At 39.9% G+C, this 494,696-nt stretch overlaps 1 protein-coding gene and 2 long non-coding RNA genes across 7 annotated transcripts; 2 read left to right on the top strand and 1 right to left on the bottom strand.

Annotated features, from left to right (window-relative positions):
- Nucleotides 1-42,454: 42,454 nt before the first annotated feature.
- On the top strand, nt 42,455-49,579 carry LOC147584843 (uncharacterized). Its single transcript, XR_015253819.1, has 3 exons — nt 42,455-42,545; nt 43,813-43,843; nt 49,178-49,579. It is a non-coding gene; the product is annotated as an uncharacterized LOC147584843 (long non-coding RNA).
- A 61,900-nt stretch (nt 49,580-111,479) lies between these two features.
- Nucleotides 111,480-383,529, bottom strand: LOC147584842 (uncharacterized). Its single transcript, XR_015253815.1, has 3 exons — nt 383,433-383,529; nt 172,546-172,653; nt 111,480-111,559 (listed from the first exon to the last, which is right to left on the bottom strand). It is a non-coding gene; the product is annotated as an uncharacterized LOC147584842 (long non-coding RNA).
- Nucleotides 383,530-434,775: 51,246 nt separating this feature from the next.
- RXFP2 (relaxin family peptide receptor 2) lies at nt 434,776-494,478 on the top strand. Of its 5 annotated transcripts, XM_025924061.2 has the most exons (18): nt 434,794-434,948; nt 453,295-453,441; nt 455,911-455,988; nt 458,818-458,923; nt 459,759-459,830; nt 467,395-467,466; nt 468,047-468,118; nt 469,686-469,757; nt 470,799-470,870; nt 474,509-474,580; nt 476,032-476,103; nt 479,431-479,502; nt 479,614-479,685; nt 481,595-481,666; nt 484,273-484,502; nt 485,135-485,545; nt 488,531-488,749; nt 493,219-494,478. In XM_025924061.2, the coding sequence occupies exons 1-18, from the start codon at nt 434,906-434,908 to the stop codon at nt 493,476-493,478; spliced, it is 2,214 nt and encodes a 737-aa protein (XP_025779846.2). In that variant the 5' UTR covers nt 434,794-434,905; the 3' UTR covers nt 493,479-494,478. The 5 variants fall into 5 exon arrangements, 4 of the variants coding, with proteins under 4 accessions (XP_086570242.1, XP_025779846.2, XP_086570233.1 ...); XM_086714116.1 differs by lacking the exons at nt 474,509-474,580; nt 476,032-476,103 and having other exon boundaries at nt 434,776-434,948; XR_015253813.1 differs by lacking the exons at nt 474,509-474,580; nt 476,032-476,103 and having other exon boundaries at nt 434,802-434,948; nt 488,611-488,749; nt 493,219-493,312.
- Nucleotides 494,479-494,696: the final 218 nt, after the last annotated feature.

The following is a 494,696-nucleotide window of genomic DNA, read 5'->3' as shown; positions in this document are numbered from 1 at the left end:
TTTATAAGAATGGCCTTTTTGGTCTCCCCTCCAAATTTGTCAGGGCAAGGAAAGGTAGGTACATGGTTTTGAATCTAAAAATTATTAACAGTCACTACATTGAGAATCAAATCCACAGGAAGTGTAGATTGAGGGAAGCTTATAAAATTCACGTTAAGGGAGAGAGGCAAATTAAAAACATCCTCCTGACTGCATCACCATCATAAAGCTGATACCCAGGCCTTTTTCTTGTACTTCCAGTGTTGGCTTTGCAGTGGAAGTTGAGGGGCTCCAACATTCCTACTACTCAGGGCTAGCCACGATCTATACTCATACCTGTTCATTCAAGGGAGAAACTTTTAGCTCCATTCAGGGATACAGATTGGCATGGAAATAGGTCCCGTATTCTTGTTCTGATGGAAAAAGGTCTCTAAATCTGAACTTACTCCCACTGGCTAACCTTTCCTGAAGGCTTAGCTGTCTCTTTGGCTCACCTTGCTGAATACATTTCAACTCTGGAGCTGGAGAGGAATACTCAGACCTGTTGTGAATTGGGGGCACTCACACGAATTTTATTCCTCTATTCTATCCTCTCTTCCTTCAATATAGCTGTTCTGAGTCTCCAATATATGCCAGACCACTGTTCTTGGCACTGAAGATGGTGTTGTCAACTTTTAAAGAGTATACATCTAAGAGAAGGGAAAAAGAAAATGAAGACAAAATTTATGTTTCAGATATTTATATTACCTATGAAGGAAATAAGATGATGTGGTAGAGAATAACTTATAGGGAAGTTCAGGAAAGACCTTTATGTTGAAGTGACAAGAATAAAAGTGGCCCCACTCTTCCCGTGAGAATGGGAAACTTCTTTGTATTCTTGACTTAGCCTGCTATGGTTTCATGGGTACTGACAGAAGACACAAGATGCCGGGTCAGGGACAAAGCACTTTATTTTTCATGACACAGAAAGCCACAGGAATGTTCACTCAGTTCCTCCTGCCCCCAAATCCAATGGGGATGATATACAGATATTGCAGATGAAGGACTCAGAGCTTTGGGAACCTCCATCTTTTTAATAGGTTCCAAGCAAACGTGCTTATCTATAGCCTCAGAAACACATTATCATATAGAACAGTAAACAAAACATGATTCACAATGAGGCACAACTTTTATCCCTTATGGCTTTTTGCTATACAGACACCCTTGTAAAGGTTGTCTGGAACAAAAGCTTTCAATACCTCTACTTGTAGGATAAGCAAAAACAGGAGAGACCTGTGGAGCAATGCCTTCTAAAAATGGGATTCTGATTAGTGATGTTCATCAGTGGGGCTAAATTTCAGAGCTCTCTTACGGTTGGGTGGGCCATGTGACTACTTCCAGCCAATGAGTTGTGAGCCACCACTGCTGATGTAGAACATTCCAGAACCCTTGTTTCACTCACTCTGGCATAGTGGCTGTCTTGTTTGAGATAGATGTTGGTTGTTCAACCAGACCGAGTCTGGAGTCACTATTGGCGAACTATAGCCCATAGGCCAAACCTTGCCTATTGTCTTTGTGTTACCCATGAACTAAGAATGATTTTTAACATTCTTAAGTGTTGTTTAAAAAAAAGTCCCAAATAAGCAGAAAAGAACATGGGGCAGAATCCTATGTGGCCTTCAAAGCCTAAAATTTTTACTATTTGGAAACTAGAAAATATTTCCCAATCCATGGTGTATGTAGCCAGTTTGGCTGATATGAAGGAAAACCAAGAAAATATACTATAAGGGAAACTAAGATAGGAAAAGTGTTTGAAAAAGTAGCCAAATTAAAGCTACCAAATTAAGTGAACAAGGTAAGTTTCTGATAATAAGCCACTGGATTTGAAAATGTAGAAGTTACTGGGGACTTGACTAGTTCAGTTTCATTTGGAGAGTCGGGGACAAAAGCGAACCAGTGTGGGTGAGCAAGTCAAGTGACAAAATGAACACAACCTGTTCCAGAAGGTTTGCTGTGGATGAGAACAGAGCAATGAGGGGACGCCTGAGTTGCTCAGTGGGTGAAGTGTCTGACTCTTGATTTTGGCTCTGGTTGTGATCTCACGGTTCGTGAGTTCGAGCCCTGTGTTGGGCTCTGAGCTGACAGTGTGGAGCCTGCTTAGGATTCTCTCTCTGCCCCTCCCTGCCTTGTGCACTCTCTCTCAAAATAAATAAATAAACTTAAAAAAAAAAAAAGGAACAGAGCAATGAGAGGACAGAGGGAATGGGCTGTCAAAAAATAGTCTCCTTATGAAGACAGGAAATGCGAGAGCACATGAATATACTATGGGACCAACTAAGTAGAAAGGGAGCATTGTAACAGGAGCACAGGAAAAGAGAAGGAAGGTAGAAGGAATGAACTGGCATAGCAGAGAGAGAAAACGACCTGAGTACAGTGAAAGTATCTGCCATTGTTAGAAGGCCTTTCTCCCCCTGCAATAGGAAGAAAAGATGTCTGCAAATGCAGGAGGGCTTGTGGATTCCATTGTGGGAAGATGAGGCTTTTATCTGATGACTTCTACTTTCCAGTTAAATATGAGGCAAAGTAGGGAGGAAGAGGCCTGTTGAGAAGAATGTGGGAGATTTTCAGGGATAAAGTTGGAGTGCCTCAGAATGTTGGGAACATGAGGTTATGATGAGGGAAACAGAATCAGCAGATGGTTCAGTGTCCCTTTGAGACTAATGATCATGAGTTTAAATTCTGTAAGACAGTCTGGCTTTGTGACCTCTCTAGCAACCTCTACTGTTTGGATGGCAAGTGAAGAAAGTGGGTTCAAACAGGTTTGGGGGATAGTGTAATGAAAAACAGAGTAGTTATGCTCTTATGTTTTTTTTATATATTTTTTAAGGGCTGTCTTGAGGGATTCCCTCCAAAGACACTCTAAGCTTCACCACCAAGTACGTTACTTTAGTTAGCAGAGTGGTTAAGAGTTAAGAGTTCTGGAGACAGAATGTCCTGGTTGAAATCTAAGCTCTGCCTCTTCTAGACCCCAAGCAAGTTTTTTAACCTCATTTAGAACAAAGCTAATAGTTGGGACTTTTCTCACCTGGTTGTGGTGAGAATTGAATGGCTACTCTAGCCATCTTTAAAACAGTGTCTTGTACACAGAAAGTGTCCCTAACTGACCTTGGCATCTAGATATAGGCCCGAATCTTCAGGTATCTGACGAGCCAGATTCATATCCCATTTGCCAAGCTCTGCCTTGGCAACATGTGCCACCCTACCTTCATTTCTCCCAGTCTTTCTTCCTCTGGGGAATAAAAATATTTAGAAACATGTTTAGAAACATAAGCCCTATGAGCCCTAAGGCTCATTTCTGATGTTCACTTCTTAAACTGTTTGCAGAATGAAAATGTTCACAATGGGTGCGGTTAAGATTGGCATTAGAAAATGAGCATTTCCTGGCATTTTTTTGGGAAAGTGAACTCTGACAAAGGAGAATGAGCTAGGGGAAGCCTGTAGTAGGAAGGTGTCCCACCAGAGGCATTCTGATGCATAGCTTTCTGAGGTAGGTCGGGGGCGGGGGAGATGCCCACTGAAAGGTGCCACATGTTGCTGGCCCATTGAGTACAGCAGAAAAGATCCTAAGCATGCAATTGTCTAATGAGATGAACACACTGGCACCGGGAAGAGAAGCCCCTTCCTTCTGCAATGTCCCTCCACAGTAATTGACTGACAAAGCTTAACATCATGCTTGCTACAAAGGAGAAATATTCCGATGGTTCCACTCCAATATGGCAGAGCAGGTAACAGAGGATAGACAGGAGCTTAAAGGTAATCAACGGATTAACTGGCACTGTAGCCAAAGACTTTTGGGCACCAGAAACACTGATTGCACCAGTCCAGTTAAGGCCTACAAATGACTCACTAAGAACTGTCTGGCTGCTTTTTCAGTTGCATCTGTCTTACAAGATGAGAAACAGAAAAGCAGGCCTTAGCAGCCTACTCTACAGTTGAACCATCCAGATCAAGGTTAGGGGGCTATTTATAGAGCAATGAATGAGTAAGTAACAAAACACCTGACAGGTGATCAGTGCTGAAGGTTAATTAACTTTAAGGCTTCAGATTCAATTTCACGTACTGCCCTTAGTGTTACCTACAAGAAACAAAGATATGGGAAGGTTCTGAATTGCTCTTCCCTTTTCCTAAGATTAATATTTTAGCTGCCAGGATTCCCCCTTCTGGAGACCCCCTCACTATGAATTCTTATCTACTTTGACTCCTCCAACTATATCTTAGCCAGATATAGTTTCAGACAAAATGTAAACTAGATATGCCTCTTTCTAGGGTTACCCCAGGGTGCATGAGGTATGGAAAAATTTTTCATAAGTTGCCTGTCGATATAAGCAGTTTAATTCAAATTAGAAATTACAACATTCATGGACGCATGTGAGTTATATTTATTGACGGAGACTTAAAATTATAGGTAGAGAAGAGGTACTCGTTTATCTTCCAATCAGTGCATGCAAAGAGTCTTCGTCTTTTGTCCTATGTGAAGGAGAGTCACCACAAATTCAGTGTCTCAGCACTATTCTGGTGGCCCAATCCCAGGTGATCCTGTAAAAGAATCACTTGGTGGCCAGTGGTAGTAACCTGTTGCTCTTCAAACTGCCCTTCTGGGACTTGGTGCCTCTATGAGGCCCCAGGCTGGCTCTAAGCAGGAGTTCCAGAGCTCCATAGGGCTTTTGGTTTACCCAACATGTGAGGTAGAGGGCCGGGAAGTGCTCCTGGGAAAAGAAAATGAGGGCTGGGACCAATATAAAGTCATAATCTGCGCACCAAGTGCAGATGGCATGGCTAGCCCCAAGCGTCAGGCTTCAGAGGGGGGATTTTCTTCAAGGAAGTCACTCCAGAGCACTGTGTCCTGAGGCATGGGACCAGTGGTATGGCTCTGCTTCCCTAATCTAAGAGCCATACTGCCTCTTTCCACGTTTACCTCATTATATGTTTGACTGTAGAGATCTCTCATTTGCTCTTTTCATTTTAACTGAAGATACGCAAAATGGTTGAACCACAGCTTGTGGCAAGCAAGTTGGTGGTGAGGCCTGGACCAGAACCCTTGGCCCCAAGCCACTGACCATGCCTTCATGCCACGTGGCTTCTGTATGTTTTTTTCTTGCTCCTTCCCTTCAACATTCGATATTTCATTCTGCTCCTTGGTATCATGGACTGAATGTTTGTGCCCGCCCCAATATTCATACGTTGAAGCTCTAACACCCAGCATGGCTGTTTTTGGAGATGGGGCCTCTAATGAAGCAGTTAAGGTTAAATGAGGTCATAAAGGTGGGGCCCTGATCCAAGAGGATTAGTGCCCTTATAAGAAGAGACACCAGAGAGCCTGCTCTCTGTCTCCCCCAAAGCACAGACACCAAGGAAAGACCATGTGAGGACACAGTGACAGGGTGGCCATCTACAAGCCAGGAAGAGAGGTCTCACTAGAAACTGAATTTGCTGGTACCTTGATCATGGACTTCCAACCTCCGCAACTGGAAGCAAATAAATCTCTGTCATTTAAGCCACCCAGTCTGTGGTATTTTGTTATGGCAGCCAGTGTAGGCCAGTACACTTGGCTCCCCAGGGAAGCCCTTACCAAACTACCTTCCACACTTCTCTTCGCAAACCTCTTTCAAATGCTACCTCTTTTGTCACCTCAATCCTTCAGAGGCTTACTTTCAGCTAGCAGCACCCTGGCACACAAACCTACAATGACGATTATTAATGTTACACCTTCTGGCTAACGTGTATCCCAGGACCACTCTGGGATAATTCTCTAACTCCAAAGAATAATTTTAACAACGGGCTTTTTTTTAAAACATGCAGGCTAAGGAATCGACCTTTGCTTACGCAGGTGTTTAGGAACCCTTAAATCTCTCCATGAGAGCGGCTGCCTTTCACTTGTGAATGCTATCAACTTCAAACCTTAGACTGAAGCAGTCCTCTACCTTTCAATGTCCAGGCAAGGAATATTTATTTTCCCACTGGAATAGAGAAAATCATTATATTTACAAATATCAGTTGGTCATCATCATCTCATTTATTTGAAATGGGATGGTTATGTATCATGTGTTCATTTTTAAATATTTACTGATCTAGTTCTGTATTTACTTTGGAAGACAGTATAATTCTTCAAGTCGGAGTCATGTTGTGAACTCCTTGTAATACTTTATGAAACAAAAGCGTAACAGAACCATAGCATATACAACAAGTATTCAACAAATCTATGTTAGTTTATTGAATAACTGAAGTGGAATGAAAATATCTGTCAGCCATGCATCGAGTTACAAGTAACAACAACAACAAAAAACCTCGCAGAATCTTAATAGGGGTTTGTTTTTCTCACATATAAGTCACTTTTGAAGTAGGTAGTTTCTGGCTTTGGTTTAGCTGCTCAAAAATGCCATCAGGGACTTATTTTCTTTACGTATATTTTTGGCCTCTCATCCGTAGTATGTTGCCTTTGTTCTCATGCCTGTGTCCCATGATCAAGACGGACTGCCACACACAGAGAATCAGAACTGTGTCCAGGGGCAACTATGAGTTTCTGAGAAGGCTTGGAAGATGGGTATTGTCTATGGCAGGGTTGACTAGCTATGACGGAATGTTTGGCTTGCAAAACCTAAAATATTTATTAGCTGGTTCTTTACAGAAAAAGTTTGCTGACAACTGGTCTGCACTATATCTAAGCAATTGCTTTCCTAAGTTCCACAGAATGAAATGTTTGAGAGAGTTCATATATGTTTTATTATAGTAGCTCCAAACTGTTAAAAACAATTCTCACCAAGAAGAGAATGGAGACATTGTAATATATGCATACAGTGGAATACTTCACAGCACTTCAAAGGAGTAAATTATTGGTAGATATAACATGAATGATTCTCACAGGTATCTTGAGCAAAAGACACCAGACACAAAAGAGAACATAACTGTGTGGTTCCATTTATGTGAAATTCAAGAACCGGTAAAAATCGCTGAAAGAAGTTGGAATAGTGGAAACTTTCAGTGGTGGCGTAGAAACTGGGAAGTCACCTAGGGACAACTTCGATGGTGCTAGAAATGTTCACTGTGCTGTCCAGTGTATACACACAAGTAAGAAACCAAGTGGTAGACTTTACGTACCTTATTACGATGTCCCTCAACTAAAATATTCACGTTTATTATAGAATACCTGGACAGTATAGCAAAAATTTGACAAAACCTTAAAAAAAACCAGGAATAATCTTGGTATTCAGAGGGCAACTACTCTTACCATTTTGCTTTTCTTCCAGCCTTTTGTTTTTAATAAGGTTTCACATGTACCAAAAACTTGCAAGAACAAAACAAAGAACTTCCTCCTCCCTTAAGCCCAGATTTCCCCTTACCACTAAATATTCTGGGATACACTTCTCCCAAACAAGAATATTCCCCTACGTTGCCACTCTGCAAACCTCTGAAAATCAGGAAATCAACACTGGCACATTACCATCTCATCCATAAACCCCATCCAAATTTTAGCAACTGTCCCACCAAATGTCTTATTTCCTAGTATCCTACCTAGGAGCGTGTGTTGTATTTAGTCACATTAATTCCCTTCAGTCTGGAACGGTTCCTCAGTCTCTTCTTGCCCTCAAGTCTTCGCAAAGCATCAAGAATACAGGTGGCCTGTAGAATGGCCACCACTTGGGAGTTGGTCTTATGTTTCCTACTGACCAGATGTGAGCCACATATTCTTGGCAGAAATAGCACAGAAATCATGCTCGACTCCTCACAGTGTATCGTGTCAGTGGCCACACGGTATCTTCTGGTGCCACTAAGATGTTGGTAGCCATCACCCGAGCAAGCTGGTGTCTGCCAGGCTTCCTCAGGTTAAGCTGCCATCTCCTCCTTTGTATTTGACCCCCAATCTTTTGTGAAGAGATGTTCTGAAATCACCCTATTCCTCAAACCTCCATCCACCAACCCTCCCATCCATTGACAACTCCTGGTGACATCGGTTGCTGCTGTGATGATTTGAATGTCAAGTAGGGATTCTTTCATTTTCGCCATTCCTTCTGCGCATGTCGGGTGGCATTCTGTTTCAAGGAAGAGCTTTCTCTTCTCCCCTTTGCATTTGTTAACTTGTTGAGATTAACATGGACTCCCCGGTTATGAAATCCATTTGAATTACTTCAACTGGCACCATCCTTTTCTCCATTTATCAGTGAAAGAGGCCAGAAAACAACTTCAAGAACCGCACAGGGCAGACAAAGTTCCTTGACAGCCACAGTCCCATCTATGGTGCCTCGAAGTTCCATCCGTTTTCCTACGTCACAGTAAGTTTCGTAAAATACTGGGCCCCCTCACGGAGAGAAAAGGCAATTTTCCAAAAAAGGAATAGGTGTTATTAAGTGACACATTTACTCCATTATTTCCTAATGGCACCACATGGGGATCATGTTTTCCAAATGAGGTCTGGGAAGTGGAATAAGCAATGCATCCATACTCCTCTGCTCAAAGGCTGTCTGCCGGTTAATGAAAAACGAGACCAAAGAACACCTGCTCCATACATCCCCTCAAAGGAAAAATAAAAAAACGAAAAACAAAAGAGTTCACTAAGATGTACCAAATTCCTCTCCGGAATGTAACCAGGAAGCCGTTTCAACAGTCTGAGCCAAGAATTTATCACAGAGTTATTACAAGCATGCCTTCCTTTTCAACGGACACAATTGTTTGAAATAAACAAAGGCCAAAAAATGGTACTGGTCAGTCTTCTTACAACGCATAGCATTTTACGTTACCTAGTATTTAAATTGACTCAGACCATACCTACGGGCCTTGTCTCGCAAGAGTACGTATGGGCGGATGCAGGATATTTCTCATTGTTGCAAAAGCATATTTTAATTTTTAATCTTTAGTGCAATTTACACATTGCTTTTGGTAGCATGTGGATGCCACTGGTGCAGAAAGGGCTCTAGAGGGAGGCTTGCTGCAGCTCACACCTACAGTTTTTCTCTCCCGGAAGCTGTAGGGCAACTAATAAATAGCGTTTTGTCAAATGCACTCTTTTGGGCTTTCCATCTGAGGGCAAAACGCTCCACACACTTGGAGCCTTCAGGCCTTCGGCCTGCTTTTCAGCAGCCTCCAGGGTCATCGGCTTTTGTTTGTTCCTGGCAAGTGTCTCAGTAGACGGATCATTTGAAGTTAATGCCGGTCCCGACGACGAGAAAGAAAGGAGACATTGGACAGTGGTGTCTCAAGTACCCACTTTTCTTTCATATTTTCTTCTGTTTTAAAGAATGTTTTAAATGTTTATTTATTTTGGAGAGAGAGGGAGAGACAGAGTGCCAGCAGGGGAGGGACCGAGAGAGAGGGAGACGCAGAATCGGAAGCAGGCTCCAGGCTCTGAGCCTGATGCGGGGCTCTAACTCCCAAAGCGGGAGATCACGCCCTGAGCCAAAGTCAGACACTTAACTGACTGAGCCACCCGGGTGCCCCTCTTCCATAGTTTCAAATGAGGACAGAGAGAGCACTGAACAACAGGTTAGGGATGCATCTGTTGTGGACTGGTGACAGATCATACTTTGTCATCATCGTCTTGCACCATAGTATCAAAAAGGTCGAGAGCGTATGGCTCTCTCTCTACACCCTAACTGCCTGCACAACTGTCAGCCATGGCTGCTATATATTCAGCTGGGAATCTGCTTGTTGGATAGGCTGTCAGGTGACCTGTACTTACCAAAACCTCTTTCACTGACACTACAACTATTTATGTTGCCAAAGTGTTTGGGCACCTACGTCACATATTTCAAATTGAATGTTGGCCTCAAATTCTCTATCAGGCACTGGCAGAACTATGCGGGGCCTCCACAGTTGCTATGGACAGTCCATCACGTATATAAACGCTAAAATTTTTCTGGATTCGGTCCGTGGGGGCCCCTTCAAGCTGGCTCTTCCTCTTGTTCTGGAAGATCTTTTGAATAGGTTTGTATATTCTGGAAAGAAATAACAAAGGGGGTGCGTTCTTTCTAAACCAGATAGGGAATCAGCTGTTTCACTGAGGAGCTCTGGTTCCTTGTAGTGAAAAGTGACATTTAGCAACTAAGTTTGATTTGAGCACTCAATTTGCTCATTTCTACTGGGCTGGCATTGCCCCCGGCCACTTCAGCACACGAAGCTGAACCTGTATGTATGTATACACGTATACGTACATATATATTAATATACACACATATACAACCTCTATAGTTATTCCCATGTCTGTGTGTGTATGTATTAAAAATTCCCACATTAGTACCAATGCATCTAATTCTTTTTTTTTCTTTCTTTTTTTTTTTTTTAACATTTATTTATTTTTGAGACAGAGAGAGACAGAGCATGAATGGGGGAGGGTCAGAGAAAGAGGGAGACACAGAATCTGAAACAGGCTCCAGGCTCTGAGCTGTCAGCACAGAGCCTGACGCGGGGCTCGAACCCATGGGCCGTGAGATCATGACCTGAGCCGAAGGCGGACGCTTAACCGACTGAGCCACCCAGGCGCCCCCAATGCATCTAATCCTAATTCAGTACTAGAATTATTTCGAGCCTTTCCCTTTGCCATGCTGGCGAATTCCTCCTCAGACCTAATCAGAAGGTTTTTCTCAACTGGGATTTAAGCTGGAGGAAGAAAAGTCAAGATTGCAAACCTGGATATCATAGCTGCAGTAAATACCACATGGCAATAAATCGTTATTGGCTTTCTGTAACTTATTTATGTCTGGATCACCGTCTCTTAGTACTTGGGTGAGATCATAGTGACTCAAGAGTCGCACTGTTGTGCAGAATAAAGCGGGGTATGCTAGAATGTTGACATAAGACAGAGATTGGCAACAGCATGCCAGGATCCAAAGTATAATGAGAGGCAGAGGTACCCCCGAGGAAGAGATTCTTTATGCCCAATCTTTCGCTTAACCTTGGAATGTTCTAGACTGCATGCACCTAGAAGGGGCATCCTCTTTCTGGCATTTTGGACATCGTCAGCGTACCAGCACCTGCCTTTGTTTCAAAGGCAGGTTTGTCAAAACTGCTTCTTCTGAATGCATTTCCCCCCTGCCCCCATTCCCTTCTTCCTTAGAATGCTGGTGATTCAAGAGTGCCAGAGACTGAGCTCCTCAGATCTCGATGAGCGGTATAAGGGTAAGGAGGTTATGAGTCCCTAGAGTTGCCCTGCGGAATCCCGAGACAGAAAATGGTTAGCTTGTTGGCTGAATCTGGCCCACAGATATTTTGTTTGACCATTTTATTTTCAATTCTGAGTTTTCAAGTAAAAATCCAGATTTCTGACTTTTCTTGAAAAATATGAAGATCAGGCAACAAGGGGTCCCTATTCCTAAGCACTGACACTCAGCTAGGAGTTTAGGAGGGGCAAGTATTCTCCAGGGGACCCACCGTTCCCTGCCTGCCCTACTCATTGACATTTACTATGTGACAGCCTTCCCCGGAACTGTCAGCATAGTGCAAGGGATTTTCTGTTGCTCTGTATTTGCTTTGATCCTATAATCATTTCTCTTATTTCAGGGACAGCTTAGGGCCACCAGTCTCCTTGGAAGTAGGCAGTCCAGCACTGTAGGTAGAGGCCAACTCTGGGCCAGTCAGGCGACATGAGGCAGGAGAGGATGGCAACCTATACCAGGATTGGACGTCAAGGTCATTTTTTAAGTAAAAGTGGAAAAGAAACAAGGGTCTCTAAGCATCCAAACCTCTTCATTCTACCATGTAGCTAGTAAGCAGAGGAAGAACAGAATGGTAGCAGAGGAGCTCAGAGAGAGAGGCTAAAGGTGTGCTCTTGCTTTTCTTGCTGGGACCACATCTCTACCCCATTTCCCATAATGCCCCTCTCGTCAGAACGGGGTCGTGTGAACATGTGATGGCTGAACACACGTGGCTGTATGTGATGTATATCACTCCTAGCCTATTCATTACTTATGTCTTCCTCCCCCATCTTTCACTCAGAAGCCCTTTCCTGGTCTAAAGAGTCATGGATTGGGTAGAGGACTCTGAGGTCTTAAAAGATGGACCGCCCACATGCTAGGAGCCTAGGTCCCTGAATGACTACCTAGAGCACGGTGCTCTTCCCGCGCAAACTTCACTGGACCATGACGACAGCAAGAAATAACTTCGTCCTGTTAACCATACTCTTCTTCCTAAAACTCTTTCTTCCTCCACCTTGCGGGCAGGGGTGGGGGGGGGTAACTTCCCCATCTCTACATATGGGCTCTAGGGATAAACTGTTTCTTATTCTACTCTACCACCACTTACTAGCTGTGTGACTTTGGACAATTTCTTAACTTCGGTGAGCTCACTCAGGGGCTCTTGTGAGGAGTTGGTTACATTATGTCAAGGTCACTGAATGATTGCCGTGCATACATACAGAGGCTCACTGAATGTTAGCCACTGTTACTGCTATTGCTAATTCAGTGTCTTGATTTTCTTCTTTCTCCTCTGGCTTCTCTATAGTATATTTTTGGCTCTTCTTTCTCTGCCTGCTCATTGTTGGTTTTTCCAAAGGTTATTGTCTGGGGACTTTTCACATCTCATTCTTCCTCCGTGACTTGACAAACCTGTCAAGTTCTGAACATTCTATCAGGCTTTGCATCCTCTATACCTCTTCCCTCCCATATCATCAAAGCAATCATATATATGTAAGACTAGACCAACTGAGCTCTTTCCTGTGGGGTTTTGTGGTAGACCCAGTCACACAGCATCAAAAAGGAAGAATTCCTCAAGGACGTGAATTACGTCAGATGTTGTGCTTACTAGAACCGAGTGACTAAGCCACAGCACATCTCAGTGACTCAGAGATTTCTTGAAGGGATCACACTCCCTTCTGAGGTCTTATAAAGGCCTTTAAAGTTCAAGAAGTAAGATCCTTCACTCATGGTCCTTCTAGTGTTTTAAAGTTTTTTACTGTTAGAGAGAGAGCAAGAGAGAGAGAGTGTGCGTGTGGATGGGGGGAGGGGCAGAGAGAGAGGGAGAGAGAGAGAGAATCCCAAGCAGGCTTCATGTTCAGCATGGAGCCCGACACAGGGCTCGATCCCATGAACCATGAGATCGTGACCGGAGCTGAAATCAAGAGTCAGATGCTCAACCAACTAAACTACCCAGGCGTCCCTTAGTCTTCTGTCCTAAATACAGCCCAATCTAGGATTATTCAGTTGGTTTATTTTTCTTTAAAGTGGGCTTCCAGGATGTGATCCACAGAAAATTTGACCTTTAACATATTCAGAAGGAGACTTTCAGAGTTAAGTAATTTTTAAAAACCCTGTTAGAAATTCTCAGAGCATGTTAGTATATTAAAAATCATAGGAAGCCCTGCTCTAAAGAAAGACGAAACTTAAGTCAGGCTAGCATCTTGGAAGTTTATTTACCCAGAGCCCTACTGACATTGCTCTTTGGGTTCAGTCTAGTTTGTGGAGGTCCTTCAGCTGTGCAAGTGGGCTCAGCAGGGACACAGAAAGTTCTAAGAGCCCCAATTGCCTAATGGCTACTTTCTAAAGGGTAACTGAGAGCAAATAGGCCAGAGAGGGAGGAGCCAGCACTGTGAGAAGCAAGGAGATATGCACTGTGTTCCAGAAGTCAAGGCGTCAGAGAGATTAAAAAAAAGATGGTGTGGTCAACTACATAAAATAACAAAATGTCAAAGAATTTGTTCACTCCTACATTGAGTCATTCTAAAATAAATTTTTGGATCACTAGCGCCTACCTAGGGGTTTGTGTTGGATGCCTGACCAAGGTTAGGTTAGTAGCAGTGAACAAGACAGACGTGTTCCAGCTCTTGTGATGATGACGACTGGTGCGGCAGCTAAGATTGAGGTGAGCCACTGAACTGAGTTGAGTAGTCCTCAGAGCTCCAGAAATGCAGCATCATGGAACAGAAGCTAGCATGAAATTAGGTTGTTCTGGGCCTTTAATGATAGTTTCCAAAGCAGAAAAAGGATGTCAGAGAAATAGGTGACGACCAAAGAACCAGGCACATTGGGTAGACTTCAGAGCAATCTTGCCTTTTGATTCAGTTGGCTCAAGGGAGTGACTGGGAAACAGTTATGCAATGTACTGTTTATTTCCTCTCACTCAGACTCCACAGGAAAAAATAAGGCTGGCACTTCTAAAGAAGTCCTTTCAAAATGTTTTGAAAGAAATTCCAGAGAGGAAAAAAGAGATCTCTGTGCCCACTGCAGCTCAGCAGAGGGAGCAGGACTTGTACATCGGAGCCCATGAGAGGAATCTCCGTTTCTTAAAAGGGCACTCCCTCTGTGGCTGTGGACGCCCAAGATGTGGGAGAGACCAGCAGACGTGCTTTGTTAAACTACACAATGTTATGAAAAAATGAATTAGTTGCAAGCATTTCAACATGCGGAGACTGAGCATAAAATATGGATTTCTAGCGTCTCTTGAAAAAAGTGAAAATTTGAGTAAACTGGTTGTATCTGAGAAGCCGATTCCTCACTTCTATGGAGCAGACGCTGCATTTCTACACCACAGTAGACTCATTCACCTACGTCACCTGTCTGGTCCTTGAAGAGATCTGACTTGGTGACCTTTGCTCTAAAGCATTGTTGGAATTGACGGTAAGATATTAAGTTTAATCGTGTTTTTGGGCAACATGATGAAATCTGGGTTTCTTAAATCCCAAGGACCCATAACACAAATGAATAGGCTAATCTCACTCCTTCCAGTTCTCCCCAGATATATTTGGGATACCGTTGGGGCTGTGTCTCACGTTTGTATGACTTACTGCATTCACTGTTCCCCTCATTTTTGTTCTGACTGATAGGGCCCAGTGCTATAGCGGCTACTAATACGCAATGAAATGAGCATTATGAGTATTATGAAATGGCCGAAAAGCCCCATTTGAAGAGGAGATTAATATGTACTTCACAGAGTCATTAGAATAGTTAAAGGAATATTTGTAAAGGGTTTCTAACAGGACCCAGTAAAATGGTAAGTATTGCAGCTGTACTTCCTACATTAAAAAAAAAAAAAATTGAATGCGCTCAAGATTTAGCTGGGTTGCCAATTCATATATGCTTTTTCCTACTGTTCTCTCTGAAGCCTGGGTTCATGCAGAAAAAATGACATTCCTCGGGTTACTATGTCTTTCTTGGTCCGAATGAGAAAAGGAAGGGGTCTTCCACCCTTGTCTATTTCATTCTCTCTGTTCATAAGCTGCATAAGAGACACCCCTGAGTCCTCAAAGCCTGTAAGGTTTTTAGCGAAAGCGATCTTTTAGTCTTACCCTCTCCTTCTGCCCTACCTACCCCACATGTGAGGACATGGTGCTTGGACAGAAATAAACTCAATCACAGAAGTTGGGTAACATTCAAATTTATCTCTCTCCTCCCAATGTAGAAGCTTCATGCCCCACCTTTCTCTTCCTGCAGGAAGGGTTTTACGGCTTTGCTACTAGGACCTGAAGCTAGCCCAGGGTGCTTCCAAAAGCCTGGCTCTGCAGAATCCAGTGATGAGCACAATTTAGGGCCCTACGATAGCTTTGGCCACCGCACTTGGGGTTCAAATGAGGAGTCATCTTCCAGCGGTTTCTGGGTCCCAGTCATCCGTACAGCCAAAGCTTCACCCATTTCTGACTGTCAGGGCAGTAATTCTTTTCGGGGGGTAGTGGCCATTTCTACATTTGAGTGCCAGTTACTAAAGTGGGAAGAATCTTTAAGCAAGGAAATTTAGTATAATCTCTATTTTCTGTCAGCCCCCTCCTTGCCATCCCTACCCCCAAAATCGCAATCAACGATGACCAAATACAAAAATAAAATTTCATCAGTACTCATCAAATACTGAAGAAGTGAAGAGGCTACTGAATAGCTATATAAAATATTAACCACTCACATGGTATCTCTACTTTCAGGCACTAAAAAGTTTCATAGTTTTTCTTTTTGTTTTCTTTTTCTTTCTTTTTCTTTTTCTTTCTTTTTCTTTCTCTTTCTTTCTTTCTTTCTTTCTTTCTTTCTTTCTTTCTTTCTTTCTTTCTTTCTTTCTTTCCTTTCTTTCTTTCCTGAGAAAATAGGTTCTGTTTCTCTTTTTTACATTCTTGGGTAGAATTTCTTGGGAGATTATTTATTCATTGCTTTCCTTAAAGTATCATATTCGATGACTACTTTAGACATCACTGCAATGAAAGGATATATATGTACTATGTAATAAACATTATTTATGTATAACTGATTTCATATAACACAGTGTGTCTACATAATGCTCTTAAAGATATCTACCTGTCACCTTGTGCACATACACAGGTGGTCCTGGGTCAAATCCAGTCATCATCAACACAGCTGTGATGAAATGAGTGCCCACGAGGTAGGTAGGTATTTTATGTAATTGGGATACTCTCCCTATGAAACAGATAACAAAATTTCCCTTTTACAGGTGAAGAAGCTTCTTCGGCAAACTTAGTGACTTGCTCAAGGTCACACTATCGTATTAGTTAAGGACAGAGTGCAAATCCAGCCTCTGGTCTGTCAGGTCCCAAGTTCTTACACTTCCAACTCTTTTGTTCTCAACCCCGAAGAGATCAAAAGCTCTGAGACAGAAGATGGTCTTTACCAAGCACAATTTAGGCTGAGTCTTTACAAAACCCAGAGGTTTTATGGGCTGAGCCTCTGCTTTATCCCCGGACAATTACGGGGGAAACTACATTGTCAGATGATAGGAAGGATCAGTTGACAGTGATGCGATAAAGCAGTTGATATCAGAGGCAGAAAATATATACTTGCTAGTTCTTTTGGGATTAGAGACAGGGATTTTTATAGAATTTGACAAAATGAAAGCATTTTCAAGAGAACCTGGGCCCATGATATTCTTTAAAAAAGTCAGTTGACTTTCAACGTTTTGAGTGGTTTATGCGGAAGCTCTCTGGGTGAGGTCAAGAACACAGTTACAGACTCTGGGGCAGGATGGGCCAAGGGTCCCAGCCATTGATAAGACAATTATGCAGGTCTTGGCTAGGGAAGAAACTTTGCCACATTTAAGGCATTACAAAGATTGTTATGAGTAGCTATTATTGTGGGAAAGGAAATCAGGGTCTCCAAGATGTCCTAATGATGTTAGAACACCACACTGTTTCAACTTAAATATCAGGAGACAGCTCAGAAATCCTCTGGAATAGGTTTCTGAACAAAAATGGCCCACGCACTGCTTGCCTATGTCAGTTTATGGCAACTTTGGGACACTGCAATTTTGATTTTCTACATACATCTTATATAGGAGACAGCAAACTAAATAATGCCCTTGATATTAGTGATGTAGACATTCAATAACAAATATAGCAGTGGTATTCATACTGTGTTTCTTCTAATGACTGATAATAAAATGTTATATTAAATGAATTCATAATGAAGACAGTTTCGGGAGGGAGCTAATCTAAGATGGTCCAAACACATAAATTTCTGAAGGCCTCACTGGATTACATTTCATCACTTTCATCACATTACTTTATCTCCTTTAAACCAAAATAATTCTAACTTAGCCCTCTCCTATAAGGCAGAAAACTTAATGCTCATAATTATTGGGGTTCCCTGCAGGATCGTGCAAGGGTTCTCTTACCCCCTTACACAAAACAGAATGTTCAGGGTAGCCATTGTGTCTTTTTATCCACACTGATCCCTTTCCATAGCCAGAGCCTCTGTTGCTTTCTGTGATGGTTTTGCCATGTGCCCACTTGGCTAAGCTGAACTGCATTTCCCAGAATTCCCTTTCCTCTGTGTTTCCTGTTAGCACGGGCTACCGGAGAGATTCTCTTGACAGTTGGAGGATGTAAGGAAGCAGCGGCCATTTTGCGGTACACGCCATTGTTGATCTTTTGATTCATTTTACTGGCATGAAGCAGCAACTTGGCCAGCCATTGTTGTCTCTTCCCCGACTGGATCTTCTTTCAGTTTTTCTGACTCCTACTCAGGTGTATGTGTGGCTAGGCTCTCAACAAAGATCCTGGCCTCTACAAGATACTCTTGTTACCAAGGTCAGAGGCAACAAGAACTGATGAGCATTAGCCTAGCCTTTTGGCATTCCAGCTCATGTTTCTGGGGTTCCGGCCTGTTCGTGACCTTTCTTCCTAATTGCCAGCCTGTGGGTTCTGGGTTCCAGCATTAGATGTGGAGACAACTTTGCCGGGACTGCTTAGTAAACTCCCATGAGTGCTTAAGCCAATTCCCTTTAATAAGTCCATATATTTTAATCTCCTACTGTTTCTGCTTCTCTGTGTGAACACTGACTAGTACACTTCCACGCTGCTCACTGAGGATGCAAACCTTTGTCAATGCTGGAATCCCACGGTCTAGGTTAGGTGCTGCCTACATATATGCCTACAGCCTCTCCTTACTGAGACCCTGTCACTCTCCCTCCCAGAGATGTCCTGTGCGGTTCAGCATAGTTCTCTACCACGGTAGGATCATTTTTAGTCTCTATGACTTTGCTTCATCATCTTCCTCTGGAGTAGCTAATGACATTTCTTCAGTGGATTTAGGCTTTCACAAAAGATAGGGTTTGACTTCAGGCCATTTCTGCTTTCAACCCCAGTAAAAACTTAGCGGGGTAAACCAGTACAACACTTTACCCTTTTGGAGTTGGAGAGCTTAGCATGGGAGAAAAACAAACGGAAAACAAACATAACACTTTAATAATGATCCCACCATAGGGGGGCATAGCTAAAGATGTAGATAGAGATATACTTCTGGTTCTAAAAGCCAGCTGTTCCCAAACTCTCTGCCTACCAAATCAGAAACTTGTAGGGTGGGGTACAGGGAATTTGTATTTTTAATTAAAATTCTCTCAAGTGGTTCTTATGTATAGCCAAATTAAGAGTTGTTGTCTTATGCTAGCTTCTTTACATTGAATGTCAGTTTTCTGAGTGGAGCATTTGATGGTGGTGGATAGCAAATAGTAATAATCCTCCTATATAAGGATCTGGTGTGTAGGCTACTCCATATGGCTAAAGATGCATTTGTGTTTTAAGCTAGAAGAGGCAGAGATAGGGTTGACATTCTATTATAAAAGTTAAGAAATTTTCTTATTTACCATTCTTATGCAACTGGTAGAAACCCCACCTGCGAGAGAACACAAACAGGGTGATTATAGTCAAATAAAAACACATGTTTTGGGATCGGGACTGGACAGTCAGTGTGGCTGCAGCTCACGGACTGGAGGATGAGCAGGTCTGAGATGGGTGCACTCCACATTTGTCTGAGCGCCCCCTGAGGCACATGGGTTGAGGTGTCCTTCCAGCTGTGGGTCAGGCTGCCCTGAGCTTCCCTGGCTAGATTCTAGAGGCTTGAGGAGTTTCAGTTCACTGAGGAAAGAAACACAGGCAAAAGCGTAATGATGATGGAGATTGTCCAGTAAGAAAGCAAAGCCTGACTGGGGCAATACTCTTTGCTGGCTCCCAGTGACAGTGATCTTGATGGTCAGGAGAATGTGAGGGCTCTGTGCTCTGGTGGCCTTTCTCGTCTGGCATGAGAGAACTTTGTGAAGCAATGGGTCAGGCAACTGGAGAGTTGCCATGGGAGGTTGCTGGATACTGAAGACACAGTAACTGATGAAGATGAAAAAGTTGAAGCCGGCAGAAATACCGGCTTATCCTAATACCCCCAGTCTTATCCTAAAACAGATTTGAAGAGGGAATATGACCAAGTCTCTACAAAGAAAGTAATTGAGTCTGTGAGCTGTTCTTCCAAGGTCGCTTGTATTCTGGCAACTTTTCCCCAAACTTCTGGTAAGCCAAAGCCATCACCTAGTGATAAGAAAAAATTCCACAGGAGAGACTACAGCAAACCCACGGCTGCTGGAACCTCAGCAAGGAAGGATGCCTTCACAGTGGTTTGGAGAGAACTGCTTGCACAGAAGAGATGGAACTCAAGAAACTAGTTTCCAAAGTAATGGTGTCAGATTTTAGAAGGTTTCTGTGGCCATGAACCTACTAGCTCGATAGAGGAACTCGTTTATTAAATGGGGATAATACTACCTTTGCCTGTGATTTGGGTGGGAATCTCATTTTGGGTAGCCAATTTACTGAATTCAATTTCTTGCCAAGAAAGTTTGTCTCAGAAGCAAATCCATTTTTTAGGGGCCTTACTAAAAGATTATTGCAAATATAATTTGCAGTAGCAACTGTAGAAGCTGTATGTAAGGACAACTTCAATTACTTGTCAACTACTTGTCACACTGTCTAAGCCACTACGATTCATTCAGAATGTTCTCTTTGTGATGAAAGAGACGCCTTGAGAAAGAAGGCTTGTCCTAAGGGTCTCCTGGTGGCTGAATCACAGCTTAGTTCATAGTCAGGGGCTCTGTTTACAGCCGTACCTATCAATACAGTTGGTGAGGAGGTGAGAAGAAATCAAGAGCTTAATTCTACTGATAACAAATACAATGGAGGCCCCGGAGATTTTATATTAATTGTCAATTAATACAGTTCTGTTGATTAAATAGCCGGTAGAATCATGGCTCACCTCTCTGCCTCTGAAAATGTGGTACAAAGACAAAGTCTCCCCTCCTTCCACCGCAATGTTTACTGTATGTTGGTGTCGTCCCTTGGTTTTCCTTGACTAATTGACAAGCCCAGCTATTCAAGTTAATGTTGAGTGATCAGTACCAAGACTGGGAGGTACATCAGGTACAGATTAACTATGGGAGAGCAGCCCAGTTAATTCTCGAGGAAGCGCCGACTCAGCCAAATGCAGCATTAACAACTTACAGAGTTAACAAGTTACACCTCTGTTAGCAAGTTGACTTTTTATTGAGGGTTCATTTAAAAAATGATGAATGATTCTTAACTGGGAATGCATTGGCAAGTGGCACGGAGACCAAGATTGAGACCGACAGTCAATTTGCCTGGTGCTTAAAATATTGTGCAGTAATTCTAAACATTAGTGGAGAGTAGTTTCCTGCGAGCAGGGACTCATCACAGACTTCTACACCAGACTCTAAGGTGTCTTTTGGGGATACACAGGGGTGAAGTTTTTCATTTCTCAGGAAGAACTCTTCCGTGTGGAAAGAACTGTAGCCGAAGTGAAATGACAATTCCTTTGCTGTTACAGGATCCCATTACAACTCTGAGAGTGCACACAACAGAAGACCATCCCCATTTTTTAGGTTCTATGTTTTCCCCTTCATGAGAGTCGAATATTTGTGCAGAAAAAAAAAGGTTTATGCCAAGTAGAGATGAATTTTTAGAAAGCATCTCCTAGGTCTTTTTGAAACCCAAGCTGAAATCACTTTCCCTGTGGCAGATGATGTAGGTGAGGTAAAAGCCTGTTTGGCTGGTTTTGTGGCTTGCCCAATGCCCCTGCTCTCTGTTTCTATCCGCAGCCAGGAAAACTTCTAGTGCTTAATATTTGAATATAATACTTGATGTCTGCACAGTAAAACTATTCTAACTTTAAGCCAATGCTGAAATGAGGTATACGCCAGCGAATGGTTTCTTAATCTCAGCCCTGGAGATGAATACAAACTGTGCTTTTCTGAAGTGTGTTTGGAAAAACCCCTGCCTCAACATCATGGCTAATGGGATCAACCTTAAAAATTGTTTCCCAGCTAAAAATCTATTCTAGTATAAGACAAAGAGAGAGAGAGAAAGAGAGAGAGCGAGCACAAGAGTTAGGGGAGAAGGTATGAGGGTGGCTTTCTAAAACATGACTAAAATTGTGTTTTAGAATATGATGTAAGATACCATTCCTATAGAATCTACAGGAATGACTGGGCAAGCCTTTGAACAAATGTCTGTACGATGAAAAGGAGGCAAGAAGGGCCCAAAATAAGGCCTTCCAATTGTTGGTAAACAGAGGGGAGAATTAAGATTCTATTAAGATCCAAACAGAACTTGTTGGAGAAGTCCTTATCTGACATATTTTCTGCATTAAAAACAAAAAAGATATTGAATGTTCCTTTTTGAACTCTATCTTCTTGCGTATATTTTTACAAAGATTCTTTCCTTCATCCTTGTGATGTTTTACTATTTCTGTTTCATTTGGTACCACAGATTAGATGTTAGTTTACTATGTTAATGTGTAAAAAGAAAAAATTTGTCTGAAGTAGGTGACCTTTAATGGACAAATGTATACTTTATTAAGTTCTGAAGTAGAATTTTGTTTGGTGTTTTTGGCGGCTGTTCACATGAAGGAAATTAATCCAGTTCTCATAAATATTAAAGAAAAACTCCTACTTATTGTTATTGTACAGAAGTCAACTTTAGAAAAATACCTAGGGTGGGGACAGAGCCAGAAGAAGAATATTTACTAGTAAGGCACATTTATTAATTCTTTGTTGTTGTTTGGTTTTTAATAGTGACAAGAATTGTGCAGCACTAGGTGAGTTTGGGGATACGATGTCAATTTTACTTTAAAATAGAATGTGATGCTTGGTAGGTTATCTTTTTTGATGAGACTTAAGTAATTCCTGGGGTCGGGGGGGGGGGGAATCTAGTTTCAGTGCCCATGACCTTTACCAATTGTTCCAGGCACACGTAAGGGACAGGTGAGGTCACAGTCCAAATTTAGGTGAAGGCTGGCATACTGTAGACTCAAGACACACAGACGTGTGGATCCAATTGTGATACCAGCCAGAGAAACTGTCTCAGCAGTGTCTGAACCACTCCTGAATCTTTAAGTGACCCAGGATTTGTTATTTTTTAGAGTATTATCATTGATTATTGAGTACTATACAGATTTATACATTCAATGTATTTTAATCAATCCCAGTCATTCTTTCTGATGCTCAAAGTATCAAATAAGGCCCCTCTGACAAGTGGGACCCATTAGATTGGTTATTTATTTATTTTTTCGGACATGACCCATTAGTATCTGGGTGCTTCTGTGCCTTCCAGAACAAGGCTCACCTTCTTTGTTCCCCATCCCAGACTTGGAATCAGTCAAGTTTTGTTTAGTAGCATGTTAAGGATGGTATTTTGAAACCAAATCTTGGCACTGATGGGATGTGAAATGGCATGTGAAGGGATATGGCATCAGCAATGGCATGCTCATCAAAATGTTAAACTCGGTTCACTGGAAATGTAGGGAGTAGAGGAACAAATTAAAAAGACAGAGTGATGAAACCAGCAGACAAGTCCGGAGTATGAGGCATCCTATCAGACACCTGGCTTTTGTCTTATTAACAAGTCAATGTCATGAAAAATGTGAGGAGGATGGTTACAGATTTGAAGAGACTTAAAAGACATAGCAAAAGCCATATGGGGTCATTACTTTAATCCTGTTTTGAAAAAATAATCTATAATTCCAGAAATTATTAAGGAAATTTTCATGTAGATTCATTATGAGATGATGATATTAGGTAATTAATTTTTTGAGGTGTGACAATGGTACTGTCATCATTCAGCTAAATATTTTTTGGTGATATAGGCAAAAGTGTTTAAGAGTAAATGTAATGTCGTCTGTAGTTTATTTAAGATGATTTGGCAGTAATAAAATTCAAAATAGATTGGTGTAGAACTATACAAATATATATAACGTGCATATGAAGCAGATGTGGCAAACTCAATTTGTGAAGAATTATTGTATCTAGGTGATGGGTCCTTATTGTACTTATTTCCCATATATTTTAAGTTTATTATTATTATAAAAGGAAGTTTTATAAAAGGGGAAGGGGAACTCCCTGACTTTGGGACACAGGAAACTTCGTGCTCCTGAGATCTTTACGCTGATGTTCCTCTCTACATTTCCTGCCCAACAGATGATACACCGTCCGTCCAGCTCCCAAGTCAAAAGTCTTAAAGCCCTCCTCGTCCCCTCTTCCTCCTTCAGCCTTTTCATTCAACAAGCATGTTTTTCCAATGGTATCTTCTAAATAGGTCATGAATCTGCCCCTACCTTTGTCCACTATCTCAGAGACCCCAGCAGCAGCCTCTCACTGACCTCCCTCCTCCACAGTCATATATTCCTTGCATCCGTTCAGCCTCCAGAGCCATCTTTCTGCAGCGCGAGTCCCATCGCCCTTCTTCTCTGTGACTCCCCATTGCTTAGAGGATAAAGTCCAAGCCCCTAGCATGGTGTGCAATGTGGCACCACCTGCACTGCCATTCTTGCCCCAGCGACACAGAACCCTACTCATGTTGTCTTCTATGTAGTGCTCTCTGCCTCCTCTTCCCGGGGCTGACTCCTCACGGGCATCCTGGAATCCCCAAATGCAGGAGTCCTTCTGCCCCAGACCAGCTCCTCAGCCACACTGCCCCGTTACTGCGCTGCAAGTCCCCCATAAATAGCATGTGCACATCACGGTTACTGCATTAGCTCATACTCGTGTGAGGCAACAGATTGTAGCGATTGGAGCCAAAGTGCCTGAGTTTGAATACCAGCTCTGCTCCCCACTCACTCCTTGTGCAACGTTGGGCCAGTTGCTTAATCGTTTCACGCTTGTGGTTCTCAAATATGGAGTCAGGATACTAAGTACTACTAACAGGACCCCCAACTCACAGTGCTGAGGATGCAGCAAGTGTTTAGAACAGTGCCAGGCACATTATAAGCACTCAATAAGTGTTAACTATTAATACTGTCTGAACTGTGTTCCTATTTTCTCCCTAGATGGTGAGATCCTTGAAATGAGGGCTGGTATTTATAGATATTGCCACGTGTCAGACACTGTGTGAAATGCTTGTGTTCCATTTAATCCTCACAAATGAGGTAAGTGCCAATTCTTCCTCCCTCCCTCCCTCCCTCCCTCCGTCTTCCCACTCTCCCCTCTCCCCCACCTCCCTTCTTCCTTTCCTCCCTTTGCCCTTCCCTCCTTCCACACGTGTTCTACTGCCAAGCCTATGCCATCACCCCTATTTTTACAGATGAGGAAATAGAGGTACAGCACAGGTAAGCAGTTTGTCCACATGCACGTGGTCAGTTCACTGGAAGTCCCTAGGTTGGCTGGTGTTCCCACTGCCTGACTCTGAAGTTGGTGGGGGCCACACCGTACTGTGCATTCTTCTTTGCATCAAGAGCATGTAGCAACTTGACTGCCATTTTAGTGCTCACTAAGTGTTTGTGAAATGAATGGGTCAATGAATGAATGTGAGTAAATTAAGTTAAAAGGAGAGAAAGAGGGACATATGGGTGTGGGTATGATGAACTCAGGTTTCGATGCGGGCATAACATGCTCCCGAACATCCAGGCGAATAGCATCCAGCAGGGTCTATTTGGGAAATGCAGCGCGATGTCAAGCCATGGGCATGCTGAGTGAACAGAGGGAGCCCTTGAGGATGTAGGCACCAGTTTTTTCAAAGCCAGTCTTGCATTTTGCTGAGAATTCACATTAAGCTGAACGATCTGGGCCCAAATCCTCATTTTCTTTCCTTCCGTGAATAATCAGCACTTTTTTGGCTCCCTCTTACTCTCCATAATTCCTCAAAGATTACTCAGTTTCCAGGATTATGTGTACAATTTTCCTCATGTTTTTAGCCCTTCTGAGCAGGGATTTAAAATAATTATCTGCTAGGAGTTGTCTTACTACTTCTATAGTGAGATGTCTTTTTTCTGCTTTCTTGGGGATATTTTCAGTTTGAAAGTCACTCTCTGTGATAGTACTGCCTGGGGAAAGGCCAATTTCCATTCTGGTAGTGGGCAGAAGGCCAGTGTCACTTCCTCAGAGACGCTTTCCTTGACCATCCTGTATGAATTGGTCCTCCAATTCCCATCACTGCCATGTTATCTTAGGTTATGGCCTTAATAGCATTTATTATCTTTGACAGCCATGTATTTCCAGTCTCTCTACTGGAATGTAAGCTCTCTGAGGGTAGAACCTGGCATATGTCATTCACTACTGGTGTGTGTGTTACAGGTGTCCAAAGAATTCTTGTTGAATGAGTGAAATACAGATACAGGTAGGATGGGAAAAAAAGGAAAACACAGAAAAGGGGAAATGTGGGCAAGAGCCCTGAGGTGCCTCCAGCATGCTGTCCTTCTTGCCAAACACTTTCCTTTGGTGTTTTATTTTCTATTTTAATTTTCTGTTCTATTATCCATTGTTTTCTGTGCTATTCTGTCTCCGCTGCTGGCCCATGGGCTCTGGGAGCTTGGTAATGCTCACCAACTTCGCCATTCACTTCATTCCTTCCTTCCTTGCACGCACTCGTATCAGATTTGAGTAAGGCTACAGTCTAGGCAGTGTTCTGGGGGCTGGAGGTCCCTACGTGGTGGAAAACAGGGAGAGAGACCAGCTGTTGCCTCTTTTGACATCCTAATTTTGCCCGTGGCTAAGCCAGCAGCATCTAAGAAATATTTCCTTTTTCTTGCTGCCCAGGGAGGCTTTATTTAGAAGCTGTTAGCTACAGGGGAACATCTGCCCCCTGTAACCTGACCTCAGTTCCCGAGGAAACCTTAATTAACCTGCGTACAGGTTGAGAGGATTAAGAATTTTTAATTTACTTAACCACTTTCAAAAAATATTGCACTGATCAGGCTACCGATTTTGAATGAGGCTACTAGTTGATATTTCTTTGCATTGTAAGTGGAGTAATTGATTCAGAGTTACGTATTCAAACTGAATATAGATTATAGTCTACATTCAATTGTGACACCATACTTTCCATTTCTTATGTTTGCTGGTGATATATGTTTTATTTAAAAGTTGTTTTTGTTTAAAATATTAGTGGGTTTTTTTTGTTTGGTTTTGTTTTTTGTTTTTTTTTTTTGTTTTTTTTTTTGGGTTAAAAAGACCTGTCATGCTCAGGATACATGAAGTAGGAGGGAAAAAAATCGCTTCTCCTAAAAGAACAATTTTTAGTACAAAACAGCACTCTCACCTATTAATCAGACTCAAGAATAAGAAGTGGTTACTTCAAAGATGACATTCATGCCTGTTATTTAGGATATTATGCCTGAAGTGTCTCTCAAGAATAAGCATCTAATTTGTGAAGTTCTTTTTCAAACAATTATATATTCACCATCACCTCCACCTTCTCCCTATGCACCTCAATAGTCCTCACTTCCACCATGGCCTCCACTCTGCTACCCTCAGAAGCTCTCCTTCTGCCACACCCTTCCCTCGTCTTTGCAAATCCCATCCTTTCCCATCACTCTCCTCCACCTCTCTCCCGCTCCTGAACCACCTCCTTTCCTTCTCACCATGTCCCCCAGCTGTACCACCACTATCCAGCATGCGGGCATTTCCTCAGGTGGCGAGTCAGTGCCACTCAGCCTTCCTCCCCTGTCAGGCGTGCTTCTTAACTCTTTGTTAATGGCATGTGAAATCTTCTGGCTAGTGCCATCACAGGTTCTAGTGATCGTCCCCAGGAGCACACAAGTGGAATTGTTGTCCTAGTTGGCTAACCTCAGGCTGCTAAAGTCTTTCCACGCCTTCGCTGTAGTCCAAAGGACCGTACTGTCACATCTAATAGTTTCATTAATATCCGTAAAGGGTGTTCATTTTCATCAAACAAAAGAGAATCATTGGTTTCTTCCATTTGTTTCACCTCTTTCAGATTTAGATAAAAACTTCTTTTGCAATTGGTTTGCCCAATGGCATTCCTGGACTTTTGCGAGAGAACTCTTTACTGTTGATTCCACATGGTTTAGCGGGAGAGGAATGTCAGAACTGAGTGGTCTGGATTTGCCCAAGGTTATCACTGAAGGCTGAAATGCTTTGTTGTCCTTCATTTATTTTCATCTTATTGAATACTTTCTTGTTCCACACCACCTTCAAGGGTTAAGGCTTCAGTTCTTAAAAACGATAGACGTTTGAAATATCACTTTTAAAGAAACGGTCTTTAACATCTTCTGCCAGGAGGTGGGAATATGGACGTATTTCTTTTTCACAAACCACTTGAGCTTGAGCTTGGGGCTTTCTGTAGCATCTCCTCCAGTTGAAGTGGTTCTTCAACCTCACAGAACAGGTTTATTTGGGAGACCAACCAAATGTGTGTTTTAACATTCAGGGACATCCCCCCTCTGATGCTCTGACAAGGGCTGCTTCTTTGACAGTAGCTCCTTACATGCTGGTACCTGTACCTAGCATGTCCTACAAGACCCTGTGCATCATAGGTTCAGCACTGATCTCTACCATGTTGTGGGGAGAAGTGTTTCCTGGTGAAGGATATGACATGGGCAGCTGAGGAAAGCAGTCCCATTACTAAATAAGGGTTCGCTCAAGCCACTGTAAACATCCTCACAACCCTCTACCAAATGCACAAAGCTGGGGTTCAAGGTGGATTGAGATTTCTGGTATTCTTTTCCTGGGTACTGCCCCTATGGCAGTGTAAGATGGATTTGTTCCAATCCATCCGAGGCCCGAGTCAGCGTCAAAAACTGGAAAATTTCAAAGTAAGAAATTAATGACCATTAGATTTCCATAATGAGGATTTGCAGAAGGCTTATCAAGGGATGCATATAAATGTTTCGAGATGAAGGACAGTGAGCACCAGTGACTAGCAAAAATAAATCAGAACACACGCCATTTCCAACTAGGAGAATGAAAACTAGCTACTTCATTTTCAAGTCTAAGCATCCAAAATCTAATCTCTTCCACATGTGCAGGTACATTTCTTTTTTGAAAAAAATGATGTCCATGTCATGACATTCCAGAGAGATGATTTGACAGTCCTCTCCACAGCATGCTCTTGCCTGCCCACGCCCATTGATTAAAGTAAGTCAGGGCCTTCCAAAGATCTTCTAGAAGATAGCCTCATCCTGTTATTCCACTGATAAATCTTTTTCACCGTTCCTCATTGCCTACTGGATAAAGTCCAAGATTCTTCTGACAGGCCCAGGCTTTCACCATGTGCCCCTGATCTCTGCTCTAACCCCGGGTTATCACACAGCCTAAAACCTGGGTTCTTCTGATGGATCATGCGGACTTCCTCAACCTGGTGTCTATTCCTTTTGGAATGCCATTCCCTGCTTTCTCTTCCCCTTTGACCTTACAATTCTTCACTATTCAACATAGATATCCTTCAAGAGAAAACTTCTTGACTTTGACTGCCAGGTTATGCACCTTTTCCACCACAACCTAGCATTTATCATGGCATTGTCAAATCAATTCTCTTGTCTGTATACCTGGGGAGGCTGCAAGTCCCATGAGGGCGAAGACTGAGTTTTAATTCATTATAGTCCAGTATCTCGCACAAAAATGTTTGTTGAATGGATAAACCATTAGATGATATATAGGAGAGGCGTGCTGGGCTCAATACCTCTTGAGAGTCCCTTGAGAATAAAAAGGAGGTGGCTATGAATAGGTGAGGCTATGGGACAACGGGAGTACAAATTTGGTTGGCACAAATTCCCATCCTAGTGTATAGCTAATTATAGCACAGCAGGAAAATAAGATGTAGACAGGTCACCGTGCTGGGATTAAAGTAAGACTTAGTGGACCAATTGGGTATCCCAGAATGCACTGGACACACATCAAATATCATGTTTAGGGAGCTGAAGTGATCAGGAATGGTATGGAGCTGAACTCACAGCTTGGGGGTCTCCTGTCTACATCTGAGTAGGACTGGAGGAGACCAGCAGGGAGGATGGAAACCTTGGAGACCTTTCCAAATACCTATCTCAGAGGAGAAATGCATGGGGGGGGGGGGGGAGTTTCATTAATCCATTTTATTTCCATTTGTGAGCAAAAAAAACCAAAGTGATTGGGCATACTTCAAGTGACCCATGCAGTAGGATAAAAAGGGGACAGAGATTTATACAAGTCTAGAAACCAGAGTAAGATTATCACTGAGTGCTATCCAACTCCTATGGAGAGGAATGGCCACAGAGAAGGTTTGGAAACAATCCAAAGTGTGGATCTATCCTGTCTGGGGTCCACTATAAGAAAAGGGTACACTGTAGCCCTGGAATAATTCTCAGGCTACTTAGACAATTTTGTATGTTGGCCATAGTCCTGTAAAATGTTTAAGTGACTCTTGGGAGATTACAGCACCTAGAGTTCAAAGGAGATGCTGAAAAAGTGAAAGTCTCACAGGAACAGCAGGGCTGGGATCTGCCCAGAAGGCTGGAGTTGCCCCCCACATAGTTCTTGCCATTCTACAGTCACTGTCGGGTTTATTTATCTGTTCTTATCAAAATCAGGGAAACAGTAGGAGAAAAACAAAAACAAAATCCCATCTTGCCTGGCGGTTCAGTAAGGCAGTCTACAACAACCCTGAGCTCATCTAGAATCATGCAACCATAGAAGAGAGAGGAAATGCAGAAACGCTGGAACTCAGAGACTTTTGACTCTAAAGCTGCCAGCTTACCAGACTCCTCTGGGAATCTGACCCAACTGGCCACTCCTCCGTTCATTTCCCTGAACCTATTCTCTCTCGGCTCACTTCCCAGCCCTCTGGCTGCTCATGGCCAGAGCTCACCAGGGGCTCCTCTTACTCTGACCAACACCCATCCTCCCTATCCTCTGCCTCTGGGCCCTTTTTCTCTTTTCACCCTATGCCTGGCCTCTGGGCAATCTCACACATAGCATGACTTCAGCTACCATCTGTATGTTGGAGACTCCCAAATACTTATTCCTTTCTAGATCTCTGTGGACACTTCCCGACTAGCAGACCTAGCCCAGTGAATGTTTCACAGGTGCTTCAAGTTCAATACCTTCCTTATTTCTCCTCACCACCAAAACTGCTATCCTCTCAGCCCCTGCCTTCCCTCGTAAAACTAGCAAATGCTACTCTCGGGCACATTAATTGTCCAAAGGAGCTGGCTACAAGCGACCCTGGATCCTGCACCCTCCTTCACCCTCTCCTCAGCCAAACATCGAACACCAAGTTCTCTTACTTTTTACCTCCAAAATCTCCTTGAAATCCATCCCTTCTTCTCAACTTTGCCCTTCTATCTCCTGGACTGGTAAACGTCAAGCTACCCTTCTGGCTTCCTACCCCTAACGTCACACTTTTGCTCTTCCTGCATTGCTACCTTTGTGAATTTTCTAAAGTCAAATGAATCTCAATGGGTGGCTTTCTGGCTTAAGAGCAATGTTTCTCTGCTATAACCCCTCTTGCAGTACATGGCGGGCCATGCCGGGCCATGACTAGAATTTCTTGCTGCTTTCCCACTTTGTTCTTCTAGGATACTCTTGTAATACTACTTTTCTTGTACTCTCCTGGGACACATAATGCAAGTCTACACCGGGCCACTGTGAACTTGAATGCGAGCAAATGTGACAATTCTCTCAAAAGCGGAATTCAACTTTGGTCTTGAGAACAGCTAACTCATTCTTTCCCATTTTGGCATTCGGTCAAATCCAGGCATTTTTTTTTTCATATATACTCAAATGCTGCTTTCTCAACCACTGTCAAGTTCAGAGCTTTCCATGGTGAGGTAAATATTCTGTTTCCCAGGGTTTCTTTTCTCTCCACTTTCCCCTGCCTTTCTTTTTGGAGGTGACATTAAGTGACTGAGGGGAAGGGGAATAATGTACTCTCTGGCATTAGGAAAGGGGTATCTTATCCCCAGCGAGCATGGCTGGCTGCCCCTGCAGTTTCTGTTGGACATGCCAGTGGCCTGGGTGTCAGACGTCCGATCCTGGGATCCGTCAGGTTATGGCTCTCTTGACACCTGCTGACAACCTTACCATTGTCCTCTGTAACTTCCTCTCTAGACCCAGGCCCCTTTTGGTCACTCTCCTCTCTCAGAATTTCAACATCTCCTTGAAAATCTGGGAACGTTAGTTGACTTTCTCCTCACCTCACGGGGAAGCAGAGGGCCTAAGAGGTTCCTCAGCTTGGCGGTGGTTGTGTCTACTCACTGTCTCACCACTGTATGGGCAGTGCCACCCCGAACGTGGGATAAGCCCTCAGGATAATCAACCCTCAACCGATTGTACTTATAGTCTATAGGTTTACAGATACTTCATCTGAAGAGACGCCATCAGCGGTGATAACACAGACTCAATGATGTACACACGATTTTGTATTCTTTTAGGATGCATCACTATCTAAATGTCCTCAGAAACATATCTCTGAAGCTGTCAAACCGGTGGGGAAGTGGGAAAAATAATCGTGGCCCAATTAGGGGTCCTCACACTTTGGGCTCAGGGTCCTAATTCCAGGGCTTTACAAAAGGGTCACTTGTCTACATATTGCCCACTGTGATGTCCATTGTTGCACTAGGACCACAGTTGTTGGACCACACAGGACGCTGCAGGAATGTTCCCATCTTCTGAGTGATATACCATGTCTCCAACACAAAGGGACCAGCTTCAGGTTTTCAGCTAGGCTAACTGCACTGAAGTTTCTAGAGGCCATCTAAGGCCTCATCGTCCTAGATACCCCTCCCTTATTCATCTATTTTTAGGAGTCTGGCCATTTTTTCTAGGGATTTTCCTGGAAACTATGGCACAGACCTCCCAGGACTCCACCTGGAGAGCAGGATCTCTTCCAGAGACCTGCAAATATCAGCCTTTGCATTGTCCCTCTCTCTTCCACCCCAGTGGGAGGAGTCTTCCATCAATGGGCTGTGGAGGAGAAGGAGGAGTCTTGCTGTCACCCACCCAACGGTCTCCCAAATCTTTTAAAGCCAAAGGCCTTTTTATTCCCATAAAGGTCTAGGCTTTTGAAACTCAAAAGGCAGGAAGACAATCTTTTCCCCTCAGCTCTCTGAGGTCACTTGTCTTTGTGAAGTGCTTTGGGTCACACCCAGTCTCACTGCTGAGGCAATGGCCTGACTCCTGAGGTGAGGGAGGGTCCCAGCGCTGAAAACCAGAAGCCTGAGGGGGTCAGTGTTGTCCTGCACCCCAGTCCTTTCCTGCTGCTGATGGTTTACACTAACATCTTGAATGAGGAGTGTGCTTGAAAAGCATATGTGAAATCACATCTGGGGAGGAATGTATTTTCCTTTACCCATCACTGCTTAGTTACACTGTTGAACCAGAACAAGGTATCCTCTGTCCAGCATCTAAGGAAAACAGTTCAGGAGCCAATCAAAAAGCTGAGTTTCTTCTCTCTCCCCCTCCTTCCCCCTCTCTCTCTCTCTGGGTTAGCACTGAAAAAGCCTGCGAGGTATGGATCTGGATGAAAGGGGACATAATGGAAAATGAGATCACGTGGCATCCAGAGGCCAGGTTTTTCCCCTTGTGGTGTGATCTTTGCTCTCTGTCCCCCTGGAAATCTTGAGTATGGAAATCACGTGCTTCCACGAAGAGGAGAAAGGAGAGGTAGGAAGAGAATATCATGTGGCCCACGGGAGCCGATGGGGGTTCTTCTCAACAAGTGCCTGCAACTATTCAAGGATTTAAGAGCGTGGACGATAAGGCTACAAACCACCGATGGGCAAATGGAGGATCGACGTCAGAGGGGAACCTCTCGCCAAAGTAGCTGGCTTCCTTGAGCACCAGGCTGAGATCTCTGGAAAGGATGGCTGCTTTTCCCCGACAGTCCTCCTCCTCCTCCTGCTGCTCCTGGGCCTCCTGCCATTGCTGCCAGCTTACATTTACTGAGTGCTTGCTTCCTGCCACTTCCTAAGAGCCTCGCGCGAGTTAACCCGTTTAATCTTCACAGCAACTCTGAGAGGTAGGTCCTCTCCTTGCCGTCGTCGTTTCCTCCGAGGAGGAAAAGGAGGCGCTGAGATGTGATTTGCCAGAGAGGGCATGGGAGGTGGCGGAGGCCGCAGTTCCTAGCCTGAGCTCCGTGACAACACTATACCCACAATTCTCAGTCGTGTGCCGCCCTGTAGCCCACAGAGAGCTTGTCCCGATCATTCACTCCTGGGAGCCAGCCTCTGGGAATCTGCTCTGCAAGCCAACAAATGTTGCTAAGGGCAGAGGAGAATGAATTTATATTATCCCACCTCCCCTGGTAGCGATCACACCTGCTCAGATCTTACGCTAGGCCAGCCCAAAGCCGCCCCAAGACATTGATTCCCTCGGTTTCTGAAATGTTGCAGTTTCGTCGGAAAGTTCAGGCAATTTTGTCCTTGCTACTCACTATACTCATGTTTATATTTGTATTCCCCGCCCCCACCCCCCGCCATATTGACAAATGGCAATAATAGGTCCAGGTTGATAGACCGGGCGTAGGCCTACCAAACAAGATCTGCTTCTCTAAAGGAAAAATAAGTCTGGGTGAACAGGGTAGACAGCAGAGAGAAGAGCGACACCCCCCAGTGACAGATGGGAGGTCTGAGCGTCCAGGTCCCAGGTTGGCTCGCGGAAGCAGATACACAGCCCTTGAACACTGTTCCCCTCAGGCCGGGCCTTGTAGACTGGGAGCCTGTCCTTCTGCAAGGTGCACATCACTGCTCTCCTGCCACACCAGGGACAATATGAGGGGCCAGCGCAGCACATTTGGGCATGAACACTCTCCTGACATATCACCCTCAGCCTCTTCAGGCCAACACAGCCTGAACCTTTCCTGATCTTAGAGCTGTGAACTTGAACAAGGCTCAGATACACAGAGGTCTCTTAGAATCAGGCTATGGGGACGATCCTGCAACTTTAATCATATTTAATTGAATACTTCAGGCACGTAACACGCATTTTATTGAGCGGCTTGTGTATCCCTCAACTTTCTGCCATTTATACCCAGACCTACGCACCCCTCTTTTTTTGGGAAGCGTGGTGATGGCATTATAGTACCAGGGTTATGAGCATAGGCGTTTGGGGGAACCAGATGGGACACTGTGGAGTAACAATTTCCAGGACCCACAGAGACCAGGACCCATGGCCTTGGCTCAAACACAGAGTCAGTGACAGTCACCCATGTCCTCAAAGTCCTGGACCTCAACCCCACGCCCAGGTATACTGCCCCGGTCTGTGGAGTGGGAGCCAGCAGTTGAAGAAATGGTTCAACACTCCTTGGTCCCCGTGTGCTCAGTCATTTTTCCAGGGAGCCTGGGTCTGTGTTCCACCAGCTGTGTGGCTCTCCAGCGTCACCAGAACCCAGTGACTGTCCAAATTACTGCTCCTTAGGGGCAGAAGGACTACTGTACAGGGTGGGTCCTGAGGGGTTGACTGGTCTATCACGCACAGCCAGAGATCAAACCAGGAGCTACAGAGAAAGTCAAACATGTACTCGTATTGTGATATGCCATTTAACAAAAGTAAAACTCCTTGGAAGTATTTAAGCCCTTCCAGCCATTTTCCGTGTACACCCCAGCAGAAACATGTTGAATCGAAACACACTCTTAAAAGCAATGAAAATAATCACGTTACGCGTATCTCACCAGCACATTCTTTAAAGTAGGCTGTCAAATACCGCATCTTCAAATTACAATCTCATAAAATAACCTGACTCTACATTTATCTCCAGGAATAGCATGACCGCACGGTGTCGTTCGAGTAGCTGTGCCAGCACCAAGCTGGATATAGTTCTGTGACCCGGCAGGACAGTGAGCTCTAGGTAGACCGGTAAGAGGACCTTGTGTCTAAACCCGGCCCTGCCTCTCAAGGTGGGTATAATTTTGGGCAGACTGCTTCCTTGCTAAGGTAGCTTCATCTGTAGAATGGGCACAATAGTATCTAACCTATGGGACTGCTGCATAATGCAGGTTTAGTACAAGGATACAACAAGCATTCAATAGTTTTTATTCTTATTTTTACTGCCCAAAGTCCTACAGTTACTAAGATGCCAGGAAGAGGCTTGCTTTTGTGTCCTTGTACCCTGTTCTTTAACATTTTTAATGTTGTAAAATAAAACATGCAGAAAAGTGCCTAAATAACATGCAGTTTAACGAGTATTTATAAAACCGATACTCGTAGAAGCACTGCTGAGGTCGAGGGAAGGCTGTTAAGGATGCCCCAGTATCCCGTAGGGTACATCCTTCATCCTTCCTTCCCGGCCCTCCCCTTCCTCGCAGAGGTCAGCCTCTCTGTCACATGGCTCCCATGTAGTGCTGGTGTGGCTCGATGAGCCGGATACCCCTCCGGTAGCTCACAGCTCTCCCTGCACCACAGCATACCGGGCTTGGGCATGGAGGGGTCTGAGGGATCCAACACACAGCCTCTCCACTCCCATCCCCACCCCCCATATGGAAGACAGGTGAGTTACAAGCAACTTCTCCTTTCTAGTACAGAGGGACGGCTGGCCTCACTGATGGTAATGAGCACACCTAAGAAGTCACGCTCCAACTGTTTTTTATTTTCGCGTCTTCCACCCATCTTTCCTCATCAGAAGCCAAGTGCTGCCCATTCTTTTTCTCCCAATGTCCCCAGACTCTTTTTGCAGGGCCCCAGCACCATACCTGTGCTGCTGACTTGTTTTGGGGCAGATTGCCCACGTTTTTGATACTATGTCTGGAAGGGATCTTATTTTCTACCAAATCTTCGCGCTCTCATTTGCTCTGGTCCCTTAAATGTATAAATTGTTGAGTTTGGTCTCATCTCATTTCCGACTTTGCTCTCAAGCAATAAAAAGGACCAGTTTGGTGAGGATAAACTCATCCGTTTTGAAAAACTTCCTGCTTCATTCTCAGATTCAGTGTCGAGTGCTGCTACAAAGGCAGGGTAGGAGGCACAGGCCCAGTCCCTGCCCTTTGGATGTAAGATTTTCCAGGGTACAGGGCCATGGGTGACCTCTCAAGACCACCCCACCCCAACCTCAGCCCTGATCCCGTGCACAGCTCCAGCAACAACTCCTAAGAAGTCTTGTAGAACTCACCACAGGAACACTTGGGTTGCTGGAAATGGGAATCATGGGTAAACCATGACTGGAGAGATGAACCTTGGCTATAAAAACCTTGATTTAGGGAACTCTTTAAGAACTTACTATCACAAGTCCCTCATTTTCCAGACCTATCCTAGTGGTATTCTATAACACCACTGTATGACATAGGACCCCACCTATCTGGGCACAACCATGCAGCTTCTGAGGGGCAAGCAGCAGGAAAGGGTGCCAGCATCATACAAAGCATCAGGAGGTTTCATTTGGGAAAGCCCATCCCTGAGAAAGCCTCATCACTCAGAGTCCTAGAGTCAATGTCAGTGTTTAGACATTTACTCCTTCACATCCTGGACACAATCACTCATGCAGGTCGATTTAAATAAGGGCTCTTTCAAGAAGGAAAGCCTTGAAATGTAGTAAATGCTTAGTAAAAGCTTCCTGGATTAAAGTTATAGAAAGTTTAGGGTTTCTTGGCATTAAATCAATTGAGGACTTCAGACCATTAGCCAGATATTTGGGCAGTAACCAACAACCAGCAAAAATTGTGAATTCTTACCATGTATGATCCTGAATTTCAATAGTCAAAAGTAAAAGTTTAGAGGTAGAGAGAGAGAATGTTTCCAAATGCATTATTTTCCTATGGAACTACAGAAAGTACTATGATACTTTTTCTAAGGCTCTCTAGGAACTGTAAAATTTAGTAAAAAATGGGCAGGTAAACTGTATTTCATCATTCTCCTAGATTATCTATTGTACTGTTAATTTAGCAAATGGGAAAATTAAATACCTCTTATGTGAATTAAATGTCTTATTAATGTTACTGTATACTCCTTTACAAAGTCAAGACCAGGCCAAATCAAACACAGACAGCCAGAGTGATTACATCTAATCTCATCAGGGCACAATTGCAGACCTCAAGAGAGATGGCCAGAGCACTCTACATATTGGAGTTGCTTTTAATTTGAAACAGAACTTACTTCATAATATGTCAAACATTGAAACCGACTTGGTGGTGGGGGGGTAATCAAGACAAAAATATGACAGCATTGAAAATTGTAAGTTACATGTTAATCTGTAGAGTTACATGTTAATTCTGTAAAATCACTACAGAATTTGTAGTGTGGAACAGTTAACAATTAAATCTTACTCTTCACAATACCATTGCGTTCATTCTTACATGTATTTGTGCAAATGTGTGCGTTGAGGAGTCAAGTCTAAAGTAAAGAAGTATGGAGGGCAGGAGCAGACGTAAGCGGGAAAAAATGCAGAATTCATGGAGATCAAAAGACCACACAGAATTAGGGGCTTTTCAGTATCGCTGGGAAGCAGAGATGTGTGCTGATGGTGGGGGGTATGGATGGAAAGAGAGGGAGTTGGGATAAACCAGGTCCGACTCAACAGGGTCTTGTAAGCCAAGATAAGGAATTTGGACTTCATCCTAAGAGCAATGGAGGACCTTTGAGGGATTTAACATAGGAAAGTGACATGATCATGTTTGCATTTTAGAGATACTTTGGCTTGTGCGTGGAAAACAGGTTAGAAGTCTAAAGGCATGGAGTTATTTGAGAGGGCTGTGAGTCCAGTTTTACAGGTCAACATACAATGCACGCTATCCCCTTCAATGTCCACATTTTTAGAAATCAGATGCTCAGAAGATGAAAAATCAGATAGAAATAATAGATTTGGAAGTCCTTTTGATGATCTAAATTTCACCCAGTGGAACTTGACCGCACGATTAAAAACCCTCTATCAGGGACTATATCTGCAATGCTGTCCAGTGTCTGCCCAGAACATAGGAGATTTAGGACTTGAGTATCATGTGCGTGACTACCTCTCAAAGTGTTTTTGAATCAGAATGGTTTTAATCGTGCTAAGGATAATGAAAACTGATGTCTTTTGGTTTTTTTTTTCTGGGAAATAATAGCCCAAGAGCCAAGAATCTTCACAATCTCCCAATATTGATGGTTGAATCCATGTCTTATTTTTGGTTTGGAAAAATTTGCATTTCTCAGCAGGATGAACTTAGCGTATCTAGGACAGTTTTTTTTCTTTTTGTCCTATCTTGAAAGATTGAAGAATGCCAAGAGAGAATAGGAGCAAAGGTCATCCCAGTGTTAAGGATTTTGCAGAATTTTGTAGTTTGGGATTAAAGGTTTTCTTCAGTCAAGAAAGTGCAGCATTCATTTCAAGTCTATTTTTTTCCAATTTAAGGGAATACACTGTGTGTTTATGTTCTGGTGTACACTACTACCCATATTATGTAAATATCTAGAATATTCTGGAAATAGTTGGTAGGAAGATCTAAAATGCTATGAATAGCCTCCTTAATACTTTAAAAGTCATTCTGCTTTCAGTTCTTCAATTACCGTAATAAATCTTTCTCAACTCCTTTTCCTGAGGGAAATTACTGGAGAGTAAACTCAGTTGGATTTCTTTTGAGGAGGTAGATAAACCAAGACTCCTAAGACATAATTTGTAGCTTAAAAGACATCCGGGGGCGGGGGGGGGGGGGAACTTTATTGAAATAGTTCTATACTTTTGTCAATTTTCTCAAAAACTCCATTTTAAGCTCTACCTATTTAAAATACAAGTTAAGTAGATAGACTCTAACTCTTGACCTCATCCTCTGTAGGCATAGCCTCCGGGCACTCATTGTTTTTTTCCTTTCCTGACATTTTAGTCTAACCTCAACGTGACAGGTTCAGGCATCCTGAGAGCAATGGTGGGAAGATTTCTGCTCTCCTTGGCTTATGCCTGGAAACCTGGCTTCCGCCTATGAGCTGGACACACAACAGTATTATCAATGTCGATCAACTGGCTTGAACACGAAAGGCAGTAAGGACACGCAAGAATAGAAAATTGCTCGACCGAGAGACAGAAGTGGCAGGTTTAGAAAGAAAACTTAAGGTTGGCACGTCTTCAAAGGGGGTGGTTGGTATGCTTTCTTTTCCTGTATTTTAGTTCAACATTGAACAGCTACATGTGTGTTCTAGGTCAGGCAACATCAGGAGTCTAAAAGAAAGGCAGGAACCATCTCTGTTGCCCTAAAACTTCTAACAGTGGGGAAGATGGCATGCATATACGAGTTAAATAATTTAAGACTGTAGGCACACATGAGAATAAATTAAGTAGACTCTGGGGGTGTGGTGCAGGGAAGACAGGGGGCTTTCAAGGAGGAAAGAAGTGGGGGGTAACAAGATAATGTTGAAGAGAATATGGTAGAGGCATGCTTTAGAGGCAGGGGAGAGAGAGAAGGAACGGCAACATGAGGGAAAATGCGGAGGCCTGGCACTGTTTAGCATCGTCTAGGCTTTCTGAAGGAACCAGAGCAATTAGGGTGGGAGAAAGTGACAGGAGATTACATTGGAAAGGAAAGGTTGGGCAAGACTGTAGAGAATTGTGGATTTCATTCCAAGGAGTTTGACTGGACTTGTTGACAATGAGGCATCATGTAAGGTTTTAAGCAGGACAGTGCCATTCGCCTCACAAAAGGTACATTTGTAAATTTAAAATCAATTTTTAAACTGAACATAAAAATGTTCAAAAGGGAGAGAAAGAGAACAAAATGAGGCTGCTGTCATGTCAGACCTTACTGCCTTTTTGACAGCTGGGGAGTTCTCTACTTGAGGCTGTTCAACAAGCTAGGAGATATAAAGGGTATAGAAGAAACATATGGGTATAGTAGGTATCTCAGGATTGTTTTAGGGGTCCTGAGAGTCTTAGAAGCAAGCTGTTTAATGAGCTACAGAAGTCAGGAGACACAGGAAAACACGTGCATCAAGAGGGTTCCCAGGCCACATAGCTGGGGCAGGTCTTACAGAACAACACAGAGCTAATGCCCTCGGCCTGATCTCAGCACCTCCTGCTGGTCTCAGTCTGGATCTCCAGATTCAAAATGTTCCCGGTTAACTACCCTCCCCAGCTTTTCCCCATCCTCCCTGAAGTCTGGATAAAGATTTCAGTAACTTGCCCTAATTCACCCAACCAACCTGGCAGAATAAGAACCCGAAGCTATGTGCTTCTCTTAACATCACGGGACCTTTTGCCAAAGGTGTCAACTTCCACCCCAGGGGGCTTAGTGCTTCAGAAACCTCGATTTCCAAACTCTGGACATGTCAATATGGATGTAGGGCATCTAATTTTCCCTTAAATTCAACTGACTTCTGGAGTTCAACATCTTGACTGTACCTTCCAGACCCTTCTTCCTGTGAAGGCAGCCAGACCCCTGCTACCTGGATCCTACTGGCCCCCTGAAGGAGATAACAGGAGGGGCAGAAAGAGTCTACACCAGCTAGGTAACCTGGTTACCTAGAGATTAGGTATCAGGGTACCGGGCGGCAAGTTAAGAAACAAAGAAGCAAAATGACCAGAGGTGGGCAGCAAAGTCTGAGGACCTGCTCAATGGAGGCTTACATTACAGGCACAAAATTAGCAAAATAGACTTTGCCATCAGCTACTATGGCAAGAGGATGGGGGTGGGAGGCTAGAGAAAGAAGTTTATTGCCTCCTGCGTAAGCAATGGATCGGTGTCATGGTTTAGACTAGTGGGGAATACTTTTCACCTCTAATTTCAAGCAGGAACGGGCCTTTTATGTTAAAATTATAGCCCATCCCAATTCTTTTTTTTTCTAACAGGGTCCTTTTGAGGTACTATTCAGCTGTGGAGCTGGGTTTAAAACACCTCTCTGATTACCATAGCATGTAAAAAGAAGTTGGGTCCCAAAGAGAGAAGAATGCAGTTGCCAAAGAGAACACAGAAACAGGCACAGCAGGCTTGCGCTAGGGAGGGCAGCCCCTGTGGCCACAGCAAGTCTTACAGAGCATAGTGTGGGGCAGTGGAGCCTGCTATGAAATAAATGGGAAGGACCATGTAACTGGAGGCTGTTCTAGGAGCAACTTCCGAAGCAAAAAGTCCAGGTCTCAGAAATAAGGGCACCAAACCAAGAAGGGGATACCCAGTGAAGATATGTTCTATGAGCATGGATGGGGACATGAGGAAGAGGACCCAGACTGGACCAGAATGGTTCCCTAATCCACTCTGGTTGAAGGGTTATCATTGATCCCTTGAGTGCGGAAGAATTCCAGATCCATATCATCGGCCCCACCCCCCCACCCCGCATATGCCTTGAGTTTGCAGCCAGTTTTATCTGCCCCCGAGGACATTAACATTCCCCATTTGTGGTTCCCCTGCCACTCTCCCTGCTCTGGACTCCCACTTCTCTTCTCAGAAAAATTCCGATTTTCCCCCCTTCACGATCCCTCTTCAAAACATTCCTCAGGATTTCTAAGTGTGTCTTCATTGGTTATCTGAATGGCCCTCCTTCTAGGAAGGTAAGTTCACTTTCTTTCCTGAAGCATCTAGGAGGCATGATGACTGATATTCCTAAAAGCAAAGCACACATGGCTTTGCAATCTCTCCGGCCTCCTCTCCATACTCTGGTCTCCTCCCACATAGGCTGCTTCCTCAACAGCTGCCCCTCTCCTCTGGATCACCACTCCAATGGTATTAGAGCACAGGTGACATGGTTTGTTCCTTTGGACCAGAGGGCGCCTCCCCACTCCCCCATTTCTGGAGCACACTTCTCCCCTGGGGAAGGGGAGGAGGCTGTGGGTAGCTGGGCAGAAAAGCTGGCTCAGGGATACACAGGACGTCCCTGGTGTCTGGGTGATATGCTTCACCCTGCCCTGTCAGAGCCAATTGGCTAAACTTCTTTATTCACAGGTATCTTCTCCCAGGACCCTACTTCTTCCTTTCTGTCTGCTTTCCTTTGGGGACACTCGGTCCAGCAGAAGTGTCTAAATATCCGTTGGTTTCAAAGGTCCCTACAGGGTTCCTGCTCCGTCAGGTGCAACAAGAGATATGTCTTGATATTGCCGTCAGCGACAGTTAAGAACTTTCCCAATGTTCTATGACAGTTAAGAAGCAGTCTGCCTGGAGCATCAACAGCTGGCTTCTGGGTCAGAGGTCATGAGCTCTGAGGTTCCTCAGGTGTTGCCTGGATAAAAATGCCCTTTTACCTGCCTATAAAAAACTGTACGGTTTTCATTTTGAAATATGTGTTCAGTCATATTCAGTACACTGTTCTGCTCTTTTCACAAAAAATCCTGACTTAAAGAATTCTAGGTATTTCTCTATGTCCATACATTGATTGGATAGACCTGAAGACGAGGTTCCCGGAGTTTAGGAGCCCATTGGGCAGCACTCTTGCCCTAAGGAGGCTGAATTCTGCAGGGGTAGAGTATTGACATTGGGCTGGATGGGAACAGATAGGGAAGCTGACTCAACCTAGGCAAAAACTGGGGTCATGAAAGGGTCAAAGTTCTGTCCTGACCTGCTAACAGATATGGGGAAGAAAAGGACATAATTTTTTTAACCTTATTTATTTTGAGAGAGAGAGAGAGAGAGAGAGAGGAGAGAGAGAGAGAGAGAGAGAGAGAGAGAGAGAATGCACAAGCAGGGGAGGGGCACAGAAAGAGGGAGAGAGAGGATCCTAAGCAGGCTCTGTGCTGTCAATGAGGAGCCCGATGCAGGACTCAATCCCACCAATTGTGAGATCATGACCTGAGCTGAAATCAATAGTCAGGCACTTAACCAGTTGAGCCACTCAGGTACCCTGAAAAGGACGTAATTTTTAAAACCCCTAAAAGTGAACCATTTTCTTCATCGTAGACCTATTTATTTTTACTTTGTTTGAGATATAAAGCAGAAGGATACATAAAACTATCATTTAAATAATAATCATCAAGCAAACACCTCTTGATATATGTCTTCTATAAAGGCAGAGTCTAGTGGTTGAAGTTGACTGATGGGGGAGGGTACGGGGCAAACAGGGGAAAAGGACAGGTAACAGCATAGTGGTGAGAGTTTGAGGTGAGTACTTAAGTCCTTTGACAACTAAGATAGTATTCGATTGAAATTCTGCTGATTCTTATCTTTTCCTTACGTAATGCACTGTTGTTTAATAGTGTATGAGGTGAGTTTTAGAATCTGATGATAGGTCTTACCTGTTTCGGGGAATTGGGTTGGGTTTTGGGAAATACTCTTGATCTCTCAAAATATCTGATGAGGATTCGTGGAGGAGTAACTGGGGTGATAATTTGCGAGAATCAGAACAGCTGGCAAGAGAGGAGTCTGGCTTTGAACTAGTCAACCCACTACAAACACACCTCCCACCTGCCCTAGAAAATGCTCTGCTTACTCTTTGGCATTGCAGTTTTTGTTTGTTTGTTTTTTAAACACAGTCTCGAGATAGTTGTTCATTGGTTTTGCTACTGAAGAGCTGTTTGTTCTTATTCCACAGGGGTATTGGATTTCATGGTCTCTGCCTTCAAGTAAGGAAGGATGATGCCCGCTCACCACTTTGGCAGCCATTTTGTCCAAGTTAAGAGGCCCCTTAGTTATAGTCCCAGGATTACAATCAAATACAGTGTATCTATATAAGAAAAAGAAGACACTGCAACCCCAGTTTTTTGTTTTGACATTCTAGGAATAAGCTAGCAACGCATCTACAGTTTTAGTGTGGCTTTCTGGGCCACGATTTAGTTGGGAATAGGCACACCTGAGATTTGAGTGCAGTGCCTAAGACCCCGGGCTTGGGCGTCAGGGAAACCAGGAGTAAAATGTTGGCAAATATCCTTCCAATTATTTTTCAGGGTGCAAACCCACAGAGGCAAAATGAATTTATTTTTTCTTTTTATAAAAGTAGGACAATATAATTTGTGTAGTAATTTATGTTTTTAACTTAATTAATAGAAATGAATATATCACTTAATAGCAATCTGTAGCTTATAATGTCTACATCGTATTTTACTGTGTATATTTAACCAGCCTCCTACTGTTTATTTAGGTTGCTTTAAATTCTTTTTTTTTCTTTAATTGGAGTATAGTTGACACACAATGTCATATTTCAGGTGTACAACATAGTGATTCCACAAGTTTATATTATGCTACGCTCACCACAAGTGTAACTACCATCTGTGACCATACAACACTGTTATAATACCACCGACTATCATCCTTACATTGTACCTTTCATTTCTGTGAGTTATTCATTCCACAACTGCAAGCTCGTATCTCCCTGTCCCCTTCATTCATTTTTCCCATCTCCCCACCCCCCCAGCCTCCCTTCAGGAAACCACCAGTTTGTTCTCTGTATGTATGGGTCTGTCTGCTTTTTTGGTTTGTTTGTTTATTTTGTTTTCTAAATTCTACATATAAGTGAAATCATATGGTATTTGTTTTTATCTGTGTGACTTATTTCGGTTAGCATAATACCTCCCAGATCCACCCATTCTGTCCCATAGTTAATTGTTTGCTTTTATGAATACTGCTGCAATTACTAATCTCACTTCTGATTATTTCATTAGTATTAAAGACAGGAATCTGGAACTTTCCAAACTGTTTGCGTATTTTAAAATGTTTTTCACAATAACTTCCAGAAGTTATCAACAAGGAAGAGAGAGCAATATTTTTGCACTGATGGTAATGACTTAGGAGAAAGAAAAACTGATACTTGGCAGAGAGGGCAGAATAGCGAGAGTAGTGTCATTAAGGAGGTGAGAGCGTATGGGATCTTAGTGCCCAGATGGGTGTTGGGGGGGAGGCGATTTTAAATAGAAGCAAGAACTCATGTCTGGTAGAGAGCAGGAAGATAGAATATGTGGGAGAAGATGCTGGAAGGTTGACAGTGGGGGTAGGAAAGAGAAGTTCCGATTGCTTCGAGAAGTGAAAAACAAGGTCATGAGTTAGAGTGAGGGGAGAGGAGATGATGAAGGTTTGAGAGAAGAAGATGGTAAAATAGAGTTGATTCTCATTATTTGTGGATTTAACATTTACAAATTCACCCATTTGTTAAAATTAACTTGTCACCCTCAAACATGCAGTCTTAGTGTTTTCATTTGCAGATATGTGCACACTCAGAGCTATGAAAAATTGTGGTCACCCAACATGTATGCTCCTAGCTGAGACTGACCAAGTTACACTGTGCTTTATTGTTTTAGCCCTCGTGCTATAAGAAAGTGACCTTTTCGTTGCCTATGTAGAGCCATACTTTTAGCACAAAATGATGCTTTTGCTGTCTAAAATGCCCACCTCCAAGCATAGTGCTGAAATGCTGTCTAGTGTTCCTAAGAGCAAGGAGGCTGTGGTGTGCCTTATGGAGAAAATATGACTATTGGACAATTCAGGCATGAGTTATAATGCTATTGTCTCTGAGTTAAATGTTAATGAATCAATAATATAGATTCAGTAAGATGTCTTTAAATGAAAACACACAAAGAACAAGATTATATGTGATCAGTTGATGAAAATGTGGCCAGAAGCTCGTAGCAACCTAACTCTGTATTTTTCCTAGGAGCACTGGTTCAGTATGCATTAGTTCACTGTTGCTGGTGACATCAAAGAACGTCACTGTAGCAAATAACAAGAATTGACTGTATTGGAGCACCTGGGTGGCTCAGTTGGTTAAGCGTCCAACTTCGGTTCAGGTCACGATCTCACAGTCTGTGTGCTCGAGCCCCATGTCGGGCTCTGTGCTGACAGCTCAGAGCCTGGAGCCCGCTTCGGATTCTGTGTCTCCCTCTCTCTCTGCCCCTCCCCTACTCATGCTCTGTCTCTCTCTCTCTCTCTCTCAAAAATAAATACACTTTAAAAAAATTAAAAAAAAGAATTGACTGCATTTGTCTCAAAGAATAGGAGAGTGAATGAAATAGGGAAGTTGGGCATCATAAAACAAGAGTTCATTTGACTTAAAATTAGAAATTTGAAGTAGGATCAATCAGCGTGATTGTGTGTTTTCTTCCAGCCATATTAGCTGTACAAAGACAGGTATGAAATAGGCAAACAGCTGGTATTAACTAGGGTTGTGATTCTGCCAAATGAATATGGTGAGTCCAGGCAGTAGTTGAGGGGTTGAGAATATATGCAAGAGAGTAGTTATGATAGTGCTCTTTGTGGCTTAACCTGTGTGTGTGTGTGTGTGTGTGTGTGTGTGTGTGTGTGTGTATTTTATTTATTTATTTTTCAGTATAGAGGGAGTCAGGCATTGTGTAGATTTATGTCTTTTTCAGTGTGGAATTCAGGATTTTAAGTTTTCTGAGGGCAGTTTGTCAGGATTCAGATCCATGTTCCACCAAGTACTAGCAAGATAAGCTTGTAAATCTGGTGACTGTGTTGTGATTTGTTCAACCTCAGTGAAACAACTACTGGTAGAGTCGTATGGTATTTGCCACACTCAACAAAACTTTCTCCAGTAGATCGCACCACTATATTCGCCTATTGGAGCTCTGAAAAACAAAACCTTCCCCAGTCAAGAATTAGTAAATGGGAAGACTGGAACAATTTATGTTATCTAAAACCACCACGTTTTAAAGACTTGACCATGATATTTAATATGCCCGTATAAAAAAACTATTAGTGGTAATGGTACACGCGTGTTGATTAAAACTTACTTTCCTCCAAACTCCAGAATTCCATGATCTGTAAGAACAGAAATTTCACATAGCACAAACTTTTCTAGAGAATAGAGAAGTGCGTATTTCCCAACCCATCTTTGAGGCCAGCACAACGGTGACACCGAAATCAGACAAGGACTGTATAACAAAAAAAAAATTATAAGACAACATCACTCATTTATCTGCATAAAAATGCCAGGTATGATAAAAAGCATACTAAATTCAGCAATATAAAGAACAGAAACTACATTCTGACCAAGTTGGGCTTATCCTAGAGATGGAAAAGTGGTTACCATCAGAGAATCTCTAAATGTAGTTGATCATATAAATATAGAAGAAAAAGCTACAAATACTTCAATAGGGGCACAGAGAGAATTCGGTAAAATTCTATACTCTTTCATGATTTAAAAAAAAAAAAAACTCTTGGTAAAGACATGGTAAGAAACAGAAGAGAACTTCCTTAATATGACTACAGTTAACTACCCAAAACCTACAACAGACATTAGAATCATCTCATTAGAAACTCAAGAACTCACTACTACCATGCCCTTTCTACATTATTCTGGTGGTCCTCGATAGAGTCATAAATCAAGAAAAAGAAATAAAGAATGCAAGGATTAGGAAGGAAATAAAATTGTCATTATTCACATCAGATTGTCTACATAGAAAACCCAAAACAATCTTTGCCTCAGCTATAAAATGTTTGTTTAAATGGATAGAAAAAACTACTTACATTTCTTGAAAAAAAATTTTTTTCAAGGTTTATTTATTTTTGAGAGAAAGAGAGACAGACTGTGAGCAGGGGAGTGGCAGAGAGAGAGGGAGACACAGAATCTGAAGCAGGCTCCGGGCTCTGAGCTGTCAGCACAGAGCCCGATGCGGGGCTCGAACTCATGAGGTGTGAGATCATGACCTGAGGTGAAGTCGATGCTTAGGGAAAAAACCAAAACAATAAAAATAAACTCAGTAAGAAAACACAATTGAAGAGCATAGTATTGTTGCAAACTTTCAATAGCACAAATGGAATCATATTTATGTATCAAATTTACAACTCAGAGTTGATTTTCAACTGACCGAATGTTGACATTTCATGGGGTACTCCTCTAATATACATTGGGAATAATCTGTTTCTTGAAAGTTTGGCAGAACTTGCCCATAAAACCATGTAAGTTACACACACACACATACACACAATGAGTTTGTGTAAAAACTGATGAAATTGAATAATGTCCGTAATCTAGTTGATAGTAATCTGTCAATGTCAATTTACCGATTTTGATATTGACCTACAGCTATAAAAGGTGCCACCCTTGGAGAAAGATGGGTAAATGAGCATGGGATTCTATTCCATTCTCTTTTGCAACTTTTTGTAAATCTAAAATTATTTTAAAATAGAAAGTTAAAAAGAAAATACATGGGCCTCTTATGAATGACATTTATTTTTTTTTATTTACTCATTTATGTCAAACAGATAGAAATCATGTAGCACTCATTTCTTAATCCAGCTCATTGTTGCTCACGTTAACTAGAAATGGAGTCCCTTAAAAAAACCTGTGTCAAAAAAGCAAAGCGTTCCACATTGTGTTTCTCAAAGCTGGTGCTATGGAATTTGATCTCTGCAGTAGTAAGCTCATGAGTATTAATGGTTGTTGGCTAAAAATAACCCCCAGGGAGGTTACCTGGAGTTCTCTGTCATCCACGGGTATAGAGGCATTTCTGCAACTAACTAGAAGAAACCTTTTTGTCATCTCTCTGGTCACAGTTGCACTAAGTGCACTCAGCCCACCATGTGGCCCTTCGCTTGTCATTTCAATGGATCATTGGGCAGCTGTTATAAAGGGAGTCTATCCAAAAACACCAGGATCAGAGACCACATTCAAGAGAAGCTCAAAGAGGAACGAATAATGTGAGGCTTTTAGTTATCATTGAATGTTATCCTTTATAAAGTTGAGAGTCAAAAAGGCTTTGAAAAAAGTCACCTTGTGAAATGACACAGTTCTATCCACTCTTTTTTTTTTTTTTTTTTTTTTTGAGGAATAAAGGGCTCAGTTTCATTAGGCAGTTTATTAAAAAAAAAAAAAAAAAACAACCTAATAGCTAGATATTTAAAGCCCCTGGGTTACTTTCAATTTTAAAAGTCTATTTCTAATGTTCTAAAGTTAAAAATGGCAGAAATATTTTTACACAGCTTTGTAATTTCTTTTTCTGCCATAGGTGTTCATGGGTGTCTCAGGCTGGTCCACCAGATAGATGTGCCTGAAATCCTTGCTCTGAAGAGATGTGCCATGGTGGTGGGAAAAGAAATCCAAGCAAGCACCAGTGGAGTATTCCAGGCTGTCAGAGGTCACTGAGGTAGAAAGAATGAACATGATGCCCTGTGCCTCTCTACAGTAGGAAACTAATAGGACCAAGAGTTAACATGCTCTGAGGACAGTGCTGTATTCTGAGGCAATCACCGACCTTCTGGTCGAGAGGCTCTTCTGTATATGGCCGGGGCTGGCCCAATCTTTCTTTCTTCAGTCTTCCACTGAGCTATCTTCTATTTTTTCTTCTCTTCATACAGAGACCTTCTCCTTAGATTCCTAGGAAGCGGGCCACTTGATGGAAGAAAATTGAGTAACTTCCTCCTTCATAGAGCATTTCAAATAATAATAATAATAATAATAATAGTAATTATTATTATTATTTTTAGTGCTGTCATGTACTTCATTAATATTAGGAAATGAATTCTAATGATTTTCAGATATTCCCTATCTTTATCCTGTAAATATATTATCTTATTTCCAATGATTCATCCTAGAGAAACAGGTGACATTTCATAGATAGATAAAGCAATGCTCACAGAAGACCAGGATCCTTATGTTCCATTGCCAAAGCACTAGGTTCTCAGGTTCCGTTTCCACCCTTGATTTGACTTGCATCATCTCCTAGTTTCCACTTTGAGGTTAAAGGGATCTCTAATGATCCTGGATTCTTGCATCACTTATTTGAGAGGCCAGCCACTTGAAGCTGAGGAAATAGAAGGAGTAGAATCCCAGCAGACTCTGAAGAGTGACCAGCAGAAATCAACGCTGCTGGCTCTATCTTTACTGGACTTCAATTTAATAAAGTGAAGATGTCTTTCTTACCATTTGAGGATCCTCTAACAGTGGTGTTTGAGTCCCTCACCATTATTGTACTCTGATGGCTGGACACGTAGTACTGAGCAAGGAGGTGGGACACAGGGTTGGGAATAAGTGTGGCCCTATGTCCATGGCTCCCTTAGTCCCCTGTGAATGTGGCTACATATGATTATGCCAGGAGACAGCCTTAGCACGGCCCCAGACATTGTTCCAAGGGAGACACAACTGCCCAGAGTTGACCCTCCCGATGAAACCCACTGGCCATCCCTGAGCTAACAAAGGGATGAGTTACAGACTCACAGTGGCTGAGGGAGTAAAAGGACTTCAGAAATAATAGAAAATGATATTTTTAATGAGATAAAGTTAGAGAAAATCTACTGACAGCTTGCAGAATGTCTGAGAGACAAGTTAGTAAATGCGCCAGGGAAGTACACTTAGGAAGGGGAATTGTAGACAAAAACCCTCTCTGTCTTGCCCTAGCATATTAGATATTCACAGACCAAATAGAAACGATTTGCTAGTACTTGTTTGATCTCTGTTTTGTCAGTTTGGCTAACTGAGAACTGACTATGTGACAAGTCAGCTAATCGATATTTCTGTGTGCCTACTGTGTGTTAGAAACTTTCGTAGATAGTAACAGTAACTAAGAAGACATATTATGTAATGCTGGATAATGAAAACCGTCGCTTCAACACAACGGCTATCATTTTTAGTGAGCGACATGGATTTTTTTTCCTGTCAAAAGTGTACATTTAACCCCAAATATAAGGCAGTAATGCACAGTGGTTAAGAACACAGACTGTAGCCAGACTGCTCTCTGGTTCCAGTCCCGACCCTGCCACGTTATGGCTTTGTCAACGTTTTTTTTTTTTGTTTGTTTGTTTTTTTTAATTTTTGGGACAGAGAGAGACAGAGCATGAACGGGGGAGGGGCAGAGAGAGAGGGAGACACAGAATCGGAAACAGGCTCCAGGCTCTGAGCCATCAGCCCAGAGCCCGACGCGGGGCTCGAACTCACGGACCGCGAGATCGTGACCTGGCTGAAGTCGGGCGCTTAACCGACTGCGCCACCCAGGCGCCCCTGCCACGTTATGGCTTTGTAACATTGGGTAGGTTTTTCAAACTTTAAAGATGAGGAGAATAATACCTACATTATACGATTAGTATTAAAATTAAATGAATTCGTATTTGAATACTGCTTAGAACAATGGCTGACAAAGAGTACTATGCCAGTTTATTAAATAAATTAAAAAAAAAAAATCTCTTCTTTGTGTTAACAGGGAACAACTGTATATATTATCAAATCTAGCTGAATTGCAACAGACATGATTATCTGTCTTTCAGTCAAAGAAACTAAGACCCAGAGAAAGAAAACATCTTGGCCAAGGATCCAGTCATTGGCGAAACTGATACTCATATCCATTTACATAGAATACTGCCCCAGAGAAACAGGCAGCAGCCATCAGCACTGAGACAAAGCCGTCCATAAGCAAAAAGATTACAACTTGTTGGAAGCTCAGATGATTAGTATTTTTTTTTTTTAATTTTTTTTTTTTTTTAACGTTTATTTTATTTTTGGGACAGAGAGAGACAGAGCATGAACGGGGGAGGGGCAGAGAGAGAGGGAGACACAGAATCAGAAACAGGCTCCAGGCTCTGAGCCATCAGCCCAGAGCCCGACGCGGGGCTCGAACTCACGGACCGCGAGATCGTGACCTGGCTGAAGTCGGACGCTCAACCGACTGCGCCACCCAGGCGCCCCAGATGATTAGTATTTTTTAGCAGTATTTTAAAATTAAGGTAAGTACATTTTTTAGACACAATGCTACTGTATACTTAATAGACTATAGCAGTGTAAACGTCATTTTTACACGCACTAGGAAGACAGAAAGATCTTTGGACTTGTCATGGTCACTTTATTGCGGTGGTCTGGAACCAAACTCACAATATCTCTGAGGTATGATGTACAAAGAGCATAAGTGACACGATGGTGAAGCTAGAGGGGAGAACCACTAGATAATGGTTCAACCACTGGATAATGACACCCAACAGTGCCGATCTTTGGAGTATTTTCCCTGTTGTTTCATTCCACTGACGGAACTTGATTGTTTTGCCTCTAAGTCATTTTGTCTGCATGACCACAATTATCACAATAAAAATAGCAAACGTTCACCACCGATAAAAGTTTCTACATATCCCTTGCTTCAGGTAATCACCGATCTGCCTTCTTTAACAAAAGTAAATAGTTTATGGCTTGTTTACATTTTGTAGAATTTTACATAAATGGAATCATATAGTATGCACTATTTTTTAAAATCTGGCTTCTTTCATTCATAAATGTTTTCAGAATCATGTTCTTCCTTTTAATTGCAGAATAGTAACCCATTGCATAGTGTTATGGGTAGAATGTGTCTCCCCCCACCCCTCCCCATGAAAGATATGTTGAAGTCCTGACCTCTAGTATTTTAGAAAGTGGCTTTCTTTGGAAATAGGATCAGCACAGAGACAATCAAGTTAAAATGAGGTTATTAGGGTGGTCCCTCATCCGATGTGACTGGTTTCCTTATAAAATAAGAAACTTTGGACACAGAGAAATGCACAGAGGAAAAATGATGTAAACACACAGGGAGAACATCAACTACAAGTCGAGAAATTCCTGAGGCTGCCAGAGGCTAGGAGAGAGGGCTGGAACTGATCTCTTTCAGAGCACGTAGAAGGACACCTTGGTTTTGGATTTCTAGCCTCTAAATACCCGTTGTTCAGGACACTTGTTATGGCAGCCCTAAGAAACTAATACATCTGGATATACACTAATACATGTGGATCTAGACTAACACATACAGATATACAAAATGTGTCTGTTTGTCTCTACTAATAGACATTTGGGGTTGTTTCCAGTTTGGGGCTATTAACAAAAGCCCAAATGGCAGCTTTGTGTGGACATGTGTTTTCGTTTCTCTTGGGTAAGTATCTGAGAGAGGAAGGATGGATCCCACAGTAATTACGTGCTTAACTTTTCCAAGTAACTACCAAACTCATTTCCAAAGTGACTGTACCATTTAAAAATCTGACCTATGAAAGGCAGCTCATGAGAGTTCTATTTCCTCCACATCCTTGCCAATATTTGGTTTGACCGGTCTGTTCAATTTTAGCCATGCTATTAGGTGACTAGTGGTATTTCACTGTGCTTTTAGTTTGCATTTTCCTAATAACTGATAATATTGAGCATCTTGTCATATGCTCATTTACTATCTGTATATCTTCTTTGGTGGAGCATCTATTCGTTTTTGCTTATTTCGCTGGGTTGTACATTTTCTTATTGCTGAGTTTTGAGTATTTTTATACGTTCTGGATATAAATTCTTTATTAATTTATAAATATTTTCAAACTTAAAAAAATTTTGACTTTATGTTTTGCACAATGTAATAAAGTATATTATAGTTCTGATGTAAAACCTACAGTTATAAAACTTCTAGAGGAAACCAAGGAGTGGACATTTGTGACCTTGGGTTAGGCAAGATTTCTTCATTATGACACCAAAAGCATGAACCATGAATGAACAAATTGATAAAATAGACCTTATCAAATTTAAAGATGTCTGCTCTTTAAAAGACTCTGTTTAAACTGATGGTTACTGAAGGAGAGATGGATGGGGAGATGGGTTAAATAGGTGACAGAGATTAAGGAGGGCACTTGTGATAAGCACTGGGTATTGTATGTAAGTGATGAATCATGAAATTCTACAAATCATGAAATTCTATGAATTGTGAAATTCTACACCTTTAACTAATATTAAACTGTATGTTAACCAAATGGAAATTATTTCATTTTTAAAAAATGTTTATTTATTTATTTTGAGAGAGAGAGAGAGAGAGAGAGAGAGAGAGGTAGAGAGCAAGCAGGGGAGGGACAGAGAGAGAGGGAGAGAGAGAATCCCAAGCAGGTCCTACATTGTCGATGCGGGGCTCAAACCCACAAACCATGAGATCATGACCTGAGCCGAAACCAAGAGTCAGATGCTTAACCAACACAGATGCCCCAGCTAAACAGAATTTAAATAAAAATTCAGAGACAAAAAAAGAGACTGTTTAAGGAATAAGAAGACAAACAACAAAATGAAAGAAAATATTTCCAAAATGTACATCTTGTACAAGACTTTTATCTATAATATTCTTGAAATTCAATAAGGAAATAGTGAATTCAATATTAAAAATGGACAAAGTATTTTTTCTTAGTCTGTAGCTTTTTCATTTTCTTGTTTTCTTCCAGAAGTTTAATAGTTTTAGATTTTATACTTAAATCTATGATTTATTTTGAGTTGATTTTTATAAATGGTATGATGTATAGATTGAAGTTCTCTCTCTCTCTCTCTCTCTCTCTCTCGCATAGGACATCCAATTTACCACTCACCTGCCTTTGTACCTTGGTCAAAAAATAGTTGTCTATACTTGTTGATATGCTCATATATATTTAGAATCTTCTTTTCTATTGATTTATCTTCATGCCAATTTCACACTGTCTTGATTACTTCTGTTTTATAATATCCTCGAAATAAGGAAGAGTTTGGGGCACCTAGGTGGCTCAGTCAATTAAGTGGTTAGGTGTCTGACTCTTGATTTTGGTTTGGATAGTTACTATTACTGTCTTCAAGTTCATTAATCTTTATTTCTAATAATATCTAATCTGCTGTTAATACCATCCAATGTAGTTTTCATCTTAGACATTGTAGTTTTCATCTCTAGAAATTTGATTTGGATTTAAGAAATATCTTATGTCTCTACTTAAATTTCTGAACATGTATGATATGGTTATGATAACTTTTAACGTCTCTGCTAACTCTAACATCTGTATCAATTCTGGATTGATTTTTACTCTCATTATTGGTTATATTTTTCTGCTTCTTTGCATGGCTGGTGACTTTTAAACTGGATTCCAGGTATTGTGAATTTTACCTTGTTAGGTGCCGGACATTTTTGTTTTCCTATAAATATTCTTAATCGTTTTTCCTGGGATGCAATTAAGAAACAGGTTGGCCTTTTTGTGTCTTGCTTTTAAGATTTGTTTAGGTAGAATAAGAGCGGCATTTAACCTAAGGCTAATTATTGCTCACTACTGAAATAAGATACTTCTGAGTATTTTACTAGATGTTTCATGGGATATGAGGTTTCCCATTCTGGCTGGTGAAAAGAGGTCATATTTCTGGTCCTGTGTGAACTCCAAAGACTGTTTCCTCTGATCCTTCTGGGGCGGTTATTTGCTAACATCAAGTATTTTCGTCACACATATGCACTGAACAGTACTCTTGAAAATACTCAAAGGGGGTCCCCTGCAGATCTCTCCCATCTCTGTTATTTGTACTGCAAATGCTAGCCAATTTGGTGGCAATCCAGCCAAGCTGGATGCTCAGCTTAATCTACTTAACTCAGGGAAACCACTGCAATCTGCTTTGGTTTCCACCCCCTGCATCATGGTCTAAGAACTCTCTTACAGAATTAAAAGGGGCAATTTTAGAGCTCCCCTCATGTGTTTCCTGTCCCTTACAGATTGCTGTCCTCAATGGCCTGATATCCAGTGTCTTGAAAACCCCTGTTGCTTATATTTTGCCCTTTTAGTGGTGGGTTTGTTTCCAAGAGATGGTGAAACTAGTTTCTTACTTCAACTTGGCTAGAACTGGAAGTCTTACATCCCAGATGTAAAAGGACTTCAAAAGGACTCAGAATTTTATAAGATTATATTCAAAATGTCTAGGATACAATTTAAACACATTTGATATGCAAAAAAGAGAAAATCTCAATAACTCATAAGGAAAAAACACTCAACAGCTGCCCACCCTGTAGTGATGTGAATCCTGGTGATCTGAATCCTCTAACAAACTTTAAAGCAACTATAATAACTATGTTTCATGAAATAGGGTTGAACAATCTTGAAACAAATGGAAAGATAATAGTTCTCAGCAGGGAAAGAGAAGCTGTAAAAAATAAAATGGACATTTTAGAACTAAAAAAAGTAAAGTAATGATGACACAGAAAAGAATCTATAAACTTGAATAGAGCAATAGAAAACATCCAATTTGAATACCAGAGAAAAATTTATTGGAAAAAAAGCTAACAGAGTCTCAGGGACCTGTGGAATAGTATAAAAAGATACCAAATTCATGCCAGTTGAAACCTATGAAAGGAGAAGATGATGCAGAATAAATATTTGAAGAAATAATGGCTGAAAACTTCCAAAATTTGGTAAAAGAGATAAGTTTACAGTTTCAAGAAACTTAATGAACGCTTAACTGGATAAACTCAAAGAAAACCATGCCCAGATACATCTTAATCAAATTGCTGAAAACCAACATTAAAAAAAAATCTTGAAAGCTTCCAGAGAAAAAAATTACACACTACATTTGAATGACTGTGGATTTTTCATGAGAAACAATAAAGGACAGAATAAAGGGACACAACACTTTAAAAGTAGAAGAAATGAACTGTCAACCCAGGATTCTCTATCCAATAAGAATACCTTTGAAGAATGAAGGAATAATAACAACAGTCTGAGTTGAAAGAAAACGAAGAGAATTTTAGTCAAAAGCATTTCTTCTCTAAAACAAATGTTAAAGGAAGAACTTCAGGAAAAAAGGAAATTGTACCATAGGGAAACTTGGAACTTTAGGCATGAAGGAAGAGCAACATAAGTGGTAAACGACTAGGTACATATGACAGATTATTTTCTCCTCTACATATGGAATACGTATGTACATGTGTTCTCTGGAATACATATGATGATACAAAGCCAAAATTATACTATTGCCTGGGTAGGTTTTACTGTATGTAGATGTAATACATATGACAACTACAAATACAACATAAAAGGGGGAGGATACATTTTCTACATTTAACCCAAAGAGGTAAAATATTAATTTTAATCGACTATAAAAAGGGACATATGTATGTAGCAATGACTAGACCAACCACACAAAGGGATAAAGACAAAAAGAGAGTAGATAAATTAAGATGGAATATAAAGTTAAATATTTCAAACATTTTCACAAAAGGGGAGAAGAGGAATACAAAATAGAGGGGGAAAAAACAAAATAACGGCAGACTAAAACACCAACTTATCAATAATTACATTAAATATAAATGGTCTAAGCACACAAAATAAAAGACAGCAATCATTAAGTTGGACAAAAAACTAAGACTCAAATATGTGTTGTTGAGAAACCAACCCACTGAAAACATCTTGATATAGACAGGTTAAAAGTGAAAAGAAAAATGTGTAATGTGCAAACACTTAATGAAAGAAAGCTGGATTGTCTCTATTAATGTTAAACAAAGTAGACTTTAGAACAAGGAAAATTACCAAGAGGCATCGTTACGTAATAAGAGGGTCAATTCACTAAGAAGACATACAATCTTTTATATGTATGCACACACAGAAAACCAAAACAAAACCCAAAAAATGGTATTAAAATACAATTGGAAGAACTGCAAGGAGAAATAAACCTACAATTATAGTTGGAGGCTTTCAGTTTTGTCTTTCAGTAACAAAACAAGTAGACAAAAACATTACCAAGACCATAGAAGACCTGAACAACACCATCCCACCAAAGAATAGCAGAATACACATTTTTTTCAAGTGCACAGGAAATACTTATCAAGACAGAACATATACTGGGTCATAAAAACAACCTTAACATATTTAAAAGTATTAAAATCTTTCAAAATATATCCTCTAATCAAAATGCAATTAATCTAGAAGTCAATAACAAAAATATCTGGAAATCTCCCAATTCTTAGAAATTAGATAATAATCTAGATAAGAAATTAGATAATAAACAATCCATGGGCTGGAGACCAAGTATCAGAGTGAAAATGAAAATACAACATATCAAAATTGGTGAGGTTAAAAACTACAGTAGTGTTTAGGGGAAAATATGTTATTAAATGTATATATGAGAAAAGACAAGAGGCCCCAAGTTAATGATATAATTCTTCTTTAGGGAACTAGACAAAGAACAAACTAAACCAAAGTTACCAGAAAAAAGTAAATAATAAAAGCATAAATCCATAAAATTGAAAACAGAAAAGAAATAAATACCAGAAATTGACTTTTTCAAAAGTTCAATAAGAATGGTAAAACTTTGTACAGATTAACCAGAGAAGGAGAGAGAGAGAGAGGGGGAGAGAGAGAGGGAGAGAGAGGGAGAGAGAAAAAATTATAAATATCAGGAGGGGAAAAGATGGTATCATTACAGACCCAACATATGTTAAAAGTGTACTAAGGGAATATTATAAAGAACTCTACCATAACAGACTCTTAAATATAGAGAAAAAACTGAGGGTTTGATGGGGGGGGGGGTGGGAGAGAGGGGAAAGTAAGTGATGGGCATTGAGGAGGGCACTTGCTGGGATGAGCACTGGGTATTGTATGGAAACCTATTTGACAATAATATTAAAAAAAAAAAAAGAACTCTATGCACATACATTTAACAACTTCAATGAAATAGAAATTCCTCTGAATACACAAACTACCAAAACTCACCGAAGAAGAAATAATTTGAATAGTTCTATGTTTTTTTTTTTAATTTTTTAATAGTTATTTATTTTTGAGACAGAGAGAGACAGAGCATGAACGGGGGAGTGCCAGAGAGAGAGGGAGACACAGAATCCAAAGCAGGCTCCAGCCCCTGAGCTGCCAGCACAGAGCCCGACGCGGGGCTCGAACTCACGGACCATGAGACCATGACCTGAGCCGAAGTTGGACGCTTAACCGACTGAGCCACCCAGGCACCCCAGTTCTATGTTTTTTAAGGAAACTGAATTCATAGTTAGGTAGCACAGATCAGTATGGACAAGAGAAAAATAATCAAGACTAACTGATGTAGGCTCCTTAACTTCCCTCTGCTGAGGAATGAATATACCGGTCTCTCAAATCTAAGATTTTGGTTGTTAACTTATTTGATGAAGGGTGTTGAGTAGTGGGTTGAGAACGACAGGTTTTAAGCAAATGTCTTGAAATAGGAGAGTGATATGATAAACGGTTCCTAAGGTCTTAATCTCCTTAAATTAAGGAGTTTTTGGCAAATTGTTTTTGAATTGGTATCTCCTTAGAATAGTTAGCCTCTGAAAACAGGGATAATGACCAAGGGGACGTGACAGAAATGTGGTGGTAAAGATTTGATCTAGGCAGGCAGTTTTCAACAATGAATGTAAGGGATAAATCTAAGAACTGGTACAGTTTATATACAACCACGTTTGTTTTAATTTTTCTCTAAGTAAGGTATTTTTCTATATAAGATAACACATAGCTATGCTTTTTGGGTAAAAGGCAATACCTATTAACTAAGCACTTCTAAAGCATCTGGAAAAAGCTGCCTAATTCAATACCCTTTCCCTCATCTGTTCTAGACAGTTAAACATGTTTTGGACTAGCCGAATTTCCACAATACTTTTTTTTTTGACACTAAAATGGCTGAATTCTCCAGGCAGAAAATGAAAACCCTAAAATAGAGACAGAATAACAAGTATTACTTCTGTTAAAACAAATACAGAATTTAAATACACAATTGAGCTACTTCCGTTTATGTGTTTCAACATTTCAATCTTCTTATCCTATACAATAATTGAAACTGCCCAAAGAAAAATAACCAATTTGAGACTGAATAAAACGAGGCTGGTGGTCTCAGGAACAAGCATATTAGTCAAGTAGCGTTGGCAAAATCCACTTTTGTGTGTAATTTTGAGAATAAGCCTTTAGGTCAGCATTGAGTTTGTGCGTGTGCCGAGAGCTAAAACAATGTGGCCAATGAGAACAGCTCTTGTGTGATGTTCTCAGTTTCTAACTTTATCCCCATCTGTTTGAACATTCCTGCAGTGGTGCCCAGAACAGCTTGTTGGTAACAATGAGGCAGTTTCAAGGGGCACATTTTTCTAGAGACCAAATGATCTTCAAAACACTCAAGAGAAAATCGAGGTGGTCTTCTAAGCTCTTGGTATTCTAAGTTTTGTTTGTGGATCGGAAGTACGGACATATCCAGAAGCTATGCTGGAAATACAGTATCTCAGCCCCAACACCCCGCGCCCCCCCCACCACTATGATCTATTGAATCAGAATGTCCTGTCATTTCATCAAGACTCCCAGGTGATATTACAACTCGAGACAATGTGTTTTAAGCTCTTGGAACAGGTTTTGTTGGGAGATGAAAGGTTTCCATATTTTAAGAGACAAGTGCTGATTCTTTAGGTGAGGGTTTTGGCACTGCAGCTATGTGACTGAACAGCATGCAGGGACAATACAGAAAAGGAAAAGGCCTCTCCTGGCAATGACGCTCAGAAAACTAACCTCCTATGGCACAGCAGAGTTCCTGGAGGTCCTCAGAACGCTTATCAAGTTCTAAGGCAAGAGTTTCGGTATCAGGCAAGTGGTATTAATGCTTTCCTCATGTTTAGACAAATCCACCTGTTTTTATAAGTATGCATTTATGAATTAATAAGCATGTACAAGAGGTCAATCTTCCAGCACTTTCTCAGACCAAGAGAAAATAATTATCTGTAAACAGTCTGATTTTGTAATCACACAAAAAACATCTCCTTCCTGCAGCAGGGACACAGGGTGGGAAGGTCCAGTTTGTAATTCACAACCTGGAGAGGGGCTGAGTGCTATACTAGGGTCCAAATTCGGTCTTTCTCCAATTTCCAAAGCACAATCCTGGCCCGAACCTCTGGACACACAGAGAACTCTGCCAGTAACAGTCTGTGCAGGATGAGGAAATCCTTCCTTTGTCAGTCTCTGGCAGTCAGGACCCCCCTGCTTCATTTCAAGATTAATTTTCTAGCTAAATCTTTGTACTCTTCGTTCTCAAAGATCTTTATGAGGAGAACAGACAGATCTGGAAGGTCTAGATGAGCTTGACCAAGTGATTTCACACATGGATGGAGCACAGAGCTAGGCTTGGGTGGGGTGGAACTCTCTTCCTTTGTTTCTCCCTTTGGATGTCTGTGTCCCCTCCTGCAACAGCTACTTTCACGACCTTTCGTTGGCTCATTAATGGGTTTCCATTTAGAAATGAGAATATAAGCGATATCTAAATGTCCAATAATAAGGGTGTTTTAACCATCTGCTTTTATTGATTTGATCGTTCACCCTGTCATTTTGGGACTCTCTTATGGTGCTGTGCTTGGATATTTAACATGTTCTTCACTGAATCATTCTCAAAGCTTCTGGAAAGTCCAACAATGAGTTACCACATGGAACCTTCACAGAATCCCCAGAATGCAATGTCCTGATACTAGGAACAGTAAAGAACAGGGAGAGGGATACTGTCTCGGAAGCCAGACACGTGGGTGTTGGCACCTTAGCTCTGTCACACCTAGCTGTGCCACCTTGGGTAAGTTTCTTAAGCCTCAGTGAGCCTCCGTTCCTCACTGTAATAGGGGAAAAATAGTACCTACTGCGGAGATTCTGTGAGGATTCAGAGAGAGAAGTGTAGATCACTTAGCGAGAAACACAGGCACTTAGTAAAGAATCAAGAGGATTATGCTCCCTTTTCCTTTGTATTGTGAATATTTTAGTGTGGTTTCCCTAGAGTATGGAGCCTGAGTCAAAACTTAAGTGCCAAAGTTTTGCTGAGGGGGTGCGATACAGGGAAGCAAGAGTGAAGGAACCAGGTAAGTGAGGTAGGGGATGAGAGAAAGCAAGGGCAAAGGAGTGCATTCCAAGCTGTCCAGATTACCTGGAAACTTAACTGGTTGCTCAGACAACTCCAGAGAGGGGAAAATGGAACCACTAGATCCTGGAACAGTCTCTTAGGGAGGAGAGAGGAAGAAGAATCTGTTGGCTGCTTCCTATCTCCTCTTGCTCACTGAACAAAGTCTCCCCCTCTCTCTACCACTGGGGTGTAACTCTCTAACATGTCTGGGTTATTTTTTCCACAAGAGCAGTGGCATTTAGCTAGCGAAAGGGCACGAGCCAGCAACATTTTATGCCTGCCTTTCTGCACACTGCCTTCTGAAAGGCCCATCCTGGAAAGCCGGTGGGAAGGGGGGCGGGGAGCTTAGGAGCTTCTGGCATCTGTACTTCAGCAGTGACGGCAAAGCACAAGGGCAGGAAAAGAGAGCCCCGTAGTGTGAGGTCAGAGGTATGAGATGAGGCGGGTTTAGTCCTGTTTCTAGCAACATGGGAAACCCAAAGCAGCTGCTTGCTGAGGCAGGGCCAAGTGCTGGGGAGCCTGGTGCAATGAGAAGTCAGCCTCCATCAGGAGGGCAAGGACAGAGGCCGGGCAGCTTCTCTTCAGTAGATTCACATCACCTCTCCACCCTGACAAGTGTGCCATTGGCGCCAAGCGATCTTCCTGGAGGGTCATCTGTTTCCCCAAGCAGGCGACATAGCCAAGCAAATCTGAGAAGTGCATAAATCGGGTCTGGTATTACGAGAACAGGATACGGCCTTTCAACAGCGTATGAACGCAAAGGGAATGCAACAGTGGCTCACTGCACAGATCTGACCCGGCTTAAGTTTATTTTTAGGGCCCCTCTGGTTAAAGCTCAGGAGAAGGGTTGGGTTTAGAGGCCTTGATTTGCAGAGTTAGCTTGTCACCTGACTTCAGAGTCCACGCTCAATCACGTGACTGTGCCTACTGCCCCGGCACAGCTGTGCACCAAAACTGGGGCACTATCATCGGCCAGCACATGCAGAGATGAGGCCTCATGTCTCAGTGCACCTGCAGTGACAGAACCAGAGGCCGCAGAAGGCACTGAAAACCCAATAAAAAAGAAAAGGCTTTAGCAACAGAGAACCAAGAGAGAAATCAAGAAATTGAGGAACGTACTTGTGATGAGCCGTGGGTGATGTATAGAATTGTCGAGTCACTGTATGGTTCACCTGCGGCTAATGTAACACTGTATGTTAACTATACTGGAAATAAAATAAAATTAAAAATTAAATACATTAAAAAAAATTGTTACATAAAAAAATGAAGGAAAACGAAAGTTGCAGGTTGAAGGGAGTGACCATCAGTTTCAGGGGATGCCAGGAAACCAGCCCAGTAGAACAGGAATAAGAAACAACATAATGGAGACCAGAGCAATTTCTGTGGCATGATGGGGGCTGGGAATATTGCTAAGGACTGAACACCGTGCAACGGAAGTGAGGAAACAGCTGGTATTTTTTTTTTTCCGAAAGTATTTTCTACTTAACGAGTGTCAGAGAAGCAAACGAAGGAAAGTTATGGTAGCTCGAGGAGAAGCAGGGTTGACGCGAGGTATGTATATATTTTAAATACCATTTATTTATTCATTTATTTCATCCATCCTGATATCATTGGGTTGTTCCCAGTTGTTGACAATTAGGAATAGTGCTGCTACAAATATTCTTGTAAATGTCTTTGGGAACATGCGTGTGCCTGTTTCGGCTGAACGTATCTGTAGGCATAGTGATAGTGCATTTCTACATTCATTGGTAGCACAGTTTATCGATATTTCAGTCAGATCATGTTAATCAAACCATCTGAAATCTCACTGTGTATGTGTGTCTGCTTGCTCTAAAAATTACTGGTAGTGGTATGCCGAAACCCACAGTACATTATTGATACGTGTTTCCTCTTTTGCTAATTTTTGTTGTCTATATTTAGAAGAATACGCAAATTTAGAATAGTCTCTTTAAGCATATACAGATTTAGACTACTTTATATCTTCTTGGTAAATTGAACTTTTTCTCTCTATAAAACGTCCTTTTCTTATTTCTCATAATATTTCTCATCTCAAAGTTTTCTTTGTCTGATATATTTTGCTTAGGGTTTGGAAGGAATCTATTTTTTCTATCTTTTTATTAACAATATCTTATAAGATTTTTTTTAATGTTTATTTATTTTTGAAAGAGAGAGCCATAGAGTGACAGAGTGTAAGTGGGGGAGAGGGTCAGAGAGAGAGGGAGACACAGAATCTGAAGCAGGCTCCGAGCTGTCAACACAAAGCCTGATGCAGGACTTGAACTCACAAACCGTGAGATCATCACCTGAGCTGAAGTCAGACGCTTAACCAACTGAGCCACCCAGGCGCCCCTATGTTACAGTATCTTTATATTCTTATATGTAAGATGTGTTTATTATAATCAGAATATAGTTTTTTTTTTTTGATCCCAACTCCTTGGATCAAATTTTCCCATTTGTAAAGTATTTGCATCTGTTTATGCTTATTACAATGATCTAGATGCAAGGTATTTTTTAAGGTGGTGTCAGCATTTGTTCTACTTGCAGGCAGAGGGGAAAGAAAAAACTAAAAAGGTTGAAAATATAAGAGAGGGAGAAGAAAATGGTGACTGATGGGTTGTGTTCTAGAGTGGATGGATGGCAATGATATTTGGAGTCGAGAACATAAGACAAGGGGTGGTCTTATAGAGGAAGCTGGGGAGGATTGGTACAGATCTATGTTTGGGGGTGGTATAAAAAGATGTTTAGGAAGATTGTCTTTGTTGGCCTCTATTTTTCTCCCAAGGTAGGAACAAGGTCTGCTAAAATATCTGCAAGCAGAACTGAGAGGTTTGGGAACATGGAAAGGTTCTGCCAGTGCCACTATGGTCTATGGGAAAGGGAGGGTGACAGTGAGAGAGAGAGGTGTTTGGGAAGTGAGGAACAGTCCTCTGGGCAACCATAAAATCCCGCCCCAACTAGCTGTCTACTTGATTTTCCAGGGAGTCCCCAAGTCCTATGTCCTTCTAGGTCCACATTGTCGCAGCTCTGAGGGATCGCTTTCCCAGATAGTGCTAATGCTGTCGTTCCAGTTGGAATAAAACCCTGGAAGGAGTTTATGTGGAATGGCAGAAAGAAGGACTTTTTCATTCATCTCCCTGATTTCTGTCTTATGTGTAATTCGATTTGATCTGCCTTTTTTTTTTTCACACAAGCTGGTACCCCTGTATGCCCTATAGTATAATCTTCCTTCTATGTAGACTGTGGCTCACTTAATAGGTCACATGCATGTGTACACAGCGTGGTGAGATGGCCAGGGAGCCAATGATGCTGGAAAGCTTGTGATTCACTCATACTGACCTCTTCTTGGCTTTACGTTTTGCTGGCTTTTGCTTTCTCAACTCCTGAATCCTTAGCATAAAATCCTCGCTGCTTGGTGAGACAGCAGGACCCGGTGGTTAAGTCCAGAGGCTCTGAAATTACATTCCCTAGTTTCAAAACATGACTCCATCCTTTACAAACTGTGTTATCCTGAGCAAGTTCTTGACCATCTTGAACTTGTTTCTTTATCTGTAAAATGAGGATAAAAGGGTATCATCCTCACAGATTTTTCATGAGGACAAAAATGGCATACGTGTTGTGATGATAGGTTTAAGCTGTCACCTTGGTTACGCCATAATTGAATACACAGCTATTCAATTAAATACTACATCTAAGGGTTGCTGTGAAGGTATTTCATAGATGTGGTCAACATCTGCAATCCAATGACATCAAGTAAAGGAGATTATCCTCTACAACCTGAATTGGTGGCATCCAATCGGTTGAAAAGCCTTAAGAGAAACACTGAGATTTCCTGAGAAGAAAGAAATTCTGCTTCAAGATGGCTGCATCAGCTCCCGCCCGAGAGTCTCTGGCCTGCTGGCCTGCCACAGAGACTTTGAATTTGCCAGCCTCACCACTGTGTAAGGCAATTCCTTAAAGTAGATCTCAATTGTACACATATCCCACTGGTTCCGTCGCTCTGGACAACCCTAATGCATTCGTGCAAAGCAGTTAGCACGGTGCCTTTTCATCACAGTCCCCACAAAGCATAGACCTATCATTATGATTTTCTGCATATATGTTTAATATAGGGAATGCTTTCTAGAAACATGGGCTGCTGGGGGTCATCCCTATGAAAAGGCGATCCTGACAGTTATTCATTCTTGTCATACTTCCTGAAGTTGAGACATGTCTCTGTTCCATTTTTCCAGCGGAACGACGTGATGAGCTCCATAATGTCTTAGGTCTTGCATGGCCCTCTACGTGGCAGCTGATTTTCACTTTCACTCTGACATTCTCCTGGGAAGGCCACTAGCCACTCAGCCTGCACTTCACATCACCCTGAAGCTGTTCCATGAGGCTCTGCAGCAGCCGAGGCACTGTCACCTGCGTACCCTGTTTAGTTTTGTCAGAGTTGAACCACAAGAATATACAATAATGGGAGAGAGACCAAAGAGTTAAACCTTATTCAGACTGAGCAAAGTGCCTTCTGGGAAGCTGGTTCACTGGCTAAGAATACTCTATGTCCGGGGCGCCTGGGTGGCGCAGTCGGTTAAGCGTCCGACTTCAGCCAGGTCACGATCTCGCGGTCCGTGGGTTCGAGCCCCGCGTCGGGCTCTGGGCTGATGGCTCGGAGCCTGGAGCCTGTTTCTGATTCTGTGTCTCCCTCTCTCTCTCTGCCCCTCTCCCGTTCATGCTCTGTCTCTCTCTGTCCCAAAAATAAATAAACGTTAAAAAAAAAAAAAAAAAGAATACTCTATGTCCTATACATGATACTGTATGTACTGTACTCATTGTACATAAGGAAACAGGTTTTTTGTTGGTCAAAAAGGTTGAATGTTGGTAATTTCATATGCTTCACCGTATAATTATACTCTGACTTGCTATAATGGATTTATAGAGTCTCTATTTTTAATAAAAATATTTCTGTGCTATATAGGGCAGTGCTCAACAACATATGTGTATAATTCATGTTGCTATTCTTAGACTTTTAGTTGTAGCAAAAGATCCAGATCTTGGCCTTAATACTTTCCTGGGGTTGGTGTCGGTTTCTTGGAGAAATGGGGAGGTGGGCTAAGCATGGAGGCTGGGTGTGCTCTCTCATTATTGACATCACAACAGGCAGTTTGCAGCATAAGTCTCCAGCCCAGAGTGTCCTCACTGAGCCATTTGTTTGCTCTAGCTGACCCAGATATTACAGTGGGGATAGATGAGTATTAGGTGTCATATTATGAGCTCTTCTCTGCCAGTAAGCTATTTTCACTATATTGGGGGTTTTCAGTACAGACAGCACCAAAGATGGGGCAAAATGCTAAGTAATGCTATGTATACACACACGGGGTTTTGGAAAGGAGAAAGATGCCGAATGTTACTTAATTAAAAGATGAAAAAAATCCCGTCTCATACTTCACATCATCTACATAAATAAGCAAAGCGCCATGTACTTAATGAATGATCAATAAAAATATGAACTGAAGTGTGTCATAGAGTAGTATGAAGGCCTTGACTTTAGAGCTGGGTTAACTGGGTTTGAATCCTAGGTCTGCCACTAAATAGTTGTATAGCCGTGGGCAAGTTAACCTCCCTGTGATTCAGTTTTTTCTTCTGAAAAATGGTGATGGAAACAATCCTCTATCTTAAAAGGTTGTGGCAGGGTATTTGTAAGCTATAATGTCTATTCTATAAAAAGCATGGTATATGCTGACTATTATTATTATTAAGTGAATGACTTTTAGTACATAGGAGAAGTTTAAAGTTCAAATTGTGAAAAAAGGTCCAGAGTGGGGTGCCTGGCTGGCTCAGTCAGTGGAACATGTAACCCTTGATCTCAGAGTCATGAGTCTGAGGCCCATGTTGGGTACAGAGATTACTTAAATATTTTTTAAAAAATTAAAATTCAAACTGTGTTACAAAGCAGCATTAAAATCCTAAAAACCCAACAATTCACAAACTGCCCAAACTCCAGAAACTCCGGTTTTTTCTTCCTGTATTAGAATGGTATGCTATTAATTACTGTGTGCTATTATGTAGGTCATAGGCCAGACTGGATCTCTTGTCTCTTGATTTAGGAAGACTTTTGTTGTATTTATTTCTTCTCTATCCCATTTCTTCCTCCTGGTATTTGATACACCCTTGCCAAACGTCTGAAATGGCTTATGCAATCATTTCTCTCCCTAATAACCGATGACCATGGCATTGGTATTGATCACTAAGAACAGCCAATAAGATAACCTGACCGATACATCCACATCTACTTCCTGAGTTTCAAATTGAAGACTGGGTGTATTTTGTCCACTATGAGTTAAAAACGAATGTATTTTGCTCTCCTATTGCTATGTGGCATTTTAGAATTCAACTGTTTGTAATCAAAGGAAAGCACTGTTCCAAACTACCAGCTTCTCTGAATGCTATACCTCATGGGAATTCAGAGAAACCCTAAGCATCTTTATCAGTTATTTTCAAAAGATTTATCGGAGGAAGCTTGGCATCTTAACACTGCATGATTTTTCTCGCTGCTCTGAAAACTTCATTCAGATTCACCCCAAAGCCACTGAACTTGCATCAAAAAATTCAGCCTTAGAGCAGAGAAGTGGCCTTTTCAATAAAAGTGATAAAAATAACCTAAAATTTCCAGGGTGCCTTTCTTCTCAAAAACTCATAAAGCCTTTACACAATTCAGTAGAAGGATTTTTATCCCAGAAGGGTTTCTTTCCTTGGGTGGCATTTGATTGGAAAAGTTTCTCAAAGTTTACATATATTTCTGAATCTCCTTCTCATCTTCTGTGGTGGCGTTGTCAGATTCAACACATTTCAATATTCAACACATTTCAATTTAACTTATTATGGATGCCTATTCCTTTTTTTAAAGAAAAAAAGCAGCGTGAAGAGCAGTCATTTTTCTCAGTCCCTTTATCGTTCAGTGTCTCTGGATAGCATTTTGTTCCTAAATCTTTCCTTCTTGTGCAGCCATTCCTACCTTCATCCTTCCATTTCATTTGGGGTATTCCCACTAGGGCTTATGAGCTGACATAGTGCTAATACTCCAGGACCTTGGGCACCAATTAACAGCCTGACTTTTTAATAAGAGTCTCATATTCTATTAACTGCTGTTCAGATCTTTGAGGCTTGGCTCTCCCAGAAAGTTAATCTGTTTCCTTCCATTGTGTGACGGTTAATCCGATTATCTGTACTTCTGTCCCTCCGTCCACCCTGCGAGTACATTTGTTGTTGGTGTTAAAGAAATCAGCTTATATTCCTACGCCCTTCCGTTCTTAATTTCTTAATTTTCTTTTCAGTATTTCTTCAATCTCATCCGCAGTATTCAAATTTTCCAACTTTGCTTTAGTCGTATGCTATAAAAGCAAGTATTTCTGTATTTCAGAATCTTTTTTTCTATTATAAGGGCAACATACGTTCATTACAAAAAGAGTCAAACATTCCATATATATTTTCACCTCAATGAGATTAACAGTGCCCATATTTCCCCCCAGTTTTGTTTATAACTTAAAAAAATCCAAATTGAGATCATACCTAATTGGAATGAAGTTTAAGAAAAATCAGAACCAAAAAGGAACTAGGGCACTAAGCATAATGCACCAAGTATTTATAGATTTTCTACATTATAGATTTATAATAGATACATTTCTATAGATTTAAAACCTTTTATAAGATTTTTTGAGCCCTTTCCCAAGTCTTACTACTTTTTAAAAAAAGATCCCCCCCCCCCCCCCCACAAACTGCATGAGCTTATTGTCTGAAAGCACCTGAGGGTTTAGGTACTTGTACTCCTAAGTGTGTGTGTGTGTGTGTGTGTGTGTGTGTGTGTGTGTGTGTGTGATATGCATGATTTATTTCAAGAAATTGGCTCATGTGATTGGGGGTAAGGCTGGCAAGTCTGAAATCTGTAGGGCAGGCCACCGGCAGGCTGAAAACTCAGGCAGGGTTTGTAAGTTACAAGACTATCTTGAGATGGTCTTGAGGTAAGAGGAATGGAATTTTGTGCCCAAGTAAGCCACTTAGCCATCTCTTAAATAATTGTCTCCATTTATGGTCAGGAACCAGGCAATCCCATAACAAAGGCCCAGAAGATGCTCTCGATGAGCAGTAAGTAGTTGAAGAACAATCTAGAACTCAAAGAAGTGCTTAGAGTCACTTATTCCTTCCTGGTTCTATTACTGAATCTGTGTCCATTTAAATAACTTCCATTTCTTAATGATTCTTAATGATTCTTCTTTCAAAGGTGAAAACTCCACATGACAATCAATCAACAACATCATTATCAAACTTTTAAGGGGCAGGTGAATTCCTGTCCTGTTAAAACTCTTTAACAGAACAAAAAAGATAAAACTCATCCCAATTTAATACTGTGCGGCCACGTTATCAGGCATTAAGAAGGCTGTGGCCAGGTCCCTGTCTTCACTGGTGTCAGGGTCTCTGGAATTAACTGTTGCTTTAAACGATATATTGTAGAAAGAAAACTACAAAATACTCTATCCTATAAAATACATGAAAAAACCTCCTATGTGAACATTAATAAGTTGAGTCCAGGGCTTACTTGCCCAGGTGCTGGCACAGAGAAAGCAGATCTGATACCATCCAGGGATGAGATTTGTTTGGGAAGGTCCGAAAAAAAGGAAGATGGAGAAGAGAGTTTAGAGTTAGAGTTTAGAGTGGGATGGAGACGCTATACCATCAAATTTACAATGCGGAGGGAGGGAAGTGAAAAGAGGTGGGGCTCCTGGAGGCAGCGGGGAAGACCACATTTATGAGCCAGAGGCCGCACTGAGAGTTCCAAGAGTGGGTCAAGGGTGATACGCCCAGGTAGCATGCACTTCACAGGGCAGGGTCTTTACTGGAAGGTGGAGGAGTAGGGAGTAGGGAGAAGCATGACCTCATTTCTTGATCTGAGGAATAACAACACGATAATTGTAATGACGGAATACTAAGAACTACCATTTCTGGAGCCCTTACGCGGTACCAAGCTGTGATCTATCCTATCTCACTGAACAAGGGTGTGAGAAAATGAGCAGCTTCCTGGCACTGCAGGAGAATTGGTGCCACCAGGAGAGAGCTTGTCACAGTTAAGGTGTGGAAAGGAGGAGGAGGTTCCCAGAGCTGTCTGAGGACACAGGGGAATTTGTAGGTAAAGGGGAGTGCAAGAGGGCAGAATACAAGGACTTCAGAGGAAGGGGGCTGAGTGGGAGTGGGGAAAGGATGAATAACCAGTGGGACGTGTCCCATGCCTTATGTAATAACGGGGGAGGGAAGCAGACTTGGGGTACAGGGCATTTAGACTTGATCATTGCTAGGGGTTGATGGGCTCTCTCTAGAGGAAAAACAAAGGACAGTGAAAGATGAATCCCGGCCCAGAGAAGAAGTCCAGGTGTGGGGAGTGGAAAGAGGGCAGAGGGCAGAGCAGGGGCAGCTTAGAGAGTCTCTACCTGGTCCTCTTTCAGGGGTGGTTGGAGGCAGAATGGAGAGGAAGGGCTGGAGCCTGCCAACGACACTCAGGCCATGAGTAGAGGCATTTTTTTCCCCCTATTTCTTCAGAGAGTTGGCATCACTGAATATATATATTTATTTTCAGGTTTTCATGAGGAATAAGGCTTCTGGAGGTTCTTGAGCTACTTGGTATCTACAAATATGTCTCGAGTTCTTACTCGTGCTGTTAGTTGCCCCTGGGAGACAAAGACGTGAACAACAGGGCCCATGTGCTCTAGAGACTGAGAGTCTAGTTGAGAAGAAAGGTCATGACAAATCAAATAATGTGAAACGTCGATAAGACAAAACGAAGTCATAATTAAGTATATGACATTTGGGAAATAAAATCTGTGGATACATAGGTATCTGAATTCAGAGAAAGGAAGTAGAGCCAAGTGGTATTGGAAGGTTTGAGAGGGGACGAGAACAGTTGGCACAGGAAGTGAAACAGCATTTGGGCACGTCGAGGAAAACTGCACTTCAAGCACTGAGCGAGTTATCAGCAAAATTAAGAGAGCAGGTAGCAGAAGGCTCGTGTTGGAGCAGTTGTGGAAAGGGACTAGAGAGGCAGCGAGGCCTGAGTGAGGACGGCCTTGAATGCCGGGATGAAGAGCTAAAGAGGCAGGATATATCCTGTGGGCAGCGAGAAGCCAGGAGGGTATGAGTCTTCACTCTGCTCTCTGTAAGCTTTCTCCTTAGAATATTGTTTTGTAAAACAATTCCATGTGATTAGCTCCAGGATGCCAACCAACAACCAAAAAAAAAAAAAAAAAATCTTTGATTTGGGACCAGGCACTATGCTTTTCAAGGCCAGAGTGTGGTAGTTCTTGGCAACTGCTGTCTTTCGTGGGTGGGGATACAGGAAGAAAAAAAGCACATTCAGAGGCATGCCTAACCTAGATGTGTTTGTTTTCAAATGTTAACCAACTGGTTTCGGAATAGACTGAGAAGGAAAAAAATGCAGTGTGCAAAGCGTGGAGTTTAGGGATCCACAAGAAGAAACAGAACAGGGAATGTGCCGACGGCCGAATGATTTCAACACGCGTGGGTGGACTGGGTATGTTTCAACAGATCTGGTCTTTGTGAGTCCGTGTGGCTTGAGGACAGGCAAGCCTACTGTGTCTGGCCTCAAGCTCATCATGAGACCACACCAATATGTTAACCCAAACTGAGAATGATGAACTCCTTCCCTCTTGTGTGTCCGGGTGCATTTATGAGCACGTGGCCGTAGAGATAAGGAACTGTCGCGCGCATTTGTGTGTTGAAACACACACTCGATAACCGGCTAATGCTTGGCCTTACGTTGGACCACATGAATAAAGTTAAACCATTCAAGGAGCAAAGGAATGTTTGGTGAAAATAAAATAAAATTCCCATTTGAGGTGTGGACAGTTTAATCCGTAAAGTTAATTATAGGAAAAAAGAATAAACAGAGACTTCTTATATATGCTTCTTAAATTCCATACAGTTATTATGTTGTCACCATCTCTCCATATTCCTGTTGTGGTCATGTCCTTCCTGGTATTCTGACTTCTAAACAACAGTGACAATTATGCATCTGGAACAAAAGTCTTAGAATCCCACCCCACTTCTACATACTATCAGAATGTTTGCAATCTCTCTTTGTTTTTCTATTACTTGAAGCACTAAAGTCAGCATATCTTTTAATTAATCCTGAAGTCTTCAGCTAATAATCAGATCAATTAAATGAGAGAACAAAATACATGTAAAATTGGAAAAAGATAGTTCATTGAGATGGGAAAGCTGAGGTGGGGGGGGAGGACACTGACTGAAGTTGTTTATTTAGTAAAGCCTTTTCTCCACCACACATGACATAAAAGTACATGTCAGTTCTGTGGCTGTCCAAAAATTTCTGATTGTTAAGCCAATGAAGATTTTTTGAAAATTATTTGAACTTTAAACATTAAGATTTCCTGGCTATTATGGACAAGACATTCTATGGAAATGAACACACAATTAGAAGGGCCACGTCTCATCTTTGCTCTGGGGACACTGGATATATTCCCAACATGGGAAAAGCCATTTCTAAATGTCTCACTGAAAGAAGTAGCAATTTCTTATAGTACCCAAAATATTGTCACTTGAAAACGGCCAGGGAATTAACAGCAAATGACCAATGAATGAATACATCTCTGGGCACCGCATCTCAGATCACTCCTGAGCTACTTCTCAAAAGAGTTCATGAACTGAGGTTTAGATTTCTATCAGTATGTTAGATTTGAACCATAAAAAGCATCTCTCAGAGCTCCTGGGTGGCTCAGTCAGTGAAGTGTCCGGCTCTTGATTTCGGCTCAGGTCATGATCTCATGGTTGTGAGATCGAGCCCTGCATTAGGCTCTGTGCTGAGTGTGGAACCTGCTTAAGATTCTCTCTCTCCCTCTGCCCCTCCTCCGCTCACACTCATGCTTTCCCTCAAAAATAAAAGCATATCTCATGCACTTAATAGAGTACCGGGCTGGGCCTTGGAGATGTTTCTGAGCTCTGTTTCCAGCCACACAATGACAGTGATCCCTGCTATGTGGAAAACCACAGTATACAGACCACACCACCTGAGACAGGCAGCACCATGGGCATGGAAATGGGCATAAGCTACCTTTAACGATCAGAGTTTAATGTAAGTAATGAACAAAATGCCTGATGGGGTGGAGGATGGGAGGCCTGGAGGCTTTGGGGAGAGTAGGAGGTGAGCTCTGAGACACAGCCTTGGATGATATATTTAGTTAAAAGGTGAAATTATTACTCCTCTTCTAGGAAATGAGTCAAGGTCTGGAAGAAGAGGTGGAAGTTGTATAACTTGTTGGAGCGACGGGAAAAAGTTTAATAACTGTGGCGGGAGGCATGAAGACATTTTCCAGGCAAACATAATGAAGTGAATCTCTCAGGACTAAGGAGCTCCATCCAGCACAAGCTCACCCAGTAGAAATATTATCTTTAAATATTGCTCAATACTAGATGTGTTAGAACATATTGTACCCTTTGTTTGAGAAGGCCAGTTCATGTGTGTCCCCTTTCCTGAATTTCAGGAAGCCTCATGGTTGACACTTCCCTCTTTGCAGGACCCTAGTTTTCCATTCCTCAGCTACACTGGGCCAGTCCATAAATCTAGATGTACTTCCAGTGTTTTCTCTGCCCATGCTCTAGAGGGTGCCATTTTACCTCTTGAAACAAAACACCTTTCTCTTTGATCCTTTTGAATGCTCATTAAATGCCAACTACTTTAAAAATATCCTCTGATCATTCCACTTTGATTTGAATCGCTTCCTGCTCTGGACAGGACACCTATGCAGATACCTATAGCATTTTCTACCTGTGATGAATTCAACCCATTTCATCCTATATTAGGGTTATCTTCCCTAAACAATCCTCAGTTGCAATATATTATCAAAATTAATGAGTATATAGATTTTTGTTTTTTCTTTGGACCCTTGCCTATACCTACCTAGCACAACTCTTACACACAGAATGTGTTTACCAAATATTTGTTGAATGAAACGAAAGCAATACTTTCTGAATGACATTGAGTTGATGCTATAAAAAATGGTTCCTTTTCTGGGGAACTCCTGTACTGAGAAGTAGGACCAGAGTTTCATACAGCCTGGGATTCTTGGGGCTGGATTTGAAGTGGGGTTAGTATGGACTTGGTTCTCGGATTGCAGAATATGGTGCTAAGGGGGTTCACAAGATAGTGTCGTAGGGAGAAGCCAGATTTGAGAATGAAATGGTTCAAAAGGAGTATCAACCAAAGACGCAGCGACCAAGAGTCCACCAGCATGACTACACCGGTTGGGCAGAGAAATGACTAGCAAGTAGAATTAAAAGAATCTTCTCGAGGCCACTGGAGTAAGAATATTGGAATCTGGTTAAAGAATCAAGTGGAATAAACTCTTTGTGACACTTTACCCCTTTACTGTTTCATCCAGTGAGATTTCAAATGTATTTCTTAAGTAATTTATTTATTTTAATAGAGAGAATATGAACATGAGTGGGGGAGAGGCAGAGAGAGAGAGGGAGACAGAATCCTAGGCAGGCTCTGCATTGTCAGTGCAGAGCCTGACAGAGGGATCCATGTCATGAACCATGAGATCATGATCTGATCCGAAATCACGAGTCAGACTGAGCCGCTCAACTGAGTGAGCCCCACCAACTGAGCCACTCAAACACCACCATCCAGTGAGATTTCAAACCGGTGTTTGCCCTTGTCTTAGTTCAGATGTCATCAATGTGGCTTGATACAAGTTGTCACCAGCTATTCCGTGGTGGGTCATCTTAATCATCTAGTTAGAATCTGTTTTTCTTAAAGTTTCCTGTAATTTCCTTCCTTTAACATAAGCCTTCAAAAGTGTTCTCCCAATGTGCTATTATTATCTAGAACATTTGAAAACCCTGAAAACAGGGGGAGGTTAGCAGCTTTCTCTAACTAGGGTCAGACTGAGTAAGGTGAACATAACATAGATGACTTTTCCTGTCAGTGACAGTCTGAACTTACCCCACCTCCTAGAATCTGATTATCAGGTTATGTCTCTTGTGATCTTGATTTTTCTGGGGCCTCTGGTTCTAGTGATTATCATGAGGTGTGGCAAAAAGAGTTTTGAAAATAAACATTCAGGCCAAGTCATACCTTTTTTTCACTGAAAAACTTTATGGTAGAATGTGAGTCTCTCTGAATTTCAGACACCTTGCTTATACAATGGGATAATAATGTCAATGAGCCCAATTTGCAAAATCTTGAAGGTAGTGAATGCTACACAATAAGTTTTTCAGTTTTTTTCCCCTTCAATTAGTTAACATTTCTTGTTTGTGAGAAACCTAGGACTGAAGAAGATAGGGGTAATTTCCTCTAAGTGCCTACACTCTCTGCTTCGGGCTGCTTCTCCCATCAGACAAATTTGTCTTGAGAGATAAGTGTTTTTCACAGTTCTAGCAACACTTTAGAATCTAGAAAAATGTTATAGTGAAATCATAGGTGTCTGTGTCATTCCTTTTTAAGTGTTTCTGTAAAATGAAAATGATGAAAAGCACTAGTTGATGAGGCTGTGCCAAGGATGAAATGGAATACTCTCTGGAAGGGATTCGTACACTGGAAATGGAAATGGTAATTCTAATCCAGACCCAGGAGTGCCTCTTCTGGTTCTGGTCCCAATGAGACCAAGAGAGAAACGGATGGGATAATGTTCCTTGTAGCTCTGATTAACTTTTCAGGCATGTCTGCCCTCTAGTGGCCATGATCCACAGTCGTTTTTATGGAAGGTGTGACCAGAGAGAAACAAGGAGGCTGGTCAGGGTGGATAAAGAACTGTTCAACAGGGAAATCAGCCTTGCCCTCAACCTCCTCCTCCGTAGGAAATATTGTTCCCATCCCTTTTACCTGTCTTCAGTACTGGTACAGTGGAAGGCGCAGGGCTTTGGGAGTGAAGAGACCTGATCCTATCATTTATCACCGACCTGGGCCAGTATATACCTGAACTCCCTGGGTGTCAGTCTCCCCATTTACATGATAGGGAGAATATACCTAACTTGAGAGTTTATGCGGAGGTTAAGTGAACTAATTTATGTAAAACAGCGTGCACCATATCTAGCACAATTTAAGCACTTTAAAAAAGTGCCTTCAAACTTTATTCCTATTTCTGGGTTCATATTGGCAGGTTACTTGGGTCTGGGGATATATATTTAATCCCTACTCAAATCATCTTAGAGCCTTCTCCAAGAAGCAAGTGCTCTCTTTCTAACCCTTAATAAGGGAAAAGAGTTGCCCTAGAATTTTAAGTTTTATAGAGGGTTAGGTAAATCTGCCCATCTAAACTTGTTCTCATTTTTGGTTTCAGCTTTGTGGGTCTATTTGCTGCTTTGACTGGGGACTGATTCTTGCCCACCAGGGCTTTTGAATGAAACACTTTATGAGGCTCTGGCATAAAGGACTGTCTTGTTATCTAGGTATGTACCCAGAATGAGCAGATCCTCAAAAGCAGAGCACGGGTGAAGTTCACTGGGTAACCATTCTCTCCCCTTTCCCTCTGGTCCAACTTTCACATCCTAAACCAAAGGCCAATCAAGCCACCTTCTCTGTGCTTTGTTGAGAAGAGGTCTATATGAGCAACGAGACATAATTTGGTATTCTCAAGGTGGATTTTTTAGTGCTATCACAATCTTTCAAGCGTTTGAAGGGATAGATCCCTAAGTCTCACAAAGGTAACAAACTGAACGACCAAACGCAAGTTAGATTTCCAGTGGTGCACTGTAGTCTGCCAATACCAGTTCACAAGAGCCAATTGTGCCTCTTTTGCCAGCTTTGAATTTGGGCGAAGATCTGAAAGGAGGTAAAGGGATGAGCCATTCATAGTATCCAAAATCTATAAAGAGCTCACAAACTCCACACCCAAAAAACAAATAACCCAGTGAAGAAATGGGCAGAAAACCTGAATAGACACTTCTCTAAAGAAGACATCCGGATGGCCAACAGGCACATGAAAAGATGTTCAGCGTCGCTTCTTATCAGGGAAATACAAATCAAAACCACACTCAGGTATCACCTCACGCCAGTCAGAGTGGCCAAAATGAACAAATCAGGAGACTATAGATGCTGGAGAGGATGTGGAGAAACGGGAACCCTCTTGCACTGTTGGTGGGAATGCAAATTGGTGCAGCCGCTCTGAAAAGCAGTGTGGAGGTTCCTCAGAAAATTAAAAATAGACCTACCCTATGACCCAGCAATAGCACTGCTAGGAATTTACCCAAGGGATACAGGAGTACTGATGCATAGGGGCACTTGTACCCCAATGTTTATAGCAGCACTCTCAACAATAGCCAAATTATGGAAAGAGCCTAAATGTCCATCAACTGATGAATGGATAAAGAAATTGTGGTTTCGGGGTGCCTGGGTGGCGCAGTCGGTTAAGCGTCCAACTTCAGCCAGGTCACGATCTCGCGGTCCATGAGTTCGAGCCCCGCGTCAGGCTCTGGGCTGATGGCTCGGAGCCTGAAGCCTGTTTCCGATTCTGTGTCTCCCTCTCTCTCTGCCCCTCCCCTGTTCATGCTCTGTCTCTCTCTGTCCCAAAAATAAATAAACGTTGAAAAAAAAAAAAAAGAAAAATTGTGGTTTATATACACAATGGAATACTACGTGGCAATGAGAAAAAATGAAATATGGCCTTTTGTAGCAACGTGGATGGAACTGGAGAGTGTGATGCTAAGTGAAATAAGCCATACAGAGAAAGACAGATACCATATGGTTTCACGCTTATGTGGATCCTGAGAAACTTAACAGGAACCCATGGGGGAGGGGAAGGAAAAAAAAAAAAAAGAGGTTAGAGTGGGAGAGAGCCAAAGCATAAGAGACTGTTAAAAACTGAGAACAAACTGAGGGTTGATGGGGGGTGGGAGGGAGGAGAGGGTGGGTGATGGTTATTGAGGAGGGCACCTTTTGGGATGAGCACTGGGTGTTGTATGGAAACCAATTTGACAATAAATTTCATATATTAAAAAATAAATAAATAAATAAATAAGTAAATAAAAAAAAAAAAAGGGATGAGCCATTCAGCTATCTGAGAAGAAACTGTTCCACGCAGAAAAACAAATATCTGGCATGTCTAAGAAATATCAAGGAAGCTGGTAGGACTCAAGAATAGTGAGCAAGGGGACGATCTGAGGTCTGAGAGGTAATCATGATTCTGGCTTTTTCTTTGAGATGAAAAGCAGGGTTTGAGTGGAGGATAATCCAACATGGACTCACTCACTCATAGATGAGTCTACGCATTTTGGCCCGAACAACTAGAAGGATCAAGTTTCCATGACTAACGGGGAAGACTATGTGAAGAGCGGGTTTTGAAAGGACAGTTAGGAAGTGGATTTTGGACACTGTAAGTCTGAGATGCCAACTAGATATCCAAGAGGAGACGTCAGTTTGATATTTGATAACGTGACCTAGAAATTAAGGAAAAAATTCAGGCTTGAAGTAAACATATAAAATTCTTCAGCATATTTAAAGCCAAGACATTAGATGAGATCACCAAGGAGATGAGTATAGATAGTGAAGAGATCCAAATACTAAGCTCTGAGGCACTCCAGTGCTTAGAGATCATGGAAGAGAGGAAGAATCATCAAAGGAGATTAAAGAGGACTAGGACTAGGCAGTAAAATCAAACGAGGGAGTCAAGGGAATAAAGTGAATAGGGAGTGATCAACTGTCTCAGATGTTATTGACAGGTCAAATAATATGAGGACATAGAATTGACTGTTTAGCTTGGCAACATGGAGGTCATTATTGACGTTGACAAAGCAATTTTGGTAGAATGTCCTATATCTAGATTATAAAATCAATATTATAGCAGCTTATTAATTTACTTATATCTCCTTCTATACCAGTGACATAGCAAGCATATCACTCCTTCTTAGGTGGTCTCACTTATTTTTGTGTCCTGATATACAGTAGGTACTCAATGAATGTTTGTGGAATATGTAAATATATGAAAAGGAATATTTCAGGCTTTGACCTAGGATATCACCCCAGAACTTCTGGACCAGAAAAAGATCTGTCACTAGGCAAGATTATACTTGAATCACCCAGGGACATAAATGGCCACTTATCTCATTTTTAATAGCATTCTCATTCCATAAGGCTCACTTTTGCATATCACCATCACCATCATCATCACCATCATCATCCAATAACCATTCTGTCAATTCTTCCTTCACAGTTCATTTTAGAGTGAGTGTTCTACCTTTACTTACCAACTTCTCATATACCTCATTATTAAAACTAACATATGCTAATTGCTGCAATATTAACTGTCTTCATGCTGAGACTTCCAAAGATCTTTTGTGGCCTCTTCCTGCTCTATATTACACTTATACTTTTTTGAAGTACCCTACAATTTAATCATTCAACTGGAGATATTATTGAGTATGGTTGCATGCCAGCCAGCGATTACCCTTTGGAGATACAATGGTGAGCAAGTTAGACGTGACCAGGGTCCTCAGGGAGTTGACAGTCTAAAGGGGTTATGTGGCAGAGACGTTATACACAAGCAATTACAACACAGAGTTACAAATGCCATGAGAAGGAAGGTACAGAGGCCTCTTCATAAACACGTCTTCTATCCTAGGTCTTCCTTTCTTTATATGTGCTCCCAGGTGATCTCACTTACGCTCTTGGATTCAATTAATGACTCACGAATATAGATGTCCAGCTCAAATCTTTCTAAACATATCCAACAAATGTCTATTGGATCTCTCCTCTTAAGACTCTCACAATCATCTTCAAACTCCACATGTCTAAAACTGAACTAATCACCTCTCTCATCCCCTACATGCATATATACCCACAACTCATTTCTTTCCCTGTGTCCTGGAGCACAGGACATCCGCAGGACCATTGAATCAACTGTCCACCTAGACACCAGAGCATTAGCCTTGGCTTCCTGGTCTACCTCACCCACTTTAGCAACCTACCATTAGTTCTATGCATTATTTCTTTTAAATATCTCTTGATTCTGCTCAGTTGTCCCCATTGCTACTGAAATCGTCATTAAATAACAACTGTTAATGTTTATTGGGCCTTTGTTAGGTACCAGGTTCCGCAGTAAGTACTTTAACTATATTACTGCATTTATTCCTCAGAATGATACAACTGGGTTAGCTCCAGGGAGCTCTAGTGTTATTCTCATTTCTAGAGATAAGGAAAATGAGGAATAAAGAGGTTAAGCATTTCACGGAAGGTCACATAGATGGTAGGTGAAGGAGCCTTGTAGCATGAACCATGTCATTAACCACTGAACCCTAAATTGAGGCAGCTATATCATCTCTCCTCTGGATTTCTATGTATGTCAGCCTCCAACCATACCCTTTTCCAAGCTTCACTTTGCACCAGAGTGAAATATTTCCACTTAAAATTCTTTAGTTTAGCTCTGTCTTACCCATAGGATAAATTCTGAAAAGTCCAGCTTTCCAGTCAAACCACTATTCTCCATACTCTGGCCTCTGGTTATTTTTAGGGCCTTCTAATCCCCTCTGTCTCCACCCACCACACAGCCCTAAAGCACCATCTTTAGTTTCACAGGGTACTTCTTTTCACCTCTGGATCTTCTCACATGTCTCCTGTTTGTGAAATCTCATTCTCTCTATGAATGATCCCCTTCTTCACACATCTCACCATTTTTTTTTCTTCCTAGAAATACAGTATTTTGTAATTTAAGTTTTAGTTCAGATATCAACTCTTCTAGGAAGGCCCCCTCACCCTAATTCCCCAAGTCTGGGTGAAATGATATGGTAGGCAGGATAATGACTCCCCGAAGATGCCCATGTCTTAATGCCGAAACCTGTGACTATGTTACCTTGCATAGCAAAAGGGACTTTGCAAGATATGATTAACTTAAGGACGCTGGGGTGAGGAGATGATCTTGGATTACTCAGATGAGCCCAATGTAATCATAAGGGTCTTTGTAAGAGAGAACCAGGAGAGTGAGAATCAGAAAAGAAGATGTGACAATGGAAGCCAAAGTCAGAGTGACGTAGCCATGAGCCAGGAAACACAGGGAGCTCCTAGAAACTGGAAAAGGCAAGGAGGCAGGTTCTTTGCCAAGGAGCACAGCTCTGTAGACACCATGGTTTAGCCCCATAAGACTCATTTTGAATGTCTGAACTCCAGAATGTAAGGTAATAAATTTGTGTTGTTTTCAACCACTAAGGTCGTGGTAATTTGTTACAGCAGCAACAGAAAACTAATACAGATGGCTCTTTATGTACTTCCATACCTTTCTTTCCTTTCTATGTCTTAACACTCTTAAGACGCCATTTTAATAGCCTGATTACTTGTTCATCTCCCCAGTAGCCCATGAGATCTCTAGGAAAATATACTGGATCACTATTATTCAACTTATATCCTTAAGGGCCAACATGGTTCTTGGAACATAGCTGATGGTAAATTACTATTTGTTGGATAAATGCTTGTCAAATGTGTAGAAGTTCCACAATTAATTTTCTGTGTTTCTCAATAAATTGTAACAAGATGTTAAGAGTAATGCTTTTTGGTAGGTTTGCCTCAATCGTGTGTGTGTGTGTGTGTGTGTGTAAATTATATATTATATGTATATATAAGTTATATATTATATATAAATTATATGTGTATAATGTATAATATATGTATAACATATAATATGTATATTATATCATATATAATATACAATTGTATATGTGTAATATATAATTATATGTGTAATATATAATTTAAATACATAATTTAAATGTATGTATGTATATGGAAGGAGCGATGGTTAGTGCTCTTTCTCTACGAGATCATTCTCAGTTTGATTTAGGTTTGCTTGACTTTGCACACCTGGAAATCCACTCTTTAGTAAAGTACTTTGCACCCCTGCAGGCATAAGATCTCTTTTTATGAAAAGCTTAAAATAAAGACCGTTCTCACCTACCAGCCTCTCTTCTCTGAACCTTCAGGTTAGTGACCTCAAACTAATGGCTAGCAGGTGGTATGAGAATCATTTTGGGGAGCTCTTAAAAATAGATCTTTCCTGATCTTGGCTTCGACCTGCAGTGTCAGGATCTTCGCGAGGAGGGTCTGGTTCTCCAGGCGATTCTGATGGCAGGTCCCAGTTGGGAACTTCGGAGACTCAATCTTAAAAGATGAGGTGCGACTATCACTCTCACCACTAGATGTCAGGCTTTTACCCTGCACTCTATGGTTAAGCCACAGAAAATTTATTAGCCACACCCCTCCCCCCTCTACTTCCCACTTCAAGGTGTCTGGGGCCAAGGGCTAGAATAGACATTTTCATATCAGTCATCCCATTGAGCCTCACACTGCACAACCACACTGCAAGTTAGGCATTATCCCCAACTGACAGATGAAGGAACTGAGGCACAGTGGGCTAACACAATAATTGGTTGAATTGGAAGAACCCCAAAGCCCATGTCCTTTTCATTTACCCATGCTGTCTTAATCTGGTTGGTTTAGACAATTAACTGCCTCGAATGTAGAAGGAGTAAATGTTTAACACATTAGGAGACAAAGAAAAAAAACAACTGAAGTCTAAGAGCAGATCCAGGTAAAATTTCTAGGGTCTTTTCAAAACAACTTTATTACAGTAATTTGTTTCTATTTTCATAAAAGGGCATAAAAAGAGAAATGGAAAATGAGTTGAATATGGTGCCTTTTAAATTTTCTGGGTAGTGTTTGGAGATGAACAAGCAAAAATCAAATGCTGGACACACCAAAAAGATAATCATATTCAGGGTAACCAATATGGCCACCTATAAAGTGTGGTACTGTGAGGCTAGAAGGAGTGAGGCCCACCAAAAACTGTGGTTTTCACTCTGGGGACACACATCAGGAACTTCCTCAGTGTGTGGTATGTGTGTGTGTCTTGTTTGTGCGATGTGCATGTGTGAAAGAAGAGAGCATTTAGGTCTTTCCACCCCCATTTTAATGAGAACAATCAAGTTTTATTGACTTTATATGTTGGTACTCCAATCGCTTCTTGGCCTTTTGGCTAAGATCAAGTGTATATGTTGGTAGTTCATGTAAGATTCAGTGTTAAAAATGGTTTCCACCACCATTAAAAAGTGAAAACTGGTGATGTAGGGTCATCCTGCAAACTGATAAACAATTATAATATTTTATGTACACTTTCCCTCTGCAACATGTTAAATAAAGTACTTTGCATTTATTTTAAGATTTTCCAGTTAAGGAAAAAAATGTTTAAGGTTCTCAAGGAAAAAAAAAAATGAAAATTAGGCATCAAAACAGTTACCTTGAAAATCCAAAAGCTATTTAAGAATAAAGGTCCAGATAGAAGTTTAATCTTGCCTGTTCTTTTTTTTTTTTTCTGTTAAAAGCCAAAAGGATGTATCAACATAAATGATGAAATGAAAACAGAAACCCTTTCTTTTTAGCAACTCTGTCCTAAATCAGGGTCGTGATGTGTGACAAGGTCTGGGAGGGTCTGTGAAATGCACTGTACTGAGGGAAAGGGCATGGTGGGCTTGTAATGCTGCTCACTAAATACCCCGTATACTGCCCTTCCCCCACTCTGCCCAGATTTTAGACTTTTAGAAAGGAGATGCCATAGAGAGTGGGATCAGCACATTCAGCTTGTATGATTGCAGCCATGTTTCACTTTCTGAGCTGCTCAGGATCAAAAAGAAGAAAAAAAGGTTAGAAAAAATTAATGTCAAGTATAATATAAGACTGGAAACACAGCATAGTTGAAACAAATTGGAACCACATTTCCATCATCAGAGTTCAATAACCGAAGGAAGCAACCTTTCTCCTCTTGGGGAATGATATTACTCTCAAGTAAGGGGAACACTCAGGCCATTTGGTCTCCATGCAAGGTTATGACTAGATCTCACCAAGTCTCTGACAGCCTTTCTGTCACTCATCGCCCTTGGACTACAGCCCATCTCATCCCTTCATAGGGCACCATGTCTCTTAGGGGCAGAAGTTGGTGTGGCAGCATTTCCTGGGGATTCTGCAAAGACACCACGTCTCCCCTGGTAAGTTTGCAGCAAACTTCTCAGTCCATGGGGCAAAAGGGGGCAGGGTCAAGGATGTTATATTTTTAGAATGGAGGCCATTTACAAATCTTCACCAAATAGTTCTGTCTAGAATATTCTTATTTCTCAGCTTCCTTATGTTCTCTTAGTGTTTATATTCCAAGTGCAAATACTTGCATATTATTGCATATTTGACTCTTCTTTTAAAAAGTTTTTCACCTCTTCAGACAGAAATGAAGACACAGCTTCTGAGCTGTAGCACCTCAGAGGGAAGGTAGCTGACATGTAATATTAAATGGCTTTCCGGGCCTTCTCTGAGTGCCCTTCTGATACTTGAAGTCACTCAGTCTTTCATAACATCTTTTTTTTTTTTTTTTTATCACTTAACTGTTGGGATAATAAGATGCTATTCTCTCCCTCTTTCTCTCCCTATTAGAATATACATTCCATGAAGGCAGGGACCTAGAACACCACCCGGCATATAACAGTTGCTCAATAAATATTTGTGAAAAAGTGGGGAAGGGCTTGCTCAGAGTGAGGAGCTTAGAGAGGGCTGATGGGAAGGTCAGAGGCAGGACAAGTGCAGGAGTCCCAACACCAGAACCTTAACATCAGAATGCTTCTGGAACATTTGATAACTGGGTCACCTCTTCCTCTAGTTCCCATTAAATGCGCAATCCAGGTCAATGAGTGGTAGATAAGTCAGCACTCCTCTTTCTCAGATGCTGTTTAGAGTATCTGAAAACCCTCAATTTGTTGTCATTTCTGGTTGCAGAAGCTTGATGAAACCGTTATCAAAATTTTACTTACGGCTCTAAATCCTTTTTCTTCTTCTTCCCTTTCCTAAGGCTGTTGTGAAAGGGGGAAGAATTAAGTGCAGGTAGATGGGATGAAGAGGAGAGGCAAAGATTTGGAAAATGAGGTGGATTTTTTAAGTGTGAAAAAAATGAAGGACAGATTTCCAGTTTAAAAGCACTAAAATGTAAGGAAAACTAAGCAAATAAAAGTGTCATTTTTGGAACTCAGAAAGTGATAGTTCATTGACTTGATGGGTTTTTAACTCAACCACATGGCCTTTTGAAAAACAACTGAAGCTAGCTTTCTCATGACAAGTGTTGTTTTCCCCCACCTCAGTTTTTTCGTAAGCCCTAAAGTTTCTCTACATTTAGGCAGAGGTCTGTATATGGATTTTGGCTTGGATGTAAATCGTTCTTTAATTTATTTCTACATCCAAACTGCTCTTTAGCACTTCTCCATAAGCATGCTTTGAGCTGGACCACTGATTTTTTTATTTGTAATAAATAAATCAACTTCACTGACTCTTCGAAACTTCCTTTGTAATAATGGGAGTACTGAAGGTCACCAAAGGGCAAAGCGTACAGAATGTTTTAGAAGCAACTTGTGCCTGGTCACAATTTTGGCTACAGCTGGCTCTGACTGGAATTACATGTCAATTACAGGGAGGTTGCTACCCAAGTAGGTGTGTTTCAGTGAGGGTGCTCTGTGCAAAGTTCAGAAGGTCTTTGGTACAAAGTTTTGCACAGACTGCCAGTGTATTCTTCCCAGGAGGTGACCAGCTCCCAGGGGCCCTCAGGGAACACAGAAGGAAATTTCGGAAAGGTGAGGTGGAGTCCTTGAGTTCTGGTTGACCAGGTCAGCATGCTGGCGTCACGGCTCCTAAAATAGGAAAAAGAATAGCCGGGGCACCGCTTTGCATTGTTTTGGGTTTGAAGAAAATTCTATGGTAGACATCTTGAATGCACTCGTATGCAAAAGAAGTCATTTTTTCACAGCATTCTGTTTACATATTTATAGCACTGTTGGAAATTTCATAATCATAGCCACGGGGAGACTGAAGAAGGTGTTTAAATTCTGTAGCTTGCCAATCTTAATGTTCAGGAAGGAAAAGAGATTAGTTCTGAATACATGTGTTTCTAAATTCCATATTTCACATCTGGATTGTTAACCATATTGTGGTTAAGCAAACGGGATCTGATTCTTATTAATGCTTTATGTTTATTTTAGGGGCTTTCCCCTTGAGGAAGTACAATTATTGTATTTGAAATATTCATGCATCCTCATTATGTTGTGAACAAGCAAGATCCATCCAGCTCCCCTCCTAGCACCCACTTCACTTCCCTGTCCCCAAAGGAGGAAGCAGAACTTTCTGGACACATTATGATCAATAAGAAAAGGAAGTTGGGGCAGGGTGGGGAATTTCTTTTTGTAGTGGGACAAGCCCTGGGCTGGAACTAGGAGAAAATAACACACACCGTTATTGCCTCCAGCCAGCAAAGAAGAGAAGGCCAGAAGGCCAGAGAAGGCCACCTCATCTGGTGTAGGGTGTCTTCAAGCTCAAATCTGAGGATTAGTGTTGAGAGGGCAGCAGAGAGCCGGAGTGTAGGAATCTCTTCTTTTCCTTCTCAGAGAGACAATGTGTCCCGCACATACTTTGTAATTTGTAATAAAGAACGTTCAATAGGCAGACATTTTGTCTGCACTGTGAATATGGCTTCCCAAAGGAAAGAGAGAGAGAAAGACAGAAGGGAGACTGAAACAAAAGAGTTTGTGATTAAAAAAAAAAAAAAAAAAGGGAAATTTATGCTAAGTTGGAAAAACTATGTTTGTCAAACAACTGCTCACGGTGTATAGATAGGAGGTGAGGAGGTGAAAAAGGAGAAGTGACTTTTAAAAAGGAGACATTATTGACATATAATCCAACTCAATCTACACAGTATTTTATTTAAAGTGTTCCACAATCCAGAGTGCTTAGGGAATTAAGAATTTCTTGATGGCTGAGTGTGTTCAGATACCTTTAAACCTTTTAAGCCTTATAATTCATTTTTAATGGAAAATTTTCTAAAATGTGCAATTCCTTGTTTTATGAGACAGAGATTAAGTGGATCTACAATTTCAATATAATTAATCCTCGGGCATATATGTAGCCTTCATTACTCAATTTGTTTCAATTTGTTCCCTGCCACCGTTATGTCCTGGACCACAGGCGCCTCGTCAGCACGGGCCTCCCCTTCTGTCTTAAGGTTACTTATCTTGCCTCTTTATTGTTAGTTCTGCCGGGGTGTTTTGCTTTGGGGCGCAAAACAGCATTAACAGTCACGCCCCCTAGTCCTCTGGCCAAGTCAATCAACTGATGGTCCTGGATTAGTAACACTTACAGGTATTTCACCCCAAACCGGAAAACGTTGACAGCTGTTGCCTTTTTGCCCAAGAGAAAATTAAAATAAAAACATGGCAATCTATCAGCCATTACTACAGTTATCCAAATATATTGGATTTTTTGCGGTCACACATCCCTCAACCTCCCCCCAACACAGCAAGGTTTTCCTATATCCAATGAGCTCCTGGCCAACTGTCGGGCCAGACGCCCGAGATTCGCGGGTGGACATCAGGACAGTAGTGACGTACTACTCCTCAGGGTGGGACCTGGCATGCAGGGGAGGTGTTTGTTAAACAAAAAATAGCAAACCTGAAGCCACATAACTGATAAGAAGTAGATTTGGTGTTATTTTGCTAACATTCGAGACATCTATTTGCCTCAAAATAAACTAGATCTTAAAGCCAATCGAATCATTATAATAAAAAGTTCAAGGTAATCTCTAGTAGGATTCATGTTTTCCCTTGTTTCCTATTATTTACTCAGAGTCAGGGAACTATTCGGTTTTGTTGCGTGCATATATGTGACATTGGGAATTCATTCAAATTCATTATGGAATTTAAAGCTTTCAATCAGTTATTATTATTATTTATGTGTACTTTGGCTCTGTGTCTATGAATTATTTTCGATTAATTTATTGTGTCTTGCCACCTTTTTGAATTCTGTGTGATGTATTCACTTTGTCCAGAGTCCTATATGAAAATTCATTCACATATATTTTACATTATGGCTGGCTTTTCAGGCGCCAGCCTTCTTTGGAAGGCAAAATTGCTATTTGCACTTACAGTATGACAGGAAAGGTGTAGAACTTTATTCATCAGCAAATTTATTGCATTTTATATTTAGTGATGTCAATATACTTATTTTTAGTCATATGGTTGTATACCTTTTGCCCAGAATTGTTGGAATATTGCTGCATGCACAGCTTATGATTTGGGGGTTGGCTCTAATAAGTGATGTATGATATCTTTTTAAAAGTTTTTTAATGTTTATTTATTTTTAAGAGCCAGAGAGACAGAGTGCGAGCGGGGATGGGGCAGAGAGAGAGAGGGAGGCACAGAATCCGAAGCAGGATCCAGGCTCCGAGCTGTCAGCACAGAGCCCGACGCAGGGCTCGAACTCACAGGCTGTGAGATCATGACCTGAGCCGAAGTCGGACGCTTAACCGACTGAGCCACCCAGGTGCCCCGAAATGATGCGTGATATTTTTATGAATAAAATCACGTTTCTCCTACAAAACCAAAATAAAATCACTTTCAATACCTAAGTAAGGCACGCTAAGTAGTACTTAATTTCCACTGAAAGTTTCCATAAAATCCAGAGGTATCTAGTCATTAGCCATGTCTCCTAAGTGTCTGCTCAGTTTGTACAGAGATGAATGCTTCTTCCTTTACCATCATCTGTTGAACATTCACTTAGTATCTGGTGGGGATCACCCAGGAGAGACACCTCCCTTTCAAAAGCAGTGAAGTCCAGATCTCATCTGGCACATGTTGAGAACTGACACTTGTAATACACATACATGTGGGGTTTTCCAAACCCACGCAGGGCCACTCTTCGTATTTTATCATTAGAGCTCCCACCACTGTTTTCTCGTAGCCAGATATCTCATTACAGGAATGATCACCACTGTAACTGTAACATGTTAAGTAAACCCACATGTGGAACATTATCCAACACAGTGGAGACGATCATTTACCCAGGAATTTTTGTCACAGTGCGACTGGAACTCTCAAGCAGCTGCAATGTATGATGATGGCTTTCCTTTAGCGATTAAAAAAAAAAAAAAAATCCTGGCTTAAATGTGCTTTTATTTTGCACATTTCTGTGTTTCTCCAAAACCATTTTGACTTCTGGTTCAAATTCAGGCACATTCCAAAGGGGGGAAAAGGTGGTTTGTTTTTATGATGTTAGTATAACATGAGTGCAGAAATGTCTTTTATTTATAGCTTCAAATTTATACCACCGTCTAATGCCAGAAGAGATTTGAGGTGGTACATGGAGATGTTGACTTTGCTCTTATCTGGGCACCTTAAAATGTAATTTATGCTGCCTGTTTTGGCCCGTATATTTGCCGCTTCTTGGCATTTGGTGATTAATGTGTATGCGTGGAACAAAACTGATACTGAAGGTATAAAACATCCTCTCATCTGTGAGGTCTTGGCAAGCACTGGGAAAGCTGCAAGAGGGTGTAATTTGAAATTGCACACTAGGTGCAAACGAGCTGAATGGCTGTTTTAATTTTAAAGAGGAACTCAGATTGAAAGACGAAATCGTTTTCACAAAAGCATTTCTGCCAGAAAACCGTTACCGCCTCCTCCTCGACACTCTCTGAGGTGCAACAACCCACCCCTGGCATCACTTTGAGAAAAGGAAGTGTGAGGCATGTCCAGAAGGCAGGACTGTGCTGCTGGATCACTCCTGGTGGCCTCTGGGGACTAGAGGACACCCTGACATATTTGCATTTGCATGATGTCACCTTTTAAAACTCTTGGGGAAAAACAGTCAGATAAGGTGGACATCGTGTACACAATGCAACTTTTGTATTAATTTCTCTCTCCAACGTCGTATTTCACGCTACACTTAGGGAAGTGAAATAAGAAGAGTGGGAGCAGGGCGATGGAGAAGGAGGAAGGTGAGGCTGGGAGGCAGAAAGGCTTCAGTAGACACTTGTGTTGTGTTTCATTGGGCGAGTGACTGACCATACATTTAATGGGTTGGCAGGTGGCTGATGGCTGCTTCCCCAGAGTTGACTGGGTGCTTTGGCTTGGCAATTTCTTTGGGTGAAAGGGCGAAGCCCTTGTAGCCGTCCCCACTGCTTTTCCAATTCTTTTCCTGTGCCACTCTCCTTCACGCCCTTAGGTTTCCTCCTTCCTCCGGGTACTTTTTCTGGGAGAACAGCCCACCGGGGGAAGAGTCTTGGCCATGTAGAGGCATGAGATCAAAGATTGAGAGCTCCTCTCTGCACGGCTGGGGAGCCTCAGCCTGCTGCACCTGGGTAGGAGACCAACAGGTCCTGGCCCTCAGTTTCTTATTTGCAACATCAGGAGGTGTGCATATTGAGGGGCTCCAAATTAAAATCATTTGCGTTTATTAAAAAGCCACTTTTCTGGGCTCTACTGTGGATCAAGTAAATATTCTCTGTGGGTAGGGCCCCCAAGTCTGAGTTTTTAATCATCTCCTAAAATGATGTGAATCCTTCTTAAATCTGATACCCACTGGGCTCTCGTCCAGATTGACTCGTTAAAAATGTTAATGTTTGTTTTTGAGGGAGACAGAGCATGAGTGGGGGAGGGGCAGAGAGAGGGAGACGCTGAATCCAAAGCAGGATCCAGGCTCTGAGCTGTCAGCACAGAGCCCGACGCGGGGCTCGAACTCACAGACCGCGAGATCATGACCTGAGCCAGATTCGGATACTTAACCAGCTGAGCCACCCAGGTGCCCCACCGTCTCGATTAACTCTTACTTACAAGTTCAGAACTAACATTCTATGGTTCTAAGGCCATTTGAGTTTGTCTCACTTTATTCCCCCTAAGGAGAAGCCTTGGGTCACAGATGTCCAGCAAGAACTCTCTGAGAGTCTCATCCTCATCAGCCCTAAAATCTGCAAACATCTTCCTCAGCATATTATGTCTTGGCAGGCAAGGGACGCAGGTGCAATGGATGTGTCAACCACTGTGGAGCTGGGGGCTGGGTTGATCCCAGTGTAACCTAGCCCCTGCTCCCTGCTCATGGTCACGAGGGGGCATCAAAAGACACTCATGAGGAGCAGAATGATGCAATCAGCTGTTGCATCAGTAGGCAAATTCCATGGCAAAGAGATCGATATTTGACAGAAGCAATGAGATGAAGAACCGGGTCAGGCTGGAGGCAGAACATTCTGGATGACGTTAGGATTATCAGGAAGCTGAGGAAGAAGCACACGGGGTCAGACGATGCAAAGAGTCCAAAAAGATCAGAGACAGACTCAGCCTATTCCTGAGAGAGAGCAGATACTTTCAGAATGACCTGTAGTGCTGGGCTTCTGGGGCGTTCTCAAGGGCTGCAGGAAGAGTCTGCCACTCTGAGAAACCCTATTGACGTAAAGTCCTAGAAATATTGCCAGCTGTCTGAGAAGAGCCAGACTCCTCTTCAAGGATCTTTTTTTCCTAGGGCTCACTAAAACAAAATAATAACTCGTTCTCTCTGGGCCTCAGTTTTCTCATCTGTAAGATGTGGATGTTGAACTGGATGATCCCTACAGTGTCTTCCGGTTCTGTGTTTCTAGGGAAACAAAAGAAAATGAATGAGGGAGACGGGAAAAAATGAAAAGGGATTGTTACACCAGATTGGAAGGCGGGACGGCACAGTTTTCTGGAGGTGAGAATTGCTGAAGGGCAGAAGGAAAGCTTGACCAGAGGAGATGATTGGGCAGACCAGATGTGGGCGGGGACAGGAGACATGCCTCCAGAGACCAGCATGCACACCTTGGATCTATCGTGGCCTTGTAGGGGAGCCAGAAAGAGGTGATGCTCAGTCTGAGACTCTACAAAGTCAAGGAGCAGGCAACACTCCTCGATGTAACCACCACTAAGAGTACGCTCCAACCTTTCATCTGCTTTCAAGGTGCCACCGCTACTTTTGTAGCATTGTGTAAAATACGTCCACGCATTAAGGGCCCCAGGGAATATTAGTTCTACTCAAATCCTCAATAATGGCGACCATCAACCTTCCAGACGGCAAGTAGACCGTCCACGGTATTTTTAAAAGCCTGAATAAACCGAAAGAAAACTCAACACGCATGTTGTGTTCTGTGGCCTCAGGTCCCCAGTGTACTTCTAGTTTCCATCCTTCCAGCAGAAGGCTCCTTTTGAGGGTAGTCACTGTCCCAGGTGAGGCGTGCCACCCTCAGCTGCAAGCCTTCCCAGTCAGAAAGTAGTAGCTTCTCGAGCAGGGACTACAGCTCTAGAATACAGTGCCTGGTGAGGTACCTTTTCGGGGGGTGCATCTTATCCCCCCCACGCACCTAGAAACTCAACCAGGGATGGGACTTCCTCAGAGTCACATATACAACCCTTCTTGTGGCGCTTACGTTTGCCCTGGACTGCACAGAACATATCAGCCCCAGTTCTCTCTTCAGACAAGGTAACCGACACCTCCTTGAATCCCCAGACTCTTTCCTCTGCAACTCCCGGCAACAGAGATAGACGTTCTTTCACTGAAGAATGTGTCCCTTTGCATGTTGGGCTGATGGGGCTTCCAGGCTGGGTCCCTCACACTCTGGGATCTGTTAGAACAAGGAGGTGTGGTCACTGAATCATTCAGGGATCTTCTACTCCTATCTTTGGTCACCAAAATGTACTTGAGAAGAGTGAAAGGGGCAAGTCACTTCTCATTGCTTTAGGATTGCAGCAAAGGGGGCTACATACACTCACAGTGACTGAATATCCTTAATATACAAAAATGGGATGCATTTACTCTTGGAAAGGTCTCATCAGGGATGGTTGCTAAACTAAGACTGGAAGGGCTGAAGTAGACTAAAAGCCATGTATCATAGATGTTAGGCTGCCTCTAGAAAGTAAAGGTCAAGACCTAATAGGTATTTTCTTTGTGATGTGAACTGAAAAACGGATTGTGTTCTATCGACTGTTGTCCAAATAAACTAGTCTTTCTTCAACTCTGTCCTTTCTGGCATTTACCCTATTTAATTTTCATTTTGATATTACATTTTTCATGTCCGAGTTGGTTGTTTTTCTTTACTATTGTACCTGTTTCATTTTTCCTTGTTTTTGTTTTATGGAGTTTATTTCTTTTTCTTGTTAAAAGAAGGAATGCCTCAATTTCTTCCTGAACACATTTAGCATACTTATTTAAACGTTTTGCCAAAAATAGTCTATAAAATTGGGGCACCTGGGTGGCTCCGTCGGTTGGGCGTCCGACTTCAGCTCAGGTCATGATCTCGTGGTTCGTGACTTCGAGCCCCGCATTGGGCTCTGTGCTGACAGCTCGGAGCCTGGAGCGTGCTTCAGATCCTGTGCCTCCCTCTCTCTCTGGCCCTCCCCCGCTCACACTCTGTCTCTGTCTCTCTCAAAAATAAATAAATGTTAAAAAAAATTTTTTTTAAATAGTCTATAAAATTGAGTCCATAAAATATTCTATAAGAATGTGCACATGGTCGATTTTGTCGGCTTTTTAAATATTAGATTCCAGAGTATTTTGGTCTCTCTCTCTCAGGCTAACGGATTTTCAAGTTCCTTATCCTGGCCCTCTGAGGCTCTAAATTAAGAAGAGTAAGAGTAGTTTGGATGCCTGTTCTGCTGTGATATTGGGGATAGGAGATCCCCTTGCACAGCCAGCAGGCAACTTGGCTTGCTGTCTCAAATTTCCATGAACCAACATGCTGCTTTCTCAGATCCTCAGCTCTCTGAAGACCAGAGCTCCAGGAGGAAGGACATTTGCCACATTAGCTTGCTTTTGTTGTTTAGTCTCTTTTTTCTGATTAAGGAGAGCCCCACCTCAGGCCCTGCCTTCATGCTGCGAGCCTGGCCCCTGCCCTGTATGTGATGGAGAACTTCCAGTTCCCTTTACCCCGTAGATCTTTGCCTCCTGGTAGCCACTGCCCGTGTCTAGACCCAGAGCCTGGTGGGCTTCTGGGTTCAGCCAGCTCACAATTTTGCATTTCTATTCCACTTCTGGTCCAGGGTGATATTTATCTTGTTTTTATTTCTGGCTAAGGTCTTTCATGTCTCTTTTTTTTTTTTTTTAATTTTTTTTTTCAACATTTATTTATCTTTGGGACAGAGAGAGACAGAGCATGAACGGGGGAGGGGCAGAGAGAGAGGGAGACACAGAATCAGAAACAGGCTCCAGGCTCTGAGCCATCAGCCCAGAGCCTGACGCGGGGCTCAAACTCACGGACCGTGAGATCGTGACCTGGCTGAAGTCGTACGCTTAACCGACTGCGCCACCCAGGCGCCCCTTTCATGTCTTTTTTTAAATATGTTCCCCGTCATTGCTATACTTCACTTATTTCTATATGTGTAACCTTACAGAGTGAACACTTGGCTATCGCTCTAAAATTGTGGTTACATGCCTTCACTCACCTAGGCAAGTCCTGCTATGCCTTTACACACTTCACAAACATTTGTTAGTACTTAATGTGTGCGGATCACTCTTCTAATCTCTATGCGAGTGTGTGTAGACAAGTGGTGGGTGGTTATAAAACTCTTTAACTTCCAGGTCCTTTTAATTCAGTCTAGGGTTAACTCTTACACTCAAGTAACTATCATGTGGACAGTGCACAGCATCTTCTGAACCAAAAGTCAGGGCTGTCTAATTCTAAGGAAGCAATTTAATCTTCCTAATCTGTTTCCCCATCAACAAAATTGTAACAAAAACAGCACCTACTACTTAGAGTCATTTTGGGGATTAAATAATATAACCCAAGTAAAGCACTTGGCTCAGTGTCTATCTTAAGGAAAGCACTCAGTGATATTAGCTACCATTATCTTGATAGGCAATGTGCCACCTTCAATCACCATGATTTAAAAATATATATTAGTGGGGTCTCCTAGGCAAAATGTTTTCTCCTCCCTAAATTCTCGTTATTCCTCTGTGGTAAAAGGAACTTTTCACCACCTCTGTTCCTGCGCATCCGCACCTCTGCCAAGGAGGGATTTTTCTAGCAGAATAATACATCTGTGTTATGCATGAGATAGGTTGGTTTTGAAAGGGCTCTGCTAGGAAGATAGTGAGAATGCGCCATTCCACCTTTGAAAGTAGGGATGGATTTCCCAGAGCTCATACACAGGGTCAGTGACAAAGGAGGTATTGAGGGTGGACAGATGGTAGGAAGGGAAGGAAGAAAGGATATCAAGAAAGAAGGGACTTCTGGAGGCCCATATGAGAAAGCTTCTGCTTCATCTGGGAACAGTGAAGAGATATTTTAAACCATTCTATCCACTCCAAGAATATTTGTGATTGGCTGTGAGTACAATGGGGTTCTTTCTTTCTTTTTTTTTTAAATTTTTAATGCTTATGTATTTTTGAGAGAGAGAGAGAGAGAGAGACAGAGCATGAGCAGGGGAGAAGGCAGAGAGAGGGAGACACAGAATCGGAAGCAGGCTCTAGGCTCTGAGCTGTCAGCACAGAGTCTGACGCAGGGCTCAAACTCAAGAATGGTGAGATCATGACCTGAGCCGAAGTCGGATGCTCAACTGACTAAGCCACCCAGGCACCCCTCTATAGGATTCTATCTGCTAACAGACAATCCTTTGACCCACTGCAAAAGTGGCTGGGCTAATTCAGCTTTTACCAAGATAAAAGCTTGGTTCCCTGGGATACCAAACCTAGACCACCATGGGAAAAGATCATCGTGAAGACTGCTGTTAAGTAGTGCCTGACCGCACACTGCCGTAACTCCTGTGCAGATATTTGGGTCCAGGAAGAGTTCTGGGGTGGCCCTTCACATTCAGCGTCTTAAAACAACAGAAGAACACAACATTTAAAACTGAGACTCTTCTGGAAAATCTATGATGAGTGGACACCAGAGCAGGGTAGATGCCAAACAAATCATTGGGCAGGAGAAAGGCTTGAGGGCTATTCCTTCCTAATAAAGGGCCAACAGGTGCCATGCTCAGAAAGCCCATCTGAGTGAACTCAGCAATATAAAATTGGAATCACGATGAGAGGTATGTTTTATTTATTTTTCCCTGTTTTACAGCCACAAAGACAGCTGAAAAAGGAAACTGAACGTTGGCCTGTTTGGGTGATTAAAATGAGAAGGCCATAGGGGAGGTAAAACAAGAAAAAAACTCCACACATGGCTCAGTGCCCCCTGGTCAAGTTCAACTGGGTGAACCCAGAAAAAAAAGTAAGCCTTTGAACATAGTCCAAAACTTAGGATGGATTTAAAGAAAAACAGTCAACTAGCCACTCTAATTTTTCATAACCTCGCTATCATAGCAATAATATTTTTGACAACTGAAACTTCTGTAAGTTAAAATAACTTGAATAGCCACCTTATTTCAGCAGCATCAGGCAGTGTTGAGATCCGTTTTTAAATGTTCTCTTAGATCTGGTGGAGGGTAGAGGAAAGGTAATAAGCTTCGAGTTTTGCTGAATCTCATTCTGAGAGTGTTTACTGAGCCTGCTCAACCCCCCCAGGTACTGGGCTATGTACCAGGACTTCCCAGATGTGGAGTAATTTCCTTGGCCTCCAAATACCAGATGCTGAAGTTGGGATTTCATTAATATATTCACGTCAGGAGCTGGAAAACATTTTTATTTCCTCCAAAATTCATCTTCTCCACACTGAAAATTAGAAAGTCTAGAGGGAGTTTACTGCTTTCTGGGGCTTTGAAGGAGAAACGCCTGGAACATGTATCAGTTGCCAAGCTGGGCACGGGCCTATAAGACCCATCAGGGGTCTGGGTGGCCCTGTACATATGACTTTGATGTTTGGGTTCAGTTTTACGTCTCTCTCCAGGACATTTAAAAACGAGTTAAGACCTACTCAAAATAAAAGAGGGCCATTTCAGTCAGTCTAAAATGAAGAGGGAAATTGGAACGGCATGAACATTAGGGTTCAGAGAGGCAGATCTGAGGTCACAAAATACCTAGCTCTGCCAAATCCAAACCCCAAAGCACAGCAACGTCAAGGTGCTTTTGGCTAAACCCAGCCGAGAACACCCACCTGGGATGGCTCAGAATTTATCTCAAATTTGACCGTTTTTTTCTACATTACCTCAAATACTGATACAATGCCAAAATAGAACCAAGTTCCTAAGTTGGATGACCAAGGCTTCCTGTTGGAAAGCAGGTAATTTTCCACTTGATCATTTGAGCTGAATAGTTTTACGGAGCATCTGGTTCAAGTCACAAAGTTAACAGAATCAGAATTTAAAAACAGCTTTCTTTCTTTTTGAAACGACTGTTCCTTATCTAAGTGCTACAATCTACTAAAAACTGCAATTTGTTAATTGTCTTAATTTCTTCAATTTTCCTTTTCACAGCTCCAATTTACATCTACTGTTGTCACTCCTGTTTTTTTCCCCCCAATAATGCTTACTTTCTTACTGCTTAATTTCTTACTGCTTGCCACTTTTTGAATATTCCTACATTTTGATGATCTTGTTCTCACTGATTTATGTATTTCTTTGTTCTCGTATCTTATCCTTACAATAAATGCTCCACGTTCTTCTTTCATAATATGTCTGCTTGGAAAATTAGGCTTTAATATTTTCCAACATTTTTTTTTCTTTAACATTGTTTGCTACCTCCATGTTTTTAGGATGATACTTTTACCAGTTCTCAAATATTGCCAGAAGGAATCAATTAACATTTTCTCTAGACTTTTCCTTGGAAATAAAAGGATAATAAATAATTTTCCTCACACTAAAAAATGGAACACAAAATTGTCCTCATGTTCATCATGGTCAGTTCAGATTTTAGATTTGAAAATAATGTCCAAGCGCAAAGGAAATTTGAGGACCAAAGAAGGCTATTAAGAGAAAAAAAAAAACCTCAAAAAAAATTTTAATTAGTTAACTAATGAAGGAAAACCATCACGTGGTTGCCAGATTATTAGAAAAATATTTTTTACTGGGTTAGACTATATAAAAACTATGACATTTAAAATAATACTATCTTGTCTGAATGGGTGAAACAGAATGTTCTTGGATGCATTAAAACACGCACTTTTTAGCAGAAAAAGAAATTAAGGAAACAATCCCATTTACAATCACATCAAAAAGAATAAAATACCCTGAAATAAATTTAACCAAGAAGGTGAAAGACGCAAACTCTGCAAAGTATAAAGACACTGATGAAAGAAACGGAAGACAACACACATAAATCGAAAGATACGCTATTCTCATGAATTGGAAGAATTAAAATTGTCAAAATGTCTACACTGCCCAAAGCAACCGACAGATTCAATGCAATCCCTGTCAAAATGCCAAAAGCATTTTTCACAGAAACAGAACAAATAATCCTAAAATCTGTATGGAACCACAAAAGACCCCACCCAAATAGTCAAGGCAATCTTGAGAAAGAACACAGCTGGAGGTATTACAATCCCAGATTTCAAGATATTCTGTAAAGCTATAGTAAACAAAACAGCATGGAATTGGCAGTTAAAAAGACACATAGAACAACAGAACAGAATAGTCAGCGTAGAAGTAAACCCATGTGTATACGGTCCATTAATGTACAATAAAAGAGGAAAGAATATACAATGGAAAAAGGACAGTCTTTTCAATAAAAAAGTGTTAGGAAAACTGGACAGCTACATGCAAAAGAATGAAACTGGACCACTTATACATACACAAAAGTAAATTAAAAATGGATTAAATACATAAAGGTAAGACTTGTAACAAAAAAACTCTTAAAAAAACATAGGTAGTAATCTCTTAGACATTGGCCTTAGTGACATATTTCTGAATATGTTTCCTCAGGCAAGAAAAACAAAAGCAAAATTAACTATTGGGATTATATCAAACTAAAGGCTTTTCCACAGTGAAGGAAACCATTAACAAAACAAAAAGGCAACCTCCTGAATGAGAGAAGATATTTGCAAATAATACATCTGAGAAGGGATTCATATCCAAGATATATAAAAAACTCATACAGCTCAACACCATAAAAGCCAAATAATCCAATTAAAATGGGCAGAGGACCTGAACAGACATTTTCACAAAGAAGACATCCAAATGGCCAACAGACATGAAAAGATGCTCAACATCACTAATCATCAGGGAAATGCAAATCAAAACAACAATGAGATATCTCCTCATACGAAACAGAATGGCTAGAATCAAACAGACAAGAAATAACCAGTCTTGGTGAGGATTTACAGAAAAGGGAACTACTGTGTGCTGTTGGTGGGAACGTATATTTTATACAGCCACTGTGGAAAACAGTACGGAGGTTCCTCAAAAAAATAAAAGCAAAACTACCATACAATCCAGTAATTCCATGGCTAAGTATTTCCCCAAAGAAAATGAAAACACTAATGAACCCCTATATTTACTGCAGCATTACTTACAATAGCCAAGATATGGAAGCAACCTAAAGTGTTCATCGAGAAATGAATGGGTAAAGAAGATGCGGTATATATGTATAATGGAATACTACTCGGCCACAACAAAGAATGAAATCTTGCTATTTGCAGCAGCATGGATGGCCCCAGAAAATATCATGCTGAGTGAAGGAGGCCTCAGTGGAAAATGACAAATACCACATGATTTCACTTACACATGGAATCGAAACAACAGAGTAAACAAAAACCAACAGATTCATAAACACAGAGAATCGATGGCTGCCAGAGGGTAGGGGCAAAATACGTGAAGGGAATTAAGAAGTACAAAATCCCAGTTACGAAATAAATGAGTCACAAGGATGAAAAACACAGCACAGGGAACTTAATAATATTGTAATAACATTGTCTGATAACAGAGGGTAACCACGCTTATCATGGTGAGCACTAGAAATGTATAGAGTTGTCAAACATTGCACACCTGAAACTAATATGACATATGTCAACTTAATTTTAATTACAAAAATTAAAAAATGAAAGAAAAAAACACACAATGCACTTTTTCTGCTGATATTTAAATGCCCCATGTTTGCTTGCAAATGTCAGCGAAAGTAATCATTAAAATAAATGTTGAGAGGGGCACCTGGGTGGCTCTGTCAGTTAAGTGTCTGACTCTTGATTTCAGCTCAGGTCATGATCCCCGGGTCATGGGATGGAGCCCCCTATCCCCATGGTGGGCTCCGCACTGGCAGTGGAGTCTGCTTAAGATTCTCTCTGTCTCTCCCTCTGCCCCTCTCCCCAGCTCATGCTCTCTCTCTCTCTCTCTCTCAAACATAATAAATTAAAAAAAATAAAATATATGTTGAGAGAATGAGATCGTGTTACATAAAATTTCCACACCTTCCTCTGTGGTAACATATGCTTGGTTTAGTATCCTTAGGAAACGCTTTGCAACTAACTCCAGTCTTAGAATAAATGCTAAATAACAAACTACTGCTCAGTAACAACATTCATGAAACATGGTCCATTTATTTTTACCACTGAAGTATCATCATTTTAATACTAGAAGTTTCAAATCAATTTCTTTTTCCAATATGCATGTCTAGAAGCTATAAAATCAGGTACGAGCCATGTGAAGATTTACTTTAAAAGTTATATGTCGAATTATCCATTCCAAGAATACCTGATATGGTCAGATACTATATTGAAGTTCTTGGACAGTTATCTTGAGGCTTTTTACTGGTTTTGTATAAAATCAACACTATTTCATCTACCTAAATATGTTACAGCCCGGTAAAAACAGCTTAAAAAGATTTCCATCATTAGGGGCACTTGGGTGGCTCCATTGGTTAAGCATCCAGCTCTCGGTTTCAGCTCAGGTCATGATCTTGCAGTTTTGTGGGTTCGAGTCCCGCATCGGTCTCTCTACTGACAGTGTGGAGCCTGCTTGCGATTCTCTCTCTCTCTCTCTCTCTCTCTCTGCCCCTCCCCTACTCACACTGTCTCTGTCTCTCTCAGAATAAATAAATAAACTCAAAAAATTTAAAAAAATATTTCTATCATTAAAAAATACCCATACCTACTTAAAAATCTTTCATGCCTATGACATCTCTTACTCCAGCCTTCTCTTTATAATTAATTTAAAAAATATGAAGTCTTCTTTTGAAACGTATTTTAAACAAATATAGGAATATATTCTCTGTGAAATATGCAGACATTATGAATTAAGCTAGTGTTCCTCAACCCTCCACTTCCAATCCCGATTCCCTTCCTAGAATTGACTGTTGCCAGTTCATTGTATATAATCCCAGACTTTTTATTTCCTCTGTGTACTTTCATCTATATTTATATCTATAACCATATGGTCATTTGATCCATTGGGCACTATAAGCATAATAACTAATGCCTACCCACTTTTCAGGGGCCTTTAAAATATTTAAGTCCTACAATTTTTTACTGCCTCTGAAATATGAAAACTACACATTGGAAAAATAATGAAAACTCTACCAAATTTAATATTGCCAAGTTTAGGATTCATTAACAAGTCCTTGCATTTGAAAACAACAGGGAGATTCGGTTTTTGTCATTTCACAAATATTCCCAAGTATGAAAGATCACTAGCTGAAAATCATAGCTAATTGCGAATTAAATAAATCACTTGTTAGAAAATCTTTCCAAAAGCAAAATTAGAAAAATCCTTGCTAACTTTTGCAACAAAGTTTTGTATTTAATTTGAGAAGTCTGTCCCAAATTAGGTGGAGCAGTGCATTCAAGATTTAAGACTGTTTGGGGCCTATAAATTTCTTAATATAGCCCTGTGGAAGTGCACTGTATTACTTAGTGAAGTATGCTTTAAAACATGCCTCATTCACCAAAATGGCTTACAGGTTTTGAACAAGAGTAGATATATACCCCCCCCCCCCGCCTTCTCGTTTTAGAAGTGAGGACTAATATTTCACAGCACTCCTCGAGAAGTGGAGGGTCTGGTGAAGTATAGTTATGAAGGGAAATCAGCGAACAAAATCAGTACTTACAGACTATCCATCAAACATCAGCAAAATTAAAAACTATACGCGATTATAAATAAAAGCCCCGGAAAAGGAGCAAATACTAAAGCATGCAAGAGGTAGACTAAGGGAGGGAAGGGGCGGGGGTAGATAACGGCAACAGATATTAACTCACTCCGTCATTTACTTCTCTGTCAGTAGATGTTGAGACCCTGGCATGTGTTCCCCACCGTGCTGGGCAGGGTGGATACAGTGCTACAATGAAGTAGATCCCACCCATCTGATGGTTCTCAGAGTCTAGCAGGGAGGACAGACATGCCACCGTAATGTATAAAGCACTGCTACTAGAGGGAAAGTGAAGGGTGCTCTAACCCACTCTGGGGGTTCAGCAGGGTCCTGTGAGGAAGTGAAATTTAAACTGGATGAAATTTAAAATGCCGGGGGTGGGGTGGGGCGCCTGGTTGGTGAAGCGTCCGACTTCGGCTCAGGTCATTATCTCACAGTTCGTGGGTTCGAGCCCCACGTTGGGCTCTGTGCTGACAGCTCAGAGCCTGGAGCCTGCTTTGGATTCTGTGTCTCCCTCTCTCCCTGACCCTCCTCTGCTTGTGCTAGGTCTCTCTCTGTCTCTCAGAAATGAATAAATGGTAAAAAATAAAATAAAGTAAAATAAAAAATAAAATAAAATAAAGTGGATGAATCAGATTTTGCTCAGTTACATGTTGTTGTCACCAGGATTGGGGAAAAAAATAGCATCACAGGCTGAGAGAAAAATAGCACATGGGAAGGCCTAAAAGCAAAAGGGGATATGGTAGCATGTTTAAGATGATAAACAGGAAAGGAGGCAGGGGAGCTAGAGGGGTTTGAAAGCCAGGTAGGGAGCTTAGTCTTAACATCTAAAGGCAATGGAAGGTCCCTGAAGGGTTTTGAGCAGGGCTATGGCCTGGTCAAATGCATGCGTTAGGAGGAAAGCTAGAAGAGTTGTGTGATAGAAAGATTGGAGAAGAAGCAGCCTAGAGCAGGGAGACCAGTGTGGAGGTCAGGGAAATAATCCAGATAAGGAAAGGCTATTCAGACTGGGTTGAGGCAGAGTCTACTGATTGAAGAGAAAGGAGAGGCAGAATTGACGGCACTGGGTTATGGGAGTAAGCGATGATGTCTAGGTTTGTAACTTCAGAGACGAAGACTAGAGCAGACTAGAATGATCTTTTAGCCCTACTAGGTAAGGTTACTACCCATTCGTCAGTGGGAGTAAACTAGAGAATGATACCAGAATCCAGTTCTTCGTATATAAATATGGAAAGTGAATGGTATACTCTAATTCCGGAGCAAAGTTGATCATCTTCAATGACAGGAGTTTTTTTTTTGTTGTTGTTGTTATTTCTATCATCTTAAAGAATGCCCTGTTCTATATAGCTAGACTTGAGTCTTCCAACTTACAATTAATCATTAAGATCTTGGAGTGAGCAAAACCAAGTAAATACTGATAGGGAATTCTGACTTAAGAAGGTCTGTTTCTACGTGGATAAATTCTACATTCTGATTTTGTGTGTGTAAATTGCTGTGATTCTCATTACAGTCCTCTGCACTTAGAAGGGCAGATATCACCTAATTGTTTTACAGAAGGGAAACCAAGTCCAGGAAAGGTGAAGTGAGTTGCATAAGGTAATGTCAAACTAGGATATTTGACTCAAGTTTTGAGAATTGTTTTTAGTGTAACGCTCTTGTATCTCCAGCCAACCCCAAAACTGGAAACGGGCCAGCTGGGAAACAAATGACTGCTGTCGGTGGCTAGGGAAGAGACGCTTGGTAGAATAGCAGAAAGCACATGGTCAGCAGAAACTCAGTCACTGAGACTCGAGTCCCAGCTCGGCTGTTTCATGAAAAGAATCTGTTCTCTGGGCTTGGGCTGAGACCCTCTGTTTTGTTTGTCAAATAACGCCCAGGGGGCTCAGAGAAAACATCAACATTTTCGAAATGATTATATTTTGCACTTTGAGGAGACGTGTACCTGGAGTACCTAATCTTGAAAATGGATGTCTCTGGAGCAACATGGAAGCAGGACAGGGTGAGAGATGAGCGTTGGCGTCCACGCAGTGCCTTGGCACACCACAGGAGCTCAAAAAGGCTGTTGAGCGAGGGATGGCAGCACGCGGTGCTAACCGGCCGAACATGACCACGGTTGGTAGATTCTCTCCAAGTTCCCTTTAATGGGATGCTATTTCTGACAGCCAGCGTTCTCCATTTCACGCTGGGGTGATCAACAAACTTGGAGTTGACTGAATGCCCTTTTAGGCCCATCCACACACAAGGCAGTTGGGTGCAGTTCTGTTTTTAACAAAACAATGCTATTCACCTAGCTCAGGATGTCGTGTGTGCATGTGTGCGTGTGTGCGTTAGCTGCCTGAGTGGTTTTGTTTGTTTGTCTTTATCTAAAAAAATATATGCGTTCCCATACAAGTAGGAGATTTGACTTTCTGTAGTTGAAAACCGTTTGGGCTTATGAAGGCACGGCCTGCTGTGTAATCTGTATAACAGGTAGTGTACCGTATGTTCGAAACTATACCATGCTTCTGAAAAAGCCCCTCCTTGCACACGTGCTCCTCTGTATGATATACAAAAGATCTCAATCAAATTACACACCACTCTTGGAAGAATTTGCGTAAACACGTAGCCAAAGCAGCATCTGTAAGCTTAAGAAAGTGGCTTCCCCCAGGCTAGTCCTCCCCGTTCCTACTTTTCTGGGAAGATGTTTCAGACAGGCTTGGTGGTAATTTTGCTTCGAGAGCATTTCATGGTCAATTTAGAGTGCGTAAGTCTCCTTGCTTTCCTATTTTAAAAATGTCAAGCCAATTACTGGCTTGTCAAGGTGCAGAGCCTGCCAGCAGTTTATATCTGCGCTATCTTTTCTTTGCCGTTGTAGGTCCTGGATTGGGGTAAAGGGCTCTCTGTTCCTCTGATTCTCACGGTGGCACATTTGGAGCACGATGCTGTCCACATACCACAGGCGTTCCCAACAAGGAAGATGGGGAGTACTGGGTTCCATGACCCCTACAGAGCTTCTAGATGCATTTCTTTGATTCTAGACCGCAAGTCTAAGGACTGATGGCTAATGGGCTGCTCGTAGAAAGATCTGTTTTGTCCACACAGTGTTTTTTTTTTTGAAAAATGAATGGATTGGCAATATTTTAACCTGGAGATATTTTACATTCAAATCTCAACCTTAGTCTCTCTGTAAAAATCATTGGGTTTCCATTATGACATGGTAAGAATCAGCCAGGTTAGTTGAGGCTTAGGTTCTTTGCCACATTTTTAATCATTATTAATATCATTTTCTAATCATTGTGCTCATACCGTAGTATTGTATTTCTCACACCCAGCCTGGCTTTGTTCATTTGTGTTCCCTGTTTGCATCGATAGGCATTTAAATGTGTGACTCATGTTCTAGTAGATTTTTAATGTTTTTACATATTTATTTATTTTTGAGAGAGAGAGAGAGACAGAGACAGAGCATGAGCAGGGGAAGGACAAAGAGAGAGAGGGAGACACAGAATCCGAAGCAGGCTCCAGGCTCTGAGCTGTCAGCACAGAGCCCAACACAGGGCCTGAACCCATGAACTGTGAGATCATGACCTGAGCCAAAGTTGGACGCTTAACTGACTGAGCCACCTAGGTGCTCCTCTAGTAGATTTTTATTTAAAAGCCTTGATTAAGCTTTAAATGACTGCTTTAAGCTAACAAGAACTAAAACTTGTCTTGTAGACTATGCATTTAAGTTTGGAAAAAAAGGCATAAACGTTCATTCATTCATTCAACATATTTTACCGTCCTTTCTGCGTTCAAGACATTGTTCTAAACATTGCGATACAATGATACAAAACAATCCCCATCCTTGCCCTCAAGATTTTATAATCCAATTATAATATCATTATTATAATAATTGGTAACTACAGTTCAATTCAATGATAAAAATGGTGGATATACGCTCTGAGAAAGGAAATGGTTGCTATGGGAAAGTGGAAGAGGAACCTTAATCCACACAAAACAACTGTGGAAACTTTCCAAAACACAACAGATTCTGTTTGCTCGTGGAGTGAGAACATAATATGATGCTCTGAAGAATACCTATTCTGAAGGACTGGGAGATGACACACAGAATTACCTGGAATGCTTGTTTTCTGAGACTCAGATTTAACGGTGAGGCTGTAATGAACACAAGTCAACCATCTTTTGATGACTATGAGTTAATTTCATGATATCACTGAGTCTCCAGACTCTCTTCAGAAGCATCAGTCATCGCTGTACCATTTTATGTAACTGAAGAAATCCTTCAATCTTTCTGGTTCTCACCATCCCCTTCTGTAAACAACCTCTAGAGTCCTTTACAGCAATAAAGTCCTATGATGTATGAATGAAAGGGCTAAAAATACATGACAAAGGATTTAGGGTATTATATTTTCTGCGTTTGTGGGTACCAAAGTATCTTTGAAGTATGGTGTAAGTTTGCTAAGGTGAACTTTTAAACTCCAGATCTTGAATAAATTTGAGGACTTAGTTTATTTAAATTTTTTTTAATGTTTATTTATTTTTGAAAGAGTGGGAGATAGAACATAAGTGGGAGAGAGGTACAGAGAGAGGGAGATACAGAATCTGAAGCAGGCTCCAGACTCTGAGCTGTCAGCACTGATGTGGGGCTTGAACTCATGAACCGCGAGATCGTGACCTGAGCCGAAGTCGGACATGTAACCGACTGAGCCACCCAGGAGCCTCAAGGATTTAATTTAATGGAGAGAACATAAGAGACTATTCTAGGGTGGATATGAACCACAAAGACAAAGGTATGAAATAATATTGGAATAGGCAAACCACAGGGTACAAGCTAGTGAGAGAGTTGACACCAGGAAAGAGCAGGAGAGGAGCTCAGAGAGATCTAGTGAGGTCTGTAAGTTGAATGGATTGGATCCTAGGGTATGGAATCTAGTCTTGATCCAATAAGAAGCATTGAAATAGTGTTTTTAGATGATTCTTTGAACAATTATGCAGACCAGGCTACTTTCCCATCGCCCTCAACACCACTGATTGACAATTTGCAAATTACCCGCCTAGCGTCTGGACAGTCTCCTGAATTCTTGTGCAATAAAAGCTCAGTAGCTTTAAGGTCTTGAAGGAATTAGTCATGGTCTAACATCAATTGAGCTGTGATAAATCAAACTGTGACTGAAATGAACTCACAAATGCAAGCGGCCTTACAAATAGATCTATTTTTCTAAAAGCCAATGGCTGAAAAATTTTCAGCAGTCTACAGTCCGAGTCAGTACTAGATAAATTGCCATAGCCAGACATTCTTCCTCCCATCCTTGGCTAAGAAAGTACAAAAGATCTGTTAACAACAGATAAAAATATGAAAGGAATAGAGTTAATTGATTTTCAGGCTCTCTGACTTACAATACGATCTACGTGGTTATTTATAAATGGCAGGTAGGGCATCATTTTCCTGGATTCTTTGGTTGAAGAAGTTTGAGACTGAGTTTTAAGAAGTCTTTCACCTTTTTTTTAAAGTAAAAAATGAAAAAGAGGATAGTAATGTGCTATACTGATACAGGAGAACTGGTCATAAATGCCAAAAGATGATTTCTAAATTAAGATGATGTAAAACACAAGGATAAAACAACCGCCTGGCCACAATCTCTGGCTATACCAGAACATTAAGTTGAACAATCGCGGCTTCCTTCAGTCCTTTACAGTACCCTCAGAAGCAGTTTTCTTTAATTATTTTATTTTTTTCTAGATTTGAAAATCATTCATTCAGCAGGACGCTAGCCAACAGAGGCAGACTCTAAGCTCAACTTTGAAATTCCTAGGAAAAATACGTAGAGCCTACCCCTATGTGTTGCCGTCCTCATTTTGAGAAATCTCCTTGTAAGTTTTCTTTTGTTTATCTCCAAGGAGGAACTGAATTCTACACCAGCTTTGCCGATAGTTCAAGGGCCATATCTCAAAGCAAAGGAAAAGACAAGTTACCTTAAGGTTTCAAAAACCTTAATATTTTTGGTCGGGAAATGGAAGATAAATAAGTGGGAAGTTATACGTCTGAACGATTCGGAGTCAGTGTGTTGATCCTTTGAAAATATTTATGGTGTGGATGGCACAAGATTAATCACAGTTTACCAGGCTTAAAGTTGGGACCCTTGCTCTAAGCAGAACTGCTCTGTGCCACCGAAAAATAGAAGCTCGTGGCACTAAAACTTTTGTGCTTTATTGGATGTCACCTGACATACCTGAGGTGTGGCCCACTTGCTACAGGGGCTGGGTTGGGCATTTGCTCTATGCGCACAGGACTCTTGTAAATAAAATTACATTTTAAACGTGATTAAGGAAGCTTTGATTTGAAGCATGCTATCTTTCAATGCACCCTCTTTATCATCTCTAAAATGATCTTTTTAAAACATTTGAAAAGGGGTGCCTGGGTGGCTCAGTCGGTTGAGCGTCCGACTTCAGTTCAGGTCACGATCTCGCGGTCCGTGAGTTCGAGCCCCGCGTCGGGCTCTGGGCTGATGGCTCAGAGCCTGGAGCCTGCTTCCATTCTGTGTCTCCCCCTCTCTCTGCCCCTCCCCCGTTCATGCTCTGTCTCTGTCTCAAAAATAAATAAAACGTTAAAAAAAAAAATCTAAAACATTTGAAAGCAGAACACACCATTCTTGTTGTTAAAAATGCTCAGTGATTTCCTGTCGCTTCTACCTAAGCTATCTGTCTCCAGAAACTTCAGTTTCTCCACTCCGATTATAACCACAACAACCACCTTTTCCTCCTGTGACACAAAGTGAGGATTATTCCTAATATCCCGTGAGCCCGTTGGTTATTATCTCGAAGTGGTCTTCTTGATTGGAACACCATGAACACAGCGGAAACCATGGCGACACATGGATTTTTTTTTTTTTTTTAAATACTTGCTTACTTTTCTATTGTGTCATCCTTTAGGAGAGCTATCCTTTTGTGGTCTGGTGAACCCATTCATTTCCACTTGAATCAACACTTTCTGTTTATAAACGTGCCCAACATCTGTAACAGTTAACTGTCCTGATCACTGTATTCCTATGGTATTTGAACTTCTATTATAACAGTTGAATGTGACTATCATTATGTCAGAACACGCTGGTCTCCTCTCGTACACTCTGAGATCCGGGAGGCGGTGGATCCTGTGTTACACCACCATGTGTCTACAGTGCCTGAAATATAGACTGCTCTTAAATAAATTAATAAAACAATGGTGAATCTTTTTATAAAACAAAAGGCTCTTTTTGTAATGCAAATCACCATCCCCTAATCCATTTGGTTTATGAGTTTAGATGTTTGTCTGCTAGGTTTTCTTTTTTTTAAATTTTTTTTGTTTTATTTATTTTTGAGAGAGAGAGAGACAGAGAGAGAGAGAGAGAGAGGGAGTGAGCAAGCATGGGAGGGACAGAGAGAGGGAGACACAGAATCTGAAGACAGGCTCCAGACACTGAGCTAGCTGTCAGCACAGAGCCCGACGTGGGGCTCGAACCCACGAATCACGAGATCATGACCTGAGCCGAAGTCAGATGCTTAACCGACTGAGCCACCCAGGCGCCCCTGCTAGGTTTTTGTTAATTTTGTTAACACAAGATGGTCATGTAGCTTCAGAGAGAATAATAGGAAATTTTTCTCAGATATTTTTATACCTGATACAGTGATTTATCTACTGGAATGTCAAAAGGAAGTGACTAAGGAATGACTGGAATGACTTAGGAAAGTGGTGGAAAGGAAAATGAAAATCCTAGGCTTTAATCAATTTTGTTATTAATTTTTCAACCTCTGTTGTCTTAACAGACTGGAAAAGGTGTAATAAAATTGTCTGGTTTGAGCTTCCTTTCTTCATTCCTAGAAGAGGTATCATTATCTAGGGCAATGTCCAGAAGGCTGGAAATACTTTGGGGAAGGAAGTCCTTGCTTAGCTATTCTAGCAACCAGTTGCCAATATCTTTTCCTGTCCCCTTCATCAATTCGGCTTTAGCTGACATTTCCTGAAAAACACACCTCAAAATTCCTTCCCTCCAGGAGGCCTCCCTTGATCAACCCCTCAGTGCATAGGTTTCCAGTTTGAACAAAATGCGTTTCCTTTGTTGTTATTTTGCTTTGTAAACATTCTTTTTTTTTTATTTTTTTTTTTTTAAATTTTTTTTTTTTCAACGTTTATTTATTTTTGGGACAGAGAGAGACAGAGCATGAATGGGGGAGGGGCAGAGAGAGAGGGAGACACAGAATCGGAAACAGGCTCCAGGCTCTGAGCCATCAGCCCAGAGCCTGACGCGGGGCTCGAACTCATGGACCCCGAGATCGTGACCTGGCTGAAGTCGGACGCTTAACCGACTGCGCCACCCAGGCGCCCCACTTTGTAAACATTCTTAAGCAATTCATGTCTGTTCAGGATTCCTAATTATAATGAAATAATCTTTCTGAGGGAAACATGTACGTGTTCCATTTCTTTGATATTTTTTTTCTATACCCAAAAGCAACCAGCAGAAGATTCACCTAATGTTGACAAATAAATATATCTGTAGGAAATATTTACCATATCTTCAAACTTTCTCATTTCCAACCATCCCTCATTAAGTGATATATGGCATATTTAATTCTGATTTCTTTCCTTTATTAATTTTGAAAATATAGCATCTCTTAATATTAATTGGAAGTCCTAAATTGCAAAAAATACAGTCCTGTGATGCTGTATCTCAAAACCAGAATAGCACAAATATTGTGGCAAATCCAAAAGCCTGGGCTTCAGGCCTGGTTTTATCCTGATAGGGATTACTTTGCATTATTAATTACTATGCATCATTATTTCAGTTTCCAAATATGTAAAACAAAAATGATAATAATAATAATAACACTCTGCCACTGTCATACAATAGGTGGATAGATTATTTAGATAGAGTGGAAACGCTTCAAGAAGAATAAGCCACTACCTTTGAAGCATCCTCATTTCCTTCCAGATGTTGTACATGACTTTGGCGCTCAGTCGTGTGCTGATACATTGGCTCTCTGGGAAGTAAAAAAAAAAAAGGACCCACTTTATAGCATTTACTGTTTGTTCTCTGTGGTGTAAATAGCACCCCTATGGTTGCTTTCAAGTTATCGACAGTTTAACAGCCAGCTTGCGAAATTCTTGACTATTTGACAGTTGGTTCTTGATTTAGGCTGACTTTAACCCTCTACTTTGACATAGTAAATTAGATGATTATAATCTAACACAATACCCAATCCCCCAAATCAGTCCTTTTCAGTATGAGAAAGTGAAGATTACTCCTAACTCTCACATAAGTCCTTCTATTGTTATAGCTATGTGGTATTCTAGGGTTGGACCACCATGAATGCAGGGGATACACAGTGAGAAAAAAAAATCAGCCCATTGGAGAGGTTCCAAGATGGCCAAGATGTCAGTGTAAGAAGACTCTGAATGCAAGTTCTCCTCTGGACACTCTGTATCGATGAATCTACATCTATATAGAGAGTAATTCCTCCTGAAGAGCTGAGGACTGGTGGAACAGCTTCTGCACAACAAACAATAAACATCAGTACACATACAGAAGAGCAGGAGAGAAGGAGTCACCCCAACACGGTAACCTGTGCATAGACTTGCCCGCCCTGGAGCACGGCAAAAAAAGAACAGTTTAAAGAGCAATTAGACTATAAGTGAAAGAAATCCATTTACAAATCCTAGAGTGTTCACCAAAAGGTCAGGGAATTATGGGAACTTGTTCTGGGGTCAAAGACACTAGTGGTGGCCGTTTTTTAGTTCCTTTCTAACTTGATAGTGGGATAGGAGCAGAGTCCCTCTAGCCAGTCTACTAGAACTACCTCAGCACACCCTGGGTTCCTGGTCCATACCAGCTCCAGCTGACCACCCCCTCCCCCTGCCATTGTAGCCCGGGTGCAGTGTGCCCTGGGCCCCCCTGTCCATACCACGCCCAAGCTCCAGGTGTCCTGTCAAGATGGCCCCGGTGCAGCATGCCCTCTCTCTCTCAAAAGAAAAAAAGAATTCTGTAATTATACTAAAAACTACTGAACTGTATAATTTAAACACATAAATGTTATAGTATGTAAACTGTAAAAAACAAAAGCCTTAAAAGGCAGCAAGAGAAAAATAAAGAGTCACATGCAAAGAAAACCCCAGAAAGCTATCAGCTTATTTTTCAAAAAAAAAATTCACAGGCCAGAAAAGAGTGGCAGGATACATTTGAAGAGATGAAAGGAAAAAAAAAAAATTAAAACTAAGAATACTCTAATCAGCAAGATTATCATTCAGAGTTAAAGGAGAGGTAAAGATTTTCCTACACAAATAAAATGAAAAGAGTACATTAGTACCAAATCAGACTTACAAGAGATGTTAAAGGTCTTCTTTAAGTGGAAAAAAGGTCATAACTAAGAATAAAATATATGAAAAAAATCTTACCGGTAAAAGCATTTACATAGTAAAGGCAGTGGATGGCCATTTAAAAAGCTGGTATAAAGATTAAAAAGCAAAAGTAATCAAATCAGCTGTAAACACAATAAGTACGTAAGGGATACACAAAATAAAAAGATGCAAAATATCATGTCAAAAATATAAAATTGGAGGGGAGGTAAAAATGTGCTGCTTTTGGAATGCATATAAAACATAAGTGATTATCAAGTCAAATAGACCACTATCTATCTACATATATATATCTATATATCTATACATATACATGTATCTACACACATATACATGTAAATATACAAGCATATATTAAAAATATATTATATATTAATTTATATATACAAGTATATAAATATGTAAATACATATAAGTATATAAATATATAACAAGACTCATCTCTATGCTGCCTACAGGAGACTCACTTCAGATTTAAGACAGACATACTGAAAGAGAAGAGATGGAAAAAGATATTCCAGGCAAATGGAAATGAAAAGAAACCTGAGATAGCTATACTTATATCAGACATTTCAAAACAAAGACTGTAACAAAGACAAAAAAAGGGCACTACAAAATGACAGATTAAGCCAAGAAGAAGACATAACATTTGTAAATATTTATTTACCCAACATAGAAGTACCTAAATATATAAAACAAATATTAACAGACCTAAAGGGAGGAATTAACAATGATACAATAATAGTAAATGACTTAACACCTTAACACATAACATCAATGGATACATCATCCAGAAAGAAAATCAATATGGAAACATTGGCCTTAAATGACACTTAGACCAGAAGGACTTAATAGTTATATATAGAACATTTCATTTCCAAACTACAGAATATATATTCTTTTTAAGTGCAAATGGAACATTCTCCAGAACAGATTGTCTTAATAAATTCAAGAAGACTGAAGTTATATCAAACATCTTCTCTGACAATACTATGAAACTAGAAATCAAGAGAAGAAAACTGAAAAAACACAAACATGTGGATACTAAACATACCAATAAACAGCCAATGTGTCAATGAAGAAATCAAAGAGGAAATCAAAAAATACCTTGAGACAAGTAAAAATGAAAACACAATTTTCCAAAATCTATGGGACACTGCAAAAGCAGTTCTAAGAGGAAAGATGATAGCAATACAGACCTACCTCAAGAAACAAAAAAAAAATCTCAAATAAACAATATAATTGTATACCTAAATGAGCTAGCAAAAGAAGAACAAAGCCCAAAATCAGTAGAAGAAAGGAGGGGCGCCTGGGTGGCTGAGTCAGTTAAGTGTCCAACTCTGACTCTTGATTTCAGCTCAGGTCATGATCTCACGGTTCATGAGATTGAGCCCTGTGTTGGGCTCTGCACTGACAGTGCAGAGTCTGCTTGGGATTCTCTCTCTTCCTCTCTCTCTGCCCCTCCCCTGCTCTCTCTCTCTCTAAATAAATAAATAAACACTACAAAAACCCAAGTGAGTAGAATAAAGGAAATAATAAAGACCAAAGTGAAAATCACTGAAATACTCAAAAACAATAGAAAAGATCAATAAAACTAAAAGCTGGTTCATTGAAAAGATAAACAAAATCATTGAACCTCTAGTTAGACTCATCAAGAGAGAGAGACCAATAAATAAAATCAGAAATGAAAGAGAAGTTACAACTAACACCAGACAAACACAAAGGATCATAAAAAAACTATCATGAACAATTACATGCAAACAAATTGGACAACCTGGAAGAAATGATTAAATTCCTACAAACACACAACCTTTGAAGACTGAATCATGAAGAAATAGAAAATCTAAACAGACCAGCTACAAGTAATGAAATGGAATTACTAATTAAAAAAAAATTCTCCAGAACAAAAACCTAGGACTAAAACTCTCCAAACAAAAATCTAGGATGAGCCAGCTTCATAGGTGAATTCTACCAAATAATCAAATATTTAAAGAAGAGTTAGGTCCTATTTTTCTCACATTATTCCAAAAAAATTGAAGAGGATGGAATACTTTCAAATGCATTTTTTGAGTTTTATATCAAAACTGGACAAAGACACCACACACACACACACACACACACACACACACACACACACACACACTACAGACCAAGACCCCTCATGAATATAGATGCAAATACCCTCAACAAAATATTAGAAAACTGATCTCAAAAATACTTCAATAGGATCACACACTATGATCCAATGGGGTTTATTCCAGGGATGCAAGGATGCTTCATCATTCACAAATCAATCAGTGTGATATACCACATTAATAAATCAAAGGATGAAATAATATTATCTCAATAGATGCAGAAAAATTATTTGAAAAAATTCAACATCCATATACGATAAACACTCTCAGAAAGTGGGTATGGATACAAGGGACCTCAACATAATAAAGGCCATACATGACAAGTCCACAGCTAACATCATACCCAATGTTGAAAAGCTAAACGCTTTCTCTCTAATATCAGGAACAAAACAAGGATATTCACTCTCACCACTTTTATTCTATATAGTACTGGAAGTCCTAGCCACAGCAATCAGACAACAAAAAGAAAAAAAAAGAGGCAATCAAATTGGAAAAGAAAAAATAAAATCATTATTTGCAAATGACATGGTACTATATCCATAAACCCTTTAAGACTCCACCCAAAACTATCAAAAGTAATAAATGAATTCAGTAAAGTTGTAGGATACAAAATTAACATCTTGAAATCAGTTGCATTTCTGTACATTACTAATGATTTATCAGAAACAAGAACTAAGAAAATCATTCCATTTACAATTGCACCAAAGAGACTAAAATACTCAGGAATGAAACGTAACCAAGGTGAAAGACTCATACTCTGAAAACTGTAAGACACTGATAAAAGAAACAAGATAACACAAATAAATCGAAAGATATGTTATCTTCATGGATTGAAAAGACTAATGTTAAACTTTCCATACTAGCCAAAGCCATCTATAGATTTAATGCAATCCCTAGCAAAATATCAAAGGCATTTCTTTTTTCACAGAACTAGGACAAAGAATCCTAAATTTTTTATGGAACTGCAAAAGGCCCCAAGTAGTCAAAGCAATCTTGATAAAGAACAAAGCTGGAATTCTCACACTCCCTGATTCAAACTATGCCATAAAGCTACAGTAATCAAAACAGTGTGGTACTGACATGAAAACAGACACATATACCAATGCATAAGAATAGAGAGCCCCCAAATAAGCCCACACATATATGACTAGTGAATCTATGATAAGAAAGGTAAGACTATACAATGGGGAAAAGACAGTCTCTTCAATAAATGGTTTTGGGAAAACTGGACATGTAAAAGAATGAAACTGGGCTACTATCTTACATCATATACAAAAACAAATTCAAAATGGATTAAAGACTTGAATGTAAGACCTGAAACCATAAAACTCCTGAAAGAAAACAGAGACAGTAAGCTCTCTGACATCAGTCTCAGCAATATTTTTTTGAACCAATCTCTTTGGGCAAGGATAAGAAAAGCTAAAATAAATAAATGGGATTATATCCACCCCCAAAACTTCTGCACAGCAGAGAAAAACATTAACAAAATGAAAAAGCCACCTACTGAATGAAGGAAAATATTTATCAATTATACATCTGATAAGGGGTCAATATCTAAATATATAAACAGCTTCCATCCCTTAATGTCAAAAAAAAAAAAGAAAAAAAAAAGAAACAACCTGTTTAAAAAGAAATGGACAGAAGATTCAATAGACATTTTTTCCCCCAAAGAAGACACACAGATTGCCAACACACACATGAAAAGATGCTCAACATCAATAATCATCAGAGAACTACAAATCAAAACCACAATGAGATTTCACCTCACAGCTGTCATAGTGGCTATATGTGTAAAACAGATAGGAAATAACGTGTTGGTGAGGATATGAAGAAAAGGGAACCTTCATATATTCTGATAGGGAATGTGAACTGGTGCAGCATCTGTGGAAAACGGGACGGAGGTTCTTCAAAAAATTAAAAATAGAACTACCATATGATCCAGCATGTGGGTGGGAATATCCACTTTTGGGAATGTCTCCAGTGAAAATGAAAATACCAGTTTGAAGAAATAGATGCACCCCTGCATTCACTGCAGAATGATTTACAATAGCTAAGATATGGAAACAGCCTAGGCATCCGAAGAGGGATGAATGGATGAATAAAGAAGTTGTGGTATATGTGTACCCCCCACACCCCCCCCCCCCACACACATGCTGGAATATTACTCAGCCATTTGTGAAATACAGGTGGACCTCAAGGGCATTATGCTAAGTGAAACAGGTCAGACAAAGAAAGAAAAATACCATATGTTTTTACTTATATGTGGAAAGTAAAACAAAACAAACAAAACAGAAACAAACTCATGGTTACAGGAAACAAAATGTTGATTACTAGACAACAGCAGATAAAATAGGTGACAAGGATTAAGAGATACAAACTTCCAGTTATAAAACAAAGAAGCCATGGGGATGTAACATACAGCGTAAGAAATATAGATGAATAATATCATAATAGGTTTGTACGGTGACAGATGGCAACCAGACTTACGAGGGTCATATCATAATGTATCTAAGTATTGCATCACTAGGATATACACCTGAAAGTAATAGGATATTGTGTGTCAATTACACATAAGAAAATCAACCCATTGATTTAAAAAAAATACTTGCTTCTCTTTCTATTTCTACTCTATCTCTTTCTACTACAGTTAGTAACTGTATCTATTCGCTTAATGGCTCAAATATTCATTTCGTCATCTAATCTTAATTTAGACTTTTGTTTCCATAAGATAATTGCAGATTCCCCTGCACCTGATATGGAGCAGCGTATTTTCTCTAAAACCATTGAAATAAACGGTATAATACAACTCTATTGCATAAAGTGAGCTCCTCCTGCTTTATTACTATCTATGCAATGCATCGATCTCCGGCCCTAGACGAAGTTTTCTTACTTGGACTTTGATGTTTTACATCATTTTGAACTTCCTACAAATAGAACTTCCTATTTTTTTTCTTCAGCTACAAGACAAAGAGAAGAATAAAGTGAACATGAAGTGCTCAGGTGACTGGGGAGGAGAGTCCATGGTGGGGATTTGGGGGAGAGGTTTGGTTTTTTAGTGAATCATGGTTTACAGATACAAAGGAGGATGTATCGCATACATACATACAAAGGAGTAGAGATACAAAGGAGAGTGTATTGAAGATAATTTTTACAGGAGAGCCTAAGTCATGAAAAGGCAAGCTACACTTCAGTTCTGCCAACGAAACGTCTGAGGAAAACTGCATAAACAGACCTCATAGAGATACATTTCATTTTATTCACTGCTACGGGGGAGGGATTCTGCTGTGCAGACTGTTTATTGTCATGGTATCTCATGCCCTTCTTGGAACTTCGCGATACAAACACGGAAGAAATTGGGAAAGGTGGGACACGAGGAAGCCCGAGGTAAGAGCCAATCCATCTTGTTCCTCGTGGAAGAATTCCCCAGATGTCTTTCTTAATGCATACCACCGAAAACGTCTTCCTGGCTGTGCATTTCCTGGATGTATACGGAGAGTACGTTGCATCGATCCTTTCTTCAAGTAGCCATCGTTCAAAAAGCTGGATTTGCCCTGTGACCTATCAGAACCTGCACTGCAGCAAGCCAAACACGGCAGGGGGCTGTTCTGTGGGTATTTTTTTTTTTTTCAACATTTATTTATTTTTGGGACAGAGAGAGACAGAGCATGAATGGGGGAGGGGCAGAGAGAGAGGGAGACACAGAATCGGAAACAGGCTCCAGGCTCTGAGCCATCAGCCCAGAGCCTGACGCGGGGCTCGAACTCACGGACCGCGAGATCGTGACCTGGCTGAAGTCGGACGCTTAACCGACTGCGCCACCCAGGCACCCCTGTGGGTATTTTAAAAACTGCCTCTTCTAGATAATTTCTACTTCCTCTTTCCTCTCTGTCAACAATCTCATTCTATAGTTATAAAATTCCTTCACTTATTTTTAGAAGTAAATGATTGTGTAAATAATCCACAAATACCCCATCCAAATCTTAGACCGTAAGACTTCCCGCTCTTGATCTAGGCTCTGGGTTTCGGAAACACTTGATTAGGTGTAAGTGTTAAGTGAACAAAGAAAGTGACAAAGAGTGCAAAGTATGGTGAAACATGAATGCTCTAGTTTGCATCTTTCCGGTCAGAGACAAAGCAATTTAAGTAGTAATTTAGCTAGAATCAAAGTTATACGTTATGAAACTACATAAAGGTGGATCTTCAAAACATTTCCAGTTATAGAAGAGGTTTTCATACTATGAATGCTAAATTACATTGGCCACTTGTTTTCATTTTTTATTTTATTTAACTTTTCCAATTTTTAATGTTTCTTAAGGTAATATATTCACAATGTTAAACTAAAATAATAAATGAGGCTTAGCACATAGTTGGTACTCAATAAGGTTCTGTTGAATGAATCCATGTATTAAAGAATTAGAAGCCCGTCCTTAGCCCTAGTCCTAATTTTAGTTGTCAAAGACATGCACTTTTTAAAAAAAAAAATCTATTTTTTATGACTTAATTTCAGTGGAGAAGTTTTAGGTTCACAGCAAAATTGAGAAGGCACCGAGATTTCCCACAATATCCCCATGCATAGCCTTACCACCAGAATGATACATTTATTACAATTAATGAAAATACACTGACATACCATAAACACCCAAAGCTCATAAGTTATATTACAGTTCACTTTCTGTGTTGCACATTCTATGGGTTTGGATAAAGTAGAATGACATATGTCCATCGTTATGATATTATATAGTATATTTTCACTGCCTTAAAAATCCTCTGTGCACCACTATTTTCTCCTTCCCCTTTCCACTCCTCACTCCACATCCCTAGTGGCCACTGATTTTTATTTTATTTTATTTTATTTTATTTTATTTTATTTTATTTTATTTTATTTCAATTTTATTTATTTATTTTTACTGTCTTGACTCATGTAGTTGGAATCAGAAAGTACGTGACCTCTTCAGATTGGTTTCTTTCACTTAGTAACATACATTTCAGATTCCTTCATGTCTTTTCATGGCTTGCGATCTCATTTCCTTTTCGCGCTAATATTTCATCGTCTGGATGTACCACAGTTTATCTGTTCACTTACTGAAGAATATGATGGTTGCTTCCAAGTTTTCACAATAATTAGTAAAGTTGCTATAAACATCAATGTGCAGATTTTTATGTGGATATGTTTTCAACTCCTTTAGGTAATTTCAAGGACTGCAATTGGTGGATTTTATGGCAAGAGCATGAGTTCTGTGAGAAACCACCAACCGTCTTCCAAAGTGGCTGTCGCATTTTGTATTCCCACTGGCAACTGGTGAGAGTTCCTGTTGTTCCACATCCTCACCAAGATCTGGCATTGTCAGTCTTCCGGATTTGGCCATTTAAGAGGTGTGTATTTGTATCTCTTTGTTGCTTTAATTTGCATTTCTCTGATGACATATGATGTGAAGCCTTTTTCCTATGCTGACTGGCCACCTGTATGTCTACTTTGGTGAGGTCTCTGTTAAGGTCTTTGGCTGATTTTAAAATGGGGTTGTTTATTTTGTTACTGTCGAGTTTTAAGAGTATATTTTGTATATTTTGGAAAACAGTGCTCTAGTCGATGTGTCTTTTGCAATATTTTCTGCCAGGTTGTGGCTTATATTCTTGTTCTCTTGACATTGTCTTTCACAGAACAGAGGTTTTAAATTTTAATGGGACCCAGCTCATCAGTTATTACTTTCATGGATTATACCTTTGGGGTTGTGTCAAAAACATCACTGCTGTACTCAAAATCGTCTAGGTTTTCTCCTATGTTATTTTCTACGAGTCTAATACTTTTGTGTTTTGCATTTAGATTTATGATCCAGTTTGAGCTAATTTTTGTGAAGGATGTAAGGTATGTGTCTAGATTTATTTTTTATTGCAAATGGATGGTCAGTTGGTCCAGCCATTTGTTTAAAAGATGTTTGCTTCATTGTATTGTCTTTGCTCCTTTTGTCAAAGATCAATTGAATATATTAATGTGGGTTTATTTCTGGGCTCTTTATTGTGTTTCATTGATCTGTTTGTCTCTTTCGCAAATACCATACTGTCTTGATTATTGTCACTTTATATTAAATCTTGATGTTGTTTAGGGTCAGTCCTGCAACTTTGTTCTGCTTCAATATTGTGTTGCCTATCCTGAGTCTCTTGCCTCTCCATATAAACCTTAGACAAAGTTTTTCAATATCCCCTAAATAACTTTCGGGGATTTTAATTGGGATTGCATAATCAAGAGAAACACTTTTAACATTTTAAGGGGGTTATCTTCCTATATTCCAAATAATAAATCACTATTGCGTGATTTTACATTCAACACATAACTCCTCATTGTGAAAGATGAGGATCTGCCTCCGTTACTCATCCAAGTTTCTATCTCCTTGTTGCAATGTTTGATACTTAGTGTTTCAGTCCTGTTGCTTTTCTCTGTAACTTTACAGGTCATGTTTAAACTTACATTTCTTGTTCCACCAACTTTTTTTTTTTTTCAAACGTTTATTTATTTTTGGGACAGAGAGAGACAGAGCATGAACGGGGGAGGGGCAGAGAGAGAGGGAGACACAGAATTGGAAACAGGCTCCAGGCTCTGAGCCATCAGCCCAGAGCCCGACGCGGGGCTCGAACTCACAGACCGCGAGATCGTGACCTGGCTGAAGTCGGACGCTTAACCGACTGCGCCACCCAGGTGCCCCCCACCAACTTTAAATATAGTATCTCAGCTTCCCACAATGTTAGATGAGGATAGTAGTATCTACTTCCTTTCTCCTTTCCTCTTTTCTTTTTGTATAGTCAAGGTTAATGAAGTTTATACTGTTTCATAACTACGTCAAACACTTGCAGTTTTTTCAATGAATTCTCTCTTAAGGTTGAAAAAATAATACTATTTGCAAAATTATAACTACATGCAAAATAGAGGGCTAGCATTATATATTATATATATCGGTGGGTACAATGTCCTGACTGCGATGTCACTTGAAGGAAACAATTCAAAGCAGCCAAGCTAAGTGGAATTTCTTTCCTTCACTTCTGTTGTTCAAAATCATGCCATAGCTTACTTTGAAATGTATTTTGACACGTCTTCCTTACATATTTAAAAAAAAAAAATTTTTTTTAACATTTATTTATTTTTGAGACAGAGAGAGAGAGAGAGCATGAACAGGGGAGGGTCAGAGAAAGAGGGAGACACAGAATCCGAAACAGGCTCCAGGCTCCGAGCTGTCGGCCCAGAGCCCGACGCGGGGCTCGAACCCACGGACAGTGAGATCATGACCTGAGCGAAGTCGGATGCTTAACCGACTGAGCCACCCAGGCGCCCCTTCCTTACATATTTTATAGCTTTCTTAGCTGTTTTAATTATTTTACTCACCTCTTGAGAGTAGAAACATTTCCGTGTTTATTTTCATCATTTCTTAATAATATAAGAATTATTTTCTTCTTTCAGTCCAGTGGCTTCCCTCTTTACTTTGAATCCTTTGCTTATTAGACATTCTGTATAACTGTCATGCTGGGGAACATGTTCATTGAGCTCCTCAGTCATGTTGATGATTTCTCGTATCCCATGACTTTCTCACTCTTTACCTTCCTTCCTTTCAGAAAGGTTGTATGGGAGATAATGTCCTGAGCCGCTTGATAGCTAAAAAGGCTTTTGTTTGTCCTCTCGTTGGAAACTTGGGGAGATCTAGTAGTCCAGGTTTCAAATAATTTTCTCCCAGAACTTATATGCCATTATTTCATTGATGGCAGTTAGCGTTGATGAGACAACCAATGCCCATCTGTTTCTCATTTTCTGTGTTTCGCACTGTGGCAGTTTTAATACCCTTTCCTTAATGTTTTGAAATGTCATGGTAATTTGTCTAGGGAGAGTGGTTTGTTTTTTCATTCCTTCTTCTTGGGTCTCCGTAGACTCTTAAAATGTGAAGGACTCATGCCTCTTTTCAGCCCTGGAAAAACTCTCACGCTTCTTTATTTTACAATTTTCCCTATGTTTTTCGTTCTGTATCCAGAACACCTGTTGGTCAGAAGTTGTAATTCCTAGATTAGGTTCTTCACCTTCCATATCTCAGGCTTTCAGTTCCGTATTCTAGGAGATTACCTGGACTTCAATTTCAAACATCTATTACATTAAAAAAGTTATTTTCAAAATCATGTTTACTTTCTGAGAGTTCTTTTTTATTGTTTCTACCTCATAGTGCCCTGTTCTTATTTAATGAATGGCATATGTTCTTTCTCTAAACATCTTTATCAAGGCAAAATGTGCATACTGTAAAATCTGTACAATTTAAGTGTACAACTCAATGATTTTTAGCAAATTTATCGGGTTGTATAATCACCGCAATCCAGTTTTAGAACATTACCATCACCTCAGAAAGATCTCTTGTGCCCATTTTTAGTCAACCTCTGCTCTCATCCTCATTCCCGATTAATCTACTTTCTGTCCTTAAAGATTTGCATTTTCTAGGCATTTCACATAACGGAACCATCTAACATGTAGTCTTTTGCATTAAGTTTCTTTTCACCAGCATGTTTTTGAAGTTAATTCATGTTTTAGCTAGTAGTTGATTCCTTTTTATTCCTTAATGGTATTCCATTGAATGGATATACACTGCATTTTGTTTTTTCATTCATCAGTTGATAGACATTTGGATCGTCTTCAGTTCATGGCTCTTATGAATACTAATGCCGTATGAACACTTGCATTTGAGTCTTTGACACAGGTTTTCTTTTGTCTTAGGTAGGTATTTAGGAGTGAAATTCCTGGATCATATGAAAAGTTTATGTTTAACATTTTAAGTTACTGTTAAACTGCTTACCAAGTGGCTTCCTGTTTCTTGTTTATGGGCAGGGACGTTGAGAGTGGTGAACTAAAGGTTTTCCTTAGGGGACCATTGGGTCAAGTATCTGAAGTATCAGTTATTGGTAGGTCTATTTTCTTGGTCAATTTGCCCTGAAAGTAGATCTTGAATTTCTTGCCCGAGAGTGGGCTTGAGGTGAGGGAACTGAGGGCTTTCCTGGTTAGTATGTAAACTTTGCTTTTCTTCTTACTGCCACATAGTACTTCTGCACTTAATGGGTCTAATGTCCCCAAGGTTAGTGTACCTCTGGTTCAGTCTCTTCAGAGAGTACTCTCCAGTCTTCTGTCAGACTAGAAAAGGGTAGTTACCTAGCTGTGGGAGAGAAAGAAGGAAATATGAGGAGTTAACTGCTCCTGATACAGATTTATCATCATCTCCACTCTTAGCTCCCTCTGGACGCCCATTCTCAGAGATGATTGGTGTTTCTATTTCCTCTGCATCTGGGATTCTATGAAATGCTCAACACCTCTGCCCTTCCCCTAAACAATGCAAGACTCTTGACTGTTTTAGCTTAGGTATTTTCTCACATTACTGATGCTCTGATTTAATTCCATCTTGTTTGTAATGCCTGTTCGTCAATATTATGATTATTTTTAGAATATTTATTTAAAATTACCCATAAGTCGGCCATGTTTACCATCATTCTGTTTTCATTTCTTTCTTCTCATATTTCCTTCTTTTTAGTTTCCTATTTCTGTTTAAAATTTCCCTTTTTTAAAAAAAGTCCTTAAACTGATGGCATACTTGAACTTACATTGCAACTATTTTTAAAATCACCTTTGGAAACTTTTTTCTACTTCAGGAACATTTCAGATACAATAAAACAATAAATTTCACATTTTATTTCCATATTGTATTACTGTGTTGGATTTTCTCCTCCATCACCAGAGATGAATGCACAACTCTCATACTTTATTTGGTAGTTGCTAAAAGAAAAAAAAAAAAGTAAAATAAAAAAATAAGTGTAGAGCATCCTGGTGGCTCAGTTGGCTGAGCATCCAACTCTTGATTTCAGCTCACACCATGATCCCAGGGTCATGGGATCGAGCCCTGCATCAAGCTCCATGCTGTGCGTATAGTCTGCTTAAGACTCTGTCTCTCTCCCTCTGCCCCTCTCCCCACCTCATGCTCTCTCTTTAAAATAAAAAAAAATTTAATTGAAAAACATAAGTGTCAATTTTAGAAAGGTGAAAATGGGGAGAGAGGAGAAGGAGAAAAGGAAAGACGGGAGGGAGGAAGAAAGGGAAGGATGGAAGGAAGAAGGAAGGGGAAAATAGCTTTAGTGTTTTAGGCTGTAATTACATTTCTTTATAAATCTTATTCTGGTACTGTTTTGAAGATATCCAAGGAAAATTTTCATAAGGTGAAGAGAGGGAAACAGGAGATGTTCTTCTGAAGGACAGAAAGCAAAGGGATATATCTAGAGCCCCACTCCTCTAGTAATTTCATAAATTTCATAAATTTCATAAATAGCAATTTAAGTCTCTTGTCCTCTCTTTTGTTTCACTCCAGTTGTTCTTGAATAATGGAAAAATAGGTACATAGAATAACTTTTTTTTAAAAATTTTGTTTTCAACGTTTATTTATTTTTGGGACAGAGAGAGACAGAGCATAAACGGGGGAGGGGCAGAGAGAGAGACACAGAATCGGAAACAGGCTCCAGGCTCCGAGCCATCAGCCCAGAGCCTGACGCGGGGCTCGAACTCACAGACCGCGAGATTGTGACCTGAGCTGAAGTCGGACAGTTAACCGACTGCACCACCCAGGTGCCCCTAGAATAACTTTTTAACATCTTCTCAGATCTAACACAAAAGAAGTTTTTATTAATGCATTCAACTGAATTCTAACTGAATAATTCAAACTCCATTTATCTCAGCAAACATTTACTAACTGGTGATATGGTTGCCTCGCAGGGAGAAACACCTAGACCAAAAAATTAGGTTCTGCAGTTTTTAAAAATAGGAGATTTGTACTCTAAGAATTGTGTGTCTGTGTGTGTTATAGTCAAAAGAGATGTGCCCTTGAATGGACTGTATGTGTGCTTCAATACAGTAGGCATAAAGAAAAAAAAAAAACTCACAAAACCCCCCAAATTTGGGGAAGACTGTAGATCCAAGAGTCATGGCCAAGCTGCTGGCAGCCAAAAGTGAATTAAGTAAATATAACAGATGAACTTCTTCTTTAGAGGCTATTTTCAGCAGCACCCTGTTTTATCTTAAATGAATCAGGCATGGAAAAAATGTAGAATAAATACTTCAACCCCAGAGGGTGAAGGTGTTCTAGCTTCACAGCTTTTAGGGTGAGCAACACTGGACAGGATACATGCATTTCTGAGCCCGTTTCTGTGTTTGTTTAAAAAACAAAGCATGACTTCTTTATGAACATGAGCTTTGAAGTCAGACATAGTCAGTCTGGTTCTGCCATACACTAATGCTTTAAATATGGATACGTTACTTAACCTAAGCATTTTTATTTTTTAAATATTTATTTATTTATTTATTAATAATTTATTGTCAAATTAGCTAGCATACAGTCTATGTACAATGTGCTCTTGGCTTCGGGAGTAGATTTCCATGATTCATCACTTACATACAACACCCAGTGTTCATCCCAACAAGTGCCCTTCTCAATGCCCATCACCCATCTTCCCTGCCGCCCAATGCCCCACCCCCATCAACCCTCAGTTTGTTCTCTGTATTTAAGAGTCTCTTATGATTTGCCTTCCTCTCTGTTTGTAACTTCTTTTTCCTTCCCTTCCCCCATGGTCTTCTGTTAAGTTTCTCAAATTCCACATATGAGTGAAAACATACGACATCTGTCTTTCTGTGACTGACTTATTTCACTTCGCATAATACTCTCCAGTTCCATCCATGTTGTTGCAAATGGCAGGGTTTCATTCTTTTTCATCAACAAGTAGTATTCTATTGTATGTATTGTCTTGTATATATACATACACCACCTCTTTATCCATTCATCAGTTGATGGACATTTGGGCTCTTCCCGTAATTTGGCTATTGTTGATAGTTCTCCTATAAACATCGGGGTACATGTGCCCCTGTGAATCAGCACTCCTGTATCCTTTGGGTAAATTCCTAGTAGTGCTACTGCTGGGTTGTAGAGGAAACAACAGATGTTGGTGAGGATGTGGAGAAACGGGAACCCTCTTGCACTGGTGGTGGGAATGCAAACTGGTGCAGCCACTCTGGAAAACGGTGTGGAGGTTCCTCAGAGAATTAAAAATACTTGTGCATTCTTTAACCCAAGCATTTGTAAATGTTTGGTTACGTTTTTGTTCCCAGCTGTGAAAAGAGAATTCCAAAAACACATACCTCATAGAGTTGTGAGACTGGAATACTTTAGTCCATTTAAAGCACTTAGCTCTAATGCCTGGACAAAGTGCCCCTAAGTGTTACTGTTATTATTACTTCAATTAAGCTTTTAGTGTATTGTCATAATGTCTAAAGATTGACTGTTGTTGTTGATGATGATGATGGTAACCACTCGTCAAAGGTAACTGATGAAAAGAACCTGGGTAATTATTATCGAGGCTGTTTTCCCCTACTCATTTATAAACTGTTGAAATCAAAGTGTCTGAACCAAGTACTCTCAAGGCTGTATATGCTGATGCATTTAAAGAAAAGAGGCAATTTATAGCGGGCCTCACTAGTGCTAGTTCCAGAAAACCTTATTTTTATTTCTTTTCTTTTCTTTTTAAATTTTTTTAATGTTTATTTATTTTTGAGACAGGGAGAGACAGAGCATGAACGGGAGAGGGGCAAAGAGAGAGAGAGAGACACAGAATCTGAAACAGGATCCAGGCTCTGAGCAGTCAGCACAGAGCCCGACGCGGGGCTCAAACTCACGGACCGCGAGATCGTGACCTGAGCTGAAGTCGGATGCTTAACTGACTGAGCCACCTGGGTGCCCCTTGTTTTTATTTCTTGAACACACAGAAGACTTAATCTCTAGCTACCTTGCGGTCGGGGGGTGGGGGGGGTCCATGTGACTTGTTCTATCCAATGACAAGTAAGTAGAAATGGGAAGTCACTACGGTTAGAGGTAGTGAAAAGCTCCTAGAGGTTTTCTGAGTCTCTCTTCCTCACGTTGAAAGGGTAGAACCAGAGGGTTGCATGACTGAATCACTAGAGGTACAACAGCGGATCCAGGGAGTCAGCCAAATCCACGGTGGATTTTGTAGGAGAGAAAAATGTGTTTTGTGAAAGGCACTGAGATAATGGGATTGTTTGTTACAACTGCACAGCCTAAGTGATCCTCCTTATACACTGTTATAAAGCCTGAAGTTCCTCTTCATGCTGCAGACCTTAAATTCAGAATTAAGTAGTTATATAAGAGGGAGATCACTCGATTAGTGGCACAGCTTGGACTAAAATCCTGTTTCCAGATTTCCTCCTAGGATATTGTTCTACTGATATTCTAAACTCTACACCTAATTTGCAGGACTACTGTAAAGAATAGATACAAGGTAAGGAAACTGCCTAGCACATGCCCTATCCCATATTGGGTAATTAAAACAATAACTAATGTTTAGATTCTCTATTTTTTTGAAACCAATTACTGTTGCTGTATACATCTGCTTGTGCCAAACTTGCTGATTAATGGCCTTTAATTCCGAATCGCTATTAAACTAGGAATTGATAATGTATCTCAATTTGGGCGCAATTACATTTTTACAGCTTAAACTGCTGGCACAGAATCTACACTTCACTCTATTTTCATCCATTTAATAAAAATGCCTATCCATTTTTCAAACAACGACAGGAAAGTCATTCACATTTTCTGCATCTGGAAACTTTGAGAATTTATAAAAGCTGAAGCCAAACTCCTGGGAATTATTTTGTCATCATCCTTTCTTGGTCCCAATTCCTCTATCCCGGCATCATCTCTAATCTTCCTTATCCTTACCTGTGTCCTCTATGTTTTTCCTCTTGTCTTTTGAAAGAAATATTATCACAACATTGCAAAATTCTTTTCGGCATACCTAAGATAACATTTTGCTCTGGTATAATTCAAGGACACCAGGAGGCATTTAAACTAGTAATACAAATACAGTGCCTTCAGTTTTCAGGGCCTTAGAACTCATCCAATTCAGAGAGTACTAGATTATCATCCAAACAAATGCCTTAAAATTGCCTGAGGTGCTTCTTGGGGCACCAGGGTGGCTCAGTTGGTTAAGTGTCCGACTTCAGCTCAGTTCATGATCTCACAGTTCATGAGTCTGAGCCCCATGTCGGGCTCTGTGCTGACAGCATGGAGCCTGGAGCCTGCTTCAAGTTCTGTGCCTCCCTCTCTCTGCGCGCCCCCCCCCCTTCTCTCTCTCTCTCTTAAAAATAAACAAATGTTGGGGCGCCTGGGTGGCGCAGTCGGTTAAGCGTCCGACTTCAGCCAGGTTACGATCTCGCGGTCCGTGAGTTCGAGCCCCGCGTCGGGCTCTGGGCTGATGGCTCAGAGCCTGGAGCCTGTTTCCGATTCTGTGTCTCCCTCTCTCTCTGCCCCTCCCCCGTTCATGCTCTGTCTCTCTCTGTCCCCAAAATAAATAAAACGTTGAAAAAAAAAATTAAAAAAAAAAAAAAACAAAAAAACAAATGTTACAAAAATTTAAAAAATGGCCTGAGGTGCTTCTTAAACATGTTGAATCTTAACTGCGTCCTTAACCTACTGAATTGTAATTTCCAGTGGGGAAATTACAGGGGGTATAGTAAATTGTAATTTTTTTAAAGCATTATTTTCCTTACATCCTTCTATCTCTCCCACGTTATTTATCCAACCAGGTTATTCCAGCCCCTGCAGTCCAATTGGGGAACTACTGAAAAAGTTTCAGTTCCTATATGGCTCTGCAATCAACTTTACAAACCCCTCTGGCAGAATTTGCCCCTACTATTATACATATTGTCCCCAATTTGATACTATTACCCACTATATTAGCTATCTGCTTCTCTAGCCACAGCTTCATATTATCTCTAGAGATAATAAATGAGTGCTTTGTTTTTTGTTCCTAAAATGTTGAACTGGGAAGGGACACAATCTCTGACAGGATTGAGAATGAATGAATGAAAACACACGCGTGCACACACACACACACACACACACACCATAGAGATCTCTTCAGGTTGTCATTATTAATGCTTACTGAGTAAATAATACTTTTTCTATAAACATATTTTTCATTTTTAATGGGCACTAAGTACTATTTTTGAAATTAACAGTAGTAGTGTTTTAAAATCAATGGTCAATGCTAAGGCATTTTGAATATTTTTATTCCATTTTTAAGACTGGAAGATCCCCCCAGAGCTGAATTATAGGCAGTTATTCCTTAGAAATTCAACAGAAGCAAGGAGGCTAATGTGAAAATATGTCTTGGAGCCTTATTCATGCCTGCCCCAAACTGGAAACACACCAAATGTCATCAACAGAAGAATGAATACATAAATCGTGGTATATTCAAATACTGGAATATTACTAAGCCACGAAAAGGAACAAACTAATGATACGTGCAATGACATGAATGATTCTCAAATGAATTATGTTGAGGGACAGAGCCTGATTCCATTTTTATAACTTTAAGAAGAAGCAGAATAATTTCTGCTGATAGAAGTCAATGGTTTTTTAGCAGGAGAAAAGACTGATTACGTGGAAGGATGGAAAAGTTCTGTGTATTGATTGTGGGTGATACTTCCATGAGTATAAATATTTCTTAACACTCACTGAAATGAACATGAAAGATCTATGCACTGCATGCAAACTATACTTCAACAACAGCAACAACTACCGTGGAACATGCAAATTTGGAAAAACGTGCCTCAGAGATAGAAATGAAAAATAACATCATGGACATATGGAACTTTTGTCCCAATATACACTTTGAATGAGACAATATATAGGTTATAAAGACCTCACATACCATCCTCTTGTCCTAGAAAGAAAGTGCAGAGTGGAGTGGAGGTACTAGTAGGCCTCCACTGATATTTGGCTACCACTAGAAATATTGGTAAGAACAGACTATGGAGCCTTCATAAATTTAACATTTACTTTGCTAAGTTAAGCAGCCCTAAGTGTACCAGAGTTCAATTCATGTATGGATACCATACTGAGAAGGCATTCAGGAAACTGAGTCATGGGGAGGCAAGGTAGATGGAAGACAAAATATCTCAACTATAGCTATCTATACCTCCTTACCCACAGAAACTGGTTAGGCCTCAAGTCTCTTCTTGAGACTTGCATGGGTCTCAATTAATCCCTTACTGACTTTAGCTCAACATCTACATAAATATGAGGCAATATTTAGTATACTGATTATGCTGATAGTCTCAAATAATAATCTTCCTATATGTATACTCTTGTCCTGTAACTCTGTAGTCCTTTTCCACTCTGATATTGAGTTTAGCCATCTGATTCGCTTTCATTAACGAGTAGAAAACTTGATGCAAGCTGAGATTTGATAAGGTGTTTTCTTATTTCTTCTTCCCTCTTGGACCCCTTATACTGCCATGAGACAAACTCAGGTGAAATTGTTGGAAAATGAGAGGTCATTTGAGGATAGCTGAGGTATCCTAGATAATAGTCAGTCAACTTCCAGGATCAGAGCCACCAAGCTGACCTGAAGTTGCCTGTAGATGCATAAGGGAGATGAATACAAACCAGAGGAAAGAAAGAAGAAAGAAAGAAAGAAAGAAAGAAAGAAAGAAAGAAAGAAAGAAAGAAAGAAAGAAAGAAAAGAAAAGAAAGAAAAAGAAAGAAAGGAAGAAAGGAAGAAAGGAAGAAAGGAAGAAAGAAAGAAAGAAAGAAAGAAAGAAAGAAAGGAAAAAAGGAAGAAAGAAAGAAATAAAACCATCCAGTAGGGTCCAACCTAAATTGTTGTTCCATAGAATGATAAACTAAATATGATTACTGTTTTAATTCAATATGTTTGAAGTCGCTTGTTATACAGTAATCACTAGCTGATACACAGTAACAAAAAAAGCATTCACCTCTCTAAGGAAAAGAAGAGAAAAATCATGGTGTCACTAAAGAGATGCTGTGGTTCAAAGGAATTGCAAGGTATACCTCATTTTGAGATATAGTTAACAAAAGGAAGGCAAAAATCTTAGAAAACATTTGAGTTATGTTTTTCAACATGATTTGAGAGAATTTTTCATCAATGAAGTTGAAACAATCATCCATAATTAAAGGATAATCCACAATTTAATAGGATATGGGAAATACAATTAACAAATGGAAAACTGATTTAGAACATGAATAATAGATTTGATACTGAAATGATTAAGCTTTTGAAAGAGAAATATCCTCCCAGAAACAAAATAAAGAAATATAAAAAAAGGCTTATTTTAAGATATCCAAACTACAGGATATAAGCATTCTAGAAAATGAAATGCAAGACAGAAATAATCATCAAATAAATAGAGGCAAGCTTTACAGATCTAAATAAATAAAATCTTCATCTAAAAATTGAGATTATACTTCCTGTTATGAGAAAAGCAATGATAAAAAGACATTTTGGTGGAATTTTCAAGGATTAAAGATCCTAAAAGCAATTAGGAAAACACGTTATGATTGCTTACAAAAAAAAGCAAGTCAAGTTGGCCTCAGAGTGCTCCTCAAAAACAATAAATTCTGGAAACAACAGGGCAACACCCAGTTTCCAACAGAAGAAGATTGTATCCAGAGCCTACCAGTGAGGACCACAGAACACTGTCCTTGAATGTTCTATGGCAGAAATTACACGTTTAAAGAACCATTTAAAGAGCATGAAAATGAAAAACAAAAGTGGCTGGTAAAGGATTAGCGGGAAAATTTGAACTCGGTTGAAGATGTATAAGTAGGTGTAGCACTGGTTTTATTTTTTGTATGCCCTTCCAGTTTTGTTTAGATAGAATTGACAGATATCATTTTGTAAGTTTCTGACATACAAAGTAATAATTCAATATACACATACATCACAAAATGATGACCACAATAGGTTAGTGGAAACATCTGTCACCTCATACAGTTACCTTTTCTTTTTGTGCATGGTGAGAACTTTTAAGACTTATTCTCAGCAACTTCCAAGTAGGTAATACTGTACAGTTAACTTTGTTTACCACGCTGTACATTACATCCCCAGAACTCATTCATCTTACAACTGGACATTTATCACCCTTGACTACTTTTGCCCATTTCTCCTGTCTCTACCCACCTCCCCACCAATTTACTATTTCTATGAATTCAGTCTCTTTAGGACCACATTGAAGCGAAATCGTGAAGTATTTGTCTCTCCCTGTCTGGCTTATTTCACTTAGCATAGTGCTCTCAAAGTTCATTCGTGTTGTAGTAAATGGCAGGATTTTCTTGTTCTTCATGACTGGATGTTCAGTCATGAACGTTATGCAGTATATAATATATATTTCACATTGTCTTCATCCATTCAAGTGTCAGTCTTAGGTGTTTTTCACATCTTGGTTAATATAAATATGCTGTCATAAACATAGGGGTGAAGGTAAATATCTAGAAGTGGAACTGCTGGATCATACAGTAGTTCGATTTTTAATTTATTGAGGAAACTCCGTATCATTTTCCAGAGCAGCTGCACCAATTTACATTTCTACTGACAGTGATTAAGGGTTCCCTTTTCTCCACGTTGTCACCAACGTTTGCTATTTGATAATAGCCATTCTAACAGGTGTGAAGGGATATTTCACTGTGATTTTGATTTGCATTTATCTGATGATTAGTCGTGTTGAACACCTTTTCATGTACCTGTTGGCCATCTGTATGAAAATGTCTATTCAGTTCCTCTTCCCATTTTTAACTGGATTATTTGCCTTTTTTTTTTTTTGGCTATTGAGTTATAGGTGTTATTTGTATATTTCGGGTATTTATCAGATATGTGGTTTGTGAATATTTTCTCCCATTGTATAGGCTGCTCTTTCAGCTTATTGTTTCCTTTTCTGTGAAAAAGCTCTTTAGCTTGACATAGAACCACTTGTTTATTTTACGTTTTGTTAACTGAGCTTTTGGTGTTTTATCCAGGAAATCATTGTCGAGACTAACGTGAAGGATCTTCTTATTTTTTCTGTTTTCTTCTAGTTTTATAGCGTCAGGTCTGCATTTAAGTCTTTAAACCATTTTGAGTTAATTTTTGTGAGTGGTGTAAGATAGGGGTCCAGTTTCATTCTTTTACATACGGATATCCAGGTTACCAACACCATTTACTGAAAAGCCTATCCTTTCTTGATTCTGTAGCACATTTGTCAAAAATGAGTTGACTCTATATGTTGGGGTTTATGTGTGGGCTTTCTATTCTGTTCCATTGGTCTATGTGCCTGTTTTGTGTCAGTATTATACTGTTTTATTACCATAGCTTTATGATATAGTTTGAATAAGGAGTGTGATACCTTCAGCTTTGTTTCTCTTTCTCAAGACTGCTTTGGCTATTCAGGGTCTTTTGCAGTTCTATACAGATTTTAGGATACTTTTTTTTCTATTTATGTGAGAAATGTCATTGGAACTTTGATAGTGATTGCACTGAATCTGTAGGTCCCTTTGGGTAGCATAAACATTTTTACAATATTAATTCTTCCAATCCGAGACCACAAGATATCTTTCTATTTACTTGTGTCTTTCATGAAGGTCTCAGTTTTCAGTATATAAGTCTTTCACTACCTTGTTTCAATCTATTTCTAAATATTTTATTGTTTGGAAACAACCATAAATGGGATTACTTTCCTAATTTCTCTTTCAAATAGTTCATTGTTAGTGTATAGAAAGACATTAGCAATTGATTCACATGATTATGGAAGCTGAGCAGTGTCAAGACCTCCAATTAGCAAACTAGAGACTCAGGACAGTTGATGATATAATTCCAGCCCATGCCTGAGAACCAAGAGAGCCAACAGGGTAAGTTCCAGCCAGAGTCTAAAGGCAAGGGGACCTGTGTGCCAGTATGAAGACAGTAAGGCAGAATGAACAACTTCTCTCTTACTCAGCCTGTTAGTTCTTTTTTTTTTTTTTTTTTTTTTTTTTTTTTAGTTTATTTATTTATTTTGAGAGGCGGGGGGAGGGAGGGAGGGAGAGAGAGACAGAGAAAGAATCCCAAGCAGGCTCCATGCTGTGAGTGCAGAGCCTGACCTGGAGCTCGATCACACAAACCATGAGATTATGACCTGAGCTGAGACCAAGAGCCAGATGCTTAACCAACTGAGCCATCCAGGTGCCCCGTTGGTCTGTTGGTTCTATCCAACTCTTTAAGAGATTGGATGAGGCCCACTTACACTGGGTAAAGCAATCTGCTTTACTCTATCAATTCAGTGTTAATCTCATCCAGAAACACCCATACAGATACATCCAGAGTAACAGTAAACCAAAAACTGGGTGCCTCTTAGCCCAATAAAATTGACATGAAAAATGAACCATCACATGATTCTTCTCTTTAAGCTTGAGATCTAGTTCAGTATATGAATAACTGTCTTGATAACATTTATGCTTAATGATAAGAAACTTAAAAGCAAGATGCCCATGTTCCAAATGCATGCCAAAAGTAATCTTAAGCAAAACATTCTACATAGCAAATCTGGAAAAGAAAAGAAGTATCAAATCAAGGAAAAAGAATCATAGCTAATAAGGGTATAGTTGTATATCTACATATAACATAAGTAACCTCAAATCAATAGCTATTCAACTAGCAACTAATTAAGAGCTACATTGAAAAAGAGGTCATTTTCAGCCGTAGCAATCTCTTACTCGACACATCCCCAAAGGCAAGGGAATTAAAAGCAAAAATGAATTACTGGGACCTTATGAAGACAAAAAGCTTCTGCACAGCAAAGGAAACAACCAACAAAACTAAAAGGCAACCAATGGAATGGGAAAAGACATTTGCAAATGACATATCGGACAAAGGGCTAGTATCCAAAATCTATAAAGAGCTCACCAAACTCCACACCCGAAAAACAAATAACCCAGTGAAGAAATGGGCAGAAAACATAATAGACACTTCTCTAAAGAAGACATCCGGATGGCCAACAGGCACATGAAAAGATGCTCAACGTCGCTCCTTATCAGGGAAATACAAATCAAAACCACACTCAGATATCACCTCACGCCAGTCAGAGTGGCCAAAATGAACAAATCAGGAGACTATAGATGCTGGAGAGGATGTGGAGAAACGGGAACCCTCTTGCACTGTTGGTGGGAATGCAAACTGGTGCAGCCGCTCTGAAAAGCAGTGTGGAGGTTCCTCAGAAAATTAAAAATAGACCTACCCTATGACCCAGCAATAGCACTGCTAGGAATTTACCCAAGGGATACAGGAGTACTGATGCATAGGGGCACTTGTACCCCAATGTTTATAGTGGCACTCTCAACAATAGCCAAATTATGGAAAGAGCCTAAATGTCCATCAACTGATGAATGGATAAAGAAATTGTGGTTTATATACACAATGGAGTACTACATGGCAATGAGAAAGAACGAAATATGGCCCTTTGTAGCAACGTGGATGGAACTGGAGAGTGTGATGCTAAGTGAAATAAGCCATACAGAGAAAGACAGATACCATGTTTTCACTCTTATGTGGATCCTGAGAAACTTAAGAGAAACCCATGGAGGAGGGGAAGGAAAAAAAAAAAGAGGTTAGAGTGGGAGAGAGCCAAAGCATAAGAGACTCTTAAAAACTGAGAACAAACTGAGGGTTGATGGGGGGTGGGAGGGAGGGGAGGGTGGGTGATGGGTATTGAGGAGGGCACCTTTTGAGATGAGCACTGGGTGTTGTATGGAAACCAATTTGACAATAAATTTCATATATTGATAAAAAAAAAAAAAAGAAAAAGAAAAAGAGGTCATTTTCACAAAACAACCCCGAACACTAAATTTCTAATACTAACTTAACAAGAACTCAGTGGGCCTTAACGTTACTGAAAGATACTTAAGAAGACATACCATATTCTTGAGTGAGAAATTCTAATCACAAACCTAATAAAATCTGACATCTTAATTCCACAGTCCAAGAGGAAGGATAAACAAAGAAAAGTTATGAAATTTTGAAAGAGTAAAAGGACATTTATCCTAAAAGATATCAAACATAGTATAAAGCTACATGCAACATATGCTATATGTTGGCTTACTCATTGCTAATTCAATTGTTTTTGTCATGTCTACTTTTACTTATAGAGGCTATAAAAGCAAACCAAGTGAACAAAAACTAAAACAAATCATAAAACTTTCTAGACTTTCTTGCAGCTAAAGATGACCCCAAAGCATAATCATTTCCTCATTCTTTTTTTTCCTTCTTCATGCAACTGAGTAGGGGCTAGAGTTGTAGTAGGTAGCCATTGTTAAGCTTGTTGAAACAAGAAGAGAGAATAATTCAGAGTTCCTAATGGCATCGTAAGCAGCCAAATCATTCATGGGCTACCAATCCTTTGAGTTCTTACTGAATGAGAAAAAGAATTCTTAAGCAGTGATTTTCATTACTGTTGAATACTGTCAAAACTGATATGCTACAATAATTAAAATCATCTACTATTGACATAAAAGACAGAGATCTGTTGGGCAGAATTAAAATCTAGAAACATACCTTTTTATATATAATTAGGTTTTATAACCTAATATAATAATAAGTGAAATATCAAATCGCTCAGAGGGGGATGAATTACAAGAATAATTTCCTTTCAGTAAAAATAAATCTTTGTATAATATACATCATGTTACAGCTAGATCAAAGAAATCCACATAAACTATAAAACTATTACAAAAATACATTTTTAAAACAAATACATTTTAAAAACAAAATATATTAAATTTTTTTATCTGATCTTAGAGAAAGAACTTCCCAAATATAAAATTGGTGAAAGAATCCTAGCAAAAAAATGGATTCATTGTACATTTTGTATGCACACACATATGTAAGTTTAAAAGTCAAACAAGATATTAAGAAAACATATGCCTTGAATGTGATAAGCAAATGCTACTTTCCTTAACATATAAGGTTTACACATATAAAAAATACAAAATGTTTACACAGTAAGAAAAAATGAACAGAGGGCATTCCAGGACAATTCACAGAAGTAGAAATGCAAATGACCAATAAGCCTAAAGCTTGTTCAGTTTCACTAATCATCGAAGACATTCGAGATAAAACAAAATAATAAAGTACTCTGGGTTTAGATGATCAAAAAAATGCACCTAAAATAATAAGAAATCAGAATAAAAAATTACGAACAGATATGTTCATCTGATTGCCACCTCAGTTGGGTGATCTTTATTGGAGTAGTAGAAGTGGTATCTTGAACATAAATTTGAATTGCAAATTACTGCTTTTAATGCCTTAAAATTATTCTAGGTACATACTTCAAAACCAAAAGTTTTTTTGTATGCAGAAGATTGCCTGTCATGCGCTTGGCTGGTCACACACCAGGCAGTGGCATTAAAGACTACAGACATTGATCTTGGTCTTAAAATTTTCTAAAAAAAATTTTTTTTTTTCAACGTTTATTTATTTTGGGGACAGAGAGAGACAGAGCATGAACGGGGGAGGGGCAGAGAGAGAGGGAGACACAGAATCGGAAACAGGCTCCAGGCTCTGAGCCATCAGCCCAGAGCCCGACGCGGGGCTCGAACTCACGGAGCACGAGATCGTGACCTGGCTGAAGTCGGACGCTTAACCGACTGCGCCACCCAGGCGCCCCTATCTTGGTCTTAAAATTTTCAAAGCTAAGAGTGGTGGCATCACTAATTCAAGCGTGGTGAAGAGCTTTTACTCAGGCCTGAATATCTGCATGTCAAAAGCTCTGGCTTTTGAACATTATTGTTCTCCCAGGAAAAATCTTATTAAACCAGTAACTTGTCTTAAAGGTGTCCAAGACCAAGGAGATAGGATACACGCATTCAGAGATGGGTTCTTAGGAGGACATACAATAACATGTTAAATACAATTCTCTGAATTATGGAATAATGTCTACCTTATGCTTCCTTTTTTCCACTTTCTTCTCCTTCCCAATGTTTCATAATGTAAATTTTTCTTCTTATAAAACCAGGGTAAAGAAAAATATTTTTAAAGTAATTCAAGTCATCCTCAGACCATTTAACTTAGTCTAAGTACAGGAAAACTCCCAACTGACCTTTAATGCAGTTAGTACTTTGCTTTTATTTATTTTTCAACAATGAGTCTTTATCTCTGGTTTCTATTTGTTGCTTTATAAACAGTAACTTCCCAACTCAAATCAATTGCTTTACCTCTTTGCCATTTCTATAAATATTCCTTCACTGTAATCTCTTTATGTTGCCATTGATCATTTCTACTTTAGTCAATCTACCTTTTATCTTCTTTAAATCATAACCCCAAGCTACCAGTTTTTTTCATCAGCGTTTCCCTCGTTAGTAACATCCCTTCTTTAATTTACTTCTCCCTTCTTCATTTACACCAATGGGGATGATAGAGATAGAGATAGTGATAGATACATGATAAGTTATGTATATGCATACAATGTCACCATGTATCACAATGTGGGGACTCAATTCTCATTACCTAACTTGGTGGGTCTGAGTTTAATTTAATAGGTATGGAATGGAACCTGGGCATCAGTGAAGGATTTTAGGTGATTCTGTTGTATCTAGAGATGAGAACCACTGAACTGATTAATCTCTATAAGAGTAACCTCCCTATCTTATAGCTATTCTCATCACCTTTCAGTCTATGTAGAAATCACTGGAGATGTCAAAATGCAGATTCTGACTCAGTCAAGCTGGGGTCAGGCCTGAGATTCTGCATGTCTAACAATATTCCCAGTGATGCTGATGATGCTGGTACACAGACGTTTTGCAAGGATATAGAACATTCTATGGAAATGTAAAAAAAATGATATGAGAACAAGTGTGAACGGCCTGTAAAAGTTTTGGACAATGTAGAAATTATTCTACAACATGGAACTATTATTTACTCGTGGCAAATATTGTTGGATAATAGCTTATTTAGTCATTGGTTGGGTCAATCAAAAATATTGATTGAGAATCTACCTTGTGGTAGACATTGCCATCTCACATCTAATGTAATTATTTGGAAGATCTAAGCATTTAAAGTTTAAAGCATATTGATAATGCGCTCTAAAATTCAATTATGAATTATGACATGCATTGATTTGCCTATTTTCTGTCGTTACTTATGTTTACCAAAGGCTTCTCTCATTGGCTCTTAATGGAGTTTAACGTAAGAGTGATTAGGAGTATTTCATGTTAATCCATTATCAGAAGTTAGTAGGCTTATCCATCCCAGAGTTGTCATCAATGTGCCTCAGCTCAATGCTTAAGCTTTCTAATTAGAAATTTACCTCTTTGGGGTGCCTGGGTGGCTCAGTCGGTTAAGTGTTGGACTTCAGCTCCGGTCATGATCTCATGGTTCGTGGGGTAGAGCCGTGTGTCAGGCTCTGTGCTGGCAGCTTAGAGCCTGGAGCCTGCTTAGGATTCTGTGTCTCCCCCTCTCTCTCTCTCTGCCACTCCCTGGCTCACACTCTGTCTCTCTCTGTCTTTCAAAAATAAATAAAAATGTTAACAAAAAAAATTTTTTTTACAGAAATTTACCTCCTTGTGTCTTAGTTCAGTTCTCTCAGAGGAGAATATGGCTGATCCCACTATTTTTATTTTTTTTTTTTCTTTGTGCCAGGCTGCACCTGTTGTAGATGCTGGCCAGCCCATGGACATACCCTTGGGTCAGATTTCTAGCTCTTCCAATAGTCAATCAGCTACGGTCATGGAGAGTGGGTCCAACCTGCTTACTCAGTGGGCCCATGGGTGGAGTACAAAAGGGTGGTAAGATTGCCAAAATAGTTATAAAATTTAAAAATTGTGTAGTTTCACAAAGATGTGCTGCTTCAACTTCTTTCAGCTAGATACAAAGGGGAAAAACCAGAATCACCAAGGTTTTATTTATAAAACCTTGCACCAAAAAGTTTTATATTAAAAAAGTGGTGATTCAAAAGCATTCCTTTTCTTTCTTTCTTAAGAGATTTTTCAAAAACTTTAGAAGTAAGTAAGCGATTGCCCAAAGCCTTCAGGAATTCCAAAGTTTCTACTATTAGTCACATTTTATTTAATTATTTTAATTGATTCCAAAGTTTGGAGTAAAAATTAAATATAATAGTATAAATATACCCAATCAGAAAGTCTCCAACATATGAACCTGCTTAAATATAAACAAGACTAAGAGAAGGCATATTCTTAATTGAGAAATGCTCCTGAACTCAGTTTTATGACACAATTGAGAAAAGACTAACTTAAATATTTTCTTCTTAATAAGAAGATTTTATAAAGACTCATGCTGTAAACATTTGGAAAAGGAATTAAAGCAATTTTAAATTCAGTTTGGAAGTCCTTCTAACTCGGGAAGATCTACTTCTTAGACCAAAGTACCGAGCAACAGATCTTAAGGAACTTGGAAAAAGTCAGGAACAAGGAAATTAAAGGGAGATATATGGAAATGTAAAAAGATGTATCCTTAGAATCATGGGATAATAGAATCTCAGTTTTGGGGAGAGATCTACTGTCTGTTTTTCCTTTACAACATCTTAGCTCAATGGTCACATGGCTCGCTCCTTCCTTCCTTCCTCCCCCCCCTTCTTTGCCTGCCTCTCTCCCTCCCTTCCTATATTTCTTTTTCTTTTCTTCTTTCCTTCCTTCTCTTCTTCTTTCTTTTTAAAACTATTGAGGATCACTTATTGTACTCTATAGAATCATAAAGTTGTATTGTACATGTATAACAAGCATAAGATTCTGGGTTTTCCTCCCAAAATGGTTCTAAGAAATCAAAACTCAAACATGAAATAGGTTTTCACCTTGGCCACATATTTATCCATTGTGCCCTTTGTTTTGATTATTTAAAAAAAAATTTTTTTTTAACGTTTATTTATTTTTGAGACAGAGCATGAATGGGGGAGGGTCAGAGAGAGAGGGAGACACAGAATCTGAAACAGGCTCCAGGCTCTGAGCAGTCAGCACAGAGCCTGACGCGGGGGTGGGGCTCAAACTCACGGACCGCGAGATCATGACCTGAGCCGAACTCGGACGCTTAACAGACTGAGCCACCCAGGCGCCCCTTGATTGTTTTCTTTAAAATGCAGTATGTGGGGCGCCTGGGTGGCGCAGTCGGTTAAGCGTCCGACTTCAGCCAGGTCATGATCTCGCGGTCTGTGAGTTCGAGCCCCGCGTCAGGCTCTGGGCTGATGGCTCAGAGCCTGGAGCCTGTTTCCGATTCTGTGTCTCCCTCTCTCTCTGCCCCTCCCCCGTTCATGCTCTGTCTCTCTCAGTCCCAAAAATAAATAAACGTTGGAAAAAAAAAAATTAAAAAAATAAATAAATAAAATGCAGTATGTAGGGGTGCCAGGGTGGTTCAGTCAGGTAAGCGTCCACTTCGGCTCAGGTCATGATCTTGCGGTTTTTGAGTTTGAGCCCCGCATTGGAGTCAGTGCTGACAGCTCAGAGCCTGGAACCTAGTTCAGATTCTGGGTTTCCCTCTCTCTGCCCCTTCCCTGATCACACACTGTTTCTCTTTCTCAAAAATAAATGGACATTAAAGAAATTTAAAATAAAATTATAAAATAAAATGCAGAAAGAGTTGAATCACTAAATTCTACACCTGAAACTAATATTATTCTGTGTAACAAACTAGAATTTAAATAAAAACTTGAAAAAAATGCAGTATGATTAGATATGAACAAGCTATATTTTGATAAATATTTGGAATGAGCATTTCCTTCCCTTTCAAAGTAGAAAGTACAATTGCAATGACTAAAAATAAACATGCTTGTGTGGATTATTTATTGTTTGATTATCAATATGTGAGATCCACAGATTAGGTAGTGATTGCCATTCATGCCCTCCAAACTGCATATAGCTATTTTATTTGGCTTCTGAAGAAAATGAGGGTTTTTTTTTTTTTTTTGTATAAATTATAGTCACAAAGTTAATAACAAAGTTATCTTCTAGAACTTCCTCAGATAGTGATCTTTACAAAACCCACTCCCACAGTATGCGAAACCTGTAAACTAAGAATCAGAACTCACGGGTTGGAACACATTTATCTTAACTCCAGATCTTTGGAGTCTACCCTAATCTAACTCTCAACCCCAAAGTCTCAGGTACAAAGGACGGATTTCTTAGAAATGGTAACTCTTCCAGTTGTTGGAACTGTGAAGCTCCCACCCATGTAAGTTTCTGTTTACTCTGCCTGATAATTGGTGGGCACAGCGAGGTGGTATATTTCATACAGTCTTTGGTTTCCACATTGTATTGGAAAGATACAGGAGAGATGATGGTATACCCGATATGAGGCCACCCTAACTGTGTTGAATCTAAAGGCAGTGCTTTCTCTCCCCTCTCTCTCTGAAGAGAACTACTTAGGATGGAAATTATTAAAGAAAATTCGACAGAGCTTTTTCTTTTTTTTTTTTTTTAATTTTTTTTTTTTCAACGTTTATTTATTTTTGGGACAGAGAGAGACAGAGCATGAATGGGGGAGGGGCAGAGAGAGAGGGAGACACAGAATCGGAAACAGGCTCCAGGCTCCGAGCCATCAGCCCAGAGCCCGACGCCGGGCTCGAACTCACGGACCGCGAGATCGTGACCTGGCTGAAGTCGGACGCTTAGCCGACTGCGCCACCCAGGCGCCCCCGACAGAGCTTTTTCTTAAGGACCTCAGGAATACAGGAAAACCACTTTGGCAGTAGAGGATGGATTGCGTTGGAATGTGGAAAGGACAGAGGTGGTTAGGAGTTGAAGGAATTCACTGTAGCAGGCAGGCATCAAGCTAGGGTGGGAGCTGGGCAATGAGATGGAAGAAAGGAAAGAGAAGTACATATGGCAGACAAGAAAAAGTGAAAAATAACTGAGTTTGGCAACTGCCTGCAGCTAGAGTTTCCAGAGAAGGGCTGATTCTGAATTTACCACGTGAATGATTGGGAGACAAAAATAGCTTTATCTTGGCTGTTTCTGGTTGGAGGAATAACAGGTTATTTTCACAATATGCTGGGTCTGAGCTGGTGAGACATCCAAGTGATAATGCCTACTGGTTGTTTTTCTATTTTCAATTCCAAGACCATTGGTTTTCTTCTGCACTCATAAGTATGACTCACGAAGTCCTTATTTTTAGAAAGGGAGAAAGTTTAAGCGGTCATTTATAGGATTTAACAATCTAACATTATATGCTCAGAAATGACAGAAAAATAACCAAAAATATCATTGAAAGGAAGAAAAATAAATCAGAGTCAATAACTTCACTTAAACATCCTTTATTTCTCGAGTCAAGGGTTTAATCAGAATTGATTTGATATGCTTCAGTGGCTCAAAGCAACTATCTACCTAGTATTAGCAAATACACAGAGGCACAGATTTTATTGATGGTGAGTTAACAGGTGTCATCTCCACAGGTAAAGAAGCAAATACGAATATAGGTAAATATGGTTTTGTTGTGGCTAAAGAGGCTGCAAAAATAAATTATTTACATAAAATTAAGTTAAAGCTTTAAAAAAATAACCTTTAAAATTTAAGCTGAGAATTCTTAATTCTTAGAGGTATAACTGAATAACATTTATTTCAAAATGAATTGCAGTTTACAAGGCAAATTTAGTATCTATTTTCTGATGCAAACTGCATCTCAAGTCTGTGGAGGATTATCATATCCTCATGAGGGTTTCAGAACTAGTTGATATGTCTAAAGTTTACCAAAAAATGGGATCTTCTATTTAGAGTTTCTGATTTCTAAATTCAATGTTCTTTTCATTAAAACTTACTGCATGGCAATTTTTTTAAATATATATTTGTGGGAGATGATATATCTTTCCTAACTTCTTAAATTTTTTTTTTAATGTTTGTTTATTGTTGAGAGAGAGAGACAGACAGACAGACCGAGACAGAGTGTGAGAGGGGCAGGGGCAGGGAGAGAGGGAGACGCAAAATCCAAAGCAGGCTCCAGGCTCTGAGCTGTCAGCACAGAGAGGGACGCTGGCCTCACAAACTGTGAAATCATGACCTGAGCCAAAGTTGGACACTTAACTGTCTGAGTCACCCAAACGCCTTTCCTAACTTCTTTTAAACATTAAGAAAAAGTCTGTCGAATGACTTAAACTTTTTGATTCACAATTTTAATGCTTTACCTATTAAAGTCCGCTGAGGAAAACAGAAACTGTATATGTTATTTTAACAAAGATAATTTAATATAGGGGAGTTGAGAGCAAAAAGTAATATAGAAATAACTGTGGGAAGCAACTACTATCCTGGGGCTAGGGGAATAAAGGGAAGTTGGAAGTTGGGGGGAGGCATGCATGGAAATGGTAAATGGCTAATGAAGACTGAATTGTGTCGCCCCTCCCAACCCCTCCTAATTCATATGTTGAAGGCCTAATCCCCAATGCGATGGTTTGGAGGCCTTTGGAAATAATTAGAGTTGGATGGTTATGAGGGTGGAGTCCTTATGATGAGATTAGCATCCTTATAATAAAGGCACCAGATAGCTCTCTCTCTTTTTTTCTTGAAGTATAACTGACGTACAGTGTCCTGTTAGTTTCAGATGTACAATAGTTTCAACGATTCTATACATTACTCAGTGCTCATTATAGTAAGTGTACTCCTAATTCCTTTTATATATTTCATTCATCCCACCACCCACAGAAAACTCTCTTTTTCTCTGCCTTGTGGGGATATGGCAAGAAGGTGGCTGTCTGCAAGCCAGGAAGAGAGCTCTGTCCAGAACCAGGAATGCTGGCACCCTGATCGTGGGCTTCCAGCCTCCGGAGCTGTGAGAATAAATTTCTGTTTTTTAAGCAACCCAATCTATGCTACTCTGGTATGGCAATCGGAATTCTAAGACAATGAGTAAGGGGACATTGACATGATATTGGCAATGTCGACTGAAGGTATTTGCAGAGAATAATTTTTTAGTTTAGATTAGTTTGTTTTATCCGATGCCACAAAAAGTCAACTTCATCTTTTGAGGGGTTTGAGATATTCTGAAAAACTGTTGTGCAGACTCCAGTGATATTAAGATAAGTCAGTGGTATACAAAGGGTGGGCTACTGGGATAGTAGCTCCCTGGCATAGGCAGTAAAGAGATAATTGATCCTAGATAACTAAAAACCAACAATAAAACTGATTAAAAGTCTGTCTGCTTTTATTATCACAACGCACTGGCAATTCTAAACAATGTCGTGGTAAAATATTCTTCCTTCATGAGCCAGCCACTTTCTCTCCCCCACCCCATTCCCTGTTTGTGCTGCTGGTATAAACTGTTATACGTTCTAGGAAAATATATTTAGAGGACAAATTGTTTTAAAAGTCACTTTTCCCCACTGCTTTGGATTCTGCAAATGAATGAATGAATGGCTGCACCTAAATATATTAAATCACTTACCCAGGTAGCCCCGGTATCAAATGTAGCCATACTGAAGAAAACTACTATGGTTACATGCCCGTGATCTTTCAGCATGAGCAGAGAGTCAGAGCTGAACGAACAAGAGAACAGTTTCTACACCTTCTGAGATAATAACCAGCTCTTGTGCCGGGTGAAGCCCCTACCTACTCTATTGTCGGAGAGAAATGGATACGCAAACGCCAGTTAATTATAATTAATCAGTTGTAATTATCCACTAATGCCCTTCAAAATCCTTGTTATTGGGGTGACTGTACCACACGGTCATTCAGAGACCCAGGTTATTATTCAGGGCTTCCATTTTATTGCTTCACAACCTCCAAGGATATTGAATTTATCAGTCTGGGAGAATTAGGGCACCGCCTTGTTTCTGTCTTAGCCCCTGGGATGTGGAGGGCAAGTGATGTGTGTTTTGAAAGCAAGTAACATGGATGAAGCATATACCACGTTCCTTCATATTCCACAACTTAAAACGTTCTCTAGGGGAACTGACCATAGTATAGTATCACAACACTAGTTTAAAAGAGCTTACACACCTATTCTGGGATCTAGCAAGTAAAAGACACAAATGTCATTTCCATTAAGCCCTGTCTACTCTTTATATACTAATTGCCAAGGTTGAAAAAACTACCTGATTAAACAATTTATCACTGAGAAACCAGCCCTACAGAACTTATTCACTTGCTACATCTAGCAGCAAGGGAAGCTGGGAAATGGAGTCGATACACAGATGATCACAGGCCCAGTTTAAATTAATTGAATTGCTATGGGAAAAAATTCTGGGGAACCGTTAGCAGCGTGCCATAAACAATATGCATTATCTCTCAGCTAAAAAGTTAAAAACAACTCAGTTCATAGTCCAGATAGCAGGTTTTAGTCCCAGCTTCCAGAGATGAAATTGACAGATTAGTAAACATGCATTCTCGCAGACATAATGATGTCAAAATGTTCTGATGCAATCAGTATCTATAGTTGCATTTTATTTCAGAACAACCTTTTTCTTGCTAGATAGGGAAAAGCTTATTTATGCTTCTCAGTGTAAGAACAAGGCCAACAATTAAAATATAGCAACTTGGGGCGCCTGGGTGGCGCAGTCAGTTGGGCGTCCGACTTCAGCCAGGTCACGATCTCACGGTCCGTGAGTTCGAGCCCCGCGTCAGGCTCTGGGCTGATGGCTCAGAGCCTGGAGCCTGTTTCCGATTCTGTGTCTCCCTCTCTCTCTGCCCCTCCCCCGTTCATGCTCTGTCTCTCTCTGTCCCCAAAATAAATAAACGTTGAAAAAATAAATAAATAAAATAAAATATAGCAACTTGCTTAACACTTAGAAAACCTTTATCTAAACAATATAAACTTAATTCATTTCAACGCTTACATTTTTTTGGAGGCTTTTAACCCAAGGTCTACACAGATTAAAAAAAATTTTTTTTTTTTAGATGGAACAACACTATAAAAAACCAGGGACAAATGTTACTTAGTCAAATGTACAATGATCCACAGAATTACTGGGAAGCCACCATCTATCGTGATAGCCAGTATTTCCTTCATTAAGGTCAAATCAGTAATCAGTAACTCAACCTCAGCTTGCCTACTTTATCTTATAACTAGGAGCACAGTAGTTCACTACTAGCCATGATACTGACTATATTGTAAGATTCAAGTTGTCAAAATTTTCTGTGGGGTAATTCCTATTATGTTGGCATCACTCTGTTTTTCACTGTATTACTGCCCAGAAGTGAAGCTGGTATTACAATTGTTGGCATAGGCTAGTTCATGGAAGAATAAAGAACTTATTTTTTCTTGGTAAGAGATGATTTAAACAACAGGATTACAACATTTACTTCTCCTTGAAAATGTTGATACAATATTTGCATACAATGTAACAAAAACACACACTTTGAGTCTTATTACAAGATCTCTTACTACTATGCAGGGGTCCAGTTGACTGCTGTATAAAGAGTGATCAGTATGTTAAAGCATGGGTAGAAGAAATGCAGTCTGTGTACTATGTAACATTTGGAAGTAAAATAATTTATTTTGCATAAATGTCAAAACCTGATTTTTCTCATTAAAATACAGCTGCTTCCAGGATAAAAATTCATGTGTACATCTTGGACTTACAGAATCACAACGGTCAGAGGAAATCTTAGAGGGCATCCAGTTAAACATTTCCCTAAGGCATATGGTACTTCTTTATCATTCCTGACTAATTATCCTTCATTTATTTCTATTTGAATGCTTCTGGTGAGGCATATCCAGTTCCATCTCATCATTCCATTGATGGGCCGCTCTAAACTGTCTTTTAAAATATCTTTCTTATTCTCAACGGCCTTCTCTGAAACAGCAGAGCATAAATCTCTTCCCACTTCTATGTGATTATATGTTAAATATTTAGGTGTTATTATGCTTGTACTGAGGCTTTTCTAGGCTAAATATTATCAAATGTTTCAGTAATCCTTGACTGAAATGGTTTCCTGTCCCATTACTATGCTGATGAACTTCCTCTGGACACACTTCTGCTTTTCAATGTCCTTCAGAAAATGGATACAAATGTGTTATGACTATTCCAGAGAACATAGTCCAGTAAATAACCTTGAATGAACTGGATATTATGCATTTTCTGATGAAAGGAATAGGACATTAGCTGTGTCACATGAAATTATCTTGTTTAATGGCCTAGGGAAGGCTTCTCAAACCCAAACATGGCTTTTCAAAGGGTCTATATTTCAATCACTAAAGACTTTATTTATTCTTTTGACCAAGAAAGATTTTTATTTATGTTAAAATGTTTAATCTTTTTCCTTCAAGACATTTATAGAGTCCTCTAGTAAAATATAAGTCAATTGGTATGGGTAATATCTTAAAATTTTTCAGCTGACACTTATTCAGAATTAATTTACAACTGGATTGAGACAAAGAGAGAAGATAGCTCATAAAAATAAGAGATATCAATAATACCATTCCCATGAAGACACTAATAAGGAACTGGGAAGATACCAAAGAATAAATTTGCCCACCACACAACGTTCATGGCTTTTAATGCATTGTTTTGTATTTTCTGACCCTTAGGTAATGTATGCACTTCTAAGTTACTTTATATCTCAAACTCAGAAGAAAACTACAAAGGGTCTAAAAAAGACAGCTGGAAAGAGCAAGATATAGTGAAAGCTACATAATCTGTGGCATCACATCTGAAATATAGACCTGCCTCCGCAACCATACATTTCCCCCTTTTTATTTTTTAAAGTGCCACACTTAGAGACGAGATGGCAGCCCAAGATAGTGGCATGGAAAGATCCTGAACTCATCTACTTCCACAGAAAAACTGAATCTACAGCTACATATGGAACCATTCCCTCTAGAGCAGACCTGAAAACTAGCTTAAACGCTAATGCTAACAGGGCCAGATCAAGATGGATAGGAGAGGCAAAGACAAGTTCCTGCCCAAAAACCGCTGGCACGACAACTACAATTGGGAGAGCTGACACAAATCTGGAACTCCTCCATAAACAGCAAGGGGTTTGTGCTTCACATCAGGCACCATAACCCTGTGACCTACACTGGAGAGATACACTGAAATGTCTGGCTTTAAAAACCAATGGGACTTATGTCCAAGAGATACACGAGGCTGTGGGGAACACAGATACTGCTCTTAAATGGCTCATGTACAGATTCGCTCACCCTGGGGGCCAGCACAAAAGCATCAGTGACAAATGCCTAGACTCTACGTGACGTGGATTCATGTTTTACTCTGAAAGCATCTGCTGGAGAGATAGGGGACTGTTGGGACGCTCTTTGGGGATGAAGGTACGGGTGGGTGTCACTTTTGTGTCACTGCTGATACTGAGAGGTCTGTACAGTCTGCTCTCCTACCACCTCACGAGAGCCAGTGGGTATGCCCTGGCCCAGTGCTCTTTCTCTCTCCCTTGCTAACACTGGCAGGTACACCCCGGTCCGACACTCCCCCACTGCTCCACTAAACCCAGGAGGCATGTCTTGGCCCTGTTCTCTCTCTCTGCCCTACTAAAGCTGGCAGGTATGTCTTAGCCCTGCACTCTCTCGTGTCTTGCTGAAGCCAGGGGGTGTGCCCTAGCACTGTGATCTCTGGGTGTCTTGCTAAAGCCAGCAGGTACATGAAGTCGACACAGGGATGCTCCTTGATTGTTTGGCTCTGGTGGTCAAGGGGCATGCATTCCTGGGTCTCCTGGGACTGTAAGAACCAGAGAGAAAGCTCTCGCCAGGCTACCATCCCTGGGGCACTGCACAGACAGCAGACTCCCAGTCTTTCCACAAAAAAAGGCCTATTTACCTGTCCTGAAGCTTCAACAGGCTTTAGGGGTACCACAAATCTAGAGGCTATGGAGGTATCCTCAAAAAACACAGGCCAGGGGGTGACATGTTTGTGCTCAACCTCAGACTTACTACAGCGCAGCAGTACCTCCCAGAAAGGAGCTTATAAACTTGACTGAAGTCCCAGTTTTTACAAGTGTTGCCCAAGGTACATCTCCAGACCACCTATTTGGAGATGTGCAGCATTTACAATTATAGTCCCATACAAATATAATTATTTGCAAACTTTAAGGCCTGCTGCCTGAGGGACTGGCTTCCAATAAATGTGAAACAAGGGGCTGAATAAGATGCCTCCATTTGGAACACTGGCAGGTCTCGGCACACCCTCAACAACTAGAATCTATAAAGAAGAAATCAGGCTTCATAGACAATTACAAAGATTTTGGAGACAACAAGGAATAAGGACAAGTTTAAATGATAAATTTTATCTCCTGTACATGGCTATTCCTTCAAGAACAGGAGGGGTAACTATTTTACCTACTACATAGAAGAAAACACAGAGAGTCAAGAAAAATAAGGAAACAGAGGAATATGTTTCAAAAATATGAAGATAAAACATCAGAAAAAAAATCTTAATGAAATAGAGTAAATAATTTACCTGACAGAGATAAAATTAATGGTCATAAAGATGCTCCCTGAACTTTGGAGAAGAATGGATGAACACAGTGAGAATTCAACAAAGAAAATATTAGAAAGTACCAAACAGAAATCACAGAGATGAAGAATATAATAACTTAACTAAAAAATATACTAGAAGGGTTCATCAGCAGACTAGATGAAGCAAAAGAAATGATCACCAAGCTAGACACAGGGCAATAGAACTTACTCGAGTGGAGCAGCAAAAAGAAAAAAGAATTTTTAAAAAATGAAGATAGCTTAAAGCACCTATGGGAAAACATCAATGAATTAACATTTGCAAGATCTGTCATTAGGGTCCCAGAAAGAGAATAGAGAAAAAACGGGACAGAAAACTTATTTAAAGAAATAATAGCTAAAATATTCCCTAAGTTGGGGAAGGAAACAGACATCCAGATCCAAGAAGCCCAGAGAATTCAAAGTAAGATAAACTCCAAGTGATCTACACAAAGAGACATAATTAAAAAGTTATGGGGTGCCTGGGTAGCTCAGTCGGTTGAGTGTCTGACTTTGGCTCAGGTCATGATCTCATGGTTCGTGGGTTCAAGCCCCACATCAGTCTCTGTGCTGACAGCTCAGAGCCTGGTGCCTGCTTTGGATTCTGTCTCTCTCTCTCTGCCCCTCCCCTGCTCATGCTCTGTCTCTCAAAAATAAATAAACGTTAAAATGTTTTTTCAAAAGTTAAGGGGTACCTGGGTGGTACAGTTGGTTAAGTGTCCAACTCTTGATCTCAGCTCAGGTCATGACATCACAGTTCATGAGTTTGACCCCTCATTGGGTTCTGCACTGATGGAGTGGAGTCAGCTTGGGATTTTCTCTCTCCCTCTTTCTCTGCCTCTCCCCTGCTTGTGGTCTCTCTCTCTCTGTCTCTCTGTGTCTCTCTCAAAATAAATAAGTAAACTTAAAGAAATTTAAGTTAAAAGTTAAATATGAAAAGCTTAAAAGCAGTAAGAGAAAAACAACTTGTTACATACAAGGAAACCTCCATAAGACTATCAGGTGATTTTTCAGTAGAAACTTATCAGGCCATATGGGAGTGGCATGATACACAGTGTTTAAAGGAAAAGCTCCCAACCAAGAATAGTCTACTCAGCAAGGTTATCATTCATAATTAAAGGAGAGTTAAAGAGTTTTCTGAAGAAGCAAAAGCTAAAGGAATTTATCATCACTAAACCCAGCCTTATAGGAAATGTTAAAGAGACTTCTTTATGCTCTAAAAAATGGGCACTAATTAGTAATAAGAAAACATATGAAAGTATAATTCTCACTGGTAAAGGCAAATATGTAGTAAAGGCAGTGGACTAACCATTTATAAAACTAGGATGACAGTTAAAAGACAAAAGTATTAAAATAACTCTACAATAATTAGTTAAGGGACATATAAAATAAAAAGATGTAAAATAGGACACAAAATATAAAACATGGTGGGAAGAGTAAAAATGTAGTATTTTAGATTGTGCTCAAATTAAGTTGCTATCAACTTAAAATACACTATTATATATATATACAGGTTCTTATATGTGACCCTCATAGTAACTACAGTGTAACAACCAATAGTAGACAAAGAAAAGATAATGAGAAAGAAATCTAAGCATAATATGAACGAGTGTCATCAAACCACAAGAGAAGAGAGCAAGAGAAGAAGGAACAGAAAGGAACTACAAAACAGCCAGAACACAATAGACAAAATAGCAGAAGTACTAACCTATGTAGAATTACTTTAAATGTAAGTGAAATAATTCTTTAATCAAAAGACATAAAGCGGCTGAATGGATTTTAACAAGACCTATCAATATGCTGCCTACAAGAGACTCACTTCAGATGTAAAGATACATATGAACTGAAGACGAAGGGATGGAAAAAGCTGTTTCGTGCAAATGGAAACCAAAAGAAAGCTGGGACAGCTCTACTTACGTCAGAGGAAATAGACTTTAAAACAAAGACTATAGTAAGAGACAAATATGGGTGTTACATACTGATAAAAGGGTCAATCCAACAAGAGGATAAAACATTTGTAAATATGCACCCAACATAGAAGCACCTAACTATAGAAAGCAAATATTAATAGAACTAAAAGAAGAAATTTATAGTAATACAATAACAGTAGGGGACTCTAATGACACACTTACATCAATAGATAATCTAGTCAGAAAATCAATAAGGAAACATTGGCCTTAAAGGGCACATTAGACCAGACAGACTTAGGATAGATCATGTTAGGTCAAAAACAAGTCACAATAAACTCAACTAGAATGAAATTGTATCAAGCATCTTTTGTGACCACAATGATATGAAACTGGAAATTAATTATAAGAAGAATATTGGGAAAAAACACAAACATACAGAGACTAAACAATATGCCACTAAATAATCAATAGGTCAACAAAGAAAAAGGGAAATAAAAATAATATTTTGAGACAAATGAAAATAGAAACACAGCTTTCCAAAATCTATAAGATGTAGCAAGAGCAGTTATAAGATGTAAATTCATAGTGATACAGGCCTACCATAAGAAATAAGAAAAATCTCAAATAAACAATCTAATGTCACATCTGTAGGAACTAGGAAAAGAAGAACAAACTAAGTCAAGTCAGTAGAAGAGAGAAAATAGTAAAGATCAAGCAGAAATAAATGAAAATGATTAATAAAACAACAGAAAAGATCAATAAAACCAGGAGCTGGTTTTTTGAAAAGATAAACAAAATTGGTAAACTTTTAGCCACACTTTCATGGAAAAAAGAGAGGAGTCAAATAAATAACATCAGAAATGAAAGAGGAGTAGTAGCAATCAACACCACAGAAATACAAAGAATTATGATACTGCAAAAAACTATATGCCAACAAACTGGACAACCTAGGAGAAATAAATTCTTAGAAACATAAAATCTTCTGAAATTGAGTCAAGAAGAAGTAGACAATCTGAACAAGTCAATTACTAGTAATGAAATTGAATCAAAGACTTAATATCTATTCTTCTCAAACTCTTCCAAAAAATATAAGAGAAATGAAAACTTGCAAATCAATTCTATGTGTGCAGTATTATTCTGATACAAAACCAGGCAAAGACACTACAGAAAAAAAAATTTTTAAAGGAAAAGAAAAAAAAAATAAAACTATAGGCCAACATTCCTGATGAACATAAATGTAAAAATCCTCAACAAAATATTAGCAAACTGAATTCAACAATAAAAATAAAAAGATGATTCACTATAATCAAATGGGTTTTATCCCAGGGATGCAAGGGTGGTCCAATATCCATAAATCAATGAATGCCATACATCACATTGACAAAATGAAGGTTAAAAACCATATGATCATCTCAATAAATGCAGAGAAAACACTTGACAAGTTCATCTGTTGATGATTAAAACTCTCAACAAAGAGGGTTTAAAGGAAGAAAAGCTCAACATAATAAAGGTCATATATGGCAAAACCCACAACTAATATCATGCTCCATAGTGAAAAACTGAAAACTTTTTTCTAATATCAAGAATAAGACAAGAAACATAATAGTAGAAGTCTAGCTGTATCAATCAGACAAGAAAAAGAAGTAGTAGTCATCCAAATCAAAAGAAAAAATAAAAATGTCACTATTAGCAGATGACATAATATATATAGAAAACCTTGAAGACTCCACCAAAAAACTAATAGAACTAATAAATGATTTCAGTCAATATAGTAGAGTAATACATAGAAATGTGTTATATTTCTATATAGTAATAATGAAGTAGCAGAAACATTAGGAAAACAATACCATTTACTATTAGATCAAAAAGAATAAAATACCTAGGAATATATTTAATCTAGGAGATGAGAGACCTATACTCTGAAAACTATAAGACATTGATGAAAGAAACTGGAGATGACACAAACAAATGGAAATATCTATCATGCTTTTGGACTAATATTGTTACAATGTCAATACAACTCAAAGCAATCTACAGATTCAATGCAATGCCTATAAAAATCAACAATAGTATCTTTAACACAATTGAAACAAATAATCCTATAATTGGTATAGAACCACAAAAGACGCCAAATAGCCCAAGTGGCCTTAAGAAAGTAGAAAAAAGCTGGAAGTATCACAATCCCACATTTCAGATATACTACGAAGCCATAGTAATAAAAAGTGTATGGTACAAGCACAACCGTGGACATATAGATCAACAGAACAGAGACCCCAGTCGTAAATCCATATGCATATGGTCGACTAATCTACAACAAAAGAGGCAAGATTATACAATGGGGAAAAGACAGTGTCTTTAATTTTCTTGGAAATACTGGGCAGCTACAATCAAAATAATGAAACTGGACTACTATCTTATACCATATACAAAAATAAATTTCAAATGAATTAAAGACTTCAGTGTAAAACTTAAAACTACAAAATCTAGAAGAAAACACAGGTAGGTAGGTTCTCTGAATTGATATTAGCATTATTTAAGGTGAACAGTCTCTTCAGGCAATGACAACAAAAGCTAAAATAAACAAATGGGATTACATTAAAGTGAAAAACTTTGTCATAGTGAAAGAAACAATCAACAAAACCAAAAGGCAACCTACGCAATGGAAGAAAATACCTGCAAATTACATATCCAATAGTGGATTAATATAAAAAATATATGAAGAATAAATACAACTCAAAAGAAGAAAAACAAACAATCTGATTTAAAAATGGGTAGGATATCTGAATAGACATTTTTCCAACAAAGACACACAAGATGGTCAATAAGTACATGAAAAGGTGCTCATAATCACTAATCATCAGGGAAATAAAAACCAAGATTAAAGTGAGATAATACCTCACACCTGTTAGAATGGCTATTATCAGAAAGACAAAAAAAGAAATAACGAGTCTTGTGGAGTATAGGGAATGCTTGTGCACGGTAGGTGGGATGTAAATTCAGGCAGCCACTATGGAAAGGAGGGTCCTCAAAAAATTAAAAATAGAAATACCATATAATATAGTAATTCCACTTCTGGGTATTTATCTGAAAAAAAGCAAAAACACTAACTGGACAAAATAGATGCATTTCTATATTCACTGCAGGATTATTTACAATATCCAAGATATGGGAGCTGGAAACAAGTGTCCATTGATGGACAAATGATTAAAGAAGGTGTGGGATGTACACACACACACACAAAATGGAATAGTACTCAGTTTTTAAAAAAACCAAAATGCTGCCATTTTTTATAACATGGATTTTGAAAGTATGCTAAGTTAAATAAGTCGAAGACAAATGTCATATGATTACACTTATATGTGAAATCTAAAAAACAAAACAAAGAACAAACAAAATGAAAAAAAGCAATACTCAGATATATTGTACAGAATAGTATTTTCCAGAGAGGGGAAGGGTTGGGAAGGTGGGTAAAATGGGTGGAGTCAAGAGGTATAAACTTTCCATTATAAAATAATAATTCATGAGGAGAGGAGATGCCAGCAGTGGAGTAGGCTTACCTTGTCCCACAAATACAAATAGATAATTATCATATCATCCTAAAACCCCCAGAAATCGACCTGAAGACTGGCAACACAAACTCTACAACTAAAGGTTGAGAAGAGGCCACATTGAAGAAGGTAGGAAATGTGGAGGCAAGGTTTGGGAGAGAAACAGATTGTGGCCATTGAGGTGGGGAGGTAACCATGGGTGAGGAAAAGGGCAAGAAACGGACTACCATATAGGGGAGCACACAGGGAAGAGGAATCCCCAGAGAAACTGGCTTGGAAAGCAAGAGGGCCCATATTTCATTAGTTCTTGCAACCGGTGGGACTAAAAGCCTGGCGTTTTAAAGGTCAGCATGCTTAGCTCTAAGACAGCTCGGAGGACATTGGGACTGCTCTTGGAGAAAAGGGAGGGCAAACAGCCTACAGACATACAGCATAGAAACAGCAATCTGAAGAGTACCTGGGGCACAGAGTGGGGAGGTTAGTTGCTCATTTCAGAGTACACCCCAGAGAGGCAGTGTTCACAGAGAGACCTCTCCAGGAATAAAGAACTGGCAGATGTCATTTCCCTCCCCTGCCCCTCAGCATAAGCACAGGGCCTCCTGCAAGAAGTTGCACAGTGCCAACACTCACTACTTAACTTTCTTACATCAAGCCCCAACCTTGCACACTGGAAGCACCACCTTCCCAGTCATGCTTGCCTCAGTTCCAGGGAGTCAGGCTTTCTCTCCCAGAAAATCAGCCTCAAACCCTGCCAATACTGAATCTCTTGACCAGGGAGTTTTGAGAAGCCTTGGTTCTGGGGGCAGCAGTGACAGGTCTCATTTCATAAGCAGACCATAGCACAACTAGTTAAAACTTGCCACATTCAAGACAGGGGCCCCACAATTCCCACAACTGGCAAAGAGAGCCTCTTCAGATGGCTGGCCTGAAGGATAAAATGGCCAGGACACAATAACAGAGTACAAGCAGCACACACTGGACACTCCTGGAAGCGCCAGGCCCTGGGGAGAGGGGGACACTACACCGAGGGCACTACAGGACATCTTCTTCATAAAGTCATAGCCATCAAGAACAGAAGCTGTAGCTGGCTTTCCTAGCATACAGGAACATGCACAGAGACTTAGACAAAATGAGAAGACAGAGGAATTTGTCCAAATGACAGAACAGGACAAGGCCATGGCCAGTAGTCTAAGAAAAACAGGTATAAGTAACATACCTGAAGGAGAATTTAAAGTGATCATAAGGATACTCATTGGACTTGAGAAAAGAATAGGGGGCATCAGTAAGATCATTAACACAGAGATAAGGAATAACATAGCAGAGATAAAGGGCTCAAGAAACAAAATGAGAAACGCCTTTGATGGAATGAACAGTAGGCTAGAAGAAGCAGAGGAATGAATTAATGACCTAGAAGACAGAGCAATGGAAAGTAGTCAGGGTGAACAAAAGATGGAAAAAATAATTATGCAAAACAAGAATAGACTTAGGAAACTCAGTGGCTCCAAATGTAATAACATTCATATTATAGCAGTCCCAGAAGAAAAAGAAGAGAGAAAAGGGGGCAGAGAATTGATTTGAAGAAATAATAGCTGAAAATTTCCTTAATATGTGATAGGAAACATATCCAGATCCAGGAGTCACAGAGAATCCCCAAGAAAATTAACAGAAGCAGTTCTACACCAAGACATATTGTAACTAAAATGGCAAGATATAGTGGCAGAGAAAAAATATTAAAAGCAGCAAGAGAAAAAGAAGACAGTTATATACAAAAGAAATTCCGTAAAGCTATCAGTGAATTTTCAGCAGAAACTTTCCAAGCAGCGGCAGGATATATTCAAAGTGCTAAATGGGAAAAATCTGCAGCCAAAAATAGTCTATCCAGTGAGGTTATCCTTCAGAATAGAAGATAAGAGTTTCCCAGACAAACAAAAACTAAAGCACTTCATGACCACTAAACAAGTCCTGCAAGAAATATTATAGGGGAATTTGAATACCAAGAAAAGACCAAAAATGACAGTATGAAGGTAGGAAACATAAAAGCAGTAAAAATTAATATTTCAGTAAAAAAATAGGTCAAGGAACTCCCAACATACAAGGCTGTAAAATATGACATCATATACCTAAAATGTGGGGAGGAGAAAGGTAAGAATGGGTTGCAATTTAAGTGAACATCAACTTAATAGAGACTGCTATATGCAGAAGATGTTCTATACAAACCTAATGTTAACCACAAATCAAAAAACACTAATATATATGCAAAGAATGAAGAGAAAGAAATCCAACTATATCACTAAGTAAGCCAGGAAACCATGAAAGAGAGCAAAACAAGAGAGGATCAGAGCCAATCTTTAGAAACAATCACAAAACTAATAATAAAATGTGAATAAATGCATGCCTGTCAATAATTACTTTCATTGTAAATGGACTGAAACACCAACCAAAAGACATAGGGTGACAGAATGGATCAAAAACAAGACTCATCTATTTGATGCTTACAAGAGACAATTTTTAGACCTAGACAACCTGCAGATTGAAAGTGAGGGTACAGAGAAACATTTATCACGCAAATGGATGTCAAAGGAAAATCAAAGTAGCAATACTTATATCAGACAAAACAGACTTTAAGACAAAGACTGTAACAAGAGACAAAGAAGGACATTAAATAATAATAAAGGGGACAATCCAAAAAGAACATAAAACAATTATAAGTATTTATGCACCCAACATGAAAGCACCAAGATACATAAAACAGTTAATAACAAACATAAGGGAACCAACTGATAACAATACAATAAAATTAGGGGATTTTAACACCCCACTTATATCAAAAGTCAGATCATCTAAGCAGAATATCAATAAGGAAACAGTGGCTTTGAATGACACACTTGACTAGGTGGGTTTAACAGATATATTCAGAACATTCCATCCTAAAACAGCAGAGTACACATTCTTTTCAAGTATACATGGAACATTCTACAGAAGAGATCACGTGTTATCCCTCAAAACAATCCTTAACAAATTAGAAGACTGAAATATTACACACCTTTTCTGACCACGGTGCAGTGAAACTAGAAGTCATACACAAGAAAAAATCTGGAAAGACTACAAATAAAGGGGAGTTAAATGCCATGCTACTAAACAATGAATGGGTCAAAAGAATAAATAAAAAACTACATGGAGTCAAATGAAAATGAAATCACAACAATCCAAAACATTTGGGATGAAGCAAAAGTGGTTCTAAGAGGGAAGTTCATAGCAATACAGGTCTACTTCAAGAAGCAAGAAAAATCTCTAACAACCTAACTTATGCCTAAAGAAGCTAGAAAAAGAACAACAAACAAAACTTAAAACCAACAGAAGGAAGGAAATAATAAAGTTTAGAGAGGTAAATGATACAGAAACTAAAAAAAATAATAGATCAATGAAACCAGGAACTGCTTCTTCGAAAAAAATCAATAAAATTGACAGCATCTAGCCAGACTTCTCAAGAAAAAAGGAAAATGGACCCAAATAAATAAAATCACAAATGAGGATGGAGATATAACAACAAATACCATATGAATACAAACAATTATAAAAGAATATTATGAAAAACTGCATGCCAACAAATTGGGCAGTTTGGAAGAAATGGATAAATTCCTGTAAACATACAACATACAACCTACCAAAACTGAAACAGGAAGAAATAGAAAGTTTGAACAGAAAAATTACCAGCAAAGAAACAGAATCAGTAATCAAAAAACTCCTAACAAACACAAGTTTAGGAACAGATGACCGCATAGATGAATTATACCAAACATTTAAAGAAGAGTTAAAACCTCTTCTTCTCAAACTATCCAAAAAAATAGAAAAGGAAGGAAAACTTATAATTCATTCTATGAGGTCAGCACTACCCTGATACCAAAACCAGATAAAGATACCAGACCAAAAAAAAGAGAACTACAGACCAATATCTCTGATGAACTCAGATGCAAAAATCCTTAACAAAATACTAGCAAAACGAAGCTAACAATATATTTAAAAAATCATTCACCATGACCAAGTGGGATTTATTCCTGAGCTGGAAGTATGGCTGTGGCTCAATATCCACAAATCAATCAACATGATACATCACATAAATAAGAGAAAGGAGAAGAACCATATGATCATTTCAAGAGACACAGAAAAGCATTTGACAAGTTAAAACATCCATTCATGACAAAAGCCTTCAAAAAGTAGATTTACAGGGGATATGCCTCAATACAATAAAGACCATATATGAAAAACCCACAGCTACCATCATCGTTAATAAGGAAAAACTGAGAGCCTTTCCCCTAAGGGCAGGAACAATACAAAGATACCCACTCTCACCACTTTTATTCAACATAATACTGGAAGCCCTAACCATGACACTCAAATAAAAAGAAATAAAAGACATCCAAATCAGTAAGGAAGAGGTAAAAGTTTTGCTACTTGCAGATGACATGATAATATATATAGAAAATCTGAAAGATTCCACCCAAAAAACTGTTAGATCTGTTAGATGAATTCAGTAAAGTTGCAAGATACAAAGTCAATCTACAAAAATATGTTACATTTCTATGCATCAATAATGAAACAGCAGAAAGAGAAATGGAGAAAACCCCAATACAATTGTAAATAATAAGATACCTGGAAATAAACCTAACCAAAGAGGTTAATGACCTGTACTCTGGAAACTATAAAATACTGATGAAAGAAATTGAAGATGACACAAATAGAAAGATTCCATTGTCATGGATTGGAAGAACAAATATTATTAAAATTTCTATACTACCCAAAGAAATCTACATATTTAATGCAATCCTTATCAAAATACCAATAGCATTTTTCACAGAACTAGAGCAAACAATCCTAAAATTTGTTTGGAAACACAAAAGACTCTGAATAGCCAAAGCAATCTTGAAAAAGCAAAGCTGAAAACATCACCATCCTAGACTTCAAGTTATATTACAAAGCTGTAGTAATCAAAACAGTATGGTATGGCAAAAAAAAGAGACACATAAACCAATGGAACAGAATAGAAAACTCAGAAATAAACCCACAATTAAATGGTTAATTAATCTTCAACAAAGCAGGAAAGAAGATCCAATGGCAAAAGACAGTCTCTTCAAAAAGGGTGCTGGGAAAGTCCTAGCCTCAGCAATCAGACAACGAAAAGAAATCCAAATCAGCAAGGAGGAAGTCAAACTTTTATTCTTTGCAGATGACACGTACTCTATGTGAAAAACCTGAAAGACTCCATCAAAAAACTGTTAGAACTGATACATGAATTCAGCAAAGTCACAGGATATAAAATCAATTTACAGTGACATTTCTATACACAAATAATAAAGCAACAGAAAGAGAAATCAAGGAATTGATCCCATTTATCCTTGCACCAAAAACCATAAAATACCTAAGAATAAACCTTACCAAAGATGTAAAAGATCCGTGTGCTGAAAACAATAGAAAGCTTATAAAGAAACTGAAGAAGACAGAAAGAAATGGAAAAACATTCCATGCTCATGGATTGGAAGAATATTGTTAAAATTTCCATACTACTCAAAGCAATCTACCCATCCAATGCAATCCCCTTCAAAATAATACCAGCATTCTTCACAGAACGAGAACAAACAATTCTAAAATTTGTATGGAAAGACCCCCAATAGCCAAAGCAATCCTGAAAAAGAATACCAAAACTGGAGGCATCATAATTCCAGATTTAAGCTGGATTACAAAGCTGTAATCATCAAGACAGTATAGTACGGGCACAAAAACAGACACATAGATCAATGAAACAGAATAGAGAACCCAGAAATGGTCCCACAAATGTATGGCCAACTAATCCTTGACAAATCAGAGAAGATTATCCAATGGAGAAAAAGACAGTCTGTTCAGCAAATGGTGTTACAAAAACTGGACAGAGATATGCAGAAGAAAGAAGCTGGACCATTCTCTTACACCATACACAAAAATACACTCAAGATGGATGAAAGACTTAAATGTAAGACAGGAAACCATCAAAATCCTAGAGGAGAAAACAAGCAGCAACCTCTTTGACCTCAGCTGCAGGAACTTCTTACCAGACATGTCTCTGGAGGCAAGGGAAACAAAAGCAAAAATGAACTATTGGGACCTCATCAAGATAAAAAGCTTCTGGGGCACCTGGGTGGCTCAGTTGGTTAAGCATCCGACTTCAGCTCAGGTCATGATCTCACAGCTTATGAGTTTCAGCACTGCGTCAGGCTCTGTGCCGATAGCTCAGAGCCTGGAGCCTGGTTTGGATCTGTGTTTCCCTCTCTCTCTGCCCCTCCCCTGCTCACACTCTGCCTCTCTCCCTCAAAAATAAACATTTTTTAAAATTAAGAAAAAAAGATAAAAAGCACAGTGAAGGAAACAATAATCAAAGCTAAAAGGCAGCCTACCAAATGGAAGAAGATATTTGCAAATGACATGTCAGATAAAAGGTTAGTATCCAAAATCTGTAAAGAAATCATCAAACTCAACACCCAAAAAACAAATTATCCAGTAAATAAATGGGCAGAGGACATGAACAGACAGTTTTCCAAAGGCATCCAGATGGCCAATCAGAGAAAGTCAGATGATTTCACTCATATGTGGAATTTAGGAAACAAAACAGATGGGGGTGCTGGGTGGCTCAGTCGATCAAGCATCCCACTTCAGCTCAGGTCATGATCTCAAAGCTCCTGGGTTTGAAACCTATGTTTGGCTCTGCCGACAGCTCAGAGTTCAGAGCCTGGAGCCTGCTTCTGATTCTGTGTCTGCCTCTCTCTCTGCCCCTCCCCTGCTCACACTCTTTCTCTCTCGAAAATGAATAAGCTTAAAAAAATAAAAGAAGAAACAAAACAGATGAACATAGGGGAAGGGAAGGAAAAATAAAATAAAAACAGCGAAGCAGGCAAACCATAAGAAACTCTTAGATACAGATAACAGACTAAGGTGGGTAGGGGGATGGGCTAAATGAGTGATGGGTACTAAGGAGGTCACTTGTTTGGATGAGCACTGGGTGTTCTGTGTAAGTGATGGATCACTAAATTCTACTCCCAAAACTATTATTATATTATATGTTAACTAACTTTGATTTAAATAAAATTAAAAAAAAAGAACTGATCCAACTCAACAGCCAAAAATCAAATAATCCAGTTAAAAAATGGGCAGAAGACATGAACAGACATGTCTCCAAAGAGGACACACAGATGACCAGCAGATACATGAAAAGATGCTCATTATCACTTATCATTAGGGAAATGCAAATTAAATTACAATGAGATATCACCTCACACCTGTCAGAATGGCTAAAATCAACAACACAAGAAACAACGGGTGTTGGTGAGGCTGTGGAGAAAAAGGAACCCTCTTGCACTATTGGTGGGAAGGCAAACTACTGCGGCCACTCTTGAAAACATTATGGAGATTCCTCAAAAAGTTTAAAATAGAACCACCTTGGGGTGCCTGGGTGGCCCAGTCAGTTGAGCAACCAACTCTTGATTTCAACTCAGGTCATGAGCCCAGGGTTATGGCATGAAGCCCCACATCAGACTCTGTGCTGAGTGTGGAGCCTGCTTCGAATTCTCCCTCTCCCTCTGCCCTGCTTGTGTGCATGTGCTCATCGGCATGCTGTCTCTCTCTCATTTAAATAAAAAAAATCTGAAAACAAAAACAGAACTACCTTATGATTCAGCAATTGCACTACTGGGTATTTACCCAAAAAGTACAGAAACACTAATTCAAAGGGATGTGTGTGCTCCTAAATTTACAGCAGCTATTTATAATAGCCAAGATAAGGAAGCACCCCAAGTGTCCACTGACTGATGAATGGATAAAGAAGATACAGTGTGTATACACAATGGAGTTTTATTTAGCCATAAAAATAATGGAATCTTGCCATTTACAATGACATGGATGGTGTCAGAGAGTATAATGCTAAGTGAGATAAGTCAGAGAAAGACAAATACCATATGATTTCACTCGTATATGTAATTTAAGAAACAAAACAAATGAGTAAAGGAAAAGAAAGAGACACACTAAGAAACAGATTCTTAATACAGAGAACAAACTGATGGTTACCAGAAGGGAAGTAGGTGGGGGGATTGGTGAAATAGGTGATGAGGGTTAAGGAGTACCCTGTTTGTGGGGAACACTGGCTGATTAAAATAAAAACTTAAAAAAAATTCCTGGGATGCAATGTATTGACTACAGTCAATAATACTATAGTGCATATTTGAAAGTTGCCAAGAGATTAAATCTTAAATAGTCTTCTGATCAGAAAAAAATTTATAACTTTGCAAGGTGACGGATGGTAATAGACTTACTGTGATCATTTCACAGTGTATACTAATACCAAATCATTATGCCATACACCCTAGCCTAATACTATATGCCAATTATACCTCAATAAAAATTGTAAATAAGTAAAACAAGAAATAAACCAATTAGATAAGTTAAAATGAAAACATACATACCAAAACTTAAGGGACAAGTGAAAGTGGGACTAGTGGGAAAACGTATTTATAAACACCTACATTAAAAAACAAGAACGTTTCAAATAACCTAATTTTACAACTTAAGGAACTAGGGGGGAAAAACAACCCAAAGCTAGCAGAAGGAAGGAAATAATAAAGATCAGAACAGATGGAAATAAATAATAAATAAAAAGAGTAGAAAAAAAAATTAAAATTGGTTTAAGTACATCAACAAAATTGAATAGCCTTTACTTAGACTAATAAAAATGGACAAAAATTTCAAGTTACTAAAATTAGAAATGAAAGTTTAGACATTACTATCGATTCTGTAGAAATAAATTGGATTATAAAAGATCACTGGGAATAATTACATGCCAATAAGTCAGGTCACCAAGAAGAAATGGAGAAATTCCTAGAAACACAAAACCTACTAAGACTGCACAAGGAAATAGAAAATGTGAATAGATCTACAACCAGGAAGCAAATTGAATCAATAATTAAAAATCTCCCAAGGAAAGCTGTACGTCTGATGACTTCACTGATGAATTCTACCAAACATTTAAAGAAGAATTAATATCAATTCTACTCAAACTTTTCCCCCAAAATTGAAGAGGGCACACTTCTTAATTCAATCAATGAGACTTGTATTATTACACTGATACCAAAGCCAGATGAAGACACTACAAAAAACAAACAAAACTACACACCAATATCCCTTATGGATATTTACAGAAAAATAGCTATACAACTAACTAAGAAGCTGAATTCAGCAGCATATTAAGATGATTATACACCATGACCAAGTTGGGTTTATTCCTGGAATGCAAGTATGGTTCAATAAAAGTCAATCGATGTAATACACCACATTAACAGAATAAAGGAAAAAAAACCCCAATATGATCATCTTAATTGATGCTGGAAAAGCATTTGACAAAATTCAACACTTTTTCATAATAAAAACACAAAAAATGAGGCTTAGAAAAAAACTATCTTAACATAATAAAAGATATATATGAAAAACTCACAGTGAGCAATATAATCAATGGTGAATGACTGAAATCTTTTCCTCTAAGATCAGGAACAAGACAAGTATGCCTTCTTTAACCATATTATTCCACATAGTACTGGAATCTCTACCCAGAGAAAGGAGGCAAGAATAATTTTCTAATTTCCAAATTGGAAAGGAAGAATTAAATTTATATCTGTCCACAGATATGACCTTATATGTAGAAAACTCTAAAGATTCCACAAAAAAAACTGTTAGCCTTAGTAAATGAATTTAATGAAGTAGCAGGATATAAAGCCAAAAGACAAAAATAGTTGCATTTCTATACACTATCAATGAACAATTTGAGATGGAAATTACAAAAACAGTCCCAGTCACCATAATATCACAAGGAATAAAATACTTTGGAATTAACTAAGGAGGTGAAAGACTTGTACAATGAAAACTTGCAAACATTCCTGGAAGAAATTAAAGAAGACATAAATACATGGAAACACTCCATGTTAATGGATTAGAAAACTTAAAGTTGTTACAATGTTAATACTACTCAAGTGATCTACATATTCAATGTAATCCCTATCAAAATCCCAATGACTTTTTCGTATTTTTTTTCAGAAATGGAAAAATGCAGCCTATAAGCCATATGGAATCTTAGGAGATTTTGAGTAAAATAATCTCAAAAATGAACAAAACTGGAAGACGCATACTTATTGATTTCAAAGCTGAGTACAAATGATAGCAATCAAACCAAAATGGTAGTGGCATAGAGACAACTATAGACCAATGGAATAGAATAGGCAGCCCAGAAGTAAACCCTCATCCTATAGTCCAATGATTTTTGATGAGGGTGCCAAGACTGTTCAATGGGGAAAGAACACTCCTTTCAACAAATGGTTCTGGGAAAACTAGATATCCTTATACAAAAGAATGAAGTTGGACCCTTACCTGATACTGTGTAGAAAACTTAACTCAAAGTGGATAAAAGACCTAAATGTAAGACCCAAAACAATAAACTCCTAGAAGAAGAGGAACTCTTGGACAAAGACTTTACCACATTGGATGTGGCAAATATTTCTTGGATATGACACCATAGTCACAGGTAACAAAACATAAAAATTGGACTTTATAAAATTTTTAAAAAATTGTGCATCAAAGACACTGTAACAGAGTATAATTCACAGAACAGGAAAAATATTTACAAACCTTATATCTGGTAACAAGGATTAATATCTAGAATATGTAGAGAACTCCTAAAACTCAACAACAAAAACCAGACAATCCAATTAAAAATTGGGTAATGTACTGGAGTAAATACTTTTCTAAAAAAGATATACAGATAGCCAATAAACACATGTAAAGATGCTCATTATCACTAATCCTTTGGGAAATCCAAATCGAAACCACAGTTAGATACTTCTCAGATCCATTAAAATGGCTACTATCAAAAGAACAAAACAATAAGTGTTGACTAGGATACAGAGAAATTGGAACCCTTTTATTCTACTGATAAGAATGTAAGATGGTATTGTTGCTATGGAAAACAGTATGGTAGTTGCCCCCAAAATTAAAAACAGAATTACTAAGTAAATGATCCAACAGTTCCACTTCTGGATTGCCAAAGAATTAAAGGCAGGGTCTCAAGTAGATATTTGTACACCCATGTTCACAGCAGCATTATTTACAATAGCTAAAATGTAGAAGCAACCCAAGAGTCTATCAATTGATAAATGGATAAGCCAACTGCAGTATATACATACAATGGAACATTATTCAGCCTTAAAAAGGAAGACAATTCTGCAATATGATGTGATATGGGTGAATCTTGAGGACATCACGCTAAGTGAAAGAAGCCAGTCACAAAAAGACAAATACTATATGATGCCACTTATAGGAAGTACTTAAAGTAGTCAATATTATAGAGGCAGAAAGTAGAACAGTGTTTGGAGATGGGGGAATGGGAAGTTATTGTTTAATAATACAACATTTGTTTTTACAAGATTAAATGATTTATGGAGATGGATGCTACTGATGGTTGTATTACACCATGAATGCATTTAATAACATTTTACTGTACACTTATAAATGGTTAAGATGGTCAGTTTTATGCATTTTACCACAATAAAAAACTCGAAGAAAGGTACGACTTTAAGCTGCCTTATTTGCAATAATTTTTACACAGTAACAGAAAACAAATAAAATGGCTAACTTCATTTTATTAGATGAATGAATTCTTGCTTACAGAGTTTAAATAACTTGTTCAAGTTTATATGGCTGTAACAGAGATGGCATTTAGACCCAGGCAGTCGGAGGAAGAGTCCAAGATTTTAACCACCAATATATACTGTCTGGCTTTCAAAATCTGCTTTTAGTAGGAAAAAGAGACTAATTAATTTTCAAAGTTTAAAAGGTCATTACATTCAATAACACATCACCAGTAGGACGTGATACTGAATAGATTTTGTTCCACCTTTAAGGTTTTGTATGCTTTTATTATAAAGGATAGGCTATTCAAATTTTGTAATATGAAGGGTTTTTTGTTTATTTTGTTGTGGTAGGACATTATTCATAATAAGATACAAGACTAAAAAAGTGCGTTTGTTACTTAAAAATACTAGCAAGATGATGAAGCAAAAGCTGGTCTCAACTGTAAGTGCCTGATGTCATAGAATGAAGTACCATCAATCACATATGGAATAATGCTCCTGTGGTGTTTACACATTAAGGAAGCATTTCCTGAAAGCCTACAATGGATCGCTATTGCACATAGAATAAAATACAATTCCCTAGTCAGCTGCAACATGCATTTTCAGCTTTAACTATTTGTCTTCATAAGCCTTTTAACCACAAAATGGCTCCAAAATGCCTGGTGCTTTTCTGTGTCTGAACCTACCTTCACCCTACATCTAAATGAAATGATCTTCCTCTCCATCTTTGCCTCTAAAATTTTAACACATTCTTTAAAGTGGAGCTCAAATTCTACCTTGTTGGTACATTTCACTAAAAACCCCTGCTGGAAGCCATTTTTCTCTCCTTTATCTCTGTTGATATTTACTGTTTGCATGAATTCATCATGTATTTTAATGAATTATTAGTATTCAATTCAACTTCTTAAATATTTGTGGGATTTCTAGGTGCTTTGCCAGACTCCAGAGAGAAAAGTCAATAAGACACAGCCCCTGCCTTCAAAAGTTCCTTCTCAGTTGATTAATAGCTATTTAAATGACAAATACCCAAGATTCCAAAGTAAATTTTAAAAAGCAAAGTTGGGCTTTCCTATAAAAAAAAAAAACCTTCATAACTTAATGGGAAAAATAAACATTTATTTTAGAAACAAATGCCAATGTAGCTGGCAACCCAGAAACACCAGTAAGTGCAGAAAAGAAAAGCCCTCTCTAACCAAACCAAACAACACAAAAAACAAAAAACAAAAACAAAAAACAGGAAAAGGGAAAGCCTAGTAAGACTAAAAACTATTAGATATTAATTTTTCGACTCTAGCCAACTACCACAGAAAATATGGCAGAGACTCACTCATCCTTGCCCACAAAGACAGAGTGAGAAACTCAGACCTCCATCCTTGCCATGCTGTAATAAGGTACCCCCAAGACACTCACCATGGTGTGTTATGAAAGAAAGCTAAGTATAAAGATGGGATTTTCATCCCCAGGATATTATGAAGGCCCACTCAGCCCCATGGTGTCACTGGGGAGACTGGAATTCTATTTTCTCAGAGAAGTAATGAAGTTCCTCTTCTCCCACACACAGGGATAATGTTGGAGGAGGCCTAGCAGAGAATGAGAGTGATCCCCAAAACTCATATTCCCCTGTGATATAATTAGAGGCCATGGGGGGAACAGAAATGAGACACTCTTAACCTTCTCAGCCAGAGTGTTATCTGAGGATACTGTTCAGAGAGTAGAAGCTCCCACCCCTTGACTCCAGTAACTAGAACACTCTCATCCCCTTGTTTGTCAATAGAAGCCCAGTGGGAAACCTACACTTCTACTCCAGCAGGCAGTAATGCAGCAGGATCACCTTTCCCCTCTTCTCTTGCTAATGTAGTATAGAGGGAGCCGGCTAAAATAGAAGGTTTTAATCCTTCTACTAATAGATATTTAATCCTAAAATATCCAAAATATCATAATACAATATTAAAATATCCTGATTTCAATGAAAACATCACGAGCTTGTCATACAAAGAATCAGGAAATTTAAACCTGAATTAGGAAAACCAAAACCAAAAACACTCAACCAATACATGCAAACAAGATGACAGGAATGTCAGAATTATCTTCCAAAGATTTCTAAAGCTGTTATTACAATAATGCTTCAATGAGCAATTGTGAGCATTCTTGAAAAAAAAATGGAAAAATATAGAAAGTCTTACCAAAGAAATAGAAGATACTAAATATAACCAAATAAAAATTTAAAACTAAGAAAATATAAGTAAAGTAAAACACATAGTGGATGGGCTCCAAGGCCGAATAAACAGAATGAAAGAATCAGTGAATATAAAAGTAGAACAATATTAGAAATATCAGAAATTACCCAATGTTAATGACACACATAAAATACACTTAAAAAAAAAAAAAGATGAACAGAGCTTCAGACCTGTGGGATTATAGTGCAAGATCAAATATTTTTTGCCATAGGAGTCTCAGAAGGAGTGGGGAAGACGGTGAAATTCAAAAAGTACTCAAAGAAACACTGGATAAAAACTTCCCGAATTGGCAAAAGATATAAAACTACAGATGCACTAAGCTAAGCAAATCCCCAATAGGATATACCCAAAGAATCAGACCAGACCAAAACACACCACAGTCAATCTTGGGAAAAAAATGACTTCTACCTCTATGGAAAAACTATTTGAATGGCAACAAGTTCTCACTAAACATCATGGGGAACAGAAGGCAGTGACACACTTCCCAGGTGCTGTAAGAAGAAGTTCTCTTCTTTTTTTTTTTTTTTTTTAAATTTTTTTTTTTTCCACGTTTATTTATTTTTGGGACAGAGAGAGACAGAGCATGAACGGGGGAGGGGCAGAGAGAGAGGGAGACACAGAATTGGAAACAGGCTCCAGGCTCTGAGCCATCAGCCCAGAGCCTGACACGGGGCTCGAACTCACGGACCGCGAGATCGTGACCTGGCCGAAGTCGGACGCTTAACCGACTGCGCCACCCAGGCGCCCCAGAAGAAGTTCTCTTCTTGCAGAAAGGAAATGATAATAGAAGAGATTAAGTTTTGGGGTGATGGGTGTTCTTAGGGTCCAGGGCCATTGGCCAAGAAAGAATTCTTAAAGATGTCTTTGGGGCAAAAATGGTGATTTTATTAAAGCACAGGACAGGATCCAAGGGCAGGAAGAGCTGCAGTGGGGTTGTAAATAGTGACTGGTTACATACAATGGAATAGAAGGAGGTAAAGACAAAAGGGAGGCCTCCAGAGGGACTTTGATATGCTAAAGAGGACTCCTAAGATGCCCGAGGCCTTGCTATTATCAAGCTAAGGTTGTTTTTCCTCTAGTAAGGCATTAACATTAACATTAGGAGATTCCTGGAGAAATGTTATATTCTTTATTTGCCTCAAGTAGTTGCCAATGAGCTGTGGGTTATAAAGAAATTTAATTTTACCTGTCATTTCCTACTTGCCTTTGTTCCCCATATCCCTATGGAGGGGTGATGGTGGGGCTCCGGGAAACTGAGTCTACAGGTTTCTGTAGATTAGGCTATTAATAAGATTGCCTTTTTCTTATAATTTACCAAAACATTTGTAAACTGATGGAGACTCATGCCCTGCATGACTGTGATCTCTATCTGTTAATCATTTGTTGTCTTTCCTTTCTTTGTCCTTGGGCATCCAGGAGTCCCTGAGGAATATCACACATATCTCACACTGGGGGGGTGAGGGGGGGTTGTTAGCTTGTGTTTTACCCTCAGCCTTCCCCTTGATCCCTCATCAGAAGCACTCTTGCCATATCAGGAAGGATGAAAAAATAGTAGAAAGACTAAATATATGGGTAATTTTCCTACAGAGTTTTCAAAATGATATCTGATGGTTAAATCCAAAATTACAGTAATGTCTGGGTAGTTTCAAATGTATGTAGAGGAAATAGTTGAGACACATTATATAAATGGGAGTGGTTAAGACATGTAAAAAGAGAGAGGGATTCTAACTGGTAAATGTCAATACTAGCAGACCGTTGTTTTAATACTACCCAGCATTTGTTTTAATCAGACATGGCAAGACACGTAGACACAAACATGACTGTCATGAAAGAGTAAGTTTTTATACTTACAGACTCCTAGAAACAGGGTGCTTGGCACATCATGCAGGGCCACATGGGGAAGCACCATGGTTGGTCAGGAGGCAGGGAAAATGTGGGCAAGAGTCTTTACTGTAGTTTCTGTGGGAAAAACAAAGGAAAGCAGTATGACAAGGCATGGTATTGGCTACTTTGAATAATTTCAGGGAGCTCTAGGGTGCAGGGGCTGTCTTGAGCTCTCTGGTATCTTATCTTAGGTTGGTTAGGAGGATAGAGGTATAAGAGCTAGATACAGGAGGTGAGGGGCGGGGGCGGATTAATTGGCTTGCATATGAAAGGCACATTTATAGGTAAATCGTTTACTTTCTCTAGGAATTATCAGCCCTGGAGGGAGCAGTTCTCCAGGATCTGCAAGACCCTAAGATGCCAAAGGATCAAACACGGAAACTAGAAAACTAAAAAATATAGGTACTACAACCTTGGTTGAACATGCGTGTGTGTATATGTATGAATATATAACATATATATTGTGCATTACACTTGTTATGTATATATGGACGAGGGAGCATAAGGCAAGCTGACAGGCCACAAACATCCCCCTTCCAACCAGGTGGGATATATGTGATATTTCTCGGGCACTCTTGGCTGCCCAAGAACAAAGGAAAGGGGTGAAGAAATGGGTAACTGATAGAAATCATAGTCCTGCAGGACCTAAGTCTCCATCACCCCTCCATAGTGATGTGGGAAACAAAGGCTGAAGGAAGTGGCAGATAGAACTAAATTTCCTTATAACCTGCAGTCCATTGACAAATACTTGAGGCTGGCAGAGTAAAATGTTTCTATAGGAACTCTACTGTCTTAATGTTAATGTTTTGCTAGAGGGAAAAACAACCTTAGCTTGACAATAGGTAGGCCTCCAGTATCCTGAGTCTTCTTTAGCATATGAAAATCTCACTGTAAACTTCCCTTGGACTTTACCTCCCCAACTCCGTAGTATATAACCAGTTTCTCCTCATGGCCCCAGGGCAGCTCTTCCTGCCCATGGGTCCTGTCCCCATGCTTCAATAAAATCACCTTTCTGCACCAATGACGTCTTCAAGAATTCTTTCTTGGTTGTCGGCTCTGGACTCCATGAACCTCACTATCACCCTCCCCTCCCCCCCCCCAAAAAAAAAACCCCTTATCATATATAATTGAATAATTAGAGCAAGAACTATAAAAAAGACTGGTACAGAAAGATTTTCTCAAAATCACTATAAGATATAAAAATGTAATTTTAAAGTATTTTCAAGTTACCAAATGGAAGACAGGGAAAAAGCAAAACAAAACAGAGAAATAAAAAATGGAGAGAACAAAAAGGAAAACAATACAAATGGGAAGAAACTTCCATTTTCAGCTTCCATATGCAGATTGCTTGGAAGTCATCATTTCTAGGCTTACAAACAACCAAAAACAGTCAGCAAACCAAATATCAAAGAACTGAGGTCACAGGGAAAACTGACACCTTAAAATCTGGAGAGACAGGCCAACCTAGAGTCACAGATAGGATTAGCTCAATAGGAGGTAGGTCCTTATGGTAGCAGAGACAGTACACTTGATAGACATAGACTTTAAGGCAACTGTTTTAAATGTACTCAAAGAGCTAAAGGAAGCCACAAAGAGCTAATGGAATCCAGGGGAGCAATGTACAAATAAATAGAACATAGCAATAAAGAGACAGAAATTATAAATAGGAACCAAACAAAAATTCTTGAACTGAAAAGTACAATTACTGATACAAAAAACTCACTAGCGGGTTTCAATAGCAGCTTTGAGCAGGCAGAAAAAATGCATCGCCAAACTTGAAGATAAGTCCTTTTTAGATCTCCCAGCCTAGGAGAGTTCTGGCCCAAGTGGCAACTCAGAGAGATCCTGAGCTCACCTCCTCCACAGATACAGCAATTTACAGAGAAATTCCCCCTGAAGAACTGAGGGCTGACTGAACAGCTTCTGCACAGCCAAAAAAAACCAAAAAACCAAAAAACAAAACAAAACAAAAAACCAAACAACAACAACAACAACAACAACAAAAACAACAAAACAAAACAAAAAACAAAGAGGAAGGCAAGAAAAATGGACACAGAAATAAAGGAAACCCTCACCCCAGATGCCGTGAACTATAGTGGAAGGGACAGTACTGAGGAGCCACAAGCAGATTTGTCTGCCTTGGACCCCAGTGGGGAAAGATAAAAAGCCTCAGTTAAAAAGAGCAACTAGAATATAGAGAAACTAGATCCAAACAGTGGAGGAGCTGCTAGAACTCTCTCCTGGTCAGAAGGCTGGTGAACGCCATGATTTTTGTTCCTCCTCCACGTTGATGGCTTGGACTTGAACAGAATCTTATCACGCTAACTGGCTTACCGCCTCAGTGAGTCCCAGGTCTCTAGATTACACCAGCCCCAGCCATCCTACCGAGGTGGTCCCAGGGTGGTGCACACTCACTACAGCTCCAGCTGCCATACCAAATTGACACAATCCCAAAGCACCCTGGAACACTCCAGGCCTGCACTACTTTGGCTCTGGATGGCTTGCTACGGCACCCCTGGTGAAGGGTGCTCCAGGACCTCCCAGCTGATGCCTGCTTCTGCTGCAGCCACCCCACCATGGTGTCCCCTGTACACAGCACCATGGGAAATTCAGGCCCATGCCTTCCTTGGCTCCAGACCCCCACCAGGGGACCTCTTGTGCTGAGCATGGTGGGACATTCAACTTGCACCCACTTCAGCTTCAGCTGTCCTGTCCTTCTCCCCTGTGTGGAAAGCCTCAGAACATTCTAACTTGCATCCACTTCAGCTTTAGCTGTCCTACCAGAGCAGCCTCCGTGGAGAAAGCCCTGGGATTGCCCAAGCTAATGCCCCCTTCAGCTACAGCTGTCCTGCCAGGGTGTCCCCGGCTCAGAGCATCCCAGGACTCCCCAATCTGTGCCCTACCTTGGCTCCAGCTACCCTGCAAGGACACCCTCTGGGCAAAGAGTCCCAGATAACCCAGCTTACACCTTCTTCAGCTTCAGAAGCAGCAGTCCTACCAGGGTACTGTCTCCACGTAGAGCCCTGAAACCTGCTCTGCCCATGTGCACCCACTTTGGCTGTCCTGTCAAGACACCCTCTGAATGGAGAGCCACAGGACTGCCCTGGCCAATGCACACTTCAGCTCCAGCTATCCCACCAAAATAGCTCCAGCACAGAGTGCCCCACAACCCATGCCAGCCACAGGTTCAGCCAGCCAGAGAAAGTCACCAGACACACACAGCCCACACAAGGGATGACCAGAGACAAGACCACTCCTTCAAGTTTAGGAAAAATAATTGTTCCACCTAATTTATCGAAATGAACACAGAAAGTCAAGTAAAAATGGGGAAAAGAGGAATATGCTCCAAATGAAAGAACAAAACAAAACTTCAGGAAAAAGAAAGTAAAACGTAAGTGAATGGAGATAAGCAATAGGCCCGATAAAGAGTTTAAGCAATTATTGTTAAGATGCTCACCAGAATGAAGAGAAGGGTGAAAGAACATACTGAGAACTTCAACAAAGAGATAGAAAATATAAACAAGAACCAGCCAGAGTAGAAGAATACAATAACTGAAACAAAAAATACATTAGAGGGAATCAACAGATTAATGGATGCAGAAGGACAGATCAGTGATCTGGAAGACAGGGTAATGGAAACACTCAAGCTGAAAAGCAAGAAGAAAAAGGAATTTAAAAAATTAGGATAGGTTAAAGGACCACTTGGACAACATCAAGCAAACAAACATTTGCATTATAGGGGTCCCAGAAGGATAAAAGAGAAAGAGGCAGACATTTATTTGAAGAAATAATAGCAGAAAGTTTCCTTCACCTAGGGAAGGAAGTAGACATCCAGATTCAGAATATAGAGAGAGTTCCAAACAAGATAAACCCAGTGAGGTCCACATCACAACACACAGTAATTAAAATGTCAAAGATTAGAGGTGAAGAGAGAATTTTAAAAGTAGCAAGACAGAAGCAAGAATTTACATACAAGGAAAATCCCACCAGCTACCAACTAATTGTTCAGCAGAAATTTGGAGGCCAGAAGGGAGTGGCATGATATATTCAAAGTGTTGAAGGGAAAAAAAAAATCTATAAACCATGATTACTTTACCAGGCAAGGTTATCATTCAGGACTAAAGGAGAGATAAAAAGTTTACCAAACAAACAAAAGTTAAAGGAGTTTATCGCTACTAAGCCAGTCCTACAAGAAATGTTGAATGGACTTCTTTAAGTGGAAAGGAAAAAGTCATAATTAGACATACAAAATTATGAATGAAAAGAAGTAAACTACAACAACGATACATAAAATGTGGAAGGGAAGGTAAAACAGAGAATGTCTTCAAACTAAAATGACCATCAACTTAATATAGACTGCTATAGTCAGGATGTTATATATGATCCTCATGATAACCCCAAATGTAAGACCTGTAACAGACACACACACACACACACACACACACACACACACACAAACACACACACACACACACCAAAATAAAAAATAAGACAAAATAAAGAAAAAGCCAAACAATAATATAGAAACTCACCAATCACAGTGAAAGAGCAAGAGAAGAATAAAGGAACAGAGATGAACTACAAAAACAATCAGAAACAATTAACAAGATGGCGATAAATAATACCTATCTATAAATGATGCCTATAAATAAATAATACCTACCAAAAATTACTTTAAATATAAATTGTCTAAATGCCCCAATCTAAAGACATAGGATGACAGAATAGATTAAAAAAAAAAAAAAGACCCATCAGTATGCTGCCTACAAGAGCCTCACTTCAGACCTAAAGATATATACAGACTGAAAATGAAAGGATGGAAAAAGATGCTCCATGAAAACGGAAGTGAAAAAAATCCAGCATAACAATACTTATATCAGAAAAAAAAAAGACTTTAAAACAAAGACTGTAACAAAAGACAAAGAAGGGTATTACATAATTATAATGGGATCAATCCAACAAGAGGATTATAAATATCTATGCATCCAACATCAGAGCAATTAAATACAAAAACAAATATTAACAAATATAAAGAAAGAAAATGACCATAATATAATACATCCCACTTACAACAATAGATAGATTATCTAGGCAGAAAATCAATGAGGAGTGTTTTTGAATGATACATTTCACAGATGGAGATAACAGATGTATACAGAACATTTCATACAAAAAGGACAGAATACAAACCCTTTTCAAGGGCACATAAAACATTCCCATGGGTAGATCACATGTTAGAACACAAACAAATCTCAATACATTTAAAAAAATGGAATTATCAAGTATCTTTTCCAATTACAACAGTGTGAAACTAGAAATGAATCATAAGATAAAAACCCACAAGTATGTGAAGTTTGAATAACATGTTACTAAATAACCAATGAGTCAGCAAAGTTCTCAAAGAAGAAATTTAAAAAATACATTGAAACAAATGAAAATGAAAATAACTCTAAAATATCTGGGACGCAGCAAAAGCAGTTCTAAAAGGGAAATTCAGAGCAATACTGGCCTACCTCAAGAAACAAGAAAACTCAAATTAACAATCTAAACTTACACCTAAATGAACCATAAAAAGAAGAAAAAACAAATCCCAACATGAGTGCAAGGAAGGAATAATAAAGAAGTAAATGAAATGAATGAAATAGAGAGTAAAAACAATGGAAAAGATCAATGAAACTAAGAGCTTGTTCTTTGAAAAAATAAGGAAAATTAATAAATCCTGAGCCAGATTCATTAAGAAAAAAGAGAACCCACATAAACAAAATCAGAAACAAAAAAGAATAATTGAAATTACAGAAATACAAAAGACTATAAAAGAATAGTATGAAATATTATATAACAACAAATTGGAAAGCCAAGAGGAAATGGATAAATTCCTACAAACATATAATCGTCCAAAACTGAATCCAGAAGAAATAGAAAATCTGAACAGATCAATCACTAGTAACAAAATTGAAATGGTAATCAAAAAACTTCAAACACACAAAAGTCCAGAACCAGATCTATTCACAGGTGAATTCTACCAAACATTTAAGAAAGAGTTAATACCTATTCTTCTCAGAGAAGATTTAATATCTATTATAAAAAAATAGAAGAAGAAAAGCTTATAAATACATTCTGTGAGACCAGCATTACCTTGAAACCAAAACCAGACAAAGATATTACAAGAAAAGAAAACTACAGACAAATATCCCTGATGAACATAGATGCAAAAATCCTCAACAAAATATTAGGAACCCACATTCAGCAAAACATTAAAAGGATCATTCATCATGATCAAGCAGGATTTATTCTGGGGAAGCAAGGATGGTTCAATATTTGCAAATCAATATGACACATCACATTAACGAAACAAATAATAAAAATCATATGATCATCCCAATAGGTGCAGAAAAGTCATTCAACAATATTCAATTAATGTTTATAATAAAATCTATCAACAAAGTGAGTTTAGAGGGAACACACTTCAACCTGATGAAGGTCCATATATGAAAAACTAACAGCTAACGTCATATTTGTAAAAAACAGAGAGCTTCTCCTCTAAGATCAGGAACAAGACAAGTATGTCAATTCTTGCCACTTTTATTCAATATAGTACTGGAAGTTCTAGCCACCGCACTCAGACAAGAAAAAAAAAATAAAAACCATCCAGACTGGTAAGGAAGAAGTTAAACTGTCACTATTTGCAGATGACATGATACTATACACAAAAAATCCTTAAGACTCCATCAAAAGACCAGCAGAAATAATAAGTTAATTCAGCAGAGCTTCAGGATGCAAAATTAATACACAGAAATCAGTTATGTTTCTACATTCTAACAACAAAGTAACAGAAGGAGAAATTAAAATACCATTACAATTATACCAAAAAGAATAAAATACCTAGGAATAAACTTAACCAAGGAGGTGAAAGATCTGCATTATTTTTTTTAAGTTGATTTATTTTTATTTGGGGGGGGGGCAGAGAGACAGAGAGAGAGAGGGAGAATCCCAAGCAGACTCCATGTTGATAACATGTTATCAACATGGAGCCTGATGAGGGAGGGGCTCACTTCCATGAACCATGACATCATAACCTGAGCTGAAATCAAGAGTTGGATGCTTAACTGACTGAATCACCCAGGTGCCCCCAAAGATCTGCATTCTGAAAACTATAAAACACTGATGCAAGAAATTGAAGAAGACACAAACAAATGGAAAGGTATTCCTTGCTCAGGGATTGGAAGAATTAATATTGTTAAAATGTCCATACTACCCAAAGTAATCTATAGATTCAATGTAAACCATATCAAAATACCAAAAACATTTTTCACAGAAATATAAACAACAATATTAAAATTTGTATGAAACCACAAAAGACCCTGAACACTCACAGCAATCTTGAGAAAGAAGAAAAAAACTGGAAGTATTACAATTCCAGATTCCAAGATACACTACAGTGTGGTACTGGTACAAAATAAACAAATAGATCAATGGGAAAAAAAATAGAGCGCTCAGAAATAAACCCATGCATATATGGGCAGTTAATCTATGACAAAAGAGGCAAGGATATAAAATGGGGAAAAGACAGTTTCTTCAATAAACGGTGTTGGGAAAACTGGACAGCTACATTCAGAAAATGAAACTGGACCACTTACTCAGACTGTATACAAAAATAAACTCAAAATGGATTAAAGACCTAAATGTGAGACCTGAAACTGTAAGAATTCTAGAAGAAAACATAGGCAGTATTTTTTTTTATTATCGACTGTAGAAATATTTTTCTAGATGTCTCCTCAGGCAAGGGAAACAGAAAAAAATATTGGGACTGTATCAAAATAAAAACTTTTGCACAGTGATGGAAAATATCAACAAAATGAACAATCTACAGAATAGAAGAACATATTTGCAAATGTTGTATTTGATAAGGGGTTAATGCCCAAAATATAAGACCTTACAGAGCTCAACATTACAAACAAACAAAAAAATCCCCAAACAATCCAATGAAAAAATGAGCAGAGTACCTAAATAAACATCTTCCCAAAGAAGACTTACAGATGGCCAACACGTACATGAAAAGATGCTCAACATCACTAATCATCAGGGAAATGCAAATAAAAACCACAACGAGATATCACTTTACACCTAGCAGAATGGCTAAAATAAAAGACAAGAAATAACAAGTGTTGGCAAGCACGTGGAGAAAAGGAAACCTTGTGCACTGTTGGTGGGAACGTAAATTGATGCAGCCATTGTGGAAACAGTATGGCGTTGCCTCAAAAGACTTAAAAACACTATATTATCCAGTAATTCCACTACTGGAATTTACCCAAAGAAAACAAAAAGACTAATTTGGAAAGATATATGTACCCCAATGTTTCTCGTGGCATTATTTACAATATCTAAGACATGGAAGCAACCTAAGTGTCCATCGAGATAGATGAAGGTCAAGAAGAGGTAGTATGTATACACAGTGGAATACTACTTGGCCATAAAAAACAATGAGAGCTTGCCATTTGTAATGGTGTAGATGGACCTAGAGGGTATTAAGTTAAGTGAAATAAGTCAGACAGTCAAAGACAACTATTATATTTAAAAAAATATTAAATAATGTTAATTATAAATTAAATTTTAATTAATTTATATTAAATGATGTATATCATAATTTATATATTAAATTATATTAAATATAAATATAAATTAAATAAATATTAAATAGTATTAAATAAGTATTATATTTAAATAAATACTACATGTGAAGTCTAAAAAGCAAAACAAATTAATAAACAAAAACCAAACTTACTTATTTTAAGTTTTCATAACAAGACTTTTAGGCATCTGGAAAATCTAATTACATTGAACATATGGTAGAGAAATAAGATACTATACAAATTATATTTTCTGTGGCATGAAAGGATGGTTTCCATAAAACAGTACAAGGAACTGACAAATTTACCTGAATTTCTTTACCCACAAATGAGTATGTTGCTGAAAGCTTAAAAGAAAGTCCCAGTGTGAGGAGCAGAAAAAGAAAAAGAATGCAGAAAAATGAACAAAACCCAACAGACCTTTGAGACACCATCAATTATACCAACATAGACAAAATAGAAGCTTGGGAGAGAGAAAAGATGGGAAAGGGGCAGAAAGAACATTTGAAGAAACATGGATTAAAATCTTCACAAATGTGATAAAAATATATGAATCTACGTATTCAAGAACCTGGACAAATTACAGAAGGATGAATGCAAAGACCACCACACTTAGACACACTATAATCAAATTGTTGAAAGACAAAGACAGAAAGACACTAATCCCAAACCATAGGACAGACTTCTCATAGGCAGAGTCTGTAGTCCTACAAACGTGTCATCAGAAACCATGGAGGCCAGAAGAGAATAACCCAACATTGTTGAAGGGCCGAAGAAAAAAACCCAAAAAACAAACAACAGCAATAACAACAAAAAACAACAAAACTAAGAATCCTCTGTCAGAACTGTCTTTTAAAAAAGAAGGAGAAAACGAAGACATTCTTGGATAAACGAAAGCGGAGCGAATTCACTGCTCTTGGACAGGCCCGACAAGAAATGCTGAAGGAAATCCTTCAGTAAAAATGAAAAGAACCAGATATAACTTGGAGCCTTACAAAGAAATAAAGGAATCCAGTAAAGGTAACTACATAATTAAATATAAAAGCTACCCGTCTTGAATTTTCATTTTGTAACTACTTTTCTTAGTTAACCATATGATTTTTTTTTTTAATTTTGAGAGAGAGGGTGCCAGCGGGGGAGAAGGGCAGAGAGAGAGAGAGAGAGAGGGAGAGAGAGAGAGAGAATCTTAAACAATCTCCACACTCAAGCATGGAGCCTGTTGTGGGACTTGATCTCATGACCCTGAGATCATGATCTGAGCTACAAACCAAGAGTCAGTTGCTTAATTGTCTGTCAGTCACTTTATTGACTGAGCCACCCAGGCACCCCTCCATATGATTTTAAAAATAGATGTAAAACCAATCATTATGAAAGTGGGGCCTGAGAATCTGCCTTTCTATCAAGTTCCCAGGGGATGCTGAGGCTGCTGGTCCAGGGACCACACTTTGCGAACAGCTACTCTAGGGGATGCTTCTTTGGCAGAATGGAAGTGGGTTCTAGTTCAGATCAGTGATTTGCCTTCCAACTCCAGAACTTGGTATCTGTGTAATTATAATCACCCCAGACACCCACCCTAGATGCAAACCTGGCAAAAACAACAACAAGAACAACAACAACCAAAAATCAAACAAAAAAAAAATCACATTTCACCTTCAATTTAGGATTGGCCACCATACATCTCTTATTTTCTGTTCTCAAATATTATTGCTAATTAATAGTTAAAGTATGACTTATTAATACTCATTAACTGCATATGGCAGTGCAGCATTTTCGTTTTTACTGCAAACAGTTCTTTTGCCCCCCTTTAAATCCTTGTAATGCTACTCCCGCCCAATATCTTTACCAACGCACCCCTAAAGAAAGGAGAGCTTTCCTGCTCTTGCGAAACTATCCCTTTCCTGTAAAGCCTGCGGCTGCTGTCCTCCTCAGTGGCATTGAGGCGTCACAAATAGCACAACTGGGGCCGCTGTGTTACTTTGTAATAATTTATTGCAGCTTTTCTGGTCACTACACTTTTGCTAACTCCCCCACTCACTCTGGACACTTCCTTCCACCCGCTCGCGTTAGTTTTTCCTCTCTTTCCTGAGAAATGGTAAGTCATCTCAAGAAGATTTATTGGCCTGAACTCTGCATGTTGCAAGACCTGCCTCTGGAAATCGCAGAGCTGTAGCTTGCCGAGTGTTTTATTCAAGGAGAATATTCCTTTTGTTTGGTGAATACTTGGCTTGTATTAGGAGCAGATTGACTACAAAGTGACTTCAGGGCTATCCATCTACACTTGTGCGTGGCCAATTTCTGCCTTTAAATCTAATGATGTCTGCTACATATTGCATGGTCTAGCAAACAGGTAATATATACCACATATTGGCTATGTGCAAGCATCTGTGCTGAGTGCCTTACAAAGCCTACATACTTAATCCTAATAATTACCCTACCAGGTGGGTACTAATATCATGTCTATTTTACGTATGAAGAAATTAAGGTGTAGAAAGATGAAGTAACCAAGGTCACACAACTAAACAGTAGAGAGAGGTTTAAAACCCCATGACAACTTAAATACATTTTCCTGCAGAATACTCAACTGCTTCCCATTTATTTGCTGGCCTGTTTGTCACCAGATTCACACAGTCACTAACCACACACCGACTCCAAAGCCCAGAGTATGTTCAAGCTGTCTTCTCTTTCCGTTTTTATTTCTATCCCTATGTTTAGGGAAAGGACTTTTACATCCACCCAGTTGTGGATGGGGAACACGATTCGACACATTTTGGCTCTCCTGGGACCATTAAAATTCTATCCCCCTCCTTTCCCCTGATTCTCTCTGGAGGTTTCATTTGGCCATGACAACAGAATTGCCAGTTTCAATTTTTCTGCCTTCAAAATTTCTTCCAGTCTCCATGGGCCAATGGCCTTTGATTTTCTACTCTTGGAAGTTTCTGTCAGACAAGGCTGTTTGCTGTTGCCTTTCTATAGGGGGAGGAGAGGAAATCCATCCTGATTGTTCAGAAGGGACTTTAATGAGTTTCAAATCCAAGTTGAAGTTATTCGTTTTTCCTTGGCAAAATTCTGTGTTAGTGGGAGGCAGGTATAGGAGGAAGCAACCCAGGCCTCCCATTTTTGTTGTTTGTTCTGTTTCCCAGAGATCCAGTTTCATGTTTTGAAAACTTTAGCAGTAAAATCAAATTTACCAGGAAAGACAACACCCTGAAAACAAAAGAGTTAGGGGTAAGCAGATAGCTTTCTTTGCGATGGGGTTTTACCAACTTTTCTTGATTATGTTTGATTTCAACTTTTAAAAGCCCCCATGGATTGCTGTGTTTATTTTCCAAGTTTCCATTTCTAACATATGACCCTCATTTGGGGGAAAAATAAGAATCATTTCTTGCTCCTTGGAGCAAACTCCTTTCTACTATGACAGAAGTGAGGAAAAAAAGGCCCATGCTCATGATCAAAACTGAGAACATGCATAAAATAATGCTATCTGGTATTAGATTGTATTCCCCAATTTTTTAAAACTCTTTATTGTAGTATAATACACATAGAAAAAGGTACAAAATATGAACCCGTGTCTTAATGAAACATCTGTGTGCTCACCAAGAAAGAGAACAGCCAATCATCCTCAGGTCCCTCCCACTTGCCATCCTCCCCCTTGTTCCCAAAGGTAATCGCTATCCTGACTCTGCTCATATAATTCAGTTTTGTTTTCGAACTATATATACACTGAATCTTACAATATGCGTTTTTTTGCTGTCTGATTTCTTTCACTCAATGGCATGTTTGTGAGATATATCCATGTTGTATGTTGCAGTAATTCATTCATTTTCAGTCCCACATACAATTTTGTTGATGATTATGCATACTTTACTTACCCAACCTAACGTTGAACGATATTAGGGTTGTTTCCTGTTCAGGGCTCACACTACAATATTCTTATACATGTTCTTGGTGCATCCATATGTGCATTACTGCAGGATATATACCACAAGTGGACTGGCTAGGTTAGAGAGAATCTGTGCATACAACTTTATTAAATAATACACAACTTTTCCAAAATGGCCAGGCCAATTTATACTCCCACCAGTAGCAAAGGTTCCTGTTATTCTACCGATTTGCCAGCACTTAGCATTTTTGCTCCCAGATGTTTGAAGGGATCCTTCCCTTTAATGCCAAACTAACATTTATTGAGACTCCATTTTGTATAACTATAGGAAAACCAGTGTTTTTATCAGTTCTCCCCAATAATTTCAGAAACTCTCCAGAGAATGCTCACATGTCTTATAGATCTCTTATGGTTGTCAACTTGACCAGCATATATCTTCTTTTAGACCATTTCTTCACTCCCTGCAGGTCACTTCTTGCCATCATAGGTCCTCAAGGCCCTTTTGAGGAAATATAGCGAAAGACACTATTCCAGTGGGGAACTTGGTGAGGACCTTACAAGAAAGAAGTTTATGGCATAAGAAATGAGTGATGGATTCTAAAAGCTGTGATACTCATCCATATTAAAAAGTAACTGGAGTACAGGTGAGTGGAACCAATTTTAGGTTAACACTAGAGGTGTAAGAATCTTCCAGTTGATTTACCCGGGACCTCTGCCTTACACCATGATGCTTATTTCCTTTGACTCAGCTAGGCTTTCCTAGTTCTCCTGGTTGATGGGCAATTCCTTTTGTCAATGTTGCCATTAAATTTGGTTAAGAGGGACCCCAGTCTTGGGCCTGGTCCTCCTGTTCTTGACTTCTTCAGGCTGTACTTCAACCCATAAGGCAAGGAGTACTCAGAGTCAAGGAAACACAGACTCCTTCTGCAACATGCTTCAGGTACATAGCACCTCAGGATCTCCCGTCCAAACAGCCCAAAGCCCACTTTAAAAAAATGTGTGTGCTTCATAACTGGGCCTGTCTCTCTGAGGCAGACATTACCTGGATGTAAAACCATAGGTCCAGACAGCTGAGGAATGGGTGACTACAAGGTGGGTGGATGATGTGAGGATACGAGAGCTGGGTTGACCCCAGGCATGTGTACAAGTCTCTTCATCCTTCTGAATTGAGCTGGGGGTAAGGAGAGAGAGGGGAACTATTGGGAAGCAAGAGCTAGACCAGCTCTCTCTCTGTGCCACCATATGGTAGAGTAGAACTCTGAGGAGTTTGAGAATTTTGAATTCAAATCTAGCCTTCCAAGTTGTTAGGAAGGCACATTTGTCAAGGTAGGAGAATAAAACATCTTTCATTTAATAGTTTGTTCAAGGATTTATTACAACCTTTAAGTATTTAGACACATGTGAGGGCCTACATTTGTACCCTGGTTCTGGGCCCTACAAATGTTAGGGAGGTCTTGCTTCGTATTTCAACCTCTATACCTCAGTTGCCTGCTCCAGCTTGATTCTGGCTTCCAGCTCTGGAATCCTCTACTTAATGCCTAGTTGATATTAATTAATTCTTGGTAATGTCCTCAAGCCCCTCTACCACTGATTTTGCTCCTTAACTCTTTCTTACATATATGGCGGCTGAAATTGTCACCCGGCACCTCAAGTTCTATGTGTTCTGCCATATACCTTGATTAATACTGAAGAATATCGTTTCTTTTTTTCCCCCTCCACCTAATCACCAAGAAAGTTTTTATGGGCTTTCTAATTAGTCAAAGAAACATCTACAAGATGAAGCATTGTAAGATCAAGAGCTATCCATCTCTTTAATGACCTGGGTGGGCCAAGAGAAAACAAACCCCGTTATCAAGAGTCTTTCCCAGATAACACATCACAACAAATACTTTAAAGTTAAGTTTTCATTACTTGGTGCATCTGAAAGTTGGAGAAAATCCCTGGGTTGATTTGCAGGGAGACTGAAGCTTAAGGGAAAATGCTGAACATTACATAAAAGAAATTTGGGCTCAACAATCTAATCTCACCACAAATAAGTAATTGCCCACTAGCTCTGGGCACCTGAAATAATAGAAAATACTGAAGAAAGAATCAGAAAAATGATTTAACATATATATTAATTTTCTCCTTTAAAAGTTTGAAGGATTATTAAGATTAAACTATTTTCATGCTAATGGCAGGATTCATGTTCATGAGAGAACAGTGTTAAACATCTTGATGACTTTCTCCACTGAGGAAGAAGAAAGTGGTCTGAATAGGTTAGGGAAAAAAGTGGAGAGGTGGGTGTGGGATTTTTGAAGTTCCAGAAGCAGTCTGGGAAGGAAGAAATGGAAGTCAAGCTGGGGGCCAGATCAAGGACTGAGGATGAGTAGCAGCCAGCAAGAAATCCCCTGAGGTGGGAAGGGAGAGAATATCAGCAGTGCTGAGAGGGATCGGAGACTAAGATTTAACTGCAAATTTTCTCCTATGCTTTGCAATATTATTCTCCTGTTCTTCCCTCTAGAAACTTTTGAATAAAATATTTCTACAGGAAACTGGTATAAGTAATCTTTGTGGGAATCAAGAGTGAGAAACCATGCATATTTATCATATAAGGTGAGAAGCAAATATCAATCATAAGAGAGAAACACAGGGCACCTGGGTGGCTCAGTCGTTTAAGCCCTTGATTTCAGCTCAGGTCACGATCTCCGAGTTGGTGGGATTGAGCCCCATGTCTGTCTCTGTGCTGGCAGGGTGGAGCCTGCTTGGGATTCTCTCTTTCTCTCTCTCTGTCCCTCTCCTGCTTGTGCATTCTCTCTTTCTCAAAATAAACAAATAAACCAAGAGAGAGGGGAGGGGGGACCACAAATGAAATGGAAAATTCTACAGAGGCAAGAAATAAGGTCTGATTTAGAGAAACATAATCTCCTTGAGAATCCTTGGAAACACTGGTGGCAATGCTCTGTTTCCCATCATTTGTGGGACAAGTGCCAAGCTATCTAAGTATACCTGCTGAAGGGAAGATGATTCTGCAAGGCTGGAGGATTTGGGGACATCACATGATGGTACCTAGGCCATTCTTACAAGTTCAAGCTCTCTATAATCTGCAGATTTTTATAGAGACAGTACATATAGAATTAATTAGAAATTATTAATTACTGAGTAACGGATATGATGTAATTTATATGGGCATTAGTCAAAAGGTGTTGTACATTTTCTCTCTTCTCAGCATCACACCTGTGCCGTGAGAAACACAAGAGACATGCCAGAGACTGTTCCTGCTGCTCAGGAGGTAAAAAAAATCATTCAGTCACAGGAAGCATTAAGAGGACTGGGTGCTCAGTCATGGGCTGTAAAGGTCATGGGAATTCAAAGAAAGAAAAGATCAGCTGAGATGCAAACATCCAGAGAGGATGAGCTGTAGCCGAGGGAGGGCTAGGCCCAAACAGGGGTATGGAGGAGAGGTGTGACCTTCTGGGTTGAGGGAAGAGCATACGTACACACACACACACACACGAGCACAGATGCAGGAATTCAGAATGGCAAGAGTACCATATGCACTACAAAGCAAATGAGTTGACCTGAGTAGATGGTTCTTACCCATGGGGGCAGGCTGGGGACAATGTATATTATTGAGCCACGTGAAGGAAATTTAATAGGTGGTATTTTATTTTAAGTAAACTCTATGCCCAACGTGGACTTGAACTTAAGACCCCGAGATCAAGAGTCACAGGCTCTTCAAACTGAGCCAGCCAGGTGCCCCAATAAATGGCATTTTAGAAATATTTGCCTAACAGCAGGCTGTATAACGGCCATATAAATGAGAAACCAGAGGCAGGAAGGAAACAGTGGCCCCAGTTAGACACGAGCAATGTGTGACCAGACCGGATTGTGGGATCACAGTGTAGTCAAAGAGTTTTGAGATCTAGAGATTTTTTTCACATTTTCAACCTAACTCTATTTTAAAGCCCTCCCCACATAAAAATACACCATTTAATAGATCCAGCGCTAGTTTAAGCTGCTTTCAGTCTGACAGAAGTCTCCATCCAACTTTGTAATAGAAACCCCTTTAAAGAAATCCACTTCCCATTTTTGATAACTTTCAGGCTTTCTCATAAGCCTTAACAAGACAACCTATTTCCTACAGGACTCATGTATTATATACATTTTATAGGAAAAGTGAAGATTAAAATTCATTATTATTTTATCTTTGTGGCTTCTACAGTCACAGGCTGTATGAGATGATGACAAGGTATGATGTCAGGTGTCCTGATGAAAACAGACTCTTGGTGGTGGCCGGGCTGGTGACAGCTGTGGTGGGTTTGTGTGTTATCAAAGATTTGATGAATGAAGACAAAATGTATAACTAGTATTGTTTAAGTGATTGTGACATAATTTATACTCCAACTGCGAAACTCAAATAAACCAATAAATCCAGGCCAATGGCAAGGAAATCCCAGATGTTGGACCCAGTACAACATCCAGTACTGCAAACCCAGTACACGGGCGTCAATGAATTTATGATCTCTCTCTCTCTGACTCCTTTCTCCCATTTCGGAGATTAGTTCCTCTCTTTAATTCTATCCCACAAAATGTGTAAGCTAAAACTGCCTTACAAACCTTCTTCATCATCAATCCTCAGATTAATTTCAGCATTTGAAAATGCTAAGATGCCAGAACTTAAAAAAAATACGACTTTGCTGTCTGTTTTATTAATCACTAGTATCTTTGTCTCCACAGATAAGTGCAACATTAATCAGAGATTCAGGGAAACCTTTTCCATGTTGATTTAAGTGGGTTTCTGGGGTCACTTAAAAAAAGCATAAACCATTCGCTCATTATTCTGTATACACGGAGTTGCTAAAAGGTTATTTCTCATTTTCTGATCTTATCATTCAAGCTATAGTTTTAGTCCTTAATTAAAGTGGGATTAGGAAACATAGCAGCTTCTCATTTATAGGAAAAATAGGCTTTACTTATATTTACATGAAGTTGTTTTAAAAATGCAAATAGTACAAGGCCAAGGAAAATTTGAAAATGTATCAAGTGTACCCAAGTCTCACAGAACATCTAACAAATAAATGAAGAAAAATTTCATGGAGATATTAGCTACAGACTTCTGTTTTAGGTTTAACAAAGCTAAGTCTCAGGATGCTAGCTTCTTCTCTTTGGCTGTCAAATCTGTAACTTGGGTATCTCTGATGAATTACCTAAAGCAGCCGGGTCTCCAGCAGACACAGTTGCCGGAGTAAAGATAATTTAATAAGTACAACTGCATGAAAATTGTTAAGTATAAACATTCATCACTAACTACCAGTAGAATTTCTGTCTCATTTCTAATGAAGAGTACAGAGGGAGGATTGTTTATCTCTAGGAATACGTTTAATTAAAAGTTAATGGAAATAGTTTTCGGTTCTGCCTAGAAAAACTTTGATGACTTTTCATTTTGTCCAACTTCAGTTCCGGCACTATCTTTCTCATGAGCCTCACTGAGTCCTCCCTGGGAGGGTGTTCTATCCTGTCTTATGGTCTATAAACCCAAGCAGCTCAGAGAGTTGCCCGGAATCAGAGATGAGTGCCTTCCCCATGGTTTTGTGCAAGACCCTGAGACATGGCTTCTGCAGACTTTAAATCATTGTTCAGATCAGTTAGGATTTCACAGTGTTGCTATCAGAGATGGTTCCCACATGTTTGTGTTCCTGGAAATACCTATCACAACACCTGTAGTTGGTCCTGAACAAATGCTTAGGGGGCAGAGTGGTCAACGCAGGCTTTTATGTGTATGTGGCTTCTGGTCTTTGGGGTTTTTTTTGTTTGTTTTTGTTTAGTTTTGTTTTTTGATTTTCTCTACACATAGGAGAAAGGGATTGCAATAAGTGATTAGAATAATTTGATACACAATGACACACAAAATTACCTACTGGGTAAGCCTTCAACACCAAGGTCATCTTTGGTTATAGGGCAGAATCGTCAGGGATTTTGAAGGACTTTTAATCTTTGCCAAAGGCCCAAGTGATTCACAATTAGATTCTTGCTCTCTCCGTGTGATTTTAATCTTGACTTATTTGCCTACTTATGGGAAAAGAAAAACAAGCCCGGAAGCCCGGAAGACTGATAATACTTCAATTCTATCTTGATTAGATATGGCTCTGCTGCATGACGCTGGGTAAATTACTTGACTTCCCCATGGCCTGAGTTTCTCATTTGAAAATGGGGATGATAATATTACTTAAAGCAGAGGATACTGTGAGGATTGAAGGAGGTATGTACTATACCTAGACAGTGGAGGGTACATAATAAATTGTATATAAGTATCAGCCATTTGGCATCAAGCTTTTGTAAATGTTTGTTTATTTCCAAGAGAGAGAGCAGGAGAGAGGCAGAGAGAGAAGGAGAGAGAATCCCAAGCAAGCTACGTGATGTCAGCATAAGGCCCGATGCAGGGCTCCATCTCATGAACCATGAGATCATGACCTGAGCTGAAATCAAGAGTCAGATGCTCAATCAACTGAGCCACCCTGAAGACTCTATTGGGCTTTACAGTACGATGGATGCCGGGGAGAACAATTCACTTACCAAGTTATCCAGGAGAGGTAAGTTCCAATAACACTTGTAAAAGAAAAAAAATTTTTTTACAAATCTATAATTATTGAACTATTCTAAAATTTAGGGGGATTGGTAGTATATTGAACTGGAGAAAAAAAATTCCAGGCAGAGTCGCAGTCGACAATGCCTTAGAACAGTGATTTTCAACCTTGGTTCATGTGAGAATCCCTTGGGGGGGCCTGTTAGCTGCATAACGGGGGCCCAGGCTTCTGCGTTTTTGAGAAAATCCCTGCTTGAGTCTGATGTAAAATGAAGACAGAAAGACACAGAATGAAAGGGGAGCCGAGACCTGGGTGTGGGGTGAAAATGGGAGTCAGATAAACTGCTCAGGCATTTGGAACCAGTGAATTGCACTCAGCATTACCAAGCCGCAAGCTAGAATAATCCATTCAACTCCGATGGATCCATCAGCTGGTACTGTATGTTTCTGTTTGGAGTTCACATTTAAAAGGTGTTTATTTTCAAATCTACTATAATCTTTTGCCATAGGGTGAGGGGTTTCTATAAAGGAAAGCCCTAGGCAGGAACTCTTTCCTCACGAGTGTTACTTTCAAGACTACTAACACATTCCCATTTTCTTATGGTTAGATGCCATAGAGAAATACACACACACACACACACGCATACATTCTGAGTCTTTTAGCAGTAGATGTTTCAAAATACCAGGGAAAAAAATCAAAATAAGCCTGAGATTTAGTCTATCCCCCGACTCCACCCTTCTCTTTTGTTCAACCACTTTGGTAGGATGAGGCAGAGACAAAGCAAGAAAAATATTTAACTTGCTGAGTGAGTAAATTCAAACCTTCACAAAGTTTGAAATCCTGAACCAGATTTCTGAACTTTTACAAGTGAGACTGTGAGGTTAAAATAACTTGTCTCCTTTCTTGGGATCAGGCCCCAGCCCAAAGGCAAAGTGAGTTTTCCTGAAAACGTGATCAAAATCAGTTACTTCATAAGGCCAGCCTTTGAAAATTGTGCAGAAAACCTGACACCAGGCATATTCACTTTCTATTTATTTGAAAGAGCGGGTCAGAATACGGGAAGACTTGAAAGTGGGGATCTTGTTATCTTTTGAAATTTGGTCTTATCAAACTCCCAGAATGGAGCTACTTCCTAAGACTCTATGTTCTCTATTTTAGCTCAACTTATTCACGTCTCTAACCAAGTAAGCCAAGACAGCAGTCCGCCCTTATCCACAGGGGATGCATTTCAAGAACACCCCACCCCAGCCCATGGATGCCTGAAACCATGGATAGGACCAAACCCTACATATATTATGTTTTTTCCTATATATATACACATACCTATGATAAAATTTAATTTATATATTAGGCACAGTAAGAGATGAACAATAATAACTAATAATAAAATGGAACAATTATACTGTCACAACAGTTATGTGAATATGGTCTCTCTCTCTCAAAGTATCGAACTGCACTGTCTCACCCTTGTTCTTGGGATGATATGGGATGATAAAATGCCTACGTGATGACAGGAAGTGAGATGCATGACAGAGGCACTGTGACTTAGTGTTAGGCTGCTACTGACCTTGTGAGGACATGTCAGGAATAGGATGATGCTTCTAGACTGCAAGTGACCACAGATGGGTAACTGAAACTACAGAAAGCAAAACCACAGATAAGGGAGGACTACTGTACCATATTTTTAACATGCTTTTGTTTCCTCTCCAATTTGTGATAGGATTTTGAATTCTTATATCTATTAAGTTGCACTGGAACTTTAATCGTTATTTTAAATTCATATGTGTTGGACTATTCCTGGACTACTTATTTTGTGACATTGATTTACATCCTTATTTTTGCATTAGTATCAAGCCTGGTAATTGTATTTCTAAGGTGTATTTTAGTATGTGACAAGATGACTTCCTAACCTCCCTCTTTCTTTTCAGAATATACTTGGCTATTTTACCTATTTCCTAACCTAGTATTACTTAAAATGATCAACAGTGTTTAAAAACTTGTTAAGATGCCTCCCACAAGAGACTTATAAATTATTTTAAGAACAATGAACGTTTTCATTATTACACCCGCCAATCAGAAAACAGGGTGCACTTCTGCAGTTTTTAGTTGCTTATACCTCTCAGTAAGGTTTAGTTTTCTTATTGTTTAGATTTCTGGCTGCTTGGTGATTTTTGGTGCCATAGTAAAAGGCCTTTTCTAATTAGTTATTGTTGGCATAAATGAATTTCCTCTTTATGCGACTATATATTGTTTTAATGTTTATTTTTGCGAGAAAGAGAGAGTGAGAGCAGGGGAAGGGCAGCAGAGAGAGAGGGAGACACTGAATCGGAAGCAGGCTTCAGGCTCTGAGCTGTCAGCACAGAGCCCAATGTGGGGCTTGAACCCATAAACTGGGAGATTGTGACCTCAGCTGAAGTCAGATGCTTAATCCACTGAGCCATCCAGGTGTCCCCAACCATATGGTTTGAGAATAACTGAAAAATTTCTCTTTCAATAAATGTATCTCTTATTTCTGTTCTGCCTCTTGCATCACCTAAAACCTCTGGAACATGTTGGATAATAAGACTCTAGCATGCGTCTTGGTTTTATTCTGAGTTTCACTGGAACTTCTTCTAGCATTTCAACTCTGATGTTGCCTATGGTTTTAAAGTAGATATTATTTATATTTTCTTGCATAAAACTATCTTGGACAGTCAGCCTCCAAGATTTCCCAAATGATTCTTGCCTACTGGTATTCACACCTCTGTGTAGTCTCCTCCCATTGTGAAGAAGACTGACACACATAACGAACAGGGATATGATGGAAATGATGTTTTGTGACTTTGGGGTTCGTAAAAGGCATGGGACTTCTGCCTGCTTACTGGGGCTTCTTCCCTGAGGACTCACTGTGAGGGAAGCCAGCTGCCGTGCTGTGAGGATACCTATAGTGGTGAGAAGCTGAGGCCTCCTGTGAACAGGCAGCACTAACCTGCGAGGCATGTGAGTAAGCCACCATAGAAGCAGATACTCTGGCCCCAATCTAGCCTTCAGATGACGGCAGCCCTGGCTGATACCTGGAATGCAGCCTCATGAAAGACCCAGAGCCAGAATCCTCCAACTAAGTCACTCCTGAATTCCTGACCTGCAAAAACTTTGTGAGATAATAAGTGCTTATTGTTTTAAACTGCTAGTTTTGGGGTAACTTGTTATGTAGCAATAGATGGCTAACATACTTCCAAAATTAAATTTAGAAGAAGTGAAGCCAGTAATGATAATAATTCTATTAAATGCCTTTTCAACATCTGAGATGATTCATTTTTGTTTGATCTATCAAAGTGATGTTTTATTTCATTAGTTTGCCTAATATTAATCCATTCTTTTCTTTCTAGATAAGATCTTCTTAATTGTGGCAGATTATTATGTTAGTATACTCTCTAATTTCTTTTCTTTTTTTTAATGTTTATTTATTTTTGAGAGAGAGACAAAGCCTGAGCAGGGGAGGGGCAGAGAGAGGGGGGAGACACAGAATCTGAAGCAGGCTCTAGGCTCTGACCTGTGAGCACAGAGCCTGACGTGGGGCTCGAACCCACAAACAGTGAGATCATGGCCTGAGCCGAAGTCGGTCGCTTAACCTACTCAGCCACCCCGGCGCCCCTCTAATTTTATTTTCCAGTGGTTTATTTAGAATTTTCTGTATGCATTTTCTTAAATGAGATTGGCCTATACCTTTCTTTCTACTAAAATAGAGATTATCTTACTTTTTATGAAATCATTTGGTATTTTTTTTTTCTATACCAAGTTATAATTTAAAGGGAATCATCTGTATTTTGAAAGGAAAACCTCACAGCCCAGGACCCTTGGTTGTGCTTTCTTTGATAACTTGTTCAAACCCCTTCTTAGTTATGGGTCTGTCAAGCTTTTCTACTTGAATCGACCTTTAAAGTTCAGGTGTTACAGAAAATATTAACTAACCCACTCTGGTTATTAGACTATATATTTGCTGTTGGCATTAATTTCTTATGGTTTAAAAAAAATCTGCCTGAAATAAAAAAAAAATGTAAAGAAACTGAATCCACGAGCAGAATTAAACACCCAATGGGAGGGTATGTCCTCTATAGTACAAACTTCTTACAGTGTGTCCTCCATAGTAGAAACTAGCCTGGAGAATGATTTAACTCTTTTACCCAAGTGGAAATGTATCCAACATACAGGTGAAAGGTGCAGACGGAAGTGGCTCAACAGAATCCAGGGAAAGCTGGGAAGCTCAATTAAGGAGAAAGCATGCTTGTAAGTCCCGCATGCCACTCCCCAAAGGAACAAGGTTTTGCTATTGACAGTCGAAGTAACTTACAAGACACATTAGGCCACTGAGAGAAGTGCCTGAGTAGGTAGCTAGCATACCTACCGCTAGGAGGTACCAAATTAGAAGTGGAAAATATTCTGGTTACATCCCCTTTCAGGAATAGCGATATTTACCCCATTCCTGTCCTGTCAGCATTCTGCTCACTGCTCAATCCTGGCTACAGCTTACATCATGTTCATTATTCTCCCTATCTTCATTGAACGGAAATCAAGGTTTCAGCCTCGCCTGTGAGTTTAGAGCTATTCCCTTTCTGAGTGGCTTGAATCGACTGAACTTTGCCACTTGCTCAGCACTTGGAGCTCTGTTGAGAAAGGTTTTTTGACAGCTAGCACAATTATCCTCTCTTTTATAACATCCTGACAATTCTATCAAAGGAAAAGCTCACTTCAAACATAAGTTCCCTGCCACATACACACACACACACACACACACACACACACACACACACACACACACACACAGGCTTGTTTAACAGGCACTTGGTGAAGACTTATGCTCATTTGCTTTGTTTCATGTCCTGTCAAATGAATTTACACACGGAATACACACTCCAGAAATATTCCAATCCTGTAGTTCCACTTATGTTGGCTTCTGCAACAACTCCTTCCCCACCAAAAAAAAAAAAAGACATCACCTTCCCCCGTGGCTTCAGTGGACTGGCTGGCCGTGACCACTGGTGATCGAAGCTTCTCTAGTTCTCAGCCGTGACAGCATTTGGACTCTTTTTGTCTAGTCTTTGAAAGCTTTCTTGTTTCACTAGCTTGTCAGTGATACATCCTCCTATGCTTTGCTCACAGCTGCAGTGGAAATGTAACACTACTCTTCCCCTTGGCTAAGTGTTTTCCTAAGGGCACGGGCAACAAGGCTCTCCTTTGTCCCTAAGGCTCAATACCATCAAGAAGTCACTGTTTTACCTTTCAAGACCAAGGGATGGTTACAAAAATTAGAAATTTAGGGGTCTTGTGATAACCACAATAAATGCCTATTAGTTTCTTAAGCCTCCCACCATCCCCTAAGAACTTGAAATGCTGACACTCAGCGCTAGATCTTTGCTATGGCTCTTTAAGAATTTCCTTAAAGATTCTGGGTCTGTTTCCTCACCATCTCTTATCACTCAGCTTGGTTGGAATTCTTTTTGAGGAACTACCCGTTTTAAACCGCCTGCTGCTGCAAACCCATATTAAATCATCTCTCTGTAGAAATAACTTTTCTCCTCTTCCAGGTACAAATAATGTGCCTGACTTTTGGCTATTATCATTCTTTAATGAAAACGTCCTTGTGATTGAGATTTTTAAAGTATTCTCCATGTAACAATGAAGCAAGTCCAGGAGGAATGTGGTATATCTGAAAGAACAAAGAACATGGACTTTGACCTCCTGACCAGGCAAGTGTCCTGGGGGAGTTTATATCCTCTCTTGAATCCTGCATTTCCAGGACTGTAAAATGGGATGATGATAATACCTACCTCATTAAAAAAATACAAAAGTGTTCACTCAAAAGTGTTTTATAAAATGTAAAACAGGGGCGCCTGGGTGGCGCAGTCAGTTAAGCGTCCGACTTCAGCCAGCTCACGACCTCGCGGTCTGTGAGTTCGAGCCCCGCGTCAGGCTCTGGGCTGATGGCTCAGAGCCTGGAGCCTGTTTCTGATTCTGTGTCTCCCTCTCTCTCTGCCCCTCCCCCGTTCATGCTCTGTCTCTCTCTGTCCCAAAAAAATACATAAAAACGTTGAAAAAAAAAATTTAAAAAAAAAAAATAAAATAAACGCTGAAAAAAAAATTAAAAAAAAAAAGTAAAATGTAAAACATCAGAGCTTGTTAATAACTTTTATGTAGCTTCTGTTCTTGCAGAGGAATATGAAAACATAACGTGTTTTGTTTGTTTGTTTGTTTTTTGCCACGTTCAGGGATTCTGCTCCTTGGAGAGAGACTAGGAAGGCTTATGTCAGGCTACCAGTCCACTGGTATAACAGATCAGCTTGTGGTATTAGTTATTACTTTTTCTTTAGCATGAACCTGTAGTCTTGCCCAGGGCATAGATAATTTAGCCACGGAATGTCTGCTTATTAATGCTTCATCATCTCTTCGTTCGTTATGTTCTCAAACTCCTCTCTAACTCTGTTTGCTTTGTAACTGTGTTCTGCTGTTTTTTTTTATTAAGGTTGCTAGAAATTTAATTTAAAAGTATTAAAAAATAATCAGCTTTAGATTCCATAGATTTTATTATTTTCAGTTTTCTAGTTTTTCAGCTTTAAATTTTAATTTATTTTCCTGGTTTTGTTTTGTTTGGTTTGGTTTGAATTTACATCCAAGTTAGTTAACATGTTGTGTAATAATGATTTCAGGAATAGAATTTAGTGTTTTACCACCTACATACAACACCCAGTGCTCATCCCAACAAGTGTCTTCCTTAATGCCCCTTGACTATTTAGCCTGTCCCCTACCCAAACACCCTCCAGCAACTCTGTTTGTTTTCTGTATTTAAGAGTCTCTTAGGGTTTGTCTCCCTCCCTGTTTTCATATTATTTTTGCTTCCCTTCATTTATGTTGATATTTTGTATCTTAAATTCCACCTATGAGTGAAGTCATATGATATTTGTCTTTCTCTGACTGATTTCACTTAGCATAATACGCTCCAGTTCCAGCCACGTTGTTGCACATGGCAAGATTTCATTCTTTTTCATCTCTGAGTAGTATTTCATTGTATATATGAACAACATCTTTATCCATTCATCAGTTGATGGACATTTCAGCTCCTTCCATATTTTGGCTATTGTTGATAGTCTTGCTATAAACATTGGGGTGCATGTGCCCCTTCAAAACAGCACTCTGGTATCCTTTGGATAAATACCTAGTAGTGCAATTGCTGGGTCGTAGGGTAGTTCTATTTTTAATTTTTTGAGGAAACTCCATACTGTTTACCAGAGTGGTTGCAACAGTTGGCATTCCAAACAGCAGTGCAAAAGGGTTCTTTTTTCTCCACATCCTTGCCAACATCTGCTGTTGCCTGAGTTGTTTATTTTAGCCATTCTGACGCGTGTGAGGTGGTATCTCGTTGTAGTTTTAATTTGTATTTCCCTGATGATGAGTGATGGTGAGCATGTTTTCATGTGTCTGTTAGCCATCTGGATGTCTTTTTTGGAGAAGTGTCTATTCATGTCTTTTGCCCATTTCTTCACTGGATTATTTGTTTTTTTGGGTGTTGAGTTTGCTAAGTTCTTTATAGATTTTGGATACTAACCTTTTATCTGATAGGTCATTTGCAAATATATTCTCCCATTCTGTCGATTGCCTTTTAGTTTTGTTGATCGTTTCATTTGCCGTGCAGATTTTTATCTTGATGAGGTTCCAGTAGCTTTTGTTTCCCTTACCTCTGGATGCATGTCAGTTAAGAGTTGCTGTGGCCAAGGTCAAAGAGGTTGTTGCCTGTTTTCTCCTCTAGGATTTTGATGGCCTCCTGTCTTATGTTTAGGTCTTTCAACCATTTTGAGTTTACTTTTGTGTATGGTATAAGAAAGTGGTCCAGGTTCACTCTTCTGCATGTCACTGTCCAGGTTTCCCAACAGCATCTGCTGAACACATTGTCTTTTTTTCCATTGGATATTCTTTCCTGCTTTGTCAAAAATTAGTTGGCCATATGTTTGTGGATCCATTTCTAGGTTCTCTATTCTGTTCCATTGATCTGTGTGTCTGTTTTTGTGCCAGTACCATCCTGTCTTAATGATTACAGCTTTGTAACACAGATTGAAGTCTGGAATTGTGATGCCTCCAGCTTTGGTTTTCTTTTTCAGGATTGTTTTGGCTATTCCGGGTCTTTTCTGGTGCCATACAAATTTTAGAATTGTTTGTTCTAGCTTTGTGAGGAATGCTGGTATTATTTTGATAGGAATTGCATTGACTATGTAGATTGCTTTGGGTAGTATCGACATTTTAAGAATATTTATTCTTCTAAACCATGAGCATGGAATGTTTTTCCATTTTTTGTGTCTTCTTCAATTTCTTTCATAAGCTTTCTATAGTTTTTAGTGTATAGATTTTTCACCTCATTGGTTAGGTTTATTCCTAGGTACTTTGTGGTTTTTGGTGCAATTATAAATGGGAACAATTCCTTGATTTCTCTTTCTATTGCTTCATTACTGGGGTATAGAAATGCAACCAATTTCTTTACATTGATTTTATGTAACTTTAATTAATTCATGGATCAATTCTAGCAGTTTGTGTGTGTGTGTGTGTGTGTAATCTTTTGGGTTTTCCACATAGACTATCATGTCATCTGCAAAGAGTGAAAGTTTGACTTCCTCCTTGTCAATTTGGATGCCTTTTATTTTTGTGTTGTCTAATTTCTGAGGCTAGCACTTCCAACACAATGTGGAAAATAGTGGTGAAAGTGGCTATTCTTGTGTTCCTGACCTTAGGGAAAGCTCTCAGTTTTTCCCCATTGAGGATGATATTAGTGGTGGGTCTTTCATATATGACTTTTATGATCTTGAGGTGTGATCATTCTATCCCTACTTTCTTGAGGGTTTTTATCAAGAAAGAATCCTATATTTTGTCAAATGCTTTCTCTGTATCCATTAATCATGTGGTTCTTATCCTTTCTTTTATTAATGTGATGTATCACACTGATTGATTTATGGATAGTAAACCAGCCCTGCATCCCAAGAATAAATCCCACTTTATTGTGGTGAATAATTCTTTAATGTATTGTTGGAGCTTGTTTGCTAGTATCTTGTTGAGAATTTTTGCGTCCATATTCATCAGGGAACTTTGTAGTTATCCTTTTTAGTGGGGTCTTTGGCTTTGGAATCAAGGTAATGCTGGCCTCATAGAATGAGTTTGGAAGTTTTCCTTCCATTTTTATTTTTTATATCAGTTTCAAAATAACAGGTGTTAACTCTTTTTTAAATGTTTGGTAGAATTCCCCTGGAAAGCCATCCGGTCCCAAACTCTTATTTGTTGGGAGATTTTTGATTACTGATTCAATTTCTTTATGGTAATGGGGTCTCTTCAAATTTTCTATTTCTTCCCGTTTCAGTTTTGGTAGTTTGTATGTTTCTAGGAATTTGTCCATTTCTTCCAGATTGCCCAATTTATTGGCATTTAATTGTTCATAATATTCTCTTATTATTGCTTGTATTTCTGCAGTGTTGGTTGTGATCTCTCCTCTTTTATTCTTGATTCTATTTATTTGGGTCTTTTCCTTTTTCTTTTTGATCTGGTTAAGGGTTGGTCAATTTTGTTAATTCTTTCAAAGAACCAGCTCCTGGTTTCATTGATCTGTTCTACTGGTTTTTGTTGTTGTTGTTGTTTGTTTGTTCTCATTTGGTACATTTAATACCTGCTCTAATCTTTATTATTTCCCATCTTCTGCTGTTTTGGGGCTTTCTTTGCTGTTCTTTTTCTAGCTCTTTAAGGTGTAAGATTAGGTTGTGTATTTGACACCTTTCTTCCTTCTTTAGGAAGGCCTAGATTGCTATATACTTCCCTCTTATGACCACCTTTGCTGCATCCCAGAGGTTTTGGGCTGTTGTGTTTTCATTTTCATTGGCTTCCATGTACTTTTTAATTTTCTCTTTAATTTCTGGTTAACCCATTCATTCTTTAGTGGGATGTTCTTTAATCTCGAAGTATTCATGGTCTTTCCAAATTTTTTCTTGTGGTTGATTTCGAGTTTCACAGCCTTGTGGTCTGAAAATATGAAAGGTCTGATCTTGATCTTTTTGTACTTGTTACGGGCTGATTTGTGTCCCAGTATGTGATCTATACTGGAGAATGTTCCATGTGCACTTGAGAAGAATGTGTATTCTGCTGCTTTAGGAAAAACGTTCTGAATATATCTGTTAAATCCATCTGGTCTAGTATGTCATTCAAAGTCATTGTTTCTTTGCTGATTTTCTGCTTAGATGATCTGTACGTTGCTGTACATGGGGTGTTGAAGTCCCATACTTTTATGGTATTATTATCAATCAGTTTCTTTATGTTTGTGATCAATTTATATATTAATTATTAATTAATTTATTATCTATGCTTCACATTGGGGGCATAAATATTTACAACTGTTAGATCTTCTTGGTGGATAGACCCCTTAATTATGATATAATTCCCTTCTTCATTTCTTGTTACAGTCTTTGTTTTAAAATCTAGCGTGTCTGATAAAGTAGGGCTATACCAGCTTTCTTTTGGCAATCATTAGCATGATAGATGGTTCTCCATCCCCTTACTTTCAATCTGTAGGTGTCTTTAGATCTAAAATGGGTCTCTTGTAAGCAGCATATAGATGGGTCTTGTTTTCTTATCCATTCTGATACCCTATGTCTTTTGATTGGAGAATTTAGTCCATTGACATTTAGAGTGAGTACTGAAAGATATGAATTTTGTGCCATTGTGTTACCCGTAGAGTTGGAATTTCTGGGGATGTTCTCTGGTCCTTTCTCATCTTTGTTGCTTTTGGTCTTTTTTTGTTTTGTTTCAGTTTTTCTCCACTTAAAGAGTCCTCCTTAAAATTTCTTGCAGGGCTGGTTTAGTGGTCAAAACTCCTTCAGTTTTTGTTTGTCTGGGAACTATCTCTCCTATTTTGAATGACAGCATTGCTGGATAAAGAATTCTTGGCTGTACATTTTTCTGATTCAGGGCATTGAATATATCCTACAACTCCTTTCTGGCCTGCCAAGTGTCTGTGGATAGGTCTGCTGCATACCTTATCTGTATTCTCTCATAAGTTAAAACCTTTCTGCCCTTGCTGCTTTCACAATTCTCTCCCTGTCTGTGTATTTTGTGAATTTGACTATAATATGCCATGGTGATGTTCGGTTTTTATCGCATCTATTAACAACAAAGTTGTTCTCTGTGCTTCTTGGATTTGGGGATTTTGATATCTGTGTCCTTCCCCAGATTAGGAAAGTTTTCCACTAGAATTTTCTCACATAAATCTTTTTCTCTCTCTTCATCTTCTAAGACTCCTATGATTTGGATGTTATTCCTTTTTAATAAGTCAATGAGTTCTCTAAGTCTTCTGTCATGCTCTTTTGCCTTAGTTTCCCTCTCTTTTTCTGCTTCATTTTTCTCCATAATTTTGTCTTCCATATCATCGATTTACTACACTGCTTTGTCCATCCTTGCTGCCACAGCATCCATTTGAGATTGCATCTCAGTTATAGCATTTTAAATTTCATCCTGACTAGATTTTACTTCTTTTATCTCCACAGAAATGGATTCTATGCTTTTTTTTTCAACCCCAGCTACTATTCTTATTATTGTGATTCTAAATTCTAGTTCAGACATCTTGCTTATATCTGTGTTAAGACCCTGGCTCTCATTTCTTCCTGTTCTTTCTTTTGGGGTGAATTCCTTCATTTTGTCATTTTGGAGGATGAAAAAATTAATAAACTAAAAATTAAAGTTAAAAAATAAAAACCCAAAAAAATCAAACAAAGGTAGCTGGATCCTAGGTGTGTTTGGTCTGCTTGTTGAAAGAAGCTTTATAGAATAGAGAAAAAAGGGAAAGAAAAGAGAGAAAAGAAAAAAAGAACTAAAAAATTAAAAAATTAAGAAATATGTATAGAATAGAATAAAATAAAGTGAAATAGAATAAAAATTTACAAAAAAATTTAAAAAAACAGTAAAAAATTAAAAAAAATAAAAATAAAAATTTCTCTTTCTGTATGCAATACAAAGAAAAGAAAGGACGGGAAAAAAAGAAAAAACAATTTAAACAAAGACAGAAGCAAAAAAAGAAAGAATAAGTAAACCAGCATACAGAATGAAACCTGAATGAAGTTACATCCAGTTTCCCCTAGAATTCAAACTATGAAACATTCAATAGTCCATACACTAAGTAGGCAGAGAGACTTGTACTGGTCTTCTAGGGGATGTGGTTGCAGGCGCAGTTGGGTGGGGCTTGGTGTAATGCCTCCATTTGGCACTAGGTGGCACTGCTTACTGGGGTGGGTTGGTGTGGTGCACATGTGTGTCCATGTATGCATACTGCAGGAAAGGTGGAAAAGGCTTCACCCAGCTTCCTAATCTCTGGCGCAGGAACTGTGTGCTCTCACTGACCCACAATCAAGCACCCCTCCTTTGTCTCAGGCTTCTGTCCAGTCCCGGCCTCTACCCTGTCCATGTCCAAGCTGTCAACCAGCCAGGTGGCACCTCCCTCTGGAGTTTTATCTCAGATGGGGCTGTGTTTCAAAACCCCTCACTTCAGAGAACCCTGTGGCTTGGACCCATGCCAACTCCCTGGGGAAGGGTCTCACTGAGAAGTGGCTGGGTGCCGGCTTGCCCCAGAAAATGTTCATGCCATCATGCAGTGGCAGAGGTTCAGAAATTACAGCAAATCACAACACACAGCAGGTTTCACTGCACTCTGGCATCTTTGTCCCAATACCAGCAAATGTGGCTGCTCTCGGGGGTCTGCTTGCACCTTTGCCTGTGGGGAGGCCATATGACCTCTACCAAATGCTCTCCAAGCAGGGATTTGCTTCTCCCCATGTGGCACACGGACCCCTCATACCCTGCTGCCTGCTCCTGGGAATTCACCCTTTTTCCTCACCAGAGCACTGCCAGGCACTGAGCACCAGCATTTCTGACTCTGTGCTCTACTGTTTTATAGAATCCTGGTGGTATTGAAACCCTCTCCTTTCTTCCCATCAACGGATTTGGGAAACAGATTTCTTGTTCAGTTCCCTGTGAGTGTTTTCACTCTTTTTCTTTCTCTCCAGCTCCTTTCAGGGAGTGTTTTTCCTGCACTCTCCTAGTGCACCGTACCCTTTCTCCCTTTCTCTGTCCTCTCTCTGCAAAAACAGCTCCCTACCCTCCATGGCTTTTCTCTCTCCCGGTTCATCTCTCTGCACCATGTACCTGCTGAGTTCTGTGGCTCAAGTTATGCAGATTGTTGTGTTAATCCTCAGATCAATTTCCTGACTGGGTGTGCAAAAATAGTTTGGGGCCGATCTAGCTGCATTTCAGGGACGAGACCAGCTGAGAACTTCGGTGCTGCTCTGCCATCTTGCCTAACCTCCTTTTGTTTTTGTCTTTTCCTTGAGCTGAATGTTTAATTCATTTTCCTGAAAACTCATATAGTCTTTCCCAAACTAATAATCTTAAATTCGCAATATACATAGGACATTTATATTTGCTAATAATTGTTATTTCCTGATAGAGACATAAGACATTACACAAAAAGTAACACCTCTATTGTCTTATGAGAAATTTACATCTACAATGATCTCTAGCAAGGTCATTCCCTGTGCCATGCTTTTCTTAGTTTTTCTAGGGAAAGGGAAAATAGAATATCTTGATAAACCACACCTCTCATCACTTTCCTTCTTTCTGTGTTAAGTTCATTTTTCACTGTTGAATTTCATTTGCTAGCTCATCAACGCCACTTAAAATGGCAAAGCAAGTTCAAATACACATTGCCATTAAAAAAGGAAAAAGGTGGTAATTCTCATTGCTTCTTAGAGGGAAAATGTGATGGCAGCCTGCTGTTAGTAAATTTGGGTTAAATTTACAATGACTTTGTTATCCCCAGATGAAAATGTTAATTTACTTGGGTGAATTTGTACCAATACCTCTTAACTAAAAAGGCGTGAAATATGCTTCCTTCTATCAACTATACCATCATAAAAAAAGCTCTTCCCCTCCATTAATTCAAAAAGATGTATGCACCCTTATGTGTATTGTAGCATTTTTTACAAGAACCAAGATATGGAAGCAGTCCAAGTGTTCATCGATAGCTGAAGAGATAAAGAAGTAGTATATATATATATACACAATCGAATATTACTTAGTCATTAAAAGAATGAAATCTTGCCATTCACAACAACATAGATGTACCTAGAGGGCATTATGCTTAAGTGAAATAAGTCAGACAAAGATAAATACTTATGATTTCACTTATATGTGAAATCTAAAAACAACAAACCAAATGAACAAAAAACCCATAAAAAAAAGACTTACAAACACAGAGGACAAAACTGGGGGTTGCCAGAGAAGAAGGGGGTAAGGATGGGGGGAATAGGCAAAATAGGTGAAGGGGATTAAGAGGTACTAACTTCTAGTTATAAAATAAATGAGTAATGAGGATGAAAAATATAGTCAATTAAAAAGGATTAAAAAAATACCTCTGCTCCTCAAGGCAACAGGAATTTGAATTTCTGGATGTGTTGCTTTGCCATTAGCATGTCATTTAATGACATCACAACATGCCTTTAGTTGCAACACAAACAGAACTTGCCCCATGTCTTAGACCCTTGATCCCTCTTGCTAAGACAGCTTCTGGATGTTAAGCTACACACAGAAACACAAAAGAAATGAGACAGCATTCTGCCCTAGTTTACCCAACATCCCACCACATGAGACACTCTGGGATAATTTTACGGCTAGTGCATTTTCTAATATTTTTAAAGTTGCCTCCCCTATCAGCTACTCTAGATTCTGAACCCACAAAGTATTGAGATGCAGAATTCAAAGATGCCTGGTTTGTAAAGGAGGGAAACCGCAAAGCAGAGGACCTCTCAATAAGTTCTTTCCATACTTACTGCCGACCTGCTGAGACACTGTTTGCATGCTCAAATAGCTGTTATTTTTAGAACTTGGACTACTATAAACATTTTTGCCCTCTGGGCAGCATTCTGCATTTGCATGACGAATGGTTGGTTCCTCTCCTCCAAGGAGAACTTTCTACAGCTTATTCCCCAGGAGCACTACTTCTGGGGTGACTTTTGAGGGCCCTAAACAGGCCCTCCAAACCTAAAATGTTTCTCCCACTGACCTGAAAATATGCCTGTGGGCTTGAACTGAACGAGGGACTTTTGGTAGCTGAAAACAGTAACAAATTAGTTAGCTAGAATTAGCTAGCTGGAATCGATTTATCACTCCTTGCTCCCTGGCAGAGGCAAGGAGACCCAGAATAGAAATATTTCCAGGGCAGAAGATTGGAGCTGTCTGGAGCTGGGAGCAACTTGAGGTCAGGCCTGAAAGCTGATTAACTATTGAGCTACTAAGCAAGCGCTGCCCATCCATTGAGTGCCAGGCACTGGGCTGGGTGATGGTGTTACAAGGTGAAGGGCCATCAGGGGCCACCACGGTAGATTTGGGTGATGGAGGCAGATGACAGGGTCGGCCAGCCACTCTGAAAAGTGTGTGGATTGAGGAGGGTATCCTGTGTTTGTGTCTGTGGGTACATGGCCAGGCAGGCCTTGAACAATCACCTCTTCCAATCAGCACATGGTTTCTGGCTATTGAACCACCAGCACTCTCCCCAGCGGTCCCTCTCTGTACTTGGCTAGCTCACTCCCCCTTAACCAGAAATATCTACTGTGGCATATCTGAAATGTGGCATTTCTTCCATAGTTCTGGGTTATTGACAGGAATGTCAGCTTGAAACCCATCTCTCAGATACGCTTTCTAGACAGCTCACCAGAGAACAGTACTGATTCTCCCCTAACCTTCAGAAAACAAAGCATTACGATTTCACCTCGTTTACAAGTAAATTCTAATGAAGCACCTGATGGAAATGCAAAGTACCTAAAATGTACTCCATGCTTTGAAATTAATTCCAAAGCAAACTGGCATTTATCTTTGATTTAGAAAGGGGGGAAGTCACTTTCCCTTTTGTTCTTTAAAATTTATGTAATGATTACAGAGGGAAAATGAGAGGACACGAAGTACAGAAAATGAATTACCATCCAGTGCCGCACAGTTCCTTTTCCAGAAAGTCAAATGTCATTTGCCTTTGAGCTGATGAGCCTCCTTTGGGATCCTTATAAAGACTTTTTTCCCCTTTCTTCCTCTTGTATTGTCCAAATTAAATTTTCATCATTTAAGGAAATCTAGTTGTTTTCCTTTTATTCAGGCTATGCTGTAATAGTAATCAGAGTCTCTGAGAAATAAGTAGGTCACATGAATTTATTTCAAAGTAGGATTTGGTGCTCAGAGAGAATCATTATGGAAATTATCAGGGAAACAAAATTCAGGCATTGATAATGGTGGTAAAAACCAGATACTGCCTAAAGCAGAACATGAGCCATTGGGTTTAGAAATTCGCAGGCCATTGATGACTTAGTCCTAATTGTAACACAAGTGTTTATTTCTGAGCTTTCAGTAAACTTTACACCAATTTTAATTACCTTCTGATTGCAACTGGTATTTTAAAAAAATGGGTACAGAAGGGGCTTGGCTCATCGTATGCTAGGGCTATGAGGGATAAGACTCACTGAAGTTCAGTGTCTGTCCTCATGTCATTTAAAATTCACTTTCTAGCCTAGCCTACAGTATGAGATAATGGATAATATATGTCTCCCAAGACAGAGTTTTTATTTACCAGTGGCTAAGGTGTATCGTAGAGAAACAGGTCTGGACACTAGTTAAAGCTGATAAAGACAGATTTTATTCAGTATTATTACCGTAAGGGAGAGAGGCTACCATAAAACTGAGCTCAACTCCAAACGCGGCAAAAACATCTGGGAATTTATAGCCAACTAGCAGAGTGAGAGGGGGCAGCAGGTAGAAAATTACTGTGAGAGCCATCAAGAGTAAAGGGATTCCTGCTAAATGGATCTAACAGAATTCTTGCTAAAGGCGGGCCAAGGATTTAGACATCATGAGTGGGGATGAGGAATTTGATCAGATACCAAAAATGGAGGGACTCTCCCTAAACCAACCTTGCAAGATTCTTGCTAAAACCAGGCTTGGTAGGCCAAGAACAGAGCACAAGGATGAGGCCTAGTTGAAAAAAGGGCTCAGAGGAGCTTGTCTAAAGTTTGATCAAGGTGAGTCTTTGTTAGGTGGCAAATACATAGCATCCCATTAGCCCAATCTAACCAATCGATAGTGGTTGGCCCCACCTCTTTAGAAGCATGTTGACTTTTTCTCTGGGTTTGGAGTCAATTAGAGGTTCCCAGCCCTAGTGCAGCAGGGAGGCTGCATCTCAAACACATCACGTGGCTGTGTTTCTGCCTCAGAAGAACACGGGTCCCTTCATTCTGCTCAAAGGCTGGTTCTTCTAGTCCAGGGGCTCTCAAACTTGAGTGAATATCAGAATCACAGCCATCCATCTTTCTCAAAATACAACCACCCCAACACAGTAACTTCCAGATGACAGAAAGCAGATGTGTATGGGCACAGGCATTGTGAGGATGGGGTAAGTAACCAGTAAGAGCAGACTCTGCCAAGAAACCACCCACCCCCTTCACTGTACGGAAATCAATGAGTGAAGCAGGAAATCTCTATGGAGCTGAGTTGAGAACATGCACCACTTCCTCTTCAAGTATCTTGGGGAAGCGAGGTAGACCTTTTAAAATTAGAAAATAAATAATAAAATACGTGCCAGATCAAAGCAGATGTTTTTGTCACATGTTTCTTGCACGGAGTCAGTTGGCTCTACTAGCCTGGAGGCCTGTCCTCCAGAACATCAGTTCTCTTAAAAAGGAGAGGGGTTTAGGGCCAGAGCTCTGTGACTGCTCAAATGGGAATGTTCCTGACCTTTTCCCTTACATGCACCCTTCAAGACTAGTGACTTGAAATGCCAATTGTCAGTGACTAGTCACAGAAATAACATGAGGACAGATTCAAGCTGTCTCAGTCAATCCCTCTGCCACGTTTGAGGATTTAATTTTACTTGGTTTTTGATTTTTTCTAAAGTTTATTAACTTATTTCGGGAGAGAGTGTGAGTGAGAGGGGGGTAGAAAGAGAGGGAGAGAGAAAATCCCAAGCAGGCTCCGTGCTGTCAGCACAGAGCCCAGTGAGGGGCTCAGTCCCATGAACGTGAGATCGTGACCGGAGCTGAAACCAAGAGTCAGATGCTCAGCTGACTGGGGCACCCAGGTGTCCCCATTTGTGAGATTTTACAGCTCATTTTGTTAAAACTTGTATTTTCTATCTTAGGGTAGATATTGAACTTACTGGTCTTAGGTAAAAATGCTTGCATTCTTACCATTACATTTGATTATTAGGTATTCAAATTCTCATCCTAGAGCAATTTCTACTTTATTTAGTAATTAGATGTGAAGACTAGATTTCACTTCATAACCTAAATGTTCATTGATTCATCCAACAAATCGTTTTATGAACTCTCTATGTTCCTGGTGCAGGGGTTTAGTCTCAGGAAAGAAAAAGTCCCTGTGTTCACGGAAGATAGAATGACAGGAAGTGATAAATGTTGTAAAGAAGGAAGTGAGGTAAAGGCTGAAGAACAACAGAAGAGGTGATGTTTGAACAGACACCCAAACGATGTGAGAGAAAGATTCATGTGAAGAGTCCAGGCAGACACAAGCCACTTCCTTTGCTCCCTTTCCTTGCTTGAAGGTAAATTTTATCCAGTCTACATTCGATTCAGTCCCAAGCATTCAACGGTACCAGCCTAGAGTTTCTGACCCCACATCCCACTTCTCAATGCCTCACTTCTGTCTTCTGTCTTCCACAGAGGTGGCACATGGGAATTTCTTGGTAATGGGGTACAGCACCCTCTTGGATGGCCAGGCTCCACTCAATTTACCCTTCTTAGTCTTTTTCTCACTTGGCATTTTAACCGATGCTTCCCTACTTTATCCAGAATTTCTAGATAATTTGTATAGTGAGTTCTTTAAACAGTCCACGATGTGGCTAGAAAAGGGATTCTGTCTTATTTAATCTTAACAACAGCCCTGTGGAATATATACGTTCTCCCTATTTTACAGATGAAGTAACTGAAGCTTGGAATTGAAGTAAGAGCTTGCTCAAGGTCGTACAGCTAGTAAGGGCTACACTGAAACTACACCCAAATCAGAGAGACTCAGAAGACTGCCTTCATCCTCATCAAACTATATTACCTTTCTACATAACTACTAAATTTGGTCTCTTCACAAAGACAATTTCATGGGATTCTATGGGGATTTTACTTGCTTTGCACCACACTGCGATCCAGGAGTAGAGAAGGAGAGTGTCTCCGCAGAATGAAAAGCAAAATCCTGGGAGTTACCCCTCTTTGATTTCCTCATCTTCTAAATGAAAAACACTCTTCATTGCATACTTGGAGTAAGAAAATCAACTAACCTAATTGTATATATTAAAACTTCACTCTAGAGCTCCATTAAGCCCAACACAGGCATTCATTACATTTACCTAAGGACTTGAATTTATAAAAAGTTTTTAGTTTTCAGTACACGAAGCCAGAAATAAGTCTAGCAAAACTGGCACTCTCTAAGGAGTTAGAGCCTACCTGCTTTCTCTCGTCTGGCTCCTGGAACCTTGACTGCAATAGTTGAGATGACTCTACCTAGCCCAGGTATCGATCCACAAATACTTGCACGTTGTGGGGATTGGCTGAGGGGGTGCGCGGGGAGAGTAATACCTTCATGGGATTTCCTGAAGACAACCAAAGGATTGATACTGAATGTGTCATACTATGGCATGAGAACTGTACAGTTTGTTCTCTAGTTAACCTGCACGTAGTTGTACTCTACAAAGCACACAGGATATAAGGTGGAGACCAGGAGCCGCACGATGAGGTGAAATGAACAGGGATTGGAGTTTATGGCCTAGATTTGGATTTGACCTTCACTTCTTACTAGCTCTGTGATCTTGAGCAAATCTCTGAAGTCCTCATAGCCTCAATTCGTGTCTAAAATGAAGACAGTCTGGATTTCTTAAGAGAGAATTATGGCAAACCTTGCTTTTGTCTGCCATCTTCCTCCCTATAAAAGTTGTATGTATCAGGCTCTTTCTTCCTGACCAACTGTAATGTTTTCTGTAAGAAGGCTAAGCTCCGATGCATAATATATTTAGATAGTAACAGGATTAATGAGCAGTTGCAACTTGGGATCACACGTGAGTTTTTTTCCCAGCGATCTTTACCAACTGTGTTCTGTTGAAAATCCTCTCCCACTGATACACTGCCTCAAGGGCATCTCTTCCAGATTTGATGACTTTTCAGCATTACTTCTTTGTTCAAACAGTCTCATTCTGGATTCCATTGTGAGTTAGCTCTTTTCAAATTTTATTCTCACATGCTCTCAGGGTCAGCTTCACAGGTATGTGACCCCTGCACTCATACAGGGCCCTTCTCCTGTCGCTATCTTGAAATTCCTCATACTTTTGAACAAGGGGCCCAGTATTTTCATTTTGCATTGGGCCCAGAAATTATATCACCGGTCCTGCATGTTCTATTCAAGCTCTATTCAAGCTATTCGAGTTCTATTCAAGTTCTATTCAAGCTCTTCTCCTCCCCCTAGTGCTGGGTAGACTTGGGCCTCTGGGGGTCTTAAGATGGGGGACTCTGTGTGTCCTCTCTCACCATTCTCTCTCTCCCTTCTCTGCCCTTACTCCTCTGGTGTTGAACCACGGAGGAGAGTGAGGAGCACAACAATCTCCTCATATGATTGTCTGTATCAAGGTTATGGTTCCCTCTCTTGTGAGAATCAACTTGAACTGCCCCTGTCTTCTTGATGTGGCTGGGGGCGGGGGGTGGAGGTGGCCCCTCTGGACAGTGTTGAGGAGACTGGCTCAGTCCCATCTGTTCCCGAGGCCCACTGCTCTTCTGGCTCCCTTGGCCCTTGCCTGGCTCTCCTACGCAGCACTCTGATGCTCACACTTTGGGTGATGTGTGCAGTCTAATTCCTAGTATCTAGCTCCTCTGAATTGTACCCTATAGGGTTTAAAGCCTTCCTTCCTAGTGCATCAGGATCTCAGCTAAAATTCTTGCACTAGCTCATAGCTTACTGCCAAACAAGTGACCACTGGGCTAGCAGAGACCACAGACCAAGTCGCTAAGTGTTCATGTGCTTTCTTTTCCTGCTCTCTGCTTCCTGCTGCCTGATGTCAGGCTTGATGGATGAACAGACCCAGATCCCCTCTGAGGCAGCAGGGGCAGCCAGCCCAGCCTCGCTCACTGGCCTTAACTCCACACTCAAGGGCTAAATTGTGCTGTGGGTCCAAATGAGTTTAATTGCCTGATAACCTTGGTAGCTTTATGTTTTATTTATTTTTGAAAGACAAAGAGAGGCAGAAATGGGGGGGGGTGCGGCAGAGAGAGAGGGAGACACAGAATCCGAAGCAGGCTCCAGGCTCTGAGCTGTCAGCACGGAGCCCGATGTGGGGCTCGAACTCACGAGCCCAGAGATCATGACCTGAGCCAAAGTCGATGTCCAACAGACTAAGCCACTCAGGTGCCCCTAACCTTGGTAGCTTTAAATAAAAGTGAAAGCAACCCAGAATTCAAACCATCTTAGAGCACTCTGACCCTTGTACTGACATTACTTAGACAAAGTAAACTTGAGTCTGTGAAACCATTATGTACATTAGGTTATAGGTATTTATACCAAGTATTTATCAGGTATTTCATACCAAGCCCCTCTGTTTAAATTGCTGGGAAAACAGCAAGAGTAACTGTAAGAAAAGCCTTGTTCTGGTCCAGAAGTTTGGTTTAAACTCCTCTGCTGCTTGGTTTCCCAGCCCTACTGACATTCCTGGTACAACGTGCTCTTTCTGTCCTCTGGAGGCTGAGGCTTATACTGAGATCCTTACCATTATCTGAAGAAAGGCTCATGCCTTTTCTAAGCACTTAAGCCAAAACTCACTGAAAGCACTGAGTCTGTCTGTCTGTCTCTCTCTCTCTCTCTCTCTCTCTTTCTTTTAAATATTTGCAATTTTTTATTCATGCTTGCATGAAATAGACTTTCAAGGATACTATATGTTCTCATGTAAGGAGCCAGTTTCTAGCCTCAAATAAAATGTGGCACTTGGTCATTAGTACAGTAAGGGAACAGGGCTGGTTCCACATCCATTCTTTCTCGTGAGCCCTTCTCCAGAGAACCAAGCACCACAGTAAATTTGGTGCACATTCTTCTAGTACATGTGTGTGTTCAAGTATGGTATTGTTTTGTGTCCTTTCAAAACATGTATCAATATTATAAGACTTTACATATGAGTCTATCATTTCCTGTTTTCATTTATCATTTTGTTTTCCAGGTTTACCTGTGTTGACTCATATATTAAGTAAGGACTACATTATGATTTTGTGAACTCTATTTGCCATGATTTTGATTTGCCTCCCTTCATTCTGTCTTTTGTTAGAGTATTTCATCTTTATTCTCTTTTTATTCGTCACTGACTTGGAAATAATACATTTTATTTCTACTATATTAGTGATTACCCTTTAAGTTTAACACACATATTTTGCAAATGTCTGACGATGATCAACACCTCAACCCACATCCTGAACTGTAGAATATTTTAACTCCAATCCTCCCCATCTTCCAGGTTTTTTTTTTTTCACATGTATCTGGTTTTAACCTTCAAAATCATAGTAATTATTAGTATTGGGGTGCCTGAATGGCTCAGTCGGTTAAGCATCTGACTCTTGATTTCGGCTCAGGTCATGATATTGTGATTCGTGAGTTTGAGCCCCATGTCCGGCTCTTTGCTGTTAGCACAGGGCCTGCTAGGGATTCTCTTTCCCTCTCTCTGCCCCTCCCTGGCTTGCTCTCTCTCTCTCAAAATAAACAAACAAAACTTTAAAAAGTTATTAGTATTATTAGTCAAAATTTACTTTGAATTATCAATAAATTTATATTTTTCTGCAATACATTTTTTCTTCATGTCCTTGCTAATTCAGTATTCTTCTACATATAGGTCAAGCATTTTTAGTAAGCATCTGTGAGTAGTAAACTCTCTTAATCTTTTTATCTTCCAAAATACCTTTGTCTTTATTGTTGAATGATATTTAGTTGCTTACAGAATTTTGGACAGACATTTTTCACCAGCGTTGTGAAATATTATTTTACTTTTCTGATAACCATGTGCTACTTTTAACAAATTACTATTTGAAACATCAATTGATGCTTCTTGAAGTTGTTTTCTCTCTTTATAATTGCATTGGTGATTCTGTCTTTGTCTTTCATGTTTTATAGTTATTGACCTGACCAATGTGCTTTTACAAAAGGCCTCTTTTTTTTTCAGTTCAGGAAAAATTTCGTCCATTATTCTTCAAATATAACTTTATCCCGTTCTCTGCATTCTCCCCTCCCAAAAATCTTCCAAAATATATGCTAGAACTTTTCATTTTTAGCGCCATGTGTTCTTAATTCACTTTCTTTTTATCCTCTATGCTGCCTTTTAGTTGCTATATTTATGCTGCACAAATTTACTATTTTTCACTCTATACCATCGATTTTTCTGTTCTTTGGGCTTTTGAGTTGCAACGGCTATATTAATTTCCAGATTATCTTTCGTTCTGCCAAAGGTTTGCTATTTTTTCACTGTCAATATCTTATATGTCATTCTTTCTTAAAACATTTCAGACATGCTTATTTTAAATTCTCTTTGGTATGGTTCTATCATCTTCAGTTCTTGGGAAGGCACATCTCCCAGCAACGTCTACTCTCCCGATTCTTTGTTTTATCATGTAACTTTGAACATTTTTATTAGTATTATTTCTTACCGTGAGCACTTTTCATTGGATCGTTTTTCCTTGGAGCCTCCTGTTTCCTGGTTGCCACCTCCTTACAGAGTGGTTGGTGTTCCCCCGTGCTGGGAGCCAAGGGGTTCCTCCTGTGCCGGGTCTCTTTCATGTTAAGTTCTTACTTGGTGTCTCTCCACCATGGAGGATCATGAACTTAGACTTCACATGTATGCATGGTGCAGGAGCAGGGTTCAGATTTCTCACCAATGGCTCTTTCTCTCCCATCCACCAGAGGGGCAAGCCAACTTCCTTTGGCTTTCTCACTGGAGGTGCCTTTCATGGATCCTGTCTTCAGGCACACACACTGGCAGCAAAACTAGGTCCCCACGTCCGGTCTCACACGCAGAACTATTTCCTGGTAGCAATCTGGCCTCAGCTTTCACTCACATTCCTGACCTGGACTTTTCTGCTCATTTCTTGGTTTTGAGCTGAAGTATATATTAAACACTTAGAAAAATTATATTCAGCATTTCTACATGCCAGAGGTTAAAGAGGTTTTTCTCTCTTCTGCAGCAGCTTAGTCCACTTTACTGACCTCAAAGACAAGAAGTTCGTCATCAACATCATCCCTAATGAGGTTTGCTTCATTTAATTAATATAAGGTGGAAAACTCCTGCCAGTGGCTATAAGTAAGCTACACATGACTTTTCCTTCCATTTGATTGTCTCTGCTGCTTTCTCGCTTTTGCATTCTGCCCACCTCAACGGAGGGCCTTTTCTTTCGGTGGGGAGAATGATTTTCATTTTCAACGTGGGCTGGAAAGGATTCCCCACGGGGTCAAATACATTATCTTCCCTATTTAATATGCACATCTTTTCTGGGGGCAGCAGTGCAGAGTATTTAACCTTGAGTTCTTTCACATCTAGTATTGGGTAGATGACACTTTCACCTACATTATCTCATTTGACCCTCTTAAAATCCAGCATAGCTATTACTATCTTAATCGTATATCTGGGAACACTGGGATTCAGGGGATAATTAACTTATCTAAGGTTAGTAACTAATGAAACTTCCCTTCCTCCATCGTGAAGGAACCCTACCAGGAAACATGGGCCACTTGGAGGCCCTTTCCTCTCCTACTATGGTATCTTTAGGGCTGCTCTCCATCTAAGAACCTATACTTATAAACCCACTCAAAGAATCCCCTGTCTGATCTTACCTTCGGTTTTGTGTTTCAGAAGCAACGCCAGAATCCTTTGGAGATAATTATGATAATGGATACAAAAATGATTCTGAGAAATGCATTCATTGCTCTCTGAAAAGATGTGTGCTGCAGTCCTAAGCTTCTTAAATTTATTATCTGAAATTTCAAATTTTGGCAGTCTGCTATAAAATTCTAGAAACTGGCTTCATAGATTCAATATATTTACATGAAGATGTATCAGTTTGATAATTATGTATCATGAAATGTTACATATCTTAATCCCCAAACATTCAGTTGGTATACTGATGTAAAAGTCATAAAATTCTGAAACTTGCTTTTGCTCTAATCTTTATAATGAAAATTAAAAAAAAAAAAAAGCACTAATGTTCTGCACCTCAAGGCCCTCAGTTTGCCCTGTCATCTTTGTTCCTCCTACCCCTGCAGTAAATGATCCCCTCAAATCACCCAATGATATGTGCTTTCTCCCTATCTTATTTACCTTGTGGAGTTAATGACAAAGGAGATTTGGGCAGTTTGGAGGGGTCAACTCTCCATTTCTTTTTGGTGCCTTCAAGGTGCCTGGTGAGACTACACCTCTGTTTTCTCCTGCCTTACCTTCTACACAGAAAAGCACGTCACCCTCCCTACATTTGTCCTGTGGCTTCAATATATGAAAACTGATCAAAAGTAGAAATCACAGCTTTTCATAACATGTAGCAGCAGGGGTTTTATACTTAAAGGAGACAGAAGAAAAGAGAACAGAAACACACAAACTGACAGCTAAACCCACAGGGTCTAGAAAACTTCAAGGTTTCATCTCTAGAATCTTTTAAAAAGAGAAAGCCCACGCCCTGAAGGTTTTCACCTCTGGGTATTAACGTACAAAGATATTCCTGACACCGAAGACGGGTCTGATGTTTCACAGTTATGGGCAGGTTTCCTCAAGTCGTGTTTTGCCTGATACTCGTTTGATATCATCCTTTACATCGGTCATTTCAGCCAGTGCTGCACGTTAACATCTTCCAGATCTTGAAATAACTCATTGCTATAACTGAATGCTTGTGTCCAAATTCACTTACGAATTTCTCCCATGTGATGGCATTTGGAGGTGGGGACCTTTGAGACATGATTGCGGCATGATGGTGAAGATCTCATGGATGGGATTAGTGCCCTTAAAAAAAGAAGCCCCGTAGAACTCCCTTGCCCCTTCCGAGAAAACACGGCATCCATGAACCAGGAAGTAGGTTTTCACCAGCTCCTCAGTAGACACCAAAACTGCTGGCACCTTGATCAGGGCCTTCCCAGCCTCCAAAACTGGGAGAGATAAATTTCTATCATTTATAAGCCACCCGGTCTATGGTATTTTTGTTATGGCAGCACGAATGGACTAAGACACTCATCCTGCTACTCTGGGGAATTCTAATTCTACCGCAGCTAAAACTTCACCTCACCTAAAACCACTGACTAGGTGGAGAGAGGAAATAGATGATGATCCTTAATTATTGCCTTGATACAGATGCTCAGTAACATCTACCCACTCAGTGTCCTGTAAAATGTTTTTAGGGTGGAAGGATATTTGAGAGCTATGTTTATTCTGGTTCATAAGTGTGTGTGTGTGTGTGTGTGTGTGTGTGTGTGTGTGTGTATTTTGCTGTACTTCCTAACACCTTCTGAAAACTCCTTTCATTTTGTCAGTTTCAGAATCTCTGCTCTCAAGAAAGGAAATTTGAGACACCTGATTTTTGTTCTGCACATATTGTCTTACTGTTAATCTCTGGTGCCTCTTGCTCTAAGTACTTACTAAAAACATCATGTAACGTGTTTGGAAGAAGAATGTCAAAATCCATACAGTATTGCTGAGAGAATAAAAAAAAATTCTCCAGAGAAAACATCTGACATACACAAAAAATATCTTAAACCCCCATTCACAACAAGAAAAATAATCCCTTGAAAGAAAGCTAGGAAACCACTGAAAAATAAACAGTATTTTGGATGCTGCCCAAGACAAAGTGAATCATAGTGATTTATTGTAAAGGCATTTTATAGTTCTACATTCAAATGGAAGAAAGGACCAGGTGGGGAGTGTCTCTGATTTTTACAAATTAGCCAGGACATTCAGGAAGCAATGGCTTATTCTGATTTTCTAGTTGCCTTTTTAAGTGTTTTTTAATGGATTCTCAATACTTTGCATGACTTCTGGCACTCCCATCCAGAGAGGATACACAGCATATAGGGAAGAATTCAAGCACCATATGGATACATATCTGGCTTCAGGTCAGTGAGTCAGTGGCAGGGCCAGATCCTAAGTCTACATACTTTAACTTATCATGGTTTGATTGATTTCCAACCAGAGAGTTGAGCTTTGCGATTTCCAGAGACAGACTATCGATGCGCTAACCAATACCTCAATAATTAATCATGAAATAATTATTAAGGGAGCACTTTTATTTTGCACTGTTTGGGAGCAAGTGGGAGTAACCTTGATCTGTCTTTGTATAGCTAGTGCTAATCTGATTGGGAAGATGCACTGTTTAGTATGTATTAGACACTAAGCAATAAGCAAGCTGTGAAAGTCAGTGTTATCAGCATAATTAATGTTTTACAGGTGTAACTTTCTTTCAGGTTCTCAGACGTGGAAGATCTGGGAAAGCAAACTAGTTAGGAAGGCTTCCAGCACAAATGAGATTAAATGAGCCAGCGGGAAGTGCAGATGCCTTATTGGCAAAGAACAAGTAAGAGACGCTGTGGCAAGATTTATGGCATGTGGCAGCAAAACACAGGGAAGAAAGGCCTACTTAGGGGAAGCAAGACGGGTGGAGAAGTGTAGGGCCATCCTACATCTCCATCTTCACAGACCGCACAAATGTCCACACATCCTAAACTTCAGCCACTTTTGACCACATGTCATTAACTGTATCCATGTATTTATTTATTTTTTCATTGAGTCGCCCAAGGAATGTTTGTGGAATGCTCACCTTATGCTAATATTGTACCAGTCACTTGAGGGTCCAAGGGTGAGTAGGGGATCATTATAACACGTTGGTTACAAACATGGTTTTGTAGTCAAATAGACTTGGTTAAGGTCCGGCTCTGCTAACGATAACCTGAACAACTTATTTAACCTCTCAAAGAATTTGTTGTGTTGCCACCAAATAAGAATACCTCATGGGGTTGTTATAGTCAGTATGCTTCTGCCTAGCCTTCATTCTTTCTTATCAATTTCCTTTATAGACTCTGGACCAAGAAGTTGACATAGAAGCTTCTGAATTTCCCTCTTCCCCAAAATCTACTGAAATGTGCACCTAAGATGGAACAGTTCCCTCTGAGAGAAATCCAGAAAACAGTTGAGGGGTCCTTACACATCAGGCAAATGAAAAAATACCACATGAAACTGGTATGGCTGAGACACATCCTTGCCGTCAACTGCATCCGTGGCACAGCGCTACACAGTCAGAAGAGAAGTCTAAACCTCAGCTTCTCTCTGAGGCACAAAGGGTTTGTACTGCACATCAATTGCCCCAACTTTTAAGGCTCTCATCCAAGAGATGGACCCCCTGGACACCTAGCTCCGAAAGCCAATGGGGCTTGTGTTTAGGAGTCCCACAGGACTATAGCAGACAAGGAAGCAGTTCTTAATGAGTGCATGAGCACTCACTGTAGCTATCCTCCCAGAGCTTAGTACAGAGGAAAGAGGCAGAAAAGCCCATCTCCCCAGTCTTTTCCTAGAGGAGTTTTCACCCATTACAAGATACCACCCAAGGTTGATTTTCTAATTAGCACTCACGGGTCTGCTGGCTAAGATCCTCCCTGGATCCCAACATTGCTGGTGGGTACTTCCCCCCACCGTCTCCCTCTGGCTCACTCCAATAATATAACCAGATCACCAGCCACTCTCTAGAATGAGCTTGTCTACACATCTGATATGGCAGCTTTTGCAGATGCCACTGAGGGACAGGCCCCTGGAATGCCTAGCTCTCTGATAGCCAAATGGGACATGCATTCATGAGTTCCCTAGGACTAGAGCAAACAAAGAAACAGTTATTAATGAGTGCACATGCGAGCACTTGCCATAGCTATTTTCCCAGGACTCAGAGCAGAAAAAGTGGGCAAAAACACTTGCCTTCCTATTCCTTGCGGGAAGGAGTTTAATGGCATACCTTCCCAGCTGCTGCCTGAAGGTCTGGCTTCTAATCAGCCCGCATCTTGGTGCTGACTGTGTTCCTCCATTTTGGGGTACTGGTGGGTCTTGGTACACCCTAGGAACTGGGAGCTGGTAAAACAGCAGCTTGGACAATCACAAAGACTTGAGAGGCAACAAAACTCAGGCTGGGCTGGTTGACAAGATTCATCTCCTACGCGAGACCTCTCTGTCAAGACTGAGAGGTGGCTGTTGTATTTAATGTATAAAAACCAATACAGAGATAAAGGAAAATAAAGAACGTTCCAAGCAAAAGAAAAAAGGAAGCCTCCAGAAATTGATCTTAACGAAAGGGAGGTAAGTGATTTACTCGATAGAGACTGTTCAAGAGAACAGTCATAAAGACGCTGATTGAGGTCAGAAGGACAATGCATGAACAAAGCAAGAATTTCAACAAAGAGATAAAAACATAAAAATGTACAAAATAGAAACCATAGAGCAGAAGAATATAATGACTGAACTGAAAAATCCACTCAAGTGGTTCAAACACTGACTATCAGATCAAATGAAAGAAAGAAGGCATCCAATTAGAGAAAAAAAAAAAAAAAGAATGAAAACAGGAAGATAGCTTAAGGGACTTATGGGACCATCAAGGAGACCAAAATACATATTATAGGGGTCCCAGAAGTAGAAGAGAGATATTATTATTCAAAATATTTTTTAAAAAAGTAATGTGTGAAAAATTCTCTAACCTGATGGAAAAAAAAAAAAATCCAGACCCAGAAAGTATGAAACAAGAGGAACCAAAAACACATACAGACACACATTATGATTAAATTGTCAAAAGTTAAAGATTAAGAGATAATCTTAAAAGAAGAGGAAAGCAATGTGGTATGTATAAAAGAATCTTAATCTTATACTATCAGATTTTTCAGAAGAAACTTTTTGGAAGGAGTATCATGATATATTCAAAGAATAGTACTAAAGAATATAATACTAAAAGAAAAAACTGCCAACCAGGATCCTCTACCTGGAAAACGTGCCCTTCAGAATTGAAGGAGACATAGAGTTTCCCAAACAAAAGCTCAAGGATTTCATCACCACCAGATTGGTCTTATAAGAAATGTGAAAGAGAGTTCTTCAAGCTAAAAGAAAAGATGCTAATTAGTAACATGAGAACATATGAAAGTATTCAACTCACTGGTAAAGATAAATATATAGTTAAAATCAAAATATTCTAACATTTTTATGGTGGTAGGAAATCACTTATAACTCTAGTATAAAGGTTAAGAGACAAAAGTATTATAAATAAGTATAACTACAATAATCTGCTAATAGATACACAATATAAAACTATGTAACTTGTGGGGCCCCTGGGTGGCTCAGTTGGTTAAGCATCTGACTCTTGATTTTGGCTCAGGTCATGATCTTGCAGTTTGTGAGATCAACCCCCCATCAGGCTCTGCTCTAACAGTGCAGAGCCTGTTTGGGATTCCTGCTTTTTCTCTCTCTCGACCCCTTCCCTGCTCACACACGCTCTCCCCCAACCATCTCTCTCAACATAAATTTTTAAAATGTGTAAACTGTAACATCAAAAAACAAAACATACAATGTGGAAGGTAATGTAAACATGAAGAACTTTGTATGTATTCAGGGTTGTCATTAGCTTAAAATAGATGGTTATAACTAGAAGGTGTTTTATGTAAACCTACTAGGAATCAAAAGTAAAAACTTACCGTAGACACACAAGAGATAAAAAGAAAGGAATCTATGCATACCAATACAGAAAACCACCAATGTTCTGTATTGAGAAGAGAATGAGAGAGGAAGAAAGGGACAAATGAATTACATAACAGTCAAAAAACATTTAACAAAGTAGCAATAGTAACTCCATATCTATAAATAATTACTCTAAATGTAAATATATTAAATTCTCCAAAGACAGTCATTATATAATGAAAAAGTTCATATATGTGTATGTATATATTTACAAATGTCATCTCTTGATATATATATCTTGACATATATCTTGATATATCTTGATATATATATATATATATATATATATATATATATATAAAGAAGATGACATTTGTAAATAGTTACACATCCAAGAGTGAGGCACCTAAAAATATAAAACAAATACTGGCTGACCTGAAGGGAGAAATAGACAGCAATACAATAAAAGTAGGGAAATTTAATACCCCACTTTCATCATTGGATAGATCATCCAGATAGAAAGTCAGTAAGAAAACATTGGACTTAAACCACGTGTTAGACCATATGGACCTGACAGATATATATAGAAATATTCTACGTGGGGGAAGCTTTAAAGCTTGCCTCCAATGAGTCAACGGTTACTTAATGAGCATCTACTATATTCCAGGTGTTGTACAATTAGATAGTGGCATATGTCATCCTCCTCCGCCCCCTCACCTACCAACACTTAGTGAATAGATTTTATGCATGACACACTTTTAAAATATTCCATTTTGGAGGATGATGGGACTGTTCTATATATTGATTGTGTTGGCTGTTATGGTTGACCAGACTGGGGTGGATAGAGAGAGGCTAGCCATGTAAGGCCTGTGCTGACCAGTGCCTCCAGTTCCCCTTGAATAAATGGAGGCATCCAGGAGCACACTCCTGTCATTTGCATCCTGATCACTTGGCCTTTGGAGCTTCTCCAGTGACTTACTTGAGTTGTTTGGAAATCATAACAGTCTCCTCTCATCTTCATGAAGACTCAAATTTGGAAACAACAGATAACTTAAAAATGTGTCCAAAGGAAGAAGAAGAAGAAGAAGAAGAAGAAGAAGAAGAAGAAGAAGATGATTCTGTGTAATAGCAACAGAATACACATTCTGTTCAAAGGTACATAGAACATTCTCTGGGAAAGATCATATGTTACATTATAAAACAAGTGTTAATAAATTAAAGAACACTACAATCATTTCAATAACCTTTTCTGCCCACAATGGTATGAAAATGGAAATAAGTAACAGGTGGAAAACTAGAAAATTCACAAGTATGTGGAGGTTAAACCACATGCTTTTGAATAATTGAAGAGTCAAAAAGAAATTAAAATTTGAAATAAAAAATATCTTGAGCAAAGGACAATGGAAACAGAGAATAATAAAATGTATAGAATGCAGCAAAAGCAATTCTAAGAGGAAAGTTTATAGCAATAAACACTTATGTTAGGGGAAAAAAAATATCTCAAGTAAACAACCTAATATTATACCTCAAGTGATTAGAAAAAGAGGAACAAACTGTTACCAAGTTAGTAGAAATGAAAATGGTCACAGTGGAAATAAATGAACGGGAGACTAAAAAGGCAATAGAAAAGATAAATAAAACTAAAAGCTGGTTTTCCTAAAGATAAAAAAAAAGCTGACAAATTTTTAGCTAGACTAACAAAAGAGAGAAGACTCAAATATGTAAAATATGAAATAAAAGTAAGACATTATAACTGATAGCACAGAAATGCTAAGAATCATAAGAAACTATTAGGAACAACTCCTATCAACAAATTAGATAGCCTAGAAGAAATGGATAAATTCCTAGAAACATATAACCTACCAATCATGAGGAAACAGGAGATCCAAACAGATTAATTACTAGTAAGGAGATTGAATCAGTAATCAAATATTTTCCAATAACTACAAAAAAGCCCAGGACCAGACGGCTTACTGGTATATCAAACATTTAAGGAATATTTAATACCAATTCTTCTCAAACTCTTCTAAAAATTAGAAGAGGAGAGAATACTTACAGACTCATTTTATGAGGCCAGCATTACCCTGACACCGAAGCCAGACTAGGACACTACAAGAAAACAAAATTATAGGCCAGTATCTCTGATAAACATAGATGCAAAATCTTCAACAAATATTAGCAAAGTGAACTCAACAATAAATTTGAGAAAAGAATCATACACCATGATCAAGTGGGATTTATTCCAGGAATATAAGGTTGGCTCAGCATCCATAAATATGTCAATGTGTTAAACTACATTACCAAAATAAAGCATAAAAATTATATGGTCACCTCAATAGATACAGTAAAAGCATTGGACAAAATTTAACATCTTTCTATGATCAAAACCCTCAACAAGTTATTTATAGAAGAAATGTACTTCAACATTATGAAACGTATCTATGACAAGCCCAGAGCCAATATCGTACCTAACAGTGAAAAGCTGAAAGTTTTCGTTTTAATCAGAAACAGGACAAACCCTAAAGATTTCACAAAAAAAAAAAAAAAAAAAAAAAAAAAAAAAAAAAAAACCCGTTGGAAAAAATAAGTGAATTTCTAAAGTTGCAGGATACAAAACCGACATTTCCTATACATTAACAATGAACTATTAGAAAGAAAAATGAAGAAAACAATTCTATTTACAACAGCATCAAGAACAAAATGTTTAGGAATCAATTTCACCAAAGAAGTGAAAGATCTAGACACTGCAAACTATGGAACACTGGTAAAAGAACCTGAAGACGACAAAAGTAAACAGAGGTATTTGATGTTCATGGATTTGGAGAATTAGTATTGCTAAGATGTCCATTCTCCTCAATGTAACCTTCAGATTCAACACAATCCCTGTCAAAATTCCAACTGAATATTTCACAAAAACAGAGAAGACAATCCTAATATTTGTATGGTGCTACAAATAACCTTGAATAGTCAAAGCAATCTTACGAAAGAAGAACAAACCTGGAGGCATCACACTGATTTCAAACATTACAAAACTCTAGTAATCAAAAACAGTACGGTCTTGGCATTAAAACAGACACATACGTCCATGGAACAGAACACATACGACCATGGAACACATACGTCCATGGTCAATTCATATTGGACAAAGGAAACGACAATGTATAATGAGGAAGTGATAGGGTCTTTAATAAGTGGTGATGGAAAACTGGATATCCACATGGAGAATAAAGACCCCTATTTTACACCACACACAAAAGCCACCTCAATGTGGATTAAAAACTTGAACACAAGACATGAAACCATACAACTCCTTGAAGACAACATTAGGGTAAGTTCTTTGACATTGGTCTTGGCAATAATTCTTTGATTTCATACCTAGCAAAGGCAACAGAAGCAAAAATAAACAAGTGGGACTATATCAAACAACAAAACTTCTGCAAAGCAAAGGCAACTAACAAAATAAAAATGCAGACTATGAAGTGGGAGAAAATATTTTCAAATTTAATAAGGTGTTAATACCCAAACTACAGAAGGAAAAAAATACACTCAATGGCAAAAAAATCAAATAATTCAATTAACAGTTTTCCAAAGACATACAAAAGGCAAACAGGTACATGAAAATGTACTCAATATCACTCGTCATCAGAGAAATGCAAATCAAAGCCACAAGAGATATCACCTCACACCTGTCACAATGTCTATTATCAAAAATGTCAGAAAGGATATGGAGCAAAGGGAACCTAGGTACACTATTTTATGTAAACAATGTAAATTGGTACAACCACTGTGACAAATTTTTTAGTCACTAACTCGGGAAATTAAAAATAGAACTACCATATGGTCCAGCAATCCCACTTCTGGGTATATACTTTTAAAAAGGAAGTCACTGTCTTGAAGAGATATATGCACTCCCATGTTCACTGCAGCAATATTTACAATAGCCAAGACATGGAAACCCTAAAGTGCCTGTCAATGGCTCAACGCAAAAAGAAAATGTTATCTATCTATCTATCTATCCATCCATCCACACATACACACACACGGAATTGGATATTATTCAGCCTTTAAAAAGAAGGAAACAATGCCATTTGCAAGAACCTGGATGGTCCTAGAGGGCATTATGCTAAGTGAAATAAGCAGAAAGAGAAAGACAAATACTGCATCGTACCACTTATATGTAGAATCTAAGAACAAACACAGAGCTCCTAGTAATGGAGCATAGAAAGGTGGTTGCCAGAGTCTGGGGGGGGGGCGGGGGAAATAGAAAGAGGTCAGTAAACATTACAAACTGTCAGTTATAAGATGGATAAGGTCTGAGTATCTAATGTGTAACATGATGACTATGGTTAATAATACTGGGTTGTATCATTAAAATGTGCGAAGAGAGTAGCACCTAAGTGTTTTTTTACCAGAAACAGAAAATATAAGAGTAGAAGGTAAATATGAGGTGATTGACATGTTAATCCACTCAATGGTGGGAGCCCTTTCACAATGTATATATATATCAAATCATTGTGTGGTACACTTTAAGTACATTACAATTTTTTTTGTCAATTAATCCTCAATAAAGCTGAAAAGATTTTCTTTACAGAAATATTCCTCCCTCTTCTATGAGTGTTAGGATGTTTTCACGTAGTAATTGTTTGATGTGAATCTTCTACAGGGCAGCACCTGGTACATACTGTCCTAAATTCCCAGGACTTCCCTGATTCCCAACCACAACTTTGTTGTTGAACTTTTTCTTGGATTCTGTGAATTACTCCACGCCCTCCCCCACCCCGATCCCCCATTTGCTTTTGGTATTTAACTCAGCCAGCATCAGATTCTGTGGCTAATGCATGTTGATGAGGTCTATGAAGATTAAATGAGATATGCCACCCAAGGTATTTAGCACAATGAGTAGCATGCGAGTGTTTAGTAATGTTCACTACACTTACAATTGTATTAAAATAGTTGCATCCTCTGCTCCTACTGTTTTGTCTGTTCAGTGAGTGATACAGGATGGTAAATGGAGACATGGAGTGATCAAGTGCTAATCAAGTAGGGGATGCTCTGGGCGCACAGAGGGAAAGGGACTTAACACAGGAGAAGGACTCAGGAACACATCATGGAGAAGAGACACCTAAGAGACACCTATATTTCAACCTAAGTTGAAATATAGAGGATGAACCAGAGAGGGGGCCAGGCAGGAAGGAGTTACTGGGGTAGCCAGGGGTCAGTAGGAGTTATTTGAAGCAAGGGAACAAACAATGTATACAAAGATCCCGAGGGAAACAAAGTGAAGTATTTTTATGGAACTGAAACACATTGGTCTAGATAATGCTGGAGAAGTAACAAGAGAACAGGCAGAGCTTCATAAACCAGGTTAAGTTTCCACTCTGTCCTAAGAGCAAGGAAGAATTGTTGAAGTATTTAAAGCATGAAAATGACATGATCATGGTCATAAGCTTTAGAAACATCTTCCTTTTCTTTTTTTAAATTCTTTAATGTTTATTTATATTTTAAAGAGAGAAAGAGAGCGCACTCGAGAGGGGAGGGGAAGAGAGACACAGACAGAACCTGAAGCAGGCTCCAGGCTCCAAGCTGCAAGCTGTTGGCACAGAGCCCAATGCAGGGCTTGAACTCATGCTCAGTGAGATCATGACCTGAGCTGAAGTAGGGCACTTAACTGACTGAGGCACCCGGTGCTTAGAAACATCTTCCTTTTTTAAAAAAATTTTTAAATGTTTACTGATTTTTGAGAAACAGAGAGACAGCATAAGAGGGGGACAGGCAGAGAGAGAAAGAGAGAGAGGGAGACACAGAATCCAAAGCAGGCTCCAGGCTCTGCACAGAGCCCGGCGCGGGGCTTGAACTCACGGAGTGTGAGATCATGACCTGAGCTAAAGTTGGCCGCCTAACTGACTGAGCCACCCAAGAGCCCCTGGAAACATCTTTCTGATGTGGAAGAATTGAAGCTCGGATTAGAGCTGCCAAAATCAGCCATAACACTGGCTGCACAGATCTCTGATACACACACTGACATCCATATATAGAAAGAGACAGACTAGGTATTTAAACAACGAATTCAAATTCAAAAAGAATTTGCTCAGCATTAATAGGCTGAAATTAATCACAGGAAAAATCAGGTTTTTTTTATAACTTGAGTGGAAAAATATAATCTTCTACAACAAATGTTAGAAAAGAAATGGCTAGGGGCGCCTGGGTGGCACAGTCGGTTAAGCGTCCGACTTCAGCCAGGTCACGATCTCGCGGTCCATGAGTTCGAGCCCCGCATCGGGCTCTGGGCTGATGGCTCAGAGCCTGGAGCCTGTTTCCGATTCTGTGTCTCCCTCTCTCTCTGCCCCTCCCCCGTTCATGCTCTGTCTCTCTCTGTCCCAAAAATAAATAAACGTTGAAAAAAAAAAAAAGAAAAGAAATGGCTAGACTCTTTAACATATAGGTTCCCGTTCCACAAAGGTAACAGCCAGGGGAAGATGCTATATTATCTGTAATCTTTAGAATTTGGCCCCCCTTGGCTGGCCTCTGGCAGTGCTTCCGACTCGTGCTCTCCTGGTGGCAGGAACGTGAACATCCCTTAACTTCTCTCTTCATTGCTCCAAGAAGAGCAATGTCAACATGGCATTATCAACTCTTCATATACTTATGCCCACAACATTACTTCCCCCTTTGAGGCCTGATGTCTTAGACAGTTGTAACTTACTGCTTCAAGACCAGGGTGAGTCAAAGTGTAAGGAAGGCCCTCTTCGATTCCACGTTTGCTACTGTACAGAGAATCAACGGAAGGCAGGCAAAACTGAGGGACGGGGACCCCAGTTTCGAGATGATGGCAATCTGAATTTGAAGAGCGGGAATAGGAATGGATTTGAGAAACACTAGGAATGGAGTCAGCGGAACATGGTGGTTTATCGGGAAAGGGTACGAGGAAAAACTGAGGAAGAGTGAAACCAGGGACGACACCCAGGTGTCTGTCTCGGGTGACTGTGGGCGATGCTGACATTTTATGGAAAGAAACACAGGTAGACGAACAGACATAGTGGAGGATGGAATCCTGTCTGAACGTGCCGCACGTGAATGCCCATTACCATGTGCCAAATGCTCCCCTTTCTCTCTCTGTAGAGCCCTCCCCTGCTTCATGATGCAGGAGTGGCCACATGGACCTTACAGGCATAAAGTTCAAGACTCACACGTCTTCCCAGCAAGTCTGGATCCCAGAAAGAAAACGATACGGAACCACAGCTTACGCAAGATGAATGCGTAGTGTGGGTAAAAAATAGCTTTTGTTTAAAAAGAAAATTGAAAGCCATTGAGGTCATTTGTTTCCTTATGATAACCTAGTCTGTACTTATTGTTACACCGTCTCAGTGGCCTTTGCATATAGAGCACCCACTCTGAGAAAGGACATCAGGGTAGAAGATGCAGATCTAGGAAACTTCAGTAGTTAGAGAGTGATCACATTCACTAGAGACACTGAGCTTTGCTAGAGAGATTACATTTAGAGCAGTAAGAGCGTATAAGTGAAAAGATAAGACCAAGGAATTTGGTGCATACGTAACTGAAGAGCCCAAAGACAAAACCACAGGACAAGGAGACCATCCAGAAACTAGCAAGAGCAGAAAGCCACTACCACTTTTTGGCTTAGAAAGCCCAAGAGAGTTCATTGCCAGTGTCCCTGGCAGAAGCTGGAACCATGGTGGGCAAGAACTGAAGGCGACAGAGCTGCTATGGGAGATGCCACCACCACAGAGACACCAGAGAGGAGAATGAAGACCTGATTCTTCCTTCTTCAAATCCTCCAGACTCCCCCAAGTGCTTCCCAGACTGTCTGTAGAAGCCAGCCTCTCTCTGATACCAAAAACCACCTGGATTTCAGACTAAGTCTTCCCTCTGCTGTTGTGCAGCAGCAACCTGATTCCCCTTGAAAAATGAGATTTACCAGAGCCAGTAAAGCAACCTCCCAACTGTCTACTGGTTCAAGAGCATGAGGAGCCCAAGTAGCCAAGTAACAGTCCTAATTCCAATTTACTGGTAGCGCTGTTGCTTTTCCTTGGAGAAACATTCCTCACTTGGTTGCAGGAATAGAAAGCGAAAATTCAGACTGTGCTATGAGGTATAATAGTAAGAGTGGCCATGACCAGTTCCACTGCTTAGATCCAGGACCTATATATTGTGACTATGGGAGAAACATCATCATACACTGGTTTCTGGCTCAAGGCATAGACTGGAGCCACAAGTGAGCTTTCACTGGCTCTGGGTTGATATAACCCTTAGGGACATAAAATATCACTGTCATGTTTAGTGTGTAGGCACAGAAAGATCTAGGTTTAGGTACCAATTCTGCCATGTACTGAGATCTCACACACCTTACGCAACTCTTCTGAGATGTATTTTACTCATGTGTTAACTGAGAATTTATAAATGCCAACAGGATATTGCTTGGATAAATACACGGAAGGTGAAAATATCCAGGAACATGACAAGTCATGAGGTAGAGAGAATGACTTCAAGCCAGGTGCTCAGTGAACAAATGACAGGATGGCAGTGAGAAGAGGTGGAGGAAAGTATAGGAAAAGGGCATGAGACTCAGAGAATCAGGGACATTACTTCTGTGTCTTTCCTAATGTTTTCAGTTGGAATGCCTTAGCCTGCAGCCTCCTTCATATATAGAAATCCTGTTCCTCTTTCAAAGATCAGCTATGAAGTTCTGCTCAATGAAGTTCTCCATGAAGTTCTGCTCAATGGGAAACACCACGAACAACTCAAACCGTATTTATTGAGGACTTGCATGAGCAGACAGACTCCTGTGCTAAAAAATATAATGAGGCCAAGCTATCAAGTGACAAGAAGACACAGAGGAAACTTAAGTGCCCAGTGCTTGCTAAGTGACAGAAGTCAGCCTGAAAAGGCTACATACCGTACAATTCCAACTACGTGACTTTCCGGAAAAGGCAAAACCGTGGCAACAGTGAAAATGTGGTTTCCAGGGATTAGGAAGGGAAGAAGGGGTGACAAGGTGGAACACAGAGAATTTTTAAGCCATGAAACTATTCTGTATAATAATACAAAGGTGGATACATGCCCTTATACATTTATCAAGATCTATAGAACTGCGCAAAGGGTAAACCTTAATATAAATGATTGGTCTTCATTAATAACAATGCCCCTGTGTTGGCTCATCAGTTGTAACAAGAGGCTGACACCAATGCAAGGTGTTAACAATAGGAGAAAGTGGTGATGGGGGAAGGGTACATTGCAGTTCTCTGACCTTTCTGCTAAATTTTCCTATCAGCCTGAACCTGCTCTAAAAAATTGAGTCCATTAATTCAAAAAGTATAAAATGGGGTCTGCACCCTACTGCTCTAAAATTGAAAACTGAGGAGAGATGCTGTCCACAAAATAATTTGCATGAGAGTGCGCACTATATTAATGCACAGACAATAATTATAAAAATTCAGGTGGGAAAGTACTCTAAGGACTGAGGCGTTGCCTTGATGGAAGGGGGGAGCTTGGACAAGAAAGGAATTTGGGGGCATATTGAACTATGTGGAATTAGAAGTGCCAAAAATGATATGTTTGAAGCCTCTTGATGACTGTAGTTTGCTTTCGTTTACATGTAATTAGAGTTTTTAATTACCTAGCCTTGGGAAAGGGGAGAAAAATGAATGTCAAATTTGGTTTTGAACTGCAGGTAATAACCTTGTACTTGTTATCACTAAGCTATTTGCAAGGATAATTTACTTCTTAGAGCTACCTGACTTTGTCTCCCTGAGAAGCTGAAATAGTCAGGTGGGCCCCTAAACCTATTGTAATATCCTCAGGGAAATGACCCTGCTTTTGCTGTCAGGGGTGGTGGGTGCATGGAGGGTGGGTAGCAACATTGAAAACACGGAGTCCTGGCCAAGAGTGGGACTACAAGGCGCATGTCCTTGGTTGCTCAAACAATGTTGGACACTGGTTCTCCCTGGAACAACTATTCGGTCAAGGCCCAGAATCAGCTAAAACCAGGTCTCAGAAGGTTCATTTATATTTTATTCATCACTGTAATAATTTGTTAAAGCTTCCATAACAAAGGACAACAGAGGAGGCAGCTTAAACAACGGAAATTTATTTTTTCATAGTTATGGAGGCTGGAAGCCCAAGATTAAGGTGCTGGCAGGGTTGTTTTTCTCTAAGCTGCTCTCCTTGGCTTGGAGATGGATGGCCATCTCTTTCCAGTGTCTTTAAATGATCTTCCCTTTGTGTGTCTGTGTACTAATTTACAAGGACACCTGTCATGCTGGATAAAGACTCACCCTAAATGCCCATTTTATTTTCATTATTTTTTAAAATATTTATTTTGGGAGAGCACAGTGGGGGAGGGGCAGGGGATCTGAGGCGGGCTGTGTGCTGACAGGCTGACACCAGTGAGCCTAATGTGGGGCTCAGACTCACAAACTGTGAGATCATGACCTGAGTAGAAGTCAGAGGCTCAACCAAACGAGCCACCCAGATGCCCATTTTAACTGAATTATTTCTTCAAAGAGCCTAGGTCCAAACACAGTCACATTCTGAAGTATTGATGATGAGAATTTTCACATACATATTTCAGCCCATAATAATCACCAACCATGTGTATTCTGAGACAAATGCTGCCCTCAAGAACCTTATGTTCTGGGACTAAGGGTAGAAAATTATGAGATGATCAGTTATTGCTGTTACTTAACAACAATCAAAATAATAATAGTTAATTATTGAACACTTAGTGTTGGCTAGGCACTAGGCTAAGTGCTTTAAGTAGACTGGTGATGTCTGACTTGAGAGCCCCTTACAACCTTCTTTTTTTTTTTTTTACTTCACCAATAAATCAACATTCCTCCTTTTTCTAGGATTAGGTACTTCACGGGGAGATATCTATCCATGGGTCTCTTGTGTTTCTGCAGATCTTGTGAGCAGGGGCATCGACTGACTTTGTTCTGAACTATCTTTTCAAGGATGTTCATAGAGATAAGTGCCTTGAAAGACAGTGATAGTATCTTCCTCAGGAGTAAGAGCTGGCATAATTATTTCCCCATTATAAAAGTTTTGTGTTCCTTAAACTTCGGGATCCTCTCTTGTAACGCAACCTACTTTGACTACTGATGTAACCTGGCCTCTGTGTGTTGCCTGTAGGACGTGGAGTTCTAGAACTGTTGCTTATACTGCTGTGACTAATCGAGTCCTTTGTCTCTGACCTAGGAGTCTTGTGTCTTCTACCAGCATCTTGGAAATGGTAGCAAGCTAACATGTGAGGTTACAGGTAGGGAAAAGTCTCCGAACCTTCACAGTTCTTGATTCTCATTTAGTCTGGCCATGTGAGTAGATTGGGGATAGTGGGGATAAGTCATTTCCACTGAATAGTTAAAATTTACTAGGTCAGTTTCAATGGAACAGAAGTTTCATGTCCACATGTGAAGGAAATCAGGCTGGAACAGAAGTGGTCATGAGTCAGGCTGTAGGAATCAGATTCCCTGCAGAATAGTTGGATGTCTCTGGCAATTAAGAGGGAGTCGTGGGAAGATTCAGAGCGGGTGAGGGTGAATGGATCGATGAGGGAGAAAGACAAACAGGTGAATTATTTTAGACTGATTGCATGGTGAAAAGTTTAAAGTACAGGAGGAATGGCTAAGAGAGGTTTTTCTATGCACAAAGTGATAAGAAATTAGACTACAAAGAGGAAAAGAAATTTTAAACACAAAGAGAAAAGGGCTGATGGCAAAAGAATGAACGTTTATTGAGCCTCTGTGTTCCTAAGTTGACAAGGAGTATAAGATAGTGACTTATTGACTGACTAGAAGTGGGAGTTTCCCAGTCATAGGCAAGGTAGCCGGGACGGAGGCAGTGGGCATTGAGGCACGAGCAGAAATGGGCTTCGCACAGGCAGCACATAAGCTGCTGCCTCATTAAGTCTCTCAATGTGAAGTCATGGCGAGAAGCAAATCTTAAGTGACCAATATGGCAGACTGAGGCAAACCAGAGTGAATGATGGAAAAGTCACCGGTAGAGTAGGTACCAGATGTGCTACGAGGTAAATAAGGAATGCAATCTAGCAGGTCTTACTTTCCTTGCGGGATCTTACACCATATTTTATTCCACTTTTTATTTAGTTCCGTCCACCTTTTTATTGTGGGCAGCTCAAGTCTCTTCCAGGCAATTTTGTTTGTGTTCATGGGACAGTTCTTCTCTGGCCTTCGTCAGGCCTCCCTAGACTAGCTTAGATGCTATATATTCATTGCCCTTTGTATTTGGGGTCGGATTCAAGCTGGAGTCCTTTAGGTTCAAAGAACACTGATTCCATACTTCCCTTGGTAACGTCTTGATTATAATTTCCAGAAAATTACAGAGAAGAGGAAGCTGAAAGAAAGATAGGGGGAAAAAGTTTGAGGATGACATCAAAGTCTTATATTTAACTGATGAGATTGTTAGTGGCAGAATATGGACTTAGAATAGGGGCTGGTTTGCGGGGAGGAAGAGGTGGGATTTAGGGCCGCACATCTTCCATTCTACATTTTCCTCTTTCATACTTTCATACCTGCCCACATTATTACCACTACCAAAACCTCTTATTCTCTTGCTGTGTTTGTTAAGTGGCCAGGAGTAGTGTCAAAGAATGAACAATGTTCTGAGTTGTGCTTTAGATTTTCAAACCATCAGAAGCACCTTCAGTTTACTTGATCATAATCAACAGCAGCAGGAAGAAAACAGATAAGCTATTCCAAACCTCAGAATTTAGACTGACTTTTTTATAGTGGATAAGGAACAGAAAGCCTGAATTATAGACTGAAAATGCTTTATTTTTTAAAATTTTTTTAATGTTTATTCTTTGAGAGAGAGAGCATGCACAGGGGAGGGGCAGAGAGAGAGGGAGACACAGAATCCAAAGCAGGCTCCAGGCTCTGAGCCATCAGCACAGAGCCTGATGTGGGGCTCGAACTCACAAACTGCGAGATCACGATCTGAGCCGAAGTCGGACGCTTAACCAACTGAGCCACCCAGGCGCCCCAAGACTGAAAATACTTTAAAAAACATAGCAAGTTTATTCTAAATCAGATACGTTTGGTGTGGTTAGCAATAAATACAATTAATGCACTCTCTCTATCTGCTACATGCTTTTCACCTTTTGCAAAGACCTAACCTTTTTCTCCCAAAAAAGCTGTCCACACAAACATAAAGTTTTACACTTTCAGACAACGTCTTGTCCTACAGCTATGTGACATGATGAGTCTTTATCTGTTTTCCCTGAATGGAAAGAAAGCAGACACTTAGGACAGACTAGCACAAATGTTTTGAAGACTGTTTCTTCAGCTGATTCATTATCTCACGAGAGCTCTTTGTTGATTTACTAGACCCTAAATTCAGCTGTCTAATCAGTACACAGAAGGATTTATAACACAGCACCCCAAAAATAGAGTACTTTCAAATTTAAAGAGACTGCTCCTTATTTGTTCCTACTAAAATATGATTCTCTTCTTAAAGTGACACTCATGTCCCTCATTTTATAGTTTCCTTTTTTTAAGGAGGAGGCTTACATTTTTTGTTTCCACATTATTTTGAGAGTTACACCTTCTATAATCTGTATGTCACAGATTCAAAGCTTTAAGCCAATAGTGTTTATGTTACCAAAGATGCCAATTACAGAGAGTTATGACTAAAAGAGACCCATGGCCACCATACAATTATCTGAAGCATATATTATGTATAGTATGGTAAGTACAACTAAGATAAGAAAGTACAAATAACAGATGAAGCCATAAAGGTTATGTTAAAAAAAAAAACCTTAAAGAATCTAAATTGAGTTTCACGGCTTAAAACTAAGGAGGCCAGGGGCAAAGGAGAGACCTGGAGAAAATCTAGAATCTCATCCTTCTGCCAACAAGTTGGTAAAGCATATAGAGGAGTGCCTGTAGGTTTTTTTTAATCAACAGACTTTATTTTAAGAGAAGTTTTAGGTTTACAAAAGAATTGAGTAGAAAGTACAGAGTTCCCATATTCCTGTCACAACTGATGAGCCACTATTAACATATTAAGGCTCACAGCATACATTGGGATGTACTCTTTGTGATGCACATTCTAGGAGTTTGGACACATGCACAGCGATGTACATCTACCATTAGAAAGTCACACATAATAGTTTCACTGTCCTAAAAACCCTTTGGGATCCACTTGTTCATCCGTTTCTCCCTGCACCTCCCTCCCAAACCCATGGCAACCACTGACCTTTTACAGTTTTATATTTTCAATAATGTCATACAGCTGGAATCATAGAGGATGTAGCCTTTACAACTAGCTTCTTTTACTTAGCAATATACATTTAAGATTCTTCCATATCTTTTCATGTCTTGATAACTCATTTCTTTTCAGTGCCAAATAATATTCCATTGCCTGGAGGAACCACACTTTATTCATTTATACACTACGAACATCTTGATTGCGTCCATGTTTGGGCAATTATGAACAGAGCTTCTATAAATATCTGTGTGTGGGGTTTTGTGTGGACGTAAGTTTTCCTCTCCTTTGGGTAAACTCCAAGGAGTATGATTTCTGAGTGATATGTTAAGAGGACACAGTGTATTTGGTTTTGTAAGAAACTGCCCAACTCTCTTCCAAAGTGACTATACCATTGTGAATTCTTACTAGCAATGGATGAGAGTTCCCGTTGCTTTACAACGTTGTAAATATTTGAGGTTGGCTATTCTAGGTCTCCTGCTTCTCCATATAACCTTTAGAATCAGTTTGTTGATATCCACAAAATAACTTGCTGGAAGTTTGATTGGGATTGCACTGGATCTATAAATCAAATTGGGAAGGACTGACATCATAACAATAGTAAGTCTTCTGTGGAATGTCACTCCCTTTATTTAGTTCAACTGTTGATGCTAGAAGTGTCTAATCATCCCTCTGTAGACTTAACCCTATGCAAAATTAAAAAGAAATGGGAAGTTTTATGTACACTCTGGAGAGGCAACCATGACAAGCTTCTCAGTGAGTGGGGTTATCAGGACAAAGGGGTATAAAGTGCAGAAGAAGAGGCAAATGGAAGACACAAGAGCATTTCCTTAGATGGATCTGTAAAAATCCATCTGTCCTGCATTCTCTAACTGGTAAACACGGAGCACTTACAATGTCCTATAAACTTTCAGAAGGGGCTCAGGGATAGGGTGGGGGCTGCCTTATAGAAGTACATTCAACAGTCAATAAAGCATGGGGACTCAGAAAAAAAGTGATTATTCATAGAGTCAGAGTTATAACTTTGTATTTGCTACATATTTCTATTCACTGTCATTTTCTCTTTTTTTAAGTTTATTTTTGAAAGAGAGAGACACAGAGAGACAGAGAGAGTGCGAGCAGGAGAGGGGCAGAGAGAGAGATATATATAGAGAATCCCAAGCAGGCTCTGTACTGTCAGCGTGGGGCCCAAGGTGGAGCTTGATCTCACGAAGCATGAAATTGTGACCTGAGCTGAAATCAAGAGTTGGACGCTTACCTGTTTAACCAAAGAAGCCACCCAGACACCCTCATTGTCATTGTTTTGCTTTTGTTTGTCTTTGTATTCCATTCTTTTTCTGCCTTCTCTCATTTTAATTGCAAATTTTATATGCTTCTATTTTCTCTCTTCTCCTAGATCAATTTAGAACAATAAAACTAAAAGGTTTTATTTTACCTTCATATATACCTTCCCTAATGCTATTCCTTTCTTTATGTATATCTAAGTTTCTGACATATACAATTTTACTTCTTTCTGAAGAACTTCTTTTAACATTTCTAGCAAGGTTTACTGGCATCTGAAGTTTTGTTTGACTGAGAATGTCTTTATTTCTCCTTCACTTTTGAAAGATAATTTCACAGGATTCAAAATTCTAGGTTGATGGATTTTTTTTTCTATCAACACTTTAAATATTTCACTCCATCCTCTTCTTGCTTGCATGCATTCTGAAGATCAGTCTAATGTCATTCTTATCATTGCTCTACAGGTAAGGTGTTTTTTCCTATAACTTTTGTCAAGATTTTCTCTTTGTGTGTCTGGTCTTCTGTTGCTTGAATATAGCATGCCTATGTATGGTCCTGTACAATGTTCTCTGAGATTCCCAAGTCTGTGGTTTCATGCCTGTCATTAATTTTGGAAAATTATCAGCCACTATTACTTCACACATTTCCTTTGCTCCTTTCTCTTTCCTTCTGGTATTTCTTATATGTGTGTGTGTGTGTGTGTGTGTGTGTGTGTGTGTGTTAAACCTTTTGTGGTTGTCCCACAGTTCTTGAACATTCTGGTTTGTCCCTTTCTCTCCCTTGTCCTCTTTGCATTTCAGTTAGGAAGTTTCTGCTGACATTTCTTCAAGCTTACTGACTCTTTCCCTGGCCATGTCTATTCTACTGATGGGACCATCAAAGGCATTCTTCATTTTCATTACAGTGTTTTTGATTTCTAGCAGTTGCTTTTGTTTGGTTCTTAGAGATTTACATCTCCCTGCTTACATCGCCCATTTGTGCTTGCATTTTGTCTACTTTTTCCATTAGAGTCCTTAGTATATTTATCATAGTTGTTTCAAATTCTTGATTTGATACTTCTAACACCTCTGGTATATCTGAGTGTAGCTCTGGTACTTGCTATCCCTCTTCCAAGTTGTTGGGTTTTTTGTTTTTGTCTTTTAGGATGCCTTGAAATTTTTTTACTGACAACCTGAACATGACATACTGGGTAGAAAGAACTGAGGTACACCAGCCTTTACCACAGTAGGAGTTGAGCTGTGTTTACTGTCATTACGTAGGCACACTATAGGCCGAATTTCCCTCTGGTGCCCTTGTTTTCATCTTTCCTGTCGCCTTTTGGTTTCCGTAGAGATTTCTTCTTGAATACGATGAGGCATGCAGTCCTTTCCACTGTAATCTTCTGTTATACAGGAGCCCTACTGATGTAATAGTATTAACGTGTATGTGTGTGTGTGAGTGGGGGTTGGTTCTATACTCTTACACTTAGGTTTCAGTTTTTTAGTAAGGCTGTGCCCTGGGCTGAGGCCTTTACAAGTGCTTCTCACTAACCACACTCCCTTGGGTGAGATAAGAGCACTAGAGGATATAAGAGTTGGATATTTCCCTTCTCCTACAGACAATTGGATATTTACCTTTCCGTAGACTGGTTATGCTCTGGTAAAACAGTGTCCTTTGAGGACAGGCCCTTTCAAGAAATGGATTCTCAGGGCACCTGGTTAACTCAGTTGGTTAAGCATCCGACTCTTCATCCTGGCTCAGGTCATGATCTCATGGTTCGTGAATCTGAGCTCCTCATGGGGCTCTGTGCTGGCAGCGTGGAGCCTGCTTGGGATTCCCTGTCTCCCTCTCTTTCTATGCCCCTCCCCATCTCTCTAAATAAATAAATAAATAAACTTCTTTAAAAAAAGAAGAAAAAAATGATCTGTGTGCATTTCAAAGTAGTTACCCTACCAGAAGCATGGGGAGATTTTTCTATAATCTTTACTGTGAGAATATGGTAGGCCTCCTGGAGGTAAAATTCACAAATGTATGGACCTTCCTAAGTCTAGGCCCCTGGAGTTTTTAACTCTCAATCCTTTCCACTCTGAGCCTCCGGTAATTCATCAGTTAAAGGTTAAATTTTCCCACCCTAATATTGGCTCCAGTGGTGGTTTCTGCTCCTGGGCTTGTATATAAGTTGTGATTCTACACATCAGTCTCTCTGTTCCTCCAATTTTGAGAGTAATGGTTTGCCCTGTAACCTCAATTCTCTAGTGGATCTAAGAAAACTTCTTGATTTTCGGTTTCTTTAGGTGTGTGTGTGTGTGTGTGTGCACACGCACGCACGCGAGCGTGCATGTATGTGATGAGACTCAACTGACAGTTTCTGAGTTCTTTACTACTAGAAACCAGAAGTGCATCCATCCACTTGTTTTTGAAGTATTACTTCTGAAAAGATCACCTAAAGGAAGTCACCGAATGAAGACACATCAACGTCGCAAATAACCTGTCATTCATTTTAAATTCAACATTTGTGTTTTTCGCAGGTGGCAACTATGAGGAATATTTAATTTTTTTCTCCTTTGTAGTGTTTTTCTTTGAGCAACAGTGAAACCAACTCACATTTGGCTAGTTGTGTTGGGAGATCTGAATTACCACACCAATACCAAATTTCTAAATTACTCCAAGAATGCTTTAATGCCCCTTATATACTGCAAATATGGGATTATGTCACTATTTTGTTTCTCACTGCACTTAAACTTCAAATTCCTTACCATGCTTATGAGGCCCTATATTATGTGGCTCTTTCCTATTCTTCACCGTCCCCTCCCATACACAGTACCACTATCATCTTTGTTCCTTCTGCTCCAAACAAGCCAAACTCATTCTTACCTTAAGACTTTTGCGCTTATCATCTCTGCCTGGAATACTCACACTCCGGACTTGGCATGACTGGTGTGTAACATCTCGTAACTCCTGTGTTGAGTCGATCGCCTCCCAGGGAATGCTTCCCTGTCTGTCCTATCTGAAATACTCAGGTTCAGCATTGTTTCCCACTTCCCTTCCAGGCAGGCTCTACCTGTTAGTCTGCTTTATTTTCATCATAGCTCATAAGACTATTGAGTATTTATTTATTAATACCCTTGTCAGTTTTGTTTGTTTGTTTGTTTTTTGCTTCACCAATACACTGCAAAGACCATAGGCAGCCTGAGCTGTCTTCCTTCTAATCTAACTCTGAACTTCCACCATGTCCCCCTCCTCCATTGGCAGGCTTCGTATCCAGATACAGAGATAGAGAATACCAAAGTTATCTAATCCTCCTTTCCTCCAAAATACTTCCCATTGCCCAGTGCGGCCAAATCAGGAGCAAATACATTGAACACTGAGTTAGAGAATGTTCCTCCTCTTTGCTCAAGGGGGATAGAATAGCTGAACACTGTGGCAGCAGTTGCCTTCTCAATATCCATCCTCTATTCTTCCCTTCCAAGATAACTCCGCTTTGTTCAGGGAGATTATGTGTCCATCACTGGATGATGGATAACGATTGCTCTAAGGCCAGTGTGACAATTCTATTTTCTACTTCTCCAGTCTCCTCTGTAGCCCAAGGTTATTATGACAGAGTTCTATCCAAGGAAGTCTATACAGAAGTCTGCAGGTGTTTCTGGGATGGCATTTGCATTGTTTACAGTGAAAAGAGTCAGCAGCATTGTTTTTTGTTTTTTGGTTGCTTTTTTTTTTTTTTTTCCTATATTCCCTCTTCTGCCTTGCTGGAGCTGTGGCAGGTATTTAAATATCACCAAGGTAACAAGCCCGAGGTCAGAAGCTCCCACACCTAGGGGGATGAATATACAGGTGGAAAGAGCCTGAGGCTCTGCTGCTGTCACTCAACAGCTGAACACAAGCCAACACCACTTACCCGCAGACCTGTCACGTTATTATACATGTAAGGTATTCTTTGGCTTTTGGCTCCACATATTCATATTCATACCAGAGCTAATAGTATACGATTCTTGGAAGCAAGTTACTGCAAGTTGGCTACGAGCCATAAAACATGACAAATGACTGAATAGAGGAGATAGAGAAGTGGTGGGTGAGAATCCAAGCATTCGATGTTACAAAGCAGTGATCCTCACCGTGCAGCAGCAAAACATCTGGCCGAATTGTCACCTGCTGAATCTTGGTGCATAGCTCTTTGCAATCTAGATTAAAAGTGTTAGGGCAAGCGATAGGAAAATGGAAGGTGGTCTATAGCCCTTTCTCTAATTCCTAAAATCACCTAGCCCATTTATTCTAATTCAATTAATCAGGCATAAGACTATATAAATTATAAATTACAAAATTAATTATTGCTGGATCAGAAGCATTATTTTCTATGTAAATTCTAAAGTTTAACTTAGAAATCAGCTTATAAAGTAAGAAAATGCCTCCAGGAATGGCTTAGATTAGCAAGTTCGTGTTTTTAGTTATTAAGGAAGCAGGTAATTACTTACCTGATTATTGACATCCAATAAGCATATTGATACTAAATTGCGACCAAAGATTGGACAAGCGAAGATATTAACTTGAGTGGTTTATCAGTATTTTAGAAATAGTCGTCTTGGGAAAGAGTAATTTATCTTTTTGGTACTCTGAGACCCATGAATGTGTCAAAAGATCCAAAGTGTCTCACTTGCTTGCTCTTTGTTAATAGCCACCTCTCAAAAATATAGTTCTCAGGAGAGGGAGAGAAGACAGTTTCAATCTGTAACAATTTCCTTTACCTCTGATATGTGGAGTACAGGCTAGGGGACTCCCAGCGACATGAAGCAGTTGGGTTCCTTCAGTGACCCACAGCATAAGGACTGGAGAAATAGTGTACAGAGCACAACACAGGGGAACTGGGAGCTTTTCCCCAGAAGACCTACATAGGCATATCCACAGATAAATAAAACCAAATGCCCTGAGGCTCACCAGTCTAAGAGGAACCTGAACACACAACCTGAACTCCAAAAGTCAACACATCAGAAGAAACTCTCCAAATTTGTTGTTTCTACCTGGTTGCTCTTAAGTAAGACAATTCAGTCTGTCCACGTTGTCCTTGTATTTGAACAAGGCTCTAACACACTGGGCACTAATTACAATGGATAGGGTTAAAAGGCTACTGTGCTCTTTGTTCTCCTCTTTTATTTTTTAATGGAGCAGGGATTTGAATCATGGGATAGGAGAAAGGTCAGAGACAGCCCTCAGGTAAGTCAAGGAAAGAAGTAATTCTGAACCAAAGCTGCTCACGATTGCATACTTTTTATTTCAGTACATTTTCCAGAACATTGCATCAGTTACTGCCAAAGGATATTTTTCTTTTGACCCTTCTAACAACTTTATCTGTCCCTTATCCATCTTAGCCATTAGCTAAGCCGAAACTCTCAGAATGAAACAGAAGTCCTTGACCATGGGATGGGCCTTTTCTGGCCAGGAAGTAACTTGTATGTACTTCAGACCAGGCTGGCTGTAGGAACAGAATTAAGACCGACGGATGGTGCCAAGCAGATGATATAGGCTGAGAATTCCACTTCACACAGATTCTAGTGGTCAATGGCACTAACGTTCATCAATGTGAATCCTGTTATATCACTGATCCCCTCAGAGTCAAGAAAGCACTTAAGATGAGCAAGGAATACTGAATAAGACTCATGGAATCATTTTTAAAAGGAGGTGATTATGAGCACACTGCAGTACCTATTCAAGAAAAAGAATATCTGAGTGGCCTGTGAACTGGAATTTTCAGTGGAGTCTGAGTTTTCCATAAAGTCAAGAGTTAGAAAATAGAAAAACAATGTGAATGAGACTTATATTAAGACATTACCATGTGGGGTTATTTCCTTTATTTTTCCTTTGTCCTCTCAATTTCTAAAGAGTTGACTCTGAGCTTATGGTTTCATTCAGGTGGTGGGGTCAGTTGGAGAATTAGGATTGCCTGACACACAGGTCCTCTCTTGGTTGTACTTCCAAAAGCCTATGCCCAAAGGGAGGAGAGGATTCATGCGTATAGGGGAAGAAACATTTTAGAGAAGTAGAAGTGACTGTGGGGATCCCAACCCCAAACCTGACAGATTCTCCACAAACTGAGGAAAAGAGAGATAGACGTCTGAGTGTCCACAGAACAGAGGTGCTCTGGACTCTGCTTCTCAGTAACTTCTCTAGAAAGATGCCTCCACTCTGGAGGGAATGCTGCATGGCATGCCTGGGAAAATGGACCAGATAGCCAAGGAAGTGCAGAAGTAGTGGAAGGACACTGCCATCAGAAGCAAGAGAATCTGAGAGCCAATGACCAATGACCGGGGTGTCCCTTGCCCCCAGGGCTTTGGAGCTGCATTAGAACCTTCTGCAATGGCAGGACCTCAGAGGAGAGAAGGAAACATTGGAAATGCCTTTAATTAAGGGATTAAAAGTTGAGTTGCATGAAAGAAAAATTTTGAAGTTATATTTCTCTCATTTCTACGTTTTTCACTGAGTTTTATACCCACCGGACTATTCCTTCCCAGTCAATCTCTGCAATCCCTGACCCCCACTGTAAGGTAACCACTATTTTGGTTGCTCTTCCAGACTTTCATACTAAATGGCATCACACACTTGTTCTCTTTAATGTCTGGCATCTTCTTCAGCATAATGTTTTCAAGTCTCAATTATGTTGTTATATGTTTAGAACATAGTGGTTTTTATTGCTAAGTAAAATTCCATTTTACTAATAAATAATTTGTCCATTCTGTTGATGACTGTTTGGGTTGTTTCCTGTTTTTGGTTTTAAAATGACTATAAAGATTTGTGTACATGTCTTTAGTTAAAAAAAAAATACAATTCTAAATACGTCATGTATCAAAAAGAAACCACAAAGAATGATGATGAAAAAAAACTTAAAATTGAATTACATCGAAAGCATTACATAAAACTTGAGGGAATGCAATAAAAACAGTGCTTTGAAGAAAACTGATAGCCTTATATGCTATAATTTGTCATTTTTAGCCATAAAGAAGTCCATAGCCTAAAAACTTAATGATTAATGATTTCTTCCCAACCATGAAGGAGTAACAAGTAACTTATCTTTCTGCTGTAAACAACCATAAACCTGTACAAAATATATGGAGTAACTATTTTCAGGCTACGGACAACAGGCAGCACCAAGTTATAAACTTTGAGAAAAAGAAACACACAACGCTCAACATTCATCCTGACTTTCCATCTGGGACACTTTTCAAACTGCAGCATAGAGAAGTGGTGCCCAAGCAGAATGTAGGGGATGGCAGAAAACGCAGAGATGGGAATTCAGTGCTCTGGAGGTAGCTGGGTGCAAGGCCAGGGAAGGTGGGGACTGCACTAATAAAGAACTTCAGAAAACTGCACTGAACCCCACCTTGAGATCTAGAGCAATACTAAGCAGAGTCAAGGCTCAGTGAGGCTCTGAGAGGCATGGTGGAGAATGGAGAATGGGCACAGAGTGGAGGGTGGAGGTTCTGCGGTGAAGCAATGCTGGGAGATGTCTGAATGTTGAGTTGGTCCTTTTATACAGACAGTATTTGTCAGGATTCTCCTACATATTTACCAATTTACTGTCTACCATTCTGTCTTGCATCCCCAACTGTCCTTCCAGAATCATTTTCATTCTTTTTGAAGCCAATAATTAAAAGTTCTTTTGAAAGAAGTCTCTTGGGAGTAGACACTCCCGTTTTCTAAATTTATAAATATTTCATTTTACTCTGATCCCTGAATAACAGTTTTGTGGAGTGCTCAACTCCAGGTTGAATCATTTCCTCTCCACATTTTGTAATTATTATTCCATTGGATTTTAAGTTCCATTTCTGCTGTGGAGAAGCCTGACCTCATTTACCATAGTCTGACTTCCTTTGTAGCCATTTGTAAGATCTTCCTTCACCTTTAGTATGTAGTTCCTCTGCATGTTTCTAGGCATAACCTTCTTTTCAGTGTCCTGTTTGAGATAAACTGTACTTCCTGGGTCCTCCAGGAAGTAGAAAAATTTTCTGTCATTATCATTTAAAACATTTCCCCTCCTCAATTTCTCTCTTTTATCTTCCTGAGACACCAATCATTCATATGTTAGGTCTTTTCATTCAACCTGCCTTGTCTCTCAACCTCTCTTTCATACTTTCTTTCTTAATACCTCTCTTAGATAAATATTGGGTAAGTTCTTTAGATATAACTTCTCTTTAGCTGTATATGATCGATTGGACTCATCCATTGTTTTTTTTTTTTTTTAATTTTTGTTAACATTTATTTATTTTTAAGAGACAGAGAGAGACAGAGCATTAGCGGGGTTGGGGCAGAGAGAGAGGGAGACACAGAATCTGAAGCAGGCTCCAGGCTCTGAGCTGTCAGCACAGAGCCCGATGTGGGGCTGGAACTCACGAACTGTGAGATCATGACCTGAGCTGAAGTAGGATGCCCAACCAACTGAGCCACCCAGGGGCCCCTCATCCATTGTTTTTTTAACATTAACAATAATATTTTCCATGTCCAGAAATTCTGTTTCATTTTTTTTAAGGTTCTTTATGAATTCCTGATATGTCATTATTATAATTTGTCCTTAAAATGTTTATATAACTATTCTGCATTCTGTATCTGATTGCTCTAGTATCTACGGATTTAAGACCCTAAATTGGCTCTGTCATTCCACTCATAGTTTGTCTTTTCAATAATGTGGCAATTACTGTTTTTATAAGATCATGCTTACTTACAGTTCTTTATGCCTATGTGGAGAAACTTTATTCATACAGGAGGCTATTTCTTCTTCTGAAAATAGTTCCTTGCCCTCTGGCTCCCCACTGTACCATTTCTCCAATTGGGAGAAGACACAGTAATTCTTCTTCCAGCCGATCCACTGACATTCATTCAACAAATTTTTATGAGCACCTCATTACATGCCTGCCACAATTCTAGGTGCTTGGGATATTACATAAGAAAAATATGGTAGGTCAAATTTTAAGAAGTGCTTTGGGGAAAATTAAAGCAGTTTTAGAGAATTGGAAACATTTATGCTGCTTGGGAAGACGTTTTGCAATTCTGAATAGGGTGGCGGGAGAAGCCCTCGCTGAGAAATGACATTTGCGCAAAAGTGTCCATGAGATGCGGGAGGCAAGACATATGGATCACTGAGGGACGAGCATTCTGGGTGGGAGCAGCAGCAGATGCTAAGATGTATGCCTGTTATGTTGGAAGAACTACAAAGAGATCAACACGGCTGAAAAGGAGAGAGCGAGGGGGAGAGCAGTGGGCGATGAGGTCGAAGAGGAAGGAATATCAAATCCGTAGGGCCTGGAAGGCCACTGTAAAAATTCAGCCTTTTATTTGCATAAGATGGGAAGGCCTTGGTGGTTTTGAGCGGGACAGTGACATGATCTGTCTTGGGATCTATCAGGGTCACTCTGGGCTCTGTGTTAAGAATAAATCATAGGAAGGGAAAAGAGGTGATGCAGGCAGATCAGTTACAAGGTCACTGTGATCATCCAGGTGAGAGGACAGAGGGGTTGACCAGTGTGTCAGCAGGGAAGTTCACCAGAAGCAATCAGATTCCCAATATAGTCCGAAGGCTGAGCCAACAAGATTTGCTGATGGATTAGACATGAAATGGGAAAGGAAGAGAGGGTCTGAAGGCAGCTCTGAGAGCCCAAACGACTGGCAGGATGGGGTTAACATTTCTTGAGAAGGCAAAGGCTACCAGAGGAGCAGCTATTGTAGGGGAGAAGGAGGAAAGATACATTTTGGACATGGTAAGTTGAGATATTTATTAGACACCCAAATGGAGACATCAAGTAATTAGTCAGCTATATGAATTTGAAGTTCAGGGAGAAGTCTGAGCTGGAGATATGAACTGGGAATCTTCAGCATATAATAATGCTTAAACCCATGGGGCTAGATGGGTCATCCTGAGACTGAATGCAGTTGGGGGGCAAGGGGGAAGGAGATGTAAGGACTAAACTTGTTCATACCCCAATATTAAAAAGTTGAGGGAAAGAGCAGGTAAAGAAGACTGAGACTCAGCAGCCATAATGGTAAAAGGAAAGCCAGGGGAAGCACAGGAAGTGGTTCAAACAGGAAAAGAGTAATCAGCTTCTTCAAATGCGGCTGCGTGGTCAAAGGTGATGAAGTCTGAGATTTAACCTCACTGAAGCGGGTTCAAGAGGCAATGGGAAAAGAAGAACTGGACAGCAAGTTGGGGTGATTTTAAAAACTTCCTATGCTGGAAAAGGGAGCTGGAAAAATGAAGTGGTCGGGTAGGAAAGGTGGGGCCAAGAGAGATTTTTTTTACTTTTTAACAATTGCATTTTGTGCACTGATGAGAATGGTCCAGTAAAGAAGGAGAGGCAAGAGAGAGAAGGGGCATTTCTGAAGTGATGTCGTTGGGTAGGAGAGAAGAGATTGGCTCTTGTGCAGAGGGAAGAGCCACAGCTAGGAATGTAATAAGAGGGAGAGTAGGGCATATAGGTGCAGGTATTGGTATATGCAGGGATGAAAACTTGTGGAAGTCTTCCTCTGATTTATCAGTAAAGCAGCCTCAGGAAGATAAACCACTTCCTTTTCCCGAGTCTTTGTGAAAGCAGTAAGGGAAGGGGATGAAGAGTTGTGAGCTGCCTGCTGGAGTGTTGAAGAGCTGCCCCAACACCCACAAAGAGCTTCTCAGCAAAGGCTGATAGAAGTATTGAATTAAAGCATTTAAGGCATACTCCATCCAATTCTTAGCTGATCACCAAGCTACCTGAACAGAGACTTCAGTGATCACACATGACTAGTTTAAAGAATTAGTCCAGAAAGGTCATAAACAAATTGCAACAACAACATAAAGCAGCCCCTGTAAGGGAGGAAATCTCATTTCCCAAATTGTCACATTAGATTACTGACAATGCCCAGTTTTCAACAAAAAATTATCAGACATGCAAAGAAATGTAGGGAAGTAATGCACGTACAGAGAACAACAACAACAAAAAGCTGCCAATAAAAGCTGCCCCCGGGGAAGCCAGTATTAGAATTACCAGAAAAAACAAAAAAGTTAAATCAGCTATTTTAAGCATGTTCAAAGGATTAAAGAAAACCATGTTCAAAGAATGTAAGTGATGTTTGCCAAATAGTGAATATTAATAAAAAAATAGAAATTTTAAAACAGAACCAAAGAGAAGTTTTGGAGTTTGAAGTAAAAAATTCACTAGAGGGGCTCAATAGCCAACTGAAATAGAAGAAAATAATCATAGAACTTGAAGATAAATCAACTTAAATTATCCAGTCAAGGGAATAGAATGAAGAAAAGAATGAAGAAAAATAAACAGAGCCTCAGAGACCTGTGGGACATTATAAACCACACGCGCATATGCATAACGGGAGTTCCAGAAGAGAGGAAAAAGAGAAAGGGACAGAAAGTATATTTGGAGAAATAATGGCTGAATGCTAGATTACCCCAAGGTCTATCTTATTTTTTACTTTATCTTCTTGGAAATTTATATTCTTACCTTAAAGGACCATTACAAGTTGCAGAGACCTTATCTGATTCCTACCTTTTGGCTGCCAGCTTCACCAGTCAAAAATAAAACAGAACAAAACAAAAGGGAAAAGAAAGCAGGCTTTGGAGTATGTTCTAATTTGAATTCCAGCTCTATCATTTATTTAGGTGACCTAGGGCATTACTTGTCTTCTTCAGGCCTCGGTTTCTTCAATTACTAAAATGCAGATAATAGTACCTTCTTCACAGGATTGTTGTAAGCTTAGAAATTATATAAAGTATCTGGCCCTTAGTAAATATTAATAACTTTCTCCCCCTGCCCGTTTCTTGTGGTTAGCTTATCAACCTAAGAGAGTGGTTTCAAAAAAGTGGCAAATCTCTTCAGAGTGAATTAAACTTTTTCAATTGGACTTAATATCTAAAAATCTATCCTTATCTGGTGGAGTTACAGGGAGAAACCCCAAAGCACTACATCTGTAGATCCCAGAGCCAGAGGTAGATGCAGAGCTGAGAGCTAAGTAGAGCTAAGTAGAGGCTGAGACTAATAATTAAGAGAGCAGCTAGAATGATCCACTAAAATTGAAAGAGCTCAGAGCAGAAACGCCACCATGATGATAAAAGCAATAACTGTGGTTTGAGAGTGAAAGGGAAGTGATCCAGGGCAAAGACTTACAAGAGGTGATGTTGACTTTTTCCTTTTTTTAAGTGCTAGGGACAGACATGAATTTACTGACCTGACAAAAGCAAGCTCTGCATTTTTTTTCGATTAGGACTTAACTCTAAGATTTCCATAATCCTCCATAGAATAGGTATTACCTGTTCTCTAAGGCTTACACCATCACTCTTCATTCTGGCTTTGTATTCTACCTACATCCATAAGGCCAGCGCTTATGGTCTGATGCCAAGGTTAAAGTCTTAGTCACTGAGAACACACCTCATGTTATGTCACAGTCAGGCTGTAGGAGGCCTGAAGCCAAAGACCCCATTCCCTATTTCCCATCTTCCCCTGGCCTTGCCTAGTAACTCGCCTATGTAGCCAACTCTAAGGTCAATCCCAAGTGATTCAGTATGGCTCTTCCTTGACTTGTGATGGGTCACATCCCAATAAACCCATTATAAATTGAAAATAGCCTAAGTCAAAAACACATTTAATCCTCCTAACCTGGCTTAACCTAGCCTACCTTAAACGTGCTCAGAACACTTACATTAGTCTACAGCAGGCAAAATCATCTAACACAAAATCTATTTTATAATGAAGTATTGAATAGCTCACGTCACTTACTGAATATTGTACTGAAGGTGAAAATCACAGTGGCTGTCTGGGTACCGAGTGGTTGTCAGTGTTTGGTTGTGGACCTTCATGATGATGGGCTGACTGTTTGCTAAGGCTGTCCCTGCCTAGCATCATGAGTGCCGTACCACATATCAGTAGCCTGGGAAAAGACCAAAATTAAAAATGCAAGGTATGGTTTTTACTGAATGTGTATCACTTCTGCACCACTGTAAAGTTGAAAAACCGTAGGTCAAATCATTGTTAAGTCAGAGACTCTATGTGCCAGAAACCTCGATCTCATGCCCAAGAACAAATCTTGTTGCCTACAGATCTGGTGTTCTGCCGTATCAGAGATGAAACTGGGGTGTCTTTGAAGTTGACAATCAGAGTGTGTCATTAATCCCCACTCATCCAGACCGTATACCTGGGCCTCTGATTCTTTGCTCTACAACTCATATTAGTTCCATATAGGCTCTTCTCCACAGGTCATCTCTCCTTTCCTGATATTTTCTCCATTTTCTAGTGACGTTTCTGTTGAGAATAAACACACCGTGCAATAGGTTGCTTGTCTGCCTATTGGCAATGCCTAAATTGTGAACTGCCCCACAGCCAAATGCCCATCTAATCTAAGCCAGGGTTTGCCATAATGTGGTAACACTGAATATGGCCTCCACAGTGTCCCTTTCTGTTTTATATCTGGGTTTCCACCTCTTGCCCATGTAGCCCATGTGCTTTAGGAGAAGCTGACTCAGCTGCCCCCGTTCTAGGGCTCAGATCACTAAGGCAACATTTCTCAACCCTCACTGCACATTAGAGTCACCTTCGAAGACTTAAAAACTACCTATTGCCTGGAATCCTTGAAAAGAGTGTCTAACTTAATTGGTCTGGAGTGGGACTCAGGTGAGGCATTAGCATTTTTAAAGTTTCTCAGATGATTTTCGTAGGCATCTGTTATGAATTGAATTGTATCTGCTTAAAGTTTATTTGTTGGAGTCCTAACTCCTAGTACCTCATAATGTTACCCTATTTGGAAATAGGGTCATTGCAGATGTAATTAATTAAGATGATATTCATACCAGAATATGGTGGCCCTTTATCCAATATGACTGGCTTCCTTACATAAAGGGGAAATTTGGACTATGACACATATATAGAAATAATGCCACGTGAATATGAAATCAGAGATCAGGGGGATTAGGCAGAAGCCAAGGAACATCAAAGATGACCAGAAACCACCAGAAGCTAGGGGAGACACCTGGAACATATTTCTCCAGAAAGAACCTACCTCATTGTTGATAACTTGACCTTGGACATCTAGCCTACAGAACTGTGAGACAATAAGTTATTGTTGTGAGTGCCACCTAATTTGCCATACTTTGTCACTGCAGCCCTCACAAACTAATACAGCAATCAAGACTGAAAAACACGGGTAGAACAGAGGATTCAGGCACCCAGGTCTAAAGCAAACAACACATGATATTCCCCAGGCCACAGGGGCCACTCCAAAGTTACACCAATGAGATGTGAGGATAGATATGTCAAAAACTTCTGTACAAGATGTTCTATTTATAGTCTACTATATATTATTCCAGGACTTGTCATCTATATAACTTATACTACCTTTATCTAATTCATTCTCTTTCTCTCCTTTTTCTCTTATGGAATCATATATATATATATATATATATATATATATATATACACACACACATACATATAGATGTGTGTATATATATATATATATGTATGTATGTATGTATATATATATGTGTGTGTGTGCATATATATATATATATATATATATATATAACCTCAGTTTCACCAGTGTTTTTCAGTCTTGATTGCTGTATTAGTTTGTGAGGGCTGCAGTGACAAATACACACACACACCTGTATATATATTACATGTATTTGTAAATAAATATGTACAAAATACATATATTTCTTTATAGTTCTAAATTGTTCAGCTTTGTTCACTTAATAACATTTTGAATGCCTGTCCACACAGATATCCTTAATTTTTAATTGTTTCATAATTTTTCAAATTATAAATTAATAATTAGCTTTACTAGCCTCAATTGATGGTCATTAAGCTTATTGCTATATTTTTGCTGCCATGATTCCTTTGCACATATCGTGGCGTACTGTTGAGAATAAATATCAAGGATTGATTCCTAGTGGTGGTGTGATTGCCATAGCTGAATGTCAACCCAAAGCCCATTCTCCCTTTTTTCTTTGCTAACCAAACCCAAATTTTGTGCTAGGTGACAAAGTGCCCTGCTTCCAACGCTCAGTTTCCTGAACTCCTTTGCACTTGGGTGGCAAGTGAAAAGTGACCAAGGAGACAAAGTCAATGATATATAAGTGGATGTGGCAGATTTTCCTTTCTGTCAAAGCTTACTGTAGGGTGCAGGCCCAGCTGGACATCTTCCTTTTGTCCTTTGACCTTTAAACCTTACTCTGGAATGTGTCTGATATAGAGACACGTATATTGGAATCATGAGAATGCAAGTCACATGCCAAGAACAGATTAATGCCTTATTCCACACTTCTTCCTTAGGACAAAAATAAGCTCTATTTAGTTAAGTCACTAATCGGATTTGGTTGCATGCAGCTAAATAAATCCTGATGGATACAAATGGAAATTCTAGGTCAAATGGTACATCCATTTTAGAGATGTGGCCAAAATGTCTTCCAAAGTGTTACCATGCTCCCTAGCATTACACATAGGACTTCTAGGCTTAACACACAAAGGCCAGCTTTTACAGCTGAGTAAATTTTACCAGCCCCTGCCATTAGTGGGTCTAACTTTCTTCCCCAGGACCAATGTCTTGTGGGGCTATTGATCCAGGAAACACTATGCCTGTGCTTGCTAAAGTTATAACATGAAGCAATTGTCACAGCAGAATCTGTCAATTAATAAATGCTTAAATTGTTTCCATCTACATTCTTGATCTCATTGGCAAAATTGGTGGCTTTGCAATTTTGGTATAAAGTGTACAGTGTTTAAAAATAAAATGTACTTATGGAAGTACAAAAATGTTTTCATTCACTAATGACTAGAATCAAGGCGAGGGATTTTACATAAATCTGTATGATGAGGTTGGATAAACATAATTCTTTCTTTTTCTTAATGATCTTTCCAGTTCTGTTAATGACAACATCAGGGGAAAGCTCTGGGCCCAGTCTGCTGAGCTACAATGGCCGGGACCATTGTGTCAAAAGAGGACTGGAAGATCAAGATGTGAGACTGAGTAGGGCTTCTCAAGTGTCTAGTACATACAAATCCCTTGAAGAAATTGCTAAAATGCAGGTTCTGATTCAGTAGAAATGGTTTGGGGTCTGAAATTCTGCATTTCTAACAGGTTCCCAAGGGGTACTTGAACCACAGCTAGGCTCTTGAAATAAAAGGCAAGGATGTGATGCTCCCCCATCACATGTATGTAAGGTGGGCATAATTATCATAATAAGCAGCAAGTTCAGAAGAGCAGCCAGGGAGCTGGTATAACATGGCATCCCTAGGAACAAAGCAGATGGGTAGCCAACAACATATTGCTCCATCTATACCACCAAAAGAAATCAAGGATGGATAATCGGAAGGCTGAGGGCAGTTGTCCCAAATAAAACTTTGCAACTTTCTAGACCTAAGCCATTTTTCAGACCTGGAACTCACTGACCTAGAAGTGAGGCCTGAGAGGAAGGAACCAGCACCACTATGAGTGATAACTCCCCCAGTGCTTTCCCAAAGGGCTGCAGCCATTTCCTTGGGTTATCATGTAGTGTAGAAGGGGCAGTGACACTAGATACTGAAGAACTAGGTATTTGAGTACTGTTGGACACAAGATTTGAGTTGCTATTAATACCCAGGAACCAATATCATCAAGAGCTTCCTCATAGAAGTAAGACTCATGTAGATCAGGTGGTACATGGAATCTCAGCCCAGATCTAGTTCCACAGCAGGACCACTTGCCCAGTGATCATTTCTCTAGTATCCCAGTGTACAATGGGAATGGACATACATGCAGTTGACCCATTTATTCCTTAGTGTGTTGGCAAGAGCTATAGTAGTTGAGAAGGCTGGGTGGAAGCCTCTGGAAATGCCCCTCCTCCAGCCATGAAAGTAAGTCACAGGAGAAATGGCCAGAATTAGTGCAACCCTTAAAGACCTAAAGAATGCAGACCTGGTGGTTTCCTTCATTTCTCATTTCCGTCATGTCTCTAAGTCACAAGACTGGCCCCAACAAAAGTCTGACAGATCCTGGAGAGTGACACGGACTACTGCCAACCCAAGGAAGTTTGTAGGTTTAACTGCAGCTGCTGCACTAGATATACCTGGGGATACTGCTCTGAACCATTAAACAAGTGGCCACATGGCTGCCATCTCTGAGTGTGGCTCAGAAGAGAAAATAATTCTGCAGCAGATCCAGGCTGCTGTGGAAGTAGTTTGTCACTTGGGCCATACATTCAGGCAAACACTAGAATAACAGACGAATCTGTGGAGGCAAAAGATATTACATGGGACTTAGGGCAAGCCCTGTGGGAGAATCACACTGTTGACCTGAAGTTTCTGAAGATATTTGTTGCAGAATATTTACACCAACTGAAACATAGATCTTGACATGCTTCTGGGCCTTGAAAAAGACACAGTACTTGGTGCACATCATCAACTGACTATATAGCTAGAGCTGCCCATCATGAGCTGGTTCTCTCAGACCCACCAAATCAGAATGTCCAGTGGGTCCAGGAACAATCCACTATAAAATAGCAGTGAGATGTCCAGGATCAGGCATGAGCAGAGCCAGAGGACAAAAGTAGACTAGAAGAGCAGGTGACCCAAACTTGTGTGTCATCCACCACTGTTATACTGGTACCTCTAATTCAGCCGATACCTCTGACTGCATGGGCTGGGGGCAGGGTATCCCTGTAACCCACTAACAAAGGAGCAAGAAAACCCAGCTTGGTTAATGGGTAGGTTGGTGCAGTACATGGGTACAAGATACAAATGGGCTTCTGTTGTACTAGCATCCCTCTCAGGAGTGGCCTAAATGATAGCATGAGAAGAAATTCTTCCAATAGGCTTTCAGGGATACAAACAGTGCATCTGGTCATTTACTGTGTGTAGAAAGAAATGTAGCCTAAAGAAAGAGTAAGTACAGGATCATGAACAGTAGCAAATGGCCCGGTTGGTTGGTCAGGGGCTTAAAAGGAAAAGCATCAGAAGATCTGGGATAAGAAGATCTTGGGAAAAGCAAGTGGATGGACCTATGCGAATGGACACCAAGTGTAAAGATCTTTGCATTTCGGGTTAATGCCCTTCAGACAGTAACTAGTCAGAACAGGCATATGACACCAAAGCAAGCAGAATGACTCAGCTACTTGACATGAGTCGTCTGTGTCATTTTTTACTCCAGTGTTGTAGGATGGAGTGGCTCCAGTGGGGGAGAAGGATGTTATTTTTTTTAAAGTAATCTCTATGCCCAATGTGGGGCTTGAATGTATGACCTTGAGATCAAATGTCACATGCATGCTCTACCAACTGAGCCAACCAGGCACCCCAGGAGATGGATGCTATGCATAAGTCCAAAAACATAGCCTTCCACGACGTAAGACTGACATAGCTCCTGTCACCACTGCATATCCAATCCACCTACAACAGGGACCAACAATGAGCCTGAAATAAGACATTATCCATCAAAAAGCCTAACCAGCCACTTAGTGGTAAGTTGGTTACCCTGGATCCCTATTACCTTTGAAAGAGTAGTGTTATGGGTTAAGTTGAGTCCCTTGAAAGATATGTTGATGTCCTAATGACTGGTACCTGTGCAGCCTTCTTTGGAAATAGGGTTTTGAAATGTAACCAAGTTAAGGTGAGGTTGTTAGAGTGGGCTGTAATCCAGGTATCCTTATAAGAAGAGAAAAAACATAGATACAGGACAAACACCACATGAAGATTGTGGTATAGATTGCAGTTATGCAGCTGTAAGACAGGGAACATCGAGGACTGATGGAAACCACCAGAAGGCAGCAAGAAGCACGGCATTCTGCCCAGAGTCTGAGTGGAAGCATGGCCCTGCTGACACCGTGATTTTGGACTTCTAGCCACCGTGAGAGAATACATTTCTATTATTTTAAGCTATCCAGTTTGTGATACTTTTTACAGAGGCCCTAGGAAACCAATACAGGTAGTACTTCATAGTGACTGACAGTGACACATATTCCAAGTCTGGATTTGCCTTCCTGGCTCACCAGCCTCAGCCAACATCATTATTTAGGGGCTTAGAGTATTTTATACACTGACATAAATATCACACATGACATCACATGGACACCACAAGGGATACAGTTCCTGGCAAATGAGTTCTAGCAGTAGGCATGTGACCAGAGAATTCACACATCCTTTCACATACCATACTGTCTGGAGGATGCCAGCCTGAAAGGGTGATAGAAACTTCCTGAAGGTGCAGCTGAAGAGCCAGCCTTAAAGAATACCTTGTGTGGGTGGTGTGCTGTCTTTCAGGAGGCATGAACATGCTAAATCATGCTGTGACAATATATGGTACTGTTTCTGCAATAGATAAATACATGGGCCTGGGAACCAAAATATAGAAGTAGAAACTGTCCTATTATCATCATTCAATGTCCCACCTGGGAATTTGTTCTCCCTATCCCCACAACTTTAGGCTTTACAGATCTAGAAGTTCTGGTTCCTAGAAGGGGAATGCTTCCACAAGGGGACAAAGAAAACATCCAACTTAGCATTGAGTAGGGCTGCTGCTGAGTCACTTAGGCTTTTTATACCAAAAGACCAGCAAGCAAAGGAGGAGGAGTAATCATAAAGGCAAGAGTAATTAATGTGGTCATTAGAGGGAGAGAGAGGTCTCATTACACATTGGTTGCAAAGAAAATATCTTTGACACTTAGGTGACCACTGCAGTAGCTCTTTGTATTCTTCTGTTCAGTTTTGACAGTAAATAAACAAGGACAATAACCATTAGAAGTACAAGGTGACCAAGAGCTTAGACACCTCTGCATGAGGTTCTGGGCCACCTTACCGTGTAAGTTACCTACAACAGGAACAGTAAGTTCCTAGTCAAGGGAAAGAAGAATCTGGAATAAGTAGAGAAGGGTGATGATTAGCACCAATTGTGGTCCTGAGGTCAGTTTTAGCAAAGGGGGCTATACTTCATCCCAATAAACATCCTCTTGAAAATTTTCCCAATAGGGGCGCCTGGGTGGCGCAGTCGGTTAAGCGTCCGACTTCAACCAGGTCACGATCTCGCGGTCCGGGAGTTCGAGCCCCGCGTCAGGCTCTGGGCTGATGGCTGATGGCTCAGAGCCTGGAGCCTGTTTCTGATTCTGTGTCTCCCTCTCTCTCTCTCTGCCCCTCCCCCGTTCATGCTCTGTCTCTGTCCCAAAAATAAATAAACGTTGAAAAAAAAAATTTTTTTTTAAAAAAGAAAATTTTCCCAATAAAACAGACTACCTGAACCCTGGGGGAGCTATTCCTAAATGCACTGAACTTATCACATGAAGCAAATAGATCCAAGCAGTGCAAGGACTAGACTCTAATAGTCCTTCCTCTGGTGCATCACCCAGATCCAGATACATTACTCTCTTGGAACTCCTCCTGGTTGAATGTAGCTGCTTCATAAAATGTTATTGTCTGTTCCTAGAGGTAGCCAATATCCAGTTGTTGAGGATGCCCAATGTCCAGCCTCCCTTGATTTGATTTTGGAATGGCTAAAGCTGCTACTACAGTTGTATTTCAGTGCAAATTCTGCTGCTCAATCCTCCTTCTCTTGTTCCTTCCTCAGTGTTTTTCCATAGAATACCCTCTAATAAATCCCTGAAGTCAGATCTCAGAGCCCCAGGTAGGCTTCCAAGAGAAACACCTCCTCCCTATGATAGCAGTGGTCTTAGGTCATAGATACACAATCAGCTGACAGAACAAAGAATAATCTGAGACTCTTAGACCATGGACCATGGCTAGCAATGCAGACATAGCATTGAAAGGTAGGTAGACTTCTGGGATAGATAGTTTAAATTAGACCTAAGGGATAGCATCTAAATATCAGATTCCATACCTAAACTCAGCTTGGGAACAGTGTCTCCAATATTCTCTTATGGGAAAAGAAGAAGAGTGGCAGAAATAATATCCATTTGGGAGTTTCCAAAGATGACACAACAGGCAACATTTGATCTGACAGAACATCTGCCCAAGAGAGTGAGGCAAACCTAGTAATACAGGAGTCTGAAAAGTATATGAAATGCAGCTCTTTGAATTGGGATGCTGAGAACAAGTACACTAGATAACTCTTTGTCAAATCCTGAAGTACTAGGCTTTTGCAACGTGAGAGAGAATTTTCCTCTAAAGCTAGAAGGTGCTTATAAAATATGTGCTTCAACTTCAGAGATCATGGAGCATTGCAAGGTGAGGCGGGCTGTTCAATTGCACAAATGTGGCTGTCATCTTTGACTCCAGTTGTAGCCATTAAACATAAAAGGAGAATCTGGAATCGCACCTAGGGAGCTGTTAGATATGAGTGAATACACACAGACCCCTGGGGCTTGGCCATAGATCTCAGGGCAGAGCCTGCTTGACCTTAACTTAGTTTTAAGAAGCCTTTTTTTTCTTTTTGTAGGAAAGATAATGGTAAACTTGTAGCCTTTGCTCCTCAGATTAAGAGAGATTTCTTTAAATGTCTATGCAATTGGTTGCTGAAAAGGGCTGAGCCTTCCTGAGGCAGAGGAAGGCATGTTAAACATGGCAAAAAAAAAAAAAAATGAGCTCAGGAACATAGGCTGCAACAGCTTTCCCCAAACCAAGCAAGAAACATGAGAGAGAAAACTATTGGTTTAGTCTCTGTATCCATTAAGGTCCAGTCAGAAAAATAGATAAATAGATATCACATAAAAGGGTTTGGTTTTATAAATATCACGGGACTGGAAAAGCAAAAATTATGCCGTGCTCCCTTGGATATTAATAACTACAGGAGTCTATACCAATGTCAGTTGAGGAAACTTAAATGGAGAACAGGGGTTACCAGAACCTAGGAGTCCAAGATGGGGCTGTTTAGGACTGGTGTTCAGACCTGTTGTGATAAGGTTCACACAACTGGTACCCAGCCTGAGGAAGGATGCTCTGTAACTGATGCCCAAAGAACCTAGGGTTCTCAAAGATACAGAGAACACATTGGTGGTTGCCTGAGGTTGGGGTGGAAAGTGGGCAAAATGGGTGAAAAGGATAAAAAAGATACAAATTTCCAGTTACAAAATAAACAAGTCATGGGAACACAATGTACTGAATGGCGACTATGGTTACAAATACTGTATTGCATATTTGAAAGTAGCTAGGAGAGTGGATCTTAAAAATTCTCATCACAAGAAAAAAAAATCTGTGATTATATATGGTGAAGGATGTTAAACTGGACTTACTGTTGTAATCATTTGGCAATAGATACAAGTATTGCATCATTACACGTACACCTGAAACTAATGATATCAATTATAGCTCAATTTAAACACAGAAAAAGAAGGTGAGGTTAAGAACCAAGTGTCTGTTTCAACTGGAACGAAGCTGACAGAAACTAGAAAATGTAGAAATGAAACTTCCTCTCTTTTTGCCTCTGAGTCTTCCTGGAGTGGCCCTCAATGGCAGAATCTAATAGGAACTAGCAAACAAGGCCATTTGGGGAGTATAATTCAGTGTTCTAATCCCAACAATCACAGAGAGGGTGTGGAACTCAGAGAGAGTGGGTATATAAACAGCCCTGTCTTGTAAGTAGAACTCTGGCAAGGCTGTAGAGACAGTCCAAGTGAGGCTTCAGATGACTGCAGCCCTAATCAAGACTGACTGTAACCACATCTCAGCTAGTGAGAGCTGTTGAGTCCAGTTACCTGACAGAAATAGGAGAGGAATGGATGCAAAAATCCTCAGTCAGATACTAGCCAACCAGATTCAACGATACATTAAAAGAATTATTCACCATGCCAAAGTGGGATTTATACCTGGGATGCAGGGCTGGTTCAATATCCACAAATCAATCAGTGTGATACATCACATCAATAAAAGAAAGGCCAAGAACCACTTGATCCTCTCAGTACATGCAGAGAAAGCATTTGGCAAAATACAGCATCCTTTCTTGATAAGACCTTCAAGAAAGTAGGGACAGAAGGATCATACCTCAAGATCATAAAAGCCCTATATGAAAGACCCAATGCTAATATCATCATTCAAGAAAGTAGGGATAGAAGGATCATACCTCAAGATCATAAAAGCCATATATGAAAGACCCAATGCTGATATCATCCTCAATGGGGAAAAACTGAGAGCTTTTCCCCTAAGGTCAGGAAGAAGACAGGAATGTCCACTCTCACCACTGTTACTCAAGATAGTACTGGAAGTCCTAGCCTCAGCAATCAGACATTCAAAGAAATACAAGGCACCCAAAATGGCAAGAAGGAAGTCAAACATTCACTCTTCGCAGAAGACATGATACTCCATATGGAAAACCCTAAAGATTCCACCAAAAAACTGCTAGAATTGATCCATGGATTTGGCAAAGTCACAGTATATAATATCAATGCACAGAAATCGGTTGCATTTCTATACACCAATAATGAAGCAATAGAAAGAGAAATCAAGGAATTGAACATATTTACAATTGCATCAAAACCCATAAAATACCTAGAAATAAACCTAATAAAGAGGGGGAAAACATCTATATACTGAAAACTATAGAAAGCTTATGAAAGAAATTGAAGAAAACACACAAAAAAGGAAAAATATTCCAGGCTCATGGATTGGAAGAACAAATATTGTTAAAATGTTGACACTACCTAAAGAAATCTACATATTCAATGCAATCACTATCAAAAAAACACCATCATTCTTCATAGAGCTGGAACAAACAACCCTAAAATTTGTATGGCACCAGAAAAAAACCTGAATAGCCAATGCAATCCTGAAAAAGAACATCAAAGCTGGAGGCATCACAATCCCAGACTTCAAGATGTATTACAAAGCTATAATCATCAAGACAGTTTGGTACTGGCACAAAAACAGACACTTAGATCAATGGAACACAATAAAGAACCCAGAAATGGACCCACAAATGTACGGCAAACTAATCTTTGACAAAGCAGGAAAGAATATCCAATGGAATAAAGACAGTCTCTTGAGCAAATGGTGTTGGGAAAACTGGACAGCGACATGCAGAAGAATGAACCTGGACTTCTTTCTTAGACCATACACAAAAATAAACTCAAAATGGATGTAAGACCTAAACATAAGACAGGAAGCCATCAAAATCCTAGAGGAGAGAATCAGGCAAAACCCTCTTTGACCTTGGCCACAGCAACTTCTTACTCAACACATCTCCTGAGGCAAGCAAAAATGAATTCCTGGAACCTCATCAAGATAAAAAGCTTTTGCACAGTGAATGAAACAATCAGCAAAACTGAAAGGCAAGCGACAGAACAGGAGAATATATTTGCAAATGACCTATCAGATAAAGGGTTAGTATCTAAACTCTATAAAGAACTTATACCCAAACTCAACACCCAAAAAACAAATAATCCAGTGAAGAAATGGGCAAAAGACATGAATAGACACTTCTCCAAAGAAGACATCCAGATGGCTAAAAGACACATGAAAACATGCTCACCATCACTCATCATCAGGGAAATACAAATTAAAACCACAATGATATACCACCTCACACCAGTCAGAATGGCTAAAATGAACAATTCAGGAAACAACAGATGTTGGTGAGGATGCAGAGAAAGAGGCTCTCTTTTACACTACTGGTGGGAATGCAAAGTGGTGCAGCCACTCTGGAAAACAGTATGGAGGTTCCTCAAAAAGTTAAAAATAGAACTACCCTACAACCCAACAACTGCACTATTAGGTATTTATCCAAGGGATACAGGTGTGCTGTTTCTAAGGAGCACATGTACCCCAATATTTATAGCAGCTCTATCAACAACAGCCAAAGTATAGAAAGAGCCCAAATGTCCACCGACAGATGAATGGATAAAGAAGATGTAGTATATACAATGGAGTATTACTCAGCAATCAAAAAGAATGAAAACTTGTCATTTGCCACAATGTGGATGAACTAGAGGGTATTATGCTAAGCAAAATTAGTCAGAGAAAGACAAATATATTACTTCACTCATATGTGGAATTTAAGACACAAAACAGATGAACATAAGGGAAGGGAAGCAAAAATAAAAATAGAGTGTGGTACAAAACATAAGAGACTCTTAAATACAGAGAACAAACTGAGGGTTGCTGGAGAGGTTGTGGGTTGGAGGATGGGCTAAATGGGTAAGGGGTACTTAGGAAGACACTTGTTGGGATGAGTACTGGGTGTTATACACAGGGGATGAATCACTGGAATCTACTCCTGAAATCATTATTGCACTATACGCTAACTTGGATGTAAATTTTAAAAAAATAATTAATTAAAAAAATATGACAGAAGATAATAAATTGTTGCCTTAAGCCATTAGGGTCTGGGATTATTTGTTACTTATAAATGGATAACTGATAGACCCAAGAATGAAGGCAAATCCTTCCCAGGGAACAGCACTAGACCCTAATCAAGAAGGACCTCCCATTTTCCTGCTTTTGAATGGGAGTGTCTATTGCATGTCTATTTTATTATTTTATTTTTTTTTTAATTTTTTTTCAACGTTTATTTATTTTTGGGACAGAGAGAGACAGAGCATGAACGGGGGAGGGGCAGAGAGAGAGGGAGACACAGAATCGGAAACAGGCTCCAGGCTCCGAGCCATCAGCCCAGAGCCTGACGCGGGGCTCGAACTCACGGAGCGTGAGATCGTGACCTGGCTGAAGTCGGACGCTTAACCGACTGCGCCACCCAGGCGCCCCTGCATGTCTATTTTATACTGAGGCAGGTATGTTGTCTCTTTAGCTTTCAGGTCTTCAAAGCAAAAGGGAATATATTTGAGGAACTTTACCTGAAAACTCTCATCTACATCTAGACCTGACTCAGAAAGTGAGATCCTGGACTCCAAGCCAATGCCATAATGCAACAAGACTCTGAGGGCTCTTATGGTTGGAATCTACTGTATTTGTGGCCAGGGAGCAGGCTGTGTGGCACATTAATGGTGGCTGCACATTCTTAACCCTCTTCCTGTAGAAAAGTGGGATTTGTTTCCCCACTCTTAGAATTAGGGCTGGTCTGTGACTACTTTTACCAATGGGAGTACGGCAGAGTGATGACCATTCTGGGCCTGACCTCAAAGAGGATCAGCTGTTTCTGCCTGGCCTCCCAGAGCCCTGCCCTAGACCTGACCTGTAAGAAGTACATCACCCATGTGGAGAGGTCATGAGACCACAAGAGGAGGGAAACAGCCCAGCTGAGTTCAGCCCTCCAGGTGGCCATCAAGGCTACCAGGCATTTTAAGAGTTCAGGTGAATCCTTCAGACCAGACCAGCCACCAGTTAACTACCATAGAGTTACCCTTGTAGATGTAACATGGAGCAGAAGATTGTCCCAGCCCAGCTTCGCCCAAGAGATCCATCAAATAGTAAGATATAAAATAGTTGTTTTAAGCCACAAATTTGGAGAGAAGTTTTTGCTGTAACAATAGATACCCCAAATGATTTACATTTGTTCTATTTTTGCTAGCTTCCACTTTATGGCCCTCCCACACCCCAAGAGGGTGAAATTCTGCTTACTCTGGGCTTCTTAAATCTCTCCTCAGATGATTTAATACTTTCAACGGTAACCTCTCTATTTTACTGCACACAAACAGCATTAAGAAGACCCTAGGTGGATCCCTACTCAATATTCTCTCCCGACTTCTACAATCCTGGCCATACTAGTTTTTCCCAAAGGCTAAAGAATTTAACTTGGCTGCCTGATTGAAAATACATTATGGTAAACTAGCATTTTTCATTTAAAAGGCAAGAACACACACTGTAAACAAAGAATTATTTCACTCCAAAGAATGCTCTTCTAAGTTGGCCATGTGGCCAAAGACTTTTTTTCTTCCTGTGGAATCACTGTGGCTTGGTGTGACACGGAATGATTATATTTAGAAAGCACTTACTTTAGACAAGTTTGTCAAATTTGTTCAGTTGTGTACCATATGCTTTTCATTTTGCAATAATCTATTATGAGATTTCTATGTTCCCTGATTTTCTAGGTAGTCTTTCCTGAATGACAGCATGTTAAAAATTGCAGGAACTATCTTTACTGACTTATAAAGGTTTTTGACTTGTTTTAAATATTGGCCTCCTGGTGTTTCTTTCTTTCTTTTTTTACATTTTTTAATGTTTATTTTTGAAGGAGAGACAGAGTGTGAGCAAGGAGGAGCAGAGAGAAAGGGAGACATAGAATCCAAAGCAGGCTCCAGGCTCTGAGCTGTCAGCACAGAACCTGATGTGGGGCTCAAACTCACAAACTGTGAGATCATGACCTGAGCTGAAGTCAGACACTTAACTGATTGAGCCACCTAGGTGCCCTGGCCTCCTGGTATTTCTTAGTCTTTCCCTGGGACACCTGGTGGCTCAGTCGGTTAAGCGTCTGACTCTTGATTTCAGCTCAGGTCATGATCTTGAGGTTCCTGGGACCAAGCACAGAGCCTGCTTGGAATTCTCTTTCTCTCCCTCTCTCTTTGCCCCTTCCCCATTTGTTCCCTCTCCCACCTCTTTCTCTCAGAATAAATAAACTTAATAAAAAAAACCTTTTCCTGTATATATTATTACCAATATGTATACTGGCTTTTCCTTCAGAATTGTGTCCTTATATTTTTAGGCTCCACCTATTATTAAAAGCATTAAATACATATTTGTGTGTAAATTCCCAGGCTTCTCCCATCTATACTGAATCCTCAGCTTTTTTAATAGGTTTTACTGGTGACTCAGATGCAGCTGGGCCAGGACAAACTTGGAAGAGAAGGAACGGCCTTATTCCTACTTTTATATTTCTACTAGGGGTTTGACATAAGAGTTCTGGTTTGGGGAGAGAAGGTTTAGGAGTAAGGACAGGCTAAACAGAGAGCCCTCCGACCAGCCAACCAGACAGCAGGATCTGATTTATAAAATTAGTGCTACTAATAAGGATCTGAAAATGCCCTTAATAATGTAATACTTCTCAACACAATGTGCACAGTGGAATCACCAGGGAAAGTTTTAAAGGTCTCAATACCTAGGATATACCCAAGACCCACTAAATCAGAATCCCCAAGTAGGATATCAGTATTTTTTAAGTGTCCTCAGGAAATTTTAATAAGCAGTCAAAATTGAGAACTACCTGAATGTCAATCTTAAGGAACTAAAACATCTGCCCTCAATTTTGGGAATTGGTAGCAAAAATGACTTGGCACTCAAGAGTGCATAGTATGAACTGACTTCTGAAGAACACAGATATTAATATGAACAATGACCAAAAGGACAAAGTGGCTAGTGTGCTTGGGGGGGGGGGGCATCTCAGATGGCCCTGTGGCTCCAGGAATTATCACAGAATTTAATGACTTGAAGGGATCCGTAGGCTTTAATGCTGTAACTGGCTGTTTTTACAGATAAGAAAAACAAACGAAGTAAGTGGTTCAGGCAGGATGAGGACCTGGGTCTCTTTATTCTTAGGCCAGTGACTTTTCCACTGGCCTCAGTTCATAGCAGCTCAGCGCTCACTTTGGGAGCTTATGGAGGTCACATGTTCCTTAAACCCAGAATGACTAGATTTAATTTGCCTAACTCACTCCCAGAGAAAAAATTTGATACAGAGATAATATGTGCCAGTATTTCATTCACATCTCTAGGTTTTTTTTTTTCCAGGTAGAAAGTACTTACTTCTTTGCTAATGATGAATACTCCCTCTGTCCTTAGTTTGTATCCATTCCAGAGTATCAAGAACTAGATTATATCTCATTTGGCCATTGAAATCATCCATTACAATTTAGGAGTGATTTCCCTTTTTCCTCATCTTTTATAAAATATACATCTCTCGGGGTGCCTGGGTGGCTCAGTAGGTTAAGTGTCTGACTCTTGATTTCAGCCCAGGTCATGATCTCGTGGTTCATGGAACCGAGCACAGAGGCTGCTTGGGATTCTCTCTCCCCCTCTCTCTGTCCCTCCTGTGCTTGAGCATGTGCACTCTCTCTCCTTATCTCAAAACAGATAAACTTAAAATATATATATATATACATCTTTCACTTTTTTGAACTTCATCATTTGCTTCCCCACAATACCTATTTGCCCACATGTATACATACTTTTTCTTCCAATAAATTATTAGTATCTCAAAATCTCACATCAAGTTGTTACTCAATGTAGGCTTCCATATTTGTTGGATTCTAACGTGCAATCCATTTTATACTTCCACTGTCATATTTTGTTGCAATGCGAGGGAAGAGAAAGATTTTACATTTATATAACAAAACTTGATCTCTAACTTAATGGATTTTTCACTGCTTTCTGAACCAACCGGGATGTTTCAGCTTCTTTTAAAAAGCATAGGTTTCAAGAGGGCTCTCATATTAAGCTGCTGTCCGTGATGAGATGGCTCTGTCATCCCAATCGTTCACTGGCCACCCAAAATCTTTCTACCTGACATCTTTCCTCCTTGAAAAACCACCTGGATATCACTATTATGTCAACTATAGTGAAGCATTGTCTCAGCAATTTGTTTCTACTGTATAGCTTTGTGTACTGTTCTGGGGGGCTATGGATAAAGTGACCATATCTCCCCAGTGAAAAGTCAGCCCAGGTTAACAGAAGACTAGCATGTTGGTACTTAGGGCTGCCATAGGAAATCACATAGGAGTGGTTTCCCTTTTTCCTCCTCTCTTATAAAATATAAATCTCTCAGGGTGCCTGTGTGGCTCAGTAGGTTAAGTGTCTGACTCTTGATTTCAGCCCAGGTCATGAAATCATGGGATTTCTTTCCCACACCCCCAGTCCCTTAAGAGGATTAAAAATAACATGATATCTCATAAACACACTTACCATCGTAATCCCTGAGACCCATATACCAGTTGAAAGACCAAACCCTATGGCTCAAAATACCTCTTTTGAAATGTGTTTTTCTTGTCAAAATTTATCTTGAAAAGGAATACTTCCTTAATTTCAGTTTCTTAAATTATCCTAGTTGCTTTAGAGTCTATTAATAATCTTCAATTTCGTAACTCCAAATTTTAGACTGAGCGGAAGTGAATTCTTTTAAAACAAATATTAACAATCATAATATCAATATTATATATGTTATATATTTTTATGTATATACTAAGTTGTGAAAAATAAAAATGAGCCACCATGTTCATTAACCTTCAGGCAGTGTTGTGCTATTAAAGCTTTAATGACTGGCTTGCCAAATAAAAGTCCTGATTTGTAGAATCCGCCAGTTTCTCTGGTGCAAATACTCCTGTTTGATTTCAAATAAACATTGACGTCACTAAACACAGAGTTGGGAAAAGATGTGTAGAATTGATAATTGTGTGCCAGCTGAGGTAAATCACTGCAGTCCACATCTAATTTTTTCCTACATCTTCCTATTAGAGAGATTTTTCTTCATTATGTGGTTATCAAATCAGTAGCAAATAATTTTAGAGATCAGGTGTGGCTATTTGGAGTCCTTTGTGGTTCCATATGAATTTTGGAATTGATGTTTCAATTTCTATAAAACAAAATGTCATTGGGATTTTAATGAGGATCATGATAAATGTAGATTGTTTTGGGTAGTATAGACATTTTAACAATTTTGTCTTTCAATCCATGAACGTGGGGATATCTTCCCATTTGTTTGTATTTTCTTTAATTTCCTTCATCAGTGTTTTATACTTTTCAGTGTATAAACATTTACCTCCTTAGTTAAGTATATTCCTAAGTATTTTATTCTTTTTGATGCCACTGTAAATGAGAGTGTTTTCCTAATTTCCTTTTCAGGCAGGTTGTTGTTAGCATACAGAAACATAACTAATTTCTGTAGGTTGATTTTTTATCCTGCAATTTTACTGAGTTTGTTTACTTTAAGTTGTTTTGTGGAGTCTTTAGAGTTTTTTACATATGAGATTATGTCATCTGTAAACAGGGACAAGTTTTCTTACCTAATTGCTCTGGCTAGGATTTCCAGTTCTGTGTTAAATAAAAGTGTGTGGCATCATTCCTTCATTCATGATATTAGAGGAAAAGCTTTCACATGGAACAACCAAACAGTCTTGAGAAAAACAACAAAGCAGGAAGCATCGCACCTCCTGATTTCAAACTATGTTACAAGGCTACAGCAATTCAAACAGTATGGCATAAAGACAGACAGACCAGTGGAACAGAATACAAAGCCAAAAATAAATCTACATGTATCCGGTCAACTGATCTTCAACAAGGGTGCCAAGACTACACAATGAGGAAAGGATAGTTACTTCAACAAATTGTACTGGGAAAACTGGATATCCACATGCAGAAGAATAAAACCAGACCCTTATCTTATATCATATACAAAAACCAACTGAAAATGGAGTAAATACTTAAACATAAGACCTGAACCCATAAAACTCCTAGAAGAAAACTAGGGTAAAAGCTTCAGTCTTGGCAATGATTTCATGGATATGACACCAAAAGCACAGGTAACAAAAATACAAATAGACAAGCGGGACTACAGCAAATGAAACAATAGCATGAAAAGGCAATCTATATTCCATAGAAAGGAAGAAAACATTTGCCAACTATGTATCTGATGAAGGATTAATCTCTACACTATATCATGAACTCCTATAACCCAATAGCAAAATAACCAATGACCCAATTAAAAAAAGGGCTAAGGACTTGACTGACACTTGTCCAAAGATCTATAAATGGCCAAAAAAAGTATTCTGCAGCACCATTCACAATGGCCAAGATGTGGAAACAACTTAAATGTCCATCAATGGATGAATCGATTAAAAAATGTGGCATACACACACATATACACACACACATAAGGGCTGAATGAAATATTATTCAGCCCTTAAAAAGAAGGAAATCCTTCAATATGTGACAACATGAATGAAATTTGAGGTCATTATGCTAAGTGAAATAAGATACTCACAGAAGGAACATGGCATGATTCCACCTATATGATGTATCTAATATAGTCAAACTCATAGGAACAGAGAGTAAAATGGTGAATGCTAAGGGCTGGGGAAAGGCAGGGAGGGGGATTGCTAATCAATGTGTATAAAACGTTAGTTATGTAAGATGAATAAATTCCAGGGAACTTCCATATAACACTGTGCCTACATTTAATGGCATCATAAACTTAAAAATCTGTTAAGGTGGTAGATCTCATGTTAAATATTCTTAACACAACTATAATAATTAAAAAGAGAAAGAAAATAGATTTAGGTCATATAGTTTTGTTCTGGCTCCATACTTACAAATCGTGAAACTTGAGCTAATTTCTTAGTTTCTTAAAGACTCCCTTTCCCTAAGAAGATGCTATGAAGATTAAATAAAATTAGATTATCTTTTAATAGTACTTAAGCAATACGTAAAAAATAATAAGAAACTCAGGAATGAACTGGTAGAAAAAGAATCCAAATATGGTTAAAACCAAAATTATTCCTTGAAACAAATAGGTCTTTTTTTGCTTTAAAATAAGTTTTTGGAATTGCTCTCTATATAGAATTTCTTTTTCCATCCTATGGGTTTGGTTTTTCTCATTCAGTTTTTTTGTATTCATAAAGCTAAAGAACCTCACAAGTAGTGTTGTATAGGTGGGTATTTGGACTGGGTGACCCACCTAATTGTTTTTCTGGTGTCAAGAATAGAAATGCCTGGTGACGAGAGTGGGCCCCTTAGGGGAATCAATCATCACAAAACTTATTTCTGTTGGAGTGTGCAACATGTTAACCCTCACCCTTCTATTTTTGACCCTACAAGTATTCTCTTCTTACTTTCCCTTGTCCATAGATTTAAATATCTACTTTCATAATTTTTGTTTGAAAAATAAAATATGTACATAGGGTATGATATGGGTTTGAATATGATTTGGTGCTCAAGAAAAGAGAAATATTTTTCCTCTTTTCCTCTACAGAAAATTTCAGTATCTCAGATTCAAATATTTGCTCTTGCACGTAGAACTTTCCCAGTTACAAGGGTCAGAAACTCAATCCGAAATGGCTTAAATCCAAAATGGCACCGTTGGCTCACATCACTAGGAAATCCGTTCTGTGACTTAAGGAACAGCTTGATGGACGTGTTCAAAAGATGCTGTTGAGACACGGCCTCCCTCCCTCGCTGCCTCCCCCCCACCACACACACTTTCCTCTCTCTCTCTCTCTCTCTCTCTCTCTCTCTCCATTTCTCAGCTCTATTTGCCTCTGCTTGTCAAGTGGAAGCCAGGCTTCTTGACTATGTAAAAAAAAAAAAAAAAAAAAAAAAAAGTCATGGCAGCTCAATAGTCTTTGGAGGTAATAATCTCAGAAAACAAGAGAGATCCCCCATCCAAGCACCTTAATCAATCCCAGAATTAGCCCTATTGGATCAGACATCCAGCCACCCCTATAGGGGAAATCACTATGTCCATGGAGATAGAGTATTCTATTGACCAGTCTGAGTCATGTGTGTACACTGACCTGGGCATAGGAAGGTAGGACCCCTTTACAGAGCCCTCTAGAGTCACCTGGAATAAAGAAACGGCAGCTCTCCCTATGCAACAAGAGCAAGGATAACAAAAAGAAAGGCATGATATGCATCGGAGTCACCTAGCCTAGGTACTCTGCAACCCGGTGGTCATCTAGTCCATGCTCAAACATATCCAGAGTTAAAGAACTCTGTTATATGCTACTGATACTACTACTTATACAAATATTAATGGCAATCATTTACTGAATCTTTAGAAGCTGGCTGGCGTTGGGTTGACATAGTCCTACAGCAGGAACTCCACGTGGCATCCTCAAGCTATTGTGCCCAAAGCCAGCAGCTCCCACTACCACATGCCTCAGAAGAATGGGGGTTCTGGACAGAGCCTGTTTCTCACCTGGCTCACTTCCAAAAGAATCCCTGCACAAGGCACCTGATTGTTAGACCCAGTTCCAATGTTCACATCCTAGTGGCAAGACAGCCTGGGCTTCTGAGTTTGGATGTGTGCACTAGACAACAAAACAAAGATGATGGGAACCAGGAATGACAAGCATCCACTTGTCCCTCTAAGATCTGTATACATTCTTCTTACATGCTTAAACTTTCAAAAGTCAACAGTCAGTCCTCCTTAACATCATGAAAGTGAACAAATCAAAATTCGCTCATCCTGTTTCCAAAAGGAAATGATCCAAGAGTCACTGCATCCAGCTCCAAATTTAGGAATTCTGGGCCAAATCCATTTCTCACCCAGTTTTCTCACAACTCCATACTGGTACTCTGAAGCCTGTGAACTAAGTTTGTAAAGTTCACCACCATAACACATCCTATATATATCAGCAAAATGGAAGAGGTAAAAATAAAGACATTATCATTATATGATACAAGAAGGGAATATGGCCTATGTCATCATCCTCATTTCAGCAACTGGTTGCTAACAAGTAGTTTTATCACTTTACCAGCTCTTTCTACCGTGGCCAGACCCCAACCTGTCTGTTGGGAGTTCTTTGCCTAGTGGATGGCTCCAAACCTTATTCCTGAGGCATCTAGATCCTTGGCAGTCTCCCTTCTGTATGAGATGCCACATTTTCTTTGCAAAAATTGGGGTATTTCTCTATCTCTGTTAACTAACTAGATAAATCCGTAATCTATAAACCTATAAACACAAAATAACAAAGTGGAACAGGACAATAATTACTCTACACCCAGCCTACATCAGATGAAATCAGAAGATCTGACTGACAGCAAAAGTTTAAGTCACAGAAGGAAGATACTCTATCTATGGTTACCTGGGCCTGTTTTTGGTTTCTCATTCATCTGGTTTCTTGGAAGTCCTCCAGCCATCTCTTCATCTTAGTCAATTATTAACACATAAACTACTTACATGTTTATATCTCTTTGAGACAAATCAATTTTGGGGGGTAAATTTCTTTTTTGAAGTAAATTTGTACAAACCCCTGAATACCACAAAACAAAATAAAAGTTTTTGGGTCATCTTTCTACCTTTATTATGTGCTTAAACTAAGTTTTCCAAAAATCTGCTAAGGGAGAAATTACTATCTGGGAACTTCTTGAAGGCTGTGTCTATTCCACCTTTACCTGCGTCCACAGACCCAATCAGGAACAATTTGGTCACAAAAGTATACTTCTTATCAATAGAGGATGAAGGTATCAATTATATATCATCAAATATATACTCACATGTATACTATAACAAAAATATTAAATATATATGTGCTATGAGAAACCTCAGAATAAAAAAGAAATGGACATGCATGTGATAATCTAACCAGACTCATTTCTTAACCATTGAAACCATTTTACTATTTTGACCGGGTGCAGTGAATTTCAACAGAACCAAAAATATAGGAATGTGGCACTAGTTAATTCCAACTTAAAGGTTGACTCTATTTTATAACTCTTTTATCTAGGAAATCTGTATGCTTCAACAATTATTTTCAGAAAAAGGAAATGTGAGTGCGGTATTATAACTGAAAATTGAAAGTAATGTAGATTCGCAATCCCTCTTCTGATGCCCTTGGAGTCATAGGCGCTTCACTATTCAGAATTCTGCCGCATGGCTCTAAGGCAACATCAGTAATTAAATACGCTAACATTTCTGTATAGCAGTGTATGAATATTTACATAAAGCATCATGAATGAAGACTTACTGTAGCCTCATGTCAAGTAAGGTCAAGTGTTGCGGCCAAGTGAGTTCAGGTCAGATAAGGTTTTGCAGTCAAATGAATTACACAAAAGATTTTCAATTTTCAGAGCCTATTTTACATTCTGGAAATGTAGGCAAGAGACCGAGAACCTATACTGAAAGGAGGAACTTGGTTTTTAAAGAGTTTTACATTGCTGTTGAGTGATTTTCTTTAGGGCTTTATACCGTATCTAAAATGATTGTAAAATGCTGTGATTAACTTTCATTACCAAAACAAAAACCCAAACCCCTCAATCTTTAAGATCATCCATCCCATACAAATAATAATGTATTGAAAATTAGAGGGAACTATAGATGCTGTCCATTTTCATCATGTCAAAATCAGCAAAGCACCAATGTCGTTCTTTTGAGATTTTGAGTGTTTACAATACGAAAGGAGATCTGACTACATAAAAGTATGAAGCTATGTATGATTGGATGTGTTCTGGTGATAGGCAAGAGGGGGAAAGCTGTAAAGTAAATCTTTCCCTCTCTAATTCTTTCCCACAAATTAAGAAATTGTTTTTCAGTGGCAGAAAATTAAAAGATTCTAACAATTCATTGCTAATATTGTAATTTCATTTAATTAGTTCCTTTGCACCCCCCATTCCAGATAACTACATACTTACTACCTCATTCATACCCCTTTTCATTCTGAAATAACTAGAAAAAGGCTCCTGCCTTTCCCCCCACTTTGAAGCAATAAGCTTGACCGTCAGAAAGGTCCCATGCAGGAAGTTAAACACATCAATCAATTTCATCGCTAACGACTAAAAGATCTAGATAAATCTCCCAATGACATTTTCCTTTCAGTGTAACTCAGCTCTTACACTGGGGAACTTTATAAAATATATATAAAGCAAAAAGTACACTGCTCCACAGTGAAACTTTGGCAACTGTTTCTAAGCTACTGCCGAAGTGATGTGGGGCCACTTCAGGCATTTTTCCGAACCTCCAATATTTTGCCAATACATCAGCATGACACTGAGTTAGAAAGTGAGGTCTAGAGTAGTTGTCTGATATTTCCTTTGAGAGAAAAATGTATAAATCCCAAACTGAAAACTTGGAACGTGATTTTTGGAAAGCAAATGTGTCAGTGCAGGAGACTTTAAAATATTTAAACCTCTCAGCTGGAAATGAGAAATGGGGAAAAAATCGACAAAGATGGGGAGACAAATATAGCGAGATGTTCAGCATTATTTACAGTAGCAAATAAGAGTAAAAAGTCTAAACATATAACATAAGGAGAAGGCTTCTAAGATCATTGTATTCATCCCATGGAATATAACCATCAAAGCCACCTACAAAAAATAACATGAAAAAAAATGCTCATAATGTTAAGAAGAAAAAAAAAGGATTCAAAATCTATAATCAAGTATCATCTTGGTCATCAAATTTTCCCTCACTACTGAACCATTCCCAAGAGCAAACACACTTGGTCTGCTACTGACCAACTTGGAAAAAAAATCCCTTAACCCAAATAGCTATCTTGAGCCCATAAGTCATTTCTCTGCTCCCCTTTACAATAAATTTTCTTGGAAGATACATATACTTGTGGAGCGCCTGGGTGGCTCAGTCAGTTGAGAGCCCTACTCTTGATCCTTGAGCATCTGACTCTTGATTTCAGCTCAGGTTGTGATCCCAGGGTCATGGAATTGAGCCCCACATCAAACGCTGTGCTGAGCATGGAGCCTGCTTAAGATTCTCCCTCTCCTCTGCCCCTCTCCCCCTGCCATTCACATTGCTCCCTCCCTCCCTCCCTCCCTCTCTCAAAAAAAAGATGTCTATACTTGTCTCTCCAACCTATTCCAGTCAGGATTTTGCCCTTGCCATTCCACAAATCCATGGCCTCAATGTTGTCAAATCCATGGATCAACTCTCACTCCTCTCACACCAGCAATATCTGATACAAGTGATAACTTTCTTCTTGACTTCTAGAGCACTCCTCTGTCTCAATTCTCCTTTTTTATTTTACTCGCCAACCTGTCTCACTCCTCTTTGCTATATTCTATTCACTCTCTTGCCATCTAAACACTTGAGGGTCTCAGGGATCAGCCAAAGTCATTCCTTCAAATACATTCTACATAGTTTAAAATCACCTGGTCTCATGACTTTAAATATCATCTATGTGGGTGATGGGCATTGAGGAAGGCACCTGTTGGGATGAGCACTGGGTGTTGTATGGAAAACAATTTGACAATAAATTTCATATTAAAAAAATAAATAAAAAATAAAAAAAATATGTATGTGATGACATATGACATCGCTCTCACCAATCTGTGTGATATCTCTACACATAGCTTCTACTGCCCTCAATCAACTCCAAATCTCCCATAGTATTCCCACCTCAACAAATGATTTCTAATTGTGTGGGCCAATAATTTAATGATTTCCTGCCTCCTCTCTTTCTTGTACCCTGTATCTACTCCATCAGCAGAGGTGTTTGAGGTTGCCTTCAAAAAAAAAACCAATAATCTTCCCACTCTCCTCACCTGCACCACTGCCTCCCAGGTCCAAGCCCATCCCTGCTGCATCTCACCTATTGTTTACAATAGCCTCCAACTGGGCTTGTCCCTCCCCCCCCCACTTCCCATTGAGCTCTCTCCTGTGGTCCTGTCTCAGAGAAGCCACCACCATCTTTGTAAAAGGTTAAGTCAAATCACGTCTTCTCTCCTCTGCTCCCTTAGAAATCTATCCATCGGTGCCTGATATTGGGGATCAACACTTGGCATTGATTCTAAACCTGTCCAGTACACAGAGCTTAAAACTGCCTTGCAGTTATGTTCTAGACAACATTAGATTCTGCCAATTATGATGAACACAGAAATGATACAGGGGCTATCTAACCACCGCCTTAACTGCTGCTACTGTCAAGCACCATTGTGAATGGTGAGGGTGTTTTTTGTCTTGTTTTGTTTTCTGCAGCAGCATCTCACTGTCCAGAAACCACCTTGGATGTAAACAGGCAGTTGCAGAAGCAGCAGCTTCCTGATCCCTGACCAAAGTGCCAACTCTATGCTCGAGAGCAGATGCTGTGTGGGCCCCTGTCTCTACCTTCCTGATCCTGGCAGAAGAGTAGCTTCCATGGCATATTCTTGGGGGGGAGTTTTCTGAAAGTCATTCCCAGAGGTCCACTGAGAACCCATTTCTCTAGCCCTTCCAAAGATGTCGTAAGCACCAAACTCATTGTATTACATCCTTTTCTCCTTCAGTTAGCCAGAGAGGTTTCCATTCTCCGATACTTATGAACACACCATCACATGAGAAGCAATTCCTAAGTCCTATTCTCACCCAGGAAACCTGTATGTTCTGGTGCCCTGATGCCTCTCTAGTCTAAAACCTTTCACTTTCCTTCTTTCTCATTTTGCTCCAGAACACAGGCAGAAAAATAAGCATACTATTAAAAGAAAATATATAAAAAAAATAAAGGTACAGCTGCTCAACTGCATTCTCAGTCAGTGAGTGCTATCGCAGACAAATATATTTGCATTGCCCAGAACAATAACGTGAAATACTAAATAGAACAGCATCCTTTATCCATTGTTGCTCCTAAAAAAAGACTCTGAAAGCTTGCCTCTTCTTGGTGATTCTTTGGATTTATTCTAGCTTCTTTGAGTCCCTTTTTACCTGCTTAGTCCGATCAGCATGGAAGTCAGGAGTATCATTTCCTTGGTAAGAACACTCTGCTTACATGGCATCCATTTTTTTTGTTTTTTATCTTTCCTTCTATGGCATATTCATGTTATTTTAAATAAAAAGTAAAAACAAAAAAAAACCCTTTTATTTCACATGAATTGTTATTAAGGCTTGCATTCCTCATTGCACATTTATGTTGTTATTTATATTTAGAAGAATTTTACATTTGAGTTTGTACAATTTCAACTCACTGGTTGGTGACCTCCAAAGGGCTAGTCTTATGTAGACCCTATGAATTCCGAACCTGTCATCTGGGTATTTACCTCTGAATTTTACCATAAGTCAGCCAATCTGCTATTCTCTTAGGGCTAAATTCCACAGCCAAAAATCTGCAAATATGCCCAACAACTAAATATACTGAGATCTGACACGATGGACATTTTAAAAAGCTACATTCATTTATTCTCTTTTAGTTATCGAATCAACAGTGAACTCTAGTACCTTGAATCACAAACTATATTTATTTATTTTTAATTCATATTTAATTTCCAAGAAAGAATACATGTATTTATGCTTTAGTGACCTTTTAGATATCAGGATATTATCAAACCTATGGAAAAACACTTTCAATTGGTTTGAATTAGTGGATGATTCTGAGTCATGTTCCTCACTCAAAAATAGATGGCTGGCTTTGTTTTCAATGAAGTTCAAATTTAAGAGTTAGAATTGAAATAGATGCTAGAAATATCTGTATTGCTAGATAGTTGTGTCTTGAGGCATAGGACTTCCTGATTAGGAAAAGGACTGAAATGAAAGCTTGTTTGATAGGCCTCAGGGACCTATTACCCTTGAGCTCATTGACTCTTGGAAGGAGAACACTTCCTGGAAGGATGTGGTGTGTGGAGTTCTTAAAGTAGGAGTCCCCCAGCAAGCAGGGGAAGGAAGAGATCACTTCTAGCTTTGGGGATTCTGCCATAGTGCTGGTGGAGGCAAAAATACTTTTTGCAGAAAGCTATAAACTCAGTAAATAAAGTTTTTCAATAAACCCGGTAAGTGAAAATTTTCAAGTGACCTAGAAATAATTTTACTGGGGAAAAAAAGGGGCTATATTTCAGCTTTAAATAACTGTCAAAACAAATATGATTGACTATTTTATAATTTTTCCATTGATTCCATATTGATTTGGTAATATTCCTCATGAGCACAGGTGCAAAAATTCTAAACAAAATGTTGGAAAAACAAATTCAACAATGTGTTATAAGAATAACATGTCACGACCAAGCAATGTTTATCCTAAGAATAGAGGGTCATATTTGAGAGCAACAATAGTAACGACTGAATTGTAAGGTTTACATGGGATAATAGACTTACAGCATTTAACCTAGTATTTGAGCCTAATATACTCTCAATAAATATTAGGTATGACAACTCCCAAGGCCTAACTTTCTTTTCATGTTTGGAAGCACCAGAAATTAGATAATTTTCTGAGAATGAGGAGGCCAATACTTGAGAGAGATGATAATGTTTTAGATTAGCCATGGAGGGGCATGAGCTAAAGCAATAACTGTGATGCAACAGAAGGATAGATGATGAAAGCCAGGGGCCTGCCTGACATGGGAATCCAAGGACTGTCACAGCACCAATGTTCACGGTTTTGCCATAACTTCTGGGAATGCTGGGTTATTTGAATGTGAAATGGTGAAAGGTAGATTTTAAATCCAGGGTTAGATCTTGGCCACTGAGTGTATCAAAGGATAGTGATGAAGGGAATTGATAATGCTCATGAGGAAGTAAATAGGACAGATGGTGCCCTGAAAACCTGAGCTGGTAAGATAAAGAAGGGAAGACATGAGGGCTGATGGACTAGAGGAATGTGGAGGGATCAAGGAATTGTAACCTCTGTGACAGTGGAAGAGTAGTTACAAAAGAAATAATAAAACAAGAAGAAAGGTGGAGGCTGTGGCCATAAAAAGATTGTGGCAGAAATTGCCTTGTAACACCTCATCTCCCCCTTCAGTAAGGGCTCTCTTTTAGGCCTGGCACATTGTCACTCATATAAAGTCTACATTTCCCAGACTCCAGCTTAGGCTAAGTTCTAGCCAGTGAGGTACAAGCAGAAAGATTGGAACTTCTGGAAAGTCCCCTGGAAAGCAGTGAGGTGAACTCTTTGTCTCTTCCACCTTTTACCTCCTTCCTTCCCCTTGGAATGCAGACATCATTACTTCAGTACAAGAGGCCATCATGGCCCCGAGGCCATGTTTTATTTTGTATTTTATGTGAGGGAGATATAAAACCTTATGTGGTTTAAGTTTTTACTTTGAGATTTCTTGTTATTCATAGCTGAACCTAAATGTAATGCATGCAATGGAATACCAAGCTTAAAGATTTCTCAAGTAAATCACCATCAGGATGTCCAGGCTGTAGCCATGAAAATTATAAGAAGTGTAAGCACATCTGACTATTGACAAGTTTTAAATAATATTACATCAAAATCCATGCTTCTGTAAGCTTTCATCAGTTGTCTTAGTGTTTCCCTAACATAACATACCAAATAAAATGGATTTATTGTTTTCCCCTCACTTGAAGGAGGAGGTTGTGGCCCCAAGCCATCTTTATAGGCTGCACATCTCCAGGTTTGTCAAGCTCTCTTTGTGTGCCAAAGATTTGTCCTTCTGTACCCTTCCGGATACTTTCCTCTGAACATGGTCCAGTATGTCTATTTCTTTCTTTCTTTTTTTAAATTTTTTAATGTTCATGTATTTTTGAGAGAGAGAGAGATAGAGACAGAGAGAGGCAGAGTGTGAACGGAGGAGGAGCAGAAAGAGAGGGAGACACAGAATCCAAAGTAGGCTCCAGGCTCTGAGCTGTCAGCACAGAGTCCCACATGGGGCTCTAACTCACAAACTGTGAGACCATGACCTGAGCTGAGGTCAGGTGCTTAACCTACTGAGCCACCCATGTGACCCTGTCCATTTCTTTCTTTCTTTTTTTTTTAAGTGCAAAGTCAACCTGAACAAGGGGCACAGGTGTGGGTCTGAGCAGGCTATTACCCACCTCATTCCAGATGACACATTTCTGTTACCACATTGCCTTTTTCAGCAGAGACATCACATTTCCCATTCATATAAAACTGCTTTAACTAGAATGCATGCCTTATAAAAGGCAATAGCAACCCAAGTTGCTATTACAACCACATCTTGCCCAATCTCTACTTGTGTAGTTGATATTTCTCAAATGCAGGTGCACAGCCTTACATAGCCAGCTCTGTTAAATTTCATCTTGTAAGATGTGATTCACTGCTTCAGCCCATGGAGACTTCTAGGAATCCAATTCTGCCACCCACTGAATTCCCCATCGTTAAGCCTTGTGTTATACACCATTTTGAGAAGCCTACTCTCTGATCTAAACATAAATCTAAATCTTTGATCAAAATGTTGAACAAGTCCATTTGTTCTTGGGCAAGGACCTTCCTCCAAGATGCCATTCATCAATCTATTCATCAGAGTTTGGAAAGTATAATTTGCAACAAGTGATTGTTCTCATGATTGCATTCAGGATTTCTTAGCCCAAGGAAAGGAAAACTTAAGAAAAATTCCTAAAATAATTCATTTGGCCACTCAAGGCTTTCTGGAGTTGGTGGGCATTATGGACTGTTTAAGTCTCTCCAAAAGTCATAGGTTGAAGCCCTAACCCGAAATGTGACAGTATGAGAAGGAAGGGCTTCTTAGAAAGTAATAGACTTAGATTAGTCATGAGGGTGGAGCCCTATGACAGGGTTGGTGCCCTTATAAAAAGAGGAGGAGCCCAGCTTCCTCTCTTTGCCATGTGAGGATATAGCAAAAGGGAAGCTGTTTGGAAGTCAGAAAGAAGGCTCCCACCCAGAATCAAATCTCCTGGTTCCTTGACCTTGGACTTCCCAGCCTCCAGAACTGTGAGAAATAAATATCTGTTGTTTAAGACACTCAGTCTCTAGTATTTGTAATAGCAGCCTTAGTTGCTACTGGCAGCTGTTATATGACCATGGATTTCCAACCAGTGTCTTTCTCAAGGTGCCTATAGTTTACTATTGTCCAAGCTACGGCATGTCAAGCTTAAGCTGGATCACTTTTCCTTATGGCAATGACATACATGTTAAATCAGAGATAAAACTGCATGCCCAAATCCTGCAAGAGGCCACTGGAATATGTGCCTGTATGAGGAGGTAATCACAAATGCTTAGTCTATTTTAAGGCCTTACTTGGGAACTGGGCTGGTGATCACATGAATGTGCCCAGAATTTTTGCCTCTCCATTTATAAGCCACATGGGTTTGGATTCTTGTTCCTACTCTATGTTTCTGCCAAGCCAGAGAACCTCACTGAGCCATATTGTAAAAGGTATGGAATTTCAATTTCATTAGGGTCTGTGGGGGAAAAGTGTTTGAAATTTCCCCAAATCACCATAAGCTTTTAGAATGCCTTTTTCCCTTTTTGTTGGAGAGACCAGATGTCAATTTTTGTTCCCCAAATATTCATGACATATTCATAAAGAACAGTCACCTTTTCAAAGGCACTTATTCTACTAAAGAAATCTTTCCTTTAAAATATTAAAACTGTTAGACTCTCTCATTTTCCACATCGGTACAGCAGGAAACAATTTTATTTCCATACGCTGAGGGCATGAACTCAGGGTAATTCCAAATTGTGTATGTGATACCAATAGCAGGGTGGTGATCTTACCTACTTCATTGACTCTTAGGGGCATCCCGACAAAAGGAGAGGCATGGGTGGACTGAAATCTTAGAGTGTGAGGAGAACCCATATTGGTCTGTGCTCTTGCAAAACAGTTGAGATTCTCAGGCATCCAGAAACTCATCCTCTGATGGTATTCCTACGCTGGGGCCCTTAGGTGAGGTGGCAAAGTGATTCCGAAGAAGAGGAAATCCTCCAATCCAGGATTCCCTGTGGAGACTCACCGTGGTCCCAGTTAAGATCCAGGGCCAAAGCTAGGCTAGGAGGCCAGACTAGTAGTCTGTGGCTTCCTTTCATGTAACTCTCTGCTATAATTTCATGTGGAGATCTTCTCATCTCTTGTGTCTCATGTGGTCTCCCAAGGAAGACTAGCTATGGCTGTTCTTTGGGTGGCACTTCCCAGTCATGTTTGCATTTTTAATTCTTGTTAAACTGTTGTTATGTATCAGGCACACAGAATTAGAAACATAATCATATTTAACAAAAGCCCTCTGAGATAGCTATGATATACTATTATTCACATGACACGGATGCAGGATATTAAGGTCATATTGGTTAATCAATCTTCTTAAGATCACACAACTAGAAGCACATGAACCAGGATCTGGACCCAGGTCTCCCTGACCCCAAACTGTGGTTTATTTCACTATACATGTTGCTTCCACTTGCACGGAGCAGCAGGATTCTTCCATTTCAGTTTTGCTCATGGAATCTGAGGGGTCAGAGCAACCTTGAGAAGGAGACAGACAACCTAAAATATCTGGCCCTGCCTAGCACTTCTTTCCGACTCATGTATGCTTGCTTCTGAATCCACTCATGTAATTCAACTACTTCAAGGCCTATAATGTCTGAGCTTTGATCCTGACCTGACCCGGGGTGGGGGTGGGGGGGGGGTGTGATCCTGCTCACGGGAAGACTATTTGCTCCACTTCAAGGTAAACATCATCAATTTTTTTCTGGTACATATACCACTCGTAGTTATGTGTGGCCTCTGGCTTGGTCACCAATGTGCTGGTCACAGGTAAGTGGCCCCACTCCCTTAGAGAACGCCAAAACCAAGGGTAATCAGGATCAATGTGTAACATGGGTAGAATGTTGAAATAGAGGCATTATATTAATTCACATATTTTTCATGGCATATCTGTATCTTGTTCTGAAGAACAAGGAGTTCTTTCTGACATAACCAGACAGACAGGCATTAATTATTGCAGTTGGACTCCAGCAATAAAAAAAGCAAAACCAAATGATGAAAAAGATAGCAGTTCCAAGAGGCTCAGCTAAGCCAAAGGGTTCTACCCACCAACGAGACAAGTTTAAAAGCAGCCTGCCTGCCTTATAGTGGTTTTGCTGTTTCTGTCAAATTTTCTTTGGCCTAGAATCACATTTTTCTGTCATTGCCAAAATCCATTTTAAATACTAACCTAAGTAATTAGGGATTCTCAAAAAGTTCCCTAATAGATGAATACCAGAAGTTTCATGGAAGAAGAGGTTGTTATTGGTTGCATTCAAATGCTTTCAAAATTCAAAGTGGGGAATGTAAAAAGAAAACCTATGATGAGTTTTAAATTTGAATCCTACAGAGCAGCTCTAACACAATAATTAGCCTATTTCCATACCCTGATTGAAAATCTAAATAAATTCAAATTTAGGAGGAGCATGAGTTTGCTAGGGCTGCTGTCACAAAGTACTACAAATTTAGTAACTTGAACAGAAATTTGCTGTCTCACAGATCTGGAGGCTAGAAATCTGAAATCAAGGTGTCAGGAGGGTTCCTTCTGAGGGCTGTGAAGGAGGGATCTGTTATAGGGCTCCCTCTTTGGCTTGTAGGTGGTCTTCTCTTCCTTAAGTCTTCATGTAACCTTCCCTCTTTGCATATCTTTGTGCCCCCAAATCCCCCTTTTTAGGGCACTAATCATATTGGACTAGAGTTCATCCTAATGACTTCACTTTGATTACCTCTGTAAAGACTCTATCTCCAAATAATGTCACATTCTGAGGTTAACTGGGGGTAAAAACTTCAACATATGAATTTGGTGGGGGGGATGGGATACACAATTTAATCCATAACAACCTTGTAATTTCTACCTCTACATTTGAGTTATAATTCCTGTGTGCTTTTGTTAATGTGATTTATCTTCCTTTTACATAATTAGATTCATAAAAGATTCATCTTTTTTTCCTAAGAAATCTTGGATTAATCAAGTCTACTGTTTTCACAGTTATTTCTACATTCATTTTATTATTGATTTTTTTTTTCATGATCTTCTTACTAATTTGTTTTCATCATGATTATAATAAAAACTTGCAAGGCTGTGAATTTACTTCTGATTACAGTTCAGGCAATAACTACATGATTAAAACATGAGCTGAGGAATCAGATAACCTGGGTTTGAATTTTAACTCTGCCACTCATCTCATAGGTGAGATTAAATAAGACGTTTGAGGAGTTTCTGGTACATGATTAGTATGAAATAATTAATTTACCTGGAGTAGGAAGGTGACAGTGGTAATAGAATTAGCTGTATAATCTTCAGCATATTATTTAGCCTCCCTGCACCTGAAAGTTTTCTCACATGTAAAATATAGATATTATAATTTATCAGAAGCTTTTGTGAAGATGAAATGATACATTTCATGTAGATTCATCCAACATGCATTTACTGAGTACCTACCATATGCCAAGCACTACTCCAGGTATGTGGGATAGGTTAGAAAACAAAACAGAAAAGATTGGTGCTCATGCTAAGCTTACATTTTTAACATTAAAGTGAACATTAAAAATGACGAATGAAGAAATCATATAGCATGTGAAAAGGTGATACAGGCTATGTAAAACAAAACAAAACAAAACAAAACAAAAACAGAATAAGGTAAGAGGAATCAGGAGTGATTGGTGGGAGAGGGGATTGTGATTTTAAATAGGGTAGTCGGAGAAGGTTTCCCCGAAAGAGGACACAAAGTCAAGGTGGGCAAAGCGGAGGCTGTGAAAAGTGGAAGTGTGCAAGAACAAAATGTTTGGTTGACAACCCTCCTCTACCCTTCATTCTTGCCTTCTGCACACCCCCTTGGCAGCTCTAACAAACAGGAAGTATTTGGTTAAACTGCAGGGTCTGGCAAAACCACAGCGGTTTTTGTATGGCCCACAAGCTGTGAACAGTTTTCACAGATGAACTTTTCCAATCAATCTGATGAGAGGGAACACTAACTTTGTACCCCAACTGGGTGAATTAATATTCCAAAACGGGAAGAATTTACTCCCCACAGTAGGCCTGTATTAGACTCGTACTCAATTTTTTATTATTCTACTTTGAATGTCATCAGTTTTTTAAAAATGGGGGCAATGTGTTTTCCCTCCTGTTCTAGGAGTACCGATACGATATTTTTGATTTGGCCACTTGGCTCAAAAGGCCAAAAATATTTACTATCTGGTCCTTCACAGAAAAAAAGCTGATCTACTCCTGAGTTAAAGCAGTCAGCTGTCCCAACTTCTCACCTCATAATACTCTTCATCCCTGCAAGAACCCTAAGAACCATTCCTTGCAGTGATAAGAAGACGAGAAGTGCAAAGAATCTGCCAGCAGGGGTCTATTTACACTCACCAGCAAATAGGCCCCTGGGAAAACAAGGAGCTGCTATACCCCTGAGATTCCCCAGATCAGACTTAACTTACCATTATTACATTTTGACTCCACCTAGAGTCCCGTCCATCACTACCCTCTGGGCAGTCTCCACTGGTCCATTCAGCAGCATGGCTGGCTTCCAAGCCTTCAGGAGGCTGATTCATCCTCCTACGTGTATCACTGCATCACGATAATTCAGACAGTAGCTTGGTGTCCCAAGTTACTTTGCCTGGCAGCTGGGCAGTCTTTCCTTAATAGGTCTAACGCCAGTTAGTTTACATTGATGCTGTATTAATTAATTTTCTAACATCCAAATTACGTTAAGAGTCACATTATTGAGCTTCCTTTAGATCTTGCATATTAAGTAGATTAAATTGACCTCATGCTTTTTCACTATCTACTATTAAGTTATATTTACATATAACTTAATTTCCTCCCCAGTGATCTATTTTCAAACACATCTATGCTCATCATAGCATCTTGCATTCAAGTCCCAGTAAGTAGAATTGTAATACGTGAAGATTGGAGAGATACAAGTCTTCCTGGCAGAGTGTCACGTGCACAAATGAATAGAACTATGAGAGCATGTGTTGTGTTGCCTGGAATACAGTATAAGTTTTGATTGGTGACTGAAGCATCAGCTACCAGTTGAAGAATGGTCTATAAGATGTGGCTGAGATGATGAATAATGTTATCCTAAGGAGTCTGGATTTTCTTTTGATTGCTAGGGGAAAACACTGAAAATTTTAATCAGGTTTATCTCTTAAAATATTTAACAACCGAATGGAGAATGGATTACAGAAGGGTACAAATACTAGAGCAAAGGTGAAGACATAAGTTGGAGTCCAGAATGTGTTGAAGTAATCCTGACTAAAAATAGTGAGGGTGTTGGGGCGCCTGGGTGGCACAGTCGGTTAAGCGTCTGAATTCACCCAGGTCACGATCTCGCGGTCTGTGAGTTCAAGCCCCGCGTCGGGCTCTGGGCTGATGGCTCAGAGCCTGGAGCCTGTTTCCGATTCTGTGTCTCCCTCTCTCTCTGCCCCTCCCCCGTTCATGCTCTGTCTCTCTCTGTCCCCCCCAAAAAATAAATAAACGTTGAAAAAAAAATAAAAAAAAATAGTGAGGGTGTGACCTAAGGCAACAGTGGGAAGGGGACGGATTAAAGATAAAACCTTATTATCAAGACAGTAAAAAGGCAACCTACAGAGTGAAAGAAAATATTTGCCAACTTTATGTCTGATAAGGTTAGAGTGCCCAGGATATATAAGCACTTCTATAACCCAAACACCAGAAGATAAACAACCCAATTAAAAAGTAGGCAAAAACTCTGAACGAACATTTCTCCAGAGAAGATACACAAAGGACCAACAAGCACATTAAAAGACACTCAATATCATTAATCACTAAGGAAATGAAAATCAAATCCACAATGTGATACCCACTGCACATGTACTAAAATGTCTACAATTAAAGAACAACAACAACAAATATTGGCAAGGATATCGAAAACTGGGACCCTTATACATTGCTAGTAGAAATCTACGATGGTGCAGCCACTGTAGGAAACAGTTTGGTGTGTTTTCAAACACTTAAACGTGGAATTACCATATGACCCAGAAACTCAACTCCTAAGTATATACCCCAAAGGATGGAAAATAGGGATTTAAACAGATATTCGTGCATCAGTGTTAATTACAGCATTAGTCATCCTCAGCTGGGAACATCAGCATCAGGTGATTCAAATTTTTGCCACCCTGAACATGTCCACCTATGGCCACAAGCATTGATTCTGGGGTTACAAATAAGTTTGAATGAGTAGGCAAATTCGCAAAAAGAAAATTTGCGAATAATGAGGATCAACTGTACATACAGTGGAGTATTATCAAGCCATAAAAGGAATACATTTCTGATACACTCTATAATAAAGATGAACCTTGAAAACATGATGCCAAGTGAAAGGAACCAGGCACAAAAGGATAAATAGCGTATAATTCCATTTATGTGGAATATCTCTAATAGGAACATTTATAAAGACAAGAAGTAGATTTGAGGTACCAGGGTGTGGGGAGACGGGGGCAGTTGTTGCTTAATGGGTACAGAGTTTCTATTTGGGCTAATGAAAAAGTTTTGTAAATAGTTAGTGATGATGATAGCACCACACTATAAATGTAATTAAATGCCATTGAATTGTATGCTTAAAAACAGTTACAATAGCCAAGTTTGGGTTATATGTGTTTTACCAAAATTTAAGCAAAATTTAAAAGATTCATTAGGGAAGGCAGTAGTCAGTTGCCTTTGAGGGGCCAAAGGAGAACAAGGGGTTCACACGGACAAGCCTTTAGCTCTCAGCGGAAATAAGTAGTGATATTCAAATAACGTTAATTCCTATGTTTTGGCTCCCTCCCTCTCCAAAAAACTAAGAACAAACTGAGGGTTTATGGGGGGTGGGAGGGAGGGGTGGGTGGGTGGGTGACGGGTATTGAGGAGGGCACCTGTTGGGATGAGCACCGGGCATTGTATGGAAACGAATTTGACAATAAAATTCATATTAAAAAAATATAAGATTAAAAAATTGTTCCCAACAAAAAAATAACATTAATTCATCACTATCATTATAATTATATAATTTATATTTATATTTATATTATATAATTATATAATATAAAATATTCTTACCTGACTTCAGAGCTCATTACTCTTAACACTATGATGCCATAACATACAACAGGCACTTGCTAATGTCACTGTGAAGGGCCTTAACTGTGTCTGAATCATGGAGAGGATGCAACAAATGACAGTGAATTCTTTACACAAAGGAGCCAGGACACAGATTAAGGTGGAAAAATCTGAGATTTTACGGCCTGCCGAGTGAGGTATTAATAAAGCTGAGTAAGCAACTTGCCTCTATCAACTAATGCTGCCAGTTTCTTGCCTTTCTACACATGATTCCCTCCATGAGATTCTCCTCACTTTTATATTGATTCAGTCCCCTGCATGGTTTCTAACTCCTTTCTGTTGCTTTCTCAAGGGGGTGGGGGGGAGAAAATCAATTCAGAGTGGCTGGAAGACATTCAGCTTTATCTAAAAGTGATCGATGGCCATAAATTTCATTTTTGTTATTCTCTTGTTCCAAGAGGCTGAGTTTCAAGAAAGCTTTGCAGAAAACAAACAGATGGTGAAGAGAAACATAAGGTAATAGTTCCCTCAGGGGGAGGACACGCTCAGGAGAACTCTGTAGATCAGTCAAGGGCACGTTCACGATGCAACTGGGGGAAGTAAACTCTGCATGAGCAAGGAAAAAGATTAACAAGGAAGCTGAGGAAAGTAGACTTTTGACCACCGTTCATGTAATATGCATATTTAAAAGCTGAGAATCAGTTATGAGTGTTCAGTGAAAACAATCATGTATGTTAAATGTTGGATGGCCTGGTAACTGCCTTGCAATCTTACGAGATGGGTACTCCGACTCTTATTATTTTTAAATGTTTATTTGTTTTGGGAAAGACTGCATGCTCAAGCGGAAGTGGGCTAGGGGCCGAGAGAGGGAGAAAGAGAGAATTCCAAGCAGGCTCCATGCTGTCAGCTCAGAGCCCAATGCAGGACTCAATCTCACGAACTGTGAGATCATGACCTGAGCTGAAATCAAGAGTCAGAGGCTTAGCGGACTGAACCACCCAGGTGCCCCATCTGATTATCATTTTTATATTACCAAAGAGAGACAATAGGATATCTTGGAGGAGAAGATCAGAAACATTATATATCTTGAGTTTCTTATAGATTTTCCCTTCTTTCACACATCCCAAGAAATGTATACTTTACCATTAGCTGCTGAATCCTTTGAATTTTATGTTGTATGATGAAAAAAGTGATACATTTAAGTATTGAAATAAAATTCTTTAGTTTTCAATCCAAAGGGGAGAAAATAACAATCTTAGGCAAGTTAGAATGAGAACTTCTCACTGGAAAACTGGGTGTCATATATGTCACATGATACCCGTTTGATTTAAACCTTTCACTGGTGGCAGGGCTGGCCCTGTCCACCGCTGCTCATGAGCTGTACATCAGAGAGTGTTCATATCTGCCATGTGGCATCTCAACCCTGTTGTACATCCAGAAATGCAGATTTCTTCTTGTACTTGTTACAAAGTCAGACCTTGGGAAGTGCATCAACGGAAATTGTTGGGGTGGAGTGTAATTCACCCTTAGATGGATGGGCTTCGCTACTTCAGGGTCCCGTGAATGGGCACAGATGCACATGAACAAGGTCTGGTTTGATCTTTGGTGGCTTTGAAGGGTGAGGAACTTTCCTGAGGGAGAGATAGATTATCTATTGAGCCTCTGGGTGCTCTGTGTGTGAGCATTAGTGTGTGTGGCCAAAATCCTTCCCAATTGCTGTCTGTAAAATATTCCTAAAGCATATAAGCATCATAGCTCACATTTATTGAGCACTGATGAGTACCAGGCACTGTTTTAGGTGCTTTTACACTGTTTCAGGCACCATTTCATCCTCACAGTAAAACTATGAGGTTACTATTACTAGCCTCTTTTTACAAAGGAGGAAACTGGGGCCTGGACCAGAAACTGGGCATAGAAAAGAATAACGTTGGGCATCATCTTTGAGCACACAGGGAGTTTACGTTTAAAGTATTCTTGCAACATACAGAAATTAATGTCTTCTCAAGCATTCAATCACTCCAAGAGAATCAAATGTGCAAGCAAACATGGAAACCAATTAGCATGACCATAAAAGTCATTTTCATTAGGGTAAAGGGGCCACATGCAAACATATTTGGAAATAGTTCAGCTCATTCCATAGCCATATTCTTTCCTGCTTTCCTTTTCCCAGTCTAACTTCACTTTTGTATTTTTGATTACATACTATTTGTGCCATGGGAATTTTAGGCCATAAAATGAAATAATATCAATTTTCCATCAAGAGAATAAAAAAATGTTACTAATTTCTCAATAGTCACATTTACTTCTTACAAAATTATTCAATAATAAATTTAAGCCAAATACATTGAAGAAAAAAAAAGAGGTAGAAAGTTTCACTTGAATGATATTTTAGTAGTGGTATAAATATCTTTGAGGCAGCATAAGCCCACTACCCCTCCCCCCATCCACTACATGCTCCCATATGAGGAAAGGGATAGGCAAATGTCACCAGAACAAATTCTGGGGACAAGACTGGAGTGGTAGACCAGCCATGGCTTGGGTAGGTACTATAAGTGGCAATCTCAATCCATCTTCTCTCCATCCCATGGTAGAACATTACTTTGTGGCCTCCAGTGAACCATGCCTCCTGGTATTCACAACCTATGTAGTCTTCTATGGGCTTAGCTATATAACTAGTTGGGCCACCAGGACAGTAGGAAGTGTGAGATTTGATAAGCGCTTGCACATTAAGGCTTGAACTTTTGGTACATTCCTTTCTGAAACTCAACCACCAGGCTGAGGAAGCCCAAGAAGTCATATGGAGACAATCATGTGGAGGAAAACTTAGACCTCTGGTTGAAAACTCCAACTGGTTGAAAATCCCCAGCCTGTGGCCTGAACCAATTGCCACCCATAGGAGTGAGGTCATCTGGACCTTCCAGCCATTGCCAGGCTACAGTCAACACTGCATCCTACAGAAGAACCAGTCAACCACAGAACCACAAGAAATAACAAGTCATTAGTTTTTTTTACACCAGTGATTTTGCTAGTGTAAACCATCATTGATTCCCTTCTGGATTACTGTTATAACATTGGAAAGAGACTCCTTATACCCAGCCCTCTCCAATGTGTACTCCAAACTCTAACCAGAAGGATCCTTCTCAAAACCATCAATGGCTCCCCAGGGTCTTTAAAATGGTCTAGTCTATAACATGGAACAATGAAGATAATTATAATATGATCCTTACTTATATATCTAGTTTAGTCTATCACTCCACTCCAACTCTCACACTTTATACCCAAAGTGAACTGTGGGCCCTATAGCGTGAATCAGACTCCCTGGTACAATCCTCCCCATGTCCACCTGATCATGCTAACTCTGCTTTGCACTCCAGGATCTCCCCAGGATTCTTTAGCACTTTGCTTACCTCCATCATAGCACTTACCTACTACACTGCAACAGTCTCCTTTCTTACATCTCTCTTTTTTAGACTATAGACTATTTGAGGACATGGAATAACTATTTGCTATGGTCTGAATGTTTGTGTCATCCCAATATTCTTACGCTGAAATATTAATGCCCAACGTGATGTTATTAGGAGGTGGGGCCTTTGGACTCTGCCCTCATGAATCAGATTAGTGTTCTTACAAAAGAGACACCAAAAAGCTCTCCAGCCCCCCTTCCACCATGTGAAGACCCAGCTAGAAGGCATTGGCTGTCAACAAGGAAGAAGGCCTGCAACAGAATGTGACCATCCTGATGCCCTGATCTCAGGCTTCTGGCTTCCAAAACTGTTAGAAATAAATTTCTGTTGTTTATAAGCTACCCAGTCTCTAGTGTTTTGTTATAGCAGCCCAAACAGTCTACGACAATATTTCACTTCTATATCCAGCGCTGGCTACAGAGGTTGTTACATTTTAGGTGCTCAGGATATATTTGCTCAATGAATACTATTTACTCTACTCCGCCATCATTCCAAGGTGACACTTGTTTATTTCTCCCAGGCTAATCTTCATTCCCACATCAGGAAAAGATGGGGAACATATTTCTTCCAGAAGACTGATTTAATCAAGGTAAAACCTTATATTCTGGAATTATGTCAAACAGGTTCCAGAAGTTCAGTCCAAGGCAAATTTCAAAGAGGAAAGCCAAGACCCAAATGTGGGACTTTGTTCGAGACAAAAGTTTACACCTTGACTAACTTCTGCAAGCTCTACGGCAGAGGACTCATTTCATATTTGACTTCCTCTGAGACCCCATCTCTTGATCACATAGGTTAGATGTTGTATGTAAGCGATGAACCATAGGAATCTATCCCAAAACCAAGAGCACACTTTACACACTGTATGTTCACCAATTTGACAATAAATTATATTTCAAAACAAAAATAAATAAATAAATAAATAAAATTGTGTGTGTGGGGGGGAGGCTTTTCTCCATGTTGTAGTACTCTGTTTGCTTAGCATTGTATAGTAATTTTCTATCTGCCTTTATTCCTTCTTAGACTTGGGCTCCTTGAATGAAAGAGCTATCTTACTCATATCTCAGGTTTCTAGCACATAATGGATTTTCAAGAAGTATTTGTTATATGAATGAATGACCCAGAGAATGAGACCCAGTGAAAGCAGGTTGAGATCAAATGGGGTTGGGGAGGAAGCAGAGTTACCCTGAACATAGGCTGATATATCTGTAGCTGCCTTTCAGGGTTCCTTGCAGATCAGCCCAACTCAAGGGTCAGGGGTGAGATGAGCAACTCATTCCTGGTTTGGGAACCCCTGGTTCTCCTAGTGGAATTTCCTGATGTGATCTTGTGATTTCCAAATCCATTTTAGCTTTAGAAGTTTTATAGTAAAACTCCATATGTAAAGTGGGTGAAAGCAGAGCTCTTCTGGTTGAAGTAGTTGGTGAGACCCAGACTCCCACACCCTGGCCCCCTTTCCCCTTCTAGCTCACTTATTTCTCCCCCTACCACCTCAGCAGCCCATAAAGGTGCTTCACAGAAACCTAGTTTGAGAACCACATTCTAAAGCCTTCTTAAGATGTGAGTCAAGCTGCCATGACTACTCTTCTGGTCCTTTTTTCTTTTCCTAATGGTGGCAAACACCGGAAATGATGGTGGGCATGCAGCCCATAGCAGGTAATCTAATGCCTTCCTTGTGCACCTTATATAAAGTTATCCACCTCATCCTCACCCTTGCCTCATTTTATGTTCTCTAGCCTACCTTTCTCTCAAGCCATTACTGTGGCCACTAGCTTCATGCAAGTGTAGCCAGTCAGCCTCTTCCCAGCTCTGCTGCATAGCTCTTGCTTTCTGCCCCAAGACTTCTCTCCTATCTCTGCCTGTAGGAGTCCACTCAGCCACACTGGCACATGCTCAAACCTGAAACCAAATGAGACAGTCCTAAACCTATGGGGAATAGGAGCTATGGATAAATACTGCCATCTTCTGTGATGTGGGTGGACAACTGCAAGGCACATTCAATACATCTCCTCAGAAGATCCCTAAGGGGGACGAGTCTCAGTTGACTGCAGCAGCCATGCACTCTAAGATGGGTTTTTCTTCCTTTACTGCTTCGTTCTTCCCCGTTGCCTCAGTGTGGTACCTTGGGATCTACCCAAGATAAACTATTTACACTTAAACCATAGTCTTGGGAGTCAACCAAGTTAAGACACCTCCTTACCTACTTTATTTTTCTTCTTGGCATTACCATCCCTGATGCATTTTATATTTATTTATTTGTCTCCCTCCTCTAAAATATAAACTGCACATGTGCCGAGACTGTTTCTTTCATTGGTATATTACCAATGATTTAAATAATGCCTTAGTACCTAGTAGGCACTCAGTAAATATTTTTTTAATTAATCTGTTGAGCCTGTGGCTATATATTTTTGACTCCCTCATTGCCAGGATGGATTTGAATTGTACATGTTCATTAGTAGACACATGTACCTTTTTAGGGGGACTGGAGTTCAGTGTGGATAGGATACAAGGCTACACAGGTTTCCACTCTACCATAAGAATATATGATCTTTTGTAGACTGAGAGGCCCTTCTCACAGCAGGCAGCAGGAGACAAAGTAACCATGCACATCAGAGTTCAGATACAACTGCCCCGCGTTATATTATGCCCAATCCAACTGGTGCCACAAGAGACTAGATGGGGTCATCTGTACTAAATCATATTTGAGCCCTGGGAAGGAATGCCTTGTAGCAGTGAGAAGGCATGGTACATGCCAAGTTGGGCTTCCAGCCTCTTTTGTTGAAAGAGAAACAGGGCAGAGCTCACCATGGCCATATTGGAATTGGTTTCTATAGGCATGAGGTGGAAACAAGGAATTCTCTCCTGATAATGGCTGATACCACAGGGCCAGATTAGTTTAGAATAATAATAGGGACTTTAGATCTTGACTGCCAAGAAGACTAGGGATAAGCTCCAAATCAGAAAGGCCAAAGAGGTAAGAACTAAGAAGCTGCCACCACGTGAAAACACATCAGAATCAAACAGGTGGCGGGAAACCACCAGCAAAACAATAAGACAACCTACTGAATGAGAGAAGATATTTGCAAGTAATATATCTGATAAAGGGTTAATATCTAAAATATATAAATAACTTATATAACCAAACAAAACCCAAACCAACACCAAAATATAACCAACACACCCAAAATTAATAATCCAATTAAAAAAACGACAGCAGACAAGAATAGATATTTTTCCAAAGAAGACACACAGATGGCCAACAGACACATGAAAAGATGCTTAACATCACTAATCCTCAGGAAATGCAAATCAAAACTACAGTGAGATATGACCTTACACCTGTCAGAATGACTAGTATCAAAAAGACAAGGAATCACAAGTGTTGGCGAGGATGTGAAGCGTGGCTTCAGTACAGGTGTGGGTCAGCTGCCATCAGAGATCTGGCTTAAATACAGAATGAAGAACACAATCGGGCTCATGGTCTCAGAAGTATAAGATTTTGGAATCAACAGGGCGAATTATTTGGAAGTGGAGAATGTGTAGTTCTATAATTGTAATAGTTCACTCTTGGTAAAATATTTCATTAAATGCTCTGAAGGCTTATCTCTGTTAATGGCATGGTAAAGCCCCTGTTTAGAGACACCTTGAAGCTAGTAACCATACTGACACTTCATGATTAGGGGCTATTAGAATCCCTTAAAGAGGTGTGTCCCAAAATTGTCTGGAAAACTTATTGGAAATGCAAATCCCGGGATCTTATCCAAAGAGTTTGGGAGTAAATAGGGAATCTGCACTTTAATCCAATACCCCAGGCAATGTTGACATAGGCCATTCAAGATCATACTTGAGAAACATAAACTTAATAATAGGATTTTCTGGCACAATAGTTTTTTTTTTTAATTCCTCGGCATTTTTGAAGGCATACACTTATACATAATTCTATACCCCTCTATCCCCAAACTCAACCACCTTTATCATGATGCTGGAGTAGCATGGTTTTACATTATATGCCTTTCTTGCTGAAAATCTCACTTTTATTCTGGAATACAGCATGGAAGAGGGAATTAATTTCATTTCTGTTTTTACCAACTGAGAAAGAAACACATGACACTGTAGCTATCTCAAATCTTTCTAGGAAAGGTATGGAGAACACACACACACACACACACACACAGATTAAAAATATTCTAAAGGATCTTTTCAGAAGGTTTTTATACTTTTAATCCAGGTAATTCCATAAAGACAAGGATGACTTTTGTGAATCAAACTCATGTCAACATGGGCAGCTAGATGCAAAGAGGTCAACAGAGAAGGCAAAATTAAGAAGCTCAATGCAGAATCCTGTACCAAAAGAAAAAAGTGCAAAAGAAAAAGGAGGCTAGAGGTTAAAGGAGGTAGAGAGGGCTACATCACTGTCACAAAGAGAAAAACCTGAGGCCCATGTGCCACTTGCAGCCAGCATTTCAAGGTGAAAGATACAGGCTGGTTGCTTGGCAACTGCATGTTCTTCCTTCCACATACCCTTCAAGTGGCACGTGTTCTTTTGTGAGCTCCTTTCCCATTCTTTCTCCCACCTACCAGACCAACCATTTAGAAATCTGTGCTCCACAGAAACTCTAATAATATTAGGGCAAAAATCACAACTTTTAGTCCTGGGAAATAAGAGTAGAATTCTTTGTTCACTTATGTAAGGACATCTACAATAGAATCCATTCTGAAAACGAGTATTCAGTTCTGGCCACCACAGTTTGTTTAAGAGGAACAGTGACAAATAAAAGAGGAAGGTGAGGAGTTCTTAAAAATATTTTAAATGTAAGAAACGTCTGAGAAAGCAAATATGACAAAGGTCAGAAAATATGTATATAAGTACATATGCACATTTAATATGTTTAAAATTTTTATTAAGACATGCAATATTTTAAGCATTCTATTAGGCATATCTTTTCACATTTTAACATAGTTGATACAATTTAAACAACAGCAACTCATATTCAAAGGTAGGATAGCATCAATATCATTGAAGCCTTTATGTGCCTCTTCTGAGTCACATTTCACTCTCTAATATCCTGGGGTAGCTATTACCTTTATTTTTATATTTATCATTCTATTTTTTACTATCATTTATGCTTTTGAGATTTTGTAAGTCTCAATATAATAATAAGTTCCTTCAACTTATTATTTGAGAGAGTCTTGGCTCTTCTTAGACTTTGCTTTTTCACACATAATTAAGAATCAACTTATCCAAATTCTCAAAAAAAAAAAAATTGGTGGGATTTTTATTGGAACCTTTTTTGAATTTATAGGTCTATTTGAATGAAAAGTGTTATCATTGTGGTATGAAATATTCCTATGTATGAACATAATATATTTATTAATTTATTTAGATCTTTTTATTATCTGTTAATAAAGTTCTATAAGTGGTCTTACACATTTTTATAAGGTTTATTTTAGAATGACTATTATGGACTGTAATAAATTATGTACTTTTAAAATGCTATTTTCTGTCTCTACTGTATAGAAATGTAATTTTTGGCATATTGACATATATCTAGAAACCTTGCTAAAACCTCCTTTTAAATCTAAAAATTTATTTGAAAATCATTATGGATTTTCTATGTAGACAATCATAACTTCTACAAATAATGACATTTCCATTTCTTCTTTCCAACCCTTATTACCTCAATTTCTTCTCATCTTGAATTCATTGGTTGGGACCATAATTCAATATTGAAAAGAAAATAATAAATATCCTTGAATTTTCATAATTATAAATGAAATTGTTTCTAAAATGTCAGCAGTAACAATAATGCTAGTGATTATTTTGGAGGATATTCTACAGATGTAACAAGTTCTTTTCTATTGCTAGTTTGCTAAGACTTGGGCTGAATTTTACTGAACGTTTTTACACCTCTATGGGGATGACTATATGGTTCTTGTGTATGAATATATTAATAAACTGAATTACATGAGATTTTCTACTTACAAATCAACATTGCAATTCCTAAAATAAACCTAAAATAATGTATTTTTATATATGTGTGTATACACACACATACACACACACATATACGTATATATGGCTAGATTTGATTTGATTTGATTTACCAATACATTTCAAGTTTTTTTTTCATCACCATTTATGAGTGAGATTTGTCTTCCATATTCCTAGTGTGGAATTTATAAAAACTTTTTACTAGCTTTATAAAATGTATTAGGAAGAATTGTGTGCAACTGGAAGGATCTCGTCCTTGAATGTGTGGTATAACTTCCTTGTAAAGGCAGATGACTTTGTGTCAGACCGTGTATTCTCTGCTTTAGGCAATCTATCTCATCTGATCCTCACAGCATGAAGAAATAGAGACCCAAAGAAGTTAAGCAACTGGCCACCATCCCCCAGCTATTAAGTATCTGAGGGGAATGTGGTCTTAGACCACCTGACTCCAAAGACAACGTCCCTAACCATTAGATACACAAGTGTTTTAAAATGACCACAGATGAACATATGGGAAGTGGGGGGAGAGAAGAGGGGGAAGCAAACCATGAGAGTCTTGATGATAGACAACAAACTGAGGGTTGACTGAGGGAGATGGGTGGGAGATAAGCTTGATGGGTGATGGGCATTAAGGAGGGCACTTGTCATGATGAGCCCTGGGTGTTATATATAAGGGATGAATCACTGACTTCTACTCCTGAAACCAATATTTCACTGTATATTAACTAAAATTTAAATTAAAAGAAATAAAATAAATAAAATACCCACAGGACTGGCAATGTGCAGACTGATTTAGAGGCCACCAAGAATGACTGCTGATTGGAAGGTTCTCTTACGAATGACTCACATGAAATATGGAATGAGAAACAGACTTTTTAATTAGTGAAACCTGGACCCTGGCTACTCAACTGAAACCTTTCAAATGTAATTTGTCTTGTGTCAAAATACCCTCTGATTTATATTGACATATGTATAGCAGGACTTTACATTTCAGAGCCAACAGTTTCAAGAGCCCTTAAAGGCATGGCAGGCATAACTTCCTTGTGGTTTTGGGGTTGTTGTGTGAGGCTGAGGGGCATGTTTTATGCTGATAGGCCTCTACAACATGGGACTTCCCATTATAAAGGTTTCCCTTTAGAGTTAGTTAATTGTGCTTTAGATTTCAAAGTAGGGCTGAGGGGGTTACACTGAAGACTTTTTTTTCCAATATAAACAGCACAACTTCCCAGACTTCTTGGCGTGGTTCAGCTGTGATTGTTGTTGTTTTGACTAGGCATATAAATATACCATTTAAGGGAAACTAGATCAAAACATCCAGCAGATCACTTGGGAGACCATAACAGACAGAGTTTTGTCTCTGCTCAAGGTAAGGACAGACACTCAGAGTACAATCAGATGGTTATGCCCAGAGGTTGCTCATGTGGGGTCTTTACAGGATGGGAGGGAGGCTAAGTCTTTGGCTTGAATTATCTGTGTAGCTCAAGTCCCTTACATTGCTTTTGGAGCATTATTGAAGAGCACAGCGCCTGAGGAGAGGAGGACCCTAGGATCATTCTGTCTATTCTCCTTCTGTAGATGTGCAAAAGCAAAGGGCAAGGGGTAAAGTCATTCCCATTGTTATGGAAGCTCTTTTTGCCCTTTCACATATTAAATCTATCCAACTCAAATCATGTATAATTTCATACAAAATAAGCAGAAATCTAGGATTAAAACTGAAATAAAGTATCCAGTGGCTAATAACCAGCAACAATTTAATTCTTTGTATCCATCTGAATTAGCCATCATCTCTCATCATTGCCAGAAGATAATAAAGCAAGCCTCTCTCTCAGACACTTGAATAAGAACATATAAGGAAAAGACGAGTAGTGAAAGTGAAAGGGTTCTATTCAAAGCCCCCTCCTCAGCCAAGCTTACAGATAAAACTCACAGGTACCTGTGCCTGGCCCTAATTCTTTGTTTTTCTAGGTCATGGTGCCCCTCATTCTCAGACAATAGTCCACAACTACAAAACATATTCTTCTCTAGCCTGACCACAACCCTCATCCTGGACAAGTCCTGGACAGAGCCCCTTAGAAACCTGTCACCTCCTGCTCTACCTGGCCAAGAGTCAGCCCCCTCCCCACGCCCACCATTGGCACAGCTACAACACTTTCATATCCTTACCAAACCAGACCAATCCAAACCAACCAACCAAACAAAAAAAACCCCCAGAAAACGTAAAAGGCACAGCCCAAAAGAAGCTCAGGGCCAACATCTCTCTTGATGTCTGACCCCTCTTCTCCCTCGGACACTGAATAAACTCTGTCTTGCTTGTTGCTCTACTCTTTGTGCAGTTCTATGCCCTCTCTATCACTGGCCACCCACGCATTTTTGGTGGCCTGTATGGGGACTGGGCACTGCCCATTGACTTGACTCCATCTCAACCAGATCTCCTTGTCAACTAATCTTAAGTCAAATTTTCATTTTTGGGAGGGCTTTTTGAGATCTTGAGCACTGGATACAATCACCAGGTTGGCTGATTCCCCACCCCAAGGTTCAAGCCACAGTAGGGGGCTCAGTCAATAATCAACATATTGACCATTAGAGGGATGCCTCTTCTGGGTCTTTCCAAAGTTTGGGATGCTCAATTCCTTCCCTCATACTGACCCTTAAGACTGGGGGATGCCCCATTCTCTCAGGCTCAGCAATGGTCAAGGTTTCATATTCTTTTCAGGACTCTGGGTCAAGATGTCTCCCTTCATGGTTTTTCCCTTTGTTCCCAGTCCTCAAAATCTCCCTTCTCCTTTTCCTAGATTTCCAGATGGACAATACCTTGTCCACTCCTCCCAAGGACTGCCCTCTGGGATGCCTCTTTAAAAATATCAAAAACTTCCAACTAGAACAAGATATTCAGCCCAAAGATCTTATTTTCTACTGTAATACAGCCTGGCCCCAATATAAATTAGATGGTCAGGAGGTCTGGCCAGAAACTCAAAACAGTGAGTTTGTATTGTCATCACCTGGGTAAATGGTCCAGGGTTCCTTATGTGAAAGCTTTTTTTGAACTTACTCATCATCCTGACCTTTGTGCTGTTTGCCATATTCTCCTTCTATCTCACCAAAAGACCCCTCTCCCTCTCTCCAATTCTCACGACTCAGACTTCAACACTCCCAACCAATCTCCGTGTCTGCCTTTCCACTCACCCACAGTCAATCCTCTCTTGGCACCTCTATGCTCCTCCGCAGACTCATTGGCACACCTTTCCCCCTTCAACACTTGCCTCCATGTCCCAATGCTTCTCCAGCCCACACTCGTTCTCGCCACTCTTATCAACTTTCTGATGCTCCCACCACCTCTTCAGGGGGTGTCTGGAACAGACAGCATTAATCGGGTCCATGTTCCCTTCTCCATGCCAGATATTTCTCCTATAGAATCTAAGCTTGGCTCTTTCTCAACAGATCTCTCCAGATTCACTAGAGAATTTGAATACCTCGCCCTTTCCTGTGATTTATCATGGAAGGACCTGTATGTTATTCTCTCCACCTATACCACCCCAAAGGACAAAAACCGACTTTGGTCCAAGGCTACTGAACATGCTGATGATTTGAGCCACAGAAAGCCTGCACAATATGCTCCTGGCATTGCAGTGGTTCCCTTAGTTGAGCCCAACTGAAATTACCAACCCTCCTCTGGAGACAAGGTCAAACATGACCACATGGTCACCTGCCTTATAGAAGGCATGAAACAGGCAGCTTCTAAACAGATCAATTGTGAAAGGTTAAGGGAAATCACTCAGAGATCAGATCAAAACCCTGCCCTTTTCCTCACTCAGGCTTCTTCAAAAATTCACCACCTTGATCCTAACTCTCACAAAATAAAATTGATCCTGGCTATACATTTCATCTCCCAGTAAGCCCCAGATATTAGAAAGAAACTTCAAAAAGTAGATAAAGGCCCTCAAACCCCTCAATCCGAACTACTGACCTGGCCTTCAAGGCCTTTAGTAACAGAGAGGAGGAAATCAAAGAGGAAAGGAGACAAAGAAATAAAAAACAATCTCAGGCTTATCAGCTCCTGGCTAATGGGAGCTATTGTGGAGAAGTCTTAACCTGCTGGCATGACCCAAACATTCCACAAGCCCCCTCCTGGAGCTTGTTACACCTGTGGTAAGTCTGGCCACTGGTCTAAACAATGTCCCAATAAAAAACTGCCACCCAAAACCCCTTGCCCCACCTATAAGCAAGGTTGGCCACTGAAAAAGTAACTACTCCATCCTCAAAGTAGGTGGGGGAGACCCCACCTCCAAAATCCTGTCTTTGGGGGCCCAAATAGGGGATATAAGCCATAACTCTGGTGGTAGATCTCTTGGGACTTCTTTAGGACATGGGCTGACACATCTCAGGATCAGCAAAGGCTCCTGAACATGTCTTCCTCACAGCTGAGCCCAGGGTGATGCTCTTCGTTGAAGGTAAGAACATATCATTTCTTTTTATTTTTTTTATTTTTTTTCAACATTTATTTATTTTTGGGACAGAGAGAGACAGAGCATGAACGGGGGAGGGGCAGAGAGAGAGGGAGACACAGAATCGGAAACAGGCTCCAGGCTCTGAGCCATCAGCCCAGAGCCCGATGCGGGGCTCGAACTCACGGACCGTGAGATCTTGACCTGGCTGAAGTCGGACGCTTAACCGACTGTGCCACCCAGGCGCCCCGAACATATCATTTCTTACAGACATGGGAGCAACTCCCCACTGCTCTCCCCAGATTTTTAGGGACACTCTTTTCCCTCCCCCATCTCTGTCATTGGGTCAATGGCTTTCTTTCTCATCCTTCAACTCCCTCATTCTTGTCTTGTGCTCTGGGAGATAAATTCTTTAGCCATTCCTTTTTTGTTCTGCCATGCTGTCCTGTCCCCCTCCTAGGACAAGACATCATGATGAAAATAGCGACTCACCTTCAATGGCACCCCATACACCCACAATCCCAATTCTTGGGACTCCTTACTAAATACCCTGCTCTCACTTTACTCTCTCCAGTTATGACTTTGGTTCCCTCATCTGTATAGGGAACCTCTAAACCAGTTAAGGCTACTCACCTTACCTCCATTACCATAACCTCAAGGATCCTACTTTTTTCCTCTCAAAACCCCAATATCCTCTCAAATCTGAGGACTTGTAAGGCTTACAACCCTCATTTCCAAATTTCTTTCCTCAAATATATTAAAACCTACTAACTCTCCTTACAGTACTTCAATCCTTACAGTCAAAAAGCCAGATGATTCTTACAGAATAAATGGTTCAGGATCTCAGAATTATCAATGAGGCAGTTGACTGCATCCACCCCGTCATCCCCAATCCATATATCCTTCTCTCCACCATTACATCTTCCAATATGTACTTCACTGTCTTCGATCTCAGAGATACAGTTTTCAGTATTCCCATCTCCCCAGAATCCCTGGACCTTTCTGCCTTAACCTGGACTGACCCTGACACCTGACACTCCAAATAGTTACCATGGTGGACAATTCTCCCCCAGGGTTTTAGGGATAGCCCCCACTTCTTTGGACAAACTCTGGCATCAGATCTCTCTAACCTCTCCCTCCCAAAGAGTACTCTTATCCAATATGTGGATGACCTTCTTCTCTGCAACTCTTCTTTGACCACTTCTATTTCTGACAACATCACTCCCCTTACTTTCCTGAACAACAAAGGTTAAAGTTTCCTTCTCCAAAGCCCAACTTAATCAACTATCTGTCACATACCTAGGATTTTTGCTTAGAACAGGACACAAGGCCATTATCTCCCAATGAAAACAACTCACTTCTAATTTATAGCCCCCATCATTCAAACAAAAACAAAAACAAAACCCAACTTCGTGCCTTCTTAGGTCTCACAGTATGCTTTAGGATTTGGATTCCCAACTATGGTCTTATAGCCAAACCTCTCTCTATAGTTTGGTCCTGAACATGAACTTCTAGAATCACATTCCCTTTCCTCACAGCCTTTCACACTTCAAAACAGGTCTTCCTTCAAGCCCCAGCCCTGGCCTTTATTAACCTTCAAAAGAATTTTCTCCTGTACACAACAGAGAGGGGAGGAATAGCTCTAGGACTATTGGGACAGAAATATGAACCAGACTTGGGACACCTGGGTGGCTCAGTTGGTTTAATGTTTTTTTTTTTTTTTTTTTAACGTTTATTTATTTTGGGGACAGAGAGAGAGCATGAATGGGGGAGGGGCAGAGAGAGAGGGAGACACAGAATCGGAAGCAGGCTCCAGGCTCTGAGCCATCAGCCCAGAGCCCGACGCGGGGCTCGAACTCACGGTCTGTGAGATCGTGACCTGAGCTGAAGTCGGACGCTTAACCAACTGAGCCACCCAGGGGCCCCAGTTGGTTTAATGTTTAATTTCAGCTCAGGTCACCATCTCAAAGTTCGTGAGTTTGAGCCCCACGTTCGATTCTCTGTCAGTGCAGAGCCCCACGTTCGATTCTCTGCTTTGGATCCTCTGCCTCCCTCTCTCTCTGCCTCTCCCCCACTCACACTCTCACTCTCTCTCAAAAGTAAATAAACATTAAAAAAAAATATATGGGCCAGGGTGGCCTGGGTGGCTCAGTCAGTTAAGCATCCTACTTTTGGTTTAGGCTCAGGTCATGGTCTTGTGGCTTCGTGGGTTCAAGCCCCACATCAGGCTCTGTGCTGACAGTATGGAGCCTGCTTGGGATTCTCTCTCTCTCTCTCTCTCTCTCTCCCCCCCACCCCTCCCCCACTTGCACTGTATCTCTCTCAAAATAAATAAATAAACTTAAAAATATATATGGACAAGACTTGAAAGCAGTAGCTTTTTTCTCAAAACAATTAGACAACACAGCCAATGGATGGCCTCCATGCCTCTGAGACTTAGAAGCCATGGCCCTATTAACTCAGGAGGTTAACAAACTCACATATGGACAACACACAGACATCTTTTCCCCTCACCAGGTTGTAGACATCCTAAACAACAATGCCTATCACTTTCTCACAAGTTGCTGAATCACACAATACCAAACACTTCTGGGGGCCTCTGACGTCACCATTCAAAAATCTACTACCTTAAATCCTGCCACTTTCCTCCCCACAACACAGCCAGGAGAACGTTCATGCCCAGAGATCTTAGAATACTCCCAAGCAATCCAAACAGATCTGACAGACCTTCCCCCTTCAGACCCAGAATATTTATGGTTTATAGAGGGAAGTTTAATATCAAATAGAAAAATAAAGGCAAGATATGCAATTACCACAACCACACAAGTCATAGACAGTTCACCCCCTACTACTAGGGACATTGGCACAAAAAGGAGAGCTCATCACTCTCACCAGAGCTCGTACCTTAGGCAAAGATAAAAGCCTCAAAATTTACACTGACTCAAAGTACACTTTCCCCATCCTGCAATTATCCCCAGATACTCAGACAACGAAAGCACAACATCCATAAAAAAGGGGGCCAGCATGAAAGGACCCTGGATAATATTTCAGGGAAGACTCATGCTTCCTATAGAACAAAAGGAGGTAATCCTCAATAACATTCATAACTCTTTACATATAGGACCAAGGCCCCTTTACACACTCTTAAGATGTCTCCTCTGGTGCAAAGACTTACAAACCAGGCTTACCAATATCACCAGGAATTGCCCCATATGACAGTCAGTAGACCTAAAAGGACGCCTTAGACCACTGCCCTCCATCCTGACCCACCAATTTTGTTGACACTTACTCAGACAAGATTGGCAGCTAGGCTTCACTTACATGCCCAAGCACAAGGAATACAAATACCTACTAAAACTCACTCTTTCTCAAGCTGGCTTGAAGCCTTCCCCACCATTACCGAAAAAGCCTCAGAAGTAACTTGGGTCCTTCTTTAGGAGATCATTCCCATTTTGGGTTCCCCACCTCCTTACAAAGTGATAGGTATCTTAGTCCCTAGGAATCGTTTACAAACTCCACTCAGCTTATCACCCTCAACACTCTGGAAAAACTAGACAAAGTTCATTCAACTCTTAAACAACAACTCACTAAGTTATCCATAGAGCTTAAAATGGGCTGGCCACTCCTCCTTCCTTATGCACTTCTAAAGATATGAGCTACTCCTAAAGGGCCCCTCTTTCTGAGCCCTTTCAAGCTCATGTATGGCACGAGCTACACCCTGTTACACCCCGACTTAAAAACAGAGCCCCCTCCCTTGGAAGACTAGCTCCCCACGGTAGAAATCACTTGAAAAATACTCAGGGAATATGCAGATCAACACCTCCCAAATCCCTCACCAACCTTCAAACCAAGCAAACATTAGAACCAAGCAACTGGTCCTTTTAAAGGAACTCCCAGGTCAAATAAAACCACTTCAACCACAATGGAAGATAACCCTTTCAAATAATCTTTCAAATAATGGGTTATCCCCATTGCAGTCAAACTCCTCAGATTCCTTCCTGGATTTACCTCTCAAGACTCAAGCTAACAACCCCACCACCAAAAGAACACTGCTCACCTGCTGAGCCCCTACAATACACCTCTCAGCCTACCAGTGACCTCAAACTGCTCTTCAAAAAGGTAAAAGCCCCTCCATGCCCACACAGGCAAGAAACCTCTTTGACTCCATCCTAGCTGACCTCCAACATTATCCACCTGATCCCTGTAAGGACTTCACCTCTGGAAAGGTATAATCCTTTATTCATACTCTGGTCTGGAACAAGCTCCTACAGGGAGATTTCATGGAATACTCCTTTGATGAAATCTGTCAATACCTTCAGTAAGTCCTAATAACCCTGATTCACCCTCTGCTCTGGGAAGTCCTCATTCTTGGGATATTGATTATAATCCTTGATCAATGAATGAGAAATTGTCTACTCCCACCAGGATGGAATCACTTTCTCTGCAGATCACTTTTTCTGGGGCTCCCCCCATACTCTCTATGGCTACTATGAGGGTCCCAAACACTCTGGGGGCACTCACCCTCAATTCCACTCTCCACTCTTATCAAGCACTTCACCATCCTTACTTCCAGTCCACAAAGGCAGCCATCTAAACTCTTAACAACAAAAATACAACAGACAAAAACCGTTTGATACGTGCCCCCACCTCCTCAACCAAGGGACTGATTCCCATCACCAGCAACTTAACTGACTGGTACCTGCTCAATACTACCTTCCACATCCAACACATTTCAAAGGATGAACACCTTGATTTCCATATTAATGCCCAAATTATCACTCAATTTGATAAATTCCTTCTTATATCCAGACCAATTCTATCAGAGATAAAGCCAACACAAACATCACCTATCTGTGTTAATGCTTCACAGTCTGACCTACAGATGGTCTTCCAAAATGTCTTTAACGATTCCCTAATCTTTCCACTAACCCCTCCACATGACAAGCAAGGACTCCCTCAAACAGATAGGTGGGGCACTGATTTTTACCTTCACAAACCCAACAACATAACCATACCCACAAGACCCAACACCAAAGCTACCTGGACACTCTCTTCCACTAGTGATACAACAGACTGCCCAGGCCTGAATAATTCTTGCCCCTACAACAACTCCAACTTCTTCTTCCAACCCAAAAATACACAAAACTGTCAATCCTATAAAATCCCTGCTGGCACTGACTAGAGATGGGACCACACCTAGGGGCATATTAATTTTCCTACCAAATCATATTCAACACCCATAAAGCTGGTCTACATCACTCCACTGACAGTGACCATGGTAGGGGAGATTTATCCCATATATGCCCCCCAAAATAAAAGAGTTGGACAACTCACCATATAGCCCTGCATGGAGCCTGAGCCTCGCACCTGTTTTCTCTGCAGCACCTGGGTCTTTCTCTGGAAGGGATACTGCACCCCCATATAGCTAATTCCTGGCCTACACTTTCCCAACTCACCAGTCCTCAGACCCTGGCACAGACTGTAACAGACACTCAAGTGAAAACCCAGTCCCTTCTATCCTGTCCTTGAAGAGCTGAGCTGGTGTCTATCCTCTTCCTCCTTGTGATCTTTACGGGAGCTGAGATGGGCACAGGAGGAATAGCTCATTCTATCCATGCATGGGAACTCTCTCTTTCCTTGACTCAGCAAGTAAGCCACTTGGCTTCCACACTCCAAGCTGTGCAGAGACAGACTGATTCATTCCCTGGCAGGAGTGGTTCTTCAAAAATTCTCAGGCTTTAGACCTATTGACTGCTAATCAGGGGCTGGTGGGGAGGATGGGGAGGGGCCTTACCACAGAAAGAATGTTGCTTCTATGTAAATGGGTCAGGTCAGGTTTTAGCCTTGATAAAATTATCAACTCAGCTAAAGACAATCAAGAACAATATAAAAACTTGGGGGCTGACTGGTTCTCCTAGAAACTAGATATCTGGTTTGGCTCACTCCTTTCCTGGGAACTTTCTTAGTTATTGGAATAGTCCCTATTTTGGGGCCATGTATTTTAAAATATCTAATCTCCTTCATCCAGGACTGAATATCAACCCTTGGTAGCTCTCTAAGGTCTCAACAAGCTCACACTTAAGCCCTTGCTTTCAGAACAATCCACCACTAATATCTCCCTCACTCTTGTCTCTCAGGCAGCTGGGTAAGGAGGGCTCTTCGCCCCACCTCAGCAGGAAGCAGTTACATACGAATGACCTTCTCCCATATTCCCCAATCAATGATAATTTCAAATAAAGAGAGGAGAGAGAAACCAATATTGTGCTGTAGGCTAACTACTGAAATCTAAATTTATTTAATTTATTTATTTATTTATTTTTTTCTTTTTTTTTTTTCAACGTTTATTTATTTTTGGGACAGAGAGAGACAGAGCATGAACAGGGGAGGGGCAGAGAGAGAGGGAGACACAGAATCGGAAACAGGCTCCAGGCTCCGAGCCATCAGCCCAGAGCCCGACGCGGGGCTCGAACCCCCGGACCGCGAGATCGTGACCTGGCTGAAGTCGGACGCTTAACCGACTGCGCCACCCAGGCGCCCCTGAAATCTAAATTTAAAAAAAGAGAGAAAGAGGAGGGAATGAAAGGGTTGTATTCAAAGCCCCCTCACCAGCCAAGCTTACAGACAAAACTCACAGGTGTCTGTACTTGGCCCTAACTCTTTGATTTTCTAAGTCATGGTGTCCCTCATTCTCAGAAAATAGTCCACAACTCAAAACATTCTCTTCTCTAGCCTGACCACAACCCACGTCCCAAATGAGCCCTGGACAGAGCCCCTCAAGAAACCTGCCACCTTCTGTTCTATCTGGCCAAGAGTCAGCCCCTCCCCACACCTCCAATGAGAAGTACAGCTACAGCCCTCTCACATCCTCACTAAAAACAAAAAAACAACAACAAAAAAAACCCCAGAACAAAACAAACCTTAAAAGGGCCAGCCCAACAGAAGCTCAGGGCCAAAATCTCTTTTTTTTTTTTAATTTTTTTATAATGTTTGTTTATTTTTGAGAGAGAGATAGAAAGAGAGAGAGCATGAGTGGAAAGGGGCAGAGAGAGAGGGGGACACAGAATCCAAAGCAGGCTCCAGGCTCTGAGCTGAGCCAGACGTGGGGCTCGAACTCACAAACCGTGAGATCACAACCTGAGCTGAAATATGACACCTAATCAAATGAGCCACCCCCACGCCCCCCAAAATCTCTCTTAATGTCTGGCCCCTCTCCTTTGGACAGTGAATAAACTCTGTCCTGCTTGTTGCTCTACTCTGCAATTCTTTGCTGCCTGTGTCACTGGCCACCCTAACCTTTAATCCTCTGCTCTAGTTTAGAAGAATAGTTGAAAACATGTTCTATTAACGCAAGTCATGTGGGAAAGATACAGCTAATTGAATAGAAACTATGCATTTAATTTAAATATATATGGGAGTTTTTCTTGTAGATCAAATTACATACATGTGGTCTGTTTTTTCTTTTTTCATTGAACACTTAATATTTGACAAAGTTCTTCTATTCACTTTCCTACTTAGCTAGAACTCATCAGGTTCAGATTCTTCATTTAACTATGGTTCATGTACTTGTGTAATCCTCTAACAAGTAAAGGGCATATGATTGTTGTGGTACTTTGGATACAGTATTTGTGTTTATCTAAATTGATTGATTAAATAAAGGAGCAGTTGCCAAGGATCTCAATGATGCTGAGTTGCATCATTGGGACCTGAGAATCTTAAGAATTGATTCAGTTTTGAAAATCAGGGTGAACTGAGTTCAGAGACTGCTGTTCAGATCAATGGTTCCCTGGTTTGGGCTTCAGAGCTACATAATTAAAACAAATATAGGGGGAGAGACTTCTAGGATAAACATGGCTGGATCAGTATCTTTTCTCCTCCTGGAAGTCACATGAAGACCCACAAGGAGAAAGGGAGGGAAGCACAAACTTTGTTTTGAGGAAAACTAGGATACAGTTATTATCCATACCTCAAAATATATGGAGGGATGCCAAAATGAGCTCAGACTAGGCAAAACCACTAGAAGTTCAGAGAAAACCATAAAGATGGCTAGATGTCTCAGTTCCAAGAAAAATATACTTCCTTAAGATAAGAAGTCTCACTGTAATGTGCAAACCAGTATAGATTGTTTTTATTAGTGGGAGTAAGAACTGGGGTTAGCAGGAATGCTTGAACAAGTCTCTCTGGACACAGTTTGGCTCAGAGAAGGAAAGAATGAAAGACCAAAAAATAACATGGAGGAACCGTTTTAGCATAAAGCAATTTGTGTGGTAGAGAAAGAGAAAGCATTTAGGATGTGAAGCCTGGAAGCCTTGTGTCTGAGAAAAATATATTTGGGTGAGTTACAAGAAAAAGTCACTGGAAAAGCATTGAATCAAAGTGTATATAAAATAAAAAATATGGGGGAAAAGAGAATATAAGACAAACAAAAATACACACTAAAAGGGGCTCCTAAGTGGCTCAGTCAGTTAAGCGTCTGATTCTCGGTTTTGGCTCAGGTCATGATCTTGTGGTTCATGGGATCAAGCCCTACGTTGAGGCTCTGCACTGACAGCTTGGGATTCTCTCTCTCCCTCTCTCTCTGTTCCTCCCCACCCTCACACTCTCTCTCTCTCAAAATAAATAAACTTAAAAAAATATATTCATTAAAAAATGTGGACACTCAGCAAATAAAAATCTCACTCAAATATTTCGCTATTAATTTAAAAGAACATACAGAAGTAGTGTGTCAGTGAAGAAAAACCACAATGAAGAAATATAGAAATTAAAAGAAAGAAGACTAAGACAACAGGGCATAAAATTAAAGTACCAGAACTCAAGAAATAAATAGGAAAAAAATGAAAACTGTCACAGAAATAAAAATGGAATTAGAATTACTATAAGAGAGAAGTGATATTGAAAAAGGCACTAGTGGGGCGCCTGGGTGGCACAGTCGGTTAAGCGTCCGACTTCAGCCAGGTCACGATCTCGCGGTCCGTGAGTTCGAGCCCCGCGTCAGGCTCTGGGCTGATAGCTCAGAGCCTGGAGCCTGTTTCCGATTCTGTGTCTCCCTCTCTCTCTGCCCCTTCCCCGTTCATGCTCTGTCTCTCTCTGTCCCAAAAATAAATAAACATTGAAAAAAAAAAGTTTAGAAAAAGGCACTAGTGACACAGAGAATATGTGAAAAGTCAACAATGTAATATGGAAATAAATAAGAAAGATTATACATACAGACACCATAATAGGGAAAGAAGACAGACAAAGGTGATCCAATTTACTCATAATTAGAGTGCCTAAGGAAGAACTAAACAAATATTTAAAGGTATATATCAAGAAAAATAAATCGTGAAATAAAAGGAAACTTGAAATATGTATTATGCTTATATTTCAATATATATAATATATATAATTCAATATATATAAATACATATATATATAAAGGGTACACTGTGTGTTGGAAAAATTGCCTTTCAACATTCTACATTGAGACACAAAATAAAGCAAACAGACCTTACAGAGTAAAAGACTCTAAACTCTAAAAAAAGAAAATATAATATTAAATACACTGGCAACTAAGATAAAATCATACTCTAATAGCAACAAATAAAAAGAAGCACAATTGTACGCAAGATACAGGTCTGCAAGGTTGGAAATAAAACAGATGAATAAAAGGAGAACTGGACAAATATAAGTGCAAGGTCAATCAAAAAACCAGGTTTACAACCTCAGGAGCAAACAAGGTAAAATTCACGTTTAAAAGAAAGAATTAAACATGACAAAGAAGAGAACTCTGTAATGCTAATGAAGACACATAATTACAAATACACACATATCAAATAATAAAGGTATGATATTCATAATCAGAAAATCGAGAAGAGTGAGACCAGCAACCCAACAGAAAAATGGGCAAGTATACAAAGCATGGTAACAGAAAAGGAACTACAAATGACTCTTCAGCATATGAGAATATGTATACCCTCATTCATAATAATATCAATGCAACTTAAAACTGTACAGGTAAACCCCTTTTTTTTTTCCTAGTAGGTTGGTTATAATCCATAAGACTCTGGATTGTGGCGCCGTTTGTGAGGCTGTGGGAAAATACGTACTTTCATACATTGCTGTGAAAGTGGAAATGGGTATAACCCTCCCAATTCATTGCCCTGTGGAGGGCAAAGTGACAGCATCATTAAAACTACCTTGTATTCATCCTCAGACCTACAAATTCAGCTTCAGGGAAACGGCTCTGTAGATATACTTGCATGGGTGTGAAATGATAAATATGTCCAGTTATTCACTGTGGCATTGTTTATAGTAGCAGAAGATTGGAAATGGTCTTATATCCATTAACAGAAGAGTGGTTAAATAAATAATAGCTTATTCCTCCTTTGAATTCAATGCTACTATTAAGAAAGAATGCTGCTTCAGAGTCTTTGTCTCCCTCTCTCTCTCTCTGCCCCTCCCCCACTCACAGTCTGTATTTCTCTCTCTGTCCTTCTCAAAATAAACAAATACTAAAAAATTAAAAAGAAAAAGGGGGGGGCATCTGTGGCTCTTTTGGTTAAGCATCTGACTTCAGCTCAGCTCATGATCTCGCAGTTCATGGGTTCAAGCCCTGCTTCTGTCTCTGTGCTGACAGCTCAGAGCCTGGAGCCTGCTTCAGATTCTGTGTCTCCCCTTCTCTCTGCCCCTCCCCCACTCACATTCTGTCTCTGTCTCTCTGTCCTTCTCAAGAATAAATAAACATCTATTTTTTAAAAAATGAAAAATACTTCTACATGCAAAAAAAAAAAAAAAAAAGCTTCTTTGTGCTGATACCAAAAAATAATTGTAGGATAATATGTGTAAATGAAAAGAACAAGGGCAGAAAGTAAAATATCATCTTTTGCATAAAGATGTTGGGAGAGGGGTAAAAAAAAAAATATATATATATATATACATGCATAAAAAAACTACAAAAATACTAATATGCTAGTGACAGAGGTAGGTGGGGTGCCAGGGAGACCATTCACTTTTTCCTGTAGTTTTTTATTGTTTAACCATGTGAATTTTATTATCTATATAAAAATTAATTTGCAGTATGATAAAAACAAGGAAGAGATTGTAATAGCCCTGCCATGTTTATATTTTTCCAAGTAAGGACATTAAAAAAAACAAAACAGGTGCACCTGGGTGGCTCAGTCGGTTGGGCGGCCGACTACAGCTCAGGTCATGATCTCATGGTCTGTGAGTTCCAGCCCTGCATCAGGCTCTGTGCTGACAGCTCAGAGCCTGGAGCCTGCTTTGGATTCTGTGTCTCCCTCTCTCTCTGCCCCTTCCCTGCTTGCTCTCTGTCTCTCTCTCTCTCTCTCTCAAAAATAATAAACATTAAAAAACAAAACAAAGCAAAACCTGCCATCTACTGTAACTGTTACATCATGAAACAAAGGGCATCTTGAAACAAACAGAAAGCAATGAACAATTATCATTTTCAAAGAAAGTCTAGTAGCTCTGGGAGAAAATGGCGGCGTAGGAGTCTGGGCCCACCACGTCCTGCTGATCGCTTAGATTCCACCCACATCTGCCTAAATAACCCAGAAAACCGCCAGAAGACTAGCAGAACAGTCTCTCTGGAGCCAAGCATAGACAAGAGGCCCACGGAAGAGGGTAGGAAGGGCGAAGAGGCGGTGCGCGCTACACGGACTGGTGGGAGGGAGCCGGGGCGGTGGAGGGGCAGCCAGCCCACCCGACAAGGCAGATCCCCCGATTCTGGCTGGCAAAAGTGGAGGGGCCAGATTCTGTGAGTTCTGACAGCCAGCAGGACTTAACATCTGGAATGTTAAAAGTCGACAGCTCTGCTCTGGAGGGGAGTGGGAGGGCTAGAGGACACTGGGGCAGGAGAGGTGTTGAGCCCCAGAAGACAGAGCTCAGCTCAGAGAGGAACAAAGGCACTGGCCAGCGCCATCTTCCTCGCCCATCCCCCAAGTGAAACCCCCAAAGGGAACCAGTTCACCGAAATTGCTGACACCGTGCAAACACCCAGCACTGTCCTTCTGTGGATCCATCCCTCCGATGGGTCGGCCTCCCTCCCCGTGCCACGGGGCCCCTCCCGCAGGGGACCACCTATGGCAAAGCAAGCTGAGCCTACCCCTCCTGCCCCTCTGCACCTTGTGGATCCACCCAGGCTAATACGCCAGATCCCATCAAAGCGGCACCACAAGCCTGGCAGGGTGCAAGTAGCCCAGACAGGGGCCACACCACTCCACAGTGAGTCCTGCCCCTGGGAGAGGGGAAGATAAGGTACACACCAGTCTGACTGTCGCCCCAGTGGTGGGCTGGGGACAGACATCAGCTCTGACTGTGGCCCGGCCCAACAACACAAGTTACTTCAGACAGCACAGGGGAAGTGCCCCCCCAATCCGCGCCACCCCAGCGACTATGCAAAATGACGAAACAAAAGAATTCTCCTCAAAAGAAACTCCAGGAAGTAGCGACAGCTAACGAATTGATCAAAAATGATTTAAGCAATATAACAGAACATGAATTTAGAATAATAGTCATAAAATTAATGGCTGGGCTTGAAAAAAGTATACAGGACAGCAGAGAATCTATTGCTACAGAGATCAAGGGACTAAGAAATAGTCATGAGGAGCTAAAACATGCTATAAATGAGGTGCAAAATAAAATGGAGGCAACAACAGCCCAGATTGAAGAGGCAGAGGAGAGAATAGGTGAATTAGAAGATAAAATTATGGAAAAAGAGGAAGCTGAGAAAAAGAGAGATAAAAAAATTCAGGAGTATGAGGGGAGAATTAGAGAACTAAGTGATGCAATGAAACACAATAATATCCATATAATAGGGATACCAGAGGAGGAAGAGAGAGAGAAAGGGGCTGAAGGTGTGCCTGAAGAAATTATAGCTGAGAACTTCCCTGATCTGGGGAAGGAAAAAGGCATTGAAATCCAAGAGGCACAGAGAACTCCCTTCAGGTAACTTGAATCGATCTTCTGCACAACATATAGTGAAACTGGCAAAATAAAAGGATAAAGAGAAAATTCTGAAAGCAGCTAGGGATAAACATGCTCTAACATATAAAGGGAGACCGATAAGACTAGTGACAGATCTATCTACTGAAACTTGGCAGGCCAGAAAGGAATGGCAGGAAATCTTCAATGTGATGAACAGAAAAAATATGCAGCCGAGAATCCTTTATCCAGCAAGTCTGTCATTTAGAATAGAAGGAGAGATAAAGGTCTTCCCAAACAAACAAAAACTGAAGGAATTCATTACCGCTAAACCAGCCCTACAATAGATCCTAAGGGGGATCCTGTGAGGCAAAATACCAGAGACATCACTACAAGCATGAAACCCACAGACATCACAATGACTCTAAACCCATAACTTTCTATAATAACACTGAATGTAAATGGACTAAATGCACCAACCAAAAGACACAGGGTATCAGAATGGATAAAAAAACAAGACCCATCTATTTGCTGTCTACAAGAGACTCATTTTAGACCTGAGGACACTTTCAGATTGAAAGTGAGGGGATGGAGAACTATTTATCATGCTACTGGAAGTCAAAAGAAAGCTGGAGTAGCCATACTTATATCAGACAAACTAGACTTTAAATTAAAGGTTGTAACAAGAGATGAAAAAGGGCATTATATAATAATTACAGGGTCTATCCATCAGGAAGAGCTAACAATTATAAATGTCTATGTGCCGAATACAGGAGCCCCCAAATATATAAAACGATTAATCACAAACATAAGCAACCTTATTGATAAGAACGTGGTAATTGCAGGGGACTTTAATACTCCACTTACAGTAATGGATAGATCATCTAGACACAGGATCAATAAAGAAACAAGGGCCCTGAGAGATACATTGGATCAGATGGACTTGACTGATATACTTAGAACTCTGCATCCCAAAGCAACAGAATATACTTTCTTCTCAGGTGCACATGGAACATTCTCCAAGATAAATCACATACTGGGTCACAAAACAGCCCTTCATAAGTATAAAAGAATTGAGATCATACTATGCACACTTTCAGACCACAATGCTATTAAGCTTGAAATCAACCACAGGAAAAAGTCTGGAAAACCTCCAAAAGCATGGAGGTCAAAGAACACCCTACTAACGAATGAATGGGTCAACCAGGCAATTAGAGAAGAAATTAAAAAATATACGGAAACAAATGAAAATGAAAATACAACAATCCAAACGCTTTGGGATGCAGCGAAGGCAGTCCTGAGAGGAAAATATGTTGCAATCCAGGCCTATCTCAAGAAACAAGAAAAATCCCAAATACAAAATCTAACAGCACACCTAAAGGAAGTAGAAGCAGAACAGCAAAGACACCCCAAACCCAGCAGAAGAGGAGAAATAATAAAGATCAGAGAAGAAATAAACAATATAGAATCTAAAAAAAAAAAACTGTAGAGCAGATCAATGAAACCAAGAGTTGGTTTTTTGAAAAAATAAACAAAATTGATAAACCTCTAGCCAGGCTTCTCAAAAAGAAAAGGGAGATGATAGATAAAATAGATAAAATAAATACATTTTATAAATAGATAAAATCAGGAATGAAAATGGAATTATTACAACCAATCCCTCAGAAATACAAGCAATTATCAGGGAATACTATGAAAAATTATATGCCAACAAACTGGACAACCTGGAAGAAATGGACAAATTCCTAAACACCCACACACTTCCAAAACTCAAACAGGAAGAAATAGAAAACTTGAACAGACCCATAACCAGTGAAGAAATTGAATCGGTTATCAAAAATCTCCCAACAGATAAGAGTCCAGGACCAGATGGCTTCCCAGGGGAATTCTACCAGACATTTAAAGCAGAGATAATACCTATCCTTCTCAAGCTGTTCCAAAAAACAGAAAGGGAAGGAAAACTTCCAGACTCATTCTGTGAAGCCAGCATTCCTTTGATTCCTAAACCAGACAGAGACCCAGTAAAGAAAGAACTACAGGCCAATATCCCTGATGAATATGGATGCAAAAATTCTCAATAAGATACTAGCAAATCGAATTCAACAGCATATAAAAAGAATTATTCACCATGATCAAGTGGAATTAATTCCTGGGCTGCAGGGCTGGTTCCAACATTCGCAAATCAATCAATGTGATACATCACATTAATAAAAAAAAAGATAAGAACCATATGATCCTGTCAGTCGATGCAGAAAAAGCATTTGACAAAATTCAACATCCTTTCTTAAGAAAAACCCTCAAGAAAGTTGGGATAGAAGGAACATACTTAAACATCATAAAAGCCATTTATGAAAAGCCCACAGCTAATATCATCCTCAATGGGGAGAAACAGAGCTTTCCCCCTGGGATCAGGAACACGACAGGAATGTCCACTCTCACTGCTGTTGTTTACCATAGTGTTGGAAGTGCTAGCATCAGCAATCAGACAACAAAAGGAAATCAAAGGCATCCAAGTTGGCAAAGATGAAGTCAAGCTTTCACTTTTTGCAGATGACATGATATGATACATGGAAAACCCGATAGACTCCACCAAAGTCTTCTAGAACTGAAACATGAATTCAGCAAAGTCGCAGGATACAAAATCCATGTACAGAAATCAGTTGCATTCTTATACACTAAGAATGAAGCAACAGAAAGACAAATAAAGAAACTGATCCCATTCACAATTGCACCAAGAATCATAAAATACCTAGGAATAAACCTAACCAAAGATGTAGAAGATCTGTATGCTGAAAACTATAGAAAACTTATGAAGGAAATTGAAGAAGATATAAAGAAATGGAAAAACATTCCGTGCTCATGGATTGGAAGAACAAATATTGTTAAAATGTCAATGCTACCGAAAGCTATCTACACATTCAATGCAATCCCAATTAAAATTGCACCAGTATTCTTCTCAAGGCTAGAACAAGCAATCCTAAAATTTATAAGGAACCACAAAAGACCCCGAATAGCCAAAGTAATTTTGAAGAAGACCAAAGCAGGAGGCATCACAATCCCAGACTTTAGCCTCTACTACAAAGCTGTCATCATCAAGACAGCATGGTATTGGCACAAAAACAGACACATAGACCAATGGAATGGAATAGAAATCCCAGAATTAGACCCACAAAAGTATGTCCAACTCATCTTTGACAAAGCAGGAAAGAATATCCAATGGAAAAAAGACAGTCTCTTTAACAAACGATGCTGAGAGAACTGTACAGCAACATGCAGAAGGTTGAAACTAGACCACTTTCTCACACCATTCACAAAAATAAACTCAAAATGGATGAAGGACCTGAATATGAGACAGGAAACCATCAAAACCCTAGAGGAGAAAGCAGGCAAAAACCTCTTTGACCTCAGCTGCAGCAAATTCTTCCTTGACACATCTCCAAAGGCAAGGGAATTAAAAGTAAAAATGAATTATTGGGACCTCATCAAGATAAAAAGCTTCTGCACTGCAAAGGAAACAATCAACAAAACTAAAAGGCAACCGATGGATTGGGAAAAGATATTTGCAAATGACATATCAGACAAAGGGCTAGTATCCAAAATCTATAAAGAGCTCTCCAAACTCCACACCTGTAAAACAATCCAGTGAAGAAATGGGAAGAAAACATGAATAGACACTTCTCTAAAGAAGACATCCAGATGGCCAACAGGCACATGAAAAGATGCTCAATGTCGCTCCTCATCAGGGAAATACAAATCAAAACCATACTCAGATATCACCTCACACCAGTTAGAGTGGCCAAAATGAACAAATCAGGAGACTATAGATGCTGGAGAAATGGGAACCCTCTTGCACTGTTGGTGGGAATGCAAACTGATGCAGCTGCTCTGGAAAACAGTGTGGAGGTTCTGCAAAAAATTAAAAATAGACCTACCCTATGACCCAGCAATAGCACTGCTAGGAATTTACCCAAGGGATACAGGAGTACTGATGCATAGGGGCACTTGTACCCCAATGTTTATAGCAGCACTCTCAACAATAGCCAAATTATGGAAAGAGCCTAAATGTCCATCAACTGATGAATGGATAAAGAAACTGTGGTTTATATACACAATGGACTACTACGTGGCAATGAGAAAGAATGAAATATGGCCTTTTTGTAGTAACGTGGATGGAACTGGAGAGTGTTATGCCAAGTGAAATAAGTCACACAGAGAAAGACAGATACCTTATGTTTTCACTCTTATGTGGATCCTGAAAAACTTAACAGAAGGCCACGAGGGAGGGGAAGGAAAAAAAAACAGGTTAGAGAGGGAGGGAGCCAAAACATAAGAGACCCTTAAAAACTGAGAACAAACTAAGGGTTGATGGGGGGTGGGAGGGAGGGGAGGGTGGATGATGGGCACCTGTTGGGATGAGCACTGGGTGTTGTATGGAAACCAATTTGACAATAAATTTCATATTTAAAAAATAAAAATAAATAAATAAATAAATAATAAAATTTTAAAAATTAAAATTAAAATTAAAAAAAAAGAAAGTCTTGTAAATTGACACAAAGTTTTGCTCCTTTGCTCACCTTGCTACAGACCAGTAAACACCATATCACTCCCTGGCACTGACAATGAAGAAGCTGTGGAAACTGTTAGTTTATTACCTTCAAAGGGACCAATAGTCATAGTGTTAGGGGGGCTGTGGGGAAAGGAGACATGCCACAGCATAAAGGCAGTGAAAGGAAAAAAAATAATCCATTTCACAGTTATGTCCCTAAGAAGTTGAGATTTCTCAACTTGTTAAAAAAAAAGAAACATACATGATACAATAATTAAGAATATGGTATAACAGGATGTTGTCATCAGCTCCCAAAGTTGTCCAATCTTTTTCCCATTCTTTTGTCCTTCTTTCCTAAGAAGTGCTACCACCAAGCCTTTCTACTCAAAAATGAAGATAACAATACTTTTGTTGTAGGGCTATTTTAAGTGTTCAATAGAATAATGTAAATGTTCAATAATGGAAGGTGTTATACTATCTTCCCGTTGGAAACATGTTTTTCTATATCGCTTTACTGTTTTCTTACATGCTACCATTTCAGGAAAATGTGTGCACAATTTAAATAGGGGAAATTAAAATCATAGTCTTAAGCACTCTGGAATAGTGGTTTTCAAAATTATTTTAGCCCTGGAACAAATTGTACAAAAGAAGTCTTACATCCCATAATAAAACAGGTGAAAAGAAAATCCACTCTGAAAATGGAGGCAGTTATCTTCAATATTCTAATTAGAGTTGAAGGTGAATGTATCTCCTCTCAGAAAGGGGAGCAGAAGTTTGGTGGAAAGGAAATCTACTACGGATGATCAAAGAATAGTCTAGCAAAAATCCCACTTTGTCTTATAGTTTTTTTCTGTAAGTTCCTTTGAAAATAATACAGTACCTCAAATACACTCAAACAATACCTCAAACTTACATTTACAAAATCTTTAAAAATTTTGCAGAGCACATGTACTATTTTATCTTGCCATCAAAACTGCCCCATGTACCAAACAGAAAAGCTATTTTCTCCTCTCCTCCTCTTCCTGCTTCTTCTTCCTCTTCTTTTTCTCTTCCCTCTCCTCCTCCTTATTATATTATCATCATCATCATTATTCCCATATTAAAGATTAGGTAATATAGCCACAATTCAATTGGGGTATTTTTAGAAATACTTGCACAAATAATTATCCAAATAGTAAACTGCATTCATACTTGATTTCATAAAACTGTTTTATGGAATTATTTAATTCACAATTAGTGAATTTATTCAAGTTTAAATCAACTGAATAAAAGAGGGGAAATTAGGATATTACTTAGATTACATAAGATTTTTAAAACTATTTCTTTCACCCAACCCAGAACTGATTGTTTTGCAAAATCGTTTGCTTTGCATACAGAATTTATCCTATGAAACTTGCCTAATATACCCTCAGGAGCTATTTAGTTCTCTTCTCTGACATGTACTGTATGGTGTTTTATTTTACTTTAGACTCAGATAAAAGCAAAATCACCCCCGGGGCTGTGTTTCCTCTTCCTCTGTGCTCCACAGGAAGCCTAGCTAGAGGGAAGTAAGTGTTGATTAAGAAGTGTTGATTGCAACTAAGGAGCTAATTATTTCTATGCAAACTCCTTAAATAAAAGGATTTCAGTTCATGCTAGGAGGATGAGGAGATGCTGAGCCTCCTAGAATCCAGAGAATTTAGAAAATGCATTTTGTACAAGTAACAGGAAAATGGGCAGGAGAAAGTTGTCTTTAAAAAACAGTGGCTTGTGGGCACCTAGGTGGCTCAGTGCATTAAGTATCTGGCTTTTGATCTCAGCTCAGGTCTTGATCTCAGGGTCATGACGCTGGGATCTGCAAGAGGAGTGCAGCCTACTTAAAACAAACAAACAAAGTTGTGACTTGGGGGACCTGACTGGCTTAGTCAACGGAGCATGCAACTCTTGATCTCAGGGTTGTCAATTCAGGCCCCGCGTTGGGGGTAAAGTTTACTTAATTAAAGTAGTGACTTTAAAATAGTTTGTCTGGGGATCTAATCCACTCTGCATATTCCAAATGAGGCAATTTCTAGAGTGGCCACATGATGAGTTCTGAGGACCCAATTCCCTAGCAAAACATCCATAACTGGTAAAATCTGCGTAAAAATAATGATTTATAGTCTCTGAAAATTGTCCTAAGGTCATGCAGTAGATAAGGAAAGATTCGTTCAAGAAAATCTATCACATCTTGGCAAGAAGGTGAGAAGTCTCTGGCATTTGAGTTGTGCCTGCTCCTTCCCTCTTCCCCCACAGCTCAGTGTGATGGAAACTCTGAGTAGGTGTGGCCAAGAAGAAAGGACTCCCTCCCCACCAACCACCAGTTAGGAGGCAGCTATATCTCCAGGAGAAGCAGACCCCTAGCACTTCTCATCATTCCCCAGTTTCACGTAGCTGGGGCCAAACTCCAAGTGATCCGGAGCTCCGTTCATCCACCCAGCCCCCACATGTAGGACGGATGCTCCACCCCAGGTGTGTTAGATTGAAAATACTGGGACCCCAGATGTCCGGCCCCATCCTCCTCAGAGAGTGGAGGTTCTGTGCTGGCAGGGAAAGCTCAGGAGACCAGAGCCTGTGGCCCCTGTTTAGCGTGATTCTCATAAAACAGGGGTGTCGTTCCAAGGGAAACAGGATGCTGCCTTTGAGCCCAACTCTGGAGCAGTGGCTCAGAGATTCTGCCTGGGGGAGAGACAAATCGTAAGAATAGGAAACTCCAAAGCTCTCCATAAGAAACTTCTTTATTTGGAAGAAGTGTAAGGAAGTGCAAGCCTAAGGGTGTTTTCAGAAACAGTAGAGATTTTGATGACAAGCACTTAAAAGGAAGCTTGTAGGTCCCCAAGAATGAGGAGTTAAACCCTAGAGGCTTGCTTGTTTACCAGACAGAACCACAGAAAGAGATAGTTAAGAAAATCTCTCCTGGGGTCAGAATAAACCTCAAAGGCTAGACTCTGCAAAGAGGCTCAAATTCAATTGGATGAGATGTTGAAACACCTTATGTTGTAGGGCACTATTAGAAACAAGAGGGCAATCATCTGGCAGTCAGTGGAGCCTGACATCTGTCATGATACTAGTAGATTCAGGCAGCCTCTGGAAAAGCCTCAAAGAAAAATGCAATAAAAAGGCCCTGCTAAAATCATTGCCAACCTAGGGTGACAGGGCACGTGCCTACAGCTGTGCCTTCTGAGGAATGACATCAGAGCCTTCATGACTATTAAGGAAATCAAGAAAATAGCGCAGCCCAGTCATCAAACAAATTAACAAGCAAACTATAAACCTTTAGTAGGGACAGAAGTATCTAGCATTGCTACATTACTACTGCCACTTATTTGGGTACAGTTGGCACACAATGTTATAGTTATATTAGTTTCAGGCATACAACATAGGGATAATTATGTTATTTCAAATGCTAATTTTCAACAGAAAAGATGAAATATGCGAAGAAAGAAGTATAACCAATGCACAGGATAAAAAGCACAGGCAACAGCTCTCTGTCAGAAGGCATGGATGTCAAATTTAATAAAGACTTCAAAGTAACTATTATAAATATTTTAAAAGAACTAAAATAAACCATGCTTAAAGATAAAAGGAAAGGTATGGGTCACCAAAACTGTGAGGAAGGTCATTTCTGACCTTTCCCTCCTCATAAACACAACTAACGATTACTCACAGACAAGACATCACTGAGAGAACCCTAGAGACAAGAGAGTCCACATTGGAAGCATAAGGGATCAGCCACATGGTGCCAGCACTGCCTCTCCCCCCCAGGCTGGCATAGAACCAAGAAGTCTCCCCTGAGACTATAGTTCCTCCAGCGAGAAAAGAGAACCTGGGAGCCAGCTCCCCCAGGGTTGTGGCTCACTTTTTGGGAGCTCCCACTCCAGTGTTGCCCCATGGGGATTGCAGGGGCATCTGTGGGGTTTGACCACCAAGCATCTGATTGTGACAGAGAAGGATAAAAGGTTTGCAACAACCAGCACTTGGATCTTGGCAGACCAAATTCCTACCTATAGCCCTCAGCTAGTAGTCCCACTTGGTGGATTTGCTCACCTGCAGAGCCAAGATAGTCACACAGTCTGACCAGGCAACTCAGCAAGGCACAGGTCTATCTGAAACAAGCTGTCAAATGAAAAGCCTTACCAGCCCTGAAGGCTGGCCTGCCCCTGCCCAGGCAGGAGATCTGAGAGCATAGCACATTGCTGAATGTAGCTCCCAGGCTGGCCTGACCAGAAAGGCCGGCCGGAACACCTAGAAGCTGTGTAGCCTTGCAATGTTTGAAAAGAGAATGTGGCAGGTAATGCTTATTGTCTTCAGAGCAAAGCCAGTGGCACCATTTGAAGAGGAAACTTGAGATACCAGTAGGCTTATGTCAAGACCATAAACAAAGAACCTTTCTAGGCTTAGAGTCTGTTCTCCCACGCTGCTCAGACAAGGGAGCAGTAGCCTTGCACACTACTGAGTGCAACTCCTGGTCCTGCCTGACTAGAAAAGCCTGGAAGCTGTATAGTCCAGCTACACTCAAGCAGAGAATCTGGCAAGCACAGTTGATTACTGCGGAGCAAAGCCAGTGGCACTGTTCAGCCAGGGAACCTGGGGAGCTGGTTGTCTTGAGTCAAGACCACAAAAAGCCTTGCTGGTCTTGAGGTTCTGCTTTGCCAAGGCTGGGGAACTAATCCATAGCCCTGCTCAGAGTGCATACAGCCTTCAGCGTGCCTGGCCACAACACCAAACCAAAGCACACAGGAAGCTGTGTAGCCCATCCAATAACCTGTAGACAGTGGCACTTTAACAGAGAGAGCAGAGCTTGTGGCTCTCCCCATATGGAGGGGAAAATTGGCGGCCCTGTCTGGCCAGAGGGAATTCAGTGCATAGTCTTGCCTGATTTGGTTTCCCAAAATCAGCTGTGCAGGCCCTGGGCCCCATTCTGCTGCGTCATCAGGGCATGAAAACGAACTCATAGTTCCTCCTACTACGAGTATAATACTCAGTCCCAACCACCTTGTAAGCCTGAATTAAGAACCCAGGCAAGTGCAAAGCCCATCCTATAGCTTTGCTTGGGCAAGAAACCCAAGTAGCTATACTTGTATCACTGATTGGACTTTAAAAATGGCAAAAAAAAAAAAAAAAAAAGGACAAAGAAGGTCATCATATAATGATAAAGGGGTCAATCCATCAAGAAGACACAACAATTGTAAAAATTCACCCCACATGAAAACACCAAAATATATAAAGTAAAAGCTAATAGAGATCAAAGAAGAAATAAAGAACAATATGACAACAATTAAGGACTTTAGTACCCTATTTTGAACAATGAATAGATCATCCAGAATCAATGGTAAATAGTGGATTTAAACAACACTATAGACCAAAAGGGCCTAATAGACATATATAGAATATTTTATTCAACAACAGAATATACATTCTTCTCAAGTGCACATGGGATACTTTCTAGGATAGACCATACATTATGACACAAAACAAGTCTTAGCAAATTCAAGATTGAAAGGATTTCAAGTCTCTTCTCTGATCACAATGGTGTGAAAGTAGAAATGAATAAAAGAAATAAAGCTGGGAAATTCATGAATACATGGAAATTAAGCAGTCTGCTGATCAACCAGTGGATCAAAGAAGAAATCAAAGGGGAAATAAAAAAGTATTTTGGGGACAAAGAACAGCAAAAAGACAACAAACCAAAACTTAAGGCAATGTAGCAAAAGCAGTTCTAAGAGGGAAGTTGATAGAAATAAATGCCCCCATTAATAAACAAGAAAGATCTCAAATAAGCAACCTAAGACTACACCTCAAGGAACTAGAAAAAGAAGAAAAAAACTGAGGCCAAAGTTAGCAGAAATAAGGAAATAAATATTAGAACAGAAAATGAATGAATAAATGAGACGAAGAGCAGAAAAACAATAGGAAAGTTTAACAAAACTGAGTTGGTTCTTTGAAACGATAAACAAAACTGACAAACCTTTGGCTAGACTAACCAAGAGGGGGGAAAAATGAAAAGATTCAAACCAACAAAATTATAAAGGAAAAAAAGGACATTACAAACAACAACACAGAAATACAAAGGATTATAATAGGCTATTTTGAACAACTATACACCAACAAACTGGACAACCTAGAAGATGTGGAACAATCTTTAGAAACACATAACCTACCAGGACTTAATCAGGAAGAAATAGAAAATATGAACAGACCAATTGTTAGTAAAGGGACTAGATCAGTAATCTAAAACCTTCTAATGAAGAAAAGCCTAAGACTAGATGGCTTCACTGGTAAATGTTACCAAACATTTAGAGAAGACAATATCAATCCTTCTCAAGCTCTTCCAAAAAAAGTTGGAAAGGATGGAATACTCTAAAACTCATTCTACAGCCTTACCCAAATACTAAAGTCAGAAAAGGACATTGTAAGAAAACAAAACTATACAGGCCAATATTCATGAAGATTATAAATGCAAAAATATGCAAATAAATATTAGCAAATCAAATACAGCAGTACATTAAAAACATCATTCGCTATGATCAAGTGAGATTTATCTCTGGAATGCAAGGTTATTTCAACTTATGGCAATCAATAAATGCAATATATTACTTTAATAGGATGCAAAAAATCATATCTCAATAGACACATAAAAAGCATTTGCCAAAATTCAACAACCATTTATGATAAAACTCTTTAAAAATTCAGTATTGAAAGAATGTACATCAACAGAGTGAAGGACATGTAAGATAAGCCCACAACTAACATCACACTCAATGGTGAAAGGTTGAAAGCTTTACCTTTAAGATCAGGAACAAGACAAGAGTGCTCACTCTCACCACTCTTATTCAACATAGTGCTGGAACCTCTCTCCAGAGCAATCAGATATGAAAAAGAAATAAAAGGCATCCAAATCACAAAGGAAGAAGTAAAATAGTCTCTATTTGAAGCTGACAAGATTGTATCGTAGGGAAAATTTTTACCAGTCCACCAAAAAACTATTATATCCACTCCATAAATTCAGCAAAGCTGCAGGACACAAAATTAACCTGCAAAAATCAGTGGCATTTCTACAAACTAACAACAAATCATCTGAAAAAGGAATAGATAAAAACAATCCCACTTACAATAGCAGCAAAGCTAAAGTATAAAATAGTTAACGAGTACAGGGCACCTGGGTGGCTCAGTTGGTTAAGCGTCAGACTTCAGCTTAGGTCATGATCTTATCATTCATGAGTTCAAGCCCCACACTGGGCTATGTGCTGACAGCTCAGAGGCTGGAGTCTGCTTCGGATTCTGTGTCTCCCTCTCTCTCTGCCCCTCCCCCACTCGTGCTCTGTCTCTGTCTCTCTCAAAAATAAAAAAAAAAAAACACATTAAATTTTTTTAAATACTTAAGAATAAACCTAACTAAGGAAGTGAAAAATCTCTATACCAAAAATTACAAGACATTCATGAAAGAGATAGAAAACACAAAGAAATCAATAATATCCTATGTTTACAGATTGAAAGAATATTGTTAAAATGCTCACGCAACCCCAAACCATGTATAGATTCAATGCACTCCTGTTAAGATTCCAATGACATTTTTTTAAGAATGAATGGAGAGAATTAAAAAAAACAATCCTAAGATTTATACAAAACCATAAAAGACCCTGAATAGCTAAAAAACCCGAGAAAGATGAGCAAAGCAAAAGGCATCAAACCTCCTGACTTCAAACTATATTATAAAACTGTAGTAACCAAAATAGCATAGTCCTGGCATAAAACCAGATAAATAAACCAATGAAACAGAATTGAGATCCCAGAAATAAACCCACGCACATACAGTCAACTAATATTTGACAAGAGTCAAGGATACTCAATGGAAAAAAGACAGTTTCTTCAATAAATGGTGCTGAGAAAATATTCACATGTAAAAGAATGAAACCAAACTCTTGTCTTCCACCACTCACAAAAATTAACTCAAAATGTATGAAAGCTTTCAATGCAAGACCAGAAAACATAACTCTAGTAGAAGAAAACATAGGAGAAAAGCTCCTTGACATGCGTCTTGCCAATGGTTTTTGGATATGAAATCAAAAGCACAAGCAACAAAATAAAAAATAAATAAGCAGGGCTCCCTCAAACTAAAAAGCTACTGTCCATCAATATACATAATCGGCAAAATTAAAAGACAACCTATGGAATGGGAAAAATATTTGCAACCCATATATCTGGTAAGAGGTTAATGTCCAAAATATACAAAGAACTCATACAACTCGATAGGAAAAAAGAAAAGAGAAAAAGAGGGGAAAAAAGATAAAATGGGCAAAGGAGCTGAATAGACATTTTCTTCCAAGAAGAAAAATGGCCACAGGTACATTACAAGATGCTCGATATGTTTCATCATAAGAGGAATGTAAATCAAAATCACAATAAGCTAGAACTTCACACCTGTTAGAATGGCCATCACCAAAAAGTCAACAGATAACACCTGCTGGCAGGGGATATGGAAAACAGGAAACCTGTGTGCACCATCAGGGGAACTGAAAATTGCAGCAGCCACTGTGGAAAACAGTATGGATTTCCCTCAAAATATTAAAAATAGAACTACCATATGATTCAGCAATTCTACTTCTGGAATGTATCTGAAGCAAACAAAAACACTATGTTGAAGAGATACATGCACCCCCATGTTCACTGTGGTATTATTTACAATTGCCAAGACATGAATAGGTGAATGAACGGTTAAAGAAGTTGTGGTATATATACAATGGAATATTATTCAGCTATTTTTTTTTCAAAAAAAGGAAATCCTGCCATTTGCAACAACATGGATGATCCTTGGGTGTATTAAACTGGACAGAGAAAGGCAAACATGTATGATCTCACATGTAGAATCTAAAACAAACAAACAAAAAGAAATTCAGAGGAAGAGATCACATCTGTGTTAGCAGAGGTGGGGGCATAGAGGGAGAGAAAATTAAAGGAAGGCACAAGTTCCAGTCATAAGATAAATAAGTACTGGGATGTAGTGTACGTGATGACTATAACTTATGCCGCTGGATAGTGTATTTGAAAGTTAGGACAGTAAATTCCAGAGTCCTCATCACAAGGGGAAGAAAAACATGTTTCTCCCTCTGTCTTTTTTTTTATATCTATGTGAAATGATGGATGTTAACTAAGCTTATTGTGGTAATCATTTCGCAACACATGTATGTCAAGTCATTTTGCTGTATGCCTTCAACTCATACAGTGCTCTATGTCTTCCTAAAACTGGAAAAATATTTTACAAAACGGAAAGAAAAGTAAAAGCAAAATGCTTCATCGAATACAGACTATCAAAAAGAGATAGAAATTCATTTCAAAATGGAAATTCAAGAACTGAAGTGTACAATACTGAAAACTTTTACTAAAGAGACTCAGCAGAAGATTGGAACTTACAGAAGAAAGAATCAGCAAGCTTGGAGATAGACTGATATATTATGCAAGCCAAAGAACAGAAAGAATGAAGAATGAAGAAAAATGAGCAGCTTAGAAGAAATGTGCAGTGCAATTATGGAAGCCAACATATATGGAATGAGAGTACCAGGAGAAGAAATAGAGAAGAACTAGAAAAAATTTGAAGATCTAATAGCTAAAAACCCCCAAATTAATTAAAATATACTTATTATATATCAGTGTGTTATAATAATATAATATATAATACATATAATAATATAATTGTATGTTACATAGAAATATATATAATGTGTACAGTACATATATTAATCTACACATCTGAGAAGCTCACAAAGGAAAGACAAAGAAGAGAAAACTGTAAAAGCAGGAAGAGAAAAACAGCATATCATGCGCCAGTGAGCCCCAACAGATTAATAGCTGATTTCTCATCAGATATAATAGTGGCCAGAAGGCAGTGCAATGACATACTATTCAAAGTGCTGGGATGGAAAAAAAAAAAATCCTTGGCAACCAAAAATATTATTTCCAGAAAGAGAATTCTCAAAAGTTAAAGTAAAATAAAGGCAATCCTACCTAAACAAACACAGAGAATGTGTGGCTGTCATATCCTCTTTGAAAGGTATATTAAAGGAAGATTATCAGGTTGAATGTCATCCCAGACAGTAATTTGAATCTAGACACAAAAAAATGAGGAGCACCAGTAAGTGTAAGTATGTAAGCCAGTTTAAATGCACATTTCTTCCCCTTTCTTCTTTTAACTGATTTTAAAAATATCATATAGAGTAATATGTACATATTTGTATCGTTAGGACTATACATATATAAATGTAATATTTTTGACAATAATTGCACGAAAGGATTGGCTGGAAACAAAGATGTATCGAAATTAGAAAATGACATCACGTGGCAACTTGAATCCACAGGAACAAATGAAGAGAACCAGAAACGGTTAATAAGACAGTTAATATAACAGACTCCATAAATATACACTTGTTCTCCTTGCTTCTTTCAGCTTCTTTAACAGACATCAACTATATAAAGTTTACATTTACGATTACAACAATGTGTAGCGGGGCTTATAACATACAGACGTAGTATGTATAAAAATAACACAAAAGGAGGAAGAGGAAGTTCGTGTAAGAGTAGCATTCCTCTATTACACCGGAATAAAGTCAGCATATATCTGAAATAGATTCTGATAATAGGCATATTAAAAAAATAATGACATAGATGATCTCGGCTGACATCCCTTGCAAAGATCAACAATTAGATAGCTATCGATGAACAAAAACACAACTGGGAGAGCTCTGGAGTCCACTTATGAAATTTCAACAAAACAGTGGGACAAAAAAATCTAAGAATAACTGCACTAGAAGAGAAGAAAGCCAGCTTCATTTTGCCTGCATCATCCCATGCCCTAAGCCAGCACTGTTCAGCATCGAGAGGAAACTTCCCAGCTAGAAAAAGTTCCCCTCAGCAGCAAAGGAAGAACAGGACGACTGACCAGCTTACCCAGCCGTTGGGCACCACACCAAGGTCCTACTTCAGTTTTGTCCCACCCCGACTGGCAAAGCGGAGATGTCTAGAGATGGTTAGGAACAAGGGAGAAAAGCAGGGGCTGCCAAGAGCAGCCAGGAGTGGGAGTAATCCTGGTTCACCTGCTCTGCAACAAACCCAGCAGATTTCGCCACTGAAGAAACAAAAACCAGCATAGCTGCCGAAACCCCCCTGCAGATGTCACCAGCTTTGGTCCCACAAATATTTATGTTCCCTGATGTTAGCACCTGAGTCCCTCCCTGTTCCCTCCCACTCTTGACCCTACTAAAGCCTGGAAACTGCACCAGCAGCCAGCCTAGGCCTCTGTGGCTCTGAGTGCAAGATACAGCCTAGACCCCTGGCTGACCCCCTCCATCCTCTATGTGCATTAGGCCTAACCCTGAAGCTGTGCACTTGCATGCCGCTGGCCTGATGCCTATCGCCAACCTCCACCGCAGTCTGTAGGCCCAAGGGGAGACTGTGCAAGGCACCCGCAGTTCCTCGGGGGCTCAGACTAGGCCCTGTTTTCTGTTACTGACCCACATCACCACAAGTACCTGCAGGTAGACTCTAGCGATGCACCTGCATGTCCCTGGCCTGACCGCTGTCACTGGACTCCACTGCAGTGTGCACACCTAGAGAGAGACTCTGCAGCCAAGGGAAATCGTGCTGACAGCTAGGGCCTTGCAGCCGCTAGTGAGTCCGAGTTGACCTGGCCATTGTTGCTTGTCCTGGCCCCTACCACTATGTGTATATATGCATTTGGCCCTTGCCACTACACGGGGGCAGCCAGCCCCTGTAGCCATGTGGGTGCCCTACACCACTGACTGCTGCCTGCCCTGTTCCCTACCCACCGACCTGGAGGCACTGCTGAGGATCCCAACAATCCTTGCAACAACGGAGGACCCTCTAAAGTCCCCACTAAGGACCACATAGTTGTCAATGCTGTGCTACCCAGCAGCCTGAGCTGAATAGACATCACACTCACCCCCTCCGGACCTGGTGCCACCACAAACCCCAGCACTCGATGCCCTGGACCACCAGACCTGAGGTCACAACACTCTTGAGTCTGCCCCCACCCACAGGTGAAAGTCTTCACTTACTGAAGTCAGTCCATAAAGTCAGAAAGAGATGCTCGCGTCTTCAAATGTGCAGACGTCTGTGCAAGGCTACAGGGATCACAAAGAATCAGGGAAACATGATCCCACCAAAGGAATACAGCAAACCTCCAGTGACTTGCCCCAGAGAAGTGAAGATCCTGGAATTGCCTGACAGATATAATAATCATTGTAAAAATGCTCAGAGAGCTATAAAAGAACACAGATGAACATCTTAATAATACAAGGAAAGCAATATAAGAACAAAATGGGAACTTCAACAAAGATTAAGAAACATAGAAAAGAACCAAACAGACATTTTGGAGATGAAGAATACAGGGATAGAACTGAAGAATTCAATAGTGAGTTTCAACAGCAGACTGAGTGAAGCAGAGGAAGAAACAGCTAGAGGATAGACGGCCTGAAATTATCCAATCAGAGGAGCAAAACAAAACAAAAGAATGAAAAGGAATATAGAAAGGCTACAGAATTTATGGGACATCAGTGACATAAATAATGAATAGGTCATTGGAGTCTCAGAAGGAGAAGAGAGAGAGAAAGGGGTAGAAAGGTTATTAAAGAAATAGGGGCTGAGAAATTCCCAAACCTGTGGAGAGATATGTTCACCCAAGTTCATGAAGCTAATAAGCTAAAATTTCAACCCCAAATGATCTTCTACAAAACACTAATAAATCCAACATCAAAGTAAAATAATTTTAAAAGCAGTAGGAGAGGGGTGCCTGGGTGGCTCAGTTGGTCTTCAGCTCAGGTCATGATCTCACAGCTTGTGAGTTGGAGCCCTGCATGTGGCTCTGTGCTGGCAGCTCAGAGCTTGGAGCCTGCTTCAGGTTCTGTGTCTCCCTCTCTCTCTGCCTCCCCTGCTCACAGTCTGTCTCTCTATCTCTCTCAAAAAATAAAAATAAAATAAAAAACAAGAAAGAAGGAAAGAAAAGAAAGAAAGGAAAGAAGAAAGGAAGGAAGGAAGAAAGAAGCAAGAGAAAGAAAATTTCTCTCATAAAAGTGAGCCCCTATATGGCTATCATCAGACTACTCAGCAGAGACTTTCCAGGGTAGGAGAGGATAGATGATATACTCCAAGGACTGAAAGAAAGTGCCAACCAAGAATATTTTACGCAGCAAAGTTGTCCTTCAGAAATAAGGTGATATGAAAACCTTCCCTAACAGAGAAAAGCTAAGGGAGTTCAGCACCACTAGACCTGCATTATGAGAAATGCAAAGAGGAGCTCTTCCAGTTGAAGTGAAAGAATGATAATTAGTAACATGGAAACATACAAAAATATACAGCGGACTGGTAAAGGCAAATATATAGGATTCAGAATATTCTAATACTGCAATATGGTGATGTGTTACCACTTAACCCTAACATAAATGTTAAGGGACAGAAGTATTAAAAATTCCTACAGCTACAATAATTTGTTAATAAATACATAATATAAAAATACATAGGGGTGCCTGGGTGGCTCAGTCAGTTAAGCATCCGACTTCAGTTCAGGTCATGATCTCACAGTTCATGGGTTCGAGCCCCTTGTCAGACTCTGTGCTGACAGTTCAGGGCCTGGAGCCTGCTTCAGATTCTATGCCTCCCTCTCTCTCTGCCCCTCCCCTGCTCACACTCTGTCTCTCAAAAATAAACATTAAAAAAATTTTTTAAACGTAAATTAAAACATAAAAGTGAAGTTAAATTGTTACAATAAAACACACTTATATATAGACATATATACATATATAAGTGTATATATATATACACACACACACATATACACATGCACATATATATGTGTGTAGTATGTATACACGTGTGTATACATATATACAGTTTTATGTAAGTCTCATGCTAACCACAGAGCAAAACCTACAGTAGATTCATAAAAGATAAAGAGCATGGAATCAAAGCACACCACTATGTAAAATCATCAATTCACAAAGTAAGGCAGCAAGAGAAGAAGAAAGGAATAGGGAACCATAACATAGCCAGAAAACACTAAAGCAGTATTAGTAAGTTCTTACCTATTAATATTTACTCTAAATGTAAATAGATTGAATTTTCCAATCAATAAATACAATGGAGTTAGATGGATGAGAAGAGAAGAGAAGAGAAGAGAAGAGAAGAGAAGAGAAGAGAAGAGAACAGAAGAGAAGAGAAGTGAAGAGAAGAGAAAAGGCACTTGGATAGCTCAGTCAGTTGAGTGTCCAACTCTTGATTTCACCTCAGGTCATGGTCCAACGGTGGTGGAATCAAGCCCCCATGGGGCTGCACACTGAGCATGGAGTCTGCTTAAGACTCTCTCTCTCTCCCTCTGCCCTCTCTCTCTTCCCTCAACTTGTGCTCTCTCTTTCTCAGGAGGAGGAGGAGGAGGAATTGAGACCTACCTGTAGGCTTTCTAGGAGAGACTCACTTCAGGTTTAAGGACACACATAGGCTCAAAGTAAAGAGATGGAAGATGATATTCTATGCAAGTGCAAACCAAAAGAGAAAAGGGTTATCTATACTTGCATCAGACAAAATAGATTCTAAGCCAATGGTAACAAGAGACAGAGAAGATCATTATATAATGATAAAGTGGGACTACCAGAAAACTTAAAAGCTTCTGTAGAGAAAAGGAAACTATCAACAAAATGAAAAGGCAACCTATGGCATGAAAGAACATGTGCATATATAAGTGTTAATATCCAAAATACATAAGGAACTCATGCAATTCAATACCAAGCAATCCAGTTTAAAAGTGGCCAAAGGACCAAAGAAGCCATTTTCCCAAAGAATACATACAAATGGCCAACAAGTACATAGAAAGGTGCTCAACATCACTAATAATCAGGAAAATGCATATCAAAACTACAATGGGCTGTCACCTCACACCTACTAGAATGATTATCATCAAAAAGACAAGAGATAACAAGCATTGGTGAGGAAGTGAAGAAAAGGGAACTTTAGTGCACCATAGGTAGGAATGTAGATTGGTGTAGCTACTATGGAAAACAGTACAGAGGTTCCTTAAAAAATTAAAAATAGAAATACCATCTGTTCCAACAATCTCACTTCTGGGTATGAATCCAAAAGAAATGAAATTACTATCTTGAAGATATATCTGCACTCCTATGTTCATTGCAGCATTAGTCATAAGCATGAAGAAATGGAAACAATCTGAGTGTCGGTGGATGGATAAAGAAGATGTGGGTGGGGCGCCTGGGTGGCTCAGTCGGTTAAGCCGCTGACTTTGGCTCAGGTCATGATCTCGCGGTCCGTGAGTTCGAGCCCCGCGTCGGGCTCTGTGCTGACAGCTCAGAGCCTGGAGCCCGTTTCACATTCTGTGTCTCCCTCTCTCTCTCTGCCCCTCCCCTGTTCATGCTCTGTCTCTCCCTGTCTCAAAAATAAATAAAACGTTAAAAAAAATAAAAAAAAAGATGTGGCATATGAGAAAGAAGGAAAGCCTTCCATTTGCTTTCCTTCCAATGAACTTTGACAGCATTATGTTAAGTGACTTAAGTTGGACAGAGAAAGACAAATACTGTGTCATCTCACTTATATATAGAATATCAAAAATCAAACTTATAGAAACAGATGAGTGATTTGTGGTGAGGAAAGGAATGGAGGGTGGGGGAATTCAGTGGAGATAGTTCAAAGGGTACAAATACCAGTTTTAAGATGAAAAATTTCTGGGAATGTAGGTGACTAGTTAACAATACTGTATTGTATATTTGAAAGTTGCTAAGAAAGTAAATTTTAAAAGTTCTTACCACACACACACACAAAATGTGTAACTATGTGAGGTCATGGGTGCGTTAGCTAACATTATGGTAATTACTTTGCAATATATACATATGTAAAATCACTACTTATATAACATACACTTACACAATGTTATATGTCAATTATATGTCGATAAAGTAGGGGAAAAAAAGGAGGGATCACTTCCCAACTTATTCTATGAGCCAGTGTTATCCTGATACTATAACTAGAGGAAGACATTCATATGAAAACTACAGGCCAGTATATGTTATGAATATAGATGAAGAAAAATCCTTTAAGTACTAGAAAGCTGAATTCAGTAATATATAAAAGGACTGCACACCATGATCAAGTGGGATTTATCCCAAGAATGCGAGGTTTGGTTAGCATACGAAAATCAATTATTGTAATAGCTCACATCAATAGAATAAAGGACACAAACCACATAATCAACTCAATAGATGCAGAAATGCATTTGTCAAAATTCAACGTTCTTTCATGATAAAAACACTCAACTAGAAGGAATAGAAGGGATCTTCTTAAACTTGATGAAAGGCATCTATAAAAATCCCCACTGCTAACATCATGCTTAATGGTGAGACTGAACAGTTTTCCTTTAAGATCAGGAACAAGACAAGGATGTCCCATGTTGCCACCATCTTCAGTATTGTTCCAAAAATTCTAGCCAATGCAGTTAGTGAAGAAAATGAAATAAAAGGCATCCATACTTGAAAGGAAGATATAAATCTATATTTATTTATAAATGACAACATGTTATAGATGGAAATTCATAAAGAATTCGCTAAAAATCAGGTAAGCAAGTTCAGCAACATTAAATGATACAAACATCAACATATAGATTAAAAAATCCATTTCATTTCTATACAGTCACAAAGGATAATCAAAAAATGAAATTAAGAAGGCAAATCCCTTTATAACAGCATCAAAAGAATAAAATACTTAATAAATATAATAAAAATAGTACAAAACAGAAACTCTGATGGGCTGCGGACCTAAATGAGCATGAGTGAGATAGTTGTTGCACAGAGTTAACACAATTCAAGAATGTCCATGTTAAACCACAAGGGAACCCTCTGTTCCTTATGAAAAAAGAGGTCCCATCTCAACCCTATTTCTGGCTCCTTAACCTACTAGCTGTGTGATTTTAGAAAAGTTTTATTACCCCCTGTGCTGTCATTTCCTTATCTGCAAAACTGCTATAATAAGAGTGAACACATCAAAGACCATTGTGTAAAAGAGTGCGCTTTGCTTGTATTAAGGGCTTTCTCCGTGTTCATTGTTATTATGCCTCAAGTCGAGAGAGTAGCCTTCCCCAATGTACCACTTCACAAGTTAGTTTTTTTATACCATTGATATCCAAATATAATTTCTAGGTTGCTTCTACCTCTGATTCTGTATAGTCTATTCTCAGTACAGGAGCCAGAGTTAACCTTTTAAAAACATAGATCAGAGCATCTTAGTTCTCTGCTCAACCCCGCAGCAGCTTCCCACTGCGCTCAGAGTAAATACCAGAGTCTTCAAAGGCTTACAAACACCCACAGAAACAGTCCATCATCTCCTCCCTGACCTCACCCTCCAACCTTCTGCTCCTCACTCACCCTGCTCCACCACACTTACCTCCTTACCGTGCTTTGCCTACACCAGCATGGGTACAATTAAGAGCCTTGCACCAGCTGCCCTCTCTGCCCTGGACATCCTCCTGGCCAACTCTTCTCACCTTCACTATCTGCTCAAATCCCGCCCCCCTCCATTTCACAGAAGTCTCATCCTGACCAACGGCAGCCCACACCCTCCCCAGCACTCCTGGTCCTTTTTACCCCACTTCACCTTTTCCTTTCTCATAGTATGGATCACCATCTAACAAACCGTATGTAGTAGACAAGGAGCAGCACAGCCCGGGTCCCTCCACCAGGACTGAAACGTTTTTCTCCCGGCTGCTGGGAGTGTGGCCTGCTGAGAGCCTCTCCAGAAATTGCATTTGCTCCCGAGAGCTGCCTGGACCAGAGTGATGCACCTTGCATTCAGTAATCGGTCAGAGTGTCCATACAACAGTCTGAGTCCCCTTGCCCAACACGGGACACTCTGAAGGGTAACTGGAGCTTCAGAGCTCTCCACAGGGTAGGCTGAGGCTTTGCTGTATCTACTTCACAGTCTGAATTATCCGTGGGCCCATTCCTGTTGCCTCGCTTCCCCACAGGCTTGATCCTGAGAGCACGCATTTCCAGTGCACTGATCTCTGTTTCAATCTGCAACACCGTGTTTTACTTCCTAGTTACGCTTAGTACCATATGCCAAGCACCTTAACGGTCAGTGCCTGGCACACACTGAACACTCAAATATTTCTCAAATGAATGCTGCAATAGATATTTTCATCTGGTCAAGAAAATTCTGAAATCTTGGAAAATAGATAAAAATCCCCTTTAGTTTTACAGAAATAAAATTTTATTCACTGAAATAAGTTGTCTGATATTAACCGAAACAGAGGTAGGAATATATATATAGACTTCTAGAACTTATTTTAAGTTCAGTTTACAGAAAGAAAAATAAATCTTTTTTTTTTTTGTTAATATGCTGATACCAACAGCTTTCTTCTTTCAAAGTGATCCCACACATCTATTTTCCCACATATATAAAAAAAATTCTGTTAAAACTCTATTACATATGTCTTTTACTTGGAGCATAATGTTAACAGTTTTATTCTTTATAATCTTTAAAATTATCCGCATGATCTCTAAGTGTCTTCACATGCTTTGAAAATATTTCCTATTTGGACTGATTTCCCAGCTATACAATGTCTTTGAATTTTTTCTCTCTTTTCTTTTTACCAGTCCTCTTAAAATACGGGCATGAAATTTGACACGATACTGCAATCAGAGGTAAGCAACACTGAAAATATGTTCCTGGAATTCTAAAATATCCACAAAAGGTTAATATAATTCCTAGTTGAAGACACATGTTAGGAGTTAAATTTTGATTTTCACTGACATTACACTCATGAAGGATGACTTTGTATTAGACCACCTTCTGAGAAGAGCTAGAAAAGATCTTAGCCTTTTGAATTTTTAAACACATAAATATATATATATATATACATGTAAATTACTATATATTGATATGTTATATATTTGTGATTAATGTATATTAGTCATCAGTATATATATTCTTTTATACACTATATATATTCTGCATTGTATACAACTTCTATTTATATATGTATACAAATTATTATATAATAATGTTATATGATTAATATATATTAGTCATTGTATATATATTCTATTATGCTACTATATATAGCCTACATTGTATATATATTCTAAAATCTATTTTTTTTCAGGAGGCTAAGATCCCAGAAAGAACGGAGCCCCCAGAGAAAACAGAAACACCTACAGAAGAGCCTCATACTCAACCATTTTTCTCACAGCGCTCTTGCAAACCACAACTTGCATGAAACTGAGAGACTGAGCTCAGCAGAAGGCAACAGTTTGGCAGCTGGGGGACAGAACAGAACTTTCAGCAGTCATATGGTGCTGATTTTAAAATCTGTATTTAGGGCAACCACAGCTGCCAAGTTTGAGGGGGCCAAGGTTCCAAAGAGAATGAAGAATGTTAAGGTGAGTTTGATCTCCTGAAGCATAGTTCCTATAAATTCATGGGGTCCGGAGGTTGAAAAACCAGAAAAAGACAGTGGAAAGCTGAACAGGGCGTTGGCAGTCTGGCAGCACTGGGAAATCGAAAAATGAGATATTGGAACCCACCAAGAAGGAGGAGCCCTGGTAATGCACCTCAGACTTCGAGACTGCAGAAGGGCTGTTTCCCAGAGAAAGGGCAAATGTGAAAAGGAAAACTCCTCTCGACACTTAACTGTAGCTTTACATCAACTCAGCAGGGTAGTCTGCCCTAACTAAATGCCTGTCAGAAACAAAAGTAAACTCTGAAGAATATAACACCATGCAAAGCCTCAACTTACTTTGATGATGCTTTAGATTCAATCAACATTCTTTACATTCAATAAATTACCATGCATGCTGGAAGGCAGAAATAAAGGAGCAAAATCTAAAGGAAAAAAAAAAATATGGACAACAGAATAGACCCAAAGGTAATCAGGATACTGAAGCACTGTAATGTGGACTCGAAAATAACTGTGAATATGTTCAAGAAAATTGATAACAGGATGGAAAATTTCTTCAGAGAATGGAAATATTTAATAAAAATCGATGGTACATTCCAGACTTGAAACAGTCAACAAACTAATTTGAAAGCAGATTTGACAGAGCAGAAGAGAGGCTTAGTTCACTGGCACATATCCAAACCCAAGCATGGTGAGATGAGAATAGAACCTAAGAAGTAAATGGGACATGGTAGAAAAACGTAACATGAACCAAATTCCCAAAAATAGAGGATAAAGAGAATAGGGAAAGAGGCAATGTTCAAAGGCATTATGATTTAGAATTTTGCAAAAGTGATAAAGGTATAAAGTGACCTATTGAAGAACAGCACTGAATCGTGAGCAGAAAAAAAAAATCAAATAAATGCGTATCTATCTGTCAAAAATTTTACAGGTACCTTCTCTTTCATTCAGCAATTTCACTTCTCAGAAGTATCCTAAAGATATAATTGCAGTTTAGAGACAGAATACATGAAGGAAGATACCCATTGCCACATTGTTAATTTTTTAAGTGTTTATTTATTTATTTTGAGAGAGAGAGAGAGGGGGGAGGGAGAGAGTGAGGGAGCAAAGGAGGTGCAGAGAGAAGGATAGAGAGAGAATCCCAATGAGGCTGCACACTACCAGCACATGTTGAAGAACGGTATATCTCTTGGCAAAGAAAAAAAAATTCTTGTATGATTGAAATATCTTTTGAAGGATATACAAATCACAATTATTTCCTCCAAGGTAGGTAATTGGGTGATAGGGTCATTTTTCTTACACACCATTACAAGCCTTTAAGTTTTGTAGCTCTATTTGTATTATTCATTCATTAAAATTACTTCTACAAAAAAGAACAATTATCACGTATAAAGAGATTTCAAATAAGTAAATAAGCAAGCCAGCAGTCAGCCAAAGTATTTTTATGTTTATACCCCAAGAATTTGAGATTCTCTACCTAACAACTGATAAATAAGTGTGAAAGTGGTGAGCAAGACCTCATGATGTTAGGTCTTAAAAATCGTGTTGAGGTTGCCGAAATTGACTGTGTACATTGAGTGACTTTACACTGAGAAGAGAATTTTCACTTCGGTAAAGAATGAATTAGATCAGAAAAATGTGGAAGGGAATCAATTAGAGGTTGTTGCAATAACCCAGGTTTGCATTAGGCTCTGACAATAGAAGATGGGACAGATAAACTGATGAGTTTAACTTTTATGTTTTATGTAATTCTGTGAGCCAGTGTGTGAGTGTCAAAAATAGCAAATTATCTGGATCATATATCACACTTTTTGGCAAAACCACATCTCTATGTTCCTAACAATCATTTTATCTCATGACAGACAAGCCAGTCATATTTCAGAAATAATTTTTTCCCTTTCAGCTTATTATAACCTGTGTTGCTGATTATTATGATAATTAGTTTCCCAGAATCACCTTACATTTACAATATAATTTGAAAGACTAAATGCTCTCATATTTGTCCAAGAAATATGTAAGTAATATGATTCTATGGATGCTGCTTATCTCCTAGGAAACCACCATAGTCAAGGGAAATATTGACTGAGATAAATGCTATCTTAGAAGGTTAAAATACTCTAGTCAGAGACACTGAAATAAGATAAAACACTATTTTCATAAATCAATACTCTTTGTACTCAGAGCTTCTCAAGGATATAGTGCCTGTTAGGCCTTGCATGGCTTTAAAAGTAAATATCTTGATTTTCATTTTCCCCATTCTTTGGGCTCTACCTGTGTAGTCTCTTGGTTCTCAAAAAAAAGAAAAGCTTTATTGAAGAATGAAAAGTTCTTAAAAGAAAACCTTTGAAAGCCACATTTGCCTTCATTTAAAAAAAAGGCAAAGGCTAACGTATATTGAAGACAAATATCCCCTAGTGATGTGACCATGTGACAGAGGAATATGTTGAAGTATCTCCTCACAGTATTTTTTTTTTTCAGCGTTTTTTTTAATTTTTTTTATTTTTTTTTTATTTTTGGGACAGAGAGAGACAGAGCATGAACGGGGGAGGGGCAGAGAGAGAGGGAGACACAGAATCGGAAACAGGCTCCAGGCTCTGAGCCATCAGCCCAGAGCCCGACGCGGGGCTCGAACTCCCGGACCGCGAGATCATGACCTGGCTGAAGTCGGACACTTAACCGACTGCGCCACCCAGGCGCCCCTCCTCACAGTATTTTTTAAATGTTTTAGGAAGAAATATACTTGCTTTTCAAGTGGTATTACCAAGATTAGGATAAGAAATATCTCCACATTTACATGAAGCTGAACAGGAAGTTCTATCTCTATCAAATTGCAGACAATGCCTTAATCAGAACCACAGCAAAGGGAAGTGACAGAAAACTAAGAAACAGAATATGTTGACTTATTTCTATCAGATTAACACAGGTTCATGACTTATTTCTAACTTGGTAGGGGTTTTTTTTTGGTAAATGTTTTGTGTGTGGTTTTCTTCTGAAAGATAAAAATGACATTTCCTTTATTTTTTGTTTTTTAGAATTCATATTAGTTTACATTAGCTACTAACACAAATAAGTCTTAAAATATCTTTTGGCCTAGTATGGAAGAAATTCACTTATGAGAATTTCCAAAATGAAATGTTATTCTTCTCCAAGCATTGATTTAGGGACCTGGGATCCTTTTATCTACTTTTGTGCTCATATTTAACACACAGATTCCAGGATTGCTGTGCTTACCTGCATCAAAGAGATTGACAGGAAAAGAACATAGAGGAATATGAATACACACACACACACACACACACACACACACACTCAATTAATGTAGTGTATCATGTTTATTGATTTGAATATGTTGAAATATCCTTGTTTCCAAGGGATAAATTTCACTTGATCTTGGTGAATGATCCTTTTAATGTGTTGCTGCTGAAGTGTGTTTGTATGTTGTTGGGAAGTTTTATATCTATATTTATCTGAAACATTTGGCTGTAGTTCTTTTTTTTTTTTTTTTTTTTTTTTTTTTTTTTTTTTTTTTGAGTGTCCTTATCTAACTTTGGTATCAGGGTAATCTGCCTCACAAAATATGCTTGAGAGTAGTCCCTTCTCTTAAATATCTTGGAAGGGTTTGAGAAGGATTGGCCTTAAATGTTTATTAGAATTCACCAGTGAAACCATGTGGTTCTGGGCTTTTCTTTGGTAGGAGGTTTAGTCGTAAGCAGTCTGTTTGGAATTTCTACTTCATGAATTAGTCTTGCTAAGGTGTATATTTATAGGAATTTATCCATTTCTTCTAGGTTATTCAACTTATTGGCATATATAGGCCCATAATAATCTCTGATGATACTATGTATTTCTGTGAAGTCTGTTATAATATCTCATCTTTCATTTACAATTTTGAGTTCTTTTTCTTTTGTTTTTGGTTAGTCTAGCTATTAATTTACCTTTTCAAAAACCAACTGTTTGTTTTTTCTATTGTCTTTCTAGTCTCTATTTCTTCTGTAATTTTTATTATTTCCCTTCTCTTGCTAACTTGGGCTTAGTCTTTTTCCAGTTCCATGGGATGTAAAGTTATGTTATTTATTTGAGATCTTTTTTTCTTAATGTAGGTGTTTATCACTAAAACTTCTCTCTTAGAACTACTTTTGTCGTATCCTATTAATTTTTTGCCTGTTATTTTCATTTTTGTCTCAAAATATTTTTTTATTTCTTCTGTGTTTCACCCATTGGTATGTCCAGGAGTATGTTTAATTTCCACAGATTTGTCATTTTTTCCATTTTCCTCCTGCTAGTAATAGCTGGTTTCATATCATTGTGGCCAGAAGAGATACTAGATATGATTTCAATCTTCTTAAATTTGCTTAGGCTTGCATTGTGTCCCTACATATGACACATCCTAGAGAATGATCAATGTGTGCTTGAGAAGAGTGCTATTCTGATACTGTTAAATGGAATGTTCTGTATACGTCTATTAGGTTCATTTGGTCTATAGTGTTATTCAGCTCCATTGTTTCCTTATTAATTTTCTCTCTGGTTGATCTATCCAATGTTGAAAGTGGAATACTGAAGTACCCTATTATTATACTGCTGCCTATTTCTCCTTTCAGTTCTATTTATATTTGTTTTAAATATGTGTTTTAATATTGGGTGCATATATATTTACAATCATTATAGCTTCTTAATGAATCGACCCCTTTATCCCTGTATAGTGTCTGTCTCTTGTGACAGATAAGGACTTAAAGTCTACTTTAATGTAAGTATGGCCACTTCTGCTCTCTTTTGGTTACCATTAACATGGAATATCTTTTTCATCCCTATACTTTCAATCCATGTGTGTCCTTAAGGCTAAATTGAGTCCTGTGTTCAGTACATCACCAGATCTTGTTTTACTATCCATTCAATCATTTTGTGACTTTGATTAGAAAACTTAGGGGCGCCTGGGTGGCGCAGTTGGTTAAGCGTCCGACTTCAGCCAGGTCACGATCTCGCGGTCCGTGAGTTCGAGCCCCGCGTCGGGCTCTGGGCTGATGGCTCAGAGCCTGGAGCCTGTTTCCGATTCTGTGTCTCCCTCTCTGTCTGCCCCTCCCCTGTTCATGCTCTGTCTCTCTCTGTCCCAAAAATGAATAAAAACGTTGAAAAAAAAATTTAGAAAACTTAGTCCACTTGCATTTAAAACAATTATTGATTGGTAAGGACTCAATACTGCCATTTAGTTCATTGTTTTCTGCTTTTTTGTTTCATTTTATTTTATTTTTAGTTCTTTTGCTTCTTTCTCTCCTCTATTTTCCTTTGAGGTCTATTTTTAAAGCAATGTGCTTTAATTGCTTTCTCCTCATCTTTTGTGTAACTATCATAGGTTTTTTCTTTGTGGTTACCATGCGTTTCCATAAAACATCTTGTAGATATAAGTCTCTTTTAAGCTGATAACAGCTTACCTTCAATCACATATAAAAACTTGACACTTTTACTTCTCTCTACACATTTTATGCTATTATGTCATACTTTACATCATTTTATTGTGCATCCTTTACAAATTATTTTAGCTATAGTTATTTTATTTTATTTGTTTAACTTTTATACTAGAGATAAAAGTGACTTACATACCACCATTATGGTATTAGGGTATTCTGAATTTGGCTATATATTTTTATTTACCAATGAGATTTATACTTTTGCATATTTTCATGTTGCTTCCTAGTGTTCCTTTATTTCAACTTGAAGAACAACCCTTAGCAATTTTTTTTTTTTTTTTTTTTTTTTTTTTTGGTAAGGCAGGTATTATGGTGATGAATTCCTTTAGCTTTTGTTTACCTGGGAATATCTTTATTTGTCCCTTTTTTTCTGAAGGACAGTTTTGCTGGGCATAGAAATTTTGGTGGCAGCTTTTTGTCCTTTAGCAGGATGAATATCTCATCCCATTCCCTACTGTCCTGCAAGTTTTCAGCAGAGTGATCTGTTAGCCTTGGGGGTGGGGGACTTCCTTTGTATATGGTGACTAATTTTTCTCTTGCTACTTTCAAAAATCTCTCCTTGTCTTTGACTTTTAATTTTTTTTTATTATAAAATGCCTCAGAGTAATCTTCTTTGGGTTGATCTAAAGTCCTTTGAGTTTCCTGTACCTGGATGTCCTTATCTCTACCAAGATTTGGGAAGTTTTCAGCTATTATATCTTTAAATAATCTTTCTTTTCCTTTCTCTCTCTCTATTCTCCTTCTGATATCTCATTATGGGAAAGTTTATTCACTTGATAACTCATAATTCACACAAGCTTTCTTCATTTTTTTTCATTCTCTTTTCTTTTTGTCCTCTAACTGGAAAATTTCAACTGTTGTTTTGAGTTCACTGATTCTTTCTCTTCATGATCAAGTCTGTTATTGAAGCTCACTACTGAATTTTTCAGTTCTATCATTGTATTCACCAGCTCTAGGATTTCTGTTTGATTCATTTTTATGGTTTCTATTTCTTTATTAAATTCATTTTGATCATGAATTGATTTTTTTATTTTGTTTAGTTGTCTACCTCTATTCTCTTGTATTTCATTTAGTTTCTTTAAGATGATTATTTTGAATTCTTTGTCAGGCATATAGTAAATCTCCATTTCTTTGAAGTTGGTTACCCATGCTTTCTTAATTTCCTTTGGTGGTGTCATATTTGTCTGATTCTTCATGATTCATATAGCCTTATGCTGGTGTCTGTGCATTTGAGAGAAAACTCCTCTCCCAATCTTTACAGACTAGTTTCAGTAGATAAAGACTTTTTTCCTGTTTGTTCCCAGGGTTATGGGATTACCTCTGGCATTGCAGTTATGTTGGGTTGGATCTGGTTATGAGGCTGTTACTGGGTCTGCAGTAGAGTCTGTAGTTAGCAGCTTTGTTACTAGGGGCTTAGGTGGTCATGGACCCTGTCTGGTCTCTGGGTGGACAGACTGACTCCAGCAGCTTGCTTAATGGGGTGGTACTGGGACAAGGGTCCATCTCAGGATCCACAGTTGAATCTTCAGGCAGCCTATTATCAGGTACATGGCAGGTGTGGCTCCTGACAGATCACTGGAAGGGCAGTTGCCTAGTAACCAAGTTGCGTAGCAGCCAGATGGATCCTTGGGTGGGCAGGACTGATCCTGGACCATGGCCGAGAGAGGCCAGAATCAAGCTCCAAATCAGTTTCAGGTTCCCAGTCAATCTTCAAGATTGAGGTCCACAAACCTGTTTGTGGACACACATCTGGGCCTGCCTCGCACCTTGTCCTCAGGTGGGATAGACTGGTCCCTGACCATTACTGGAGGGTCTAGAGCTAAGTAAAGAGCCCTTTTAAGATCTCCTGAGGCACAGGTGTGAGTGTCTCCTGTGTGGTTCCTGTGCCAGAAAATCTTCTTATGGACTGTAGCTGGGAAAGCCTGGAACCAACTATAGTCCCTTTCAGGACCTCCAGTTATGCAGATAGGGTGTCTCCCACTCATGACCTGGGCCATCAGGGAACCGTGGACTGTGTTTGAGAGGGGCTGGAACCAAATACAAGGCACCTTCAGGATCTCCAAGAACACAGGAATGTTTCCTACTAGGTCCCAGGGCTGGCAGGTCGGTTGGTAGATTACAGCTGTAGTATGGTTGAAGCCAAGTACAGGACACTTCAGGATATTCATGGGTGCAGCCAGGAGTACCTCCTGCTGGGTCCCTGTGGTTGAGAGGCACTGGAGTCCAATACAGGGCCCTTTCAAAAATCTCTGGGGTTGCAGATGAGAATGTTTCCGCTGAGACCCTGGATCCTCAGGACTGCTAGAAGACTGTGGCTGTGAGGGAGTTGGAGCTGCATATAGGGCCCTCTCAGGATCTCTAGAGATATAGATGGGAGTGTGTCCTTCAGGGTCCCTGTTCCAGCAAGACTATGGAGTGTGGCTTGGTTGGGCTGGAGCCAAGTTACAGGCTCTTTTAGAATCTACAGTCTGACTGAATTTGGTCTTGACTAGGTCCAAAAGGGGCTAATGCTGATTCATGGCTACATCTAGGTTCATAGTCAAGACTAAGGTCTATATGTCTTTTCCTCAACACAAAGCTAGGTATGACTCTTCCCTAGTTCCTTGGCATATGACACTGGTCTCAGACCCAAAGCCAAATAGAGCTATAGCAAAAACCACAAAGGACCAAAGAACATCACCACAAACATGAAATCTACAGAATGGCACTAAATTCATATCTTTCAATAATCACTTTGAATGTAAATGGACTAAATGCCCCAATCAAAAGACATAAGGTATCAGAATATATATTTAAAAAAAACATGATCCATCTATATGCTGCCTATAAGAGACTCATTTTAGACCTGAGGACACCTGTAGATTGAAAGTGAAGGGGATGGAGAACTGTCTATCATGCTAATGGATGTCAAAAGAAAGCCTAAGTAGCCATACTTATATCAGACAAACTAGATTTTGAACTAAAGACTGTAACAAGAGACAAAGGGCATTATATCATAATTAAGGAGTCTATCCATCAAGAACTAATAATTATAAACATTTATGCCTCCAAAGTGGAAACACCCAAATATATAACTCAATCACAAACATAAGCAAACTTACTGATAATAATACTGTAATTGTAGGAGACTTTAATTCTCTGCTTACAGGAATGGACAGATCATCTAGGCAGAAAATCAACAAGGAAACAATGGCTCTGAATGACACACTGGACCAGGTGGACTTAACAGGTAAGTTCAGAACATTTCATCCTAAAGCAGTGGATACACACTCTTCTCAAATCCACGTGGGACAGTCTCCAAAATAAATCACATACTGGGTCACAAAACATCCCTCAACATGTACAAAAATATTGAGATCATGCCATGCATGTTTTCAGATCACATTATGAAACTTGAAATCAACCACAAGAAAAAATTTGGAAAGCCCTCAAATAATGGAGGCTAAAGAATATCTTATTAACGAATACATGGGTTAACCAGGAAAATGAAGCAATTAAAAAAATATATGGAAGCAAATAAAAATGAAAACACAACAGTCCAAACCCTTTGAGATGCAGCAAAGGCAGTCCTAAGAGGAAAATACATTGCAATTCAGGCCTATCTCAAACAGCAGGAAAGGTCCTAAATATAAAACCTAACCTTATACCTAAAAGAGATATAAAAGGAGCAGGAAATAAAGCACAAATTCAGCAGAAGAAAGGAAGTAATAATTAGAGCAGAAACAAATATTGAATACAAGAAAAATAAAAATAAAAGAGTAGAACAGATCAATGAAACAGAGCTGGTTTTTTGAAAGATTAAACAAAGTTTTTAACCCCCTAGCCAGACTTCTCAAAAACAAAAGACAGAGGACCCAAATAGATAAAATCACAAATGAAAGATGAGACATCACAACCAACACCACAGAAATACAAACAATTATAAGAGAATACTATGAAAAATTATATGCCAACAAACCAGGAAATCTGGAAGAAATGGACCAATTCCTAGAAACTCAAACACTAACATAATTGAAACAGGAAGAAATAGAAAATTTGAACAGGCCCATAACCAGCAAAGAAATTGAATCAGTTATGAAAAACCTCCCAACAAACAAGAGTCTTAGGCCAGATGACTTCCCAGAGGAATTCTACCAAGCATTTAAAGAAGACTTGATACCTATTCTTCTCAAACTATTCCAAACAGTACAAATGGAAGGAAAGCTTGCAAACTCATTCTCTGAAGCCACATTACCTTGATTCGAAAACCAGACAAAGACCCTGCTATAAAAGAGAATTATAGGTCAATATCCCCAATGAAACTGAATGCAAAAATTCTCAACAAACTAGCCAACCAGATTCAATGATACATTAAACGAATTATTAACCACAATCAAGTGGGATTTATTCCTGGACTGCAGGGGTGCTTCAATATAAACAAATCAATCAGCATGATACATCACATTAATAAAAGAAAGGATAAGAACCACATGATCCTCTCAATAGATGCAGAAAAGGCATTTGACAAAATCCACCATCCTTTATTGATAAAAACCCTCAAGAATGTAGGGATAGAAAGAACATAAAAGCCAAATAAGGAAGACCCACAGATAATATTATCCTCAATGGGGAAAAGCTGAGAGCTTTCCCCCTAAGGTCAGGAACATGATAGGGATGTCCATTCTCACCACTATTGTTTAACATAGTGTTAGAAGTCCTAGCTTCTGCAATCAGACAACAAAAAGAAATAAAAGATATCTAAATTGGCAAAGAAGAAGTAAAACTTTAATTCTTCACAGACAACATGATACTCTATATGGAAAGCCTGAAAGACTCTACCAAAAAACTGCTAGAGCTGAACCATGAATTCAGCAAAGTTGGAGGATATAAAATCAATGTACAGTAATTGGTTGCATTTCTATACATCAATAATGAAGCAACAGAAAGAGATATCAAGGAATCAATCCTATTTACAAGTGCACCCAAAACCATAAAATACCTAGGAATAAACATAGCAAAGAGGTAAAAGATCTGTATGCTGAAAACTATAGAAAGCTTATGAAAGAAACTGAAGACGACACAAAGAAATGGAAAAACATTCTGTGCTCATGGATTGAAAGAATAAATATTGTTAAAATGTTAATACTACCCAAATCAATCTACACATTCAGTGCAATCCCTACCAAAATAACACCAGCATTCTTCATAGAGCTAGTAAAAACAATCCTAAACTTTGTATGGAATCACAAAAGACCCTGAATAGCCAAAGTCATGTTGAAAAAGAAAGCCAAAGTTGGAGGTATCACAATCCTGGACTTCAATCTGTATTACAAAGCTATAATCATCAAGACAGTATGGTATTGGCACAAAAACAAACATGTAGATCAATGGAATACAGAACCCAGAAATGGACCCACAAATATATGACCAACTAATCTTCAACAAAGCAGGAAAGAATATCCAATGGAAAAAAAGACAGTCTCTTTAGCACATAGCACTGGGAGAACAGTATAGCAATATGCAGAAGAATGAAACTGGACCACTTTCTTCCACTATACACTAAAATAAATTCAAAATGGATGAAAGATCTCAATGTGATGCAGGAAACCATTAAAATCCTAGAAAACAGGCAGTAACCTCTTTGACATAGGTCACAGAAACTTCGTATTTGACATGTCTCTAGAGGCAAGGGAAATAAAAGTAAAAATGAACTCATGAGACCTCATCAAGATAAAAAGCTTCTGCACAGCAAAGGGAACAATCAACAAAACTAAAAGGCAACTGATGGAATGAGAGAAGATATTTACATATGACATATTACATATAGGGTTAGTATGCAAAATCTATAAAGAACTTACCAAACTCAACACCCCAAAAACAAATAATTCAGTGAAGAAATGGGCAGAAGACATGAACAAACACTTTTCCAAAGAAGACATCCAGATGGCCAACTGACACATGGAAAGATGCTCACCATCACTCATCATCAGGGAAATACAAATCAAAACCATAATGAGATACCACCTCACACCTGTCAGAATGGCTAAAATTAACAATTCAGGGAACAACAGATGTTGGTGAGGATGCAGAGAAAGAGGAACGCTTTTGCTCTTTGGTGGGAATGAAAACTGGTGTAGCCACTCTGGAAAACAGTATGGAGGTTCCTCAAAAAATTAAAAATAGAACTACCATATGACCCAGAATTTTCACTACTAGGCATTTATTCAAAGGATACAGGAATGCTGATTCAAAGGGGCACATGCACCCCAATGTTTATAGCAGGACTATCAATAAGAGGCAAATAATGGAAAGAATTCAAATGTCCACTGACTGATAAATGGATAAAGAAGATGTGGTATATATACAATGGAATACCACTCAGCAATGAAAAAGAATGAAATCTTGCCATTTGCAACATTGTGGATGGAAATGGAAAGTATTATGCTAAGAGAAACAAGTCAGAGAAAGACAGGTATCATGTGATTTCACTCATATGTGGAATTTGAGAAACTCAACAGATGAACATAGAGGAAGGGAAAGAAAAATAAGATAAAAACAGAGAGGGACGCAAACCATAAAAGACTCTTAAATAGAGAGAACAAACTGAAGGTTGCTGGTGGGGGATTGTGGGAAATGGTTAAATGGGTGACAGGCATTAAGGAGGGTACTTTTTGGGATGAGTAATGGGTGTCTTATGTGAGAGATGAATCACTGGATTGTACTCCTGAAGTCAAGACTACATTGTATGTTAACTAACTTGAATATAAATAAAAAGAAAAAAATAAAAAGCCAGTGAGAGGTGAAACATAATCAAGAATAGAAAAGCAAGTATGTCATGAAATACAGTATTATGTACTTCAACAAATCAAGTTTGATGAGTAATTGTCATAATTGGTAACTTTATGCCAGTATATGTTAAGAATATCAGATCATAATGCTAACGTTGAGTGTGTTTTCTCAGTAAAGAATGTTGAATGGGCCAAAAGACCAAATAATTTTTATTTACACAGTATAACAGTTAATGTTACAATGTAAATGGAACGTTAACGGCAAGGAGTTTTATAATCAAATTCTGTAAAACGAGAAACTGTTAAGGAGAGTTAAATCAGGGTGCTATAATTAAAGAAAGAAGTATAGAATTCAGATATGTGTAATTTATTTCAAATGAACAATAACTTTCCAGTATTAGTTGTCCCGAGTAATATTTTTCTCTGTCTCAATATACATATACATAGGCAATGAAAAATAACACAAGTTTAACTGAACATCCTATATTTTTATTTGTTAAATTTAGCAATCCTACCTAACAACAAGTATTTACTCCCACAATTTATCTTTATCTCTCTATGGATTCACCAGTGTTTATGTTGTCAAACCTCCAACAGCTACGACGGCATACTAAAAGCAAGTGCTGGGAACCAAACTATTTGGGCTCAAATCCTGATTCTTCAGATGTCTCAACTTTCTCATTACTTAACCTCCCACATTCTCCATCATCCCTAAAGTACAGATGAAAATAGTACCCACCTCAAGGGGATTGACAGATAAGTTAACACTTGGAACGTTGTTGTTCACAGTATGCACCACACAAAGCTTATTACGTACTATTTTCAGTCTAGAGTCAAGGTTGTAAGTCCTGCAAATACAGAGATTTGCTTATCTGTCTTTTGCATCTTCCTCAATACTATGCATATGGTAGTAGGTAATCAAGAATATTCTCTGAAGGAATCAATGAAAAAAGATAGCACAATTACGTGTGGCCCTAGTATTCTCTTCTTGATGAATTCATAAAACAGCCTAGATGGAATTCATGGAAGAGCCTTGCAAGGAGTATTGTCAGTGTCAGGAAACCTCCAGTTAAAAGAAAAAAGTATATGATGTATGGGTCCTTAGAAGAGTACTCTGTAAATAAGGGTACCTGAAGTTAATTTGCATCCAGGAAGCACTAAGTGCTATTTTAAGTGAATACAAGAAACAATCAGGAATGAGGGAAACCACTTGAAAGAGCTTCCAGAGTTTTTCAAGGTTCAGCCAAATGCAAAAAGTTTAACCAGTTAGTTAAATAGTTAAAGTTTAACTATTCAACGAAGGTTAACTCCCCAGGCTCATCACTCTAGTTTACAAAGAAGTCCTTGTTTTCAGTCCTTAGAATCCAAATTGACTGAAAGGGGACAGAGAGGCAGGGAAATTTCTTGATTCACTGGAAGAATAGCCTGGTGCAGAGGTTCTCAAACTTTTCACGCTTTAGAATCACCTGAAAGGTTTGTTAAAACACAGGTTTCTTAGGTCTCACTCCCAGCTTTTGGTTCACTGGGTCTGGGATAGGGCTTGAGAATTTGCCTTTCTAACAAGTTCCCAGGTGATGCCCCTGCTGCTGGCCAAAGGACCACCCTCCTGGAGGAAGAAGAATGGGAGGTACAGAATCCCTGAAACAGTTTTCCATTCCTCTTAGCTATCCATTCCCAATTTAGAGTCCTAAGGAGAAGCTGACCATTAGTGACTATTCTACTATTTGAGGAAAGCTGTTCAAGCTTTTATTTTTTTATTTTTTTTTAATTTTTTTTTTTATAAATTTTTTTTTTCAACGTTTATTTATTTTTGCGACAGAGAGAGACAGAGCATGAACGGGGGAGGGGCAGAGAGAGAGGGAGACACAGAATCGGAAACAGGCTCTAGGCTCTGAGCCATCAGCCCAGAGCCTGACGCGGGGCTCGAACTCGCGGACGGCAAGATCGTGACCTGGCTGAAGTCGGACGCTTAACCGACTGCGCCACCCAGGCGCCCCTGTTCAAGCTTTTAAATGAGATCTCCCCACAAGTAAAGTAGGGGACTTCACACGGGTGGAAAAATTCTATGGGAAGCAGAATTTTAAGTTAAAATCACCTGTAAATGGAGAGATGCAATTTAAACTTAAGGCACCATATGTACTAAATTGAGAACTGAAACATGACCTGTCTGGCTTTGCCAAGCCAAAATGACTCCTGGTTTTCCCTCCCTAACCATGAAGTAGTGAGCAAACAGCTGGAACCATTCATTCTCTGTCAAGAAGCTGCTCTGACAACCCAGATGGGGAGGCTTCAGCCAGGCCCAACCCTATACCTCAACCTCCTAAAAGTGTGCCCCTCCCATGCCCTCTGCCCCCCCCTTTGCCTCCAAATCCAACCCATCTTTCAGTGCTTCAACTCAGTCCTTGCCTTTTCTTTTTTATTGAAAGCCAAGAGCAATGAGAATCTAGACTAAGTATGTCAGCATTTAAAGTGCATGCTTTTTTGAAAGTATTCTCTGTTGTATATTTTTGTAATCCATATTACACCAAACACAATGTTCTTTTAGCACGTAACATCTCCATCTTTTTAATTCTTAGTAAATTCAAAACCTACTGCTCTTACACAAGCATACTGTTGTGTTTTTCTAAAAATCATCCAGGTGCCTATGTCTGACTTACAGATAGATAGATAGATAGATAGATAGATAGATAGATAGATAGATAGATAGATAGATAGATAGATATTCTGCTGAGAAATGAAACTTCTTGTACCTACATAGCTTAACCAACAGAACTGAGAACTGCAAGACTTGTGTTAGGTTAACCTGTGCTGGTTACATCCTTTTAGCTCTTTGTTCCAGGAAATGCTTTCCCAGGAAGACAAAGCTATAAAATAATAGTTACCATGATTCTTCGATTCAACAAACCCCTGAAAACCAATTTGTCCTTGGCAAATTTCACTTGTCAAATAAAATTTAAGGCCCCTCCCATTGCCATTTACACCAATCTCTATTTATTAGGTCTTCAACTCTGCCCAATGCCAGTCATTGTCCCACTATGAATGACTCACCCTAAACCACGTAGCTCAGACCCCCAATCTAATCTTCCCCTCACTTCTCCCTTCTGATAGGGATATCAGGTTAGTCTTCTTTCTTACTGCAATTGGTCTAATAAATGCACCTTAGTGAGAGCAACAGATCTCTCAGGAGTCAAACACGGATACTATCCATATACCATATATACTATCCAGAAGACTCATGTTATTTACAAACTAAGAGATCACTATTTTCCTCAACACATAATCTGTCTTCTCTCCTTATATGAAAACAGAATTTTAGATGACCGAGTTAATAGCCCGACAATGGGTATCATCCAGGGGTCTTCAAAAAGTTTACAAGAATTTTATAAAACTACGTATACTTTCACAAAATTTTAAATTGATATCTGGAATTTTCACAAGTTGCAAAGAATATAATTTCTGGCATCTTTTAAATGTTTATGTTTTAAAATTAAACTATTACATCACTGAAAAATCCTCTCTTACATGTATCCTATGGAAGAAAACACTATATAGCCATTTGATATCATTTTCCATTAAAAAATACATATACAATCTTTACAGAAACATTGTATTGTTCTTTTTACTCTTGAACTAGTATTTCCTTCCATTTTCCTCACATACTTTTATCTTAATGTAATTTATTTTGTAACTGAAAAATTTTTTATTAGTTACCCTAATAAAATTTCTCTGCAATGAAAAACAGTATAAATACATTATTTTTTAAGTTTATTTACTTATTTTTGAGAGAGAGAGGGAGAGAGAGAATCCCAAGCAGGCTCCACGCTATCAGCACAGAGCCCAACATGAGGCTCAGTCTCATGAACCATGAGATCCTGACCTGAGCTGAAATCAAGAGTCAGATGCTTAAGTGACTGGGCACCCCAGGCGCCCCTAAATACAATATTTTTAAAAGTTCAATTTCTTATGATCAAAAGGATATATACATGTTTATGAGGTTACTATAACAATTAAAAATAAATGGTTCATTAAAACAACATAACGGGGGAAGGGAAGGAGAAAAACAGTTTCAAACAGAGAGGGAGGCAAACGCATAGGAGAATCGTGAATACAGAGAACAAACTGAGGATTGATGAGGGTGGGAGAGGGGAAAATGGGTGATGGGCATTGAGGAGGACACTTGTTAGGATGAGCATTGGGTGTTGTATATAAAGGATGAATCACGGAAATCTACCCCCAAAACCAAGAGCACACTGTATACACTGTATGTTAGCTAACTTGACAATAAATTGTATTTAAAAATAAATAAATAAATACAATAAAATGACCAAAAAAATGATGCCGGGAAAATTGTATATCCAAATTAAAAAAACAAAAAAACCTTGGATCTGTATCTTGCACCATATAGAGAAATTGACACAAAATGGGTCATAGACCTAAATGTGAAATCTAAAACTGAAAATTTCTGGAAAATGCATAGGAGAAAATCTTTGCAACTTGAGGTTAGGCAAAGATTTCCTAGAACAATAAAAGCACAATCCATTAAATTTAATTGGACATTCTGCAAATTAAAAACTTGTGTTCCTCAAAAGATACATTACAAATGAAAAGATGTGCAACTATAACTAGATAAATTGTTGAAGAGCACAGATTTGACAATGTACATAAATACTGATATCCAGAACAAAGAACTCTCAAAAATTAACAGTAAGAAAACCCAGAAAAAATGGGAAAATGATCCAACCATTTCACCCAAGATATACAAATGGCAAGTGAACACATGAAAAGATGCTCAACACCATCATCCATTAGGTAAATGCAAATTAAAGCTGCAATGAGATAACATTACACATCTATTAGAATGGCCAAAGCTAAAAAGATTAGACACACCAACTAAGGTGTTCAAGAGACTGGAGCTCTCATCAACATCAGATAAAAAACAGGTTGCCAATTTCTTTGAAATGTAAACGCATATCTACTATATGACATAGGCATTCCAGTCCTAGGCTTTTACTCAAGAGTAATAAAAACATCCGTCCATTCAACAACTTGTGCTTGAATGTTTATGGCTGCATATGTAATAGGCACTGGAAAAAGTTCAAGTGTCTTTCAACAGGTGAATAGACAAACTGTGATATATCCACACAGTGGAATACTGCTCTGCCATATGAATAAATTAATGCTTGATCTACATTACAACATGGATGAATCTAAACAAAGAGGCCGGACCAAAAAAAAGAGTACATACTTTATTATTGCATTTACATAAAGTTCTAAAAGATGTAAAGGAACCCTTAGTTTATTAAGTAGGTTATTGGTGGCCTGAAGATGGGGAAAAAGGATGGGAGGATTTGAAAAAGTTTATAAGGAAACTTTTAGGGGTAATGGATATGTTCGTTATCTTAATCAGGTCATGTTTTCATGTGTGTATTCATGTCAAAACTTATCAAATTATATGTTTGTGTCATTTATTGTGTGCCAATTATACTTCAATAAAACTTTTTATAAAATTTTAAAAAATCAAACATATTATTTATTTTGACAATTATTAACTCAAATGTAAACTTTTATTGTAAATTAATCTTTAGATAGTTGGGCCCTCTGTTTTTAATTAATTTGTGCATCCATACACTATTATAATCCTGGAATGATACTGAGTTTAATATCAATTATATTTCTATTTTTCATGTTCTATAGATGTAAGCTCCAAGAAACCCTGTTACTTACTTACTTGCACACATACATAGGAGTAGAAGGTGGTTTTGTTTTTCAGTAGCCATAACAATTCTTTGAATTCCCTCAAAAAATATGCCAAAATTCATACAGTGACAAAGCATCAAATACTACTTTTTTAAGAGTGGCAGAATGTTGATAATTTTTTTTGAATGTTGATAAATTTTGAAACTGTATGATATGTGTGTGAGAATTCATTATAAAGGTCTCACAACCTTTGTGTATGACTGAAAATCGCCATGAAATTATGTTTTAAAAATTACTTTTATAATCTATCAGTTGATAACTTCATTAGGTTTCCCTTAAATTTTGCTGAAAATGAAGGATTAGAAACCTATGACTTGCAAAGTGATTCATTACTTAGTCATTAGATCATTTATTTTCCCAAGACAAAAATCAATATTTTCAATTATCATATCATTTGGCATTCTTACAATTTTTTACACATCAGGGCAATGTATCATGTTAAGATTTGGGCAGATGAAAGTTACGTGTTTCTTTTGTAAATCTAAAGAAGGTCAATTGTGAAAGGAATATAGAAAACAGCTTCCCCTCACCACAGGGTTGTTCCAGGCAGAATTTTAGGGAACAACATGAAGAAAATTGAAGGTCTTGTCAATTTCCTTAAAGCTCTCCCTTCCAGAAACGACTTTAAGTAGCCCTGAGGTTTTGTATAATAACTTGAAAGCTGGTGGTCTAAGCCACTTTTCTCTCCCCATCACTTCCTACCACCTATACATATTTGTTTGTATCTGCCTAGCAGTTTTGCTTTTGTAACTAGAGGGGGACTGGGATGTGTTATTTGAGTGGAAGGCCTGGTATCTATCCCAAACCGGCAACCTCAACTAGGTGTGAGCCCTTTTGGTGGAAGAGGTAAGGGATAGAAACTTTTCATTCTACTTGGTGAAATTCCAGTTAATGGGTGAGCAAAGAGGGGTAGAAGCTAATGGGCTATAGTTCATTAAGGCTTTGTGAGACCCTGGGTACCAACAGAGCTTGTGGCTGCTGATAGGAAAATAGATCAGAGAAAAAGCGTTGGAACCCATGTCTAGAGTAGGTAGCTTTGGGAGCAACTAGACATGACATCATCAGCAGGAACACTGTAAGTTTTAACCTGAGTAATAAGAGAGGGCATAGAGAGTAACACCATTAAAATTTTATCATTTGGCTGATTTTACTTCACTTTGTAACCACAGGTCATTGATGCCTGGAATTAGAATTATTCTAAGAAAATGAGTTTTATCAAAAGTGGTAATATGTTGCAGTGTTCTATAAAAACTTAAGATTCCCCAGAAGGCTCAGCACCATCACAGGAAGGCATCTACCCCTCCCTCAATAAGGGCAATTCCAATTTTATTAGTTTTCTATATTGGGACTTTACATAAAATTTTATTTGAAAGAAAGGTTAGTTCTAGTTCTACCTCTATTTAGTTTATAGGAAAGTCCATGAATTTTGGAGTTAAGATTTGCATGTCTAACCTTGGAGAATTTACCTAAACTTTTTTGAGTTCTCTATACAACTCTTGGTTATCTATACAATGGGAAAATTATATATTCCATTTAGTGTTATTATCCATAACTATTTTGTAAAATTTAATAAATCTTAAGAGCAGCATATTTAAAATGTTCCCCGTTAGGTATGGGTTAGAAGTTGTGCAACCATATGTATTTGGGTTACACAATTAAGTAAATGCATTGTCGGTAAAAAGAATTCTGTTTCTCACTATCAGAAAAAAGTTACAAAGCCTGTAGAGGTATCAGTATCAACACACAGTTTAATAGATTATTGATAAGGAGATGGATGGATGGGTGGATGGATGGATGGATGGAAGGAAAGGTAGACAGATAGACTGTATCTAATCCTAACATTGGTTACTATTCATGCATTTATTCCACTGCTTTATCTGCCGAGACAGTCAAGAAGCAGTGATACCCCAGGAGCACTGAGCACATCTTGGGCCCAGGTCTTGATTCCTAAATATAATTCTTCAATAAAAAGAACTGGGGTGCCTTGGGTAAGTGGTTAATTCCAGGGCTGGGGCAGGGAAAATACATGAGGAGCTTGGAGAATTTTGTGGTGCCAGACAGTAAGAAATTACTAAGAGAAGAAGATTTATGTAGGATGGTGGGGCATGTCAAAAGAACATAGAGGCCAACATGAAAGAGCCTCCTCAATGGCCAAAGCTGGAAAATTTTGAGGAATAAAATAAATAATGATGGTACTGGATTAAAGCCCAAAGAATAAAATAAATATCCATGAATCCAAATAAGCAGACATAAATAATTGAATAAATAAAGGGGGGAGAAAAGACAACTATTCCTTAGAGGCATTCCAATTACTAAATGTAGAAGGAATGATGAAATGAGAAAATCATCATTAGAACACCATAGAAATAATTACTGTAGGTAAGACCCACTAACAGATGTTGAATGTTTCAGAAGAACATTCAAGATGGTAAATGTTTCAGGAGAAACAGGCTATTTGTGCAGTCTCAGAGAATCTCCTCTCTGAGTACATGGAAATACATGGAAGCCAATGAAAATGATAAAATGACAGCCAAAACCTCTGGAATGAAGCAAAAGTGGTCATAAGAGAGAAGTATATAGCAATCCAGGCCTTCCTAAAGAAGGAAGAAAGGTCTCAGATACACAGTGTAACCTTATACTTTAAAGAGCTAGAAAAAGAACAGGAAATAAAACCCAAAACCAGCAACCAGGAAACCTGCAAACTGGGAAATAATAAAGATTAAAGCAGAAATCAATGCTATCAAAAAACAAAACACAAACAAACAAACAATAAACAGTGTAACAAATAAATGAAACCAGGAGCTGGTTCTTTGAAAGAATTAACAAAATCAACAAACCCCTAGCCAGTTTGAGCAAAAAGAAAAAGGACCCAAATAAATAAAATCAAGAATCAAAGAGGAGAGACTACAAGCAACACTACAAAAATACAAACAATAATAAGAGAATATTATGAGCAATTATATGCCAATAAATTGGGCAATCTGGAAGATACGGACAAATTCTAGACACATCTAGACTACCAAAACTGAAACAGGAAGAAGTAGAAAATTTGAACAGACACATAACCAGTAAAGAAATTGAATTAGCGATCAAAAATCTCCCAAAAAACAAGAGTCCAGGGCCGGATGGCTTTCCAGAGGAATTCTACCAAACATTTAAAGAAGAGTTAACACCTATTCTTTTAAAGCTGTTCCAAAAAATAGAAATGGAAGGAGAACTTCCACACTCATTTTATGAGGCCAGCATGACCTTGATTCCAAAACCAGACAAAGACCCCACTAAAAAGGAGAACTACAAGACAATTTCCCTGATGAACATGGATGCGAAAGTCTCAGCAAGATACTAGCCAACCAGATCCAGCTATACATTAAAAAAATTATTCACTATGGTCAAGTGGGATTTCTTTCTGGGATGCAGGGGCTGGTTCACTATCTGCAAATCAATCAATGTGACACACCACATTAATAGAAGAAGAACCACATGGTCCTCTCAACATGCAGAGCCATTTGGCAAAACATAGTATCCTTCTTAATAAAAACCCTCAAAAAAGTAGGGATAGAAGGCACATACCTCAGGATCATAAAGGCCAAATATGAAAGACCCACAGATAATATCCGCAATGGGAAAAAACAGAGCTTTCCCCCTAAGGTCAGGAATGCGACAGGGGTGTTCACTCTAGCCACTGTTATTCAACATAGTATTGGAAGTCCTAGCTTCAGAAATCAAACAGCACAAAGAAATAAAAGGCATCCATATTGGCAAGGAAAACTCAAACTTTCACTCTCCGCAGATGATGTGATACTCCAAGTGGAAAACCCGAAAGATTCCACCAAAAAACTGCTAGAACTGATCCATGGATTCGGCAAAGTCGCAGGATATAAAATCAATGCACAGAAATTGGTTGCACTTCTATACACCAATAATGAAGCAACAGCAATAGAAATCAAGGAATCGATCCCATTTACAATTGCACCAAAAACCATAAAATACCTAGGAATAAACCTAAAAAGAAGTGAAAAATCTATATACTGAAAACTATAGAAAGCATATGAAAGAAATTGAAGGAGACACACGAAAAAGGAAAAATATTCCATGCTCCTGGAAGAACAAATATTGTTAAAATGTTGATACTACCCAAAGCAATCCACATAGTTGATGCGATCCCTATCAAAATTATACCATCATTCTTCACAGAACTAGAACAATCCTAAAATTTGTATGGAGCCAGAAAAGACCCCGAATAGCCAAAGCAACCCTGGAAAAGAAAACCATAGGTAGAGGCGTCATAATTCTGGATTTTAAGGTGTATTACAAAGCTGTAATCATCAAGGCAGTATGGTACTGGCACAAAAACAGACACTTAGATCAATGGAACCTAATAAAGAATCCAGAAATGGACCCACAAATGTATGACCAACCAATTTTGACAATGCAGGAAAGAATATCCAATGGAAAAAAGACAGTCTCTTCAGCAAATGGTGTTGGGAAACCTGGACAGTGACATGCAGAAGAATGAACCTGGACCACTTTCTTGCACCACATACAAAAATAAACTCAAAATTGATGAGAGACCTAAACATAAGATAGGAAGCCATCAAAATCCTAGAGAGAAAGCAGGCAAAAACCTCTTTGGCCATGGCTGCAGCAACTTCTTACTCAACACGTCTCCAGAGGCAAGGGAAACAAAAGCAAAAATTAATTATTAGGAGCTCATCAAGATGAAAAGATTCTGCACAGCTAAGGAAACAATCAACAAAACTAAAAGATAACTGATTGGGTGGGAGAAGATATTTGCAAACTCAACACTCAAAAAGCAAATAATCCAGTGAAGAAATGGGCAAAAGATATGAACGCTTTTTCAAAGAAAATATCCAGATGGCTAACAGACACATGAAAAGATGCTCAACATCACTCATCATCAGGGAAATACAAATCAAAACCACAATGAGATACCACCTCACACCTGTCAGAATGGCTAAAATTAACAACTCAGGAAACAACACATGTTGGAGAGCATGTAGAGAAAGAGGAACCCTTTTGCACTATTGGTGGGAATGCAAACTGGTGCAGCCACTCTAGAAAACAGTATGGAGGTTCCTCAAGAAATTAAAAACAGAACTACCCTATGACCCAGCATTTGCACTATTAGGTATTTATCCAAAGGACACAGGAGTGCTGATTCAAAGGGGCACATGCACCCAAACGTTTATAGCAGCACTATCAACAATAGCCAAATTATGGAAAGAGCCCAAATGTCCATCAACAGATGAATGGATAAAGATGTGGTGCATAGGGGTGCCTGGGTGGCGCAGTCGGTTAAGCGTCCGACTTCAGCCAGGTCACGATCTCGCGGTCCGTGAGTTCGAGCCCCGTGTCGGGCTCTGGGCTGATGGCTCAGAGCCTGGAGCCTGTTTCCGATTCTGTGTCTCCCTCTCTCTCTGCCCCTCCCCTGTTCATGCTCTGTCTCTCTCTGTCCCAAAAATAAATAAACGTTGAAAAAAAAAATTAAAAAAAAAAAAGATGTGTTGCATATATATAATGAGGATATATAATGAGGAGGATTACTCAGCGATCAAAAAGAATGAAATCTTGCCATGTGGAACAATGTGGATGAAATTAGAGAGTATTATGATAAATGAAATAAGTCAGAGAAAGACAAATGCCATATGACTTTACTCATATGAGGAACTTAAGATACAAAAGAGATGAACATAAAGGAAGGGAAGCAAAAGTAACATAAAAACAGGGAGGGGGACAAAACATAACAGACTCTTAAACACAGAGGACAAACTAAGGGTTCCTAGAGGGGTTGTGGGTACGGGGATGGGCTACATGGGCAAAGGGCATTAAGAAAAACACTTGTTGGGATGAGAACTGGGTGTTTTTTTTTTGTTTGTTTGTTTTTTGTTTTTTCAATGTTTATTTATTTTTGGGACAGAGAGAGACAGAGCATGAACAGGGGAGGGGCAGAGAGAGAGGGAGACACAGAATCGGAAACAGGCTCCAGGCTCTGAGCCATCAGCCCAGAGCCCGACGCAGGGCTCGAACCCACGGACCGCGAGATCGTGACCTGACTGAAGTCGGACGCTTAACCGACTGCACCACCCAGGCGCCCCAAACTGGGTGTTTAATGTAAGGGATGAATCAGTGGATTCTATTCCTGAAATCCTTTTTCCACTATATGCTAACTTGGAAATAAATTTTAAAAATACATAAAAATAAATAAATAAATAAATAAATAAATAAATAAATAAATAAATAAATAAATGCAGATTCCATAATAATAATAAAAAAGAAATTACCTGTCTTGGGGAGCTTGGGTGGCTTAGTTGGTTAAGCTTCTGACTTCGGCTCAGGTCATGATCTCAGAGTTCATGAGTTTGAGCCCCATGTCTGGGCTCAAACATGTTTGAGTCCTGTGTCTCCCTCTCTCTCTGCCCCTCCCCTGCTCATGCTCTACCTCTCTTTCTCAAAAATAAAGACACATTTTAAAAAATAATAAAAAAATAAAATAAAAACCCTCAAACCTTAAAAAAAATTACCTGTCTTCCCTTTATATTATATCAGAATTAAGTTATTATATTGACTTAGATGTGTTGGTAGATAATAATATCTATGAATTTAAATTCAGGTTTATAAAAATGATGCAAAATATTTTTATAATATAATTTACACACAGGGGCACCTGGGTGGCTCAGTTGGTTAAGCGTCCAACTTTGGCTCGGGTCATGATCTCATGTTTTGTGAGTTCGAGCCCCACATCAGGCTCTGTGCTAACAGCTAGGAGCCAGGAGCCTGCTTCAGATTTTGTGTCTCCTTCTGTCTCTGCCCCTCCCCCACTCACACTATAGCGCGCTCTCTCTCTCTCTCTCTCTCTCTCTCCCTCAAAAATAAATAAGGCTTAAAAAGTGTTTTTTTCAAGTAATTTAATCAACAAATGGTCCTCGGACAATTGGGTATCTACATGCAAAATAAAGAATTTGGGCCTCAGGGTGCCTGGGTAGCTCAGTTGGTTAAGCATCTGACTTTGGCTTGGGTCATGATCTCATATCTCATGGGTTTGAGCCCAGTGTTAGACTCTGTGCTGACAGCTCAGAGCCTTGAGCCTGCTTTGGATTGCCCTTCCCCCACTCATACTCTGTCTCCCTCTCTTTCTCAAAAATAAACATTTAAAAATTTAAAAAAAGAAGAATTGGGGCCTCTACCTCATACTATATACATAAATTAACTCAAAATAGGTCAACACCTAAATAAAACAACAAAAACCATAAAAAGCTTAGAAGGAATCATATGGTAAGTCTTCATGACCTTGAATGTGGCAATGGGTTTTTAGACGTGAATTTAGTGTCTAAGCCATCCGCTAGAAGTTTTAAGCCTTCAATAGACTCTAGAATTGCAAAATAGTTACATAAATCAGATGATACCGGTGCAATTGTTGTCTAGGTGGGGAGATGTATTCCTAGTGCTTTCTACTCTACCCTCTTCCCAGAATCCTTATTCAGGGTGACTATACTTTAAAAAAAAAACAACAGAAAATAATAAGTGTTGGGAAGATGTTGAAAAACTGGAACCCTCACACATTGCTGGTGAGAATATAAAATCGTGCAACCGCTATGGAAAACTGAGGGTTCCTCAAAATGCTGAATATAGCATCATCATATGTCACGGCAATTCCTCCCCTAGGTAAGTACTTAAGAGAATTGAAAACAGGTACTTGGGCAAATACACAAATGTTAACAGTAGCACTGTTCACAATAGTCAAAGGTGTAAACAACCCAAATATCTACTAACGGATGAATGATAAGCAAACTGTAGTATATACATATGATGGGATATTATTCAGCCATAAAAGGAAGTAAACTAATGATGGATGCTACAATGTGAATTAACACTGAAAAAAAAAATACACCAGGTTAAAGAAGACAGAAAGGTCACAGATTGTAGAATTCCACTTTTATGAAATACTTAAAATATGTAAGTCTATGGAGACAGGAAGCACATAGGTGGTTTCTAGGGAGGAGAGGAGGGGAAATGGGTAATGATTGCCTTGCAGGTATGAGGTTTTAGTATAGGGTGATAAAAATATTTTGAAACTTGATAGAGGTAGTTGCACAATGTTGCAAATGTACATGTCACTGAATTATTCACTTTAAAGTGGTTAATTTTATGTTATGTAAATATCACCTCAATTTTAAAAAGTGGGCGGTCCGATCCGCTGTAGAACCATTGTCCTAGCAGTCAAACACCCTGATTAATAACTGAACATATTGTTGGTTTTCCTAATTTGAGAGAAAGACTTTCTTGTAGATTATCTGAAGGATATTCGGTTAAGCACTTTATTTATCATGGCTAACAACGTATCTCAGAATACTTTAAATGAAAAGGACTTAAAGTGAGAGTCCTGCAGAGCAGAGTTCTCAGGCTGCAGGGGAAGCTCCTTTCCCTTTTCTTCTTGCTTCCATTAACTGTCTACTCAGCACCGGGGCTGCACCCCGAAGTGCATTGACGCAATGGGTGTCCACAGCCCAGCAAACAGCGAACCGAGACTCAGCTCCGTTTGTTACCATTCCTGGTTCATTTTACTGTCTCCGTGACAAACCTAATCACCAAACAGGTAACAGAAAGAATAATTGGTATTTGGCTAACCAGAAGTGAAGTCTGGAAGTAAAGTGAGAACTCCTGGCCTACGTTCTTGTGCTAATTAACGCACAAGGAAAATGCCCTCACGTAAGAACTAATAAACTCTGTTAACTGATCATTTTTGCCAGAGCTGGCACAGATCATGGCCCTTAGACATTAGCATGGCTCCTCAATCTGGGTTGCGCGGAGCGTCAAAATAGGCTGCAGCACTTGGCTTCCCCATACTGATCAGACAAGACCTTCGACTGAACTCCTCATGCTCTGATGCCAGACAGGGCATTAAACAGAGGCTCTAAAACACGTACATTGACATCAGTCCTGGAAAAATCATTCCTCATATCTCACCATGTGTCTCACGATAAACCTGGTCTACAATCCCTCCAAGTGCAGAGCAGAGTAACTGATGAGAAGAATGAGTCTCTGGAACACATGGTACTGAGGATTATGAACCAACAGGTGGGCTGACCGTTGTGGATGTGCCCACATGTTCAGAAGAACAAAGCCAATGAGTCATCATCTTTGATGGTCCCATACGCCAAATGTCTGATAGGGCACACGTCTTCCAGCCAGCACATGGTGAGGAGCTGCAATGATTAAAACTAACAGTAAAAACTACTCCCATTATTTTCTAAATATATCATAAGCCCGGAAACATTGTTCTTTTATATCTCTTCTCTTGGGCATCAGCTTTCCTTGACACCTAAAAGAAGTGGACATATCCCATGCCAACTTTCAGCTGCTTATTTCAGATCAGAATAGAAAGGGAATGTGTCTTCTCATCATCCCCACTCTCAAGGCACATGCTCCAGAAAGAGGGCTTCTGTGCCCCCCTCTTCGACACAGACAGGACAGAGAGCCTTGATGAGAGAATTAGCATACAAATGAAATGATCTGCAGATGCGGTGATGAAGTGGCTCAGAGCAAAGAGGGAAATTGCTTAGGGTTTTAGAGACCTGCTTAGCCTCCAAGCTCTCTCCGTCTGAATGGGAGACCTTCCCCTTTGCACCAATTCCTTGCTGTCCGCAAACCTGAGCTTCACTAAGCTGCATGACTAGATGAGAGCTAAGAGGGCAGACTGGGTCGAAGGTCTCTGAATTGACAATAACTGTGAGTATCTCAGATTTGTACTGAGCTCACCAACCTGTAAAGCATCACTGTTACATTTAGATTTGATACGGAAATACAACTCCAGTGAAAAGCCTTTACCTCCCTGGAGGCTCTGAACTGAGTCTTGCTTCAGACTCTGATCTGGAGAATGGGAGCATCTCCCCCAGAGAAACCTTTTTCCCAGCCCCAGGGAAGATGAACACTTCTTTCCATTCTGCAAAGGTCCTTGCTTCACTACAAGTTTCCAGGAGTCCATTAACCGTTTATTTTTATCAATACATCAAGTAAAATGATTTCTGAGCAGTGACGGAGACTATATAACCACACTGCAGTAAGAGATATTTCGATCAGAAAGAATGAAATTAAACACCATTAAAATTTCATGTTTTTTAATGTGCAAAATGCACCTAAAAGGGAAATAATATGATTCCAAGCACAGTAGGCAGGTATCATAAAAATAATCCTAAATACTATTGAAAATAGCCAGGTTGGGATAAAATGAATAGAGAAGGGTTCCCAAGAAAGCCAAAGGGCATTCGCTGATCTGCAATGGAAATTTTAAGATTGGTGAATCTTTTTATAAGAAAACAGATTTAGAAAGAATGAAGTGACTGCCTGATATCAGCTATATCTCATAGGTGCATAATCTCATCCTACATAATAATCTAGAAAGCTGATGCATTTTCACATTTGCCTTCTTGCATATTCCCCAAGAGAACCTACTGTATGAATGACAAGCATTTTATAGGTTTTATGTTCTTGCCTAGTCCAAACCTGTTAAGTAGCTACTGGTATTCCTATTTCATAAATGATCTTGAGCAAAGTTATCTGCTTTCTTAGCTATTAGTGGGGAAGCTAATAGTCTGACCCAGCTCTACTCCCTGAACCCCATGTTCTTTCTAACCAGCAAGTTGCAATTAACTCCTTCGTGTCCAGAGACCGATGTCCAAGTTGACTAGGAATCTTGGGTTTGCAATCACATGTGACCGACCCATCTCACCTTCAGACGATGGAATGAAAATTGTGGCCAAATGCACCCTAAGTGTCCTCTAACTTTCTCCCTGGTTAAGTAAATAGGGCACTCCAGAAGCAGAATTTGCTAAGAACCACAGACACATAGCTATCAATCCAGCCTCCCTGAATTTAAAGAGTATATGGTCTAGTCAATCATTCTACAACTATTTATGGTGGGGAACTGGTGACACAAAGAGTTCCCTGAGGGAGCCAGAGAGGGAGGCAGCCTTCAGACCCTACAGCTGGAAGAGATTTGAGGGATGATTCGGCCGTTAGAGTTGTTCTCCGATGACGCCATGAGGGATTCTGGCCCGTTCATTCCACCACACTCCACTTTCACTCTCAGAGATGTTTTTCATATTTATGCCTAAAGTTAACGCACAGTCCCAAAAGTCATCGTCTTTGGTAAAATGCACACTCTTCAGAGAATGTTCATTTCCTGGTATCTAAGAGAAATATTTATGTTCCCAAGGAGGTACAAATATAACTTCTGGAAACATTTTCAGAAGAATTTAAACACTGGAAACAATACAAATATCTGCCAATAAAACTGTTACATGAATTATTAAATGGCCAAGTTATGGAATATTATTTGTTAGCTTAAAAGAATGAGGTGGATCTGTATAGCTATTCAGAAAGATTTCCAAAATACATAAACAAAATGTGAGTTATAATATGTATACACACACACACCATACGATCCCCTATACACAAACCAACACAAAAATGGAGCCTATATATCTGTGTGTGTGTACATCTAGTATGTCAACATTGAAAGTGATCTAAAGTGATGCACACCAGACTGTTACGACTAATTATTTATAAAGAAGGTAGTGGGAATGATGGGGTGGGGGGGGGGGGGAGATAATTTCACTCTTTAACTTCTGATTATCTATTTATTAGACTTTTTAAAAGATGTTTATTTATTTAGTTTTGAGAGAGACAGACAGAGAATCCCAAGCAGGCTCTGCCCCATCAGCACAGAGCTTGATGTGAGGCTTGAACTCATGAACCATGAGATCATGGCCTGGGCTGAAATCAAGAATCAGATGTTTAACTGACTGAGCCACCCAGGTGCCCCTTATATGACTTTTTTTTTTTTTAATTTTTTTTTTCCTTTTTTTTTCAACGTTTTTATTTATTTTTGGGACAGAGAGAGACAGAGCATGAACGGGGGAGGGGCAGAGAGAGAGGGAGACACAGAATCGGAAACAGGCTCCAGGCTCCGAGCCATCAGCCCAGAGCCTGACGCGGGGCTCGAACTCACGGACCGCGAGATCGTGACCTGGCTGAAGTCGGACGCTTAACCGACTGCGCCACCCAGGCGCCCCTATGACTTTTTAAAATAATATGAATATATTAATATATTTACTGTATGCACTTGTTCAGAACAGTCTGTTTTTGTTTCTGTTTTTTTTTTTTTTTTTTTTTTTACCCAAGTGTTACCTTTTTAAAATGCAAGGAATTATTGAAGGAAAAAAGACATAGTAGATCTAGATGCCAGATGAGTGTTCCAATTACCACTATGTAACTCTAGGTGAGTGATACACACACACACACACACACACACACACACACACACACGGAAGTGAGTCTCTTAAAGGTTATTAAATGTGTTCATGAGCAACAGAACGAGATCAAATTAAATGCACTCTTCACTGTAAGTAAAGGTATAGAAGTATCAAAGGAGAAGAAAGGGAAAGTAATATATAACATAAAAATCTAGTGGCTTTGTGGATTTTCCTCCATGTTATTTTAGCCTTGTTGCATGAAGTGGAACATACACTTAGAAGCAGCTGCGTCCTCAGTATGAGTCTGGTGCTAGCCCAAACCCAGAAGCAGACCTTGAATTCAAGTCAGTATCACCTGGGCTCCAAATTGCTATGGCAGCAATAGCTCTTGGCCTTTTTACTTAAGAATATCGTGTAAATGATGGGGCACCTGGGTGGCATAGTTGGTTGAGCGTCCGACTTCAGCCCAGGTCATGATCTCACAGTCTGTGAGTTCGAGCCCCGTGCCGGGCTCTGTGCTGACAGCTCAGAGCCTGGAGCCTGCTTCAGATTTTGTGTCTGCCCCTCCCCTGTCCCTGCTCATGCTCTGTCTCTCTCTGTCTCAAAAATAAATAAAAACATTTAAAAAATTAAAAAAAAAAAAGAATATCATGTCAATGAAACAATGCACTGAAGGCACAAAAATGCCTTGAGTTAAATTAATTTTGGAAGCCATACAGTAATGATAACATCAAGACCTACTTCTTGTTGAGAGCCATCCATGTGCTGGGTCTGAACTGATGTGTTTGACATAAGTCAACTAATTTCGTCCTCATGACACCCCTGTGAAGGCAATTGCCCCTATTTTATAGAATCAGCAATCAAAGAGGCTAGAACTTGAAGGGATCTGAGATATGGAAGTTAAATTGCTTCTTTTAAAAAGAATCTAGTACATATAGGAAAACAAGCCCTAGAGAGATTGAGTGATTTGTCCTAAGCTAGATGGAAACAGAACGCAGGCCATTGGAGCCTTAACTCTCTCATTCCATGGTAGCACCTCACGGAATAGCGGACACTCTGTCCTCTACCCCTCTCTCACAGAGTTGAGTCAGGCACCATGATAAAATCTATTTTTCTTTGAAAAGATCAGCTAGAACAGGAATACAGGTATTGCAGATAAAATGAAGCCAAACCTTCATCAGTAAACACAACTCCTCCATCATCATTTAGTTGATCACGATTCTGTAGCTGCCCCAGAGCACACAACTCATCCGCTTTTCCACCAACTACTTCTTTCACAAAATGAAATTAATTTCGTGCACCCTGAAACGTCTTTGATGTTCCCAAGTCATGCTGATGATTTATTCTTATGAAGACATATACAACCTTCCCAAAATGTTAACTTGCTTCAAAGAAATATGGATGTGTTGCATCAGATTGTATATCTATTAATTAGAAGGTTTCCACCTAAGCAATCAGCAATGAGGCTTTCTCATTACTGTCATCACCACTGCATGTGCCAGCTGAGCATGTATCCTGAATCCACCCAGCACTGTGCCAGCACGGATGTCTGCGTTAGTCATTAGGGCAGTGTGGTAAATATGAGTTTGGGTCATGACTGTTGGGGGTTAGTTTATGATGAGGTGAAAAAAGATGGGAATGGAGAAGTGAGAAACACGGTGTGCTAACAAGATAGCTGTGTCAGGCAGGGTAAAAACTACATTTTGGCAGAACAGGAATTAGAGTCACTGGGAAAAAAGTTGTGAAAAACACAACATGTAAAATGGGTATAAGAAAGGAATGTTAAACTACACCCAGACAACGGCTAAAAGCCTCCTACAAAGTGCATCTGGTGAAGACTCTCCTGTCACAGTCACCAAACACTGGCTGCCAAAGTTTGTCCCCTCCCTGCTACATTTCATCTTATACCCTGGATGGGGCCACTATACTTCTCGCACTGCCCTGCTGCCCACACATGCCCCAGAAAGGACTCCATATAGCTCCTCTTTATTGGAACCCAAGCTCCCAATTTTCAGTCTAGAAAGTTGCTTCTGATTAGTAGTGTCTGGATCATATGTCCTCTCCCTAGCAGCAAGAGTCGGGGACATCAAGGACCCGACACTTTAGCTTCTATAGTGGGAAGCAGGCTTTTCTTCTGGGCACTGGAGAATTCTGAACATTTCCCAAATGTGGGAAGGGAGTATAGATGCTGGATATCAAAAAAGGTGGATGCTACATGTCCATGTAGTAGTCTCTTTGGATGCTCAACGTAATAGAGAGATTTATTTTGAAGGAAAATAAGGAAGCAAGAAATGCTTCTGTTTCAATCAGGTAACTGTATTCCCTACCACTAAAAATGAGCTTATCCTCATCTCCAAAGTAGGACAACCTAAAGTATAGTTAATAAATTTAGCTCCAAAACCTGGAACTCTGGATGATGTCCATTTTCCTACTAACTTTGTCATGCTACTATCTCAATATCTTATAACCTATGGGTTAAACCACAGAGTTAAAATCATCAGCACATCCTTTTATAAAATAGTAGAACAGGAATAGAAATAAGATATGTGATTCAAATACATGAAAACATATGTGTTTCAACAAGAAAAAAAATTATGTAGATGCTATAATCCTCATTTCTGCACTACTCACAGGTCATATTTTTTTTAATGACTCCTCTATTTTACCAATTCTATTTCTTCCATTGTGCTTAACCAACATGTCAACTACTTGGGATTCTTTATTATGGATGATGACCTCATTATGGAAGGAATCAGAGCCATGGGTAACCTCGATTGGGTTATCAAAAATTCATTAATTTTTCCTACTTGACTTGGTCAAGTAGGAGGTAACATAGCAGATCACCTGAGGTTCCATTCAAACTCCTCTCTATATCATTAAGAGTATCAACCTATTTCCTCTTGGAAATCATAATCAGTCACCTCAACCAACACCAAAATCCTCATCTCTTCTTTCTTGTCCATTTGTTAATCAGCAAGAAAAACCTGAAATGATCAGATGACAGCCTCAATTTCCATTTCAATGGAACTATTGTGTTCCCTCGTGGAAATATCCTTAAAACCAAAGAGAATAAGGCTGTTGAACCCAAGTAAAGCCCTTATCTCTGTAATAATGTCCTCTTTGTTCAGGAACCCATTGAGAAAGTACTGGAAAGAGTAGAGAATATAGTTAATTGACATTCACAAAGCCAGACATTTTGCCTCTTTGATTATGAGCATCCTCCAAATTCTTACACTTTGACCCTTTTCAAAAACTCCATAATTCTCCAAGAATTAGGAGTTCAATCGTCTTCCATGTTCCTAACTCCTAAGAGGACCATTAGGAATAATCAATGATTGATTGTCGACTGTTAACTACTCTTTCCTTCCAGGCAAAATACTTTAATGATTATACACTGGGAGAATTTTCACTTTTTATTTTGCTTAGGTGTCACCCCAACTGAGTCTGTAATTCTACGGAAGCCAGTTTCTGGAGTTCATATATCATGCAGGTTCTTCTACAATTAAGACTAAATTTCTTTTCTCTTCAGTTAACTGGTTAAAGAGAATTCTCAATGAGGCTAAAAGAGTGAATTGAAGCAGAAGTACAGGTTCCTTTTTGGGATTCTGTGGGGAGAGTCATTGTACCTGTTTGTAATGTCATTATGGGGTTCTCAATAATATTTGGTCTTCTCTTTGCTCAAGATACTCAGGGCTTTTGAAATGACATAGGTATGTGTGGGAATCCAGTGAAATGCTGGGACTATCACAGTGGTTTAAGCCAGGTCTCTGGGCACCAGATCAGGTGGTGTTTGAAGTGTACAAATCCTTTCTTTCAGTTTATAAACCACCTCATCTCATTGGTTCCAGAGCTCCAGATCCCTGAAGGGCCACTATAACAAACTAACATGTTTGAGCTACCACATTAAATCAAATCTAAAATAACATTCTGTTCTCTTAAGTCTATCTCTAAATACATTTACAACATATTCCTCACACTTTAGCCTGTGTATAGGTATATAAGTCTTCTCCTCCTGGAGGGCACTTTGTGATGAGCACTGGGTGTTGTACATAAGTGATGAATCACTATATTCTAAACCTGGAACTAATATTTCGCTATATGTTAACTATCTGGAATTTAAACAAAACCCTGGAAAAAATGTCTTCTCCTGGGTTAGATTTTGTAATAGACTCTCTATGCTATGTTGACATATACCTCTAGTTTATTGGTATGGAAGTAAGAGCATGATACACAGTGACTTTGCATTTCAGGGTATCATTACTCTTCAAAAAGGTAGATACAGCTTTAATAGATGGGGGAAAGGATGGATTCTTGGCTGATAAAGAAGGATCAGCAGATGTTGAGTCAATCCAAGTCTCATGACCCCTCCATTACTTTTTGTTCCAGGGCTTGTCCTCACTCTGCATCAACGCTTTGACTCTTACGTAAGTGACCTGGTAAGGCTGAAAACTTAACAGCTTTGTAATACTGTATCTGGATCCAAGTCTATAGATTTTATTTATTGATTTCAGCCCAATGGCTATAAGACTTGAGAGGGTTTTTGGTTGTTGCTGTTTTTGTTTTGTTTTTAGCACAGTGATAGGAAGGATCTGGTTTTAAATTAAAGTAGATGAGCATTGAGAAAACGTCTACCATTCTCTTTCCTAACCTCTTGGGAGGTGAAATAGAACCCTGACCCACAGTTTGCAGCAACCAATCCAGGAAGTCAAACCACAACTTCTGTAGTGATCAGCCCAAAGCAGCCTGGACTTGATTAATAAGTGATACCTTCCCTAATACTTGCCCATTACCCTCAATTGGTACTTTATTCCATATAAATACTGGTGATGTTTTTGTTTGGGTGGGGGGGGGGCTATTTCTGGACTTTTCTTTATTAAGTTTTACTATTTTAATTCCAATACTGTTGATATTTTAATTAGTTTCTTGGTCATTGAGTGTGTAATCATCAAATTCCCATCTCCAAATATTGACTGAATTTTCACTGCCTTCAGCCCCAACCAGGTCAGATGATCTTAGATTGCCTGATTATCTTTAAAGTCTATTTGCCTGCAACCATTGCTGTGCTTGTCAAGTTTCTGTCTCCAGCTGATTCTAGAAGAAAAGAAAATGAGAAGAGAGAAGAGAAAAACAATAAAAAATGAAAATAAAAAAAGAGAAGAGAAATTGCAAAGAAGATACTGAATAGTTTTGAACCAGCCAGAAAAGCAGGCTTGGAAAATGAGCAGAAATGGGAAAGATTAAGAGCAAACAACATCACACTCCCTATTCCTCCCATCTTCTCCCAAGAAAACATTGCTCAGTGAGGACACTGTTCCTGCCACTACTGTCACTATCAGCAACGGACATAAGATGCCATAGTTATCATTGCCTCCAGCGATTGCTGAAACCCAATTTTGTTGTGATTGCTGCTGTTACTTATTCCCCAGTAGGACTCTCTGTAGCCCCCCCACCTCTTCATCTGCCTACCTCTTGATTTAAGCTCTATAGCTGATGTTTCTGATTGGTGAATCAGTACTCTTCACATGCTCATGCTCCAAGAGAAAAGAAAACCCATAGCTGGAATTTTCAACTTCCACAGGGTTAGAGTATATTTGTTTTCCATATAGACTTACAAGGTAGGAAATTTTCAAACATAAGAGTTCAAACGCCAGATAGATGAAAAATGATGGTAAACATCTATTATGGGGGGAGGGCAGGGGTGCAGTCACTTGATTTCTTGTGTTGGGGAAACCAAGGACCACATGAACCAGACTGAGAACCAAGTCCCATCAATATCCAGTAACATGAGGCTCTATACACCAGCTAATGTTACCCTCAGGAAAAGAAAGAAATCAATGTACAATTATTATTTTTAAAACAGTATTTTTACTGTATCATGGTTATGATTTAAATGACATTATTCAGAGTTTTCCCACATTGTTCATCATTTGATGACAAAAATGGAAAATTCTGATCCTTTTGCTTTTTTTTTTAAATTTTTCAGTCTGGAAGAGGGCTACACATTTGATTTCAACTGATTGATCTGGTATTTCTCTTCCCGTGTCTTTTTGCTCGTTTCCTCTATGTTATTTCTGCAAGTAGGGCCTATTTTTAAAATTCATTGTTTCCACATTTTTTTTAAAAACGTCATACTATTTCTGTTTTAAGATTGATAAAAGTCTGATAAAAGTCAATTTTCTCCTAAGGAGTGTACAATTACCATTGCATCTGGGTCAGAGGACCTGCCTTCCATTTGTCTCACTGACAATGCTCCTCATGAAAAAATCTTCCTCAGACATTTCTAATTCAGAACAAAGGACATTTAGGGAACGACTTACTCAAAGTATATTCCTCATTCAGAGAAAAAAATACATCAATTTCCTAGTTTCACATCTCTGATATTTCCAGGTTTTCCTTCAGTGCCATAAGGCTTGCTCTTACAACTCTCTGTATGTACATCCTATCTCTTCATTATAGTATCTTGCATTTATATAATGTTCCACATCATCGCAACCGCACATATAAAGAAGCAGGCATTCAATGAGATTAAACAACTTGCCCTAAACCTTACAAACAGCATATGGCAGAGTCCAGATTCAAGTACATATGGCAGAACCAAGATTCAAGATTCCACATCTCTGTGCTTCCTAGTCTACACAGGCTTGACATATGCACCTGCTCAGTAGATGTTGTTGGATGCAAGAGGAACTTGATAAGTAGAATCAAAATGCATCAAATTATTTTGTGTTCTCTATATAGCCTCTGGTTATTTGAGTCTGGGGAATTGAAATCCACTGATTCACATTTTGCTATTGATGCTGACGAAATGCTAAACATCCAGATTTCCTGAAAATTCAAATTCACTGACAGCCCAGGTAATTTTTATCATTCAGAGAAGTTTCAGAAACACTATCTTTAGCCAACCAACTACCAGGAAAACATGAAGGTTTGGTCTAATGAGACCAATGAGTCTAATGAGAATAGGGTTGGATGTCATGAGAGACCCAGTGCATATTTTGAGCCGTATCATCTGGGTCCTGATGCAAAGTGAAAATGTCAGTCAACTAGTGGGAAGATCTTTCCCTTTTATAGCAATGGCTTCTATCTTTGCTGATTTGTAAAACTCCAAAAAAGAAACTGGATGATTTTTCCTCCATTTCATATGTATTTGTTGGTCTTCTAGAGACATAGCCTAAGTCATATAAAACTTGATTGCATCTGCAAAAATCTCTGAATCTACATAAGATGACAATTGGAGATCCTGGGTGGACATGAACTTGGGAAGCCTAGTACAGAAGTTAAGTAATACTTGTTCAGAGAAGGCATAAAATGGTCAGATCTCATGCTGTGGACTGTGCTGAGAAGCACATGCAGAAAATTTCTTTGTAGGATGATCCCTCCCTCAGTGTTTGAGTTACAAACTGGTATTGTTCACTCCAGAGAAAGTAAGCGACTCTTCGCACACAATTCTTTTGTGTTCCTCCTTCCTGATTACCACTTTTCCCGATCAAGTATTTCTACAGTCTAGTTAACTAGATGCACACTTACAGTTTTAACAATTTTCCCTACCCCAACCTTCGTATTTCTTTATCCTCTTGGAAGCAGTGCATTTTGTCAGAGAGACTAGCATTCCAGAAATCCAGTAAGACTTCTCAGTTGTCAAGGATTGGTAATGAATACAATTCCTGGGGAGCCCCTCCCCGGGACTTTTGCTAAACGAATTCAACTTGCAAGATAAATCCCCCTCTATCGCTTCTTTCCCAAAGATACTATTCGTATGATAGCTGGTTTAAATGAGTGCACAGGCATAGTCAGAGGAAGAAAGAGACAAAGTTGTATGAAGAGGGGCATATTGCTTTGTTTCGTTGGTGATTAGAAAGTGTGGGGTGTGTGTGTGTGTGTGCGCGTGCGCACGCGTGTGTGCATGCACATGTGCTTGAGGCCAGGTCATGTTCACTCCCAAGATTCAGGCATGTCTGAGCTTCTCTCACAGGACAGGGGAAGGTGGCTTCTGAAATTGCTTCTGTCAGAATGACTGAGGATTCTCCTGAGAAAAGAGGCCAAGCCCAGTCAGATGAACCTTCAGTGTTGGGGACAAAAGGGGATTCAGAGGGTAAGATCTGCCCCGCCACTGGTCTGGGCTCTTCTCTGAATCATGTGATGGAGGCAGAGAGTAGTGAGAAGGTTATGTATAAAAATATATATAAAAAAAAAAAAGTTTCCCTAAAGCCCCTTTATCTTAATCAGTTTGAGTTACTATAACAGTATACCAGAGACTGGTATTATACATAACACAGTTTTTTTTCTCACAGTTCCAGGGACCGGAAGTCCTAGACCAGAGTGCCAGGATGGTCAGGTTCTAGCGAGCACTCCCTCCTCTGCGTTGCAGACTGCTATTCTGTATACATTTCACGTCCTCACCGGGGCTGAGGGGAAGAGGGTGCGAGAGCTCTCTGGGGTCTTATAAGGGCACTAATCCCATGCATGAGGGCTTTACCCTCACGACCTAATCACCTCACTTTCAGATGCCATCATATTGGGATGAGGCTTCAACCAATGAACGGGAGGACACAAAGATTCAGTCCATAGCACCTTGTAAGGTACGAGATCATACACACAGCACTGGTTTGGAGGCGCCTTAGTAAAGCAGAAAGCAGTAAAGGAAAAGAGGCCTTTGTCTCCACTTCGCAGGCTCAGGGACCTCAGCACCTGTGAGAAACTACTGGGCCTGGTGGGCTCCAGAGGGGTCAGGAAGACGCAGTGGGATCCAGCAGACCCCAAAGCAGCAGTGACACCCAGAAGAGGTAGCAACAGCATACGACAACAACGTTGCAGTGGCTGGTAGAAATCTAGCTGAGTGGCACAAAAGAAAAGAACTAGCAGGCATCTTGCGGCATGTTATCAGACAGGCCGCTATACTTGGACTGCCAACTTATGTGAGATTATTTCTAGAGATCTACCAAAATACGTGTGTATGTATTTGTCTCACTTATTCCTGTGTTTAATTACTTGTCTCCCATGGATCAGTTAGAAAAGCATTCGGTAGCAAGAAAACCTAATTGCCCAAATGTCTGGCACATGGTTTCTATAACAAGCCATCCTTAAATGAGTGCTAGCTAACAAGTGCTACTCTGAATCTGATTTGTGGACAAGCGCCTGCTGTTACAAGTCCACGATAAAATAATCACACGAATCGAGAGCGTGTAGATGCTTTGATGGCATGCGGACAGTATGGTAACGTTAAAGCACAAGATCGATGGACTTGTCTCACCGAACGGGGTGAAGACCAAAATTATTCAACCTCAAAGGATTAGGAATAAATTGGTCATTGTCCTGACCACAGGACATTAATTGGAGGAATGTGATTCAAGGTTCATTTTGTGGCTCAGAGCTCTTTCCAGCTTTCTCCTCTGCTATCCACTGATTTTGACTGTGTCCTGCTTATCCCGAGAGTCACAAAATGACTTCTGTAGCTCCAAGTATCACATCCTCACACCAAAACCCCACAACGGAAAGAAGGGCTGGACATAGAAAAGGTTTCTATGTCCTAAGGCCCTCTTTTTTCATTTAGGAAGAAAATCCTCCCGGAATACTTCTGGAAAACATTTCCTTGCATTGCTTAGCTACAGAGTACACTGGGATACTGAGCTTCTAGCAAAGAGAAGTGGGATTACAATGATTGTGTTAGGCTAATTATAACATAGCCCCTGAATCTGACCAAGGGTCTGCCCTTCCCTGAGATCAAAAGACTTCCTCCTACTACCTGAACTAATTATGGTGCTATGTGAGAGCATATTCAATGGTTGTTGAATGGCAACAAACAATTTCTGGGAACCTCCATTAAGATATGGGCTCCATGAGGGGTGCCTGGGTGGCTCAGTCGGTTAAGTGACCGACTCCAGCCTAAGGCATGATCTTGTGGTCTGTGAGTTCAAGCCCTGCATCAGGCTGTGTGCTGAGAGCTCAGAGTCTGGAGCCTGCTTCACATTCTGTGTCTCCCTTTCTCTCTGCCTGCCTCTCTCTCTCTCTCTCTCTTTCTCTCTCTCTCAAAAATGAATAAACATAAAAACAAATTTAGGAAGAAGATACAGGCTCCATGAAAATAAGCACTGCTAATCCCCAGTGCTCAGCATATGCCTGGTATATACCAGGTTCTCATGACAACTAAATATAATGGTGGAATAGTATTTAGCCTATCTGAATGATCAGTCTTTATAATATCAAGCATCAAAGTATTTGGGAGCATCTTATCCCTCCATCTCACTTCATCTCCCTTTCTTCCCATCTCCTTGTCCTAGATCTTAATATAGGTACCATATTCTCCCTGTTCCAGTCAAGATTCTTGGATGCAATGACCATAGGCTCTGAGTCATAGCCCAGAAAGTGCTTCTACTTCTCACTAAAACCACATCTCTCCATATTCTTAAACTCTGAAAATGAATTTGTTCCATTTTAACACTCACCAAAAATCATAGGTCTTAAAATGTCCAGTTGTATTCAGCTCTGACATGTAAAAAGTTTGCAAGTTATCACTCCTGTCCTTACAACAAGAAAAGGCTGGACAAGGAAAAACCAGTGTCTTTTCTTAGATCTACTAGGGAACTGAGGCCACAGGGCAATCTGCCACTCTAAAATCTAGAAAGTCAGGTGAATCCAGCAGTCAAAGCCAAGAACTGCTTATGTGGAGCAGAAGCTACTAGAGTCATACTAGTGGGAACACTTAAGTGGACATTTTGATGAATTGCTGGAGACTGAGGGTGCAGTAACATGAGAATTTCCTTGATACTGTGGTCTTGGGAGGGAGCACACTTTGGGCTTTATCTCCATCAGTCCTACCAAGTTGTCCATGAGTTAAAGAGCCGATAAAATATTCCCTCTCAGGGGCACCTGGGTGGCTCCGTTAGTTGAGCATCTGACTTGATCTCAGCTCAGAGCATGATCTCAGGGTTTGTGGGTTCGAGTTCCCTGTCAGGCTCTGTGCTGACAGTGTGGAGCCATTTGGGATTCTCTCTCTCTCTCTCTCTCTCTCTCTCTCTGTCCCTCCCCTGATCATGCTCTCTCTATCTCAAAATAAATAAGGTTTAAAAAAATTTTTAAAGATTCCTTCCCAGCTCTGGCATGAAAGATGAGGAATAATGCTTATGAAAGAGGCCCAGCCTTCGGCCTTCTCTCCAGGGGGAAAGACTTTACCAGAGACTTGTCCTACATGTGTGGGAGATGGTCCTCTGAATCTTATCCTCTTCTAGCCTCTTTGTCTTACCTAAGGGGCCTGGGGAAGGAAACTATAAGAAACTCTTGTGGTCATAGGCTATAGACACAGGCCCAATAAAAATACTGAGATTTAACTGGAAGATTCTAGAATGCTCCTTCTCTCGCATCCCTGTTCCACCACATGAACAGGGCTCTAGTATAATAAGAGTGAATTAGAGTGAAAAAGTTGCAGAACACACACTCTTTCAGGGAAGTATTTACAGAATCCCAAAGTCAAGAATGGAGACAGAAAAATAAGGACATTAAAAGAACTTGAAACTTCTGGAACCCACAACTACAGCAAACATTAAACACAGCCCAGCTCCTAGCCAGTTTAACATAAACCTCATGCTAAAGGCTATTTACCTCATTTCCTATTACCTGATACATAATATGTAGATTGCAACAAAAAATTACAAGCCAGGCCAAAAGGTGTGAAAAAACATTTTTGAAGAGACAAAGCAAGTATCAGAACCAAACTCAGAAATGTCACAGATGTTAGAATTATAAAATCATTAGTAAATCTAACTAATACGTTAAGGTCTGGGATGGCAAAATTAGATAATATGCAAAAGGAGATGGATGATGTAAGCAGAAAGAAACTGTAAGAAAGAAGTGAGAATAAGTCCTAGCAATCAAAAACACTAATGGAAAGGAAGATTGCCTTGGATGAGCTCCATAGTAAACTGCACACACCTGAGGAAAGAATCAATGAGTTTGTATAGGGGTCAATATAAATTTCCTAAAATGAAAATCTAAAAGAAACTAATAGTAAGAAGAACAATAACAAAAAGTGTATACGATGGGAATCCCAGATGGAGACTAAGGAAGAAAGGGAACAATCCCTATCAGAATACCAAGACCATTTTTTCACAGAACGAAAACAAATAATCCTAAAATTTGTATGGCACCACGGTAGACGTCTAATAGCCAAAGAAATCTTGAAAAAGAAGAACAAAGCTGGAGGTTGTCACCGTCCTAGATTGCAAGATATACTACACAGCTGTAACAGTATGGTACTGGCACAAAAACAGACACACAGATCAATGGAACTAAATGGAGAGCCCAGAAATAAATTCACACTTATGTGGTCAATTAATCTACAATGAAGGAGGCAAGAATATACAACGGGGAGGGGCGCCTGGGTGGCTCAGTCAGCTGAGCGCCCGACTCTTGATATCAGCTCAGGTCATGATCTCAAGGGTTGGTGGGATCAAACCCTGAGTTGGGTTCTGCGCTGACAGTGGGGAGACTACTTGGAATTCTCTCTCTACCTCTCTTTCTGCTCCTCCTCCGTTCACACGCTTGCACTCTTTTTCTCTCTCTAAATAAACATCTTAAAAAATGAATAGGGAAAAGATGGTCTCTTCAATAAATGGTGTTAGGAAAACTGGATAGTTACATGCAAAAGAATGAAATGGGACCACTTTCTTATGCCATATACAAAAATAAACTCGAAATGGACTAAAAACCTAAAGATAAGACCTGAAACCATGAAACTTCTCAAAGAAAATATGGTAGTAAACTCTTGGACATCAGCCTTAGCAATATTTTTCTGGATCATCTCCTTAGGCAAGAAAAATGAAAGCAAAAAAGGAACTATTGGGAGTACACCAAGGTAAAAAAGAGTTTGCAGTGAAGGAAACTATCAACAAAATACAAGGCAATCTATTGAATGGGAAAGATATTTTCAAATGACATATTCAATAAAGATTTAATATCCAAAACAAATGGAGAACTAATACAACTCCATACCAAAAAAAAAAAAAAAATCTGTTTTTTAAAAATGGTCAGGGGACCTAAATAGACAATTTTTCAAAGAAGACACAGAGATGACCAACAAACATATGAAATGATGCTTAACATCATTAATCCGCAGGGAAATGCAAATCACAGCCACAATGAGATATCACCCCACATCTGTCAGAATAGCTTGTATAAAACACACACGCGTGCACACACGTGCGCACGCACACACACAAAGGAATATGGTGTTAGCAAGCATGTGGAAAGAAGGGAACCCTCACGCACTGTTGGTAGAAATGTAAATTGGTGCAGCCACTATGGACGACAGTATGGAGGTTCCTCAAAAAGTTAAAAATAGAAATATCCTATGAGCCAGTACATCCACTTCTGGGTATTTACCGAAAGAAAACAACAACACTAATTGGAGAAGATACATGCATTATCCCCATGTTTATTGCAGCATTATTTCCAACAGCCAAGATACAGAAGCAACCCAAGTGTCTGTCAACAGATGAATGGATAAAAAAGAAGTGGTACACAGACACAGGAATATTACTTGGCCATAAAAAAGAATGAGATCATGCCATTACACCAACATGGATGGACTTAGAGGGTGTTACGGTAAATCAAGGAAGTCAGGCAGAAAAAGACAAATACCACGGGATTTCAGTTATATATGGGCTATAAAACAAGCAATCAAAACAGAAAAAAAAAAAAAAACCACAGCATAAACTGGTGGTTGCCAAAGGGGAGGGGATAGGGTCATGAGTGAAATAGGTGAAGAGAGTTAAAAGGCAAAATTCCAATTATAAAATAAATAAGTCGCACAGATGAAAAGTAGAGCATCAGGAATATAGTTCATAATACTGTAATAATTTTGTATGGTGACAGAGGATACACTTACCATGGTAAGCATTTCATAATATATATATATAACTCAATCAGTATGTGGTACCCCTGAAGCTAATATAATATTGTATGGTGAACTGTGCTTCAACTGACAAAAAGAGAACAAAAACATATTTAAAGAAATAAGAGTTGAGAACCACTCAAAATTTATGACAAGCAGTAAACCACAGATTCAGGACACTCAGAGTAATCACACACACACACACACACACACACACACACACACCCCAAAAAGCACACTTAGATATCTCATATTCAGACTGCAGAAAACCAAAGTCAAAGAGACAACTTTGCAAGGGCCCACAAGCTGGTGGGGGTCGGGATCAGCACCCCTTACCTGCAGAGAAGCAGTGACAGGAGGTACAGCGGCTTTCTGCTGGAGACCCGGCAAGCATTTCTCTCTCTTTCCCCCCTCCCGGGAAGATGACTGCCTTCTGGAAGAGGCCAGCCTGGTCCGGGTGGGTGGAGCGCAGGGTTTCCCAGGAAGGCAAACCCCGCACAGCTGGAGCCGGCAGGTTGCCAGGTTGCTCTCTGAGGCTTCCGGTGTGTGTGGGGGGGGAGTAAATTTGGAAGGGCAGGGAGAGAATGGATAGCTCAGAGGACCGGAGGATCAGGCCCAAGGTGCCGCAGCTGCAGCCACTCTTCTGGGAGGAAGCCTGATCTCCCAGGACCTTGAGGTTCTACGGGGCTGCAGGCGAGACCTGGGATGACATGCATCTGGGTGCCTTGAGTGTTGGAGGTCCCCGGCCTCACACTCTTCCACAAGGACTTTGGCCTAGGCCACCTAGCAAGCAAACCCCAGTCCTTGCCAAAGGCTCATCCGTCGCTGCCCACAGGGTGCCTCACCCCTCAGGCCTGGCCAGGTGTAGAGGAACCCGCTCTAGCTCAGGTGGTGCCCAAGTTCCCACGGCTGGTCCGAGGATGCAAACTGAGCATGCTCAGGCAACAAATCCATCGCCTTCTTGGAGGCCTGAGGCCCCAGGGCAGCCACACGGTCCTCCACTGGGGAACCCCGGGGCCTCAATGTGACCCGCCAAGGTCCAAGCTGTAGCAACCCAAACCTACTGTTCCATTGCACAGCCTCAGCTGCAAGGTGTCCCAGGAGACTTATAATGTGACATCCTGGATGGGATCCGGCAACAGAAATGACATTAGAAAAAAAAAAAAAACTCAGTTTTTTTTTTTTTTTTCCTGAACTCTGTTCAGGAATATAATTAATAACAGTGTATTAATATTGATTCATTAACTGTGGCAGATATACCACACGAATGTAAGATGTTAATAATAAAGGAAACTGGGTCTGGGATATATGGGAACACTCTCTCTCTCTCTCTCTCTCTCTCTATATATATATATATATATTTTAAGGGTATTTATTTATTTATTTATTTATTTTTGAGAGAGAGAGAGAGAGAGAAAACACGAACGAGTGAGCAATGGGCAGAGAGAGGAGAGAGAGAGAGAGAGAGCGCGCGCGCGCACGCGCGCAAAGTGGGGCTCAAACTCAGGAATCGTGAGATCGTGACCTGAGCAGAAGTTGGATGCTTAACCAACGGAGTCACCCAGGTGCCCCTCTCTGAATAATTTTTGCAGTAATTCTGTAAATCTAAAACTGTTTGAAAATATAAAATTAATCTAAAAATCTCTCATTGATATTTAAATGAGCTGCAAACGTAATGGATAACCAAAAATCACATTAGTAACAGATTTTTCTCATACAGATATCAAACTTTGTCTAAGCTTTTTTTAATGATTGATTTTTAGTGTGGATTTCACATGCGCTTTAACACATGGCTTAAACATGTGGGTTTTCAGGGCTGTGTCATTCGTAGGTGTTCCATACCTGTGTCAGCAGGAAACTTCTCTGTGACAGCCACCATTAGCATGCCTGTTCTCCCCTTACAGAGGGTTTTGGAGGCTTGAATATTGATCAATTACAATATTGATCAAGTAATATTGAATATTAATCACAATTACTTTGTGATTCTTTAACTCCTAATTCCTTATGAAACTTCTAGATTCTCCTTACTGTATGATAAATGGCTTGGCTCTTGGATATTACATGTCTTTCTCTTGTTTTCCTTTTTAAAAATATTAAGTCAATAAAGAACTATCTTTCATTTCTTACCTGCTATTGGAAAAATGACAATTCAACCAACTTTTGGTTACAGTATCTTACTGCTATAAATTCCTTCATTTCTTCCCTCTGTCTCCCATTTTCAGATATTTGAGACAACGATGCCTGCTTAGAGAATGACAATAGATTGGAATCACCTGAAAAGCAACACACGTTAAACTCTATTAAATCACCATTTCAAATCCCCCCGATGAAAATTAAAATATTTGGATAATCTTCAAAATATCTCATTTGAACAATGTCAGGCATCAAAAATGTTTAGGCACAATTTACCCAGCACCAGTGCAAAGTGATAAGGATTTCTGGGTTATGTAAATCAACACAGGGATAATAGTTACTAATTCTCAACATAGAGATAGCCACAGATGCGGTTTCATGTCCTAGAACTTGCATCTTCTTGTCAAATGGTACCAACAAGTGGTCTATGTTGTTTGATCACTGAAAATTTCCAAGTCTCCATTTAGATTCCCCAGCGGTGCCTGCTGTTGCAATCTTTCTCATTAACTTCCCTGATCAAAACCATACACCCAATAGCCCTTCCAGAGATCATTTGACAAACTGATCTATTCTGTTTTGCCATGACTCACTGCAGAGACATTTCCATTTTAATGACAACTTTTGGAAATATTCCAGAGGAATGAGTCTAAGGGCAGGAAATCCAGGAAGATTGTCTGGGGAGATGTTCTGGAGCAGGGTGACCTTTTAGAACATTTCAACGCTTCTATCCTGCCCTGTCTTGACTTGGGGTTGACAGATTTGTGATATATATATACATCTTATCTTCCTTTCTTATGGTGATTTCATTGTCTTTATATGTCTTTCATATGTCTTCATTGCCTTTAACTGAAGGAAGATGAAAATGTGAATTCTTGTGATTACAGAGCCAGGGACAAATGGTCTCGATCAACACTATCCAATCTAAATATAAGCTTTAAATGAAATTTAAAACTTTCTAGGAGTCACATTAAAAAATTTAAAACAAAAGAGGTGAAATTAATTTTAATAATATGCCTTACTCAACCCAATATATCCAAAATATTATTATTTCAACATGTAATAAATATTTAAAAATTATTGTTATTTTAGTTTTCCTATTGTCTTTGAAATCTATGTGTGTGTTATGCATACAGCACATCCTGATTTGGACTATCCATATTTCAAATGCTAAATAACCATGTATGCCTGGTGACTACCACCTTGGACATTGCGATATAGATAAGTGGTAATTAAGAGGAGGGAGCTTAGGGGCACCTGGGAGGCTCAGTCGGTTGAGCGTCTGACTTCAGGTTATGACTTCAGGCTCAGGTTATGATCCCACCGTTCATGGGTTCGAGTCCCACGTCGGGCTCTGTGCTGACAGCTTGCTCAGAGCCTGGAGCCTGCTTTGTATTCTGTGTCTCCTTCTCTCTCTGCCCCTCCCCTGCTCATGCTCTGTCTCTCAAAAATAAATAAATGTAAAAAAATTTAAAAAAAAAAAAAGAGGAGACAGCTTGGCTTCAGATGGTTTGAGAGTTGGAGCCAGCATAATACAATGAGAAAAACTCCAGTATCCCTGATTAAGTAAGAATCCTTAGAAAAATTGCCTTAAATGTCTCTAAGTCTCTTTGCATGTTTGTCAAGTAGAGACAATATTATTCCGTGGGGTTAGAGATCAGATTTTTTTAATGTTTATTTTTGAGAGAGTGCAAGCAGGGGAAGGGCAGAGAAAGGGGGACAGATGATCCAAAGCGGGTTCTGTGCAAACAGTGGCAAGCCCCACGCAGGGCTCAAACTCACAAACTGTGAGATCACGACCTGAGCCAAAGTCAGACGCTGAACCAACTGAGCCACCCAGCTGCCCCCTGGGATTATAGATAAGGTTAATTAAGACGAGGTGGGTAAATCCTTGGCCACACTGTAGGCATTCATCAGATCTCACCTTGAATCCTTTAGAGGGAATATATCCTGTGAATTTATTAATTCAACAATATATATTTATTAAGTGGCTGCTGTTACACATCAGTGAATAAAACAATCACACCTAGAAAGTGGAGGAAAACTGAAAATAAAGAAATAAAGCATGTTGTCGTATGTTGGAAATGCCAAGTGCTATAGGAAAAATAAAGCCAAGCAAAGTAAGAGAAACCAGGTATAGAGAGGATCCGGCATACTTTTAAATAAAGTGGTCAGACTAATTGAGGGGAACACATTTGGGCAAAGACTTAAAGGGTGTGGCAGAGGTGGCCATTAGATTTCTGAAGGACTAGCATGCAGGCAGGGTGTCAAGCTGGGACAAACACCTTGAGGTAGGTTATGTCTCGTGTGTTTGAGGAACAACAGAGAGCACAGTATGGCTGGAGATCTGGGAGTGAGGGTAGAGTGATGGGAGATAAAGTCAGAAAGGCACCGATGGGGTGGGTCCTTGTAAGCCATTGGTAGAATTCAGGGGTTCACTTGGACTTGAGACAGAAGTTGCTGCAAGATTTCAAGCAGGGACGAACATGTTCTTACTTCTGCTTTAAAAGCATCATGCTGACATCTGGGTTGAGAGTAAGCTGTAGGTGGTGAGGTTGAGGGCAAGAGACACTAGGAGTAAGAGAAAAAACAGAGAAAGGTCAGAGCTACTGCGATAATGGTGGAGAGATGGTGCTGCCTTGGACCAGGAGGTAGAGTGAAAGTGTTGAGAAGTGATGAATCTCTAGATCTGTACCGAAGGCAGAAAGAACACTACTTCCCAATCAGTCAGATGAGTGTGGAAGAGGGAGAAGGATCAAGGACGAAACCAGCACTTGTACAATAAGAAGCTATGTGTCTATCATTAACTTAAATGAGAGGACTGAAGATGGAACAGATTGGGGGAACAGCAGGAGTTGCATTTTTGACATAGTGAGTCTGAGATGTGCCCCTATTCCCGTGTGGCTCCCAGAACAAAAGCCACAGGTGAGAACTTGTAAGGTATCGCTCTGGGGGAACCGCTATGCCACTGAAAGGAAAGCACCGGGGGGTCCACTAGGGCGAGTCTCCCATCAAAATGTCCACTCACTTCACTGAGAAGCTCCCCAATACAAAGGCATCTGTCAGTTTTGAAGCATTTTTTCTTTCCATTTTAACAACTTTGAAATTTAGATGCATCTTAGAAGAGTACGCATTGTACAATCACCATTGGCCATGGGACAGTCATGAGGTGGACGTCACTTCCCGTGCATGTGCAAAGCAAATTTTTTTGCCCCGATAACAGGACTAACTCCATATCTGCAACACCTCATTGCATATTGATGTAACTAAAAATTATGACCTAATTATAATGTGAGAGCTGAATCCTTGTGCTTTGTTAAAGTTGGAAGTCGGTAACAATATCCAATACCAAAAACCATCAAAAAGCAGTAGAAACTATTTTCATCATAAACCATGTGGAATCATATATTTTTCTATAGAGTTTCTATAAATAAAAATAGGTTATAAAAAAATAGGATGTGATATCACACGGTAACATGCTAATGCTCTGAGTCTTTCCAGAGACCTGTTCTTCCAAAAACCATCTTCCACACCACCACTAGAAGAATTTCCTGAATTCCTTACATTTTGAGTATTTCCAGAGATCTGCTTTGAAAATTTTGTCGCGAAGTTTTCACATCTTTTGAGTAACGCAGCAAAGCCAGTATGCAAAGCACGGGGCTGTCATGGGAACTAGAGCCTCAAAGAAAAAGAGAAACTCCGAGAATCCAGGACACCCAACAGGAAGTGGACAAATATGCCGCTAGATTCCCTCTGGGAAGCAGGTGGGCCAGACAGTACTATAATTATTCCTGACATGAAGAAAGATTCCATTAGGTGAACCAGCTGAGAGGTTCTTGCCAACTTCTGATGGCTGTTGGTAGCCCTGTGTGCACACAGCCTGTGTGGATTCCTCTGGGTCTAAGTAGAGTTGACCATCCATCTGCAAGTAACCAAAACTCGTTGTTCGTTGTTCACAGCTCAGATGGAGCTGTGTCCAGGGCAGGGATTCATATGTTTTTTGTTTTGTTTTTTTTTTTTTAAATAACCAGAATAAGACAAGGTGGGGAAGATAGGTTTCTAGTCCTATTGTCCTATAGATCGGAAAACTGTGCTAGTTCACAAAGAGACATACTCTTTTCAAAAGGAGAAATTGGACGCTAACGTAGCCCAAGAAGTCGACCCGATGTCAAATCAAGGGAAGGACGTGCATTTAAAGTAAAAGCATAATCTAAGTTCAATGATGAAAATAAAAAGTTCAAGCTGCTGATGTCATTAAAGAGGGAAATGTGTACATAAAGAGGCAAATTAAAAAAGAGAGACAAATGTGGTTTTGTTTCATCAATTATCCCAAAAGGCAAGATGATCTGGAAAGCAAACCTTAAAAGATGTCATCAGTTATGTGTCCCTCAGGAAAGAATGCACAGGGATGACTGTTTCCAACTCCGTAATATCTTTTCCATAAGAATACCAATGCAACCACAAATCTTTAGCATATGCATAAATGAATAAATAAAGGAATGGGTAAATACAGAACTACTCAATAAAGCAGAAGTTAGAAAAATGAGAAAATATGAGGAAAAACTCAAGGGCATACTGTGTTGATACAGTAGTGGGGAAAAAACAAAAACAAAAACAAAAAAAACGAAATCCCCCGGTCTCAGAAGACTATATCTTACAGGATCAGGGGAAAAACAAACCCCAAAGCAGCAAACCAAAAGCCCAGAGCTTCTAGACCATGTTAATAGCAAAGATGATTTGACATTTTTCTTTTGTTTTGTTTGTTCTCTTTTTGACAGAAATGGGATGCATATTATTACTGCCGGTGTCCCTCCGGTTGAGGAAACTTCATAAACGAACATCCTTTCTCATAGAACCAATTAATTTGCAGGTAGCTGTAGTGTAAGAATTTACCGCCAAATGTCATCCTTTATTTTTATTTTTATTTTTTTTTAATTTTTGGGACAGAGAGAGACAGAGCATGAACGGGGGAGGGGCAGAGAGAGAGGGAGACACAGAATCGGAAGCAGGCTCCAGGCTCGGAGCCATCAGCCCCAGAGCCTGACGCGGGGCTCGAACTCACGGACGGCGAGATCGTGACCTGGCTGAAGTCGGACGCTTAACCGACTGCGCCACCCAGGCGCCCCCAAATGTCATCCTTTAAATAGCAAACCATTCTGGAGTCTTTTTTTTTTTTTTTAACCTAGCTATCCCCCCAAGTGGGAAATAATTGAATTGGGGGAAATGGCTGAAAAACAAGAGGCTTCTCTACCACTCTGGAGGGGGTGAAAAATGTAAGGCTGAGTTCATTTTTCAGCCTGTGAAAAGAGCTGACTGCAATGACCACGTTCCAGAGTGTCACCTAGTGGCCTTGGGGGACGGGCTCCAGAACTGAGGCAAATACTGGAAAGATGTTCAGTTGGCTTCGGAAGCCTGCCATTCTGGAAAGCAGCCGTCCCTTCCGGCTGGGGGAGGGGTGGAACAGGATTAATAGCTAACCTCAGAGCTCTGTGGTGAGGCCCAAACTCTCAAACTGCTCCTACACCATGTGTTTCCCAGGAGTGACCTCCCTTGTGTTTCTAAGTCTAAAACCAAAGCTTTGCAATCGGGTTTCCACGTATCTGATGTGAAACTCCTCAGTCTGGTATCTTTGAGATTTCTGTCTGAGAACCAGACAGAGAAGATATCAGACAAATAAATATGTGGTTTTACGCAGGCATCATTTCCAAGTTGGACAGAAAAGATGTACACGAATAGCCTCATTCTCACGTCACACACTCACTGTGTCTCCTATATTGGTCTGCCATTTGATTGCAAGGTCACGGGCCTCACGGACACGAAAATGCCATTTACTTCAGAAACACCGTCCTTTGTTTCCAGGATCATTGCAACTGACTTACCGGCCTGCAGCCTAGACCCCTCAGAATTTAACCCCTCACTGCCACTTGACCATCTCCTAAAGCATAAAAAAGTGATTGTGTTGTTCCCTTCCTTAAATTCTTTATGGAATTCTCTTTGCCCTCCACACAAAGTTCAAACTCCTTAAGCGACACACAGGGGCCCTCAAGACTCAACCCTGCTCAGCTCCCAGGTAGAATCAACCATTCTTACTTGCCTTCCAAGTTCTGCCAGACAGACCCCTACCAGGCACGCCTGGGCCCCGACTCAGGTCTCTTCCGCTGCTGTAACACAATTCTCCACCCCCTCTTTACCTGTGCTGTTCCTGATCATCCTTTGTCCTTCCCCAACCTCAAGCTTAGGTTAGGGGCCTCTCCCCTCACTCCCCTGGAGTGTTCTGTATGATCCATGTTGTAATAGTTATACCCTGTTTGACCATTACTCCTCCAGTAAATTATTAAGCTGGAGTGCCTTATATCTCTATATCCCAGTGCCTGGAAAAGTGCCAGAGACATAGTTAATCTTGGGAAAATTTAAATGAAAGAAGCCATGAATAATTAAATCGATGGTCTGTTTTCTGTCTCCTAGCACATCCAGACAATCAACTTAGTTCTAAATATACATGTGACATAGTGCTTAGTGGGACTTACCTGTGGCTATTAAACCATAGAACCAGACAAAGATGAAGGTCACATTAAAGACAGCCCATAGCAATAGAAGCCAGAAATTCCAACTGCAGGTCCTATGACAACTACCTACTCCCCAGCACCACCCCTTAAGTCTCCTCTGAGGTCTCCTGGGAGAGGGGAGGGAAGTGGACATCATGAGCCTTATGGACACTGTGATGTTCATGTGGGATTTATTCCCCATTCCCTCCAAAATCAAGTGAAGGAGGAGAGTCCAAGAGACCTATGTGCATCTACGAAAAGTGCCAGCAAGAAAGGAAGCTTGAGTCTCGTTCAGCTAGGTACTGGCTGAGTGGGGTGAAGGAAGCCTTGGGAAAGCCTGGAGTGTCCTCTGGGGTAGGACTGTAAAAAACATGGAAACCTGTGCTTGCTACTCAGATGGCTATTCTTAAAGCACAGGCTTGATGGTGAAGCCCATATTAGTAGGCAAAAAAGGGCTACAGCATAATGTGCCTGGAAAGAAAAGGACAGGAAAGGACACCCTCACTCCAGTTTCTCACATCCTTTGGCCCCGTGAAAGAGCCTGGAATAGGGGACAAGCTGCAGGAAGCCTGGAGTGGCCAGGATGACCACCAGGCCAGGAGAAAAATGCCCTGCTGGGCAGGACAATTGAATATCTCTGTCTAAAGGGATCCTCAGTAACAGAGAGAGCAGAGAGATACTCACATTATGTGCTCTGTCTATAGAGACCACCGTATCAGCGGAGGATAAGCAAGAGTAGACAGAACCTGGGTCAGGCGAGCAACACTCCCCACCACATGTATACAACCAGTGACGTGCGATGTTCCTTGCCTTCTCCATGTTTCCCTCCTGCCTCCCTCCAAGTTAGAAGGAGCTAGGCCTGAGAGAAACCATTTGCACAGATAGACCAAGCTTCCCCACTAGCTCTTTCAATTCTAAGCAGACAGGTTCATGGTTCAAGCCTGTCCTGGGATGTCGGAGCCAGAAGAGGCTCAGTTTCCCTCACTCTTTTGGAAAAGCCCCATGTCTCAAAGGCCTGACATAACAGGTTACTTCTCACTCATGCTATAGTTCCAAAGCACAGCGGCAGAGGGCTGAGCTGAGGGATGCTTCACCTGGACATGGGCTTCCTCCGCCAGCATAGGAAGGAAGGGCATGCAGAAAATGATACACCTCTGCCAAGATGTGGTATATGTCATATTTGCTTGAATTTTGTTCGCCAAACACAAGTCATATGGCCACCATAACTTGAAAGGCTGTGGGGAGTGCTTGCCTGCCATTTTCTCATTTAGAGTACTAGAAGATTCTTAAACGGTCCTAATAATTTACCACATTGGGAATGGAGGAAAAGACCATCAAGATGAAACTCAAATTCAATTTAAGCTCGAAATATTGAACTAGAGTAGGTTATAATGACTGAAAGTGATCAGAATGATCTAGAATCTGCCAGAGGTACACTCAAGGGATCCCAACAGATGACTCAGAAGAGCATACCTGGAAGTCATGTTTAGAGAAGAAAAGTGTTTCACACTTAGACCCTCTCGGCAGAGGCGCTTCTTTAAATTGGCTACATATATATTCTCACCTTCTGTCCAGAAGAATGTTCTAGAACAAAACTCTACAGAAATGCTGAATAAATTCCACCTCAAATGCTTTGTTTGACAGTTTCTTCCTCTGCCTAATGTTTATCCTGCTTATACCTGACCAGGCCTGTTGGGGTTAAGGAATATGTGACAGCAGTATAGAAAAAAGTTGAGAGGAGACATTTAATTCCGAAATTTCTTCTGAAGAAAAGGATCTTCCGGTAAAAAGATTATATTGACATGTGGAAGAATTATTTAAAAATCAGCCTTGAAGTCCTAAATCAGGACATCAAAATTCTCAAATATTTAAGGAAATTATCTCACTTTAGAAAATTCCTACTTGGAATTATTTTCACTACATTGAGAACACAAAATTCATTTCAATTCCTTTGAGTTTCAGTTGAAGAAAGTCATGTATTGTGATAAATTAATTCAAATATGGACTCCTTCCAAATAATGAAGAAATTCGTAGCTTAGATGTTATTTCACTTTTCCCAGTGAAAAACACCACCTGATTCTTGGACAGGCTCCCAACGCCAACCGTGATAGATATTGGTGATTTCCATTTGCTGAAATTGTTTGCTTTTGCTTTATTTCCTATAAAATACTGGCAAGGAAAGAATTTTTAGTATGATTTAAGGAAATAATAATTTGATACATTTAGTGTTGAATTAATGAGTAATTTTTATTTTCACTTGTTCAGAGTAAAGAAGGGAGATTAAAAAAAAGTTGTCTAATAAAATGTGATATACAGTTTTATTTTATATCTTACAGCAAATGTTTGGAGGCCGTAAATTTTTACCTTGCGTGTCTAGTATTTTTGTTGAACCACTAACAGCTCTATTAGCAGATGGAAACTTTCAGTTTGTCAAACCTGTGAATCTACAGAGAATTTTTCATATTTATATGAAACAGAAACACAGCGGGCTTTGTGACTATCTTGAGTGGACTCTATAAATATATTCATGGAAGATAAACTCTGGTTCATACTGGATGGTACGTCTGCCATTAATGTCTGAATTTTCCTACTTGTAGCCTTCTAAAGATATTTTATTGTGTCTGAAGAAAACCTCATATTTCGTACAACTCCCAAGATAACTAACTTCGGGAAAGATCCAGAGGGTGGGGTGAAAATATGCTTTCCAATATATCTGTTGCAATATGGAGAATAAATTACACACATGTATACCTCATTTTATTGTGTTTTGCTGTATCGTACCTTTGAAAAAAACAGAGCAGATATTCTTGGTGTTGTTGTTGTTGTTTTCTTGCAAACTGAAGGTTTGTCGCAACCGTGCACTGAGCAAGTCTATCCGCGCCATTTTCTAACACATATGCTCGCTTCTTGTCTGTGTGTTATGTTTTGTTGCTTGTCACAATATTTCAACCTTTTTCATTATTACTGGATTTGTGATGATCTGTGAGCAGTGATCTTTGATGTTACCATCGCGATTGTTTTGGGTGCCCCAAACCGCACCCGTGTAAGATGGTAAACTTGATTGATCAACGTTGTGTGCGTTCAGACTGCTATATCCGCCAGCCATTCCCCGTCCCTCTGCCTCTCCTCGGGCCTCCCTGTTCCCAAAGACACGATAATATTGAAATTAGGCCAATTAGTCAGTGGCCTACAGTGGCCTCTAAGTGTTAAAGTGAAAGGAAGAGTCGCATATGTTTCACTTTAAATGAAAAACTGGAAATGAGCAAGCCTAGCGAAGAAAGCGTGTCAAAAGTGAAGCTAGGCCGAAAGCTAGGCCTCTCGTGCCAAGGAGCCAAGTTGTGAATGCGAAAGAAAAGTTCTTCAGGGCAATTAAAAGCGCCACTCCGGGGAACACATCAATGATGAGAAAGTGAAACAGCCTTACTGGCGATTCACAGAAAGCTTGAGAGGCCTGGACAGAAGATCAAACCTGCCACGACATTCCCTTAAGCCAAAGCCTAATCCAGAGCGAGGCCTTAACTCTCCCCAATTCTGTGAAGGCTGGGAGAGGTAAGGAAGCTGCAGAAGAGAAGTTTGAAGCTGGCACAGGTAGGTTCATGAGGTTTAAGGAAAGAAGCCGTCTCCATAACATACGGGTACAAGGTGAAGCAGCAGGTGTTAAGCAGGAGCTGCAGCAAGTTCTCTGGAAGGTCTCACTGACATAATTCGTGAACAGATTTTCAGTGTAAATGAAATAGCCTTCTATTGGAAGAAGATGCCACTAAGGACTTCCATAGCTAGGGAGGAGTGAGTACAGGTAACACACTTATAACGATGCCTGGCGAATAAGCACCGGTCATTTTTATCGTTGTCACTGTTTTTCTCCCTTTTCTCTCACTAGTTTCCTCTTACTCTTTCCCTTTGCCTCCTGCTTGGTACAGTAGTTGATACACAGATGATAAATAATGTCTCGTTACATGAAAATGCGGTAGTATTTCAGAAGAGAAAAAGGCCGTGAGACTGGGGGAAGGTCCAGGAAGTTTTAGGGAGGAGGTGGGGCTTGTTTTGGCTTTATAGGCGGATAAAACCTAAATTTGTAATAGAAAACACATTAGTATTTTTATAGGTGAAAAAAGAGAGATTATGTATTATACATATACTCCTGGGTTATACATTATAGATTTATTCTTAGATTTAACAAATCCTACATTACTATAATTTCTTCCATTTCTAGATAATTAGTGGCAAAAATCTGTTCAAAATACATTACAAAATGTAGCTTTATCTCGCACTTGTATCTCTTATGTTTGCCGTAAATTCCAATTTACATAATCCAAAATCAAACTGAATTCGTGTTCATTACGAGACATGGAGAAAAATCAAACCGAATGGCCTTAGGGATACTGTTCAGCTGTGTTATAAGAAATGACCCACAATAATGTCACAGAGAACTTTTATTTATCTAAATTTTATTTTTGCTAAGTGAGTCCAATTACAACTCTGTTTCTCTTTGTAGCTTGGGACTTTCTTCTTTATGGGCTCCAGGCAAAACCTCTGTTTGATCTGCCGGGAGTGAAACTCCTTCCCCAGCTGTCAAAGATACACTTGACTTATTAGTATATTTTTCACTTATCTTCACTACCAGCCCTAGAGTATCTTGATTTCTTTGTTCTCCAAATGTCTGCCATTGCCAGTGGGGCTACTTTAAGCATATTGTAGCATAATTAACATTGAATGTTCTTCAGAAAGTAAAGAGAGTCTTTGTTTCTTTTTTTAACTCTGCAGTTGTAGCCCTTCCCACAGTATGTTACAACATCCAAAGGAAAGTCAAAAAGTACAGGCGCTGGCTGAACATTTGATACCCTTATGATGCTGGTGTCCAGACCGCCCAGTCGTTTCAACACATCACCTGAAATTCGCACCATCACACGTGACCCCTTGCTTTTCTTTGTTATTGTCCTCTGAGGAACCCACCCCACTCCCCCTATTTCAGGAAGGGATGACTTCATCAACTAAGCTTTCCTTACTTCCCCACCACTACTCCTGTCCTCATTCTTAACAACTTCAGCATCCATGTAGACAACTGATTCAGCACCCTGATCTCTCAAATCCTTGGGCTCTCTGCTTCCAAAGATCTGTTACTTCCTCCAACTCAGCAGCTATTCTGGAATCTTTAAAACACGCTCTCCCTGAGAACTACACCTCTTCCTTCCAGCTCACCTACCCCTAGTGCTACTCCAGAAATCCTGACCTACCGAAGCGTCCACCTGGCCATTTCCTACTACCACTCTTCCCGTTGTGCTTGTGTCCCTTCTTGCTCAGCATAAATTCCACAGCCCACGATTCTAAACTTAACCCCCTCATTCCTCCCTTTCTCATTTAATTGGCCTTGGAAAGCTGAGACTCTATGCCAGCCCTGTTACCCACCCGCAAGCCCCACTAACCACCTGCTCCCTGCCTGCACTCAAGAAGCTCCACGATGCCACAGCAAATACACAATCAAGCCGACGCACTTCTCAAGATCAAAGTGACAATCTCAAATGAGCACATTTTTAATGTGTGCTTGTCCACTCTCCAAAAAGGTAATTTGCTATCTGCTTTCTGTTCAACTCTGCCCAACACACACACACACACGCACACACACACACACACACCATTCTCTCTTCTGATCTCTCTTCTGAAAGCAAAGCAGTCTTTCACCAGGGATCTGGTTTCATATGTTACTAAAAGAAACAGACACAATCAGATAGGTACAGAATTTGATTCACTTTACCTGGACTAACCTAGGTTAAGAACTTTGCTGTTGAGTATAACGACGGATCAAGACAGATATGTGTTGTTGTTGGTTTTTTTAAGTATAATTACATTTTTGTTCAGTTGAGTTTGTGGATTGAGAACATTATATCTTCAATAAAAGCAGGTCACTTCACTTGTTGTGATGAGCACTGGGTGTGAATCACTAAAACTTGTTGTGATGAGCACTGATGAATCACTAAATTCTACACCTGAAGCTAATATTACACCGTATGTTAACCAACTGGAATTTATTATGGTTTTTCTTCATAGATATTCGTCTTTACTTTTTTGTTATACCTTTTCAAAACAGAGCCATTCAACAGTAGTTAGAATGGCCATCTCCCAACATTAAAAAAAAACAAAACCCTGCACCTCCCAATGGGTGAACAAAGTAGAGTAGTAACCTCGAGTTGAGCTGAGTAAGCTGCCGCGGAGCCTTAAGTGGTGAGGTTTTCCAATTTCAGAGTGATGTGTCTTCAACTTGTATCATCATGTTAGTGGAAAAAAACATAATTTAATTTTGGTGAAATGAGATTCATCTTCCGACAGGATTAACGGCATTCACTGAATGCCATATTCTTTTGGGAACCGTGAAGGAAATGAATGGTAGCTAGAAGATCAACGGTATTCCAACTCCAGCTGCAGATAGAATGAAGATATTCCAGGACAAAAACATCTACATTTTGATTTAAAAAGCTAACAGCAGTTTTAAGTCGGCAACTTAATTACAGACCAACTACACCACAAACTTTTCAAATGGCAAACATGCAAAAAACTTAAGTGTTAACAAACATATTTAACTGAAATTTAAATTAAAATTTGGAGGGAAAAAAAGCAGGCCACTTAGTAGAATCTTTTAAATCTTCATCAAAACATATTTTTGAGGGGCGTCTGGGTGACTCAGTCATTTAGGCATCCGACTCTTGATTTCGGTCGTCTCAGATCACGATCTCATGGTTCCTGAGTTTGAGCCCCACCCTGGCTCCAGGCTGACCATGCAGAACCTGCTTGGGATTCTCTCTCCCTCTCTCTGTCTCTCCCCTGCTTGTGCACTCACTCTCTCTCTCTTTCTCTGTCTCTCAAAATAAACTTTAAAAAATGTATAAATAAATTTTTAATAAGACATATGTTAATTACAGAAAACTGATAGTAAACAGGAAAACAGTAGCAAAGAGGAAAATAAAAGATGCCCCCCAAAAGTGCTGTTGACATTATGGACTGTTTACCTATTACCATCTTTGTGCTGAAATCGATGACACATTTAAATCTTCAATATTTCTCAATAGTATTGAAGACTCTTGGTACCCGTAAATTTCAGTGGCTACACAATATTTCTTTCATGAATGTACTATAATTTGTTTAACTCTTCCCGTGTTGTTGAATGTTTTGATTGCTTCCAATCTTTGTTATTATGCATTATGTCATGCTGAGTACGTGCTAAAGCTTTTCCTGCATTTTTGCATTTTTCCATGCGAAATAGTCTTAGAAATTTACTAAGAAAAGATAAGATTTTAAAGACTCCCAATACATAGTACCAAATTGTTTTCTGAAAATATTAGACCAATACTCCCATCTGCAGTTGATTAAAGTTCATTTTTCATAGCACCCTAACCAGAATTGCATATCTTTTATAATCCTTTCTGCTTATTTAATTAATTTTTCGGGTCTTGTTTTTGTATTTTAACTTCTTTATTAGCTCAGTTGAACATTTTTTAAATATGTTTACTGGCCATTTATAATTCTTCTCTTACGAGCTAAGTTAGAATCCACCAGCGTCACGGTGCAGAACTGAATGTTAGCAAAATAATAAGAAGATGCACACGGTTCACTCATTTATCAGTTTGAGCTGTTGCAATAACTCTTATATAAGATTATTTGTCAAATTCAGGTTTTTTTTTTTTTAATTTTTTTTTTCAACGTTTTTATTTATTTTTGGGACAGAGAGAGACAGAGCATGAACGGGGGAGGGGCAGAGAGAGAGGGAGACACAGAATCGGAAACAGGCTCCAGGCTCTGAGCCATCAGCCCAGAGCCCGACGCGGGGCTCGAACTCACGGACCGCGAGATCGTGACCTGGCTGAAGTCGGACACTTAACCGACTGCGCCACCCAGGCGCCCCTCAAATTCAGGTTTTAAAAAACAAAACCAAAACTGAAACATATAAGGAAGAGCTATACTTACTCAACATTAATTGATAAGCCTTTATGTGCCATTACTGGGCTATAAATGATATACAAAGATAAATTAAACCATATTTTGCCCTCAAGATGCTTATAAGTTCAATCACGAGTGGTATAAAACAGAGTGTTATCTGCTAGAGAGCTGGAAACTCAAAGTTTACTGTGCACTCATAGGAAAGGATCCGACTTCTTCCCATGAAGCAGAGAAGTCTAAGAAGGGCAAGAGATTTTTGAGAGGCATCCTAAGGATGGGAAGGAGTCCAGCAGGCAGAAAGGGGACAGGCGTGCCAGATAAAGAGGTCTCGTTCCACAAGATTCCAGTTATTAAGAGACCTGTCTTACCATGACAAGGTGAGATTCTTGGTGGGATTGGAGAGATAAGGCGTATTAGGAAATTGTGAGAGGGGCGCCTGGGTGGCTCAGGCGGTTAAGCGTCCAGCTTCAGCTCAGGTCATGATCTCACAGTTCCTGAGTTCAGGCCCTGCATCGGGCTCTCTGCTGTCAGCACAGAGCCTGCTTTGGATCCTCTGACTCCCTCTCTCTCTGCCCCTCACCCATTCGCACGTTCTCTCTCTCCCTCTCTCAAAAATAAATAAATGTTAAAAAAAAATTGTGAGAGCCAGGAGTGGTTAGTCTGAGGCCAAACTATGAAGAAACCTATATGTATTAAAGAAGAATTTGAACTCCTTCTATTTTTGGTGTGAAGTCAGCATTTTTTTAAAGCGGTACTACTAACCTCATTTTCAGATGCAGAATTGGAGGTGGAGAGATGTGTGGTGATTTGCCACCTGATGCTGTTAGGAAGTGACAGATTTCTGAACCCATTTCGTGTGACTCCTGAAACAGGGCCTTTCCACACAAGGCTGTTCTGCTTCCCAAGACTCTGCTCATCCTCACCATATCCACACAGAGTATGCCCTGCGAACCGTGTTGAGTAATAAAGACTGCAGGGGAGGAGCCAGTTCTGCTCTGCCTGCCCCTATCACACACCCGTGCCTAATACACATACACCCCCACCTTGCCCTGCCCCCATACACCCCTTTCATCCTATGCCCCCCAAGAGAAAAAAAGGTACCGGTCTACCTGGCAAAGGAGAGCGCTGTGGAGGGTGACGCAGTGGGCACTGGCATCTCAACGTACTTTGTTTTAGGCTCAGAACCAAGGAGTATATCTAGTGCCAATAAAAATGTCAACCACGCCGCTCTTCACCTTCCCACAGGCTAGTGCGGCCTCAGAAAGCAAGGGTTACCAAAGTATTTTTTTTCTTCACACTCACCTTGGTAAAAGCACATTCCTGATCAGATAATTAGGCTCTGTAAAAGTGAATGCGAGAAAGAAAAATGCTTTTTTTCCTTGGTCTTCAGGGGAACCATTCTGTCCCTCATTAAAGATCCACTGTTAAAAAAAAAAAAAAAAAAGACCCAGGATCTAGAAACCCAAATCCCGTCTTCTGACACCATCCACGTAAACAAGTTTTCACTTCTGTCTTACTGATCTCTTCTTCCTTTTTAATGTCCCTGGTCTCCAAAATTAAAGAAAACCTAAAAATACCAGCTTGTTCTTAAGACCTATTGTTCTCTTCCCTGCACTTCAAAGTTACTGGAGACATTTTGCAGATTCGTTCAGTTTCTATGAATTGTTACCATATGAATCAGTGGAAGCAAAGAGCTGAAAAGCTTGATGTGGAAGAAGTTTGCTGTATTTTGGCAGATGCTCTGCTGGATAGCAGCTAATAAAGTGCAAAGCCAGCTGGTGAGCCCTCCGCCTAGATGCTTCCCGATGGGTGGGAGGTGACCTCTCCAGAATACACTGGAATTCGTTAACCACCATTTGGAGATGGTGTTAAGAATCCTCCCATGATCTGGTGCACATGAAACCTTCTTATTTTTCTGCAGCCTACTTATCCCTCCAGGGATGCACATTTAACCCTTTGACAGAAATCCAACGCCGGTCGTAGAGATCAATGGCATAGAATTTCTTCACTTTCACCACGCTCTTGACCTGACAAACCCCTTTATTTTGAATTGATTTATTTTATATTTATAAAATACATTTAAATATTTGTATTTATTTTTATTTGTTTTGACTCCCTGTTTACTCTTTATAACCTGTCTTTGTATGTCATTCTTGAGTCATGTTTTTCTGCAGAGAGGATTTCCCCCTTTCCTCCAACAGTCGCTACTGCATGCATAAGGAGGAGATGTGAGAAATGCTGGCAGATGTCTGGATATTTATTATTAATTTGTATTAGCTACGTGGCTGCTCAGGTTTTTTAAGGAAATACAAAGTATACAACTTTGAATGCATCTACTGAAAATCTACCCATTTTCATCTGAAATATATTAACCAGCAAGATAAAGTAACTTCCTCAAAGACACAGGTAAGGATTTGAGTTTGGTCGAATATGTTTCTAGAACCAGATGATTCTCAGGTTACTCGGAATAAGAGTCAAAACTAATGAACACCTGTCTAATATTTTAAGCAGATGTTTGTTTTATCTAGAATTCAGAAGTTGACTATCTATGGTATTTTTTATGGGTGAAGATGAGATATTGATTACCGAGATAAACCAGAGATAAACACAGTTATGCAAAATTTCTTCTGATATAAATAAAATGAGATTTGAGTTTCTGCTTTGTAGCCCGAAGCCATATATGTAATAACCTTTTGAAAGATTTATTGATCCTTCTGGGAAAAAGTAATTTTCCCCAGAAACTAAGAAATAGTATCTTTTGTTTATTGTGGAGAGAGCATCTGTTAATTAGGATTTTTCTCTTAATTCAGAAATCTTTAAATGAACAAAAAGAGGGCATTTACCAATAAGAGAAACATTAAGGCAGTAGATAAATGAGCAAAGAACCTGACCAGAAAACACGTAAAGGAGAAAATATGGCCAGAGAAATGGGAAGGAAAAAATAATGGTTGAAAGTTATTGACATAATTATTCAAGGAGAAAACTGCATTTTTTTTTTAGCAAAACACTGATGGGCCACTTTGGGTTGTGAAAGACAGTTGTAGGCCAATGCCAAGTGGAATCGAGAGGGGGCTAGAGGCAACAAAGGAACACAGGACTGAGAGCACAGGGCTGGAAGGAGAGAAGGGGGTTTGATGAGGTGTGGTCTGGAAGAGGTTGCCTGGAAGACGCAGGAAGCTGGGATCTGGAAGGAAAGGCATCGGTGAGCTTCCAGAAACAGGAACAGCTGTGTCCTTTTACAAATAGAGATGTCCACTATTCAATTGTCAGGGTTTTGCCATGCTAAGAGGTTTTGTTTACTTGCAAACTCCACCCCTCCTTTGCTGTCCCCGGTATGAGGAGCCTTTGAGGGAAATGAAGAAGGGACGGTGTGATCATGGAAGGTAAGAAATGGGGGGCGGGGGAGACTGGCAATTCTGTCCATTCAGGAAATTGACACAAGAAGTGCCTGGAAGAAAAATAAGACCCTCAGATCTCCAGACCTGTCCCGGCAGACAGTGGGTTTCTACCACCCAAGGGAATTGAAACTATTTTATTTTAAAAATAATGAGAACAAGGTGAAACTAGCAAACAGGAGAACTTGCTAACACTCCTACAGCTAATGTGACCCCTTCTTTCTCAAAAGAATAAAATACACACAAATTAAAATAAGCAGCAGGTACTGTTTTAGCTACCAAATTAGGGAGGAAGAATGGTAATGATGAGCTCGTCTTGCCATTTTGTACCTTCATTTATCATTGATAGCACTGTAAATTGGATCGACCCTTTGGAAAGGCAAGTTAGCAATTATACATCAAGAGACTTCAATATGTCGATATGCGTGGGCCAGTAATCACACTGCAGGACCAGATTTTAAGATTATCCAAATACAAAAAATGGCATCATTGTTTTAAACAAGTTAATCATCGGAAATGATATATTTTAAGGTAACTGTTGGATCCACCTGACCTGCCTGCTTCTCTGCCAAGCCCCACTAAAATTGCCAAAGGGGCGTTTTATTTCCTCAAAGAGAAAACCCTGTGTCAGTTCTGAAAACTAGGAACATTATTATAAGGTGGGAAATAATGCTGAATAATTTCCAGACCGTAGAGTGGTAGCCAGAATGGACTGCTCGCATTTGGACATAAGCAAAGGAGGAAACCCACCTAGGAAATGAGTGGACAAGGGTCCCTCAGAGAACCTCAAAGGCCAAGGAAGCCCAGGCCATCAGTTACCCCGTGAAGTGCGGAGGTGACAGAAGGATACAGTGAAGACCAGCCCAACTGCACCAGTTTCCTGCCCCCGAGTCCTGGGACCACCTCTGCCCCGTTCTTCGCGGATACAGTCAGCAGCATCCTCCTGATGGTGGCAGTCGCTTAACGACAGGAAATGAGGGTCCTACCCAACTCACGTGGGGTCTGCTCTACCCCGTGGGGGCGTGGTGTCAACCCGCCCCCGTGCCCCGCAGGGACGTTCAGCCCCAGGGCAGCTTCGATACCCCCTCCCCTCTGCTCCTCCTCCCGCTCCACGCACACCTTCTGCAGGCCAGCAGGTCAAGTCAGACCCCATTGCTGGACCTGACAGCCCCCCAGGCCGGGAGCGGCCCTTTCACAGCTGTGCCTGCCAACGACCTATCCGTCCAGGACAACACTTCAGCCGGTCAATGGTTTCCTGTAGCTCATTTTACATTAAGGTGTAAAAAAGAGGGGAATGGTGAGGAGGAACCCAAAGTGCAGGTGTAATCAGGAGTGTGGGGTGAATCGGCCAGTAGACAAAAAATGGGCCCATTGCACAGAGGAGCAGGGGAGAGGGGAGCACGTGCACAGGGGAGCACATGCACAGGGGAGCACGACCCTCTAGGACTTAACTTCTATCTCTCCCGAGTTGTGAAATTGCCCAGCCAATCAAGTGCACAGGTCCCCGCAAAGTTCAACAACCTGTGAGTTCTAGACCGGGAATCTGAGAAGGTGTTTTGCAAAAATATTTCTGCAGATATTTTGAGGGTCAGAAGGTCTCTGTCTCAACAACTCAGCTCTTCCCAGGCGTGTGACGACCGGGGCAGCTCCCCCAGGGCTCCCTGCTCAGAAGGACCCTGTGCTTGGGATTTAATGCTCTGAGCTCCCAGTCTCGACATTTTTCATGATTTTATCTTTGAGTTTGTGTTTCATAAATGAAGTCCCAGGGGACATCGGAGCACGTGCTGAGGACGTGGGACTTGCTCATGCGAAATACCGCCTCTTGCAGGCTCCCAACCTCCTGTTTCTTTCAGGCCAAATAAGGAGAATGGCATATGATTCCAAGCTGGAAATTGACCGTGTTTCTAGCCATTTCCTCCCCCTCCACTCCATTTGCTTATACTTATTTTCCTTTCCTGGCAACAGACTATAATTCTCATCTTAATCCCATGCGACCTATGTTCTATCTGCTGTAATTTTTTTCAAGTTTGGTTTTCAACTTTGATTTGTACGTGTGCTGCGTATATATACACGAGCGTTTGTAACAACATCAACGTAAATTTTTAGAGGATTACTTTCATAGGTGTTTTCCTTGTGTCTTATGTCATCACTTTTAACTAAGAAGATCATCCCAGGCTTTCTAGTCTGTTCTACATGCAATCCCCCTCTTCTCTCACCAGCAGCAAATGGGTTTCGAGCCCATGGGACACGGGTGAAGAGAGGCTCCAAGTAATTGGGCCAACCTGGCTTCACAGCGGATTAGCTGTCGGGTCTTCAACGAGTTAGTATTTAACCCCTTGAATTCTGTCACCTTTGTAAAATATGGATGATAATCGTGCCTATCTCATAGCATTATTGTGAAGATGAGATACACAATGTACAGAAAGTGGTTGGCATAATGCTGAACGCATCCTAAGTGCTCAACAAGGGTTAGAGCAGCAGCATCATCATTGGCCTCCTTTAAAATGGATTTCGAGGGGCGCCTGGGTGGCTCAGTCGGTTAAGCGTCCGACTTCAGCTCAGGTCATGATCTCATGGTCCCTGAGTTCGAGCCCTGTGTCAGGCTCTGTGCTGACAGCTCAGAGCCTGGAGCCTGCTTCAGATTCTGTGTCTCCCTCTCTCTCTGCCCCTCCCCCATTCATGCTCTGTCTCTCTCTGTCTCAAAAATAAATAAACATTAAAAAAAAATTTTAAATGGATTTCAAAACTTGGTAGTTCTCTTCATAATTCATCTTTTGCAAGTAACTTTGGCTACTTATTTTTTCAATAATTCACAATCCATTTGTAAAGTTCCAAACACTTATTGGGATTTTTTTTTTATCATAAATGTGTTTACCCTCTGAGATAATAGGATCATCATCCTTAAATAAATCAGTATTTCTACCTGAGGACACTACAGGTCTCTCCATTTATTCAATTTCTTCCATCTGTTGGGAAAGTTTTGTCATTTTCTTTATATTGGGTCCTAGACTGTATGCAGGACGGACATTTATCAAGGAGAAGCCCATTGTCCATGTGAGGGGCAAGATTTAGCATCATGCCAGGTTCAGAGGAAAGACGTCACCATGAGGACCCATTTAGAGGGTCCGGGGTATGCAAACTCTGAGAAAGGTTCATAACTACAGACTAAATGTTTGTGTGCCTCTGACATGTGACAATAAATACAAGGAGAAGATGGCCATCTGAAAACCAGGTGGCAGGCTCTCATCAGACACCTTGATCTTGAACTTCCCAGCTTCCTGAACTGTGAGGAACAAATGCTGTTGTTTAAGCCACCCAGTCTGTGGTGTTCTGTTATGGCAGCCCAAGCAGGCTAAGACACTTGTCTTGCTTCTTTTAGAAGTTTCCCTGTTCTCCCAGCCTTCTGTGCATTCCCGTCAGACGTTAGCTGGGTCCGCAATTGTGCCTGAGCCCGTGTGGGGGCAGCACAGCCCCGCCCAGCCTGGGGAAGCCTCCTGAGGAGGCTGTGGAAGACTGTTGCCAGGCAGGCCCAGACACAGGTCATCGATTGGGTGCCTATCAGGATGGATTTCTGGAAGTGTAAATACAGAAGCCTTTACCTTCCTACCCTGCCTCTCAATTCAGTTGTGGATGTCATAGACAGGAGTAGAGACCCCTGACAGACACCAGAGACATTTTAAGTTAAAGGCAACACTTTTGGCCATGGGTTCTGTCCTTCTCTTTGCTTCTCTCCCTTTATGAATGGCCCGAGGCGTGGAAGGTGTCCCACTGGTTTCATTCGGGAGATCTGAGGGTTGGGTAGTACCCCACAAGAGAGAAAAACTGAAACTGGCTATTTGCTTGCTCTGAGCCCAAGGGGGAGCAGAAGGAATGAGGCAGAGAATCTGCTTCCATTCTGTATTGTAGAGGCTATCTGGAGAGAAAAATGAGGGTCCCCAGTGCAGGCACTCAACTGACTTTTTGACAAATTGAGACGAAGCAATCTTGTCATGGTTTAGAAATGGCTCGCTCCTGCGTGCTTCAGGATGAGAACACTGGTGCTGGGGCCTCCTCTCAGGCCAGGACCAAGGTTTAAGTTGGTGAAGCTTCTTCCCCTTCTCTGACTTCCTGACTACCCCTTTGAGATCTGGAGGTCTCAGATTTTATCCAATTCTCAACAGGACTCGTGGAGACACTTTCAAGGCTAAGCCAGGTCTCTGCCACTCGCTCACCTCGGATTTACGGTCGAGGTTGTGGTTCACATATTTGAGTCAAGAGCTCTCCCCCTGGGGACGTTGCCACACACATCCCATTGTGAATTTTGTACACATCCACTCACTGCTCTGCTCTCCTGCCCTCACAGTGGGAACTGCTGCCTTGGCAAGGAGAAGTCCCAGGTAGCTCGCTGTCCAAGCCCAGCTTGCCATTCCCCACCACGTGTCTCCTCATGGGCAAGCAATGTGCTGAAGGGCAGAATCTACAGCTCACTTGCTGCAGTGGGTACTAGGTCAGTGACCAAGGCTGCAAAGTGCCCTCCCCAGCCATCCAATAGGTCAGCAAGGGGGGATTCCCAATGTGATATCTGCTGGTTCTTTCCTCTATATCCTCCCAAGTGTGGGCCTGTGCATAAACTTAGGATCTGTAGCTGAACGTAGAAGCATCAAGGAATATCAAGCACCAAAGAGTGGAAGATGTAATCCAGGGTAGGGAGAAGGCGTCCCCTTGTCTAACAAACTGAAGCCCGATTTCTAGGGCTTTCTCATCATGAAATGACTACATGAATATATCCTTCCAAAACAAATATCCACATTAATACAGGACCTGGGAAAAGGATCTTCTTCCACATTCTTTAGGGCCCCCTGGTACTATTGCAGGCCTTATGGCCCTGTTCTGAATGGCTAACTTGACTTCACACTGCTAATTAATGTAGTCAATGCAGAGCCTGCCGCAATTCTTGGGGAATGTGAACTGCAAGGTCTGACATAGATTGTTGGCCAGGCCAATGCCCTAGAGTCTAGTTGATGTCCAAGGACGTGAAAAGGGCATGTCTCCCTTAACCACTCTTCTGGCCAAGGGAAACCCCTTTTGGGTGTTTGGGTGAACACCCTTTTGGGTGTCTCCCAGACAGCAGAGCTCCCCTTGGCAAAAGTGAAATCACTCTTGTGAAGGGGGACAGAGCAGAGTAAGTGCTCACTGAACCAGGCCCCACACATATACCACAAACGTTGATGCCGCAAAGGGGAAGGGTGGCTGTTTCAAAAAATGGTACCAAGTCAAATGAACATTATACAGGCAAATAAATGAATTTTAACCTTTGCCTCCTACCACACTCAAAAATCAATTCCAAATTGATTTGCATATCTCAGTGTAAAAGATTTTAAGAAAACACGGGAGTATGTCTTCATGACCTTGGAGTAGGCATAGATTTCATAAATAGTATGCAGAAATTGCTAGCCATAAAAGAAAGAAAAATAAACTACACTGAAGTTAAGAACTCCAATGTGTCTAAGAATATCATTGTGGGAGCAGGGAGGTCAGGCCACAGACTGTTAGAGGATGTATAAAGTGCTTAGTCTAGAAAGGAGACTATTTGGAGAATATTAAAAGTACCTGCAGATAGCGAGAAGTCTATCCGTTTCTTACTATCACTGTGACAAATTGCTATACTTAGCGGCTTAACACAAATGTATATATTATCTTATAATTCTGGAGGTTAGAAGTCCTAAGTCAGTTTTGCTGGGTTAAACTCAAGGTGTTAGCAGGCCTGGGTTCCTTTGGAGGATCTAGAGGAGAATTCATTTCCTTACTTTTTCCAGCTTCCAAAGGCCACCTGCATTCCTTGTCTCATGGGCCCATTCCTCCATCTGCAAAGCCAGCAGGGTAGCCTCTAACCTCTGCTTCTACTGTTAGATCTTCTTTTTCTAACTTTGATCCTCCTGCCTCGCTCTTATCAGCACTCGTGTGATTATATTGGGCCCAACTGGATAACCCAGGATAATCTTCCCATCTCAAGAACTTTAACTTAATCACATCTGCAAAGTCTCTTTCCCAATTAAAGGTAGCATACTCACAGCTTCTGGGGATTAAGGCATGGGCATCTCTAGGAGCCATTAGTCAGTTTACCATAAGAGAATATACACCCAGAGGAGAGGTCAACAGGAGAGCTAGGTGGGTTACAGGAGAGGATATCCAAATGGCTATTAAGCAAAGGAAGAAGTTATCAAGGAGGTACAGATTGAAGAGTACACCAGGCACCAAGACTGCCCCACAACCAGAACAGCTAAAATCAAACAGAGAGATGACATTAGGTATTGATGAGAATGTAGAGCAGCTAGAGCAGTGGCACTGTTGGGAGTCAAAGGATCGGAACCATCAATAAGGAGAACCCTTTGTCACCATCTACTGGATTCAGACATGCACATAACCTGTGGCTCAGTAATTCCACTCCTAAGTATATACACAACTAACTGTATACTTATGTTCGCTAAAAGACACATCCACAGGTGTTCATGGAACCACTATTTGCAATGGCCACAGAGATGTCCATCTGTGATGGGTGATGGATGGCTTTTGATAGTGTCTTATGGTGAAAAACAATGAAGAATAAAGTTTACTTGCATTCCTCATCACGGATAAATTTTAGAGATGTGATGTTGAGTGAGGAAAGCTGTTCCCAAGGAAATATGTCCATCATTCCATGTGTATGGAAGAAAAGAAAAGGCAAAACTAATGTATGCTTTTGGAAGTCAGGATGGTGGTTGCCCTAAGTGGCGAACCATGATAGGAGGGAGACGCAGGACAGGGAGGTCTCTGGTGCAGTGTTCTGTTTCATAATCTGTGCACAGATCACATGAGTGTATCCACTATAAGAAAATATATTCATCTGTGCGATTATAATTTGCATACTTTTTTACATGTTATACTTTAATAATAATATTTACAAAAATAAAATAAAATAAAATAAAATAAAATAAAATAAAATAAAATAAAACCAACTTTGGGAGAGTTTTTCTTTCCTGCTTCTCCACTGCAACATGCATAGTTACAAGCCCTTGCCCTCTGACTACAAAGGTCTGAAGGAGTTGAACTGCTGTCTTCTGTCTTCCCAACTTCCAATCAAAGATCCCCAAGCACTCAGGGCTTCCAAATTATTGTATCTGGCTTTTACTTAATCAATAAATTAGTGGGAGGGGAAGCCAAAGCTCTAAATGGTGCATTAGACCTGAGATAATGACTGGTCCAATCCAGGAAAATCTGCAGCTGCTTCTCTGTTTTCAGACTCCCCCATTTGTAAACAGATTCAATTCTGTCCCTAAGGAGTGATATTGTGACCTATCATATACCTCAGGCAATCCAAATTACATGCCTGGGTTTCATCATTAGCCTGGACTTCCATAGTTCCAAGTCATCCAGATGTTTTCCCATATTTTGGATTAAAAAATGTAATATTGTCTACACACATAATCATAATGGATTCCATTTCCAGCAAAAAATTATGGACCAGCCCCTGCAAGGTGGTTAGAGGTTTGCTTATCCAGAAAGGCAAATGCCTTAAAGTCATAAAATCCCTCTGGATCAACCAAATCATCTTGGCCCTGTTTTCTGGACTTACTTCTACTTTCCAGAATACTTTCTTCAATTCTATACCTTTGATCACCTTACTGGACCCTGATGGTCCTTCCAGATAATAAGTTCTAAATATGGAGAAGCCGTATGGTTTATTAACAGCATATGTTCCCTGTTGTCGTCACTTACACATTGGCTGCTTTGAGCACCCAAGCCACTAGCAAAGTGCCCAAACTCTCCAACTAGAGATGTCATTCTCAAATACCAGCATGCCAACTTTTTCTCTTAATATTCTACAGAGTTCTTCATTTGCTCATGACATCACTTAGTCCCTCCACAAGTAATTTCTTGAGAGTCTACTGCAGCCCAGCATGTTGTAGGCCCTGGGGACAGGTAATGAGGTAAATAGTCACAGACTTGGCCTTGTGACAGAGAGAGGAGACAGACAACGAAAAGATAAATACATGATATGATTGCAGGTGGAGGCAAGGCTAGGAAGAGGTAAAGCAGAGTGAGGGGAGGTGGCAGGGTGGAGTTTGATATTTTGGGCAACCTAGTCAGAAGGGCCTCTCTGAGCATGGACCTGAGTGAGGAGCTTCAGTATCCAGTATCTGGGGAAGGAGCATTCAGGTAGAGGAAGAGGTGGAAAGTCTGAGGAAGGAGGAAGTTTGACATACCCAGATTTGCCTCCCGGTATCTGGCCTATCGGTCACCAGTGGGTTCCAAGTTTTATCCTCTAAAATAACATATAGCCACATGCCCTTTATCCTCTTCTTGGCAATTTGCTCTCCAAAGTGGGTTTTTTCTTTTAACCTGAAGTTACCATTTCCAGAACCAGGTCATCTGAGGAGTATGGCCAGAAATGCCAGCAAAGATCCCTTCATCATTGCCTACCGAGCCCTCCTTTGATGGCAGGATTTAACCCTCAGCACAGGGGGTTGTATAAATCCATTCTTTGGAGAGCCACTAATAATAACAAACTCTTTCTGGATTGCGGCTTTGGGCGCCTAATGCCCATGCCTCAAAAGCCAGGAACATGTAACAGGATGGAACAGAGACCCCAGCCTGAAATTGGATTCTGGTCTACCTATGTCAAACAACTTGACCTCTTTTTGCCTCCGTTTCTTTATTTAGAAAAAGGGAATAGTGATCGAAACCCCCTCTTAGGATTGTTGTAAGTAATGCAAATGCTCAAAATTATGCCTGGCACAAAAGAAGAGCTTCATAAGTGTTAGTTTTTGTTGTAACTATCACTCCCTGTCCTAACCATATTCTGCAGTGCTTCTAGACACATCTTTTCAAAATAAGCTGTATGATTATCAAGCTCATTATAAAAAGTGGGAAAATACAGAAACGTGTAATAGAAGAAAATTAAAATAGTCGATAATTTCATCACCCATTGGGATTATAATTTCAGTTCTTTCCAGTTTTTTTCTTCCTTGTACATATCCATGCTGTCATTTTATTTTAAAAAATTGAGCTCATACTGCCCAAATGTATTTCCCTTTCTTGTTCCACTTACCACGAACCATGAGTATTTTCCAGACCCTTAAGTATTCTTTTTTGACACAATTTTTAATAGTTGCGTAACATCCCTTCCTACATATTCATAATAGTATTTACTTCATGGGGTTGTTGTGAGGATTAATGATACATACAAACAAGAGTAGTAAAATGTGGTTAGAACAGCACCATTTTCATATAATAATAAATAAATATTAGCTAAAATAAATATTAGCTAAAAATAATAATGGTAATGATGCTGAAACCACATTTGGGGATGAATTAACATATTTCTGGTTATAACCAGACATTTTCTGCTTGAGCAGGACAGACAACACCCCTCGTCACTTGGTGTCTATTTGCACACAGCATTTTGGTTGTGTGAGTGGACAGCAGGGAGACGCTTAGTTTGAGCAGGAATTTGAGGGGAGGAAGGCGTAAAGGGAGGAAGGGTGGCAAGGTGTCTATTGCTATAGAGCCTCATGAACTGAGTTTGAGCCTCTGAAATCAGAAGAAAGAGCTGCGTAACCATTTCCATGACAGATGGCATGAGGGTCCCAGCAGTGTGAAGCCACCAGCTGATTGTATGTTTTCCACTGTAAGAGGCTCTGAGGACAGACACAGTTACTTGGAAAATAGGTGTCCACGTGTGGCACATGGTTCTGGGGAGCTGTCTTCTCCGGAACTCCCTGTGGAGCCCAGCTCTGCTCAGAGTCCCTAATGTTCATGACATCTGGAGCCTCCTCAGAGGGCAGCCTCCCTAGCAAACCATTGGTGTCCTCACATTGGCTTCTTAGCTGCGGCTACCTTGAGAATTCCAAATGACTTCTCAGGTAATTGAAGTTAAAAGCAGGGAGCCAGAGGAAAAGGAAGCAAGGATATATTACTTCTGGAACAAATGTAGGGCACTCAGGAGAGGAAGACCATCTAGAACCATTTTAAATATTGCCTAAGAGGACAGCCAGGAAGAATGAGCCATCCAATTCTCAGCAGCCAGTGGAGAAACCCCAAGTGGTCAGTCAGAGGAGACTGCAGTTATTATGGCCAAGTGTTGCTGATGGGGACCTCTGAAAGTCACCAAAGAGTCACCTTTGCTCACTTGCCACCCACCACACCCAGAGAATCAGTTTTAAAATCAACCAAAGAGAGAGCCAAATCTTAATTGAATGAATACAAATCAAGTAAGAGCTTTCCTACTTCTCACCTTTCTTCCATGGGCTCCACTTAGACCCTGGATGGAGTAGAGAGAACACCAAGGACCAGGCAACTGTGCAAAGAGACAGAGACATTCTAGATAATGGAAAAGAGAAGAGGTTGATGATGTCCGTGATGTTTAATACAAAAGTGGCATGGCATTCTCTCTTTGCAACTGTTATGGGCTGAATTGTTTCTCCCGTTCCAAAAACATTCACATATTGAAGTCCTAGCCCCCTAGTGCCTCATAATGCGGCAGTTCTTGGAGACAGGGTCTACAAAGAGATAATTAAGATTAAATGAAATCATTAGACTGGGCCCTAATCCAATATGACCAGTGTTCTTTTAAGAAGAGGAAATTTGGACATAGATATGTACAGAGGGAAGATCATGCGAGGCCACAGGGAAAAGATGGCCATCTGTAAGCCAAGAAAGAAGTCTCAGAAGAAACCAACCCTGTTGACACCTTGATCTTGGACTTCCACGTTCCAGAATTGTGAGAAAATAAATTTCTGGTTTTTAAGCCACCCAGTCTGTGGTGTTTTTTATGGCAGCCTTAGCAAACTGATTCAGCTGCACGGGATCACTTAGATTTGGGAAAATGATTTACGCCTTTGAAGAACTACTTTGTAAACCTATCTTAATATCCTACAATGTTTTGGAACTTAATTTGTAAATAAGTCTTCTAATGTTGGCTGTATTTCCCCCCCGAAGTCAATCGAAAAATCTTCAATCAAAGGGTTTTAACAAATGAAGTGCCAAAAATACCAGCTTTTGGAGATTCTAGTGAATTGCATTTATTGAAAACAAACTTTCTGGATTTTCCTTTATCAAAGCCAACGAAAAGTGAACATATTAAAGAAGAGCCTCGATCATGCACAAGATTTAATTTTGAAAGTTTATAACCCAGTTTTGGAACATCTTGACTTATGGGCAGAATCTTTTAATGGAGCTCTTTTATATTTTAATTGGATAATATTTATGTACTATATTAGGATTAAATGAAATTGAGGAGGAGTATAATTTTTCTGCCCTAAAAACAATTAGCAAAACAATAAGAATCCTAGATACAATTTGCTTAATAAGCTTTGTCTTGTAAAAATATATGATAAAGAAATATAGCTCAATGGAGATCAAAGAATAATACCGATGAGAACATTTGGGCTGAACTGTACATTGCAACATTAAAAATAATAAGTCTGAATCGAATATACCCTTCATTTGGCAAAATTTTCTCTGAGCTTGCCGCTTAGCGTGTTTCCTTTGTCCTCCCTTCCCCTACTCCTACCCTTAGGTTGTTACCAACAAATTCACCAATTTTAAAGCCTGAAACCAAGTTTGGGATCCTGCTTCTAAATGAGCTATTTGGTTTCCCAGAAAGGTGTATAAGGGTAACTGTGAAAAACACACAGCGTTTTACTTCACTCTCAAACACAATACTCCTGATACCAGATGTGTTTTTCTCCCCATATCTACCAATTCTCCCACACCAACTGGGTATCATACAATTCAATTTAAAAAAATCATTTCTGACTCTAACTGGAGTTAACCTAGATCCCACAAGTTAAGGGCTTAATCCCACCAGACTGATCCCTACCTCAGATGCCAATCACCAGTACTAGGTCCCTAGGTTACTCACAATTTCTGTTCAACTTGGCTACAGATGAGAGCATCCCATGACCCTCTCCTCAGGTTCAATAATTTGCTAAAGCAGCTCATAGAACATAGGAAAACAGTTCACTTGTTATTGCCAACTTACTACAAAGGCTATTTTAGCAGATAAAATTGAACAGTCAGATGGAAGGGATATGTACGGTGAGGTCTGGAACGGTTCCAAACACAGGAGCTTCTGTTCTGGTAGAATTGGAGTATGCCACGCTCCCAGCATGTGAATGTATTCACCAACAGGGAAGTCTCTCTGAACTTTAGGGACTTTTACAAAACCGTCATCATGTAGGAATGATCAAGTATTAACTCAATTTCCAGCCCCTCTTCCTTCCCCAGAGAACAGAAGGACAGACCAAAAAGTCTAAGCTTCTAATCATAGCTTGGTCTGTTTAGTGACCAACCCCCCTCCAGGACCCACTGAAAACCACTTTATTAGAACAAAAGACACTCCAACCAACTGGGGAAATTACAAGTTTGGGGAGCTCTGTGTCAAGAACCAGAGGCAGAGACCAACATATATTTATTTCTTGTTATTTCACAAAAGGTTTGTCCCAATCTCATTTTCACTAGTGCCTGCCTGTTACAAGCTGCATATATCTCCAAAACTCATATGGTAAAGTCCTAACCCTCAGTACCTCAGGATATTATAGTATTTGAAGGTAGGGTCTTGAAAGAGGTAGTGAAGTTAAAATGAGGACATTCTAGTAGGCCTTAATACAACATGATTGGTGTCCTTAAAAAGAGGCTATGAGAACATAGACACACAGAGGGAAGACCAGGTGAAGACACAGGGAGAAGACATCCATGTACAAGCTAAGGAGAGAAGCCTCAGAAGTAACCAACGCTGCCCACACCTTGATGTCATATTTCTAAACTCCAGAACTGTGAGAAAATAAATGTCTGTGGTTTAAGTCGCCCTGTCTGTGGCACTTTGTTATGGAGGCCCTGACGGCCTCCATACTACCTAACTACACTAACTAACTAACTACCTAACTAACACACTACCATTGTGTCTCAAATAGTTTTGTTACCTACTGCTGGCTTTAAACCCAAAGTCTGTGACTCTACAGGCATTTAGTTGATAGGATATTTTATTATATTGTGCTTGGGACCAAGTCGAGCGGGCACAAAGAACTTCCCTGAAAGCTACATGTGGTTTCCTTCCTCTAACAAGAGATGTCTGCCTTCTGCTCACACCCAGATCAGCTGATTGCTCTCGAGCCGATGTCCTTACTAAGAACATCGCACCAAGCTCCTAGGTGTTGTTGGTGTTTTTATATAGCTTGTTTTGTTACCTGGCAGATGAAACCAAAGACCTTCTCTCTTTCCTCACAAGCACATAACAGTTCGCTTGGAAGTGTCTTCATTGTTGCCTCTTTAAATTTTTTTTGCTCCCTGTATGTGTCCTGTGGGGGTAAAAATCCTGTTTGTTTGTTTGTTTGTTTGTTTTTATGGTGAGCTATGATTTAAAGAAGGATCCTCTACCTCTGCTTCCCCTGTCTGTCTGGAAACTCCCAAAGGTTTTCTCCTGGCTATTCTCCTAGCTGCCCTGTCCTCAAATGTCACACTGGGCCAGACTGGGCCCCATTCCTCCTTTCAGGACCAGCACTCCCCCTTGGCCCTCACACTGGTCTGGGCCTGGTTCTGCCCCTTGTCCTGGGCTCTGGATTTCGCCTGTGTCCCACAGTGTTTCCTCTGTTCCCCACGCTGGAGCTGTTGCTTCTGCAAGGTTTCCTGAGGAGCCCATTGCTCTGTGCCCCACCAGTGAATCTCAGACAAGGGGATCACTGGCAAGTGAGGGAGAGAGTCTTCTCTTGACTTTGCTTCTCTAGTTATTTGGAGGTCTACTGGCACCCCCGGCTTGCTAATGCTTCTGTGCTCTTCATTTGGGCACTGCTGATCTCCACATGTTCACTGAGTATGTGAGCAGGTGGTTTTTTGCCTCTCTGCCCATCAGATGTCGAGAACAGGAAGGCTCCCTGACCTCCACACACCTCTGCCTCCTAAACCAGTCTCCAGGCCATTTTTTCCTTATCACAGACCCCGGGGATTTGTTCCAATTGCTTCCCTCTTTCCAGACATCCTGATTTTCACTCTTTACCCCTCCTCAGGACCAACCTATAAGGTAGAATTCATATTTCGTGATTCCTCCTTCTCACGTTGTTCCTTTATATACTTTTCCCATTCATCCTCCCATTTCAAAGAACTCTTGTTTCACACTTATTTTACAACTAATCACACAGGAAAATGAAGACTTTGGGGAAGAATGCAATTAATTACAAGAAATGCCACAATGTACATAAGATTTCTTGCCCTTATTGTCCCTCCCCAAGAACCCCATGTCGAGTGGTATTAGGGAATATCTATATGGCCTCTGCCCCAGTGAGCCTATCAGCAATCTTCGGTACATTCCTGCTGTAGAATGAAGATGGGGTAATCACATCTGTTCCACGTGACACTGAGGGATGCTAGATGAATCAAAGGAGAATATGTATTTGAAATTGATTTGTAAACTATAACCATAAAAAGTTCTATTCGGATATTTTGGATATTTGGTTTCCAAAACAGGGCTTACCCACGGGGAGAAAAATGTGTTGACATTCCTTGTCCACATGATTTTGGCAGTCATTTTCCTCATTAAGAATGATGAAGTTGGCTTTCTGCCTCAACTTGAATTGCAGTGGGTTTGGGAAGCGTTCTGTTTCCCAGGGCATGTGTGGTCTAGGTCGTTTCAACCACAGAAGTGTTAGGTTTCATTTTGGCCAAGCTGGCAGACCAAACAGAAGTCATTAGTCCTTTCCCACTGCAACAGGGAAATAATCATAAAACGTGTATCTTTAAAATGGGTCAAGTGCATTGGACAAGGAACTGAGAATGGGCGGTGGTGAAATGACCTTGAACAAGCCATCTGAACTCTATCAGCCCTAATTTCTCGCCCATAAAAAACTCAGTGAATCATACCAACCCTGCCTATTTCAGAGTTGTAATAAAGATTAAACGAAGGCTGCAAAAACACTTTGCAAACTATGAAGTGACCTGTGGAAGTGAAGTGTTATCAGTTATTAAATTTATGATGATAAAACTGAATTACTGATTAGGATATAATCAAATTCAAACCTAGTTGAAAAGGCAGGTTTAAAGGCACTCTCTCATTTACTACTCATAATAACAAGTTCCCAAGATCAGGGAAAGGTCTCCAACTTTTATTCTTCAAACTTGAAATCAGCTATGATCTTTAATATTACAATGAGCACATAATTACAGAGGAATAACTAGTCAAGTCACTAAATTCACTGTAAACATTGAAGTCTCTGCCATTGGTAGCTTAGAATTTAGGAGAAGAATGCGAACATATAGGCAAAGGAACAGATAACATCACAAAATTATATAGACAGCAATGAGTTATATATTACAGACAAAAATTACCATAAGAGGAGGGAGAAATCTATGTGAGCTGGGAAATCTGGAAAAGGTTCAATGAGAAGGTAGCAGGATGTTTACTAGATCTTCCAGGACACATCACACGTATGTGGACAAACATAGATTCTTGGGCAGCCACTGCAGGCAAGGAGAAGGGTATGTGAGCAACAGCCTATAGGTGAAAGATCATGGGTATATTTGAAATACATTAAGGTAGACTGACTGGCAGGAGTGAAGGAAGCATGAAGTGGCCAGTGGTAAATAGGGTTGGAGAGAAAGACTTTAAAAGCCAGAATAAAGGTATCAGATTTAATTATGATGGCAATGGGGAATGATGGAACGTTTTGACCCAGTGTGTCAAATGCTATGTCAGGGTGGATAATGTAAGAGTGAGAGAGACTGCATTAGAGAGGAGTGATGCAGCTTAGTTAGGAACCCTTTCTAGTATGTAGATGTGACAGTATATGAGCTTGAATGAAAGGAAGATATTGGAAAAGGAAACAAGTAAATGATGGCAAGATCATCAGTCAAAGACAAAGCTGGCACTCAAACTGAGTCAAGGCTGGAAATCCAGATTTGGAAGGGATGATGGCTGAATCTATGAAAATAAGTAAGATTTACTAGACAAAAGCCTAGAGATGGGAAGACTGAGGGTAAAGGTAAACCTACAGGAGCTGGAAAAAGAACAGCAAATAAAGCCCCAAACCAGCAGAAGAAGGGAAATAATAAAGATTAGAGCAGAAATCAATGATATTTAAATTAAAAAAAAAAAAAAAAACAGAACAGATCAACGAAGACAAGAGCTGGTTCTTTGAAAGAATTAACAAATTGATAAACCCCTAGCCAGTTTGATCAAAAAGAAAAGGAAAGAACCAAATAAATAATGTCACGAATGAAAGAGGAGAGATCACAACCAACACCGCAGGAAAAAAAAAAAACAACAATAAGAATATTATGAGCAATTATATGTCAACAAATTGGCCAATCTGGAAGAAATGGACAAATTCCTAGAAACATATAAATTACAAAAACGGAAACAGGAAAAAATACAAAACTTGAAAAGACTCATAACCAATAAAGAAACTGAATCAGTAATCAAAAATCTCCCAACAAACAGGAGTTCAGGGCTGATGACTTCCCAGGTGAATTCTACCAAATATTTAAAGAAGAGTTAATACCGATTCTTTTGAAGCTGTTCCAAAAAATAGAAATGGAAGGAGAATTCCCAAACCCATTCTATGAGGACAGCATTACCATCAATTCCTAGATGTTTCCAAAACCAGATAAAGACCCCACTAAAAAGGAGAACTATAGACCAATTTCCCTGACGAACATGGATGCAAAAATTCTCAACAAGTTACTAGCAAACCGAATCCAATAATGCATTAAAAGAATTATTGACCACGGTGAAGTGGGATTTATTCCTGGGCTGTAGGGGTGGTTCAATATCTGCAAATCAATCAGTGTGATACATCACATTAATAAAAGAAAGGATAAGAACCACATGATCCTCTCAATAGATGCAGAAAAGGCATTTGACAAAATACAGCATCCTTTCTTGATAAAAACCCTCAAGAAAGTAGGGATAAAGGATCATACTTCAAGATCATAAAGGCCAAATACAAAAAACCCACAGCTAGTATCATCCTCAATGGGGAAAAACTGAGAGCTTTCCCCCTAAGGCCAGGAACAGAACAGGGATGCCCACTCTTACAACTGTTGTTCAACATAGTGTTGGAAGTCTTAGCCTCAGCAATCAGATAACACAAAGAAATAAAAGGCATCCAAATCAACAAGGAAGAAGTAAAATTTTCACTTGTTACAGATGACATGATACTCTATGTGGAAAACCCAAAAGACTCTACCAAAAAACTGCTAGAACTGATACATGAATTCAGCAAAATTGCAGGATATAAAATCAACGTTCAGAAATTGGTGGCATTTCTATACACCAGTAATGAAGCAGCAGAGGGAGAAACCAAGGAATCAATCCCATTTACAATTGCACTGAAAACCATAAAATACCTAGGAATAAACCTAACTACAGAGGTAAAAGATGTGTATACTGAAAACTATAGAAAGCTTATGAAAGAAATTGAAGAAGTCACAAAGAAATGGAAAAACATCCCATGCTCGTGAATTGAAGAACAAATATTGTTCAAATGTCGATACTACCCAAAGTAATCTACACATTCAATGCAATTCCTATCAAAACAACACCAGCATTCTTCACAGAGCTAGAATAAACAATTCTAAAATTTGTATGGAACCAGAAAGAAAAAACCCTGAATAGACAAAGCCATGTTGAAAAAGAAAACCAAAGTGGGAGGCATCATAATTCTGGACTTCAAGTTGTATTACAAAGCTGTAATCATCAAGACAGTATGGTACTGGCACAAAAACAGATGCATAGATCAATGGAACAGAATAGAGAACCCAGAAATGGACCCACAAATATATGGCCAATTAATCTTCGACCATGCAGGAAAGAATATCCAATGGTAAAAAGTCTCTTTAGCAAATGGTGTTGGGAAAACTGGACAGCAACATGCAGAAGAATGAATCTGGACTATGCTCTTACCCCATACACAGAAATAAACTCAAAATAAATGAAAGACTTAAATGTAAGACAGGAAACCATTAAAATACTAGAGAAGAAAATAGTCAACAACCTCTTTGACCTCGATCATGGCAACTTCTTATTAGACATGTCGCTGGAGGCAAGGGAAACGAAAGCAAAAATGAACTTCTGGGACCTCATCAAGATAAAAAGCTTATTCTCAGTAAAGGAAATAATCAACAAAACTGAAAGGCAACTGACTGAATGGGAGAAGGTATTTGTAAATGACATCTTGGATAAAATGTTAATATCCAAAATTATAAAGAACTTACCAAACTCAATAAACAAAAAAACCCAAATAATTCAGTGAAGAAATGAGCAAAAGACATGAATAGACACTTTTCCAAAAAGACATCAAAATGACTAACAGACACAAAAAATATGCTCAACATAACTCATCATCAGGGAAGTACAAATCAAAACCACAATGAGATCCTACCTCACACCCGTCAGAATGGCTGAAATTAACAGCTCAGGAAACACAGATGTTGGCGAGGGGGCAGAGAAAAGGGAACACTTTTGCACTGTTTGTGGGAATGCAAACTGGTGCAGCCACTCTGGAAAACAGTATGGAGGTTCCTCAAAAAGTTAAAAATAGGGGCACCTGAGTGGCTCAGTGGGTTAAGCGTCCGACTTGGGCTTGGGTCATGATCTCGCAGTTCATGGGTTCGAGCCCCGCGTCAGGCTCTGTGCTGACAGCTCAGAGCCTGAAGTCTGCTTTGGATTCTGTGTCTCCCTCTCTTTCTGTTCCTCCCCTGCTTGCACTCTGTGTCTCAAAAATAAATAAAAGATTAAAAAATTTAAGGAAAAAACTTAAAAATAGAGCCACCCTATGACCTAGCAATTACACTATAGGTATATATGCAAAGGATTAAAAAATGCTGAATCAAAGGGGCATATGCACCCCAATATTTATAGTAGCACTATCAACAATAGCTAAATTACAGAAAGAGCCCTAATGTCCATCAACTGATGATTGGATAAAGAAGATATGGTATATGGGATGCCTGGGTGGCTCCATCGGTTAAGCATCTGACTCTTGACTTTGGCTCAGGTCATGATCTCATGGTTTGTGTGTTTGAGCCCCGCATTGGGTTCTATGCTGACAGCGTGGAATCTGCTTGGGATTCTCTCTCTCTCCACGCCCCCCCTCTCTGCCCCTCTCCCACTGGCTTGCTCGCTCTCTCTCTCCCTCTCTCTCAAAATGGATAAATAAATAAATAAATAAAAATTTTTAAAAGAATTGGTATATACATACAATGGAATATTACTCAGTGATCAAAAAGAATGAAATCTTGCCATTTGCAACAATGTGGATGGAACTAGAGAGTATTATCCTAAGTAAAATAAGTCAGTCAGAGAAAGTCAAAGATCATATGATTTCACTCATATATGGAATTTAAGAAACAAAACAGATGGACACAGGGGAAGGGAAGGAAAAATTAGATAAAAACAGGGGGGGAGGCACACCATAAGAGACTCTTACATATAGAGAACAAAGTGAGGGTTCCTGGAGGGGAGGTGGGTGGGGGATGGGCTAAATGGGTGATGGGCATTAAGAAGGGCACTTGTTGGGATGAGCACTGAGTGTTACATGTAAGTGATGAATCACTAAATTCTCCTCCTGAAATCATTATTACACCAGATGTTAACTTACTTGGATTTAAATAAAATTTTTAAAAAGAGAAAACTGTTCATTAATTACGTAATATTAGGTGTTCAGCAGCGTACCGAGCAGCGTGGGGTACAAGATGGTCAGATATGAATGGTCCTTTAGGAGGTTTCCTGTCTGGATGCTGAAGCGATCTAATTCCCCACAACAAACCAAGGTTGTAACCACACAAAACAGTTTCTGAGTGAGGGCAAGGTTACCTGTGATGATCTTCATTGCCAGCAGAATTCGTGGATTAAGTCTGTCAGTTTCAGCCACCTGAAATTCAGCTCCTAGTCTTTCCTCTGCTAGTGAAACACATCCCTTTAAGACAAAACTATATTCAGATCCTGTTGGTAAGCCTTTGCCGCATCTTCCACCATTCCCCACATCCTTCAGTGTAGTTGTGAACTTGTTGTCACAGATACTCAACCCTGACACCATCCTCCCCTGTTATATTAACATTATTCATAGGGACAAACGGAAGCTGTGTGCCTCTACACGTGATACCCCAAGAACACATCCCCATTGCCGTATTCCAGTCTATAAAGCATAACCCAAATCTAAACATAAGTAAACATTAGACAAACCCATAATGAGAACCATTGTATTTTTTTTAAACTGAAGTGCAGGGAATGTATACTTCAAAAATATCAGTGTCATAAAAGATTACAAAAGGCTGTAGAAATATTCCAGATTGAAAGAGAATAAAGAAACACAACAACCAAATGCAATACCTAACCCTAACCTAGACCTTGTACTCGAGGGATAAAATGCCAAAAAGAACATCATCTGATCAATTAACATAATTGGAATATGGATGATAGGTTAAGGTGTTGCATCAATGTTAAATTTACTCATGTTGAAAGTATATTACGGTTACCTAAGAGAATATTCCTCTTCTTAGGAAATATACATTGAAGTATTTAAAGGGCCATCAAGTATGCAACTGGACTTCTAAGGATCCAGAATAAAATTCATATGAGATTAGATAGATAGATAGATAGATAGAACAAGTGACAAAGGAAACAGGGTAAAACATTAACAAAAGTTGAATTTGGTTAGAGAGTAGACAGATATTATTTGTGCTAATAGTATGTTTGCTACTTTTATATAGGTTTGAAATTACTACCAAAAGTTAAGGATTTTTTAACCTGAAAGCATTCTCTAAATAGGGCATTAGAAACACAACAAAAGAACTAATTGAAAATGACTTAGTTACACTATAGAATTCACTCTGCCACAGTGACTGAGTTATGGATAAGCAAACCACCAATGCATTGCCTATCCTTATGTTAACATCTAATCCTTCCTTGCTCAGAAATTGACTGAAGAAAATGCCTCTATTCTGTTCTCACCAGATTCTTTTCTTCTTCTATATCCTGGCTTTTACAACATTATTCTGTATTCTATTGAAACTGAGCTAGAATGGCTATTTCTCCCTTTCCATGTCTGTAAAGAATCAGTGATCTGATTTTAAGTATATTTACCTTATTTGTCTGCCATATTTCTCTAGCCCTAGTGCTTTCTTTCTTTTTTTTTTAAGTTTATTTATTTTGAGAGAAAGCAAGCCAGCAGGGAGAGGAAGAGAGAGAGAGGGAGAGAGAGAATCCCAACCAGTCTCCACGCTGTCAGCACAGGGCCTGATGTGGGGCTCAATCCCACAAACTGTGAGATCATGACCTGAGCTGAAATCAGAGTCAGATGCTTAATTGGCTGAGTTACCCAGGCACTCCCAGCTCAAGTTGTTTCTATTCCAAATTTGCTCCTGCACAACCCCACGTAACTATTGAAAAGCAACACTCTCCTCCAATTCAGGTTTTGCCCAGTGCAGGCTCCCCTTTCTTCAGGAACATCTTTCCTGTGTTTATAGCCAATTTCTCCAAGAGGAAGTGGAATCCAGGATTGTTGCAGCTACTCTGACATTTGGTAAGAGAACAGCTTCCAAGGGCCTGGAAAGTTCTTCTCAGCTCTTCAGAAGTCCTGGGCTCTTGGATTCCTTGTGTGATCTGATTCAGATGTCACCACACAAGCTCTGGATGTTTCGCTTCCAGATTTTGATGTTTAACTATTTTATGGTCACGTCTTTGTGGGCCACACAGGGATCTGATGACTCAGAAATGGACTCTGCAGGCCTTTCCAGATCTGCTTTTTCCGCTATCAATAATTAGCTTCAGGGATCCCTCCATCCCCCACTTCGACCCTGGCTGAATCACCAGTCTTACCTCATTTGCAATGACACCCCAAGGGAACACCAATGCATGCACCACCTCAAGTTAGGAAAGAACCTCAAAGGAGGAAAATTCTAAGAGAATACTTTCATTAGAGCACTTTTCCTCATCACAATTAAGTATCCTTTAGTTAGGACATATCTGGTCTTGATCTATATAATATGGTTATGCTTAGAATCAGGATGCTATTTTTCTTAAAGTATTGTTCTCTTCGAAAGTTAAAAAACATGACTAACTACCCTGGGTATTTAAAATAAACCTCTAATGGGGTGCTTGGATGACTCAGTTGGTCAATATCTCACAGTCGTGGGTTCAATCTCCCAGTCGGGCTCTGCACTGACAGTGCAGGGCCTGCTTGGGATTCTCTCTCCCCCTCTCTCTCTGCCTCTCCCGGGCTTGTTCTCTTTCTCTCTCTAAGTAACTGAGTAAGTAAGTAAATAAATAAATAAATAAATAAATGTAAAACAAATTTTAATTAAAACAAAACCTTAAGTCACGTAATATTGTGTAACACAACACTTAGCAAGAGTTTTGCCTACTTCAATGCTGGTACCTTAAAAATCATTTCAGTATTTTTATAATAATGGTATTTGGTTCATCAAGTAATCATGAAGAATAAAACAAAAATTTTTCCATCAGGAACTTGTAATATTAAGCAGAGAAATCAATCAAAGTTTAAAAACAATCTTCTCTTTTTTCTTTTCCGTGAGCTATAACACAGTAAACTTACTAATTCCACTCATGGATTACACGAATCCTAAAATTCTTTTCAGTAGAGAAGTTTTAATTCTTTTATTGAACTAAAATCATTTCTTTTCTTTTTTTTTAATTTTTTAAAAATATTTACATCCAAATTAGTTAGCATATAGTGCAACAGTGATTTCAGGAGTAGATTCCTTAATGCACCTTACTCATTTAGCCCATTCCCCCTCCCACAACCCCTCCAGTAACCCTCTGTTCGTTCTCCATATTTAAGAGTCTCTTATGTTTTGTCTCCCCACCCTGTTTTTATATTATCTTTGCTTCCCTTCCCTTATGTTCATCTGTTCTGTGTCTTAAAGTCCTCATATGAGTGAAGTTATATGATATTTGTTTTTCTCTGACTGACCAATTTCGCTTAGCATAATACCCTCTAGTTCCAACCACATAATTGCAAATGGCAAGATTTCATTCTTTTTGATTGCCGAGTAATATTCCATTGTATATATGTACCATATCTTATTTATCCATTCATCCATCGATGGACATTTGGGCTCTTTCCATACTTTGGCTGTTGTTGATAGTGCTGCTATAAACATGGGGGTGCATGTGTCCCTTCGAAACAGCCTACCTATATCCCTTGGATAAATACCTAGTAGTGCAGTCACTGGGTCATAGGGTATGAACTAAAATCACTTTAATCAAAATATATTTGACTTCCACATTGTGTTCATTAAAATGAGGGAAATGGCAAGAGAGAAAGAAAATGAAACAGAAAGGTAACAGGAGATTGAGAGAAACACAAAGCAATGAGAAAGATTGGTGAAGGAAACATCACCCTTTTACCCCATTTGCAGATATTTCCTGAGGGTCTCCTGTGTGCCTGGAACGGTGCTAAAAGGTGGAAGGGGAGGAAGAATGGAGGAGTAAAAGCAAGGGAGAAGCCCTGTGGTTTCCAAACAAGAGGAAGTCCAGAGTTAACTGCTGTCCTCCCACACTGTGCCATTGGAGGGGTAGTCACCTGAGGCCCACCCTGCTGCCCGTTGACATTTTGAAGTGCAGTTCACGTAGGGAATATTTGCCAAGATTCAGATGAGTTAGAGTCGGGGGCCAAATTTGGCCCGTGGGCAGGAGGTTTGCCAAATACAAAGAAATCCAATATGTTTTTGCAACAACTATTCTGCAGTGGGTGGTCCTGTCCTGAGTTCAGAGTTTCATGTAGTGAAAAATTGATTGTCATCAACGGTTGCTTTTTAATTGAATGCCAATCTATTTATACTCCTAAAAGAGACATTAAATGAGAAGCATTCAAGTGTAGATAAAATATGTCATTTGTATCTGTTATAAATTTCAAGAAAGATGGTTTTCAAACCATAAAACTAGTTCACCATATGCCAGCTAAAGACATACTAGTCCCTGTGTTTGGCCCCAGCTATTTGGGCTCATTGACTTGATCATGAAGTTATCCGTTAAATCATACCTCATGAAAAGAAAACTCCACAACATTTTCAGAGTTTACTGGTTACTCCTATTCATTTGCCAGCCTTGTGAGCCTTCACTATCCATTCCGAAACCCAATAGCATTATGTTGAATAGGATCTAGATAATTGTCTACATATGTGCTTGGATATGCACAGGTGCACATAATCACTTACGTAACCTCATCACCTATGCTATTATAATAATTTTTCTTTTCTTAGCTCTTTTCCTTTGGTTTACCAAAATGGAGCTCATATATGCTAGTCCTAGAATGAATGCTCAGTAGATAGTAATCTGAAATTAGCTACATGTAGCGCCGGTTCCTTGAGTGCCTTGGAATTTTAATGACTTTTAAATAAAGCTTCTAATGACTATCTTCTTATATATAGCAACTGAATGAGTTAAAAGTTTTGATTCTAGCATTTTAATCCCTTTATTGTAAAGTATTTTCGGTAACTGTTTTCACAAGTAAGACTCCTTGCTTCCCACACCATACCTCTTTCCTGAATCCTAACTTCTATTTCCACCTGTTAACTAGGCATTGCTATCTAGATGTCCCTCGGTCCCCTCAAATTCAGCACATGGAAATATTCATTCAGTGTTGTGTCTGACCAGACACTCCTCCTAGCTCTAATACCAAATGGCTTAGTCTGAAGATTAGAGAGTCACCTGAGGCTTCCCTCTATTCCTTTGTCTCATTGGTCATCATATCCCCTCAATTCTACTTCTTAAATGTATCTTGAATTTGTTCCCTCTTCTCCATTTCCTCCACCACAGCCTTGGCTCATGCCTCCCTGTGGGCTATTGTGGTAGAGCTGATGGGTCCTCCAGCCTTCAGGAACCATCCTCCCCACTTCACCTTCCACAGTAGCCACACCAACTTCTCTCCCCTTCTATTTGATTGAAGCTTCTCAACACTTTCCCCCTTCTAGCCACAAGAAGTCTACCTTTCTTCCCACAGTTTAAAAAACACTTCAGAGGCTCATTCCAATTCCACACAAGCTCTTGGCTTCCCCCCAGAGCTCCCTTCACTCTGGGCCTCCATACAGGACATACTCCCTCACTCTTCAGCTTAAACCACATTTAAATTCAGTAACTGTTTGTTGAATGAACATGTCAACAAATGAAATAAAAACACACGTCATGAGTTGTCACAGGGTTGCCCAAAGACAAGCAGTTAACTCTGCTGTCCAAGATGATCCAATCTATTGGTTGTGTGGGGCCTTGCTTTTGCTCATTCTCCCATCTGAAGCCAACAGATTGGGTGCCTTTCTGAATATTTCATCAGGCTGTCAAAATGTGAAGTAATACTCTGAAGAAACACTGATCAGTGTTCATACTCAAGCAAAGGTCAAAGCGTGAGAAGAAGATGAGAGTAATGGCCGTTGTGAGCATTCCAGCTGCTTTGAGGGCTTAAGGGGGCTCTGCCAGGCTTCTGGTTGTGTAATTCTATAAAATGAAGGGCTGACTAAATGACTTCAAAAAGAATCTAGATAAAAATGATTTGTTACTTTTCACTTTAAATCAAAGATAATTACCCAGCAATATACATGATTGTACTTTATAAATAAAAGTACCTTCATTCAGGGTAAACTCAATACACAGACTCGAAAATGAAAGCAGTCATCAAATAGTGTTCTAATTTATTTTATGTTACCTCAAGCTTTAAAAGGTAGGGACTAGAAAATAGCATCTATTTCCTAAGTACATACTGAAGTTCAATCATATTACAGAGAATTTCAGAAAAATCAAAGACTATAGTTCATGTTTAGGAATCATTTTGCATATAATGCAGGAATGCCTTCTCTGGAAGTAATCCTTGCATAATTTACTCTGAGAAACTTAGGAATACTATATAATAAAGAGGGTATTCCAAAAGAAGAAAATTTCTGCAAAGAGAAATGGGATTCATGCATAAACTTACTCATCCTACATAGCACGTAACTCTAGGCCAATGCCTTCAGTTTTTGTCCTGAATAACGAACCGCAGGACTCATGACTTCCATATCTATCCGTTTAAGTTTTGCTGTGGAAATCAAAACAGCAACAATAAAGTCAAATTTTTAGTGGCTTGTAACCAGAAACATCTATGCGTTGCTCATAGGTCTGCGGTCATCTATGGCTCTTCTGGGCTTAGCTCAGTTCAGGTTCAAGCATGCGGCGTGCCACTCTCATTCGGGCTAAGAAGTCACACCACACAAGGTCAAGCCACACCACAACGAGGACTTCTAAGCCTCTGCTGGAACCTGGCACATGATACATCTGGCCACATTGAACTGATCAAAACCAGTCTCATGGCCAAGGGAAAATAGACCAGAGCCACCTATAAGAAGTATTGCCAATCACATGGCAAAAAAAACCCCCAAAAAAGTGGGTGTGTATAGTCCTTTCACAGGGAGGGGAAGAATTAGGAGCAATGCTGTATCATAATACCTCTGATACACTCTGAATATCTTTCCTGTTGTTGTTCTGGCCATGTATGTGTGGGCAGGATTCTCTCAGTTTTACACAAATACAAGAATCTGCTTAGCTTTCTTCTCCCTTCAGCCTTACTTGAGCGCATCTTATTATCGCTGTGAGAAGAGTTGATGTTACTTCCTAATATCGCAATCCATTATTTAAGATGGGCAGGGTTCAAGTTTTACCTAATTGTCTCTGCAACTCAAGCAGAATGTTCCCTTCCCTGAAATGCCATTGAACTTCTTACCTGCATTTTCATTTTGGTTCCTATTTAACTCTCTAGCATATCTTGTGCTTGACTTTATTTTATACTCCCTTTAAAAGATAGCTTTCCTTGGTGCACAATTTTTAGTTGCCAGCTCTTTTCTCTCAGAACTTTGAGTGCTGTGTTATTGATTCTGGCCTCCATCTCTGTTGTTAAGAAGTCTAGGAGCACCTGGGTAGCTCAGTCGGTTAAGAGTCCGACCTCAGCTCAGGTCACGATCTCACGGTTCGTGGGTTCCAGCCCTGCGTCCGGCTCTGTGCTGACAGCTCAGAGCCTGGAGCCTGCTTCAGATTCTATGTCTCCCTCTCTCTCTGCCCCTCCCCTCTCATGCCCTCTCTCTCTGTCAAAAAATAAACATTAAAAAATTAAAAAAAAAAAGTCTAGCATTCAAGTATTCCCTTTGTTGGTGATCTGTCTTTCCCCTCTGGTTTCTTTTAACGCCTTCTCTGTACATCTGATATTATGCAATTTCAATGCTGAAAGTCTAGAAGTGGATTTGTTACTTGTACTGCCTGATAGATATTGTTATTCCCATATTTGTAAATTTTATATGTTATCATTTCTAGAAAATTCTCAGTCATTATCTCCTCAGATATTATGTCTTCTTCATTCTCACCATTCTCTTGTTCTGGGACTCTAATTATCTGTATGTGGAAACTTTTCACGCTTTCCTTCAAATCTCTTAATTTCCTTAATTTTTTTTCATTTCCTATACTACCTTCTGGATAATTTCTTCACCTCCTTATTCCAATGTACAACTTTTTTCTTCAACTTACATCTTAACAACTATTTTACCCACCCCATTGAGTTCTTAAGTTCTACAAGACTTGTTCTTTTCTAAAAATTCTCTTCGTTTTTTTTTGAATGGTTTCTTATTTCTTAGTCATGTTTGTGATTTCATATATCTCTTTCTTTAAACATTTTATATTCCTGGGGCGCCTGGGTGGCGCAGTCGGTTAAGCGTCCGACTTCAGCCAGGTCACGATCTCGCGGTCCGTGAGTTCGAGCCCCGCGTCAGGCTCTGGGCTGATGGCTCAGAGCCTGGAGCCTGTTTCCGATTCTGTGTCTCCCTCTCTCTCTGCCCCTCCCCTGTTCATGCTCTGTCTCTCTCTGTCCCAAAAATAAATAAATGTTGAAAAAAAAATTAAAAAAAAAAAAAACATTTTATATTCCATAACTGATCGTTTTAATATTTGAAAAGGCTAGGGTTTTAAATCTGCTTTTATTTCTGCCGACTCTCACCCAAGTGTGCTCGCTTGATCTTGGATAATGAGCCAATGTGTGGTTGATGTTAGTCTGGGTAAACCCTAAGAATCTAAATTGAGGATATTTCCTACAAGGTTCATATTTGTTTTGAATGGTGCTAAAAGGCACTGCCTTTAACAGTGCTCAGCCGGATCCTCTAAGGAGGCTAACATCAAGCCTCAGAACTTGCCACGACCCAAGGCTTGGTCTAAAAGTTGCAGTGCTGTGGGGCACCTGGGTGACTCAGTCAGTTAAGCTTCCGACTTCACCTCAGGTCCTGATCTTGCGGCTCATGAGTTTGAGCCCCACTGTGGACCCCGCACTGACAGTGCAGAGTCTGCTTGAGATTCTCTCTCCCTCTCTCTCTGCCCCTGCCCCACTTGTGCACACCCTCTCTCTCCCCCTCAAAATAAATAAACTTAAATAGAAGGTGCGGCACTGATACCCACATTCGTTTGCGGGAGCATCTTGCCTTTTCTATTTGGTCACCGCTATTCATCGCCATTTCAGCATTTTGGTTTGGTTTGTCTTGTGTTTTCCTCTTACACCTAATTCCCCTCATTTCAGAGACTTCAGAAATGCAGTAAAACTTGTTTTATGCAGGAGCTATTATTTTCAAGCAAGAAGGCCTTTCGGAGCTTCTAATCTACCACACTGCCAGGAGTGGCTGCCTTGGTGATATTTTTTACTCTGGGTTTATAGCTCTGCTCCTAAAAGCGGAGCTTGCCAAGAGTTGAGATTCCCAGATAAATGGAGCATGGCTTAAATTATTTTAAACGTTGAACATCAGAGTTAGAAAGCTTAACTTAGACTTTCTTGCTCAAAATGGGCCCTATTTCAGGACTGGTTTGCTTAACTGACTGACAGCTTATGCTAATGACATCACATGATTCAGTTCCGTTTGCTCACTGCCAACAGGGTGCATATAAACCTGTTACCCCTACTGAAAAGGTTACTCAAAATACCACTCATTGAAGGATGGATTAGTGACATAACCTCGTGAAGAAAGGTTAACAATAACTATCATCACAAATGTTACTTAGCTAACATAGCGGAATTACTAAGGTTTTACTATAACTTTATTTATGGTACAGTGACTACTCAAGCGAATGTTGCCATTGTTGGGCCGCCATCATGAGCTTGGAATTCTGATATTTTTTTTTATTGTATAACTTATCTTTTTGAGGAAAATATTATCTATTAACATAACTCATTCATTGAATATCACTATATCGTTTTCCCTCCAAACAGAAAATGATAGCAAACAGCTAATGGATCAGGTTTGGGGAATAAAAACCAAGATAATGTGTAGAAGGGAGCAGTGTTTACAAGCCTATATTGGCATTAAGTACAGTGAATGGTTAGTAAATATCCTGATTGAAAACATTAGTTTGGCAAGATAATGAATTATAGCCTACATAAAAAATGATCACATCATTCTAAATATGTGTCAAAATCAGGGTTTTCTGGCTACATTTAAATAAATTATGTTCCGGATTTCAGAGCTTTACGTGTAACAATCGTGTCTAAGACATGAGTAAGAGTTACAGTGGAAACTAAGAAAATGCCCCTACCCACCCACCCCCACAGAACTAGGTAATCAGTACTTACAGTAAATAAACTCCTTCGAATTATCCAGAATTATGTTAAATCATGCTATACAGTGAATGCTATATTTACATGAGCTTCTACTACTATTGCTGAGAGCATGGGTACTAACACAGGAGACTGGAATGGAGGAATAAGTTGATTTAGGTAAGGATCAATAAAGTACATTTGTGCAAATTTGACGTTAGTATCTGGGGATGAATTGGCTTGCATAGTGTCTTCTCAGCTCTGCATGAAGCGCCCTCTGAAACTTCCTCCCCAGCGGTGTCTCCAAGGAAAGAGGAAATTCATTCACCCTCATTTAAACACATACATCATACCTTGTGCACATATCAGCCATTTCAGTTTCTGTTCAAAATCAAAGTTAAAACATATTAACTGAAACACGTTTTAATACTTGCACTTCCTGCCTTTAGAAATCAATAATGAATCAAAGATATTCTTAACTATTATTTATAGTTACTGGGTTCTGAATTGTGTGTGTTGAACGCTAATATTTCAAAGATTAACTCTGAAAAGCCTAACACAAAGGGATGATGATTCAACCCTTTAGCAATTAAACTCTATTTCTTTCATGAGTAAGTCTGGTAATTTCTTTGAAATCGTGACAATTCTTGCTCTAAAAATTGTATTTTCATGGACTATATATTTAAATTTCCAATAGATTTGTGACGGGCAATTCATGGCATTTACTTGCACTTAAAAGTTCATGCCCAAAGTTTCAATACCAGAAACTATCAACCATCCTCTTGATGGCAGAACACAAAATAGAAGAAAAAGTGATCCCCCTGATTTTTTTAAGTGAAGTAAGGCAATTTTTATTTAAAAAGTCCTTGAGGTTAGTGAAGAAAAAAGGTGCCTGAAACGTAAGGAAAGATTTTGAAATTTTTCTTCTCATCTAATGCTTGATTCTCTTTGTTGCTTTCTTGGTTTGAAAAATAAGAGGAGAACAAACACATCTAAACATATCTGGAGAATTTAGCTCACTTCTTAAAAGAGAAAGAACTAACACGTCATGTGATTGATAAAATATTTTCCCTTTCAAATCCCTTTTGAATCCTTATTCTATCAAAGCCTGGAATGAAAGAAAGAAAGAAAGAAAGAAAGAAAGAAAGAACAATGAAAACTCTGTCTCTTATGATGAGTGACCACAATGGCCAGCCATCACTGGACAGTTTTTCAAACAGTGTTGTTAATGACACAATTAATAACGACATGTAAGAGAATCCCTATCATTCACTTACAAAATCCTCCATCCAAATTAGGACTACAAGCTGTTTTATATATGTCTACATAGGCATTTCCTAGTCAGTGAAACACTGACAACAAAATTCTACACTGAAGTTTTGTAGAAATCTTTCTGATTATGCGAGGATCAACCAAAAGTCCCTTCCTATACTTGAATTTGCACTAACTGTGCTGTCTTAGAAGCCACTTTCAGGATGTAAGAACTAAACTGTAATTCATGTTTTCTGATAGGCATGCAACACAGCATTGAAAGCAAAATTATCCACTTTAAAATTATCCACTAAAATTATCCACTTTAAAAAAGGAATATGGTTACAGAGTAAGTAAATGCTTAAAACATTGTGTAAATGTTTTACAATAACTATTAAACCCAAGGCCATATATTTTCATTATTACTATCTTTCTGTATGTTATTTGAAAACATTGAAAAGCGTTTGAATAGGTGTTCTTCATGTATTTGTCAGTAAGTAGCTTTTTGTCACTTGCTTCTTGCATTAAAAATATGCTTGTAAGGAGTTTCATCACCTTTTCACTGTAAATCTACATCCCTTCATATGCAAGAACTGTGTATGTTTAGATTTTAAGTAAGAGCAAATTGCACTACATGCTTTGAAGGGAAACAAATTTTAAGTGATTTAAAACAATGTTTCTCATCTAATAATGCCCAAGTCTTATTTATGTCTCTCTGTCCATACTATAAGGAAATAACGACCAAGAATACAACCGCAGATTTAAAATAATATGAAACAAAAAAGAAAGAGCAAAAAAGATAGGCTGCAGAGTGACAAGACCTTCTCCCCTCAATGCCAGTAAGGTTCTAGCTCTGAGCATGCTCAGACACATGGGAGGCACCGAAGTTACTATGTCAGAACTCCTTCAGAGGTATAAGGAGGATACATCTAATACTTCAATTGCTGAAAACCTATTGTTATTTTTCTGGTACTAAACATCTCTTCAGCCTCAGACTGATTGCAATGTTCCTTCTACTTCATTTCATCATCCTGATAGATGTCAAAGGTAAGTCTGCTACTTTCTCGCTTAAATGAGTGCAATTCCAAAAGAATAGAAAATAGGCTATTTCTATTTAGTTCTAGCATATTTATAATAGACTCACTGCAGCGTTTGAGAAACAGACATCCAGTTTACGTTGTCATTGTCATCACCACTAATTGCTTGTAGTCCCATCCTAGCAATTTTTAGCAGCAACAAATGTTTCATGGGAACTTGGTTTTGTATGTTATTAAAATTGTAGGTAAAACATTTTCTAAAACCAATGTGGAATATATCAATTATAATGGCGAAAATAGTTCTTAGTATTTGTAAAAAAAAAAAAAAAAAAAAGCATGACAAATTAAAAAATTAAAATTTTGCCTTATGAAATTTCAACCTGTTGAAATATCTTCATAAAATGTATGTAATTGTTAGTTGCTATGTTTCGTTGTTAACATAGCTGAACTGGGAACTGCCCAAAAAAAAAAAAAAAAAAAAAAAAAAAAAGAAAAAGAAACAAAGAAAGAAAGAAGGAAAAGAAAAAGCCACAAATCTAAAAATCAGAATCTCTCCCTTAGAGCAAACCTACGTAAAATAAAATCATTAAAAATGTACAAAAGGACTCTCCTTACTGGTTTGATTTTAAACATTTTTATTTCATCCATATTTATAACTTGGCATTTTTCTTAGGAAAAAAATTAATATTCACCTGGTTTTAAAGAAAAATATACCCTTGTTTTATTGTGAGCTTGTACACTTGTATCTATTTATTATATCCAAAGCATGTTGGGTTTATTATTATTCAAAATGTGTCTAAGTTCCTAGTCTTTCTTAAAGAATTTTGATAAACTTCTGAGAATAAGAGTTAGAATTTGAAATTATTTTTGTTTTCTGAGAAATTGGTTTTAGGTTTCTAAAATACTCAGTTTTCATTAAATGAACTCAATTGAGTATTTTTAATCTTGAAATAAAATGCAGTTATTTATGAACAATTATTTACAAACTTCTAACAAATAGAAGATTTTTAAAGTATTTCAATTTCAGTTTGAACTTGAAATACTAAAATTTTCTTCAGATTATTTTGAAGTATTATCCTAATACAGTTAGCATGATTTTTATTTTGCATTTTAATCTCCTTTACATAAAAATTTAAGTTATCATTTAAGTGTTGCCTTATGTGTTTCTTAAAGACAAGGAATATATGAACTCACTTGACATGAAATACGTTTGTGGAGAGCAGTCTATTTCTTTGATTTAGGGTCTTCCTTCAATTTATATCCTATGCACATCTGTAATATTAAATTTTATACGATTTTTAAGAATAAAAGTTAAAAAGAAGGTTCTTGGATCCAATACACTTTGCAGAGGTAATCTGTACCCTTAATTCCTTACTGTACAGGAATTGCAATATAGTTAACCAGTTTTAATAAAATATATGGTATAAAATATATATGGTATAAAGGATATGTATAAAATATAAAGTATAGTATTGCTTGTGGTAATACATTTAATTGACTTTGTGAACAAAATTTTTATGAGATGAAAAACATCTATTACTGAAATAGTGTTTTAAGATTTACCATAATGTAATGGTGTTCTTTAAACTAAAAAAGAAAGGAAAGAAATTTTAAACAGATGATTTTGGTTTATTTCTAAGCAAATGCCATGTTTCAGATCCACAGTCCAACCTGACAAATATTTTCATTGTAATTCCTTGGAAATTTTTATTTTCCAAGTTACCTTTCATTTCAATTGCTAATTTAACCCTTTCTTTTTAACATTATTTTCAAAGCTAGACATGTTAATCCTTTGATATCTTATTCCTATTTATAAAGATAATAATCAGTTGCTATATAATTAGTGGAAGTTTTTCACAATAAAATTATAGACAGTTAAAGTAGTTCGGCTATAATAAAGAAAAGTCATCCGGAATTATGTAAGAGCACAGATTGCTTCTTAAATTTACATAAATATTTGTCATAATTTTTTAGGTCAGACCTAAACAAAAGGAAAAGGCAGACATTATGTTTTACCTTTTCTCTTCTGGCCATCATCACCCTTGAGTGTCTAAGGCATTAGTGATATTGGCTAACAAGCTACAGACATTAACTGATTAGTAAAGATAACATATCTTATTATAACTTTGTACATGTATCTTATCATCAATTTATTCACTGGGTATCCTTGTTAATCAGACTCAAGCCACCTCCTCCCCAACAAGTTTTTTGTGGATTAATTACGGATAATATTACAAACCGAAAACATGGGTTTATATGGGAAATTAAAAGCATAAAGTGCCCACAATGCTACTGGGTAACTCTAGGTTGCTAGCTACTCAAAAAATTTGCTAACCTTCAAAAAATGAAGTCATTGAAAACAGGGGCCTAATATTTTGAAGTGAACAGTATTTGACTGCCCCCTAATGGACAAGTTCAAAGCTCGCGTTGGATGCTCCTTTTTCTAAGAAATGTCGCTTCTAATTGGTTGCTGTCACTTGAGAAAAGGTTTTCCAACTAAATTTTAGTTTCACACAATTACATCATGCTGCTGGTAGCTGTGAAAATCAATTATATTGCGGACCAGCCATACAGAGAGGCTACATGGGCACCACTAATGAAAAAGAAACTTACCTGAATGGAGCCCTCTGTGAGGAAGACAGAAAATATCAGAAAACCAGAAGCGAAAGCTATTTGAGATGTGTTCTCTCTAAAGGCACTAACCAAATACATCTTGCAACAGATGTTTATTCATTTGTTTATCTTATTGTAAATAAATATGACCAGGTATATCAAGAGTTTTAAGGACTCTTACTTGAACTAACAAAATTGGCTGTCGCCTGAATTTTAGAGACAAAATTGGTTTGCCTTCAAATCAGTTAGTTTTGAAAAATGCCACACTTTTGTCCTAGAAAATTGTAGCCTGAAAAAAATTCAACTAATTAGAATAGTTTTTGTGTCCATAATTATATAATGATAAATGCACAGCATTTTTAGGAACGTATGTATATCTTAAATATATACGTTTAAGAACCTATTACTTGTTTGGTAAACATATAACTTAACATTTATCAGAAAAAATTAATGTGCTTGTTTTACATGAGAAATAGTAGGGAATTATCTGAAAACAAAAAATACACCTGTCTTCTCTGCTTTATTCACACACATCAATTTCTCACCCCACACTTCCAATCATTGAGTACATCTGGATAAAAACTAAGTTTGCTGGGTGCCTGGGTTGCTCAGTCACTTAAGCCATCTGCCTTGGGCTTAGGTCATGATCTCACGGTTCGTGAGTTCAGGCCCCAAGCTGACAGCTGAACTTGCTTCGGATCCTCTGTTCCCCCCTCTCTCTGCCCCTCCCTGTCTTGTGCGCTCTCTCTCTCTCTCTCCCTCTCTCAACAATAAATAAACATGTAAAAATCCTTTTAAAATTAAGCTTGCAGTAATTTCAACTGTGTTAAATACCTCGGAACGTGCTCCCAAATCAAAATGAAATGGTTGCTTTAATGCTCGTGTGGTTCGATAAACTTTTGAATGTTGTAAGATAAGAAAGGAATTGCAGTAGAAGAATTAACTTTATTACCAAGTAAAAAGCCTTTAAATAAATTCAGTGAGATTGATAAAATGGTAGACCACTTGTCTTAGGTTACTCTTCCTTTGCACTCCTCTGGCTTCCATCCTTACCTCCTTTCCTCTTTAGGCCTCTCTCTTCCCCCTGAGTCCCCCACCCACCCACCCCCACCGGTGCTCCTTTCTTAGATTCATCTCCTGACACACTTAACTCCTTCTTCTCCTCCCCTTTGCACACATCTGTCTCAGACGCCCTCCTGGCCTCTCTGGCTGCTGTTTCTCCCTCTTACCTCCTCCCTGTGGTCTTTTCCAGGTTTCCTGGCCTCTGAGACCTCTTCTGTCTTGTCTTCCTGCCTCCACTTTTCAACTCTCTTACTCTTTGAGCGCTTACCTTCTCCAACTCAAGCTTCATGCTTTTCCCATTTCATGCTCCCTAATTCCCATATCTGCTCCACTTTGACCGTTAGCATCCGCCTTGTCATTTCCCCTTGGAATCCAACTGCCCCTCGGTTTCCTCCTTTCCCAGGTATTCCTCACCTTTGATGGCCTCTTGTCATTCTTGAGCTTCCTCTCCAGGTCTTCTTGTATCTGTCTTGTTCCTCTTGAGACCCTGGTCCCCTTTCTGTTATTTGTGTCTAGCCCCAGCGTCTCCCGGCCTGGCCAGCAGTCATCATTTCTGTTGCTCAGATTGCTAGAACATGTGTTCAAACACAAGCAAACATGTACTATATCTTGTTATAACTTCAACCCCACCTTGCACTCGTTTTGGAGGTCCATGGTGATTTCTCCACAATTCTGAAATGCAGAGAGCTCCAAAAACTGAGAGTTTGAACTCTTTTGCCAAAAATAAATGTGGTTAGAATTTACCAGAAACTATTTAAGGTCTTCACTTATAAATTTACTGCAAAATGTCATATGTTGTGATATATACATAGATATTAATGTGTTTGCTCATGTGATTTTGCCCTAGACCCAGCAGAGAATATTATGTCATTTATGGCCTAAGTATTATTTAACTTTCTAAACCAAAACAAATGATAAATTCTGGAATACATTTCTCCAAACGGTTTCTGTTAAGGCGTTATAGATCTATACTAGCCATCACCCTATTCAGATTACCAGCTGTCTGTCCAACATTTTTCTCACCAGTGGTATATGACTATTTTCTTTGCTCAGGGAAGTTCTGTATTACCAAAATAAGTGTTTGATGAGAGAGAAAGAGAGAGATTATTTTAACGAATTCTCCCTTTCTGTGGTTCTGGTTCATTTTTTATTCAATTCGTTCAGATATTTTTTAAATGTTGGTGACTATATTTTCCATTCCAATAATTCCGACTGCATTTAAATCTGTCTGTTCTGGTTTTATAAACTTCCCTTCTTACTTCATGAAATTATTCCTCCCATTATTTCTTTGGAAAATAAATACAGATTTAAACCGCTTTTTAAAGCACTATCATCTAATTCCCCAGGTATGAATTCTCCCTTTTTTTTTTTGGAGCCCTGCACACTTTCATAAAGTCAGAGGGATTTTTTTCCCCTGCACACCTCTGCCTTTGAGGGATCTCAGAATTGCTGCAATGTAATGACCTGAACATGGAAGTGTTCAGGTCTGAGCCGGAGTTTATGTTCAGGTTTCAGCGATTTTTACCTCGTGGGTGACCCAGTTCCAAATCTCATGTCTGGTTTGCAAGGCACCACTGCCGCTTCCACTGCTGACATGGGCAGGGTGATATCCGGTCCACAACCTTGGGGGGAGCCATTTACACTCATCGTCTGGGGCTCAGTCCCAGCACACGCGTCTGCAGGTTCACACAGCTGCTGGCTGGGCTTTCACAGATGGGCTTGGTGCCCAATCCTCATGCTCAACCAGTCCCAGCTCCCTGCCCACCTTGGGGGGCTAGCTCCTCTCACTCCAGTGACTTTTTCTCTCTTCGCATACTGTGGAGAGTTCTCTCTGCTATGAGCTTGACGTTTTCATGAAGAAACATGATACCCACGTTTTTTGTGTCTATGGAAAAGAGTGTGTTGTGGGGAGCGTATTCGGAACTTGCTCACAACCTTGATGCAGAAGCTCAGAGAAGAAGGTAGTTTCATTCTTTAGATTTCGCTTTATCAGACGTCGGACCCGAGTGGCCACACACCGGAGATTTGGAGTCGCGAAGGGAAGTGCCATACAGGTGTAAGGGACTCGGGGAGGGGAGGCAGCAGAGTGTGGCAAGGATGCTAGATTTAGGATCAGCGGAACTGTGTTCGAGTCACTGCCTTATCCTCACTGGCCTTTGGCCCTCAACATACCAAATAACCCCTTAGCCTCAGCCATATTGGTGTGATTATTGGTGTCTAAGAACCATTTGTGATGACGTTAAAGAACTAGATTCTAGGATGCCACCCCCAGTAGATTCAACAGATCTAGGCTGGGCCACAGGGCTCTGCGCAGTATAGAAGCAACCCAGGTGTTCTGATAAACCTGCCCTATGGATCGCATCTCTGGAAACACTGATATTACATTAGCACATCAAAATATAAGTAGGCTTTTCTCCTATAAGATATGCTCATTCCTTGCTAATTCTTTGTTCATATCAGGATGTTCATTGGGCTTACCTGCATTATTTTACATATTAATTCAACCTGAATTTTTTTTTCATTTTGAGGATAAGAACCAATTAAATATTTGGCAAGGGAATAGCTGAACATATGTTGTCTAATTATCAATACACAGCCTCTTAATGGATAGTATGATTCAAGAAAGTATAATTAATATGCAAGTTTAGCTGTAAAGTAGTCAATGTTACCACTCCTTTTTTTTTTTTTTTTTTTTTTGAAAGAAACCCTAAACCTATGATACAAGTGGCTAGGGAGACATCTCTTCTGATTTAGAGTAAGATCCTCTTTTTCATTCGTCACCTGGCTTTCATTATCCACGTCCAGCCAGTGGACACTGGGCTAGTCATTTGCCTGTAGGAGGACAAGAGTGCTATTTTAGGGACCTCTCCTCACTCCCTTCCTCCCCTCGTTTCACCCACCTCTCCGGGTTTTTTGTAAGTGTTTATTTTTGAAAGAGAGAGAGAGCGCGCACAAGCAGGGGCGGGGCAGGGAAAGGGAGACAGAAGATCTGAAGCGGGTTCCACGCTGACAGCAGCGAGCCGGATGTGGGGCTCAAACTCCTGAACTGTAAGATCATGACCTGAGCTGAAGATGCACGCTCAACTGACTGAGCCACCCAGGCACACTTCTGTCTTAGTCACACATTTGCCTGAGATTTTCTTTCTCAGCCAGATAGGCTAAAAATAGTATATTTATTATTGTAGATATTTGTACTCTTAATTTTCTTTCATGTAAATTCATGAAATATAAGAAATTCAAAAGATATGGATTCACTTCCATTCTTCTTTTGAGGGCCACTGCAAAGATATTCCCTCAAAAGTCTTAACTTCTGTGTGTTAGTGAGATGAGAGAGTCTTTAGGTAAACTTACAGTTAAGAAAAGGATAATCCATGCTGAGTGTTAGTGAAAAACTCTGTTTCCTCGTTCAGAAACCATTCCTTTATGGCTGTTTCCCATTCCCCACTTACAAATGCCACTCTTACTCTAATTAATGCTAAAATTATCTACTTGGAAAAGTAAGTTGCCCTAAGAGCACAGGGTTTTGCAAATGCAGTGTGATTTTTGTCCATTGTCTGAGTGAATTGCAAGAGTTTTGTAAAGAACAAAGCATGAGGAAATTACTCGTACTATAACCTGATTCCCAGACGTAGAGCATATACTGTAATAAGCCAATGTGGACCACCTTACCCCAACATACATAGAATCTACCTGGAAATTAGGAGACACCGGACCATGTCTCCTCTTCCATGGTAGGTAACTTTAAGCAAAAATGCCAACATGAAAAACCCCCTGAAGTATTGATATTAGATAAATGAGAAAAGAGAAATGAACATAAAGCTTCTACATGCGCCTAACCCACATGGATGGCATATGAACATGTACACTCAAGTTTGGCCTACACTTCTGACATGAAGTAGCTATGTGTCCCCCACCCCACATACAGGAATTTAGGGATATGTAGTCCAGTTATGGAAACAACATGGCCGCCCCTGAAAATGATAATTCAGTTTGCATAGCAATTTTGAGGCATATAGTATGTGCTAAAAACTGAAAACTTTGTTAGGCAGTGAGAGAATCAAAACTGGTAAAGTAAGTTCCTCTCCATAAGAGGGGCACAATATACTATGGGATAAAGGAAGATATCTATAATAAAGTGTATATATATATATATATATACACTTTATTAGAGATATATAATATAGATCTATATATAATATAGATATAAAAATATGTGTTATATTTTATAATCATAAAATATCATAAATACTACAATAGGGATATGCGTAAGATGCTTTGGGAAGGCTCATACTTCAGAACAACTTTGGAGGGGATCCTGAAAGTTCTCACAGAAATGACTTTCGTAACGGGTGTGAAGAGTGAGGAAGTGAACCAGGAGAGAAATGGCATTTCAGAGGCAGAGAACAGCACAGGCTGAAGGAAGAGGCCTCCGTGTCTTATTACCACAGAAGTCAGGGCCGCCAGGAGCGTGTTCCTGACAGAGTAGACAGCAATTCTAAAAAGTAAAGGAGAAGCGTTCTCTGCCTGTGCTTGATCTGAAACCGCTTTGAATGATTTAGTTTGCTCATTTGCAGAACTCTATTGTATGCCGCCAATAAATACGCCATACTTTTTATCTATCTTATTTGTCAAGGATGGTTGGGTGGTTTCCAGTTTGGGGCTGTTACGAAGAATGCTTCCGTGAATATTCTTGTCTGAGTCTCTTGGTGCACATGTGCGTGCATTTCTGTGGGCACAAGCCTACAAGTAAAACTGCAGACTCGTCAGATTTTTAAGGCTTCGACTTTACCAGACAATGCCAAAGGGCTTCCCAAAGCAGTAGCTCCAAGGAGCACCCTACTGGTGTGTGAGAGTTTGCACAGCCTCACATCCTCACCAAATAGTTTATGATGGTGTTGTGTTTTTTTAGGTTTATTTATTTATTTGGGGGAGGGAGGATCAGAGAGAGAGAGAGAGAAGGAGAGAATCCCAAGCAGGCTCCATGCGCAGTGCAGAGCCCCGTACCGGGCTTGATCTCACAACCTCAAGATCATGAACCGAGCCAAAAACAAGAGTCCCATGCTTATCCAACTGAGCCACCCAGGCGCCCCAATAGTTTTTTTTTTTTTTTAAATTATAGCCATACTGGTAACCTGTAGTAATATTACTTGTAGTTTTAATTTGCATTTCCCTGCTAACTAATTAGATTGAATATCTTTTCAAATGTGTTTTTGGCCATTGGTATATCTGCTTTTGCTATGTGTCTGTTCAGTCTCTTGTTCATTTTCTATTTATTGTTCATATTGTCCTCATTATTTTGTAGGACCTCTCTCCCCCCGCTCCCCTCCACACACACACACACACACACACACACACACACACTCTCACGCACACATGCACGCACTCACACACATATTCTAATTATAAACTTTCTGAAACATCTTCTACTCTGGAGCTTGCCTTTAAACTTTCTTTTTTTCTTAATTAAAAAATGTCTTTAAAGGTTTATTTAAATCCAAGCTAGTTAACATATAGTGCAGTAATTGTTTCAGGAGTGGAATTTAGTGATTGATCACTTATATAAAACACTCAGTGCTCATCCCAACAAGTGTACTCCTTAATCTCCATCACCCATTTAGCCCATACCCACCCAACACCCTGCCAGCAACCCCTCAGTTTGTTCTCTACATTTAAAAGTCTCTTATGGTTTATCTGTCTCCCTGTTTTTATCTTATTTTTCCTTCCCTTTCCCTATGTTCATTTGTTTTGCTTCTTAAATTCCACATAGGAGTGAAATCATGTGAAATTTATCTTTCTCTGATGACTTACTTCGCTTAGAATAATACGTTTCCAATGGCAAGATTTCATTCTATTTGATTGCTGAGTAATATTCCATTGTGTGTGTGTATATATACCACATCCTTCTTTATCCATGGACATTTGGGCTCTTTCCATAATTTGGCTTTCGTTGGTGGTGCTGCTATAAACATTGGCGTGCATGTGCCTCTTTGAATCAGCATTTTTGTATCCTTTGGGTAAATACCTAGTAGTGCAATTGCTGGGTTGCAGGGTAGTTCTATTTTTAATTTTTTGATGAACAGCCATACCGTTCTCCAGAGTGGCTGCACCAGTTTGCATTCCCACCAGCAGTGCAAAAGTGTTCCCTTGTCTCCACATCTTTGCCAACTTCTGTTGTTTCTGAGACATCTTCTACTCTGTAGTTTGCCTTTACACTTTCTTAATGGTTTCCTTTTTCTTTTTTTTTCAATAGAACTTATTAATTTTAATATAACCTAATTTAGCTCTTTCCTATATGATTAATGTTTTTGTTCTCTATTTTTTGTATTCTCCTTAAGATCTCTACCCCAAAGTCATAAAGACTTTTTCCTATATTATCATCCACAAACTCTATCGTTTTACCTTGGGTATTTAAATATAATTCACCCAGAAGTATCCATCCCCAACCACTGCTCTGTAGTGCTACTTGTTTGTAAATTAATGTTCACATCTGTCTGTCTTTTTCTGAAGTTTCTATTCTATTCGGCTGGTCTGTTATTCACCCTTTGCCCCAATATTCACTCTTTGCCCAAATTATTGTACCATCATAATAGGTCTTAGTTTACAGATAAGTTCTCTTGCCTTGTTCTCCTTCTTCCAAACTGACCTGACTCTTCTTGTCCTTCTAGAATTATATTACTCATTTTAGAAACAACTTATTCATTTCTACACACTGTACATGCACATTCCTGGATTTCTATTGTAATTGCTTTGAAACTGTAGATCAATCGGGCGAAAGAATTAACATCTTTGAAATATTGTCTCCATTTATTTAAGTTTTTAATGTCACTCAGTAATTTTATATACTTTGCATAAATGTCTTGCAGATTGTTGTTAAATTTATTCCCAAATATGTGACACTGTTGATGCTATAGTAAAAGGCATTTTTTTTTAATTTTATTGTCTAATCATTTGTTGCTGACATACAGAAATGACTTTGATTTTCAGAAAGCTTGCTAGATTTACTAGTCCTAACAATTAATTATCTTGGATTTTTATGTTCACATTCATATTATTCATAAATGATGACAGTTTTATTTCTTCTCCTTCAATATTTAAACCATTGATTTACTTGCCTTGTCTCACTACATTTGCTAAGTCTCCCAGTACAATGTTGAATAGATGTGGTATAGTGGACATTGCTATCCTGTTCCCAATCTCAAAGGGAAAGCCTTCAAAAATCCACCATCAAGCATATTCTATACTGTTGGCTTTTATAGATATCCTTTATTAAATCAAGCAAGTTACCTTCTATTTTTAGTTTGCATAGTTATTTTAAAGTCAGAAACTGATAGATCCATCTCTGGAGTCCCTGTCATAAGCAAAGTTAATGACAAATGGCAGACCAGGAGAAAATATTTGTGAGTTATAGACCAGAGGGCTAAGCTCTCTAAAAAATTCCGGTAACATTGCCAGATTTGATTTTCTCACACACAGTTCCAAACACTGTGTTCCGGGCCACTGCTGTCAGGAATGAAAGTTTCACCAGTCCAGGAGCATAAATATTTTTCATAGAGCTAAGTATATTCCTTTTAAAGGACTTTCTTTTTTCCTGTGATATGTTTTCTGTAGTTTTTAATGGTAAAATAGTATTTTTCTAATAAATCATTATTATAATACATAGTAATTTAGGGTTTTTACGTTTTTTCTTATTTGACAAACTAAAATATCAGTAACTTGTTGTAGGTTCGTCTACATTCTTTAATTGATTTGGTGGTCTAAGGAATCTCTGACCAAATGTTTATCAGTAATCTTTAGGGTGTTGACAAAAAAGCAAAAAGGAGCCAGTGCATTGGGAGGGGGGTGGGGGAGGACCTTTAGAGAATATGGAAGAGGAAGTAAACCAGGGCAGTGAGACATCACAAAGCCATGGGAAAAATGGTTTCAACTCGGTGGCTGTGGTTAAGCTGTGTCAAATGCTACAAAAAAATTAAGTAAGATGAAGACTATAAAATACCTACTGCATTTAGTAACAAAGAAGACATTAATGGTGCTGATGGGAGACTTTCAGCAGAGCAGCAAGGCCAAAACCAAATGCTGTGGATTGAAGGAAGGCTGGTGAGGAAGTGGAGACATTGCCTTATTTGATTTTTCTTGGGAATTTAATTTTGAAGTGAGAAGTGGATTTCAGTTCCACTGTGGATATAGTAGGATTTGGGTTGATGGGTTTGTTTGTTGCTTGCTTGCTTGCTTGCTTGATTGGTTTGTTTCTTTGTTTGTTTTAAACATGAGAGATGACTGAATAAAATTAACATCAATTTAAAAACCAGTGGAGGGGCACCTGGGTGACTCAGTTGATTAAGCATTGGACTCTTGATTTTGGCTCAGGTCATGAACCCCGGGTCGTGAGAGGGAGCCCCACATCAGGCTCTGTGCTGAGCATGGAACCTGCTTAAGATTTTCTCTCTCTCTCGCCCCTTCTGCCTTTCCCCCCTGCTTATACACACTCTCTCTCCAAAATAAAACAAATGGACAAATGAACATTAGAAATATTGTTAAAAAAATAAAATAAAAACCAGTGGAGAGACAGTATATTAAAATATAGGAGACAGAGATAATAATTAACAGGGAGAGATTCTGAGAAGATGACATTAAATGGAATATAGAAACGGATGGACAGTTTCACTATGGACAGGAAAAGAGACTTTTATCCTTCGTGCATCATGAAAAAGCACCCAGGGCCTCAGTCTAGGATGGTGTGGCTTTTATGTGGCTCAACACCAACAGTCTGCTGAATGGTGTCCCATGGTCGTGTGAAACACATCCCAGCTACGCACATGCAGCAGTCTTGTCTGTAGGTAAATCTGTAAGTTGATGGAACTAGAATTTGGGAGAGTTGCCACCAAGAGGAAGAACAGCCGGTGAAAGTCCCTTGACACAGAGTAGTCAGCAATTTGGGGATGAATTAGAAGAGAGAGGGGAGAAGGGAAAATGGAGCGTTTTCTCTCCTCTCTACGTTTCCTATGCCAAGTTCCCAACAGGTGTCACCTTCACAAGCACCTTTTCCATGTTCCTCTTCCCTTTACCCACCACAGTGGTCATTCTGTGAGTTCATTGTGCCTAGGCAGGTTTCTTTAGGAAGAAGATAGCCTCTCAAACTCATACAGAACAAGGTGGCTGTTTAAATAATAAAAGACAATATTTTAACCTAAAGGAATTCCTCTCTAAAGGTGAAATTTAGGCAGTTTATTGGTGGGTAGCACAGTTGTTTTGGGGGTAGAAGTGTTCCTTGTGACCTTATATCTCTTATAACCCATGAAGGGCCACAGCATTCAGTTTTTGATCCACCTAAATGGACCCAGCAAAGGGAAACGTGGGGCTGAAATCCATTCCTGTTGATGATGATATTGACAATTTGAAGTTCTTGTTTTCTAATTTAAATCAGCATGTATTGAGTCTATACTTGTTCCAGCTAGTTTGGCATTGTTTCCTCAAATCTGTTTGTTCAAACATTGGACAATCATCTGAAGAGGGAGATAGGGTGATAGTTTCTGCAGAAAATTTGTGAGAGGGATCCTGAGGGACATTCGTCTCAGGCCTGAGGGCCTTAGATGGTTGGTTTGTCCCAGAAGAACATGAGAGAGAATAGGGCCCTAGAGAAATTCAGCTGAGGCAGCAATCTTTGAAATGACAAGGAGGCGGGTAAATGTATGAATGAAATTGGATCTGAATCCTACACATACTGATTGATATGGCCACACAATCCTGTTGGGGCAGGGGGAGACCAAACAGAAGCACAACAGCATAAGATTTCTAAGTTTAAAAAACACCACACAAGAGGCCAATTCCTCTCCACTCACCTTAACATAAAAGTTTTTTCGAAAGACTTTACTAGTTACTTGCAAACAAACAATAAATCATCCATCCCACAAAGGTGAGCTGTTAGTGATGCTCATAGTCTTCCCAGAAATAGGAGAGCTTCTAAAAGGTGGATTCAGTGAATGAGCTGGATTCACCTTTGCTCTGCCTTGTAAATGTAGCTGCTGCTCCTCTTAGACATCCTGGCACCCGAGCTCCAGGTAGCAGTGGGCATTGTCTAACCTGTTGCCCTAGCATATAGCAGGCAACCAGTTAACATTTTTTGCACATTAAATAAATGTTTCTTCTGGTGCCGCTCTTTACACTAAAGACTAGTTGGCTCTTTAGTCAATGGCAGAGGCTTCATCTGCATCTGAACTGAGATCCACTAGGAGTGGTGCATTCTGGGAAATGGTCCCGTTGGCCAGGATCCTCTGTGTCCCCCCCCCAACTCCCCCCCCCCACCGGGGGATCGTAGAGCTGTCATCTCTGGCATTAGTGTGGAGAGAATCTCAGCCAGAACACTAGGCTGAGGGGATAAGGGCTTTCTTTAGCTTCATGCAGGACTACTGTTGGCAAAAAATCAGAAAAAGCAAAGAGGGGCTTGCACACCTCCATGGATTCTTAAACTGAGGACCTACAAAAGCATTTTCACCTGTTGTTTCCCAATAACACAATGATGGTGTTGGCAGGCAGCAAAAAAATGTCCTTGGACAGCAGTCCAGTTGGCTTCGAAAGGCTATCAAGGAGTCATTTAAAAAGCTCTTTGCACAGACATGTCCAGAATATTGACCAGAAGAGAAAAGAAGAAGCACTCACTGAGCAATTTTCTCTCACATGTTCGAACCTCCCCTCAGCTGTGTGTTTGGCAGGAGTCCCACAGAAATTGCTGCAGAAGCTATCAACATAGCTTTTATGTAGGCATCCTCCATTTTAGTAATCCCTAAGTTTCAATAAAAACGATCTCTTTCCACTTCCACAGATGGCAGGAAGACTAGACGGCAGAATACACTTTCTCCAGACGGCTATTGATTCTTTTTCAGTATGTGCCAAATATAGCGGGGATTCTTAATTATTTTTTAAATTATATATGACAGAAAAAATAATAGATGGAGTGCTTGGAAGATTGAACGCATTTTTGTTATTAAAATAAAAACATAAACTTGCAATTTTGAGAAGTTTAAATCCTGAAAGGGGCTCTTCTTACAATTCTTTTTATTCCCAAGTGACCCATTAATTCATTTCTTCATTAAAAAAATTATTGAGCATGAAGTAAGTGCCAGGCACTTGGATAACAGGGATTTAGGATACCGAGGGCAAGGGGTAGGGAGTAGATTTCATTTATTTCTTTTCCTTCCACATAAAATTTATACCCCGAGGATATCTTCAGGAAGCTGCCATTCTTGAATGCAAACTGGGGAATTATGAGAAATGCAATTGATAAGTTCTCTTTACACATGGTCAGTCTTTCCATTCCCCTTCCCTCACTCTAACTTGCTAGATGTATTCCATTTTTCTTCCAGATGCAAGGAAATAATCTCGGTCTGTCTTGTCTGTGACAATTGATTACTTGTCTTGCTTTGAATCTGCTTCTCTGAGATGGGCATTTAGTTGGGTCCAGCCCTCAAGGAACTCAAGGTTTATCTTCATGGTAAACTCCACAAAGGAACACAATGTATTGCCTTCAAAATATCTTATGCAGGCTCAGCTTTCTATTTCGAAATTGTCTTTAATCAAATGTTTAATCACCTCTTCTAAATCATTAATAAAATATTATTATTAGATGGTGAGGACGTTTTCATTGCTTATTTATCATTTACAACATCCCCCCCCCAGCTTTCAAAGCGATTTGAGGCTGCTTAAAATAGAAACCCTAAATGTCATATGGTGTTTCAAATAGAAAAACATGAATAGGTAGGGGAATTTTTATTATAGTCTCTGTTATTCCTTTCTTAGAAGTCACGTAAAAAATTCTGCACTGCTAAGGCACAGCAAGCTTTCATTCTACATTCGAGTTTCCTTCTTAAAGTCCTATTTTCTTACCTTGTGTTGAAATTACCTGCACACCAACATTAACTGAGGGCTTAACGTGGGCCGGGAAGTCTCCGGTATTTCATAACATTAGCTTGTGCAGCTCCTGAAACACATCCATATTACATGAACTTTATTTTAAATGTGAGAAAACTAAATTTGTAGATTAAGTAGCTTTCTTGAAATCTAGTGAGTGGCAGAAACAATGTCAACCCAGGCAGGTCTGATGGCATCCAGAGTACTTCATCACTAGTGAATACTTATGAATAATGAATGGGTCATATGCCGTTAGTGGATCGTGAGATCAATTTAGTGGATTGTGATCCCGTTCCGAGGGAATAAGATAGAATAGCAATGATCAGAGTACATCCCACATAGTAAAAGGCAAGTTATAATTCAAGAAATTTGGTTTTCAGTGTGTGCCTGTTTGTATGCTGAATTGTGATACAAGATATATGTCTGTGAGTTACTATCACAAAAAATTTCAAGGCTGCTACACTAGGATATACTGACTCTCACTCATTCATATTCCAAACACAGGGGGACAACTAGTTTTTTATAAACCTGCCCTCTACAGAAATCTTTACAAGAAAGAAGAGATTTAAAAATCCATGACTCAGTATGCCTCTCCCTGTGTGAATAGGCTTAACAAGCCAACTCCCAGAGCCATGCAGCAGAGTTTTCCTAAAATCGCCAGCCTTCACTGGTCTTACGCCAAGTTGCTAATAGTAAATCATTCATCTACCACTGCAACAATAGCAAAGAAAAATATTTTTTGCTTTGCTAAGAGCAAACATCCAATGGATAGAAAAGCATCCAAAGGCCGCCCTCCCCATCTACAGAAGGTGTAGCAGACACAACAGCAGCAGCTTCTGGGGTCGAGTGTGTGTTGCCATGTCCAGTCATCTCCAAGACAGGGCCAGGCTCTTAACCGTTTTTTTTTTTGTTTGTTTTTTTTTTTTTTTTAGTAGTGTTGTATTTATTAAAGGGAAGGGAAAATTAGACAAAGTGAATATAGACAATACAAAATATAATGTGTTTTCTAAGGTGTTAAACTATTTTTCTATGAACTTCCTACCTATAAAAGATGTTTTATTTCTCATATCCTCCCTCCCCATACACGTATTTGAATCATCCCCTGACCCCAGAGGACCACTGTTAACTACTGTGTTATGAAGATACCAGTTGAATCGGGAACCTGAATTTCAAGGGGGGCATAAGTCCTCTGTGAGGACGGATGCAAAACATAAGAGAAGGAAACATAAGGGAAGACAACAGCTGAATAGTGGCTAGGTTGAATGAGAAAATGAAGAAAGGAATATAATTAACTTTGACAAAATTACTCTGTGGGTAAAATGATCAAAAACATTCTAGAAATTTAGATGTAAGAGACATCTGTCAATTTTGAAAGAGTACTTTCCAGAAAACAAGAGATGTTCTTCATAAATACTCTAGCACAATTGTAGAAGTCATGTATTGTTTTAAAGGAGTGCCAGTCGGGGCGCCTGGGTGGCGCAGTCGGTTAAGCGTCCGACTTCAGCCAGGTCACGATCTCGCGGTCCGTGAGTTCGAGCCCCGCGTCAGGCTCTGGGCTGATGGCTCGGAGCCTGGAGCCTGTTTCCGATTCTGTGTCTCCCTCTCTCTCTGCCCCTCCCCTGTTCATGCTCTGTCTCTCTCTGTCCCAAAAGTTGAAAAAAAAAATAAATAAATAAAGGAGTGCCAGTCAAAACTTCACAGAAATTGACTGGGGGAGACTATACATTCAGGCATGACCACAGTTCATTATCACTAATTGAAGGGAGTAGGCGGTGTTGGAATGGTGCTCCTAACCATGCCACTGATGTTTGGCATCATGGCCAGGATTTTCCTTGGGTTGGAGGTATGATGCATTTTAATATAGCAGAGGGATAGAGAACAAACCTTCTGTGACTTTCCAGATGGATGTCTGCATTTAACTTCCTTATCTCTGAAACATAAAGGAAAATATCACCCATACATAGATTGGTTGAATGAATACCTGAGATAAACCACTTGTGCAAATGGCCTGGGACACAGTAAGCTCAATGAGGGTTAGATATTATTACTTACTATTTATCCCTCCTAATTCAAATGTGGTTCCCAATTTCTAATTCACACTTAAAACTGTCCTTTTGCATAAATATATATTATGTCACTTCAAATCCTCCTCAGAAAGGATTCATAAGTAAATAAATCCACCTGTTTAATTCTGTTAGCTCATGGCTTTACCTTTCTGTTTCCAAGAGTGGACAACTCTTTGCTTCCATACAAAAGTAGGATGATTGCTTTGGTTTTGCTTACTATTGCCTTCCTGAAATTAGTTCAAAAATGAACCTTGATTCTTGGTATAGCTGATGTTCGATATGACAATGATTGTTTAGAATGTTATAATTAAGAATATTATTCAAAGATATTGCACACTATGGGTAGAATTAGACAAACTTCAATTCAAAGGGTCCTTTTGAAAACTAAAGGGAGGGGCGCCTGGGTGGCACAGTCGGTTGAGCGTCCGACTTCAGCCAGGTCACGATCTCGCGGTCCGGGAGTTCGAGCCCCGCGTCAGGCTCTGGGCTGATGGCTCAGAGCCTGGAGCCTGTTTCCGATTCTGTGTCTCCCTCTCTCTCTGCCCCTCCCCCGTTCATGCTCTGTCTCTCTCTGTCCCAAAAATAAATAAATGTTGAAAAAAAAATTAAAAAAAAAAAATAAAAGAAAACTAAAGGGAATGCCATGAAAAGAATTTTGGCCATATTAACACTTTCATTCTATTACCTGAGACTACTTTCCCCTCTTTCACATAGATTTTGCACTGACCAAGGGCAGTACAATCACTTCTCTGTGCCCAAAAGGATACTTTCCCTGTGGAAATCTTACCAAGTGCTTACCCCGTGCTTTTCACTGTGATGGTGTGGACGACTGCGGGAACCAGGCTGACGAGGAGAGCTGTGGTGAGTCCTCCGCTCAGCTCCAGACATCCACCTCCCCTTGTGAATGCCCCCAAACTGTGCGTGGACCAAATAATAACTGTCACGAAAGGGAAGAGATGATTTGATATTCTATAGGAAATCCTACTGTAACACAAATCATTGCCCCCCGATTTGTTTGCGACGATGACCAGAATTTTTCACAGGTAGAGGCTGCTTAAATCAGAAATACAAATGTGATAAAAACTGAAATCATGTTCTGAAAGCTACTTGATGCTCATATTCTAATTTTAAATGTCTTCCTATAGACTACCTCTTCGTTTGGCTTGGTAATTTGGTGCAGTTACACGAATACCCATAAAGTGTGAATGGTTCCTGCCTAGAGAATTGATTCACTGGGTTAAACCTACAGTGAGTACCCACTATGTGCCAGGTGCTGTCTCACTCACCCAGACACAGCAGGCTCAAGAGAGACAAGGTCTTGCCCTCATGGAGTTCACGTGGACCTTGTGAACAAGGAGGACAATAACCCTGTACGGAACGAAGTTAAATATTAAATGTATTCAAATATTAATATTTATTTAAACGTTAAATATTTTAGAGCATGATAAGTGCCATAAAATATTGAAAAAAAAAAAAGATGATGGGCTAGAAAGTGACCTGAAGTGAAGCCTAGTTTCAAAGGGCAACCAGAGAAAACCTCCCTGAGATTATAATGTTTGAACTAAAAACTAAACCATGAAAAATTGTGGACGAACCGAGTTGCAGGCAAAGGAAACAGCAACTGGAAAAGATCCTGAGGCTCAACGAAGTAAGACAGTGTGTTTGTGAGGCCAAAAGGCCAGTGTGGTTTGAGCAGAGTGAACAAAGATACAGAGGGTGAGGAGGTAAGCAGATACCAGATCACCAAAAGTCTTACAGGCCGTTTGAGGTCTGTATGCAGGGACCGTGTGTATTGTCTAATATAACCTGTTTGTTTTTACTTGAATAAACGGATGCCAAATTGACATGTCTAGTTAGTGAGAGAGTAGACAACTAGAACCCAGAGCTCTTGAATCTGAAAGAACCTTGTGTGTTTCCTATCGCACAGAACAGCCATTCTTTGATAGCACCTAACTAGCAATCCAAGGGAGACCACAAAGTCCAGGAATGCCAGGCATCTGTCTCTAGAATCTGCTTTCCTGCCCTTGAGGATTCACGTATGCTCCCCTCCCACAGAACCTTACGCCCTCACCTCGGGTGGATCATTCATACTTACCATTTAGGATGAGTTCAGGGACCCTTCTCACCTCAGAAGCTTGGCTTCCCTGGCCTCACTCCCCACCCTGAAGCTCTGCCAGCAGTCTAGGGTAAGCACCTTTTCTCCCTGTTGCCATAGCATCCTGGCTGTACCCATATGGTTGTACTAAGGGCTGCCTTGTCTTTTCACTGTTCTTCTCATTATGGACATGAACTTCTTGAGAAGAGTTCTTATTTGTGTCTTATTTCTTTTGTTGTCATCAGAGCCTATAATAGTAGTGTACATAGTAGGTGCCCAATCACTTCTCAGTGATGGGGGCAGCTGTCTGGATGCCAATGGGCAAGTCAATCAGATCCTCAGTGTTCCCTCTTCACTGCTTGGGAATCAGAGACCTGGCATATTTATCTACCTCATGAGGATGTTCTGAACACAAGTTAAATAATTCATGTAAAGGCATCAAATAGAATCATTTAAAAAACCATTGTGGGTATTAATAAGAAATAGGAATCAGTTATAGGTTGTAGGCATCAGAAGGGAACTGTGGGCAACTATTTAAATCTACTTTTCTATTTGTATGAGCTTCAGTGTACTACGTTATAATACGTATCTTACCATTTTAATGGCATGTGCTAAAGTGATGATACTTCAAAGTCAGGTTTCCTTTTTAAAAAGAAGATAATTTTCTTGCAGAAAAGGAGAAGGAAACTTGGCACATAAGCAGAAACTTGGCAATTTCTGACAAATTGAGAAAATATTTTTCCACTCAATAGGACTAGGTATCCTTGATGAAAAGGAACTTTGTTTTTGCTTCATTAAAAAGGTCAGGTGACACCTATTTTATTATTAGTCATTACATCTATCAAGCATGTATCTACATATACATATGCAGCAGTATGCGTATGCCAAAACAATTCAGATTGTGTTTTCTTCCGAGGACCTTAAAATTAAGATCAAACATTTCAACTGTCAGCACTAGAAACAAGTAGTATTTTTCAAGATGGATATAGGTAGGTAAAATAATCCTCTATTTCCATTATATATTTTATGAAACATACATTTGAAATATTTGTAATTTTCCAAAAGGGAAAGGCTCCAGATGTTTGCCTAGCTTTTTGTCCCTTACCATTGATGTTACCATTCAACTACTGAAACAAATTTTTAATTGATTTCATTATCAAATTTTTATACTTTTGTTTTGTAATTTGATATTTGATTTATAGAATAACTGACACATATTCATCACCATTTCACAGGAGACACTAGTGGATGGGCGACCATATTTGGCACAGTCCATGGAAATGCTAATTATGTGGCATTAACACAGGAGTGCTGTAAGTGGTATTGATTCAAAGACTCAGTCTCAGCTTTGCGAGCAACATGATTTGTGGTGCATGGATTTATATGGGTAGTGTGGTCAATTCCCTTTAGAATTTCAGTTTCGGGTCAATGTCTTTCAGTGGTCAACTGCTCCGTGGTCTGCCATGGGATTGAAGACATGGAAGAAAACATATTCCATTCATGCTCATTTTGTGTAGTAGCCTACGATTGTGAGAATATATAGATATTAAATAATTATGATAAATAATAAAGGTATTTTTCCCTTTAACTACTTTCTTCAGTAGAGATATTGAACACCAACTACTTCTCAGCCCCTATGTTAAGGACTGAGAGTACAAGGATAAGATGTGGCCCCAAGTCACAAATACTTCACATTGTAGCAGGAAAGGCAAAACCTCATGGAGACAGAGATGATACAATATAGTGAGGTATATTGTATATACAATATACAATATATACAATAAACTAGAAGGATGATGTTTGCACAAAGGAATGTGGAAGCCCACTGGAAGAAATGGTGGTTGTGCCAAGGGTGGAAAAAGATCCACAGAGACAACGACACTGACATGGACCTAGAAGGATGACACCAGCCCATAGAGGATTCTGGGTGCACGCTTTGGACTTTGGCCTCTACCCTGTAGATAGAATTGTGTCCTTATATACACCTATATTACATACATGTGTATAATGTATACCTAGACATAATTATGCAGGTACATATACAATTATATACATATATTAGTATGTATATACAAATAGTAATATACATATATGTTAAACACTATATTAACCTTATATTATGCACTTTATAATATCAGTTTATAATTACCACTTATTATATACTTTACTGTGCACAGGTACATCACATATAAAAAAATTAGAACTTAAAAAGATTAAAAATAAACACAACTGTAAGTTCTCGTATTTTCTTCCTGAGCGATAATGGGTCATCTTGTACACATTCCATTGTGGAGATCACTGCTGTACATAGTCGGCAACTACTGACACTGTGGGCTTATTTTCTTTTAATGAGGAGGAAGAAGCACATGAAAAGAAGGGTCTGTAAGAATGATTCTTCCATCAGAATCATAGAGAATGGATCAGAACAGTGGTTCTCAACCCCGGACAACTTTTGTCCCCAGAGAACACTTGTCAATGTCAAAAGACATTTGGGTTGTCACAACTGGGGGATGGCTCCCGGCATCTAGTATGCAGAGGACAAGGATGCTGTTTAGCATCCTACAATGCACAGGACAGCCCCCCCCCCCAAAACAGAGAATGAGCCAACCCAAGTGTCAACCTTCCCAAGGTTGAGAACAAAGGACAGTGAGATACTGATCATTATGTTTCCTGCAATACTCCAGAGTAATACTAAGAATCTGATCCCAGAAAATGCCAGTGGAAATAATGAGAGAGACAGAGATGCAGAAGCATTTCTGAAGAAGAATCCAGAGCCTGTGGGTATGACTGATGTGCAGGTGAGGGAGCTATGCTCACGTCGCTGGTTTAGGCAGTAGGCCCAGCTTGGACTACATGGAATTCTTTTATTGGTAAATATGAGTTTCCATCCCCAGGCTTTCAATCTAATAATGGAAACACCATTTTTGCTGTCAATAAACGTTGAAGTGAACATTCCGAGCTTTAAGGAGTTGAGCTAATTAGCATAAACCTATAACATAGAATATTTTCAAAAACTCTATAAAAAAGTTTATAAACAACATAGAATATTTTCAAAAATTTTATATACTAGATACTTCCAAAACTTTATGCATCTTTTGAATTAAGCAGGTACTCAATAAAAGTTTGCTGAATTTACTAAAATTCCATAAAATTGATTTTAGAAAGTTTGGTTAAAGGAATTTAAAAGAAACAGAGCAATTAGAAAGGATGTGTAAAGATCTAACTAAATAATAATACAAAAATTGGAAAAGAATCCTCATTTTCTTAGCTCCATCAAAACAAATACCCACAGGATCAGAGGCAAAATCAAGTGCTCCATAAATATCACACCCCTTACTCTCATACACACACACACACACACACACACACACACACAAACACACACACACACAGAGTGATTGTCTCATGGGACAAGTTGGCCTGTTTTCTCCATAGATTTATCACCCCTTTATATGCCATTATCTTAATAATTATGTAAGTTTCTTCACAGTAAATCCTGAATTTTTTTTCTTCTGAATGTTTCAGATAGATGGATCTTTGGTTTTCTCAGCTTTATAGCTTCTCTACTATTTTTATCTTCCACTATAACTTTATAGTAACGAAAAACAAAGAACCAAAATAAGACGGTATCCAACTTGGCTTATTTCAATAAGGCACAGTGGAGGCTACTGCATCTGTCTCTTCTCACAGCCCTAGGAAAAGTTTGAAGGGGGAAAAAATTGAATTGAATTTTAACCAACAAGGACTTACTGAGCAACCTCTTTGTGCCATTCAATTAAATTAAATCGACTCAATTATACCCATTGCAGATTTACTCTGTTGTATTAATGTTTTTCGTTGAGGAGAACTTAATCCTGCTTCACTATACACTTTTGTGCTACTTAAATCTTTCTGTGGTTTCTTTCTAATCACTTATTAAGTGCCTCTGAAATGACCACTGGAAGCTAGAACCGAAATGAAATGCCATGTTAGTCTATGATGGACTAGGAGACAATTCTTTGCTTTTAGTATGGACCCAAATTAGGCTACTAAAGATGTAAATGTTATACATTCAATGAAGAGAGAACCCTGTCAGTTATTAGAGATGAGGTCATAATTAAAGTATTTTTTTCCCAGTGAAATACTACTCTTTTGCCCCCTAGCTCTAAACCAGTATCCACAACCCTGTGACTGCAAAGGAACTGAATTGGAATGTGTAAATATGGGCTTAAAGTCTGTGCCAGTGATTTCCAGCAATGCGACATTACTGTGAGTAGAATTCGTGTCTTGATATTTCCCCGGAAACCGTATGAAAACCATGTAGTCTAATCTAACCTCCCCTTGTTGTGTTTTGTGTTACTTCTATATTAGCAAAATCATAGAAGTTTCCCTTAAAACTACCAGAAATCAGAGAATGCCACATGTTTCTTCTCCAGGGAAGGCAAGTTTTTAAATGCTGTGTGTTAGATTAGCCTGGTTATCGTGGAGCTCACAAATGTCTCTGGTCTGCAGTGCTGATTTTCAGTTACTTTCTGATTCATTGTTCTTACTAAAATGCGAGTACCGTACAACTAAAAATGAAAATAAAAAAGGAGAGCACTAGCTTATTCTACCTCACTGTAAATGGTGGCAATTGTCCAAGACTGCAAAGATATAACAAAGACATAAAAAATCCATGAAGCTGGCTATGTCGTCACTGTAAGTTTGCCTGTACTTCGTAAAAATGTTTTGAGAGCCTCCAGAATTTGCAGTCATATTATGATTTGAGCATGTGTGAGCTGGTTAGGAACTTTTGGTTTTCTTTTGTTTGTTTGTTGTATTTTATTAAATCACCCGGAGAGTAAAGATGTTAAATCTTCATAGACATTCTAATCTATGATACTAAACGGCCAAACTTGTCAGATACTTGCAAACTGCTTTCATTTTGCCTTATGCACTTCTCATTCTCACACGAGAAAGTTTTCAGTTACTAGGGTCACTTTCAAACGTGCGGGAAGTAGCAAGAAGTATCCGTAAATATCCTGTTTTCAGTCATGCACTTTCTAGGGAAAAGTTTTCTTGGTCGTGAAACCCATAATGAAGTCTGCTTTACCTGTTATTTTAGGTCTCTTAAGGAAAACAAAATCCACAGTCTTCCAGATAAAGTTTTCATCAAATACACAGCACTTAAACAGATGTAAGTAGCTATTAATGGTGTTTTTATGAAGAAATCCTTGTGATGTTTTAAGAGGCCTTTTATCGCTAAGTAAAATGGAACATAAACTTAATCTTTATCATTAAATTTATTTTCCAAATGTAATTAAGATTAGGAAATAAAGCTTTGAAAACTAGTATATTATCTTTCCATTTCATAATTGAAAGTAGCTGAATTAATTTTATTTAAATTATTTTTAGAGGATTAAATTGAAGTTGAGATCAGGCGTCTCAATAAGAAAACACATAGCTCCATTCCATGCTGTTTTCCAAGATCATTTGGAAAATGACACGGTAGATTCAGAGGCACTAGATATACTTCTTAACTTTAAAGGGGAATGTTAGTATAGATAAGAAAGATCAGATCTTTTTTTAAAATTTTTTTCAATGTTTTTATTTACTTTTGAAGGAGAGAGAGACAGAGCATGAGCGGGGGAGGGGCAGAGAGAGAGGGAGACACAGAATCGGAAACAGGCTCCAGGCTCTAAGCCATCAGCACAGAGCCTGATGTGGGGCTCGAACCCACGAACTGTGAGATCATGACCTGAGCCAAAGTCGGACGCTCAACCGACCGAGCCACCCAGGCGCCCCAAGAAAGATCAAATCATTTAAAACACATAATGGTAGGATACAGACTGTCTCCCGGGATAATAGAAACAAAAGCTGCAATCTTAGTGAAATCAGTGATATTAGCATATCTGAGGAAAGAAAATGTTAATAAATAGGGCACAGTCCGCAGTGAAGAAATGGTAGTCAGAGAGAAACCAAGTATCAAGATGCTTCCAGCACCTTCCAAGAAAGAAAACCAGGATCTGGGTGATGTAATCCCTAGACGAGTCTCATTACTTGCATGAACTATCTATCTTTTGATAGAAATTCCCTTTACTTTGATTCCCTGCTCACCAAACAACCTTATGATGACTGCATTAACTTCCCAAATTACTCATATCAAAGTATTTGGACAGTTACCTCGGATAGGGTATTAGAATGTTCCTTTTGGTGGAATTGGATACCTCCCATTTAAATAAAGACATTGAGAATATTCAGCCTCTTGTCAGTTGTTACTCTATGGCAGCCTCTCCAAGCCCAGTCATTCTGGGATAACGAAGAGATCAAGTTTCTACAATTGCCAGGATGGTCATTAGACCAGATTTAAAAATTAACAAGGTAATGTTGTAAGGCTCCTTAGCAGCACAATTATACCGTTTTATCCTTCACAGTCAGCATAGAAAGTTTCTAGAAATGCGAAGTATGTTAATTAGATTTCTAGATAATCTAGATAATCTAGATAATCTAGATTATCTAGATTTCTAGATAAAAAAAATATCTAGAAATGTAAAATATGTTAAAAAGAATAAAAATAATCTGATCCTCTGCTGATACCGGACAAACAGATTTGGCATAAAATGCCATCAAAATTCAATGCTGTGCATGAACTTAGGTACAGATTTTCTCGCACAAGAAAAGAAGTCACTGAAGGAAGTCCATTAGTGAGGTAGGATCTTATGTGAACAGAGATAATCATGCCTGGGTTTGATCACAGCCTCCGTCAATGCCATCCGCAGTCACGACCTTCTGCTCCATTGTGGGGCGTGTTGTCATGTTCACATTGCCACAGTGGAGTAGCTATGCACGGACTCTGGGTTTCCAGATGAATCTAGAGAGGAAACCCTAACTACACTGCTGTTATTCTTACTGGAAATTCTTGGAATCACCACATGTTCATCCTGTGAGTCAATACGGTTCTTGCACTGCCTGAATAATGCTCAAGGGAGGGGGGGGAAATGGCACTAACAGAAAGGAAGGAAAAAGATTCATGTTGTAGAGTACCTGTTTCAGTTCTGTTATCTAGAGTCATAGAAGTTTTATGAATTTCTAATTAAGTGCTCTTATTGTTCTAATTAACTAAAGTCTGCAATGGTTAAATGATTTAACTAAGATCTACGACTAGTAAGCAGAAGAGCCAGAGTGAAAGCCCATATATTCTGATGCTCAGTGCAGTGTTTATTTTGCAATAGCCAGGAACCAGAGATGGATGCTGTTCTAGCATCAGACTGAATGTTCTACCAACACATACTGTCCTGCCCCACACAGAACTCCCTTTTCTACATGTGCCCTCTAATTTGGGACAAACTGACTTCTGGGAAGGCAGACAGATCACCAGAGGATCAAGCAAAGGAGGGGTACACTTCAACTTCTACCAAGTCCTTTTGTGGACCACTGATTTATGTCAATACTTATCTCTGATAGTATCGGCTAGCCCACGTAGGGGAAGGATATGGAATCACTAATTTTGATAATCCAGGCCCCAATTTCTCCTAGTGAAATAAAATAGGGATTGACCTTAATTGCCCAGGTCAGCTGGAAAGTTCTCCAAGTAAATGTTTACTTCTACTTTGAGAAAACTTATGCCACATCATCACCCAGCTGAAGCTCTCCTGATGCAAGGTGCCATTTGATGCTATTTGAATCAACGAGGCAAGCTGATTCTCCCAGAGGCTCAGAGAAAAAAGATTAGGGGACCCTCATCAGGAAACACTCACTAAGTGTTTATCCTAGGCAGAATACAGCACAGGTCCTTATATTTATATATCACCTTTTAAAGTTCACAAAGAATCCCAACATTTGGAATTCTCACTCGGACTTTGAGCCCCATAATCTGCGAAGTGGGGGTGAGCATTACAAGGTCCTTTCAGGAATGAGGATACCTATTCTAGAGAAGAGGGATTGTTTGTTCAAAGGCAGTCAGCTGACAAGTAGTAGATCTTGGCCTCAAAGCCAAACCTCTGACTGTGATCTTTTGGAAGCTTGACTGCTTGGTCCGGTCTCAGAATATTGTTCCTGTTGATGAAAACATCCATTAACCAAGCTTTGATTTGAACATAACACAAGGTCTTTACAACCATTACTTAAGTATCACAAAGCAGCTCATGAGCTCAGCCATCCGTCCTCAGACCTCCGACCCCCACCCCCTTTTCTCCACTCCTCAGTCGCTCCTGCCACTCCTTCTCCAACCCCCAGCCTCAGCCATGCTCTTCTCTCTCCTGTCCTTCCACTCTTACCTTCTCCTTCCCTATTCTGCATTACAACATCCCAAATAGCCGATGTGGCAAAACCAAAACCATCCCCAGGAAAAGGTGTCTGGGGAAGAAAGAAATGAACAACTCCCAGGATCCTTGGAAACATCCCACAGGAGGGTAAAAGCTGACAAAACCACATATTCATTCATTCTTTCAACAAACATTTGTCGATACCTGCCGGGCTCCAAGTACTGAGGATACAGCAGTGAACAACACATGTCAAAAGCCCTCTCTTCATGGAGTTAAAGGTACAGTGGAGGAGGATAGGCAATAAAATAGAAAATACATAGTTTGTTAGATACTGATGAGAGCCATGGAGTAAAAGAAGCCAGGAAGGTCATGAGGGTGCGCTGAGCAGAAGAAACTTCAAAGAATACACCAATAAATTTTGTCCCGTCATGTAAATCTACTACTGCCAAGGGTGTCTTTAAAGCTCCCCATCTTTCTTAGACTTACGCCATTAAACTGTTCAAAACACACCCAATCAGTCCTCTACTTAACTGTAATAGTTAGAGCTGGCTCTTATCACCCTGCATATTCCATGAGTCTCTTCCAGCAGACTTCTCCCCCAAAGGATGTGGTTTCAAATCTGATCATCATCCTGGTCACATTAATCTGTATATGTTCACCTACACTTGCCTTCCACGTAGTATCTAGAATAAATGTAATATTGTCACTGTGACATGGGCGGGGACGGACAGACGAAAGCTAGCAAGACTTCTTTTCTAAACTCTATATGCTCCAAGCTTACATTTGATATCTTGGTGGCTATTTCATACCCGTAACTCTTAGCGGTCATGCTTCTAAAATTCCCCATCCCGTGCCATAGGTGTTTCTGCAAAGTGATGGCGTCTCCATCCTGCATCTGTGCACTTGGCATTTGAGAGCTAGTTGTAGGTCCATAAATGTAACCCTGTTCGGTTTCAACCTGTTAGGTTCAGCTTTTCTTATCAGACTGTAATGAACTTTTTGGAAAATTCAACATATTCACTATGACTATGCTGAATATTCATATAAATATGAATATGAATGCTGAGAGGTCCGCATTCTGTCACCTGAAAATTGGATGAACCATCTTTACCCAAATCGTGGAGTAAAATATTGAAGAGGACAGTGCCAAATACTCTTTCCAGAGCCCTTCATCACTGTCCTTCAAGCAATGTGTATTATTCTTTATTTTGGCCACAAACGCATCATAAAGCCACTTGATCAATGCATGCTAGACATAGAAGCAGTGTCAGCCACTGTTGGTGTTGGACTGATCAGTTTTTCAAAAAAGAAAATAAAGTTAGTCTGATATGACTTGTTTCTCATGAAGTGCCCTGTTCATTTTCTTCTTGAGGTATTCACAGGCGGTTTCCTAAATAGCTTGTTTTGTGATTTTGCCCAGAACCCACGTCAAGCACATCTTACTATACAAATTGGAATATATCCTAAGAGATCATTGACTCTAACGTTGAGTGAGTCTGTGGTCTAGAATGTTCTAAATAGTCAGTGGGTTGAGGTCATTTAGGCAACCAGAAGAATAAGTTCATAAATCAAAATGAAATTTTAATTGCCAAATGAATAAATGTTGTTGAACTTACCTGAATGTTTTTACTATTGGTCAGATTATTCATTTTAATAATCTTTTAAAAATATCAAGCCTTTCTAATGTTGGGGGGGGGGGAGGAAAGAGATTTAAGATGACCTTCCAAAGAAATAAAATAGACTTTAACAGTGACTATATTACTCTATCACCACTACCATGGAAACCAGCAGCAGCCTTCCTCCTCATTGTGACATAAACCTTACATAAATTAGGAATTTCTTCTTAAACATGGTTCTAGTTCAAAACAATCATTGGCAACAAAATATAATTCAAGGAGTCTGCCTGGCTCATGAATACAAAATGTTGCATTAAAAAATAGCCTATAAACATGCATGTCATTAAAGCATTTATTTGCTTTAGTTTCAGGTACATAAATTCCTGGCGTTTCTGCTTGAAAAGTCCTGACAGCTGAAACAGCAGGAATTCATGAACCAGTAAGTTATTCTTAGAAAAGCCATTCAGTGGAAAGTATATTAAATGGGCTCACATCTCGGCTCTGAATAAAAAGAGGACACCACTTGCCAAACTGTTAAGGTTCCCAATTTCCCCTTGTAGTCACCAAGCTACTATTCTACAAAGAAGCAAGGGGACGCTACAGGACCAAGTTAAAATTCAGTAGCCTAAGTCTGAGACAGGGGACTTGGAGCTCCAGTTCTCTGGGAGGTGCCAGCAAGCTGAAGCCCAGCAGGTGACTAGAGGCTCTTCCTTATTTAAAGTGTTGGGGTCTTGGGGCACCCGCGTGGCTCTGTCGGTTGAGCGTCAGACTTCAGCTCAGGTCGTGATCTCGCGGTCCGTGAGTTCGAGCCCCGCGTTGGGCTCTGTGCTGATGGCTCAGAGCCTGGAGTCTGTTTCAGATTCTGTGTCTCCCTCTCTCTGCCCCTCCCCCATTCACACTCTGTCTCTCTCTGTCTCAAAAATAAATAAACGTTAAAAAAATAAGTAAATAAAGTGTTGGGGTCTCAATTCATGTCAGGGAAGGCAGATAGGCTGCACACGTCCAGTGAGTCATGCAGGTGGAAAGCACGGAGCCAAATGCACAATTTATGACCGCGCCCATCTCTTCAAGATTGACAACATGTAGGTAAAATGTGCATGGCAATTTTGAATTCATTATATTTTTTAAAGTTTATGTATTTATTTTGGGAGAGAGAGAGAGAGAGAGAGAGAGAAAGCACGTGCGCAGGCGCACACAAGTGGGGGAGAGGCAGAAAGCGAGGGAGAGAGAATCCCAAGCGGCCCCGCCCTGTCAGCCCAGAGCCCCACACAAGGCTCCATCTCCCGGATGGTGAGATCATGACCTGAGCTGAAGTCAAGAGTCAGACACTCAACCTCCTGAGCCACCCAGGTGCCCCTTGCATTCATTATCTGGAATAAAATATAAATAACACTGGTTAGGTAGTAAATTTTATGTTTAAGAGGAACTTCAACATATGTATATTATAGCATTGTATTATTTTTCTATTTTCACTTACTATTGTAACTCATTACGTTCATTTTCATTACATCACTCCAAGGGCTTTGAAATGCCAAAACAGATATTGATCCGTACGGATTCATTCTATTCATAGCAGAACTTTAAAACCAAATGACCCATCTGTCATGGGAAGCGTCTCCTCATAGACGTGGGGCGGGGCGGGGGGAGAGAAGGGGTGGAATGACACGAGGTCTCAATGGGTTTCAAGTTTACTTGGTGAGATTGAAATTGACGCTCTGTGTATCTTATGGATGTAATGCGTGTGCTGTAGTACCAACCTCTGCCACTTGGTGGAACACAGAGAAAATGACAATATCCGTTCAACACTTGGGTTTCAACTTGGGATGGATGGGTTTGCTGATAACTGGGAGCTGATATCGGCTTTACCTCGCTACCTTGAGGGCTGAGGGCTTCAATATCTTGGCACTCCTATAATGGCTTCATAATTCAAAGGCTGGGAAGCTGTGCTAGAGAATAGTTAGAGTATAACAAAATTCAAAGTACAGCCAGCTGCCAAAGGAGCACGTGTTCTACTAATGGTTTTGCAGTGAAGTCTCCTAACAATTAAGGAAGTGTTGTGTGAGATTTTAGGAACTGAACCAGATCAAAATAAGAGCTAGGGAAGCCATTCAAAACACTATGTAGTCATTAGTCCCTATTATTAGTGTGGATATTTCCTGCTCCTAAATACCTTGAGAAAATACGGATTCAAGGCTAAACTCCCATTGTATCATAAGCACAGGGAATGAAAATTATTTTACTTAGATACTCCCAACAGTGCTATTATTGAATCAATGCTATATTGGTAAATTGCTTCAGGGGGTAAGTAAATCATGACCCTGTGAGCTGAAGTTGAGATACTAACCTCAGTTCCACTATGGATGCAGCTGTGACCTTGAGTACCTCACTAACTCCCTTTGTGCTTCCCGCTCAGCATCTCGCAATAGAAACAAATGAGACTTGCCCTCTCCTTTTTTCACGGGGATAGAATGAAGAGAAATGGGGAATTAAAGGTGGAACTCTGTGCTGAAAGAATAAAAAGCTCAGCAGTGAGACACGGGCCCGGGCCCATCTCACATGGGGAGCATCATCTGCAAGTCAGAATAAGAAAACCACAACACAAGCCCACGTCCCTCCTCAAACTCGTCACCCGGGAGCTCAGCGGGGCAGACCAGAGACGCCCAAATCTCACTGCATGGTTGCCAGTGGGAGACAAGCGTTGGTTAGCTTCACAGCCATCTCGTGGGCGACACCACCACCACCCGACATAAGAGTAGGACTTGGGACTTCATAAACCAGTTTCGCCAATTGTCTTTAGATGAATCAAGTGGAGACCATGTGCCACAACTCGATAAAGTACCTACACCCTAATCACATGGCTCTTCTGTCTCATTCCCACCAGATTTCTTCAGCATAATTGTATTACGCACATATCACGGAGAGCATTTTTTGGATTACATAATCTGCAAATATTGTGAGTAACTTCTTTACAACTATGAGTACAATTTTAAGTAAAGATTAAAAGAGTAGAAATGGCACTTTTTAAAGGCTTGACTTGGCTATAGCAAAATGGGAGAAATAGGTTACCAGAAAGTACTTAGATGAGTTATTAACCTAACGGAATTATTAAAAGATTCCTAGTTTTACCAGAAGACAGAAACAAAGGCTCTCCTTAACCTTGTCTTCTGAAGTTTGGGTCATTTCCACAATATTTTAGCATTTTTTTTCTAACCGTTGCTAACTTACCTATCTGTTTTCTTAAAATGCTAGTCTACTAAGGATGTGACCAAAAGTGACAGAAGCAAAAATCACCTACTCTTATACTCTTAACAGAATATAATATCCCAACACGTTATTTGTGGCCAGTTTGCTGGTCCTGTCCCCAGTGTCATACACACCAGGCTCGTGGTTATCTGTATCTTCTTATCCAGCTGAATGCTTTCAGAAACAGATGTCCCTACTCCATAATCATCATCAGCGGCTCACATTCTGATTATATGTGACTAAAATGAAGTATTGAGTTTGCCTAATTGACTCGCTCATGCTATTTATAGGTATCTCAGCCACAACTGTATTACAACTCTCAGACCCGGAGTATTCAAAGACTTACATCAGCTAACTTGGCTGTAAGTATCCTAGCTTTTCCTTCAGAAGATCGGATAGATCAGATAGACTATATATGCTTATAGTCTCCATCTATTTATGTATCTTGTTTATTACACTCATTTTTCTGATTGTCACATCATCTGGAGCACATTACCCAAGCAATTCAGATAATAGCATGCCAAATGGTAGTTGTGTGCAAAGGAACCTGTGCCGTGCTTTTTCCAGGTGGCTTTCTGAGCCATGTGTCCATCCAGTGTTGATCTATTCCAGCATTTCTCAACCTCAGCTCTATTGGCATTTCATCTAGAGAATTCTTTGATGAAGGGGGTGTTCTCTCATATTTGGGGATGTTTAGCATTATCTGCGGTCTCTATCTCACTAGATGCCAGTGGTACTGGTTCCCAGAGGTGTGACAACCAAAGATGTCTCCAGACATTCATTTCAACGGACCTCTGTTGAAACCCACTGACCTAGAAAGTAAGCAAGTTAGGGACCTTTTAGAGTTCCAGAGCATTCATAGAAAAGTCTGAAGATATGGTAGCTTGTGGTGTTTCATCACTTTCCTGGCTGAGCCACCAGCTCCCTTCTGAGGAGTCTCACATCAGATATTTGTATTTTCACCAGGAAAATGGACATTGGCCTGTTAGAAGGCTCTATGTTTCAGTCTGACATTTCTGTAGGTCAGATTGGTCTGGTGGAAAAAGCCAGAACTTCAACTTTATCCAGATCCTGCGTATGCTGTGGGCCTCTGTTAATGTTCCAGGCAACTTTCTTAATCTTCCTGGGCTGCTTTATTTCTCATCTGTAAACTAGAAGCACAGCTCCTTTTTAAGAGTGATGGCGTGAGTATTAAATCACAAGGCAGATATAAACTGCCACATGCAGAGCACTTGGCATATCGCAGGTGTCTAATGTCACTTCCTTCTCCAAATCCTACTCTCAGGAACCGCTGAGAGTAAGAGGAAATGGTACCTGGCTTCAAAGGCAACAGGAGAAAAGAAGGCATATTTCCCCCTTAGTCTATTTCTTTCTAGGAAAATACCGTATATGGTTAGAAATGGTTATTTGAATATATGAGTATTTTCACGCTCTCATCCTCAAAGCTCCTAATGAGCTGGTTGGTACAGACCTTATAAATGCATCATTTAAACACCACGAGACCAAAGAACCATTTGTGATTTCCTATGAATTTTTTTTCATCCACTCTTCATTCAGTCAATCAGTAGGTCAAAGCATTTGTGGAGCCTGTATTCAGCCAATTAATAATTCAGCTTATGCTGGATTCAAGTATCCAGAGGTGAGGGGTCTGTCTCTGGTCTTTAAGTCCAATGGGAGGCAGATGCAGTCAGAGAAAACAATCAGGACGAACCCCTCATAAGGGCTGGGACAGGGGGTGGTGGAAATTTGGAGGAAAGAGCTAGGAAGGACTCTTAGGGAAGAGGACGGGGAGCCAAGTGTGGACGGGCAGGAAAGAGGAGAGCAGGTGTTGGGAGGCAGGATTGTCACGGGCTTTATATTGTTTCCTGGTTTCATTTCACAGATGTCTCTAATGGTGGAAATATTTTTGATATTTTTTTTTTTTTTCAGAATTCTAGATGACAATCCAATAACCAGAATTTCCCAGCGGTTGTTTACTGGACTAAAGTCCTTGTTTTTCCTGTAAGTGTTCATCTACCCTTCAATACATCTGTCTATAAATTGCAGTGACATCTAACACTAGCTTGCAAAATGAGCTTTAAAAACCTCAAGCCCATTAACATTTTTATTAGTCAAAACCTTTCCTGTACCTCCAGCCACAGTTACTGTTGTGACTTCCTAGCCTTGGCTCGTGGTATATTTTAAACCTACTGGTTGATTAATTTTTGATCTCCTTTACTTTCCTTTAATCTTAAGGCACGTTTTACTTGCAGTGGTTGACCAAAGATAGTATTCATTTTTATCTCCTAACTACATTTAAATCTATCAGAATCTCCTGGGAGTTCAGCTCCGACTACATTTTTGACAGAGGGAAATGTGCCTTTGCCCAGCAAGAGTCTCTAAACATTCCAAAACCTTTGTCCCACTGACAGAGCTGTTCTCATAATTACATTCTCACTGTTTATTAATACACTGAAATGATTTATCAGCAGGGGATTATTATGTTCCTTTATAGTTCATCGCATGGCATCATTATTTTTCCATTTGTCAAAAGGGACCACAATATCATAAATTAATCGTGCAACTTAACATGCTGATGGGTTGTTTTCTTTCCCCCAGTGCCCCCTGCGATCGCTTCTTAGATTTAATGCAGTTTCCAGTGTGGCCCCTTAATACTGTAAATGATTTGTGCTTCCCTTAAGAAAAAACTTTGGATGTAGGATGTGGAAATGATTACAAGTTTGAAGTTTACAAGGAAAATTACCATGAACTTCAAAGTTATTACTCAATACATACTTTTGTTTGATCTCGTAAAATTAAAGCGCATAATATTTATTCCCAGGTTATATATCATACTTTTGCGCTCAGCCTCTTTGACATGTGCTTTCTTATCTGTGCTATACATATATCTAGAGACCATTTTGAAGAAGTAATTATGTTTTTATTTTTTATCCTGCTATACTGATTGTAGCATGCAAGTTTCCAAATTGTGGAAACAGTAAAAGTGCTGTTCTTAAAGGGGCATATCCTTTCGTTTCTAACTAACATCTTCTTTGTGCAAAGGTCTATGGTTAATAACTACTTAGAGGCCCTTCCCAAACAGATGTGTGCCCAAATGCCTCAACTCAACTGGATGTGAGTATGCATTTAGGAGCTAATTTGTTCTTAAGGAAACCAGCCCTGAAGTTAATTCATGATTACATAAAAAGCCCATAAAAAAGCCCATCTTTCCAAAACTGAAATCTGATTATGTTATTTCCTGGTTTAAAAATCTTTTGAGGGGTGCCTGGATGGCTCAGGTGATTAAGCGTCTGACTTTGGCTCAGGTCATGATCTCACGCTTTGTGGGTTCGAGCCTCATGTCGGGCTCTGGGCTGACGGCTCAGAGCCTGGAGCCTGCTTCGGATTCTGTGTCTCCCTCTCTCTCTGCCCTTCCCCGTTCATGTTTGTTCTCTCTCTCTCACTCGCTCTCGCTCTCAAGAATAAATAAACGTTAAAAAAATAAATTAAATTAATTTAAAAAGAAAAATCTTTTGAGAATTCCCATGGGTGTACAAGTTAACTTCAGACTTGCCCCTTGAGCACCCGAGACCCCCCATTTGTATCCCTTCCTCCATCTAGACTACTACCCGGCTCCTTCTATGTGCCTTCCTTCCAGATGCACCAAACTGCTATAATCAGTTCCCTGAGCACATATTGTTCCTTCAATTAGAAAAGTCTTTCTCCTTTATTCTTTCGGTCAACTCCAAAATTTCGGTTAACTCCAAAAGTCAGCATAAACATCCACTCTAGGAAGCTCTCACACCAGCCAATTACAGTGACTGCCTCTGTGACTCCTTTGCACCATGGACAGGCTTCCACCACGGCACCCATTCCCTACACACCTATCTCGGTTCTACTGTCACCATCTTGCCTGTCCCCCCCCCCCCCATTGTGTAAATTCTGTGAGGGCAGAGACCCACCTTGTGATGTATACCCCAGCGTTTGTACACCAACCAGCACATAATAACTGCTCAACAAACCTTTGTTAAGCCAAAGTGCTAAACCGTGTCCACTCCTTGTTAGCTTTCAACCAATACTTGTTTAAATCGTCTACTTAAGTTAATTCATGGCTTCACCACCACTACTCACCCCTCCCTGTCACCTTCATCTTCAAGGTCTCCTGAGACAGGCAGTTTTGGCATCCACAGTGATTTCTTGTCCTGTAAAATGCTGGCTGTACTGTCCCACAGAACTCTTCTCACTGTCAAACCAGGAGACTCGATACTCCTAGGATGATAAAATTACAGCACCTCAGCCTCTGGTCCTTTCTGAGCTAGCCTCACAATTACTTTCTACAACTCTTAGGGGTCCTTATGTTTATACGGACTTTTATTTATTTACATACCTGTTATCAAAGACTTCTAAAGCCATAGAGGTCTCATGTAAGCGTGCCATTCCTGAAGTGGAAATAATGCTCTGAAAAACATGAGAATCATACTTGTTAAGAATAGGTGGGGGGGAAAAAAAAAACTTAGAAAAGACAAGAGCATAGCTGCACCATGGAAGCAAACAGGAAAGAGTGAAGGTAGCAGAAAAAGATCAGGGCCCGAGCCTGCCTCTCCTCCAATGGGCATCAGCAACCAGGAGGAGAGCAGGAACCAGCATCAGAGCCCCGGGTTCTGGTATAGTCGTGGTCACTTGAGGCTCCCTCAAACACGAGGGGAGAAATAGACACCCAGTGAAAATATCATTAGTAAGATTGTCCCATCACACATGAGAAAGGGCCTTGAAACCAAGAGGACAGAACTGAGAGGTCAGACCCAAAAAAACCCTTACAGGAAGGAAAACCCATACCCTGGCCAGGCTTCCTCACTTGCCATCAGCAGGGCGGTCGCTCGCCAAGTCCTTGCTGCTGTACTTGTGAAGTGTGAAAACCACTTGTTCCCATCCCACCGAGCAATATTTGGGCTTTTAAGAGAGTACGGTGTTTACTCTTTTAGCCACAGTATTTTCAGAGGGAAAAAAACTATCAAGTTCCTACCAGACCATCTGGATGGGTATAAAACAGGATTTAAAAGGAAATGACACACGACTGGCGATTTTAGTGTTAACGTGAGAAATGTTCACAGGCGGCAAGACAGCTATTGTCATATATGGGGAAGATTGTAAGAAGCGGACTATAAAAAGGGGTTAGGAGACTTGGCAGGAAAGTCTCCTCTTCCTCATTCCTCGGCACCGCTGGAAGCCGTAATGTCAGAGCGCTCCTGGGAGGGTCCCTGGTCGCGTGGGATGCCGCTGTCACAAAGGATCGCCGGCAGAACGTCACAGCTCCCGCGCTCCTCAAACAACACGAGGCCTTGTTAGGACCTCGGTCCTTTTTTTTTTTTTTTTTTCCTTTTTTTGCAACGACGTGGATGGAGCTAGAGGGTATGATGCTGAGTGAAATAAGTCAGTTAGAGAAAGACACATACGATACGATCTCACTCATATGTGGGATTTAAGACACAAAACAAATGAGCAAAGAAAAAACAAAAAACAAAAAACAAGAGAGAGCGACAAGAAACAGACTCTTACCTACAGGGACCAAACTGATGGTTACCAGAAAGGCGGGTGGGGGGAGGGGTTAAATAGGCCAAGAGGACCAAGTGGGGGGGACCTTTGTGATGAGCACCAGGTGTTGTATGGGAGCCCTGAAGCACCTGAAATGTTGCACACCTGAAACTAATATAACACTGTATGTTAACTATACTCAGATGAAAAGGCCTCAGCCCTAGAGTAGCAACGGGACGGAGTCCAAGAGTCTGCATTTCTCAGCAGTTCCCAGGTGACGCTGAGGGCTGTCCCAGCCACCTTGGAGCAGCGCTAACACTCAGCACCGGGGTCTCAGAGGCAGAGCAGAAAGAGCGGTTGCGGTCATCAGGCAGAGGGATACAGATGCCTGACTCTGGGATTTAGTATCTGGAAGATGATTGTGCCTGAGTGTCTCCTTAATCCAAAATAGAGACAAAAGTATCTACCTGCGGCCAGGGGAAAGTGAGGATGGAAGGATCTATGATGCATGGTTTAGTGTCCAGACTTTAGATAGAGAGACGTCTGAGTGAGAAGGTCAATTCTACTGCTTACCAGCTGCGTGGCCAGAAATTAAGTGAATTCCCAACGGCCTCACTTTCCTTATATGTTGGGGGGAGGGATAATACCAATTTAGCAAGAGCGCGATTATGCACTCAGAACAATATCTGACACCATAAAAGTCTAATAAATGTAGTTGCCGCTATTATGGTGGCAATATTATAATTAATAGCATGGTATCCGGCACAGAAACACTCACTAAATGTTGAGCTGCCCTTTCCCTCAATTTTATTAAGCTCTAACATTAATTGGAAGGGGAAAAGAAGCACAATATTAATTATATTAACCTTGTAATAATTGGGAAGAAAGCATAAACACTGAAATGAAGTAAAGAATAAAGTTCAGGGACGCCTGGGTGGCTCAGTCGGTTAAGTGTCTGACGTCAGCTCAGGTCACAATCTCGTAGTTCATGGGTTCGGGCCCCGTGTCAGGCTGTGTGCTGACCGCTCAGAGCCTGGAGCCTGCTTCGGATGCTGTGTCTTCCTCTCTCTCTCTGCCCCTCCTCCACTCATGCTCTGTCGCTCTCTGTCTCTCAAAAATGAATAACCGTTAAAAAAAAATTCCTGTAAATGAAGTTCAGAACTGTTATGGCCACGAAAAGCGCCTCCAGACATGTGATTCGTGCAAAAACATTAAAAATATCTTTCCCCCGTGCATTTTAGGGATTTGGAAGGCAATGGAATAAAATGTCTTACGAATTCCACCTTTCTGTCATGCAATTCACTCACAGTGCTGTAAGTATACAATGGAAATTAGTGAACAAGGGGAAACCCGATAGATTTGGAAGTCAAAAGAAAACAATGACAAGGAATTTTAAAATAGTCTTTTATTTACAGCCTCGGTCTGGAACTACACTCCTAGAAAACGCACCCATAGGTTGCTGGATTTTGACGGTGGGCCTAGCCTTCAGTTGAGCTGCCCAGCAGCTAGGTCTCCAGCTGTCCCCCTTCTTGCTGAGGGCAATTGTTATTTCACTGCATCCTCTCAGCTGAGCCGAGCTGGTGTCTAACCCCGTGATAACCAAGGAAATGAGATCATGTGTGAGAAAATGCTTAGCTCTACAATAATGAGTGCTTACTGCCAGGGGCACTTATCCCTTGATGTCTGTCGCTCTCTCTAAAGAAAAAAAAAACTGATAATTTTACTCTTTAGGGAAGAATATCTAGTGTATTCTGATCTGCCAAAGATTCTGATTGGTGATTGGGATTGCTGATTGTGTTTTTTTTTATTGGGCGGGGGCGGTGCCCAGGGGTTGGTTACGCCACATTTACACTGGTGAAAAAAAACACAAGAATTTTGCTTTCGTTTTAACCAATAGTTTTCCACGTGTAGTAAGCAGTTAGTAATGTCTGGTGGTTGCACAGGTGGTTGGAAAAGAAAAATTGGAGTATATTCATTTGTAGTAGTCTAACCACTGTTTTTTTTTTTTTTTCACCAAACTAAGAGACGAGGTTATTGCCAGGCTACATATTTATCAGTCAGATTACAGACCAGCATATTGAATGAGAAAAGAGGGGCTATCCCACTCAGAAGATGCAAATAGTTGACTCTTTTTCTTGTGGGTAATGAGAGAAAACACTGGTAAACTCAACAAATTACCTTGACACTTTTCTATTTTACAGCCCCGTGTAGCTTTTGAATCACTGTCATACTCACGAGCTCTCCTCTGTAGGGCAGGTAGCTGCCAACCCCCTCTTTGTACCGTAGGTCTTGAAGAATTCCATTTCTAGACAAAGGAAATGTAAAACCAGTGCCCTCACCACCACCACATTTAAAATCCATCTGTGGCCCCATGGGTTCAAACTCTGTTCTTTCTGGCCTTCTCCTAAGGAATATGCCTTACACAAGGCAAACCCCGCTCTAAGTATTAACGGGGTCGAAATCTGACATTACATGTGTGTTGGGAAGTAAACGCTTTCTGAAGCCATCAGAATGGAAACCAAATGCAGCCTTAGAGACCACACTCAGCCCCTCACGTTACCTATGGCTAGCGTTTCCTGGAGAGAACACGTAGATATCCTCGGCGAGAAACTCCTGCCTTGTGCTCCACACCAGATCACGCCTCACTTTGAGACTTCACAGGAGGCCTTGAGAAATCACACGTGGATCACTGGCATCTCCCAATGAGGACTGATTCTTACCGCAGACACAAACCAACAGTGCTGACTCTCACCATGTCTTACAGGTTTCTGCCTAGAAATCAAATTGATTTTGTTCCAGAGAAGACATTTTCTTCATTAAAAAATTTAGGAGAACTGTAAGTAGCATTGTCTACTAGGAAAATAGGATTGCTTCTTCCAAGATTATAAATTTAAATGACTAGTGAGGCTTCTTTTTCACTAGTGCCAATCAAATCCTGCAGACTCCCGGATATTCCAAATCAATTAAGAAAACCAACATTATCCTAAAGCCAAAAGCAAATTAAAATTAAACAGTGGGCTTAATACGGATTTAGCCTACGCTAATTTCTCTGCCTATTTTCTTTGGGTGATTTCGTGTGTGTGTGTGTGTGTGTGTGTGTGTGTGTGTGTGTGTGTGTGTGTGTTGGAGCAAATGGGCTTTCTGTAACTCCTTAAACTCAAGGATCATTATCTCTAATGGCTGGCGTATAGTTAACTCTCAGTAAATGCTTGCTGAATGAATGACTGCAATAATATTAATCATGACTGAACAAAGGAACAAAGATGCTTATTATCCCTTGAGAAATTATGACTTCTAGAGCAGATGAAACAAATACTAATGTCTAGAATGATCAGGCTTATTGAAAAATGTGCAGAGAGATCATGGAGCTTTTTCTGTTCAAATATATGTTTTGTAGAGCTAAAACTTTTAAAAGCATCTGCCTTGCGATTAATTCACTGCTACCCACATAATTGTGTGTCATTGGAAGTTAAAACTCAGTCTGTTACATTATAATTAGTGGCGATTAGGATACAGAACTCCTCCTCCTGATCTGAAGCCTAAAAAATGGAAATGAATTTCTTAATTAATCTCTCCCCCCTTCTTTATACCTTGCTTTGAAATACAGAAAGGCCTGGGGAAAATAACTCAGTAAGAGTCACTTGCAAACTAATTCATGAATAATTAAGATAATTCAATCTCATGTATAAGTATCACAAACCAAATGCGTATATATTTACTAAGTGCCTAGTATGTGAAAGACATGGATTAGAACTACAAATATTGTCATTCTATGGCACAAAGTGAAAGGCAGCTCCCTTAGAATTGCTCATTCTTCCTCATGAGGCTTTAGGGGTTTGCTAGGGATTTGGGTTACAGGGTGGGGCAGGTGAACAGCCCAGGACGAACAGGAGTGATGTTTTCAGTACAAACTTAAGGAGATGGTGGTACGGAGTTCGTATTTTGAAAACTATTCAAATCCTCCTTTTATCCTACACTTTGGCAGAGCTCCACACACCCCGGCCCCCCAAAAGAGCCATTAGCTTGCTTTGTGAAAGACCACCAATAATTCATTCCAATCCACTAGTCCCCAGTAAGTGGAAAGAAATTCAGAAGTTTACAGAATTAACTTGAACAAGGTATTTTTAACTCCTCAGTTTACAATAGCGTTAGATAATTTTCCTGAGCCATTGTGACCACAAACGCTGCCTGGAGGGCAATCAAACAGACTTAGGGGAGGCCACTAAAGCCCTTTCCCCTACGAGACTGTACTTTGTTTTTCAACGTGACCCTTAGCAGGATGTTTTCTAGCTGTACAAGAAATCATCGTCTTGCTGTGTGGTCACGCTCTCGCTGACCCATGTGTGCCTGTGGCTGTCCTTCTGCGCTACAACCCTGGGGTTCTCTGCTCACTTACAGCTCCTCAGATCAGAATTTTCCAGCTGGCGGGATGTCTACACTTGGGTATCATGACAGCTCCTCAAAAGCATCTGTTACAATTAATGTATAGATGACTCTTACCCCCCTGTCGGCTTCTTCCCCTGAACTTGCCATCTTAGCGGTATCAGCATCCTTCCTGGCAGCCAGGCTCAAAGCCTCTTCCTTTCTTTCCGACCCTCATTACGCTTCATGTCCCACCGGACTGTGAGCCCTGGCTGTGCCCCCTTAAGCCCTCATCTTCTTTCACCTGGTCCAGGGTCAAAGCCTCCTGCCTGGTCTCCATCCTTTTACTCCTTGACTTTCCATGCTTCTGACAGAACTGTCTTCCCATAATGCAGAGCATAGTTTGCCCCTGTCCTTCTCCATATTCTCACTCCTTGTTGCTAGCTCTCAATGTTAATGTTCAGAAGAATCACAAGGGATACTGGCTTTAAATGCATGTTACCAAGCTGCCCCCACTCAGAGATTATGAAGTGATAGTCCTGCTGGAGTGGGCACCAAGATAGTTCTTTGAGTGGGCACCCAGGATTTATAAGCATCTTCCTTGGTTCTGATGCCTGGGCTATGCTCTGGGAAGTACCGCCTTGGAATCTGTTCAGGGCTCTTCCATTTTGTCTCCGTGCTTATTTCCAGGCTCACTTCTTCTACATCTCCCCATACTTTCCATCCTTCACCCACGCTGGGCTATTTACCAACTAGAGAAGATGTCATTGAATTCCAAGTTTCTGTTTCTCTGAGCCTGGTTAACCCTCACCTGAAAAGCTGTTCTTCTATTCCGCCTATGAAAATCATAAAGCTTTGTTTACACAGTTCCTAATTTCCAACTCGTTCCTCTGTTTTCTTTTGTCAGTAGGTCTGTAATAGCACCTGCTTCATTCCATCCTTGTTTTATAATCTAGTTGCTTATTCTAATTGTAAGCTTCTTTAGAAAGATATCTAAGTCTTAAGTTATTTGTAGCTCCCACCTATCCAACCATCAACAGCTCCAAAGCATCAAAAATAGATAAAATCTTTTGTTTGACTCTTAAGCAATTGAATGTCTGTTTCACTTCTCAATACCTTCCCTGGTTCAGAAGCATATTTTGGACTCTTAAAGATTCCTGATTCCTTCTTTTCCTAGATAATCCTTTTCTACATTCTCTAGAAACACTTTGCCATGATTCTTCATGGATAGGACGGTACTGTGATACTTTGTTCTAAAATTTTAATTTCCTTAAAAAATAGTACTATAACAAAATAGATTTAAAATGCATGAACTTATCCATTCAAGACTATCTGGGGAGATAATATGTGGCCAATACCGTCTTAGTTGGAATGCAAAGTAAGTAAAGGCAAAGGTCTTGGCCTCAGAAAGCTTCTGATAGAGTTGGATAAATAAGATATCGCATACTTGAACCCAGGAGGAATCACAAAAACAAATGAATGATCGAAGTGTACAAAGAGTACCTGAAACAGAGGAAATTAATCAAAGTAGATATTGAAGCCAGGTTGGGAATGTGTTGGAGAGGGACTGAGAGGAAATTCCAGACAGGAACTGGATGAGCAAAATGTCACACGTCTGAAATGATGGAAAACATATCCATTTGGCTGACTCACACAGCCCTGTTTTGTAACAAGTTATCAGGATGGTTAAATTGGATCCTATTTTCTGTTACGTCAAATGGGATGGTGATAATTGTGAAGAGTAATACCCATGTCATTTATTTCCAATGTAATTGCTTTGGGTTTTCGCTGTCATCAACAGGGACCTGTCTAGCAATATGATAATGGAGCTACCAGCCCACCTTTTTCAAGACCTGAAGCTTCTACAGAAACTGTAAGTTCTTCTTCCCACCCACCATCATCAGATTTAAATGGCAACATCTTGAGCTTCCAAAATAATAACATCCTGATGCTTCTTTCCTTCCTCTTTCTAATGGTACAAAAGGAATCTGTCGTCCAATCCTCTTTTGTATCTCCACAAGAACCAGTTTGAAAGTCTTAAACAGCTTCAGTCTCTGTAAGTGAAATGTAACGGTATATTGATTATCATTTGAGTGGATATGTTTTACTTAGAACCACGTTTATTTTTAAATGGGTACTTTATGCAGAGAGCTCTTACTCTGAGCCCATGCCATCAGACAATTGTGAGTATCATTGTTGCCATCGAGTATGTGCTGAAATGACAACAAAGCCACCTCTTTTACCATTTAATCTGTTGCAAAGACCATTTCTGTGTCTGAAGCTACATGTACCGGGTTCGTATGGAAAAATCTCATCCTACAATTTTCCCGAAGAATTACATTTTCAGTAGGTTGGTTACTGAACTGTTGGTAAAAAGCAAATTATATACGACTTGCCTGCTTTTTCCTTTCCCATTTGCTACGACAGTCTACTTGACATTGGTCTACAGTGCATGCTTTTTCTATTTCTACCAGTAAAGAAAAAAATATCCTAGCAACATGAACATTCAGACACTTAATGTTGCTTCGTATTTTAAAATTTCAAACATATTAGTGTCAAGAACTCTGCCAGTTCTCCTTTGAACTTCCTCATCCCTTTTCTATGAACAGCCATTGTTGGTTCAAATTTGTTTTTACACAGAGAACATATGCATTACCTGATCTCAGCCTAAAGCCTTCGCACATTTAATTCTAAAGTCTAATTCTTAATATCACTTTTTCTTCTTGCTAAATAATTTTCTTTTGGCAATTAATGCCAGATTTACGTTCTCCTTCAAATGCTCTCTCTCATTAGTAAGCATCCACCGATGAAAAAAGACTTCCCTCATTTTGTTTGAAGATTCATTGAAATATTGATTCCACAAACATTTGCCAGCCATCAACTTACCTGTAGCGCTGTCTTAGGCATCCAAGATATAATGACCTCTGCCCTTTTGGAAACTATCAGCTATGAACCAAATGATCAAATAATCCATGTAGAGCTAAAACTGTGGTAAGTCCAGGAGGAAGCCAGAGAGAAAAGAAAGAAGAGGGAAACAAACCCTCTAAAAAGGATTCGAGTTTCCTGCAGCACGGGCCCTGTGATGATTCTGGAGTATAATTGTTCTGCTAGGTTTCATTTCTGACTGCCAAAGAAAAGGCAGTGCTATGAAGGAGTCAACGGACAAGGAAACCTCAGAACCATGTCAAGAAATCCCTCCTCAGATCAAGCAAAAAGAAACTGAGTGAGAATCAGACAGCTTTCAAAAATAACCATGAAAAGTAAGAGGCTTCTGTCTTTTTAGATTTTCCTCTCTCCATCTGTTTCCTGAGAACATGGCAGGTTCCCTTAATTCATGCCACCCTAAAGAGTCTTCAAAGAATCCATATTTGAAGAAGCTTCTGGATAAGTGAGGAGTATAGGAGTTCCCACTGCAGCCCTCTGAGGACATCTCATGGGGTCTGGGAAGGAAAGGCATTATACTTCCCACTACTATCTTAGGAACGCTTGTTCAGAGTTGGAGCCCTGCTTACCGCTTCCCTGGTTTTCCACCCTAAAGACCCATAGGCCTGGAAGAAACAACTGCATTTGAATCCAGGCCCCCACAAAAGTCACTTCAGTGATGTTCTCAGATTGGAACTACCAGCTCCTGTCAAACCCTCCACAACTCACATGTCGTGGTCCATAAAACCAAACTATGCAGCCAATTTCATGATCACACTAATCACCACTGCCATCTTTAAATCAAAGAAACGCATGAAAATGTCTTATTAGAATTAATTCTGCACTTCAAGTGACAAAATCAGTTCCAACTTACAGAAGGCATAAATAGAAATAGCAATCTTCTAAGAGAGTTTACTCTAAAATTTCCATCCTGATTTGAACTGGTAACAAGACTTTGAAGCATGGCATTTAGGATAGGACAAAATGCGATTATTAAAAAGTTAAGCCCTAAAAACATGAAACCTATTGTGCATGTTTTCCAGAGACCTGGAAAGGATAGAGATTCCAAATATAAATACGCGGATGTTTCAACCCATGACGAATCTTTCTCACATGTATGTATGTATGAAAGAGTGGAGAAGTAAGCATGGTGAAATCTTGCCAATGTTCTAGTGTAAACTGTCTAATGTATCACTGCAATGTGTTTGTATGCAAGAAAAGTCTTTTTATTGAGAACTTTTTAATTTTGTCACCTTTGGTCCCTGTCAAATAGAGTTCAATATTATGATGTGCCGACATGAATGACACTTCTCCCTGGAAACACGCTGTTTATCCAATTGAGGTCCAATAAGAGATCAGGGTACCAGAATGCCACACATTACACAAGATGAAGCCACTGGCTAAATGGTACTCAGGAGACCTGGAAACATTAATTCACCTCACATGAATGAGCAGTCGGCTGCTCTAAGATTTGAGCCCTTAGGAAGAAAGGTGCTATATAAATTCCAGGTGTTGTTACTGTTACTAAGTGCACTACAAAATGGAGGTAATTAATCTTTATAGTAGTTTTTGATAAGTCACTTTAATATATTTGGCTAAAGTGCACTGTGTAAGTTGTGTTAATATATGTGTTTATGACATGATCATTTCTTTACCAGCTGTATAATCTCTGTGTTCATGATTTCAAAAATTAACCCTTGTTATCCACAACAGTAGGGAGGATTCGATGTAAGATTACAAGTTGGGTGCAGCAAATGGATGGAATGGTTGGTGTGAAAGTGCTCTTTTGGGAGAACAACATGTTTATGTCTCTGCAGTAGGTGTGACTACTAAAAGACAAATATTTGATGCGTATCCACATGGCTTTCCTAATTTCCCTTTCTGTGGCACCAGTAGATACACATTTAATGAGGCGATTATTTCCTTGTCGCAGGCAGAAGGTGAGGTCCTTTTAGAACAGAGAAATTCACCCTTAATAGAACATGATGGAGAAGGTGCTGCTTAAGCTATGAACTTCGGGTTGAGGTCAAGAAGGGCCCAACAATGAACAGAAAATGTATTAAGTTAGTTGCTTCTCTACTGAGTGATCTATTCTTCTTTCACCTTCCTCGTCCACCATTTATTGAAACACGTCCACCTCATAGCCCCCAACACTTTCTGCCAGCCAGTGCCTTGGTCACAGCAGGAGGAGAGATTGAATGACCAAGACCCTAGCTGGCTCTATCTGAAGGCAGCAGACATGAGGGAATCTCCTTTAAGAATCTCCTTTAAGACTAAGAGGTCAAGTCAGGTGTGTGCCAGGGACTCCAGGCAGGGAGAAGATAAAAAGAGAATTTATACATCAAGCTGCTTGAATCGGATAGATGATGTCAGGAAGCTAGGCTGTGAGCTACTTGGGGGCAGTGATTGCCCCCTATTTCTCTACCTGACAAGCCCAGCACTGAATTATCCATCATTCACTTGCTCATCTAGAAAGTGGCTAGAGGAGGGCTTCCCATGTGTCAGGCCCTGTTCTAGATCTGAGAACACAGGGATGAACAGGAGAGAGAAGTGTCTGCCTCATGGAGCTTCCGTTTAGCTTTGGGACCCAGAAAGCGAACAAATAGTTAACACAAACTGTGAAGAGAAGCAGAGCAAGATGGAGGGCCAGAGGGAGGATGTAGATGGTTCACGTAGAAGTCAGAGAGCTGGGCCATCTGAGCAGACCAGAATGAAGGGAGGGAGCAGGCCTGGCGATGTCTGGGGGAAGAATCTTCCAGGCAGGGGGAACAGCAAAAGCACTGCAGTGATAAGGGGGTGAGCCTGGCTTGTTTGAGTTTGGGAAGAAAGGGTGCCCGGGTGGAACTAGCAATGAAGGGAAGGAGGTGAGTGGATCCGGGCATCCAGTCTTGAGGGGCCTTGAGGCCGCGGCAAAGGAAAGCTTCCTTTAACTCTGTAGTCTCAAAACTGAATGGAAAGATGGTTAAAAAAAAAAAAAAAAAGGCTTAGACAAAGAGAAATGAACTAAAAGAAGTTGTATGGGGGGAAAAAAGTCTAAATACACAGGTTTAGGGAGCAGCAGTAAGCCAAGTGACCTCCCAATTCAATCACGTGAAGCTTCCACACACCTAGGTCACAAATACCTTGATCACAAACAAGCCTGTATTTTTCTCTAGAAACTGCGTAAGCCCTTTCAGGCTCTGGTGAGAAATCTGCTTCCTCTCCTAGCTCCCGTGAGTCTGAGGTTTCCGAGTCTCAGAGACTCTCCCTTCCTGCCAGTGTCAGGGGAAAGGAGGCTGGGTAAGTGAGTGTACTTAAACTGAGTACCAGGCAGGAATGCTTTCGGCGAGGTCCTTTACATCCCCGACCCAAGCCCCCGAATGTTTGCTACAGATCAATGTAACAATGACAATTTGCTTTTTACCATACCCTAGAGAATAATCCAGGAAATTAGGAAGAAATAGAGTCCTGGAGACTTCACATTCTCATGTCCTCACCCGACACATCTCGGTCAAGCCACAGAATTTCTATGCCCTTTAGGCTCTTTGTCTTTCCAAGAAGAACACTGCCCAGAGTAACGTAATATGTAACGAGGAAACTCTAATTGCATAATCATTATTAAACAAAGATAAACACACCTAGTGAAGTTGCCTCCCTGAGAGAGCAGCAGCTCTGCTAGGATGGCAACTGTAGTTTCTCTGTCATTGCTGTAAAGTGACTCTTTTTTTCCCTTTGAATTTAGTTATTTCAAAAACTTTCGATACTGCTCCTATGCTCCCCATGTCCGCATATGTATGCCCTTGACTGACGGCATTTCTTCATTTGAGGACCTCTTGGCTAACAATATCCTCAGAATATTTGTCTGGGTTATAGCTTTCATAACCTGCTTTGGAAATCTTTTTGTCATTGGCATGAGATCTTTCATTAAAGCTGAAAATACGACCCACGCTACGTCCATCAAAATCCTTTGTTGTAAGTATGTTTCCTACCTACATGGATTTTGGATGTCTTCTGTGACCTGAGCACTAGATACATATTGGCCTTCAACAAAGGCACTTAGTACGGATTGGATGAGCTAGGCATTTTTTTCTCTAAGTATGAACTACTGTTCTCTTTGGCTTTCTGTTTTAGATTGCATGAGTTTGCAGTGATCCAGCATTCACCGCTGGGGGTTATATCTTGGAAATGGGGTAACAGGGAGCTAATGAATCAACAGAAAGATTACGGAGGGCAGGTTGTGGGTTACAAACTAAGTTCAGTTTGCCTTCAATTACAACAGCACCCATGCTCCTCGAGCCCAGAAAATTATTCTCTTTGTTAACTAGGCAAGTAATACTTATCTACTGTTTAAAAACTAGCTTCCCCCACAAAACTTACCCTCTCGCATACACCACCATTTTTAAAAATTATAAAACAAAGACCCAGTACAGTATTTTAGAATTGGACATTTTTTGTGAAGTCCATTGGCTTTTAGAGACTGCTGTAGTGTCGGTGTTTATATTAATTCATTTAATACAGGATGAAGGAAGTAGACCCAGTTAGGAAACCGAAACTGAAATGTTGGGAACTATCAACATACAATGTATTGATTGATTCCTTAACAGGTGCAGATTGCCTGATGGGTGTTTATTTGTTCTTCGTTGGCTTTTTTGATATAAAATACCGTGGGCAGTATCAGAAGTATGCGTTACTGTGGATGGAGAGTTTACAGTGCCGCCTCATGGGGTTCCTGGCCATGCTGTCCACCGAAGTCTCCGTCCTGCTGCTGACGTACTTGACTTTGGAGAAGTTTCTGGTCATTGTCTTTCCCTTCAGTAATATTCGTCCTGGAAAATGGCAGACCTCGGTCATCCTCATTTGCATCTGGATTATGGGATTTTTAATAGCTGTGATTCCGTTTTGGAATGAGGATTATTTTGGAAACTTTTATGGAAAAAATGGCGTGTGTTTCCCACTTTATTATGACCAAACAGAAGATATCGGAAGCAAAGGTTATTCTCTTGGAATTTTCCTAGGTAAATTATATTTTTCACTTTCTGGGCCAACATAATTTTGATAGAAATATCATATATTTCATCAACGGTGTTTTTGTCCTTTTCAGAAAGTAAATGAATATACTCAAGACTGTGTCCTTTTTTAAAGAAAAATTCTTACTGAGTATAGTTTTTATTAAACTCTTTATATAGAGATTTAGTATGGGAAACAAAAACATACTGTCAGGATCTCTGGATGATTTTTTATTATCTGTAAGACCCTTTGATTTTCACATTGTGACTATGAGCTGGAGGAAGTCTAGGTTAGTACCTTGACCTGTGACCCCATCAAGTTATCTGAACTCATTTTTTTTTTTTTACAATCTAGATATGAGTTAAGTAAATAATAATAATAAAATTCTGGAAACTCACTGACAGGAGATTATTGGAATGGAAATACCAAGAAGGTTTATTGCCTTTGGTAAATGCAGCTCTAAAATCAAAACTGGAAGAGTGCTTAATAAAACTGCTTTCAGTTTTTCTTAATTCCCTCTAATTTTTAAGAAAAGAAGACCCTACCTTCTCTGGAACAAAAGTGAATGAGAAGTGGAGCTCTTTAAGGTTAAAAAAAAAAAACACATTTGTTTTTGTCTAGTAGCTATCCCTGCTGTTTAAAATTAAGACGATTTCCATATCATTTCTTTAGAGCAGTGTTCTCATCTTAATTCCCCCTTCTCATCTTTTCCCCTAAGTGGTCTATAAGCTCTATCATCCTTTCTTTCTCATCAAATGTTTTTTTCATCAAAATATACCACTGCCTTCTATTTCTTCCAGTCTCTACCTACCATCACCTTCATGTGAAACCTCACTACCTCAATCCTGAAGGGCTTATTACATTAGCCCTTACTAGTCTTTTGGCCTCAGGGGCTTTCTCTCTTCTATTAACCTGTTCACTCCCTGAGTATCAAAAAGGCCTCAGCTCTGAGACCTTCAATGACTCCCTGCTACTGCCAAGGTCAAGTGTATATTAGTCACTTAAGATACTTCACAAAATCGCTCTAACCACCGGTCCAGCTCTTCTTCATGGATTCCTTTTCTTCCTCTGAGAAATATACCTTCTTAGCACCATTTTAATAATACTCTTCACATACGACCCCGTTCTATAGCTATTTTTTCATGGACGTTGTAAGCTGTTCCTAGCATAGATGCACTTCATAGAGACCCCTCCTAACACACACACGCATTCCGCTCCATTCCATTCACTGATTCATCAATGATTTATTAAGCACCTGCTATAGGCCAGGCACTCTTTTGGACACTGGAGACACAACAGATCAGCCCTCACAGACCTACCACCAGAAAGGAGGATGAAGACAAGTAAACACATTCTTATGTCACAAACTGACAAATGCCACGAAGGAGGAGAACTGGATGTTCTAGGAGGCCCCAAATCTGAGCACCGGGGAAAGCTTTCCAGTAGGAATGAATCCAAATCCTTAGGCCCAAAGGATAAGGAAGGATTAACCAAGTGAAGTCTGTTCCAGGAAAAAACATAGTGGCGGTAGAAGTCCAAAGCCAAGGAACAGGCCCAGATGAAAGGCCAAGAAGTTAGGTGTAGCTGGATCTTATAGTTAAGGAGAGTGGGGTAAGATAGCACCTGTGATGTATTCCAGGTAGATCAAGAGACGCACACGCACACACACACACACGCACACACACTCATCATCATCATCACCTATATACACTTGGCTTACCTGTGAGAAGAGTCCTAGAGCCTTTTTTTCTCTTTAAAGAATATACAAATACACAGTTTTGAAATCAATTCTTTATTTTAGAGTGGAATAAGATTTAGAGAGACGTTGCAAGGACAGTAGCTTCCATTTACCCCTCACCTAGTCTCCCCTATTGCTAACATCTCACATCCCTATGGTGCTTTCAGAACACACGATTTTAATCCTTCCTGTAAGTCTGTTTTCACAATTTGTATTATAGGATCATCGTTAAAAGTCATTACCTGTTATTCTTAACTAAAGTTTCTGACAAGAGGCCTAAGAGAAACCAATTTTATAAAATTCTATTGAATGGCTTTGTTATGAGATTCTATGGAATGTGAAATGTTTTGGATGAAAACAACAGAACACTGGGAATTTATACAATTCTCCCCTAGACTTCACCCATCTTACACATAGTCTAGATTCAGAGGAACATTTTTTAAACAACTTCGAAATCGTATGCATGTTTTATGCTCACAGTGAGGAATGTGATAATTACTCTTAGTATTTTTATTCCAGCAAGAATATAACAAAGTGACTAAGAAGTCAGCATTATAAGATAGTGATGTTAAGTGAGAAGTTGACCCTATAGTGAGAATATATTTGACCCTAAAAAATCATTCGTACAGTTGATTTTTTTTTATTTTTTCTTCTCTTTTTTCTTCTAAAACAAGTCTAAAGGGTTCTGAATTTTAAATTACTGTAAGCTCTCTGAAAAAAAAAAAAACCCAAAAATGCATTCTTGTTCTATGTAATATTTTTACTTAAGACCAAAAACCATGGGAGATAATGTTTTTGAGACTATTATCTTCTTGATATTCCAAGTCATCTTGTTCCTATTTATAAGATAAAGAAATGGGGTCATGTTTATTTTTTGAGATAATCAGATGATGACAGTAATCCCTTCAGATCTGAATTTGCGGGGACTGAAAAATGAAAATAGCTTTATTCTGGCTTTCAAAAAGCTAAAATTCACCTCATGCTACACCTAGATCTGAATTTCAGAGGCCTGAAACTCTTTATAAAGGGTTTGTGTGTTTCCAGTATCTTTTTGATCCGACCAACCCAATTCTTTTAGCTTGTTGCAGCTGAGAGCCTTGAATTCAGGGTTTTTAGCTGATCGCCACTGGACCTATACAAAAATATCCTTGGAAGTACAGCCTAAGGAGGCGCCATAATGAACATCTATGTAACACAACACTTTTACTGTTGATTTATACACCTGAGATGTTAAGAGCTGTGCTTTTCCCAACAGGTGTGAACTTGCTGGCTTTTCTCATCATTGTGTTTTCCTATATTATTATGTTCTGTTCCATTAAAAAAACTGCCTTGCAGACTTCGGAAGTGAGGAATCATGTTGGAAGAGAGGTGGCTGTTGCAAATCGTTTCTTTTTTATAGTGTTCTCTGATGCCATCTGCTGGATTCCTGTATTTGTAATTAAAATTCTCTCCCTCTTCCGGGTGGAGATACCAGGTCAGTCCCTTCTATTATTCCCAAGTACATTGTGCTTTCTTTAGCCCCTTGGCAAGACAAGAATACAGTGCCTTACATATAGTAAATTCTCTGTAAACACCTACAAACAACTATTATTTTCCTTAATATTTTATAGTCTGTATTCTAAGACAGTAACTGGGTAGTGGTGCAATCCAGACAAGGATGATAAGGAAACGGGACTGAGAAAAAAAACGAACACTCAGCGTCTCGTTTCTATCTGAGCTAGACAGTGGCTCTTAACCAAGAGTACACATACAAAATCAAAATATACACAAAAAGCCCAGGTTCCACTCTGGGCTTCTGGATTTCATCTACAGGGACAAAGAGCTACACGCAGGTATTTTGGAAAAGTTCTCCATGTGCCCACGTGATTCAGAGGCACACACCCCTCCTTAAGAACCACCAGTTTATTTCACGGTCCTTGCCGTATGGTTGTCACTCTAGGCTCCGCTCTAGGGTGTTAGATGTTTGGTGGAATGGGGTCTCCCACCCACACCCCTAGTTCAACCAGAGGAAAAAAAAACCTTTCATTAGTTAGGTTTTTGTGCGAACCCCTTTCCGGGACTTAGAAATCACAGTCATCGAGGGGCCACCTGAGCTTTGGCCTGACTCCCAGGGACACGGGGTTTCTACTTGGGGGGGGGGTGCTCATCCGGGGCAGAATTGTATCTGTTCATCTTGGCACCCCAGGGTCAAGCATGGGGTGGACGCTTCGGAAGCACTTATAAAAGAGTGATGGATGTCCAGGAAACAAGCAGCTGTAATGATTTCTGTCCCTCTGGCGTGTGCATGGCAGTCATGGGAGGTCTTGTCAAGTGCCTCACTGCGAAACGGCACACAACACCCACAGCTTCCACTTAACCTGTCAGTTTAGACTGATCACAAGGCAGATGCTAGGTGTGAAAGTGCAGATCAGGAGAGACATCACAGCTGACTACTTGGGAACTTTCACTGAGTGGCGAGAGCAGATGCTTTAAGAATGCATGTGCCATTGCTTGGGGAGACTCAGCTGCATGTGAGTGAGGAGCAGAATTACTTAAATATTAATGGTCACCGCTGAGGAACTTGATGAACCATCCAGTATGCGACAGCGTCCTGGACAGTTCTATTTTTACATCCTTGCATTCCGAATTCAACAGGACTAAAATGTCCGTGGGCCTCCATTGCTCATGGAATAAAATCCAAGTGCTGGGATCGGCATTAAAAATCACCTCCTACCCCGCCCTCGTGTATTCTGTCATCCAGGCTCCACTCTAGAGTGTTAGATGTTTGTTGGAATGGGGTCTCCCACCCACACCCCTAGTTCAACCAGAGAAAAAACACTTTCATTAGGTAGGATTTTATGTGAACTCCTTCCTGGGACTTAATAATCCATTCGAATTATTAGGATTTTTTCCCTTCTGTACCTTTTTGATGTCTTGACATTGCTGAAGATGTTTCCTCCACCTGGATTATGTTCTCAACCTGTAGGACTCTAGCTTCCTAAATAACCCTGCTCATCCTTCAAGATTCAATCCAAATACTCCCTCTCCCATGGTACCATTCTAGGTCTCTCTCCAACCCACACCCATCTAACCCAACTGCTTAAATGTCTGTGACATTTTGTTTGCACTTCACTTATTAACCTCATCCGAGCTGCCTCCCACCGGGGTTATTATTTTTTTTTTTTTTATGTGTTCATTGCTCCCTTCAGATTATAAGCTTCAGGACGATAGGGACCATATGTTGTTTACCTTTCCACAAGTGTTTTTTTTTTTTTTTTGCATAATGTTATTTAATAAATGCTTCTTTAATTAAAGGTGCTGAGCTGGTCCGAGAGTGGTGGAACAGGGTGGGAGGGGACTGTCTCATCAACCTCCCAAACTTCTCTTTCCACGCCTTTTGATGCCTTCCCCCACCCCAGGCACTTGCTTGTTTTTGATGTGGGAGGAGGCAGCCTTGTGTGGTGATAGAAGGACCAAGTGAGGCAGGAGTCCTGGGTTTCTGTCCTGATCCCGCCGCTGACCAGTTGAGGAACTGGAGGCAGATCACCTCACCTCACCGAGATTGTTTTCATATGGCCTCTCAAATTCCTTCCAGTTTTCATATTCTGTGAGCCCGTCAACTCCTTGAGGCTTTTCCTCTGTATTACTCTGCTTGGACTGCCATAACAGAGTAACACAAACTGGGTGGCTTAAGCAATAGAAATTTATTTTTTCACAGTTCTGGAGAGCTGGAAGTCCAGAATAAAGTGTCAGCAGATTTCTGCTGCAGCCTCCCTCCTTGGCCCTCCTGCCTTCTCACCCTATCCTCATGTGGTCTTTCCTCTGTGCATGCACCCATAGTATCTCTATGTGTACGAAAGTTTCCCTCTTCTAGGAACATCTGTTAGATTGGAATGAGGACCGATCTAAATTATTTTAACTTAATGGCAACTTTAGAAGGCCGTCTCCAAATGCAGTCGCATTCTGAGGTCCAATACATGAATTTTGGAGCACACAATTGAGCCCATAATACTGTCTGATTTAGAGTCGGGGAGGTCTGGTGATCAAGATGTTTTGGTATCTGAGAGCCACAGGAGTAGTCATCATCCTTGGAGAGCCTACAACATTCCAGATCATGATAGGAAACTAGAATGGGAAAAAAAATGTTTTGTGACAAACTTATTTGGCCCACACATCAGTCTTTCTCTACATTTATAGCTCAATCCTTTGAGGTCTGTCTTGAACACCTGGGTGGACCTAACAGAGTAGTCTTGACCGCATTTGACTAAGCCCCTTCTTGCTTATCTGACTCCCCAAGTGTTGTAGGAAATACTGTAGTCATTGACTTAAACCCATCCTGTCCTCTTCCTCCAAGAACTCTGGGGTGTGCCCCACCATGGCATGTCACTGACAGTACATGTGGTCAGCCCAAAAGATAAGCCAGCTTTAGCCCTCCTTTCTCAGAAGTCACCTGCTGACCTTACATTAGTGAGTCACCCTGAGACTGAATGGGAAGTCTCATTCCTGGTCACAATTTCCTCTGGGAACACAACAGACAAAAAGCCACTTGTTTTGTTTGGTTTTGTTTTGATTTCAATCATGCACTGTCCATACTATCTAATTTTTAAAAATTCAAGACACGTAATATAGTATTATGAAACCTTAATAAATCTGAGTTATGCTAAATATAGCTATTTTTCTTCCATATTCTTTCCAGTTCAAAAAAATAAATAAGGACAAGAAAGAGAAGATGGGATAGGAAAAGAGGAAGGCAAATACAGAAAAAAAGAGAGGGGAGGGGATAACAGGAAAGCAGGAAAAAGAGGAGGGGAGGTCAGATAAGCAGTCAGAAGAAATGGGAAAGAAAGAGAAGAAGAACAGAAAGGATGGAAGGAACAAAGCAGGGCAAAGAAGAACAAAGAACAATGTCTAAAGGATAAGAAAATTGTGAGATGGGGAGGGAAGAGAAGGAGACAAGGGAGAGTGACAGGGAATGTATCCTTGGACTTACCCTCCGGCTCTTCAACTGAGCTGGGAGTTCTTCACACTTTTGAAGGTGTAAGAGGTGTGGTGGGGTCGCAGAATTGCAGGTGTTAGTGCTGAAGAGGGACGTCAGCAGAGCTGCCGACCGTGGCCCACCCAGCCCCCGACTTCGATCAAGTAAGTTATCATCAGCCCCTTTCACAGGTAGGGTAGTTGAGGTCCAGGGAGCTTAGGTGATTTGCCCACGGTCCCGTAGCTCAATGACCCTAAGAGCAGGCTGCGTGCAAGGGGGAAAACACACTTCATCCTCACCAAGTGCGTGATGTATTCGGAAAGGGCACAATCATCACAAACGTCTACTCACAAGGAAGTTTTGTGGCGTCTTTCCCTCCGTATTCTAATGAGCGTCTGTAAGGCTTCACACAGAAGGATTGATTGAGTTGGAAGATGTATTCTCCTTTGCTCGTCACATCTTCAGCCTCCACTCTGAAAAGGATGGTTGGAATACGAGGGCGGGATAGTTAGGCCTTGAGGAGCGAAGTTAAGACCGAGGTCCCATCTGAGCCCGGACCAGATATTTCCTGAACACTGATCTATTGATTAAGAAGTATTTTGTCATTTTCTTACATATCTATAAAGAAAAGCAATAACGACAAGAAAAATACATCACATATATATATATATATATATACACACATATACACACACACACATATATACACTTACATCTATGAAGTGTTTTTTTTTTTTTAAATATATTTCCTCAGTTGGCCTCCCAACAACCTACCAAGTAGTTACTGAAATTCAAAAATTTCTGAATGGTAGGACCTTGAATTCATAGGTCCTCTGCTCCTCCAACAGAGAGGATCTCAATATGGTGAAAGAAAACTGTCATAGGAAGCCCTCCCCAAAGGAACATTGACTACAAACCGTTAGGTGCTATCTGTATCTGTTTAAAATTTCCGCTTCATGACATTTCCCACATTTCCTTTCCCTCTCCAGGCACAATCACCTCCTGGATAGTCATTTTCTTCCTTCCAGTAAACAGTGCCTTGAACCCCATCCTCTACACTCTCACAACCAGCTTTTTCAAAGACAAGCTGAAACAGCTGCTGCACAAACACCGGAGGAAATCCGTTTTCAAAACGAAGAAAGAAAGTCTCTCGACATCCATTGTGTGGACGGATGACTCCTCCGCACTTAAACTTGGCGTTTTGAACAAGATAACCCTCGGGGATGGTATAGTGAAGCCAATTTCCTAGCAATGGTTTTGGACCCCCGGACTTCCAGGGGACTACCTGTAAGAAAAGGACAGCGTTCGAACATGCTACCTGCAGTGCTTTTCATCTCTCCCAACAGCAAACCTTTCTGCACAGAGAGCACAGCAGAGTGACTTCTGGCACTGCGTTCCGATGGCAGTCGTTCTACTTAGCCGTGCGAAGAACTGTACCTGTGGGTTCTGCTCGCTCTCGGCATTTCGGAAATGCACTAGCGAAACCACACATAGTAGGCTGAACGGCCGCCGATCCGCAGCTGGTCGACACTACCCCCCTGCAAGGGAACGCCCCGCACATTGGCGCTGCATGTCTGCTTCGGAGTTGAACTGCACCGTCCATAAAATAAAAACATTCATGACACCTCATTCCAGGGTGGCCATCGTCACGTGAACCTCACATCTCTCTCTTTGCTTTTTCCACGTCAAAGGAAATCATCGACATCCTGCTGAACTGAGGGCAAAGGATTTCTGAGATGTTCGCCCGCCTGCAGCCTCGCCCTCTACGCCGGTGGCGTAGAAACTTTGAAAGCACATCTTTACACGAGGCTGTTGCAGCCAACAAGACGGCAGAGAGACAGAGACTAAGCCTAGTACCATTCACCCTCTTGGCTGCTATTTAGTGTCAGCAGAGTTGAGATCGCAAATAAGAATATTTTTCTGGAGATTGCCCAGGCCACGAAGAAAAATTGGACACCCCAGCGGCCAAAACTACATTTTAATCTCTTTCAAGGGTAATTTCTTTCAAGTAGCATCCCTACGAAGTTCTGTCTTCATAAAACACACGGATGAGATGTGTTAAAGGGGTTTAAGAATAGTGGTTTGATTGGGTCCGTTTGCTTACTCAGAGAGATTTCACTCAAAAAGGCCAGTAAGTTTGGACTTGAGTTTTGAAAATGTAAAGTACTTACTTGTGAAGGCCTGGATGTGTCGTTACCATGAAAGCTCGTATGTGAAAAACAATCAGGTAAATAAAGTTATATTTTGCATTTGTCCATATTTTATTTTATGTTTGAAAAAGACTACAGAGCCTGTTTATTGACTATTACCATGTTTCTCCTGAGAGAGAGTATAGCCAGGAAACACAGCACCTCAGTCAACAAGCACATCTTATGTTTTTCTCTTACCCCTTTTTCCAAAGCATGAGGCAATAACTGAATGTCTTTACTGCTCTCTTCATTCTGAGTTCCTTTAATGAGCAGAATCT

Source organism: Puma concolor, chromosome A1 (assembly GCF_028749965.1).
Source record: "Puma concolor isolate L17-30 chromosome A1, mPumCon1.1.hap2, whole genome shotgun sequence".
In the NCBI taxonomy this organism is placed as follows: domain Eukaryota; kingdom Metazoa; phylum Chordata; class Mammalia; order Carnivora; family Felidae; genus Puma; species Puma concolor.
Note: the sequence above shows the minus strand (reverse complement) of the source record. Positions and strands in the feature narration are given on the sequence as shown.

Excerpts from the sequence above, each read along its gene's own strand:
- RXFP2 (XM_025924061.2), top strand. The coding sequence starts at position 434,906 with ATGTTCCTTCTACTTCATTTCATCATCCTGATAGATGTCAAAG. Across the intron at positions 453,442-455,910 it reads GGCTGACGAGGAGAGCTGTG|GAGACACTAGTGGATGGGCG; the intron begins GTGAGTCCTCCG and ends ACCATTTCACAG. Across the intron at positions 468,119-469,685 it reads TTACATCAGCTAACTTGGCT|AATTCTAGATGACAATCCAA; the intron begins GTAAGTATCCTA and ends TTTTTTTTTCAG.